The sequence below is a fragment of the Martes martes genome, assembly GCF_963455335.1.
Source record: "Martes martes genome assembly, chromosome: 12".
Taxonomy (NCBI): Eukaryota; Metazoa; Chordata; class Mammalia; order Carnivora; family Mustelidae; genus Martes; species Martes martes.
The window spans coordinates 35,352,173-35,928,888 of NC_137900.1; the positions used below are offsets into that span (position 1 = coordinate 35,352,173).

The 576,716-nt window shown below is 38.5% G+C and overlaps 1 protein-coding gene and 1 pseudogene across 4 annotated transcripts; one reads left to right on the forward strand and one right to left on the reverse strand.

The window, feature by feature from the left end:
* Positions 1-25,397: 25,397 nt before the first annotated feature.
* On the forward strand, positions 25,398-472,629 carry KDM4C (lysine demethylase 4C). 3 transcript variants are annotated; one of them, XM_080819441.1, is made up of 23 exons: positions 25,398-25,797; positions 57,305-57,465; positions 64,295-64,470; positions 71,735-71,849; positions 114,413-114,606; positions 128,155-128,204; positions 149,985-150,088; positions 154,279-154,416; positions 281,238-281,431; positions 284,236-284,474; positions 286,538-286,851; positions 290,580-290,688; positions 317,011-317,192; positions 319,063-319,276; positions 320,864-320,940; positions 351,719-351,774; positions 353,982-354,090; positions 411,822-412,007; positions 429,807-429,857; positions 432,168-432,338; positions 463,116-463,235; positions 466,683-466,775; positions 471,545-472,629. In XM_080819441.1, the coding sequence occupies exons 2-23, from the start codon at positions 57,322-57,324 to the stop codon at positions 471,719-471,721; spliced, it is 3,213 nt and encodes a 1,070-aa protein (XP_080675567.1). In that variant the 5' UTR covers positions 25,398-25,797; positions 57,305-57,321; the 3' UTR covers positions 471,722-472,629. The 3 variants fall into 3 exon arrangements, with proteins under 3 accessions (XP_080675567.1, XP_080675568.1, XP_080675566.1); XM_080819442.1 differs by lacking the exon at positions 429,807-429,857; XM_080819440.1 differs by lacking the exon at positions 471,545-472,629 and having other exon boundaries at positions 466,683-467,555.
* Positions 67,861-68,736, reverse strand: LOC308352916 (small ribosomal subunit protein uS2-like; annotated as a pseudogene). Its single transcript has one exon. The product of its transcript is annotated as a small ribosomal subunit protein uS2-like (transcript).
* Positions 472,630-576,716: the final 104,087 nt, after the last annotated feature.

Sequence of the window (576,716 nt, forward strand, 5' to 3'; positions counted from 1 at the left end):
TACTGGGATTTGTGAATAGCAAGGAAGAGCCAGAGTCTAACTTGGTGTTTTGTTCTGTTTTGCTGCCAAACTAAGCTTGCCGGATTTGGGTTGTTATTTGATAATGATAACGATTATGGATATGACATGACAACTCTAAAGTGCTCCTAGTTTGGCCCAAAAGATGGGAGATATTCTAGGGTGTTAAACAGTAGACAATAAAGAAACTGCTGAGCTATGTAGAAATGAGCCTGAGCGTATGGTATGAGATGTGGGGAGCTCTGGTCAAAGGGTGACATTATGGCTGTGGGGACCAATACTGAGCATATGGTAGCAGCACAGGAACAGTCTTGGCTACTGGAGAGGGTTGGGGTGGGTGAGGTACAATTAATCTCCCTCAGCTCTTATCTACAGAGCATATGGCCAATTTAATGTAGACTGTCACTGCCACCCTCAACTTCACTAATGGCCAATGGGGAATCTTAATCTAAGAACTTTCAGAAACATCCCAGTAGCTGCTGACTCCAGGAGTTAACAGCCTGCACTCAATAGTGCAGAACAAGATCAACTTTCTGGACATTGATCTGATTTCCTTTAGCCTCATCTTATTTACATACTATTGCACATGCTCTAAATTTAACTCACTGTTGAATCTACATTGCCTATTAGGATATCTGATGGGGTGGCCTCTGTTGTAAAAAGAGTTCTTGGTTGGTGATGTGAAACATTAGGAGGTAGAGTTGTATGGAAACTGCTCTGTGCAAATGTCCTTCCATATATCCATATACACAAGGCCATAGAAAAAGCTTATGCTCAGTTCATTTGAATTTTGCTAAAGTTCTTCATAATCCTCTCAGAACAGGAGAGAATGGCGGGCTTGTGAGGAACACAGCCGTTTCTCACCTACATCTTCATCTTCCCTGGAGGCTATCATGAGACAATTTCTCATTGCCTTCCAAGTTCTAGTGAAATATGTTTCTGCCTTGAAATTCCCCACTTCCTCCTACTTCAGGGTACAGATGTATGCTATTATACTCCAAAATGCTGAGTATGAAATTGGCCCCTCAGAAACAGAGCTCCCCATTGCCCATTTTGCATTGTTATCTGACCTCTTTTGTTTTGATGCTGAGGGGCAGAGCAAGGGACATAGGGAGCTGGCACCCCTGCTGATCTTATTATCGCTGTCTGTGTAAGAAATACGCTACCTCATCTAAGAAGGGTTCATTGTTTCTTTACCAGCTGAATCTTTCTGGCAGCTTGACAGCAATTATGACAAATGCTTTGTACCCACCCATATGCACTTGTGTGAGAAAAGGCCCAAGGCCCATAAGTATGGCCTCCTTCTTCCTCCCAATTCTGTTTAAATACTAGTTAAATTTGAATCATTATGTCAGAAAAGTGGTCAGAATTAGTTTTGGTTTTTATGTTAGAAAAAATTTACATGTTTAAAAGTAGAGCATGCTCATTATGACTTTTCAACAGACTAATTCTAGGCTCCCAATTTTTGAAGCTACTCGGTGGTTCCTGTCTGGAGAATATCTGGGACATCTTAGTGTTTAATTTTTTTTTTTTTTTTGGCAGTGTGTGTGTTTTTTTAAATTTATTTATTTATTTATTTATTTTTTAATTAAAAAATTTTTTTTAATTTTCAGCATAACAGTATTCATTGTTTTTTCACCACACCCAGTGCTCCATGCAATCTGTGCTCTCCCTAATACCCACCACCTGGTTACCCCAACCTCCTACCCCCCGCCCCTTCAAAACCCTCAGGTTGTTTTTCAGAGTCCATAGTCTCTCATGGTTCACCTCCCCTTCCCATTTCCCTCAACAACCTTCTCCTCTCCATCTACCCTTGTCCTCTATATTATCTGTTATGCTCCACAAATAAGTGAAACCATATGATACTTGACTCTCTCTGTTTGACTTATTTCACTCAGCATAATCTCTTCCAGTCCTGTCCATGTTGCTACAAAAGTTGGGTATTCGTCCTTTCTGATGGAGGCATAATACTCCATAGTGTATATGGACCACATCTTCCTTATCCATTCATCCGTTGAAGGGCATCTTGGTTCTTTCCACAGTTTGGCAACCGTGGCCATTGCTGCTATAAACATTGGGGTACAGATGGCCCTTCTTTTCATTTGCAAATGACAGTACAGACAAAAGGTTGATATCCAGGATCTATAAAGAACTCCTCAAACTCAACACACACAAAACAGACAATCATATTAAAAAATGGGCAGAAGATATGAACAGACACTTCTCCAATGAAGACATGCAAATGGCTACCAGACACATGAAAAAATGTTCATCATCACTAGCCATCAGGGAGATTCAAATCAAAACCACATTGAGATACCACCTTACACCAGTTAGAATGGCCAAAATTAGCAAGACAGGAAACAGCGTGTGTTGGAGAGGATGTGGAGAAAGGGGAACCCTCTTACACTGTTGGTGGGAATGCAAACTGGTGCAGCCACTTTGGAGAACAGTGTGGAGATTCCTCAGGAAATTAAAAATAGAGCTTTCCTATGACCCTGCAATTGCACTACTGGGTATTTACCCCAAAGATACAGATGTAGTGAAAAGTGTGTGTGTTTTGTTGTTGTTGTTGTTGTTTTTAGGATTTTATTTATTTGACAGAGATCACAAGTAGGCAGAGAGGCAGGCAGAGAGAGAGGAAGGGAAGCAGGCTCCCCGCTGAGCAGAGAGCCCGATGTGGGGCTCGATCCCAGGACCCTGAGATCATGACCTGAGCCGAAGGTAGAGGCTTAACCCACTGAGCCACCCAGGCGCCCCTGTTGTTGTTTTTAAATCTTGTTTTTTCTTTCATTAACCACGGAGCAGCTTTTGAGCAGAGGACAGATTGATTCCATTTCCTAGATTTAGTCTGGAAAACATAGGCCTCGTCTGATGCTCTTAGGAAGGAGTATTGCAAATGCCTCATTTAATAACATACACTGTTGGGGCCCCTGAGTGGCTCAGTCGTTTAAGCATCAGACTCTTGGTTTTGGCTCAGGTCATGATCTCAGGGTCTTGAGATTGAGTCCCTCATTGGGCTCTAAGCTCAGTGAGGAGTCTGCTGGTTCTCTCTCTCTCTCTTTCTCCTTCTGCCTCTCCCTGTGCTCTCTCTCTCTAAACTAAATAAATAAATCTTTAATCATCATCATCATCATCAAAACATGCACTACTTTTTGAAATTTGCCTTTTCTCTCCACTCTTCAATAGGTCCAGTATTTGATAAAACTCATGAAAGTGAGAGTGGAACCTGACTTGTCTCTCTTTTCTAGAATGTAATGCATATGTGATTGTGACTTTTAAGGTAATTTGTTTGCTATTTCCTTATTTGTTTGAAGTTAATTTCTAACTTTTTAAATTGATAATGAAAAAAAAATTTACCTTTTGAAACATACCAAATGAATTGAGAGTTTTTTTTTAAAGTTTTATTTATTTAAGTAATCTCTACACCCAACTTGTGGCCCAACTCATGACCTTGAGATTAAGAGTTGTATGTTCTTCTAACTGAGTCAGCCAGACGCCCTACATGAACCGAGTTTGAAACTTAAAAAGTTTTTCCCTGTCAAAAAAAAGTAGATGTAGCAACAATTCTATAGTTCCCATATGTTAGTAGTATGTATATATTTGTATATTCATGAATATATTTGTATTAATTAAAATTCTTGGAGAACACACAAGAAACTGGTAATAGAGGTGAGGGAATTGATTGGTGAGGTTAGAGTGGGAACTGGGTACATGTAACAAGACTATAAAGTTCAGAGGACACAATCAAACTGGACCTTGTCCATGTATATCATTTTACTGTTTTAGTATTTAACATAATACCTGTTGAATGCTTAATTTAAAAGTAAAATAGATTATATTCTTTTTATAATTTGATAAATGTATCTCTTTCCTTAGAAAGTTTTGAGAATGATTTCTTTATGGTGGCTCATCTAAATAAATTTGTAGGATAGCATTCTAGTTAATTAGGAAGGCATCAGACCAATTTATAACAAGACAAGTAATGTAATGTGAACCTGGGCCTTAACTGAATACATTGATCTTTGGTTCAGAGACCTAAGAATAGCTTGGTCATGAGGACTAGGGCAGAGCAAGGGAAGGGAAGAATGGTAGGTGCAGGGTCAGAGAGGCAAGGTCAGGAGTGGCCCCTTGCTTATGGCTCATGGGGTAGAAGTGGTTCCTTTGGAGCACCAACGTTAGACTGCGAAGTCCTCTATGCTGTAGCCTTTTCCTTCTGCCTAAACCCCTAAATGGATATTAGACTCTTATCCCCAAGAACAAGGGGCAGGTGGCTGCACATTGTGAGTTATAATTTCCACTTGAAATTAAGATGTATACTTCAGTGTGGCCTGATATAAAAGTGATATGAAATTAAATCATGCATGTAAACCACCTAGCTCAATACCTGCCATATAGTTACTCCTTAATATGTGTCACTTCCTTCCCTTTTCACTATTCATTCCAGAATGATACAACCCTCTCTTTTACATCTGATAAAACTTTACATGTCTCACTTTCTACCTGCACTGTGGTATTCCTGTTGTCTTATTTTTCCCTTAACACTCTAGCATCTTTGAGGCACCTGGGTGGCTCAGTCGGTTAAGCATCTGCCTTAAGCTCAGGTCAGAGTCCCCGGTTCTTGGGATTGAGCCCCATCCTGAGTCAGCTCCCTGCTCAATGGGGAGTCTACTTGTCCCTCACTCCACCACCCATTTGTGCTCTCTCATGCACGCTCTCTCCCTCTCTCAAATAAATAAATAAAATCTTAAAAAAAGGCTATTGTGTCCTTAAGGAGAGAGAGTTGTTTAGAATGCAGGACCTATTCTCCATTCCCCTACATCCACCTCCCTCACCCCTCATTTACACAAAGTTCTTCATACACAGTGTGTTCTCGTTAAAGACTTAATTGAAAACATGGTTAAGGGGCGCCTGGGTGGCTCAGTGGGTTAAAGCCTCTGCCTTCAGCTCAGGTCATGGTCTCAGGATCCTGGGATCCAGCCGCGCGGCGCGTCGGGCTCTCTGCTCAGTAGGGAGCCTGCTTCCTCCTCTCTCTCTCTTTGCCTTCCTCTCTGCTCAGCGGGGAGCCTGCTTCCTCCTCTCTCTCTCTGCCTTCCTCTCTGTCTACTTTGATCTCTGTCTATGAAATAAATAAATAAATAAATAAAAATCTTAAAAAAAAAAAACAAACTTTAGAAAACATGGTTAAAATAAAAAAGAGGAAGAAAAAATGAAAAGATACAAGACAGTTGCATTAAAAAAGTGATTGAAGTCATAAAAATGATTCAGAAAGATTCCTAATTAGTATATCCTCTCTCCCAAATTGCAGTGATAAAATATAGCATATAGTTGTGGTTTTTTTTTAAAGAAAATAAAAATACTGCAGAAATGAATCTGGCTGTTTGGATTTCAGTGATTGGTATGTATTTATTCCTTTTCTTCCCCCACCAATACCTTCACAGATACTTGCCTCTTCTAATTTGGCTACCTGGCAATGAGGTTTCCAAATATCTCAACATCAAAATATCTCAACTACCGCCTACAAAGAGGAAATAGGGATTCTGTGTCAAGTGTCTAGGCTGCAGGATTGTAGAAAAACTGAATAATTTGTGAGCCAGAAAATCCTGTCTAAAATCTGCCATCTAGTGTGGACTTTGTAAATTACGTATTACTGGACTTGTTAATCCTATTGTTATCACTTCCCTCATGGACACGGTATTTGTAATTTTGAATTATCAAACAAAATGATCAAAAGTAGCATTAAATTTGGTTTCCCATTTGGTTTGAATCTTACTTATGTATAGAGATAGAGACAGAGACAGAGATGCTAGGTAGACATTGATATGTAAAGTAGAGCTTTTGATTAGCATGGAAAAGTGGTACAGGAAAACTTTGAATATAAAACTTACCTAATAAATTTTTGTAATTGGTAATAAAAACAAGGAAACATAACCCCCTTGTTTCCTTATTATTGGTAAATGTCATTCCTGATAGGAAAGTGTGAGTAGAAAACTATCTGTTGTTTAGTACTTTCTATTATGCTAGACTCTTTACCTACTTTAATTTGATTTAAACCTTATCTTTTGGGTTTTGAATTAAAATATTACAGTACCTGGGGCGCTTGGGTGGCTTAATTGGTTATGCGTCCGACTCCTGGTTTTGGCTCAGGTCATGACGTCAATGTGGTGGGATAGAGCCCAGAGTCAGGCTCCGCTCTCTGCATAGTCTGCTTGAGATTCTCTCTCTCCCTCTCTCCCTCCCCCTGGTCCTCTGCTCACGCACTCTCTCTCAAACAGATAAATAAATCTTTAAAAATATATTACAATACCCATTTTACAGATTAGAAAATTGAGACCTAGAAGGTGAAGTAATTGGCTTTAATACCATACTGGTTAGTAAAAGCACTAGGATTTGTAACCATGGCTGTCAACTTCAAAGCTCCTGCTTTTTCATCTACTCCATACTGTCTGTTACACTTTCTGAAATGCTAAAAACTGTGTACAAACCTCCCTTTTGTAGTGGTAATCCCCTTTCATTTCTGATATTGGTAATTCAAGTATTCTCTCTCTTTTCTTTTCCAGTCTTGCTATATATACGTTTATCAATTGTTTTCATCTTTTCAAAGAACTACCTTATGGTTATATTGATTTTCTGTATTTTTCTGTCTTCAATTTTATATCTGGTCTTATTCTTTATTTTCTTCTGATTGCTTTGGGATTATTTTGTTATTTTTCTGTTTTTTCCCTAAACTTTCGTGAGACTTGAAATATTGATACTAAAGCTTTCTTTTTTTCTAATACAGGCAGTAAATGCTATAAAACTCCCCTAAACACTGCTTTAACTGCATTCTACAAATTTTATCACATATTTTTATTTAGTTTAAAATACTTTCCAATTTCACTCAAATTTCATTTTCATTCAAATTAAGATCTTTTTAAATTTGAGATTTCTTCTTTGATACATGAATTATTTAGAAGTATGTTGTTTAATATCCCAGTGTTTAGAGATTTTTCTGTTCTCTTTCTGCTACCAATTTCTAGTTTAATGGCCAGAGAACATACTTTGAATGATTCTAATTAATTTCATTAAGATTTGGGGGCAGGGAAGGTGTGGGGGGAAATTTATTAATATTTGTTTCATCACACACATGTATACAAATATTTTTATCACAAATTTTATGTCTCTCTTGATGGATGTTTCACTCACACTTCAAAAGAAAGTATACTCTGCTGTTGATGGCTGGAGTATTCTATAAATGTCAATTAAATCCAGGTTAATAATGTTCAGTTCTTTAGTATCCTTGCTGAATATCTGTGTACTGGTTCTATCAATCAATAAGATAGGAATGTTGACACTTCCAACTATAGTTGTGGATTTTTCTATTTTTCCTTTCAGTTTTGTCAGTTTTTACTTCCCATATTTTGAAGCTCTATTGTTAGGTTTATCCAGATTTAGGGCTGTTTATGTTTTCTTGATGAATTGAGTCTTTTATCATTATGTCATGTTTTTCAGTGGACCTAGCTTCTGAAATCACTCTAATGATTCCCACCTCCTGTTACTTGCACTCTTATGTAATCCCCACACCTTGAATATAGGCTGGACCTGGTGACTCATTTCTTGGAAACAGAGTATGGCAAAAATGATGGGCCATCACTTCCAAGATTAGTTTTATAAAATATTGTGACTTTTTTCTTGCTTGCACTTTCTCTCTGGGTTTTTTGTTTTTTGTTTTTTTTTTTGTTTTTGTTTTGTGCACTTAGTCTGATGATGCCGTGTTGTGAGCAACCTTATGGAAAGGCTCATATGGAACGGAGGGTGGTTGGCCCCTGGCACACTGCTAGTGCGGAATTGAGGCCCTCAGTCTAACAGCCTGGGAACAACTGAATCCTGCTAACAGTATCATGAGTGAGTTTGGAAGCAGATCCTTCTTTGTTTAAGACTTCAAGTGAAACCACAGCCCTAGCTGACCTTTGATTGCAGCCTTGTGAGAGACCCTGAAGCATAGAATTTAGCTAATACATACTGAGATTCCTGACCAACAGAAACTGTGAGATAATAAATATGTTTAAGTCACCGATTCTGGAGATAATTTGTTATAAAGCAAGAGGCAACTAATATACCCACCTGGTAATTTTCTTTGCTCTGAAGTCTACTTTAGACATGAATATAGCTATTCTAGCTTTGTTTTGTATTAGTGTTTACATTTTTTTCTACCCTTTAAATTTTAACATACCTGTATCATTATATGTGAAGTGACTTTCTAGTAGACAGCATATAGTTGGGTCATGTTTTTTTAATACATTATGACAGCCTGTATCTTTTCATTGATATGTCTGGAGCACTTAGAGTCATATAATTATTGATATTTAAATTTCAATTCCTTATTTTTTTTTAAAGATTTTATTCATTTATTTGACAGAGAGTGAGAACACACAAGCAAGGGGAATGGCAGGCAGATGGAGAGGGACAAGCAGACTCCCCGCCCAGCAGGGCGACAGATTCCGGACTCGATTCCAGGCTCCTGAGATCATGACCTGAGCTAAAGGCAGCTGTTTAACCAACTGAGCCACCCAGGCACTCCTCAATTTCTTATCATTTTATTATTTGTTCTCTGTTTATTTTCTCTGTTTCTCATTCCTGTCTCATTCCTTTCCATCTATCATTTAGAAAATGAGAACAGTTTTTGGTATTCCATTATACAATGATTGCATTTTCAGCTTTATCTTTTCATACAGTTTTATGAAGTTGTTACTTCAGAGATTATGATGTACATACTTCACTTTTCAGTTTCCTTAGAATCAGGATTTTATCATTGCAAATGGACCCATCATTTATATTTTTTTATCTTTCCTCTTTTATGTTATAGTTATCTTATATATTACATCTATATACATTGATAACTCAGAAGACAATGTTTTAATTATTGCTTTCAACCATCAAACATATTTTAAAGATATCAAGAAAATAATAATCTATTCAGTTCACACTTATATTATTCTTCCTTCCTTTCTGATGTTCCCTATTTCCATCTGATATTATTTTCCTTATGTTTGAACTTCCTTTAGGAATTATTTAGAGGAATACCTGGGTAGCTCAGTTGGTTGGGCGTCTGCCTTTGGCTCAGGTTGTGGTCCCAGGATCCTGGAATCAAGTTCTGCTCATCAGGGAGCCTGCTTGTCCTCTCTCTCTCTGATAAATAAATCAATCTTTAAAAAAATTGTTTAGAGAAGGGACACCTGGGTGGTCAATCAGTTAAGCAAGTGACTTGCTTTCAGCTCAGGTCATGATTTCAGGGTCATGAGATTGAGTCCTGAATTGTCATGCTGTGCACTGGGCATGGAACCTGCTTGAGATTCTCTCCCTTCCTCTCCCTCTGTTACCCCTTCCCTTGTGCAAGCTCTCTCTTTTTCTTAAAAAAAATTTTTTTAGAGTGGTTTTTTTTTTAAAGATTTTATTTATTTAATTGACAGAGAGATCACAAGTAGGCAGAGAGGCAGGCAGAGAGAGAGAGAGAGGGAAGCAGGCTCCCCGCTGAGCGGAGAGCCCGATGCGGGGCTCGATCCCAGGACCCTGAGACCATGACCTGAGCTGAAGGCAGAGGCTTTAACCCACTGAGCCACCCAGGCGCCCCTAGAGTGGTTTTTTTGTGCAACAAATTCTCTTGGTTTCCTTTTATCTGAGTAAATCTATATTTCATCTGTATTTCTGAAGAATGCTTTCACTTGATATAGGATTCTGAGTTGACATCTCTTCTGTTTTTCTTTTTTTTTTTTTTTTGCCACTTTAAAATCTTATACTTGCCTCCACAGTCATTTGAATCTTTATCTGTTAGCAATGCATTGTTAGCCCCTGACTATTTTTAAGACTATCTTTAGTTTTCAGCAATTTTAATTTAAATTCACATTCATTTGTGTTTTTCTATTTAGGTTTACTGACCTCATTGAATCTTTGGGTTACTGTCTTTTGCCAAATTTTTGTAAATTTTTATACTTATATATAGTAAGGCAGTTTTTCTCTTCTTCTAAAAATCCAATGACATGAATGTTAGTCCTTTGGGTACTGTTCATAGACCTATGAGGTTCTGTTCATTTTTGGCTGAGAGGGTATCTCTTTTTTCTCAGTTGTTCAATTTGTGTAAATTCTATTGATCTATCCTTAAGTTCATTGACTCTTTCCCACGTCATTTACATTCTTCTGTAAGGTGTTTTTGTTTGTTTAGTTATCATATTTTCAGTTCTCACATTTCTTTTTTTTTAATTAACATTTTGCCTAATTTGCTTAAAGAATGGTACTATCTTTTAGAATATTTGTTTTTTTCTATGAATAACTAGTAACTAGTAACTTTTTTTCTATGAGTAACTAACTAACATGCCAATGTCTCTTTTTCCCTATGTCTCATGACCCATTTCCACTACCCCAGCTGGGCGGGTGCACAGTTGTCTGCCAGCCACAGCTGGCATTAGCTATGGCAAAGTATGTGCTTAAGTGAAATAGCACATCCAGTAAAGAATTTACCCCAAGTTCCCTCTACTTTCTGTAATTTTTCACCTCTTCTGAAATGTCTATCCATATATCTTTCTTCTCAAAGTTTAAATCTCTCTTCTGAGATGTTTAAATATAAGTATCTCATTAGGGCAGTTTAAACTTAGGGGGGAAATGTTTCAGTTTTACTTCAAATTTCATTATACATCATCAGGAGCCTTAATTTCTTACCCTTTTGATAAATTATAATTCTCTAATATTTGAATGGTTGGGCTGTTGCTCTCTGGTTATGAAGATGGCTGGGAAATGACTACTTCACAGGAGAACCTGCTAAAACTTATCCTCTTCATCTTTCTTTTTCTTTTCTTTTTTTTTTTTTGAGATATAAGTGACATATAACATTGTGTAAGTTTAAGGCATATAATGTGTTGATTTCGTAGTGTATACATTGCAATATGATTACCACCATAGTATTAGCGAACAGCTCCATTATGCAGCATAATTATCACTTCTTTTTTTGTAGTGAGAACATTTAAGATCTAGTCTCTTAGCAAGTTTTTCAAGTATATAGCATAGTATTGTTAACTACAACCACAGTACTGTGTATTAGATCCCCAGAACTTACTGAGCTTGTGATTGTAAGTTTGCACCCTTTGACCAACAACATATCCCCATTTCCTTCACCCTCTTCCCAAATCCTCCTCCCCCCCAATTTTTATTTAGTGTCTTTTTATATCTTCTGTTTCTTTGCTAAGAGTTTCTACCTTTCAATTCATTTCAAGAGTGTTTGCCCTTACTTATTGGCTAACTTTTTAACGATAGCTTCTTTAGAATCTTTGTCAGGTAACTCCAACATCTGTATAATCTCAATTTTGGCATATATTCATTGTCATTTCCCATGTAAACTGAGATTTTCATGGTTCTTCATATGTCAAGTAAATTTAGTTTGTATCCTAGACATTTGAAATATAACATTGAGACTTTGTGTCTTATTTCAATTCTACATGTTGATATTTTTGTTTTAGTGGGCAATTCACCCAGTTTGGCTCAGACCGCAAGTTCAGTCTGGCCTTCTGTGAGTCGTAGTTTCTCTCTCTCTTTTTTTAATGTTTAATTTAATTTAGTTTTAAATTTTATTTTATTTAAGTAAGTTCTATACCCAACGTGGGGTTTGAACTCACAACTCTGAGATCCAGGGTTGCATGTTCTACCAGCTGAGCCAGCCAGGTGCACCTGTGAGTTATAGTTTCTAGGTCAGTTCCATTTTCAAAGTCTTTGCAGTGCAGTGTGGATCTGTCCTGCATGTGACCAGTATGAAGCACAGGCAGAAAACTGTTACTTGCTTTAGTTGTCAAAGATTTTGCAATGTCGTTTAGAATCAGATCCATTCATGTACAGCTCAGGGGTGAGCTCAAGAGTTCAGAAACACTTTTGGGGGTCATTTTTCCAAAATTCTCCTCTTCTGTGATCTGTTCAGTATTTTTCAGTTGCCTAGATCCCATTGTGGTCCTCTCACCAGAAAGCAGGGCTTTATTTACCTTACTTTTGCTGCATACTTTCCCTGAGCTATCCAGAATCAGTTGCTGGCAAGAGAGAGAGAGGGAGAGAAAGAGAAAGGAAAAAGCAACAGTGGTTTGTTCCAATCTATTCAGACCACATATCATCCAATTGGAGAGCAAGTTTCACCTCTCTCAGGGTTTTAGGTGCCTTTTGCAACTTGTCATTGTTAAGACAGTTCTTTCCTTCTTCACCAGCTGAAATTAGAAGACTTCTAGAGCTATCTCTGTCCACATAGACATGTCTTTCCTGGTTTTGGGCTGTGTTGAGACTAGGCTGCAGGGGATATAATTGTGGGGGCCAGGAGGGGCAGGTGATAGCAAACTCACTCAGTTCTTTGGTACTGATTTCTGTTCTTTCCCAATTTCTGGTATTATTTGGTATTATTTACTTTTCATAGTCCTCAGACTATTCCATACATTCTACCTATGTTTTTTCAGTTAGATCAATGGAGGAAACATAGTAGAGTGTGCTTACTCCTTTTTACCCTGAACCTGAACTCACTGTGTCTTTTTTTTATACAAATAAACTTATGTATATTTGTTAAACATCCGTTACTACATGAAATGACCAACAATGTTAATATTTTTTCTCCTAAACCCAACCCTATATCATTAACTGTGTGAAGTATGAAACCATCATACAAACTCCCATTTCATAGAGTATCATGGGGATAATTTTTTTCTAATCACCAAAGTAATATATATAGAATTCAGAGATTTTGAAAAATAAAAACACATTTTAATTTTTATTTTTGAAGGATTTTCTTTATTTGAGAGAGAGAAAGAGTGAGCACAAGTGAGAGGAGGGACAGAGGGAGAGGAACAAGTAGACTCTTTTCTGAGCAGGGAGCCTGATGTGGGGCTCAATCCCAGAACCCCTGGATCATGACCTGAGCTGAAGGCAGATGGAAAAGCACAAATTTAAAATGAAACCTAAATCTCTGTAATCCTAACATATAAGAGGAACCATTGTTAAAATTTGGGTATTTGTGTTTCTAAAATTTTGTTCTTTGTAAATATGTACAAATTTCAAATAAAGGTTGAAACACAGATATTGCTTTGTTACTTTTTCTTTAACATAGCAGTATATTGGCTAGTGTTTTTGTGACACTAAATATTATACATTACAGCAAGCTTTTTTTTTTTTAGCAAACGTTTTAATGGCTGCATGGAATTCTATAATTTATTTAGTCAGAACAAAACTATGAACATTTAGTGTTTAAACATTTTAGCTATTGGAGCACCTGGGTGGCTCACTCAGTTAAGCAGCCAACTCTTGATTTCGCCTTAGGGTCTCTGAGGGTCCTGAGACTGAGTCCTGTATTGGGCTCCACAATCAGCAGGGAGTCTGCTTGAGGATTCTGTCTCTCCCTGTCCCTCTCCCTCTGGCTTTCCCCCCTGCTTGTGTGTGTGTGTGTGCATGTGCAAACTCTTTCTAAAATAAATCTTCAGCGGCACCTGGGTGGCTCAGTGGGTTGGGCCTCTGCTTTCGGCTTGGGTCATGGTCTCGGGGTCCTGGGATTGAGCCCCGTGTCAGGCTCTCTGCTCAGTGGGGAGCCTGCTTCCCCCTCTCTCTGTGCCTGCCTCTCTGCCTACTTGTGATCTCTCTCTCTCTGTCAAATAAATAAAATCTTTATAAAAATAAAATAAATCTTAAAAAAATGTTTAGCTATTAAAATAATGGAAGGATAAGGTCTCACACACATAATTGACTCTTACCTTGATTTCTTACAAAAAATGCCTAAGGTAGAATTGCTGGTTTAAAGGCAATGCACATTTTTAGAGATATTGATACGTATAACTAAAGGGCCTTCTAGAAAAGATATTCGGAATCTAAATTGGTATATATCTTTTTAGGTGTTTTTTTCCAGTTCTTTTATTTTTGTAATTTTTATTTATTTTTAAGACTTTTATTCATTTATTTTAGAGAGAGAGAATGCATGAGCAGGAAGAGGGGCAGAGTCAGAGGGAGAGAGAATCTCAAGCAGAGTCCCCACTGAGCCGGGAGCCTGACTCAGAGCTCAGTCTCATGACCCATGAGATGATGACCCGAGCCAAAATCACCAGTCAGCTGCTCAGTCCACTGAGCCACCCAGGTGCTGCCCCTCCAGGTTTTTTTGTTGTTGTTGTTGTTGTTTTTAAGATTTTATTTATTTATTTATTTATTTGAGAGAGAGGAAGAGCAAGAACATGAATGGGGGGAGGGCCAAAGGGAGAGGGAGAAGCAGGCTCCCAGCTGACTAGGGAGCCCCATAGGCAGCTTGATCCAAGGACCCTGGGATCATGACATGAGCTGAATCCAGCTGCTTAACCAACTGAGGCACTCGGGTGACCTCCCACCCCCTTTATTTTTTTTTTTTTTTAGATTTTATTTATTTCTCCAGTTTTTTAAATTAATTTTAAACTTACAGAAAATTTGCATGACTAGAACAAAGAAGTCTCATGTATCCTTTGCTTAGACTTACCATTTTTGATATTTTGCCATATTTGCCTCATCTTTCTCTTTCTTTCTCTACACACACACACACACCTTGTTTACATTTTTTCAACCATTTGAAGCTGGGTTGTGTATGTCATGTTTCCTTTCCCCTGAAAACTTTAGTGTATTTCTAAGAAAAAGAATATTCTCCTATATAACTACAGTACTGTTATCAAATTTAGGAAATTTAGCATTGATGAAATATTTTAATTTTATCAGTGCTCTACAGTTTTATCTGCTCTACAGTCTATATTCCAGTTCCTTGAATTGTCCTAATGCCCATTATAGCATATATTTGTTTATTTATCTGTCAGTCTAGGAACACATATTGCATTTAGTTGTCATAGCTTTTAATCTTCCTTTGATTTGCAACACTTCTTTTTTTTTTTTTTAGATTTTATTTATTTGAGAGAGAACTTGAGAGAGAGAGAGAGAGAGAGAGACAGAGAGAGAGAGCATGCACAAGCAGGGGGGAGGGGCAGAGAGAGAGGGAGAAGTATGGAGCCCTAGGCCCCTGAGCAGGGAACCTGACTTGGGGCTTGATCCCAGATGTTTAACCCACTGAGCCACCCATTTGGAACACTTCTTCAGTCTTTCTTAGTCTTTCATGACGTTAGCCTTTTTGGAACATATAGCCTAGTGGTTTTATTGAGCCTGTGCTACATCCAGATCTGAAAAAGACTAGTGAAGTTGAAATAACGTCTAACATGGATATAGCTTTCATCAAGAGACATTCTGGTAGAAAAAATGGTGCTGACAAAGGATTACCCAATATGAAAATAACAAGGGATCAAGAGGACTAAACAATACAGCTGCTAGATAATTAATCCTCTTATGTAAAGTATAGCTAATGAAATTAGGTCGACAGAAATGGTTCTGTCAGTGGTGGGGGCTCCTGCCTTTTCAATGGCATGACTGTGGTACTTTGTGCAGGCAAGCCATACCTACCTCATACACAATTATCACAGGCATCTTGACTATTCATTTTATATCTGTTTACTGAGTTAATTGGTGACAAGGATTACCTAGAGTTTTCATCTTTAGTCTTACAGTTATTTTATTTCGTTGTTTGCGCTTTTTACCAACAGGAAGCTAGACCAAGAGAAAATATAAGATTTTCTGTATTCTATATAGACTCTGTGGCCAATCTTTGTTCATCTGACTACTGGGGAAGATCTGGGGATGAAGGAGTGCAGGAAAATGGAAGAAAGCAAACTGTGAAGTGTCAGTCTCTTCTGCTATAATTGTGCTTTGTTTCTTTTCTTTTTGTATTATGTGTTTGTGTACGTTGTTTCTTTAGCAAGGATTAGCTCACAGGTCATTGATAAATGCCAGTATAATAATAGTGAGTTCAAGTGGAATTTTTCTTTGCATGTTAGTATTCGGGAGCAATTAAAGAAAGAAACCTTATAATGTAAGAAGACTTTAAGAAAAAGCTGAAAATTCTACAGAAGCCCTCTTTTTGTTGGAAAAAAAAATGGGTGGGTTTGTCATTTTATCAGAGATCCACTAAGAGATTACAGATCCATTAAAGGTGCCAGCCAGCCGCACACTCCAGAGGAATTTTAACTGTGCAAGCAGCCCGATTGTTAGTGCTCTGGATAGGTTCTAAGTGGTCTACTTCAATCCTGTTTGCCCCCAGAGTCCTCAGTTGTGCAGAATTTGAGATAGTTTTTGGAATGCTTATTTGAAGTTACTACTGAAACTCCTGCAATTAGAAAAGCAACTTCTCAGTTTTTATTTTACTAAAAATAAGCAGACACACTGCATCACTACCTGCCCCTGCAAGGCAATCCCTATTGTCCATGAAGGAGGATTAGCAGGAGAGTCCCTGAGACCCTGAGACAGCAGCAGGGAGGAGGCGGAGAGGTGGTAATGCCCAGGAAGATTGGGGAGGGTAAGAGTGGAGGGGCCCTGTGGCCCTAGCACAGGGGAGAGAGACCAGGCCCCTTCTTTTCCTGCACCTGCCCCTCACTGCCCCTTTGCCTTTGACCCCACTGGTGTGCCTGGAGCAGCCTACTCTGGGGACTCCTGGCAGCAGCAATTCTGGACCCTTAAAAACACACAAAGGAAGGAAAGGTGGGCACCTCAAGGAGGGATGTATTGTTAAAGGAATATCCTGAGTTGAGAGTTAAGGAAAATTTAGTCTTTCTTACTGTATGTTTGTTACTCATGTGGCATTCAAAGTATTTGTCACAGGAGCCTCTTAACACTCTTGAAAACGATCTTTGTGAGTATATTCATCAATATTTATATTAGATTTTAAGACAAAAATTTTAAACATGGTAATATAGAAACACACATTCTATTAGCCTTCCCAACTGAAGTGAAATCACTCCTAACTGTAGCCTCAGAAAATTCCCCTGTGAATGAGAGTTAATAATAGTGGAAAAGGCAAGTAAAATCTTAGTATTATTAAGAAAATACTTTTAGGGGCACCTGGGTGGTTCAGTCATTAGGCATCTGCTTTCGGCTCAGGTCATGATCCCAGGGTCCTGGGATTAGACTCAGCGGGGAGCCTGCTTCTCCCTCTCCCGCTCTCCTTGCTTGTGTTCCCTCTCTCGCTGTCCCTCTGTCAAATAAATAAATAAAATCTCAAAGAAAATAAAAAACCAAAACCAAAACAAAGACAGTAAGAAAAATTTTTTAATCTTGCTGACTCCTGAGAGTCTTTGCTCTCAACTTTAAGAACCACTGCTCCAAAAATTAGTTTAGAAACAGGGCCTTCCCTTCAACAATTTAGTCAAGAGCCCTTTGGAACCCAGAGCCAGGTCTGCACTGCTGGAGCAATCTAGACAGTGGTGACCCATGGGATTTACAAGTAGTGCTCTGGGGTGTTGTCTTCATTGCTTTTTGCTATAACATTTGCCCTTGGGTCTGTTCATTCCAAAAAAAAAAAGAAAAAAAAGAAAGAGCAGAACATACCTAGTAATATTAGTTGCTGAAAAGAATAAACTTAATTGAAGGAAAAAAAAAACAAATTCCTGAAAACGTGTCAGAATATCAACAAAATCTTCACAAACAAGAATTCACTTGAAGAGAACAGCCAACAAAATAGGAATGCATCTATGCATTCTGATGAATTGCTGGCTAAAATCAAGAAACATTGAAAAAATAATATAAAGCCAGTGGGGGGAAAATGCTTGTTATGGTGTAAACTAAGAAGAAAATGAAAAGAAATCTGTAGAAAAGCTTTTTAAGTTCATAGAAAAATAATGAGTAAGAATTCGGTAAGCCGGGGCACCTGGGTGGCTCAGTTGGTTAAACAACTGCCTTCAGCTCAGGTCATGATCCCAGAGTCCTGGGATTGAGCCCAACATCGGGCTCTACCTGCTCTGCAGGGAGCCTGCCTCTTCCTCTCCCTCTGCCTGCTTGTGCTCTTTCTCTGTCAAATAAATAAATAAAATCTTTTAAAAAAAAGTTCATAAATATTAAAAAAAATTGTTAAACCTCTTAGAGATAAGATAGCTCTTAATGAAGCTATATACTATTGAAGAGAAAGTTAAGTGTGGGCCCTGTCATGCTACAGGAAGGGGAAGTTGGAATGAGCAAAACGTCAAGCTCAGGAAAACCTGAAAGTGTACCAGAGGTCTCTGAAACAGAAGAAATAATCTCTTGATTATAAAAGTTATGATGCTAAAGTTTTGAATAATTGTCTTATGCAGATCGATTCTGAAACTGAGGAAGAAAATAATAGGAATAAAATTGTATTTTCTTTAAAAATTTTATTTATTTATTTATTTATTAGAGAGGAAATGAGGGCGTGAACACAGGGAAGTGCAGAAGAGAGGGAGAGCATCTTAAGCAGACTATGTGCTGAGCTCGGAGCCCCAGTTGGGGTTCAATCTCATGACCCTGAGATCATGACCTGAGCTGAAACAAAGAGTCAGATGCCTAACCAACTGAGCCACCCAGGTACCCCCAAATTGTATTTTCTGAATTAGATAATGGAGAGTCAGGGAATCACCAAGGTGAGAAAGGGAAAGAGGAGACAGTTCTATCAGTTATCTATTGCTGCATAATAACCCCAGAACTTAATGGTTTAAAGCATTGGTGATTTATTATTTTTTTCATGATTTTCTGAGTTGGCTAAAAGTTTATCTGCTGGTGTTTCCTGCATTCAGCTGAAAGGTGGTTGGGCTGGAAGGTGACCTCATTTACATGTCTGGCATTTGCTGCTGACTATCCATTGGGAGCCTCAGTTCTTTTACATGTGACTCCCGATTCTCTAGTAAGCTAAACTGGCATCCTTATATGATAGTGTCAGGGAAGCATTATAAGATGAAAGCAGAAGCTGCAGTGTCTCTTAAGACCTGGCTTTGGAAGTCACATAACATCATTCCTGTCACAATCTGTTGACCAAAGCAGGTCACAAGATCAGCCCAGATTCTGGGAAATAAACAACCTCTTGATGGGAGGAAGAGTAAATTCATATTGCGTAGGATCATGGGAGGAATTTGCAATCATATTTTGCATTTTATCACAACAGGGAATGGAAATGACAAAGGCCTAAGCTGCATTAACATTAATTCAAGGAGAGAAATCATTTACAACTTTAGGTGAGTGATAGATGTCAACTATGCATGATTGAAAGAGAACTTAAGGAAGGTGGCACACAGTACTTGTTAGTTGCAGTGAGTGCAAGACCCTTAGAAAATGTATTGCAAAGCTGAGAAGTGAACTCATTCATCAGACAGAATACCTTACTGGAAGAAAGTGAGCAGAAAAGAAGGATTAGGAGTAGTCAGGTACAGAGAAAGGAAAATATTAAAATCAGTAAATCAATAAAATAGAGGTGAACTGTAAGATATGAAAATATATGGCAACATTTTACTCTGCACAAGAATACCCATGATAAAGGATCCTTGTTTGTGATACAAAGAGCTATTGCTGGAGAGATGAAGCAAGCCAGACAGAAATTAATAAAGGAACAAGTAAAAAGAAGTTGGTAATACTCTGGAAGTCAAGGATTGTTAAAGCAACTCCAAGAAGACATTTTATGGTCTCTTTCCAACTAATACATTAATTTCATTCCCAAGATGTCAAGTGCATTGTTTTCTATTGTAATGAGAGACTTTATTAAAAATAGCAATACAATAGCTCATGTCTCCCTCAGGGAAGGGATCTTTTAAGCTCATTGCTTAAGGGTGGAGGGGTATAGTACCCCTTGGTGATGAAGGATATCTTGTGAAATTATGGGTACCCTATGACCATTAATGGAAGTGATGTGCTTCTGGAACCCTGATGTATTAATCGGTGTCCAAAAAAATTCCTCCTCATCCCTCACAATGGTTAACTTGGTAGACTCTGGTTACTAATCCCAACCCTTCTCAGGTATGCCCATCACAAACTACTACCAGCAGGACTTCTGTCTCCTCCTGGTCAGTTTGAACCACCTTTCTTCCACTTCCTGAACATAAAACTTTACTTCAATCCTTATTCATGGAAGGCCTCCACTGCAGGCCCAAGATAAATATACCTGGCCTCTACCTGAAATAATGGCCTTGTTCCATGGTTTTAAAGGTACAAACATTGACTTCCACCTTTTATCTTTGGTAATATGTTTTTGGTAATTTCAAAGAATGCTGCTCTTAATATGTATTTTGATACATATATACATGCATTTCTGTTAGGTATATACCTAGGAGGGAAAATAGTAGGTCACAGGGTATGTGTATGTTCAGTCTGAGCAGGTAATGCCAATTTTCCGAAGTGGTAGTAGGTACTTAAAAGATAGCTAAACACCTAAGCAAGAGTAACCTGCCTTTCATTTAAGATTAACTTGCTGAAGACCCCAAATCAATTTTTTATGGGAAGTAAGAATTAACCTTTGAAAAAATGAAACAAAGTATATGCATGCATTAAAAAAACCATTAGAATTTGTTTTGATTCTCAATGGGATGAAGTCACAATTATTTCTCCACCAAATAAACACTTTCCTTTCTATAACTCATATGAGAATATGTGAGAATATCTCCTAGCACATTCTAATAAAAGTTGAATGAGATAATTAATAGGTCTTCTCTATAGATTGGTTTAATACTCTGGAATCCACTGATTCAATACACTGGAAATTATAAGGCATTTAATGGTTAAGTATGTGATAAGTTACTTATTACTCCAGATAATTTTGTCCTGGGGCTTCCACGTGTAAGCCACTGCATCTCCCCAGTAAACCCTCTGGTCTACACACTAACATCATTGGCTAACACACAGATGGCATTATCATATGCTGTCATAAATTGTTATAAATGGACCTGCTGTCTTCTTTACTATCTGAAACGATTTCAGCAAACTAAGGTGAAGAAAATATTTACAAAATCGTCTCCTTTATATTTTTCAATTTTAATATAACAATTGCCTGCAGCTGAAAAGGATTTGAAATATTAGTATGTTTGTAACATGGCTGGAAAAGGTAAAAAATTACTTATCCTAATAAAATTATTGTAATGGAGTGTTACATTTCTTTCTGAGTTATTGACAATCCTGATTAAAAAAAGGAAAATGCCCGCCTAAAAGAAACAAAGATTTTTTAAAAAGAGAAAAAACCCCTTTCAGTTACAGAAATTCATTCTTTTTTTTTCTTTTCTCTTCTCTTTTCCTTCTTCTTCTTCTTCTTCTTCTTTTTTTTTTTTTCAGTTGTTACTTAAAATCTTATGGGTCAATAGGACCAAAAGGAAAAAGGAGCTCGGTTTCCCATCCACTTGTTTTTGTCTTCAAGTTTTCCACTTCTAATACTACAAAAATTGTTATGGAAAAGGAAGGAGGAAGGTTCGGAAATTTTACCTTTTGGTTTATCAAGTTAAATAAACCTGGGTTGTCCATTTGTCAAAAGGTGAGTAAGAAAGTTGATATAAAAAGTACAAAAATTAACATACTAATGTTTGAAACGTTTTTTAAAAAATTTTTATTATTTTATTTTTTTTTCTTTTTAAAGATTATTTATTTATTTGACAGAGATCACAAATAGGCAGAGAGGCAGGCAGAGAGAGAGGAGGAAGCAGGCTCTCCACTGAGCAGAGAGCCTGATGTGGGGCTCGATCTCAGAACCCTGGGATCATGACCCGAACCGAAGGCAGAGGCTTTAACCCACTGAGCCACCCAGGTGCCCCCCAAAAGTTTTTTAAATGCCACACATAAAAAAGTGCACGCATCATAAGTATACAGCTTGATGAATTATCACAAGTATTATCATCAAGATAAAAAAAATAGAGCATAACCAACATCCCAGAGGTTCCCCACCTTTTCCCTCCCAGTTGCTCTGCCCCCCTTCTCCTCCTCAAATGTAGCCATTACTTTGACTTTTAACATCGTATAATAATTTTATCTATCATTAAAATGGAATCATACAGCATGTGTTCTTTTGTGTCTAGCTTCTTTCACTTAACACTGTATTTGTGATATTTAGCCATTCTATTTTTAAAAAGATTTTATTTATTTATTTGAGAGAGACAGAGAGAGTGAGCAAGTGAGCATCAACAGTGGGAAAGGGTAGAGGGGAAGCTGACTCCCTGCTGAGCAGGGAGCTCAATGTGGTACTCTGTCCCAGGATCCCAGGACCCTGGGATCATGAACTGAGCTGAAGGCAGCTGCTTAACCAACTGAGCCCCCCAGGCGCTCTAGCCATACAATTTTAGATAGCACTAGTTCATTTATTTTCATTGTTGTTTAGTTTCCATTGTATAGATATACCAACATTTATATCTTCATTCTATTGATGGCTATTTGGGTTGTTTCCATTTTGCGACTTCACAATTAATGCTGCTACAAATTTTCTTCTATATGTCTTTGATGCATATAATATCTGTATTTCCATTGATGTTTCTGTTTCTCCACATCATCACCAATGTTTGTTTCTGTCTTTTTATTTTTAGCCATGTTTTGGTTGTGTATTGTTGGTTCTCCTTTTGGCTTGACTGTGTGCTCAATGAAGGCAAGTTCACATCTGTCCTGTTCATAGCTGTATCACTATCCATAAAACATAGTATAAATAATAATAAATGGCAATAATAAAAATGAGGATTGATTGAAACTAACAACTACACGCAGAGTTTGCATCTTCAGCTTATGTTTATTGTTTTACTTTTATTTGTTAAAATGAATAGTTTTTAAATGGTGTTATGATTCATATATCATAAATCATTTCCAATGTTTTCCTTGATGTGAAAACCATAAACTACCTCACCTGTTCCCCTGACACCCACCCTCCCAAACACATACACGTGCAAATTTAGGGCAATGGCCCAGGGAGAACTAGACATATCTCCCCTTTAATTTTATTCAAATCTTTTGATAGGAAAATTAAATAATTTAACTGCCAAATAATTTTAGGTATTTTTCTTATATTAAACACAAATATAATGGTATCCAAACTGATTGAATATTGTGCTTACATAGGAGGCATGAGTCACTTTAAAGTCTATCTGCATACCTTTGGCCACCATACTCTTCTCAGCCAAGTCTAAAAATCTTTGATAATAACGAGGAATTAATGAAGTGTTTCAGTTGGATAGAATCATGATTCCATTTTTATATTAGGAGGATAATTTTGACTTGCACTGTAGAAGATGAATTGGAAGGGAAAGGGGTAGGTGAAGAAGCACTGGACGTAGAGATAATATTAGAAGAATTATTTAATATTAATCCATTGTATTATAATCATTTTTATAATAATCCAGGTAAGAGATACATTGGCCTAAACTCACAGCACAGGACATAGAGAAGAACAGACACTGAGGTTTCTAATTTTTTTAGCTACTTCCTTTCCTGTTCACTATGACTCTTTAAAACATCACCTAAATATCTAATTATTGGTCGTGATTTGTATTATACCTGTATAAATAACATACATATGTGATAGGGTAAATATAAATGTTAACGAGCATTACTATTATTTAATTCCTTATATTTGCAGAAGTTGAATGGACTTCAATATATTCAAAATTAGATATTATTTAGTAGTGTATCAGTTTGCTGCATTATACATAAAGAAGTTTACAACTATTATCTCTGAAGTGATCTAAATAGTAGCTCACATAACATATAAGCTTCAAGGGAAATATTTGTATCCATTATACAACTCCCACCTTATTGCAATTGGAGTTTTTAACTGGATCTAAATAAGTTAATCTACTATATGGCTAGAATGTTAATTATTACTGTAATTCACAATATACAGATATTTGGTACTTTAGGGATTCAACAGTGCCATGAATCCATTTGATTTTCAGTTCAATTTCCAAAACTGTTTCTAATAAATTAACAGTGCTTTCCAGCTTTTGAAGTGTTTTGGCATTTTACATTATCTTCCTTGATGTTCAATATGCTTGAAGTCAGCAAGGCTGGTATTTTACTCTAATTTTTCAGTTTAAAAAGCCCCCAAATTTGATTTACTGTGTTTAACAAATGTCATTTGGTTAACATCATACATCCGCAAACTGTAAAGGGACTGGAATTCAGATTTCCAGACTTTTTATTCTGGTGTACCAGGTTGCCAGTCTGATACAGCATATGGCTTCCTAAGTACCCTGGATTTTAGTAGCTCCTTGACAAGTTTCTTAACTTGTGTGTATTTCAGTTTCAGTATCTAAAATAAGGAGATAATAACAATAACTCCCCACTGAATTATTATAAGGATAAATTTAGTTAATATTTGTGAGGCACTTAAAACAGTGTCAAGCTCATAGTAAGCTCTAAATAAATGTTGGGTTATATATTTATTGTTTTAGCATATCCAACTGACTTGTAAGGACGGTTGGGATCCTCATAGTATATACATTTGGAGAATTCCTAGTTGAGTATATGTATTAGGCAAGTTCAGACGTGTATATGGGTAATAGAGCATAAACCTTGTTTCTAATTTAATAACTAAATAAATGTGGTGGCCCAATAATCACACTAGCCTTACTTAATTAATCACATTTCAACTGACCTCGATATGCTCTTACCAGGGAGAAAATACTTAAAGGGTGTGGTAAGTGGACCTGCTGAGATACTTTAAAAAGGAGAAATCAGTGGATTGTAATAGGAACCTCAGCATATTAGACAGTCCACGGGTGCTCAGGAGTGTAATGATCTGCCTAGTCTTAGCTAAGAGGGCGTTAGGGGAAACGCTACAAGGGACCCAGCTGGGTACTCTGCAGGAAGTTAAAAATTGTTGGGCTTTGCAAAACATCTGGTGTTAACCATCTGTCTTTGGCAGTACAAAGGCTTAAAAGGTCTATGCGGTTCCTTCTGACACCTTGGAAGGCGGAGTTACAGCACCGTAGTAACAAGAAGTAGCAAACTAATTTAACTACGTTCAGGGATCCGGAGACACTTGCACTTCCTGTTACTACAGTTCAGGCCAAACTGCTGCCAATCCTTAGTTTTTGAGAGCTCCCCCAGCCTCGATTCCTATTGTGGCCACCCTTGGTTCTCCTCAGCTCCAGCGTACACCTGGATGGGCTCCACCTAGGTGCTTGGAGTATGGGACAGTTTCGCTCTTCTAGTCAAAGAACACGGACTTTTGCTTGAGAGTTGCTTGTTAAAAGGTTGGTAGGTGGACCCCCTGGCACACTCGGGATCTCCCATTGTTGTTGGGAGGCGCAGGAGCCCCCGTGAGTAAGACGCTGTCACTGCTGCCCAGCAGCGGCCCCGACATCCTAGCCAGGCTCCGTAGGGCATTCCGAAGCCCCACCCATGGCAACGCCACTCTGACGTTCGCGCGCCGGAGGCCGCCATAGGCCCGCATCGCGGCCCAGGACGACGTGTGGCGCGTGGACTCCCTCAGGTCCAGCCCTGCGGGAACCCGGTAGGCACTTCCGGGCAAGGTTCTGTGCACCTGTTCCTTCCTTCTTAAGTGTCTTCCCCTCTGGGAAAAAGTGGGCATGCCCCTCCCCAGAGAACAAGATGCACCACAGCAAATCTACATTAAGAACAGCGAGGAAGACTAATCCCAAAGCAAGAAGGTGCCAGGCATCTTTAAACTGTTTGGAAGTTCACGTGACCCACTGAGTGTCGGGCCCCAGTGGTCACGTGACACCGCGCGCGCCCTCGCGTAGGGAGAGCCGGCCGGGGCCGTGCGCGCGCCTTCGCCGCTGCCTCCCATCCTCTCGACGGGAGGGTGAGGAGCGGCGGAGTGATCAGGCGTCTGGGGTCCGGTGCGCGTGCGCAGCGAACAGCTGTCACCCAGTGCGGAACAAGTCTTCCAAATTTCCCAAATCTCCCTGGGCCGGAGGCCACCCTCTTCCTCCTCATCTTCCTCCGCTGGGTCGTATCCCGGTCCACCCCGCGCGCCAGGTAACCGCTTTTCCGGACTCCGGGCGACAGGGATGGTGGGGGGAGGGGCTCGGGCGGTCTTCTCGGCACTGCCCCCCTCTGCTCCGAGCCGCTGGGGGTGCGGGCGGTCCGGGCAGCGGAGACGCGGCGCTGGAGACGCTGGGTCCACGACCGCCGCCGCTGTCATGCTGGGGAGAGAGTGGCCGGCCATAGTCGCAGCGGAGGGAGGCGGGAGCCAGTGACAGTCCGCTCCGGCCCTCTCGGGGGTTCGGTCCCCGCGCTCGCCGTTCTCCCGGGGGTCGAAGTCTGGGTCGCGCTCCTTCGGGCAGAGGAGCGCGCGGGTGGTCCAGGGATGCCGACTCCTTTCCATTCCCCTTCCAGCCTGGTCTGCGGGGAACTCCAGGGAGGTACGGCCTGCTTCGCCCTCGGTGCCATCTCTTCTCTGGAACTGTCACGACCCGGGGGGTGAAAGCAGGGGCTCCTCTCCAGAACATCTCGCCGCAGGCAGGCAGCCCCTCCCCGGGTTCGTCCGCAGACCCCTTGCTGCTCTTTTGGTTTTTTCGGCAAGGGACCATCTCTTCCTGCAGTGCCTGAAACCACGATGCGGTGTAGACAGTGGGAGCTTAATAAATGAGTTGGATCGCTCCGCGTGGAATGCCAGGCACGCGCGGGACGTGGCGAAGGGTGGGGATGTGGAGGGGGGAGTCAGGCAGGCCGAAGCTCCGGGTTCGAGCTTGGGTTTTTTCTCCAGGCGAGCCAATGAAACCAAGGGGGCTAGATTCAGATGCTTTCCGGCTTGAACGCGGAGCCAGCTTTGCCCTACACTGCCCGGTGCAGGTCTGCAAGGGCTGGCTTTGGTTGTGGGCGATGCCTAGGAGGGTTTTGTAAGGTTTCTGCTCCAGGAGAAGAGAGGACGAACTTTTTTTTTTTTTTTTTTTTAACTTGGTAAATTACCCTCAAGGCGGTTTATCAAGACCTGCTTTGGAAATGTGGGTTAGAAGTTGGCGTTGGTTCACCCTATCTCGGTGTAAGTTTATGGTAGGCTCAGTTCCACCTACGTTCGGACCAAGTTTTGACCTATTTCACTCACTTGAATTTGCTGGAATTTTTATTTTTCATCTTGGGAAATTCGGCTTCACCGTTTCTATGGTAACAGTTGCTAATATAATTTCTAAGTGTTGTGGCTGGAAATTAGTGGCTTTAATTCTTAAATTTAAGTCCATTTTTGCCACGAAACACTTAGTTCTCCTTTATGATCATTACTCAAATTCTGCCTTGCTGGTCTCCTCCCAACCCCCCCATGCTTTGTTTTGGAATGTATTACACGGCTATTCCGTTTTTTAAGGCCCTTTTTCTCCCAATTTAAGGCATTATGAAAAGTTTGCATACAATCTTTACAACACTCCACGAACTTGGTGGTACAATACAATTTAAATTGGAGACTTGTTTCGTTTTATTAACAGATTTTAATCGGTTGCTTGTCTAAAATTAAAAAATATGTTTTAAACCTTGTAGGTGCACAAGTGCTTTTAAAAAATCCATTATTAACTTTTCTATAAGAATGAAGATTTTAAGAAGCTGAATAGGTACATAATTTTAAAAAAGTTACTTAGATTTAAATTTCAAATAAAGGATGAAAATCTGGTGTTTTGAGTTCTCTGCTTGACACCTGAACCACCCAGGCCTAAGTTAGGTGCCTAACTAAACTTGGGTAGTCTGTGATTTCTTTTCTTTCTTTTTCTCATTGTTTTGTCTTTGTATCTTGACTGGTTCCCCCCTCCCCCCCCCCACTTAAAATGTTAGGGCTTTGAGAACAGGTTCTTTTTTTTTTTTTTTTCCCTTTGCCATATTTCTAGCAATTTACCATAATTCCTGGGGTTGCTAAAATAAAATATCCTCTTTCTTTTTAAGTAACAATTTTATTAAGATATAACTCACATACCACATAACCCACCTATTTAATGTGTACAATCCAGTGGTTTTAGTATTGCATGGAATTGTGCAGCTGTCATCAGAATCAATATTAGAACATTTTTATCACCTCCAAAGAAACCCTGTTCCCATTAGCAGTTATTGTCCCTTTCTCTTCAGCTCCTATCTCCTTTGGTCCCAACCAGTGACTAATCTGCTTTCTGTCTCAATGAATTTACCTATTTTGGACATTTCATGTAAGTATAACCATACAAATAAGTGGGTTTTTTTGACTGGAGTCTTTCACTTAGCATAATGTTTTCAAGGTTCATCCATCCTGTAGCATCTATCAGTACTTTATTCCTTTTTATGGCTGATTTGTATTCCATTGTATGGATATATCACTTTTTGTTTATTCATTAGTTGATGGGCATTTGAGTTGTTTGTACTTTTTGGCTATTACGAATAATGTGCTATGAACATTCACAAACTAGTTTTAGTATGTATGTGTGATTTTCTTTACTCTTGAATATATGCCTAGTAAGAATTGCTGGGTTAAATCTTTTTCTTGAGTGAATAGATGGATGAAGAATGGAGAGTTAGGGTTGAGGGATACTCTCCAGGCCTTTGAGGGACCTACTCTGCTCCACCACCAGGTCCCTTTCTCTGGAGGCCAGAAGTCTCTGTGTGGGGCTTTGTCCTATGGATAGTGATGTGTTTTTCTTATCTGGGTGTCTTTAAGATCATCCCTTTATGTTAGCCAGTTTTTCTTCATACAGCAAATGATTATTCCTTCAATACTAATTTGTTATATATTTATTAGAGATACAATGATAATATAATATAATATATATAATATAATATAATATATTATATATAATATAATATAAGAGATAAGAGATATTAGATAAGAGATAAGAGATATTAGAGATAAGATGATAATGATAGTATATTCCATACTATCATTAAACTCAGTGTCTAATGCCAGTCCTTTGGTCTTTTAAAATAATGTAAATTTATTTTATATATTTTATATTTTATACACACACACACATACACACACACTCCTCTGCCCACCTCCATTTCTAATATGAATTTTTTGGGAGTTGTACAAGAGTTAAAGTCACTGTTTTTCTTCATTTGCTACCATTCTAGAAGGTTTTGTGGAAACTAAAATATAAATTTTAAAATATTGTGTTATTATCTTTAAAATATTGTATTGCACACCCTCAGAGATTCTCATTTCCCCACCCTCCATGCCCTTTGGAACAATCCAGTCCTTCTTTCCCTGAGAATCAAGTCCTTTCAGCTCTCTCAGTAAGGCTTTGCCCAGCCAAACTTTTCCCCCCATCTCCTGGCTAGGTGGGGCTGGTACCTTGCTCACATTCTTGTTCTCTCTACCTTGACTGCTACCCTGACCTGTTCTTCTTTTCTGGTTAATTCCATCTCATCCTTCAGATAGCTTACTTATCTCAGTTGTTACTTCTTCAAGTTGGTCTTCCCTCTATACTGTACACTAGCTATAGCAGCATTTTGTAATCTCCTTCATAGTCTTAAACAATTATACGATTAGTCGTGGATTACTGTTTACTCTCCACTGCCATGTATGCACAGAAAAAGTTCTGTGCAAAATGTTGTAAGTGGTTAATTACTTCTGGGTGATGAACTTATTGGTAATTTTTCTCGTTTGTGTCTGTGTGCGTTTTCTGAATTCTCTATGTATTGGTATGACTTTTGTGAACAAGAAAATAAAGAAAAATCATCAGTAATTGCCATTTTTATTTTAATAAAATTCCTTCTAATCTCTTGTTTTAATAACCTGGGTGAGATTTTACTATAGCTTTAAATATCAAACTTTTATTACATTTTAATTCTTTCTCATATCTAGGGATGATAGGGAATGGTGAGCGTATTTTACCATTGGTTGTCTAGGGATGGAATTTCTGGTATTGAAATTAAGCTCATTCTTAGGAACAGAATCTAGCTTTGATACTATTAGGTTATGATAGTGTAAATAACTCATTTTCCTTTTTCCCTGAGAAATGTCTTTGTTCTAGTACATTTGTGTGCTTCATAGTACAGAGCTTTTCCTTGCACAGTTACTTGTTATTTGCACTGTCTTATTTTTGTTGGGTAGTTTATTCTGCCTAATAGAGGGTATATTTCTTCAGTAAGTATTTTAACACCTATTATGTGTCATGTGCTATGTTAGATGTGGAGCGTACAGCAAATGAACACAATAGACAAGTGACTATCTACCATTTCCTGAAAGATTATTTTGAGTATGAATGTTTTGTTACACTGTTGCTCTACATTTTCAGATACACAGTGGCTTCAGCTACTATGGTATTTATAAGCTGTTGCTCCATAGAATCTTTAAAATTTATTTTAGATATTTTTGCATTTGTGTTATTTATTATTGAGGGTAAATACTTACAGAGCAGAATCATGTGTCATAAAACCCTTTTGATGCTGACTTCTTTTTTTAGACCTCCATCCAGTAATAGTTATTAATTTGACACCTTTACTTGTTAACTGTAACTAGGTGAACTGGGATCTTTCCTCTCAGCACTGCTTCTCTGGGTTTCTCATGGATCTCATCCCATTTCACTGCTCACTTGGGGGGAACCTGTGAGTTATCCCAGATATCTCATGGTTTCTCAGCCCTCATTACATCCAGACTGTCGCCAAATCTTATCATTTCTGCTTCCAAAATATATATTAGATCAGTCCTCTAGTCTCTGCTTGGCATCATCTCAGTAGCCACTCCAGCCTCCTTCCTATTTCTGCTCCATTCATGATCTTTTAAAATGCAAATTGGATCATTCTCATTGCTCTGGGGAGACTTAAAATTCCTGCATTATCTCTTCCTGTCCGAAGGAAGCAACCTCCAAACCTTATCTAGATGGTTTTAGTTTTCCTCTCTGCCCATTGGCTTTTCTTTTTCTTAAAGTGTACAGGCCCTTGCTGAGGGTGCTGTTTTCTGTCAGACTTTATTCCCACTTCCTTTTTGGTACATCATTCCAGTCACTGCTTGAATGTACTTGCTTAAAGAATCCTGACCTGTCACATGCACCTCTTCTCCAATCTAAATCAGCTTTCCTAATGATAATCTATCTTAATTCCCTAATTGTTTCCTCCCACAACTCTTAAGCATATAGCAATGAACACAATAGATCTGTGATTCCCAACATTTCAAGAAAAGGATTGTTTTGAGAGTGAATGTTTAGTTACACTGTTGCTCTTTATTTATGTGATTATTTGATAGTTCCTAGACTGTAAGAATTCTACAAGGGCAGGGACCCAAGTATTTTCATTCACTTCTATAAGTCCAGGATACTGCTTTGTACACTGTGCTGTACTCTGATATTTTCTATCTTGTTCCATATCACATATTATAAAAATATTGATATAATCCACCAAATTGGGTAGGATTGCAGGCTGTAGTATGAACAACACAGCTCTAAGGATATATGAGGAAAATGCTTCGTTTACATTAAGTCCTCCCCTGCCTTTTGAAACACAATTGCCATTTTCTAATTCTTGTCTGATTGGAAGTCCAAGTGCGTATAGCTATCCTATACCTTTCCTATTAAAAGAAATGACTATCCCTGAATGCTAGTTCTGCTTAGAAATTCTGGCCTGGCCTCAAAGGAGAGTTGCTTAAGGTCAGGTTGAGAAAAATCTAAGTCAAAAAAAAAAAAAAAAGAAAGAAAAATCTAAGTCAGACTCTACCTTAGATCTTGTCCTCTAGGTTTCTCTGGGCCACAGAGACCCAATACTCTTCTACCCTACTTGGCAAAGCTCATTGCAGGTGTGTGGTAAGTCACTGGATTTTAAGGCTGGCCTCTAATCACTTTTATTTTCTCAATTTGTTTAAACCAAACAAAATTTCAAAAATGGTAACAAAGGAATCAAGGCAAACAAGTGTTTGTGAAGGGCTAACTAAGGAGCCTGGCTTGGTAAGGATGTCATGTCATGTTCAGTAGATAAGAGCTGATCACTAGAGCTGTGGTTCTCATTTATTTACTTCACCAGAACCTCTGCAAGGAAGACTTGGGGCTCTTTGGTCTCCATCAATGAAATACTGATCTCTTATCTATTTTGCTAACAAAATAGTAGAAATAACCTAAATATCTAGCATAAGGGCTATTTAACTGCACACTGTGATGTGATATTTGTATCTTGAATATTTTAAAATGTTAGAATTATTCCAAACCCATGTTTAATGAAAGAAAATTATACAAAATTTTATACATCACACGACCCTAGTTGTGTTTCATTGTGTTTTTATAAATGTACATATGTTAAAGAAAATACACTGGAATGCTAATTTGATAGTGAAATTACTGGTAATTTTTATTTTCCTTCTTAGAGATTTTTTAGAATGAGCATTGTTGGATTTATAATTAGGGATACTAGTTGAAAAGCAAATTTCCTGTACATTAATTTAGGTACTGAAAATAGGAAAAATAATACCTTTATTAAATGCTGGATAGAGCCCGGATTTCTAGTGGCTGTGTTTTGGGGACCCCTGTCAAAGTGGGATGTGCATTTCACCTTTATAATCTTCATAGTCTTCCACTGCACAGTGATCCATGTTTCCTCTCCTGGTCTGTTTTCTTTTCTTCCCTGTCTACATTATTAAAGCTTACCTTGTTTTTCATCTTTATTGCTGAAATAGAACTGTGTCTTTTCGTGCCCCACTTATGCATGTTGATAATGAATGTTTCACTGATGGTTGCCCATAGCATGATAATTTGGAAAATCCTAATATCCCTTATTACATCCTGCTGTGTGGCATGAATTAAAGGGATAGAAAGGATTTTGGATGAATTAGGGATTATGCAGGGATGTCTTCTTTCTGTTAACTTCGTCGAGTTATAGTGGATGTAACAAACAAAATTGAAGGAAACATATAGTGATAGTTTATTTTTTTTAAGATTAAAAAATTTTTTTTCAAGAATTTATTTATTTGACAGAGAGAGAGATCAAAGGCAGGCAGAGAAGCAGGCAGAGAGAGAGAGAGGGAAGCAGGCTCCCCGCTGAGCAGAGAGCCCGATATGGGGCTCAATTCTAGAACCCTGAGATCGTGACCCAAGCTGAAGGCAGAGGCTTAACCCACTGAGCCACCCAGGTGCCCCTTTTTAAAGATTTTTAAAAAATTTATTAATCTGACAGACAGTGAGAGGGAACATAAGCATGGGGAGTGGGAGTGAGAGAAGCAGGCTTCCTGCTGAGCAGGGAGCCCAATGAGGGGCTCTATCCCAGGACCTTGGGATCATGACCTGAGCAGAGGCTTAAAGACTGAGCCACCCAGGCGCCTCTGTAGTGATAGTTTAAATGTATAATCATCACGCATCAGTAAATTTTTCGAAACCTGTGTTTGAAATTGTTCAGTGTTTTAGCATTCAAACCTTAGTAAATTATGCATTTGAAAATGTATTTGATAACCATACAAAATAGTTATACTAACTAGTGATTTACTATTTTCTAGAGAAGGAATTGGAAACTTTAGGAATTAGAAATGTCTAAGTATGGACAATTTGTTGGACAGATAGGACTTTTGTGGGGGGATGTGTGTGTTTGTGTGTGTGAGTGATAGTACTTTTAGGAGATTTCATAGTTCTCTTCTCATTTTTAGCATGGGAGTTTCAGAAATCTGAACTTTCCCAGTTGATCTAGACCATGTCAGGCATTAAAGGACTAATGTTCTCAGTGTCACTCCCTAATTAGACTCATAAGAGGAACTGGGACCTGGATACAAAGCATGCTTGTCCATTCTTCAGGGCTCTTTCTAGGAAGTCTTGCTTCATGGGAAAGCACATCATTTAGTGACAGGCAGATCCCAGCAGATGGACATGGCTACGTAGTGTTGAAGAGTAATCTTTTTTTTTATTATTATTTTGTATTTTTTAAATATTTCATTTCTTTATTTGACAGAGAGAGAGAAAGACAGTGAGGGAGGGAGCACAAGCAGGGGAAATGGGGGAGTAAGAAGCAGGCTCCCCATGGAGCAGGGAGCTGGATGCAGGGCTCTACCCCAGGACCCTGGGATCATGACCAGAGCCAAAGGCAGACACTTAATGATTGAGCCCGCCCCCCCCCCCCCCCCCCCCCCCCCCCCCCCGTTGGGGAGTAATCTAAACTAGTTTTTACCTGTGGGGCTTCTCTGACCCTCGAAGAGTATTCACCTTTCTCATCAGAATAGTCTTCCTGCGGGTACATTTTCTCCTATTGAATGAGGTTAAAGAAGTCAAATTCTTTATTTTGGTTCTGTCTTTATCTCCATCTTCTAACTAGTTTCTCATCAGACATTTGTTTAAATACCAGTCCTAAGGGTATTTGTCTCCGATTCAACATTAGCCTTGTTGCTTCTGTTGTGTTTTGGAAATGCATCAGATACTTAGAAAGCACACAGGTGTCCCTTTGAGGGGAGGTCTGATGGTATCCCCCCCCTGCGCTTATCTCACCCATTTTGTTTTTATTTAACTTTCAAAAGGAACTATCACCTTGATATTCGGACACTTTACTGAGAACTCTCAACATTAGGGGCAGTTTGCATTAGTAGGAGGAATTTGGACCTGAGATACATAAATTCATTCCTTTTTGATAATTTAATTTATTAAAATCATTGTAGTATAAATGTATATTAAAATATTATTTTAAATGGGCAATGCAAATTATACAACAATGTATACAGTTTAGAAGATATAAATAGGGGAATGCTTGGGTGTTTCAGTCGGTTAAGTGTCGGACTCTTGATTTTGGCTTAAGTCATGATCTCAGGGTCATGAGATCAAGCCCTGCATCTGGCTCTGTGCTCACTTAGTGGGGAGACTGCTTGAGATTCTTCCCCTCTGAGGCTCCCCCGATGTATGCTCTCTCTCAAATAAATAAGTACATTTAAAAAAAAGAGAAGATATAAATAGGTAAAAAATGCGTTTTCTCACTTTTGCCGTCAGACAGCCAGTTTCTTCATTTTGGTTAGCTACTATTAAACAGTTTCTTTTAGGGCTTTTCAGAGATATTCTACATATTCTATATAGGATATTCTATAAAGCTTGTATATGTATACGTTTTTTAATACAAATCATGGTGTTTATACTTGTTCTGAATATTTTTTCATTTAATACTGTAACTTGAATGTGATTTTTTTTTTTTAAGATTTTATTTATTTGACAGAGAGAGGTCACAAGTAGGCAGAGAGGCAGGCAGAGAGAGAGGAAAGGAAGCAGGCTCCCTGTCTAGCAGAGACCTGATGCGGGACTTGATCCCAGGACCCTGAGATCATGACCTGAGCTGAAGGCAGAGGCTTAACCCACTGAGACACCCAGGCACCCGAATGTGATTTTTTAAAAAAGATTTTGTTTATTTATTTGATAGAGAGAGAGCGCACAAGTAGGCAGAGGAGGAGGCAGAGAGAGAGGGAGGAGCAGGCTCCCCACGGAGCAGGGAGCCTGGGTGCAGGGCTCAATCCCAGGACCCTAGGATCATGACCCATCTGAGCTGAAGGCCTAGCGATGGAGCCATCCAGGCTTCCCTCGAATGTGATTTTAAAAATACGAATACATGTAGAGCTCATTTTTAAAATGATCCCACAGTAATTACATTTTATGCATCTACCATAATTTATTTAACCAGTGCAATATTAAAAGTCATTTAGCTTGATTCTGTTTCTATATAGTGATCTATTTATGTACCATTACCTCAGTGTTTTATTTTTTTTTTAATTTTTACCTCAGTGTTTTAATTGTTGTAGCTTTATAACATGTTTTTGGGACTTTTCAGGCTGTTCTTGTTTATTTTCCCTCATTATATTTAACTTTAGAATCAATTTGTCAAGTTCCAGGAAGCTATTGATAGTTTTATTAGAAATGTCTTTCATTTATGGACTCACTTAGGGAAATACCTTTCAGATGCTGACTTTTCCTGCCCAGAAATATGGTATGCCTTTCCATTTAAATGTTCTTTTAAGTCCTTAGAAAGGACATTTAAAAAATATCTTTACACAGATCTTGCATATTTTCTTAAATTTTATTCCTTTTTATTTTATTTTAAAAATAATTTTCTTACCTTACTTTGGACAATCTCAAACTTTTAGAAATGTTGCAGTTATAGTACAAAGAACTTCATGCTCTATTGCTTCTCAGTATTTCAGTGGATATTTCCAAAAAGGCAGTTTCCTATAAAACCACAATATTTTCATCAAAATCAAGAAGCTACCACTGATAAGTACTTTCACCCAATCTTTAGATTTCTTTTTTTAATAGATCATTATTGTAATAGTGATGTTTCTTGTAGCAAAAGTATCCATTCCAGAATGATGCATTGCATTTTCTTGTTCTCAGGTCTTTTAAGCATCCCTTCATTCTCAAGTAGTCTTTAGTCTTTACTTGATTCTCTTTTTCTTTCTTTCTTTTTTTTTTTTTAAAGATTTTGTTTATTTATTTGACAGACAGAGATCACAAGTAGGCAGAGAGTCAGGCAGAGAAGCAGGTTCTCTGCCGAGCAGAGAGCCTGATGCGGGGCTCCATCCCAGGACCCCCGGATCATGACCCGAGCTGAAGGCAGAGGCTTTAACCCACTGAGCTACCCAGGCACCCCTCTTTTTCTTTTTTCTTTTCAAAGATTTTCCTTACTTGAGAGAGAGAGAGAGAGAGAGAGAGAGAGAGAGAGAGCGCGCGCGCGCGCGCACGCGCACACGTACAAGCAGGGGGATTGGCAGGCTGAGGGAGGAGCAGGCTTCCTGCTGAGCAAGGAGCCCAATGCAGGACTCCATCCCAGGACCCCAGGATCATGACCTGAGCCAAAGGCAGATGCTTAACCACTGAACCACTCAGTTGTCCCACCTGATTTTCATAATATTGATAGCTTTGAGAATTACAGACCAGTTATTTTATAGACTCTCCCTTAATTTTTGTTTTCTAATGTTTTCTTGTGATTAGAATCTTGAGGCATCATTGGCAGGAATATCGCAGAGGTGGAACGCTATTCTTTTTTTTTTTTTTTAAAGATTTTATTTATTTATTCGACAGAGAGAGGGATCACAAGTAGGCAGAGAAGCAGGCAGAGAGAGAGGGGGGAAGCAGGCCCCCTGCGAAGCAGAGAGCCTGACGTGGGGCTCGATCCCAGGACCCCAAAACCATGACCCGAGCCAAAGGCAGAGGCTTTAACCCACTGAGCCACCCAGGCGCCCCGGAACTCTATTCTTTTTATTACATCTTATCAGGTGGTACACAATTTCATTTTGTTCTGTTATTGGTAATGTTCACTTTGATTGCTTAAGATCTTCTACGCTAGATTCTTCTGTGCTTCTCTACTCTATTTTTTTGTTTTGTTTTGAAAAACTATGTAAATACTTGCTTAAGTTTTAATTTAAATTTATTTATCTTTATCAATTAGGATTTATGGTTTCCTGTTCTATTCAATCTGTTAATATTGTTATTTATATTGACACTTAAATTGTCATAGGTTTGGTCAATGGAAATCCTTTACGTTTGGTTCTGTGTGCTTTTGACATGTCCCATCATTCTTTGAGCATTCCCTCCCTCTTGGGCACAGTGAGATATGCAGGCTCATCTTGAACTTTTCTTACCCCAAATATTTAGAAGCCAGGATCTAGGTGATTATTGATATTGGGATGTTGCTCCTGTGCCCTCTCAGTGAACCAAGCTAGAGAATATGTGTGTGTTCAGATACACATTTATGTATATTAATCCATACATATACATGCACACACACAAAAATTATATAACAAATGTACTAGTATTGGTGCATTCTTGTACTCTGGAATGAGTTTTTAGTCATGGCTTATTATTTTATTATTTTATTTTTTTAAAGATTTTATTTATTTGAGAAAGAGAGAGTGAAAGAGAAAGAGAGCATGAGAAAGGGGAGGGTCAGAGGGAGAAGCAGACTCCCTGTTGAGCAGGGAGCCTGATGCGGGACTTGATCATGAGCTGAGCTGAAGGCAGTTGCCCAACCAGCTGAGCCACCCAGGTGCCCATGGTTATTATTTTAATGTGCTTTTGGATTTTGCTTCCTCTTTTTTTTTTTTTTTGTGGTGGGCTGCAAAGCAAAGTTTGTTGAGTGATAGTGAGCGATAGTACAAAGCACCTGAAGAGTAAGGGGGCCTGAGAGGGTTGCCTGCTTCCTCATTTTTAAAAATAATTTTCGTCAATACTCTTAAAATTGTTCTGCAGTTTTCTTGGGCCATTTTTCAAGTTTTGTTACGCATTTAGGCGTGCTTCTTAAAGGACTTTAGAGCTTTTTTTTTTTTTTTTTCTCCCTTGTGCTCAGAAATAGCTTAAATAACATTGGATTATGTTTCTTAAACATTGAGCATAATTCTGTGAAACCATCTGGGTTTGGTACTGCAAGTTTATTCTTGATTTAGTGGGCTTTTGGTTTGCTTTATTATGGTAGCTGAAGAGCCTAGCAAAGAGGTCATTTATATTTGGGGTCTGGGTTTTGGGGATACTAAATGTGCAGTCAGTTCATTGCACCTACTTGCTGTTTGACTTCAGGGGAGTGATTTCCATTTCTGAGCCTTAGTTTCATCATCTCTCAAATGGGAATAATCACAGCTGGCTAATAGCACAGAAAACTAGTAAGAATGAAAATGAAGTATCGTATGTTACAGCACAGTAAAGAACCAAAACAAATGCAGTTTTTAAAAAAGATTCATTTAATAAGATTTCAGTGTTCAGAGTTGTCGGTGAGAATCGTCTTTAGTATAATACTGTTGAAAGAGTTTGTGCAGATGGCCCATACCACTCTGCAAAAGACCAGGCTGTAAACAACAAAGAAAAGTTATGAATCAAACAAACAAAATGTGATGAGTTTATTTTAATGAACATTAATTAGGGTTTGGTCTTATATTTATTAAAATCATAATTTAAATCAAGGAGAAGCATTGGGTAACGTAATGATTTTCCTTTGTGTTCGTATCATGATTATATTTGTGATTATTATAGTTTGGTTAAGTATTTGAGATTTCAAACATCTAAAGAGATGTTGAAAATACTTTCATGTGTTTAGATGCAGTTTGAATGTTAAAGAAACCCTGTATTGGTATTAAGATTAAAAGAATAAATGATTTACAAACACCAGTGCAGGGTACTATGCCAACATTGCATGCAGGATGAGAATATAGTAAATCCTTTTCTGGCAAGCTTGTTTTTTTGGACAGGTAGTTACCAAAAAAATGTGCAAATTGTCACAGTTCTTTAAAATAGTGTTCCTTGCATTCATTAATAATGGAATAAGCAAGGACTGTCATATTATTGTGTCTGATATTTTCCAACACTTTTTTCTTCCCTCTCAGTATAGCTGATACTATGTATGGCTTATGTGATTATGAATCTTTAGAAGTAATTTCAGAGTTTTCATACTTACTACTTACTACTATTACTATCCAAAAAACATCAACAAAGTAGAAAGGATTCTTTAAGAATAAAAGCTGGAACTTTATGAAAAACCAGAGCGTTTTCCTTCCTGTTTTCAGAGGGCTAGTGGACTCACTGTTCAGCAGTGTTTAGGAACACTGAATTTGTTTAGTTTCCTAAGTTTGAGGGTTACTAAGACTTAACATTAACAATAATGTAGTGTTCCATTCCCTGTATATTAAGACATTAATATACAGGGACTAGTTCTCTATAGCATTAGGATGTCTGAGACAGGTCAGTAAGATGAGAAAGAGAAATAAAAAGAGTAAGTATTGTAAAGGAAATAACAAAAAAGCGTTATTCTCAGATAATTTTCACATGATAGTCTACAAAGAATCATTAATGAATCTGTAGACAAATTATTGGAAAAGAGATTATAAGTAGGTAGCTGGATATGAGATTAATTTAAAAAATTAATGATATTTTTATATGCCAGTAACAAAAGGAAAAACTCTCAGCTTAAAAAATATACCAAAATGGAAAATGTTCTACTTAAAACAAATACATGTTCTATTTAATGTTCTACTTAAAACAAATACGTGTTCTATTTAAAACAAATACATGTTCTATTTAAATGTTAAAATGACTGAATTCTTAAAAAATTAAAGACAAAGGCTCTGGAAATATCTCACATGAAAGAATACTAAAGAGATATGACAGCTACATGTATTTTCTTTTTTTTTCCCCATGCATTTTCTAATTCTAGACTGAATTCCCTACTAGAGGGAAAAGAAGGGTATCACGTATATTAGCCGCTTGACAAAATTAGAACACAGAAATTGGATACAAGTATTGTGTAATTGGATACAAGTATTGTGTCTTTTAAACTTTCTGGAGTCGAAAAGTTCACTGTCTCTATGCAAGAGAAGACCCCTTTTCTTAGGAAATGTACATTAAAACTTTTAGGGGTCCACGATATATGTAACTTACTCCCAAATGGTTCAGAAAAACAAATTGTGGGTCACATATAGAGAGAGAGAGAGAGAGAGAGAGAGAGAGAACACAAATTGATAAGGCAGCAAATAGGGTAGAAGATTAATAGATGACTCTGGGTAAAGTGTAAACAGGCTTTTTAATTTTTTTCTAGTACAATAATTTTTCTGTAAGATTGAAGTTCTTTCTTTTTCTTTTCTTTCTTTTTTTAAAGATTTTATTTATCTGAGAGAGAGAGAGTCTGGTGGGAGGGGCGAGGGCAGAAGGAGAGGGAGAGTGATAATCTCAAGCCGACTCCTACTGAGGGCAGAGCCTGATGCTGGGCTTGATTGCATCACACAGAGATCGTGACCTGAGTGGAAACCAAGAGTTGGATGCTTTACAGACTGAGCCACCCAGCTGCCCCTGAAATTTTTTCTAAAGAAAAGTTAGAAAAGATAACACTATCAACAAATAAAAGAATAAACCCACAAAATTTGCGTTTTTCTTTAACTCAGATTACATTCCTTCATTGATTTAACTTTCTCCTAAAGGAGGAATGGAGGGCTTGGTAGTATGGAAGAAAGAAGGGAAATAGCTATGTTTAGCCACAGGGAAAGACTTTGACAATTTTTGTCTTTTCATTATTACAATACACAGAATGGTTCTTTCCCAAGGTACTGAATAGTTTCTAATTTTTGTTAAAGATGTAAATCATAAAAAATGATACACACATTTATTATTTTTATTTCTACTTAAAACTTAATCATTTACCTATCTTTTGTTGTAGGGCAGAGCCTTTCTTTGAATAAAGATTGGAGTCCTGCATTCCCTCTTTGGCATAAACCCCAGCTACAATACAATAGCTACCACTTTCAGTTTCTGGTGTTTTTTTTTTTTTTAAGTAGAGTAAGAGTTAAACACTTGAAGTAATATGAGCTGGAATCCTAGATTTTACAAATCCCTCTATCCCCGAATCTTTTATGTTGCAGTTCCCACACTTTATTTGACACCCCCCCCCCCCTTAAAAAAGTCATTTCATTTTACTGGATCTTCCCAAAAGATTCAACTTAAATCTTACAGAAACAATAACACTGTTGTATTCACACTTCATCTATTTAATTATATCAGATAATTGGCAAAACTGGCATAAACTGGATTGCAAATAAACACTTGATTGCTAAGCTTGCAGTTCAGCTGGTACTTAGACATAATAAACAGAGTCTGCTAGCCTCCACTGTGTTGTATTTTTTGTAGCACTCAGTGGTGTTTTTCAGAGAGAATATATAGTATGTATCCCTTATCTGGTAAATCTGTTAAGTAGGTTATTGGGAGCTTCTACTATAGTAGGCCAGTAAGAGTAAGTAGCTCTGGGTGGCTGGCTAGTTTGTTTAATGGCTCAATTAGTAATTTCTACTCAATATTACAAAATGAATTTTGAGTCATTCAAGTTAATTTTATGAAGATGCACCAAGGAACTGGTGGTTAGAAAGGATTACTCAAAAGGCAAACAGGTATGAATAAAACCTTCGTTTGATTTACCTGGTATTTGTATACCAGGTTTCTTTTCCATTCATCATTATTATCGGTTTATATTTGCTAATTTCATCAGCCATGATTCAAGTACAGGTAATGGCTACTGCCCTGCTTAACTTAAGCAGAAAGGGATTTGATCCTGTAGTTGTTGAAGGTTGGAGAGCAGACTCTTGGCTGGGTCCTAAGGGACTCATCCCATGGGATGTCTCCCAGAACACCATTGCTGGAGGTGCTGCCCAGAGAGCTGCCATTTCTGCTACAAATAGGAAACTGAAGAATCGTAGTCTGGGATCATAGCACCATTGCTGAAATCTGGTGAGCAGGAAGTTGCTGCTGCATTTGTTTGTTCCATGAGCATGCCTTCTTAGTTTTCATACAGAGATCAGAAATAGTGCTAGGACTATTCTTAAGAGCTAAGTTACCTGTGCTAGCTCTGTTCCAGCAAGAAAAATACCTTGTGGTTGCCAATTCTTTCCACACTCTGCCTAGTTCTGAATTCAAGTCTTTTTTTTTTTTTTAAGATTTTATTTATTTATTTGACAGACAGAGATCACAAGTAGGCAGAGAGGCAGGCAGAGAGAGAGGAGAAAGCAGGCTCTCCACGGAGCAGAGAGCCCGATGCGGGGCTCGATCCCAGGACCCTGAGATCATGACCTGAGCCGAAGGCAGAGGCTTTAACCCACTGAGCCACCCAGGCGCCCCAAGTCTCTTCATTCTTCATTGGAAAAATTTAAATCATATCTGGAATGCCTGTTGCAGTGTAGCTTTCAGTTCTTTGGACTATCCAGTCTCTTGAAGATGCAGACTCTTCAGGTGTTTACGTTATGACTTACATTATGCTTAGCATGACTGAGGCTTTTTTTTTTTTTTCTTCCCTCCTTTCCTTTTCCCCTTCAAATCATCTCTCTCTCTCAGGCTGTGCATTCTCTGTATGATATTTCTATCTACTAATGTCCTTCAGCCATTTTCTGTTTATGCAAAAGGAGGACCTTGGCTGCCCCAGCCCTTCAGGGCTTCATCTGTTCTCCAATTCTGAGTTCCTGGGGGAGTGATTGAGCTAGTGGAGAGTGTAGGTCAATTGCAGTATGAAGCATTGACTGCCTGGACTCCTTGGTGTGAGTGGGAGAAATTCTTGAGGCGGGGAGGAAGATGGTTTCCATGGGCTGAGGGGTGGGGGCTTTTTGTGAATGGTCTCATTACAAGGGCTAAGATATTGATTCTCAGTATTTGTGGTAGTTATGTTCCATAAAGTCACTGAGAATACTGAATTAGTGAATACTGAACAATTGCTCTGAAGGGAAATGTAGGGTTAGATTCCTATGAGGCTTTGATCACACATTTTTTCAAATGATCTATGTATCACCTTGTTTTGTGTGTATTTATTTTTTTAAAGATTTTTTATTTATATATTTGACAGAGAGAGAGGGAGAGATCAGAAGTAGGCAAAGAGGCAGGCAGAGGCGGAGGGGGAAGCAGGCTCCCTGCTGAGCAGAGAGCACGATGTGGGGCTCGATCCCAGGACACTGAGATCATGACCTGAGCTGAAAGCAGAGGCTTAACCCACTGAGCCACCCAGGTGCCCCTTATGTGTGTTTCTGTTTTAAAGATACCTTATTTAATATATAATTATTGATTCATTAACACTAAACTCATGCCAACAGTGATATAACTGATGCCTAAAGTTATGTCACAAAGTGTGTTTGTGATAGGGAACATCATAGCTTTCTTGTACTGAGGAACTTGGGGGCTGTTTTAAGAAGCTAAATCACCAGTAGGAGCACAAAAATGCAAAAACCACTGGCACTAAATAGACTGCAAAAGTATAGTTTTGCCTTGTTTGACCTCTGCTGAAGGGGATGTGCCTGTTAGGTGATTCAAATATTTCAACACTGTGCACGTCTGTGAATGACCATACACATGCCACCATTATTGGTTTGGGGGTTAAAAATAAATTTTAGAAATAGGTGAATTTGCCAATGCTGAATCCAGGAATAATGAGGGGTGACTGTATATATGGAAAGAGGGTGAGGAGGACATTAAAGAAATGACACTGTTAGTTGTAGGGAGTGTTGCCAGGAAAGGCTTCATAATGCAGTCTACATGTGAGATAAACTTTGAAAGATGGGTTTTGCTAGAACTTACTGAGGAAAGGCAAAGAAAATAGTGCAGTAGTTACAAATATGAGTGTTAGAATCTCAGATTAGGTTCAGATCTTGTCCTTAGCTCTTGCTATAGGACCCTGTACAAGCATTTTAGTCTTCATTATTGGTGACATAAAGATATTTATGGTCATTTTCAATGGAGCTATTAGGTTTATTTGTTTATTTTTGAGCTGTGAGGTTTATTTATTTATTTATTTTGAGCTATTAGGTTTAAATAAGAGGGTGGACTTTGTAGATATGTAGCTCACAGGAAATACTCAGTAGTGTCATACATGTGACACATAAGTCTATACAGTACACGGAAGGAGGGAAATAGCTTGGCACCAATCGGGAACTTTGGTTAGAATGAAGCAAAGGTTTCAGGCAGGTCAAAGGGATCTTTGAGGCTGGGGGGAGAAGGAGGAGCTAGATCATGGAGGTAGTTTCCATGCTGAAATAGTACTGAGCTACAAAGGAATTTAAAATAAGGATGGTATGGGTTGCCTGGGTGGCTCAGTTGGTTAAGCATCTGCCTTTGGCTTAGGTCATGTTCTTGGAGTCCTGGGATCGAGCCCCCCCATCCAGCTCCCTGCTTAGTGGGGAGTCTCTTCTCCCTCTTTGTCTGCCCTGCCCCACGCTCATGCTCCCTCAGTCTCTCTCTCTCAAATAGATAAATAGAAAATCTTAAAAAAAAAAAAAAGATAGCATGATCCATTTTGTGTCAAGAGAGTTTGTTCTGGGGACTCTTGGTTGGCTGATTTAGTTTAGGGTCTGCCTTTGGCTCGGGTCATGATCTCTGGGTCCTGGGATTGATTCCCAAGGCAGGCTTCCTGCTCAGCAGGGAGTCAGCTGCTCCCGCTCCTTCTGCGGCTCCCCTGCCTGGTGTGCTTGCTCTTTCTCAAATAAATAAATAAAACATCCTTAAAAAAAGGAAAGTTTTGTGTTTTTGTGGATGTATAGAAGAGAATTGAGGGAGCTGAACTAAAGGTGAGTAAATCAGCAAAGACTACAGGAGTGGTTTAGGAAAGAAAGGAGAAAAGCTTGATTTAAGATAGTAACTTTGGAAATACTAGAGAATGGATATAAAAGATGTTCAGGAGGTCACATAGACCATAATTGGTACGTACCCACACAGATGTGGTGAGGAAGGGCTGAGGATGGCTCCTGGGATTCTGATGCAGGCCATATAGTGGAGGTCAGGGCCTGTGTGGGGGATGCTCTCCTTTTCTGCTTGCCCCTCTACCCTTTACCCTGTTAAAGGGTTGGATTCTTCTGTCCTTGTTCTAAAGGCCATGGTGGTGTTATGTGCTTCCGTTTTTTGCAGTACCTGGCCTGTGGTATTAGAGCCATCTGTATACTTGTTTTCTCTTGCACTTGTAAGCTCTTTGAGGATTGGTGCAGGACCATGGATGGATTGAATGGAGAGGATTGGGACTGTTGGGTAGAGAAGCAGATTTTGGAGCAAAGGTTCCTTTTTCTCCCTATTAACTTTTGGATTCAGTTTTGTCTCTGTTGAGTTGGAGGATCATCTCCAAATGGCTCTGCCTAGTAGGCGCTTAGATTTACTGGACTTGGATTTAGGGGAGAGAGGTCCTTGTTTTGTATTTCTGAGCCATTCATAAGGATAGTTGGATGAAATTTCCCATGGTGTCTGTGTCTGGTGGAAAGGAGAGACAACTGTAGAAATAATCTTGTAGTATACCAGTAGTGAAGGGTTTAGCTCTGGAGGAGCACAGAAGGAAGTTCCGGGTGGAGAGTGGAGTTAACTGTAATAGAGTGAGTGGAGGATGGTGTATGTGTGTTCTTGTCTTCCTACCTCCCCTCTCTCCTCTCCCCAATCTGCAGAAGCTGTACTAAGGGACGGCTTATCCAGTTTTAAATGCTGCAAAGAGACTGATAAGAGGACTAAAGACAACATATAGCATAAAGAAGTTAGAAAGTCACTGGCAAACTTTTCCAGAGTGATTTCTCCACTGGTGGGTGGAAATGTCAATGATAGAATAGATGAAGTGGACAAAATGAGTGTGGGCTGTTCTTTGTTGAGGTTTGTCTATGAGGGGTTGGAGAGAGAATGCTGTAGCTGGAGTCTTTCTAGGTGGGGGAGAATGTGTACAGAGAACCTTTAAAAATTACATGGGAGGGGCACCTGGTAACTTAGTGGGTCTGGCGGCCGACTCTTAGTTTCAGCTCAGGTCGTGATGGGTCAAATTCTCTCTCCCTCTGTCCCCTCCCCCACCTCTGCATGCACATAGGCTTGTGCTCTCTCTCTCAAATAAATACATAAAATCTTTTAAAAAATTACATGGGAGAGATTTGAGCATATGTATAAGCAGTGGCGAAGAAAGTAATAGAAGGGATTTAATTTGAATAGGTTTTTTTTTTTTTTAAGCGAACATCTGTGTGCTTGCTATATAGCCTGACAATGTACTAGTCTCTTATATTTAGCTACCTACTGAGTCCCTATCACAATGCTGTAGGGGGAGGAGTGGTATCCCATTATACTGATGGGGAAATAGAGGTCTAGTTCAAGTAACTTTCCAGAGGTCACTCATTAAGTGGGGGAGACAGATAGGAGGGATTAGAATCCAGTTCTGGGGGCACTGGCTGCCTCAATCTATACAGCATGTAACTTTCAATCTGAGGGTAATGAGTTCAAGTCTCACGTTGGGCATGGCGCCTACTAAAAAAGACAACAACCCAGTTCCATCTGGTCCTAAGGTATGATCTTTCCTCTACCTGGCTGCTTAAGTGGGATAGTTGAGAGAAATATACAAGGTGATTTTCTTCAACTCCTGTTGTAATAGTAATTGTTTTTAAAGATTTATTTATTTTAGAGAGAGGGAGAGAGAGAGAGAGAGAAAGTGAGTGAGCGCAGGGGGGCAGAGAGAGAGAGAGAATTCCCAGCAGACTCCCTGCTGATCACAGAGTCCAACAAAGGGCTTAATCTCAGGACCCTAAGTTCCTGACCTGAGCTGAAGTCAAGAGTCAGACACTTAACCAAGTGAGCCACGTAGGTGCCCTAAGAGTAATTTTTAATAAAATGTTTATTCTCTTTGGTTGAGATTACCATTATGATGTAAATTTAGTTTAAGTGCTAGAAAGCCAAGTAACTATAATTGGCTATAGTGACTTTTTAGTGCTTCAGCCTAAGGATTTGGGCATGAACTAATAAATCAATATGATTGTGATCATTTTATTAGTAGAGATGAATGGAAACTTTATCCCAAGGGCAAAGGATAGTAGGATTTCTAACAATTAAGTGGTTATTGTGTTGCACATGATATGACAGAGTGTAGAGTCTGTCTCCCCCTGTCTTTCACCCCCCTTTTCTTTTCCTTTTTATAAAGCTTTTTTTATTTTAAAGATTTTATTTATCCATTTGACAGACAAAGATCACAAGTAGGCAGAGAGGCAGGCAGAGACAGAGAGAGGCAAGCAGGCCCCCTGCGGAGCAGAGAGCCCGATGTGGGGCTGGATCCCAGGACCCTGGGATCATGACCTGAGCTGAAGGCAGAGGCTTTAACCAACTGAGCCTCCCAGGCATCCCCCCACTCCCCCCATTTTCTAATAGTTGCCTATTTAGTGGAATCTGACTGTTGTTAAAAGGACTCTGACATTCTGCCATTGAACTTTGCAAGTTGAAAATAATAAGGCAGGCAGTTAGAAAAAGTCTTAAGCATTGAATCTAAAAGGTTCAGTGTTCTAGTTCATTCCTTTTAAACGAGGATGTTCTCCTGGCACCTGGGTGGCTCAGTTGATTAAGCTGAGTTGACTCTTGGTTTCTACTCAGGTCATGATCTCAGGGTCCTGAGAAGGAGCCCTGAGTGGGGCTCCCTGCTCCGTAGGGAGTCTACTTGAGATTCTCTCCTTAGCCTTCTCCTTCACCTTCTGCCCCTCCCCCTGCTCAACTTGTGCACTTGTGGCCTTTTTTTTTTTTTTAAAGATTTTTTATTTATTTGACAGAGATCACAAGTAGGCAGAGAGGCAGACACAGAGAGAGAGGAAGGGAAGGGAAGCAGGCTCCCCGCTGAGCAGAGAACCTGATGCCCAACATGGGGCTTGAACTCAGGACCGACCCCAAGATCAAGAGCTGTATGTTCCACTGACTAAGCCAGCAAGGCACCCTCTGTGTTTTTGCTCTTTTTAATCTTATTTTTTCCTGCTTTGTTACATTATTCTGTTGCTTTTCTGTAAAAATTTCTGGTGACCAGTTGTTGATGCATATAGTTTTTGTTCATATGTATGGTGTCCTTTTTATTCTGTAACAGTCCCTTGCTCCCAACCCTTACCTCACTCTCCTTCTTTCCTATTTGCATTTGGAATGAAGGCTGTCTCATATTCCAGATTTGGCACATTATTTTCCTGTGGTGGTATTTACTTTGTTCCTTATTTCCTGACAACTGGTGGTTAGATTCAATGGTTTAATGGGTTGGTTTAGATTCAGATTTACTTTTTTAAGGTAAAAACAATTAATAGGTGATGCTACGTATTTTCCATTGCTTCAAGTCATGTCTGTCTATTCCAGTGATTAATGAGCCTGAGCCTGATTCCTCCATTATAAAGCTTCCTGTTAACTTGTCACCTCATGATTTTAGCATCCAGTGATGATGTTTCCCTAGATTATTTATTAGGGATTGTAAAAAAAAATGATGATATAATTCTGTCATCTTTACTACATTTATTAGTTGGAATTTTTCTATAAAGAAGAACTTTCTGCTGTTAATTCTTTACTTACCCTAAAATAGCAATTGTTCCAGAAAAAGCAAGATAAGTGCTTGTTTCCTTCTCTTTATTTATACATTTTTAGAATAGTATGTTGATACATTCTAATGGTGAATGATGCTTTTTTAAAAAAGGAATATCATATACTTACAGATTTAATAACTTTTTGATTGTATTTACTTCACTGTGGACTCATAGTTCCTTATTTAATTGATTATATTGATTACTATCCTTTATTTTGTTGCTCAGTTTCCCCCAGATTTAGCCAATGGAAGCCCTTTCAAGTTGGCTTTTATATCCTTTAGACATGTTCCCTTTTGTTTTTTGAGTGCTTCCTTACTTTCTGGCACACAACAAGATGTTCTTGACTTACCTTGTACTTTCTCTCCCCAGCCCTGGAATCAGTCCAGGAAGCCCTGGTTCCTTTCAGTGGACGGTGGTATTTAGAAACCAAGATTTGAGAGCTCATTGGTACTGTGGTATTACAGCTCCCAAGGCTTCTCAGTGGGCAGAGCTAAGGACGTATCTGTACATATCCATGGACATGTATGTATACACATTCACATATCTACCCACATACATACATATACACTGCAAGCTTATACCTGTGCTATTACCAAAGGTCAGCTCTAATTTTCTCCCCCTCCATATCTGTAAATTCCTTTCTCCAATAGGGAGAACTTGGCTCCTGTTAGAGGCCAGTATGTATCCAGTCTCCTAGTGTTGCTGCTGCTGTGCTTGCAGGATGTTCTCTTCATCCACTCAGGCTCTGACACCTGCCTGGGGCCCCTGTGACTGTTTTCTCCAGAGTTCCCATGTCCTTTTGATATGACTCCCATTAGTTGTTTTTGTTTTCTTGACTTATTTGGAAATAAATTCAGACTTACAGAAAATTTGCCAAAAAGAGAACAAGATGTTCCCCATACACTTCATACAGATTTCCTAAATGTTACAGTTCCTCTATGCTTATTATTTATTTATTGTTTGGTGTATGTGTGTGTGTGTGTGTGTGCACATGTGCATAATGTTTTCTTAACCATTTGAAAGTAACTTATATATGTAATGCTCCTCTAACTGTAAACACATCATTTTATGTTCCTAAAAACAAGAGCATTCTCTAACCACAGTATAGTTATCAAGATCAGAAAATTAATTTGACACAGCACTATTATCTGATCAGATCTTTTTCAGATTCGCCATTTATCCCAATGATATTCTTTGTAGCATAGGAAAAGAGAAAAAAATTGTTTTTTGGTCCAGGATCCAAGGATCATCTATTTCATTAGTCTTTAAAATCTGGAACTACTTTTCAATCTTTTGTCTTTTATGACCTTTACATTTTTGAAGAGTATAACCTCTTATTTGTAAGAATATCACTTAATTTGGCCTTTCCTGATGTTTCCTCATGATTAGATATAAATTATTTACTTTTGGTAGAATAGCCATATAAGTAGATGTATCCTTCTTAGTACGTCTTATCAGGAGGCACATGATATCTAATTTTCTTAGTAGTGATGTTAATTTTGAAGTGATATGTATCCTCAATAGTCTTTGATAGCTTGCTTTCTTTCTGGCACAAACATGTTCTAGACACATCTTATATATTTCTTGTCCCAAACTTGGAACCAGCCTTTTTTACAAAGATCCCTGGTTCTTTTTATTGAGATATGGTATTTAGAGACCATAATTTTTGTGTAATTTTTGCTACTGTCTTGTCATTATTTCCATACCTTTTTAAGTGGGCAGTACTAGGAGATAAATATTTTGAGAGAAAAAAATCTTGAGTTCATATTGCTGTTTCAATTCTAGTGAAAGATTAAGTTTTTAATCAAGAATTTTATATTGGTATCTCTTTATAATGAAAATCTTGATCCCCGATGACATTAGCATTATTACTTATTTGCTGTATCTTATAGTATACTTGTAATAGTTAAAAAAGACCCAATACCAATAATATTACTACTAACAATTTGACAAATAAATGCAATTTATATATATCTTTAAAAAATTGTTCCATATCCCAAAATATATCCTGTTAGAATCTATAGCCTAAATACTGTGACTCACAGTTACTTAAGCAGTTCTTTTCCTTGTTTGCTTATGCCACTGACTTATTATGCAATTAGTTTGTTTTTCAGTTTTGAGGTCCTTTTTTTCTTTTTAATTTTGTAAGTTATTTATATGATTTCAGAGTTAAAACTACATAATAGGGCTATACTCAAGAAGTTTTGCTTCCTTACCTGTGTCTTCTTTTCCCTTTAGGTAACCATTTTTATGGGTTTGATCTTGCTTCCTATACAAAAAGTAGAATATTATAAACTGTTCTGCACTTTGCTTTTTTAATTTAACAGTGTAATTTGGAAATCACTCCAGATCTTTACTTAGAGATCTCTCTCATTCTTTTTATGTTGCCTGTACTGTGTTGTCAGAAGTAATACACTGATTCAGCCAGACCCCTATTGATGGGTACTATGGAAGTTTAAGAGATAGAGAAAGGAAAACCAAGAAATGACATATGTAATTAATATCTGACTCAGTGCATTTGAAAAATTGTTGCAAGACTGAAGTGGACATATAAATTAGACATTATATGCTGTAAGATTTAGTGCTGAGAAGAAGTTTGGTCTTTGCCACTAGAATTAATTACATTGTGAGCATTTCATGAAAGGAAAATTTCTTCTCCTGACCCACTGAAGTCTAGACCTGGCTATAGTCTGACCCAGGAAAGGAATGTCATGCCAGATGGGGCCAAGAGTGAATACTTGGCAGCTTTAATGGTTCCAACACACTCTGTTGCATACTTAAGTCTGAGGAGATGATAGCCTGAGTGCTCCAGTATCTGTTAATCTTGCCAGATCTTTGGTGATCAAGAGGAGAAGCCTTGCTCAGTTTTCCCAGGAGGATGACTTCGGCCTGTTCCCATCTACTAAGGGTGTAAGAGGGGTGTGATCAGGATTATGATTTGGCCGGTACAGATTGTTGGAGAGAATTTAGATGTTTACTTGGATCACCTCTCTTTAGAAACCTTCTCCTGGGACCCATATATTATCTGTGCAATAAAAGAAAGTTTTGTACAGATTCATTTGTTGCCTTGACCCTTCTGTCCCAGAACTATCTCCACCTACCCATTTTTACTTCTGGTCTCTGTAGGGTGGTAGAGTAAGGTTGAATGGGACCAAGATGATTCAAGAAGAGCTGCCTGGGTCTTTGGGAGAGGAATGAGTCTAGCTCAGGCAAAAAATGATTGATAGGCTGAGGGCTTTTCTTTGCTGTCTTCCTTTTCATTTTAGGGCTCCAGGCCTGTGAAGTCCTGGGATGACAGAAAAGGGCAGGCTTTAAAGCCAGATGACCCTGTTGTGGTTCAGTTCCTGGATAGACATGCTAATGGCTAATGTGGCATTTTTAGAGTGTTCCGCCACTTTCCCACCCATTTGAGAAAGATGGAATCAGATGGAAGGTCAGAGTGTTACAGGCTTTAGTATTGGTGAAGCTGGGTTTGGAGAATGTGGCAGTCTACCAGGGTCCCATCAGTCTGATCCCTGATGCCTGTATTAGTTTGTTAGGGCTGCCATAATGACTAACCACAAACTTGGATGGCTTACAATGAGAGAAATTTATCTTCTCACAGTTCTAGAGGGTAGAAAGCCAAAATCAAAGTGTCAGCATGGCCATGCTTTCTCTGAAGGATCTGGGGGAAGATCTGTGCCTTTGTCTTAGCCTTGTGTATTGGCTGACATTCCTTGGTTTGCAACTGTGTGACTTCCGTCTGCCTGCCTCCATCTTCACATTATTCTTCCCTCTTTTTCTGACTCTTCTCCTTTTATAAGGACACCGGTCATATTGGATGAGGTGTTTGTTGAACATGATCTCATCTTACTTGCTTACATCTGCAAAACCTGTGCTTCCAAATAAGGTCATATTCACCTATATTAAGGCTTAGGTTTTAACACATCTTTTTGGGGGACACAATTAAACTCATAACAATGCCTGACTGAGCACTATGTAAGAAGAAGCTTATTGACTCACTGTGAGACCAAACTGGGTGAATTACAGTGTTGGAATGGAAATGCCAGCTTTCCAGCTACCTCAGGCAAGGTCTAAGCCCTCGCTCTGGTGGACGTGGCACTTGGGAACTGAAAGTAGAGCAAGGTAGTCGTATCTGTAACATCTGGGCCTTGGCTGGACAGTTTCTCCTAAAATCTCACTGTAGGGAAGTAGGAGTGAGTGAGGACTGGAAAGGATGGCCTCCAGGGTTCCAGCGGATCCACATGAGGAATCATGTGGCATAGCTAGTAATCGTGCCTTGGTTCATTTTCTTTTTAGCTTAATATATTATCTGCTTAAATGGTGAGTGCTTTATCTCCCAGGGTTGTACTTTATAGTTGATCCTTAAGTGTTCTCTTCAGAGGCATAAGCAGTGCATACCAGTTCTGTGGCAGGCATTGTCTAAGAAACGAGTAATCCTAAGATGAGAATCATGTATTTTTACATTTTCCGCAGAAATTACTTAAATAAGAGAACACAATTTGGAGATATAGGTGTACACAGGAAAGTGATATAGGATATAGATTTACATTTAGCAGCAAAGCATTGCTTCAGTTTCTTTTCTATTGCCAAATAAAGATATATGATTAAAATAAGAAGAGCACATGTTTTTCCTTCATGATAAAGTACAACTTTTCAGAACAGAAGCTTGGGAGAGTTATGTAAGTATGAATTAGTGTTACACTTTCCTTCACTTGCTGAAGAAGATCTTTAATTAAGAAAAAATTCTTAGGGTGCTTACTATAAATTTGGCTGTTTGGTTTAGGTGGTCTGAAAAAACATTGATGGCTAGCTCTCTAGAAGCAAAACAACAAAGTTGTCATCAGCTGTTGTCACTCACTTTGGGGACTGTCTGTAAGAGGTGTGGCATTAAAAAAATTATTCTTAATTACATCACCTCCAGCTTAAGATCACAGGTATGTTTTCCCAAAAGTGTAAGTCTTTTTCTGAGTAGGAAATACTGCAAGAGCATTTTAAACCTACTCTTCTGCTTGAGAGAACTAAAGGTAAAAGAAAGGTGGGTGACTGCGAATTTGATTGTAGCAGCATGATTAGGCTTAATAGTGATAAATGTGGATTAGGAAAAACTCAAGGAATAGTAAACTTATAAACTACCTTTTAAGGGTAGAGGACATAAGGAGGCAACCCAAAAATAAAATGAAAATGGTTATTAATGTCCAAAAAAAAAAAAAAACAAAACTTAACAATAGACTTTTTTTTTTTTTTTTTTGCCCGTCATGTTGGCAAAGATTTGGGTCGTGGGATTAACATTAAATTTTTAGAAATTTTAGCATATTTCAAATTTTATAGTGATCATATATTAACTTTATAGATTGAGAAGGGTCTGAAACAGAAATTAACTAGGTCTTTAGTGTATGTACCTGATTTGTAGGTAGAACTGGGTTTGTGTTATCAGCGAATAGTGACACGAGGAGGAGGCAAAGTATATTTCATAGGCAAGTTAGCAAACTAGGTCAAGGGCAGATATTTAATTCTGATTGCTACTAATTTGCTGCATATCTTAACAGTCTTATTGCTTCAGTTTCTTGTCGGAGCCATTGTTCTGTATTTTAGACCAGAAATCTTGACTTGCACATTTCTCTCACTTCTATCAGGAAATTTTGTTCTGAATATATCTGCAATCTGACCACTTCTCACTGCCCACTTCTGGTCCAAGTCACCATTTTATTTTGCCTGGATTGGTGTAAATTGTCTCTGTGCTTCCAGCCTTGTCTTTGATACAATCGTCAGAATGACGAGCCTGCTCAATGCTCTGCTTAAAATCCTCTGGAAGAGTTACCTTAGAAAACACTGTCATCTTCTTGAAAGGAAACACGTTAGAGTATCAAGAATGAGAATGTATAAGAAGGGGAAGAGTCCCAGATTACTTCTCCAAAACTCCTTTTCTCCGTTTTCCCTCTCTCCACTCTCTTGCTTTATTGACTTCCAGTCACACTTACATCCTTCCTATTCCTCGAAGAGCCCAAGAGGCTCCTTGCTGTTGCTTTAGTCCAAAATGCTTTTCTTCCAGTTATCTGCATGATTTATTCCTTCCTTCAGGCGTCTGAAATGTCTTCCTCACTTACCCTATATAAAATAGCTACTCCTTGGTTTCTTCTTCAGCGTGCTTCTGACTTATTTATTGTTTGCTACACTTCCCTCCTATTAGGGTTTCTCTTCATTCCCTCCTGAATGCCTACTCAGCAGTTAGGCATTCAGTAATGGTTCTTCGAGTGACTGGATGGATTTTGAGTTTCCTCTGTGGGAGAGCTATGCATGACACCCTTGTTCTTTGGCCAGGGTAAAAGTAAAGCTGCCTTCCAGGTACCAAATGTTTCTACAAAGGTAGTCTGGGAGCTTCTTCTCCTTTCTCACTGCTCAGATTTTTGTATTTATTATTCTTTACCTGTCAAGCAATGAGTCTGTTTTCTAAGTAACTTTTCTGTGTGTGAGATCAGTGCTTTCCATTTTCCTGCATTTGTTATCATTTTGTGTAAATATTTTAACATTTTGGCATTTGTTTCTTTATTCAGTTAGCAAATAGTTATTATAGCAGATGTTACAAACCAGGCTGGATCTCAGACTGGAAGTTAGGGTTTACAGAGACAGCCCGCTTTTCCCTTGAGTTTAGAGTTCAGTGTATGGTCAGAAGTGCCAACCACTGTGATAGGCAACTACTATGAGGAATGCAGGGAGGGAAGTCAAAACACACAGGCTGGTTCACCTAGGCCTACTTGGGTAGGGTTGAGAATCTTAAAAGTGGCCAGGAGTTTGCCAGGTGAGAGGACAGTTGAAGGCTGCCCTGATGGGAGGGAATGATTTAGGTAGAGGCACAGAGAGTTCTACTTGTTTCAAGAAGCACAAATCACTGAGCATTGTTGGAACTTAAAATATAATGCAGGCTGTAGTGGTAGACAAGGCCGTGATAGTTATGTAAAGGTTTGATCTAGGTGCTTCTAAAGGAGTGTGTGTGTCTTGTTTAGAGGTTAGACTTTCATCCTGCAGCCCAGCATTGGGCATGCGCATCTGTTGTATAGGTGTGAAGGGAAGTGGGTGGGGAGGTGGCCTGGAAGGTTTTTTCTTTTGCACGCTTCCTCCCTGAGGCAAAGAGAATACAGAATAACATCCAGTGCTTATCACAACCCTTGCGCTCCTTAATGCCCATGACCCAGTTACCCCACTGGATGTTATACGCAACTAATGAATCACTGAACACTACATCTAACACTAGTGATGTAATATATGTCGGCTAATTGACTTTATTTATTTATTATTATTTATTTATTTTTTTAAGATTTTATTTATTTGACAGAGAGAGAGACACCTAGAAAGGGAACACAAGCCAGGGGAGAGAGAGAGGGAGAAGCAGGCTCCCCGCTGAGCAGGGAGCCCGGTGCAGGGCTCAATCCCAGGACCCTGGGATCCTGACCTGAGCCAAAGGCAGACACTTAATGACTGAGACACCCAGGTTCCCTGGCTAATTGAATTTAAATTAAAAAAAAAATATATATATATATAGAATATTTTATGTCATACATTAACTTATCTATATCCATGCAGATTTTCTCCTTTATATTTAAGTTCCTAGTGGGTGGCAGGATTAATTTGATTCTTCTCACATGTACTTTGTGAGAGAATGCTTATTTAAACCTTTATGAATGATGATCATGTCTTTTATCTGTAGCCCTGATCCATTTTAACCTCTTATTATCCCATAGCATGTTTTCATCTTTATGTATTCCATCTCTTCCCAATTTTTCTTTTTGTCAGGCAAATTAAATTTATTAAAAAAAAAAAGGAGAGCTTTGTTCTGAGACTATTTGTTGTTTGGATTGTCAGATACCAGGTATAATTATTGGTTCTAGAAGTGGGGGGGGGGGGGATAGGACTCCTTTCTGGGGCAGGCAGGCCAGTACTTCTTACTAATTTTTTCATTCTGTATGTCTGAAGTGTTCAGTACATATTGAGGGAATCGTCCTGGTTATTGTCAGCAAGATTAAGTTCATATTTTTGCCTATTTTTCTACTTTGGTATACTGTAATCTTTCCTTTCTGAGCTCTAGGCAAACTAAATTCTGTTGTTAACAATACTTCCAGATATTTTCACTGCTCAGAATGCTCTTTCTCTTATCTGGCAAACCCCTATACCTTCTACTAAGTCTTAACTCTGAAGTCATTTCTGAGTAACTTAGGTGGAGTTAATTACCCCACCTTTGTACAGTTTTGTATTGAAGTCTGTTCCACCTCTAGATAGTGACTTTGGATGGTGAAGACAAATCTTATCCTTTTTTCTATCTCTAGTATTTTAGACTGGTACTTGGTAGTTTTGCTGAATGGGTAGTTTGTAAATTATTATAGGAAAGCATATTAGGACACTTAAAAAGCCTGTGCTGGGGATGTTGGGTATTGTCCATTCACTACTCATCAAAGGTTAGGCCTTTATACAGTTGTGTGTATGAGAGAGTATGATTCAGAACTGTTACATAGGAACAATACCTTTTGTAAACTTGGAAAGTTAGAAAATTCATTCTCACAAGGAAGGATTTTGAAGAGGTGAGCAATATAATCAGATCAGTGTTTGAATGCAGGAATAGGAACTTGGGAGGAGGAATGGCTAAAAACAGGTTCTTTTCCCAAGAGTTTGGGAGAGATGAGGAAGTCTCCCTAATGGGGTGTTAATGAGAATGGTAAGTAACTAAAAGAGAAGAGTTTCTGCTGGGACTGGGGTGCTTATGTGCTATTTGGGAGAAATGACCACCAGCCTTAAGCACACAGTAATTCAGTGCTGATGACTGCATCATCTCCTCCGCAGAGACTGCCCCAGCCATCATGGAGGTGGCCGAGGTGGAGAGTCCTTTGAACCCCAGCTGTAAGATCATGACCTTCAGACCCTCCATGGAGGAGTTCCGGGAGTTCAACAAATACCTCGCATACATGGAGTCTAAAGGAGCCCATCGAGCAGGTCTTGCAAAGGTGATTATCCTCACATCCTTTAAACCAAGAACAATCACTTGGCCTTTCATTTTTGCTCTTAGTCTTCATAATATGGGAAATGGTTTATTCCAGAGAATATTTGCAAAATTTGTTTTCATTAATTCATGCAGAGCATTTATTATCTTCAAAGAATAAATGTCTTATTTTTTCTTTTAACTATTTATGCTAGGTTGTGTTCTAGGGCTTCTTCTTCCTCTTCTTTTTTTTTTTTAAACACGCGTGGCTTCTAGAAACTAAAGAGATCCATGTATGGGCTCCAGAGAGAGGTGAGAGTATTCATAGCTTTCATCACTTTCTCATAGAGGACAGTTATTAACCTGAAGCTTAACTACTCCCCTCCCTTTCCTCTCTCTCTCCCTCCTCTTTTCCTTCTATTGTTTCTTTCTGTCTTTCCCCTTTTACAAATATAACAGATTTACTGAAATATAATTCACATACCATACAATTTGGCCACTTAAAATGTACAGTTCACTGGTACTCACTGGCAGTCATTCTCTGTTCCCTGCTATCTCCTCAGCTGTAGGTGACCACTAGTCTATTTTCTTTCTCTGTAGATTTGCGTATTCTGTTTTCTTTTTAGTTACTTGCTTATCAAGTGTGGAGAGTGCCTACTACATACCAGGTACTGCCATGTCCTGGGAGATGGGATAGTAAAGACCACATTTCTGCCCCTGTTGAATTTATATTCTGGAGGTAGCTTCTTAGGGTGGTGAGATAAGGACATTTAATTAGAGGCCCAAAGAATATAAAGAAACCAACTTTTTCAAGATGTGGGGACAGAGACAATAGCAAGTCCAGAGGCCTGAAGGCTGACCTGAGCTTCATGTGTGGGAGGAATAGGAAGGTGGTCTGTGAATTTGGGGCTCAGTGAGCAGAGGAAGAGGTTGGTAAGTAAGGTAAGAGCCCTGGAAGGGGTCAGATCATCCTGGGCTTGCTTGGGCTTAGTAAGCATTGGGGTTTTATTCTAAGTGCGGTGGGAATTGATGGGCTTAAAGCAGATGAGAGAAAGACATGGTGGCTATTTGTGTGTTTGTTATTTTTGTGACATTATTTTGTTTTGTTTTGTTCTGTTTTTTTGAAAGCTATGTATTTGAGAGAGAGTGTGCATGTGCACATGAGTCGGCGGTGGCGGAGGGGGAGGGTGGCCAGGGGCAGGGGAGAGAATCCTCAAGCAACTCCCTGCTGAGCAAGGAGCCACAGGGCATTCTCTATCCCAGGACCTTAAGATCATGACTTGAGCCGAAATCAAGAATTGGTCTCTTAACCAACTGAGCCATCCAGGCATCCCAGTGACATTATTTTGAAAGTGTCACAATGGCTCCTACATGAAGACTGAATATTGCGGGAAGACAGAGTGGACAGACTGAGAAGAGTGCTGACAGAGTGGAAATGGGGAGTCTTGTCAGGGGTTGTTGTGATATGCTGAGGGTCACAGTAAGGCGCTGAAGATTGCACTGCAGGTTTGCACCCATAGATCCAAAGTTAGAACTTTGAAAGAGAGATAATCTATATAATTCATCCTTTGATCACAACCCAAGATGGATTACTATTCCTTGTATAATGGAAATATATTTCTTTTTTCTTCAATTTTTTAAAGAAGACTTTATTTACTCATTTCAGAGATAGCATGTGAATGAGGGGAGGAGCAGAGGGAGAGGAACAAGCAGACTCCATGCTGAGTGCAGAGTCTGACAAGGGGCTCCATCCCATGACCCTGATTATCATGACCTGAGCTGAAATCAGGAGTTGGACACTTAACCAACTGAGCCATCCAGGCGTCCCTGGAAATATATTTCAATTAAAAATTTACTTCGTAAGAGGCTAAGGGGTGAGGGAGGGAAAAAAGTTGCCTCAGAAGAGTATGTTTTATTGTACTTACTTCATTTTATTATTCTAAACGTTAATCTTGTAATCTGGGTTTCTGTAGATTTGTCAGCATCACCTCATGAATCCTGAGCCCTGCCAGAGCCTGCTCGACTGTGGCTGGGTCATGGGTTCTTCTTGGAATTGCCACATCCAGCGGGATGTCCAGTAGCATTAAGAGCAGATATCAGAGGAGAGAAGTCCCAGAACTGCAGGGGTGTTTTAGTATTCAAGTCCTCCCACATCTTATAACCCAATTCGACTGTGCTGTTATCTGTCCCCTGAGGTCTGTCATTTTGTTGTGTATGGTTCAAGTCCCGCCTAGGAAGGGTTTAAAATTTGGGGGATATTAAGTTGAGTGAAAGTTTATTAGGGGTGGGTAAGTGACAGAAAGGAAGATAAAAGAGGAAACAAAAAGAAAAGTTAAAGAGGTTTATAAAGAATTTCTCAGATGAGGGATCCTTAGTTTAACTTATTTATTGAGTTCTTAAAGAACCCACTTTTGGAACCTCAGCACTTCAGTATCTTTGATCTGGAGGAAAACCATCCCCCTACAGCCCCGTTCCAGAAAAATCATTTTTGAGTTGAAGAGACTATCATTTCAGGATTATCTAACACATGTAATTTTGATCATAAACTAGCAGTGGGTTAGCAAGGATTTGGGCTTTATTTGAGTGGAGGAAAGTTGGGGGTGACTGGTTGTCCCCTTCTCTGGGCTTTGAATGCAGCCCTTTGTCTTGCTCTTCTCCCCTTTTGTTCCGTGAAAACATAGATTTTACTATGTTCCACTGAGATTACGGAGTGTGCTGTGGTAGGGTGGCACGTTTAGTAACATGAGAAGGGAAAGCAGCACACATCCTCCCAAGAGTACACCTGTGCCACTGCTGGCATTCTGTAACAGAATGAAGTTAATGAGAACCGGGAGAGGGCAAGGCAGGCTCCCTGCAGAGCAGAGAGCCTGATGCGGGGCTCTATCCCAGGACCCTGGGATCATGACCTGAGCTGAAGGCAGAGGCTTTAACCTCCTGAGCCACCCAGGTGCCCCAGACTTTTTTTTTTTGAATGAGATTTATTGACAAAGTTGGAGATACTCATTTATTCAGTCTCGTGATAATTTTCTTTTGCTTCTACTAGGAGTACAATGAACTTTTTTTTTTTCTTGTTTGTTTGTTTTGTTTTCTTTTGTTTCTTGTGGGTTTTTTGGGCCATTTTTGTTACCTTTCACACTAAGTCACATAAAGTCAGTTTCACCTACTTGCCTTTTTTTTCCTGGAATTTGCAGCAAGAGCAAATGTGTAAAATTGCACCAAATCAAGTTGTCAAAATCAAAACTGTATTAATGCTGCTAGTTTGCTTTGAGAGTAAGCCCTGGGGACAGAGCCACCCATGAGACTCTGTTAATGCACCGTTTAATGAAATGGTCTTAATTTATGATTTGGAGAAAAGGGTTGAGTAGTTATAGTAGTAGTGACTTTGGCCTTAGATTATAGTCTGTATTGGTTTTTCTTTTATCAACATTTTTTTAGCTTTATACTTTAGATTTAACTTTTATTTCCATAGTGAGAGATTTGACCCCAAACTTTCTATCTAAAAGGTAGTTGTAGGGGCACCTGGGTGGCTCAGTGGTTAAAGCCTCTGCCTTCGGCTCAGTTCATGATCTCGGGGTCCTGGGATCGAGCCCCGCATCGGGCTCTCTGCTCAGAGGGGAGCCTGCTTCCTCCCCCCTCTCTCTCTGCCTGCCTCTCTGCCTACTTGTGATCTCTGTCTGTCAAATAAATAAAATCCTTAAAAAAAAAAAAAGGTAGTTGTAAAGTTGGCAAAGTGAAGATTCACAGTCTCTTTAAATGTAAAATTTACATTGTTTTTGTGGAGAAAGATTATGAGGAAACTTTATTACATATGAAGTGGGTAAAGTTATTACTTGACAGTAATCTGGACATAGACTGTCCTGGGCCATAGGTTATGCACATTACATAGTTTTGTGAATAGCCTGGAGAGTATAGACAGTGATCTGTGTCCTCAAGGTGTGAAGAAAGATTGCAAGATGCACCGCTCTTCCTCTTATTCCTTCTTCCTCAGTATTTAGATGGTGATAATAGCAACTTATTTCAAGATAAGTAGGGTTAATACAGGTTTCAGTCCGAAATTTTCTTTTGAGTGTAGGGCGCAGGCTGGGATTGGGGAAATGGTGATATAAAATAAAATGTTTGTTTTTATTTTGATATAATAAGAAGGTGAACTTTAGGAGGAATGGGTTTCCTTCAGTTAGAGTCATTGTGTGTAAAAGTTTAATTTTGGAATCTTTTAAAGTCCTAAGTATCTTGTGCTTCTATTTCCTGCCATTTCCTATGTAAGAAAACCTGAGATTTAAAATTACAGTCCAAAAATAAGATTTTTATTATAGACCTGAACTTACAAATTTTTAAAGTTCTGTCTGAACACTTTTATCAAAAGTAAATGAACACGTACATGAAATATTTATAAAGATAATGTTTAATTTTCATGAATTTGTTACATTCATTGCTTCTCTAAATTTAGAAAAGAAAATTGCTACAAAACTTTTTTCACAGATAGGAAAATATTCAACTCGAAATATAATATTAATTTTGATTATAGATATATTTGTTTCTAAACAAGGGCCTGAATCAATCCATGTTTCAATTTTTTGGATTATTTGCACTTATTTCTGATGAAGAGCAAGTTAGTATTTACAACCTTTTCCCCTTTCAATATGTCCTGAAGACAATTTGCTGTGTTTATCCATATGCACTTGTTACAATTATCCAAATTCTTTTAAAGTATTGAGTATGTGTTTTCAACAGCATATAATATGATTGTGTCTATTCTCATTTTAAACTAACATACCTTGGTGGAAATAAAATGTGAAATATCTCCCTATCACTGATGAAAATTAAATTCACTTTAGACTTGACAGCTCACCTTTTTTTTTCATATTCTTTCAATCTACACTTGACTGTCATTACACAACCTCTAAGAAAGGCTAAAATTTAAATGATTGACAATACAAAGTAATGATGACTATGGGGAGCAAAAGAAAAAGACTGCATACATTGCTGGTGGGAATGTGAAATGGTACAACCACTTTGATAAACATTTAGTAATAACTATTAAATTTGATCTATACATATCCAGCATCCCAATAATTTCACTGTTAGGAGTGTCCGTAGATATGTGTTTATTTTAGAGAACGGTGTGCTTATATGCAGCAGAAAATGCACACAAAAATATTAATAGCAGTGTTATTTGCAAAAGCCAGTAATCAGAAAAAAACAAGTGAGCACTAAATGGTTCCCCACTTATGAATAAATATTTGTATGAAGGAGTACAGTAGGAATGAATATCAGTGAACTTCAGCTATATAGACCATCATATTTGAATCTCAGAAAAATACTGAGTGAAGCACAAAAGATAAACCTCAAAGAAGATATGTATATATAGTTGATTGTATTTCCATTCATTTTAAAAACCGGTGCTAGGGATGCATACCCAGGCACCCAATAAAACCATATAAACCCTAGCAGGGAAATGCATACCATAAATGCTGTGATAATACATACCATAAATGCTGTGATTGGGCAAGAGAGAAATGTGTTTGGAGGGCACATAGAGGTACTCTGGGGTAGCTTTATAATTCACAGTTACATATTTGTAATTATGCATTTGTTGATGTGTGCTATCTATATTTTGCAATTAATTTTTTAAAGTTTTTCTTAAGAAATTGAAACAGGGGGCGCCTGGGTGGCTCAGTGGGTTAAAGCCTCTGCCTTCAGCTCAGGTCATGATCTCAGGTCCTGGGATCGAGCCCCGCTTCGGGCTCTCTGCTCAGCAGCAAGCCTGCTTCTTCCTCTCTCCTTCTCTGCCTGCCTCTCTGCCTACTTGTGATCTCTCTCTGTTAAATAAATAAAAAAAAAATTAAAAAAAAAAAAAGAAATTGAAACAGTTTCTAAAGGTGAATATATATTCCAGCTGTAAATCATGACTTAATAACTTTGTCCCTTCTAATTTTTAATCATAAGCGTATATGTTTTTGGTCTTACTGTTTATTGATCTTTTCACTGTTAATAATTAAGTATTTAAATACTGTTGGAAAATTGGGGCACATGGGTGGCTCAGTGGGTTAAGCCCCTGCCTTTGGCTCAGGTCATGATCTCAGGGTCCTGGAATCCAGGACCCGCATCGGGCTCTTTGCTCAGTGGGGAGCCTGGTTCCCCCTCTCTCTCTGCCTGCCTCTCTGCCTACTTGTGATCTCTGTCAAGTAAATAAATAAAATCTTAAAAAAAAAATACTGTTGGAAAAGATTGGTGTGCTGAACAACATCATACAGGAACAAAAACATTGATAATGTATGTCTCTTTTCGACTTCCTGTTCAATGATGACATGTTGATAAGCTCAAATTAGCCATGATGGGTGTAGTTACATGATGGAAATAGGCGAGAGCTACAAATTCAAGGTTTTCTCCACCTTCCCAGAAAACTGATTATTAAACATTTACTAGCATACCACTCTGCTATTTGCCATGTTGTGTGAGAGATATTTAAAAAAAAAATACTGACTAAACGTATATTTGCTTATTTTTTTATTATATTAATATAAGCATGATTTGAACTTCAAGTTATTTTGTGTGTCTCTCAATTTTACTTTTAAAATTGAGAGGTTACTAGTATCAGCTAAAAAATAAGTTAATAAAAGTACTGTTTGGAATAATGCTCAATAAATTTTGTTGTTAAAAAAAATCATATCAGTAAGGTGAATATTTAGGAGAATACAAGGCATTTCCCTTACTCTGAATCTTCACAGTTCTTCTACACATTTGTTATAGAAATGCTGAGAAATTCTTCACTTCTCTTCTGTTGGAATATCAAAGCTAAATGACTACCTGGAATATTTTCCGGATAATATCTTATTTTACTATTTTATTTCTAGGTGATTCCTCCTCGGGAATGGAAGCCACGGCAGTGCTATGATGACATTGATAATTTGCTTATTCCAGCACCAATTCAGCAGATGGTCACTGGGCAGTCAGGACTCTTCACTCAATACAACATTCAGAAAAAAGCCATGACAGTGAAGGAGTTCAGGCAGCTGGCTAACAGTGGCAAGTGAGTGCATACACTTTGCTATTTTTGCTTTTGAAGATATACATGAACATGGTAGAAATCAAGTAGACAGAGGAGCTTGTGATGAGAAGTAGGAGTCTCCTGCACATCTTCTTTCAGTTTTCATTTAAGAGTTTCTGTTTTCTGTTCTTCATGTGGTTGCATGCTTATATTTAGCTTACCGCTAAGGAAATTATTTCTCATTTTATCATCTTAGTCATATCTGTAAATGTTTTTTTTCTATCTTTTAGTTGCCATGAGTATTTTTGATTTTACACATGATTCACATTTGTTTGGCAAATTTTCTTTGTACACAAAGTTTAAGTCTTTTTTTTTTTTCAGCTCTGGGGTAAACTTTTTTTTTTCTTGGCTGATAGGACTTTTAACACCCATGCTCCTCAGCACCTTTTATCCTGCCCATGCAGTGACAGCATAGTCCAAAAGGTGCCATGGCCATAGGGGTTGAGAGTCACTTCACATTTTGGGCTGGAAGAGTAAGGGGCTTGGGGATACTCTACCAACAATGCTTTATGAGCAAGAGACCATGACATCTCAACCCCCAAGCCTGCATCCTGGTGGGAGGTGGCAGTGGCTCTTTCCAGCTCTCCATACCTGAGAGGAACAGGACCAGACAGGGTAAACCACAGGCCCCCAGCTCCACTGATGGTAGCTCCCAATCCTGGCTCCTTCTCAGGGCACAATCCCACCTCCCATCACAGGACAGGAGAGGTCTCTCCCCTCCTTGGTCCTCAGTTGTCAGGCTGAGCCCTCAATACTAGTCAGGAAAGAGGAAAAGCTGGAAGCAGCAGCAGTGGCAGAAAAGGACCAGGCGCTGAGTCTGGTGGGTTGTTGGGCCAGCAGCACAGGGCCAGAGGCTCTCCTGAAATCAGTGCAGGCTAACTGTCCTTGCAACTCTGGGGCTGGCCACAATGTGGGTGTAGTTGGCTGTAACAGGTACTTGGACACCTTTCTTTCTGGATGCTAGCTGATAACTTGTCTTTGGTTGCTGTCCACTCCTTGGCATCAAATACCATCAAAATACCAGCTAGTGATGGCATACCTGGTGGCATAGGTTGGTTCTACCTCATGGAGGTTCCACTGATCAGGCCAGAAAATGAGCAGCCCATCAAGGAGTGGCTTGATGTTGGTTGCTATAGGCCAGTCTTCTGGGGAGATTGGCAGCAGACCGCCATGCACCTGGATGTCCCAGTTCTGATTTAGGTAATAGATAGAAGTGATACAGTGTCCATTGCTGTGGTGATTGTCCGTATGCCTTACGTACTCCAGCCTATTGCCTGAGTAAGACACCACCATGGCCTTGGTGTGCCTGTTGATGACATAGCCACCCAGCACCCAATGCAATGGTGGATCGCAGCATCCACATGGATCATGAGGACCCCAGTGCTTCAGCAGCTGAACTGATGGCCTTCTGTGGAGGCAGTGGCTGTTAATGGTAGTAAGGTCTTCATCCTCTCGGCATGGAGGGTACGGCCTGGGCCTGTGATGCCACCCTCCTCTGCCTCTGCCTCCTCCACTTGATGCAGCTGGGGGCAGGGCAGCTGTGCCTGGCATGGGGCAGGGTGAGACACAGCAGGCAGGAGAGGCTCTTCTTGAACCTTCGGTGTGCTCACTGGTCCCCAAGTCCCCTGCTGTCCTTGGGAGCTTGGGAAAGGACCTGTCAGATTGGTGAGCTTTTTCCTCTGCCCTTTACACCTTTGGTTGTGCCAGCCTCCAGTGCACAGCACACAATACCCCTGACAGTGTTTAAGTCTCAAATGATAAATTACATATTTGGTAGATGAGTAATTTGAAAAGGAAATCCTTGAATGATTTGAAGGGCTACCATTATTGTATTAGCCTTATTGTAATTATACCTATTGCTGTGTAACAAATTACCCCAAACCTTATAGCTTAAATCAACAAGCATTTATTTAATATCTCAGTTTCTGTATGTCAGGAATCTGGGAGTGACTTAGCTGGGTGGCTGTGGCTCAGGGCCTCTCATAAGGTTGCTGTCAAGATGTCAGGTGGGGCTGCTGCCATCTGAAGGCTTGACTGTGACTGGAAGATCCTTTTCTAAGATTGTTCCCCTTACGTGGCTATTGGGTAGAGTCCTGAGTTCCTTGCCTCATGGATTGCTTCTCATATTGTGGCAAACTGCTTCTTCCAGAGCAAGTGATCCTAGAGAGTAACCAAGATGGAAGCCACAGCATCTCTTTATGATCTGTTTTTTGACTGTCTCTTCTGCCATATTCCATTTGTTACAAGCTAGTTGCAAAGGGCAGCCCATAGTCAGGGGGATAAGAATTAGGCTCCACTTCTTGAAGGGAGGTGTATTAAAGAATTTGTGAATATATTTAGAAACTATCACATGGAAGGCCTGGGTGGCTCAGTCGGTTGAACGCCTACCTTTGGCTCAGGTCGTGATCCCGGGGTCCTGGGATCAACCCCTGCGTCGGGCTTTCTGCTTGGTGGGGAGCCTAATTCTCCCTCTTCCTGCCACTCCCTCTGCTTGTGCTCTTGCTCTTTGTCTGACAAATAAATAAAATCTTTAAAAAAGAATAGAGACCATCACAGTTGTTATTATAAATTACCTTTCTTTTTAAAGATTTATTTATTTTAGAGAGAGCGAGAGCGAGCATGTGTGCATGAGTTGGGGCAGGGGCAGAGAGAGGGAGAGAGGGAGAGAAGCAGACTCCCCACTGAATGCAGAGCTAGACACAGGGCTTGATCCGAGGACCCCATCTCATGACCTAAGCCAAAACCAAGAGTCAGATGGTTAACTGACTGAGCCACCCAGACATCCCTTTAAATTACCTTTTTTTTTTTTTTTTTAAAGATTTTATTTATTTGTTAGAGAGAAAGCGAGCACAGGCAGACAGAGTAGCAGGCAGAGGCAGAGGGAGAAGCAGGCTCCCTGCCGAGCAAGGAGCCCGATGTGGGACTCGATCCCAGGACGCTGGGATCATGACCTAAGCCAAAGGCAGCGGCTTAACCAACTTGAGCCACCCAGCCATCCCATAAATTACCTTTTTAAAAAAATGTTTCTGATATGGTAGTTAAGGCCCAAGACCAAAACATTAATTAGGAAAAAAACCCCTAAACCCCAGATCAACCAATGTGCTGATCAGAAAAGATCACCATGTAAATTCTCTGGGTAAGCTCTTTGGATGAATTTAGTTGATATATTTTTAAAATTTTAAATTTATATTTGACATAGTCAGTACTTGATGGTTGAAGAATCTTAATTCTGTGTGTAAAGTTTCAGCTATGGAGCATTGTGTCTATTCCAAAGGAATTGGAAGTTTTATATGTATATATTTTTGACTTTTACAAACTGTGTATTTACTGTCAACTTTATTTCCATTTTGTTTGCCTTTCTGGAAGAGCAGCTTAAGACCACTCAGTGGGTTCCTACCCATTCAGTGGCCTGAGCAGTGGGAGCTGCAGACCAGTCTTCAGTAGCAGACTGAGCACTCCAGTCATCAGTAGGGAACTGCTAAATAAGAACAGAGAGCACCTGTTCGCCTTCAGACTAGTCTGTGACTTCAGGTGGAGTAGCAGTGAATCCAGGAGCTGGAGCAGTCCATTTACCCTGAAATTCCTCCTTGGTCACAGCCTTTTCCACAGTGGCCTGCTCTTTTCAATCTCTTCAGAATTTCTGTAGAAGTAGAGATCAGGCATGACCTCCCATGGGTGTTCCTGGGAAATGGTGCCACACATGTGCAGAACTTCCCTGGCAGCATCCACCACCTCAGACCCACTGAGTGAGCTCCCTTGTTGCAAGAGATGGCAACGTCCACACAACACAGAGGAGAGTCTGTGTTACACAGAGTGATGGTAGGTAGGTTAACATATGACAGCTCTGTAAGAGGCTGGTCTTCAGCCCTGGGATCAGTAACCACCAGAAGTCTCAGCTTTTGGAAGCCTGGCTGGTCTGGTTAGGGAAGGTTTCAGGAGTGAAGCGGCTGGCAATAGGAGTGGCTCCAGTCGCAGCAGCAAAATTGAGCACAGCTCCCTGGCCAGTATTCCTGGACGATATGACACTGACATCAGCTGGGTTTTCAGTGGCAATGGCGGCACGAGCTGCCAGCAGAAACTTCTCCCAGGTTCTCTTCAGTTTTATGATATAGATGCCATCACTTTTCCTTTTGTAGATGTACTGTTCATTTGGAAGTCAAGGTTGGTGCCACCTAAGTGGGTTCCTGCTGCATGGAATTTGAGGACATCCTCCTCCTTCGTTTGCAGAACATTAAGGGCTCCGGACATTGTGAAAATTTCCCTTTATGTTGCGACAAGAAGGCAAAACAACACCATATGAACCCTTTCCTGGGTAGCGTGGAAAAGGCTCTTTTTAAAAAAATTATTAACATATAATGTATTATTTGTTTCAGGGGTAGAGGTCTATGATTCATCAGTCTTACACAATACATAGCACTCACCACAATGCATACCCTCCTTAATGTCCATCACCCAACCACCCTATTCCTTCCAACCACCTCCACCAGCAACCCTCAGTCTATTTCCTGAGATTAAGAGTCTCTTATGGTTTGTCTCCCTCTCTGGTTTTGTCTTGTTTCATATTTTCCTCTATGACCCTCTGTCTTGTTTCTCAAATTCCACATATCAGTGAGATCATATGGTAATTGTCTTTCTCTGATTGACTTATTTTCCTTAGCATAATACCCTCTACTTCCATCCACATTGTTGCAAATGGCAAGATTTCATTTTTCGATGGCTGCATAATATTCCATTGCATGCGTGTGTGTGTGTGTGTGTGTGTGTGTGCGCGCGCGTGTGTGTATGTACACCACTCTTCTTTATCCATTAATCTGTCGATGGACATCTGGGCTCTTTCCATTGTTTGGCTATTGTGGACATTGCTGCTGTCAACATTGGGGTGCAGGTGCCCCTTCATATCACTACATTTGTATTTTTGGGGTAAATACCCAGTAGTGCAATTGCTGAGTCATAGGGTAGCTCTATTTTCAACTTTTTGAGGAACTTCCATGCTGTTTTCCAGAGTGGCTGCACCAGCTTATATTCCCACCAACAGTGTAGGAGGGTTCCCCTTTGTCCACATCCTCGCCAGCATCTGTCGTTTCCTGACTTGTTAATTTTAGCCATTCTGACTGGTATGAGGTGGTATCTCATTGTGGTTTTGATTTGTATTTCCCTGAAGCTGAGCGATGGTGAGTACTTTTTCATGTGTCTATTGGCCATTTGGATGTCATCTTTGCAGAAATGTCTGTTCATATCTTCTGCCCATTTCTTGATTGGATTATTTGTTCCTTGGGTGTTGAGTTTGATAAATTCTTTATAGATTTTGGATACTCGTCCTTTATCTGGTATGTCATTTGTAAATATCTTCTCCCATTCGATTGGTTGTTGTCTTTTGGTTTTGATGACTGTTTCCTTTGCTGTGCAAAAGCTTTTGATCTTGATGAAGTCCCAATAGTTCATTTTTTATAAGATTTTGTTTATTTATTTGACACAGAGAGAGAGAGAGAGCATGCCAGTAGTTCATTTTTGCCCTTGCTTCCCTTGCCTTTGGTGATGTGTCTAGGAAGAAGTTGCTGCAACTGAAGTCAAAGAGGTTGTTCCCTGTGTTCTCCTCATGGATTTTGGAGGATTCCTGTCTCACATTGAGGTCTTTCATCCATTTTGAGTCTATTTTTGGTCCAGTTTCATTCTTCTGCATGTGCCTGTCCAATTTTCCCAACACCATTTGTTGAAGAGACTGATCTTTTTTTTTCCATTGGATATTCTTTCCTGCCTTGTGTAAGATTAGTTGACCATAGAGTTGAGGGTCTATTTCTGGGCTCTCTATTCTGTTCCATTGATCTATGTGTCTGTTTTTGCACAAGTACCATACTTTCTTGATCATTACAGCTTTGAAATAGAGGTTGAAGTCTGGAATTGTGATGCCACAAGATTTGGTTTTCTTTTTCAACATTCTTCTGGTTATTTGGAGTCTTTTCTGGTTCCATACAAATTTTAGGATTATTTGTTCCATTTCTGTGAAAAAAGTTGATGGTATTTTTTTTTTTAAAGATTTTATTTATTTATTTGACAGACAGAGATCACAAGTAGACAGAGAGGCAGGCAGAGAGAGAGAGAAGGAAGCAGGCTCTCTGCTGAGCAGAGAGCCCGATGCGGGACTCGATCCCGGGACCCTGAGATCATGACCTGAGCCGAAGGCAGCGGCTTAACCCACTGAGCCACCCAGGCGCCCAAGTTGATGGTATTTTGATAGGGATTGCATTAAATGTGTAGATTGCTCTAGGTAGACATATTAACAATACTTGTTCTTCCAATCCATGAGTGTAGAATGTTTTCCATTTCTTTGTGTCTTTCTCAGTTTCTTTTATGAGAGTTCTATAGTTTTCAAAGTACAGATTCTTTGCCTCCTTGGTTAGATTTATTCCTTGGTATCTTATAGTTTGGGGTATAACTGTAAGTGAGATTGACTCCTTAATTTTTCTTTCTTCTGTCTTATTGTTGGGCTATAGAAATGCAACTGATTTCTGTGCATTGCTTTTATATCCTGACATTTTACTGAATTCTTGTATGAATTCTGCCAATTTTGGGGTGGAGTAGTTTGGGTTTTCCATATCATCTACAGAGAGTGAGAGTTTGACTTTGTCTTTGCCCATATGGATGCCTTTTATTTCTTTTTGTTGTCTGATTGCTGAGACTAGGACTGCTAGTATATTGAATAGCAGCGGTGATAATGGACATTAGAAAAAGCTCTCAGGTTTCCTCATTGAGAATGATATTCAGTGTGGGTTTTTCATAGATGGCTTTGATGATATTGAGGTATGTACTTTCTATCCCTACACTTTGTAGAGTTTTGATGAGGAAAGGATGCTGTACTTTGTTAAATGCTTTTTCAGCATCTATTGAGAGTATCATATGGTTCTTGTTCTTTCTTTTATTAATGTATTGTATCACATTGATTGATTTGCGGATGTAAAATGATGAATTTTTAACTATTCTCCTTCTATATTTGATATGCTCTTGAAAATATTTTCCTTATTAGTAAAATATATGAAGTTACTGTATAGAGTTATTTGGGAGTATTTAGAGTATCCACAGATCCGTGATAAATACATTTGTGTATTTACTTGTTAGATTTGACAACATGAGTTGCTACATTGTTTTCCATTTTAATAAAATTTTGTTTAGAATGTAATTTAAGTGATGTGGGTGGGGAAAATCTCATACTGTCACATTGGTTTGTACTCTTTTCATTTACCTTTTGCAGGTACTGTACTCCAAGATACTTGGATTATGAAGATTTGGAGCGCAAGTACTGGAAGAACTTAACTTTTGTGGCACCTATCTACGGCGCAGACATTAATGGGAGCATATATGATGAGGTATATTTATTCTGTAATGGGTTTGTAAAGGGCAGATTTTCCATTTTTGTTACTGTTCTAGGGACTAGAAAAGTACTCCTTTGTTGTGCTGTGTATCATAGGATAAGAGGTAATCAAGACATATCTGTAGGATTTCTGTTGCTGGTATTTTTCAGATTGAAACCAGTGAATGGTACAAATAGCTGAAATTGTTCAACAGTAATATATTAAGTGGTTATCTGGCTAATCTTTAAATTATACTAAAATTTTTTCGAGCAAAACACATTATAAAGATATTTGGGAAACAGGAAATATTATCCATAATACTACCAACTTAAGGCAAAAAACAGTGTTTTAATATGCATTCTTCTAGTAGTTTTCCCCTAGTCATTTAAAAAAGTTATATTTGAATAGGCTTATTCTCCTTTTTTCCACAAATTGTGAAAATTTTTCTTATTTATATATTTCTTAAAAAAAAAAAAAATTATTTATTTATTTATTTAGAGCTCACATGCATCCATAGGGAGGGGACGGACAGAGGGAGAGGGAGAGAGAGAGAATCCCAAGTGGACTCCCTGCTGAGCATGGAGCCCATGGGTGTTGGGGGCTAGATCTCAGGACCTGAGATCATGTCCTGAGCCAAAATCAAGAGTTGCACACTCAACCAACTGAGCTACCCAGGTGCCCCGATATCTTCCATACCAGTCTTAAGAAAGCAGTTGTATATAGTTAATCTCATAATTGTAGAAATGTGTGAAACTAGGTTGTTGTCAATCATAAATTTCCCCTGAACTAATGATTTATTTTATGCCATCTCTCTGGTTTCTTCTGTATGATACTGGTAAGTTTTTAGGCTTCCAAGAGGAAGATTGGACTGAGAAATCATCATTTTAGACTGAGAGTTTGCTTGTCTTAGTGCTCTAAAATAAATAAAACTCAGTTTAAGGTATTTTTTTTTCTAACCACCCTTTGGGATCATTTACCTCTTTGTTAATTTTTGCATATATAATTAAGAATTAGAAGTAGCATATTTGGGACAGTTTCCAGAACAATTAACATAAAAATGCCCTGAACTAGTTTTCCCTATTTGATAGTAAAATGCAATAATTGTTGATGGCACAGAAGAGGCTGATGGACTTTGGTTTGCTGTGCTTATCAATGTACTGCTTGTATTTGAAAACCAGTTACATATTGGCATTGTTTTAAGGGAACATTGACTTTAGAATTCAGATTTGAGTAACGTTACTTATTAAAATCCAATGAACAAAATCCACTGGTCTGTAAACATCCTTATCATTTCCACATTCTGAAGTCAGGAATCTGTCATTTTGGTAGGATCTACAAGGCATAATAGTATTTTATGGAATTTGTGTGGCTCAGCAGGAACATTTAGTAGCTCCAGAGTTGAGGTGACATTTTCAAAGCTTTTGTAGCATAAAGAGAGACAAGTGAGATGTTGTAAACTGCTACTGGTAAACAAAACCAATCACGTTCCCGACACCTTAATTCAAACAAATGAAAAACAACTTGTTTTTGCCCCCTTGAGATAGATGGAGAGTAACGAGAGAGAGAGTGCATTAAAGAGAGTGATGAAGAGTGAGTGTACTAATAACCCATGACTGTCAGCAGTGTTTGAAGTCATCACAATGAATGTGCATTGAAAAAGGCCATGTATTATTTTGCTCTTTACTTTTGTGTCCTTGAATTAACTGTTTGGCTCAATACTTAAATTGTATTGGGAACTGGTTTGTTATGGTTCATGGCATTATTTTGGAAGGAATTAATAGTCATCAAATTGTAGTTCACTTCCCCCCTAATTTCTAGTTATGGCCATTTCCTTTAATTTTAGTAGAATGATTAAAAAACCATGTCTTTTTTTTTTTTTTTTTTTTTGTGAGGCTGGAAGTTCTTGGAGAGGGTATGGGGAGGTAAGAGGAACAATTTGTGCAGGGTACAGAGATGAATAAGGATCCTCATTCTCAATTCATAAGCTTAGAGGGGCAATAAAGTGTAATAAGCTTGGCCATAAAGGCAAGTAAAGAGTTCTAGGGAGCTGGGAGGAGAGACACTTAGAGCAGCCTTGGCACTGAAGGAACACGTGTTGGAGGAGAGAGAACATCTGAACTGGACCGAGATGAGTAAGTTCAAGTCAGGTAAAGGAGGCAGAAAGGAGGGTGGGACAGGAGCTAGACAAATTTGAGGGTAAGATCACACATAACAGTCTCTGTATTTTTACTGAATTCTGAGGCTTTTTTCTGAGCAACAGCTTGAGGAGGGTGAGGCTGTTCTGGAATAACAGGTTCTAAGGGGAAGCGATCTGCCCAAAGCTGCAGACAGGGCTGTGGATATGGGCTCAGACCTGTGGTGCTATAGCGGCCCCTCCTGCTCACATGTTTGTCTTGCAACACCAGGCAAATCTTTTCAGTGGCAAAGGAGATAGGTGCATTTTAGTGATGGTCAGGCTTGGATACAACATAGGAATGAGGGGTGAGGGTGTTTATGAGGGGCTAGTTGAGAACAGTCAGTCCTAATAGTAAAGGGAAAAGGGCTTGGAAATCCCAGGGCATGAGTCTTGGCTCCTCTTTCATTCTGCCACTTCTTTCAGAGCTTGACATATTAGGATATATGAAAAGAGTATCAGTCTGTACCATGGGCAGTAGCCTGTGGCAGTAGTAACAGTCATATGACTTAAACAAGTTACTATTTTTAAAATTGAAATACCAAAGAATATCAAAGGCATGTGGTGACATGATGCAGAACAGGGGTTGCAGTTAGAGTCTGTCTTTATAAATAAAGTTTTATTGGAGCATAACCTAATTAATTCATTTACATATTACGGGTTTTTTTCACCACAGTGGCAGAGTTAAGTAGTTGTGACAGAGATTGTATGGCCCACAAAAGCTAAGATATTTATTGTCTAGCCCTTTGCAGAAAAGGTTTACCAATCCCTAATACATAATTAGGCATATTTGTATACTCAGGGAAGGGTGCTCAAAACCTTTTTGAGATAGATGGGATATAAATAAAATTCTGAATGTTCTTAGGAGAATGGGATTCCTATATATTGACTACACTGATACCTCGAGACAGTGAAATTGAGGTGTTTAATTATGTCAGGAATTTTCTGTAATTTAAGATGTTCCTGAAGTTAGAAGTAGAACAACCTGTGTTCTAGGGTGGCCATAGATGACTCCTTTGTAACAGTAACATAAGCTTAAGAGTCCTAAGATCTGAATTTTTGTTGTTGTTATGCTTCACAATGGGCTTGTCCATTGTATGTATTATATATATATTATATATATAATTATTTTATATATATTATATTATATTTAATATAATATATTATATTATATATATAATATAAATATAATATAATATATTATATTATATATATAATATAAAAATATTATATATATTATATATATAATATATATATATGTACATACATACACACACATAGGTATGTATATATATTTTAACTTTAGTCATTTAATTAATTAATTTAAAGAATTTTTTATTTGAGAAAGAGAGACCATGAGCAGGGGGCAGAGGAAGAGGGAGAAGCAGGCTTCCCATAGAGCAGAGAGCCCAATGTGGGGCTGGATCCCTGGATTCTGAGATCATGACCTGAGCCGAAGGTAGACACTTAACCAACTGAGCCTGGTTTCCTGGGCTTGTCCATTATAAAGAAAGTTTTAACTAGCCTTTGCTAACTATACATTTAAAAAGTTAGCTTTCTGTTCAAAGAAGCATGAGTTACTTCAGGAAACAAACACAGAAAAGAAGAGACATAAAGGGTGAAGAGGAACAGGGAGAAAATGTCCTGCAACTGTGTGGGATGATGCAACTTGGCTAGGGGACATGCAAGTCAACAGGTATTTGTAGGAAAGGCAGAAGCTAGGGCATTTCTGAGATAGGCAGTGGCCGAGTGTACTTCCATAGACCTTTGAAGACAGAGTGAGAGCACAGGCATCAACATTATTTATACTAGAACAGTGAGAGTGAGGCAGTCGGTCTTGTGTTCTGTGTGCTATTTATGGCTGCGTTTCTGGCAACACCTGTCATATAGTATAATGTCTTAATGATAATAATGGTTCATTAAGTGGAGGTTTAAAATGAAGTTCCATATCCTTTAAGCTGGCTATTATCTTCATAATTTGTTACACCAGAAGGATTCCCAAGAATATTGTCTGTTTTCAAGAGAGTCTTCTTTGCAAGATTTTCCCTTTGTTAAGTGGTGAGAGAGAGTTCTGCTCCTAAGCCTCACCCACCTCCTCCACCGCCCAGGCTTTCTGATTTGGATATCTCATATCATCACAGGCAGTACAGTCTGCAGTGGCCCCTTTGAGCCGATGTTGTCAAAGTAGTGTACCAACAAGGACCTTAGCTTATCCACACCGTCATAGTTCTCACTTAAGAGCAAGTTAGCCTTCTTTGGATGCTTTACGTCTAGGTACTTCTTTGTTTTGAAATAAGCCTGTGAAACTGTATTGCATTAAGACTGTCAGTTTCGTTTGTGTGTCATCATTTTTAATGGCAGTTTTTTGCAGTTCTCTGGAGGAAGATAGCCCATCTCACTGTGAGGGGAAACTGCTTCACCCATGACCTTCAGCTTGTGCCATATATCACTGCTCATAAATCTCTCAGAATTGCTTTGAGATTTAGTTCCTTCACTAAATCATGTTTTCCCTCTCCCCACACTTGCAGATGCTTCTAGGTCTTTGAAAGTGTCCACCACCTGCCCCTGTACCAGCCTGGTACTCAGTGGTCTCCTACACTGCGAGTGGAGCTCAGTCCACTGTACAAGGAATTTCTCTAGTTTCTCAGATATTGTGTTGGCTTGGGTGGCTACAGTTAAGCTTTCCAACACTGCTGTGTTTAATAGATAGGGACATGTGGAGATATGTGTTATGTGCTTCCTTCCCTCAGTATGCACCATTACTTCCAACTCTTTCTGATATGTGGGCTTTTCTAAGTTTCTTATGCTCTTTTTTTTTTCTTATGCTCTTTTGTTGCACATTTCTACTTTCTCAGAAGATATTTTCATTACTAATGATGGAATAATGATAGCATTGGTCCTCAGAGGTACATTTAATATGGATACAAGGCATGATTGGCATAGTCCTTTAGGGAGAACAGTTGAGATACAACTGAGCTGTTACCCACATTCCTTTACCTAGATTTGTGTACAACCAAAATGATTCTGTTGGTGGGCATCCATAGTCATTTTAGAGAGTTTTTGATGTGGATAGTGAATTTTGGGTAAAAAACATATAATTACAGCAAATTTGGAAAAAATATAGAAAATAAAGGATATCTGTATTTACGTGAATATTTCTTCCTCAGTAGATGCTTAGTCCAGTGATGGCAGGTGTTATTTCTCATAGACTCTTCAGTCCCAGCTCCTATCATAGTGTCTGCTGCAAAAAATGCAGCAAAATAATTGTAGAATTGATGAGTGTATGAATTCTAAAAAATAGTCTGAGGACAAACCGTGGAGTTTCTTATATGTTTTTGGTTTTCACTCTGTACATCTTGAATTGTTTGAGATCATTTTAGTAGAGAAGTGATAGGATCACAATCATGCTTTAGGAACTATGGTCAGATAATGGTCTATAAGGTGGACTGGTCACAGCATTTGAAAAGTGCTTTGAAGAGAAAGAAGAGGTACAGGTTAGAGTAATCTTTCCCAGTGTGTGTTTTTTTTCTGAACACTAATACCCAAACTCTTTGGTCTCAGGACTCCTTTATACTTCTAATAATTTATTGTGGACCTCAAAGAGCTTTTCTCTTGTAGGTTATATCTATCCTTGTTTATTTTATTAGAAATTAAAACTGAAACAGATTATTTAAAAGTATTTTAGTTCATTAAGAATAACCCATTATATAATAACATACACATTTTTATTAAAAAAATGACTATTTTCTGAAACAATTTGGTGAAAGGGGTGGCATTATTTTACATTTTTCAAATCTCTAATGTCTAGCTTTATAGAAGACCTCTGGATTCATATATTTGCTTCTGCATTTAGTCTGTGGTGATGTCATATAGCCTCTGTAAAACTTGACCCTACTGTTAGAGCTAAAAGCAAATAATGTGTTGGTATAATTGTAGACACAGTTTTGATGCCATGGACCCTAATGGGATCTGGGTGTTTTCCTGTGGTCCTCAGACAACACTTGAAAAATTGTTACCTTAAGATATTTAGCAAAAGATTATTTCTCTGATTGCAGTCTACATAGATGATGCAGGGATTTTAAGACAAAATAACAATTTAACATTCTTGTTACTGACATTCTGCATTCCTGATATATACTTCAAAGACCGAATCACATTAGGAGACAGTGGTTCTCATCATGGAAGCCGTGGAATTCTTTGGGGAACATCATGCCATATATTCTGTCATATAATTTAGGCAAAATGTTACAAGCAGAGAATGGACTTAGGATGTGAACTCAAGTCCTTAAGTCTCAAAATATATAAAATATTTTAGAGAAATTATATTTCTGAGATTATCCCTCAATGTTAATTTACTAGTTATCCAGTTATTTCTTAATATACAATTGATAGAAAATTCAAAACATTTTGAAAAACTGTGGTAAGACTTAAGGCAAAAATACAGTGTCTTATACTATATATTTCTCCTTGAGAGCTAGAAAAAATTTTTCCCCTACTATTGATGTACTGGTTAGATGGGTATGTATTTGGGGTCCTCTTTCCAGTTTCTTTTGCCAGTTTTCTTTATGGTATGTGAGTATAAATACATTAATGTTTAAGGTGAAAGTACTTTTTATTGATATAAATGTTAAGGATAAAAAATTTAGAAAGCATTGTGTAAGAGAAAAAAAATTGAAATCCCTCATAAATCCTGGCAAAGACACTAGCTGTCAACAATAGTGTATTTCTTTCCAATGTTTTTTCTCTACTCAATGCTTGAGAACTGTGTTTTGCTTGTTTTTTATTTGTTTGTTTGTTTTTTACAGATATGGTATTGTAGTGAATGTATTTGGCTTTTCTTTTCCTCTCCTATTTTAACACATTGTGAACACTTCCCCCTGTTGATAGATGTTCTTCAACAGGGTGATTTAACATTTATCTTATCCGTCTTATTTGTTTTTTCATTCCTTGTGTCATTTTTGTGGATTCTTAAGTGAAAAAAGGATTATCCATGAGTTAGATATATTTTCTAGATATTGTTACCTGGGTGTTTATCTGTCTTATTTTTATTGGGAGGATGGTTTTCTCTGGGGGAGGGGGAGAGGAGTTTAAGTCTAAGGTGAAGAGGGATGCAGGCAGGTTGTGGAGGCAGGGAGGGTATGACAACTCCTGGTGTTACAGAGATCAGTTGGGGTAGGCCATAGTCCATAGTGGGGTGGCCAGATTATTGTCAACCCATGAGAGTGGCACTTTGCGGCAGACACTGACTGACTTATTTCCTGCCTTTCCCACACAGCCTCTTGAAATAGAAGGCCATATTAAACAGTACAGAATATTCGATCTATTTACATATATAATCAATGCCTTCTATCCCTAGCTGTGACTTTCAAGAAAGCCCTTTGCCTTAGAGTATTCATCTGTAAAGGGAAGTCAATTAACTTCTCTCTGAGGTTCTTCCCAGATTAAAAATGTTTTTTCATGATGAACAACATTTCTTAAAGAAGGTGAACTGGATTCTTTAATAGTGAAGTTTTATGAGCTCCAGATTTTTTGTGGTATTTTAATTTTATCAAGAGCCTCTCTATAAGGAAGCTTTTGGCTAAAGCATGGGAATCTTTTCATACTAAGATTTTAGTTTTAGTGGTATCTTTAGCCTTGTAAATGATATATATTTTTTCTTCTCACAATGGGGGAGTTTAAATACCTTTATCCACCAGATGGTGCAATTGAACAACAAATTTATCTAAGACAGAGGGTTTCCCAGTGAGGTTAAACAGTTTAAATTGAGTCACTAACACAGTTCCTTTCCATTTTGTATTTGTATCATGTCAGTATATCATTTCTCTTGAAATAAGAAACAATTTAAAGCCAGAACACTATGTGTGTAATTTTCACATCCAGGGTAAAATGTCATCATTCCAGACATTTTTTGGTGCAAAGAAAAAGATAATGGTGTATAGAATTTTGACTTTCAGATTTTGGTTTTCTGAAATGAGGTTTTGAGTTAGTCAAAACTCAATTTCTGCCAGCATATTGTGGCTGACCTTCAGTGAGTGATCCCATATTATGCCATCAAACAGGGGAGATGATGGTTCTTCCAATTCAGTAGTCATGTTTAATCTAGAATGTTCCATCAGTTCTGGAAGCTGTGTTTTTAGAGGGCTATTGCTAGAATAGCATGCCAGGACTATAGAGGAACTGACAATGGAAGACATGTAAAGCCCAGATGCAGGATGACCTCAGAATGGCCACTGCCCTCAGGTGTGTTGCATGTGAGACGGTTAGGTGGGATTACTGTGAGAACATCTGTTTTGTCTCTGCAAGAACTTTCCGAAAAATGCAATTGCCCCAGGACAGGCTAGGCTGCCACTTTGAGATAAGCAGCTACTGACCTCAGCATGTTCATGGGAAAAACTCTTTGATCTTAGGTTGAAAATTATTTTGGGTTTGATAGGATTTAGATAGAATTAGTAATTTTTCTTTAACTTCTCTTTATGTCTCAACTGTTAAACTTCACAGTTAAGGTATACTTACATGTTCAATACAGTGCTAAACTGATAATCAGAAGTGTGTGTAGAGTCCCATGCTGCTGAGTGGTTTGTGGAAGTGTGAGAAGTGTCAGGATAGCAGGTCTTTGCCAGTACAAGGTGCTTACTAGTTAGCTGGAGAGTCATGAAAGGTTTACCCAAGGGATAAATAACACATATAGTGCAAACTAGGTGCTCCAAGGCTGGCATGAATACTGTGCACCTTAAGAGTATAAAAAGGTTAAATTTCCTGGAGACTGACACAATCCCTGAGATTATGGTGAGAATTAAAGGTATAGTGGCATCAGACATACGAGCCATGGTGAGGGGTGAGGATACTAAGTGTTCTCTGGGTACTAGATGATCAGTAGGCCCAGAGGGGCAGATACCTCTTGGGAAAGAATTAGGAAAGCAACAATAGGAATTACTGAAGGGGCCAGAACATGAAGGCCAGAGGTGAAAAACCAGAGTTTTATTGCTGAATGGTGATCATGGAATCATTGATGATCTCACCTGGAAGGTGTCTTGGAAACCATCTGATGTAGCCAATACATTTTTAGATGAAGAACCTCAGATTGAAATAGGATTTATCCAAGATGACACCCACTTAGTGACAGAGTTGGGAGGCCCCTTTTCCTCTTCTCTTTCTACTATTCTACACTTGTTGTCAGGAAGGATAATTAGAACTTTGAACTGAGTTTTGTACTCTGGTCCTCTTCCCCTCTTGGGTTAATATCTTCCAGGGTCTTCACTGGATGTTTAGTATCATCGGAAGCAAGCTTTTTCTATTGCCAATTGCAGCCCTGGCCTTGCCTGTAAGTTCATAAAAGTACTTTGATAAGACATGTCCATTTGAAGCTCCATTTCTACCTTGGCCCCACTATTGCCCATTTTCAAAAAAATGAGGGTGAATATAATCTAGATTTCATCTTTATTATGGCTTTTAAAGACATGGAGCAGGGTTTTTTAAAGAGAGATTTTACAAATAGAAAGAATCATGTAATTCTACTGTGAAAAAGGAACTGTTGATCCACACCTTTGGCTTCTAGAATCTGTTTTAGAAATGATCAGAAATACGGGTCAATGTTTATGTACCAAAATTATTTTCCAGTTTTTTTTTTAAAGATTTTATTTATTTATTTGTCAGAGAGAGTGAGCACAGGCAGACAGAGTGGCAGGCAGAGGCAGAGGGAGAAGCAGGCTCCCCGCCGAGCAAGGAGCCCGACACGGGACTCGATCCCAGGACGCTGGGACCATGACCTGAGCCGCGAAGGCAGCCGCCCAACCAACTGAGCCACCCAGGCGTCCCTTTTTTTTTTTAATTATAGCAAAGACTGTAAAACAGTGTATGTGTTTCAAAGGAAAATAGTGATACAAACTGTTGTAGACATGAAGTAATACATACGCTAGAATAGATGTTAGGAAAATGTTCATTATTCAGTGGTGAGTGAATAAACCAGAGTAACTGTGTATAGATGTATCCCCAAGATAGATGCAGCAAAGGTGGTTCCAGGAAGGAAGTATATAGCAACATAGGCCTTCCTCAAGAAGCAAGAAAAGTCTCACATACACAACCTAACATTACACCTAAGGGATCTGGAAAAAGAACAGCAAATAAAGCAAAACCAGCAGAAGAGCAGAAGTCAGTGATATAGAAATTAAAAAACAAAAACAGTATTATAGATTGATGAAACTAGGAGCTGGTTCTTAGAAAGAATTAATAAGATTGATAACCCCCTAGCCAGACTTATCAAGAAGAGAAGAGAAAGGACCCAAGTAAATAAAATCATGAATAAAAGAGGAGAGATCACAACCAACACCAAAGACCTACAAACAATTATAAGAGAATATTATGAGCAAGTATATGCCAACAAATTAGACAATCTGGAAGAAATGGATGCATTCCTAGAGACTATAAACTACCAAAATTGAAACAGGAAGAAGTTGAAAACCTGAGCAGACCCATAACCATCAAGGATATTGAAGCGGTAATCAAAAATCTCCCAACAAATAAAAGAATCCAGGACCAGATGGTTTTGCAGGGGAATTCTACCAACATTTAAAGAAGAATGAATGCCTGTTCTTCTGAAATTGTTCCAAAAAATAGAAATGTAAGGAAAACTTGCAAATTCATTTTATGAGGCCAGCATTACCTTGATCCCCAAACCAAAGACCCCCACCAAAAAGTATTACAGACCAATATCCCTGATGAACATCGATGCAAAAATTTACACCAAGATACTAGCTAATAGGATCCCAGTACATTAAAAGGATTATTCACCATGATTATTAACCAGAATTTATTCCTGGCTGCAAGGGTGACTCATCATCTACGAATCAATCAGTGTAATACACCACATTAACAAAAGGAAGGAAAAGAACTGTATGATCCTCTCAATAGATGCAGATAAAGCATTTGACAAAACACAGCAGTCTTTCTTGATTAAAACCCTCCACCATGTAGGGATAGAGGGAACATACCTCAGCATCATAAAAGCCTCATATGAAAAGACCCACAGTGAATAGCATCCTCAATGGGGAAAGCCTGAGAGCTTTTCTCATAAGGTCAGGAATACGACAGGGATATCCACTCTTACAACTCTTGTTCAACATAGCACTGAAAGTCCTAGTCACAGCAATCAGACAGCAAAAAGAAATAAAAGGAATCCAAATTGGTGAAGAAGTCAAACTTTCTCTATGCAGATGACGTGATACTCTATCTAGAAACCCCAAAAGACTTCATCCAAAAATTGCTAGAACTGATACAGGAATTCAGCAAAGTTGCAGGATATAAAATCAGTGAACAGAAATCAGTTGCATTTCTGTATATCAGCAGTGAAGCAGCAGAAGATGAAATCAAGGATTCAATTCCATTTACCATTTCCAAAAACCATTAGATATCTAGAAATTAACCTAACCAAAGAGGTAAAAGATCTGTATTCTGAAAACTATAGAACACTTATGAAAGAAATTGAGGAAGACACAAAGAAATGAAAAAACATTCCATGCTCATGGATTGGAAGAACATATATTGTTAAAATGTCTGTGTTGGGGCGCCTGGGTGGCTCAGTGGGTTAAGCCGCTGCCTTCGGCTCAGGTCATGATCTCAGGGTCCTGGGATCGAGTCCCATATCGGGCTCTCTGCTCAGCAGGAAGCCTGCTTCCCTCCCTCTCTCTCTTTGCCTGCCTCTCTGCTTACTTGTGATCTCTCTCTGTCAAATAAATAAAATAAATCTATAAAAAAAAAAAAATAAATAAATAAAATGTCTGTGTTACCCAAAGCAGTCTACACATTCAGTGCAATCCCTGTCAAAATTTTAACAGAGCTGGAACAAATCTAAAATGTGTATGGAACCAGAAAAGACCCCAAATAGCCAAAATAATGTTGAAAAAGAAAAGCAAGGGTGTGTATGTGGCTCAGTTGGTTAAGTGTCTGCCTGTGACTCAGTGTCTTGGGATCAAGGCCCGTGTCAGGCTCCCTGTTTAGTGGGGAGTCTATTTCTCCCTTTCCCTCTGCTCACTTTTGTGCTTGTGCATGCATGCTCTCTCTCTCTCTCATATAAATAAATAAAATTTAAAAAAAGAAAAGGAAAAGGAAAAGAAAAGCTGGAGGCATCACAATTCCAGACTCTAGGCTGTATTACAAAGCTGTAATCATCAAGACAGTATGGTTCTGGCACAAAAACTGAAACATAGTTCAGTGGAACAGAATAGAGAACCCAGAAATGGACCCTCAGCTCTGTGGTCAACTGATCATTGACAAAACAGAAAGATTATCCAATGGACAAAGATCCAAAAAGACAACCTCTTCAACATATGGCATTGGGAAAATTGGACAGTCACATGCAGGAGAATGACACTGGACCACTTTTTTCTTTTTTTAAGGATTTTATTTATTTATTTATTTGACAGACAGAGATCACAAGTAGGCAGAGAGGCAGGCAGAGAGAGAGTGGGGGAAGCAGGCTCCTCGCTAAGCAGGGAGCCCGAGCCGAAGGTAGAGGCTTAACCCACTGAGCCACATAGGCGCCCCATCCACTTTCTTACACCATACACAAAAGTAAACTCAAAATGGATGAAAGACCTAAATGTGAGACAGGAATCCATCAAAATCTTAGAGGAGAACACAGGCAGCAACCTCTTTGATCTTGGCGCAGCAACTTTTTGCTAGACATGTCTCCAGAGGCAAGAGAAACAAAAGCAAAAAGGAACTATTGGGACTTCATTAGGATAAAAATCTTTTTACACAGCAAAGGAGGCAATTATAAAACTAAAAGACAACCTAATGAATGGGAGAAGATAGTCAGAAATCATATATTAGATAAAGGCTGGTATCCAAAATCTATAAAGAACTTATCAAACCCAGCCTCCAAAAACAAAAAAAAAATCCAGTCAAGAAATGGGTATAAGACATGAACAGACACTTCTCCAAAGAAGACATACAAATAGCTAATATACACATGAAAAAATGCTCACCATCATTTGGCATCAGGGGAATACAGATCAAAACCACAATGAGATACCACCTCACACTGGTCAGAATGGCTAAAATGAACAATTCAGGAAACAACAGATGTTGGTGAGGATGTAGAGAAAGGGGAACCCTCTTATACTGTTGGTGGGAATGCACATTGATACTGCCACTCTTGAAAACAGTATAGAGGTTCCTCAAAAAGTTAAAAATAGAACTAACTACCCCATGACCCAGCAATTGCACTTCTAGGTATTTATTCACAGGATACAAACATAATGATTCAGAGGGGCACATGCACCCCAATATGTATAGCAGCAGTGTCCACAGTGGCTAAACTATGGAAAGAGCCCAAATGTCCATTGACAGATGAATAGATAAAGAAGTGGCTACACACACACACACACACACACACACACACACTAGAATATTACTCAGCCGTCAAAACAAATGAAATTGTGCCATTTGCAATGACGTGGATGTAAGTAGAGGGTATTATGCTAAGGAAAATAAGTCAGTCAGACAAAGACTATATCATATAATTTCACTCCTGTGTGGAATTTAAGAAACAAAACAGATGAACGTAGTGGAAGGGAAGGAAAAATAAGATGAAAACAGAAGAAGGCAAACCATAAGAGACTGATAACTGTAGGAAACAAGCTGAGGGTTGCTGGAGGGGAGAATGGCGTGGTTGGGTGATGGGGTTAAGGAGGGCATTTGATGTAATGAGCACTGGATGTTATATGGAACTGATGAATCACTAAATTCTACCCCTGAAACTAACAATACACTATATGTTAACTAAATTGAATTTAAATAAAATTTTAAAAGAAGATGTATCTCTAGGATCTTGAAATGCCCACATTGGGTTTCTAGTAGTGTGTAGAATTCCCTTGACAAATCATTCACTTGACATGGGCAGAGAGCAGCTAGTCTGACTGAAATGGGGATGTTGAGGAGTTGATCCCACATACTAGCTTTCTAGAATGGGTTCCTCAAAGTGAGTCACCACCTGTTAGTGGGCTTTTGGGGTTTCTGGAACAGAATTTGAGCCACTAAAATCAGGAGTCTGATTCTAATTATGTTCTAATTTAAAATATTTCTTTTTAGAGAAAACTATAACAAGATTATGTAATGGTTTTCTCTTATTTGCAGGTTTATAAGTGAGTTTAGTCTCCAAATGTTTTACAGTGAGAAAATATAGTTTAATATTCAGAATAATTCTTGTTCTCCCATTTTCACTGAAGGAATACTGTTGAGCCTTTGTATATGATCCAAAACTTTACACTGTGAAGAATGAAGATGAGATCATTGGAAATACCTTAGATTGTTTTTATTTTATGAATAATTAAAGGGAAACTTGAGTTCAGCCCTCTGCTGAGTGTTAGGAGAGTGTTAAATCTAAAATTGCTTGAAATGGGAAATTACAGCAACAGAGAAATGAAGTAAGGCGGAAAAAACAATTGGGATATGCAGAAGAAAAAATAGAATTCTAAAGAAGAACTGGGAGAGACAGATAAATTCTTTATCTAAATTGAGATTTTATTGGAATTAGTAGTAAGTAGTAAAGATGGTGAAAATAGATGCTAAGTACTTAGGCATTTTCCGTCATAAAAATTTATTATAAGATGCAATGATATTGAAATACTGTGTTACACTGCAGTATAATACACTTTGAAAAGTTGAATAACACAAGGGGTTGCTTAATCTAGAAAGTATGAATACATTAGCAAATATTTTTTGTTTTTGATTTACTATATTAAAAGTATATTCAGGGTCTGAGTATGGAATTTTACTGTTTTATTAAATGTGGAGATATTTGATCTTCTTTAAAGGAGAACAAGGCCTCATATGGTTCAGTTCCCTTTAGGATTTTCTGCAACGGCCATGTGTAGATGTGTAAAATAAATTTGAGAAATTGTTTATTATTTCTGTGATTTTTTAAAAAGATTTTATTTATTTATTTGTCAGAGAGAGAGAGAGTGAGCACAGGCAGACAGAGTAGCAGGCAGAGGCAGAGGGAGAAGCAGGCTCCCTGCCGAGCAAAGAGCCTGATGTGGGACTTGATCCTAGGATGCTGGGATCATGACCCGAGCGGAAGGCAGCGGCTTAACCAACTGAGCCATGCAGGCGTCCCAATTTCTGTGATTTTTCTTAATAGAATGCAGATCTTTAAATAAATCTATTAGTCCTGCTCTTGGCCCAAGATAGTATTTCTAAATCATCTTCTTGATAGGTAGTCCTTTAAAAGAATAAAAAGAAAAAGCATCATCACCAAATTACTAACTTTCCTTTCCAGTTATTAGGAATAGAGGATAGAGGATAGGGTTTTCCCCTTCTTGATTTTCTAAAGCTAGGCAGTTTAGAGTTGACTTTCTGGCTCATTATTTGGCCACTTGGCTTCAAACTAGTTGAGCTAGCATGGGTTAAAGTTTTCATTCTAGCTCTTGAATGCAGCTCCATGACTATGAGCTGTAAGATGTTAGGTGAGTTATGTGATCTCTCTTTGATGCAGTTTCCTCATCTATAAAATGGCACTGATGATAGATGCTTTTAGTATCTACCTCATAGAATAAAAATGACATGACAAATGAAACACCTCATGGTCTGCTGCACAGTGTATATTGAATAAATGTTAGCTGCTGATGGTGGCAATATTATCGCAAAATAAGACAAAGATTTTGAGTCTGTAATGAGATAGTGAGTAGCTGATTCCAGTAGGATTGGGAAGAATTCTATTCTGTTCTGCAGTTGTCATTTATGCATGAGTCCAGCCCAGCAATTCATACTTTCTAATCATCTGTCAAAGACTGACAGAACCATGAAGGGTGTTTGTTTAGGGATTACTGCTTTAAAAAATACCCCTTTTGTTTTTAATAAACAGACCATCATCTTGTCACTGCCATGACAGAATTGGTGCTATGGAGTGTGAATCAGGAATCCCTACTGTATCATGATTTTTTCTTTATCATATTTTTGGAATGTAATGTCTGATTTCTGTGTGCAAGGTATTTAAGTTTTAAAGCACAATGATATACTGAATACCTCAAACCCACTATGCAGTCCAGCAGCTAGAATGTTAACATACTGCCCATGGACAACTCTTTTTGTGGGCCTTCCTTGCTACCTTACCCCACCACCCAAGGGTGGCCTGAATTTTGTGTTTGATTTTTTGCCTATTAAAAATATAGTTTTCGGGGCGCCTGAGTGGCTCAGTGGGTTAGGCCTCTGCCTTCGGCTCAGGTCATGATCTCAGGGTCCTGGGATCGAGCCCCACATCAGGCTCTCTGCTCCATGGAGAGCCTTTCTCCTCTCTCTCTGCCTGCCTCTCTGCCTACTTGTGATCTCTCTCTGTCAAATAAATAAATAAAATCTAAAATATATATATATATATATATATATATATATATATATATATATATAGTTTTCTCAGAGATACATCTATTTTTTAAAAACTTATTTAGTTTGGACTCTTTTGATCTTAATAATGCATAATATCACCTTATGTAGTCTTTTGAGACTTTGATTTTTTCACTCAACCTGGCTTCCCAGGTTTATTCATATTACTGTGTGAACTAGTGTCCAGTCATTTTCAGTGCTGTATAATATTCCAATTGGTGAATATATGTTTTATTTTTTATTAACTTGCCAACGGACATTTTCTTTCTGCTTCTTTTCTTTTAGTAATAAACATTTCCGAGTGCAATAGCTGAAGGGGACTAAGAATACACTTACCTTGATGAGCACTGAGCAGTGTATGAAATTATTGAATCACTAAATTATATACCCCAAACTAATATTAAACACTGTATGTTTACCATCTATAATTAAACTAATGAAATATAAATAAATATTGTTGCTATGGTCATATTCCTATGTGTGGTTCCTGGTGCACAGGTACAAAGGTTTCCCTAAAGCAGTTACCTAGGAATGGAAGTGCCTGTGCATAGAGTGTTCAACTTTATCACATACTGTTGACTAGTTTTTCAAAGAATTTTTATCAATTTATGTTCCTGCAGCAGTATATAATCTTTTCTTTTAAATTAACATATAATGTATTATTTGTTTCAGGGGTACAGGTCTGTGATTCATCAGTCTTACACAATTCACAACACTCACCTTTGCACATACCCTCCCCAATATCCATCAACCGGGCACCCCATCCCTCCCACCCCCATCCCTCCACTCCAGCAACCCTCAGTTTGTTTCCTGAGACCAAGAATCTCTTAAGGTTTGTCTTCCTCTCTAGTTTTCATCTTGTTTCATTTTTCCCTTCCTTCTCCTTTGATCCTCTGTCTTGTTTCTCAAATTCCTCAAATCAGTAAGATAATATAATTGTCCCTCTATGATTGACTTATTTTGCTGAGCATAATACCCTCCAGTTCCATTGATGTCATTACAAATAGTAAGATTTCGTTGTTTCTTTCTGATGGCTGCATAATACTCCATTGTAGATATATACCTTCTTTATCCATCATCTGTCGATAGACATCTAGGCTTTTTCCATAGTTTGGCTACTGTGGATATTGCTGTTATAAATATTGGGGTGCATATGACCCTTTGGATCACTACATTTGTATCTTTGGGGTAAATACCTGGAAGTGCAATTGCTGGGTTGTAGGAGGTAGCTCTATTTTCAACTTTTTGAGAAACCTCCATACTGTTTTCCAGAGTGCTTACACAGGCTTGCATTCCCACCAACAGTGTAGGAGGGTTCCCCTTTCTCTGCATCTTTGCTAACACCTGTTGTTTCCTGACTTGTTAATTTTAGCCATTTTGACTAGTTTTAGGTGGTATCTCACTGTGTATTTGATTTGTATTTCCCTGATGCCGAGTGATGTTGAGCACTTTTTCATGTGTCTGTTGGGCATTTGGATGTCTTCTTTGCTGAAATGTCTCTTCATTTCTTCTGCCCATTTTTTGATTGGATTATTTGTTCTTTGGGTTTTGAGTTTGATAAGTCTTATACATTTTGGATACTAGCCCTTTATCTGATATGTCATTTGCAAATATCTTCTTCCATTCTGTCAGTTGTCATTTGGTTTTGTTGCCTGTTTCTTTGCTGCGCAAAAGTTTTTTATCTTGATGAAATCCCAGTAGTTCACTTTTGCCCTTGCTTCCCTTGCCTTTGGTGATGTGTCTAGGGAGAAGTTGATGAGGCCGAAGAGGTTGCTGCCTGTGTTCTCCTTTTTCACATTGAGGTCTTTCACCCATTTTGAATCTGTTTTTGTGTGTTGTGTAAGGAAATGGTCCAGTTTCATTCTTCTGCATGTGGCTGTCCAATTTTCCCAACACCATTTGTCTAAGAGGCTATCTTTTTTCCATTGGATATTGTTACCTGCTTTGTCTAAGATTAGTTGATCATAGAGTTGAGGGTCCATTTCTGGGCTCTCTATTCTGTTCCATTGATCTATGTGTCTGTTTTTATGCCAGAACCATACTATCTTGATGATTACTTGTAATCACTTTTGTAATAGAGCTTGAAGTCTGGAATTGTGATGCTACCAGCTTTGGTTTTCTTTTTCAACATTCCTCTGGCTATTTGGGGTCTTTTCTGGTTCCATACAAATTTTAGGATTATTTGTTCCATTTCTTTGAAAAAAGTTGATGGTACTTTGATAGGGATTGCATTAAATGTATATATTGCTCTAGGTAGCATAGACATTTTCACAATATTTGTTCTTTCAGTCCATGAGCATGGAACGTTTTTCCATTTATTTGTGTCTTCCTCAATTTCTTTCATGAGTATTTTATAATTTTTTGAGTACGGATTCTTTTTCTCTTTGGTTAGATTTATTCTTAGGTATCTTATGGTTTTGGGTGCAATTGTAAATGGGATTGACTCCTTAATTTCTCTTTCTTCTGTCTTGTTGTTGGGCTATAGAAATGCTACTGATTTCTGTGCATTGCTTTTATATCCTAACACTTTACTGAATTCTTGTATGAGTTCTGCCAATTTTGGGGTGGAGTAGCTTGGGTTTTCCACATAAAGTATCATATCATCTGCAAAGACTGAGAGTATGACTTCTCCTTAGCCGATTTGGATGCCTTTAATTTATTTTTGTTGTCTGATTGCTGAGGCTAGGACTTGTAGTACTATATTGAATAGCAGTGGTGATAGTGGAGATCCCTGCCGTGTTCCTGACCTTAGGGGGAAAGTTCTTAGTTTTTCCCCATTGAGAATGATATTCAGTGTGGGTTTTTCATAGATGGCTTTGATGATATTGAGGTATGTATCCTTTATGCCTACAGTGTGAAGAGTTTTAATCAAGAAAGGATGCTGTACTTTGTTAAATGCTCTTTTCTGCATCTGTTGAGAGTATCATATGGTTCTTGTTCTTTCTTTTATTAATTTATTGTATCACATTGATTGCGGGTGTTGAATCAGCCTTGCAGCCCAAGAATAAATCCCACTGGGTCCTGGTGAATAATCCTTTTAATGTACTGTCGGATTCTATTGGCTGGTATTTTGGTGAGCATTTTTGCATCCATGTTCATCAGGGACATTGGTCTGTAATTCTCCTTTTTGATGGTGTCTTTGGTTTTGGGATCAAGGTAATGCTGGCCTCATAAAATGAGTTTGGCAGTGTTCCTTCCATTTCTATTTTTTGGAACAGTTTCAGGAGAATAGGTATTAATTCTTCTTTAAATGTTTGTAGAATTCCCCTGGGAAACCATCTGGCCCTGGGCTCTTGTTTGTTGTGAGATTTTTGTTGTTGTTGTTGTTGTGAGATTTTTGATTACTGCTTCAATTTCCTTACTGTTTATGGGTCTGTTCATGTTTTCTGTTTCTTCCTGGTTCAGTTTTGGTAGTTTATAGGTCTCTAGAAGTGCATCCCTTTCTTCCAGATTGTCTAATTTGCTGGTGTATAGTTGCTCAAAATATGTTCTTATAATTGATTGTATTTCTTTGGTGTTGGTTGTGATCTCTCTTCTTTCGTTCATAATTTTAATAATTTGAGTCCTTTTTTCTTTTCGATAAATCTCACTAGGGGTTTATCAATCTTATTAATTCTTTCAAAGAACCAGCTCCTAGTTTCTTTGGTCCTCCTGTTCTTTTGGTTTCTATTTCATTGATTTCTGCTCTAATATTTATTATTTCTCTTCCCCTGCTGGGTTTAGGACTTATTTGCTGTTCTTTCTCCAGCTCCTTTAGGTGTAGGGTTAGGTTGTGTATTTGAAACATTCCTTGTTTTTTGAAAAGGGCTTGCATTGCTATACAAGTCCTCTTCAGACTGCCTTTGCTGCATTCCAAAGATTTTGAACAGTTATGTTTTCATTATCATTGGTTTCCAAGAATTTTTAAAGTTCTTCATTAATTTCCTGGTTGACCCATTCATTCTTTAGTAGGATGCTCTTTAGCCTCCATGTCTTTGAGTTCTTTCTAACTTTTGTCTTGTGATTGAGTTCACGTTTCAAAGCATTGTGGTCCAAAAATATTCAGGAAATGATCCCAGTCTTTTGGTACCATGTGAGACCTGACTTGTGACCCAGGATATGATCTGTTCTGGAGAATGTTCCATGTGCACTAGAGAAGAATGTATATTCTGTTGCTTTTGGATGGAATGTTCTGAATATATCTGTGATGTCCATCTGATCCGGTGTGTCATTTTTTTTTTTTAAAGATTTTATTTATTTATTTGACAGGGGGAGAGAGAGAGAGAGATCACAAGTAGGCAGAGAGGCAGGCAGAGAGAGAGAGAGAGAGGGAAGCAGGCTCCTGCTGAGCAGATAGCCTGATGTGGGGCTCAATCCCAGGACCCTGAGATCATAACCTGAGCCTAAGGCAGAGGCCCAACCCACTGAGCCACCCAGGCGCCCCCAGTGTGCCATTTAAAGCCTTTATTTCCTTGTTGATCTTTTGCTTAGATGACCTGTCCATTTTAGTGAGGGGGGTGTGTTAAAGTCCCCTACTATTATTATATTATTGTTGATGTGTTTCTTTGAAGTTGTTATTAATTGACTTATATAATTGGCTGCTCCCATGTTAGGGCCATAGATCTTTAAAATTGTTAGATCTTCTTGTTGGACAGACCCTTTAAGTATGATATGGTGTCTTTCCTCATCTCTTATTATGTCTCTGACTTAAAATCTAATTTGTCTGATACAAGGATTGCCCCCTGCCCCCAGCTTTCTTTTGATGTCCATTAGCGTGGTAAATGGTTTTCCACCCCCCTCACTTTAAATCTGGAGGTGTCTTTGGCTCTAAAATGAGCCTCTTGCAGACAGCATATGGATGGGTCCTGCTTTTTTATTCAGTCTGATACCCTGTGTCTTTTGATTGGGGATTTGGTCCATTTACATTCAGGGTAACTATTGGAAGATATGAATTTAGTGCAATTTGTATTGCCTGTAAGGTGACTGTTACTGTGTATTTTCTCTGTTCCTTTCTGGTCTATGTTACTTTTAGGTTCTCTCTTTTCTTAGAGGACCCCTTTCAATATTTCTTGTAGGGCTGGTTTGGTGGTTGCAAATTCTTTTAGTTTTCATTTGCCCTGAAGCTTTTTATCTCTCCTTCTGTTTTCAGTGACGGCCTATTTGGATATAGTGTTCTTGGCTGCGTTTTTTCTCATTTAGTGCTCTGAATATATCATGCCAGTTCTTTCTGGTCTCCCAGGTCTCTGTGGATAGGTCTACTGCCAATCTAATATTTCTACCATTGTAATTACAGCCCTCTTGTCCCATGCTGCATTCAGGATTTTCTCTTTTTCTCTGAGACTTGTAAGGTTTACTATTAAATGTTAGGGTGTTGACCTATTTTTTTTTTTTTTTGAATTTTAAAATCTCTAGTTCATTTATTTCTGCTCTAGTATTTATTATTTTCTTTCTTTTGCTTGCTTTTGGTTTAGTCTGCACTCCTTTCTTCCAGATTTTTTTTTTTATAAATTTTTTTATTTTAATAAACATATAATGTATTTTTATCCCCAGGGGTACAGGTCTGTGAATCGTCAGGTTTACACATTTCACAGCACTCATCATAGCCCATACCCTCCCCAATGTCCATTTCCCCACCACCCTCTCCCGTCCCCCCTCCCCCCCGCAACCCTCAGTCTGTTTCTTGAGATTGAGTCTTTTATGGTTTGTCTCCCTCCCAATCCCATCTTTTCATTTTTTCTTTTCCTACCTCCCCCCAACCCCCCCCGCCTTGCATCTCCACTTCCTCATATCAAAGAGATCATATGATAGTTGTCTTTCTCCGATTGACTTATTTCGCTAAGCATGATACCCTCTAGTTCCATCCACGTCGTCGCAAATGGCAAGATTTCATGTCTTTTGATGGCTGCATAGTATTCCATTGTGTATATATACCACATCTTCTTTATCCATTCATCTGTTGATGGACATCTAGGCTCTTTCCACAGTTTGGCTATTGTGGACATTGCTGCTATAAACATTCGGGTGCACGTGCCCCTTCGGAGCACCACGTTTGTATCTTTAGGATATATACCCAGGAGTGCAATTGCTGGGTCGTAGGGTAGCTCTATTTTCAGTTTTTTGAGGAACCTCCACACTGTTTTCCAGAGTGGTTGCACCAGCTTGCATTCCCACCAGCAGTGTAGGAGGGTTCCCCTCTCTCCGCATCCTCGCCAGCATCTGTCATTTCTTGACTTGTTAATTTTAGCCATTCTGACTGGTGTGAGGTGGTATCTCATTGTGGTTTTGATTTGTATTTCCCTGATGCCGAGTGATGTGGAGCATTTTTTCATGTGTCTGTTGGCCATCTGGATGGCTTCTTTGCAGAAATGTCTGTTCATGTCCTCTGCCCATTTCTTGACTGGATTATTTGTTCTTTGGGTATTGAGTTTGCTAAGCTCTTTATAGATTTTGGATACTAGCCCTTTATCTGATATGTTGTTTGCAAATATCTTCTCCCATTCTGTCAGTTGTCTTTTGGTTTTGTTAACTGTTTCCTTTGCTGTGCAAAAGCTTTTGATCTTGATGAAATCCCAATAGTTCATTTTTGTCCTCGCTTCTGTTGCCTTTGGCGATGTTCCTAGGAAGAAGTTGCTGTGGTTGAGGTCAAAGAGGTTACTGCCTGCATTGTCCTCAAGGATTTTGATAGATTCCTTTCGCACATTGAGGTCCTTCATCCATTTTGAGTCTATTTTCGTGTGTGGTGTAAGGAAATAGTCCAATTTCATTTTTCTGCATGTGGCTGTCCAATTTTCCCAGCACCATTTGTTGAAGAGGCTGTCTTTTTTCCATTGGATATTCTTTCCTGCTTTGTCGAAGATTAGTTGACCGTAGAGTTGAGGGTCTATTTCTGGGCTCTCTATTCTGTTCCATTGGTCTATATATCTGTTTTTGTGCCAGTATCATACTGTCTTGATGATGACAGCTTTGTAATAGAGCTTGAAGTCTGGAATTGTGATACCACCGACTTTGGCTTTCTTTTTCAATATTCCTTTGGCTATTCGAGGTCTTTTCTGGTTCCATATAAATTTTAGGATTATTTGTTCTATTTCTTTAAAAAAAAATGGATGGGATTTTGATAGGGATTGCATTAAATGCGTAGATTGCTTTAGGTAGAATAGACATTTTCACAATATTTGTTCTTCCAATCCATGAGCATGGAATATTTTTCCATTTCTTTATGTCTTCCTCAATTTCTTTCATGAGTACTTTATAGTTTTCTGAGTATAGATTCTTTGCCTCTTTGGTTAGATTTATTCCTAGGTATCTTATGGTTTTGGGTACGATTGTAAATGGGACTGACTCCTCAATTTCTCTTTCTTCTGTCTTGTTGTTAGTGTAAAGAAATGCGACTGATTTCTGTGCATTGACTTTATATCCTGACACTTTACTGAATTCCTGTATAAGTTCTAGCAGTTTTGGAGTGGAGCCTTTTGGGTTTTCCACATATAGTATCATATCATCTGCAAAGAGTGATAGTTTGACTTCTTCTTTGCCGATTTGGATGCCTTTAATTTCTTTTTGTTGTCTGATTGCTGAGGCTAGGACTTCTAGTACTATATTGAACAGCAGTGGTGATAACGGACATCCCTGCCGTGTTCCTGACCTTAGCGGAAAAGCTTTCAGTTTTTCTCCATTGAGAATGATATTTGCGGTGGGTTTTTCATGGATGGCTTTGATAATATTGAGGTATGTGCCTTCTATCCCTACACTTTGAAGAGTTTTAATCAGGAAGGGATGCTGCACTTTGTCAAATGCTTTTTCAGCATCTATTGAGAGTATCATATGGTTCTTACTCTTTCTTTTATTAATGTATTGTATCACATTGATGGATTTGCGGATGTTGAACCAACCTTGCAGCCCTGGAATAAATCCCACTTGGTCGTGGTGAATAATCCTTTTAATGTACTGTTGGATCCTATTGGCCAGTATTTTGGTGAGAATTTTCACATCTGTGTTCATCAAGGATATTGGTCTGTAATTCTCTTTTTTGGTGGGATCCTTGTCTGGTTTTGGGATCAAGGTGATGCTGGCCTCATAGAATGAGTTTGGAAGTTTTCCTTCCATTTCTATTTTTTGGAACAGTTTCAGGAGAATAGGAATTAATTCTTCTTTAAATGTTTGGTAGAATTTCCCTGGGAAGCCGTCTGGTCCTGGACTTTTGTTTGTTTGGAGATTTTTGATGACTGTTTCAATCTCCTTACTGGTTATGGGTCTGTTCAGGTTATCTATTTCTTCCTGGTTCAGTTGTGGTAGTTTATACATCTCTAGAAATGTATCCATTTCTTCCAAATTGTCAAATTTGTTGCCATAGAGTTGCTCGTAGTATGTTCTTTTTTTTTTTAAAGATTTTATTTATTTATTTGACAGAGAGAGTTCACAAGTAGACAGAGAGGCAGGCAGAGAGAGAGAGGGAAGCAGGCTCCCTGCTGAGCAGAGAGCCCGATGCGGGACTCGATCCCAGGACCCTGAGATCATGACCTGAGCCGAAGGCAGTGGCTTAACCCACTGAGCCACCCAGGCGCCCTCGTAGTATGTTCTTATAATTGTTTGTATTTCTTTGGTGTTGGTTGTGATCGCTCCTCTTTCATTCATGATTTTATTTATTTGCGTCCTTTCTCTTTTCTTTTTGATAAGTCTGGCCAGGGGCTTATCAATCTTATTAATTCTTTCAAAGAACCAGCTCCTAGTTTTGTTGATTTGTTCTATTGTTTTTTTAGTTTCTATTTCATTGATTTCTGCTCTGATCTTTATGATTTCTCTTCTCCTGCTGGGTTTAGGCTTTCTTTGTTGTTCTCTCTCCAGCTCCTTTAGGTGTAGGGTTAGGTTGTGTATTTGAGACCTTTCTTGTTTCTTGAGAAAGGCTTGCACCGCTATATATTTTCCTCTCAGGACTGCCTTTGTTGTGTCCCACAGATTTTGAACTGTTGTGTTTTCATTATCATTTGTTTCCATGAATTTTTTCAATTCTTCTTTAATTTCCTGGTTGACCCATTCATTTTTTAGAAGGATGCTGTTTAGTCTCCATGTATTTGCGTTCTTTCCAAATTTCCTCTTGTGATTGAGTTCGAGCTTCAGAGCATTGTGGTCTGAAAATATGCAGGGAATGATCTCGATCTTTTGGTACCGATTGAGACCTGATTTATGACCCAGGATGTGGTCTATTCTGGAGAATGTTCCATGTGCACTAGAGAAGAATGTATATTCTGTTGCTTTGGGATGGAATGTTCTGAATATATCTGTGATGTCCATCTGGTCCAATGTGTCATTTAAGGCCTTTATTTCCTTGTTGATCTTTTGCTTAGATGATCTGTCCATTTCAGTGAGGGTAGTGTTAAAGTCCCCTGCTATTATTGTATTACTGTTGATGTATTTCTTTGATTTTGTTATTAATTGGTTTATATAGTTGGCTGCTCCCATGTTAGGGGCATAGATATTTAAGATTGTTAGATCTTCTTGTTGGACAGACCCTTTGAGTATGATATAGTGTCCTTCCTCATCTCTTATTATAGTCTTTGGCTTAAAATCTAATTGATCTGATATAAGGATTGCCACCCCAGCTTTCTTCTGATGTCCATTAGCATGGTACATTGTTTTCCACCCCCTCACTTTAAATCTGGAGGTGTCTTCGGGTCTAAAATGAGTTTCTTGTAGGCAGCATATTGATGGGTTTTGTTTTTTTATCCATTCTGATACCCTTTGTCTTTTGATTGGGGCATTTAGCCCATTAACATTCAGGGTAATTATTGAGAGATATGAATTTATTGCCATTGTATTGCCTGTAAGGTGACTGGTACTGTATATTGTCTCTGTTTCTTTCTAATCTACTACTTTTAGGGTCTCTCTTTGCTTAGAGGACCCCTTTCAATATTTCCTGTAGAGCTGGTTTGGTGTTTGCAAATTCTTTCAGCTTTTGTTTGTCCTGGAAGCTCTTTATCTCTCCTTCTATTTTCAATGATAGCCTAGCCGGATATAGTATTCTTGGCTGCATGTTTTTCTCGTTTAGTGCTCTGAATATATCATGCCAGTTCTTTCTGGCCTGCCAGGTCTCTGTGGATAGGTCCGCTGCCAATCTAATGTTTTTACCCTTGTATGTTACAGACTTCTTTTCCCGGGCTGCTTTCAGGATTTTCTCTTTGTCGCTAAGACTCGTAAATTTTACTATCAGGTGACGAGATGTGGACCTATTTTTATTGATTTTGAGGGACGTTCTTACCATGTCCTGGATTTTGATGTTTGTTCCCTTTGCCATATTAGGGAAATTCTCTCCAATAATTGTCTCCAATATACCTTCTGCTCCCCTCTCTCTTTCTTCTTCTTCTGGAATCCCAATTATTCTAATGTTGTGTTGTCTTATGGTGTCACTTATCTCTCGAATTCTCTCCTCGTGGTCCAGTATTTGTTTGTCTCTCTTTTGCTCAGCTTCTTTATTCTCTATCATTTGGTCTTCTATGTCACTAATTCTTTCTTCTGCCTCATTTATCCTGGCAGTGAGAGCTTCCATTTTTTTTTTTTTTTTTTAAAAGATTTTATTTATTTATTTGACAGAGAGAGATCACAAGTAGGCAGAGAGGCAGGCAGAGAGAGAGAGGAAGCAGGCTTCCTGCTGAGCAGAGAGCCCGATGTGGGGCTCGATCCCAGGACCCTGGGATCACGACCTGAGCCGAAGGCAGAGGCTTTAACCCACTGAGCCACCCAGGCGCCCCGAGAGAGCTTCCATTTTTGATTGCACCTCATGAATAGCTTTTTTGATTTCAACTTGGTTAGATTTTAGTTCTTTTATTTCTCCAGAAAGGGCTTTTATCTCTCCGGAGAGGGTTTCTCTAATATCTTCTATGCCTTTTTCGAGCCCGGCTAGAACCTTGAGAATTGTCATTCTGAACTCTAGATCTGTCATGTTACCTATGTCCGTATTGATTAGGTCTCCAGCCTTCGGTAAGGCCTCTTGTTCTTTTTTTTGAGGTGAGTTTTTCCGCCTTGTCATTTTGTCCAGATAAGATTTGATTTCTCCTGCTGTGGAATTCCGCTGTTCTTGGTGAGCGAAGTTGGTTTTGGATGGGTTTCTTGTTGATCTTCTGGGGGAGGGGCCTGTTGTAGTGATTCTCAAGTGTCTTTGCCGCAGGCGGAATTGCACCGCCCTTGCCAGGGGCCGGGCTAAGGAATCCGCTCGGGTTTGCTTTCGGGAGCTTTTGTTCCCTGAGCGCTTTCTGTAGAGTTCCGGAGGACGGGAATGAAGATGGCGGCCTCCCAATCTCTCGGCCCAGAGGAGCCGAGAGCTTGGGGTTCCGCTCCTCAGTGCACTCTCAGAGCAAAGCGCCCAACAGCCCCGCCTCCCTGGCTTGCGGTCGCGCCTCGAGGAAAGCAGTCAATTGCTGGAGCTGGAGAAAAGCGCCGGGTCGCTTTTGTCTCCGTGGCCTCCGGCTGCGCTCCGAGCCCACCCAGCCTGCGACCGGCACAAGGTAACCCCGGGCTTAGAGCTCACTCCTCGGCTTTGTCACTGTAGCCGGCTTCCCCGCTCTAATACCTACGAGCTCTGCGGCACTCAGACACCCCCAGTCCTTCTGTGACCCCGCGGGACCTGGGGTTATGCTGACCCCGCCTGGGTTTCCCTCCAGTTTAGCCTCTGGAGCGATGTCTCCCAGTGGAGCCGACTTTTAAAAGTCCCGATTTTGTGCTCCGTCGCTCCGCCGCTTGCCAGGTGCCGGCCCCTCCCCCCGGGGTCTATCTTCCCGTCGCTTTGGATTCACTTCTTCGCAGGTCCTACCTTTCAGAAAGTGATCGATTTTCTGTTTCTGGAATTGTTGCTCTTCTTCTCTTCGATTTCCCGTTGTATTTGTAGGTGTTCACAATGGTTAGATAAGCTATCTAGCTGATCTCCTGCTACCCGATGTTGTCTCAGCCTGCTACTTCTCCGCCATCTTGACTCCTCCCCCGTGTTGACCTATTTTTATTGATTTTCATGGGCATTCTCTGTGCCTCCTGGATTAGGGAAGGTCTCTACTATAATTTAATACATTATACCTTCTGCCCCCCACTCTCTTTCTTTTTCTTCTGGAATCTGAATTATTCTAATAGTGTTTTGTCTTGTGACATCACTTATCTCTCAGATTCTTCCCTCGTGATCCAGTAGTTGTTTATATCTCTTTTTCTCAGCTTCTTTATTCTCCATCCTTTGGTCTTCCATATCACTAATTCTCTCTTCTGCCTCCTTTATCCTAGCAGTAAGAGCCTCTTTTTTTAATTGCACCTCATTAATAACCTTTTTGATTTCAACCTAGTTAGATTTTGTTCCTTTATTTCTCCAGAAAGGGATTCTCTAGTATCTTCAATGCTTTTTTCAAGCCCAGCTGGAAGCTTTATAATCACTATTCTGAATTCTTGTTCCGATATCTTACTAATGTCTGTATTGATTATGTCCCTGGCAGTTGGGATTGCCTCTTGTTCTTTTTTTCGAGATGAGTTTTTCTGTTTTGTCATTTTGTCCAGAGAAGAATAGACGAATGAGAGAGCAAAATGCTAAAAGGGTAACAACCACACCAGAAAAATATACACTAAATGAATCAGAAGAGATCTGCAATCTTGGGGAAAAGAAAGTAAAAAAAAAAAAAAGAATATGATCAGGCTGGTAAATAGAAAAGTGCCATACACTAGATTTTGGGTGTATTTTTGTCTGTTAGAAGAGACTGCCTCCCAACACCTTAACAAAGGAAAAACATATATATATATAAATAAGAGTAAATATGATGAAGGGAGGGAATAGGAGTGTAAAGGTGAAAATTGAAAAATATTTTAAAAAAGGAATTGATAATGATAAGTTGATTGAAAAAGAAAAAAAATAAAAAAAAAAGGGTGAGAATGTGATTAGGTGGGAGACTAGAACAAAGCCATAGACTAGTTTTAGGGTCTATTTTGGTCTGTTAGATGAAACTGTTTTCCAAAGTTTTAAAGAATGAAAAGCTTTTATACATACACAGACACGGACACACAGAATGTAAGTTTAAATACAGTGTAGGAATAGAATATGAGTGTAAAAATGAAAATTAAAAATGATTTTAAAAAAGTATCGATAAGATATGATGTTGGTTAAAAAAGGAAAGAGAAAAAATTTTTTAAAAAAAGTAAAAATAATAAACTTAAAAAACTTTACTTTGAAAGACTAAAGAATTATTGGGAAAAAGCCATGAATTCTATGTGTTGTATTCCCCAGCACTGGAGTTTTGCAGTTCTTATTGATTGGTAAACTTCTTCTCAACTGTTTGTTCTTGCTGATCTTCTGGGGGAGGGGCCTGTTGCAGTGATTCTCAAATGTCTTTGCTCCAGGTAGAATTGTACCACCCTTGCCAGGGGCCATGCTAGGTAATCTACTTGGGTTTGCTCTCTATAGCTTTTGTTCCCTTAAAGCTTTCCATACAGCTTTGGAGGACAAGAATGAAAATGGCATGCTCCCAATATTTGTCCCAGAGGAGCTGAGAGCTTGGGGCCCCAGTCTTCAGTGAGCCCTCAGAGAAAAGCAGTCAGTCACTCTTGTCTCGCTGGTCTCTGGCTGCGCTCCGAGCTCACCGGCCTGTGACTGAGCAGTTATGACTCTGGCACATGGCCCTGTTTGGAGTCTCCAAACCCAGCAGATTCCTTTAATGCACTCCCGTGCTGCTCCTTACGTTGGTGGAAAGTGGAGGGCAGGGGGTCTCCCTGGATCTGCCATTTGTGGGGTCCCTGCTCAAAGAGCAGTGTGCAGTGGTCTGACTGTGCTGAGGATCATAGTTTATGACAACCCCAAGCTGAGAACCCACTCTTTGGGCTCCATCTTTGCAGCCCGGTTCCCTGCTCTGAAACCTGAGAGCTCTGCCGCACTCAGGCACCGTCAGTCTTTCTGTGACCCCAAGGTTCCTGAGACCACACTGTCCCAAGAGGGATTCCACCCCCTGACCCCACTTAGCCACTGGAGTGACATCCCTCATTGGGACAGACTTCTAAAAGTTCTGATTTTGTGCTCTCCATCTCTATCACTTACCGGAATCTGGCTGATTGAGGCTCCCTCCCCCCACCATGGTCTATCTTCCCATATAGCACCTTGGATTCACTTCTCCACACACCCTACCTTCCAGAAAGTGGTCGCTTTTCTGTTCATATAATTGCTACTATTCTTTTCTTTGATCTCTTGTTGAATTTGTAGGTGTTCAGAATCGTTTGATAAAAATCTAGTTGAATTCAAGGGACCAGACTAAATTTAGGTCTCCTACTCCTCTGCCATCTTGCTCCTCCTCCAATTGTATAATCATTTTTTAAGACAGCTTTGGTGAGGTATATTTTGTATACTGCAAAATTTGCCTATTTTAAGTGTATAATTAAATAATTTTTGTGTAACCATCACTTTGATTCCAATCTTAGAGCATTTCTGTCACCTCCAAAGGCATCCTAATGCTGACATTTTGTCTTGAGCACTTAATGTTGTTCATCTTCTTACTTATTATCAATCTTATTCCTGTAAAATATCTTATGGAAATTTGCATTTCTCTGATTACAAATGACATACGATATCTTTTCATGTCTTTATTGGCTATTCATGTTTCCTCTGTTGTGACACATTCTCTTCCAGTTTTCTATTAGATTGTTTGACTTTTTCTTATTATTGGGAGTTTTAAAAATGTTTTTCTGGATACCAAAACTCTTCCAGTTATATTTGTTGAATTATTTGCTTCACTTGTGGCTTGTTCCTTTCAGTTTTTTGTTTCTTTTGATTTTCATTTTTTAAAAGATTTTATTTATTTATTTATTTGAAAGAGAGAGAAAGACAGAAACATTGCAAGCAGGGAGAGGGCAAGCAGACACCGGGCTGAGCATGGAGCCTGACACGAGGTTCGGTCTCATAACCCTGAGATCATGACCTGAGCTGAAATCAAGAGTCTGATGCTTAAGTGACTGAGCCCCCACCAGTGCTCCTGTGTGTGTGTGTGTGTGTGTGTGTTAAGAGATGAATTTAAATTCTAGCACCTGAAGCTATACAAGGTTATACTTTCATCAAGTTCATAGGACTGTTGTATGCATTAAATAAAGTGATCGCTGTACAATACCACTTAGTATGTTAGAATCAAGAACATACTTTTGAATTGTTTAAACATAGTCTGCAGAATTAGAAACAAAATTATAAGCTACTCACAATTATACTAATTGTCAATTAGATGTTTTACGCTTAATTCTTGATATAGCAGTCAGCGTCTAGTAGGGGATATTGAAAGTGAGTTCAGATTTTCATCCTGTTGTACTCAATGGTGAAGGTTTCTTGAGTAGGTATGTGACTAGCCAGAGGCAGGTACCACTAGGAACAGATGGCAGGTAACTTCTTCCACAGTTTTTGTAATTTTCACTGATTTTTTTCTTTGTCAATTAGAAGGTGAGCAGCAAAAGTGAATACTTTTTACATGTATACAAGGTATGCTGTGAAAGCATATTTATAAACATAAAAATACTTAGTAACTTTTGATCAGAAAGTAATGAATAAAGGTATGTAGCAAAAACATTAATCATTTCTGACCTTGGAGAGACCGATTTCATATTTTATTACTTCAGATATGTGGTTCTTTTTTTAATCCCTTATCTAGAAATACTTGAAAAGGAATATAGACAAAATACTATTTTTACTTTCAACATGTCTGTGAAGAGTTAAATTAAAAATGAAGAACATTGAAATAAGTCTAGAATAAGCTCATATATTTGGCCACATAGAATATTATCATCTTCAAGAATAGGTGTAATAATGAAGACTTAATAAGCAGTTTTTAATCCATAAATATAATAGCCATTTTGGTATTTTGGCCATTTGGAAAATAAAAGCTGCAGCATTAGTAAAGGTCTGAGATATCTGTTTTGTAGATTCAGTTTAGCATATTTAAGGTTAACTAAAGTTGACATCAGTATTTTTAGAGGTGGGTTTATTTACAGTGTCTTTAATGAATGAAGATTTTAATTTTAATATAATTGATTTTTATCAGCCTTTTTCATTTAATTTGGTTTTAGAATTTTTATTTCTCCTGAGACATACTATTGTTCTAAGTATTGCTTCAGTTTCAGATTTTCTATCTCATCATGCTTCTGTATTGCACTGTATGGTGAGGCCTTAAATTTTATTTTCTGGTTAACTACCTCTCTTGTTTAACCCTTTAATTGAGTTTTTAATTTAATGATGATGTATTTCCTTTCTAGAAGTCCACCCCTTCCTCCAGATCTGACAGGTCATTCTAAATAGTTTATTTTATGAGCTTGTTTTTGTGATTCTATATTTTATTTCTTTAAATCATGTTCTTATTGTCTCTCTGATAATTCTAATGTCAGCAGCCCTTGCTGGGGGATGGTTCTAAATGCTTTGTCAGCTAGCTTTGTCCAGTGTTGCCTTGCCTCCCTGTGTGTATGGTGATCTTTGGTTATATGCTTTGACTTGATCTTAATTTGTGAAAAACTTATAGGTCTAAATGGAGGGAGCTTTTCTCCCAGGAGGGCTGGGATTGCTTCTGCCTGGAACCGGGGACACATTAACATAACCTGAAACCTTTAATAGTCCAGACTCCATGCAGGCATCCCAAGCTCTCTGCAGTTTTTTTATTTGACTGGGCGGTTCTACCTTTTTCTTTTCTGTCCTTCTTCTTTTCATACTCATAATTACCTTTTTAAGGTGAACAGTTTGTCTTTTTCTATGGTACTTTTGTTGAAGAATTTTGTTTGTTTCTTTGAAAACTTGTTCTAGGTTGGTTATTGTCCAGATTTTTAGAAAGAAAAGGCACTGCTATAAAATTGTAAGTATTTCGGTATATAAAAATGTAAAAGGGAAAAGAGGTCTGCTTTATTTTTATTTTATTTAAAAATTTAAAAAAATTATTTAAATTCCAGTTAGTTAACATACAGTATAATATTAGTTTCAGGTATACAATATAGTGAGTCAACACTTCCATACAACACCTGGTGCTCATCACAGCAAGTGCACTCCTTAATCCCCTTCATCTATTTTACCCATTCCCCTACCCACCTCTCCTCTGGTAATCATCAGTTTGTTCTCTGTGGTTAAGAGTCTGTTTTTTGGTGTGCCTCTCTCTCTCTCTCTCTTTTTTTTCCCCCTCCATTTGCTCATTTGTTTTGTTTCTTAAATTCCACATAATGAGAAAATCATGTGGTATTTGTCTTTGACTGACTGACTGACTTATTTCACTTAGCATTATGCTCATTAATCCCATTCATGTCATTGCAAATGGCAAGATTTCATTCTTTTTTATGGCTGAGTAATAACCCATTCTATATATAATACCACATCATCATCATCTTCTTCTTCTTCTTTTTTAAGGATTTTATTTATTTATTTGCCAAAGAGAGAGAGAACACAAGCAGGGAGAGTGGCAGGCAGAGGGAGAAGCAGGTTCTCCGAGGAGCAGAGAGCCCCATGTGGGACTCGATCCCAGGACCCTGGGATGATGACCTGGGCCGAAAGCAGATACTCAACTGACTGAGCCACCCAGGCATCCCATACCATATCTTCTTTTATCCATTCATCACTTGATGGACACTTGGGCTGTTTTCATAATTTGACTATTGTAGATAACTCTTCTCTAAAGGTCAGGGTGCATGGATCCCTTTGAATTAATATTTTTATATTGGGTAAATATCTAGAAGGCAATTGCTGGTTCATAGGGTAGTTCTGTTTTTAACTTTTTGAGAAAAGGAGGTCTGTTTTAAAACTAGAAAGTTCGGAGAATGTGAGATATTTTTATGGAAAGAAAGAAACAAAAAGGACTATCATGTTACATGTTGTAGTGAACTTTAAAGCAAAATGAATATCATGTGGGTCTAATTTTATTCTTATTGTGTAAAGATCTGTAGGAAATCCTCAGTCCATTTTAAAATGTGGACCAGAGCTTTCATTTTAGTTATGGAAAGGTACAATTTTCACATAGTGTAAAACGGATTGAATTTTGAAGCCTTTAAAGCACTGACCAAATTTTATTTTTCTTTCTCTGTGTGCATTACCTTTGAGACTTTAAGGGCTTGTTAAAGGCATGTGAATTAGTGGCAGTAATTTACATTAGCCTGGCTCGAAGTTCCCAGTGAATTAGTGGAGATTGGTGCATAGTCTTTTGTTAGGTGTTGGCTTCTCTGTGACAGGGTCATTAAAAGGAATGGTAAAAGCCAAATGAGGAAACATAATCTTTTAAAGAAAATTCTTAAAAATTAGTATTTTTGTCTAATCAGTTTAGGTAAGAATACCTAAAAAATTTTTAAAATATTGCATAGTACACACTATGTGCTAATGAGAAATATATTATAATACTGAGTTTAAAAATGGAACCAACTCCAGTATTTCTGAAGGGATTAATTACAAAGAATTCTGATTTGCTGGACAGACAGTATTTGCTACTGTATTTTGCTCAGTATTTGCTACTGAGGAGACTGCTCTAATTTTCAAACAAGGAGTTAAATTGCTGTTAACTTGCTGAGCATCTTAACTCCATCTGTAAAATGAGGGCACTTTGCTAGCATGGGGATTATCTCAGTGCATTTTAGGTCTCTGCATTAATAAAATAATTGCCAAATACCTGCACTAGTTTTTTTGTGGATATCAGATATAAAGAAAATGTTATTTTTCTTTTTTTTAAGGTTTGTTTACTAATTTTTAAAAGATTTTTTGCATACATCACTTTGTTTCAGAACTGGCATGTGCATGGGCATGAGATTGAGGGCTCATGACATTGTTTGGAAAGTAGCCCCATGGGTATAACATTGAATGTGCTGAAGATGATGGCAGGAGGTGGGGAGTGGAGAGAGAAGCATGGGTTTGGATGTTGACAGTGTTGAGGATAGAATATAATAGAGGGATGACAATGAAGATGTGGAAAGCCTAAGTGAGAGATTGGCAGGTCAGTGTTTAGAACTAATTTTGGAAAACAAGAACCATATAGACTCTCCTACTGTATGAAAGGTGCCATAAAAATATAATTAATAATAGTGAGTGTGTCAATTTATCAGTTATTGTTCTGTAGCCACCCAGATTTTATGTAAAGCCAATGAAAAAACAGTCCCTGAAATATGTAAAATAGAGTGAAGAAATTCTTCATTGGTTTGAGTCTTCAGTTGGAAGTGTTTAATGATCATCCAGGGCTTTTTTCACATGATTGTTGTTGATATTGTAGCAATTTTTCATACTTACAGGCAAGTGATTTTAACTCTTCTACTTTGTGAACAAAACAGAATGTATAGTCAGGTTGACCTTGGTGCAGTACAGCTCACAGAATTGTCACTTGGCAGGTATGCATGTTGTCGCTGCCTGTCACTTGGCAGGTGTGCATGGTGTGGCTTATTCCTTGCACAGCTTTCTTCTGCCCTCTTTTCACTCTTATCCTGGCTATTGCTTCACAGAGGCTTGTCTGAAGAAGTTAAATAGCTTTGTTCAGGACTGTTTCGTCTAAACCTATGTGCTTCATTCCACTTATCTGCAGTTGGTTATTCAGTTTTCATAATTACTCAGGCTTTACATTTTCCCATTTTACTTTGTGTCTTTCTGTTCATTAGCATATTGGATTTCTACACAGTGGTGGAATGGGAGGACAATGTGTATATGGAGAGTAGATTCCTGTCATGCCACTTGTACAATCTCACTCTGGTTACTGGACAGGTTTGTAGAATACCTGACGTTGTTATTTAGTGTCGGGTAAATGTATGATTAGTTTTAAAAATCTGAGCAGTGTCTCTGTCCCAAGCTCACAGTCACTAACTTTGTATTTATAGCCTATATCCAAAACTTCTTTCTTCTTCATCACATATGAATTATTGCAATAAATGTGAACTCTTTAATGCCTACTGCATTTTTGCAGAAGTGGCCACAGATGTATTTTGTTTGATCCACATGGTTTAAAAAATTTTTTTTAAAGATTTTATTTATTTATTTGAGAGAGAATGAGTGAGAGAGAGCATGAGAGAGGAGGAGGTCAGAGGGAGAAGCGGACTCCCCAAGGAGCTGGGAGCCCGATGCAGGATGAGATCCTGGAAGTCTGGGATCATGACCTGAGCCGAAGGCAGTCGCTCAACCAACTGAGCCATGCAGGCGCCCAATCCACATGGTTTTAAAAGTTGGCTCATATCCCATAACATTTGGATTTGGGGCTCGTCAGAAGATCTGGCAGCTTTTCTAGTGACAGCAATAGACAGGAGCTGAGTAATGGCTGTCCTTGTTAGAAGGGATAGTAGATGTCTCCAAATGGGTAGGTCTCCCCATTTGGGAAATGAGTGAGGTCTCCAAATGGTCTCCCCCACCCCCCTTTGACTTACACTTGGCTGCTTCACTCACTGATGTTACCTGCTGTGCTCTTTGAGCACCTGAATTTGTAACTCCTGCTTTATCACCTAGCTCTTCACTTCGTGCTGTGCTCTTTGGAACATGCTGCCACAATTATCTTTGAGGTGAGGTGGGCCCTGAACCCCAGGGAATACCACTCAAACAAGCTGTGGTTCTGAAACCCCTTCCCATGTTTTTGAAAGAAAAATTTAGTTAGAAAGGAAATTAAAAAAAAAATTTTCATATGTATTTTGTAATCTTACCTTTGCAGTTTTCCTGTAAGGTAGGCAAGTCTGGATTTATGTATTTTTGGGAAGCCTTAGGACCCCACTTCTGTTGACAAGGATATAATTTTTGAAAGTAGTTCCATTAAACACTGGACCTTTACTATGGCTGTTTCAAAGTGGTCACAGTCTTGTCAGGGCCCAGCTGGCTGCTCTGCTACAAATGACCATTGAGAAGCCATTAGATCCTATAACCCTGCTAAGTGCTGGAGCCAGCATTTGATCAGAGAGCTTTTGACTCATGTGCAGCATGTTGCTTTTCTGAGATCCTGTCATTTTTTGAGATAGAAATTCTTTATTCCATTTTACTATTTGCTGGGTGAGGGCAGAAAAAGAGTGTATAACCTTGATTTTCGTAAGTTTACTAATTTGTCTTTTGTTTTAGAACAACCTTTATGTAGGCTTTGGTGGTTGTGCCTTTATTTTTCTTTCCTAAAGATTTTATTTATTTGAGGTTTGCCTTGGTGGCTCAGTTAGTTAAGCATCTGCCTTCGGCTCAAGTCATTATCCCAGGGTCCTGGGATCGAGTCCTGCATGGGGCTGCCTGCTTAGCAGGAATTTGCTTCTCCCTCTGCCCTTCCCTGTGTTTGTGCTCCCATTCTCTCTCTCAGAAATAAATAAAAATTAATAAAAAAAGATTCTATTTGAGAGAGAGAAAGAGCAGAAGCGGGTCGGGGGCAGGAGTAGGCAGAAGGAGAAGTAGACTCCTTGTTTAGCAGGGATCCAGATGCCAGGCTCGATCCCAGCACCCTGAGATCATGAACTGAGCTAAAACTGAGCTAAAACTCAGCTTAATTGACTGAGCCACCCGGGTGCCCTGTGCCTTCATTTTTATGTACTTTTTTTTTTTTAAAACCCGTTCTGTGGTCATCAGTATGTTTGATAGTTTTAAAAATTTGGTCATGTCTTCTGTCTTTCCTTCCTAGTTTTAATCTCTTTGTCTTCATTTAGAAATACCTTTTTGGGAAGATTTTAAATGCATTAAATTTACATTCTCTCTGTATTTTTAGGTGGCACAATCAAATTACATATGTGTGTTATGACAACAGATGGAGCCATATTCCAGCCACCCATCACATACCCTGGGGTCTAAAATGCCATTGCAGTTGTGGCTCAAATTATTTTCTCTTTTACTACTGAGTTCTTTGGGCTGAGGCATTTAAGGAGCAGTTTACTATAATCCTTCCCTGAATGTGCTGTCCCACACAGCATGATTTTTTTTTTTTTTAAGATTTATTTATTTATTTATTTGACAGACAGAGATCACAGGTAGACGGGGTGGGGGGGAGCGGGCTGCCTGCCGAGCAGGGAGCCTGATGCAGGGCTTGATCCCAGGACCCTGAGACTACGACCTGAGCCGAAGGCAGAGGCCTTAACCCACTGAGCCACCCAGGCACCCCCTACACAGCATGATTTTATGGAATGTTAATGTATTATATAAACAAGATTCCATGGTTAAGTGATATTTGGTAAATTTGGAGTTAAGCAGAGTTAAACAGACTTTCTTATAAAGGACCTCTCACATCCTTTGGAGTACCTGTCAGCTCTATGACTCTCTAAGAGGAGGAGAAATAGAAGCCAAAGTTTGACTATATCTGCTGGTAGGACTAATGTCCCACTGGAAATATTTTGGGAAAAAAACTGGTTTTCTATGAGTTTTTCATTATTTCTCTGTGTTAGGTGGGAATGGCTTATTATTGGTGAGGTTTCTAACATGATATGTTGATGCTATGTCATCCTTAAGTCTTCTAGTGACTGAGTGCAGCCACTGTAGGGGGAGTCACAGATGTGCACAGTCCTGAGGAGAGGTTGCTTATTGCCCCGGCTATGGCGTATTTCAGGGACACAGGCCCAGAGCATAAGGGCCAGGAACTCAAACTTGGTACTGTCTTTCTGGAGATAGATAAATGTATTGTTTGTGTTCTGATGTTACTCCCTCTGTGAAATCCAAAGCCTGTCTTCAGACAGCTCCTGGCTCTGGTTATGGTAATGAAGACTTAAGAGTTCTTTCAGACTGCCATCAGATTCCTGATAGGTGGAAGATACAGAGATTGAAAGGAGAAATCCTTCATAAACTTCTCAGTTATGCGTATGTGCACAAATCATGGGCCAATTGTGAGTTATTTCAGAAAACCTGACAGATACAGTGTAAATAGACAAATGGAGCAGGACAGGCCCAGAATGCCAAATGGGTGATTGGAGTGAAGGGAGTGGGACCTGGCGGGTAATGTCTGCCTAGTGGAAGTCAGGTGAATTACAAATATATAAAACAGATGCTCAAGCATCTCTTGAAAGATGTGTGGGAGAACTTTATTTGAGGGGATGGGATCTGAAAAAAGGCATTTGGCTATGAACTTGGACTGGAGTGCAGACTTTCTGCTAAGACTCAGTGGCTGTAAACTTTGAATAGTTTGACAGATTCCAACCTGTCATGTTGGGCTTGTTTGTAGCTAGCGTCTTCTGAGATTGCTTTTACACTAAATGAGTTCTGTTACCACCTCCACAAAAGTGAAGCAGGCTTGCATTTTAAGCTTTGCCAGTGTGTGTGTAGGATGTCTCTCCCTGTGGGTAGGAAGAATTTGGGAACTTTATGGGTTTGCCTGTCCTAGAAATTAGCTCCTTGGATCTTTGTTGAGGAGGCTGAAAGAAGAGGATGACACATTTTATTTTAAGATGATCAGAACTGGAAGCATGGAGTTTAGGTCAGGAAGCAGATTTGGGTTTATCTTTGCCACCTACTACTAGCTAGGAGTTTTAGTTTTTCCATTTGCTCATTTGGGTATAATGTTACATATTTTACAGGATTGTTTTGAATAGGTATAGTACGTAGGTATGTGTAGAGTAATGGAGTAGAGTATGGTGTAACAGTTTGTTTAAATGACAGACTAGGTGTACTCCTTTTCTAACTCTCTGAGGACAACCTGGACTCTTCAGTGTTTGAGCAGAGTCTGTCCTTGGTAGCTGTTAGGTAGTTCAGTCAATAGTAGAGGACACAAATTGGAGAAGGAATTTTGAAGCAGTAAGATTTATTCTTAGTCTCTGTTATACCAGTTACTCTTAATATAACCTCTTTAGTTGAAATGATATGACTTTTTATTTTAATAAAAGAAATTGAATTTCAGCATCATGGCAACTGTGGCTCTGTCCAGAAGAAAATTCTGCAAATATGTTACTTGCCCATTAATGGAAAGAACCATTAATGGAAAGAATTTCACAGGACTTTATTATCACTTATCTCATCGTTTGGGGAGGCTTTCTAGTCAGACTTATTAGAGAATAGTGGAGATGTTTATTTCATAGGTTCTAAGAAATAGTAGGTGTTATTTTCCAAAGATTTTGTGTCTGTTAGTCTGTTCAGTACTCTGAGCAACTCTAGGAAGATGCTGTAGCTCTCACGTTTTCATGAAGACAGACTGAAAGCTCAGAAAGTCTCTGATTTTTGCGCTGGTCAGTGGCAGAGCTGGGGCTAAAATCTAGGTCTTCTTACAGTATTCTTTCTTCTTCACTTTCTTCCCCTTAGAGCTGCAGGTCAAGGGATGTCAAAAGATTCAGCCTCAGTTATTCCTGAAAGATAATATCAGTTAGAAATAAAGAAAAGAATCTTAGGAATTTCAGAGGAATAGTTTGTTCTTAAATTTTCAAGCTCATTCAGTTTTAAAATGATTCCTCTAATATGGTGCTCATTTATTACTTTAGATTCATTGCCTCAGTAATGACTTTCAAATAGGACTCTATTATTAGAGTGATTGGACTGAGGTCTGATTGGACTAGAGTTGAGAGACTGCATCACTATAAATAGAGTGCGATAAAACATTTTATAGAATTTGATTTAATTTTTATGAGGTCTCATAAGTTGGAATTTAGGATCTTCTCTAAATAGATACTTTGACCAATTTCTAAATGCACACTTCCCCCTGTGGGGTTTAAGTTGTAGATAGAGTGGCTGCTTAGGGGAATTTGGGAATTAAATTATTTTCCCTGGGACTTTTAATTACCTGAGGCAGAGCTTCAGTAACTGCTGCATCAATAACTTTCTTAACCCAAAGCATGAGGAAGTAAAGTTAGTACACTGATTAGAGAATTGTCTACAGACCTGTATAAAAACAGAACAACCCTGGAAGTTTTTAGTGTATAAGGGAAATATTAGATGTGGTAGTCTATGTGGTCATTGGCATAGTCATTGGAGAAGGCCTTATCAGTATAGAGGAACACATTTAATGAACTTCTTTAATAGCACCACGAGGAGACTGAATTGGATTTAAAGGGATTGCAGTTTCCTCATGATTGCATAGAATGGGCCCAATCTCTAACGTTTATGTTTCATTATGAGAAAGGCATGTCTTTCTCATAAAAGGAAAAATACACAGTTTTTTAAAGATCTTAAGCAGTTATGATTTATAGTTGAGTAATTGGTAAGTTCTAATAAAACCAGAATCTTTTCCTGTACCATAACTCTAGTATCAGTGATTCTATCCTTTTTTCTCTATCATCACAATTATTGCTGTAAAACTAGATTTTCCCAGCAATTTTATTAAAGTTTGGATAAGTTTTTTTTTTTTTTTAAAGATTTTATTTATTTGACAGACAGAGATCACAAGTAGGCAGAGAGGCAGGCAGAGAGAGAGAGAGAGGAGGAAGCAGGCTCCCCGCTGAGCGGGGAGCCCGATGTGGGGCTCGATCCCAGGACCCTGGGATCATGACCTGAGCCGAAGGCAGAGGCTTTAACCCACTGAGCCACCCAGGAGCCCCGGATAAGTATTTTTTAATCAGTTATTCTGTGTTTAAAACTTCCCATCAACATAAGAAGTTAATATTTAGTTGAAGGAACAGTAAAAGCACAACAATCTCTGGTTTAGAAGAATGCTGAGTTTTCCCCATAATTAGAGGTGGAATTTTTAGGAAATGATGTATTACGTGCTAAAATGAAATGGATAGGGATGAGAGTGGGAGCCCAAAAGAAATATTTTGCCATTGGTATCTTGAGATAATGTCTGACATTGAACATGGCTTCTAAAATAATGTACAAATAAATTAAAAAGCAAAAAGCTACCTCCTTCCTCAAATAAAAGGCGTGTGTGCCAAAGATGGAAGCTCACTTCAAGTCATATTCTTTGAATCAGTGATTTTTTACAAACAACAGCTAAGGGGTGGGGATTTAACTTATACTTCCATTTGGAATCAGGAAGTTTTTTTGCTATACTTTCATACTTATGTTCATATAGAACTACATTATGCCAGTAATAATCTTGGATAATTAATAATTGATATATCACCTGAATAATGATTGCTCTATTTTTCATTTCTCAGTGAATTAAAGTACACAGTGTGATAATTTTGGCACATGACAGTTTGATTAGTAAATGTTATCTTTATTAGCTTATTAATGTTTGATTTTTTTTTCTCTCTCTCCTGGTTCCAGGGTGTGGATGAATGGAACATAGCTCGCCTAAATACAGTCTTGGATGTGGTTGAGGAAGAGTGCGGTATTTCTATAGAGGGTGTAAATACCCCTTATCTCTATTTTGGCATGTGGAAAACCACATTCGCGTGGCACACCGAGGATATGGACCTCTACAGCATTAATTATCTCCACTTTGGAGAGCCCAAGTCTTGGCAAGTTACATGTTTAATATTCATTTGCTTAAGAGTTTTGAAATTTGGGCAATATGAACCTACTGAAGAGGATTTTCTTCCCTTATCTGGTGAATTCAGATTTATGTGAATTGAAAGTTTTTGAGTGTAATAATTGATTGTTTTCCATTTTGCCCATGGTTTTGCTCAAAACCGTAAAGCTAGTGGTGACTGGTGTATCTAAAGTGGCTTGCAGATCATTTTGTGGGGCATGGATTGATAAAAGAATTTGTTAGGCATTTTTACTTCTCTGAGCATTTGTTGAAAGGTATGCTGGAAATAGTTAAGAGTGAAAGCTGACTTCATTGATGTTGGGTATTAGGTAACAGTAATGGTATTCTGGTCCAGCTTCTTTTAAATAAATGATAAGAGTAGGAAAGGAGGGATCAATCAAGAGGCCTGCTCTTGCTCTCTGGGTGATGGGCAGGGGAAAAGAATGTTATTGTTAATATGTGTCCTTAACTTGCAGTTTCCTGTGTTTGTGAGCCTCTTCCCTTGTCTTTCTGAGCAATGACTTAAAGATGTGCTGGTTTGTAAAACACATCATGTAGAATGTTCTTATGTACTTGTTAGTACACATACGTAATTGCTAGTTTGTCAGTTATCCTGGGATCCTTTGTGGTTAGCCAGTTTCATGTTTTGAACTTGTTTTTGTGGGTTTTAGTTTTAGGGAAATTTAAATATCAATTCTGTTTTCTATAATACACATATATGGAGGAAAACACAGACAGAAGCATATGAGGTATGACCTTGACCAATCCAGGAAAGATGATGTTTCAGATGGATGTGAACATGATAGGTTGCTCTTCAGGTGCTTGTGTCAACCCAATAGCTTTCCTGCCTCCAAGTTAAAGATAATGGCCTCTTTCCAAGTTCTCCTGCTGATTAGGTATTGAGATGCAGTAATTTGGGGATAATTTCCACCTCCATTTTGCCATTATTACTTGCCCTTGAGATTTTTTTCATGTATTGAGTATGAAGTTGTAAATTTTCTTCAAAAAATTCAAATACAGCAAAAGTTCCTAATAATCACAAATGACATTTAGTTGGAAGGCAAGTTTTAGGTAGAAGAGCAAAGTTCGTAGGGCATACAAGAAAAATCCAGGCAGTTCTGATTTCTTATGGAGTTTTATGATCTAAAAAAAGGGGGAAGCTGTTTAACGTATATTAAAGCTGTTTTACTTGCATGTTTCATTTCATAAATCCTTAGCAATCTGCTCTCTAAATGGAATAAAGAAAAATTTTAAATATTTTAAATAAAACATTTTTAGTAGGTGGTCTAGGACCCAGAGAGGCTTTTGTGACAGACTGGTATGATGGGACTATTCATTGCATAGGTGTTTACTGAGGGCCAGTTTTGAGCACATGCTTAAGGCCATGTGGGTCTTTGTTATATTTCTTCAACACCACCATAACATCTGTTGGAATGTCATCCTTTAATACTTTTGGGACTTAACTTTGAGAGACTTAGAGAAATATTTTAGGCAATTCATAGGCACCTGGGCAGTCTCTCAGCCGCATAATTACCTCCATGCTCTTTCTGATATTCACTTTCAGTGTGAACAAAATTAAATGGGTAAATCCAACCCATGTTGGTAAAATTTAGTGTATAGGCAACTATATACTTTATTTTCCTTAAAAAATCTGAAAAGTTAGTAACAGAATCTTTCTGGAGGTGTTTTAGAAGTCAGCTAATGAGAATGCCCAGGACAATAATTTGAAATTATAGTATTAGAGGAGTTTATTTTATACCCCCACCCCCCACTATTAGAGGAGTTTTGATGATATCTCTGCTTTCTTATCAAGATGATCCTCTCCCCCATACTTCCTGAACAGAATTTTGTTATCTCCTAAAGATCACTTAGGGAGAGTATTCTGGTCAGGGAGAAGACTGATTCTAGAGTCTTGTGGCTTTGTGAAAGAGTACCACTGTTCATGAATGAGAATAATTATGCCCATTTTCAAAGAATTTCTTTCTGCTAGCATCTATATTTTCTGTAATTACTCTATTAGTTACTATAGACATATAGACTTCATTATATGCATTAAAGGTAGATTTATAATATCACTATTATCTTTAACCTTGACCATTATTTATAATGATAAAATAATAAAACCCAGCAGTGAGTTATGACCACTAATCTACATTCCACTTTCTAAAATAACTACTGTAGAAAAAGAATGATATAAATGACTCTAAGGATATTTCCAAGTAGATTTATGAAAGATTATATTAGTTCAGCATAAATAATTTTGAGGTGAATTCTCTTATCACTAAAATTCATTTTAGTACTCATCATGATATATTTTAAGTGAGCTTTGAAAGGTGGTAGAAGCAGTTCAAATTTATATAAATATGTGAGGTAGGCAGTGTCTGTTGGCAGAGCTTAGATTCAAGGGACCAGCAATCTGGGCTCTATTCCGTATTCTGCTACTAACGTTTGTGGCTTTGGACAGATAACTATACTCCTTTGTTTGTTTATTTTAAAAGATTTTATTCATTTTAGAGAGGGGTGTGGGGTGATTGGGGGGAAGAGGAGCGGAAGGGGAGGAAGAGGGAGAGGGAGATAATCTCCTGTTTACTCCACACTGAGCAAGGAGCCCAGCTCAAGGCTTACCCTGTCTAGAAAATGAGAAGATGAGGAGGTGACATAAGGTTCTCTATGGGCATGCATGTACGTGCACTGGTTTCCTTTTCTTCTGTCTTCTTCTTGTTGAGTTGTATGTGGGATAGTTGCCTTTACTTTTCTCTAGGGGTGCTCTTACCTGTGCTTGACATCTCTGAACCTAGCAATGTGTCTTTTCCTTCTAGTCTTATAGGCTGGTGTTGAACTTTGACTTCTTCAATTCTACCCTTAAGCCGTCAGCTTTTGGATGTGATTGTTGCAAAACTGCCTAAGATTTCCTCCTTAATTCCATGTTTACAGTGTTCTCTGCTGTTCTCTGCCTGCATATCTCTTCTTTTTTGCCCAGAGGCTTTCTGGACCATCTGCTGCCCCTACTTTAGATATTTGTTTTTGCACCAAGTGCTTTTGACTACCTCCTCACCCTTTCCTGTGCTGCCTTGAAGTTGGGGTCTGTGTCTGCCTTTGAACCATCAGCACTTAACACAAGGCCTGGCTATAGGACTGAGGCTCTGTACATAATTCTTGTTTGTATCAAGAGAGTGTTGTTTTGCAACAGTTTGTTTAAGGGCAGACAAGGAAATATATAGAACATTTTATAAAGATTTTTGTTTAAAGTATAGTTATTAAGAACACTCATTTTCCTCAGATTTCTGAGTAGCTGCAGATGCACAGATCCAGGTAGAAGCCTTGAGACATAATTTTCTGGGCACTGAGTGTGGCAGATTTTGCTGAGTAAGTGTTCATGAACCAGGGTTGTAGTGAAGAGACTTTAGAGGAGATGATTATTTATTTAAACATTTCTGGCATAAAGGTTTAGGGGAGAAAGAATGCTTTAAATAAGCAGATGGAAAAGTGCTTTAGCAGTCATTGGTAAAGTGTTTATTTTCTTGGAATGGACATTGACTTTGGATCCAGAAGGCCTGTTTTAAAATCTCAGTCTGTCACTTAACGGCTGAATGACTCGGGCAAATAACTGTGCTTCTTTCATCATGAATTTCTTTAACTGCCGAATGGAGGCGTGATTTATCCTCTGTCTCCTTATAGAACTGCTAGGAGGGTTCAGGGATATACTTTCTGTAAAAGTGCTTTGTAAACTGTAAAGTACTATACAAATATTTCCAATTACTATTATTTTAATAACCTTATGAAAATAAATCATTTTTAGGTCTTAGTAATGACTAACCCTGAGCTTGGCAAGATATATCTCTATATAATAGAGTAGGGGTTTCAAGGCTAAATAAAATATAATTCTCCCTTTTAAATGTCATATGTGATAGTGGTTAATTGCTGGGAGATGTAGAATTTAGATGGTTCCTCGAATCCTGTGTCCAAACACAATGAATAAGAGACTTCCAGATTTACTCTCTAGAGAATGAGAAAGGTCAAATTTGAGAGGACTTGTCTTAAGCTATGAAAATGTCTAAAATCAGACAAGAAGTTTCTCCTGGATGTTTTTAGAATATTAAGAACGGGCTGTAGTATTTTGGACTTCATTAAATTTTATTCAACTGTGAGGTTTTGTAAATGTACCATGTAACATTAAGAAGTATCAGATTATTTAGGATAGATAGTTTAAACTTAGTTTGATGCTTTTTCATTAGATCATTTGTTCAGTGTTGTGTGAAGAGCATGGGGTTTTTGTACCTGAGTCCTGTGTTTTGAGTTCTGACATTACTTTTTACTGAGCACCTGGGAAATTATTATATAACCTTCATGCCTCAATTTCCTCTCCTAAAACACTCAGAAGGTTCTGAGGTGCTTGTGTGGATGAAGTAAAATGCAGTGTATAAAGCATGTGCCACAGCTCCTGATATATCATAAGTGCTCAATCAATAATACTTCATAAATTTCAGTTAGATACATATTGCATGTCCTATCTAAGACCACATATATCATATATTAATAAGGATTCTTGGCTCTAAATGATACAAACCTAGTTTAAGCAAAAGGATATCTGCTAGTGTATATGGTTGGGATAAGCTAGATGCATGGCTCAGGCCAGAGATCAGGTGCTCTTAATTGGGTTTTTGTCTCACCCTTTCTCTGAATATTTCCCTTTCTCCATTTACTCCCCTCCGTCTTACCCCTTGCTCTTTTTCTTCTTCCTTTCTTCCTGGATAGAGGAGAAGCTGTTGACTAATAAATAAGTATTCAATTATTGTTGACTTTTAGAATTCAGTTCTCTTTAAAAGAACAAACAAGTCGGCATCAAATCGACCCATGCTTATTAATATATATAATTATATTAATATAATATACATATGCCTAATATATGTAATTAAACCCATGTTTAATATGTATCTTCTTTATCAAAGTCCGAGCTCCTAGATCAGGGGACCCTAGTTCACTAGCATATCTCCCATGCCTGGCACAGTATGTGGCATGATTGTAGCGCATAGTAGGTACTCAATATTTGTTAAATAAACAGTCTTACTGAGGAATTTCTTATTGAGGTTATTTCTTTAAACACCTAATGCAGAACATGGCTTTAGGGATTGGATAGCTTGATAATATTTAATGATAGATTGAATTAGCAACCCATGGTACTAACTCCTGCTTGTCTACATAGTAAGTTTAGACTCAATATATTCTAACTGCAAATATTAAGACTAATTAGATAATGGTAAAAGCTGTATCCTTTTGATGGTTTATATAGAGAAAATACTCTTGGAATTAAGTAGTTTCTTTCTGGTTTTAATTACTATTCCTAATTACTATTACTACTCTCTAAATAGGAAAAATAGATTTGTATAAATACCTTAACCAACTATTAGTGAAATTAATTGCATAAGTTTTTCTGATTATTTTTAGGCATATGTATGTATAGTTTTTAAGATATTATTGCAAAAGTTTTAAGAAATTGGGAAGATAGTTAAAAAGTAAGGTATTCATTTTGTACTCAGCTATTGGGTATAGAAAGAAGAAAATACAATGGTAAGTGAGAGCAAAAATTTTTATTGATAGAGTGGATCATAGTTTATTTAGACCTGAGCCTGACTTGGGAGTAAACACCACCATACTGGCACACACCCACATGCTTGCAATCCATGGAGTCTCATAGACCCCTGCTCAGCAGCGTTCCCTAAAAGAAGCATCAGTGAGCTCTAGTGTTTGTGATTTTCAAAGCAAATCTCACTCTTTTCCCTGAAGTGATGTGATGTAATGCCTTTTTACTAACCAGTCGGTAAGCGTGGGTTCTCATGCAGGAACTCTAAACTTATATTGTGTACTCTTGATACCCCTCAAAAGCATAGCAGGGGCTTGTGAATTTCTCTGGGATGCCTCTTATTTACTTGTTGCTATTCTTTCACTTAAAGCCACCACCATCACTTAATAAGAACCAGAGAGCCCCCTTCAAATGAAAAGAAATTGCTGAATCAAATCCATAACTCTTAGGGGAAAAATCAGAAGGTTAATGCAAATGTATTTACTTTGTAGTTAATGGAAAACAAGCATTAGTCCTGTTAGTTTCACAAATTACCATGGCAAATGTCATAGTTCACCAATTACTTTGCCTAGCTTATCTTTTTCCCCCATATTTCTTCCTTCCTCTTCAGACTGTTTTAATCTTACTGTTTAGATAGAACTTTATAGAAAATACATATTACTTAGTTATTTGTTTTGCAAAAATTATTCTTTGATTTGAGCATATAGGAAGATGGCTTTGTGTGTATGTGTGTGAGATTGCACATCTACAGGTAGGCTTGCAAAAGAGATTTATGTCCTATTTCTAGGATCTCAAATTTATTCATTCTTTGTAAGTTTATTTTTCAAGGAGTGGGGTTTGACTAGGGTGGTGAAGTATGTTTTGTTTTTGGTGACTCCATTCCATTTAGTGAAGTCCTTTTTTTCTTTTTTTAAAAGATTTATTTATTTATTAGAGAGAGTGAGAGAGCGAGTGAGCACACACACGTGGTTGAGGGGGGAGCAGAAGGAAGAGAATCTCAAGCAGACTCCCCCTGAGTATGGAGCCTGATGTGGGGCTCAATCCGAGGACCCCGAGATTATGACCTGAGCTGAAATCAAGAATCAGACATTTAACTGACTGAGCCACCTAGATGCCCCTTAGTGAAGTCCTTTTTCGTGTGCCAGGAACCATGTTAATCCCTTCAAGAAAGCACAGAAGTTTTCAGACTTTCTGTAAGTGAAAATTTCTTTAGAAGGTCAGTATATAAAACTGAAAGTAAAGGAAGAGCTGACCTGGCTGAAATGTGTTTGGTAGGATACTGTCCCTCTGTAACTCCTTTCCTGAAGCACTTTCATCAAGAAACACTGGGCCCAGGAAGGGGGAGGTGGGGAGGAGACAAGGGTCGGACATGGAAAACAGTTTGAAAATCAGTCATTTGATCCTCTAGTCCTAGAAAAATCCCTTTACTGTTTACTGTGTTATCTGTTGAGTATTTTGGAGAGATCAGTATTAAGGAACAAAGACTTCTTTAATGTTACCTATAGTTGGTATCAACTAATAATTCATAGTATCTTTTCCATCTCAGGGGGAAAAAAACCCATTAGTAATGTGTAAGACACACTTAGATCTTAGAAAATGTTCAGTGGATTAAGTAACATGAAATATATTCTTTCTTGAAAATCAAGTTTTGTGCAGTTACTGTTTTGACTAAGTTTTATAATGATTTCAGACAAAAAATAACTTGGTTTTTATGATTGCTGTGGATATTAATTTACATGTATATGGATATTGAACTGTATTTTGAATCCCAGATGAAAAAGAGCTGCTTATATTTTTCATACTCAGTTATTCAATGAAATTTCCTTGTTAGGATTTTTTTTTTCCTGCAGTTTCCTGACTTATGACTGTCTGCAGCTGTGGCTTGTAGAGTTTCTCTTTTTCATTTAATTGTCCTTTAGGAAATAGGCCACAAGATGCCATAAGTGTGGGGCTAAGCTCTGGCTGAATTCCTTTGCTCGGGGTTTTTTTTTGTCTAGTCTTGTAAGGCCTCAGCTCAGATATCTTGTTCATTAGGCCATGCTTTTAGATGCCTAGCTTTACGTGACACCTGCTTACAGACATGTTCATTGTTGCTCAGGAAGCCCACACTGAAACTCAGATTTGTGTGCCAGAGGTGTCTTGGACAACACCTGTGAGGGGATGGAAGGCAGGACTGGGCAGTAGGGGGAAGTTAAACTGCAGTAGAGCCATGGGCAGATCCCATAGGCAGCTGGAGCTGGCAATGCCTTCTGAATTGCTCCAGGTTGAGGCAAGGGGATCAGGCTATTATATTCACGTATGTATCGTTCATTGTATATGGGCCACCACTGCCATGATCTTCAGGGAGGGAACATGATGTTGAGTGGGTGTGAGGTGGGGTGAGAAGCCTTCCTTTGGAGAATGGAGTGAGGGCCTCATCTGGAAGGGGGAGCCTGGCACCTACCACAGCATCCCTGTTTCTCTCACGTTTATCTGTTTTTAAGAACTGGAAATGAATATAAGCAATCTTATATTTTCTGCAGTTAACTAATGAGACTTTAAAATATGAATGCTTATACTTTAATAAATGCACAATATTAAAACATGTTAACATCATCAGTAATGTGGAAATGTTAACATAATCACACATGTAAAATCCACAGTTGTTCAGACTTCTTTTTGACACAGTTAGAAATATGCCTTGATTAAAAAGCGTATTGGAAATTAACCACTTCAGAAATACTGAGTTTTGTGAAATATAAATAGGTACTTTTTGATTCATCAAGTTTTTATAACAAGAACCAAAGGGTAACTTTAGTAGTGGTTTACTGGTTTTATTTTTCATATCTACATTTTATTTAAAATGCTGTTGTCTTTTGCTTGATGCACACTGTAATTTTAGCTGGAGAGGTTAGTGATTTTTTCTTTTTTTTTTTTCCACTTGTGAGTTTTAAAAGTGGATGAAGGTAGGAAGGGTAGCTGAGAGAAGTAAGTATTCTGTGTGAATATTGGAACTTTGTTCTGTTAGCAGCAGGCAGAAGACTTTTTCTTCCAAAAGTTAGATTACCCTCCAGTGATTGCAGTGATCATTGTCTATGGGGAGAGGGGTGCTTATTAGCCCCTTTCACTTCCTTCCGGTTGACATCTTTGTGGTGATTGGTGAGGAAACAGGAATGGAATAAGGGGGTGGAAAGCACATCTTGGGCTTTGGAGAAACGTTGGTCTGGTGTTGGGTGCCACCTGTATTATCCTTCTTGCTTAAGTAAATTCTAAGCCTTGGTTTCCTCATCAGTAAAATGGAGGTGGTAGTAGTAGAACTTGGATTACAGGATCTGAGCACAAGGTCTGGTATATTGTAGGTGCTCAATAAATGGTAGCTGTGATGATGTTACACTATTTATTGGTCAGTTAATCTTTTCACTGAGCTTTCAGCCCCTTCGTAACAATAGAGACCAAGTCAGGTAAAAGTGGGGGAGGGTCAGTTTAGACTCGTCTGTCAGAAAACTGTCCTTGGGAATGTGAGCTTGATTTCTTTTGGGAGATGACTGCAAGAGGAAGAAATGTAAACACAAGAGGAGGAAAGGGCTGTTTCACACACAGTCTCAGTTAAGGGAAGGGAGTAAAGAGCAGTCCTTTTTCAGGACTGATCTACTTGAACATGGCATGGACCTGGAAGAGGTCCTGCCCTCTGTGCTCTGGGCTGGTAAGACTACCCTGGATGTTACAGGGTAGGTTGAAGCTGAGCCAGCAGGAGGTACCAGCAGCACCTGTTAGTGAGAGTGACAGAGGGACTCAGGCAGCTGCCTATATCAGACAGCCCAGTGACAGAGGTGTGGGTGGAGGGGGTGGAGGAAGCTGAGAACATTTATTTCTAAGCATATTAGTGGCAGCCCCAGTGATGCACCCGCTCCCCACCAAGTTAGGGAGACTTCCAGGGAGTGATCTAAAAAGTAGGAATTTCCTTTTGAGAAGTGCTGATAAATGAGCTTCTAATGGACTTATGGACTGAGCATATCTTGAAAAGAGAAATACAGTGGACCACTTTATATAGAAAACCTGAATCAGAGAAATGGATCTATTACATTTTGAAAAATATTATTCATTCAAGGTAGTGTTTGTATTACACCTATCAGGAAAACATCACTTTAGGTCTCTTCTTTGAGTAAACCACCCAAAGATGTGCTTGGAGGGATCGTTACATTTACCTTGGCTTTCAAATTAGATCTTTTTTTGTTGTTGTTGTTGAATTCATAAAAGCTTCTGGTTTTAAATAAAACATTACCCTGTAAATATCTAATTATGTGTTCATAGTTCATTAGTGATTCATAGTTTCTAAATATTAGCAGAATTGTTGGCAGTATTCATTATATCTGAAACAAAAACACTGTCCTAAAGGTTAAATGAACAATTAATAATTTCACCAAACCAGTATGTATTTGAGGCATCTTATTTGGTGGGTTTCAAAGAATACAAAGAAGGGCAAGTCACATTCATATCCTCAAAGAATTCAGTATTAGCTGTATAACCAAGCAATCGTGGTAGATAGTAGAGTGTCTGGCTATTAACTGGGTACTATACAAGGTATGTTAAAAAGGTAATTCAATTTCTGGGTTGTGGTAAGCATTCTCTCCCTGACAGAACTCAGATTTATGCACACTGAACAACATCTAGCTTTGGAAAGTAGTAGATGGTAAATACTACATGAAAAATATAACAGAAGGGTACTGGGAGAAAGAGAAGGGTTAGATTGCTAAGATTTATAATCGTCAATGAAAGCTTCAAGGAGGTGCAATTTGGGCTTGAAGGTTTGGGATTTGAAGTATAATGGAGGGGCCTATTTGAGGTGAGGAGTGAGTAACAGAATAATTCATAGTCTAGTCTACTGAAAGCAGACTGTTGGTATTTAAGGCTAAGGCTAGATTGTTTTTGTGTGTATGGGGGGGTGTCCTTGAAAGCCAGGTAGTAAGGAATTAAAGTTCTTATTATATGATAGTGTTTTGAACACTTTAGCTGCCCAGAGAGATCCAGGCAGAGTTCAGTTATGATAGTAGTCTAGTTGAGAGGAGAGGAGGGAGGCAAAAAAGGTAAAAAAAAAAAAAAATTAAATTCTGAGCGCCACGGTGGAGGCTTGTATTCCGACCGGTGATGCAGCAAAAGAGGGAGGGGGAAGCTCTCCTTGGGGGTGACTCAAGCTGAGCTTGAAAGAAGGTGTGTGTGTGGGTGTGGGTGTGGGTGTGTGTGTGTTTTATTTAATTTATGTATTTGAGAGAAAGTGAGAGAGAGAGTATGAGGGGAGAGAAGGTCAGAGGGAGAAGCAGACTCCCCATGGAGCTGGGAGCTGGATCTCGGGACTCTGGGATCATGACCTGAGCTGAAGGCAGTTGATTAACCAACTGAGCCACCTAGGAGCCCAGAATGTGTATTTTTATTGAGTAGGCAAAATTGAGGGCATGTAAAGCCAAGAAATAGGGGATGGAAAATAGTGGAGGTGTGAAGTAGCAAGGGCACCGGAAAGAACTTCAAGTGATTTGTTAAAGCCAAAGAGCAAGTTTGATAGGGACATCAGAAAAGTTGCCAAGATTGCCACAGGCCTGTGTGCCCTTCAGAGAAGTTTGGCTTCTGTCCTTCAGGTTACAGTCAGCCATTGAAGGTCCAGGGCTTTGTCATGATCCAACTGCAGTTTGCAGAGATGACTCTTTGCACACTCTAGAAGGTAGTTTGGAAGAGAGTGGGGAGTACACCTGTAATGGTCATTTTACACCTAAGTGGCTTAAAGGGCGAGTTGCATCAAGGGGACACACTTAGTGCCTTCTGGTCATGTATCCAATTTAAAGAATTTTTGTTATATGTGTAATGTACGCAGAAAATCTTTCTGGTGATTAGCCTCGAGAAGTTTCATAAGTATCCCTTTAGAAGATGACTTTATGGTAAGAAGAAGATAGCCCTGTGATTTTGTCACAGAGCTGTTGTGTGGACTAACTGAAAGACTATGTCTAATACATTTTTATCCTTATATGTATGTTTATACTTATGTTTATATTTGTAATTTATATCTAGGTTTATATTTTCTTTGAATATATGATTGAACCTCAGATTAATGAGCTTTAACTTTGATGCCAATTTTCAGAAAAGTGAATCTCAATGTATATCCCCATCTGTGTCCAACCATTTGTGGGCAAGCATATATCCATCACATGTATGCAAGCACGTATGTGTGTACATACGTGTGTGTGTATGACATGGGACATGTGTATGACATGGGACATGACCATCTTATCTGGGGCATATATAGATTATTTTTCCCTTTTCTGAGTATATTTGGTGATGTAAACTGGGATTAAAAACAGGTAAGATGTGGCCAGTGTATAAATAAATTGGGTGATTGTTACTGAGTTATGCTAAAATTTTATCTTCCCAATTCAGTTGGAATAATTTCATTAACAGTGCCTTAGGGAACAGGATATATGGTTGAATTTTCTTTTAGAAAATTGCCTAGTTATATTGGATCCAATTAAGTTTTGCATGTGTTATCAATGGCATTAAATGCAACCAAGTGTGGTGTTAAGTAAAATGAGAAAAATTATTTTAGTAAAAATTAACTTGTACTTAATATATATTGAGCTAGTAAACATAACAAATGTAGGTCTTAACAATAACATCATTTTTGCTTAAAACATGAAATGATCACTTCATTTTTAATATCCTTAAATTTCCTCATTAAACTGCTTATAATATTAACAATTTATGTAATAAATTGGGAGTTTTTGGTTTTGTTTTTATTATTTATTTATTTATTTTAAGACAGAGAGTGAGTGAGCGGGAAGGGTGGGGCAAAGGGAGAGGGATCCCTGAGAAAGAATCTTTTTTATTTTTATTTTTTAAAGATTTTATTTATTTATTTGACAGAGATCACAAGTAGGCAGAGAGGCAGGCAGAGAGAGAGGAGGAAGCAGGCTCTCTGGCTCGATTCCAGGACCCTGGGATCATGACCTGAGCTGAAGCAGAGGCTTTAACCCACTGACCCACCCAGGCACCCCCCCGAAAGAATCTTAAGTGGGCTCCATGCAGAGCCACCCAGGCAGCCTGTGAGATGATTGTTTTAAAATTTGTTAGTAAGTTCACAGTGGGTAAGTTCAGGTTTTTCACTTTTGAAAATACTGGGAACTAGAAATGAGTATTTTTGTTCAAGGGTGAAAATTTTTTTTTCTATAATCAAGATTTTAAAAGTCATAAAATCATAAAAATCAATAAACAGTACTTTTTAATCACTCGTAATTTTTTATTTAAAATCTATTTGAGAGGTGCCTGGGTGGTTCCGTCGGTTAAGCTTCTGACTCTTGATTTCATCTTAGGTGTGCCAGGCTCTGCCCGGTTGGTTGAGAGTCTGCTTGAAGATTTTCTCCCTTCTCCCTCTGCCCCTTCCCCGGCTTGTGCTCGCTCTCTCTCTCTCTCTAATATAAATAAATGAATCTTAAAAAAAAATAAAATCTATTTGGAAAGTATAATGTTCTTAGAAAGGTTTGGTGGAAATTTGAATATTGCTATAATAATTTTGTGTTCTGTCCTGCTTGTCAATAAACACATTTTAAAAGGTTTAAAAGAAAGCGCAACTACCTTGGTTTTCTTAAAAACAAAGGCCAAACTTCTGGGATGCTGTGAGTGTTGGAAAAGAGGTTCTAGTCTCCCTGCTGTGGCTAGCTGCCTCCCTTGTCCAAGTAGTTTACTGGCCTTGGGCCTTTGTTTCCTAATGAGTAAAAATGTGGTTGGGATGCTGAGGTTGAACACTGAAATAGATGGTTTACAGTTTATTTTTCTTCTGTCTAGTGTCCCAGGTATATGACTCTGCGATTGGTTTTCTAATTTCCATTCATTTCGTCCAAGTGGAATTTGGCTTTTTTTTTTTTTAAATGATGTTATCTAAGGATACTAGCTGAGCAGTTATAAACCTAAAATTTTTATTTATGTTTAAAATTTTAGGTATGCAATACCCCCGGAACATGGAAAACGACTTGAAAGATTAGCTCAAGGTAAACTTGCTTTCTGTGTTTCTCATCTGGATAGATACTTTGTTATTGTGGTATTTTTACGGTATAGGATGTCACCGTTTTACTCTTTCCAAGTTAATGAGTTTTTAATGTTTTCCTAATTGAACAATTAATTTTTTTTCACATTGCCATGTGACTATTTTTCCCTGTTGTATAATCTTCATGATTATTTTAGTTGGCTGCTTAGTATTTCATCAAGTGATGCACTTAACCTATTTTGATTATTTCCAATTTTTTCTCTTTTATGTAATATATATATGTATGTATATACATATATATATATAAAACATTTTCTTAACATTATTGTGCTAATAATATTTTTCTTTCTTTTAAGTTATACTCTTGAGATAAATTCCAAAGAGTACTGATGCTGCATCTCAGGGTGCAGGTATTTTATGCATACTCTTCATATTGTCCTATTATTTCACGAAGGGTTGTGTTATATCTCCTTCTGACTCCTGGTTTGGCCCCCTGGGTTTGGGATTGCTATTATGGAAGTATTAAGATGACTGTTCCCAGATAACCAGATAAGCATGAACATGTATGCCTTCATAGACTGGCAAATTTAAACATACCTTACTGGAACTTAAATTTTTATTTTTTGTGGCTTTTTCTATCTTCATAAGGGCCAGAATGAAGAACTCTATTAATGGGTTCATTTTGTACCCACTTGTATCTGTAGAAAGTGCCTTCCTCTTTTCTTTTTTTTTTTCCCTTAAAGATTTTACTTATTTATTTGACAGAGAGAGAGAGAGAGAGCGAGCATGTGCACACAAGCAGGGGGAGCAGCAGGGAGAAGGAGAAGCAGGCTCCCCACTAAGCAGGGACCCAAGTGTGGGGGCATAATCCCAGGACCCTGGGTTCATGACTTGAGCCGAAGGCAGATACTTAATCCACTGAGCCACCCAGGTGCCCCTCTTTTCTGTCTTTAAGACACAGAAGAAAACCTTGCCATACCTGTTTATACAAGGGAGGAGAATCTGATTCACCCCCTGCCAACATCATCTGTTTTGCTAGCCACCTTTACCAAGGAAGAAGTAGGCTGGTAGTGACTTATTTCTAGGGGAAGGTGGAGTTGCATTTGAGTGTAAGACATTTTGCTTTTTATCCAGGATCAAATCTTTGTGACCATTGTCCTTTTAGTCAGGTGCTGATCTGTTTTATTGGTATGTTTAGTTTGCCTTTTAGTGGGAAAGGATTTTTGTTCCTGTCTTACATATGCTTTCATTTAATAATGAAATGGGGACACTGAAAAACCCCTTTTATTGACTTGACAGTTCTGAACAGAAATTGTTAATGCTATCTAAAAGTTACTTTCCCCCCAATTATAGAAGAGTATTAGAAGGAACACTTACAGTATCACATTTGTCAGAAGCATTATTATAATTTTGGCAGGCTAATAACTATAAAGCCTTAGTGTTTTTATAATGTAATACATTGTAGTAATAATAGCAATGTAATTGTAATCTTGAACTTTGTTAGGGACTATTTTCATGAATATTAAGGTGGATGAACCCTGGTTCTGAAGAATAGATTAGAGTGTGGCTGAGAAAATGATTACCATAATCCTTAAATACACAGGCAGTGAACTTTGTGCTAAATCTGTATGCTGAACTATACTCTTCTCTATAATAATTATTCCACCATTTTCTATCTGCCTCACCACCAGAGACCTGGAGCCAATGTAAACTTTACAGTATGGAGTTACACACTAAAATTTCTACTATAAATTGTCTGCAAAAGCTTTGACATAAACTGTCTGAAAATGACATTCTGGGAAAATGTGTACCATTTTTTTAATCAGTAAGAGGTTAATAAACTTGAAGGATGTACAAGAACTTTGAATCAATTGCACATTTATTCAAACCTGTTTTGCAGGATTATTTTGAGAAATGACACAGGGAAAAGACCCAATGAGACAGTAGAGGATTCCCATCCTAACTGAGCATATGCCAACCAAATTAATTATGTTCTGCTAAATAATTAAAATGATAAAATAATGCAGTAAGTGTGATGGAACATTATAGGATGTCTAGGTCAAGGCAGCACTTGATACAGAAAATGAAAAGCAGCCTAGGATATTTTCCATTATCTTGTCTGCACATCATAATTATCACACTTGCCTTTTATGCATGAATGCTTTCATCTTTGGTTTCTATTGAAATCTTGATTGACTGTGGCACCTACAAATATTTTATCTCAAAGACATTAAGCCTGCATCTAATAAAGCCAGGAGTTTGATTTTGCCCTTCAGCTGCTTTCTCATTTATATAGGTTTTTTTCCCAATATTGTGTAGACATAAGTGTAATAAAAAAAACTCAAGTGAATTGTTGCAATTTTTATACTTGTTATGTTTGCCTATAATGCTGTTACATTCTTTCTAATTTTTGGTTTGATACAATTGAATGGAAAGTATAAGGGAGAATAGAGGTATAATATTAAATCATGAATGACAGTTTTGAACATTTTCACTTTTTAGAATGTCTAAATCTCATCTATTTTAGAAATAAGACAATATCTTTGCTGTTCTATTGAGTTAAGCAAAGTATGGATTGAAGTAAATTGGGAATGACTAAATTTTTTTACAAAGGGCTGTATTCCATTAGTCTTTTATTGTGGATAAAATGCCAGCCAATATTTAAAAAGTTAAAGATGATTTACTGTGGTCAAAATTTTGGTTACTGGGAAAAGAAAATATGAGTTAGGGCTTTGTGCAGCTGAGTTTGGAAGCATGAATGATCAGCAGGAATCTTGTTTCAGATGGCAGTAAGGAAAGTGAATTCTTATACTTACATAGCAGGTATTTTATTTTATTTTATTATTTTATTTTTTTCCATTAACATATAATATGTTATTTGCCCTAGGGGTACAGGTCTGTGAATCATCAGGGTTACACATTTCACAGCACTTACCATAGCACATACCCTCCCCAATGTCCATAACCCAGCCATCCTGTCCCTACACCCCACCCACCAGCAACCTTCAGTTTGTTTCCTGAGATTAAGAGTCTTTTATGGTTTGTCTCCCTCCTGGTCCCATCTTGTTTCATTTTTTCCCTCCCTACCCTCCACAGCCCCCCTGCCCTGCCTCTCAAATTCCTCATATCAGAGAGATCATATGATAAGTGTCTTTCTCTAACTGACTTATTTTGCTTAACATGATACCCTCTAGTTCCATCCATGTCGTTGCAAATGGCAAGATTTTGTTTCTTTTGATGGCTGCATTCCATTGTATATATATGCACATCTTTATCCATTCTTCTGTTGATGGACGTCTAGGTTCTTTCCATAGTTTGGCTATTGTGGACATTGCTGCTATAAACATTTGGGTACATGTGCCCCTACTGATCACTACATTTGTATCTTTGGGGTAAATACCCAGTAGTGCAATTGCTGAGTCAGAGGGTAGCTCTATTTTCAATTTTCTGAGGAACCTCCATGCTGTTTTCCAGAGTGGCTGCACCAGCTTGCATTCCCACCAACTGTGTAGGAGGTTCCCCTTTCTCTGCATCCTTGCCACCATTTGTCATTTCCTAACCTGTTAATTTTAGCCATTCCGACTGGTGTGAGATGGTATCTCACTGTGGTTTTGATTTGTATTTCCCTGATGCCGAGTGATGTTGAGCACTTTTTCATGTATCTGTTGGCCATTTGGATGTCTTCTTCTTAGCAGGTATTTTAGTTGTGACTTATTTTAAAACAACATTCAGGAAGAAGGAACAGAAGAGCCATTATTATGAAGGAATAATTTTTTTTTAATAGTTAGTTTTGGGGTATGTGTGTTTTAATGACTAGTAGTCTTGAATTTAAGCCTGTGAAACAGAGAGTCTTAGCCTAATTTGTAGGGATCCCTGTTTCAGAAGGTGGACAAGCATCTGTGGGAGGGATGTAGGCAGTCTGTGGACTTTGTGAAATTATACTCGAAATTGGTCACATGTGTGTATTTCTGAGAAGCCATTTTCAGATCCCTTCAGAGGGTTTGACCTAATAGAGATTGTGAACCTGCTGTCAAGAGACTAGAAGAACAGCAATAAATAGCAAGTTATGTTAATTTTATGAACTGGTTCTAACTTGACCCATTCTCATACTTCTATCTTGGAATTAAGAAAATGTACTTTTATGTGCTTTCCAAATGATAAATACTTTATTCCCTTAAACATTCATTTAACTGATGGTCTGGAACTATTATATTAAAATGCCTGGCTTTGAAAGGCTAATAAATAAAAATACCCTTGATTATAAATAATCAATTTTAAGGAGTCCCCTAAGCCATAAAAAATGAAAAAATTCAGTGATATATTCTCTGCCTTCATGCCTAACTCATGCCCTAGGCATGGAGATCAATGTATGGTGTGTCAGGGTATGTTATTTTCATCTTTCTATCAGTTGAGTTGTATTAAAAATGATTCAGCTGTCCCTAAGCTTACTTTCCTCATAATTTGATGTCAGATATCACGGTCTGTGTTTAAATATATCTGAATATTTTATGTCTGGCTATGTTCTAGGATTTTAGGCATTGGTCAGTAATACATAACATACAGCAAGCTAGTGTAATTGTAATGTAGGGTGAAAGACAATTCTGAGAAGTGACAGCAGAGATTGGGAAGGGAAAATTCAGGAAGGGACTATCAGCCAGCAGGGGGGAATTAGTATGGAAGGAAATTAAGAATACTTTGATTCTTCCGGTGGAAGCTGAGCCAGGAAAATTCTGAATAGCTTGACCTTGACCTGTTTGAGCCCAAAGTACTTGGCCTGGGGAGTCCTTGATCTATGCCTGTGTGGAAATGAAATGGAAAAAAGCTTGACCATTACGTGGTGTACTGTGTTCAGGAGATAAAATAAGGCACTTGTTTAGGAGAACACCATCCTTCTCAAGGTCGCGATCATTGTGAATTTCCTGGTGCTCCTCTGGAGTGCTCCACGGAGCTCTGTCTCTCCTATTACAGATGTTGATGGATCATGGGACACTTGGAGCAGAGTGAAGCCTGTTTTGGTAGATTGTGGACATTTGGAGCTGAGTGAAGCTTGCAGTGTGATAATTTTCTACCCATTCCTGAGTAACTAATTGTACAATGAGTGGTAGAATGCACAGAAACATCAGCTATAACTTAAACCTGTGAAGTTAATGTCATATGTAGGGGTGTGGGTAAAAATTACCAGGTTTCTCCCCATATACTCATTGGTTCTTTTCATTAATAAGGTTGTTAAGAAATTTCATGTGTAAATTCAATATATCTATCTAAAAACGTTTCCCACAGAAGCAATCCCTCCATGTCCTTTTTCTGTGTTCTTTTCCTTACCATTTGTATGCTTGCTATATATTTTTAAGCCTATCAATTATATGAATATAACAAAAACCATTATAAAAACTGTATCAAAGTATTCTTGGGTAAATTTCAATTATATTTGAATGAAATTTTCTGTTGCTAATGTGGAGATGTATTCTACATGTCTGATTTCTTCATCTTTCCTCATTCCTTCCTTCCCTTCTTCGTTTCTTTCCTAAATGACTAATACCTAATATAAGCTTCTCCAAAATAGTGTTTACAGATCCATAGAAAAAGTTACTAAACTTTGATTTGTAACCTTTTTTCAATGCTGCAACTTTGGTGATTTAATAGCAACAACATGTGTTTGTGTTTGTCATATTTGTCATATGAGATTAGGATTTAAAGGGAGTTTTTAGTGGGGCTCCTGGGTGGCTCAGTCAGTTAAGCATCTGACTCGTGATCTCAGCTCAGGTCTTGATCTCAGGATTGTGAGTTCAAGCCCTGCGTTGGGGTCCACAATGGAGATGGAGCCTACTTAAAAAAATAAATAAATATAAGGAATTCCTTAGTAACAGCTAATATACTAGAAAATGTAAACCAGTTGACAGTTTGGAAAAATTTTCATCTGAAGGAAAGTACACATATTTTTAGACTATATCTCCTTTATTTCTAAAACAATTTAAAAACATTTAATTATTATTATGGGAGGTCAGATTAATTGAAGTATAATATACTTACAATAAAAGCCACTCCCTTTAAATATACAGTTCAGTGAGTTTCGACAAATATGTACTGTGGTGGAACTACCACCATCATCAAAATATAGAACATTTCCAATTCCTCGAAAAGATTTCCTTGTGCCGTTTCTCAGTTAATCCCTCCCCACAGCCTTTGGCAACCACTAAATCTGATTTTTGTCCCTAGAGTGTTATAAAAATAGAATTTTATAGTATGTAAACTTTTGTGTCTTTTTTCACTTAGAATAATGCTTCTCACATATGATCACTTTTCCATTGTACACAGGACATGCACCTGTATTCAAAGGATGCACCTGGTCCTTGAGAACGCTTATGGGTTTCTGCACTTCCCATGCTGTGCTACTCCTTGCAGTACTTTATAGTCTTAGCAAAGGTTATTATGGGGTACTTTTAGGGCTTCGAGGCTCCTTTGGGATCTCTGGAGTACATGCTTTTTATAATGCTAGCTTTTCACCCTCTTTCATTTTGTTTGTATTGGAATAATGGTTCCAAAGACTATCCTTCTTGCTTACCACTATATGATATCTTAAAAAGTAAACAAAAATATTATCTTTAGTTTGCTAAGGAATTGGCAGCTAGCAGTATCCTATCTTTGTAGATAGTATAAAAGTCAAGTTATATTTCTAGATAAAATAATGTAATGTTTGGGCTCTGCCTCAAAATAATACAGAATGGAGAAAATGGGTGGCAATATAGAAGAAACAAGATGGACCATGAGCTGATGATTGTTGAAGGTGGGTGACGTGTATGTACATGGAGGTTTATTGTACTCTTTTACTTTATGTTTGACATTTTCTATAATTTAAAAAAAAGAGAACATAGTTCACTTCACGATCAAAATAAATAAATAAATAAATAATCAAGTTACATAAGCAACCTATTGAAAGTTTTTGTTATTGCTCTTCCTTTCTCTTAGTTTCCTCTTGAAATATACAATTAAACTATTTTGCTCCTTGGAGCCTATGCAGGATTGCAGTTTGTTCTAATTTGAATATTTATTTAATATTGAATATTTATTTATGAATATTTACTTAAATGTTTGGAATATTTATTTAAATATTGAATATTCAAAATAAATATTTATTTTTAAAATACAGATTAAATTTTTGCTTATTTTGAATATTTATTTAAAACAGGTTATGTATTCTTACTATTTAAAAGTTTAGTAGAAATATATGTTGTTTTTCCAAACTATTCTTTCAGTTTCCTACCTCCAAATCACATACCATTTCATGGGGAGTTCATTGATTTACCTGTCACAGAAGCCCTAATGTGTCACTTGTAGGGAAGAGTTGGTATGGAGGGAATAAGTTGTAAAGTGGTGTCCTTACCAGTATCCATTGCTTAGAGTGTAAAAGAAGTGATTATCTTCTCAGTTTGGTCTTTCTAGCCTACAGGGTTTTTACATAGAAGCCCAATTGTGAGTGTCATTTGGAATCCAGACCTGAGTTTTGATATTTAATTTTAAAACAACAGCATTAGAGAACAGATGGAAGAATCTACAGGTGAATACAAAGTTAAAAACAAACCTGTAGGGGCGCCTGGGTGGCTCAGTGGGTTAAAGCCTCTGCCTTCAGCTCAGGTCATGATCTCAGAGTCCTGGGATCGAGCCCCGCATCGGGCTCTCTGCTCAGCGGGGAGCCTGCTTCCTTCCTCTCTCTCTCTGCCTGCCTCTCTGCCTACTTGTGATCTCTCTCTGTCAAATAAATAAATAAAAAAATCTTTAAAAAAAAAAAAAAAACAAAAAAAAAAACAAAAAACAAACCTGTATAGTTTAACTCAGGTTGTGCTTGACGGTTAGAACTCCTTTTTGAGGGGGAAGTTTGTTACTTTGTGACTGGAATGGTTAGGTTTAGGTTAAAGGGCCCAAGGGAGTGAGGCGGGTTTTAAGGCTTAGTACCCATTGACTTTTCATGATAGCACTCCAGTCAGTTCTCTAGGTCTCTTGGGATTGTGATTCCCTCTTCTTAGCAAGCAGGCTGCAGAGATAGTGGAGAAGGAAGATTTGTTGAACTAACATGAGGACTGGAGTCAGTAGGGTAGAAGTGAGTAATAGGGATAAAAAGAATGGTTACTATTTACTGAAATTTACTCTGTGTCAAGTATACCGACAGTTTGTTTTTTTAAATTGAGATAAAATTCACATAACATAAACTGTTAACCATTTTGAAGTGTACAATTCAGTGACATTTAGTATGTTCTTACGCAATCATCACCTCTATCCAGTTGCAAGAGAATTTCATCACCCTAAATAGAAACCTTGTATCTATTAATTGGTCCCTGCCTTTTCTTTCCTGCTTCTCCCTAATCCCTCACAACTGCTAGTGTGCTTTCTGTCCAGGAATTTACTAATCCAGGATATTTTAGTATACATGGAATCATGCAATATGTGATGTTTTATGTCTGGCTTCTTTTACTTCTCATCTTTTCCACTTTATAGTATGTATCAGTGGTTCATTCTTTTTTATGGCTGAGTAATATTACATTGTGTGGGTATATCACATTTTGTTCATCCATTTATCAGTTGATGGACATTTAGGTTGCTTCCACCTTTTAACTATGGCTAAGTTTTCTGAGCATTATCTTGTTGGATTCCCATAATGATCCAGTGAGGACAGCCACTGTGGAAAACAGTATGGAGTTTCTTCAGAAAATTAAATATATAACTACTGTATGATCTGACAATTCCTCTTCTGGATATATATCAAAGGGGAATTAAATAATTGTCTGGAAGAGATATCTGCACTCTCATGTTCATTGTAGTGTTATTCACAGTAGGCAGGACATAGAAACAACTAAAGTGTCCGTTGACATTTGAATGGATAAAGCAAATGTGTTATATATGAAGACAATAGAATATTATTCAGCCATAAGAAGGAAATTCTACCATTTGTAACAACATGGATGACTCTTGAGTACATTATACTAAGTGAAATAAGTCAGACAGGAAGACAAATACTGTATGATCTCATGTGTAGAATCTAAAAAAACTGAACATATAGATACAGAGAACAAATTAGTGGTTGCCAGAGGTGGTGGGCAAGGTGGAGAGGAAATGGGTAATGGTGGTCAAAAGGTATAAACTTACAGTTTTAAGAAAGTTAAGTTCTAGGGATGGACTGTATAGTATGGTGGCTATAGTTAAAACTGTATTGTATATGTGAAGGTTGCCAAGAGAATAGATTTTAAAAGTTCTTATCATACATACAAAAAATTCTAACTGTTTGAGTGATGGATGTTAACTAAACTTACTATGGTAAGTTTCATAATGTGTACATGAATCAAATTCTTTCTCTGTATACCTTAAACTTACACAATGTTACATGCCAATTATAGCTCAGTAAAGCTGGAAAAAGACAATCCAGGGAGGAAGATAACTCTATGGATGAGGAAACTGAGGAGCTGAGAGATCACATGACTAGTCAGAGCTACATGAGTGTTGGATTTGTCTTTGGAATCCATGTCTTAGCAAGGCTCAGCAAGTTCTTAACAACTATTATTCTCTCTTGTTTTGCTGGCCATGTGGACAAAGTGAGGGTGGTTTTAAATATTTCAGGGGGAGGGCAAGATGGTGGAGGAGTAGGAGACCCTATTTCAACCAGTCTGCTGAGTTGAGCTAGATATCTACCAGAGCACTCTGAACATCCATGAAATCAGCCCTGAGATGTAAGATTACACACTTCTGGATCTCTGCGGGGGCAGAGGATCACCAGTGGAGAGTACAAAGGAGTTGGGAGTGTGTGGACAGATATCGGAGGATAAACAGAAGGGGGACGGAGCCACCAGAAGCAACCCATTGGAAAGTAATACCACAGTGGTAAAGTGCCCTGAGCTTGGGGACCAGCAATAGCTTGGGGACTGGTGGCTGTGAGACCAGAAGGAACTGATAACAGCACTGTAACAGAACAAAGGGAATTAAGGGACAATTGTTGGGACCTGGTGGCCACAGGTGCAGACCTATGCCCACAGTCCCAGGACAGCTGCAGCCACTGCCCATCGGTGCAGGCCACAATCAGCAGTCCCTGGGGCTGGTGGCTGCTGCGGCCACCACAGCCACTTCCACAGCCTCCACCGTCATGGGGGTGAGGGCATATGGCATGGGCTTGAGTCAGTGGTCCCTGGGCCTGGCAGCTGCCATGGCCACCACAGACGCTTCTGCCTCAGACGTGGATGAGAGGACCCGCTGGGGACTTGAGTCAGTGGTTTGGGAATGGCAGCTGCTGGGACCGGGCTTGCCCGGAACAGTATTGCTCATGGTTTTGGTGGCACGGGGGTACAGAGACAAACGGGGCCTCAGGTGACTACTGAAATGGTGGCTGGGGGTGCGTACCACCTGTGGGAGACTGCGTTGTTCAATGGAGTTTGCAGAGGAGGGAGTCTGTGTGTTCTGAGAGAGGAGGTGTTCCACTCAGAGAGGAGCAGACTGTGGCTTCCCTCTGAGGTGGAAATCTGGGTGCAGCCAGTTTACTTTGCTCTGACCCTCCTTAAAGGCAGGAAAGGCTGCCAGAGAACAAAAACCTCCAGAGAACAAAAGCCGGAAAACCGGTTTCCATGGAGCCCAGCCCTTTCATAGGGAGCAGGGCAACTCCACCCAAGCAGGACTGATGGAAAAACAATGAGGCAGGTCCCTCCCACAGAAGACAAGTGGAAGGAAAAAGAGGACAACCACAACAGGGTTTCCATAAAACTATAAAACCCCAACATCAGGGGAAGACAATATATTAAGCTGCCAGTATTGCTTCCCAGCCTGTATATTTCTTAGATATAACTTTTTTCTCTCTCTTTTTAGATTCATTTTCATGATTCTTTAATTTATTTTTTTACCTACTTACATTTCAACTAGATGTTTAATACAACATATTACATAGTAACTTTATAACTTGAACTTTTTTCATACATACAGATTTTTTTCTTTTTCTTTTATATGGATATAGATATAGATATATAGATATAAGTGTCAATGTAGTCCTTTTTTCCCTATTCAGTACTACCTCTATATATATACAGCAGTTTTAATTTCCCTGTATCCCTGGAAAGTTAAGTCCTCTAACAAAGGTAATAAGACACATCCAGGAAGAACTGAAGTACCCTTCCTCCCCCACATCGAGGGATTATAACCACCTTCCCGTCACCCCCCCCTTTTTATTTTGTGTTTTTAAATTTTATTCTTATTTTGTTGCTCTTTGTTTTTGTTTTTGTACTTTATAAATCTTATTCTTGGGGTTCATTTTGGCAGGGTTTTTCTTTTTTTTTTTCTTTTCCTTTTGTCAGTTTTTTTGTTTGTTCATTTTTGTTTTTGTACTTTATAAATCTTACCCTTGGGGCTCCTTTTGGCTTTTTTTTTTTTTTTCCCCTTTCTTTTTGGTGGTGACTTCTGATTGCTCTGAAACTTTCCAGGTTGCAACTTTCCTGGATTGTGGTTGATATTTTCAGCTATATATCCCCTCAACCACCTCTCACCAGAATGACTAGGAGGAGGAACACCTAACAGAGGGAAAATTCAAAGACTGTGATCTCTGCCACAGAACTATTGGATATGGACATAAGCAAGATGTTGGAAATAGAATTCAGGGTAACAGTTATTCAGACAATGGCTAGGTTGGAGAAAACCATTAGTGGCAACATAGAATCTCTAAGGGCAGAAGTGAGAACTGATCTGGCAGAACTTAAAAATGCTATCAGTGAGATTCAATCAAATCTAGATACTCTAACAGCTAAGGTAAATGAGGCAGAAGATCTAATTAGTGATCTCAAAGATAAACTGATAGAAAAGAAGGATTAGGAGGAGGCCTGAAACAAACAGGTTAGAAGCCATGAAACATGAATTAGAGAAATAAATGATGCCAGAAACATTCCAATATCAGAATTACTGGGATGCCTGAGAGGGTGGAGATAGGGAGAAGACTAGAAGATATAGTTGAGCAAATCCTAGCTGAGAATTTCCCTAATCTGGAGAATGGAACAAATGTTTGTGTCCTAGAGGCAGAGAGGACACTGCCCCAAGATCAACGAGGGTAGAGAGACCTTCCGACATGTGATTGTGAAATTCATGAATCGTAAAATCAGAGCAAATGTCTTAAGGGCAGCTAGGGGAAAGAGATACCTTATGTACAGAGGGAGGAACATCAGAATAACATCAGACCTGTCCACAGAAACCTGGCAAACCAGAAAGGGCTGGAAAGACATATTCATGGCACTGAATGAGAAGAACATGCAGCCAAGGATACTGACAAGGCTGACATTCAGAATGGATGGAGACAGAAAGAGCTTCCAAGACTGGCAAAGACTAAAAGAATATGAAACCACCAACCTGGCCCTACAAGAAATATTGGAGGGGCAGTTCTATAAAAGAAGAAAGATTCCAAGAGTGATATAGAACAAAAACTTACAGAGACAATCTGTAGAAACAAGGTCCTCACAGGCAACATGACGACGATAAAAACATATCTTTCAATAATCACTCTCAATGTGAACAGCCTAAATGCTACCATAAAACAGCACAGGGATGAAGACTTAATAAAAAGACAGGATCCATCCATGTGCTGTCTACAAGAGATGCATTTTGAACCTAAAGATACATCCAGACTGAAAGTGAAGGGATGGAGTAACATCTTTCATGCCAATGGGCCTCAAAAGAAAGCTGGGATAGCGACTCATATTGGAAAAATTAGATTTTAAGTTAAAGATATAGTCAGAGATACAGAAGGACACTACATCATTCTTAAAGGGTCTTTCCACCAAGAAGATCTAACAGTTGTACATATTTATGCCCCCAACATGGGAGCAGCCAACTACATAAGCCAACTGTTAATAAAAACAAAGAGACATATTTATAAGAATACATCAATTGTAGGGGATCTTAACACACCACTCTCGGCAGTAGACAGACGAGCTAAGCAGAAAAAAAAAAAAAAACCAAGGAAACAAGCTTTGAATGACACTTGGACCTCGTAGATATGTATAGAACATTTCACCCTAAAACAATCGAATACTCATTCTTCTCAAGTGCACATGGAACTTTCTCCAGAATAGACCACCTAATGGGTCACAAATCAGGTCTCAACTGATATAAAAAGATCGAGATTATTCTCTGCATGTTCTCAGACCAGAGTGCTTTGAAACAAACTCAATCAGAAGAAAACGTTTGGAAGGAATTCAAACACTTGGAAGCGAAAGACCATCCTGCTCAAGAACTTTTGGATCAACCAGGAAATCAAAGAAGAACTTAAAAAATTCATGGAAACCAATGACAATGAAGACACTTCGGTCTAAAACCCATGGGATACAGCAAAGGCAGTCCTAAGGTGGAAATACATAGCCATCCAAGCCTCACTCAAAACCATTGAAAAATCCCCAATACACAAACTCTCTTTACACCTTAAAGAACTGGAGAATCAACAACAAATAAAGCCTACCCTGTGCACAAGAAGAGAAATAATTAAGATTAGAGCAGAGATCAATGAGTTAGAAACCAGAGATACAGTAGAACACATCAATGAAACTAGAAGCTGGTTCTTTGAAAGAATTAATAAGATCAATAAACCACTGGCCAGCCTAATCCAAAAGAAAAAAGAAAGGACCCAAATTAATAAAATGATGATGAAAGGGGAGAGATCACAACTAACACCAAGGAAATAGAAACAGTTATTAGAAATTATTATCAATAGTTATATGCCAATGAGTTAAGCAACCTAGATGAAATGGGTGGATTCCTGGAAACCTATTAACTTCCAAGACTGAAACAGGAAGAAATTGACAACCTGAATAGACCAATATCTAGTAATGAGACTGAAGCAGTGATCAAAAACCTTCCAAAAAACAAGAGCCCAGGACCAGATGCATTCCCTGGGGAATTCTGCCAAACATTCAAAGAAGAAATCATACCTATTCTCCTGAAGCTATTTCAAGAATAGAAACAGAAGGAAAGCTTCCAGACTCTATGAAGCCAGCATTACACTAATCCCCAAACCAGGCAAAGACCCCATCAAAAAGGAGAATTTCAGACCTATGTCCTTGATGAATATGGATACCAAGATTCTCAACAAGATTCTAGCTGGTAGGATCCAACAGTACATTAAAAAGATTATCCACCATGACCAGGTGGGATTTATCCCTGGGATGCAAGCGTGGTTCAATATTCACAAACCAATCAATATGATAGAAAAAATCAACAAGAGAAGAGACAAGAACCGCACGGTCCTTTGAATTGATGCAGAAAAAACATTTGACAAGAAACAGCATCCATTCCTGATTAAAATGCTTCAAAGTATAGGGATAGAGGGAACATTCTTCAATTTCATAAAATCTATCTATGAAAAACCCACAGCAAATATCATTCTCAATGGCGATAATCTGAGAGCCTCTGCATTGAGATTAGGAACACGACAAGGATGCCCACTGTCGCTACTGCTGTTCAACGTAGTACTAGAAGTCCTAGCAATAGCAATCAGACAACAAAAAGAAATAAAAGGTATTCACTTGGGCTAAGAAGAAGTCAAACTATCTCTCTTCACAGATGACATAATACTTTATGTGGAAAATCCAAAAGACTCCACCCCCAGTCTACTAGAACTCATACAGCAATTCAGCAATGTGGGAGGATACAAAATCAATGTACAGAAACCAGTTGCTTTCTTATACACTAACAATGAAACTGTAGAAAGGGATATTAGAGAATCGTTTCCATTTAAAACAGCACCAAAAACCATAAGATACCTAGGAATAAGAGGTAAAGGATCTATACTCGATGAACTACAGAACACTAATGAAAGAGGTTGAAGAAAACAAAAAGATGGAAAAGCATTCCATGATCATGGATCGGAAGAATAAACATTGTTAAAAATCTGTGCTGCCTAGAGCAATCTATACTTTCAACGCCATCCGGCTCAAAATACCATTGGCATTTTTCAAAGTACTGGAACAAACAATCCTAAAATTTGTATGGAACCAGAAATCACCCCATATTGCCAAGGAAACGTTGAAAAAGAAAAACAAAACTGGGGGCATCAGGTTGCCTGATTTCAAGCTTTATTACAAAGCCGTGATCACTCAGATAGCATGGTACTGGCACAAAAACAGATGCATAGACCAGTGGAACAGAGTAGAGAGCCCAGATATAGACTCTCAACTCTATGGTCGAATAATCTTTGACAAAGCAGGAAAAAATATCCAGTGGAGAAAGGACAGTCTCTTCAATGAATGGTGCTGGGACAATTGGACAGCTGTGTATAGAAGAATTAAACTTGACCATTCTCTTACACCATACACAATGATAAACTCAAAATGGATAAAAAACCTCAACGTGAGGCGGGAGTCTTATCAAAATCCTAGAGGAGAACATAGGCAGTAACCTCTTCGACATTGGCCACAGCAACTTCTTTCAAGACATGTCTCCAAAGGCAAACGAAACAAAAGTGAAAATGAACTTTTGGGACTTCATCAAGATCAAAAGCTTCTGCACAGCAAAGGAAACAGTCAATAAAACAGAGGTAACCCACAGATTGGGAGAAGATATTGACAAATGACGTTACAGACAAAGGGCTGATATCCAAGATCTATAATGAACTCCTCAAACTGAACACACACAACAGATAATCACATCAAAAAATGGGCAGAAGAAATGAACAGACCCTTGTCCAAAGAAGACATACAAATGGCTAACAGCACATAAAAAAATGTTCATCATCATTAGCCATTAGGGAGATTCAAATAAAATCACATTGAGATGCCACCTTACATCAGTTAGAATGGCCAAAATTAACAAGACAGTAAACAACATGTGTTGAAGAGGATGTGGAGAAAGGGAAACCCTCTTATACTGTTGGTGGGAATGGAAGTTGGTGTAGCCACTTTGGAAAACAGTGTGGAGATTCCTCAAAAAATTAAAAATAGGGTGCCTGGGTGGCTCAGTGGGTTAACCTCTGCCTTGGGCGCAGGTCGTGGTTCCAGGGTCCTGGGATCGAGCCCCGCATTGGGCTCTCTGCTCAGCAGGGAGCCTGCTTCTCCCTCTCTCTGTGCCTGTCTCTGTGCTTACTTGTGATCTCTCTCTCTCTGTCAAATAAATAAATAAAATCTTTAAAAAAATTAAAAATATATCTACCCTATGGCCCTGCAATTGCACTACTGGGTATTTACCCTAAAGATAAAGATGTAGTGAAAAGATAGGCCATATGTATTCTAGTGTTCATAGCAGCAATGTCCACAGTAGCCAGACTGTGGAAAGAGCCAAGATGCTGTTCAACAGACGAATGGATAAAGATGATGTGGCCCGCATTCGCAATGCAACATTACTTAGTCATCAGAAAGGATGAATACCCAACTGTTGCATCAACACGGATGGGGCTGGAGGAGATTATGCTGAGTGAAATAAGTCAAGCAGAGAATGTCAATTATCATATGTTCCTTGTGGAACATAAGGAATAACATGGAGGACAGTAGGAGAAGGAAAGGAAAAGTGAAGGGGGTGGGGAATTAGAGGAGGAGATGAACCATGAGAAACAAACTGAGGGTTTTAGAGGGGAGGGTGGGTGAGCCTGGTGATGGGTATTAAGGAGGGCATGTATTGCATGGAACACAATGAATCTTGGAACACTGCATCAAAAACTAATGATGTATTGTATGGTGACTAACATAATACAAATAAAAAATCAGTAAAACAAGAAAAGAAACAAAAGTCATAGAGATAATAAAAAAGATTTCCAACAATTAGCTCTTTGGTCTAAAATTTAGCTCTGCTATTGAATACCAGTGAAGAAGTGTGTGTTTGTCAAGAGTGTTAAAGGAGAGAGGAAGGTTGGTGCTCAAATAAGCATGTGTGTTAAGCACCAGTAAGAGGGGATTGAGTAAGATTTATACAGAATCCCATAGCATAGTTTGCACCTTGTAGTCTGACTCTCAAATGCTCCTACCAAAATATCCCTATAGAAGAAGATACTTTGGGTACCTTGGTGGCTCAGTTGGTTAAACATTTCCCTTTGGCTCAGGTCATGATCTTGCGGTCCTGGGATCAAGCTCCACATGGGGCTCCCTGCTCTGTGGGGAGTCTGCTTCTCCCTCTCCTCTGTACCACCCCCCTCACATGTGCTTGCATGCTCTCTCTCAAATAAATAAAATCTTTTAAAAAAGAGACTGAAACCCCATCTCTGTACAGCACTCTTGCAGATTTTGTATCTTGTTCCCTTAATGTGTTTGTTTTTATGTAAGAATAAAACAAGTGACCTAACGTGACAATAGTAGGTCCTACAGAATTATGAGTCAGGTTTATTCTGTGTGTTCTACATATAGCATATTAGTTAGAGACCATGGGGTGTGAGGTGTGGCAGTGGGATGCTAGCTGCTGTTTCCAGAGCTAGATGATTGAAGGTTCAATGTAAAACTTTTTCTTTATTTTAATTTTTTTAAAAGATTTTATTTATTTATTTGACAGAGATTGCAAGCAGGCAGAGAGGCAGGTAGAGAGAGAGGGGGAAGCAGGCTCCCTGCTGAGCAGAGAGCCCGATGTGGGGTTCGATTCCAGGACCCTGGGATCATGACCCGAGCCGAAGGCAGAGGCTTTAAGCCACTGAGCCATCCAGGCGCCCCTAAAACTTTTTCTTTATTGGAACTTCTTGATTTCCAGGATTGTGGAAGAGCATACAGTTGCACTGTGTGACTGGTAAACTGGAAGATTTTATGGACTGTTACAGTAGTAACATTAAAATATAACTTCCAGAGAGTACTTCATCTAAATAAATTATTCAAAACTTTTAATAAAAGAGAATGTCAAGAAAGCAAATATTAGAGTAGAAAAAATGATTCTGAGAGGCATATTTTAAAGAACTTGTTTGCAGAAGTTTTAACACATACTATCTTTTTTCTTTTCTTGGTGACTCTTCAAAAACTTTAATCATCTTAAGTTGAATTTTTACTTAAATATTATCTTTTCTATCCATGTTACTGTTGTTTTTTTATGCAAGTGACCCCAAAGTTATTTTTTTATTTTACTTATTATTAAATACACTAACATTTCTTCAGCCACCGTAATTCTGAGTTTTTAAAAATACTATCATTTTGTATCTAATAGTATTCTGGCTATACTGAGTTGTTTATATGTTGATAAAATACTTTTCATAGACTGTGGAGTGAGGTGAATATGAACCATGTATTCCTGCAGATATTTTGAGGTAAAACTCATTTTGAGGCACATGCTTGAGCATAATTTGTGCAGATTATGAGGTGTTTTCCAGTAGTGTAAAATATAATTCTGATAGCTTGTTGTAAATACAAATTCTAAACCAAAGTTTTTAATATGCTGCAAATTACCTTACTTCAGTGGTTTTCCAATTTAAATTAACGTATGACCAGTCACCATATTGTTCAGGTCCTGATTACAAATCTGTATCAAAAGAAAATTGAATAGACCCCTCTTTCTTCATTGATTTTAATTTAAAAGTCAATTCATTTAGGATGCACAGAGTTACAGATTTCAGAAGTTTGATAAATCCATTTGAATTGTAATATTAAAAATGTTTCCATGGGTTGTGTGTTTGGGGACCATCCTGCTGTGCTTTACTGTCTGTGGTGTAAGACTCAGCATGTCTTATTGTGTAGATATGGCCATTACATTAGTGTGGTATTTTCTCTCCACTCACTGAAATCTGCATTTTTTTCATAGGGTTGTTTATTTGGTATAATGTTTTATTTTCTATTTATATATAATATATAATATATAATATATAATATATATTAACCCTATACAGAGGGCTGCCTCAAGTGACCATATAGGACAAAATGATTTCTTTTGTTCCTATTGGTATTGTAGGGAATGGTAGTATTTCTTTTTTTTTTTTTTAATTTTTTAGAGAGACAGAGAGTGCGCGTGACTGTGGAGGCAGGGTGAGGGGCGAGAGGGGCAGTGGGAAAGGGAGAGAGAGAATCTTAAGCAGGCTCTATGTCCAGCATGGAGCCCACTCTCACAACCCTGAGATCATGACCTGAGTGAAATCAAGAGTCAGATGCTTAACCGACTGAGCCCCTGGAATGATAGTATTTCTTTTGTTTTCTTTGCCATATACTTTTAAAATTTCCAGCTATTTAAAAAATTCAGATGCAGATGCTTAAGCAGAGCATCCTACCTTCTGCAGGTGGTTCCTTATACCCTAATGGCTCTTTCCTGGCTAGTTGATCTGTTTCCTTCTGATGATCACATACTCCATGGTCGCATCAATAAGTCCTATTTATTTATATTTTTTCTTTTTCATTTATTTGTTTAAGATTTTATTTATTTATTTGACAGAAAGAGATCACAAGTAGACAAGAGGCAGGCAGAGAGGGGGAAGCAGGCTCCCCGCTGAGCAGGAAGCCCAACGCAGGGCTCGATCCTAGGACCCTGAGATCATGACCAGAGCTGAAGGTAGAGGCTTAACCCATTGAGCCACCCAGGTGCTCGTCTTTTTTTTTTTTTTTTTTTAATTTAAATTCAATTAGCCAACTTATAGTACATCATTAGTTTTTGATGTAGTGTTCAATGATTCATTAATTGCGTATAACACCCAGTGCTCATCATATCACTATCATATGCCCTCCTTAATGCCAATCACCCAATTACTCCATCCCCCCGCCTACCTCCCTTTCCACAACCCTCAGTTCGTTTCCCCGGACTCAAGAGTCACTCATGGTTTGTCTTCCTCTCTGATTTCTTCCCATTCAGTTTTCCCTCCCTTCACCTACGATCCTCTGCGCTGTTCCTTATATTCCACATATGAGTGAAATCATATGATAACTGTCTCTCTGATTGACTTATTTCACTTAGCATTATACCCTCCAGTTCCATCCTTGTGATGGATATAAATGGTAGGTATTCATCCTTTCTGATGGTTGAATAATATTTCATTGTATATATGAACCACATCTTCTTTACCTCTTCAACTATTGAAGGGCATCTTGGCTCCTTCCACATTTTGGCTATTGTGGACATTGCTGCTATGAACATTGAGGTTCAGGTGCCCCTTGGGATTACTGTGTTTGTATCCTTTAGATAAATACCCAGTAGTGCAATTGCTGGGTTGTAAGGTAGCTCTACTCTTAACTTCTTGAGGAACCTCCATACTGTTTTCTAGAGTGGCTGTACCAGCTTGCATTCCTGCCAACAGTGTAAGAGGGTTCCCCTTTCTCCACATCCTTGGCAGCATTTGTTGTTCCCTGTCATGTTTATTTTAGCCATTCTAACTGGAGTTAGAATGGTATCTCATTGTGGTTTTGATTTACTTTAAAAATATTCTTGTGAAACACTTCTATGAGGTTAAAATTGTTCATAGTTAGTTAATGAATACTGGTAATCCTTTTGTCAAATTGGTCACATGCTTGAGCTGTTTGCATGTAGTGAGCTATAGAGTTAGATAAGTAACATTTCTAGTGGCTTTGTCTTCATTTTGGCAGTGAAGGAGTTAAACAGCTTCTGTGCATCTTTCCACTTTTTTCATGTGCATCACCTTGTCTTCCTGGTGAGTTCTGTTTTCTTTCTGGGTTCTCTCTCTAGGATTCTTCTCTGTCTTTTCCCTGTGTCTCTTTCCCTTCTTGCTTTCCCACTTGCTTTCCATTGGTAGTGTTTCTCTCTGGGTAAGTAAGGCAAAGAGCAGGGCATCATGCATGTTCATTTTCCTGTAGCTTGCGTGGCTGAATTAATGAGTCTGCCTCAGACAAAAACTGCAGGGATGAAGTCAGTGGTGGAGAAAAACGACTATGTTTTGGTCCTTGATATACTATTGAGCAAAAGGGTTGCTGCATCTTAAGCTTCCTCATTTAAAGGACTGCTCAAAACACTGCTCCCACACAGACTGGTGGGACAGGTTTCCAAGCATTTGACAGGAGCTGTCTGGGAATTTGGTTCAGGAAATTGGTAGCAGCTAACCTTTTAATTTAAATTCCAGTTAGTTAACATGCAGTGTAATATTAGTTTCAGGTGTACAATACAGTGATTCAGTACTTCCACCAGTGCTCATCACAACAAATGCACTTCTTCATCCCCATCACTTCATCCCCTATTCCCCTCACCCACCTCCCTTTTGGTAACCATTAGTTTACTTTCTGTATTTAAGAGTCTGTTTCTTGGTTAGCCTCTCTTTGTCGTTTTTCCTATTTGCTAGCTTGTTTTGTTTCTTAAATTCCATGTATGAGTGAAATTTACCCAAAGAACACAAAAATACTAATTCAAAGGATATATGCACTCCTGTGTTTAATAGCAGCATCCTCTACAGTAGCAGTTAACTGTATTAAATTGATCAGAAAGAAACACAGAAAGGTGGGGAACTGCTGTTTCTTCTCTTGCCAGGCATTTGGAACGATCACCTCTAGGAGTCTTTTTTTTAAATGAGAGATTTCTGTATTAAAATGTGTATTAACCTTTCCTAACCGTCTTTATTGTTTTCTCCATTTACCAGATATTAGGCAGGTTGAATTAAAATTTGTAAGTTGAAATTTGTAAGGCTTAGTAATTTTATATCTTATGAAAACAATTCTTGGTAGCTCTTTTTGTAGGGAAGGTCAGCCTTTAGTGATATAAAGATGTATCCTTTAGCTTTTGAGAATTCTGACTCTGACTTTTAGTACCAGGGTTTTTTTTTTTTTTTATGGAGTTGGTATATGTTTGCATAGAACTGTCTTTCTGTGAGAATACTAGGACATAAGCTTTAAAAAAATCTATCTGAAATTTTATCATAATTGGCACATCACTACTTATATTCATTGTTTCCATTTAGGTTTTTTCCCAAGCAGTTCTCAAGGGTGTGATGCATTTCTTCGCCACAAGATGACACTGATATCTCCGTCGGTATTGAAGAAATACGGTATTCCCTTTGACAAGGTAAATTAGTATTATTTTTTAACATTCATTTTGTGTGCATAGTATTTCTATGTAAGACAGATTTAACACAAACTAATATATCCTTGACTTCAAATAGGGTTTTTAGGATGTGGGGAGAAAAATTCAGATTCATGTTTTATAACATAACAGTTATTTATCTGAGTACTAATTTGAAATTACTTTTATTTCAGGGTACATTTACTATAATTTCATGCTGGTTATAGTTCACTTATAATAATACTAAAAGTAAAATGTAGGACATTCAACAAAATAAGATGTAGCACTTGTACATTAAAGTCTTTTATATGAACAACATAGTTTATGTATGTGTGATCTTTTTTTTAAAAAGCACTTAGAACAGAGGCACCTGGGTGGCTCAGTTAGTTAAGCATCTGACTATGGCTTAGGTCGTGATCTCAGAGACCTAGGATGGAGCCCCTCCGTGGACTAGGCACTCAGGAGGGAGTCTTCTTGTCCCTCTTCCTCTCCCCTTACTTGTGTGCACAGGCATGCTCTCTCCTTCTCTTATGTAAATATAAATCTTAAGAAAAAAGAACTCAGAACAGTTATCGTTAGTTTGGTTGGTTAGAGTCTATGATTACGATACCAGTATGTTGCTTCTAAACATATTCAGACATAAAACAATTGAGAGTTCATTATGAATAAAATTGCCTGATGATTTAATAATCAGAAGTTGCTTCTTTGGAATATTTCTGAAGATTAAGTTCTGTAAGACTCAGGACATACTAGGTTCCTCTTTCTTTGTGCCCATGGGTAGTTACTGGATCAGAATTATTATGAGCATGAGAACTTTTTTTTTGAACATGAGAACTTTTATGTGAAGAAGCTAAAGTGACAAAAAGCTTTTGACCAGATAAATAAAAGCTCGTCTCAGTTGGAAGAAGATTTAGTAATTAGCTACTTGTGGACATTTTAATAAATAGCTATACTCTTTTCTTCGTCTTTTTTTCTTCATTTTTAATTTGACTTTTCTTCCCATAGTATTTGTTGTTTTTCACTTAAGAAGTTTTTCACTTGTGACTAAATCTTTACCTCTTCTTAATCTCCAGTCCTGAAAGCACATCCCCCCACTCCCAGCTTTGTTCAATGTAGAATTTTTGTAAGGATGAGGAGTCATTCTCCAACTTGAGGTGGTTGATACTCACTCACAAACTGTCTATGCTGTATTCATGCATGAGATGAGACATATTTGTCTTGTGTGACAGGGATGCTCTTCACCACTGTTTTACTCACATTGTCTTAGCCTTGACAAAAAGCAGGTGTTTGAGATGTATACTGTGGGGGATGTGCCTGTGTGTGGAGAGAAGCTGGTGATGGACTACAGCACTGTCACAGGTACAGAGGGCAAGGGCTGTGTCCCCCAGATGGGCCACTGCCACTGTGAGGCTCTGTCTTACAGATACCTCTAGGCACTGGGCTTTTCAGTCTCAGACACATCATCAGTGAGTTTTTCTTTTAGGTGGTTGGCATTAACCTAATTAGACACTTCTATTTAAGTTGGAATTTTAGAAGAGAGAGGAGAATGAATGGATTAGTCTCCCAAGAACAGAAAATCCTTAATGATTTTAGGGCTGGTGATAGATACTGATCAAGCTGGTCTTTGAAGAGAGGGTCATGTGAAATAGCAGAGTGTGGGATTGGTTCATTTCCCCAGGATTGGAGGCCTTTGGAGCTTGTAGCTCCTTTCCAAGCTCTGGGGAGAAGGAGGCAGGTGCCCTGCACCCCTTTCTGGGCTGTGGCTTTTCGGTACTACTTGGTAAATCACCAGATGCACAGGTTCTCCTTTGATCTCTTGAGGTTGGGACATTTCATGGCTTCTGAAGACACCAGTGCCTCACCATCTGATTGACATTTGCAGTTTTTTATGTGAAATACTGCCATTTCCCCTTCCATGTTGATGAAGAATGTGTGATGACTCTGTACTCCTCAAGGAACTTATTCTCTGATGATGATAATGAACATGGGACAGAGTAGTGTAGGCTTCTGAATTAAACTTCCCAAGTTCATTCCTGTTTCTGTCACTTGGGGAAATTACATAATTTTTCCGAGCTTCAGTTACTTTAGCTAGAGAACGATGATAATAATAGTACCCACTTAATAGGACTATTATGAGGATGAAAAGAGATGATCTATAAAAGGGCTTTGCATAGCCCTCTTTCTCCTCATTTTGACCCTCTTTTTAGGCAATCATTTCATAGTCAAAGTAACATTATTTTCCTTTTTCTTTCAATGTATTTGCAATTATATATATATATACATGTACATGTATATATATGTTTAATAAACTGATAATGTCTGCTTTTAGATTATGTGTACTTTCCTTTCCAACTTCTTTTATGATATGGAATTGTGATGATTGTTTAGTCTTTTAATAAAAGGGACTTGTTCTTTTCTTTTTTTTTTTTTTTTTTTTTTTTTTTTTTTAATATTTTATTTACTTGTCAGAGAGAGAGAGAGGGAGAGAGAGCGAGCGAGCACAGGCAGACAGAGTGGCAGGCAGAGGCAGAGGGAGAAGCAGGCTCCCTGCTGAGCAAGGAGCCCGATGTGGGACTCGATCCCAGGACGCTGGGATCATGACCTGAGCCAAAGGCAGCCGCTTAACCAACTGAGCCACCCAGGCGTCCCAAGGGGACTTGTTCTTTTCTGTCACTGTGCTTTCTTATGTACATATTACACAGAGGCAGTAAAATAAGCCAAAAAATATTTTGGCTAACTGAGACTCACTGTTTCTGGAAATTATATAGAAGGATAAAATTTAGAGTCCCTTTCAATGGGAACAGGTACTCTTTTTCAACATGGCAAGAACAGAGTTTTCTAGGTTGAGTAGAAAAGGTTTGTGGGTGGGATTCAATGGAGCAGTGAAGGTAGTTACCTTATCCCAGTGGCAGCAACCCTACCCTCTTCACCCATATGTGTAGGGTCAGAAATAGTTGACCAGCTTGAGTTTTGTTTTGTCACATAGTACAGGGAAGTGCCTAGTTTCTAAGCCCAATTATAATTAATAAAATTCAGTTAGACCAGGAAAGGAGAGAACCAGGCTGTGTTGTCATGTGGCTCAGAATGATGGAACTGGAACCATGTTGAACACTGAGGAGTTGTTCTTTGCTTGCCAGGTGGCAGCAGAGTGCTGCTCATTGTAGTAGAACACCTTCTGGGCTGTCACCGGCCAGAGGGTGATGAGATAAATTTCAGATTTGTTGTAAAAGAAAATACTTCTACATACAACATTTTTGTATACCTAAAATGGCAACTGAATTGCCTTATGTGCATCTGTATTTATACAGTATGTCTCCTGTTTGTCTACATACGTACTCCCAGATTCATTTCTCAGCATTTTAGGACTGAATTGAACCATGGTGACAAAATGAACCATAGGTAATACATTTGATAATCCATCATAGCCTAGGTAAATTTTTAAAAAAGAGCAGAAAAATTTTGCTTTACTATTTTTCTATAGCTCATGGTGTGATTTGTGTGTTTTGGTGGTTATAAAAAGCCAAATTTCTTTAACCTAAAAAATAGGAACGGAATAAATGTATTTCTCACGTTTGCTTTTAAGCTCTGACTGGTTTACCCAAGTTTCTTTAATTATATTTAAAGATGCACTCACACATACATATTTGAGTTCTTTGATAGAAATTTTACTATTAAATGGAATATAGTTAATTGTATGTTTTCTGAGTATTATGAAAGAATAATTTGGTGAATACCACCAACTCTTTAGCAACAGAATTCATAGTAAACCCTGTTGAGGGTACATTATTAGTTTCTATAGCTGTAACTTAAAAAAAAAAAGTCAAAATAGGTCCTGTTACAGAACTACAGTAATATGAATTTTAAAGTATTAAAATATGCAGGTTGAGTGCTAAAACAAATTTACTTGGATAACTTAAAAACATCTTCATATAAAATACAATATCTTCGATTATGGATTGAATGAGTGAACAACATTGCCGTAAACAGGGTCATACCCTGTTTAGAAAAGTCTTTAATGTTTCCTGAAAAACTGTTAATGGGTTGGATAAAGATCTGGGGCTACTTCTTTTATATTAGATAGCTCTGATATTATGGCATTTTTTTCCTTTTCTTTATTGGAAATATATTTTAATTGTATTTGCAACTTAGAAAGTCTTATAATTAGAAAATATTATATGTTTTCTACCCTACAGATCACTCAGGAGGCTGGAGAATTTATGATCACTTTTCCATATGGCTACCATGCTGGGTTTAATCATGGTTTCAACTGTGCAGAATCTACAAATTTTGCTACAGTCCGATGGATTGACTATGGGAAAGTTGCTAAATTGGTGAGTTATGCCTCAAAAATAAAGCATAAATTAAATGTGTATTCTGGTTATTGTAGCAGGAAACCCTAAGATCACATGCAACGGTTTTTTTCCTTCATTGATGTTGTGTACTTCTTATCATGATAATTTATTTCAGACCAGGTATATTTATTTTATATGGACTATATTATCATTTGTAGCTATAGTTCTCTGTTTTGAGATTAATGTGGAGCAGAGGTAATTTTTATGCAGCTGATGTTTGCTTTCTTTCTTAAAGCCACCAATTGTATTTTTGTGAGATTTTTTAGTGGCTCCCTGTGGTTCCACGTTAGCTAGACTTGGCTCTATCCAAATTGAGTTTAGTCCATGGCTTAGAAAACAACTACCTACAGAGGAAAGTTTCTGTTAAAACTGTAGTAAGAAGTTGAGGGAGGATGGTAAGAAGAAATGATTAAAATTGCCTTTAGTACAAAAATGAATTTCTTGAAAGTAATATAGAACATACTTTAACAAGAAATATATCTTTATGTTAAATTTGGTATAAAATTTTGCATCTCTTGCTCAGTTATATTTAATTTAGTTCACACACTGTGTATTTTCATTCACAGGCCATAATTTCTATTTAATTTAATTAATCTCCCCCTGTGGTGTTAAATAAAAGACATCTTCAAAGAGGTGGTAGCTTCCATTAGGTTGCTTTCTTTCCTGTGGCTTTGAAGGCAGAAGTACAGGCTGGCAGAGGGCAGCTTCTAAATGAAACTGTGTATTTTACAGAGTGTGTAAAATTGACACAGATTTAGTGGAAAGTGACACATACAACTTATATGGCTGTCTCTCGGCCACAGTATGAGTATTATTCATTCTACATTGATAAAACTTGCATATAGAACCACTGGGTGAACTTGGATAGAAATATACTCAGGGAAGAGAACACTAGGTTTTTTTTTTTTTTTTTTTTTTTTTTTTTTTATTTATTTGACAGAGAGAAATCAGAGCTAGGCAGAGAGGCAGACAGAGAGAGGGGGAAGCAGGCTCCTGCTGAGCAGAGAGCCTGATGCGGGGCTCGATCCCAGGACCCTGAGATCATGACCTGAGCTGAAGGCAGAGGCTTAAACCACTGAGCCACCCAGGCGCCCCGAGAACACTAGGTTTAATTTAGATGTGTATTTAGAGAGTTACATAGTATATTAAAATGAAACTATAACGCTTTGACAGCCTAGGAAGCATTTGTGTGAACTTATGAAAAAAGGAAACCTCCTGCTATTAGAAGACTTTTTCTGTTCTGAGTAATTTCTGTTTATGAGGGGTAATTTAGAAAGGAACAGAACTGAACTACTTCTTCCCATTACACATCCTTCATATTATAATAAACCTAATAAAAAAATAGAAAACTCAGAGTATGTGTCTTGGCCAGCTACTTACAGTGCTTTCACAGAAAGGTAATGCTTGTATCTGCATTGAAATGGAGGAATAGACCCATAGTTAGAGCAAGGTGTGTTATTTTATGGTTTGCATCTTTAATCATTGACATAATAAGTCAGCTATCACAGCTGTTCAGTTACCAGAAAAATTGGTGCTTGTTTACTCTGGGTTTCAGATCTAGTTCGTGGTATTGGTACCCGGGGGAGAATAGCTTCTCCCCAAAGCTAAAATGTTCTAGGTGGGTTTCCACATTTCTTTGTGCTTGTGGAATGGGACTGGGGTATGACCAAGGGAGGGAGGTTGGGTAGTGGTCCTTCCTGAAATCACAGCTGACAGAGCCTAGGATTGTGGGACTAAGAAGTAGAACACTATAGTGGAGGAGGCAGGGGTCTAAGGTCCCACTTTTCTTCTAGCTAACCATATATCATTAGGACAGTCATTTATTTATTTTGTTAGTTTCTTCCTCTATAAATTAGAAATACCTCTCCACCCCATAGATTTATTATGAGGGGAAAAAAATCTTAGGTATGTGGATATCCACTCATGCTGTATTGATTTATATCATTCAATTTAGTTAAAGAATATGACTGTCTTGGTTCTGGTATTTTGCTAGGTACAAAATTGTTCAATGACTATGATGCAGTTTTGGCTAGTTGGTTAAAAATTGTTTTAATTGCATGTGTTTGAGATGTTTTTAGGTGTTGCCTCTACCTTTCCCTTACTTTTGGTGATGTGGTGCTCCTCTGAGAATGTATTTGTTTTCTATTGCTATTGGAACAAACTACCATAAAAGTACTGGTTTAAAACAATACCCACTTACCATGGTTCTATATGTTATAAGTTTGATGTTAGTCTCACCAAGCAAAAATCAAAATGTTTGCAGGGCTGCATTTCTTACTGCAGATGCTGTTGAAGAATCCATTTCCTCGCTCAGTCAGGTTGTTGACTGAATTCAGTTTCTTGAGGTTGTAGGACTGAGTTCCCATTTTCTTGCTGCCTGTCATCTAGGTCTTTGCTCCTAGAGGCATCTCTCAGGTCTTTGCATGTGGTCTCCTATATTTCAGAACAAGCAATCCACAAAATTCCTTTTGTCATATAAGATGACATATTCACAAATTGCAGGGATTGGGACATGGATATCTTTGTTGTTGGGGATGGGAAGGTTGGGGCAGTATACTCTCTACCACAGAGAGTTCCAGTCAATAATTGACATGGTGATATATTAAGAGTCTTCTGTAAGTAGATGTAACTAATTTCAGTTATTTTGTATAGGAACTGGAAACTAAATTTATAATGGATACAGTTTTGAATGTTTCACTAAAACATAGTTACGCTTTCTTAAATCATACCCCTCAATTTTAATATTTTCTTGACTAGTCTCATTAAATAAGTTCTCTTATATTGTAGGGTGCTATGATGGCATTTTTGTGCATATTTTGGTGTCTTTGTAATTTCTTTGACACATTTTTATTGATCCCCAGGTCTGTTTCTTTACACAGCAATATGAATACCGTATTGTGTGCATGTGTGCATGCATGTGTGTGTGTAGTTTTTAATCGTGGGAAAATTTGTGAATTGGACAGTTAATTTTTGTGTTTTGCTTGGAACAAATGTATAAGGGATTAGTTATGAACTGCACCTAGAAGACTTTTAGCTTTGGGATGTCTGGGTGGCTCAGTCGGTTAAGCATCTGCCTTCGTCATGATCCTAGGGTCCTGGGATGGAGTCCTACATTAGGCTCCTTGCTGAGCGGGGAGTCTGCTTCTCCTTCTGCTTGCTGCTCCCCTCTGCTTGTGCTCTCTCTCTCTCTTTCTCCGACAAACAAATAAATCTTAAAAAAAAATGAAACAAACTTTTAGCTTTGAGGATGCCTAAGTTAATCCTTAAACTAACGAAGTTTTGCCTACTGAATTCTTTGCTTTATCTAGTTTATTCTAAATGATAGCTATTATTATACTCAGGGCTAGTTTTATATTTGTGTATAATAGCATCTGAAGGGTCCTGTAAGTCCTATCTATCTATAAATATTTCCCCTTCAAGTACCCAAAGTTTTATGACTTTATGTTTTTATGGTTATTTGGGATTAGGGGACCTACAAACACATGTACTTGAAAAAATATATTTTAAGCCTCTAATTAAAAAAAAGAAATAGTTATTATTCACAAGGGATGAGTTGTGCTTTTGAGGGGGGCAGATAATTTAAAAAATAATGGCATGGTTTTTTCATAGTTGAAGGACTAGGAGAAATGAGATCTCCTTTACCTGTCACATGGGTAAGAATACATAAAAGCTTCCAAGACAGAGTCTCTTTGTGGGACAGAATTAATGTGGTACAGCATGTGGGTCTGTACTGGTTATATTTTATATGTTACAAACCAATATTTCTAATTTGATGACTTAGAAAAGAGCTTTACAAAGCCCTATTTTTTTTTATTTTTTTTATTTTTTCAATGTTCCAAGCTTCATTGTTTATGCACCATACCCAGTGCTCCATGCAATACGTGCCCTCCTTAATACCCACCAGCAGGCCCTCCCAACCGTCCACCTCCCCTCCCCTCCAAAACCCTCAGTTGGTTTCTCAGAGTCCACAGTCTCTCATGGTTTGTCTTCCCCTCTGATTTCCCCCAACTCACTTCTCCTCTCCTTCATTCAGTGTCCTCTGTGTTATTCCTTACGTTCCACAAGTAAGTGAAACCATATGATAATTGACTCTCTCTGCTTGATTATTTCACTCAGCATAATCTCCTCCGGTCCTGTCCATGTTGATACAAAAGTTGGATATTCATCCTTTCTGATGGAGGCATAGTACTCCATTGTATATGTGGACCATATCTTCTTCATCCATTTGTCTGTTGAAGGGCATCTTGGTTCTTCCCACAGTTTGGCGACTATGGCCATTGCTGCTACGAACATTGGGGTACAGGTGGCCCTTCTTTTCACTACATCTGTATATTTGGGGTAAATACCCAGTAGTGGAATTGCAGGGTCATAGGCTTGCTCTATTTTTAATTTTTTGAGGAATCTCCACACTGTTTTCCAAAGTGGCTGTACCAGCTTGCATTCCCACCAGCAGTGTAAGAGGGTTCCTCTCCAACACTTGTTGTTTACTGTCTTGTTAATTTTGGCCATTCTAACTGGTGTCAGGTGGAATGTCAATGTGGTTTTGATTTGACTCTCCCTGATGGCTAATGATGATGAACATTTTTTCATGTGTCTGTTAGCCATTTGTATGTCTTCTTTGGAGAAGTGTCTGTTCATGTCTTCTGTCCATTTTTTGACTTGATTATTTTTTTTTTGGGGGGTGTTGAGTTTGAGAAGTTCTCTATAGATCTTAGATATCTGCCAGCTTTTCCCCATTGAGAAAGATATTCGCTGTAGGTTTTTCATAGATAGATTTTATGAAGTTGAGGAATGTTCCCTCTCTCCCTATACTTTGAAGCATTTTAATCAGGAACGGATGCTGTATCTTGTCAAATGTTTTTTCTGCATCAATTCAAAGGACCATGCGGTTCTTGTCTCTTCTCTTATTGATTTTTTCTATCATATTGATTGGTTTGTGAATATTGAACCACGCTTGCATCCCAGGGATAAATCCCTGGTCATGGTGGATAATTTTTTTTTTAAAAGATTTTATTTATTTATTTGACAGACAGGGATCACAAGTAGGCAGAGAGGCAGACAGAGAGAGGGGGGGAAAGCAGGCTCCCTGCTGAGCAGACAGCCTGATGCGGGGCTCGATCCCAGGACCCTGGGATCATGACCTGAGCCGAAGGCAGAGGCTTTAACCCACTGAGCCACCCAGGCACCCCATGGATAATCTTTTTAATGTACTGTTGGATCCTATCAGCTAGGATCTTGTTGAGAATCTTGGTATCCATATTCATCAGGGACATTGGTCTGAAATTCTCCTTTTTGATGGGGTCTTTGCCTAGTTTGGGGATTAGTGTAATGCTGGCCTCATGGAAAGAGTCTGGAAGCTTTCCTTCTGTTTCTATTCTTGAAATAGCTTCAGGAGCATAGGTATGATTTCTTCTTTGAATGTTTGGTAGAATTCCCCAGGGAATGCATCTGGTCCTGGGCTCTTATTTTTTGGGAGGTTTTTGATCACTGCTTCAATCTCATTACTAGATATTGGTCTATTCAGGTTGTCAATTTCTTTGCGTTTCAGTCTTGGAAGTTAATAGGTCTCCAGGAATCCACCCATTTCATCTAGGTTGCTTAACTCATTGGCATATAGCTATTGATAATAATTTCTAATAACTGTTTCTATTTCCTTGGTGTTAGCTGTGATCTCTCCCCTTTCATCATCATTTTACTAATTTGGGTCCTCTCTCTCCTCTTTTGGGTTAGTTTGGCCAGCAGTTTATTGATCTTATTGATTCTTTCAAAAAAACCAGCTTCTAGTTTTGTTGATATGTTCTACTGTATCTCTGGTTTCTATCTCATTGATCTCTGCTCTAATCTTGATTATTTACCTTCTGTGCGTGGGGTTGGCTTGATTTTTTGTTGGTTTTCCAGTTCCTTAAGGTGTAAAGAGAGCTCATGTATTCTGAATTTTTCGGTTTTTTGAGTGAGACTTGGATGGCTGTGTATTTCCTGCTGAGGACCCCCTTTGCTGTATCCCATTGGTTTTGGACTAATGTGTCTTCATTGTCATTGGTTTCCATGAATTGTTTAAGTTCTTCTTTGATTTCCTGGTTGTTCCAAACATTCTCTTTTTTTCCTTTTTCATTTCTTCTTTTTGTTATTTATTTTTATTAACATGTAATGTATTATTTGCCCCAGGGATACAGGTCTGTGAATCGTCAGGCTTACACAGTTCACAGCATTCACCATATCATGATCTAAACATTCTTAAGCAGGGTGGTCTTTAGCTTCCAAGTGTTTGAATTCCTTCCAAATTTTCTCTTGTGGTTGATTTCCAGTTTCAAAGCATTGTGATTTCAGAATATGCAGGGAATAATCTCAATCTTTTGGTATCAGTTGAGCCCTGATATGTGACCCAGTATGTGCTCTATTCTGGAGAAAGTTCCATGTGTGCTTGAGAAGAATGAGTATTCCGTTGTTTTAGAGTGGAACATTCTGTATATATCTATGAGGTCCATCTGGTCTAAGTGTCATTCAAAGCTCTTGTTTCTTTCTTTCTTTCTTTTTTTTTTTTTTAAGATTTTATTTATTTATTTGACACACACACAGAGAAATCACAAATAGGCAGAGAGGCAGGCAGAGAGAGGGGGGGGGAGCAGGCTCTCCGATGAGCAGAGAGCCCAATGAAGGACTCGATCCCAGGACCCCGAGATCATGACCTGAGCTGAAGGCAGAGGCTTAACCCACTGAGCCACCCAGGTGCCCCAAAGCTCTTGTTTCTTGATTGATTTTCTGCTTGGATGATCTGTCTGTTACTGAGAGTGGTATGTTAAGATCCCTTACTATTAATGTATTCATATCACTATGGCTCTTTATCTTGATTAACAGTTGTTTTATGTAGTTGGCTGCTCCCATATGGGGGGCACAAATATTTACAATTGTTAGATCTTCTTGGTGAATAGACCCTTTAAGAATGATGTAGTTTCCTTCTGTATCTCCGACTACAGTCTTTAGTTTAAAATCTAATTTATCTGATATGAAAATCGCTACCCCAGCTTTCTTTTGAGGCCCGTTGGCATGAAAGATGCTTTTCCATCCCTTCACTTTCAGTCTGGGTGTATCTTTAGGTTCCCAATGTGTCTCTTGTAGACAGCATATGGATGGGTTCTGTAATTTTATCCATTCTGCAACCCTGTGCCGTTTTATGGGAGCTTTTAGGCTGTTCACGTTAAGAGTGATTATTGAAAGATACGTTTTTATTGACATCATGTTGCCTGTGAAGTCCTTGTTGTATAGATTGTAAATTTCTGGTCTATGTCACTCTTGGGTTCTTTCTTCTTTTATAGAACCCCCCTTAATATTTCTTTAGTACCAGCTTGGTGGTCACATACTCTTTTAAACCTTGCCGGTCTTGGAAGCCATCCATTTTGAATGTCAGCCTTGCTGGATAAAGTATTCTTGGCTGCATGTTCTTCTCATTTAGTGCCCTGAATATGTCTTTTCAGCCCTTTCTGGCTTGCCAGGTTTCTGTGGACGGGTCTGATATTATTCTGATGGACCTTTCCTCTGTACATAAGGAATCTCTTCCTCCTAGCTGCCCTCAGAAGCTCCTGTCAAAATTATGATTCATGAGGGGGCGCCTGGGTGGCTCAGTGGTTTAAGCCTCTGCCTTCGGCTCGGGTCATGATTCCAGCGTCCTGGGATCGAGCCCCGCATTGGGCTCTCTGCTCAGCGGGGAGCCTGCTTCCTCCCTTCTCTCTCTGCTTGCCTCTCTGCCTACTTGTGATCTGTCCGTCAAATAAATAAATAAAATCTTTAAAAAATTATGATTCATGAGATTCATAATTAAGTGCCTTGAGGCAGTTGTTCTTGGTCGGTGTTCTTTCTGCCTCTAGGACACGAATGCTTGATCCATTTCTCAGACTGGGAAAATTTTCACCCAGTAGTTGTTCAACTATTATCTTCTAGTTCTGTCTTTTTCCAGCCCCTCAGGGATCCCAATAATTTTGACGTTGGAATGTTTCATGGCATCATTTATTTCCCTAGTTCTGTTTTCATAGCTTCTAAGCCATTTGTTCCATGCCTCCTCCTGATCCTTTTTCTTTATCATTTTATCCTCTAGATCACTAATTCCATCTTCTGCCTCAGTTACCCTAGCTGTTAGAGTATTTAGATTAGATTGGGTCTCATTTATTACATTTTTAACTTTTTCCCAGGCAGTTCTCACTTCTGCCCTTTGAGATTCTATGTTGTCACTAATGGTTTTCTCCAATCTAGCCATTGCCTGGATAATTGTTCCCCTGTATTCCCTTTCCGACATACTATTTATGTCCATATTCAATAGTTCTGATGGAGAGGGCACAGTCTCTGAATTTTTCCTTTGTTGGGTGTTCCTCCTCCTAGTCATTATGGGGCGAGGTGGTTGAAGGGATGTATAGCTGAATATATCAACCACAATCCAGGCAAGGTGCACCCTGGAACGTTTTGGAGCAATTGGAACTCACCAACAAAAAGAAAGAAAAAAGAGAAAAAGAGAGAGAGAGAGAAAAGAGAAAACCCAGCAGAATGAGCCCTAAAAGTAAGATTTATGAGGCATATAAACAAAATGGACAAACAAAAAGACCAACAAATGTAAATGACAAGGAAAAAAAAACAACAGAACCCAGCCCAAATGAACCCCAAGGATAAGACTTCTATAATACCAGCAAAAACAAATACACAGAAACACTGACAGAAGAAGATGGGAGGGTGGTTATAAATCCTTGAGGTGGGTGAGGAAGGTTATTTTGATTCTTCTTGGGTGTATCTTGGTATCTTTGTTAAAGGACTCAACTTTACCGAGATAAAGGGAAATTAAAACTGATTTATGTATAGGGGTAGTATTGATTAGGGAAAGAGGATTACCTTGAAGCTTATATCTATATGTATATTAAAAAAATAGAAAAGAAAAACAGGTCTATGTAAGAAAAAAGTTCAAGTTAAAAGGTTATTATGGGATATGTTGTATTAAACCTCTAGTTATAATGGTAAGTAGGTTAAAAAAGTTTGAAAGAACAAGGATTGTGAGAACAAATTAAAAAAAAAAATTGTACCTATGAAATATACAGGTTTTAGGGCAATACCGGGAGCTTAATATATTATTTTCCCCTCATGTTAAGATTTTACTGTTTTATGGGGACCCTATGGAGGTTGTCCTCTTGTTCTTTTGGCTTGCATTCTGGAGGAGGGGCCTGCTGCATTGTTTTTCAGTCAGTCTTGCTTGGGTTGAGTCGTCCTGCCCCCTATCAAGTGGCTGGGCTCTGTGGAAACCGGTTTTTCAGACTTTTATTCTGTAGAGGTTTTTGTTCTTTGGTGGCTTTTTGAGGTTTAATGGAAAGCATACTGCACCCAGACCTCCGCCTCAGAGGGGAGCCTCAGTCTGCGCCCCTCTGGGTGGTCCAGACACACAGATGCCCCCTCTGCAATGTCTGCTGAACTGCACAACCTCCCATAGGCGGTGAGCGCCCCCAGCCACCATCTCAGTGGTCACAGAAGGTGCCAGTTGTCTCTGCACTCCTGTGCCACTAAAACCTCGAGCAGTATTGGTCCAGGGAGTCTGCTTCTTGGGTCTGCCTTTGCTGGGACTTCTGTCTGGGGTCCAGACATCATGGTTGGGCAGGTTGCAGAAGGCGGCTGCTGCCTAGGGCTCCGCACCAGAGATTAACGGGTTCTCTCAAGTGCAGACTGGGACCCACCAGATCCTCAGCCGGTCCTAGAGACAGCTGGCTAGTGCACACACCAAGCTCCCTTAGGTTTTGGGGGGAGTGCACTCACAGCTCCCTCACAGTTTGGGGAGTTCAGGGGAGCGCAGAAGGGTGTGGACCTAGCGAGTGCCGGCTGGCTCCCATACTAGACTCTTTCACAGGAGAGTGGGAGTGCGTCCAGCCCAGCGGTGGTGCACTTAGGGACCATGGAGGCTCTACCACACTCTCTGGCACAGGTGGTCGCCGGCAGTGGTCATCCTGGGTCTGTGGGCTTAGGCCCCTGACTGCCCAATTCTACCAGTTGCCCCTTAAGCTCTTTTGCTCTTTTTGAGTACCTTCAACCAGCCTCCAAGTTAATGCTGGTCCCCAACCACAGAGCACTTTCGTATTGAGGTATTAACTTTCCAATAGGTGGCTCCTTCACCCTTCTGTTTATCCTCCAACATCAGTCCGAGCATTCCCACTCTGCTTTACCTCTCCACTGATATCTTCTGCCCCCACAGAGATCCAGAAGTGTATAATCTTACATCTCAGGCTGATTTCATGGGTGTTCAGAGTGTTCTGGTAGATAATTAGCTCACTTTAGGGGACCGGTTGAAACAGTGTTCCTACTTCTCCGCCATCTTGCCCCCCCTCCTCCAAAACCCAGTTTTTTAATGGAAAAAACAAAAGAAAACAAAACCCAAAACAAAACCCAAAACATTGGGTTTGAAAAGATAACCCCAGGGTCACTGGTAATATTGGAGATATTGGTGATTTTTATTCAGAAAATTATACTCTAGAACAGAAAGGCCTTGCCTTTAAGAGAACTCACCTACCTACGAAGGGGGTTATGTACTTTCCCCCATTACATTGATCAGAGGTAAGGTTTTCACTGAAGAAAAATTGAGAGGAATGTTCTAGATAGCTATGTGCCCATTTGCCTACTGAGTTAGGCAGAGTTCAGCTTAGAGAGTGCTCAGTGAGTTCCTCCTTTGCAACAGGAATTGTGCCATGTGTTTTTACAAAGAAGAAAGATGTGTTTTCTTTGTCTTCAAGGAGCTTTCATAAAGGAACAGAAGGGCTTTTAATAAACCTCCATTTTCAAAACTGTAGTATGAATAGAACATACTATCTAGTTATTTATTTTAGGCATCTTTATAGTTTTGAACTTGAGTAATCTAGAATGAAATGCTGTATTTTTTTCTGGTAGAGATGTAAAACTATGTAACACTTTAGCAATTGAAATAAGATATTGATGCATATTTGAGATGAATGTTTTCCATTTCTGGAGCCTTCTCTCCTTCTGTGGTGAAATGAAGTCCATGATTACTTCGGTGCAGCAGCTGTGATGGCACTCACAGGTCTGCTTCCTGGCTAGGCTGTATCAAAGAGCTGGCCTGCAGGTTGTATTTCATTTTTCTGTTTGGTAGGATGAAGTGCAGTTGTTTTGATGTTAGGTTTGATGGATTTGTTTGCCACTGCATTCATTAGCTTCACATCAAAAAACTGACAGGCTGTTAAATGAAACTTTGGCTTAGATTTTTAGCTTGACTGTTTGGAGACATTTGTGAAGATATTTTGTTTTTGTGTCGCAGCAGCCTCAAGCACTGTGATTGTCTTGAAGGGAAGAAAAGTTATTTACTGTACTGATTTTCTTGAGTAAAAAAGAATCATTGTGTTGGGTACAGTGATATCTAGCCTACACCATCAGAAGTAGTGTATTTATGACCACGTGTGCAGTATGAGAGACTTATCTATGGCACAGTAAATCATGTTATCTTTTTGGAAGGAAAGGTAATAGTTGGTGGCTCCAAAATGATATGTCTTATTTTGCATTACTTTTATTTTAAGTGATAATCTATTAAGATGGTATGCCAAAAAGTTGAAAAATTATATTGCAGGGCTGGGAATGTTCTCTCATGAACTTTAGGAGCATTTCATAATATAAGTTTAAAGCTTTCTGACATTTGAATCCTTAAATGTTTGAACAAGTTTAAAAAGAATTTTGAAATTGATTTCCCTTTAATCTGGAGTGGATTTCAATTATTAAATTGTCTTACGTACAAGAGCTGTGGTATAGCTTCATTCCATTTTATATTTTAATCCTTTTCTAGAATTGGATTTTGTTATTTTTAAATCAGGTAGCATGCTTCCAAAAAAATCTTTAATCTTGGGCAGTCTTTTTAAAAACAATCAGGAATCATTTTAGTGGTGAGTCCCTATGTTATATTTTAATATGATTTAGATCACAGAATTTCTGTATTCTTTTTTTTTTTTAAGATTTTATTTATTCATTTATTTGAGAGAGAGAGATCACAAGCAGGCAGAGAGGCAGGCAGAGAGAGAGGGGGAAAGCAGGCTCCCCGCTGAGCAGAGAGCCCGATGCAGGGCTCGATCCCAGGACCCTGAGACCATGACCCGAGCCGAAGGCAGAGGTTCAACCCACTGAGCCACCCAGGCGCCCCAGAATTTCTGTATTCTTAAAGCATGTGAAGGCAAGGAAATGTAAACTAATAGTCCTGCATTCTAGTTTTGAATGTCTGATGTGGCCTATATAATATGAACTTTAGGAGCACAGAGATTTTATATTCTCATTTTCTCTTTTTACCTCTACTTTGTTTCTGTTTCCTGGTCACTGGTGGTACAACATAGAGTATAAAATACCATGTAGAGAAACAAAATCATATGAAGTTATGTCCTTTGGAGCTTGTACTCTGACTGGGGAGTTAGTATTTATATATGTGGAAGAGTTATTAAGAAAAAATATTCATATTATATCCTCATTTTATTCTGATAAAGTACTGAATTGTGGGATTCAGAAAATCTGAGATGTCAAGTTATATAGTAGAAAGCCATTTGATTAGTAAATATTGTGTCTGCAGGAGAGATATCTGGACCTCAAGCCCTCAGAGCTAGGGAGCCTGATTTTATTTATTGCTAATTTAAATTTGCCGAATTTTGGGATTTGTGTTACATGGTTTATGACCCTGATGTTTAGTTGCTAAACTAAAATCAATGTAATGTCTGTTTTTGAGGCTTTAGTTTAAGTCAGTACCTTAAGAAAAAGTAAGTTGGCTGGCTCCTGGGTGGCTCAGTTGGTTAAGCATCTGCCTTCAGCTCAGGTTATGATACCAGATATCATGGAATCAAGTCCCTGCATCAGGATCCCTGCAGGGAGTCTGCTTCTCCCTGTTCCTCTGCCCCCAGTTTGTGCTCTCTCTCTTACTCACTTTCTCTCTCTCACTCAGTCTCTCTCTCTCAAATAACATCTTTGAAACATCTTTGTTTTTGAAATAACATCTTTGAAAAAAAAGAAAAATTGGCTTTTTTGAATAACTTACATACTCTACTGGAAAAAAAATTACTTGTTTTTAAATTATTCTACTTTCATATGAGTTCAATAGTAATGATTGGTGAGATTGATTATTCATGATACGCTGGGCCTTGTCCAGGGCACTTTATCCGTTTTATTTCTTGCCATTTCTGTGATAGTGTCAGTTCATAGATAATCCGATGCCTTCTGCCCTCTATCAACCCCTTTTTCAAATGGAGGAGGGAGGAGAAGAGGAATAATGCATAAAATGAGCATGGTGAGGCTGGGATCAGAGGCAGAAGGTTGACCCCCTAGTGTGCTATTTCCTTTTGGATTCATCTCCCTGATTATGGTGGATTAAATAGGTGCCAGTCTGCTATGAGATTTGTGGAATTATTTTTAAGATTCTTGAGGATTTAGAATGATCCTGTCTACTGTGTAAGTTGTGAAGGGGAACTTGCACCCTAATTGGGGAGTTAGAACGAAATTGAGGGCACACCTGCCTGTTTTTATGATTAAGAACCAAATTCTATTGCAGGACTTTTGAAACTTTGGGGTTTTTTTCTTAACCATCTCTTTTACCTTTTCCATATTTATTCGATGTTTATAATAGTAAATACATAGTAAAAAATTCTACAAAAGGCTCTGTCCTAGATAGGTGTTTGGCACTTGAGGGATTCAGAGATTGGGGTCCCAGGGTTGGTGTAACTGCTCAGCAGTGTCATGAGGTCCCCTGCTCTTCCTGTCCTTTTGTCCTACTGGCCTTAGTGGGAGAGTGTTCACAAGTGCTTACTCCAGGCATGTTCTCTCCAAGGACAGGAAGAAAGGAAATAGTACGAGAAGGTGGCTCACCCACCTTCCTCTGTTTGGGAGGAAAATCTTTCCTTAAATCCACCTGAAAACTTCCTTTTATATTTCGTGGCTAGCCGTAACTGTAAAGAAGGCTGGGAAAGTTGATGGCATGTTTAGGCTCTATTTGTGCTGGGCTCTGTGCTGTGGTTAAAAAAGTAAAATAAGACAGATGTGATCTGTCTTTTGGAGCTAAGAGTCTCCAGAAGCTGTCCTCAACCCTGTGGGGCTTTGAAAGTACAGAACCCTGGCCTCACCCAGACTTGTAAGATAATGATCTCTGGTAAGGGGTTGTAAGTGTTTGAATTTTAAAAATTCCCATAGCTGAATCTGGTGGATGCTTTGAGTTGAAAGCCACAGGTCTTTAGTGAATTAAATAGACCTTTGTTGTTTGGATTGAGGTCCTTCAACATCATATATTTTTTCTCTACTAAAAGGTATTTTAGGTTCTAAACCATCAATGTAGAATCCATTTGCAAGTTGGAGATGTGTAACAACTTTCAAGTATATTATTAATAGCCCTTTTTCTGTGAGAATTAATAGGTATTTTGGGCACATGTAGAATTGGGTAAGAGAGTATTGGAAAAGATCTTCTAGAGGAGGACGAATGTTAAAGGTAAAAGGGTACTGTATATCGCGATTTCTAAGGTTAACTGTGAGCTTTTTGTCTAATGTACTGGATTTGTAATTGTTTTGGGGATCCTTTTTTAAAAAATATTCCTTCTTAGTTTTTCTCCTATTTTTTTTTCATTGTGGAAAATAGTATAAAATAAAGAAAACTCTTAATCTCTTATAATAATATAATTATACAATTGTATATTTGGGTTATCAAAGGTGAATATAAATTATGAAAGAGATAGATACTCTATTTAAAATAATACAGAAACAACTTTTTCCTACTCCCTCCTTCCATAATCTTTGTACCCCTTTAAGCTTATTTTTCTTCTTACTACTGTCTGGCATACTGCTGATAATGTCCTAATTTGTTTGTCTCCCTTGCAGTAGGTTGAGAGATCTGTAAGAGTAGGGATTTAAAAAATCATTAGTATCGGGGCACCTGGGTGGCTCAGTGGGTTAAAGCCTCTGCCTTCAGCTCAGGTCATGATCCCAGGGTCTTGGGAGCGAGCCCCGCATTGGGCTCTCTGCTCAGTGGGGCGCCTGCTCCCCGCCCCCCCACCTGCCTCTCTGCCTACTTGTGATCTCTGTCTGTCAAATAAATGAATAAAATCTTAGGAAAAAAAATCATTAGTATCAATAATATTATTAGTATCATTTAGTGTTCTTTACCCAGCACATAATAGATGCACAAGAAATAGTTTATTGAATGATTAAATGACTTCTTGCCCAAGGCCATTTAGTTAAAAACATCAGAACCAGGATTCAAACCTAGGAATCTTGCCTATATTTTATTGCTTTCTTCTTACATAAATAAATAGTGTTCTCTTTTTTACATTTCAGCTAACATTCACTGACTGCTCTGTTACTCAGAACAGAATAATTACAAATGTAATATATAAATTTACCACATTTAAAAATCTTCCTCAAGAACTTGTAGCTTTCCAGTCTGAATCTGAAATCCACTTTCACTACTTAACTCATCCTATCAACTTATGTGGTAAAGCGTAAAATATCACGGCAGAAAAGGAAATGGTTTGCAGAGTTTGGGGACAATGCAAGAAAACAAAAAAATTGGACCCTGTGAATACAGTCAGTTCTCCCTCTATCACCGATAAGCTGATTTTCTTTGGGAGTATCATTCTGCCTTACTGAGACTGTCATGTTAAAATAGTGGTTCTGTTCCCAACTTCATTCAAAAGCTGTCAAAAGCTGTTGTTAGACATATGATCACACATGAGGTAGGAGGCAGGCTATATCAGTACTTTAGTATGACCAATGAATAAATGACCAGGGGTAAAAGGAACACCATTTGTAGCTTGTGGGGCTGGATTTGAATATGGACACTGCTGCTTCCCAGCAGTTGATCCTCTTGCTGGTCGTTTGATTCACTTCATAACTTCATGGTTTGGTTTCTGATTGTTTTCTCTTACATAGTGGCTATCTCAAAGGATCTATGTAGTCTTTTGATAAAATGTGGTAACTTAAAGAAAAAGCTACTTAGAGAATACTTGGGAAAAATTCTTCAAGTGAGATCTGAACCCTTGGCCCAGCTACATACTGATTTTTCTTTCTCGGTGGATGAGCTAAGCACTTTTTTTTTTTTTTTAAGATTTATTTATTTGAGAGAAAGTGTGCATGTGAGCATGAGTTGGGGGGTGGGTGTGCAGAAGGAAAGGGAGAGAGACAAGCAGACTTCTCACTGAGCAAGGACCCATGGCTCAATCCCAGGACCCTGAGATCATGACCTGAGCCAAGGCCAGACACTTAAACAGCTGAGCCACTCAGGCATCCCCCTAAATTAGGGCTTCTTAAATAAGGCATACCAAAGTCATTGTTCCCTTTCCTTTGAGATAAACTTCTCTGCTAATGAAACAAGAACAACATGTGCAGATGTCTGATTTGAAGCTTTGGTATAGGAGTCTTGCTTACTTATCATTTGATAGGACCATTTTGAATCAAAAGAAAGTTTTAATGGGATTTCACTGAGGTCAGTGGCTATAATTAAACCTTAATTGGTGGATCCGTAATCTATCCTTCCTGTGCTCTGAGCAAGGTGATAGAACATACCTCTTTTTAGGACTGCTGGTTATAACTATAGGCTGATTACCCACTAGGGCTGTTTCCCCAAAGAACACTCTCTGCCGGAGCCAGGGACCATACTCAGGCCAAAAGCTCAAAGTAATGAAGGCATATTGCTGAACAAGATTTTGATATTTAAATATCAAAGGGAATAGAGAATAGGTGATGAAACCCATGATTACTCTCTATTACTGTTTTAATAGTTCTACACCTTTGTAATTAGAAGAATCAGGGTGTTAGCCAATTCAAAGAGGAAAGGTGTTCCCAGTTAGGCAGACCCTGAAAAAGTCTCATATAATATAGAAGCCTAGTACCTAGTTCTCTCCCTCACTTAGCCATACCTGTTATTTTTAATTTACTATAATTTTGTCCCCTATAAGCTATGGCTGTTAATAGTTTTTGCCTCTTTCTAAAATGAGGAAGGCAAAACATGAGTGTCTTCTGGATACTTTGGATTCTGTGGAGGGATGATTTTCTACGATAGCTTAGAGCACCAATAAATGCTCTGTGGCACTATCTACAAAATTTAGTGCTTACGGCTAATTCTTCTAGGTGTTATATTTCGTCTCTTATTTGTATTGATCAGTTTGCATTTTTCCATGTGCTGTCTTTGAGGACAATATCAATACTTGTATGCCTTGTTGCTTCTTGAGTGCAGTTTTTATGATGGTTTTATGTAGCTCTTATTATTGTTTAATATTCTGATTTTTATTATACTTGAGTATGAGCAATGAATAAATGGTTAAGAAGGGGAAATTTCAACTCAGAGTTATAATGTCATTTAAAAATATGAAGAACTATGGGGCGCCTGGGTGGCTCAGTGGGTTAAAGCCTCTGCCTTCAGCTCAGGTCATGATCCCAGGGTCCTGGGATCGAGCCCCACATCGGGCTCTCTGCTTGGCGGGGAGCCTGCTTTCCCCTCTCTCTCTGCCTGCCTCTCTGCTACTTGTGATCTCTGTCAAATAAATAAATAAAATCTTTAAAAAAAATATGAAGAACTAAAAAAGTGTGAAGAAACAAAATCTTAATATTGGAGAATTGTCTGTTGTGTAATCATACATATCACTTTTTTAGGGGGATGGAGATGAGGGTTGCATATGTACATATATTTCATTATTATTGCTGTTATTTTATGACCTTTTAGGAAAAGGCTAGAAAAACATTTTAAGGAAAAAAAATTAGCATGTGTTAACTTCCATTGTAATATCAAAGTTTTATAAAATTAATTATATCTTACATCTCTTTTCAGTATGCTTAATTAAAAATAGAGCTCAAACTGGGTGTGGTGCATAACAATGAATCTTGAAACACTGAAAAAAATAAAATTAAAAAAAATAGAGCTCAAGCAGATCCTCTGTGATCACATAGGATTGCTATCTGAGTCACACTCAAGGGAGTGACACAATGTGTGGATGTGGTGGATCCTCTGGGGAGTAATACACTTTGTCTTGAATCTCTCTCAGGCTCTGTATATAATCGTGCAGAGCTTTACTTTCGTTATGTAGAAGGGAAGCATTATTGTGTAGTGGTGAGGGGGTACAAGTTTAAGGATTAGTCGGACTGACTGAAATTCAGACTTTTCCTTTTACTAGCTGTGTGATTGGAGTAAGTACTTAACTAACCTGTCCAAATCTCCCTTTTCTCATATGTAAAATGGAGATTATAACCTCTTTATAGTTGTTTTGAGATGTAAATACAATTAAATATGTAAGCAGCCTTGAAAAGTTGTGGTGAGTACTAGGTAGATATGTACTAGGTAAATATGTGTCTTTCTTCCAGAATTCCAGTTTGGGGAATTGACCTTGGCTCAGTGGTGGTTGTGACTGGTCTAAGGGAATCGGTTTCTTTTTCCAGTGATGATGGGTCAGTTCAGTGGGCCAGTTCCTGGCCCAACAGAAAGGAGGATTGGGTTGGTGAAGATGGGGGAAAAATACCATCTTGCCTACGTGTGTTGCGAGGATCATCTCTAGATGGGCGCAAGGAAGCACTGAAGTCTGCAACCTGCAGTCATAAGGGGACTGGGCCTAGCTTATATTCCATGCTTTGGACACCAGATTAGAGAGCTGAAACGGGTTCTCTTTAAAACCAAAGTCTAGAGAAAGCAGGCCAATCTTTTATTTTTCATAACTTTGTCAGTCAGAGATTTAAGTGTTCATTGCTCCATCTTTGTGGTGCTTCTTTCCTTAACAGGAGTTTTGATGGCATATTTGAGTGCGGGTAAACAAAAACCAACCCAATCACACAGACCCGTGTTAGAATTCTGTTTCTGTGCTGGGCAGCTGTGTAATCTATCTCTGTGAGCTGCATTTTTCCTACCTGTGAGGAAGGCTTTAACCCTCCCCTCATCAGCCTGTGGTGAGGATGGCAGCTGTAGTTGGTGCAGTCATGTAGCACCATGCCTCTCTCATTGAAAACATTTTTAAAACTTCTAAGTCAGGGAACTCCCTGATACTAATTTGGAGAAGGCTGGCAGAGTTCAGATCTGAGGCACAACTGTGGCTGTGGGGATAGTATTTTCAGGATAAGTGCTAACAGCAGGCTGGGCAGATGGATTGCTTTATATATTTCTACTTATTTCTCATATTCGTTCACTCTTACTTTCTGCCAGCGTGAGGGCAATATGAAAAGAAGTGATATCACCCAGCAGTGCTTAGGGTTCTGTGGGCCAGAGTGCTAAGGAGAGGTATTTGGATAGGCTGTTGCTTATGTTTTCAAAAGCATACTGTAGCTCTTGGGCCCTGTGTTGAATCTGAAAAACCATGTGTTGTAAATCCCTGGGAAGAAAACCATCATGGATATTAGAGATTCCTGCTCACTTTGACTCTTCTTGTCCACATATGGTTTTCATATACTCCAGGTTTTTATTTGAGTTAAGATACAAAAGTAGGTAGTTTCCAGCAACTTTTAAAATTTTTGTAACAGATATTGTATAATTTAAAATTTTCATAACAAGTAATAATTCCAATGACTCTTGGTAGAGTATTTCCAGTTTTAGGGAATGTATATTCTGAGTCATCCTGTAAGTGTTAATTTTTAAAAATTTGGACTGTTCTGATAATTCTTAGAATAGCATGAAAACCTGTTTCTTTGCAGGTAAATAAAATAAAAATAAAAAATAAAAAGCAGGTAGGTAGTATGCATTAATAGCCCTTGACATCTCCATGCCCTTATCCCATTCTTCCACTCCTAGGAAATAATCAGAAATGCAGACAAAATTTCATTAACAGAAGTGATTGTTGTAGTCCAGTTCTGTCAGCAAAAATTGAATTATAACTAAAATGTCCAATGATAAATGGGAATCATTGAGTAAATTATGGTGTGTCCATGTACTAGAATCCTTTTAATTTTACAGAAAATTATTTGAAAGGAAATCACTATGGCTCTTAATATTATTACTCAAATACTCATTGTTAAGATATATAAAAATAAAAGAAAAATGAATATATGTCCATATATTTAAAAAAAAGTAGAGTACAGAAAAATATTTAATGACACCCTTTCCAGTCCCTTCCCTAAAGTAAAGCCTGTGAGTAACTTGCATATCCCTTCAAGAATATCAGTGTCTTTATCTTCTTAAAAATCCACACAAAACTGATTAATACTGTAAACATTATTTTCTAATGTCTTTCCTTTTAACATTTTCCCTTTTAATGTTTTTTTCATATGCAAGTAAAACATTTTTAAAGTATAGACATTTATTAGGAAAATCTCCTAACTTGTCCCCATAGAGTATGGCAGGTGGTTTGTGGTAGATTTTTTTTTTGGAGGGGCATCATAGAACCACAGTAGTACATGAGAGTTCATTGCACAGATCTTGTTTACAAATTAGGACTTTGAAAATGAATGCCTTAGTTCATTGCTCTATTTCATTCCCTCCATGCAGAGCAGATGGCTAGGTGGACCTGGTGCACTTGCACGTTTCCACTCTTGTCTTTGTTGATGGGCCCTGCCTGCACCCACTATCTCAGTTTATTCCACCACAGTTCATACTGTAAGGTAGTTAATGCCATCATTGTTTTTGTCTTATCGAATAACAACATTTTTAACTGTGCTCTCATATTTGAAGGGTTGTATTGGTCATGTAAATTTTAATAAGTTCCTTTAGAATTGCATTTCTTTGGCCTCATAAGGGATTATCCGAGTGAATTTGGAATACATGATAGGAAAAAGTAACTAAATGACTTTTGTCAACAGTTCTGTGATAATGGGAAATTGAAATAGGAATGACACAAAGTGGGGATAAAATCCATCCTGTTTTGTAAATACACACATAGGCAAGAAGGGCTTCATAATGGGATGCCTGGGTGGCTCAGTCGGTTAAGCATCTGCCTTCAGCTCAGGTCATGATCCCAGGGACTTTTGGGATCAAGCTCTGCTTCGGGCTCCCTGCTTAGCAGGGAGTCTGCTTCTCCCTCTCCCTCTGCTGCTACCCCTGTTTGTGATGTCTCTCTCTCTCTGTCAAATAAATTTTAAAAAACTGAAAAAAAAAAGAAGGGCTACATAAAATAAGAAAATACCAACTGCAATAATCATAAAGGATACTCTAGATTTAAAACATGCACACGAAGTAAGACAACTAGGAAATTATTGCCCATTATTGCAAGAGAGCAGAGGGTGCTTAAAATACCCCTCAATTTTATGTCAGTCTTAAATTCCAACAACCAAAGAGCATATACCATCTATATTTAAAAGTCTAATGCAAACTTTTCTATTTTGGGGGTATGCTAGAGTTGAGTTGAGGAACAAAATGCAGCAATAATCTGTTAGTAAGGACACACATTGGAGGCTGTCTTGGCGAGGGATTGAAGGAATAGATGAGGGAAAAGATTTCTAAGAAAGCAGTATTCCAAACCCTCCTCAGCCCCTCTGTGTGGAATTCTTTCTGTTACATATTGTCTCCATAAGTGGCTCTGGTAAGTTACTTGATGTTGAATGTTGGAAGTTCTGAAATATTAGATTATGTCTCTAAAATGACATTCACTTAGGCACATGCTCATAAGTTTTAGAGAACGTGTTTCATGCTTTAGTATTTCACATTTGATTAGAAAGAATGTTGGAGAGGTTTCCTGAGTTTTGGTGCTGCTTATACCCATGACCTTTGTAATTAATGCTGAATCCTAAACCCTAAAATGTATAGTTTGAGTAAGCATGACCAAGATATCTTACTAGATAAACTGCTGTTCTTAGATTTGTGCATAGGTTTACACTATAGTGTAAACGTCAGTAGAATGCATCTTAGAAGGCATTTCTGTAGTATAGATTCTTTATGAACAGTTCATGGTACATTTTCATCCAATTACTGTACAGATGTGTTTGCTGGTGCTGTTGAGATGAACGGTGTCTGTGGCAAAGCTAAATCAGTCTCTGATTTATGCAGCCACTCAGCACTGGACTGAAAAATGTTGGTGCTGAGAACAGATTCTTGTTCAGTTCCTCTTATGCTTTACTTCTTGTTCATATTGGTGATCTTGCTAGTCAGATAGCTTATGCAAAAATGAAGAAAAAGAACTGGAAGTGCAGATCCATTTTACAAAAGTATCCACTCTTTGTGAAGTGGAGATTCTGAAGTTGATGCTCTACTGAGTAACTGATGTGGTTACTTACAAAGAAAATTTGGGCTGTGCAAATCTCTGTGTCTCAAAGAAACATTCTGAGGTTGGGAAGTTTATAAACCTAGACTTTCAATAGACAGAGTTTAGTTTTAGTAGACTTATATAATGTTGTTTGGGTTTATTTCATTTTAAGAGAGCCTCTCGCCCCTCTATGCCCCACTTTATTTTCTCCATTTACTTTCTGTAACTGATTGACACCGTAGCAGATTGAATTAGATGTATTTTCTGAGACTTTATAATTATTCAGCTTTGAAGTAAATAAATGATGCTTCTTATTTATGGAAATGCCACAGGATAAAGCCAAACAAGCACAACTATGGAAGGAACTTTTTTCAATGAGTGTCAGGTGTCCAGCTCCCAGCTTCCTGTTGTCTCAATTACTTAGTAGGGTCTGTGGAGAAAGTGGTCCTCAGTGGGTAAATTAGCAGCTCTGGGCCTTCTGCTTCAATGGGTTTGTCTCTGAAGCAAAGGCAGAGAAAGTGTTTCTTCGCTGCTATTCCAAGATGTGATTACTATGAAACCAAACCCATGCCAAACACATAGTCAAAAGCTGGGAAACCAAAGGGTGAGGAAACTACAGTTTTGGGGAAATAGAAATAGGACACAGAGGGAAATGGGCATTCAACAGAAAGTCAAGGCATAACCATAGATTAAATATTCATTCAAGTACTGAGCTATACATTTAACAGAGGATGATAGACTTTTGGGACTGGGCAGTTTGCAAGTGGGGAAAACTTATTAAAAACCAGTTTCAATCTGCAGATCTGTGGTTTTACAAAGCATGTGTATGGAGATGTGCAGACAGTAGAGTATATGCTTCAGTAAATTTAACAAGAAGGGATCTGATGACAGCTAGGGTGTTTGTGATTGTGCTGTTCATTAATAAACCTTCAGAGTAAATTTATAGCTAAGTGAAGGGAGGAAAAAACTAGCCTATTTTATGCCATTTGTATCTTATGGTTTAAGCCCACAGCAGAACTAATCATAGAGTTGTATGGATTACTGAACACAAATGAGGAAGGTTGAACTTCAAGGAAATGTGCTATTTATAGAGTTATTTGTATTTTCAGTTGGGGATTTTTAACTGTGGTATAAAGAGTCATATAAAAAGGAAAGATCAATGAGATACTGTATGCTTTTAAGTGTGTTACATGCTCACTATTTTTGTGAGCTTTTGTGGTTCTTTAATGGAGGGTGAATATTTTTAAATAGTCAAAAACATATGAATACATAATATTTTCCACAAATATATGATGTGCATTTTCCCCTCTATAGGTTTAGCTTTTGGTTTTTAATGGTTTCTCTTTAAGTCCCTGAAAAATTATCTATTTTTATATAGTTACTGTGTACAGTTGTAGACTCATGTGAGTTTTAATATCATGTTGCTTCTGAGTGTTAGTTTGGCAAACATAAAAACTACACTGCATAGTATTTGTTTATGTAATATGTGTATTTTATTTCATGGAGACAGTATGAGATTTATGATAAAGGTTAGGATTCCTAGAAATCATTCTTGCAGCCAATTAAACAAGGATACTTATAGCATTCCTCTTATTTCACTAGTGTGAAAATATTGTTACTAACAGTAGAGAGGATGGACTAGATTTTTAGAACATCTCTGTTGTATAGCTGTTAAAACCAGTGGGTTAAATCTATATGTACTGTTGTGACAAAGATCTTAAAAATCTATTGTAAAGTGAAAATCAAGGTGATTAAGTGTCTTGTATAGTGTGAATCTTTTTTAAAAACTATCTTGAAAATATGTAAATAGAAAAACAAAAGGAAGGATACAAAGGGTTAATTATGTTGGCCTATAGCCACTGGAGTGAATTTGAGGTGTATAATACAGGGACCCTCACCTTTTATGCATTTCTGTTGTTGGATTTTTTTTTTTTTACAAGGCTGTTTTCATGTATTATACTGTGCTACTTAGAATTCAATAAAGTTATCTTTTTATAGTTTTCAATAGTGTTTATATAGAGAGGTCTAAACTAATGTTCACATGTGTCTTATAGGCACATAGAGATATTCTGAAATTTATCAACTTCAAGATATTTAGTTTGTACCAAAATTTCACTGTAGGAGAGGGTGATAAATATGTGTCTGTACATGTTCATAGTACTTTTAAGGCCTTAAAACTTTATCCTGTAGTTACTAATTGATCTCTAAGGTGACATTCATCATTGATCCTAAAATGCAAATAAACAGCATTGATATACATTATTTAAAAAATTGCTGAAAGAATGAAAATGGAAACTTGCTTTGAAACTATTTGCAGATTGAATGTAATGTTCTATATTTGTTGTAGTGGAAGAGCTGAAATTGTATATTGGCTCTTGCTAAGACATGTACAATGTGTACAAGTGTTTATCATTCTCATATAATCAAAACTCACTATTAGACTCTGTAAATAGTATTATGGACCATGGTACTTAAATATTAATGTATTTCATTACTTTTGTTCTCAAATTAAAGATTTATGGACAGTGTGTATCATTAACCAGCAGAGGGCAGTGTCTCTTCACAAATTTTTTTTCCTGCAAAGTCTTGATAAGAGTGGGTTTCCCTAATAGCATTTGACCTAATTTGACATATGAAGACCTTAAAGATATTGATTACAAATTTGTAATTGATATGTTTCATATGGAATAGAAGGTGATAAAAATGAATGTAACTTAGTGTAGTAAGGGATATTTGTACTATTTTTTATAATCCTTCTAGATTAGTTGTTTCTTAAAAGAAATGTTCATTTTATGTGTAAGAAGTGTGAGCATTTAGCCTAAAATGTCATCAAATTGAAGTGCTTTTCTTTGTGAAATAAATTTATAATGAGCCCAAGTCTGTTGCAAGTTGTTCATGGATTTGGTCCCTTCATGTTGTATAGTGCAGCTGCTGTGCAAAGGAGCAGTGTGTGTTTACACACACAGTACAAAAATAAAATAAAATTTATTGAGGGAAACTTACAAGCTGACAAGTAGCAGTGTGTGCAAGACCCTACAGGTCTCATTTCTTCCACAATGAGGTGGACTTGAACGAGGTGTAGCTGGGAAAGGGTTTCAGTGGAAGGACCCAACCAAGATCCCATCATGTCATGCTCTTATTTACAAGGAAAAGGGGGCAGAACACATCCGTGGGCCTCCTAGGTGAGGAAGTAGTCTTTTTAGAAATGGAAGCTTCTATCAAACATTTAGGACAGATACGCTCTTGAGATAACTCAGACCTGCTGAACTTGCTCTTTGTTAAGCTTTTGGAAGGTGAAGGTAAAGAGCTTAGTTGGGGACATTAAGTGACATTAATTTGTAAAGAGAAGACATTTAATTTAGACTGCTTGAGTTTGAGTTGGGTTGGTCATTTATAGGTAGTATCATTTTAGGAAAGATTTCTGTAAGTTGGTATAATAATACTATATTATAGTTTAGTTGTAAGGACTAAAAGAGGTAATTATTATAAGTTACTGAAATAGTGACTCCTACATGTCATGTAATAAATGTTTCTTCTCTTTCTCATGAAGTGTTGACATTTATTAAACTTTTAAAATCAATTTGGGGTCCCCATCATGTGAAATTGTGCTATGGTAGTATGTCAGTGCATTCCTGTATTTTGCTTCCCAGCTGTGCCCCAGGAACTAGTTGTAAGCCAAGACTCTTTGTTCCATGATGACACTTCTGGGGCAGATCTGATATCCTATCATTATTGGGCAGCTACCACTGACATACATGCCAGCCATGCTATTAACTGTCCTTCAGAATAAAACTGTGGAGGGTACCCAGTGGGGGAGTGCATTCTTATCGTCTGGGTTCAGAGGGACTTTAAATAGGTCAGAATATTTATTTGGTTTTCATCTGGGCTGTGTCCAGAGCATGCTAAAGGACTGTAGCTCTGGCATAAATTTTAATTGAGTAAATCATACAGGGAGACAGAAACTGTACTACTGGGAGAAAAGTTCAAATGCTGAGATAGCTGTTCTAAAATATCCCTTGTTTTGTTCTTTTTTTTTTTTTAGTTGACCTCCTTCTTTGTAAAATAAAGCAAGAACATGAGACATTTTGAAAATGCAAAAAGCTACTTCAACATATATGAAAGTAAAGAATATAATTCTTGAATTTGATGGATAGGTACACACAAAGGAAAAGTGTTTGCTCTTCTTCCGACTCTAGCTTTGCATTTGTGGAAGGGGATGTCCTTAATTCTGTGGCTGTGGCTAAGAGAACAGATTTACATATGCAGATACAGGAAGAGGGGACTGAGAGCTGCAAAGATCAGCACTTGCTCTCTCTAATGTAGACCAGAAAGGCTTGAGAGTTCAACACATTGATTTTCTCCTGCAGTTCATTAATCTGGCCATGTCATAACTATCTGATCTAGCACATCAACTGGCATTGATGTGTATTGGGGATAGAAATTTTATTTTACAAACTCAAACTATTCAGTAATGGCCATGAAAAATCACCAAAGATGTAGATGGATCTTTAATACTGCCAGGTGTTTCAAAGATTTCTTCTATTAAATGCTGTACCCAAAATTATAGAATGCTCTTCAGTTTTTTAATATGAAAAATAAAATACCTTAAATATATACACTTATAATTAAAAATGTAAACATGTAAATAAAAATGAGGTAAAAGACTTTGGAAAATTATATAAGATGAAATAGCAACATAAATTGGAATAGAAAAGAAAGGATTTGGAATAAAATAAAAATCATTTCAGAAAAAAGAATAAAAAATGAAAACTCAGGGGTGCCTGGCTGGCTCAGTCGGTAGAGCATGAGACTCTTGCACTTGGGGTTTTAAGTAGATACTACTTAAAAATAAAATCTTAAAAAAATTAAAACTCAAAAGTATGCTTTTATTTGTATTTTTAATATAGCAGTTAATCATTTAGTGAAGCAAGTATCTAAATATGTGCTTACATTTTGAAAGCTTCATTATTTTAGGGAATTTTGACAGAGCAAAAGAGGGTGAAGATGGGTGGCAGGTAAGTGGAAATAAATTGAGATTCCTGTCATATCAAAACAAAATTTTATATGGCTGAAGTTGTTCATGTTAAATGTATTGAAAGAAAATGTGGGAGACTATTTATCTGATCCTTGGGTTTGGGAGGACTTTCCAAGTGGGATCCATTGGTGGATTCCATGAAGGAAGAGACTGTGAGATTTGAAAAATTGCAAACTAAATAAACAAGTACTGTATACCACTTATATTACATAGGAGATAGTGGGTTAATATTAAGCTGTACTTGTACTATGTAAACTCCTTAAGCTGTAGTTGTAATTCCTAAATGTTACTTAATAGCAAATGAATTAAAAACATATTTAGTCAAATATTGATATAACTTGGGGCAGAATGTAAAATTTATAAGAATATTTAAAACAAAACTGGAAATTTTAAGGAAATTTGGCACATCTGAGATGTTGGTTGGTGGTTTTTTTTTTTAGATGCTATGGGGCTATGAGTGTTTCTTTGCCATTAGGTATGCTTTAGTGGTCAGGTTTGAGAAAGCAACGCCACTCGAATATATAAAGAACCTCTGTGGGTTCCTGGGTGGCTCAGTCACTTAAATGTTAATAGATATTGGTTTGGCTCAGGTTCTGATCTCAAGGTGGTGGGATCTGCCCCTTGTGGGGCTCTGAGCTGAGTGCAGATTCTGTTTTGAGACTTTTCTTCTCCTTTCCTGTCCGTTTCCCTTGCCCTCTGCTCCTCACTGCTCCCCACAATGTGGCTGGTGCTCTCGCTCTAAAATAAATAAATAAATAAATAAACTTTTTAAAGAAGAAAAGAACTACTCAATTAAAAAAAAAAGATTTTATTTATTTATTTGACACAGAGAGACACAGAGAGAGAGGGAACATAAGCAGGGGGAGTGGGAGAAGGAGAAGCAGGCTTCCTACTGAGCAGGACCCTGGGATCGTGACTTGAGCTGAAGGCAGACACTTAATAACTGTGCCACCCAGGTGTCCCTCCTCAATTTTTTTTTTTTTTTTAAAGATTCATTTATTTTAGAGAGCATGAGGGAGGGGAGAGCTCAAGGCAACAACACTGAACCATGAGCTGGAGGCGGGGCTTGATCCCAGGACCCTGAGATTAGGACCTAAGCCAAACCAAAAGTTGGATGCTCAACCGATTGTGCCACCCAGGTGCCCCAGAAACCTCTCAATCTTAATTTGTTAATAATTATCATAGCTAAAATTCAGTAAGTCTTTACTTTGTGTCAGGTATAAAATTTATACAAATTCATCTAAGTTTTACAACTGTTGTGTAAGAGACATAGTATTACTACTCCCATTTTATAGAGGAGAAATATTAGGTGCAGTTGAGGGTCAGTCCACATTTAAAGTGGAAGAATTGGGGGCACCTGGGTGGCCCAGTCAGTTGGGCTTCCCACTTAGGTCATGATCAGGTGCTGTGGGATTGAGCTCTGTATGGGGCCCTGTGGGGAGGGGGAGGTAGAGTCTGCTTGGTATTCGCTCTCTCACCTCTCTCTGACCCTTCTCCACTAGCTAGAATGCCTGTGTGCCTGTGTGTGCACGTGCTCTCTCTCTCAAAAAAAAAAAAAACAAACCCAAACCAAACCAAAACAGAACCCACTAGGTAAAGGCAATTCATCAAAGAAAAAATACAGTAGCTAGTAATCACATAATCTTAATTTAATCTTATTAGTAGTCATAGAAATGCGGAAAGATGAATGTTGTTTCTAACCTCTCACTGGCAAAGGAGACAAATGAAAACATCCAGTGTTGTTAATGCCTTTACAAATTAATACAACCTACAGGATGCCCAGGCTGTCAGCTTTGGAAATAAGTGTGTTCTATGATCCTGCTTTCCACATCTGGGAATATGTCCTGTGGAAAAAGAGAAAGTTGCACCAGAATGTACCTATTTGGATAATCCTTATAGTGTTGATTATGAAACTGAAAAAATGATAGTAAGTAAATAAATGTCCAACACTGAGGGATGGTTGACTAATTTATGGCACATCCATCTATGATGTGCTGAGCAGTGTGAAAAATTATGTGGGTGTGTAATTATTGATAGGCATTTATAACATACTGTCAAGGATTAAAAGTAGATTACAAATTAGGATATTTTCCTTTTTAGTACACATGTGTTGGCACCTGGGTGGCTCAGTTGGTTAAGTGTCTGGCTCTTGATCTCAGTGTGGGTCTTGAACTCAGGGTTGTGAGTTGAAGCCCCCCACACTGGGCTCTGTGCTGGGTATGGAGGCTACTTAAAAAAAAGGAAAGAAGGTACACATGTATTATAAATAATAGAGGGGTATTCATTATTTAACATCATCATCTTTGATGGGATTGCAATTTTATTGTTATATTTCTACAGCAACTGTTACATGTGCAGTTAAAAGATTAAAAGTTTGGGGACACCTGGGTGGCTCAGTGGATTAAGCCTCTGTCTTCAGCTCAGGTCATGATCTCAGGGTCCTGGAATCGAGTCCTGCATCAGGATCTCTGCTCAGCATGGGGTCTGCTTCCTCCTCTCTCTCTGCCTCCCTCTCTGCCTACTTGTGATCTCTCTCTCTCTGTCAAATGAATAAATAAAATCTTAAAAAAAAAGATTAAAAGTTTGTTTTTAAAAAGAACTGTCATTGTATTTTTCATGTAGTTATAGATTTCAAAGTACTGAATTTACTTCAAATTAAGTGTAAATCTACTGGTGAAGTGCTTTTAAAATGGAGGCAAAAAGACAAGAGCAGTAGTTTAGGAAAATATCCCAGAGGAAGATTTTGGTAAATCAAGGTATACATGATTGGCTAGATCTGAGACTTTGGCCAAATTACTTGCTTTCAGCTTCAAAGAGGAGTGTAAATATCAATAATCCCTGAGCGCATATAACTGTATCTAATATTTATAGTGATAACTGTGAGGTGTTAAGTTAATGATTTTGATATATTGCATATCCTGATTAAGAAAGTAAACAAGTGTATTAGGAAATATTAGAATTCATACCTATCCTTCTTATGGTACATTTTACTTCCTACCTGTGCTAGATAAATCTGCATGTTTAATAATGTTAGCAATTGTATACAGATGTTCATATTTCAAGCAAAAACAGGGATTTGATAAATCTCCAGGATCTCTAAAGTAATTTATTATATTTGGAATCTTAATTAAGTTTTTTGTTCTTGTGGAGCTTTCTTTGAGATATTTAAAAGGTGTATTTTTGAATCTACATGACCTAGGGCTAAGGGCAGGTGCACCTCCTGGGCACTGACCCTGGAGAGAGGAAACCTCAACCCAGCTCAACCGCTCTCCAGCTCTGGGCTCTTAGGTGATGTGACTCTTCTTCAGTGCCTCTCCCCAGCTTTCGTCTGGGGCTCTGGGTCAGGTTCCTAGTTTAAAAGTCTGTGAATGAATAAGGTGGGAACGTAGTTCTGGAATTCTTCGCCAGCTGATCCTTCTTTTTGCAAGGTTTTCCCCAGGAAGTTGGTACAGAATGGGCAGGTAAAGGGTGTCTTGTGGGAATAGGTTTTCTCAAGGCTCAGGTCGAGCATGGAGGGGCCTGCACAGTTCTTTCCTGTAATGTGAGCCTTATTCCTCCTCCTGTTCCACCTCAACTCTTCCCTTCCTGCCATCCCTCACTTCTTTATAGCCCTTTTCTGGGAATTGTGGTGCCTCTTCCCCATTTGATGAACACTGTGTATGGCAGGGCTCAGCTATGGCAGGCAGCATTCTTAACCCCTCATGTGCAGGTTAACAGGCCTCCTATTTGTCTTCCGGGGTTATTCTACAGATTACATGAGAACAGGTGGTGCTGTATGCTCATTCCTCACAGTGCCCTATGAGCTGCTGTTCTCTGAGGCAGAGTTATAGGAGCCCACACAGTCCTGGAATTTGATGTAGAAAAGATGTTTGGATTTGAAGCCAATGGCCAAGAAAGAATTCTTGAGACTTTGGTGCAAAAAGTTGGTTTTATTAAAGTATGGGGACAGGACTTGTGGGCAGAAAGAGCTGCAGCGGGGTTATATGGAGTGGCCCATTATATATTTTCAGGTTGGGAGGAGGTTAGGGATAACACTAAGTCTCTAAGGAATTTTCGAAGCAAGGTTTCCAGTACCTTGAGGGGGCTAGCTATTGTGGGGTAAAGGTCATTTATTACCATCTAATAAAACCTTAGTCATGAGACCCTTCAGATGTGTATTGGTGGGCCATATGCTTGGGTGATGATTGCCAACATGTATCTTGGGAGTTTAAAGATAAAGGCAATTTCTAAAGGAATTTTTATATGTTAAAGTAGACTTACAGCATTCTGTCGGTTGGGCTAAGGTTACAGTTTGCCCTTAACAAAGTATTAACATCGAGGTAGTTGAGTCCCTAGAAGAATGTCACTCTGTTTCAAGGACTTGTCAGTGGGCTCTGGATAGTAAGGAAATTTAATAATTTTTCTTCTGCCTTTGTTTCCCATATCAGAATTCACTGCAGAAGGAACACAGGTACTATGGCCAAGTACAACAGATCAAAATAGAAATGCACTTTAATGTATGCGAATGGAGTAGGTTGAAGGTGTAGAAAACTTCTATACAAGATTGGTTATCAGTGGTGTATGAGAGACTGAATGTATATACTCACAGCTTTGTGTATTGACTAATTTTTGCTTTGCCATACTCCAAAGACATTTTTGCTTATGGGAGGAGGTATTTCTTTCCCCATTAACTTGATTCTAACCAGGGTAACATATAGTAGTATACCTTCTGAACTGCTAGTTGCCCTCAGAGGTATGTATGTGTATTCCCTGTGAGTTGCAGTGGGATTTTTACCTTTCTTTTTGTACTAACTTAGATATAGAAATAAGAAGGAAAGAATACATTTTCTTACTAACATTTTTACTATTGATGTTTTAAGAATTACGAAGTTCTGTTCTTGGAGTTTTTTTCATATGATAGCTTTTATATTTGTTGCAAATCAGTGGATATTTTTAGTATACTGAGAAGTTTAACAAAACAATAAAACAATAAAAAGCAAACACAATACTGGTTATTTCAGTACTTCCTCTGAAAAGGAATGGAATGTGAAGATTGAAATGCTTGTGATAGAACCTTAGTGCAGTAACTGACAGTTTTACTTTTCTGTTTTCTTTTCTTTTTTTTTTCTTAAGGTTCTTCCTTCCTTCCTTCCTCCCTTCCTCTCTCTGTCTCTCTCTTTCCATCTGTCTCTTTCCCTCTCTCTTCTTTTCCTTCCTTTCTTCCTTCCTTCCTCTCTCTTTTCTCTTTCTAGCACGCTGATCAGTGGGAGGATGAGCAGAGGGAGAGGGAGAGAGAGAATCTTAAATGGACCCTGCACTGAGCTCAGAGCCTGTCACGGGGCTTAATCTCATGGCCCTGAGATCATGACCTGAGCCAAAATCAAGAGTCAGATGCTCAACTTACCAAGCCATCCAGGCTCCCCACTTCTCTTTTCAAATAAACAAAAGACCAGCACTCATACTAGGAAAAGTAAATGTTCAGATTTCTTACTAGGTAATACAGTTTGATTGTATTCTTTTAAAGTTAGCTGCTCAGGGATATGAATGGAAAAATAAAAATTCTTGCATGAAAATGTTTCACTAGTATTAAAATATAAATGCATGCAAATTCATTTAAAACTTTAAAAAAAAACAAACCCAGCTGTTTAGGTATTCTTAAAGCATATGGTGAAACACACTTTTTTTTTGTAATGTAATGCAACAGTTTTGGAATCTGATGCACTTAGGCTCAAGTTTACAAAATGGTTTTTATGAAGTATATTTTTCTTCAGTCCATGCTTTGGGCCAGCTGCGGATGAATACATGTTGTGTTCAAAGTGCTTTCCAGTGGGATTGGTTAGAGGCAGGTAAAAGAACGTTATTTGGCACCTCCTTTTGAAGGGGTGTGTCAGCAGACTTCACCTTCCCTCATGGCTAGGCAGAGACTTCTTTGGGGGTGCTATCTCAGCTTCATAGGTGCCCTGACAACCTGTTTGCTTGCCTACTGCCTGTCTTCCTTTCTTCTTTTTTCCCTTTCCTTCCTTCTTATCAGTGAAGCTAACACTTGGGAAAAATTGGGCAACTTTTACTGTATTATGATAACATATATAAGCAGAATTGAAAATTCCCAGATGAAAATTCACAAGGTTACTATTAAAAACAAACAGCTGTATTTGACATCCCCTGAGGCCAGCTGATGTCAGTTTTGTGCAGTTTTAATTGAAGCATATAACTTGTTAACTGTAGAGGAAAAAGATAGCATGATACTTGTGTATAGGTAATAAATTAAAGGTCAGGATGCTAAGAACTCTTTCATCCACACTTTCTCCTATTCCATTTGAATTTTGTTACATTGTCCTTATATGCAGTTCAGAGCCCTGTTCTGATCTTTTTATGACACTTCTTATTTTCCTATTCTAAATAGGTTTGTCTAAGAATGTGAGAAAAGAATATGTTATTTCCTGGCCCCCTTATGGTGTGCTGCATACTTTTGGTAAAATTAGTATTTATAACGAGGAATGCAGAGGTATTGGACTAATTTATGACTGCCCTTTAACATAAAAAAAAAGAGATTTATTCAGATTTCTTTGTGTCTTTTTGATTTTGCTACTTAACTTATTTTTCTGTGTTGTAAGGATTGTTACTGATGAGAATGGACCACAAATGTGTAATTCTGGAGTTAATTAAACTCTGTTTTCAAAATTAACATTCTGAAAGCATCTAGAATGATAGAATTTTTTTATGAGGTGCTTTTTAGTTTAGGAAAGTCATAAGCTTTCTTTACTGCTTTTAAGATACATCATCTTATTGATTTCCTAGGATGCATCATCTCTTATTTTCTCTTGTGGCAAGCAGCACATTATCTGTTCCTGCTGTTTAGATTTTGCAAAACAGTTGTTCTCTCATCTGCCTATGAGCATGTATTAGGGTCTTCACATCTTCATGAGGGGATTAGGGGATTGCATGTAAAAAGGGATAGGAAACAAAAGAAATTGACCTTTCTTTGAAGCAGTCATGTTTAGTGTACTCTTTAGCTGCTGCCATGATGAAGAATTGGACATGCTTGCCACTTTGAGGTTGGGGTTAAATTCTCTTTCAATTCAAAAGAGATAGAAAATGATTATTATAGTCCAGTCATTAAGAAGTCATTGTCCTCATTGTACTTGGCAATTTTTATGCTGTTTGATTGCAAAGATTTGATTGTTTTTTTAACTCTTTTTTTGGTTATTTTTTTGTCATTGTTGTTTTAACTCTTTCCAAGATTTATTTATTTGAGAGAGAGAAAGAGAATGTGCAAGCAAGCATGTGAATGGGGGTATGAGCAGAGGGAGAGAATCCGTTAGCAGACTCCCCAGTGAGCGCAGAACCCCAAGAGGGGCTCCATCCCACCACCCATGAGATCATGACCTGAGCTGAAACTGAGCTGGGAGCTTAATTAACTGAGCCTCCCAGGCATCCCATATTGTTTTTAACTCTTTAAGAGGAAAAACTGTGTGGGAAGAAATCCATTTGTCTGTCACAAGAATATAAAGACCTCTTGATTTTGTTTTTCTTTCCTTGAATGGTACAGCAACTTACATATCTTCCTTGGGCCTTATTTTGGCTTTAATCTTGGTGGGTATACGTTGTACTCAAGGTATAGCTCTTGAAGAACAAGGAGAGGGCCAGATAAACATGATCAGATTCCACTACCACTTATGGTAGTGACAGGATCTATGCTGGGTGTGAGAAGCCACGAAAGACAGTTTTTAGTATTTGAATATGCAACAGGCTGAGCTGTTTATCACTGATTAATGCTGTAACAAAGGCACAAAGTAATATGGGAATACTGGATGGGGAGGGTTTAATTCCAGCATGACAGGTATCTGAAATGCTTTGTGAGAGAGCTAATATTTGAGCTGGTGGAGATTGGATGAGATTATTCTAGTATTGGTGGTTCAGAAGTTTAAGAGTGAAAGGAAATCCGCAGCTTGAGTAAAGTCATGACAGGATGTTTTTGATAGCTGTCTCTCTGTGGTTTGAGATGAAGTACTTTTAGAATGGTGGGTATAGCCAAGCTATGAAATACCTTGAATGTTACACAGAGAAATTTGGACCTTTTAATTTTTTGTGCTGGGGAGCCATTGACCATTTTTGAGAAAAGTTTCAATATGAATCCTTTATAAAACACAATGGTGAAAATACAATAGTTACATTTACAATTTTAATAAGAGCATTTTTCTTTTTTGGCTAGTTCTTTTGACTAATTAAATTTTTTTTTGACTTTTTTTTTTTAAAGATTTTATTTATTTATTTGACAGAGAGAGAACACAAGTAGGCAGAGAGGCAGGCAGAGAGAAAGAGAGGAGGAAGCAGGCTCCCCGCCTAGCAGAGAGCCCGATGCAGGACTCGATCCCAGGACCCTGAGATCATGACCCGAGCCGAAGGCAGAGGCCCAACCCACTGAACCACCCAGGTGCCCTTTTTTGATGTTTATTCAGCAAATACATATTAAGTTCCAGTCACATGCAAGGTAATTTATATGTGGGGATGAAGTATGAATAAAACCAGATCTGTCCCATGAAGAGATTTTAGCAGGATGTTTCATATTATTTTAAGCATTGAATATTGCATGCTTATTAAGAAGACTGTGTCTTCTAAAATAAGACTGCATTTGGGGACACACTCATAAATTCAGAGAACAAACTAGTGGTTGCCAGACAGGAGGGGTTTAGGGATATGGGCAAAATGGGTGAAGGGGAATGGGAGATATAGGCTTCCATTTATGAAAGGAATGAATATAATCAATGGTGTTGTCATGGCCTTGTATGGTGACAGTTGGTAGTTACGTTTGTGGCTAGCATAGCATAATATATAGAGTTTAAATCACTGTGTTATGTATCTGAAACTAATGTAATATTGTTTGTCAACTATTCTTTAATTAAAAGTAAACAAGTCTGTATTTTTAAGAAATTTTGATCACCTTGAATATTTTCGTTTTTGGCCAAATGACTGTAAAGCAGCGTGTTTTCCTATGCTTGGTGGGTGGCCATATGATTGCAGATTACAGTGGAAACATCCCAGTTCCATTTATTTGTCTCTTTGATTTTTGGGATATGATGTAACTAGAGTATTCATATTTTACCCATTAGTGATTAGTTAGGTCATCAAGCCTTTTGTTTGTTTGTTTAATGCAAGAGGGTTAAATCATTTACAGTAATATGAGTTGTTTTCATTGACTTAAGTGACTTGGGGATGTGAGAGATTAGGCATGAAGTGGAGGCGCCTGAAATCATTGCTGGGCAGCTCCTGCCTTGACTTCTTTCTTCCAGTGATCTTGTCTCCACCCTATCTAGTTCAGTCATTCTTGTGGTCTTAATATGTGCACTGTCTTCTTAATTCCAGTTTCAGAAATCTCATCCTGTGACAAGGTGACTCCTTGTCTCTTCAGCTCATTCCTTCTACTACCTTAATCCCAGTACACCCTTGAACTCGAGCAGGAACTAAAAAGTCATTGATCTTAGTTTTCATGGTTGCTCATCCCCCTCATGCTCTCACTTCTTCTCCAGCAGATTATATCCTATCATTGTCATCTTTCTCTTCACACCATAGCCCTTCTTTCACTTGTCACACCCGCATCTGGTTCTACTCACCTATCTCCCTGCTCTCCATGCTTGTCCCTGTGTAGCCTTACTGTGGCTGGGGACAAGCACACAACTATCCCAACTGCTCTTTCCAGATCCAAGACCTCAGGTGGACATTTTATTATGCCCAGCAGTCCAGCCACATCCTCTAGACCCCTTTCTTGTCTCCATCCTCATTCTCTGTTACATGCCTTTCTTCTCATTTCAGTGAGAAAATAAGAGAACTTCACAGATTCCCAACAGCACCAAAGCCCATATACTCAATCTCCTGTTCTGTTGCTCTGGATGATTTGTTTTTGCTTCTACTTGAGGCTACTTGTGCACATAACTCTAGTCCCCCTCGCACCTTCAGGAACACTGCTTCACCAGTTCCTCAGTCTTCTTCCAGCATTGTCAGTTTTTCTTCCTTACTGGATCATTCTTATCTTCCTACAAGCTGTTATTTCTCCTATCTGAAAGATTCTCATAATCCCTCTTCTCATCATGCTTATAACCCCCGCTTTTTTTGCTTCCCTTTTTTCCAGTATCTCTTTAACTGCCACACTCTTTGACCCTCTCCATGCTCCCAGAACTGCTTTTGTGAAAATCACTGATAACCCAATGTTGCTAAATTGTATTATTTTTTAATTCTCATCTCACCTGACCTATTAGCAGCATTTGATACAACTGCATTTCATTCTCCTTGAAGCATCTTCTTCCCTTGGTTCCTCAGAACACTGTACATTTCTGATTTCCTTCCATGTTACCCAATTTTTCCTTCTCAGTCTCTTGGTGGTTTCCTCTATCTCTGAAACATCATCATATTGAAGAACTCTAGGGCTCAGTTCTTGGGTTCCTCTCTTCTGTCTACATTTGCACCCTTATAATTGAATTCAGTCTTGCAGTTTTAAATATCATCCATATCTTGATTTCTTCTGACTACTAAATTTATATCTTTATTCTAGACTTTTCCTCTGAACCCTCAAACTTCTGCCAAGTGATCCAGGCTGATAACTCCATTTGGATGTATAATAGGCTTCACAGACTTAAGTCCAGTAACTGCTCTTACCAGTTTCTACATCTTTTTTAATTACAACTCCATTCCCCTAGTTGTTTAGATCCAAAACTCTGGAGTCTTTAGTGATATCTCTCTTTCTCTTTAATTACAAATCCATTATCTCCACGATTCTCTACCTTCCAAATCTACGGGAAAGTGACCAATCTCCACGATTCTCTACCTTCCAAATCTACGGGAAAGTGACCACTTCTCACCACTCTAGCCACTACTACTCTGGTGCAACCACTGTTATCACTGGCCTGAATTGTCCCAGTGACTCTCAAAGTCTCCCTGTTCCTGTCAATTCTTAATTTAGAGGCCAGAGGGACACCTTTAAAACCCCTTTTCAGATTGTACACCTTTCTGCTTAAAATCTCTTTTTCATGACTTACCATTTCATGTATATTAATATTTAAAGATTTTACTAGGTACACAAGTGCTACATGATCACTCTTTAGCCAACATATGTCATCTCCAGACACAGGTACTCCTCACCTCTCTGATTCCTTTACTACCCCTCTGCTTCTTGAACATTAAGCCCGATTTTCTGCACCAAGGAGGAGGCAGGAAGGTAGGGCTGAGATGGGGATGGGAGGAGAATGAGGGCCCAGTGACAGCAGTTGCTATAGACCATCCTCCCAAGTAGTCTCCTTCAGATTCTGGTAATTACTGTCTTCTCAAGGCAGTTCAGACTTAGCTTTAGTGAAAACTCTGCTGTTATCTGGCCCCAGGTCCTACTCTGTCTCTTCTGTTTTTCTATGCCCTGCCTATACCTGTTCTGTCCCTTAATTCAGTCCTTCTCAAATTATTCCAGTGTTTAACATTTCACCTGTTTTTTGCTGGGGCCAATTCATACTATGTTGACCCAGAAAACTCTTGTGGATTTTGTGAGAGGGTTTTTTATTAAATATAAAAACTGAAAATATTTTTTTTAAAACTAATTTTTCTTTTCGTCTCTGGATTCTGCTTTGCCATTGATATAGATACAAGTAGGTTGTGTACTGTATCAATTTTTTTAAATTTAAAATTATGGGTGGTAGAGAATTTTGTTGATCAGAGTAAGGCCTTCAGTTCGTACTAATGTGTCTGGCATTAGTTCTTTCTCTTTAAAAACATATTTTGGTACCATGTTTTGTGTTAGCGAGTCTTGGGTATGCTGCTTTTGAAGTTCTGAAATGAACAAGGCATATGACAATGAGCATTCAAGGAATCCTGTATTCTTTTTACTATTTAACTTTCTAAGACTTTTCTTGAGGGCTCAGTATTCCTTTTGAAGCTTGTGGAGTATGGGTTCTTGATCACAGACCATTCATTGTTTCTTCTCTAAACTCCTCTGTGGATGCCTGAGTTGTGCTTCCCTGGGACTTGTTGTGATCATATGTCAACATTGCAGGGCTGTCACTGTTGATGACACATCTCACATGATGGCCGTGGAAGGGTTTCTGATGGAATAATTATGATATGAATGTTACTGTATGATGTGGTTACCATAGAAAAATATGTGGATCAGATAAAAGAGATACAAACTTTAATAATTTGGGCTAACTCGCTTTCTTTTGTCTAGGATAAGCTCAATTCCAGAACTCTCTTTACCTGATATAATGGAGTGATGGTTTATCATGGGCTCCTTCCCTTTTTGGAAAATTGCTGTTATAAAACATGTTTTTAAAGAAATTTTTACAGTAGATCATCGTAGTTCCTTTTCTCCCCAGCCCCCAGTTAACATGTGAATTATTTTTTTTTTTTATTGAGATTCAAATCTCTTTGAGATTCAAGATTTCTTCAATTACAATTCAAGTTCAAAGTCTGGTTTTGTTTTTGCTTTTGATTTTATGGTAGCTGAAATGATGTATTACCATTTCTTGAGAAATTTAAGGTTTATATTTTATAAAAAGGCATTGGGATGTGGGAAGGCACTGTTTTTTGTTTTGTTTTTTTTTGCTGTTGTTGTTGTTGTTGTTGTTTTTTTAATGTGGAGGTGCAATCAGCCTAGAGTACTGGGATTACCAGTCACTGAAGTGGAACTTTGCAGATGAATCCTTAACGGACCCTGAATTCCCCTTCTATGGATTACAGTGAACACTTTCTAAGAAGAGCCATTGCGAATGATAAACTCTTGTGGTTAGAGCAACTGTATGGGCAGCATGTCTTCATTTTACTCTTAAAAATGACCTTGTGACCAGCTGGTGATAGTAAAAATAAAGTCTTTTTCTCTGATGATGGTTTCTTGATAAGCCAGGTTTCTCCTTTGTGTGAGCAACTTATCTTCTGTGATGGCAAGTGGGTATTAGGCATTGGGTCTTAGAAGAAAATACTTCTCAAAGTGATAGACTTCAACTGGGAGAGGCATCTGTGGTGGTAGTGGCAAAATAAAACTGACCTTGTCAGAACTTGATAGGTCTACTCATGTCTTTCAGCTTCAATTTTCTCATCACTTAATATGTGAATGTCTGTAAAATGTGTTGATATGAGAATTAAATGAGCAAATATAAGGGGGGTTCACAAATGGAAGCAAGTATGAGATGGTATTAGAGAAGGAGATGTAGAGAGAAAATCAGCAAAAGAGGGATCAAAATGAAAATGAAGGGAAGGGAAATATAAGGTGAAAGGTGGAATCTTATTCTCTAAGTGCGTGTTTTCATTTTTTGCTTTGATTAGATTTTGTAGCTATAGTCAATTTTTGCATAATCAGAATTATTTCATGAGTGGCTCATAGCAACAGTTACAATATGAAACTGATTATCTGCCTCTCAATGAGAAGCCACAGGATCTTTCCAGTATTAACTTCTACCTTCCTTTATGTCTCATTCTGCAGTCTAGGGTGAATAAGGCCTGGTGCTAAGAACACATGCTGGGAAAAACAAATCAAATACCTCCAAACATTGTTTATCTCAGATATAGACTAAGGAAATGGCTATTTAGAATTGTAAAACAATTGGGATATGTTCAGTAGTTTTCAAATTATTAGACAGTGCTCTTAATGTTATGACTTACCTGAGGAACTATATTATAGGGTTTTAGAATTTGTAGTTAGCATCATAAATGCTTTTTAGATGATCTGGTCATTCGCAGTTGCCTCTTAATTGTTGCCCAATTTTATATTTATAAACATGCCAATATTATTGGTATGTGCAATTAAATATATGTATCTTCATTTTCCTTAGTTGTTACTTATATGATTGATGGGAAATATATTGGGTAACTAGTTTCTCAGTAAGGTCAGTGTAGAATTTTTACCATTACCATTAGAAGAAAATACACTCTTCAGGCTTTATACTTAAGAACACACCTGACCGTTTTTACCTAGGCTCTCAGGTGATGGTGACAAAGGAACTGATGACAAATTTGTTAATTAGAATATGAGATGTATTAGACTTACCCCCAAAGCAAGAAGCCTCCCTTTGAGGTGGTCCTCCATCCTCTCTGTGGGATGGCCCTCTCAAGGCATTCTGATTGTTACTTTGACTACTCGACAGAAACTGCTTGAGTGATTGGCCTATACCGTACCCAAACTCAGTATTAACCTTTGTTCTCATCTTACTTGACTTTTCAGTAGCATGGGGCCACTCTTCCCATTTTGAAAAGCTACCTCATCTTGGCTACCACACCCTCAGACTCTTGGAAAGAGTCACCATACTTACTTCTCTACTTCCTCACCTCACACTGATGCTTTAACACACTCACACCAGGCTTCAGCTTAGCTTCCATCAAGGTCTTCTCTGGGCCAAAGCCATTAGTCAGTTCCCCATCTTCATTTTATGTAACTTCTCCATCCTTGAAACATGAGCTTCTTTAGTCTCCATATAACACCATACTCACCTGGTTTTCTTCCTCCTCTCTGGCTTATTTCTCAGCCTCCTTTATCAGGCCTCTGAATATTAGAAGGTCACAGAGGTCTGCCCTTGGCCCTATTCTTTATCTTTAAGGTCTTTATTGATTTAGTTATTTGTCTTACATTTACTAGAAGGTAAGTCCCTTGTGAGCAGGCGCTTTTGTTTGTCTTGTTTGTGCTGTATGTCCTGTGCCCACAAAAATGCTGAGATAGTAGGTGCTGGCTGATTGGCTTTACTTTTCATGACTCCTCACAGTGTGGACTTGGGTGTTGTAGTTTCCCCAAGATTGTAGTCAGTATTTCTGTGGTCAACTTGTGCATTATTTAAGTATCCTGGAATACCATTTATACTTCACTCACCCATGTGCTGTTTTTCCATTAAGGATACTACATCTTTGTAGCAGATAAAAGCTGGAGTCTTTTGCTGTGTTGATGGTGTCTCTTTCATTATACCCCATGATTAGTCACTTTACTTACTGCATTGTTCCTACCCATTTCTTTTTCAAACATTCACCTTTTAACCACCTTGGAAGTTGATGGTTACCCTTGGCTCTAGCCTCCCTCTTAAAATATGTCAGATTACTCTGAGAATACAAAACTCTGAAATTCTTTCGTGAAAGGATTTTAAGCAAGGAAGCACAGCTGCCAGGATTCTTTAAGTCTCTGTTTCCTGAGACACACATGCAGGGCCCTCTACGACTTGTCTGTAGCCTGTTTTCCAGACTGTTGGCCCAACACTCCCTATACCCCGTGCTTTAGCAGAAATGAATTACCTTGTACCCCACACCTGTGCTTCTTCATCTCCCTGCTTTGCCTTGTGCTCTTACCTGAAATATGTTCTTTATCCAAACTCTAGATACTTCAAGGCCATTTCAGCTGCTTCGTTTTTGTGAAGATTTATCTGCTTACCCTAAGCTTGAAGTAATCTCTGTCTACTGTGAAATCCCTAGTTATCTTTACCTTAATTACAGTGCTTAGACTTTTCTTTCTTGTGTTTGCTTATGTCTAATATCCCTTGTAGGTCATTGAAGACAAATGCTTGGCCCTTGCCTTTTGTTCAATAAATATTGAAGGAATGAAAGAGACTTGAACTCATTTAAAGAAACTAAATGCCCTTTTACTATTTACTTACCTATCCTGGGTGTCAGATCTCTTTTAATTGTGTTTATTCTTCCATTTCCAAGTTAATAATAGCTAACATTTGAGTGTAATGCTTTACTTTTCACAAAGCAGTGTACATGTTATCCTGTTTGACACCCCCTCCACCCCTTTCAATAGTTCACTAAGGAGACAGTGTATGTAAGCTATAGAATAGGATAGAAATTAAGGTGTAGAGGCTGTTCCTTTAGTTAAGTAGCTACTTTGGCTACTCTGGAACTGGTCCAGGAACTTTATCCTCTCTATTGAGTTGACTCTCTTTAGCAGCTCCATTTTATTGAGAAAGAAACTGAAGCCCGTGAGTTACCTGTTTTGAAGTTAACTAGCTGGTATCTTAGTCAGATTTGCAAACCAAATTTGAGATATGTAAGAAGGAAGGATATTTTGTGGGTGCCAGAAGATATGTAAGAAGTCCGTCTTTACTATTTTAAAGAAATTATAGCGATTTTTCTTTCAAATGTTTTCTTTAGTTTTTAAGGATTAACATAGACTTGATTTCTACAACCCTCTGCCACTTCTTTCTTTTATGACTCATAAGGGTCTCATTTTTGAAATGTCATTAATTTTACTGGCCCCTGAAGAATGTTACTCACTCTTAATGAGTCCTGAGGGTCTTGGGGATATTAGTCTCATTTTAACTCTTCCTGGTATAATTGGATCAATGTGATGCTTTTGACTTAATTGGTTTCAGTTTGTCAGAGGAGAAAGACATTTTCCTTGGTGCTATGCTAGAATATCTGTTTTCCAAGACTCCTCACAGAAGTGAAATTATTCAGAGTCAGCAGTTCTTGGGATCTCCTATGGGTCAGATATAGCCACTGATGGGAAATACTACAGGGCAGCCAGAGTTAAGGTTTTTGGGATATGTGTGTTGAATTCCTGAGAATAACTTCTGCCCCATTCTGTCAGTATTTACAGAATTGTCTACTTGAATTGTTTCTGTAAATTTCTCTGTAATCTTTTTATATAGACCCCTTCATTTTTTTATTGAGCACCTAATACAGAGACTGCCTAGAAAATAAAGCAGCTATTTATGTTAGTGGCATTTATTTAAAAATATTTTTTAAAGGGATCTACGCAGTATAATTACTTGTATGTCTTAAGCAGTTAGTATCCCTTTGTTCTAAAAAGGTGATAAACCTAATCTAGGAGTTCTTTCACTTTCATGTACAGAAGAAACCCGGAATTCCTATAAAAAAATGTAGAAGCAGGCCTCTACTCCTCTGTAGCTGTATTTCATAGCAAGCATCTTAAGAGTATTCTGATGCCTGTAGCCCTCTGAATGCATATTGAGATACACTACTGTGATCTTGTCCTTGCCTGTGACTACTGTCTTAATGCCAGAATCCTTCAGGATAACACTGGCAATTACAGTTTCCTGACTCTGCTGATGTTTGGATTACTTTGCCCCCCCCCCCCCAATCTCCCTACACACCCTTTAGGCCTTGATCCCTGTAATTAGTGCAGCAGGCATCATTGGATACTTACTTTTTTTCATATAGGACACGCCCTACCCTCCTTCTTGCCACCTCCAGGCTGAAACTACTATCAACTCACTATAGTAGGTTTATAGTTGCTTGAAACAGTATATATTGAACAAAATAACTTTCATGAGAAAAATGTTGGTTAACAATTAGTGAAACACACAAATAGAGTTGTAAGATTTAAAGTTAAAGGCCATAGTAATTAGTAATTAGTAATAGTAATTAGTGCTTTATTAAGAAATATACTTCACTAGTTAATAAACATACTTTTATGTACCTAGTAAATGGCCTTCAAGTAAATATTTATGTTTAATAATAATTTCCTCCATATCAGTGAATACTATTCTTGAATATTAGCCTTCTTGGGGCTGTGGATGTCAGTAAGCACTGTTCATATCTTAATGGAAGTCTTATCTGGGACAAACGTTTACTGTGGAGCTATATGTGAGAAGTATATCAGCTTATAAGAAAATGGACAATTAACTCTCTAAAGGTACTAAGAGTTACAAAGAAATCTTAAGTCATAATGTGACCAGGTCCCTGGCTTAACACTTCAGGCTAGACAGAGATGCATGAGGACAGAAAAAGTACCTGCGGTTTAGCAGGGAAATGAATTCCCATGGGTGTAGCCATCAATAAATCAGTCATGCCCTGAAGAAGAGTAGGAGTAATATGAGAGAGACTCTGCCATGGTGTTTGGGGTTGGGTAAGAGGGATGGATTGGATGCCACTAGGAAAATACTTCATGAAGGATTCTGGATTCTTACAGGTATGTAGCTATTCAAGTGGTGGGGTCATGTTGTCCGTCAGACAAAAGCTGCAGCCAGAGTACAGAAAGGGGAAAGTATGTGATGGTTTCAGTGACCAAGTAGGCCATCCTGGTTCTCTGGTGCATAGACTTTGGGAAATAAGATTTGGGATCTTATTATTATGGCATACAATACTGACCTTTTAGGAGGAATCATTGAATAATCCATAAGCCTAGCAGTGCTCCATCCCTTGCTTTTTTAATCTCTTAGTCTAGGGCACTCAGGAAAAAGTTTGTTGAAAAAGTGTACATTTGGGGAGAGAAGGGGTTGATGGTGGCAGAGTAGGAGGACTGCTCACCTCATTCTGCAAATACAACTAGATAACTATCAAATCATCCTAAATACCCCAGAAATTAAGTGGAAAACTGGCAGAAAAAAACTCCACAACTAAAGGTAGAGGTGAGGACATATTAAGAAGGTAAGAAGTGTGGAGATGTGATTTGGAAGAGAAATGGATTGTGGCCACCGGGGTAGGGAGGGAGCCACAGTTACAGAGAAGGGTGAGAGACAGACTAGCACACAGGGCTGTGCATGGGGAAAACGAATCCCAATAGTAATTGGATTGGAAAGTGAGGGAGGCTGAATTTTGTGAGTTCTGGCAACCAGTGGGGCTAAAGGTCTAGGCTTGGCTTGGGAAGAGCCTTGGAGGGCATTGGGGCTGCTCTTGGAAAGAAGTTAAGCAAACAACCCATGGACATACAGTGTGAAAATAGTGATCTGAAGAGCTCATGGGTCACACAGTGGGGAGGTTATTTGCTCATCTCAGAGTGTGTCCCAGAGAGGCATTGTTCATAGAGAGATCTCTCCAGGAGCAAAGGAATGAGCAAGTGCCATTTCCCTTCCTCACCCCTTAGCATAGACATATGGCTATGGATGGAATCAACATAGCACTGACACTTGCTATCTTATACCAAGCATACCACACCGTACCCCACCCCATCCCCACTTTGGTGGTGCCTCCCTTTCCAGACAACTTGCCTCAGTCCCAGTGCAGCAGATCCCCTCCCCCAGAAGAATAGCCCAAACTCCCACCAAAACCCTGTCTCACAACCTGAGACTTTTGTGGAGCATCAGTTTCAATGGTAATGGCGACAAGTCTCATTTCACAAGCAGACCAGAGCACACCTAGTTAAAACATGCCACATTCAGGCCAGGGACCAAACACTGCCCACAATAGGCAAACAGGCCTGAAGGATAAAGATACCAGGACAAAACAACAGAGCACACGTGGCACACATTGGAGACACTCCTGAGTCAGTGGGTTCAAACTTAAATGACCATCAACTTAGTATAGACTGCCAAATGCAGAAGAAGTTATTCTACAAACCTAATGGTAACCATATATCAGAAACCACTAATATGCAAAGAATAAAGAGAAAGAAATCCATATATATATATATATATATATATATATATATAAAACTAAAGAAAATCAGCAAACCATGAAAGAGAGAAAGACAAGAAAGGATCAGAGAATATTGTCAGAAACAACCACAAAACAAATAATAAAATGACAATAAATACGTGTCTATCAATAATTACTTTGAATGTAAATTGACTAAAGGCTCCAATCAAAAGACATAGCGTGACAGAGTAAATTAAAACAAAACCAAACAAGACCCATCTATATGCTGCCTATAAGAGACTCATTTAAGACCAAAACACACCTGCAGATTGAAAGTGAGGGGGTGGAGGAGCACCTGGGTGACACAGTTGGTTAAGCATCTCTTGGTTTCAGCTCAGCTTGTGATGTCGAGCCTCTTGTCAGACTCCATGTTCATCATGGAGTCTGCTTAGGATTCTCTCTCCCTCTGTTCCCCTGCCAAGCTCATGCTTTCTCTTTCTATAAAATAAATAAATAAATCTTTTTTGAAAAAAAGAAAGTGAGAGGGTGGAGAAACCTCTGTCATGCAAATGATGTCAAAAGAAACCGGAGATAGCAATATTTATATTGTACAAACTAGACTTTTAAAATGAAAACTGTAGCAAGAGACAAAGAAGGACACTATATCATAGTAAGGGGACAATCCAACAAGAAGATAAAGCAATTATAAAATACTCATGCACCCAACATAGGAGCACCCAAATACATAAAACAATTAATGACAAACACAAAGGAACTAATTGATAATAATACAATAATAGCAGGGGGAGTTTAACACCTGACTTACATCAGTGGACTAATCATCTAAACAGAAGATCAACAGAGACAACGGCTTTGAATGACACATTGGACCAGATGGACTTAACAGATATATTCAGAGCATTCCATCTTAAAACAGCAGAATACACATTCTTCTCAAGTTCATGTGGAACAGTCTCCAGAGTAGATCACATACTAGGTCACAAAACACGCCTCAAAAATTAAAAAAAATTGAAATCCTACTATGCTTCTTTTCTGACCACAATGTTACAAAACTGGAAGTCAATCACAAGAAAAAATTCTGGAAAGACCACAAATGTATGGATGTTGAATAACATGGTACTAAGCAGTGAATGTGTCAACCAAGAAATAAAAGAAGAAATAGAAAAGTACATGGAAACAGGTGAAAGTGAAACACAATGGTCCAAAACCTCTGGGATATAGCAAAAGCAGTTCTAAGAGAGAGTTTTATAGCAATGTAGGCCTTTCTCAAGAAGCAAGAAAAATGTCAAACAACCTATCCTTACACGACATAAAGGACTTAGAAAAATAACAACAAACAAACCTAAAAGCAGCAGGAGGAGAGAAATAATAAAGATTAGAGTGGAAATAAATGATATAAAAACCAAAAATACGTTAGAACGGATCAGTGGAACCAGGAGCTGGGTCATTGAGAAAAAAATCAGTAAAACTGATAAACCTCCAGCCAGACTTACCAAGAAAAAAAAGAGAAATGATCCAAATAAATAAAATCACAAATTAGAGGAGATAAAACAACCTATACCAAAGAAATACAAATAATTATAAGAGAATTATAAGAGAGAATATTATGAAAAACTATATGCCAACAATATAGACCAGCTAGATGAAATATATAAATTCCTAGAAATATATAAACTACCAAAACTGAAACAGGAAGAAATTAAAAATTTGAAGAGATTAATAACCAGCAAAGAAATTGAATCAGTAATCCAAAAACTCCCAACAAACAAAAGTCAGGGTCAGATGGCTTTCCAGGGGAATTCTGCCAAACATTTAAAAAAGAGTTAATACCTATTCTACTCAAACTATTCCAAAAAATAGAAGAGGGAGGAAAATTCCCAAATTCATTCTATGAGGCCAACATTACCCTGATATCCAAATCAGATAAAGACACCAGAAAAAAAGAGAACTATAGGCCAGTGTCTCTGTTGAACATAGATACAAAATTTTCAACAAAATAGTAGTAAACAAGATCTAATAAATACATTTAAAAAATCATTCATCACAATCAAATGGGATTTATTCCTAGGTTGCAAGGGTGGTTCAGTATTCACAGATCAATCAACATGATACATCACATCAATAAAAGAAAGATAGGAACCATATGTTCATTTCAAGACACAGGAAAAGCATTTGACAAAGTACAACATCCATTCATGATAAAACCCTCAACAAAGTAGGTTTAGAAGGAATATACCTCCAAATAATAAAGGCCATCTATGAAAAACCCACAGCTAACATCATTCTCAGTGGGGAAAAATGGAGAACCTTTTCCCTAAGGTCAGGAACAAGACAAGGATGTCCAGTCTCACCCCTTTTATTCAACATAGTACCGGAAGCCCTAGCCACAGCAATCAGACGATGAAAAGAAATAAAAGGCATCGAAATTGGCAAGGAAGAAATCAAACTTACACTATGGGCAGATAACATGATACTATATATCAAAAACCCTATAAACTTCACCAAAAAGTGCTAGAACTGATAGATGAGTTCAGTAAGTCTCAGGACACAATCAATATACAGAAAATCTGTTATATTTCTATACAGTAATAATGAAGTAGCAGAAGGAAATTAAGAAAACAATCCCATTTAGAATTGCAGCAAAAATAATAAGATAATTAGGAATAAACCTAAGCAGAGAGGTAAAAGATCTGTACTCTGAAAACTATAATAAACACTGATGAAAAGAAATTGATGATGACATAAAGAAATGGGGTGATATTCCATGCTTGTGGATTAGAAGAACAAATATTGTTAAAATGTTTATACTACCCAAAGCAATCATTTAATGCAATCCCTATCAAAATACCAAGAGCATATTTCACAGAGCTAGAACAAACAATCCTAAAATGTGTATGGAACCACAAAAGACTGCAAAGAGCCAAAGCAGTCATGAAAAGACGAAGCAAAGCTGGAGGCAGCACAATTCTGGATTTCAAGTTATATTACAAAGCTGTAGTGATCAAAACAGTATGGCATTCGCACAAAAATTGACACAGATATAAATAGAATAGAATAGAAAACCGAGAAATAAATGCACAATTATATGGTCAAATAATGTTTGACAAAGCACGAAAGCATAACTAATGGGAAAAAGTCTCTTCAAGTAGTACTGGGGTGGGGGGATGCCTGAGTGGCTCAGTCAGCTGGGTGTCTGCTTTCAGCTCAGCTCAGATCCTAGGGTCTTGGGATCAAGCCCTGCATCGGGCTCCCTGCTCAAGAGTGTCTACTTTCTCCTCTCTGCTGCTCCCCCTGCTTGTGCTCTCTCTCAATCAAATAAATGGAATCTTTAAAAATAAAAAAAAGTTTTAAAAACCCCAAAGAAACAAGTGGTATTGGGCAAATTGGACAGCAGCATACAAAAGAATAAAACTGGACCACTTTCTTATATACAAAAATAAATACAAAATGGATTAGATACCTACATGTGAGAATTGAACCCATAAAAAACCAAGAAGAGAATGTAGGTAGTAACTTCTTTGACATCAGCTATAACAACTTTTTTCTAGATATGTCTCCTGAGGCAAGCGAAACAAAAGTACAAATAAACTATTGGGATTACATCATAATAAAAAATATTTGTACAGTGAGGAAACAGTCAACCAAACTAAAAGGCAACCTGCAGGGCGCCTGGGTGGCTCAGTGGGTTAAAGCTCTGCCTTCAGCTCAGGTCATGATCCCGGGGTCCTGGGATCGAGTCCCACATCGGGGCTCTCTGCTCAGCAGCGAGCCTGCTTCCCTTCCTCTCTCTCTGCCTGCCTCTCTGCCTACCTGTGATCTCTGTCTGTCAAATTAAATGGAATCTTTAAAAAAAAAAAAAAAAGGCAACCTGCAGAATGGGAGAAGATGTTTGCAAGTGACATATCCGATAAAGAGTTAGTATCCAAAATATGTAAAGAACTTCTAAAACGCAACACCCCAAAACCAACTTATCCAATTAAAAATGGGTGGAAGACATGAACAGACATTTCTTCAAAGAAGACATATAGACACATGATAAGATGCTTATCTTCACTTACCATCAGGAAAATACAAATCAAAACTACAATGAGATACCACCTCACACCTGTCAGAATGGCTAAAATGAACAACACAGGAAAGAACAGATGTTGGCAAGGATGCAGAGAAAGGAGAACCCTCTTACATTGTTGGTGGGATTGCAAACTGGTGCAGCCACTGTGGAAAAGAGTGTGGAGGTTCCTCAAAACATTAAAAATAGAACTACCCTATGAACTAGCAATTGCGCTACTTGGTATTTACCAAAAGAATACAAAAATATGAATTCAAAGTGATACATACATCAATGTGTTTATGGCAGGATTATTTACAATAGCCAAATTATGTTGAACATAACATTAAAAAATAGCCAAATTGTGAAAGCAGCCTAGATGTCCATTGATAAATGGAAGAAGTGATACACACACACACACACACACACACACACACACACACACACACACAGGAATATTGCTGCACTGTAAAAAAGAATTTTTTTCAACAACATGGTGGATCCAGAGTATAGTATGCTCAGTGAAATATGGCAGAGAAAAACAAATACTCTATGATTTAACTCACATGTAGATTTTAAGAAACAAAACAAGTGAGGGAAGTAGGGGAAAAAAAAAGAGAGAGAGAGACAAACCAAGATACAGACTGTTAACTCTGGAGAATAAAGTGATGATTACCAGAGGGGAGGTGAGTGGGAGGATGGGGAAATAGCTGATGGGGATTAAGGAGTGCACTTGTGATGAGGACTATGTGATGTAGGGAATTATTGAATTAGTATATTATACACCTGAAACTGATTGAACACCGTATGTTTACTGAAATTATGAAAAATACTTAGAAAAAGTGGCACAGAGAGTCTATAGAGATGCTGCAATGTATACAGTCCTATCAGTTGCTGTTCTCACTGTTCAGACCTCTCATTTAACCCTTACATCACTTATTTGAGGCAGAAGGAAAATGAGACAAAGAGGTGAAATGTGTCTCCCTGGTTGATGCACACCCAAAGGAGCAGATCCAAACTGTGACCTGTTTGTGGCCATTTCTGCTAAATCATCCATTCTGAATCCTGAAATGATTTTGTCTCTAGAGGGCATTTAATAATGTCTAGGGACGTTTTTGAATGTCACGAATGGGGAAATGTCACTGGCATCTAGTGAATCATAGGATGCAAAGACAGTACTCTACATCAAAGGATTATCTGGCCCCCCAAATGTCAATTGTGCGGTGATTAACTGTACTACCACACTTTGTAACCACCCTTCATCCAGACTTCTATTAATTTTCCTATTAGCTGAAGAGCTAATTTAAGGAAAAGACAGTTTATTTTATTCTTGGGTTTTTTTTCCTTATTGTACAGGATGTGTAGTTCATTTACATACATCTTCAGTAGTAAAATTTCAAAGTATTTTAATTCCATAAGAAATGTGTATCTCATCTACTAATACTATATTCAAAAGGCATAGGATAGACTACCAGCATAAATTGAATCAGCTTTTCTAAAACACATTCTGGAATTCTTCTACTGGGACATTAGACATTAGGATGTTAACTTTAGAAAGCCTTTAGTAGATTCTGACAGGTAATTATGCGGGGAGGTTCTAAATCCCTTGGTTTCTTTAATTCTGTAGGTAGTGCTTTAGGGAAAGATAAATACCAGCATTACCTATTTGAAGCAGATCCTAGTTATCTGCTGCATGCACTGCTGGTGGAGGAGGCTAGCGATCAATGGTCAAAATGAAACAGATTTAAGAAAGGAGTGGCTTCGACCATATTCAGGGTTGGCTTTCCTTATGGAAAAAAAGTGATTCTGATGAACAGTGTTCTTCCTCTTGAAGCCGGTTCTGCAAATAAATTTTGGCTAAAGTTCCATGCAAAAATTTAAAAAGAATGCTATGTTAATAATAAATTTTAAACAGGGGAAATAAATTTGCTTTCAGTGAATTTGAACTTGATGGTAATTTGTTTAATATTTACTTATTTAGAGTTTTAATATACATGTAAGGCAATGTATAAATCTCAAGAGAAACATTTTAGTCAAGAACACAAAAGCTTGGCAGAAAGGTAAAGATCGAAGTGATGGCAAGGATTTTTGCATGTTTGTTTTTAGAGTGAATTGTCCTTTGAATTAGAATTTTTCCAGATTTTCCCTATTATAAAACTCAGTGTTAAAACCAGATAGATAATTTTTTCTAAAATTTAATTTCAGTACGAGTATATATCCTCCTCTAATTTTTATAGAGAACTATAATTGAATATGACATGATACTTTTCTAAAACTTAGTATTTTATGACCAAGTTGAGGCTAACTGTTAATATTCAGGATTTTTAAAAATAACATTTTAAATATTTGAAGTGTGCCTATATTCCTACTTGTCCAGTTTTTTATAACTATGGTTTTTTATTCTGAAAATCATCCAGGACTTTTTTTTTTAGAAAGTATGGTATAAAACAAAAGAGATTATAAAAGGGCCATTAAATATATTGCATTAATGTATCTCTGTCACATTTGTGTCAACTTCTTTTGTCACTGAACAGCATAACTTCTTGCAGATAATTACTTACTGGACAGAAAAGTCTTGATTCCTGCCATAAGGAATCTATATTCCTGATATAAAGCTTGAATTTCCGCATCAACTGAGAGGACCATGTGGTTCTTGTCTCTTCTCTTATTGATTTGTTCTATCACATTGATTGATTTGCGAATGTTGAACCACCCTTGCATCCCAGGAATATATCCCACCTGGTCATGGTGGATAATCTTTTTAATGTACTGTTGGATCCTATTAGCTAGGATCTTATTGAGATTCTTGGCATCCGTATTCATCAGGGATATTGGTCTGAAATTCCCCTTTTAATGGATTCTTTGCCTGGTTTGGGATTCAGGGTAATGCTGGCTTCATAAAAAGAGTCTGGAAGTTTTCCTTCTGTTTCTGTTTTTTGAAACAGCTTCAGGAGAATAGGTATGATTTCTTCTTTGAATGTTTGGTAGAATTCTCCAGGGAATCCATCAGGTCCTGGGCTCTTGTTTTTTGGGAGGTTTTTGATCACTGCTTCAACCTCGTTACTAGATATTGGTCTATTCAGGTTGTCAGTTTCTTCCTGTTTCAGTTTTGGAAGTTTATAGGTTTCCAGGAATGCATCTATTTCATCTGGGTTGCTTAACTTATTGGCATATAGCTGTTGATAATAATTTCTGATGATTGTTTCTATTTCCTTGGTGTTAGTCGTGATCTCTCCCCTTTCATTCATAATTTTATTAATTTGGGTCCTCTCTCTCCTCTTTTGGATTAGTTTGGCCAGCAGTTTATCGATCTTATTCTTTCAAAAAAACCAGCTTCTAGTTTCATTGATGTGTTCTACTGTATCTCTGGTTTCTATCTCATTGATCTCTGTTCTAATCTTGATTATTTCCCTTCTTGTTCGTGGGGTTGGCTTAATTTGTTGTTGATTCTCCGGTTCTTTAAGGTGTAAAGAGAGCTGATGTATTTTGGATTTCTCAATTTTTTTGAGTGAGGCTTGGATGGCTATGTATTTCCACCCTAGGACCACCTTTGCTGTATCCCATAGGTTTTGGACCAAAGTGTCTTCATTCTCATTGGTTTCCATGAATTGTTTAAGTTCTTTTTTGATTTCCTGGTTGATCCAAACATTCTTAAGCAGGGTGGTCTTTAGCTTTCAAGTGTTTGAATTCCTTCCAAACTTTTTCTTGTGGTTGAATTCCAGTTTCAAAGCTTTGTGGTCTGAGAATATGCAGGGAATCATCTCAATCTTTTGGTATTGGTTGAGCCCTGATTTGTGACCCAGTATGTGGTCTATTCTGGAGAAAGTTCCATGTGCACTCGAGAAGAATGAGTATCCTGTTGTTTTAGGGTGGAATATTCTGTATATATATATATGTGAGGTCCATCTGGTCCAATGTGTCATTCAATGCTCTTGTTTCTTTATTGATTTTCTGCTTGGATGATCTGTCTGTTACTGAGAGTGGTGTGTTAAGATCCCCTACTATTAATGTATTCATATCACTATGGCTCTTTATCTTGATTAACAGTTGTCTTATGTAGTTGGCTGCTCCCATATGGGGGGCACAAATATTTACAATTGTTAGATCTTCTTGGTGGATAGATCCTTTAAGAATGATGTAGTTTCCTTCTGTATCTCCGACTAGAGTCATTAGTTTAAAATCTAATTTATCGGATATGAGAATCGCTACCCCAGCTTTCTTTTGAGGCCCACTGGCATGAAAGATGCTTCTCCATCCCGTTACTTTCAGTCTGGATATATCCTTAGGTTCAAAATGTGTCTCTTCTAGACAACGGGTCCTGTCATTTTATCCATTCTGCAACCCTGTGCCATTTTATGGGAACGTTTGTCAAGATATGGCATCCGTTCCTGACTAAAACGCTTCAAAGTAGAGACACCTGGGTTGCTCAGCTGGTTAAGCGGCTGCCTTTGGCTCAGGTCATGATCCCAGTGTCCTGGGATCAAGTCCCGCATCGGGCTCTCCAGGAAGCCTGCTTCTCCCCTTGCCTCTGCCTGCCACTCTGCCTGTCTGTGCGCGTGCGCTCTCTCTCTCTCTGACAAATAAATTAAAAAAAAAAAAATCTTTAAAACACTTCAAAGTATAGGGATAGAGGGAACATTCCTCAACTTCATAAAATCTGTCTATGAAAAACCCACAGCAAATATCATCCTCAATGGGGATAAGCTGACAGCCTTCCCTTTGAGATCAGGAACAGGACAAGGATGCCCACTCTCACCACTTTTGTTCAACATAGTCCTAGCAACAGCAATCAGACAACAAAAAGAAATAAAAGGTATTCATATTGTCAATGAAGAAGTCAAACTCTCTCTCTTTGCAGATAACATGATACTTTACATGGAAAACCCAAAAGACTCCACCCCCAATCTACTAGAACTCATATAGCAATTCAGTAGTGTGGCAGGATACAAAATCAATGTACAGAAATCAGTTGCTTTCTTATACGCTAACAATAAAAATATAGAAAAGGAAATTAGAGAATTGATATCATTTACTATAGTACCAAGAACCATAAGACACCTGGGAATAAACCTAACTAAAGAGGTAAAGGATCTGTATTTGAGGAACTACAGAACACTCTTGAGAGAAATTGAAGAAGACACAAAAATATGGAAGACCATTCCATGCTCATGGATTGGAAGAATAAACATTGTTAAAATGTCTGTACTGCCTAGAGTAATCTATACTTTCAATGCCATCCTGATCAAAATTCCATTGGCATTTTTCCATGTGCTGGAACAAACAATCTTGAATTTGTATGGAACCAGAAGATACCCCGAATTGCTAAGGAAATGTTGAAAAAGAAAGACAAAACTGGGGGCATTAGGTTGCCTGATTTCAAGCTTTACTACAAAGCTGTGATCGCCAAGACAGCATGACAAAACAGACACATAGACCAGTGGAACAGAGTAGAGAGCCCAGATATGGACCCTCAACTCTATGGTCAAATAATCTTCAACAAAGGAGGAAAAAAATATACGGTGGAAAAAAGACAGTCTCTTCAATAAATGGTGCTGGGAAAATTGGACAGCTATGTGTAGAAGAATGAAACTGAGCCATTCTCTTACACCATATACAAAGATAAACTCGAAATGACCTCAACATGAGGCAAGAATCCATCAGAATCCTAGAGGAGAACATAGGCAGTAACCTCTTCAACATCGGCCACAGCAACTTCTTTCAAGATATGTCTCCAAAGACAAAGGAAACAAAAGTGAAAATGAACTTTTGGGACTTCATCAAGATCAAAAGCTTCTGCACTGCAAAGGAGACAGTCAACAAAACAAAGAGGCAACCCACGGAATAGGAGAAGATATTCACAAATGACACTACAGACAAAGGGCTGATATTCAAGATCTCTAAAGAATTCCTCAAACTCAACACACACAAAACAGATAATCATGTCAAAAAATGGGCAGAAGACGTGAGCAGACACTTCTCCAAAGAAGACATACGAATGGATCACAGGCACATGAAGAAATGTTCATCATCATTAGCCATCAGGAAGAATCAAATCAAAACCACATTGAGATACCACCTGACACCAGTTAGAATGGCCAAAATTAACAAGACAGTAAACAACACGTGTTAGAGAGGATGTGGAGAAAGGGGAACCCTCTTCCACTGTTGGTGGGAATACAAGTTGGTGCAACCACTTTGGAAAACAGTGTGGATATTCCTCAAAAATATAAAAATAGAGCTTCCCTATGACCTTGCAATTGCACTACTGGATATTTACTGCAAAGATACAGCGTAGCGAAAAGGGCCATCTGTACTGCAGTGTTCCTAGCAGCAACGGCCACAGTCGCCAAACTGTGGAAAGAACCAGGATGCCCTTCAGTGGATGAATGGATAAAGAAGATATGGTCCATATATACACTGGAGTATTATGCCTCCATCAGAAAGGATGAATACCCAACTTTTGTATCAACATGGATGGGACTGGAAGAGATTATGCTGAGTGAAATAAATCAAGCAGAGAGAGTCAATTATCATATGGTTTCACTTACTTGTGGAACATAAGGAATAACATGGAGGACATTGGAAGATGGAGAGGAGAAGTGAGTTGGGGGAAATTGGAGGGGGAGAGAAACCATGAGATACTGTGGACTCTGAGAAACCAACTGAGGGTTTTGGAGGGGAGGGTGGTGGGGGGTTGGGTGAGCCTGGTGGTGGGTATTATGGAGGGCAGGTATTACATGGAGCACTGGGTGTGGTGCATAAACAATATATTTTGGAACACTGAAAAGAAATAAACTAAATGGAAAATGGAAAAAAAAACTTAAATTTTTTAAGAAAAGTGGATGAACAAAAAGTAAATAGTAATAATTTAAAAGTCTCAGCTTCTTGTTTAATAAAACCTATTGAAGTACATAGGCAGAGAAGTATACTTATGTTTAAGATTTCACATATTTTATTTGGATTTTAAAAAATAAATTATTTAATTTATTTTGGCTTTGTTATGAAAACTAGATTAGAGACAGAAGATAGTCCAACACATGGCATTTATTCAAATCCTAGAGAGAAAGGAAATAAACCAATAAACTAGCAACATAAGAAAAAGATACCTTGTGATTTCAGGCCATCCAGATATATGTTTGTGTGTTTTCTTTTAAAACTCCATCACTCACTAAATTGGTGATTTTACTTAAGTTAGAAAGATTCCCTCCCAATTATGTAACTTTATATCTGTTTTTAAGACTGTATGTGCTATAAAAATGGAGATTTGTATATATAAGCAGTAATACTGCACTTGATTTTGATTTGCTAAGTAAATCAGTCCATAGATAGATTTATCCATAGGTAACAGGGCTTGAGAAAAAGACATTACCACTAGATATATAATATTTTGACTTTTTATTTCATGATATCACCATTTCTTTTGAGATGTTGAGATAATAACGTCTAAGTTAAACTAACATTTCCCAGCTGAAATTGCTCAGCCCATTCTGTTGCATTTTCTTGCGTTGTTCCCGGTGCAGTAGTTGACTGGTTTAGGTTGAACATCAAGCCTTCTGATGAATGAGAATGACCCTTGTCAGGACTATTTAGAGAATGGGAGGGTCTAATCTCTGGGAGCCAGTTCATAGAAATCTTTGTGGGGGAGTGGTATTTTGGAAGGTACAGAGTATAGTGGTTATGAGCAAATGCTTGGGAGCTACTCCCATTTCTGCAGCCTAATCACTGTGTGCCCTTATTCAGGTACTTACCTGCTCTGTGCTTTAGTTTCCTTATCTGAGGTAATAATACCTGTTTTATAGTGTTATTGTGGGAAGTACCTATGTAAGGATTTTAGCACAGTGTGCAGCAGATAGGAATGAGGAAATGTTGATTAAATGCCCATTATTATTGACCTGATTTCAGGTACAGATTCTAGACCCAGATCTATACAGTTACTTAAAATATTCGGCCATTTTGCTGTGTAGAGTGTATAGTGATCATAGCTACTTTTTTTTTTTTTTTAAAGATTTTATTTATTTGACACAGAGAGAGACAGCATACATACAAGCAAGGGGAGCAGCTGGCAGAGGGAGAAGGAGAAACAGGTTCCCTCTATTATAGGACTCTGGAATCATGACCTGGGTCAGGGGCAGACACCCCACCCACTGAGCCATCCAGGCACCCTGATCATAGCTACTTTCATTGGAGAAATAGAAAAATCTGAATACTGTAACTAATTTATTATTATAATCAATAGGAAAGAGTAGAATGGAAAGTTTATTGATGTTCATTGTATTTATAAGACTTAAAAATCTCTTAACTACCTAGCTTTGGGGTTTTTTAAAAAAGAAACTAAAAGCTTTCTAGGCTTTAAAAAGAAACATTCCAGCTTTTAAATCATCATCATCATCATCATCATCATCATCATCATCAGTTAAAGTTACTCCTGCAAAAGGAGTAACATCTGTAATTTTTTTTTTTTTAAAGATTTTATTTACTTATTTGACAGAGACACAGCAAGAGAGGTAACACAAGCAGGGGAAGTGGCAAAGGGAGAAGCAGGCTTCCCTCTGAGCAGGGAGCCCGATGGGGAGCTCGATCCCAGGACCTGGGATCTTGACCTGAGTGGAAGGGAGACACTTAACAGACACCCAGGCGCCCCCATCTGTAATTTCTTCTTATTAAAAGGCTCTTGCTAGCCTCCTGGTTCAAAATACCTTTTAGGGAGATCATCTTTGTACCTCACACTGTAAACTTCATGTGCTTTTATGGTTTAACATTGATCAGAAATAGTAGAATTTGTGGAAGACTATAACCCTGATTTTGTGTTTCTAAATGTATTAAATGTTAAGATGTATTTGTTTGACTTAGAAGTTTTACATTAGCAATTGGAGATCAGTTTTTTTGTCTTTCATGCGTTTGTGTTTATTTTGAATCTCAATATGACAGTTCAAATTTAGGTGCTGTCATGGAGGAGGAGTACAAGACCCTGAGATTTTAATGGGAGGTGAGGAGGAAGGACTCCCTAAAAACAGCAAAAGGATGGAATCAGGATGTTTTGTTTTCTAAGGAAGGTACAACTGGCAATCTGTACATAGATTTTTATATTTCCCTTTGCTGTGTGTGTGTGCGTGTGTGTGTGTGTGTGTGTGCGTGCGCGCGTGTGTTTAATTGAGTTTCAGAGAAAGTTTTAAACTCTAAAAACAAAAAATACAAATCAGTTTTTAAAAATAAATGGCCTTTCATTGGTGGAAAGGTAAATAGTTGAATGGTGCCTAAGAAATTCTTTATATTGTACATAGCAATACACCCCTGAGGAGGGTATTTACCTTGCCAGGTTACTTAGTGAAGTCAGGTTTTGCTTTGGGGATGATGCAGAATACTTAGTCTTCTTATTTGTAACATAGTAGGTTTATTCTTGTGACTAAAAACAATCTTTGCTGTAGTACTGTGTATCATTGGATATTGTTCTTTCTTGTAGCAGAGCAAGCATTTCTTACCTGTTGTGCCTACATAGATGTCCCACACTCAAACTCCTCCCCACAGAATAGTGCATCGTCTCCTAAGTCTTGGGAGCAGCTCCCTCCTCTTTTTTTCCTTCTCTGCCAAAGAATAAATGTTTCAAATTTATGTTAGTCTATTTCTGTCAACACTTTTACAAATTGCTAATATAATCTACATAAAACAGAATCTTGTGTGTGTGATCTCCTCCACCAAAGGTGTAGCCAGAGGTTTCCGTGTTTGCTTGAATGATGTATGTGTGTATGTATACATAATTTAATATACAGTTGACCCTTGAGTAACATGGGGGTTAGAGGTCCCGAGCAGTTCAAAGTCCACATACAACTTTTGACTCCACAAAAACTTGACTACTAATAGCCTAATGTTGAAGCATTACCAGTAACATCAATTAATACATACTTCATATGTTATATGTATTATAGTATTCTTATAATAAAGTAAACTATTGAAAAGAAAATCATAAGAGAAAATACATTTATTGTACCACACTGTATTTACTGAAAAAAGTTCACATATAAGTGCATTTGTCCAGTTCAGACCCATTGTTCAAGGTTCAAATGTATATTGATATATCAATATACTGAATATATATCATATTTATATATTTGGTATATATTTAATAAATATATTTATTTTATTTCTTTACTTCCATGCCATAACACCCATTTTCAGAGTTGTTTATGATTGTCTAGAGAATACTGCAGCTGGAAAAGAAAGTTTATGATTTTTTCTAAGTGAGTAAAACTCAGGTCTAAAAGTTTTTCAGGAGAACAAAATGAAACAGTAAGTCTTTTGTTCTCTTGTAAAAGAAATTAATATTTTCTTTGTTCCCTCTATCTAAAGGCTGGAAAGATAGCTTAACAATGTCAAAGAAAGAGAAAATTGAAACCAACCACACCAAGCTGTTTTTGGAAGATACTTTAAATGAGAACAGGCTTCCAAAACTGCTGGTTTTTTAGTTGACTAAGCCATCTGTTCAGTTTTTCAGCAGGCACTGTCTTCATTCTCCCTGATTTTTATAGCTTCCCCTTGGGAAACCAGAAAACTATAAATCATCACAGCACTGCAGAGCCTTTTGAAGAGCGGTGTGTGGCTTAGGAGTTTGTCAGTCTTCTATCATGTATTTGGAATGGTTTTACTTCTATAAAACTTGTGCTTTTTTTTTTTTTTTTAAGAGTTATTTATTTGAGAGACACACAGAGAGAGAAAACACACACAGCAGTGCGGGGCGGGCGGTCAGAGAGAATCTCAAGCTCACTCCAGGTTGAGCGAGGAGCCTGATGAGACCCTGAGATCATGACCTGGGCTGAAATCAACAGTTGAATGTTTAACCGACTGAGCCTCCCAGGTGCCCCACACAACTTGTGCTTTTATAAATTTTGAGAAGAAGGAGAGTCTGAGGAAAGAAGAAAGATAGTTAAACTTGTTTTTCTTATATAGACTTTAAAAAAATATTTTGTTTATTTATTTGACAGAGAGAGAGAGCACAAGCAGGGAGACTGGCAGACAGAGGGGTAAGGAGAAGCAGACTCCCCACCAAGCAGGGAGCCCGATGTGGGACTCAGTCCCAGCTCTCTGGGATCAGCACCTGAGCTGAAGGCAGACACTTACCAACTGAGTCACCCAGATGCCCCTTATAGAAGCTTTTATTTTCCAGATATACGAATAATAAAATGGTAGCTATTTCATTGAAATTAACTTTTTCATGTTTCATTTGATTGGAATACATAAACCTGTTACTCAAAGTAAAATTGTGTTATATTTTTCAGTTCTGCCATTAGTTTCTTTCATTCTTATGTAAAATTCAGTGATGTTACGGTTTTATTATAAACATTCTTTAGAGGGTGTTGATGTTAAATTTATTTATACCTCATTACATTGAGTATAGTTTCCTAGAAATAGAATAGATATTTTAAAGTTGATGCATAGACTTCAATGTGTGTTTAATAGATGAGTTTTCCTTGATGTTTTAAACACAAATTATATTTTTAAAGATATATTTGAATATTATGTGATAGTCAAGTGACTCCCATCATCTCCTGACCATGCGCTCGTGCTCTCTCTCTCTCTCTTTCTCTCCCTCTCTCTCTCTCTCACACTCACACACACACACAGTAACTCTGAGGAAGAGATTTAGGTTTTATCCTATGGTTAGAAACTACATTTCTTGTTCCTGTCACATAGGTTTTATCCTATGGTTAGAAACTACATTTCTTGTTCCTGTCACCTAGAGATAACAGTTCTCAATCTGAGTATCATTTGAGCTTCAAAATGTGAGCAGTTACTACCCATCATTGTCACTATGGAGAACAAGATGAGTACAACTTTTTTAAAAGCCTTTGTGGGAATCATGACAATTTTCAGTTCCACCCCAACAAAAATAGGACCCAAATGCTTGAGGATTAATACTAATGCAAATAAATACTTGAATATGAGAGACTTAAAATCATCCACGTGGCAGAAATATTCTTTAAATCATTTCACCTTTAAATTTTCATAATTATGTTGAAATAATGGGAGGAAAGTATAGCCAACATTTAAATACTTAAGTTTTCATTTCTTTTATATATTTCACTAGCATCTTGTTTAAATGAAATATTCATTTTTTCTAGGCACATAAATATCCATATATCACTAAATTTATAACTGTACCACTTTTCTAGAAATTAATTACTTTATGATCATTTTAGTTTTTCTTTGTCTCTCTTCATTGCATGAGCTTTATATAATACTCCAACTTTTACTTGATTTTGAAACCTCAGAATATTTATCCTATTCAGACTGATATCCTCATTCATGCCTGAGAGGAGATCTCTACTCCTTTCCAAATTCAGTCATATATCCTCATTGCCCTTCCCCACTCCATTTTCTTGGTCTTCACCTGTGGGGCTTATTCTTGTCCATAAGCACATCCAGGCTCAGTCTCCAAATGGTCTTCAGCTCTGAAACCATTCCTGTACATGTTCATTAACAGTAGGTTTCTTTCCTCAGATGGCACATGTTATTTCCTCATAGAAATTAGACTATTGCTTTGTATGTGTTTGCTGTTCAGTACATGATTTAAGATTTTAATCTCATAATAAAAGTTTCGTATGTTGATTTAGTTTAATTGTAGTGTAATTAATTCATTAATTAATATGATATAGTGAGGATGGAAGTGCTTTTCCTTTCTCTGCTGTCCAGTGATCAGTAATTTGTAGGACATGATGGAAAGAACTAATCTAATGACGATGTGAATATAAATTTTATTCCTCTTTCTCTGATGAATGGTGTCATAGACAGCTAAGAAAATGCATTCCTATTTTAGGTGAGACTGATGAAGAATGAAGTTACTGTATTTCTATGAATTTTATCTTAAAATATAAGTTGAATATAATTTCCTTTTTTGTGGACAAATCCCTAAAGGCAGGATACTTTATATATTTCAAAATTAAGATGTGTAAAATTTTACCGTTTTGGCGCACCATGGGTCCAGCATAAGATACTGGATGCATTTTCTTTATTCTATTTGCAATTTCTGCTATTTGAAATTGATTTTGTCTTATTTTGTTTTGTTTTGTGGTAGCTAATTTTGCCTTTGCTTCTTTCTGTAAGATTGTCCTTCCTGCTATCTTCCAGAATAGTTTTCTCTGCTTCCCATGTCTTAATATTATATTTAAAAGATTATTTTCAAAAGCATTTATTTTTAGAAACAAAGGTACAATAGCATAAATTATGTAAACAAATTTATTGTGAGATTAATGGAACATATTCATGTATAGAATATAGAATAGAATACAGAAACTTAGAAAAATACTATGTATATTTTGTGGGACAATAATCTAATTTTGTTTTACCCTTGGGTAAAAAAAGAAAAAAAAAAGAAAAAAAAAAGAGAAGCTAAGAGAAGCAAGAGAGAGAAATGGAATAACTTATCAGATGTATTACCTCATATTCATCCTTATGGCAGCAGAGCCAGAGATGGCTATCTATTCCTTGCCATGGTCATTCTCAAGTTGAAACCACAGCAGATTCACCAGAAGGCCAGCAATCAGTACCTAACAGCCTGTAGGCCATGACTAAATGTATACATGTACAAAAGAGGTTCACAGTGTTTTAGAAATGTTTGAATTAGATAAATTGTCAATGTTTAAATATCAGGAGATGTTACATAAAGCTTTGGAGTTATAGGTTCACTTGAAAGCCAGGGTGATTTGAAAACACTGCTCTTACATTCCCCAAGGGGCAGTATTTGCTGGGAGGTAAGCAGAGGTTGTCTCCTTCAGACCATGCAAGCTCTCTCCAGTTCCTCAGCTCTTAGCTTGCTCTTCTCTAGTCAGACACAGAGGTACTTTGGGCCCTACTTCTCCCTGTGCCTGCCCAGTTATTTTGCGGGTGCCCTGGTGCACTGCATTTATTCGTGTGACCTGCCTGGTTTTGTGGCTATTTGAATTGCTCCCTTCCAACTTTGGTGCTCCTTCAGTCAACTAGATAGTTTAATATGGGTTTTTTTGTTTATTAGTTTCCTTTTTTTGTTTTGTTTTATTATGTTATTTTAATCTGATTCTTTGAAAATTGTTTTTTTATGTTTTAAGCATGTGATAGTAATCAGGTTTAAACTGAAAAAGTCTACATAGGAAACAACAAATGTTGGCAAGGACCTGGAGAAAAGGAGCCCTCATGGGTGGTTGGTGGGAATAAAAACTGGTACAGCCACTCTAGGAAAACAGTAGGGAGGTTTCTCAAAAAATTAAAAATAGAGCTACCATATGATCCAGTAATTTCAATACTAGGTACTTACCTAAAAAATATGAAAACACAAATTTGAAAACATGTGTTCCTATGTTTATAACAACACTATTTTCAATAGCCAAATTATGGAAACAGCACAGGTATGCATTAATTGATGAGTGGGTAAAGAAGAAGTAGTATATAATATGGATTTACATCTATAATGGAATATTACTCAGCCATTAAAAGGAATGAAATCTTGCCATTTGCAACAACGTGGATGGATCTAGAGAGTATAGTGCTAAGTGAAATAAGTCAGAGAAAGGTAACAGGATTTCATTCATATATAGAATTTAAGAAATAAATGGATAAAATGAGACAAACCAAGAAACAGACTCTTAAATAGAGAGAAAAACTGATAGCTACCAGAGGGGAACTGGGTGGGGGGATTAAGTACTCACAGATTGGTACTCACGTACCACAGTGAGTACTGAGTGTTTAGAATTGTTGAATCACTGTATTGTAGACCTGAAACTAATTTAAAACTATATGTTAATTCTGCTGAAATTAAAATATAAATAAATAAGCAAGCAAGCCTCTACTGAACACCTGTATTCATAAGATATCTATGTGCGTAATAAAGCTTTCTAAGTTCCAAGGAAATTAAGAAGTGATGAAAATTCTAATTATCTTCCGTTAGAATTTCTGGAAGGAGAACTCATTATAATGAAGTTGAATATTAGTGTGTATGCATAGTAGCTTGTTCTTTTTGCTTCGATGCTGCTGATGGATTTGCCTTCCTGACTTGCACACTGACCTCCTTCCTGAGCTCTCCTTATCTGTGTTGGAGTGGGCTTGGCACAATGTTGCTCTGCACCTGCATGACCCGTTCCTTTACAGATTTGAGTCCGGGTGACATGGAGTCCTTTTTGAAGGGATTGTGGATATTAATTTGCAGAGTAGTTATTTTGAATGTATATACTTTATCTCCTTTAGAATAGGTTTGGCCATGTTGTGTTTGAGGGAAAATATAATTACCTTAAAGATTCAGGGAAATAGTGAACTAATTCTTAACGATGAAACTAGTTTTTTGTAATTCATCAAAAATATATCTGCGTTTAGTTTTCTTTTCCGTTTTTTATTATGTCTGTTGGCTTTATTTATCTTTCTCTTTTTTTTAGTCCTTAGAGCTTTTTTTTTTCTTCCCCTTCTGTAATTATTCCCACAGCTAGTAGCCATTAAAACTTTTGTAATGTAGGTGTTAGGTACAGAATCTTGTGTCTACTTCTTAGACATAAGACAGTATCCATTTATATTTCATGTGTCCTGAACTTCATTGAATATCACTTCTCCCAAGAAGGCATGGGCATATGTAGCATAAGCTATGACTCATTGTGCTTTCCCTCAGTTATGGTATTTCTTTCTTTAGGGCTTATGAACTAATTGCTACTTTTTCCTTTGTTTTAGGTCTGTGGATTTTGTTATTCTTTTTTAAGATTTTATTTATTTATTTGACAGAGATCACAAGTAGGCAGAGAGGCAGGCAGAGAGAGAGGAGAGAGGAGGAAGCAGGCTTGCTGCTGAGCAGAGAGCCCGATGCGGGGCTCAATCCCAGGACTCTGAGATCATGACCTGAGCTGAAGGCAGAGGCTTTAAACCACTGAGCCACCCAAGCGCCCCTGTGGATTTTGTTATTAATATGATTATGTACTTTTGTAAATGAAGGCCTACATCTAGTGACAATCTACCTTTCTTTTGACAATTTTACCCTGTTATTCTATATAGTGAAATAAGAAGTTCCAGGTGAGGAACATATAAGTATAGGGGAAAAGAGATATTCTAAAATACTAAGAAGTAGTTACCTCTGTGATAGAATTTCAGGAGATTTTTAATCCTTTTTTAAAATGATTTTATTTATTTGAGAGAGAGAACGAGAGAGAGAGAACGTACAAGTTGGGGGTGGGGAGCGCAGAGGGAGAGGGAGAAGCAGGTTCCCCACTGAGCAGGGAGCCCTACACAGGGTTCGATCCCAGGATCCTGAGATCATGACTTGAGCAGGCACTTAACTGACTGAGCCACCCAAGTGCCCAAGGAGATTTTTAACCTTTTGTGCTTATCTCTATAGTCCAAGTTTGAAACAATCCAACATGATTTCCTTTAATCAGAGGAAAAGTTATAGACATTTTTAGAGCATAAATACTAAGAGAAGTAAATTTTCTTTACTTTAGAAATTTGAAAACATTTTAAAGTCATCATTATTTGAAAAAAATTGTTTTTAAAATTTTGTTCTTTCTTTGATAAAATAGGATAGTACTAAAGAGTTGCACATAATTACCTGTCCCGGTAGAAACACTTTGGTCTTCTACTAAAGGGTATTTCAGTGCAGTATGTGAAAATATGGCATTCTGTAATAGAACCAGCTGAAATGCTTGTAAAAAGTGAAGATTTCTGGTCCTCATTTTAGGACTCATTGAACCATATTCTTGAGAATACTTAAGAGAAAATTGTGCTTTTTAACAAACTTCCCAGGTGTTTCCTCATACTTTCTAAAGTTTGAGATCCACTTACCTGTACTTGGCAGTGTTAAAGTCTAAACTTGATTTTTACCTAACCCTTGCTAATTTTCAGTCATTCCTGGCTTAGATGTAAAATGTTATAATGTATTCTTTCAGGTTAGCTTAAATTTACATATATCAGAAAAAATGGCACAGTTTTAAAGCTTTATTTTGTTGAATTGTGATGTTTAAAGCATTCTCTAAAATGAAATTAAATTACCTGCAAACAGAGGGTGTTATTGAATTGACTCTGTATTCTGAATTTACATCTTTACATTTGAATTTATAGCAGATTCAGAAGGCCTGGGTGGTGCCAGGAAGTGGTTAATATTGCAGTGATAGTTTTAAGCCTTTCAGTACTTGGAATTCACTGTGTTAAACTTCCTTCTACAAATTGATTTTCATTTGCAGGATTTCATGCACATCAGTGATGGAATGGTGATTCTTTACAGTTTGGCTCATGTCTTTTTTGCTTTTTAGCCTATATTAGGGTATAATCAAATACATGAAAGTTACCAAAGTATTTTGGCACTCATTGTCATTGTGAAAATTCTGTTCATTTTTTCCCCCTCTAAAACATATGGGTTACTTTGGATAAGAAAATTAACTTCAATATATTTTCTGTAGATGTCCTCTAAACCAGACCATAGGAACAAGCTTACAGTCAAATAAAGTAGAATCTTTTGCCTCTTTGCAACAGAGACGACATCACAGCATGGGGAATTATGTATACTAAGTAAAGACTTACTATTGGATTTGGGGTTGTTTAGGTGATTTGGGAGAGTTCAATGGAAGAGTGTTTTGGTTTGGATTAGATACTGGCAGAAAGTGGGGGCAATTTTATGATCTGTTATCTTAATAATTTATAGGACAAGGGTAGAGTAGGCCAAAGCTGTAATTGGTAAAGAAGTAGCATTGTACTCATGTTAGCTGGAACTGAGGTTATTATATTAGGTTATTGTAGTTTGTATAGTGTTCTTATTTTTGTCCATGTTTTAGCACAGTTGTGCAGTGATGTTTTATTTTGTCTTTCTCTATCCTGATCCCTGAGTAGCCTTTTCTGGTCTCTCATTTTCAGTTTACACACACCCCCACACAGTCTCTCTCTTTTTAATTAATTAATTAATTAATTAATTAATTTTTTTAAAAGATTTTATTTATTTGTTTGAGAGAGAGACAATGAGAGAGAGCGCATGAGAGGGGAGAGGTCAGAGGGAGAAGCAGACCCTCCGCCAAGCAGGGAGCCCGATGTGGGCCTAGATCCTGGGACTCCAGGATCATGACCTGAGCCGAAGGCAGCCACCTAACCAGCTGAGCCTCCCAGGCGCCCCAGCTTTTTTTTAGTCAGCTCATTTAGGTGAACAATAAAAGGTCTATCTATCTCTCTTTTATTAGTTAGAATCAGTCCAGCCTTCCTTTTAAATAATTAAACCATTTTTACCTGACACTCTGTGAAAATAATATATAAATATTATTTGGGGCAGCATAAACTCAAAGTGATTTTGGGATTAAAAACTATCTAAAAGTACTGTTGGTGTATTTTGTATTGCTATTCATTTGCCTAGGGGTTTCTTTCTTGAACTCATGATTAAAAAGAAAATAGTGTAAGAGTAAATTAGCTAACCCTATAACCCAGCAATCACACTACTGGGTATTTGCCCTAAAGATACAAATGTAGTGATCTGAAGGGACACATGCACCTGAATGTTCATAGCAGCAATGTCCACAATAGCCAAACTATGGAAAGAACCTAGATGTCCATCCACAGATGAATGGATAAAGATGATGTGAGAGATACACACACACACACACACACACACACACACACACACACAATGGAATACTATGCAGCCATCAAAAGAAATGAAATCTTGCCATTTGCAATGACGTGGATGGAACTAGAGGGTATTATGCTAAGTAAAATAAGTCAATCAGAGAAAGACAAATATCATATGATCTCTCTGATTGGAGAAATTTGAAAGGCAGGGTGGGGGGTTGTTGGGGGCAGGGAAGGAATAAATTAAACAAGATGGGCCAGGGAGGGAGACAAACCATAAGAGACTCTTAATCTCAGGAAACAAACTGAGGGTTGCTGGGGGGTGGTGGGGAGGGATAGGCTGGCTGGGTTATGGACATTTGGGAGGGTATGTACTATGGTGAGTGCTGTGAATTGTGTGAGACTGATGACACAGACCTGTACCCCTGAAGCAAATAATACATTATATGTTAATAAAAAAAAAAGTAAATTAGCTAACAATTTTAACAACAGGCATCACCTTTTAAGGAGGATTTACTTGCTAAGATTAATTATGTGCTTATTAAATTTATAATCTGAGAATCTGAAATTAGATGATTTTGAATAATTCTTGGAAATGATAGCATATGTTTAATTATCTTTTCAGATTTTCAATATGGCTTAAATCTAATGATGTTTTATTAAATAAAGTTTGAGTTTTAATTTAAGATACTAATATTTCTTGAAGATAGCAAAAATGAACTTTTACATGTTGTGGTCTTGAATGAGGCAAAATGTGTTCTTATATTTGCTTTCAGAGATGTTAAAGTACATTGAAAAGGAGGTTTTCTTGGTCGTGTAAGGGAGTAGAGTATCTAAATGCACTTAATGTCAGATAAATCAGAAGCAGCAGCAGCACATGTGGAACCCACAGATTTTAAGATATTTTGTTTGATGGAGATATGTCATTTCTGTTAGTATTAATGGCAAACTATATCATTAGAATGACAATTCACTTGGTAAATGAACATGACATAACTTTTTGTGAATTTCTTAGTACAAATTAATTATGTCTACTTATTTGTCATTGGATGAACATGATTTTACTATGTTGCTCCTGTAACCAGGGGTGCAAGTTGTTACTAATGATTGGAGAATTATGAGTTAACTGTAATTAATACCGTAGGTATAACAATTACAACAGTCTATACTTAAAATCTGTATTTTAAAAACTTACTATATTTTAAAATTTAAAGCAATAGATTATGCAAAGTAGGATCTGTTAATATCATTTAATACTATATTTTGACTTTATTTTTTATTAATTATATAGAAAGGTGCCATTATAACATTTTCCTACTTTTTTTGGCTGCCTATCATTGATCTCCACTTCATATCCTGGTAATTTTGTAACATTTTTTAGGGAGTATAGAAAGATGATTCATTTCTTTGCTGCAGCATTGTTTAAATTTTTTTCTGTTATTTAGTTTTAAAACATTTCTTTTAGGGACTTCTGGTTGACCTAGTTGGTTAAGCATCTGACTCTTGGCTTTGGCTCAGGGCATGATCTCGGGGTAAAATAGAGCCCCATGTTGGGTTCCATGCTCAGCATGGAGTCTGCTTGAGATTCTCTCTCTCTCTCTGTCCCTCCCCACCATGTGCTCTATTTCTCTCTAAAATAAATGAATAAATCTTTTTTTTTTAAGACTTTATTTGTTCGTTTGACAAAGAGAGACACAGTGAGAGAGGGAACACAAGCAGGGGGAGTGAGAGAGGGAGAAGCAGGCTTCCCGCCAAGCATGGAGCCCGCTGCAGGGCTTGATTTTAGGATGCTGGGATCAAGACCTGAGTCAAAGGTAGATGCCCAATGACTGAGCCACCCAGACACCCCTAAATGAATAAATCTTAAAAAATATATATTTCTTTTAATTGTCACAACTCATTATTTGTAATGACATGCAGATTTTTAGCTTTGATGTCCAGATTTGGGATAAACCTCTTTCATTTTTCTTTCATATGCAAGCTGTAATATTTCCAGGCTTTCAAAGTGTTTATGTGAGTATGTTTATGAATGTGCATGTATATACAGTGAATACATATGAATATATATTTTTCGAATTGGTGGCGCTCATTAACCAGTATGTCACTGAAGTAGTACATTCTGAGTTTTACTTTTTGTTGTTGTTGATGTCAGTATTTTCATGTCCAGACAGAAAACTTGTCTTTTTCATTTTTTCCCATTAATTGGATTACCAGGTAATCCTACAGCCTTGTCATTACTTTTATTTAAGATTTTACCTCTCATTGCATATTAAATGCATCCCAACTTGGCAGCTTCTTGGCCAGATCCCAGTTTTCCAGCAGCTACTCTAATGCCATCTTATGTAATGTAAAATAAGGGGAAGGAGAATTCAATGGAGGTGGTCAGTGCCTTTAACAGAATCAAATGAAAATCCTTTACTATTGTAAATTAACAAATATATAACCATGTGACTGCATTTCTAGGTCTTTCCGAGGACAATCTCTGGAAGATGTTATTTTCACTGTCTTGGGCCAATTTTCTCTCAAGAATGTCAATTTATAATTTCTGCAACTATATTTCTGTATGCTTATTTCTCTGTAAATAGCTCTAGATATGAACATTATTTTTTTTCTAATTTTAGTGAGGAAAAATGGAAATTGCTTCCATTTGCATTTCTTTGAGTTCTACAAGAGATTGAACATTTCATGTTTATTCATCATTTTATGTTTTTAAAAAATTCCTCCTGTTTGTCCTTTACAATCTATTTTCTCATTAGTGTTTTCTTGCTATGTTATATGAGCTTTGTATTTAATTAGGGATAGTCATATGTGCCAGTTTTCTTTTAAACCTGTATGTTCAACATTTGGTGTTATATGCTCAAAGAGGCTTTCCTTACCTAGAATACTATAGCCACAGTCATTTAGATTATCATTTATTAATTTTATAATTTTTTTCTAGAATTGTTAATTGTATGGTGTGAGACAGAGAGCAAACTTAAATTTTTTTAAAAAGATTTTGAGAATCTTTTTTTTTTTTTGAGAAAGAGAGAGGTTTTTCTTTTTTTAAACAGTATTTTGTAGGGCTGTTTTGGTGATCACAAATTCTCTTAGTTTCTATTTGTCCTGGAAGCTTTTTATCACTCCTTCTATTTTCAGTGACAGCCTAGCTGGATGAACTGTTCTTGGCTGCATAATTTTCTTGTTTAGTACCCTGATATATTATGCAAATCCTTTTTGGTCTGCCAGGTCTCTGTGGATAGGACTGCTGCCAATGTAATGTTTCTACCATTGTAGGATACAGACCTCTTGTCCTGAGCTGCTTTCAGGATTTTCTCTCTGTCTCTGCGATTTGTCAGTTTTACTGTTAGATGTTAGGGTGTTGACTTAATTTATTGATTTTGAGGGGTTTCTCTGTGCCTCCTAGATTTTGGTGCTTGCTTCCTTCCCCAAATTAGGGAATTTCTCTGCTATAATTTGCTTCAGTATATCTTCTGCCCCCCCACTCCCATCTTTTTTCTTCTTCTAGGATCCCAATTATTCTAATAATTGTTTCGCTTTATGGTATCACTTATCGAGAGAGAGTGAGAGAGAGTCTTAAGCAGACTCCTGGGATTTCAACACAGGCTCTATCTCAGGACTCTGAGATTACAACCTGAGCCAAAACCAAGGGTCAGGCACTTAACCAATTGTGCCACACAGGCGCCCTGCAAACTTAATTTTTTTTTAATGTCTTCTTGTTTCAAATTGTTTACTTGAAATTGTGTTTTAAAATAGTTCTTTAACCAGTTTATCTTTAACCTATTTATCATCTTCTAATATGGTGGTTTGTTAGAATCCGTGTTGGGACCCCGACCAAGAATGAGTAAGTCTGAATCTCTGGGTGTGTGGACTGTTTATTGGTACTTTTTACAAACTTGTTAGATATTATGTATATGTCAGGACTTAGAACCACTGCTGTACAGTTTTATAATCATTTGCATTTGTGTGGGGGTTTTCACTGTTTTTATTGGTCTCTCCATCCCATGTTTGTTACTTATTCATTATAGATTTACAGATTTTTATGTTTCCAAATATAATTTGTTTTCCTGTTTTTTCTCTAGGAGAGGTGCTATAGCATTTCTTATTCAGTTGAGTTTTAGCTTTATAAAATAAATCCCCATTTTTATGGTTACCTCTGGAAGGAAATAAGTTTACCAGATATTAATTATAGTATCAGTCTTTTGAATTTGTAATCTTAAGAGTTACCAGTTAGCTGCATTAAAGAAAGTTAACTGTTTTGTGACAGAAATTTATTTCTTTTTAATATGACTAACTTTGCAAAACTGCCTGAATTCTGTAGCCATTATAGATGATATTCATTAGCTCAGCTAACTCCTTAGAAGAGATGCAGCAGTAATAGTAATTTCTTACAGTTGATTATTTGATAATGTAAACAGTAGAATTATTCTGTGGGTCAAAATATGTATGTAGGCACACATACACGTACATTTACACAAGTAGAACTTGTAGAAAGGCAAATGGTTATAAAAAAGATGATATATATTAATTTTCCCTTTTTTTCTTTCCTCACTCTTTTTTGTTGTTGTTTTAATGAAAAGGGATTAAATGTGATAAATTGCTATTCTTCTTTTTAGATTTTAAGACCCTATATTCAACTTTTGCATTAATGGGTTGAAGGGACAGAAGAAGCTTTTTATCTTTTTATTCTCTCCAAATATTGTATTTCATTTAATGTGCAATTCTCCATGAGGTCCTCAGTATTTTGGGCTTTTTCTAGCCTTCAGGGTTCATATTTTTTGATAGTTCATTTATGACAATTCCAGAGCCACCTATATATATATGCCTTTGAGCTGTAAATTAAAACCCTATAGTGAATCTTTTCTTTTGGACTCAGAAGTCCAACATCAATTTCTTCTAGCCATGATCTAATTATCTTCAGTTGCTGCTCATGGGGGGATTGATACATATTATGAGATATGGGCACCACTGGTTATATCTCATTTGTTACTGGGAGTTGGGTTTCCAAGAACTTGAGGAATGTCTTGGGAACTGGGTGGGGTCAACAATGCCTATTTATGGTGGAGGCTGTTAAGTATCTCTTAAAACCAGAATTGACCTTTTTAGTTGAGTGCTACAGGTCATTGTAATGGGGGCAGTGACGTATAAATATACAATTTAGAAATAACATTGACAAAACACTGCATTAAGAATTTGACTATCGGGCGCCTGGGTGGCTTAGTGGGTTAAAGCCTCTGCCTTCAGCTCTGGTCATGATCTCAGGCTCCTGGGATTGAGTCCCGCATTGGGCTCTGCTCAGTAGGGAGCCTGCTTCCCCCTCTCTCTGCCTGCCTCTCTGCCTATTTGTGATCTCTTTCTCTGTCAAATAAATAAATAAAATCTTTAAAAAAAAAGAATTTGACTATTATTCACGTATTTTATACATTTAAGAATAAAATAAGCATGCAGTGTAGTGACAAATTCATTTACAAATAAAATAACATTTGTGTGATTTAGTTAAATTTAGTACTGTTTTAAAAGATTTTTTTTTTATTTTGATAGAGTCAGCAAGAGAGAGAGAGCATGAGCATCAGGAGGGGCAGAGGGAGAGGGACGAGTAAACTCCCCACTTAGCAGGGAGTGGACACAAGGCTCAATCCCAGGACCCTGGGATCATGACCTGAGCTAAAGGCAGATGTTTAACTGACTGAGCCACCCAGGCGCCCCTTGGATTCAGTACTTTGCATGTACTTTGTATGTAAGTTGGCTATAAAGTCATAAAAGCATAACCAGCAATGTTATTTAAATTGTTTTTATGTTATTACACAATTTATGAAAATTGACATGTTCTATCATTTTAAGCGCATTTAGTTGTTTCTTCCTCTTTATCCTTTTAATAGTAGGAGTAGGGTAATATGATTTTATGATGTTATTTAGTTCATATTTTAAGAAATATAACTATTTATAAAGATGAACCTGATTTGGCTTAAGACATGTATTGCTAGTGACATTGTAAATTGGTCTAATCTAATGAAAGGAAATTTGAGGAAATGTCTGAAAACTCTAAAAATGTACATATTCTATGATCTGGCATTTTACTTCTAAGAATCAGAGCTAAGGAAATAGATACGAAGAAATAGGTACAGATATATGCAAGATTTTATTTGTAAAGATGTTCAACATAACATTATTTAAAACAGCAAAACAAAACAACCTGACAGCTGACAATGTCTAGCAGTAGAGGATTAGTGACATAAATCATGGTGCAGTTACATAGAAGAAGAATACTTGAATGTGGAATCATTCAACAGTGTCGTTAGGTGAATACTTAGTGCTATTGGACCTTGTTCAGTGTGTGCCAAGACAGACATCATGTGAAGTACTATTCCCGGGACAGAAATGCATTTAGATGATGAGTGTACAAGAAGTACATTAAATGGGGTTCTTCCTAGGTGGTTATTATTTTCTTGATGGTATCCTTTGTTATTTTTCAACATTACTCCAATAAGCGTGTTTTAATTTTGTAGTTAGGGTGGGGACTGAACATGTATTTTTAAAAATTTTTGCTTCCTGAGGTGACAGGTACTTACATTTTTATATGATGTCTTTTTATAAATGGTTTAAGGCATCAGGATGAATGTGATAATATGTAACAAAATGTAGCACATTATTGGAGCCATTTTCATGATTAATTGATACTTTTCTATTTTAGATGTTAGGAAATTTCTTGCCCACTTTTCTCTGTGAAATAGCTGGAATTGGCAATAGATCTTTTTTGTTCATTTCAGCACATTTTATGAATGGATATTTATTATGAAAAGCATCAAACATCTTCCTTTCATTAAGAGTTGACAGCCAGAGTGTTCTCACTTGATTGAACTGAAGGCACATAATAGTCTGTTTATTTAATCACTTTAGCTTACTCAGCCATTTTGAACCACAATGGAGTAAAACTCCCTGCCTTTACTTTTTGAAGATAAAATTGAGAGATTTAAACATGATTTATTCTGCTTTGACCTATGGTTTGAATTAACTTGGCTATTTGCATTCATTTTCAAGAGAAGCACTCAATCCTTCCAAAGTAATAATCGAATCAATCCCTTTGTTTTTCAAATTGCTCTGGAGACAGTCCTAAGCTACCTAGACTATCAAGCTTTCTTTTATTGGAGTAAGAAATACAAAATTGATTTTGATAGCTCTTTTTGAAAACAATATGTATTTAAGAGAGCAACCTTTTGTTTCAAATAAAAGTCTCAGTGTATGTTATACATTTTGCTGATTCATGCTGACCTTTGCTTACTAATGCTCAGATATGATTAGTAAACTTTGAGAGAACTGAGAGTTTTTAAGTGCTGCTGTCGAATTAGTTCTGGGTGATAGTAAACACATTGATTTTCTTAGTGTACTGCCATCTCACCTTGCTCCTGGTATGGGTACCATATACTTTTCAGGCATAGCTGTTAGGTGGTCTGCAGGCAGTATTTTCCACAGAGACCCTCCATGTTCTTTTCTTACCTAAGCACTATACCTCGTTCTATTTTCATATTGAGCTGACCAGGCAACACCACTTCCAAAGGAATTGTTCTCTCCCTTCCTTCAATCCCTTTATTTTCTTTTGGTTATGAACTAATATCAGTGTCTACTTTAAATAGCAAAAGCACCCTTCCCCATGTAGTATGGCTTTTTCCTGGGCCTTCATTTCAATCTCTTTTTAGTACTTGGTCATGTAAATGCCTTTGGACTACATTTGATTTTATGTTCCTAGGAAAGTGGGGCTGTGCTTTTATTTATCTCCATGCTTTCTTTAAATTCTGCAGAATTCCTGCACATATACTGAATAAAATTAAAGATATTATGTGATAATGAATTATTCTGGTAGCTACACTTACTTGCCAAGTGAGATAGACAAAATATACAGGATATGATCTTTTATCCTTCTTTTCAGGGGTACTTAACTTGGGGGTCTAAGTTAAGACCCCCAAGACTTAGTGATCTGTGAGCCCTATGAAGTCATATGAAAAATTCTTATAAATGTCTGTGTGTGTACTTTTCTGGAGTTTGGGTCCATAGCTTTTTATCAGATTGTAAACAGCAATTTCTACAAGGTTAAAAATGTCTACTTTTAATGATTTACCATTCTAAGTAATTTTTAAAGATTACCTAAGCCCAAAAGAAGGAGAATCAGAGCCAGTAACTATTGTCAGTTTATTCAGAATCTTTAAGTGGTCAGAATGGTTATGCCTTCTTCCTGTTTCATAGGTTTTAGAAACTGGTGAAATCAGAAAATTCTTCTTCCCTTTAATTTTGGGTTAAGTTGGCAAGGAGCAGAGTATGGCAACTTGAGAATTGAAAGCTGGCATCTGGTCCTAATTTTATTTTGCTTTCATCTCTAGTTAACTCAGGAGGCGTTAGGGAATTTCTATTGCAGACTGGGAATGCTTAATTTGCTAGTGTGAACAATCATACACGTATGGAAGTTCAGTGCTGGGTGATTGGGCCTCCTGTTCAGAAACAGATTGAGTGCATGCAGGCTTAAAAAGGGCAGTGCTGGTAACTGGGTAGTGGAAACCTCTGGATTTCTAGTGTAGAACTTATGTCTGTTTGTCTCCCTATATTTTTAGCAGAAATTCTTCTATGGGGTAGGAGGAATGGACACAAGAGTTTTAAGAGGATAATTTTCAGTCAGTGATGAGACAAGTAATCATTCAGTTATTTGGGTGGGATAAAGCACAGAAAGACGAAATGTTCAATGCACCATTGTGTAAGTTGGGACATTTTTATTTTTCATCTCTGAATGGAGGCAAAACTGTCCACCATTTTGTTGCTTGTCCTTGGTTTGCCCTTTCTTTTACATGGAGGGCAATGGACCATGATTCAGGTTCCACAGAGCTGAGTGTAAAGGCTTGGTCTCCAAGAGTTGAGCGGGATGTCTTTGATCTGTATTCACTTAATCAGCCAGCTTTCCCATTCTTTTGCTGGCAGATTTGTATGGAATTTGTGCTACAGTCTTATCAAGTATGTCTCCTGGAAAGTAGAGTACGGCCAGCTTCTAATTAGTGGCACAATGGTTTTTAAAATTTAGCACTTGAAAAATTTCCGGCTTCCTCTTTTTGTTTTGTAAAGCAGTTATTATATTTTGGCTTCTTTCTGCATTTAGCTTATCAACAGTACCAAATCAATTAACTCAGTTGTAGAGAAAAATACTCTCTTTATATCAAACTGTCTTATAACTTGATGTATTAACTTTAATTTCCATGGCAAGTCAGGGTTAACCTCAGGAGGAATACAGTGACATTTTTATCTAACACAAAATTATTCTCAGTCTTTATAATGTGAATAATGTGGCACATTGCAGCCAGTTGCCCTGAGTTTGGGTTGGAGATATACCAGAGTTGTAGCACTTGAGACTGTGCCTTATTTCCAGAGCCTCCTTTAGTTCTTTCAAAAATGGTGATGTGGGTGCTGGTAACTCCTGATTTTAATTTTGTGTTGAACTGCCTAGTCAAAGAGTCAAATGCCACCTCACCTGTTTTTCTTTTCTTTTTTTTTTTTTTTTTTTTTTAAAGATTTATTTATTTATTTGACAGAGATCACAAGTAGGCAGAGAGGCAGGCAGAGAGAGGAGGAAGCAGGCTCCCCGCTGAGCAGAGAGCCCGATGCAGGGCTCGATCCCAGGACGCTGGGAACATGACCCGAGCTGAAGGCAGTGGCTTTAACCCACTGAGCCACACAGGCGCCCCCTCACCTGTTTTTCTAAGTCGGGGGTTGGCAAGCTATTGCTCCTGCCATTTTTGTAAATAAGGTTGTGTTGGGATACAGCTGTGTATATTTGTTTATGTGTTATCTATGGCTGCTTTTATACTATAATGGCAGACTTGAGTAGTTGGAACAAAGATCATATGGTTCCCAGAGCCTGGAATATTTACTATCTGGAATTTTTTAGAGAAAGATCGCTGACCCCTTGGTCTGTGAGATCTGACCAAGCTCAGGAACCTGGCATTTTCAAATGCCTACATAGGTTTAGGTGGAGAACCTGCTGACCTGCCTGTTTGTTGCAGAGATATGTTTCTTCCCTTTACTGGAGCATGTGAAGTGGTGTCCCTTTCTTTGGCTACAGACCTCACTGGGAGCTCTGTAGTGCTCTGAGGCAGTGTCCCTAGTACCACAACCATTTCCAGCATCCTCAGGCATGACTGTAGTTTTGAGATGGTATCTTAAGGGCTAGGCTGGTTTAAGTTGTGCTCTTTCTCACAGTGGGTACATGTTGCACTTTCATATTTGGTTAAGACAGGTGAGGGACCTGCCAGCTTTCCTAACTCACATCATAGAAGGGCTGATTAGCATGAAGCATGACCTCTTGTTTGTGATATTTTTCAGGTTGCAGCATCTAGACTTAGAAAATAACGAATTTGGTATTTATTTTATTTTATTTGTAATGCCCTGAAATCGCAAGTGCATATTCTCTCTGGCACACAGCTGCTTAGAAAGATCATACTCTGCAAAATACCACCAGTCATCACTTTTGTTATTATTTTCTATCACAAATCCTTTAATATATTTTATTATAAATATTTCAGACTAAATCTACCATTCATTTTCTTTACAAAATGAGTAGTTGCAAAACGGAAATCTATGGCCTAATTTTCATGGAGATTTTTGGCATTTGCTTCCCCGCTCTTCATTGTAGCCTTTCTTTTGGGACCTTATTCCTTCCAGGCAAAAAAGGACTGCATTTTGGACAATCTAGAGCTTGTCAAAACCATAATGAAATCAGGGAAAAACTTTTTTCTCTGCAGTAATGGCAGCAGCAGCAGTAATGGCAGCCACATCACTAAAGAATATTTGTGGGTCTTAAACCCAACACCATGATAAGAGATATAACATGGAGACTACTGTTTCTCAGAAGGCCATTTCATTCTTCTGTGCATAGAACCATGGTTCCTTCCCAGAAGGGTCTTGTATTGCAGATGATCTCTTCATGCATCCCTCTGTGAATGGGTATTCATTCTCACAAACTCAATGTGCGGTGTGATAGATATTCTATAACAGAGGCATGGTTTTACTCTGTGGGAAATGGAACCAGGGTGTCCATGTTACAATGGAGCTATGTCAGGTGAGGTGACATGATGACAGAGTGGTATGTGCTCAGTTTTGGAGTCAGAGAGTTCAGTCTACACACTGGCTCTGCTCCTTAATGACTAGACAAACCTTATACAAACCATCTAGTCCTTCTGAACCTCTCATTCCTCTATAGTAAAATGCAGACAGTGCATATGTTTATGGTTGTAATAGTAAAAGTATTATCACTAGAAAGCTACAGAATCCATGTTTGAGGGCCACAGAGATGTTGGGTTATCAGATGGCCTGACCTCCAAGTATATTACTTGTCCAAGGGAAACAATGATTGTGGATAGGCAAGCATTAGTTAGTTGCATTCAGCTAGTCCAGCTAGTCCTGATTTTGTAAGCAACATTTGGGGTTTTGCTGTAGCAAAGCTGCCTTTTCCTTTTTTTTTTTTTTTTTTTGAGATTTTATTTATTTATTTGACAGAGATCACAAGGAGGCAGAGAGGCAGGCAGAGAGAGGAGGAAGCAGGCTCCCTGCCAAGCAGAGAGCCCGATGCCAGGCTCTATCCCAGGACCCTGGGATCCAGACCTGAGCCGAAGGCAGAGGCTTTAACCCACTGAGCCACCCAGGTGCCCCTGCCTTTTCCTTTTTTAATTGGTTATAGATTCTCTTTTTATTGCAGGGCAAAGAAAAGTTTTTTTCCAGCTAGATGTTTCCAAACTGATTCAGTTTTGTCCTCTCTTGTCAATCAACTCCCCATTTTGCCAAACAATTAACAACAATAGCGCAATTACAAAGGACTACCAAAAGAGTATTTTCAGTGGAAATCACTTAATTATTGGGACAATAGCTAAGGACAAATAATAATATAGCTCTGAGCAAGGTATCATTTCTTCCCTTGAATAGTTCAGTTATAAAAGTTTATGGTTTCTTTCATATGGTAGCATCACTAGAGAGGAAAAAAATAAGAGTTTTGTAGAAGGTATTATAGAGTCCTAGAGGAAAATTATAAGATCTTTTTTATGCTTCCCTTTCAAAGTGTTAACACCTGGAATAAATCATTCATAGTCATTCTCATGTTTTTTCATCCCTTTTCAGAGCTATTCAGGAACCCAAGGACCAAATAACTTCACCTGAGATAGCTCTACCCCCAGATACTTTCTCTAAAAGAAACAGGTGAGAAGAGGAGAGCTGGAGAGCACCCAAGCTTTCTTCCTGGCTTTATAGTTTTTGAAAATGCCTGCAGAGTCTCACCCTCCAGTCTTGGGTCCCTTCTCCTCATGTGGCCACAGATGGAGGAGAGGGTGTCAGTTGCTCCCTCTCTCTTTAGAGTGTATGGTCTGTCTCATTGCATTGTTGTCATTTTCTTTTGCATTTTAGACGATGATATCAGTCATGGGTTCCTAGAGAATATGCCCTGTATTGTTATTTTTGAAATTTTACCTGCCTAATGAACTTTAAGCATTCTGACTTTATCTTGTTTGTAGTTATTGTAACATAGTGCCACCAGATAACACAGCCACAAATTTACTCTGAACAACTAGAAAAGCCATTTCTTGGGTTTTTACACTGGTCAGATTTACTGAAGAAGTGCACAGCTACTATCATTCTCTAGATTTGTTTCAATTTATGAGTTCCTATTAGAGTTCATAAGACAACTCCAAGAAGTGTAAGTGACTTGTAATTTATAGCCATGGTATGTTAATTCTGTGAAATTGTAGTCTAGTTAGGCTATATGAATTATGACTGCACTCGTAAGTTGTTTACACCAAACAATGTGATAGATATATATGTCTTCCTTTGAATCATAATAAAAGGAAATGCCTGTCACCTAATTTATCACCAGGCATGTTCATATTTAAAGCCTTTTATAGTGAAATAAAAGCTTGACCTAAAGATAATGGTTACTGCAGACTTGACAGCAGCTGAGCCCAAAGTGTAAAATACTGCAGGGCCTTGACTGCCATAATAAAAGCTGGGTAGCCCATATGGAAAGTTATTACATGAGGTGAATATTCTTAGATGTAAAAATGATTAAAGTAATCCTTCCAATCAGAGGTCTGAGAGGTCATCTGGTTCAGGTCGCCAGATGTCCTTGTCAGGTTAAGAACTTTCCTGTGTCGCATGGAGGAACTGGAATCTTGGCCAGTGTGCCTTCCCCCATTACCTCTCTGTTCCAGGGTAGAACTGCAGTTTTGACATTAATCACAGATATGTTCCCTGTCTCATTGCATAACAGCTCGGAGGCAGTAGCAGGAAGAAAAGGAAACTCTTTGAAGAGTGTCATATAGAAAACGATGGTTTAAAAATTCACACTGACATGAATTTTCATGAACACATACAACCATTTGTCCCATATTTGAGTGCCCACCATATGCCTGGGGGTAGGGTTGAGCACAGTGCTGCAAGTAGTGGACAGTCCCTGTGCTCTGGTAGCCCAAAGTAGTGCAAGATTTCTTGACCTTAGCACTACTGTCATTTTTAGCAGCTTCTTGGCCTCTGCCCACTGGACAACCAGAATGTCTCCAGGCATTCTCAGATATCCCTTGGGGGGCAAATGCCCTGTAACTGTGAACCACTTGTGCTTACGGGTGCTACCCGTAGGGGAGACAGGCAAGCATACAGAGAAGTGAGTACTAAATAAACACAGTAGAATGAACTAAGCATGAGTCACAAAGGGTGCTGTGCGAGAAAATGGTAGCTTTCAGAGGTAGCTTTCAGAGCACTCTCAAATTCATTGTCTTTCTCTTAGGCTGACACCAGAACACATTACAGTGTCTCTTACCTAACTCAGCAAATTTATTTATGTTCTATCAGAGTAACTACTTTTCAAACATTTGAAACATTTTTGGTTTACTAAAGGCAGTAGGTAAAATTCTTTGTTTCTTTTACTTCTTTAAAGTTAAATATTGCTAGTGCTGAATAGCCACAAAATATCAAAGGATGGTTTTATAATTATCTAGCAGTAATTACATAGTACAGTCCTGCCATCGTGTTGATACATATGTATAGTATTGAACAGGAGCTGATGAACTGAAGATTCTGTACCAGCATAGAGAGAAGAATCAGGTGGTCTGCTTACAAGTTTAGCACATCAGCTACTGAAATTTATCCTTCTACTTTCTATCAGAGAGGAATTGATTGTACAAACTGTCAAAAAAAAGTTTATAAAATTTCTGTATGTATAGAAAGTCACATTTTTAACTATTTCTCAGTAGAAAGAATATGGTGTAAGTCATTGGTAATTCATAAAACAGTTTTTCTTCTTTTATTTTAGACTGTGACTTAAGTTCAAAATTATATATAAAAGTAATCTTTATTATCACAATTCAAACTTGTGGGTGTAATGTGCAAGTAAAGGTGTGTACTCCCCCAAAGAAAAACAAAAATAAAACCAACTACTCTTTAATGGTATTTAATGTTACTTTTCTGTCATCCATTTATAGCCACAGTTATTTTTCCATGTTATTGCTTCTCCTATGTAGAAATTGCCATCACTTAAAAACAAAAACCAAAAAACATTTTTAAAATTTATTTTAGAGGTGCAGGAATGAGAGTGAGGACGGGGAGGGGAAGAGGGAGAAGGAGGATCTCAAGTAGACACCCCACTGAGTGTGGAGCCTGACGTGGGCCTCAGTCTCATGACCCTGAGATCATGAGCTGAGCCAAAATCAAGAGTCAGATGCTCAACTTACTGAGCCATCCTGGTGCCCTAAAATTGCTGTCTTTTTAAGCTTTTCCCCTTACTAGCCCATAGCGTTTGAAGGATGTCATCAGTGCAGTTTCTCTGCACTCCTGAATGAGTATATGCATTAATCAAAGACCATGGAATGATTGTGGGCATTCTTAAGTTCGTTTAGAAATCATCTGTTGGCTAGATTATGTTTGCTAGCATTCACTCTATTATTTATTTAGGTCAGTGGTGGGGGAACATGGACTGATGGTGAGATACAGGATGAGCTATGCATGTGGTATGGAAAAAAAAGAAATAAATTGGCGGAGAAAAGCTAGAAAAGAACTGAAGATTATTAGGCATATATATAAATGTCTTGTACCCAGTAAAAACTTGAGTGAGCCTACATCAACATCCTGAATTAGAAATATTATAGTATAGCAAGCACAAGTTCCCCTTCCTGTAGTAGTGTTTTATCTAGTTAGCAGTAGGGTAAGAAAAAGTTATATCTAATGCATTTGAAGACCAAAAGTAGATAACTTTTCCAGTTTTCTAGTGTTCAGAAATACAAAATGAACTTTGGCACTATCCAAAGTTCCATTAAAATTCAGATAAGTTAAGGATAATTGAAGTTTTCAACTTAATGTGTTAATCACATAATTGGGTCATATGAAGGTGATAGTTTATGGTTTCTTTTCTAAACAAAGTAGGCACAGTGGTCATTTTAATGAGTTTGATTTACTAAAGGAAAAACATCCTATAAATGTTTTTAGCATTGATGTTTTTACATAGTTAATCTTTTGTAGTGAACATGGTAGATTTGGTTAGGATGCTGATTTCTTTGTTCCAGTAAGGGAAGAAAAAAGGACATCTGCTTAACCGACTACCTTAATCTTTTTTTTTTTTTTTTTTTTTTTTTTTTACCGACTACCTTAATCTTGACATAGATTTGTTCATTTCTACTTCAGCACATCCTCTGGGCATCAGGATAGCAATATGTAAAAGTGGTAGGTAGTATGAAAACTTTCTCTATTTCTCCTTAAAATTTTATGTAGTGTTTTCAGTTACTAAAAAAGAGCTCAGCATCAAGAATCAGTTACTGAGATTTTCCTTAATTCACTATATGTATATGAGAATTGCAGAACTAAAATATGAAATCCTAGACCTTTAAGTATTTTATAGGATACTTATTCTCAGTAGCTGTTTTGGGGCATTATTTTGATAATTAATTAGTAATGAATATAGAACCAGGCTGCCTGGGTTTGAATCTTTGCTTCATGAGGGACCTTGGCCAAGCTACTTAACCTTTCTGTACATTGGTTTTCTCATTTTTTTTTTTTAATGTGGGGATGATAATTATACCAGCTTCCTATTACACCATGGAAGTGACAAATAAATAAATGCAGACAGATACTTTCTTTAGTGTTAATAATTTATTATTGAAATACATCTAAATGATGCATTTTTTGTCATTCGATTTATTCATTCAAAAAGTATTTATTGACCACTTTGGTTGAGAGTTGCAGTGATGAACAGGATAATCACAATCTTTGTCCTCTCACAAATAAGAGTTAGCAACTGGCATTTTATAATAATTTATAATAATAATAATTTATAATAATTAATAATTATACAACTAAGTACTTAATTGCAACCATTATTTGTGCCACATATTCATGGCACCAGATTGTTTGTAGTAGGGGGAGCTGACCTAGTCTCTATGCATTTAAAGTGAAATATGAAGGATGTTAGCTAGATAAAGATGGTTGGTATAGCAAGAGGTTGAGGATGTTTCCAGGAAATGTAGTGATACATAGGAAGTTACATGATGTCTTATAGGAATAACAGTAGAGAAGAATAACAATTTCTGAGTTGATAGTGATGATTTCATTGCTTTTAAATTTATGAGATCTGTTCTTTTCCCTGTAATGTAGCATGTTGTCTGTCCTCCCACACATTCTTCCAGAGCAGCAATCCATTTGTCACCTCTCAGTCTTCCTTGTCTCCCTAAGCAGCTGTTTGTACATTCTTCTAGTTGATGGTCCTCCTTTCCCTGAGATATTCCTATTTCTTTTTTAAAATCTTACTTTTTCTTGCTATCCCTTTCTCAACTATTCCTAATGAGTTCTTTTTAAGTCCAGAGGAATATTTGAAAGTTTGGGAAATGATTAAAAAGAAACTTCATTGCAATCTGCTGGAGCTAATGATTTAAATTTTTAAACACTAGGAATATAACTCTGTTGATATTTTATTGACTAAGGAAATCTTGTTTAGTTTTGTTTATGACACAAGAAATGTTTTAGTTCAGATTTTCTTCACATCACTAAAGACTGGCTTATTTAATTTAACTTCTGCCTGAATTTATCTCCTAAATAATCATTTATATCTATCCACATTTTATATCTTTTGGTCTCTGTTTCTTTTTTCTTTTTTTTTTTTTCAAGATTTTATTTATTTATTTGACAGACAGAGATCACAAGTAGGCAGAGAGGCAGGCAGAGAGAGAGAGAGAGGAGGAAGCAGGCTCCTTGCTGAGCAGAGAGCCCGTTGCGGGGCTCGATCCCAGGACCCTGGGATCATGACCTGAGTCGAAGGCAGAGGCTTTAACCCACTGAGCCACCCAAGTGCCCCTTGGTCTCTGTTTCTTAATGCCAATGTTAGAAAAATGGGAATTTCTTTTTTTTTTTTTTAAGATTTTATTCATATATTTGTCAGAGAGAGAGAGAGGGAGCACAAGCAGGCAGAGTGGCAGGCAGAGGCAGAGGGAGAAGCAGGCTCCCTGCTGAGCCAGGCACCCGATGCAGGACCCTATCCCGGATGCTGGGATCATGGCCTGAGCTGAAGGCAGTCGCTTACCTGACTGAGTCACTCAGGCGTCCAGAAACATGGGGATTTCTAAGAGATTTCTTTATATGTCTTCTATCTCCATTACTACACTTGGGAGTTATATCATTTTAATGAGAGAATATTTGTTAGTAGGAAGTAAAATATAAGGGTGGTTTTCACTGTGCAAGCATAGGAATCATAAGGCAACTTGTAGAGAAATACCTAGAATCACACATCCATTTCATGTTCTTTAATAGAGATACACGTTACAGCTGAACTATGGTAAAGCAAGGATAATTGATGACTCAGTGGCATTTACCTCCAGAACACAAGTGTATTAGTCAGGTTCCTCTAGAACCTAAAAGGTGTATATGTGTAGAGATTTATTATAAGGTATTAGCTCATCAATATTGGAGGCTGAGAAGTCTCAGGACATGTAGTCCAGCAAGCTGGACATCCAACAATAGCTGATGTTTCAGTTCTAGTCCAGAGTCAGGAAAAAACTAATGTTCCACCTCAATAGCTAGACAGGAGAAGTCCCTTCTTACTCCTGAGAGGGTCAGAATTTTTGTTCTATTCAGGCCTTCAACTGATTGGATAGGGCATGCCCAACATACAGATGGCAGTCTGCTTTATTTAGTCTACAGATTCTAGAAACATTCTTAACAGACAGACCCAGAATAATGTCTGACCAAATGTCTGGGGACTCCATGGTCAGGCTGACATGTAAAATTAACTATCATAATAAGTTTGGTTTCACATTTGAAAAACCAATCAGTTCAATTTACCATATTAACAGAATAAAGGGTAAAAACCATATGATCATTTTAATAAATGCAGGAAAAGCAACAGCCATTTCAGACAAAATCTCTCAGAGGGAACTTTGTCAGTAAAGTAAGTATAAGAAACCTACAATAAATGTATCATACTAAATGGTGAAATACTGTGCAGTTCCTTCCAAAGATATACATCAAAGCAAGAATTTTCACTCTCATCATTTCTATTGAACATTTTATGAAGATTATAGCCACTGCAGTAACTCAAGGAAAAGAAATAATGGCATTAAAAAAAGGGAAGAAAATCGTTCTTATTTATAGAGGGTATGACTGTGTATGAAGAATATATCGACATGTAGCTCAAGTTCTCAATGTAGATCTAGATCTTCTTCAATAGAAAAGAGGAAAGAACCCTAAATAGACTCACACATATATGGCATTTAATTTTTCTCAGTAGCACCAAAGCAGTCCCTTATGGAGAAGAGTCTTCAGTATTTGGGAAAAAGTGAACCTTGATCCCCACCATCTAGAACTCCTAACTAAGATGGATCCTAGACATGAAAGAGAAAACTAAAATATAGAGCTTTTAGAAGAAAATACAGGAGAATATCTTTTTTCTTCAAATATTTGTTTAAATTCTAGTTAGTTAACATATAGTGTAATACTGGTTTCTGGAGTAGAATTTAGTGATTCATCACTTACATATAATACCCAGTGCTTATCATAACAAGTGCCCTCCTTAATACCCTTCACGCGTCTAGCCCATCTTCCACCCACCTCCTTCCATTAACCTTCGGTTTGTTCTTTATTGTTAAGAGTTTCTTATGATTTTCTTCCCTCTTCCCTCCCCCTTCCAATATGTTCATCTGTTTTGTTTCCTAAATTCCTCATGTGAATGAAATTTTATGGCATTTGTTATTCTCTGACTTATTTTGTTTAGTGTAATACCCTCTTGTTGCAAATGGCAAGAATTCATTCTTTTTGATGACTAATACTCCATTGTGCGTGTGTATGTATGTGTGTGTGTGTGTGTGTGTGTGTACACTACCACATCTTCTTTATCCATTCATCAGTCAAGGGAAAGTGGACATTTGAGCTCTTCACATAGCTTGGCTGTTATTGATGATGCTGCTATATAAACATCAGGATATATGTGTGCCTTCAAATATGTGTTTTTGTATCCTTCGGGTAAAGGATAGTAGAGCACTAGAAGTGCAATTACTTGGTCATAGGGTAACTCTATTTTCAACTTTTTGAGGAACCTCCATACAGTTCTCCAGAGTGGCTGTGCCGGTTTGCATTCCCACCACAGTGTAAGAGGGTGCCCCTTTCTCCACATCCTTTCCAACACCTGTTTTTCCTTGTATTGTTAATTTTAACCATTCTAACAGGTGTGAGGTAATATCTCATCATGGTTTTGATTTGTATTCCCTTGATGATGAGTGATGTTGAGCATCTTTTTCATGTGTCTGTTAGGCATCTAGATTATCTTCTTTGAAAAAATGTCTATTCATGTCTTCTGTCCATTTCTTAACTGGATTTTTTTGGATTTTTGGGGTGTTGAGTTTGGTAAGTTCTTTATAGATTTTGGATACTAACCCTTTATCAGATATATCATTTGCAAATATCTTCTTTCATTCCATAGGCTGCCTTTTTAGTTTTTTTTTTTTTTCCTTTGCTGTGCAAAAGCTTTTATCTTGATGGTATCCCAATAGTTCATTTTTGCTTTTGTTTCCCTTGGAGACGTGTTTAGTAAGAAGTTGCTAAGGCTGAGGTCAGAGAGATTACTTCCTGTGTTCTTCTCTAGGATTTTGATGGTTTCCCATCTCACATTTAGGTCTTTCATCCATTTGGAATTTATTTTTGTGTATGGTGTAAGAAAGTGGTCCAGTTTCATTCTTTTGCATGTTGCTGTCCAGTTTTCCCAGTATGTCTTCTTTTATTGAAGACATCTTCTTTTTTTCCATCAGATATTCTTTCCTGCTTTGTACAGACTAATTTAGCATATAGTTGTGGGTCCCTTTCTGGGTTTTCTGTTCTTTTCGATTGATTTATGTGTCTGTTTTTGGTGCCAGTACTACACTCTCTTGATAACTACAGCTTTGGAATGTAGCTTGAAGGGCAGAATTGTGATGCCTCCAACTTTGCTTTTCTTTTTCAATATTGCTTTGGCTATTTGGGGTCTTTTGTGGTTCCATACAGATTTGAGGATTAGTCATTCTAGCTCTGTGAAAAATGCTATTGGTATTTTGATAAGGATTCCATTAAATGTACAGACTGCTTTATGTAATATAGACATTTTAACCATGTTTGTTCTTTCAATCCATGAGCATAGAATATTTTCCTATTTCTTTCTGTCCTCTTCAGTTTCTTTCATTAAGTGTTCTATAGTTCTCAGAGTACAGTTCTTTTACCTCTTTGGTTAGTTTTTTCCTAGGTATCTTACTGTTTTTGGTACAGTTGTAAATGAGATCCAATTGCTTGATTTCTTTTTCTGCTGCTTCATTGTTGGTGTATAGAAATGCAACAGATTTCTGTATGTTAATTTTTATATCCTGCAACTTTGCTGAATTCATGTATAGTGCTAGAGATTTTTTTGGTGGGGTCTTTTGGGTTTTCTACATAGAGTATCATGTCTGAAAATAGCAAAAGTTTGACTTCTTCCTTGTCAATTTGGATACTTTTAATTTCCTTTTGTTGTCTGATTGCTGAAACTAAGACTTCCAATACTATGTTAAATGGTAATGGTGAGAGTGGACATCCCTGTCTTGTTTCTGACTGCAGAGGAAAAGCTCTGTTTTTCCCCATTGAGGATGATATTAACTGTGGTTCTTTCATATGTGGCTGTTAGGATGTTAAGATATGTTCCATATATATCTAGTTTGTTGATTTTAATCAAGAATGGATGGTATATTTTGTCAAATGCCTTTTCTGCATCTGTTGAGAGGATCATATGGTTCTTATCCTTTCTTTCATTAATGTGGCATATCATGTTGATTGATTTGTGAATATTGAATCACCCCTGCAGCTCAGGAGTAAATCCCACTTGATTGTAATGAATAATTCTTTTAATGTACTGTTGGATTTGATTTGCTAGTATCTTATTGAGAATTTTTGCATCAATGTTCATCAGGTATTTTGGCCTGTAATTCTCCTTTTTTAGTGGTGTTTTGTCTGGTTTTGGAATCAAGGCAATGTTGGTGTCATAGGATGAGTTTATGGGTCATGTGCTCATTGCTGAACCAATCACTGTTGACATTGGAGGCAATCTTTGATTGACTATTTTAGTGTCACCTAAAAATCATGGCCTGTCTTTAGCAGAGAATCAAAGTGCTCTTTTTAGTCAAAAACATAAATGAAAAAATACCATGAATAACTTGCCATTGGGCGAAGGAAACCATGGGTACCATTTAATCACTCTTCATTAGAAAATTCTTCATGCTGCCTCCACTGTAGCAATTTCATGTTCTGCTCATTTAGGCCTTTTTAGAGGAAGAACCTCTGGCCTATGATTGACAATATTCTTGGATATTGCTGCTACCAAATAATAATTAAGTTAAATTATTTCATTAAAAAAATGAAAAGAATAGTTGAATATTAAAAAAAAGATAACACATTTACTTTGTTTGAACTGCTGGAAATAATCCAAAATAAAGTCAGGGTTATTTATTAAAAAATTCTAATAACCTTTGTAGTTCAATGCCAATAACTTAATATTATCTTTTGATATATGTCATTCATTTTCAGGCACTTAGTGATTTTATATCTCTGTGGTTACAGGTTGCCATATTTCTGACATTTTATTTAAAATTAGCATTTAGGGCACCTGGGTGGCTCAGTGGATAAGCCTCTGCCTTTGGCTCAGGTCATGATCTCAGGGTCCTGGGATCCAGGCCCGCATCAGGCTCTCTGCTCAGCCGGGAGCCTGGTTCCCCCTCTCTCTCTGCCTGCCTCTCTGCCTACTTGTGATCTCTCTCTGTCAAATAAATAAATAAAATCTATAAAAATAAATAAATAACATTAACATTTAGATCTGAGTAGTAAAATGAGATGGTTATTTTTGATTAGTCTTTTAAAGCAATGTATTTAACATTGGGTGTTTAAAATGTTTGTATTGGGGGCGCCTGGGTGGCTCAGTGGGTTAGGCCTCTGCCTTCGGCTCAGGTCATGATCTCAGGGTCCTGGGATCAAGCCCCATGTCGGGCTCTCTGCTTGGCGGGGAGCCTGCTTCCCCCTCTCTCTCTGCCTGCCTCTCTGTCTACTTGTGATCTCTCTCTGTCAAATAAATAAACAAAATCTTTAAAAAAAATAAAAAAAATGTTTGTATTGTTTCTGGGACATTGGAATATGTAATTTGTATTGGCTTAGTCATTAGTTAATTGCTATTTTGATGTTTCTTTCTTTCTTTTTTTTTTTTCAATTTTATTTAAAATTTAAATGAGCAGAGAGCCCGATGCGGGGCTCGACCCCAGGACTCCGGGATCATGACCCGAGCCGAAGGCAGAGGCTTTAACCCACTGAGCCACCCAGGTGCCCTGCTAATTGTCTTATTAATTTAACTTTTGTATCTGTGTTTGGTTCACAGTATATGTTTATCTTATCTGATAACCCATTCCATCAGATTCTGACTATAAATATCCTTTTTTTCTAAGTCAAATGCAAATGGTTATGCTTTATTTTCAACTATAGATGCATTTCCAGTAATAGAGAACTGAATTTAAAAATCCTTTTTATGCTTATAGATGATTTTAATATTTCCATTTAGTATAGATTAAGTGCATATTCTGTCCTAAAATGGTCTTAATGGGTAAAAATTCTCAAAAGTTGTGTCCTTTCAACTCTTATTGGTGCAGAAAAAAAAAATTGGCTACCTCCTTGATGTATATCTTCAGATATATATATTCGATATTTATTGTCTATCTATCTATCGATCTATCTATATTAGTGGTTCTGATCATACTGTCTTATCTCTGGTTCTTCTATCACACTTGGCTTCCTTCTCAGGCAGTTGTTCCCTGTGATGCAGGAAAGAAGGCTGTTGGCTTTTCTAGGCTAATAAGGTGAATCCCATTGACTTCATTTGGGTCATATGTGCCTATCCCTAAACTAATCACTATTGCCATTAAGATGGAAAGCTTAGTAGGCCCATCTAGCATCACCTAAAAAAATCATGGCCTGCCCTTGGAGGGGAAATCAAAGTGTGTTCTTTTTAGTCAAAATATCCTAATGAAGAGAAGTCTTAGGAATGACAAATGCAATAAAGCTTAATGATGCAATTCTGCCATACCAATTACAGTAAATTTTTTTTTTTTGGAAAAAAATAAGTAAAAAACAACCCTGTTAATAAGTTCCACAGAACTTAACCAGTGGTGAAAGTTGAAAACTTTTTTTCAGATTTTTGCCCTTTTTCATGTAGCTGTTTATGATGTTCAGTTATTGTAGTTGTACCTCTTTGCTTTTGTTAGCCTCAAAATGTTTGTAGAATGAATGCAGCCATAGCTTGTTATTGTGGACATAATTGCAGCATCACAGTATTAAACTGAATTGAAAATGGATGTAATTTAGTATTTGATTAAAGAACTGGGCCTTATGTTGGTTTTCTTTTCAATATACATTTCACAGAATGGGGAAATAAAAGTCTGTGGTGGGATGGTGGGATAGTCTTCATGATTTTCTGCACTGTGAAAGGAAGGATTGCCTTTTACAGTCTTGGGCCAGGGGTTATATGGCTCAGGTGTGGTAATTTAGCAGCAAAATGGATTTCCCAAACAGAATTAGAATAGTGAGAAGCCATTTTCAACTTATTCCTATTTTCTTGAACAAAGTAAATAGGCAAAGGGTGAGCAGACCTGGTGTGTGGTAATTGTTCATTTCTGTAAAAAGTTCTCCTGACCCCTACCTGGCCCTCCCAGCATACGTCAGCAATAGCTCTTTGGACACAAAGTGAACCAGAATCAAAATGGTGAATTCCTGCACTATCCCTGCCATTTGTTTTCAACTATAGGATCACTCTGAATCTGTGAGGAAAGATTTTTGCATTTTGATTTAATAAGTAGTTACTACAGCTTGTATTTATTCACTAGTGAAGACAAAACATTCCTGCTTTTTTATTTGTTGACAGTTCATGGATGGTTATAGGCAGGTACATCTGAGGAAGTAAGTGCATTTCTTATTACATGTATTACATGTATAGATTAATAATCTTTAGTATGATTATTATATAAGCTGTATAAATGTGAAGCCTTTTTTTGGCACCAGAAATGCAGTTGAATAGAGTTGTTTTAAAGTGGTCTTTCAAGGCCTGGCAGAACATGAGGCAGACATAGGCTGTATTTATTATTACTTTTTGGACTCAGTCCAGTTTGGATTTAAATATAGTATGAGTACATGTGACTATGAGGAAATGTACATCATTAAAATTGCATTTCTTATGTAGTCTGCTTTTACATTTAGACTGATTAATGAGTTTCTGCAGAGTAAAAATAGAGTGTATTCCACCAAACCACTTTCTAGATTTTATCTGTGGACCAATTGCCCCTGGGGTAGTGAAAGAATTCTCTTGTCCACAGCTTGTTAATGATTCATTACAGCAATGACAATTTTATATTTTATTTGAATTAATCAATTTCTTAGACAATGGACATAGAGTTAGAACTCTGACTTGTAGTTTGTAGCTACATGTCATTTCCTGGGGAAAAAAAGTGCTTTTTAAACATTTATGACATGTTTCTCATTAATTAAGGCAGAGTCCCCATATTTACTAATGAAATAATTTAAGGTCTTCTAATCACATGAACAACATACTGATCAGGTAATTCAATTTTAAAGTATATTATATAAATAGAAATGAAGCAAATCATTAAATCAAATATAATGAGGTTAACATTAGATTTTAATTTTAATTTTTGTCTTGTTTCTTATATTATACTATCAATACTCTAGTGATTTGGTAATCATTCTACTAATATTTATGGAGCATGATCTATGTGTTGGTGGTGGATATATAGTGCTAAAACAGATCTGAAGCTGGCCCTCACAGAACATAGTAGGGTCTAGTGTGGGAAACAGATGTTAACTAAATAATCACTCAACCACATGACTGCAGATTGTTGGAAGGAAAAGACCAAGGTGCTAGGAAATGAAACCCTTTGGGTTTGAGAGAAATACAGAGAGATCAAGAAACTTTATGTCACTTTAGAGAGGGATCCATCTAAAAAGAAAAAATAAGACAAGAAAGGGATCCATCTATTTATGGATATTTCTACTCCAAGTGTTGGGCTTTAGTCCAGCAACCTCCTCCTGCTGTGCACACTTCTAGTTGTACCCACTATGTCTGTGCCCATGCTGCTCCCCCAATCAGATAAGGAAATATACTAGTAAGTTTCTCACATGTGTATGTTTATTACAGGTAAATAGATAGATATTAATATATGATCATAAGTGTGTAAAACCTGTTTTCTTCACCTAATAGTAATGCTTTTCCATGGCATTAAGTATCTTCCCATAAATTATAGAAAGATTTCTTTTAAGGAGTATTCTGTTGTTTCAGAAAGTGTTTTTTTTCCATTTTTTAGATTTTTGATAACACTGCTAAGGTGAACATTCTTAAGTATAAGCTGGTACACTAATTAATCATTATTTCCTTATGATAAATTTCCAGTTGTTATGTTATTGGTCACAGATTATTCATATTTTAAAAATTATTACCTATTTAAAAGTTTTGTTATGTGTTGCCAGATTGTTGGCATGATTTATTTGTAACATGTCACAGATTGCTTTAATGCAACTTTGTTTTTCTCTTCATGAGTTTGAAGTCAGCTAACTAAGAGTCATGGAGGTTAGTTCTTCATGTTGGATCCCTGTTGACCATAATCTGATTTGAGTCCTGTTTTTCCCGTTTCAGTTCCATAGAATAATAATAAATGTCTTCTTATAAGAAATCTTTCTCCATATATTATCCTATTGATGGTGTTCTAAATTTGGCCGGGGAGAAATTGAAGAAACACTTAAAATCCGTTTTGTGTTTTCTGTCCTTTCTTTGCTTTCCTTCTGGTTCATGTTGAATATATTTACTGTTTTTCTGCTTTAAATAATTTCACAAAATTAATAACAGAGAAAAGATAATAGCTGTGCCAACATAGTCTCACACTTGAGTGGAAACACAGAAATTACCAGATAAAGTGAATCTGAAAATGCTGAATTATTTACTTACAGGGTTATTATGTAGTTTTTTTTTTTTTAAGATTTTATTTATTTATTTGGCAGACAGAGATCACAAGTAGGCAGAGAGTCAGGCAGAGAGAGAGGAGGAAGCAGGCTCCCCGCTCAGCGGAGAGCCCGATGCGGGGCTCGATCTCAGGACCCTGAGATCATGACCTGAGCTGAAGGCAGAGGCCTAACCCACTGAGCCACCCAGGTGCCTCACTATGTAGTTTTCTAAAGAAGTGTCACTGAAAGAAAATGTGTTGTCAGTGAATTTAAAAATTTAAAATTTAAAAAATCTTATTTCCAACAAAATTATATCTTTTTAATATTTGATATTAAATTTTTGACCATATTGTTAACATTAGGAAGCCTAAAATAAATTACAGTTCTCCCAAAAAGCATTAACTTTTTGGTCTAGTTAGCTTTCATCAGGTTTTTTCCAGGTTTGGAAATAGTACCAAGGATTTTTAGGTGGCAAGAGACATGTGATCAGAGTGCATTGAGTGTGGGATAGTGTTTATAACATGGCTGTTAAATAAATGAAGGTTTTATTTGTCCTGAGACTTGCATTCAAAATTCAGTATGACATATAGAATTTAAAAATATGGTAATCCAGAATTTATTTGAAAGCTGTTAGCAGGTTATATTTATTTTTACCAAGCAAGGGTACTCTGACTATATACTATTCAGGGCTTCTATTATGGGGACTATATTATGCATGTACAGCCATTTCATAAAATTTTTTCCTCATTTACTCCTGTCTCTTCCCCTTTATAAAAAATAGTATTTCTTCATTAATACTTTCCTACATTGATGTTAGTGTTTGAACTGTGCAAAAAATATGGAAGAAGGTTAGGGGATGCTGCCTTCATCTCCAGTTCTGCAGAAGGGGAGATGAGGTGAACATTTTCTGTATGAGTTAGGTGGTTGGTTTTGAACATGGCCAGCATTCTTTTGCAAGCCCTGGAAAATGGCTAGTTCTGTGTTCAGTCCTTTGCGTTACTCAGTATATTCCTATGTACTCAGTGGTTGCTCAGTGAATGGGAAATTGAAAATCTCAGGGAGGCTGGTAGGGAGGATGAATCTTACATCATTTGAACCTTTTTGAATTCACTATCCTTGTGACATCCAGCAAGTCACTTAGCATTTTTGTTGCTTAGTTTCTTGTCCATGAATTATGATGGTTGGAGAAGATGATTTATTTTTTAAGGTTCATTCCAGGTGTAGGATTATTTTTGAATTATGTCCACTTAGCCATATAGAAAGAAATATCTGAAAGACTCTCAAAAGTGGAAGTAAAAATATCTAAGCATTATAAGAGAAGGATTATATGTTGTATACTTCCATGCCATTTCTTGTGGCTCAGATATGTGATTTTATAGACTCTTATGAGCAAATATTTATATTCATAAAACACTTAGATCCCTAAGAGTCTACAGAGCCATTCCTATTCTTATCTGATCTTGCCCAAATTTATCATCCATAAAAAATGTGAAATGCAATGCATGACTTCAGAACAAAATAACTTCATCTATTCCGTAATGCTAAAGAGTTCAATTTCATGCTGTGTTTTACATGGCACAGCAGGAGTGGATTGTTTAATATCTGTAACTCTGAACTTCCATAGCCTTTATATCAGATACTCAGGTAAGTGTTAAGAAGCAGAAATTCTAAAAATAATTTCTACAGAATCTTTTGGAGACCCCTGGAGCAAACTATTTGAATCCATTCCCCTTCTTTTGCATAGTTTTTCTTGGTCTGTTTGAACAGTGTTCCCATGGGACAGAAAGATAAAGTTTCTAGTCCCATAACTTAAATTGCTTTATAATTGCCTTCCTTTATAAGGGAGACATATCTTGGCATGGTGAAGCCTGAAAATATTCAGAAGAAATTAATCTGAACCTATTAGTAGTAGAGGGAGTGGAGGAAATGTATTTTGGAAAATTTTTAGCTAGACTGGATAAACTCTGTCAACACAGCATGATAACATGCATAAAAAGCAAAAATAATGAGACCCAGACATTTGTTCTCAACTATAATTTCAATTTGGTTTGGGGTCATAGAAAAAGAAATTTGAGATGGAAAAATATGTCCTACATTTAAATTAAAACCTATTTAAGATGTATTCCAAATGGTTTGATTTTGGAATTTCTGCAGTAGAGTATGGAAATTGTTCTAGGTTTGAATCAGGCAGAGGCTGTATTACTTGTTAGCCGTGTGACATTGCCATGTTAATTTAAATTATCTGAGCCTCTGTTTCTCATATGTTAAAAAAAAAAGCAGGTAATTTATTGAAGAAATATTTTCAGGTATTTTTAATATTTGGCCTTCCAGGTACCTAGAATGCATTTCTCAGTAAGACAATAAATACAGTGTATATTTTCATGTTTAAAATAGAATGGCAGGGAGGCAAAAGTATTTGAATCAATTCATAATAATGATTTATTAAAATTAGAATAAGAACTTTGGTTCTCGTATCATATATATTTTTATTTTTTACTATGACTGTGAAATATCTTTTTGGTCTCTAGGGAACTTTTAAAGCTACTCTCTTCTTTACATCTGTTAGAACAAAACATTTGGAAATTTTCTATGGGTGTGTTTTCTGGGACCCCTGAAACCTTCAAGTATATTGTGCACCTTGACAAAATCATGGTTCTGTGAGTTCTGCAAACCAGTCTGGGGGGAACAAGGGATGGTTAGGCCTCATGCAGACCTTGCTTCATGAGTGAATATAAGGACAAAGGAAATGGCCTTTGCACTCTTTATGTACTGACTTTGTTGATTAATATTGATCTTAGAATTGTGTTTCTTTATTCCCTCTGCTCAGTCAGTATAAATGTAATTATATAGTTTACTTTTCATGTACTCTGGTGAAACATTATTATCTGTCTTTGACTGATATTACTTTATAAAATGTATCCCAGGAAAAAAAAAGCAATATTCAAATATTATTTTTCATCTTAATTAGATCTAAATATTTTAAAACTGTTTCCTCTAATTAAATAATTCTTAAAAATTGTTCAGGTAATCATAATAATTTTCTCCCAAAATTATTTGGGTCAGAAGGTACATGTAAAAATGAGTAATAATTGAATAAGGACATAGATTAAATAAATCAATGTTATAATTGATATATGTGACCAGTGGGTGAAGGGTCCATTCGGGTATACAGTGATGGGGTACAGTGTATGCAGTAGATAGGAACCTGCAGGAACAGAGTTTTTCTATTCTACTATTAGGTCAGTTTCTTGAAATTGTTTTTTAGCTTTTGGTTAAGCTCTTTGAAGAATCTTATGATTCTAACATCTTGGAAAATCAATTATGTAAAATATAAGTATTTGAGTACAGACTAAAACTTTAAAAAAATTCTTTACTTGGGGCACCTCAGTGGCTCACTTGGTTAAGTGTCTGCCTTCTACTCAGATCATGATATGCTGGTCCTGGGATCAAGCCCAGTGTCAGGCTCCCTGCTCAGTGGGGAGTCTGCTTCTCCCTCTCTCTCTGCCCTCCCCCACGCTCAAACTCTCTCTCTCTGAAATAAGGAAAATCTTTAAAAATTTCTTTGCCTTATCACAGCATTTTGAATTTACTTCAGGTCCCCCCCCCCCCAGGGGTAAAGAGTCAGGGAGAACACAATTATAATCACATGGAAAGAGCTTAGTTGATCAAGTATATTTACATACCTTTTGATTTTTAAACTTCTATGAGAGCGGTAGGAAAGCATTTTTATATGAAGAAGTCAATTTGCTTTTACCTAACTAATAAACAGAAGAGCTGTAGTCAGTACAAGTTTCAGCAGGCATATAAAGCTATGTGACTGCTGCTTACTAATCATATTAAACATAGTCATATTCATTACTCTGGTAGAATAACCCATACAGAGTTTTTAATGTCTGATTTCTTTAGCTTAATGTATATTAGATTAATTTACATTCATTATATTGATTCTAAATTTTCCTTTTTCTAATGTACACTTAGTTTTGAACCCATGAAGAAATGCTGGTCTGTTTGGAGTATTTCAAAGAAGCTGAATTTTTGTTCAGATTTGTAACTGGTAATGAAAATTTTGATGATATTCTATATTCTATAGAAGAATATTCTACTCTTCCTTTGGAATTTTTTGTGAGGAATTTCAATATGAATAGATCCCTTTATATTTTTACAGTTAATCAACAGATTAAATACTAATTAAAAAAAAGTTTTTATTTAAATGCCAGTTAGCATACAGTGTAATATTAGTTTCAGGGGTACAATATAGTGATTCATCACTTACATACAATACCTGGTGCTTTTTAATCCCCATCACCTATTTCACCCATTCGTCCACTCACCCTCCCCTATGGTAATCATAGTTTGTTCTCTATAGTTAAGGGTCTGTTTCTTGGTTTGCCTATCTGTCTCTCTTTTATTTTTTCCTTTGTTTCTTTTGTTTCTTAAATTCTGCATATGAGTGATATCGTATGATATTTGTCTTTCTGTGACTGACTTATTTCACTTAGCATGATACTCTCGAGCTCCATATATGTCTTTGCAAATGGCATGATTTCATTTGTTTTTATGACTGAGTGATATATCTATATCTATAACTATATCTATATCTATATCTCACTTATTTATATACCACTTATTTTGTCCATTCATCAGTCAGTGGCACTTAGGCTGTTTCTGTAATTTGGCTATTGTAGATAATGCTCCTATAAGCTCAAAATAGATTAAAGACATAAATATGAGACCTGAGCCCATAAAAATCCTAGAAGATAGCACAGACAGTAATTTCTCTGACATCAGCCATAACATCTTTCTAGATATGTCTCCTGAGGCAAGGGAAACAAAAACAAAGATAAATTATGGGGACTTCATCATAATAAAAAGCTTCTGCACAGCAAAGGAAACAATCAACAGAACTAAAGAATAGGAAAAGTTATTTTCAAATGACATATCCAGTAAAAGGTTAGTATCCAAAATATATAAAGAGCTTATAAAACCAAACACCCCAAAAATGATAATCCAATTAAAAAATCAGCAGAAGGCATGAATAGACATCTTCCCAAAGAAGACATACAGATGACCAACAAACACATGAAAAGATGCTCAACATCACTGATCATCAGGGAAGTGAAAATCAAAACTATAATAAGAGGAGAGTCCAAAATGGCAGAGGAGTAGGAGAACTTTGTTTCGTCTGGTCCCAGGAATTGAGCCATCTAGCTATCAAATCATTCTGAACACCTGCAAACTCAACCAGAGATCTAAGAAAAGAATTGCTGCAATTCTACAAATAGAAAAGCGACCACTTTCTACAAGAATGACAATATGGAAAAACTCACCTCAAAAAAGAGAACAGGAGGCAATACTACTGCCAGGGACCTAATCAGTATGAATATAAGTAAGATAGTAATGATATAAAGATACTAGCTGGGCTTGAAAAAAGCATAAAAGCCTAGAAGACACTAGAGAATCCCTTTCTGGAGAAATAAAAGAACTAAATAAAAATAAAATAAAAAATAAAAGAACTAAAATACAGTCAAGGCGAAATAAAAAAGACTATTAATGAGATGCATTAAAAAAATGGAGGTTCTAACTGCTAGGATAAATGAGGCAGAAGAGAGAATGAGTGATATAGAAACCAAATGATGGAGAATAAAGAAGCTGGGAAAAAGAGAGATAAACAACTGGATCACTAGGGGAGAATTTGAGAGACAAGTGGAACAATATTAGAATAATTGGGATCCCAGAAGAAGAGGAAGGAGAGAAAGAGAAGGGCAGAAGGTATATTGGAGCAAATTATAGCTGAGAATTTCCCTAATCTGGGGAAAGAAACAGGTATTCAAGTCCAGGAGGCACAGAGAACCCCCTCTCCCCCAAACCAGTAAAAATAGGTCAATACCTTGAAAATTTCAGAAACAAAGAGAAAATCCTGAAAGCAGCTTGGGAGGAGAGGTCCTTAATCTTAGAGCATAGAAACATTAAACTGACAGCAGACCTATCCACAGAAACTTGGTAGACCAGAAAGGATTGACCTGATATATTCAGGGTGCTAAATGAGAAAGATATGCAACCAAGAATACTTTATCCAACAAGGCTGTTATTCCAAATAGAAGGAAAGATAAAAAGCTTCCAGGATAAACATAAACTAAAAGAATTTGTGATCACAAAACCAGCCCTGCCAAAAATATTAAAGGGAATTCTTAAAGGGAAGAGAGAGCCCAAAAGTAACATGGACCAGAAAGGAAGTGAGACAATATAAAGAAACAGTGACTTTACAGGTAATACAATAACACTATATTCATATCTTTCAGTAGTTACTGTGAATGTAATTGGGCTAAATGCTCCAATAAAAAAAAACACAGGGCATTAGATTGGATAAAAAAGCAGGACCCTGTTTCACTGTCTGCAGGAGACTCATTTTAGACCCTAAGACACTGCCAGGTTTAAAGTGAGGGGGCAGAAAACCATTTATCATTCTAATGGACATCAAAAGAAAGCTGGGGTAGGGATTGCTACCCATTTGGTTTTAAAATCTAAACAAAAATCTGTAATAAAAGATGAGGAAGGACAGTATATCATAATTAAAGGGTCTATCTAACAAGATCTAACAGTTGTAAATATTTATGCCCCTAACATGGGAGCAGCCAATTATATAAACCAATTAATAACAAAATTAAAGAAATACATTGATAGTAATACAATAATAGTAGGGGTCTCAGAGTAATGGACAAGTCATCTAAGCAGAAGATCAACAAGGAAATAGGGGTTTTGAATGACACAGTGGACCAGATGAACTTCTCAGGTATATTCAGAGCATTCAAGAATACACATTATTCTCAAGTGCACATGGAACTTTCTCCAGAATAGAGCACATATTGGGCCACAAATTAGGTCTCAGCTGGTACCAAAAGATGGGGATCGTGCCTTGCCTGTATTCTCAGCACACTTCTTTGAAACTGGAACTCAATCACAAGAGAAAATTTGGAAAGAACTCAAATACATGGAGGCTAAAGAACATTCTACTAAGGAGTGAATGGGTCAATCAGTAAATTAAATAAGGATTGAAAAAATTCATGGAAACAAATGAAAATGAAAACATAACTAAAAACCTTTAGGATGCAGCAAAAGCCATCCTAAGAGGGAAGTATTTCGCAGTATAAGCCTTTCTCAAGAAACAAGAAAGGTCTCAAATATGCAGCGTAACTTACACCTGAATGAGCTGGAGAAAGAACAGCAAATAAAGCCTGAGCCCATCAGGAAAAGAGAATTAATAAAGATTAGAGCAGAAATCAATGAAATAGAAACCAAAAGAAGAGTAGAACAGGTCAATGAAACTAGGAGCTCGTTCTTTGACAGAATTAAGAAGATTGATAAACCCCTGGCCAGACTTATGAAGAAGAAAAGAGTAAGGACCCACATATATCATGAATGAAAGAGAAGAGATCACACCCAACGCTGAAGAAATACAAGCAATGATAAGAACATTATGAGCAACTATATGCCAACAAATTAGGCAATCTGGAAAACCTGAACAGACCTATAACCAACAAAATTGAAACAGTAATCAGAAATCTCCCAAGAAACAAGAGTCTCGGGCTGGATGACTTCCCAGGGCAATTGTACCAAACATTTAGAGAAGAATTCATACCTATTCTCATGAAGATATTTCAAACAAAACAAAACAAGCAAACAAACCAGAAATGGAAGGAAAACTTCCAAACTCTTAGGAGGCCAGCATTGCTTTGATCCCAAAAGCAGACAAAGACCCCACCAAAAGGGAGAATTACAGACCAATATCCCTGATGAACACAGGTACAAAAATACTCTTGAAGATACTAGCTAATAGCATCCAATAGTACATTAAAAGGATTATTCACCACTACCAAGGATTTATTCTGGGCTTCAAGGGGATTTATTCTGGGCTTCAAGGGTGGTTCAACATCTGCAGATCAACGTGATATTCTACATTAATAAAAGAAAGGACAATGGGGCGCCTGGGTGGCTCAGTGGGTTAAGCCGCTGCCTTCGGCTCGGGTCATGATCTCAGGGTCCTGGGATCGAGTCCCGCATCGGGCTCTCTGCTCAGCAGGGAGCCTGCTTCTCCCTCCACTTCTCTCTGCCTGCCTCTCTGCCTACTTGTGATCTCTCTCTGTCAAATAAATAAATGGAATCTTTAAAAAAAAAAAAAAAAAAAAAAAAAAAAAAAAAAAAAGAAAGGACAAGAACCATATGATCCTCTCAATAGATGCAGAAAAAACATTTGACAAAGTACAGTATCCTTTCTTAATTAGAACTCTTCACAGTGTAGGGATAGAGGGAACACACCTCAATAACATAAAAGCCCACAAAAAATACCATTCTCAATAGGGAAAAACTGAGAGCATTTCCCCTAAGGTTAGGAACACGTCAGGAATGTCCACTCTTACCACTGTTATTCAAGTGCTATTGTTATGTTACTGTTATGTTATGCTATGTTATTTTTATGTTATGTTATGTTATTGTTATGTTATGTTATGTTATTCAAGTGTTATTCAAGTGCTAGCCTCAGCAATCAGACAACAAAAAGAAATAAAAGACATCTGAATTGGCAAAAAAGCCGAAGTCTCACTCTTTGCAGATGACATGACACTCCATATGGAAAACCCAAAAGACTTCACCCCAAAATTGGTAGAATTCATATAGGAATTCAGCAAAGTGAGAGGCTATAAAATCAATGCACAGAAATCAGTTGCATTTCTATACACCAAAAATAAGACAGAAGAAAGAGAAATTAAGGAGTCGATCCCATTTACAGTTGCACCCCAAACCAGAAGATACCTAGGAATAAATCTGAGCAAAGGGGCAAAGGATCTATATTCATAAAATTATAGAAAACTCATGAAAGAAATTGAGGAAGACACGAAGAAATGGAAAAACTTTCCATGTCTCTGCTTCCCAGAGCAGTCTATACATTCAGTGCAACACCTATCAAAATACCATCAAGTTTTTTTTCACAGTGCTGGAACAAATAATCCTAAAATTGGTATGGAACCAGAAAAGACCCCAAATAGCCAGTGGAATGTTGAAAAAGAAAACCAAAGCTGGTGGCATCCAATTCCAAACTTCAACTATATTACAAAGCTGTAATCATCAAGACAATATTGTACAGGTACAAAAAGAGACAGGAAGGTCAATGGAACAGAATACGGAACTCAGAAATGGACTCTTAACTCTGTGGTCAGCTAATCTTCAACAAAGCAGGAAAGAATATCCAATGGAAAAAACACAGTCTCTTCGACAAAAATGGTATTGGGAAAATAGGACAGCCACATGCAGAAGAGTGAAACTGGACAATTTTCTTACACCATGCACAAAAATAGACTCAAAATGGATGAAAGGCCTAAATGTGAGATAAGAATCCTTCAAAATGGTAGAGGAAACACAGGTAGCCACCTCTGTCATCTCAGCTGCAGCAACTTCTTGCTAGACATGTCTCCAAAGGCAAAAATGAACCATTGGGACTTCAAGATAAAAAGCTCTTACACAGCAAAGGAAATAGTCAATGAAACAAAAAGACAGTTGACAGAAAGGGAGAAGATATTTGCAAATGTCTTTATCAGGTAAAATCCTAGTATCCAAAACTCTGTAAGGCACTTAATGAAACTCAACACCCAAAGAACAAATAATCCAATCAAGAAATGGGCAGAAGACATGAACAGATACTTCTCCAATGAAGACATACAAATGGCCGTCAGACACATGAAAAATTACTCCACGTTATTTGTCATCAGGGAAATACAAATCAAAACCACAGTGAGATACTGCCTCACACTGGTCAGAATGGCTAAAATTAACAAGTCAGGAAATAACAGATGTTGGCAAGGATGTGAGAAAGGGGAACCCCCCAGAGTGTTGGTGAGAATGCAAATTGTTTTAGCCACTCTGGAAAACAGTATGGATGGTCCTCAAAAAGTTGAAAATAGAGCTACTCTAAGACCCAGCAATTGCACTACTAGGTATTTACCCCCAAAATACAAATGTAGTGATTTGAGGGGGCATCTGCACCCCTTCATTTCTAGCAGCAATGTCCACAATAGCCAAGCTATGGAAAGAGCCCAGATATCCATTAAAAGATGAACAGGTGAAGAAGAGGTGATCACACACACACACAGGCACACACACACACACACACACAGGAATACTATTCAGCTGTCAAGAATGAAATCTTTCCATTTGCAACAACAGGGTTGGAACTAAAGGGATTATGCTAAGGGAAATAAGTCAATCAGAGAAAGACAATTATCATACGATCTCACTGGTACATGGAATTTAAGAAACAAAAAGAGGAGCTAGGGAAGGGAGGAAATAAATAAGACAAGACAAAACCAGAGGGAGACAAACCCTAAGAGCCTCTTAATCATAGGAAACAAAAACTGAGCGTTGCTGCAGGGGAGAGGGTGGTTACAGATGAGGTAACTGGGTGATGGGCATTAAGGAGGCACATGATGTAATGAACACTGGGTATTATGTAAGACTGATGAATCACTGAATTCTACTTCTGAAACTAATAATACACTGTATGTTAATTAACTGAATTTAAATAACAAAACTATAAAGAGATATTACCTCTCATTTGTCAAAATGTCTGAAATGGACAATATAAGATAAAACAGGTGTTTGCGAGGATGTGGAGAAAGGGGAACACTTTTGTATTGTTGGTGGGAAAGCTAACTGGTGAAGACACTGTGGAAAACAGTATGGAGGTTCCTCAAAAAGTTAAAAATAGAATTACCCTAGGACCCAGCAATTATACTACTTGATATTTACTGAAAGAATCTAAAAATGCTATTTGAAAGGGATACATACACCCCCATATTCATAGCACATTAAATATTTTTATGCATTGTTTGTATCTATTGAACAGGTAAAGAACAAAAGCTCCTTCAGCAATTTTTTTTGTTTTGTTTTAAATTAATTTATTTATTTTAATAAACATATAATGTATTTTTATCCCCAGGGGTACAGGTCTGTGAATCGCCAGGTTTACACATTTCACAGCTCTCATCATAGCACATAACCTCCCCAATGTCTGTATTCCCACCACCCTCTCCCGTCCCCCCTCCCCCCAGCAACCCTCAGTCTGTTTTTTGAGATTGAGTCTTTTATGGTTTGTCTTCCTCCCAATCCCATCTTTTCATTTTTTCTTTTCCTACCTCCCCCCAACCCCCCACATTGCATCTCCACTTCCTCATATCAAAGAGATCATATGATAGTTGTCTTTCTCCGACTGACTTATTTTGCTAAGCATAATACCCTCTAGTTCCATCCACGTCGTCGCAAATGGCAAGATTTCATTTCTTTTGATGGCTGTGTAGTATTCCATTGTGTATATATACCACATCTTCTTTATCCATTCATCTGTTGATGGACATCTAAGTACTTTCCATAGTTTGGCTATTTTGGACATCGCTGCTATAAACATTCAGGTGCACGTGCCCCTTTGGAGCACCACGTTTGTATCTTTAGGATATATACCCAGTAGTGCAATTGCTCGGTCATAGGGTACCTCTATTTTCAGTTTTTTGAGGAACCTCCACACTGTTTTCCAGAGTGGTTGCACCAGCTTGCATTCCCACCAACAGTGTAGGAGGGTTCCCCTCTCTCCGCATCCTCGCCAGCATCTGTCATTTCTTGACTTGTTAATTTTAGCCATTCTGACTGGTGTGAGGTGGTATCTCATTGTGGTTTTCATTTGTATTTCCCTGATGCCGAGTGATGTGGAGCATTTTTTCATGTGTCTGTTGGCCATCTGGATGTCTTCTTTGCAGAAATGTCTGTTCATGTCCTCTGCCCATTTCTTGATTGGATTATTTGTTCTTTGGGTGTTGAGTTTGCTAAGCTCTTTATAGATTTTGGATACTAGTCCTTTATCTGATATGTCGTTTGCAAATATCTTCTCCCATTCTGTCAGTTGTCTTTTGGTTTTGTTAACTGTTTCTTCTGCTGTGCAAAAGCTTTTGATCTTGATGAAATCCCAATAGGTCATTTTTGCCCTTGCTTCTGTCGCCTTTGGCAATGTTCCTAGGAAGAAGTTGCTGCGGTTGAGGTCAAAGAGGTTGCTGCCTGCATTCTCCTTAAGGATTTTGATGGATTCCTTTCTCAGATTGACGTCCTTCATCCATTTTGAGTCTCTTTTTGTGTATGGTGTAAGGAAATGGTCCAATTTCATTTTTCTGCATGTAGCTGTCCAATTTTTCCAGCACCATTTATTGAAGAGGCTGTCTTTTTTCCATTGGACATTCCTTCCTGCTTTGTTGAAGATTAGTTGACCATAGAGTTGAGGGTCTATTTCTGGGCTCTCTATTCTGTTCCATTGATCTATATGTCTGTTTTTGTGCCAGTACCATACCGTCTTGATGATGACAGCTTTGTAATAGAGCTTGAAGTCTGGAATTGTGATGCCACTGACTTTGGCTTTCTTTTTCAGTATTCCTTTGGCTATTTGAGGTCTATTCTGGTTCCATATAAATTTTAGGATTATTCTATTTCTTTAAAAAAAAATGGATGGGATTTTGATAGGGATTGCATTAAATGTGTAGATAGCTTTAGGTAGAATAGACATTTTCACAATATTTGTTCTTCCAATCCATGAGCATGGAATATTTTTCCATTTCTTTGTGTCTTCCTCAATTTCTTTCATGAGTACTTTATAATTTTCTGAGTATACATTCTTTGCCTCTTTGGTTAGATTTATTCCTAGGTATCTTATGGTTTTGGGTGCGATTGTAAATGGGACTGACTCCTCAATTTCTCTTTCTTCTGTCTTGTTGTTAGTGTAAAGAAATGCGACTGATTTCTGTGCATTGACTTTATATCCTGACACTTTACTGAATTTCTTTTTTTTTTTTTTAAAGATTTTATTTCTTTATTTGACAGACATAGATCACAAGTAGGCAGAGAGGCAGGCAGAGAGAGAGGGGAGGAAGCAGGCTCCCCGCTGAGCAGAGAGCCCGATGCGGGGCTCGATCCCAGGACCCTGGGATCATGACCTGAGCCAAAGGCAGAGGCTTTAACCCACTGAGCCACCCAGGCGCCCCACTTTACTGAATTTCTGTACAAGTTCTAGCAGTTTTGGAGTGGAGCCTTTTGGGTTTTCCACATATAGTATCATATCATCTGCAAAGAGTGATAGTTTGACTTCTTCTTTGCCAATTTGGATGCCTTTAATTTCTTTTTGTTGTCTGATTGCTGAGGCTAGGACTTCTAGTACTATGCTGAACAGCAGTGGTGATAACGGACATCCTTGCCGTGTTCCTGACCTTAGCGGAAAAGTTTCCAGTTTTTCTCCATTGAGAATGATATTTGCAGTGGGTTTTTCATAGATGGCTTTGATAATATTGAGGTATGTGCCCTCTATCCCTACACTTTGAAGAGTTTTAATCAGGAAGGGATGCTGCACTTTGTCAATGCTTTTTCAGCATCTATTGAGAGTATCATACGGTTCTTATTCTTTCTTTTATTAATGTATTGTATCACATTGATGGATTTGCGGATGTTGAACCAACCTTGCAGCCCTGGAATAAATCCCACTTGGTCGTGGTGAATAATCTTTTTAATATTCTGTTGGATCCTATTGGCCAGTATTTTCGTGAGAATTTTCGCATCTGTGTTCATCAAGGATATTGGTCTGTAATTCTCTTTTTTGGTGGGATCCTTGTCTGGTTTTGGGATCAAGGTGATGCTGGCCTCATAGAATGAGTTTGGAAGTTTTCCTTCCATTTCTATTTTTTGGAACAGTTTCAGGAGAATAGGAATTAATTCTTCTTTAAATGTTTGGTAGAATTCCCCTGGGAAGCGGTCTGGTCCTGGACTTTTGTTTGGAGATTTTTGATGACTGTTTCAATCTCCTTACTGGTTATGGGTCTGTTCAGGTTTTCTATTAGCAATAATCGCGCCTCGGATAAACCTCATTGGCTACGATACTGCCACTGCGCAAAGCTGTGTTCAGGTTTTCTATTTCTTCCTGGTTCAGTTGTGGTAGTTTGTATGTTTCTAGAAATGTATCCATTTCTTCCAGTTTGTCAAATTTGTTGGCGTAGAGTTGCTTGTAGTATGTTCTTATAATTGTTTGTATTTCTTTGGTGTTGGTTGTTATCTCTCCTCTTTCATTCATGTTTTATTTATTTGCATCCTTTCTCGTTTCTTTTTGAGAAGTCTGGCCAGGGGTTTGTCAATCTTATTAATTCTTTCGAAGAACCAGCTCCTAGTTTCGTTGATTTGTTCTATTGTTTTTTTAGTTTCTATTTCATTGATTTCTGCTCTGATTTTTATGATTTCTCTTCTCCTGCTGGGCTTAGGCTTTCTTTGTTGTTCTTTCTCCAGCTCCTTTAGGTGTAGGTTTAGGTTGTGTATTTGAGACCTTTCTTGTTTCTTGAGAAAGGCTTGTACTGCTATATGTTTTCCTCTCAGGACTGCCTTTGTTGTGTCCCACAGATTTTGAACCGTTGTGTTTTCATTATCATTTGTTTCCATGAATTTTTTCAATTCTTCTTTAATTTCCTGGTTGACCCATTCATTTTTTAGAAGGATGCTGTTTAGTCTCCGTGTATTTGCGTTCTTTCCACATTTCCTCTTGTGATTGAGTTCTAGCTTCAGAGCATTGTGGTCTGTAAATATTCAGGGTATGATCCTAATCTTTTGATACCGGTTGAGACCTGATTTATGACCCAGGATGTGGTCTATTCTGGAGAATGTTCCATGTGCACTAGAGAAGAATGTATATTCTGTTTCTTTGGGATGGAATGTTCTGAATATATCTGTGATGTCCATCTGGTCCAGTGTATCATTTAAGGCCTTTATTTCCTTGTTGATCTTTTGCTTAGATGATCTGTCCATTTCAGTGAGGGGAGTGTTAAAGTCCCTTGCTATTATTGTATTACTGTCGATGTATTTCTTTGATTTTGTTATTAATTGGTTTATATAGTTGGCTGCTCCCATGTTAGGGGCATAGATATTTAAGATTGTTAGATCTTCTTGTTGGACAGACCCTTTGAGTATGATATAGTGTCCTTCCTCATCTCTTATTATAGTCTTTGGCTTAAAATCTAATTGATCTGGTATAAGGATTGCCGCCCTAGCTTTCTTCGATGTACATTACCACGGTACATTGTTTTCCACCCCCTCAGTTTAAATCTGGAGGTGTCTTCGGGTCTAAAATGAGTTTCTTGTAGGCAGCATATGGATGGGTTTTGTTTTTTTATCCATTCTTATACCCTGTGTCTTTTGATTGGGCATTTAGCCCATTAACATTCAGGGTAACTATTGAGAGATATGAATTTAGTGCCATTGTATTGCCTGTAAGGTGACTGTTACTGTATATTGTCTCTGTTTCTTTCTGATCTACTACTTTTAGGGTCTGTCTTTGCTTAGAGGACCCCTTTCAATATTTCCTGTAGAGCTGGTTTGGTGTTTGCAAATTCTTTCAGCTTTTGTTTGTCCTGGAAGCTTTTTATCTCTCCTTCTCTTTTCAATGATAGCCTAGCTGGATATAGTATTCTTGGCTGCATGTTTTTCTCGTTTAGTGCTCTGAATATATCATGCCAGTTCTTTCTGGCCTGCCAGGTCTCTGTGGATAGGTCCGCTGCCAATCTAATGTTTTTACCCTTGTATGTAACAGACTTTTTTTCCCGGGCTGTTTCAGGATTTTCTTTTTGTCGCTAAGACTTGTAAATTTTACTATCAGGTGACGAGGTGTGGACTTATTTTTCTTGATTTTGAGGGGCGTTCTTAGCATCTCCTGGATTTTGATGTTTGTTCCCTTTGCCATATTAGGGAAATTCTCTACAATAATTGTCTCCAATATACCTTCTGCTCCCCTCTCTCTTTCTTCTTCTTCTGGAATCCCAATTATTCTAATGTTGTGTGGTCTTATGGTTTCGCTTATCTCCAGAATTCTCTCCTCGTGGTCCAGTATTTGTTTGTCTCTCTTTTGCTCAGCTTCTTTATTCTCTGACATTTGGTCTTCTATGTCACTAATTCTTTCTTTTGCCTCATTTATCCTAGCAGTAAGAGCTTCCATTTTTGATTGCACCTCATGAATAGCTTTTTTTATTTCAACTTGGTTAGATTTTAGTTCTTTTATTTCTCCAGAAAGGGCTTTTATCTCTCCAGAGAGGGTTTCTCTAATATCTTCTATGCCTTTTTTGAGCCCAGCTAGAACCTTGAGAATCGTCATTCTGAACTCTACATCTGTCATATTACCAATGTCCTTATTGATTAGGTCTCCAGCCTTTGGTACTGCCTCTTGTTCTTTTTTTTGTGGTGAGTTTTTCCGTCTTGTCATTTTGTCCAGATAAGATTTGCTTTCTCCTCTTCTAGAATTCCACTGTTCTTGGTGAGTGAAGTTGGTCTTGGCTGGGTTTCTTGTTGATCTTCTGGGGGAGGGGCCTGTTGTAGTGATTCTCAAGTGTCTTTGCCGCAGGCAGAATTGCACCACCCTTGCCAGGGGCCGGGCTAAGTAATCCTCTCGGGTTTGCTTTCGGGAGCTTTTGTTCCCTGAACGCTTTCCGTAGAGTTCCGGAGAGCGGGAATGAAGATGGCGACCTCCCAATCTCTCAGCCCGGAGGAGCCGAGAGCTTGGGGTCCCGCTCCTCAGTGCGCTCTCAGAGAAAAGCGCCCAACCACCCCGCCTCCCTGGCCTGCAGTTGTGCCTGGAGGAAAGCAGTCAATTGCTGGCACTTGGAGAAAAGTGCCTGGTCGCTTCCGTCTTCGTGGCCTCCGGCCGCGCTCCGAGCCCACCCAGCCTGTGACCGGCACAAGGTAACCCCGGGCTGAGAGCTCACTCCTCAGCTTTGTCGCTGTAGCCGGCTTCCCCACTCTAATACCTGCGAGCTCTGCGTCACTCAGACCACCCCCCCCCGGTCCTTCAGTGACCTTGTGGGACCTGGGGTTACGCTGACTCCGCCTGGGCTTCCCCCCGGTTTAGCCTCTGCAGCGATGTCCCTCCGTGGAGCAAAATTTTAAAAGTCCCGATTTTGTGCTCCGTTGCTCCGCCGCTTGCCGGGAGCCAGCCCCTCCCCCCGCGGTCTGTCTTCCCGTCGCTTTGGATTCACTTCTCTGCAGGTCCTACCTTTGAGAAAATGATCGATTTTCTGTTTCTAGAATTGTTGCCCTTCCTCTCTTCGATTTCCCATTGGATTTGTAGGTGTTCACAATGGTTAGATAATCTATCTAGCTGATCTCCTGCTAACCGATGTCGTCTCAGCCTGCTACTTCTCCGCCATCTTGACTCCTCCCCCTCTTTCAGCAATTTTTGTAGTATCTTCTTTGTTCCGATACTTCTACAAATAGTAGAATGGTATCCTGTCAGTAAATGCTGGCTTCAGTAACTACATAATGCATCTGTTTTCTAAGATTGTCTTTGTTTACTGTTTCTTAATATCCCTTTAGTTGAGACCACATTTCTGTTAAAATAATGGATTAAATTTCATAAAAACTATGTGGGTTTTCCATTGAAACATAATGCCAGAAAATATTGATCAGAAATCTTAACTGTAATCTGAGTGCATTTTGCAAAATATTTTTCTTCATTCATAGAATGAGAAATAAATAGGTGTAAATGTAGCAGAGAATATCTTGGGAATCTTGGAACACTACAGATTTAATGAATTAACTATGTTGAGTTTACTGAAGAGCTGTACCTTTTTTTTTCTGTAAGTTTGATATGATGGGTGGAAACTTCCATTTATATTGATTGAGTAGGTGGATGTTTATGTAGATGTGAGATGAAGATAGAAAATCAAGTGTACTGGTGGATTATTAGTAACATAGTTTGTTTTAATGCTATCAAATTTGCCAGCAAGTTATTATTTACATGTTTATAGAAAGAAGACTGTTTAGGGTTTGATTGTAACTAAGTTGAAAATAGATAAAATGCCACGTTGCCTGATTTCTAGCTTTACTACAAAGCTGTGATCACCAAGACAGCATGGTACTGGCATAAAAACAGACACATCGACCAGTGGAACAGAGTAGAAAGCCCAGGTATGGACCCTCAACTCTATGGTCAAATAATCCTCGACAAAGGAGGAAAAAATATACATTGGAAAAAAGACAGTCTCTTCAATAAATGGTGCTGGGAAAACTGGACAGCTATGTACGGAAGAATGAAACTTGACTATTCTCTTACACCATACACAATGATAAACTCGAAATGGGTAAAAGACCTCAGTGTGAGGCAGGAATCTATCAAAATCCTAGAGGAGAACATAGGCAGTAACCTCTGATATCAGCCACAGTAACTTCTTTCAAGATATGTCTCCAAAGGCAAAGGACACAAAAGCGAAAATGAACTTTTGGGACTTCATCGAGATCAATAGCTTCTGCACAGCAAAGGAAACAGTCAGCAAAACAAAGAGGCAACCCACGGAATGGGAGAAGATATTCACAAATGACACTACAGACAAAAGGCTGATATCCAAGATCTATAATGAACTCCTCAAACTCAACACACTCGAAACAGATAATCACATCAAAAAAATTGGCAGAAAACATTGAGCAGACACTTCTCCAAAGAAGACATACGAGTTGCTAACAGGCATATGAAAAAATGTTCATCATCATTAGCCATCAGGAAGAATCAAATCAAAACCACATTGAGATACCACCTTACACCAGTTAGAATGGCCAAAATTAGCAAGACAGGAAACAACATGTGTTAGAGAGGATGTGGAGAAAATGGAACCCTCTTACACTGTTGGTGGGAATGTAAGTTGGTGCAGCCACTTTGGAAAACAGCGTGGATATTCCTCAGAAATATAAAAATAGAGCTAGCCTATGACCCTGCAATTGCACTACTGGGTATTTACCCCAAAGATACAGACGTAGTGAAAATAAGGGCCATCTGTACTGCAGTGTTCCTAGCAGCAACGGCCACAGTCGCCAAACTGTGGAAAGAACCAGGATGCCCTTCAGTGGATGAATGGATAAAGAAAATATGGTCCATATATACACTGGAGTATTATGCCTCCATCAGAAAGGATGAATACCCAACTTTTGTATCAACATGGATGGGACTGGAAGAGATTATGCAGAGTGAAATAAGTCAAGCAGAGAGAGTCAAGTATTACATGGTTTCACTTACTTGTAGAGCATAAGGAATAACACGAAAGACATTGGGAGATGGAGAGGAGAATTGAGATGAGGAAATCAGAGGGGAGACAAACCATGAGAGACTGTGGACTTTGAGAAACCAACTGAGGGTTTGGGAGGGGAGGGTGGTGGGGGGTTCGGTGAGCCTGGTGGTGGGTATTATGGAGGGCACGTATTGCATGGAGCAATGGGTGTGGTGCATAAATAATGAATTTTGGAACACTGAAAAAAATAAAATTAAAGTTAAAAAAAAAAGAAAATAGATAAAAAGCTCTAAGAATGAGAAAGAATGAAAGAGAAGAAACCCAGGTAGGTTGTAGATCAGCTGGTCACAAACCACAGTTAAGAAGGACTTATTACAGCTTTGTCAATTTAATACCCAAACTCTGTAGTTAAGATTTCTCTTGCTGCTCTGCCCCTACAATTGTCTACGCATTTTTTTTAGTGAAGTATCTGAACTTACTGAGGACTAAATTATCTGTTCTATAAAAAGTAGTTTGATAATTTAGAATAAAATTACATTTCAGCTTTAGTTACTGACTTGGGTCTTAATTAGTTATCACCATCAGTCACATTTTTGGTTAAATAAGAGGTTGCTATGCCTCATACTTAGCAATATCTTTGCTACCTAATGTAGAAATAATGAATAACTTTGTCTAATTATGTTAATAACATTTTTCTTAATTCTTTCTTCAAAGCTAAAAAACGTAGGTTGTTAGAAAACAGTGAACTGGAAAATCTCTCTCTTCCCTTTGTTCTTTATTAACGAAATACTCTTTCAAAGGACAGCTTGTAACGTACAAAATTTTGGGCTCTCAAAGCCAATGACAGTGATTACATTGAATATCTGGCAGTTTTACATTTTATGTACATTATTTTTATAGCTTATATATTTGGAGATGTAAGACATTTTTGCTATCTGTTGGAATGGTTTAAGGGGTTACTAGATTTCTCATCTGGCAATTTGTGCCTTAGAAATAATTAAATGTTAACTTTTGATAATAATTTTTTAGGGCGACTAGATTTTGACATAAACATAGGATGTATAAAACTACCTTTTCCAATTATTGATTTTAATTTCTGAAGGAAACAAGAATTAATATGTTTGCCTGTGTTTTAAAATTAGTCTTTTTTTGGCCTCTTAATTTTTTATTACTTAAAAACTTCATTTTTAAAAATGCTTCATTTTTAAGAAAGTTTCAAATTTTTTTTTTTTTTTTTTTTTTTTACTTTCTGACTCTCTCTGTGTCTTTAACACTTCACAATGGTTTTCTGCTCTTCAACAAGGAAAGCACGCTTGATCCTGTCCTGGACACTCTAAGCAACATAGAACCCCCATATGCCCTGACGACATGTTTTTTCATTTTAGACAACTTCATAAAAACTTTAGATCTCATAGCAGTAACTCCTCAAAGTCATTCTGTGCAGATGCCTCATGAGGATTTTGGTGCCTTCTTGGTATAAAGGTAAACAGTTCTATTACCAGGGGTTTGGGACAGCTTAGCTTTGTTAGAGGCTGTATTGTAGGATGGTCTATGACAGTATGTCAAATGCTGGAGCATTCTGAATACCTATAGATGCCATCCCTGGAAGAGGAAAATGGAGTGAGTCATTTTTATTGTTAAATACAATTTATAATGGGGGCGCCTGGGTGGCTCAGTGGGTTAAGCCTCTGCCTTCGGCTCCGGTCATGATCCCAGCATCCTGGGATCGAGCCCCACATCGGGCTCTCTGCTCAGCGGGGAGCCTGCTTCCTCCTCTCTCTCTGCCTGCCTCTCTGCCTACTTGTGATCTGTCTGTCAAATAAGTAAATAAAAAGATTTAAAAAAAATTAAAAAAAATACAATTTATGATGATTATGACAAAGGACAGTATGTAGTATCTTAGTATCTTTTTAATATTCATGTCTTCATTTATTTATTTATTATTTTAAATTAACATATAATATGTTATTTGTCCCAGGGGTACAGGTCTGTGAATCATCAGGCTTACACATTTTACAGCACTCACCATAGCACATACCCTCCCCAATTTCCATCACCCAGCCACCCTATCCCTCCCCCCGACCCCAGCCTCCCAGCAACCCTGTTTGTTTCTTGAGATTGAGTCTCTTATGGTTTGTTTCCCTCCCAATCCCATCTTGTTTCATTTTTTCCCTCCCTAACCCCCACGACCACATGCCCTACCTCTCAAATTCCTCATATAAGAGAAATCATATGATAATTGTCTTTCTCTGATTTACTTATTTCACTTAGCATAATACCCTCTAGTATTCTTATTACAAGGGATAGTGTTCTTAGGTTAAGGACATACTAAGAATTCCTGTGTCAGCAAAAAATGACAATATGTATTTCATTTGGTCACATATAAATTTTTGAAGCAAGAGTTGCCATCATTGGCTCCTCCCCACTTTTTGATTGTCCTAATTCAGTAAATCTGATGTACTGGGTCTTTTTCATAATTGTTGGGAAGTTAATAATTTCTAAGAAAGAGAGTAATTCTCTTTAAATTTTAAGCATTTACTTTCACTATTTTATGATACTGATACTTTGTAGTTGACATCCAATGGGATATTGTATATGAGAAATAAGTTCACATATCCCTTTATTTTTTAAATCCTGAGATTCAAGTGGATATTATCTTATGTCTCTTAATACTACATACATGAATCCATGTAATACCAAGCTCTTATATTGAAAAGAGGCTCTCCCCTTTGTTGTAGTTACAGTGAAGAATTAACATGACTTCAACCTCTACCTCCATCTTATTCTACGTTGTGGTACCCACCTTGGCACCTGGCAGGATACATTTATATCATGGCATTTCCTCTCATAAATGCATGACTTCTACTGGGCCTGCAGTTGCAGTGATTTCTTGAAGATGGAAAGCCAAGGAATTTAGTTGACTGCAGCAAATGACCTAGCGAATAGCTGGGTGTGTACTGCACTGGTCCCTTCCATGATGATGACCCGTCTTCTTATATTATCTCTCAGTTAACCAATAGTCTCTGTTTGTTCTTGATTCTTCAAAACCACTGTGCACTTCTCCTTGACACTTAAGACCATCTGTTAGACTTTGTGGCCTCATTCTTATTTCCTCAGTTGATTCAACTTTCTCAGTAAGGCAAAATTTAATAATCCTAGGAACCCCTGTTTTCTTGTGGTCAGACCAGTGTAAAGCTATTTGTGTAAGATTTATCCTATTTTTTAAAATAGGCACCGATGTAACATTTTTAGCAGTTTGTGTTTTACAAATATGAAAAGTTTAATCTTTGTATTAGCCTCCTGAGGTAGTTAACATGATTATGCCCAGTTTTTCAGCTGAGGAAACTGAGGCACAGAGAGGCTCAATAACTTGATTAAGGTTACATAGCTACTCTCTAGTGAAGGTGAGGTTTAAATTCAAATTTTTAAGTACCATACTATGCTGCATCATACTATGATCTTGTAGTTCCTCAGTAGCTTGATAGCATTTTTTTTTTCTTTTTTTCATCTTCCAAGACATAATCCCAAATAGAATTTTAAAGGGATAATTTAATATATTTAAGGAATAAATATTGCATATTATCTTTTATACCATTGAATAGACAGCCATTTTGGTTGGGTTTTGTTGTTTAGAACAATTTAATATGAATGTGTTTTCTGGTTGATTTACTCCCTCAATTATCCTTCCATACCCATGGTATATTAGTTTCTTAGGGCTCCTTTGACAGCCTGAGGAAATCCCATTGGCTCAGTTCTCTTTTTTTAAAAGTTTTTTAAATTAATTTTTTAAATTAAATTTTATTTATTTATTTATTTCAGCATAACAGAAGTCATTGTTTATGCACCACACCCAGTGCTCCATGCAATATGTGCCCTCCGTAATACCCACCACCTGGCTCCCCCAACCTCCCACCCACCCACCCCTTCAAAACCCTCAGGTTGTTTTTCAGAGTCCAAAGTCTCTCATGGTTCATCTCCTCTTCCAATTTCCCTCAACTCCCTTCTCCTGTCCATCTCCCTATGCCCTCCATGTTATTTGTTATGCTCCACAAATAAGTGAAACCATATGATAATTGACTCTCTCTGCTTGACTTCTTTCACTCAGCATAATCTCTTCCAGTCCCGTCCATGTTGGCACAAAAGTTGGGTATTCATCCTTTCTGATGGAGGCATAATACTCCATAGTGTATATGGACCACATCTTCCTTATCCATTCGTCTGTTGAAGGGCATCTTGGTTCTTTCCACAGTTTGGTGACCGTGGCCATTGCTGCTATAAACATTGGGGTACAGATGGCCCTTCTTTTCACTACTTCTGTGTCTTTGGGGTAAATACCCAGTAGTGCAATTGCAGGGTCATAGGGAAGTTCTATTTTTAATTTCTTGAGGAATCTCCACACTGTTCTCCGAAGTGGCTGCACCAACTTACATTCCCAGCAATAGTGTAAGAGGGTTCCCCTTTCTCCACATCCTCTCCAACACACGTTGTTTCCTGTCTTGTTAATTTTGGCCATTCTAACTGGTGTAAGGTGGTATCTCAATGTAGTTTTAATTTGAATCTCCCTGATAGCTAGTGATGATGAACATTTTTTCATGTGTCTGATAGCCATTTGTATGTCTTCATTGGAGAAGTGTCTGTTCATGTCTTCTGCCCATTTTTTGACATGATTATCTGTTTTGTGTGTGTTGAATTTGAGAAGTTCTTTATAGATCCTGGATATCAACCTTTTATCTGTACTGTCATTTGCAAATATCTTCTCCCATTCCGTGGGTTGCCTCTTTGTTTTGTTGACTGTTTCCTTTGCTGTGCAGAAGCTTTTGATCTTCATGAGGTCCCAAAAGTTCGTTTTCACTTTTGTTTCTTTTGCCTTTGGAGACATATCTTGAAAGAAGTTGCTGTGGCTGATATCGAAGAGGTTACTCCCTATGTTCTCCTCTAGGATTCTGATGGATTCCTGTCTCACGTTGAGGTCTTTTACCCATTTCGAGTTTATCTTTGTGCACAGTGTAAGAGAATGGTCAAGTTTCATTCTTCTACATATAGCTGTCCAATTGTCCCAGTACCATTTATTGAAGAGACTGTCTTTTTTCCAATGTATATTTTTTCCTGTTTTGTCGAGGATTATTTGACCATAGAGTTGAGGGTCCATATCTGGGCTCTCTACTCTGTTCCACTGGTCGATGTGTCTGTTTTTATGCCAGTACCATGCTGTCTTGGTGATCACAGCTTTGTAGTAAAGCTTGAAATCAGGTAACGTGATGCCCCAGTTTTGTTTTTCTTTTTCAACATTTCTTTAGCAAATTGGGGTCTCTTCAGATTCCATGCAAATTTTAGGATTATTTGCTCCAGCTTTTTGAAAAATAGCAGTGGAATTTTGATCGGAATGGCATTAAAAGTTTCATGGCATCATTTATTTCCCTGATTCTGTTTTCGTGGCTTCTAAGCTGTTTGTTCCAGGCTTCCTCGTGATCTCTCTCTCTCTCTGTTTGTCCTCCAGATCACCAATACTATCTTCTGTCTCAGTTACCCTAGCTTTTAGAGAATTTAGATTAGATTGGAACTCATTGAGAACATTGTGAACATCATCCCTGGTGGCTTTCAGTTCTGCCCTAATCAATTCCATTTTGTCATCCATGGCTTTCTCCAACTTAGCTATTGCCTCGATAATTGTTAGCCTGAATTCCCTTTCTGACATATTGTCTATGTCGATAGCCATTAGCTCTGTTGCAGAAGGCCCATCCTCTGAATTTTTCTTTTGTTGGGCATTCCTCCTCCTAGTCATTTTGGTGAGAGATGGTTGAACGGATGTAGCTGAATGTATTGACCATGGTGCAGTCAAGGTGCACCCTGGAACGCTTGTGAGCAATCAAGAGTCCCCACCCAAATGAAAGAAAAAAGGGAGGGAAAAAAAAAAAAAGGAGAGAGAGAGACAGGAAAAAAAAGAAAGATTAAATAGAAGAGAAGGCCCAGCCCAAATGGTCCCCAAGGTAAGATTTATGAAGTATACAAACAAAAACAGACAAACAAAAAGACTGATAAAAGTAGATGACAAGAGGAAAAAAAAATATATATCTATATATAGATATATAGATATATATATATATATATATATAAAAGCAAAACAAAAAAAGAACCTCGTCAAAAAGAACCCCATGTATAAGATTTATATACTGCCATGACAAACACAAATACACAGAAACACTGGCGGAAGAAAAAGATGGGAGAGTGGTTATAAATTCTCAGTGTGGGCGAGGAAGTTTATTTTGATTCTTCCTGGATGTATCTTGATATCTTTGTTAAAGGACTCAACTTTCCTAAGATAAAGGGGGATTAAAAATTGGTTTACCTATAGGGGTAGCACTGATTGGGGAAAGGGGATTACCTTGAAGTTTAACTCCATATGAATATTAAAAAATAAAAATAGAAAGAATAAACTAAACTAAACTAAACTAAACTAAAATTTAAAAAATTAAAAAATAGAAAAGCAAAAGAAAAACACGGGTATATGTATCAAAAAGTTCAGGTTAAAAGGTTATTATGGAATTTGATGTACTGGACATCTCATTGTGATGGTAAATAGGTTAAAAAATTATCTATAAAAAAAATGAACCAGAATAGTGGGAACGAATTAAAAATAAAAAGTATCTATGAAGTAGTGGTGGTTGTTCTCTTGTCTCCCCCTGCCCCCGTCCCCCGCCGGTGGCTTTCTGGGGGAGGGGACTGCTGCGTGGGTTTTCAGGCAGTGTTTCCTGAGTTAAGTCCTCCCGCCCCCCTTGGAGTCTGCTCTGAGGAAACTGGTTTTTCAGGCTTTTGTTCTCTGGAGGTTTGTTTGTTTGTTTGTTTTCTCTCACCTTGACAGCTTTTGATAGTTTTTGGAGGTTTAGAGGAAAGTAAACTGCACCCAGACCTCCCTCTCAGAGAGAAGCCTCTCAGTCTGTTCCCCTCTGGGTGCTTCAGAGCACATAAATTCCCCCTTGGCCACTGGCATGGCACATTCCTAGTTGTGGTCCCTGGGGACGCAGGAACTCCTGCTTGTACCTAAAACGATGACAGCGGTGGCTGTCTGGGCAGCTTCAGACCACCAGAGAGATCCCAGGTAGCAATAGCACACAGATTTTCCTGCTGGCCCGGGCTAGGAGTGCTCAGACTTTCTGGGTCCGAGAGCGCCAGGCTGGTGTCTGCACGCACCTCTCTTAGGGGTAGGTGTGGGGCATGACTCAGACTCTTAATAGAATGGCGTGGCGTGCTAGTGGAGAGTGCAAAAAGGCTTTGGTTCTGCCAGCTGGCGAGGCTCCCAGCCCCTCACGGGAGCCGCCACCCTGGAGCTCTCAGGAGCGTTTGCAGCTCAGGGACCAAGACCTGGTTTCTTCACTGCACTCTCTCTGGCTCAGCGCCAGGGGTGGCTGTCCCAGGTCCGGGGACTTAAGCCCCTGTCCCTAACCGCCCCAATTCCCACAATTTTCCCCCACAATCCTTTGCTCTTTTTGAGTCCTTTCAACCAGACTCCAAGTTAATGCTGGTCCCCAGTCGCAGGGCACTCTTGTATTGGGGTATTACTTTCCAATGGGTCGCTTCTGGTGGCTCCCTCCCCCTTTTGTTTATCTTTCTATATCAGTCCAATGTTCCCACTCTGCTTTACCTGCCCACTGGTGTCTTCTGCCCCCATAGAGATCCAGATGTGTATAATTCTAATCTTGGGCTGATTTCATGGGTGATCAGAGTTCTTTGGTAGGTAATCAGCTCACTTTAGGTACAGGTTGAAACGGCACCTCCTCCTAGTTCCCCGCCATCTTATCTCCTCTGGCTCAGTTCTCTCTACTGTAACTTTGCCCTTATAGTCTTTCTTCCTTCATTTTATTCTGTCTCTGTATCCCTTTCCGTCCAAGCTAGCAGCATTTCACCAGTGTAAAAATCTCAAAAACTGTGTTGGCTTTCTGTGCAATCATGGCTATCCAAGCCATCAGGCAGGAAGGTCCTCCATATTTCTTTCCAGGATAACTACATCCTGAGTTCTGGCTTCTGCTGAGATGGTTGAGTTCATCCCTGATTCACATGCCAAATCTCCTTGGCAGATGTTTGTCCCACCAAACCATTGGCCCAGTCTCCAGAGCACACTTAGATAGGCTGAGATTTTCCTTTTTGCTTAGCATTTCCTTCATCAGTTTATTTCTTCCCTCCTATTTTATGATAAATAACAAAGAAAATAGGCTGCACCTTCCATACTTTCCTTGGAAATATCCTCAACTACATATTCAAGCTCATCACCTTCAAGATTTACCTGCCACCCAGCAGAAGAACCCAGTTCTGCTACTTTATAACAGGGTTCACCTTCCTTCCAGCGTTCAATACCATGTTCCTCATTGTCATCCAAGATCTTGGCAAAAACACCTTTTTAACCAAACACTTAAGCAAAGTTCACATGTCTAGTGACATTCTGTTCATGACTATATATGTATTGCTTATGATGACAGAAAGTTTCTTTACTCTTTTCTTATCCAGAGCCACTTCCACATTTTTAAGGTATTTGTTATAGCAGTAATACACTTGACAATACCAAAAATTTATTGGTTTTCTAAGGCTATATTCATTTCTGAGAACTGCTGTAACAAAGCACCACAAACTGGATGGTTTAAAACAACAGACATGTATTGTCTCACGGTAATGGATGCTGGAAATCCAAAATCAAAGTGCCAACAAGACTTTCCTCCCTCTGAGATCCTTCCCTGCCTCTTCCTGGTAGTGGAAGTTGGTCCTTGGGTGTCTTTGCCTTGTAGATATATTCCTCCAATCTGTGCCTCTGTCTTCATATGGCCTTCTCCCCTGTGTGTCTTTGTCTCAATTCTTTTCTAATATGGATATCAATCCTTTTGGATTAAAGCCCACCTTACTCTGGTATGACCTTAAGTCATTACTTCTGCATTAACAAGTCACATTCTGATATACTTGGGGTGAGCACAGCACCATACCTTTTGAGGGTGTCACAATTCAACCTGTAATACTCTCATAATAACCATAACAGCCACATCAAGTTGCTACTAGACTTGTCTTATTTTAAGGCATTCTTTTCTTAGTTCCTTCCTACTTATCATTTAATTGTTAATAAACAGAATGAAAAGCAGAATCATTTCACACATTTTTTCATACCTTCAAAGCCTTCCTTATCAGATATTTCCACATGAAAGTATTTTTTTCATTATTAATTAGCCATCCTGTATGTCATGAAGAAAATATGTTAAAAGTGATACCTTGGTTTGGGTGTTTTAGTATTAACTTCTTATTTTATTAATCATTTATTGTGGTTATGTGAAAATTCCAGTTCTGCAATTGAGGCAACTAATTTAGTATTTTCTGTCTTAGAAAGTTGCTGATTTTTAAAGCATTTTCATCTTTAAATTAGATTGATGATTTTCAGTATCAATAATAGCATGAATTTGATTTCCTGCGAGATAGGAACAAATAATCATGATTCTATATAATAAGTCATAGGATAGTGAAATATGGAAGAATTCAATGCATACAGACTCCTGACAATTCTCTTTAAATTTCTGCTTAGCATTTTTAACCCATATGTGTATGTTCTTAAAAGGAACAGCAAGAGAGTTGAGGGAAATTGGAAGGGGAGGTGAACCATGAGAGACTATGGACTCTGAAAAACAACCTGAGGGTTTTGAAGGGGCGGGGGGTGGGAGGTTGGGGGAACCAGGTGGTGGGTATTAGGGAGGACACAGATTGCATGGAGCACTGGATGTGGTGAAAAAACAATGAATACTGTTACGCTGAAAGTAAATAAAAAATTAAAAAAAAAAAAGGAACACCAAGAATAGCCATTCTTATTAGTATTTTGACTTGATATCACAAATAGTTTGCTCAAAAAGTATTATATATTGCTTATTATTGCTCTTTGTATTAGTATGTAGTCTGAAAGTTTCTTAATTTCCAAATGGGATGTTAATGTCATTCTTTCCTACTAACGAAGTTATGTAGTGCATTCTCATAAAACTTCCTGAAGGGTTTAGATGAGTGTTACTATTTGTCAATACTAACAAGACTAGATTTCTTTTAAAAAAAAGTAGTTTTCTCTGTGCTGCTGAATTTTACTATTTTTGACTCTGGTGTTGTTCCTTGCATTATTTTGGATATTTTTGACTCTTTATTCCTGAGTATTTTAATTTGGAGATAGCACTTAATCCTTTGTAGTGAGTCAAGCAGTCAACCGAGTGATAGATCTTGCTGCATGTTCACAAAATCTGACTTCTGGGAGGGAGGGAATGGGAAAGTAAGATAGGTACGACAAAATTCTCCCTTGCCAGAGAAACTAATTGTGTCTGTATTGTTCCCTCCCTTATTTTTCTTCATGAAGCAAATATTGGTAACACTTTAAGTAAATAGGAAAGTTTCTGCTGATGAATCCAATTTCTGTTTCTTCCTTTAGGGGAAAGATTGCATCTTAAACCAAAATATCCTAAAGTTTCTCACATTTCCCTTTTCCGTATTTATAGGCCAAGATAATTATAGCGAGATGTTGTAGAACTCTTTCTATACTTAACTAATAATAGAAAGCAGAGCTGTAGATAAACAGTACTGCATTCAGAGGAATAGTTGGTACAATTTACAGTGTTTAAGATAATTTTTTTTTTTTTTTGTAATAGAACAGTGATCAGGAAGGCACTGTGGTAGGAGCAGAAGTACTGAATTAAGGAAGCATCTGCACATTTGGCTTCTGGTGATTATGCTCCTTGGGTTGAAAAGGAGTGGTAATGGGAGAGAAACTCGGAAATCTCACTGGTAGAGTCAAATCTTGGATCCCTTGAATGCTGGACTCAGGGGTCTAGATTTTATTCTAATAACAGAGCAGCATAGATTACAGTTTCTTGAACTCAGAAAGGAAAGGTTATAAGATATTTGAGGAGGATTAAAGTGACAGCTGTAAAGATGAATTGGTGCTTGGAGTGACTGCAGGTAGAGAAATGAGTTTGCTTTGTTATGCTAGAGTTCAGTGTCTGAAAGTGAAGATGGAAGGATCCTGGTATAAGGACTTCATGCAGGAGACATTTTAAAGGAAGGACTTATTGCCGGTGACAACAGACAGGATTTTTAGGAGTAGACGAGAAGGGAGAGATTGGGAAATGTTGACTATGAATGTAGAAGAATGGAAGAATCATGATATCATAAGAATGTTTGTTTGCTGTTGAAGAAGTTATTTTAGGCATGTTGAGTATAAGGTGTTTTCTGAACTTTCAAAGCATTATACCTGTCAAGATTTGAACTCTAGGGATAGATAATACAGTTTGGAGATTATTAAGCTTTGAAATTAATTTGGATGGAGATGATAATCCATCACCAAAATATTGAGAGACTTATTGTTTCAAGGCTATTGTTAAGTCAACCAGTCTGTCGTTAGGTGTGTTAGGGATTGTTTGGATGATAACTGCCCTGTTACATGGAATGTTGACCTAGACACAATTTAACCTGTTGAAGTCTTTATAGGAAACTTGTTTTATAAGGTGGAACTGCTGATTATGTATTCATGATAAACAAAGTCCTAGTAGATTTAAAATAATCTTTTCTTTGAACTTCTCCCCTTAACACTATTTCTTCTTCTTAGTTATATATTTAAAGTGATGCTGGTGGGGGTCTTATGGATAGGACATAGAAGAGAAGCCAGTCATTTGCTCTAATTGTTGATTAATTTATGAGAGTATATTTATTAATAAACATACATGTGATTAAAATACATCTTGAAGAAAATTTCTCTCAATCTATTGGTTAAATTTTTCTAAACAAATATATGGCTATTTTTATTAATTGTAATCCAGGTTTTCAGTTTTATGGGCCTTTCAGCATTCAGTGCATATTCATGATGAGAAGATAATCCTTCTGCTGGAGGCAATCTTACAAAAGTGTGCTTTCCTTTTAGTTGTTTTTGCAGTAAGTTCTTGATGAACCATACACTGCATTTTATCATTTGTAAATGTGAAGGTAAAGGTCACCTCTGTTCAGAAAAAAATTGAATTTATCACGCACTGCATATTTGCAAATGTAAAACATTATCCTCAAGTTTGTAGTGAGTATTCATGTATGGTACATTCAAAGTATGACTTAGTATGACCTTATGTAGCCAGTACAATGTTTAAAGCACACCAACCCTGTTGTTTCAGTGCACCTGCAGGAAAGACATGGTGAAAATCTCAATGGATATCTTTGTGAGGAAATTTCAGCCAGACAGATATCAGCTTTGGAAGCAAGGAAAGGATATATACACCATTGATCACACAAAGCCTACTCCAGAATCCACACCTGAAGTAAAAGCATGGCTGCAGAGGAGGAGGAAAGTAAGAAAAGCATCTAGGAGGTAATGATTTCTTCCCCCCATCCCACTTGTACCTACTCAATAAAAATGGGTCATTGAATGTGATGTTCTCAGAAACTATTCATTTGCTTTCTCCTGTTTATCATCATAAATTTACTTAATATCTTACTGAAAATTTGAGGCAAAGTATTTACAATTCTTAAGAAGTATAATAAGCAAAATATAGGAAGGGGTATATAATATGCTTGAGAATATTCTTGACATGCTATACATGCCAAAAAGAACAGTCCTGGGACCTCCTAGACCCCTTACTAATGTACATTAAGGTTGAATTAGTGCTCTCTATTCATCTCCATATTTTTATCAACTTCAGTAACTTGATACTGAACTTTTTCATTTAGCTACTGATTTTCTGACTTTAGTTGTTTTCTTCATTTCTTCATTCTTTACTGGAGATACTTTACTCATCAGGATACCTATGTTTTGCTATATTTTATACACTTGGTTTTATTCTTTTACAAGGTGTAAAGCAGAGCATGTGGTATTTGTTTAACATGGTTGTCCATGTGAACTTTATTCTATATTCCATTTTTGTGGCCAGAGCCATTTCAAAAGTTTTTAGGTCATCTGTGGGCATCTTCCTATTTTAAAACCCATTGATGGAGCATGTGTTATGTTGCTCTCAGGTCCTTAGGCAAAGTTTTTAGGCTCTTATATTTTCCAGGTTTATATTACACGTTTATTCTCCAATATTACTCATTATTTTTCTTTCATATTGTAAAACTAATATTTGGCACTGGAGAATATTTGTAAAATAAGGAAAAGAATAGTGAAGGAATTCCAAATCACTTACAACATCACCATCCAGTGTTAAAATTTGGTGGATACCCTTTACATATGTGCTTATTATATTACATAATATACTTTTCCAAAACTGGGCTATGCTCTGTTAACCCTTTGATGACCAGTTTTGTGGGTGTTTGTCATGTAATTAAATGATTTGGTACAACATAATACTCAATGCCTGCATATATTTAATCCCCTGTGTTTGGGTCAATAGCTCATTTCTAGTTTTTGTTTTTGGGGGTTTTTTTTGGCCATTAACTAAATAACAGTGTGATTTTTAAATCTTTGGCCATACTTCTGATGCTTATTTTCTTACTCTGACATTTATATTCTGCTATTTTAAAATGGTAGTGAGTGGAGGAAACTTAAGAACATGGAGTCACATTTCTGCATTTTATAAGAGAAATACCTGAGGTGTGGAATTAGTAGCAGAACTAAAACTCAGGTGTTCTTATTTTACCCTATGGTTTACAGCAGTGATTTTCAAACTGTTAGTTTTCAAATAAATTCAGTAGGCTAGTTACAACATTTTAAAATTAGGATGCAAAATAGAATAAAAAGTATTGCAGTTCTTTTCTGTGGTAACGGCAAGTATTAATTCCTGATGTGTGAATATGTGTGTATGAGTGTGTTGTATCACTATCTAAAATGTGTAACTTATATAACGGGTTGGTTGTATTAAAAAAAGTTAGGGAAATACTGATTTAGAGAGTCAATGCCAAAAAAGTGAGGAGGCAGTAGACAATCTGAGTCCAGAAGAAATACCAATAGAACATCTTGAGAATTGTTCTTTAATACAATACTTTAATTAGGTGCATGATATGGTCTCCTAGTTACTAAAAACAGTGACCCTTTAGTGTTGGCAGAGAACATAGATCTATGACATTGAACAGATTTGAAATGCCTTTTAGTAGGTTAAAATAATCAATGGACTTTGCTCACTCAGTTAGATGGCCTCATGTTAAGGGGCTCGTTGATTATGGCCAGGTTTGTGACTTGATCATGGCATTTCCTGCTCTCCCTTAAGTAATACCCTATCTAGGAAATGTAATGAAGTGAATGATTCATTGAAATCTCAAAGAGAAATCAGCCATCTTATTTTACATGTGCTATGCTATTTATAATGTGAAGATTTCCCACCTGGCCAATGCAATAATGGTGATGATGATAGCAGCCAAAGCTAATTTATATAGGTTATCCTTGGCTACCACCTTCACCTCAGAAACCTGCCCTCCCTGACTTCCTGTAGTGAACAGTGGGGTGTGTGTGTGTGTGTGTGTGTGTGTGTGTGTGTATGTGTGTGTGTTTGTTTGGACATGGAAATACACGTTGCTTAGATTTGAGTTGTAATTCTCAAATGAAAGTATTGGAAATGTTGTGTGTTATACAGAAGGCATCTATGACGAAGCCATCAAGTGACCTCCTGAAAGATACTGAGAAAAAAATTAAAATAGTGTCTACTCTGAAAACAAGAAGTAGATATAAGATGTTAAATACAATTAGTTAGCCTGTCTCCTCTTGTAATTCCTTTAGCTAATAATGATTTGGCATTTAATTTTGATGATTTTCATGCATACTCAGAATTAAATGAAACTTAGAATATAAGTAATATACACAGACTTTAACAACAGCTTGTAGAAATCCCTCTTTTCCTTTTCCTTTCTTTATTACCCAAGAAACATTTATGACTTTATTATCCCCCATGTCATAATTTTTCACTTTTTTATTTTCAGACTTCTTTTAATATTGTTATAAACTTTTAGCAATATTCCCCAATAATATTTAATAATCAGTTACTTAACAGTTGTTTTAATTTTAATTTTTAGTAAATTGTTATTAAAACTGCTGAGATTTCAATTTCAGATTTAATTTACTAATTGTGAAGATTATTTTTGCATAATGATTAGAAAGCTATCAGTTTTTTCACTTCTTTTGGTAAGTGAAAATAACATTTGTAAGTGCAAATGTCCTGCTCTGACCACAGCTTCTCTTGTTAATAGTTTCCAGTGCACTGGTTCTCACTCTAAGAGGCTTAAGAATGAGGGAAATGAAGAAGTGTCACCTGCAGTTGATGGGGCAGAGGGCCTTACCCCTGACCCAGACCCAGAAGGTCTCAAGGTCAATGGAAAACCAGAAAAAGCAGTGAAGATGGGAAACGCAGAACTACCTTCAGAAGAAGAGGCTTCTCCTAGCAGAAAGCAGCTAGATCAGAATTCATCAGATAATATCAAACTCCCAGGTGAGAAACTGACTATGTTTCACATGTAAGCTGATGTCTTAACTCTGTGTTCTATGACACGTATCTTACCTTTTCACATAGCTTTATCAGTAAGGCATCTAAAGCTATGAAGTAACAGTAAGGAGGCCAAGTGAACGTTGTAAAAGTCAGGAGCATCAGCTATGTGTGATGGAATTAGGAGACAGCCAGCAGTGCCTATTTGGTTTAATAAAAAAAAAAAAAAGATTCTAAAATGAAAACTTTTGGGGGAGGGGTACAACTCAATTTATAATATACAATACATTTTTGGAAAGCTTCTGTTAAATTCACATGGAACAGTAAAAACCAATTATAGATAATGCTTTGCAGATTCTTAGCTTTCAACTTAATTTTAAGAAGAAAATAAAGATGAAGGTTTTAAAAAAGAATAATAACAATCATTCAGTTTTGTGAAATGGTATGCATAGTTCCCTTGCAGTTTCTCTGTACTAAAGTCATGACATGTAAGTCTCAACTAGTTTGCTTTCTTCCCTTTTATTAGTATATGTCTCTGAAATTGCTGTAATGTTTTACATCTTTAATATTTGTTGGAGTTTTTGTCCTTTTACTAATTGAGCTTATTGGTAATTTCTCATACTGCTCATCCAGTCTGTCTTTCAACTGTGGGACTCCCCCAAATCTGGCCATCTACCCCTGGTTCCTCTTGTTCAAGGTACTTTTATCTCTTGACTGAACTGTTGGCAGAAATTGCTTCTTTTCTGTTTTTCCAGGGTCTACCCTACTCACCCATGCTAGTCACTTCTCCATATGGCAGAGTGATCCTTTTAAAAGATGTAGGTGAGGTCTTGTCCCTACCTTCTTCTTACTCTTATTCCACTTAGAGTAAAAGAAAAAGTCCTTTTCATAGTCCCAATTTGATTCTGTCCTGTCTTCACTTTCATTACTTTTTGCTCTTGAGATACCTGTGTTTAAACAGAGTTTAAATAATAGACTTTCTTTTAGTGACTTCATACTTTATTGGAGAGCTAGGCAAACATACAGTTATAATCTAGTGTGGTATGTACTATAATAGAGATGTCCCAGGGTATTGCTGATATACCAAGGAAAAAACTCCAAACAGTCCAGAGGCTGTCCTGGCGAGGTTTCATAGACTAGGTGATATCTGAATTAATTTGTGATGAATGGATAGAAAATTGCAAGAGTGGAGAAGGTAGAGAAAGGAATAGCAAGCAATGCAGAGAACATAGTTAAACTGTACATAGCAGGGAGCCCGCGGTGGGCCTCCGTCTCAGGACCCCAGGATCACAGCCTGAGCCGAAGGCAGACGCTTAACTGAATCAGGCACCGCTGGATTTTTTTTTTTAATAGTCCCTTACCATAGTTTTTAGTTACACTGGATTTATTTAACTACTTGATAGATTACTGGGTGGTTTAGGCCAATGGCACCCAGTTTTATTAGTTCTATTGATACATGGTTCCTTGTATTTTGACTTCCAGGGTTTGAGACCTCGCAGAACACTTAGGTACAAAATTTGGTGCGTTCAGCATCAGAGCCAATATATGATAGGTGAAATGATGCCTATGAATGTTTGTAAGGGAGAGAGAAGAGTGAATAGAGATGGCAGTGGAAGAGATGAGCTCATGATAACCTTTCCCTTTATTTTCCGTCAGCATGCAATACAGGTTTAGTGTACGACATACTTTTTATTTGGCTCTACACAGCCTTACATGTGTTCTTTCCATACATCCTCTGAGCTGGAATGTTTTATTAGTAGCAGCTCTTAGCATCACGTATTCCTATTTTTAGAAAGATTTCAAATTGCTGTTGCTTTGGGTAATTATTATTGCATTGGCTTTTGACATTGGTCAAAGTGTAACCTCTTTTTAAGCTCTAATTTTGTCGGTAAGTATATTCTTTTGCCAAACTAATAAATATGAAGGCTTCCTGATGCTATGGTGACTGTTCCCATTCATGTCTGTAAGAGTTTAGAGGAGAAGTTGAAAAATAGAAATTTAGTTGAGAATTATTGTTGAGTAGTAATGCAGTGTAAGATTTACTAACAGTCTTTTATTTCACTCCTCAGGAAACGGTTGCTTAAGCACATCTATAACAGAGGAAATGAAAACTAAGGATGACCAAGCCTATGGTGTAATTCTACCTTCAAATCCCAGTGAAGCTGATGATTCTATATCTAGTGGCAATCTGACATCCAAGGAATTAGACTCACCCAAGCTTCCATGGCCAAAGTCACCTGAGTCATGTTCTTCAGTGGCAGAGAGTAACAGTGTGTTGACAGAGGGAGAAGAGAGTGATGTGGAGAGCCACAGGAATGGCCTCGAACCTGAGGAAGTCCCAGCCGTCTCCAGTGGAGAGAGAAATGGCCTCGAAGTCCCTGGTGTATGTAGCAATGTCTGTTTTTACTATATTTATTGTGTAGTGAGAGTACTTTCTGGAGAAACATGCTGTGCATTGAAATCTTGCTTGAGGGTAGAAATAACATTTCCCATTAACAGGTCTTAATCATATTTCCTTCGATGACTGGGAGATAAGCCTTTTGTGAACTCTGGTTCACATGGTGATAATTCAGAGAGCATGAAATTTTTGGCTACATGCTATAGCTTAATTTTCTTTTTCTTTAACTTTTTCTAAAATTGAACTTTGAGATAATTATAGGTTCATATGCAGTTGTAAGAAATAATACAGAAAGATTTTGTGTCCCCATTTTCCTCCAATAGTACCTTCTTGGAAAAATATAGTAGGATTTCATAATGATACCGACATCTATTACAGAATGGTTCTGTTACCTGTAATATTAACCATACCGGAAAAGGTTCACCTGCAGAAATCTGACCTCCTCCTGCCATCAGTTAAACCTCTGGGTCCCAGGCTTCCCACAACCTCTATTTTAACTCACCTGGTCATGGCTTTCCCTTGTCTCCTCTTGGGCTCTGATTCTAGGACTAGGTTGACCTTTTTGGCTTCACCTACTGCCAGAAACAGGCCTTTTGCCTTTCAGAAAGCTCAAGACTTCTCTTGATTGCCAGGTACCCCATTCTAACTCTTTGCATTGATAGAGAAACTATAAATATGTCTCATATGTTCTTATGCATTTCTAGTATATGCTTTCAGTATAAACTGTTGCTTTAATCCTAAGATTATGAATGGACCAGACAAGCTCCAGTTGTATGTAGTGGTTGTCAGAATTCATTACCCTGTGTTGACCTATACAACTTGATGAGGTACCTCAAGGGCACAAATAAGGAGAGTATCAATTGTTGGAGGTGATAAATTGACCTAGCCACCAAACAGACCTACTTCTTAACTGCTCTTGCTCATTTTGTCTCACTACAGGCATTTTCATATCTTTGAGTAACAAGGGAGATTAGATAAGGAAATCAGCTTGGAATAGTCAGTTCATAGTAGTTTTAAAATATAAAATAAAATATAATTTGCTAATTTGACTCAGTAACTTTTACCATCTTATGCATGATTGTATATCCTAGTGAACTATTAAATATTTATCAAAAACGTAAGAGAAATAGAAAAATATGGTCTAATTTATTTGAAATGGTTGCTAAGGGAAATTTGAAAATAGTATTCACATAATAATAAGCAAAATTTACAACTTAACTTCACATGGGGATTAAACGCAGCTGAGCAGATACTGTGATTCTTTGTGGAATGGTGAATGAGTCAAATGCCTGTTTATATTAAGTTTACTCATATTCTTTAGAGTGGAACTGAAAGTAACTTTTCTATTTCCTTGTTTTCAATGGAGGTGATGCTACCCTCCGTGCCTTTAACCCTTATCCTTATCATTTTACTGAACAAAGACTGCCTGCATTGGAAAAAGCAAACACTGCTGTTGAGGCCTGAGTGACTTGATTTGCCCCTTCTCAGAATCAACTGTGTGATATTCTTTTCTCACAGCATGGTGTCAGGCAGCCGTTCTAAGCAGTATAGACCCATTTTGTTCTTATATGGTTTTGACCAGTGTTTCTTAGTACTAAGTGTAATGCTGTGTATATGCTTGCAGCAGTCAGCTTTAGTCAATCTTTCCAAGAAATATGTTACTTTTGAACAGTGTCTGTCTATCTGTCTATAACTGGGTTCCATACTCTTCCTGGAATACACTGAGTATGTTCACACCTTACATGCTGTTCCTGCTGCTCTAAATGTTCCTCTGAGTCCACAGAGCTCCCTCAGGGCACTCCAGATTCCACTAAAATGTCTCCTTGTCAGAAAGGCCTTCTCTGATGACCCCATGTAAAATAGCTCCCTCCCATCTCTTTCCATTCCTTTGTTCTGCCCTTTTTTCCTTTATTGCATATTTCCTTTTTTCCTCCCAAACAACCCAATTTATTTATTTATTTGAGAAAGAGAGAGTGCACATGCATGAGTGGGAGGGGTAGAGGGAGAGGGAAAGAGAATTTCAAGCAGACTCCATGCTGAGCACAGAGCCCAATGCAGGACTCAGTCTCACAACCCTGAGATCATGACTTGAGCTGAAACCCAGAGTTGGAGGCTTAATTGACTGCACCACTTAGGTGCCCCTATTGCACATTTCTTTTTCTTTTCTTTTTTTTTTTAAAAAGATTTTATTTATTTTATTTGACAGACAGAGATTACAAGTAGGCAGAGAGGCAGGCAGAGAGAGGAGGAAGCAGGCTCCCTGCTGAGCAGAGAACCCGATGCGGGGCTCTATCCCAGGACCCTGGGATCATGACCTGAGCTGAAGGCAGAGGCTTTAACCCACTGAGCCACCCAGGTGCCCCCCTATTGCATATTTCTTAATAGTACCTAGTGAACATAACTATTTAGTTGTTTACTGTCTGTACCTTCCTCCTCTATAATGCACATTCCTTGAAAGCTGAGACCTGGTGTACTTTTTCCTGTTGTAGCTCAGTTCTTACAACAATGTGGCACAAAGTGAGGACTTGATAACTATTTCATATTAATTTTTAGCTAGTATAAACCACAGATATATCCCATCGTATATTATTTTTTTTTGAGAGGTAGTGGGAGAGGGAGAGAGAGAATCTTAAGCAAGTTCCATGCCCAGTACAGAGCCTGATATAGGGCTCGAACTCATGACCCTGAGATCATGACCTGAGCTGTAATCAAGAACAAGACACTTAACTGACTGAGTCACCCAGGTGTGCCTTGTATTATTTTGACATCCTTTCCTTACTCCCAGCTTTGATTAGAATGTTGTCACACATTTTCTCATAATCCTGTTTTGGTGTCAGAAGCCAGTGGAATTTCTCTACTTCCAGCCACTGCTTCTTCCGCTTACAGGTACATTTCTGAGACTCTTTTCTTTCCTAGTCAATTGTTGATGCAAACCCATTAGTTTCAAACACTTTCTCTGAGCACCTACCCCCCTTATATCCTGGGATTTTTTGTTTGTTTGTTTTTTGAGTGCCTGGGCAAGTAAACTTGTAAGTAGGTTCTATCCGAAGATGTCAGGGTGTGGATGGCCTTTTCATATACCTTTGAAAGGAAAACAGAGTTTGGAGAGACCAAGACAAAAAATTCTTTATAAAATTTAAGTGCTTTCAAGATGACAGTAATGTACTATATTAAAAAAAAAAATCTTTAAATTTCTTAGTTGATCCTCAGAGAAGTGGGGATTCATTTCTGAATGGGAGGAAGTATACAGGCTCACTTTGGCTCACTGATTCAACATAGAAAGCAAAATGACCTGCCAGATTTTCACATGTGGGCAGCATAGAGGTGACCAAGTGCCACAGTTCTATATAGTTATGAATATGTAGTCCTAAATTTAGATTAGTTTGGTAGAACTTTTGAAAACTTGCTAACTGCTCTGTTAGTTGCAAGTTTGATAAGCCTACCCTGCACCACAGATAGTGTTTTAACATGCAGTGGAAGGATAGTTAGTTGATTTCTTGGTAAAATAACTAATAGAATGGTTTCCTTTTTTTTTTTTTTTTTTTTTTGGACTTACAGGTTTAAGATTTTTTTTTTAAGGATTAATTCCCAAGGAGGTAAATAAGTGCAAGAATTCTTTATAATTAAATTGTCATAAATCATTGTGAACCATGGTTTTTCATTCAAAGCAAGTCTTTAACTGTGTTTCTTCTCCGTTTTTGTTCTGTGACCAGAGAATAGAGGGAGAAACCAAAACTGCTAAAAGTTGGCGCCATCCACTGAGTAAGCCTCCAGCAAGATCCCCACTGACTCTGGTGAAGCAGCAGGCAACAAGTGATGAAGGTGAGCTTGTGATTTTGCAGTGTTTATTCTCTGTATACTGAATGATAGTCAACATTCATTCTGTCTGTTTGTTATAATAAAGTTATCTAAAAATTGCTTGATAGGAAATTTGACCGAGTTGCAAAGACATGCATACCATAAGGAGATTATAAGAAATAGTTAACAGGCAAAAGGAATTTGGATTTTAAGGGTAAATCCTTGCTTCATATAAGCTAGCTAGGTTTCTAGTCAAAGTTTTCCCATTTCATATGATGGGATAAAATTGGTCTTTTCTGACATTCACCTTAAGATACTCTAGAGGAAGGTGAGAATCACTTCTCTAAAGGTGTCATATCATGAAGTTACCATGCTATAGATTTCTTTGCATTGTCTTTATTTTTAACTTGAGTCCTTTAAAATTATTCACACCATCTTGAGTAAGAAACTATGTGCAGTACCTCCATTTCCTGTTATGCCTGGTATGTGGTGAAACAACTTTTCTCCTTAACTGGATTTTACTGACTTTGGTTGATATGAAGTAGTTTCATTTACAACCAGTTACTATTCCTGGGTGTAATAGTTATCTTTTGTTTTACCTGGCTACCCTTTTCACCTCTCTTTCTCTCTTTTTCCAAAAATGTCTTTTTGTTGCCTTCGATTAAAAATCAGACCACTGACTAGCTATTTCTTCCTTGCAGGTGTCTCATAGCATTGGGGGGGCTTATTTTTTCCTTCCCTAAAAAGATCAATTTAAACAGGTTATCTATAAAAAGCCATTCTTCAAAGTATTGTCCTTTATTGGTGCAAACTGTTAAGGTCGTGTGCCTGTGAAGATGCTGTCAATGGAGTAATGTGAACCTTGGGATTAGGCCTCTTATTTGAATACAGTCATCAGAGTAGACATCTGTAACCGATTGTTTTCTTCTTTACTCACTGTCTTCTTCTTTTATATCCCATGGTTAGTTAGGAAAAAAGTTCATCAGTGTAGGAATGGGATAACGATTGTAGCAATTTCCAGAACACCAGCCAAAGGTGGAATTCTGTCTCTAGTAATACTAGTAGTGAAACATATTCATGTTTATTTCCATATGTCATCATGTTCATTTCTTCTTTCTCCTCTTTATTGTACCCAGCACAAACCATTTTCCCCTTAGTGTCAAAATAAAGGACAATTCTGTATAAGGTAATTACTGCTTACTGTACATTACTTTTGAGTTTTAATTACGCTTCTCCATCATTGCCTATGTTTAGTGTAGTTTTTTGGAAGGGAATGGATTATAGTAACACGTAAGGAAAACTACTTTCTCCTGGGTCCTTTTTTTTCCCCAGGTAGTTTATTTTGATGTGGGCCATCATAAATTGGCCCAGAGTTTCTCCATGGAGAACAGTTCTGATTTCAATCAGTATGATTTACAAAATTATTAAGTGAATTGGTTTAACAAAGTCATCTCAAGGATTTAAGGCTGAATGTCTTGCTGAAACATTAGGGTGATTGTAGCTTTTGCAGTCATACACTCTGTATTTTAATATGTTAAGGACATAGTCAAAGGGTCCTCTGAGGATTTTGGAGAATTGAAAATAAAAAAATCAGAGAATTTTAGTGATGACTAAATATTTTTACAACTTTCCATATTAACAATGGGGAATGTTCTGCATCCTGAAGTAAATTATATTTGACCCTTGAACAACACAGGTTTGAATTGTGTGGGTCCACCTATAAGTGAATTTTTTTTATAAATACAGTACAGTACTATAAATGTATTTTCTCTTCTCTGTGATTTTCTTAATAAAATTTTCTTTTCGGGGAGCCTGGGTAGCTCAGTCAGTTAAGCATCTTCCTTCCACCGAGGTCATGATTCCAGGGTACTGTGGTTGAGTCCTGCATCAGTCTCCTTGCTCAGCTGCTTCTTCCCCTCTACATGCTTCTTTCTCTGCCTGCCGCTCGCCCTGCTTATGCTCTCTATCTGACAAATAAATAAATAAATAAATTTTTTTAAAAATGTATTAAAAATAAAATTTTCCTTTTTCTAGCTTACTTTTATAGTAAGAATACCGTATATAATGCATTTAATATGCAAAACACGTGTTGATCGACTATGTTGTTGGTAAGGTTTCTGGTCAATAGTGGGCTATTAGTAGTTAAGTTTTGGTGGAGTTCAAAGTTATATGTGGATTTTCAACTGCATGGGGGTTTGGCCACCCTAACCCCCAAGTTGTTCAAGGGGAAACTGTATTTATATCATGGGGCCCTTGTTACCTCTGCCTTTGCCTCTGTGTCTTATACAGTTGGAAGTGAATAAACATCATTATTACTAGAAAATGATGAACAGTGGGATTAGTGCTCATTAGGAGGACACAACTCCAAATCTAGCTTCTTTTGGGAATTTTTCTACCCAAACTACTAGGCTCTTTCTGCATTCCTCATATACAAGTAGGTATATTTCAGTCAGGAGCATTAACTAGATTATAGCATCTTAGAAGTTGTGTCTCTAAACAACAGTTTCGTCTTCTGCTGGTAAACGAGCATTTCTCTGTTGAAGTTGGAATTTGACTCCTAAACAGAAAAATAGCAGAAAGAAAAAATATTGATCCAGCATCTCTGGGAATTTGTGTGCAGCCAGGAGATAAGAGTCACCCCTAAGTTGCTCTTCTCAAAAGTACAGTGAAGTGGCTCTTTGATATTCAAACGACCTGAAACTATAGAGACCATTATGGTTAGTGGCAGATCCAGTAATTATAGAATCTGCAAGGATTTCCTGACTCTCAGCTCAACCAGCAAGACATTGGTTGTTGGTGGTAGAGCAGACATGGTATACATAAGAAAAGAATGATGTTAGAATATAGTATCTTTATATAAAAACTATTATCTAATTCTTCTTTGTTTTTGTTTTGTTTTTAGTGAAAAAAATCTTAAATGTATACTGAATATTTTATTATTTATAATTGAAAAGAAATGACTAAGCTGCCTCTGGTTTTCTTTTAACTGAAATGTTTTTCAGTTACATTTTTCCTTACGCTGGGCAGCTGTACAAGGTGATCCTGAAACATGGATTAATATTCTGTATTTTTTCTGTTCATTAAAATAATTATACAAATGTTGGGTTAAAACATAAACTTGAAAGAGAAGGTTGGGTGGATCATTTTATTTTTGAGGCATTCTTTTTATATGTTCCTGTCTTCTTCTTGTGATATGTCAACATAATGGCATATTCCTGTTCTCCAATTTCAGTGCTTTGTGGTTGAGTGTCTGTAGGAAGGAGAGTGTGTGTGTGTGGCATGGGTGAACCAGGCAGGCTCCAAGAACAACACTCTTGCCTGGCCTCAGAAGGTGCTAAGAGTGAGGGGATGAACCAACTAGGGTTGGCAGGCTCAGAAGTCTGCCACAGTATTTCTTTTTCCTTCGTTGGTGAAGATGGGGGCTCAAAGGCTCTCACATATTTCCCCTAATATTCCAGCTTTGATACAGGATAAGTGACATTAAGGCCATCATGATCCAGTACCAGCTTTGTTCTCCAGCTTCATTCTTCTCAACTACCCTCCACAAATCCTCCTTTTCATCCATTCAGACAACTTTTTTTTTTCCTTCTGAATGTAATCTACTGCTTTTTACTTCCATGCACTTCCCCCAATTATTGCTTTACATGTGCTACCCTTTTCCTTCTTGAATCATTCTCTGCTCACCACTTCTCCTTTCCTACCTCTTCTGTCCTGTTATACGCATATAGCTTTAGAATGTCACTTGTCACTATATATTGTGCTCATCATTTGTCTGTCTTCCTACTCCCACTCCTTTCATCTTGCCTTCCCTTCCTAGTCCAAGGTTAACCACTGTGGCTTAAATCATCCATGGATCCAAAAGCAGGAAAGCACTGGTTATCAGTAACTTTGAAATCAGCCATTAGCCAAATACTTTAATATGATATATGCTTTCATGTTAAGGAGAATGCAAGTTCTTGTCCAGGAAATATTCTCTGTATGCATTAATGTATAGGAAAACATGCAGTTTTAGTTAGCTGGAGAAATATATATATGTATCAGCTAACCCAGTTTTGTATTCCGACTGTATCAGAATCTTCTTTACCACTGTGCCAAATCCTAGGACATGCTCAAAGTTAAAATGAAGCTGCCATGTTGCAGACATAACCAAAGCCTTGGAGACCTGAGGGCCCCCAGAATAATGACATCCCACTGGGACAGTGCCTTGGCTAGCACTGCAGTGTGTATTTGTATTTGTTGCCTTCCTTCCTAGTTTGATGTCGTTCAGATTCAAAAAATGTTGAATTCCTCATGCTTTTGCTGACTAGGGTTTTCATCCACAGTGCTTTAATCGTGCTGACACAGACTCCAGACCTCCTCTTATACTGATATTCTGGACATGAGTTTTGTCAACCTCGCTGCCTGACCCCTCATGATTCATTCTTTGTTCTCTGAAGCTATCATCCTGCATATATGTATGCATTTCTTTTAAATTTACATGTGTTTCCAATGTAAATTTTCCAGCTTTTCCCACTGTGGACTTCCAAGATGTTCACTGCTTTTGTACTTACTGTGCACCTAACTCCCTTGGTGAATTGATAAGGTTAATGTTTCTCAAGCAAGTGTGCACTCAGGACAGCCCCATAAGCACAGGGGAGGCATCATGAACATGGTAGTGGCTGATGCAGTAATACTTTACACAGTGATCCCCTGTTGTTGGTGGCAGTGGGAGTTGACATACTGATGCTGTCAAGTGGAGTTTTGCTGGAGACTTTGAAAAGTAAGTAGAAAGTTTGTAAGAAAATATACAAGATTGTTATCAGGTGCTCAATTTTGTAATATGGGTAATTTTTCATATTTGATCACATTTTTTAAGAATATGGGCAAAATTGTATTTTAAAGAGACATGGAGGGCACCTGGGTGACTCAGTTTGGTTAAGTGACTGCCTTCAACTCAGGTCATGATCCCGGAGTCCTGCAGTCGAGTCCCATATGCAGAGAGAAATGACATCAGATTGGTAGGGGAGAGCTAATGCTGTGTCTGTTTGGGGTAAATATGCTGGGAGTAGAGTGGAAGCTTGGAAATCAGAGTTAAGACCTCTAGGATTCCCTCCGACACACAAAGCTGGACTCTTAAAAGTCTATACCCTCTGTTAAGAGTGTACTGGGGAAAAGCAACCAAAACTGACCATAGGCAGAGGACAAGAGGGCTTGCCACCTGGGTCTAGGCTTGAATGGGAAAAGGAGACAGGTTAATAAGAAAAAGTCACCCTTAAAATTCTTAACCATAGGACTGCCAAGTATCTCAAGTCAGAAATTTAAAGTAAAAGTGGATCCCAGCTGTTAATGTTTCTAAGGCATCTAGCAGAAGCAATTAACAAGAATTTTGAACCCCCTCTAAAGTGGAATCTGGCTTATTACTGGAAAATAGACTCTGACTAAAGTCCTGGCCCTTATCAGGTTTTTAAAAAAAATTTTTTTTAAGATTTTACTTATTTTTTTGAGAGAGAGACAGAGCCTGAGCCAGGAGAGAGGCAGAAGGAGAGGGAGAGGGAGAGGGATAAGCAGATTCCCCACTGAGCAGGGAGCCCAGCATGGGGCTTGATCCCAGGACCCTGAGAACATGACCTGAGCTGAAATCAGGAGTCAGATGCTTAACCTACTGAGCCACCAGGAGTCCCACCCCCCTCCCTCCTTAATCAGTTTTTTGACTAAGATTGGCCTCAGTTTCTTCTTGGGTGAAATGTAAGAATTGGCCAGAAATTATTGGGAGTTCTAATTTACAGGCTCAGGAATGGATTTTTGGCATTTTAAATACCCTGAAATGAAATGTGGTGCTATGTTGAGCTCATCCCCAGTGGACCAAATTTTTATTTCTAATTCTTCAACTGTAATTTTATGATTTCTAGAATAATTATACAGAAAGAGTGAAAGACACAGATACCCATCTTTACCATGTTTACCCAACTGCAAAGGTGACCCCACCTACAAGTTTGAAAATTGACAAGATTCAGTCTGACTCAGGTCAGATTAAAGTCCTGCTATGGCTCTAATTTTCTCTAATCTGAACTGTCTGTATAACTTTATAAATCATCAGTTCAGCAAGTACAGTACGGTAATGAGCTGCTAAACATCTCTTTGAAATTACAGACACCAGATCCCTATCTTTATAATGTCTGCATGCCTTGAGGGTTAGATTAAGAGTGTATTTCAGGCAGTGTTACAGCAATTTATTTTTTTAGACAGTCTGTCTCTATTAATATTATAATTCATTTAGCAAAGGATTAAATATTTAAATATAGAGATAGAAGAGATGGAAATTGCTGCTTTAATTAGAGATTATTCTTGGTGTTTGACCATTATTTAACCCATTTAACCTAGGTTTTTAGTTACTTTAAAGAATAAAATATATACATTTAAGTATAATTAAGTAAGGAGAATCTCAGGAATGCAAGTCTGACAAAAGTTGATTACTTTCCCAAATGGTTTTCTCTGTTTCATGTTCCTTTTGTTACAATGCTCATGTTTATAATGCAATCACATTCTAAATTGGTCCAAAGCACATTTTCCCATGTGGGGAACTGGAACTACCTACTGATTCACTTTATTAGAGATTTTTGTTTTCTTCTGGGATTGCCTGATACTTCCTATAGTATTTTCTGAAATTTAGCCTGGGTCATTCAGTCATTGTAAGTACTACTAGTGTACAAGCTGGCTCCTGGGCACTTTGCAATTGTCCTTCTAACAAAAGGACATGATTAAAAATTGGCTGTTTCACTTTACCTTTGGTAGATAGTTGTTTTAGGGGAGAATTATGCCTATCAGTCCATGGCATGCTGTAACTCGCTCCTTTCTAACAGAATTTGTGTAGATATTCTAGTCTTCATTTTATTTCTCTCATTTTAAGGATTAAGTGGATATGCTGACCAAATATAATAGTGATGTCTTTTATCTAGTCAAACTTTACAAGTATTATTTAAGTATTAAAGTAGATAACAATTTTATTTTAAATATTGAAAGCACCCATTTGTTTGTCTGTTTTGCTAGATTGTAATGAGTACATGACTGTTTATGGTGGCAACCAGAAACCTTGTTCTAGTTTTTCCTTGGCTGTTAATGGCTGTGTGGCCTTGGAGAACAAAGTCATGTAATCTCTTTAAGGCTCATCATGATTCCTCATCTCATTAATTGTCCCAAAGTTTCTTTCAAACCCTGAAGTTTCATTCAAACTTTAATAATAATAGGAGAGGGTATAATGTAGTCTCTTGCCCCATGTTAGCCTTTCACTGAAAAGCAAAATAGTGAAGTATAGAAACATCCCTCCATCAACAGTGTTTCCCCTCTGTAAAAAGTTCCCTACAATTTAAAAAAAAAAGAATTCTGTCTTATGGCTGTTGCATGTCATTCTCCAAATGTTATTAATTTTTACATAATGATCTCTTCTGTTTGTTCCATCAATTCTTATTAGCTTGAGGTAATATTACACTTTCATGATAAGCACAGTTGTATTTTTGTCTGTTTAAGCAATAAAACAGCAAATTCAGCAGATTACTAAGTAGATTGGCTTGGAATGTTTGTTGATAGGTCACAGCCAGTGTTTTCCTGCATTATGTGGACATAAAACATTAAATGTTGTTGGCACTCAGATTTAATGGATATTTTATCTAGAACTCAGCTGTTTAATAATTGTCGGGCATTCTCAGTTTAGCTTGATTTCTCTGTCAGGAAATTCTATTGAAAGCCCCAATGGCATTGACTTTTATGGCAATATGGGGAATAAAAATCAAAAACACCTTGCTCTTGTTATGCTGATAGCTTCATAAGGGTTTGATTGAATCACAGGGAAAAATGTTAGCTTTTAACTTACATGGTTGCTTTCTGTACTTTTTAGTATCAGTCTTAGAACTTTTCTGTTTTCATAGAAAACCCTTAATAAAGCCTATATATATATAATACATATGTATATTTACTGGAAATATTCTTTTATTTTTCCTAAACAGTGGTTGGCATGAAGTCTTATGACTAAGCATCTGAGTGTGCTAAAAGCATTGGGTTTGTAAAATGATACTCAAGACTTTGATTCTTTTGAATTCATGTATGTATCATTACTCTTAAAGTCTGGCAGAAATATCTGAGAGATAGCTTTTGATACTACAATTATGTGGTTCATTCCATTCTTGGAAAAATAAATTACTGTATTAGGTTGAAATGTATGAAATTGCTGATATTTGATTTTTTCTCCACAGAAACTGCAATTTCATACAGCTTAATCTATTACTCTACATTTCCTTACACTTGTACACAATCCCTTTTCCCTGGAGACAAAGATGTCTGAACCCAATAGGCCATTGAATGAGCCATATTTTGTACCATATTTTCTGTACTTTTATTTCCACCTTTTGTTTGGTTGTGAAACTATGTATGAAGATCAAGAATAAGTGTGTGAAGTGTACATAGAGTTTAAAATTTAATTTTATGATTACTTGATCATTTTCTTCATTTTGCCTCTATTGAAAACTTAGTCCTGAGCTGGCAGTGTTCTGCAGGTTGATATTTGCAGACCATTATCCTGGATTTTAAGAGGGGACTTTCACTGCTGGGGTTTGGGGATGTGTAAGTGACATGTGTAAGGCTCCCAGAGATGAGTGATTAGGAATCTGCTGTGAATAGGAAAGATAATAGTGATTATCATCATTTCAATTCTGTATAGTGTTGTGTGGTTGTTTTTTTTTCCTTTTTCTTTTCTGTGTCTTAATTTCCCAGTTTTAGGAAAATGACAAGGTGACTGCTTTTTTTTTTTTTTTTTTAAGATTTTATTTATGTATTAGAGAGAAAGAGAGAGAGAATGAGCAAGCATGAGAGCAGGAAGGTCAGAGGGTAAAGCAGACCCCCTGCTGAGCAGGGAGCCTGATGTGGGGCTCCATCCCAGGACTCCAGGATTATGACCTGAGCTGAAGGCACTCAACCAACTGAGCCACCCAGGCACCCATGACTGCTTTTTTGGTATGTTATCAAAGGAATATCTAAATTCTACATGGATATTGCAATGCTTTATTGCTTATGTTTTGTTTTGAGGAAACATTTTCAAGATTGAACCGTGCAGCGATTTTTGCAGTGCTAATAAAAAGGAATAAAAACTTAAGGAGAAAAGGTTTGGCTAGGGGCGCCTGGGTTGCTCAGTGGGTTAAGCCTCTGCCTTTGGCTCAGGTCATGATCTCAGAGTCCTGGAATCGAGCCCCGCATTGGGCTCTCTGCTTGGTGGTAAGCCAGCTTCCCCCTCTCTCTCTGCCTCTGTGCCTACTTGTGATCTCTCTCTCTCTGTCAAATAAATAAATAAAATCTTTAAAAAAGAAAAAGAAAAGGTTTGCTATAATATGTGAACATGTTTGAATTTTTTTTTTTGATTCAACTCACTTTTATTTATTTATTTATTTATTTAATTTTTTTTTTAAATTTTTTATTTATTTTCAGTGTAACAGTATTCATTGTTTTTTCACCACACCCAGTGCTCCATGCAATCTGTGCCCTCCCTAATACCCACCACCTGGTTCCCCCACCCTCCCACCCCGCCCCTTCAAAACCCTCAGGTTGTTTTTCAGAGTCCATAGTCTCTCATGGTTCACCTCCCCTTCCAATTTCCCTCAACTCCCTTCTCCTCTCCATCTACCCTTGTCCTCTATATTATTTGTTATGCTCCACCAATAAGTGAAACCATATGATACTTGACTTTCTCTGTTTGACTTATTTCACTCAGCATAATCTCTTCCAGTCCTGTCCATGTTGCTACAAAAGTTGGGTATTCGTCCTTTCTGATGGAGGCATAATACTCCATAGTGTATATGGACCACATCTTCCTTATCCATTCATCCGTCGAAGGGCATCTTGGTTCTTTCCACAGTTTGGCGACCGTGGCCATTGCTGCTATAAACATTGGGGTACAGATGGCCCTTCTTTTCACTACATCTGTATCTTTGGGGTAAATACCCAGCAGTGCAATTGCAGGGTCATAGGGAAGATCTATTTTTAATTTCCTGAGGAATCTCCACACTGTTCTCCAAAGTGGCTGCACCAGTTTGCATTCCCACCAACAGTGTAAGAGGGTTCCCCTTTCTCCACATCCTCTCCAACACACGTTGTTTCCTGTCTTGCTAATTTTGGCCATTCTAACTGGTGTAAGGTGGTATCTCAATGTGGTTTTGATTTGAATCTCCCTGATGGCTAGTGATGATGAACATTTTTTCATGTGTCTGGTAGCCATTTGTATGTCTTCATTGGAGAAGTGTCTGTTCATATCTTCTGCCCATTTTTTAATATGATTATCTGTTTTGTGTGTGTTGAGTTTGAGGAGTTCTTTATAGATCCTGGATATCAACCTTTTATCTGTACTGTCATTTGCAAATATCTTCTCCCATTCCGTGGGTTGCCTCTTTGTTTTGATGACTGTTTCTTTTGCTGTGCAGAAGCTTTTTATCTTGATGAAGTCCCAGAAGTTCATCTTTGCCTTTGTTTCCTTCGCCTTTGGAGACATATCTTGAAAGAAGTTGCTGTGGCTGATATCAAAGAGGTTACTCCCTTTGTTCTCCTCGAGGATTCTGATGGATTCCTGTCTCATGTTGAGGTCTTTTATCCATTTTGAGTTTATCTTTGTGTACGGTGTAAGAGAATGGTCAAGTTTCATTCTTCTACATATAGCTGTCCAGTTTTCCCAGTACCATTTATTGAAGAGACTGTCTTTTTTCCACTGGATATTTTTTCCTGTTTTGTCAAAGATTATTTGACCATAGAGTTGAGGGTCCATATCTGGGCTCTCTACTCTGTTCCACTGGTCCATGTGTCTGTTTTTATGCCAGTACCATGCTGTCTTGGTGATCACAGCTTTGTAGTAAAGCTTGAAATCAGGTAACGTGATGCCACCAGTTTTATTTTTGTTTTTCAACATTTCCTTAGCAATTCAATTTTACTCAAATATTTCCATAATTGTTAATGTCTTTTCTTGAGGAAATACACTTTATAATGCTTGTAAGTAAGTTTGCCAAGGATCTGGAGTAAGAATCTTCTTGGGAGAGAACAGTGAGTACAAAGGCCCCCACAAGGGACTAAGTGTGGCATGTTTGAAAAGCAGCAAGAAGTGTAGCTGACAGGACTGCCTGATGGCTTTGGATGTGTCATGGCAGAATAAACATTTGCCACTGTGTCCTCTTCTTATTTTTTTGCCTTCTCTCAAGTAGTCAGTTCCCTTGTTTCCCTAGCAGTTGGCATCATGGCCGCTCCACATGAAGTTCTTATCTGTCTCCTTTGCAGCTGTTTTGCTTAAATGCCAAGCAATTCCCCTGTCAGTGCTTGGGTCAAAATGTCTCAGGATCTTGCTGTCCTTTACACAGATGACCCAGGCTAACTTTTAGCTAAGGGGACCTTTTTTTTAAACATATAGATTATAATATGCTAGTGGTTCTTTGCTTAGAGATCTTGTTCAGCCACTTTTTGACTTTGTCTTATAGATGCTATTAATGAAATAGTTGGAAATTGGAGGTTTCTCCCATGGGAAATTTTGAACTCTTTGAAAGCAAAGAACTATTTATTTATATTTCCAATTTTCAGCATCTGTCATATTACCTAGCACACTGTGAGTTTCATATTCTCACTCTTTCACCTGTCCTTGATTTGATGCTCATAATCTCCTTTTGCTACCATGTTTCTAGCTAGTTTTCCAAAGATAGACCAGCTTTCCTTTAGGAGTTTTCTTCTCCCTATTCCTACAACAATGAGAGAATTGACCATGCTGATTTCTTCTTGTTGTATACATTATTAGTAATTTATATTTACTGTTCTTGAAGGTAGATAGTATTATTGTCATTGTTCCTATTGAGGAAACTGAGCTCGAGACTTTATTTCATTTGTCCAAGGCCACAAGGCTGGTGGTTGGTAGATAACGGGATTTAAATCCTGTCTAGTTTCAAGTTTGTATTCTTTTTACCTTATCACCTTAGGAACCCCTGATAACAGTCCCTGTCCTGATAAAAGAAGCTGAAGTGAGCACAGTGAACACAGTCCCTTTTGCTGTCCATGTGTATTGTAAGAATTTGTACATATATGAAATATGAGCTAACATTTTTTAACTAGCTAAGTAACATTGGTTATGCCAAAGTTGTCCATGAAACCCACCTCCTCAGATGTACTATAACTATCAGCACATTTTTGTGTAATAGGAATTTTGAAGGAGTATACTTTGAAATCTTTCTCTTCTCTTCTCTTCCCTTTCCTTTTCTTTTCTTTCCTTCCTTCTTTTCTTTTCTTTTTCTTTTTTTCCTTTTTCTTTTTCTTTTTCCTTTCCTTTCCTTTCCTTTTCTTTTTTCTTTTTCCTTCCTTCCTTCGTTTCGTCCTTCTTTCATTTATTTAAAAGAATTGAGGGGAAAGGGCAGAGGAAGATGTTGAAAAAGAATCTCAAGCAGACTCTGCACCAAGTACAGAACCTGATACAGGGCACAATCCCACGACCCTGAGACCATGGCCTGAGCTGAAACCAAGAGTCGGATGCTCAACTGACCGCTCCACCAGATGCCCCCATATCTGTTGTTTAAAACAGTATATTGAACGAGTTGGAATGCATTCTTTTGAAATGCTTTTGACATCTCTGTTATTGTAATATTATATATAAAGAGTAAGATTATGTGTCTATCCATTTAGTTTCAGAAGTGCTTTAGAGTTCAGGTGCCTGAGTGGCTCATTTAGTTAAGCGTGTGACTATTTGGTTTCAGCTCAGGTCATGATCTCATGTGGCAAGCTGTGTGCTCAGCGGGAGTCTGCTTGAGTTTCTCTCCCTCTCCCTCCCCTCCTCCCCCACCTCGTGTTCTCCCTCTCTCTCTCTCTAAAATAAAGAAATAAGTATTTTTTTTTAAAAAGAAGTGCATTAGAAATAAAACAGAATTCTCTGTTACCCATTATTAGCATTTTAGGGGATTTCATTTTCCCTTAATATATAATTTAATTTTTCCTCAATGTCAATACTTCCTAGTCAAACCATACCTTAAAGTCCTATAATTTTTTTTCTGTTTTGTACTTTTGAACACACCTTTACAAACCTTTGAAACTCAGCAATTCATAGAATCATTAAAATTCAGTTTGTATACAGATTATTTAGTAGTCTGTATAGGAACAATAAAGTTCCCAACTTTGAATTTGTTTGTTTGAGTAGTTCATTCATGCCCTTGTTCCTCTCCCCTCAGCCTCCTTCCCCAACAACTTCTTCCAGGACATTTGAAACCATAAATAATGCCTCCCAGGACTGAGATTTTGCTCAAGTACCTGAAAGATAACAGATGCTGCTCTGCTCTTCATAGCAGAGAATAATGCTCCACCAGCCAAAACACAGCACTGGCACATAGCCCCAGCAGCAAAATGCTTGTGGTGACTGGTAAAGGGACAATCATACTGTAGTAGAGTAGATGGCTTTTCCAATCTGTTGGATTCCATCAGTAAGTCCTGGCAACAGCCCTTCAACGATGGCCCAAATGTTTTTCTGTTAAAAAATCTACTTGCACCTAGTAAGCATAATTTGTTTCAAAAGATGGTACTGAGGAGTGAATAAATCTGACATACATCTGCTTTAAAACTGTTTTCCCCAGTTCATAGGAGCTACCTAATCTTATTTTGACTGCAGGGTTTTTTTTTTTAACGTTAAAGATTGCATATTTTTTAACTACAAAAACTTATAAATCCCCTTTCCTTTATTCCACACTTTTAAATGTATTTCACAGAATTGACATCATATAGTTTTGTATGTATATTTTAAATTTATTAATGGAATATTCCTTTAATATTATGTTACATATGTATTCATATTTATTATAGATCAATAATGCTCTTTACCCGTTTTAGGGGTACCTGGGTGGTTCAGTTGGTTAAAGGACTGACTCTTGATCTCAGCTCAGGTCTTGATCTCAGGGCTGTGAGTTCAAGCCTTGCATTGGGCCCCATGCTAGGCATGGAGCCTAGTTAAAAACAAAAAAACCCCACAAAACATCCTTTCTAATGATGACATAATATGGCCACACCATAATTTATTTATATATTTCTAAATGAGCACTTTTGGGGGGGTACTTTTGTAAAGGAGATTAATCTTTTTTATTATCATAGATAATATTTAGTGATGTTTTTGAATGAATGGCAGAATAAAGCCTTTTTTTTCTCTGAAAACATGGATCTTTTGATAGAAATGTTTATATAATAAGAGGTAATTGGGTACCTATGTAGATTGGCCCTTCCTGTTCCAATTTGTCTTGTCATGTTAAAAGTTTAATATTTAGGGCATATATTTTAGATAATTTTCTGGATGATGTTTGCAAAGATTATGCTGCAAACTCACAGGTAAATGCTGGAGACCTAGAAGGGAAGGAACCATCATCTGTTGAAGCCCTAGGTCTTCCGTAGTAATGGGTAGCACCAGGATTGTGGCTGGTATTTCATATAACTTTTTGGGGAACCTTGTAATTTAGAAAATCTTATGCTCATTTTACAGATGAATAAACAGTCAGCATCAGATGTGCTACTGGCCCTCAGAGTTTATAATCACATACTGACAAGACACATTCTAGTTATCCCTTTGTGACTGGATTCAACCTTTGAAAAACAACATTGTTTATGGTCTAGAGGAGAGGGCAAGTACTGCAAGTGCAAATACTTTTGACAGCAAATGTGTGGGTCATTTTTACCAGTGTGGTGATTTCCTTAACTCCCCAAACACCAATTGGGTGTCCTACAATTTAGTTCATTTCTGATACTAACAGCTCAGAGACAACACAGCCCCCACAAATTAAGGGCTCAGTGCCACAAGATGCCTGCACTTTAGACACCGATTTCAAGTCTTTACTCCTGATCAGTGTGCTATAAAGTCTGGGGGTTCCTATAATTCCCTTCTCAGGTTTGATCATTTGCTGGAATGGTTTACAGAACTCAGGGAAACACTTGATGTTTATTGGTTTACAACTCAGGAACAGCCAAAAAGAAGGAGTGTACAAGGCAAGGTATGGGGTGGGGGTGGGTATGTGCAGAACATTCATGCCTTCATGCCCTGAAGCTCTCTGAACCCTGTCGTTCAAGGTTTTGTTTTTGTTTTTGAATTCAGGTATAGCTAATGTACAGTGTTATATTAGTTTCAGGTGTATAATATAGTGACGCTGTAATTCTGTATGTTACTCAGTGCTCATCATGACAAGTGTACTCTTAATCTCCTTCACCTATTTCACCCATTCCCCCACCTCCCTCCCTCCCCTCTGATAATCATCAGTTTGTTCTCTATAGGTAAGATTCTGTTTCTTGGTTTGTTTTTATTTCCCTTTTTCATTGGTTTTGTTTCTTAATCTTCACATATGAGTGAAATCATACGGTATTTGTCTTTCTCTGACTGACTTACTTCGCTTACCGTTACATTCTCTAGATTCATCCACGTCATCACAAATGGCAAGATTTCATTCTTTTTTTTTATGACTGAGTAGTATTCCATTGTGTGTGTGTGTGTGTGTGTGTGTGTGTGTGTGTGTGTTTATACCACAACTTCTTTATCCATTCATCTATCCATGGACACTTGTCCTTCTTCCATATTTTGGCTATTGTAAATACTGCTGCAATAAACATGGGGGGCATATATGTTTTCAGATTAGTGTTTTCATATCCTTTGGGTAAATATTCAGTAGTAGAATTACTGGATCATGTGGTAATTCTATTTTTAATTTTTTGAGAAATCTCTATACTGTTTTCCTAGAGTGGTTGCATCAGTTTGATTCCCACCAACAGTGTGTGAGGGTTCCTTTTTCCACATCCTCACCAACACTTGTTTCTTGGGTTTTTGATTTTAGCCATTCTGGCAGGTGTGAGGTGACAGCTCATTGTACTTTTTATTTGCATTTCCCTGATGATAAGTGACGTTGAGAATCTTTTCCTGTGTCTGTTGACCATCTGGATGTCTTCCTTGGAGAAATGTCTGTTTATGTGGTCTGCCCATTTTTTAATTGGATTATTTGTGTTATGTATGTTCAGTAGGATTATATGTGTTAATTGTGTTATGGGTTATGGGTGTTTTATAAGTTCTTTATCTATTTTGGATGCTAACTCTTTATCAGATGTCATTTGCAAATACTTCTTTCATTCAGCAAGTTGTCTTTTAGTTTTGTTGATTGTTTCTTTTGCTGGGTAGAAACTTTTTATTTTGATGTAGTTCTAATAGTTTATTTTTTGCTTTTGTTTCCCTTGCCTCAGGACACCTATCTAGAAAAGTGTTGCTATGGCCAATGTCAGAGAAATTACTGCCTGTGCTTTCTTCTAGGATTTTTATGGTTTTGATTCTTATTTTTAGGAACTTAGTCCATTTTGCATGTATGGCTTTTATGGGGGCTTGATTGTCCACATGGTTGAATAAAACATCAGCAATTGGCAATTTAACTCAATCTCCAACCCCTGTCCCCTTCATCAAGGTCAGAGGTGGGGCTGAAATGCCCACCCTCTAATCATCCCTTGGGCTTTCTGGTAACCTTCCCCTATCCTGGAGCTATCTAGGGGCCTCCAGCTACCACTCAGTCTTCTTATTAGCATGCAAGACACTTTTATCAATTCTAAGATTCCAGGAGTCTTAGAAGCTCTTGTCTCAGGAACTAGGGACTGAGACCAAATATTTCACCCAGTAGTGCTCTACTCACCCATATCATTTAGGAAATTCCTAAAATTTTGGAAGCTTTCTGTCAGGAACTGGATCAAAGACCAAATATGTTTCTTTTTATATCACGGTATCACAGCAAGTATGATTTTAACAGCAAACATGGAGGATTATTTTGAAGATTTTTTAAGATACATTGATGAAGGATGGGGTGAGTTGTAAGCAAGCTGCCTATGAGAGGCTGCTTATTGTGATTTTATCTAAGTGGCAGAAGTGTAGTTGTCTCTTAGTGCTGTCACATATGTAAATCAAATACTCTGGGTTTACCTCTTAATTCTTCTTGAGCACTATTCTTATGTTCTGTGCATATCTATCTATACTACGTTTCTCCACGAGCTTTTATTTCTGCCAGAAATATTCAGAATTAGAAGTATAGTTTGGTTTCTTAGGTATAAGTCAGAAAAATTTTATTTTTTCATTTTTTGATTTTTAGTTTTTAAAAACATTACCCATGTTGGGTAATTCCTGTACCCAACATGGGGCTTGAAGTCATGACCCCAAAATCAAGACTTGCATGCTCAACTGACTGAGCCAGCCTGGTGCCCCTAATTTTTAATTTTGTAAGTTTTTATTTTAATTCCAGTTAGTTAGCATACTATTGTTGTGTTGGTTTCAAGTGTACAGTATAGAGATTCAACACTTCCATACATCACCGGGTGCTCATCTTAACAAGTGCACTCCTTAATCCCTATCACTCATTTGACCCATCCTCCCTGGGAACCATCATTTTCTTCTCTATAATTAAGAGTCTGTTTCTTGGTTTGCCTCTTTCCCTCCTTTTTTTCTCTTTTGCTCCTTTGTTCTTTAAATTCCATATATGAGTGAAACCATATGATATTTGTCTTTCTCTGACTTATTTTGCTTAGTGTAATACACTCTAGATCCATCCATATTGGTGCAAATGGCAAGATTCCATTTTTTTAATGGCTGCGTAATAGTCTATTGTGTGTATATATATACTACAACTTCTTTATCCATTCATCAGTTGATGACATTTGGGCTCTTTCCATAATATGGCTGTTGTTCATAATGCTGCTATAAACATTGGGATACATATGTCCCTTTGAATCAGTATTTTTGTATCCTTTGGATAAATACCTAAGTAGTTGATTGCTGGATCTTAGGGTAGTTCTATTTTTATCTTTTTGAGGAACCCCCTTTTGTTTTCCGGAGTGGCTGGACCACTTTGCATTCTCACCAGTAGTACATGAGGGTTCCTTTTCCTCCACATCCTTGCTGTTTCTTGTGTTTTTTATTTTAACCACTGACAAGTGTGAGATACATCATTGTAGTTTTGATTGCATTTCCCTGATAGTAAATGATGATGAACATCCTTTCACGTGTCAGTTGGCCATCTGGATGTCTTCTTTAGAGAAATGTCTGTTCATGTCTTCTGCCCACTTTTTTTTTTTTTTAAGTTGGATTATTTGTGTTTTGGGTGTTGAGTTTTATATGTTCTTTATATATTTTGGTTACTAATCCTTTATCAGATATGTCATTTGCAGATATCTTTTCCCATTCTATAGGTTACCTTTTAGTTTTGTTGATTATTTGCTGTGCAGAAGCTTTTTATTTTGTGTAGCACCAATAGTTTATTTTTGCTTTCATTTCCCTTAGGGGACCTATCTAGAAACAGGTTGCTATGGCTGATGTCAGAGAAGTTACTACCTGTGCTCTAGGATTTTTATGATATTGGGTCTAACATTTAGGAATTTAATCCATTTTCAATTTATTTTTGTGTATGATGTAAGAAAGTGATTCATTCTTTTGCATGTTGCTGTCTAGTTTTCCAGCACCATTTGTTGAAGAGACTGTCTTTTTCCCATTGGATATTCTTTCCTGTTTTGTCCGACAATAATTAACTATATAATTGTGGATTTATTTCTGGGTTTTCTACTCTGTTCTTTTGATCTCTGTATCTATTTTTTTGTGGCAGTACCATACTGTTTTGATTACTACAACTTTGTAATATGACTTGAAGTCTAGAATTGTGATGCCTCCAGCTTTTCTTTTCTTTTTCCTTCCTTCCCTCCCTCCTTCCTCCCTCCCTCCTTCCCTCCCTCCCTCTTTCTTTCTTTCCTCTTCTTAGTTTCATTCGTTGTCTTTTTCAAGATTGCTTTGGCCATTTGAGGTCTTTTGTGCTTTCATACACATTTTAGGATTGTTTGTTCTAGGTCTATGAAAAATGTTGCAGGTGTTTTGATAAGGATTGCATTAAATGTGTAGAGTGTTTTGGTTAGTATAGACAATTTAACAATACTTGTTTTCCCAGTCCATAAACATGAAATATCTTTCCATTTCTTTGCGTCATCTTCAGTTTCTTTCCTCAATGTTTTATACTTTTCAGAGTACAGGTGTTTCACCTCTTTGGTTAGGTTTATTCCTAGGTATCTTTTTTTTTTTTTTTTTTTTTGCTCTAATTGTAAATGACATTGTTTTCTTAATTTTTCTTTCTGCTGCTTCATTATTGGTTTATAGAAATGCAACAGATTTCTCTACATTGATTTTGTATCCTCTGACTCTACAGAATTTGTTTATCAGTTCTAGCAGTTTTTTGATGAAGTCTTTTGGGCTTTCTACATAGAGTATCATATCATCTGCCAATAGTGAAAGTTTGACTTCTTCCTTGCCAATTTGGGTATGTTTTATGTACTTACTTTTGTTGTCTGCTTGCTGTGACCAGAACTTCCGATACTATGTTGAACAAAGGGCTGAAACTGGACATCCTTGTCTTGTTCCTGATGTTAGGGAAAAGGCTCTCCATTTTTCCCCATTGAGAATGATGTTAGTTGTGGTTTTTTCATAGGTGGCCTTTATTATGTTGAGGTATGTTCCTTCTAAACCTTCTTTGTTGTGGGTTTTTAACATGAACGGATGTTGTACTTTGTCAAATGCTTTTTCAATGTTTGTTGAAATGATCATATGGTTCTTATTCTTTCTCTTATTGATGTGATGTATCACATTGATTGATTTGTGAATATTGAACCATGCTTGCAACCCAGGAATAAATCCCGCTTGGTTGTGGTGAATGGTTTTTAAATGTATTGTTGGATCCTGTTTGCTAGTGTTTTGTTGGAGACTTTTGCATCCATGTTCATCAGAGATATTGGCCTATAGTTCTCTTTTTTTTCTGGTGTCTTTGTCTAGTTTGGTATCAGGGTAATGCTGGCCTCATAGAATGAATTTGGAAGTTATCCTTCCTCTTCTATTTTTGGAATAGTTTGGGAAGAATAGATATTAACTGTTGTTTTTTCTTTTTGTTATGTTTAGTTAGCCAACTTACAGTACATCATTAGTTTTTAATGTAGTATTCAGTGATTTATTAGTTGCACATAACACCCAGTGCTCATCACAACATGTGCCCTCCTTACCCATCTTAACTGTTTTTTAAATGTTTGGTAGCATTTGGCTGTGAAGCCACTGGTCCTAGACTTTTGTTATTGGGAGTTTTTTGACTACTGATTCAATTTCTTTGCTGGTAATCAGTCTGTTCAAATTTTCTATTTCTTCCCGTTTCAGTGTTGGTAGTTTATATGTTTTTAGGAATTTATCCATTTCTTCTAAGTTGTCCAATTTGTGGGCATATAGTTTTTCATAATATTCTCTTATAATTATTTGTATTTCTGTGGTGTTGGTTATTTCTCCTCTCTCATCTGTGATTTTCTTTATTTGGGTCCCCTCTCTTTTTTTCTTGATAAATCAGGCTAGAGGTTTATCAGTTTTATTTTAATTTATTTAACGAACCAGTTCCTGGTTTCATTGATCTGTTCTACTATATTTTTAGTTTCTATATAATTTACTTCCACTCTAATCTTTATTATTTCCTTCCTTCTGCTGGTTTTAGGTTTTTGTTACTTTTTCTAGGTCCTTTAGGTATAAGGTTAAGTGGTTTATTTAAGATTTTTCTTACTTCTTGAGGTAGGCCTGTATTGCTATAAATCTCCCTTAGAACTGCTTTTGCTGCATCCTGAATGTTTTGGACTGTTATGTTTTCATATTAATTTGTTTCCATGTACTGTTTTAGTTCTCTTTTTGTTACCTGGTTAACTTAACTTCTATTTATTTGTGGTCTTTCCGGACTTTTTATTGTGGTTGATTTATATTTTTATAGCATTGTGATCAGAAAAGATGTGTTGTATGACTTCAGTCTTATTTAAATTGTTGAGGTTTGTTTGTTATGGCAGTAACATTTTCAACAGGTTATTTCAGTATATTTATCCAAGGTAGTATGTCTTTTCCCCATTCCCCCATTATAGTAGTGGTTGTTAGGGAGCTGGACATCCTTCATTGGAGGCCACCTAAGCCATTGCTTACATTTCCTTATTCAGGACAAAGTTCCTGAGAACATGGTGTCTAGAGCTGTGTTATAACCTGCTTCTATGAATTCTATATAAGAGCTTATGTAAATTTAAGGAACTACTTTGTGTTATGCTCCTGCTTTTCTTAACTGTATTTTACTCACTATAGAGTAATGGGAACATTTTTGTGAGTTTAAATTGCCTTCATGAATGCACCAACTCATTTTTGTGAGTTTAGATTGCCTTCATGACTCACCAAGAAAAAAGAAAATGAAGTTCTATTGACATAGAATTTGCTTCCTACTATAGCTAACAAAACTTGCAGACCTTAATGAAGGAACTGAGAGGAAAGTATGCCTTTTTCCAGTATTGACTTGTTTTCTTTTTGTGTAAGTTTCACAAATTGATTAAGGAAAGCAGTTTACAAAATTCTTGCCTGGCTGTGAGAACAGAGTCTGCACTAGTTTTATTAGGGCTGTATTTGTTCAACAGTAACTCTATGGTACTAATTATTTTTGATGAATGTTATATAGTCATATGTAGGCTAATGGTTCTCAACCTTTTTGTTCTCAGGAACCCAATGCCCTTAAATGTTTTGATGACCCTAAAGAGGTTTCATTTGATCTTATCATGTCCTTTCCCTTCTTTTTCTTTTTCCCTTCCCTTTCTATGGGTTCACCTTAATCAATACTTATTGGCTGGAAGTTAGAATAGGAAACATTTAAAAAGTATTAATTCATTTAAAACTAGCAATAATAAATTCATAAATAGTTAAATTTTTTTCATAAAAAATAACAATATCCCTAATCATAAAAAACAAAGAGAGGAGTGGCATTGTTTTACATTTTTTTCCTGCAAAGGTGTTTAATATTAGATTTAATGAAAATAATTGGATTCTTATATCTGTTTCTACATTCAGTGTGCTGCATTATGTTCTGGTTGAAGTATGTGAAGAAAGTCCAGCTTCACATAGATATGTGCTTGGAAGGGGTAAAATATTTTAATAATCTTTCCAGATAATTATAGGTATTCTCTTTTGACACTACACCAAAGTCGGCATGTGTTAGTTTTTTAAAGATTAGTTGCAATGTGGAATCTGAAATCACATCAGTGAACTCTTTGTACTCTAGTAAGCTGAAATTCACTGGTCTGTCTTGCACTTTGAGTGACTATTCTACACATGCGTGATTTTGGAACATTATGCATTGGTAAACATATCCGAATTGTATAGGTCTCTTTATATAATATTTAAAAATTATATTTGATATTATCACCATCAGTCCCATCAGAAACAGCTTTAAGTATTGGGAAGCTGTCAAGGTTACAATAGTGGAAAAATATTTTCCAGAATTCTAAGTTATGCATAAAGTACTTCTGCTGCACAATAAAGTTCAATAGTTGTCTTGGGGAAAAGTACATGTGCAATTAGTTGAACTGCAAGTTGAAAAAGCTGTCTCTTTCAGGAAACACCATCTTTACTTGAAAGAATAATTAACAAACTATAGTAAGTCAGACTTGGGTTTGGCAGGAATTTTCATGAAAGTAAACAGAGAAAGCCTGTCATTTTAATATAAAAAAAAAAAAAAAACATCCAAAGTATTTGTTGGCAGTGGCAAATCAAGCTTACAGTTAACTTAGCCCTTCTTTCATTCTTGTTGGGAATACAGTAACTGCTGGTAGTGTTTTCACAGATTTCCCAAAGTTTGATGCACTCATACCAAAGGATTTTTCATTTGCCTCCCTCTTTCCTGAATCTACAGCAAACTGGCATTCAGGATGAGACTCAGAACTGTGCACGATCTTCTGATTGTTTGTATGCTGATATAAAAAGGATAGAATTTTAGTAATAAAAACATTGGTATTCATTAAATGCCTACAGTGTTCATGTCTTTTTATGTTTGATAATATCTACCCTTGCCCTTTTCTTTTATGAGGATATTGTGAGAACTAATTTGATATATATGTATATATACATATATATCAAATACATATATTAATATGTATTCATTCATTCATTTTTATATGAATATATATTAATTCATCCATTCATTCATTCATTCATTTATGGGAAGAGAAAGGGTGGGAAGGGGCAGAGAGAATCTTAAGCAGGCTCTGTGTCCAGCCTGGAGCCTGATGCGGGACTGAACCTCACAAGCCTAAGATTATGATCTGAGCTGAAAGCATGAGTTGGACGCTTAACTGACTGAGCCACCCAGGCACCCTGAACTAATTTGATGTTTAAAAAATGTAAGAATCTATTTCTATTACATGGCATGTTTTAAAATACATCGTGTTGTGAGATAATTATGTACTAATGAAAGTACAGTGAACGCATTTAGAGGTTCATTAGTCAACTCCAGTTGAAGAAAGGGAGGAGGAGAGGAAATTCCTAGGCATAGTGATGCCAAATGTCAAAACATTTAAAAGCTGCAATAGAAAAAATATTTTCCTCTTCTGTATATTGGAAGTAGAAGTATTTTTTTTTTATGTAAGTAGATGAAGGTTTACTAAAATGCTACCAGGAATAGGAATATTTGCTGAAAGAGAGAGTTCTCATTTGAAATAGTGAGTTGATGAACATTTTTAGATATCCCAAAGGGACTCCCTCTCCCCCCAACATTCTTGGTTCCCTGTAGAATTGAGATTTATAGTTAAATGAATATTATAAATCTAGAAAAACAATAGCCAGATTAGTCTATCCTTGAACATGCCAGGGGCCAATTTGGTAAGCAAGAGTTCTTGGAGATGGAGGGGGTGATGAAGAAATTTCAGGAAGAAAGAATATTTACTTTCAAGAATGTGCCAATGTTTTTGATTTTTAAAGCTAAATTAAAATGTGAATAATCATCATATGCTTGTGATTAAATGCACTCTCTTCTGCCTCATAAAGTATTACAGCATTTAATTGATAAACATCAAATGAAAACAAGATGACTGGATGGATTTTACACGGTAATATATATAGTTGTATGACACTTTGGACTTTACAAAGAACTCCAGCACTTCAGATTTTTTAAAAAAAGAAGTTTTACATTTACTATTTCATTTTAATATTAAAACAAACAAACAAAAAAACCCTCTGAAGTAAGTGAGAAAGGAATTCTCACTGTATGAGAATCAGTTTTGCCCAAAGCCATAGGCCTTCTGAATCAAAGGGTTTGAATTTAAAGCTAGGTCTCTGGACTAACAGTTCCCTGTACTTGGCACTGTACAGTGTTGCTGCCATGCTACTTTTAATTGATGGGCTTACACAGTTAGAGTATTCACTATATATTCTGGCCCAGAGATTATCCAAACAAGATAAATACTCGTTGGGCCACAGTACAACCTCATCTTTGGGGAAGGACATCTGCAGAGCAAGATTCTCTCCCTGGTCTGTTGAGAAAGTTTGAGAAAAGCTCAATTTGAATCAGGCTATCCTAGGTCAAGGCTTGGCATGGCTTGCTCACACCCTCCTGTGTGGCTCCCGTGTTAGGAATTGCCCTCCTTTACTTTTTTGTTGTTAGGGCTTTCGGAACTAAATAGTATTTCCTGTATTCCTAAAAATGTTTTGAGAACTACCCACATTAACTTACGACCAACCAAAGGGTTCATCTATCTTGTGTGTTTCAACCTCTTATAATAAAGCAAGTGATCTGATAAATCTATTATGTGTCAGGAAGAGGCAGTAGCTGTTCAAACCTAAAGGATTTCTTTCTTTTTTTTTTTTTAAGATTTTATTTATTTATTTGACAGACAGAGATTACAAGTAGGCAGAGAGGCAAGCAGAGAGAGAGAGGAGGAAGCAGGCTCCCCACTGAGCATAGAGCCTGATGCAGGGCTCGATCCCAGAACCCTGGGATCATGACCTGAGCCGAAGGCAGAGGCTTTAACCCACTGAGCCACCCAGGCACCCCAAGGATTTCTTTTTGTTTAGATCCCATTTTTAGTGTGTATGTGGGATAGGTTAGCTTGTGAGTTAAGGACTTAATGGTATTTCAAATTCCCGGTCAGCTCTTCAACTCCTGTCTTTCATTTGTCAAATCTAAGTCTTCATAGGTAGCCTTCTATTCTGTATTGTAGGGAGACTGAGGGGGAAGCAGTGTGCGTTTGTTTAGTGGCAGATTACTTCCTTGCAAACCTAGGCTAAGGTTCTTACTTTTTGTTTTCAAATACTGCCTGGCTGAGTACTAAGCATTTTCCATTATTGATAATAGTAATAATAATAATACCACCGCCGCCAACATGGAAGCAGGAACATTCCCTTTCACTCAGTTGGCATTTGATGTCTTTTGAGTTCTCTTCAGCTTCATTTAGCTCTTCTTATTTTTCCATCTCAGCAAATCTGTTTTGACTTTTTTAAAACAGATAAGTCAACAAGGTAAGGGCTGGAGCACACTGATTCACAGAAACACCTGTGCCTTGGGACTTGAGGACATTGCTCCACAGTATTTATTTGTTAGACTATGACAGCTAGTGGTGAGGAGTTTTAGAATGTGTCACAGCTGTAGATGTTAAGTACTAGATGTAGCTGTGATTGCTGTCACCTGTTCTGATATACTGTCCGCTACTATAGGCATTAAGAAATTTTTTTCTCTTAACATGTTATGTCTTTCTGTATTTTTCTGGCATTCTATAAAATTTTGTAAAGTGATATTTTTGTGGAGTAGATCTCTGCCTCTTGCATGTTAATAGATATACATGTTTAAGAGATTTGACTCTCTGGAAGTATTATCTTAACAAATAAGATTTGAATAATAATTATTTTTCATATTCATGTAATGGCAGTGTATTGCTTGGCACATGATAGGTACTCTGTACATGTTATTTGTCATGAATTCTTGAACCCAAAAGTTAATTAAATGAAGTTCAATTAATACATTTTTATTAAGCCATATGCAGTATTAGGTGAGGAAACTAAAAATATTGGTAAGGCAATTATTGGGCCAGGGATAACTGCCTTACCAATATTTTTAGTTTCCTCACCTAATACCGTATATGGCTTAATAAAAATGTATTAATTGAACTAACTGGAAGGAAATTTCACAGATATAAGCTGTTTTACCATGGGAGATGTTAGTGGTAGCAGTAGAAATACAGAAGTAGTGAAATTGAAGGAGGGAGTTATTCCTGGCAGGGATGGGGAGGGTTTCAAAAGGAGGCTCATTGTCTGGCTATCAGATCTGACCTAGCTCTTGAAGATGAGGAGGATAAAAAGGACATTCTTTTTTGTTCTGCTTCTCTCAAAATGTATTTGAAAGATAAAATAGGTTTCCTGTCTGACATTAATATCAATGGTACTTTGGAATGTTTGCTTCTTTTATAACCAGGGTTGTTTTTCTCTGGGTTCCATGCTCACTGTTTTTACATGCCTTGTTTTGCAAGAATTGCCTGAGGTGCCATCAATTGAGGAGGAAGTGGAAGAAACAGAGTCTTGGGCGAAGCCTTTGGTCCACCTTTGGCAGACAAAGTCCCCAAACTTTGTGGCTGAACAGGAGTATAATGCAGCCGTGGCCAAAATGGAGCCACACTGTGCCATCTGTGCTCTCCTCATGCCCTACTACAAGGTAATAACGGTGGCGGGGTCACTGCCAGGTTTCTTTACTGCTGCGCTTTCTGTATGACTGTAGAAACACAGGGGAATCATTGTAAGGTATGTGTGTGCATGGAAAGGGAGACATCAGTATTTACGTAGCTACACGGCCATTACAGAATAGCAAACAGAATTTTTGAGTGTTACTAGAAAGCCACTTCTCTGGTAGTGCTTTATCATTTTAAAATAAGTGATTCTTTGTCAGTTTTGGTTCATTTCACTCAAGGAGCTGTTCCAGCCTTTTTCAGAAAGAAACACAGAACTTAAAGCTTAACAATAGTAGAAGTTTTGCAAAGAGGGAACTTGGACTTTGTTTTGTGTTTGAAAATATCGCTCTCAATAATTGTCAACTCTGGGCCCACATTTAAAATGTCTCTCTTTATCTTCCCACGTGTAACATGTGTAAGATACAGCAGGACTCAATACAAACTGGATTGTTCAGTTCACCCTCATCAGCTAGCTATGCATAGTACTGTCATCAGTGTTATTCCATATGTCATCCTGACAGCATTTTAGCTCACTGAGGGCCACATTTTCTAACACAAACTCAGACAAAGTGATCTTCAGGAATCTAGTATGGGTGGAACTTTGTGACCTACTTTAAGATACAATATTTTTATAAAGCATATTGATGTGAGCATTGTGTTCTGAGTTATAGTCTCAATAATGGAATCAGAAGTATTTTAAGATTGCTTTTCTTTTAGAGTTCATGTAAAGTAAATGCTTTTTTGTTCAGATATTTCAGGGCATGAAATTGGGTGATATGCCACATTTTCAGCTTTGAAAATAGAGGAAGAAAACTTAACTTACTTGTCTTGGGGCATCTGGGTGGCTCAGTGGATTAAGCCGCTGCCTTCTGCTCAGGTCATGATCTCAGGGTCCTGAGGTCTTGGGATCGAGCCCCGCATCTGCCTCGGCATCCCTGCTGAGCAGAGAGCCTGCTTCCCCCTCTCTCTTTGCCTGACTCTCTGCCTACTTGTGATCTCTCTCTCTGTCAAGTAAATAAACAAAATCTTTAAAAACAAAAACAAACAAAAAACTTACTTGTCTTTGATGGGCCCTTGTGACTGAGAAACTATTTTCTGTTTAGTCATTGAATGTCTGTGTTTTCTTGGAAAAATTTAACTTTTTATAGGCTCTTATTTGTATATCATAATTTGCCTGTGTATTTCCCCAATAATTAAAAAAATTCTCACTAAACTTATAAGATTTAGGGAAACTTTTTAATATAAGATCTCTGGAGATAAGATAGTTCATTAATTAGAGTTTCAATTAAGCACTAAATGTTTTTCATATATTTTGGTAAGGGATGATAATTTTATTTTGCACATTGTATTTTCTTATTTCGTGACATTTGCCAGATCTTTCTGTCTTGAGGTTTTGAAACTTTGTGGTGAGGCAAAACCTTCAAAAATTCTCCAAAAACTGTTGCACAGATTAAAACTGAGGTCTTTGAAAATACTCCTTCAAGTGTAACCAGGTAAAATTTTTCAGTAAATGAAACCAAGTCTGCTAACTTAGTGTAAATAAAGAAATAAAAATTCCTCAGAAAAATTGTTGCCTTCCCTGAACTATTTATGTAAGAATGTAGTTTTAGCAGGTTATCAACTTTTTCGTACAAGCAGATATACAGAATGTCCTCCTGTTTCTACAGCTTAGCTTCTGGATGGGAGCCTAAAGAGGAACATTGATAAAAAGCTAATAGTTATATCAAGGAAAACAACAGGAACAACGGAAGCTGGAAGTTAGTGAATGGAACAGCTATTAGTGGATTTGAGTGACCAGAACAAATGATGAACCTTTTTGTATGTTTTTCACTCATGTGGGAATTTTGTGTTTTTCAGCCAGATAGCAGCAATGAAGAAAATGATTCTAGATGGGAGACAAAATTAGATGAAGTGGTTACTCCGGGAGGAAAGACTAAGCCCCTCATTCCAGAGATGTGTTTTATTTATAGTGAAGAAAATATAGAATATTCTCCGCCTAATGCCTTTCTGGAAGAGGATGGAACAAGTCTTCTGATTTCCTGTGCAAAGTGCTGTGTACGGGTTCATGCAAGTAAATGAATCTCTCATTCATCAATCACTGGCTTTTCAGTGCTTTACATAATCTTTGTTTCTCACCCTTTTGTCCACTGCCAAATCTATTGCATTGAACTATTGGCATTCTTAATGGTTAGATCATTCTTTCTCACATTTCTTCTGATAAAAGTATGAGTAAGTATAATAATCCCTTTTTCTACAGTTTTGTACAGTATCAGTGGAGAGAAATTTTGTTTTATTTGTTGTACAGATGTGGGAACATTTTGAGGCTCCTTTCGCACATTTGAATTTTACTTATTTTAAGAGATAGTTTGTAAAAACTTAATTTTAACCTCTGATATTAATTCATGATTATTTTTCTTTGTACTTTTTAAAGAGACATGACTGTTTTTTCAGTGATTTGGGGAATTATTGTTAAATTTAATTATAGAGTTTAATTTTTATTCTTTGGGAGGGTAAGGAAATCTGTGTTGCCTCCCAAGATTAGAATAGTCATTACATTTGTTTTTCCCGGGGACTGAGATGGCCCTGAGATGGTCCATACATGTTTGAAATATAGCAACCTTCTTTACTTATATCAATCTGTAACACACACACACATATATACACATTCACCCTCACATTTTAATAAGTTTGTAACAGTCAATGCATCATTTCACAAGAAAACTGGGATTTAATTTTGATTCCTGAATGTACAAGCTATACAATTTAACTGTAGTATTTCATAAACATGTGCTTGAACAAAACATTTTATAGTCTTGGCTAACTATGATAGGTTTTTCTTTGGTAATTATATTTCTGTTATTTTCTCTTTCATTTAAATGTTATAGAAATTTGATATTAAAAATTACTTCTTTAAATCTTTCAAAGCCCTTTGAAAGGCAGTCAGGGTAACACATGTTTGTTGGTACTGTATAATTGCTGCTTATATTTGCATCATCAGCTATTGCCTTACACAGTTATTTTGAGTCAGGCATGTATTGAATAGACAAGTAGAACTGAAAATACCTCTTCATCACTAACTGTGAATTGTGCATCCCCTGTCCCTATCACTGAGATTAAAGCTAATTAAGCATAATTTTTGAAATGTAATTTTAAATTATATTAATTTGTAAAATATATCCAAGTTTATTTATTATATTATTTTAAAGCTTCCCTAAATTTTCTTTCATGAATTGCAGCTTATTTTGAAATACATTTTGTATGAGTAAAGGACGAGGCCCAACAAATTAGAAATTTAATTATTTTGCCCATTCAAGAATTATCAGATAATTATTGTGAGCATTAGTAATGATTGAGACCCATATTCTCATGTTTCCTGAGACTGATATCCTTTTACAAGGCATGAGAACCAAAAGTATCTTTGAAGACAGCCTTGCTTATGTTTTGTTTTAAGCACTGAGAATCAAAAATGCTATTATGGCACTGGGTGTGGTGCATAAACAATGAACTTTGGAACACTGGAAAATAAAATAAAATAAAATATTTAAAAAATGCTATTATGGTGGGTAGTTGTTCTGATTTTATTTATTCAGCGCTAAAATGTATAATACTACCAAAATGTAAAAGACCTAATTCATGGATCCATACTATTATTTTATAGGTTGCTATGGTATCCCTTCTCACGAGATCTGTGATGGATGGCTATGTGCCCGTTGCAAAAGAAATGCATGGACAGCAGTAAGTGGCCTATTTTAATATCTTTTAACCCCTCTGCTCACTCTCTCCAGTGTGAACACATTTAATCTAGCAGTTAGGTAAGGCTGAATGCATGGTTTTGTATGCACTTACTTCTATACTTAATATTTTTCTGATACTCTCTTTTCAAATCATCCTATCTGATGGCTCTATTCATCATAGAAATATTAAATAAATTTCTAAGTGTCACTCCTCTACTCAGGAGCCTACAGAGACTGCCAGTTTCCTGCCTAGGTGTATTTTGTAATTTTTGAAAATAAATATTCTAAGTCACACACAAGGTGAGGATCCTCCCTGACCCCTGACAAAACCATGCTCATACATAACTTTTCCACTGGTATGAGGTCTTTCCCCACTTATTCATTCATACATTCATACTTCAAGAAACTTTGGGATCTTGCCAGGCATTACTGTGAACTTGGGACAGATTCTTTCAACAACAAATGATACCCTGCTTAGGGAACACAGATTCCTCCTCATCTACCTTGTTTTTCCTAATGAACCCTGTTGAAACTTTAGCTACATCTAAGCATTAAGTTATAGTAACTCACCAGGTCACCTATTTTTCCATTTAATTATGTGCTACTTTGATATTTCTTAAAAATTCTCTTTCAAGAAGCATCAGATCATTTTTGAAAGTTAGGACCTGTTAGATCTTAACATTGTATCCCTCATTCTTAATCTCAGAGCAGGTGATTTCAATTGTAATCGTAGCATTTACTTTGTTTCTCAATGATCTCTAATGACAATGAATTAAATTTCTTTGCAACCAGAGTTAAAATCCTGAGGGACAATAAAGGGAAAATGCCTTGCATGATAAAAATTTATGTCATGATACAGATGTTTAGCTCTCAGTGTTGAAAGAGACATATGGTGACTGTAAATTAAAGATGTCTGAGAATGTCCTTCTGAATGATTTTTTTGCTGGCATTCACTTTAGGTACTAAGGGAAAAATGAGGGAAAGTATGGACATTCTTTTTTTTTCTTTCTTTCTTTCTTTTTAATTTTTTATTTATTTTCAGCGTAACAGTATTCATTGTTTTTTCACCACACCCAGTGCTCCATGCAATCTGTGCCCTCCTTAATACCCACCACCTGGTTCCCCCAACCTCCCACCCCCCACCCCTTCAAAACCCTCAGGTTGTTTTTCAGAGTCCATAGTCTCTCATGGTTCACCTCCCCTTCCAATTTCCCTCAACTCCCTTCTCCTCTCCATCTACCCTTATCCTCTATATTACTTGTTATGCTCCACAAATAAGTGAAACCATATGATACTTGACTCTCTCTGTTTGACTTATTTCACTCAGCATAATCTCTTCCAGTCCTGTCCATGTTGCTACAAAACAACACACACAAAACAGACAATCATATTAAAAAATGGGCAGACGATATGAACAGACACTTCTCCAATGAAGACATACAAATGGCTACCAGACACATGAAAAAATGTTCATCATCACTAGCCATCAGGGAGATTCAAATCAAAACCACATTGAGATACCACCTGACACCAGTTAGAATGGCCAAAATTAGCAAGACAGGAAACAACGTGTGTTGGAGAGGATGTGGAGAAAGGGGAACCCTCTTACACTGTTGGTGGGAATGCAAACTGGTGCAGCCACTTTGGAGAACAGTGTGGAGATTCCTCAGGAAATTAAAAATAGAGCTTCCCTATGACCCTGCAATTGCACTGCTGGGTATTTACCCCAAAGATACAGATGTAGTGAAAAGAAGGGCCATCTGTACCCCAATGTGTATAGCAGCAATGGCCACGGTTGCCAAACTGTGGAAAGAACCAAGATGCCCTTCAACGGATGAATGGATAAGGAAGATGTGGTCCATATACACTATGGAGTATTATGCCTCCATCAGAAAGGACGAATACCCAACTTTTGTAGCAACATGGACAGGACTGGAAGAGATTATGCTGAGTGAAGTATGGACATTCTTTATAGCCCAAATACTCTGATCTGTTTGGTGTTAGAGGTAATATCTCCAATTTAAGAATTCTTTCATTAGGGTCCCAGAAAACATTTTTGTATTTCCTTTGATGTGATCATTATATTAACAAAAATTATATAAATACAGAGTATCTTAAAATCAGCCTAGAAGTCTTGATGTAATAAGTATATTCAGTTCTTGTTTACCATGCAGGTCTTATATTGTTGTATGAGCCAAATTAAAGCTTTGTAGAATCAGTCTAGCTAGTGATGTCCTCTCATTCACCCTGAAGTATGGGTTTCAAGATTAGAGATACTCTAATCCAGTTCACCAAGGCATGAAGAATTCTTTATTCCATCTACAATTACTGCTTGACTTATGTGTTTACACACTGAGCACTCCTGTTACCCAAGGTACCATTGTCCTTTGCGTGGCAGAGCCTGGACCAGGCTGAGGCCGTCCACCCTGATTCTAATGCTGCTTGTGATAGCTTGTGCTGTTCTCCTTTAGCATGTCTTAAGAAGGAAATACTAGATTAATAACCCTTTAGAACTGATTTAAAGCTCCTGTTAGTCTTAATCCCTCACACCCTCAGAAAATATCTTTTGTGTTTTATTATTGATACCATGTAAATCTCTTAAAGTTTGCAAAAGAAATGAAAACTCTTGAATACAATTTTACAATGATTTTTTTAGACCCACATAATACCTTATTTCTAAGTTGAAATGATCTGAATTCATAGTGCACCAATTGTTTTTTCAACTTATCCATTTGAGTGGACTTAGTCTATGAAGCTCAGATCCTATTTTTTTTCTCCTGAGAAATCAGTGAGTTGCAATTCTAGCATTGCAGAGAAGTAAGTGATAATATCAATGTTTTGGTTTTAATTCCCTTATTCAGTGTGGCTGTGAGTGCTACAATATTAATTTTTAGTAGACAAGTATATTCTTTGGATTCTGTGGCTGGAATGATTGCATTTTTTTTAAAGATTTTATTTATTTATTTCACAGACAGAGATCACAAGTAGGCAGAGAGGTAGGCAGAGAGAGAGGGGCGGAAGCAGGCTCCCTGCTGAGCAGAGAGCCTGATGTGGGGCTCAATCCCAGGACCCTGGGATCATGACCCGAGCCGAGGGCAGAGGCTTTAACCCACTGAGCCACCCAGGCGCCCCTGGAATGATTGCATTTTTAAAAAAATATTTTATTTATTTATTTGACAGAGAGAGAGAGACAGTGAGAGAGGGAACACAAGCAGGGGGAGTGGGAGAGGGAGAAGCAGGTTTCCCACTGAGCAGGGAACCTGATGCAGGGCTCCATCCCAGGACCTTGGGATCATGACCTGAGCCAAGGCAGATGCTTAATGATTGGATGATTGCATTTTAAAAGTATCCTTAGACTTCTTCAGGAATGAATCTCACATTGTCAGTTTTAGATTCTAGAGAAGTCTTGGAACTCCTTTCAGTGGAGGCTCCAAAGGAGCTAATGGAAATCTAACAGTGCAAGGGAGGTCAGGTAACATTTGATTGCTGGTTTGTACATCACTAATTCTAATTCCTAATTATATCCTGGGATTTTCTTTTTAAATGTATTTGTAAATGTAAGACTTATTATTCATTGTGAATGCAAAATATTCCAATAGCATATTTTGCTTGGGATATATATTAATATAACAGATATGACTGTTCTAGCTAATTCTGCTTCATTTTATGGTGAGTTCTTTGCACACCTGGAAGGTAAGAAGAGGGTAGCCTGAAATACCTTATATTTATCTTTTTAAGGTATATGTGGGACTTGAGTGTGGTGGTTCTGTTTTTTAAAGATCCATTTTAAAGACTTCCCATTGATGGATGAATGGGTAAAGAAAATGAGGTGTGTATTTATATGTATATGAAGATACACACTGGAATTTCATATTCAACTATAAAAAAGAAGGAAATCCTGCCATTTGCTACAACATAAATGACCTTGAGAGCACTATTCTAAGTGAAATAAGTCAGGGAAAGACAATACTGTATACTCTATATGTGTAATCTTAAAAGAACACACTGAACTCATAGGAGCAGAAGGTTAATTGTTGATTGTTGGGGGCAGGGCATGGGGGAAATAGGTAAAGGTGGTTAAGGGTACAGACTTCCAGTTTTAAAATGAATACATTGTGGAAATCTAATATACAGCATAGTGACAGCTATAGTTAGAAATACTCTATTGTATAGTACTGTACTTGAAAATTGCTAAGATCTTTAAAGTTCTTGCCACAAAAAATAAATAAGTAAAAGAAATTATGTGAGGTGATGGATGTGCTACAGCCTCATCTTATTTTGATAATATTTCTCAGTATACATACATAAATTAAATCATCATGTTGTATATTTTATGTTATACATTTTAAACTTAGATGTTAAAATATCAATTATATTTAAGGAGAGCTGGGGGGGAAAGGAGACTATAATAGTAACTATCATGGAGGTAAGCATCAATAATTTAAATTTTAGAAGCAAAGGCATTGTAGGTATTATTTCATCTAATGTTGGAAAGTAGTCGGTTTTGTCACTGTCAGCCCTGGCAAGGTAACTGAGGATGCATGCAAAGCTGAAATCAATGCTGACCAGCTGTCTTTTGATTTACCAATTCTAACGAGGGACATCACTCTGGCCCCAACTGTTGTGATAGTTTTTAAGTAACCAGAGGCCGGAGCTTTGTCTCATTTATCTCTATAGCAGCCTTATCACCTGGTGCGGTGTTGGATCATTTCTGAAGGGGTGAAACATAAAGTAAGAAGGTTATGATCACAGAGATATGGGCCGGACCTTTGTGGCCTTCAGTGCTCTCACTGTTCCCAGAGTCTCGCTCAGTGCTCACTGTGTTTCCTTTTGCTATTGTTTCTTCACTTCACTCATTTGTGTCAGTTAAAACAAGAAAGAAGCCTCAGCTTCTTCTTTGCAGCTTTAACTGAATGGGTTGGGGGAAGAGATAAGTTATACATTTTGGATTGTACCCCAACTTAGATTCTAGGATCCTGGCTCTACATCCAAATTCAAATGAAATGAAATAAAGAACCCCCCAAATACCTGTTTATCCTGAGATTTAGGTTGTACATCCCATCATTCTAACTAAATGTTACTGTTTTGTGCCGATTTTCCTATTTCAGTACAGCTCAGGTGAATAGATGCAACTAACTGAAAGCTATGTTTGAGTTTATAGCTTATAACTCAACTCTATTGGGTTATTTTATTTTCAGCTTTTTATTTTCGACCTTTTTGTGACTATTTATAAAATGGATTTTGGAGCAGTTTTTACTCTGTTACCGTATGACTTGAGAGCACATGCCAAACATTACTAAGTTCTGTTTTTAGGTATAGACTGTCAATACTCTGATTCTACCATGTGTTTCTTATTATTTTGATTTTTAATGTGAGTCTAATCACTTTTGATCTAATTTGCTATAGTTTTCTCTAATCTGCTTATTTCCACTGTATAATGACTACAAGTCATTACTAATTAAAAATGCTAGTATTCTCACTGTAAAAACATAGAATATGTATTGCTTTCTTTGAAGTTTTTTTTCCCACCTTTTCTTTTTTATCCCTGCGCTGAAAACAATTTTTTCCATTCTGGGTATTTCTGTGAAATACCTGACTACTCCTTTAAGGATACACTTCTGATTATGAAGAAAGATGTTTGTTAGATGTCTGGAATGGGCCAGTAACCTGAATACTTACTACTATTCTAAAATAATAATAATAATAATAATAATAATCTATATGTTTTATATTATGTAGAGTAAAAATAGGATTTTCTATATTATTTTTTGAAGAATTTGTAATATAGAATTGATAATATAGAATTCCAAAGGGTAAAATAAATATCGTCAGGTTAAGGAGATTAAAAGGGAATATGGATAAGATTTTTCTTTTCTTAAAATTTAAGGATAATGTAGGTGTCTGGTGATTTTTTTCTGTCTAAGTAATTTGGATATTTCTTCAGGGACCTTTCAGGGGATAGGGACTGTGAAGTTTTGTTTTAGTGCCATAAGTGGTGATGAAAACGGCATGTAAGGATTGGTAACTTATCATGGAAAGTCACATCATACTCAGATTTATGACTTTGACGAATCATTAAGTTGCCAGTCTTCTGTCCTTGGCAGCATTAAGCCTGTGCTGTAGTTTTCCATTGTCAGTGTGAACAATTTCAAATAAAGTGTGTATCATTTGTGCTGTGTCTTACTATGGAGCTTTTTTATTACCTTAAATAATTCTCGGGCAGGTAAACACAGTAGCTCACATACTTAAAATCTAAACAAAATCCAAATTAAAGAAAGATTTAAAAGCAATGTAATGAGAAGGTTCTTTTAGAGATTATATCTAAGATCTCTTCTGACCCTAAAAGTCCTTGATTCTGTGTTGTTTTGTATTTCCATTTTGCTTTAATTAGCTTTCCTTAAGAATTGGGGACCATCAAGCATACTAAATTTGTCATGCACTTCTTAAACTAGTCAGAGGTGTTGAGTAACAGAAAAGTGTAAGAATACAAGTGGCACTGATAATTATTGGCCAGATCAGTGTAGTTTTTATGAGCTAAACACTGGTTTGTTATTTTTAACAAACCAATGACCTCAAGGTCTTACTATAACTTTATCTACTTGCCACTTGGGAATGCATGACAATATGCATTATCTAAATTCTTTTTTATTTCAGTATATCCTGTTACATTTAATTTAGGTGAATTTGTTTCAGTATTTTTGCTTATAAGTAATACAGTATTAAAAAAATAGCTGTATATTATATTCTTGGGCAAATATTTGCCATTGTATGAAAAAGCAGATTTTGTAATGAGAAATTGAAAAAAACACTTTGTAGGTTGGAATTTTCATTTTGTATAATGAAATGTACAAACTAGGTAATTGCACACATCTATTGAATAGCATTTATTGTACTATGTAGAATAATGAAGTTGTATTGTATATGTGTGACATATCTGTAATAACAACATTTTTTCCCCCAAAATGGTTTCAGGAAATCAAAACCCAGACATGAAATATGTTTTCACATTTATTCACTATGCCCTTTATTTTTCTTATTTGTTTTTTTTTAATGGAGTAACATAGATATGAACAAGTTATTCCTTAATGATAATTTGGGATTTGCATTTCCTTCCTCTTATAAAGAATGGAATATGGAATTGCAGTGATTAAAAGAAAACATTTTGGTGTTTTATTTTTTTACTGCTTGACTATAAGTAAGTGATATTTATAGATTAAGTAGTGGTTGCCATTCATGCCCTCCGAGGCTGAACATAGCTATTTTATTTGACTTCTGAAAGAAAATGAAGTCTTTTTTCTGCATAAATCATAGTCACAAAGTTAAATTCTAGAAATTCCTGAGATGGTCTTTACAAAACTCACTCCGATGGTGTTGCTAAAGCTTGTAGACTTGAAGAATCTGTTATTTGTTGGAATGCATTTGTCTGAACTCCTGATTTGGAGTGTACCTTAGTCTGTCAGCTTTTAAGTCTCAGGTAAAAATGATTGACCTCTTGGAAGTGGTAGCTTGTCAGATCTTTGAAAACAGTTAAGTACCAACCTGTGTAACTTTCTCTTTACTCTGACTGATGATTGGGAAGGTGGTTTATTAGGTAGTCTTTGGTTCCCACTTTGCATTGAGACTGGGTCTTCTAGATGGAGGTGCCTCTGTTATGAAGCAACTCTAACTTAGCTCTGTTGAATCTCAAGGTAGTGCTTTCCCTCTCTCCATAATAGGAGTTCTCTTAGGCTGGAGATTATTAAAGAAAATCTGTATGTTTAAGGTTTATGTTACCTTTGCCACATAACACAACCTTTACCCTCTTTAGTTCCCCAGATAAAAATAATGGTACTGATAACCGATTTTAGAAATTGCCAATCATTATACTCTTTGAAGTCTTTTATTTAGAAAAGTAAAGTTTTATTTTTCAGCTTTTGACCTACAAATTCAGAATAACAATTGATTTAAATATAAACTAATATAAGCAGCATACAGCTTCCATAAATGTAACACTGATAAGGACTAAAGAATTCTTCATCTCTGTCAGAAATCTCCTTTTACAGATAACAAACCAGGGTTTTAGAGAGTCAGTCTTTTGCCTCCTGATTCCCCCTACAATATGGTAAGAGGGCCTGGATTCATGGCAGTACACTGGCCTTCAGATTTCCAAGCCCAGACTCATTTATCTCAGTTTCTTGTTTTTAGAGTGGGAAGAAGGCTAAGCAGCTGGCCAGTTTTTGAACAAGGTTTTTGAATGATTTTTGTTTGTTTCCATTGAGAGTTAATCCAGCACTAACTTCTAGCGTAATTATACTAGAATTTGTTATCTACTTAATGTAGGTTAATTAGCATTACTGAGTGGTTGAGTAGAGCAGTTTCTTTACCCCTTCACATTTACTCTAGTTTCTGCCCAGAGGACCTTCCCCAGAACTGGATAATCTTCTGAATCCAATTTCCCAACTGACAATAGCATTGACATTTTTCTTTTACGAAGAGCTCTGAAGTAGCTTTGTAGATCAGAGCCATTGATTTTTAGATCAGATTGGCTTATGGCCTTGAGTGGTCATGATGGCGCTGCTGTGCCCTGTAATGTGTTTTATGCTGTATTTTTTTTTTTTTTTAATGCCTTGAGACACTTAAGACCAGGTGATAGGAGGCTGTCAGCCTAAAAGGCTGACTTTGATCCTCATATACAGTAAAACTAGTAGAAAAAGAAAGTCTCTGTTCTTGTTAAAGGCAGGACATTCACAAGTGCGTGGTGGCTGTTTGTAGTCAAGTGGTTGCTTATGTTATTACTCCTCTCCATTGAGGTGTCCCTGTAAGCCACTAGCTGGGACCACACTCTCCCATTTGAGGGAATACATTTGACTTCACAATTACCTCTTGCCTCCTGAAGAGGCAGAGTGTTCTAAATAGCTGCAGCCTTAAACCTTGGTCACAAAGGCCAGGGTGGTAATAATTATTTTAAATTTAACCAAATAGAACAGCACATTTGAGGATATCAATTATCCTGACAACATAGCTATGGTGTGGAAGCCTTCCAGTTAGGGAACTCCTTACAGGCTAAAAAGTCCTAAATAATTTTTTTTTCTTTACTTTCTTCTTCCTCCCTCCCTCCACTTGGTAACAGAGAGAAAGAGAAGTCTACACAACTTATTGTAAGTGGAACTATATTCATAAATAGCTTCTTGATTGAGAACAAATGCCTCATTAATCTTAAGTGCTTCAACCAGAGAGCACAAGTGAAGTCAGGAAGAATAATGACTGACATTATGGGGAACATAACATACTGTACTACACACCAGGATGTGCATGCCTGGAGGTCACTGGGCTACAAGGCACATCTCCTTAGCAATGAGGAAAGGGAACCCTGGGGGTGGGGGGGTGGGGGGAGTGCAGTGCAGGCACTTCTCATGAATAGCAAAAATTAATCCAGTGGCAGGATGAAGAAATCAAGTACTTTCCTATTTGTTATAGAAGGTGATGCTGGGAAGAAAGAATAAACCAGCCGGGTTTTTACTTGAAAGCCAAATGTACTGTTTTAACAAAGTAAGATATATGTTCAACTTAAAGTACTTTGCTCAGGTTCCTGGAAATATGGTTATGTAAATGCATTAAGCTTCATGTAGATGATCTCTGACCGGTGTTAAATTATAGAGGTGCTTCTTGCCACTGCTCATGTGCTTGCCTTGCTACCCTGTATCAGATAGATACTCTGCAAATCTCAAATTAATTTTTATATTGGTGTAAACAATGCTATTAGGAAGGTAAATCCAGGGAAAAATTGAATTTGAAATAAACAGTGTGTATGGCTTTATATTCTTCTGTTATATTCCATTCATACAAATGGTTGTATGATGACATTTAAATAGTTATAATGTAGTAAGTGCACACCCCCTCCCCAAGATGTCCATGTTCTAATCCCTGGAACCTATGAGTGTGTTTGTCAATGTTGCATAAAAAACAGAGTTATGGTAGTAGATGAAATTAAGGTTGCTAATCAGTTTATGATATCTGGGTTTACTCAATGTAGACACAGGGGTCCTTGGCTGTGGAAAAGGGTGGCAGAAGAGACGATCAGAATGAGGTAAAGTGAAAAGCTCTTGACCTGCTGTTGCAGGCTTTGCCAATGGAGGGGGGGCATGAGCCAGGGCATGCAGGCAACCCCTTACAGCTAGAGAGAGCAAAGAAAAGCTAGAGAGCCTCCAGAAATGACCTCACTGACACCTTGATTTTAGCCTTTGATTTTAGTGAGACCCATTTTGGACTTCTGACCTAATGAACTGTATAAATTGGTGTTATTTTAAGTGATGAAGTTTGAGGTAATTTGTTACTGCAATAATATAGAACTAATACAGTATTCAGTAGAAAGCCTTTTGAAAGGGTCATTCATTTGTTTTCACTCTTAACTGACAGTGTCCTCGTCCAGTCTGAAGCATGAGGCATCTTTCTCAGACTGCTTTTTTTCTTTCTTACTAGCTCACAGTCTCTAGTTCCTGGAATCCAGCAATCCTTTACCCCACTGTGACTCCCAGTATTGCTCCAGCTTTTCAGTCTCTCCCTCTGCTCTTGCCCTTACTATTGTTTTTAGCTAATATGTTTCCTTGAGCACACTTCCAGCTCTCCTTCCACTTGCTTACTTTGTTACTGTCTATACAACTCAATCCTGGTAAATCCTGTTATGTATCAGCTCTGCACCTGCATTCCTGTAGCTGAATATGGCTGTGGAGAAACACCCACTATGCAGATTGCTCTTGCTTTCAGCTTGTAACTATTGGTGTGTCCTCAGGGATGCGAGTAATTCATGCTGCATTCCCATCATGCAGTCCCTCTACCACTGTCCAGGTTGACTGTTTCATAGTTCTATCACCAGAAGCTTCCGTTCTTCTCCCCCATCCTTATTCTGACTTTGTGAACTTACTTCATATTTCACTGAGCAACAGGAAGCCATCAGTGGAGATCTTCAAGTTTTCACCTGCATCATATCCACAATATCTCTGCTACCTTTGGCTACCCCCCTCTTATTATAAGCAGGATCATAGTTCCAATGATTCATCCCTTTCTTTCCCATACCACCAGGTTTCCCCTCTCTAGGTGATTCTCATTATCATCCAAATAAGCTGCTGTTCCTTCTATTTTCAAATAAACTGATAAAACCTCTCTTGATCCTTCTTCCTTACCAGCCAGCTCCACCCTATTTCTCTATGCCTCTTTGTTTAGTAACACTCCTTAAAAGACTTGTCTTTATTAATTCATGTTTCTATTCTTCCTTCAAGTTCTTCTCCACCCTCACCACTTCTCTCTTAAACTTACTCTAGTCACAGGCTTTGCCCATGTTTTACAGAATTTCTGTTCCCGTCAGTTGATCACTGTCTCCTGTTTAAAGCACTTTTTTCTCTTGGCTCCCAGAACCCCACACACTCCTGCTTTTCCTCTTTCTTTACTGCCACTTCTTTTCATTCCCCAGAACTCAAACCTGGGCCTCTTCTCTCTATTAGCCCATTTGGTAATCTCATCCATGTCATAGCTTTGTTGCTTTTAAACAGCAGCTAGTCATTGATGGCCTGTTTTTATCAGTGTCTAGCTCAGCCTCTCTCCTAGGTTGTGGAGCACTATGGCCACCTTCATGAACAGTGTCTCCTTTCACATGCCTGACTGTCCTCCTTTTGTTTCTACCTTTTTTTTTAAGAAGTTTTTTTTTTTTTTAATTTCAATTCCAGTATAGTTAACATACAGTGTTCCATTAGTGTCAGGTGTACGATATAGTGATTCAGCGATTCTATGCACTCCTCAGTGCCCCTCATGACAAGTGCATCCCCATCACCTATTCACCCCCCACCCCTGGTAACCATCAGTTTGTTCTCTATAGTTAAGAGTTTGTTTTTTGGCTTGTCTCTCTTTTTTATTCCTTTGTTCATTTGTTTTGTTTCTTAAATTCCACGTATGAATGAAATCATATGGTATTTGTCTTTCTCTGACTGACTTATTTCACTTGGCATTTTTTATTTCTCCTCTTGAACCTTTATCGTCTGTTGTCAACACAGCCATTGGAATGATCCAGTTAAAATATAGGTCAAATTATGTTCTTGCTGTGTTCGAACCTCACTGTCTCAGTCAGAATAAAGTTGTTGCCTTTTTTCATGGCCTATGAAGTCTTATTCCTCCTCTTAAATTTCTGATTCCCTTTCCTATTTGAAAAGGCCAGAATCTGCTGGCATCACTTTCTGTAGATTATTCCATGGCCCACTCCCATAGCACTTGACGTCCTCTACCACTTAAATAGTCTACTGGTTTAGTTTGTCTGCTATCCCAGCAGAAGGTAACTTCATTGAAGGCTGGATCTTTGTCATTCATTGAAGTTGCCCAGTGCCTGGAACATGATGATTAATCAATATTTGTTGAGTGAATATGTGTTTTCACTTACAGTACAAAATCGATGTGGGCATTTAAATTGGAGAATTCACTTGCTAGTATGAAATTCACTGGAGCCTGTGGAATATTCACTCAAAAGATGACTGCAGGAAACCTGTCATTTAGTTTCCTAATCACTCAGAATTCATGCCAGCCCTGTCCTTATGTGAGATCCTGTTCTCTCCTCAACTCTGATAAATGAGCCATATCTCCAGAAATGGTTTCTTCCATATTTTGTTGATCAGCACTTTGTAAGCTATCTTTCTGTTAATGTGATTAATTACTCTTTGTTTTCCAAGCTCAAACAGCCCTATTTTATGGTTTTGCATTTCTGTTATGAACATGGCAGATAAGTAAAGGTGTGGGAAAATACTTCAATTTCATAATTTTTCTATAGCACTGAAAATTGTCTTTAGTGGTACTTACGGATATGCCAGCTAAAATGAGAGCTTCTTATGAGGCAGCTTGAGAATATTGGTATTGGCATTTCTTTAACTGATGTTTTATAGAGGAGCCACTGGAACATGATTTCGCTCCACCACAAATAACAAACAGCTGCAATAGCTAGCTGTATTATAACAATGTCCTTCTCACCACTGTTGTTAATGTTGTGTCAGCACTTTGATTACAAACACTCTTTTTCATGGTTTAATAACTGAGCCATAAAGAAATCATTCCACGTTGTAAATTGGTATACTTGTGGTTCATTGCAGTGGTGATTTTTTATGAAACCAAATTTTAAAAATACTTGGTAATGCTAGAAGGGGAGTTTTGTGAATGTATTAGGTGAGGGAAAGGGACCTAAGCAGGAAAGGTACAATGTTCAATATATGAACTAATTTATATTTTTTCATTCGGCTTTTAGCTGCCCCGCTGCGGGGGGGTGGGGGTGGGTAAGTACAACAGAATGGCTCCTTTAATGCCGTACTTGGGAGACAAGCATAAAAGCTATCTTATAGAATAATCATGTTGTGACAGGCATTTTAGTATTTGTTAGTTTTGTTTTAGGAGACATTGGTTCACTAGCAATATATCTAAATCTTTAGAATGGTGAGTCATTTACACTGGGGTGTTATTGTTCTTGGAAAAGGCATGCTCATTAAACATAAGATAAAACGAGGCTGGCAATGAACCCTGACTGTTGAATTTTATTTATTTATTTTGTTCTCTTTGGGTGTCTCCAGAGGTTAGATTACAAAGGAGTTTTGATACACTGAAAGACTCTGGAAGAAATCATAGTGCTCATTTAAAATTTTCATTTAAGTAAAGAAAATAGGCTAACCCTCCACAGTTACATTAATTTTAAATTACACATATTTAATAGAAAATGATTTAATTTCCTTGTCTGTGGGTTTTCTTTGTTCTTTTTTAAAATTCTTATTATTTTTTTACTATGTTATGTTGGTCACCATACAGTACATCATAAGTTTTTGATGTAGTGTTCCATGATTCATTGTTTGTGTATAATACCCAGTGCTCCATGTAATCCATGCCCTCCTTAATACCCATCACCAGGCTCACCCATACCCCCCGAACTCCCTCCACTCTAAAACCCTCAGTTTGTTTCCCGGAGTCCGTAGTCTCTCGTGGTTCGTCTCCTATTCCAATTTTCCCCCCTTCATTTTTATCTTCCTTCTAATGTCTTCCATGATATTCCTTTTATTCCCCCAAATAAGTGAAACCATATGACAATTGACTTTCTCTAGTTGACTTATTTCACTTAGCATAATCTCTAGCAGTCCCATCCGTGTTGATGCAAAAGTTGGGTATTCATCCTTTTCTGATGGCTGAGTAACATTCCATTATGTATATAGACCGCATCTTCTTTATCCATTCATCCGTTAAAGGGCATCTTGGCTCTTTCCAAAGAGTACTAAACATTGTTAAGACAGTCTCCCATTCTTCTTTTTTTTTTTTTTTAATTTTATTTATCTCTGACAGACAGAGATCACAAGTAGGCAGAGAGGCAGGCAGAGAGAGAGGAGGAAGCAGGCTCCCTGTTGAGCAGAGAGCCCAATGTGGGGCTCGATCCCAGGACACTGAGACCATGACCTGGGCTGAAGGCAGAGGCTTTAACCCACTGAGCCACCCAGGTGCCCCGACAGTCTCCCATTCTTAACACTCTTGAATTCTCAATTCTCTTTTACAGAAAACTAATGATACTGTTTATTCAATTGTCCTTGCAGATCCTTTCTGTACATACATGAATATAATGGCTTGCTGTTCCTGGGGGACCCAAATGGTATCACAGTTTAATAGGCTGTAATGTTTTCACTTAGTAATACAATGTATAATTCTTTGTAACTCAGTATTTATGGACCTACTAGATCTTTTTTCATTGCTATTTTAAATTTCAATCTTGACTCTATTCTTATTAAAAAATCCACAGTTTACAAATAGAATCTAAGCAACAGTTAATTCCTGTTGCTCCCAGAGGTAACTTTTCTCTGTTACAAACAGAAATGAGATGATTGTACATCCTTCCTTCTGTACAGGTACAAGTTATCTGAGATTCTAAGAAATAGAATAGCTGAGTCATACTTCATGTGCATTTAAATTTTGATAATGCCAAATTCCTCTCCAGAGCCACAATAACATCTCACATACCTGAAGACCATATTTTTTTAAATTTAATAATCTGAAAGATATACCTCATTATTTCATTTTTCACCTTTTATTCTTGAAGTTTTGTATCTTTCATGTGTTTATTGGCAATGAAGAGTCTTTGAATCAGTCTTTTTTTTTTTTTAAAGATTTTATTTATTTATTTGACAGACAGAGATCACAAGTAGGCAGAGAGGCAGGCAGAGAGAGAGAGGAGGAAGCAGGCTCCCCGCTGAGCAGAGAGCCCGATGCGGGACTCGATCCCAGGACCCTGGGATCATGACCTGAGCCGAAAGCAGAGGCTTTAACCCACTGAGCCACCCAGGTTCCCTTTGAGTCAATCTTTTGCCTATTCTTCAAAAGTGTGGGTTTTTAAAAAAAATTCTTTTCTGGATAGCAGTCTTTGTTTTATATTGGAAATATTTTCTTGTCTTATCATCTTCTGTTAATTTATACAGTATTTTATCCTTCAGAATGTTAAAATGTTGATATAATAAAAATTTATTAGTCCATCCAATATGCCTTTTATCTTTTAAATGTTATATTAAGAAGTCATATTTATCCTAAATTCATCAATATATTCGCCTAAAATTTATTTTAATACTTATATAGTTCCATTTTATTTTCGAGTTTAGACCTATAAATCAATTGGAATTTATTTTTATGATTCAGAGGCACATACACTCTCTCTCTGGCTCTGCCCCACACAAAAAATTTCAGTGTTCAGTTGAATACATTATTGTATAGTTTGTATTAATTTTTGGTTATTTAGCTTTTCTTTTTTTTTTTTTTTTTTCCATTACACACACACACACACACACACACACCACATCTTTATCCATTCATCTATTTTTTTTTTAATTTTTTATTTATTTTCAGCGTAACAGTATTCATTGTTTTTTCACCACACCCAGTGCTCCATGCAATCTGTGCCCTCCCTAATACCCACCACCTGGTTCCCCCACCCTCCCACCCCGCCCCTTCAAAACCCTCAGGTTGTTTTTCAGAGTCCATAGTCTCTCATGGTTCACCTCCCCTTCCAATTTCCCTCAACTCCCTTCTCCTCTCCATCTACCCTTGTTCTCTATATTATTTGTTATGCTCCACCAATAAGTGAAACCATATGATACTTGACTTTCTCTGTTTGACTTATTTCACTCAGCATAATCTCTTCCAGTCCTGTCCATGTTGCTACAAAAGTTGGGTATTCGTCCTTTCTGATGGAGGCATAATACTCCATAGTGTATATGGACCACATCTTCCTTATCCATTCATCCGTCGAAGGGCATCTTGGTTCTTTCCACAGTTTGGCGACCGTGGCCATTGCTGCTATAAACATTGGGGTACAGATGGCCCTTCTTTTCACTACATCTGTATCTTTGGGGTAAATACCCAGCAGTGCAATTGCAGGGTCATAGGGAAGATCTATTTTTAATTTCCTGAGGAATCTCCACACTGTTCTCCAAAGTGGCTGCACCAGTTTGCATTCCCACCAACAGTGTAAGAGGGTTCCCCTTTCTCCACATCCTCTCCAACACACGTTGTTTCCTGTCTTGCTAATTTTGGCCATTCTAACTGGTGTAAGGTGGTATCTCAATGTGGTTTTGATTTGAATCTCCCTGATGGCTAGTGATGATGAACATTTTTTCATGTGTCTGGTAGCCATTTGTATGTCTTCCTTGGAGAAGTGTCTGTTCATATCTTCTGCCCATTTTTTAATATGATTATCTGTTTTGTGTGTGTTGAGTTTGAGGAGTTCTTTATAGATCCTGGATATCAACCTTTTATCTGTACTGTCATTTGCAAATATCTTCTCCCATTCCGTGGGTTGCCTCTTTGTTTTGATGACTGTTTCTTTTGCTGTGCAGAAGCTTTTGATCTTGATGAAGTCCCAGAAGTTCATCTTTGCCTTTGTTTCCTTCGCCTTTGGAGACATATCTTGAAAGAAGTTGCTGTGGCTGATATCAAAGAGGTTACTCCCTATGTTCTCCTCGAGGATTCTGATGGATTCCTGTCTCACGTTGAGGTCTTTTATCCATTTCGAGTTTATCTTTGTGTACGGTGTAAGAGAATGGTCAAGTTTCATTCTTCTACATATAGCTGTCCAGTTTTCCCAGCACCATTTATTGAAGAGACTGTCTTTTTTCCACTGGATATTTTTTCCTGTTTTGTCAAAGATTATTTGACCATAGAGTTGAGGGTCCATATCTGGGCTCTCTACTCTGTTCCACTGGTCCATGTGTCTGTTTTTATGCCAGTACCATGCTGTCTTGGTGATCACAGCTTTGTAGTAAAGCTTGAAATCAGGTAACGTGATGCCACCAGTTTTATTTTTGTTTTTCAACATTTCCTTAGCAATTCGGGGTCTCTTCTGATTCCATACAAATTTTAGTATTATTTGCTCCAGCTCTTTGAAAAATACTGGTGGAATTTTGATTGGAATGGCATTAAAAGTATAGATTGCTCTGGGCAGTATAGACATTTTAACGATGTTTATTCTTCCCATCCAAGAGCATGGAATGGTCTTCCATCTTTTTGTGTCTTCTTCAATTTCTTTTAGGAGTGTTCTGTAGTTCCTCGAGTACAGATCTTTAACCTCCTTGGTTAGGTTTATTCCGAGGTATCTTATGGTTTTTGGTGCTATAGTAAATGGAATCGATTCTCTAATTTGCCTTTCTGTATTTTCATTGTTAGTGTATAAGAAAGCCACTGATTTCTGGACATTGACTTTGTATCCTGCTACATTACTGAATTGCTGTATGAGTTCTTGTAGTTTGGAGGTGGAGTCTTTCGGGTTTTCCATATAAAGAATCATGTCATCTGCGAAGAGAGAGAGTTTGACTTCTTCCTTGCCAATCTGGATACCTTTTATTTCTCTTTGTTGTCTGATTGCTGTTGCTAGGACTTCTAATACTATGTTGAACAAGAGTGGTGAGAGTGGGCATCCTTGTCGTGTTCCTGATCTCAACGGGAAGGCTGCAAGCTTTTTCCCATTGAGGATGATATTTGCTGTGGGTTTTTCATAGATAGATTTGATGAAGTTCAGGAATGTTCCCTCTATCCCTATACTTTGAAGCGTTTTAATCAGGAACGGATGCTGGATTTTGTCAAAAGCTTTTTCTGCATCAATGGAGAGGATCATGTGGTTCTTCTCTCTTCTCTTATTGATTTGTTCTATCACATTGATTGATTTGCGAATGTTGAACCATCCTTGTAACCCAGGGATGAATCCTACCTGGTCATGGTGGATAATCTTTTTAATGTGCTGTTGGATCCTGTTTGCTAGGATCTTGTTGAGAATCTTAGCATCCATATTCATCAGTGATATCGGTCTGAAATTCTCCTTTTTGGTAGGGTCTTTGCCTGGTTTGGGGATCAGGGTAATGCTGGCTTCATAAAAAGAGTCTGGAAGTTTTCCTTCTGCTTCAATTTTTTGAAACAGCTTCAGGAGAATAGGTATTATTTCTTCTTTGAAAGTTTGATAGAATTCCCCAGGGAATCCGTCAGGTCCTGGGCTCTTGTTTTTTGGGAGGTTTTTGATCACTGCTTCAATCTCGTTACTAGATATCGGTCTATTCAGGTTGTCAATTTCTTCCTGGTTCAATTTTGGGAGTTTATAGTTTTCCAGGAATGCATCCATTTCATCTAGGTTGCTTAGCTTATTGGCATATAACTGTTGATAATAGCTTCTGATGATTGTTTCTACTTCCTTGGTGTTAGTTGTGATCTCTCCCTTTTCATTCTTAATTTTATTAATTTGGGCTTTCTCTCTTTTCTTTTGGATTAGTGTGGCCAATGGTTTATCGATCTTATTGATTCTTTCAAAAAACCCAGCTTCTAGTTTCGTTGATACGTTCTACTGTATCTCTGGTTTCTACCTCGTTGATCTCTGCTCTAATCTTGATTATTTCCCTTCTTACGTGTGGAGTTGGTTTGATTTGTTGTTGATTCTCCAGTTCTTTAAGGTGTAGAGACAGCTGGTGTATTCTGGATTTTTCAATTTTTTTGAGGGAGGCTTGGATGGCTATGAATTTCCCCCTTAGGACCGCCTTTGCTGTATCCCATAGGTTTTGGAGTGAAGTGTCTTCGTTCTCATTGGTTTCCATAAATTGTTTAAGTTCTTCTTTGATCTCCTGGTTGATCCAAGCATTCTTAAGCAAGGTGGTCTTTAGCTTCCAGGTATTTGAGTTCCTTCTGAACTTTTCCTTGTGATTGAGCTCCAGTTTCAAAGCATTGTGATCTGAGAATATGCAGGGAATAATCTCAGTCTTTTGGTATCGGTTGAGCCCTGATTTGTGACCCAGTATGTGGTCTATTCTGGAGAAGGTTCCATGTGCACTTGAGAAGAATGAGTATTCTGTTGTTTTAGGGTGGAATGTTCTGTATATATCTATGAGGTCCATCTGGTCCAATGTATCATTCAATGCTCTTATTTCTTTATTGATTTTCTGCTTCGATGATCTGTCTATTTCTGAGAGAGGCGTGTTAAGATCTCCTACTATTAATGTATTCATATCAATATGACTCTTTATCTTGATTAATAGTTTTCTTATGTAATTGGCTGCTCCCATATTGGGGGCATAGATATTTACAATTGTTAGATCATCTTGGTGGATAGTCCCTTTAAGAATGATGTAGTGTCCTTCTGTATCCCTGACTACCGTCTTTAGTTTAAAATCTAATTTATCTGATATGAGAATCGCTACCCCGGCCTTCTTTTGAGGCCCATTGGCGTGAAAGATGCTTCTCCATCCCTTCACTTTCAGTCTGGGTGTATCTTTAGGTTCAAAATGGGTCTCTTGTAGACAACATATGGATGGGTCCTGTCGTTTTATCCAATCTGCAACCCCGTGTCGTTTTATGGGTGCATTTAGGCCATTCACATTGAGAGTGATTATTGAGAGATACGTTTTTATTGACATTGTGTTATCTTTGAAGTCTTTCTTTCTGTCAATTGTCTCTATATTTCTGTTCAATGCTATTCTTAGGATTTTTCCTCTTTTATAGAACCCCCCTTAATATTTCCTGCAGTGTCGGCTTGGTGGTTGCATAGTCTTTCAAGCCTTGCCGGTCTTGGAAACTCTTTATCTCTCCATCCATTTTGAATGTCAGTCTTGCTGGATAAAGTATTCTTGGCTGCATGTTCTTCTCATTTAGTGCCCTGAATATATCTTGCCAGCCCTTTCTGGCTTGCCAGGTCTCTGTGGACAGGTCTGACGTTATTCTGATGGGCTTTCCTCTGTATGTAAGGAGCTTCTTTGTCCTAGCGGCTTTCAAGAGATTGTATCTACAATTATGATTCCTCAATTTTACTATGAGGTGCCTGGATGTTTTTTTTGAATTTATAATCTTGGGGGGGGGACCTTTCTACTTCTAGTACATGAACACTTGTTCCATTTGCAAGATTGGGAAAATTTTCATGAAAAACTTGTTCCACTATATCTTCTAGACTTCTTTCTTTCTCCTCCCCTTCAGGGATTCCAATAATTCTGACGTTGGAACGTTTCATGGCATCATTTATTTCCCTGATTCTGTTTTCGTGGCTTCTAAGCTGTTTGTTCCAGGCTTCCTCCTGATCCTTTCTCTCTATTTGTTTGTCCTCCAGATCACTAATTCTATCTTCTGTCTCAGTTACCCTAGCTTTTAGAGAATTTAGATTAGATTGGAACTCATTGAGAGCGTTGTGAACCTCATCCCTGGTGGCCTTCAGCTCTGCCCTAACATTATGAACCTCCTCTCTGGTCGCTTTCAATTCTGCCCTAATCAATTCTGTTTGGTCATCCATGGCTTTCTCCAACCTAGCTATTGCCTGGATAATTGTTAGCCTGAATTCTCTTTCTGACATATTGTCTATGTTGATAGCCGTTAGCTCTGTTGCAGAAGGCCCATCCTCTGTATTTTTCTTCTGTTGGGGATTCCTCCTCCTAGTCATTTTGGTGAGAGATGACTGGACAGATGTAGCTGGATGTATTGACCGTGGTGCAGTCAAGGTGCACCCTGGAACGCTTCTGAGCACTCAGGATTCCCCACCCAAATGAGAGAAAAAAGAAAAGAAAAAGAAAAAAGAGGGAGAGAGAGAGACAGGAAAAAAAGGGAAGATAAAAGTGAAGGTTCAGCCCAAATGGGCCCCAGGGTAAGGTTTATGACGTATACAAACAAAAACAGACAAACAAAAAGACTGATAAAAGTATATGACGAGAGAAAATATATATATATATAAGCAAAAAAAAGGAGGAGCCTCGTCAAGAAGAACCCCAAGTATAAGATTTATATACTATCCGGACAAACATAAATACACAGAGACACTGGCAGAAGAAAAAGATGGGAGCATGGTTATAGATTCTCGGTGTGGGCGAGGAAGGTTATTTTGATTCTTCCTGGATGTATCTTGATATCTTTGTTAAAGGACTCAACTTTCCTAAGAAAAAGGGGGATTAAAAATTGGTTCACCTATAGGGGTAGCATTGCTTGGAGAAAGGGGGTTACCTTGAAGTTTAACTCTATATGAATATTAGAAAATAAAAATAAAAAAGGAATAAACTGGACTAAACTAAATTAAAAATTTTTTTAAAAATTAAGAAAATAGAAAAGCAAAAGAAAAACACATGTGTATGTATCAAAAAATTCAGGTTAGAAGTTTATCATGGAATTTGATGTACTGGACATCTCACTGTGATGGTAAATAGGTTAAAAAATTATCTATATAAAAAAAGAAAAAAAATGAACCAGAATAGTGGGAAAGAATTAAAAATAAAAGTTGTATCTATGAAGTAGTGGTGGTTGTTCTCTTGTAGTCTTTTTTTTTTTTTTTTCCTGATTTGTTTTCTGGGGGAGGGGGCTGCCACGTGGGTTTTCAGTCAATGATGTTCCCTGAGTTAAGTCCTCCCGACCCCCTCAAGGGGGTGGGCTCTGAGAAAAAAAAAAGAAAACCTTTTTTTCAGGTTTTTGTTCTCTGGAGGTTTTTATGTTTGTTCACTTCTTTTCTCTCGCCTTGACAGCTTTTGATGGTTTTTGGAGGTTTAGAGGAAAGAAAACTGCACCCCAACCTCCCTCTCAGAGAGAAGCCTCAGTCTGCTCCCCTGCAGGTGCTGCAGCCGCTGGGCTGCTGGCAGAGCAGGTTCTGAGTCGCGGTCCCTGGGGACGCAGGATCTCCTGCTTGTACGCAAAACCAAGGCAGCTGTGGCTGTCTGGGCAGCTCCAGACCGCCAGAGAGGTTCCAAGCAGCAATCGCACACTGAGATTTTCCCGCTGGCTGGGGCTAAGAGCTCAGGTCTTGCGCGCACCTCTCCCAGGGGATGGTTTGGGGCGCGGCGCCTCCAGCTCTATCGGCTCTATCGCCGCGTGGGTCTATCGCCGCGTGGGTCCCAGAACACCAGGCTGGGTGTGCACCTCTCTCAGGGGAGATTGAGGCACGCGAGCATCTCCAGTAAGGTGCGCGTTCTGCCGTCTGGTGTGGCTCCCAGCCCCTCACGGGAGCCGGACTCCACCCGTTCTCGGGCGCACTGGCGGCTCCGGGACAAAGACCAGGTTTCTCCGCCGCACTCTCCAGCTCAGCGCCAGGGGATGCTGCCCTGGGTCTGGGGACTTAAGCCCCTATCCCTATCCGCCCCGATTCCCACAATTTCCCCGCTCGAGTCTTTGCTCTTTTGAGTGCTTTCAACAAGACTCCAAGTTAATGCTGGTCCCCAGATGCAGGGCACTCTCGTATCGGGGTATTATTTTTCAGTCGGTCGCCTCTGGTGGCTCCCTCCCCCTTTTGTTTATCTTCCGATATCAGTCCGACGTTCCCACTCCACTTTACCTGCCCACTGGCGTCTTCTGGCCCCCGTAGAGATCCAGACGTGTATAATTCTGATCTCAGGCTGATTTCATGGGTGATCGGAGTTCTTTGGTAGGTAATCAGCTCACTTTAGGGTGCAGGTTGAAAAGGCGCCTCCTCCTACTTCCCCGCCATCTTGTCTCTCTCCCTCTTTTTTTTTTTTTTTAAGATTTTATTTATTTATTTATTTGAAAGAGAGGGGGCAGGAGAGAGTGCACGAGGGGGTACAGGCAGGGGGCTGCAGAGGGAGAAAGAGAGAGATGCAGGTTCTCTGCTGAGCAAGGAGCCCCATATGGGGCTTGGTCACAGGACCCTAGGGTCATAACCTGAGCCAAAGGCAGATGCTTACCCAACTAAGCCACCGAGGCACCCCTCTTTCTTTTTTTTTTCTAATTCTCTATTCAATTAAGAGTGATCTATTTGATATATTCTTTAATTTTTCCATTTCCATTTTTTTGGTTGTAGAATTTTTATATTGTTGTTCTTAAAAATCTGATTTGTCCTTTGTTTATAGTCTCTTACTTATATTTCTAATACATTTAATTTTAAAACATATTAAAGGGCTTATTTACATCTTGTGCCTAAGATATTATTCATCTATCTAGTTTTACATTATGTTTTTTCTTCTCAGAGAATCATATTTTCTTGCATGTTTTTGAAGTTTTGATTGTCAGCCTTTATTCCTTAGAACTTAATATTTGGGAATTTTTGAGACCTTTTTGATAGGTGCTAGACCCCCCTTCCAACAATATCATCCTACTTTATGAACAATGGAAGAACCTTACAACAGTGTGATTTCATTAAATCTCTCTCTCTTTCTGGTCTTATCTTACATTTACCATTACATACATTATACTCTGTAGTAGTAGTATATTAGTTTGAAACAGTCAGGGCTTTTTAGGAATCTTATAGTCTCTTTCTCTTTGTCTCTTGCTCTCATTCTCTCTTTGGATGTGTGTGTTTTTTGAAGGTACAAAAAATTTATTTTATATTTACCCATGTATTTACTCTTTTTCACTGTTCTTCATTCCTTTGTGCCAATCCATGGTTCAGACTGGTATCATTTTCCTTTATTCTTTTAGATTTTTTGTCTCTATGAGATTGTTTTTATTTTGTTCTTCATTTTCAAAGAATATTTTCCTTGGAAATGAATTCTAGGTTGCCAGCTTTTTTCTTGCAGTATTTTGGTAGATATTGTTCCATTGTCACTTGCTTCTGGTTAGTTGTTTACTGAATATGTTTTTTTCCTCTGCTTTTAAGTATGTTCTTTATATTTGGTTTTCACAATTTTTTTTTTAAAGATTTTATTTATTTATTTGACAGACAGAGATCACAAGCAGGCAGAGAGAGAGGAGGAAGCAGGCTCGCCGCCAAGCAGAGAGCCCGATGTGGGGCTCGATCCCAGGACCCTGGGATCATGACCTGAGCTGAAGGCAGAGGCTTTAACCCACTGAGGCACCTGAGGCACCCAGGCGCCCATGGTTTTTACAATTTTGACTATTATATATTTAGATGTGTTTCCTTTGTATTTATCCGTTGGGGTTTATTGGGCATCTTGGGTCTGTGGGTTGACTTTTTTTTTTTTTTTCCCCTAAGAGAGTGAGCAGGGGCAGAAGAAGGAGAGACTAGTAAACAGGCGCCACACTTATTGCAGAGTCTGAAGCAGGGTTTGATCTCACAACCCTGAGATCATGACCTGAGCTGAAATCAAGAGGTCGATGCTTAACTGACTGTGCTGCCCAGGCACCCTGGGTTGACAATGGTTGTTTTTTTGATTTTGGTTCCCCCCCCCCCCCCACTGCTTTTGGAAAGTTCTCTGCCATTTTCTCTTCCAATTACTTTTCTCATCCACTCTCTCCTTCCTCTCCTTCTCAGACTGCAATTATACAGAAACTGAACAGGTTATTTTCTCTTAGGTCTCTCTTCATTCTCATAGCTGCTTTCATTCCTTCTGTTTCCTATTCATGTCTTTAAAGTCATTGAAGTTTTATCCTCACAGTTCCAGTCTGCTTTGAAATATATTGAATTCAACATTATCAATGTCACATTTTTTTTGTTTCTACCATTTAGATTTGATTTTTAAATAATTCCCATGACTTTGTTAAAATATTCTATCTCTTCATATGTTACCTTTTTCATTAGCTCCTTTAGCATTTGGAACATAGCAATTTTAAACTCTCCATCTGATCTTTCCAATATGTTGTTCATTTTTGTGTCTGATTTTATTGATTCTTAACTTTCTTAATCATAAATCATATTTTCTTGTTTTTTAGTGTACCTTGAGCTTTTTTTTAATTGTGTGCTGGATATTTTGTCTTGTAGCAAATGAAGGTAATCCTATTTTCAGAAAGGGCATGGTCCTTTGTCAAGTTTCTGGAGCGGAGTGAGATCAGTCTGATTTGTAGTTGAGCTGGGTCTGGGCTTTGTTGCAGCTTTAGTTTGACTCAGTCCACTCTAGTTTTGGATGTTTTGAAGATAAGATCAGGATTTTCTCTTCAGCAGTGTCTGTTCTCTGACCACTGTGGAAACTTATCACATCTGCCTGCTTTTCACAGCTGAGTTGGTGGCTTTTAGAATTATAGAAGATCTCTTCTTGCTTTAGAGTCCAGCTGCCTGGATTTGGGGGTTCCTGGAGAGTTTTTTTTTTTTTTTCTCTCCAGGTCTGCTGCTTGTTTTTTACACCTCAAGGGAGTTATTGACAGATCTCTATTTCATTCTCTGCTAAACCACTACACCCAGATCATTCATTGGTGATGTTATGCATAAGTTGTCTAGAATCAGTTAACTTTTCACATATCTAACCACTGTTCTTGTATTGTGTTTCTGGAATGCTTTACATTTACTAACTCATTTGGGGAAGTAGTATTTTTCTCCCTTTACAGGTAAGGTATCTGAGTCATAGCCAAACTATGATTTTGAACCTTGACCATCTGTACTTTATTAAATATCAGGATAAAGCCTAGTTCTCTAGTGTCACTGTTGTTCCTATGAGTTAAGTTGGATTCATGTAGCCTGAGGTTAGATTGCACAGACAAACTAAAATGTTACTTTTTGCCTAAAATGGTATCATTCTTTGAAGGAAGAAGTGGAGATAAATTTAATGATCTGATACCAGTGAGAAGTTTTATTAGCTAGGTGAATGAAACAGATGGGAACACAAATAGTTGTATAATACATGCTGCTTGTAACACATTTTTTTATGATATGGGTTCTTTTGAGGGGATTAATTAAAAAATGAATTTTTGGGTGCCTGGGTGGCTCAGTGGGTTAAAGCCTCTGCCTTCTGCTCAGGTCATGATCTCGGGGTTCTGGGATCGAGTCCCGCATCGGACTCTCTGCTTAGCAAGGAGCCTGCTTCTCCATCTCTCTCTGCCTACTTGTGATCTCTGTCTGTCAAATAAATAAATAAAATCTTTTAAAAAGGTGAATTCTTAGTCATTTATAGAAATGAGGAAATGGGGTCTTGGTTATACCCTTTATTGTTATCTTCTTCATAGTATGGTTAAGTACACACAGGTCTTCTCACCTCCTAAATTGTGAGCTTCCCAGAGCAGGCACTGTTTCTGTTTATTTGGGCATTCTATTTTGAAATCTTGTGCCTTGCTTTGTACTGAGATAGAAGATGCTGGTGAAAAGGAGCATGGACTTGTGCTCAGGCAGACCTGTACTTGAACTGCAATTACTACTTTTGTTGGTAGGTTAAGGGTTGGAAAACTATAGCCTGTGGGCCAAATCCTGTTCACTGCCTGTTTTTGTAAATAATGTTGTTATTGGAATATAGCTACACCCATTCATTTACATGTCGTCCTACAATGTCAGAGTTTAGTTGCAACAACTGTGTAGTGCAAAGCCTAAACTAGTAAATATCTGGCCATTTACAGACGAAGCTTGATAGCTCCTGGATTGGATGATTTTAGAAAAGTTACTTAATCTCTTAATCTCAATCTTAGTTTCCTCATAAGTGAAGTGGAATATCAGTTACCTAATAAGTTCATGTTAAGGAAGGGAGGTAAATTATATGATGTTTCTGGCAGGGTATCCAGAATGAATTAGGCCTTTAATATAGCTTTTATTCTTCTAAGAGAAAATATTTATTATTGATAACCAATTTAATAAATCAGTGTCCTGAAGGGGCTCTATCACCCCTATATTCTCGTTCAATTTTTTTAGTGAATTAGAAGATGACCAATACTAGTACAATTAGTGTATTTGGTAGGTATCAACCTTCATGTGTATCATGCATTATATGGATTCTTAAGAAAAGTTGGGGTAGGGGCGCCTGGGTGGCTCAGTGGGTTAAAGCCGCTGCCTTCGGGTCAGGTCATGATCCCAGCGTCCTGGGATCGAGCCCCGCATCGGGCTCTCTGCTCAGCAGGGAGCCTGCTTCCTCCCTTCTCTCTTTGCCTGCCTCTCTGCCTACTTGTGATCTGCCTGTCAAATAAATAAATAAAATCTTTAAAAAAAAAAAAAGAAAGAAAAGTTGAGGTACTTTTCAGGTAAGGATTAACCTTTTAAATTTTAGAATTATCAATTTTGTTGCCTGACAATAAGGTACTATTTAAGAAAGGAAAGAAATGTTAAAAAGTTTCCTATGTAATATTGCTTTTATTGGGTTGGTTATAAGCATAGGCATTTAGTGCAAGTTCATTTACAAATGAATGAATTGACAAGTTGACATGTTTGTGCTTTTGACAGATCAACCCATGAGAGGAGGGATGGTGACTCAAAACAGTGACATAACTGGACATGACTTTTTTCTTTCCTACTTACTTTTTCAAAATTGAGTGAATTGAACAGAAACCATGATATCATATATATCATGTAAATCATATAAGTAACTGCTTGGTCACGAATATTTTTTGTCTTTTACTAGGAAGTATGATTTTTAAAGTAAATTATGGCAAAAATAGCTCCATGTCAAATCATTGTTTTTTTAACTCCCTGTTAAGTCACCAGAGTCTGCAACTTCCTTTCCTTAGTGTCCCAGTATGTGAAAATGATCTTTGCAATTTTTTAATCCTTTGATAGTTTTCAAGATTTTCACTTTGCCCTGTTTTACCATTTTCTCATTTATGTAACAAATTCATGTGGAGGATGTATTCTCTATTGGGTATCACAGTAGAGAAAGAGTAACTTGACAAGTTTTTCCATAGCACTCATCAAGCTTACAGTTTATTCTGGACAGCAAAAAGAATTCCACAAATAGTTAAGAAGAGTAATGAATGAGAAGTAACTGGGCCGGGGATTAGGAAAGCCTTCTCTGAGGAGTCAACATTTAGGCTGAGATGTTAAGGATGTGTTCAGTATAATAAATAACGAATGGTGTAGGGTTTGTCCGATGTGTCTGGGGGCACAGGGTGTCTATGCATGGAGAATAGTACAGTGTGAATCTGGACAAGGTCCAGGCCTAATGATCCTGGCCCTTTGGGACCACATTAAGTACTGAGAAGCATTAAAACCCATTCAGGTGTGTTCCTGGTTGACCTAGGGTGGCTGTTGCAGTAATTTAGGTCTGCTGAAGGATGCTGGGGCTATCCACTTATGTGACAGCATTGATGATGGAGAGAAGAAGGCAGATTTGGACATGGGATTGACAGTACTCAATTGTTTGGATCTAGTATGACAGGGAAATTATGTCTTCCAGCATGAGCTAGAAAGGATGCTTGATGATACTGATAGGAAACAGTGGGGGAGTACAGGCTTGAGAAGGAGGCATGGTTCATTTTTGCACATGTGTTAGAGATGCCTATTGAATGTCAGTCAGATGTATTAGAAAATTAATGTTTGAGTCACTCACTGGCCTTTTGAGAGTCAAATGCCCCACAGGCAGGTGTGGATAGAGAAGCAAGTGGGGTCTCTTACAAAAACTGTTGTGTTTAAAGAGTGTGAAAGAGACACCTGTTAAAGCAAGCAGAGGATCAAAAAGAGGTGGAGGACAGTGAGGGGCATGACGGGTCATAGAAGCCACAGGTGGAAACTGTCAGGCATGATCAACAATGCTGAATGCCACTTACAGGTCAGGTGAACCAAGGACTTGGAATTATCCATTAGCTTCTGTGACATGGAGGTCACTGGTAATCCCAGAAAAAAAGCAGTTTCATATTATGACAAGTGGGATCTTCTCAACCTCCCTTAAAATCTTGAGTCTGTGTATTCTATTTGAGAGGATTGTCTCCTCCCATTGTGGCGGTGCTGTGCAGCACATGTACCTTTTAATGATCCTCCTCAGGTGCTTTCAAGCCACTTCCATGCTGCTTTGCTGTATTTAACTCTGCTAGCTTGTCCCTTTAGGCTTCTTCTCACTCCTAGTTTCATTAATCAGGCATCTAATGCTCTTAGTGTCTGAGCTCCTCGCCATCCACGGCTCTCCTTTGCTGCATTCTCACTTCGATACTGACATCTTTTTATAGTCAATGAAAATACTTTACCTCATGTTTTATTTTCATTTTCTCTCTCGCTGCAGAAATTATGATAAACTATTGAAAAACTCTTAAAATCAGTCATGTTTTGTGAAATTGTTCTTAAATAATTTGGATATTATTGAATAACTTGAATTACTGAATTTCTCATTTTTAATATTTGGACTGAACTTATACTCTCATTGTGTGCTTCATCAAAGCTATTATGTCAAGGGGCTATAGAATCTGGCTTTGTTACAGAGAAAATCCATCAAGTTATCTCCATGAGCTGGGCTTATAATGGATCCAGATGTATATACAAACACAGGGCAGCTTTTGCTACTCTAACTTTTAATAATAACCCAGGAAATTTCAAATAAATGTGCAGACTTTCCAGTCTCATAAAACCATTGAACATTTCTGGTTGTTTGGGGTTTTTTGCTGCCTGTTAGGAGTTATGCTGGTATATTTATTCTCCTCAGTTGTTTTGGTATTGCTCTCCTCAGAAAAATTAAAGCTATAGAGTTTGACACCCCATTATTAACAGTAGATAAATTAAAGGGATTCTTCATAAAGTTAGGCAAAACTTTAGTTAAAGAAGATCACCTTGGAGAACAGATAAAGAAATTTTATATGTATTGCTTGGAGAAGGGAAAAAAACTCCCAAATAATGTGTAGTTATTTTAAAAAATTTATTAATGTAATAAATTGGGAGGACATCTATTAACATTGAAAATAAAAGTAAGGTTGAAAATAAAAAAAATATTTAGGTATTTAATTTAAAAATTCTAGGTCAGCAAAAGGCATTGCATTGCTTTTTGGTCTTGTGTTTTGATGGACTTTTCATAGAATTGTAGTGAGAAACGATAATTAAATTCTGTATTTGTGATAAAGTGAGTCAGTCATCTTGGAGTACAACAGTCTGTGCCAATCTAAGACATACACAGATGCCCAAAATATAAACTTATGTGGGGAGAAGAAAGGAAAACATTTCATGGTACCTTTTTCTGGGGGTGGATAGCCCAGGTTTATCAGTACAGTTTTTCCAACACCGTTTGCCCACCGACAGAAAGGCCTAAATTATATTTTTATGAAAAGAGTATCTTTCAAAAAGAGCTCCCTGCCAATCGTTAATTGCAGAATGAACCCCACCAATATTCTATTTTGTAGCTATTCTGTAAACACGAATTGGTTTCCCAGAGCACAAGAGAATTCAGTCATATATGTATTCTCTGTTCTAGAATTCTAGTAAATACTCTCCAGGCTACCAAGTGCTCTGTGTCATATCTTTCCCCTGGAGATGGCAAGTGAACATAATGATGATTTCTTCTAGGATATATATATATCAAGAATATTTTTGTGTGTACTCTCACTTTCCCTCCCTTCTTTTTCTTTTCCTTTCTTGAATTGCTCAGAGATAGACCTTTTTGAAGTTCCTGATGGCTTTAATTTTAAAATAAAAAATTAGAATTTATGGGGATATTTAGATAATATTTAGGTAAATAGTAATGATGTCTTTTAAATGAGTCTGATAATTGTGTGTGTGTGTGTTTTTTTTTTCCTCCTAGGAGTGTTGTCTTTGCAATTTGAGAGGGGGTGCTCTTAAAGAAACAAAGAACAATAAGTAAGTAATGTGTTAATTGTGTTCAATTTTATTGTTTCCTTCTCCTCTCTAGAGTGTTGAACCTCTGGGTGGACAGTTTGCTGTATTACCTATCATTATTGGAGATGTTGTTCCAAAGCTTTTGTTGTCCAGATCTGAGGCTGGGATTACGTGCATGTCTTCAGAGACTGTTACTGACAAGAGTCTGTTACTGACAGCTCATTCACCTCTCCTGGTTGAAGGTGGTCTAAGCCTTGCTTCCATCCATGTCTTTGACACCCCTCTTTTACTAATGGTGGTTTGAAGGTGAAGGCACCCTATATCATCTAGGTGCCATTGGAATCCTAGTGTTTAATGTGATGAATCCTATTAGTCTAATAAAAACAGTGTACCTCAAAACAGTGAAATCTGTTACCATCAGATAAATAAAATCAATCATAGTCATAACATTAAAACAAAAAAACTTACTATTAAAACGAGCAAATTAACAAGAAAGTGTATGTTCTTAAAATAGAAACATAGGAAAGATGTTGATTTTATGATTTAAAGGGGGACAGTTGAAGAATATGAAGAGAATCTTGAAAGAGAGAAGTGAACATAAAACAAAGGTAATCTAGTTTTTAATGTGGTTGTTGAAATACATTTTTGCGTGAATTTTATTTTCATGACCTAATTTTAGTATTTAAAATGAGGTCAAAGCATTTTAAATATCCCTTTGGAAATAGAAAAATGTAGAAATGATAGAGGCAGAGATGGTAAGTTGGCATTTAAGGGCCAAATCCAGCTCCAAGATATGTTTTAGTTGACTGAAACACCATTTTATAAATTTGATACAAATTAAAAGTTGAGAGATTTATACAAAATTTTTTTATACAAAAATTTTTATCTGTACTTGAAAAATAATTGTGCATCTCTTTTTGGCAATAACATGTTGGGATGAGGACCTGGCCTACATGGGACAGATGATCCCCACGTTATCGTGATTTACCAGTATATTTGCTTACCTCCTGGCTGGCCCTGCGGGTGCTGGAGTTGGGACCTCCGGTATATAATGTAATGATCAAATTAACATAACTGTGTGCATGTGCACATGTTTCAAATTGCTTACAAGGAAAAGTGAAGGCACTTATCATTCCTGTGTTGATAAAGTTTAGTCTAATAGACTAATTTTTACTTAACTATGGATCTTCCTTTTTCACAGCCCTAGTTAATGTGATTGGCACTTATACTGAAAAGTGTTGCGAGGTCTAGGATATTGCACAGGTTATGTAGACTGTGAGCTGCTTTAGGTGGTTCCTGTGCAGACAGAGGTGGTAAGAACTTCTCTTTCTATCCTTGGGCTAGGAAGGAAGGGAATAATGTTTACTGTAGGATTATAGTATTTATTGGATTTAAAAGAATGCCCTGATGGGGTTGACACTTGTCCTCTCTTCCTGTGGTCTTTGAAGGCAGGATGGAGTCTCATGTTGTCTGAGTGACATTCTTTTCGATGTAAAAATAAGCTTTATGGATATGATAATTCCTTTAAGATGTCTTTAAACCTTAAGAGTCTTTATATTTACTTGGGGCATGACATTTATGATAAACTAAATAGTGATAAACTATGATAAACTAAATAGGTAATTCAGAATTCAGCTTTAAGTAAGAAATGAGAAAACCAGCTAAATTTCATTCCTCCTTATCTCTGGGTTCTTTTGGTTATAGTAGGATTGCAATGAGAAACAATTTAATTAAAGACTTAATCAGTGTTAATTCTTTTAGACGACTTTACTGTTTGTTCTAGTTTTTGTGACTCTTGTTGTATTATGTAAAAAGATTATATGCTATACCCACTTCATACTTTTTATTAAATGAACTAATCTTTTGCTACATATTAATTAGCTTAAGTATATTAAACACCTGTTATAGTTCAGTACCAAATGAAATAGGAAACCTACATTTCAGTATTTTGTAGAGCCAGTGTGGAAAAATACCGTATATTGATAGGATCGAGTCTTTGGTCTTCACTCCATTCTTCATGTTGGAGTGGTAGGCAGGTGTGGTACTGAATCTTTCCAGGTATCACCCAAGAGGTTTAAAATTCAGAGTCTGTTTGTGACGGATTTAGGCTTTTGGCTTGCTTTCTTGTCTGTGTATTTACTCTGTGAGAATTGCCACTGCCTAGCTGAAGTACACAGTATCTAAGTTTAGGGAACTTTTTTTCATGTTTCATGTCTCCTTTCCTGTAGGTGGGCCCATGTCATGTGTGCTGTTGCAGTCCCAGAAGTTCGATTCACTAATGTCCCAGAAAGGACACAGATAGATGTAGGCAGAATCCCTTTACAGAGGTTAAAATTGGTGAGTGGCAAAGCTTCTTTTTTTTTTTTTTTTTTTTACCTCATAAGTTAGTGTTAATTTCAAGTTCGGAATATTTCTTTTAATGTCACATTCTCAAGATAATTTTTCTCTTAGCATCATCTCATTATTCTACCTTTTTTCTTCCTTTAGCCTAAATGTACTTATCTGTACATATTCTTTTCCTGTTATATTGTAGGTATGATATAACCTTCCTCAGTTCTGTTTGAAATGAGGCAAAGGAGTACTACTTTTTCTGGATAGTGTGAATTTTCAAAGCATAGGTCGTCTGGTAAGGTTTGTTAGTAATATACCTGACCTGTCTGTCTGTATGTAAATTGTTTAGTTTTTCTCTCTGGCCTCTCTTTGGTTGTTCTTGACTTAGCAGATTCACCTAATCTGATTCCATCATTTCTTAACTAAGAAATTTGTAGATAAATAGAAAAACTTTTATTATTACCAGGGAATTTTTTTTCATTTACGAATAGATACAGGTCATTTAATTTGCCTAACTCTTTGGCTGATTATCTTCTGACTGGTTTAGAAACTTTCATAAAAATCTTCCTAATGCTTCTCTTTGTTAGGAATATTTTTCATTCCAAGGATAGGCCTTTCATTCCTCAACTGGAGTTCTGTTAAAGTGTGAGCCAAGAAAGCATTAGTTTAGGCCCTTAGAGTTCATATTTAAATAATAATTTTCTCTAACATTACATTGCATGATTTTAAAATACTGGAGTGTGTTTTACATGTGGACTTAATTCCCTAAAATTTCTTCAGTACTTGTTATTTTTAATTTGAGGTCTTTCCACTATAGAATATTTTGGGCACTGTAGCTATAACTTTCTACCAGTCTCTTTCCCATCAGGGAGCTGGGCATATTGTCTCTGGACCTCTGTCACAGGCACCTAGAATCTACAGTCTTTTATTCTCAGAGATGGGAAGGTATACACTGTTGTTTTCCATTATAGGTGCATCAAGAATTTCACATTACTAGAAAATATGTGGTCCTTTACAGACCTGATGATTGTCACTGGCAGGTTTGACTGGTAGCACCAGGGTGCTCAGGATGTGGTAATGGAAGTTTTGTGAATGAAGTGGTTCATTTAAATGGCTTTAAAGCTCACAGTGATTCAGAAGAGAGTAAAAAGTTCTTCAGCTCCTGAACTTCCATAGGAAAGTTTGAAATCTTGCATCTTGGTCATCAGTTAAAAAAACACAAACACATACCAATGAGAATCAAACTAAAAATGTTTGCCAGAAATAAGACTATGAGGTAGGATATTTTAAAAAATGTTGAGTTCTTCACATGTTGAAGAATTTAATGTTTAGTATGACAAATATAAACAAATGTCTTATATTTTAATTTTTTTCTAATTTACAAGTAGTATGTATTTGCAAAAATTCCAACAGTGCATTTAACAATGTCTTTGGTTCTCTATCCTGAGAGATGACTTCTGTTACCAGTTTAATGGTCTTGATGCTTTCCTTTAAGGAGCTATATCCTGGCTAATCTAGTACGTGAATGCTGATTTATTGTTAAACCAGTTCCGAAGGGGTTTTAAGGAAACAGCAGGAAGGACAACATGAGATTGTTTCTATGCCATTCAGAAAGTTATATTTAGAAATTTGACATCTGAAGTGGCAAAGCTTACTGTTTTCTTCTTGGTGCTATGCCTCATTTTGATTGTATATATCACATGCTCTTTACAGAATGTCTTACACCCTTAAACAATTGATACCTTGAAAAGCATATGTTTTTACTGAATTTAAGATCACCCAAAGTCTACTTCTAATGGCAGTGTAGAGCTGTTTATTCACATATTTGGGTGAAATTAGCAGGCTATAGATCAAAATTTTTTCTGTTTTTAATAGTTTTATATGCATGGAGAGTTTCTTGGTATTTATCAAGTGGTACTTATCAAAATGCTCACAGTGGTTAAGTGGGAAAATACAAAGAGAGACTTCATTTTGGGGGGAAAAAAACCTCAAAAATTCTGTTACACTTTGAAAGTGAGCAACAACCACAAGTTTAGATGACTTTTTTACCAAGAATTGTTAAGAAAGCACCATCACTGTGGTGAATCTCCCATCAGATAGCGTCTGTGACCAGTCTTTCTCATTTAGTGATCAGACTGTGGTGTGGGATGCTCTGCCCTATATGTACAGTCAAGAGTATGCTTTCCTGACATTAATATTGTGTTAAAGTTTAAGTAATCTATTGGTACGTGACCAACGTTAGATGTAAGTATCAGTTTATTTCACCAAACCGTATTACCTTACCTTGCCAGGTACTTAGTATACATTTTTGAATAAGACATTGTTCCTGTCTTTTAGCATCTTACAGTCTAGGTGGATGTTCTCAACTTAGGCTCTATTGACCTTTAAGACAATTTTTTGTTCTGGGTGACTGTCATGTGCATTGTAGATTGTAGCATCCCTGACCAAACAATGCCAGATAAGTTTTGGGAGACAGTATCATTTCCATTTGAAGACCCACCCACTGGTCTATAGGGAAGACATATATATATAAAGAGGGAATTTTAACTTTTGTCATTTTCGGACAGAATATCTTAGTTGAAAGAAATAAGTTGGAGGCTGTGAGAGAACGGAAATTCTTAATTGTTTTTAAAAGTAATCAGAATTTTTTTTGGCAAATTGAATTTATTTGCAAATAAGAAACTCAGCAACAGGTGTGTATTTACTACTGTGTAATTATTATATAATTTGATTATTTTAACATTACTTGTTCTTATAAAAACTGAACAACCTTGAATTGTAATCAAGTGGGGGGTGTGTGTGTGCACATGCACACACACAGTAATTTTGAGTAAACATGGAATAAAAGGCAGCAAATTGTTACTTATTATTTCTGCTTCTGACTTAAAATTACTGTGGCTGGAGAGTTTGATCACACAATACCAATGGCTTCTGCCTTTTTATGGTTTCCTCTTAAAAAATTGTGGTAAACTTAAGCACAAGTCTTTGTAAGTGGTTCCCAAATCATTGACGGATGAAGCAGCCACAAGGGGGACTCTGAGCCTCAGCCCCGTGCCCACTAGGTGGTGCTGCTGTACCAGTTTTTCATCCCATTGCCCTTAAATCACCTCCCTAACAACTGCCAATATTTGGGGGGGAGGTGGGGGAGGTGGTGTGTGTATGCGTGTGTGTGTGTGTGTGTGTGTGTGTGTGTGTGTGTGTGTGTGTCAGAGAATGAGAGAGAGAGTGATGGAGAGATGGCACCAAGAAAGGGAAAGTGCTACTGACTGTGCATTCAAAATACTGAATTCCAGAGGGCAATTTTTTAGTTCAGTTTTCATTTAGTCATAGGAAAGAACAGTTTTCCCTTGGGGCAAGTTAGTGTTTTTCTGTATAAGTAATAAGCAACACTAGTAACAGCTAGTAACTGCAAGAGGCTTAAAAAACAGCTGATGGCAAACAAGTTTAAAATGTCTTCTGAAGTATGAAAGCTGTATATTTTTAAAAATAATCATTATTATTAGTCTTTCTAGAACATGGAATACTGGAATTTATGCAGAGGTATTTGAATGTTTTGGTAATACTGTTGTTAGCCTTTTATTTATTCATTGGTTCAACTTGCAGCTTTTGAAATACCTTTCTGTTCAATTATTTGTGTAGGAAGATTTTTTTTTTTTTTTTTTGTAGAGGATATAAGAAGATTTATTTACTTTAGTAGATTTTTCCTCTTACTTATAATGACCATTTTTTTTAAAAAAGAGGCAGCAAATGGAACTTCTAGTGCTCATGAGTGGATTATGTTGATCCTAAAATGCTTTTATGAAGAACCTTTATCTCATCCAGCTACCTTGTTTGGTAACATCACAGGTGTGGTCTCTGCTCATTAGATAATTAAATGGACAACAATGATGACACCAGACTTCTTTTCAAGACAATGTCTGTAATTTTGTGTGGTTGATCATTTTAAATAAAATACATTAATTTTTTTAAAAGCTAAACAAAATTTTCCAATACCTTCTCCACTATCCAGTGAACATCAGAGCATTGGTGTCTGGTAGGACACAGGATGAGTAGGATACTGAAGACATTCCTAACCCATCACTTGATCCTATGCTCAGGGAAAGCCAGGCTAGGAGTTTGTTTGAAGTCATAGGCGATGGGTATACCTGAAGACAAAACCAACAACAACAACAACAACAACAACAAAGAAACCTGACTTCACATCATACAGATTTTAGAATTTACTCAATCATTTCCTTTTCTTAATCCCTTTCATCTTGTTCCCTGTACTAATATAATTGGTTAGCCCTGGTCATAATTGTATCTCTGGAAGAAGAGCAAAATTGTACAAAGTTGAGAATACAAGAAAAGGAAATAGATATAAAACACACATGAAGTTAGAATGTCTTTTCTTTTTTATTTTCACGATGGAAAAAATATAGGTAAAAATTATCAGGAAGAGGGGTTAAGGACAGAAATTTAGAGAGGACAAACAATATATTCTTTTTATAGTAGAATCACACAGAAGACAGCAGTATTGTCTGCTGAAATAATCTTCAGTATCAATGTTATCGTTTGGAAGCAGATCCCCAAAAATCTTTAAATTTGATTATAAAATTTAAGGGAAGACCATTTTAAGAACCTAACAAAAGGAGTAAAACAGCATGAAGTTCTGGTATTTGTTATGCACTTACCATGAATGTCTATTACATATGTCATTCACTTCTTGAAGATTAAGTTAATTAAATATCTGTGGAATTGATATAAATAAAACAGCAAGGCAGGCTATGGATTCTAAGAAATCTTGGAAAATTGGAGCAGGCCATTAATGCAGCCATTAGTTTAAATTTTTTTTTCTGTTTGGAGAGGAAGTTCTCAAATAGAAATGTTGTAAGAATACTTAAATATTAAATTACATGTGTCAAAGCTTATGATGTTTATCTTGATAGCTGTCATTGCATAGAAATGTTGGTCATTGACCACACAGCCATCCTTACAGTGGCATAGCACAGTGCCTTTGGTTTCTATGTGTGTGGACATTCCTAAGATTTTTACATTTGAAATCCTATTTTTGCAACCAAATAGAGGAAGAAATGAATTTTAGAATAGCTTAAGTTGCCCCCAGGCCTTCAGTGACCACTGATATATATTTGACGGGTAAACCAAGCGCAGGCACAAGTGTTCCCTGAGTGAAGAACATTATTTTGAAAAAGAATTTACACTGCAATGATGACTGAGCTACAAGCCTTTCAGTATCTGGCTGAGACCAACTATTCTGCTTAGAAGCCTCTATACACTCTAAAATTTGTACCTGAAGGCAAATAATAGTGAACTTGAAAGCCAGAGATTATAGTTTTGAAAGGTACATCAATTCTGAAAATAGAGTGGTTTCACTGAGGTATTCCAGCTGAAAGTTGAATCAAAGGAAAAAAAAAAAAAAAAAAAAACCATCCAGACTTCCTATTTCTTAGAATAAGGCACTTGTTCTCTTGTTAACTGGCTTACGTTATCAGATGTATTGAATACTAAAAATAGAATAGAGAGAGATGGGGTCTGCCTCATGTGCTGTAAGATCACCCTCAGTCCTATTTAGTTAATGTTACAGCAATGTTAGAGATCGGCTTCGTCTTCTTTCTAGAGAAATCATGAGTGTATTTGACAGAGCCTCTGTTAATGCATTTCGGGAAATGTAAAAACGTAATTATCTTTCATCACTTTAAAAGGAAAAAAATGCATTGGAAAGGCAATCAAAAATGTCATTATGTTCCACATTAACGCATGTACTGTTTTATTCACATCTTCAGTTATTTTTAAAGACCAAGAGGAATTCTAAGAAAATACTAAACATTGACCATGATGAGTGACTTTATTGTTTAAATGCAGTTGAGGAAAAATTTGCCTTAATAAAGTGAACTACTGAAGGAGGAATAAGTTATACTACAAATGAAATAATGGTGTAGTGTGTTCAGCTCTATTATTTAATAACTTCAGTATGAAATTTATAATATCATTAAGACCGTTCTTCAGAATTTCAACATACATTGTATCCTCAACTTTGTAAGATTTTTAAATAAGTTTAGTGTAAAAAAATGTATATTAGTAGCTGTATAGTTCTTAACTGTCAGAATGATTTGCTACAGGGACTAGATCCTATTGCAAGCTGTCAAATTTGTATATTGCTGTAATACCAAACCATAAAATCTTTTGAGTAAAATGGAAAATGTCAGATAGGCATGACTACAAATAATATACTTTCTGAAGGCTGTAGACATCTATAGGAGAAAATGTGTAAATGCATGAAATGTTATCTTGTTACTGTGGATTTTCTTTATCTGCTGAAAGAAAACTCGGAGGCAAAAGGAAATTGATTGGAATCTTTAAATTTTTAGTTTTGAACTCATTTTTCCTGGGGACTAATTCTTAAAACATTATTAGATAAGTAGAACTTCATATAAGTCATGATTTAAGAATATTGTAAGAGAGTAATCTTATTTTTTAGCTTGCATTGCTGAATGGTTCATTTTTTTTCTGATCTTGTCTGTGTGAGTAGTGATTACTGACAGATCTTTTAATTGAATTAGTGAGCTGGTGTTGGGGTCCCAGAGATGGGATCACTCCCTTCACTCCAACATCAACTGGGCCAATTTGAACAAACACATGCCAAACAGAGGCAGCTCCTATATGGCTCTAAACAAATCACAGAGTTTTGCTTGGTCAACAGTGAATGACAGCAAGGAGGTTATAATTTTTGAGAGATATAGTCATTATTGTAAAAGAGTGGATTCATTATTATTTGTTGTTCTAATACTTTAGTATTAATTAGGTTGTTTATTCCCTCAAAAAGGCATCTTAAAAATCCACAAAAATAAGTTATTTAACATATAACTCTGGTATATTTTAGGCATATTCGCTCAATTTAGTGGTGTCATTTTCTTCTTTTTTTTTTTAAGATTTTATTTATTTATTTGACAGACAGAGATCACAAGTAGGCAGAGAGTCAGGCAGAGAGAGAGAGGAGGGGAAGCAGGCTCCCCACTGAGCAGAGAGCCCGATGCGATGCGGGGCTCAATCCCAGGACCCTGAGGTCATGACCTGAGCCAAAGGCAGAGGCTCAACCCACTGAGCCACCCAGGTGCCCAGTGATGTCATTTTCTAACATGAGCTCATACATACAGGTATCAGCACAGTTTTAGTCAGTCATAGTTTGGACTTACTGATTTAAATATGAAAGAGTCTTAGCTTTCATCTGTATTACTGTTTGGATCATGCAATTCTAAGTCTCTGTTATATTGAGATTAAGACTATTTGAGTCCATTGTCTTCCACTTAGGCATGCTTGCCATGCAGATTAACTTCTCTGAACCTATCTATAAACTGGGGTGGTTGTGAGGATAAAGTAAGAATAATGGAATACTGGAATACAGTTGCCTTCAAAGTAGGTCATTGCTTATGGCTAATGACTCATAAATCTCTGTGAGCTGCCTTTTGACCAATCAGGAACAGAGCAGATAAATATTTCTGCTCTAGAGGGAGTAGATTCCTGGTGCTCTCTCATGTTTATTCATTTATTCAGTAGATATTTATTTAGGATTTGCTATGTGGTTAGGTGATAGATTTTATTTCATTTCAATTTTTATAGATTTTACAGAATAATAGAAGTTATTGAACATTAGGCAAGCAATTGCAAAGCAGTATGTGGAGATCTATTGTAGTGAAATCTGGAATTCAGTGAAGGACCTTACTAGGTTCGAGGTATTAGGGTTGGTAATATAGAGGTGGAGAAAAACTTCCTAAAAGAAGCATTGCTTAATAATGCTTAATCTGAGACCTGAAAGATGAGAAGAGCTAGCTGGAGGAAGGGTCAGTATGCTTAGTAGCCTAGAAGTGGGAGGAAATTGTGAAGTCTAGGAAATGAAATTTCAGTACAGGTGGAGCATGAAGTATAGAGAGGGAAAGATGAATCTTGAGAGAAGCCACCTCAGATGAGATAGAACTGTGCTCTTCAGCATGGCAACCACTTGTGGCTGTTGAGCATGTGAAATGTGGTTAGTGTTATCAAAGAACTGAATTTAAACAATTTTGGGGCTTTTCTTGTTCTCATTCACATCCACATACCTCCCACTGCTAGTCCAGCGGATCCTCCAGAAGTTTAGGCCTAACCACAGATACCGAGCAATAGCATGCAGGGCCTGTGTAATACCTAGCCCTGAAATATGCCTCTGTTGCACGGTCCTCACAGCAGTTGTGCTTCTCCAAGTGAACCCTGGCTTAGACACCTCCCAATTAATTTCCACTCCTTTAATTAAGTAGCTTGAAGCAAGTGGGCAAAGGGCTAATGTTGGCAAGAACTAAAATTTCACACTCCCCTTTTATTTTAAATTTTATTTAATTTTAAATAAGCTAAATTTAAAAACTGGAGGCAGCATAAACACATGAAACACAACTATAATTTTGGTAGGTACACATTTCAAACACCCTTGAAAATTTAGTATCATAATTGAGATGTGCTATAAGTGCAAATACACAGCGGATTTCAAAGACTTAGTATGAAAAAAAGAATGCAAAATATCTCTAATTTTTATATTGGTTACATGTCAAAATGATTAATATTTTGGATTTCTTGAGTTAAGATATATTCTTAAAATTAATTTCACCTGATTCCCTCCCTCTCTTTCTTTCTTTCTTTCTTTCTTTCTTTATTCTCTCTTTTTCTCTTTCTTTCTTTCTTAAAGATTTAATTTATTCACTTAAGAGAGAGTGAGAGTAGACACAAGCAGGAGGGAGAGGGAGAGGCAGCGAGAGAAGCAGACTCCCCCCTGAGCAGGGAGCCTGACACAGGGCTCAATCCCAGGACCTAGAGATCATGAGCTGAGCTAAAGGCAGATACTTAACCATCTGAGCCACCCAGGTGCCTCCTGATTCTTTTTTTATTATAAAATATACATAACGTAAACTTTTCATTTTAATCATTTTTAGGTGTATAGTTCTATGGCATTAAATGTGTTTATATCTCACGCCCCTGTATCTTTAGAATTCTTTCATCTTCCTTAAACTAGGCTTACTCATTGAACAATAATTTCCCATTCTTTTCCCCATTCTTTCCTCTCTTACCTGTTTTTTAATGTTGCTCCTATAATATAAAAACTGCATGTGTGGCTTATATTGTATTTCTAGTAGACAGTGCTATCCTAGAGGATTTTGTATTTAATTATGAAGTATAATAGTAAGATCATATTCATATTTCAGAAAGGCATTTTGCTTCTAGAGTGGAGAATGTATTCAAGAGAGCAGGACTGGAGTTTCAGTGATTTTGGCATGAACCTGGGGATGGAGAGAAGTAAACTCACCAGAGGCAGGGTAAGCTAGGTGTGGAAGAAGCTGGGTTCTGGCATAAGTAGCTTGCATAGAGGTCATGCTGTGCATAGGGCTTATCACCACAAAGTTTAGGGGCAAGTACATTTTGCACATAAGTCCCTGTAGTTCATCTGGTGTGGCTCAGGAGAGAGATGTGCCAGAATCCCACCTCTTATGGGTATGTAGCTATTTAACAGCTTGCTCCTAGATTGTTAGGGCTAGAGGCATGTGACAGTCAGTGACTATTACTGGTCAGTCATTCAGGCGGTAGTGAGCAACTGGGCTTTGTCTGGATGTGCATTTGGTTCAAGATAATATCGTATCTGCCACTCTAAACTCTTGTTTGAAGTGTAACAGTCAAGGTGGTATCAGGACCACAAGTTTTATTTAGATTCTTTCTTAGGGTAAGAAGAGAAATATATTGAAAATGACAACCAAACCTATAGAAATGAAGTAGTCTGACTTGCAAAAAGATGAACAAGAAAGAAAGTGTAGTGTTCTCATGAAAAATAAATGTGTCCTGCAACCAGTAGAAACATAGTCTACTCTGGGATTTGTTGCCAAGATGTGTGCCCACAATATGAAAAAGGATTTGCTGTAAAAATCACATGGGGTTGCTCAAACCCATGATAAGGTATTTATTTCAGGTTTGCTTCTTGTTACAATTTCAATTAATTTTAGTTTAAAATCATCTTTTCAAAAAAATCATCTTTTCATTAATAATTTTTGAGATAAAACTGCCTTTAGGATAAAATTTTAAATCATGATTTTTTTCATTCAGAATATAAAATATGTTTCATTTTTCTTTAAAAACAAAATATTTTGCTTTAAATAAATGATAAAAGTAGTAAAATAAATTGACCACTTTTCATTATAGGAGTAGTGCTTAAGGTTAATTAACACTTAAACATTATTTTCCTAGAGCCATCTGTTGTTCCTAATTGATTTAAAATTAATTGATTTTAAAACACTTTTTCTCTATAGACAAAGCAAGAAAATATTGTGAAATCTTTTCACTAAATAGCAGATTTTTTTTCAGTAAAAATAATTGTGACACTCTGGCAAGAGTATAATTTTAATAGACTAATGAGCCAAGTGAGCCTCCTCTGATTTTTATAGTGATAAATTGACTATGTCAAAATTTGCAATCTAGTCTGGTGAAATATTTTACTATGAAAGTTTAATTCTCATTTTTTATTTATGAAACCAGGGTAGTGTCACACTAGCTTATAATATGCTGGCCATTTGGTGTGATTTATTTCAATGAATGTCACTTGTTGATGTGTTTAGTGATTGTTGACCTATATTTAATTCTAAAACTCTAAGTGGTGTGAAATGTAATAAGTCAGCAGCTATAGTTAAAAAAACCAAAAAACAAATCATGACCCACAGATTCATTTAGCTGTCTTTTCTTAGTTTTAATGATGTCACAACTTTATATTTGACAGCTCTTGATTTGGGGGCAATGGAAGAATAACAGATTTCTTTACTGTTGTGGGAATCAACTTAGAATAGTTTCTACTACAAAGCATATCTTAAAATGTAATAAAATAGTCTTTTATTACATAATTTAGGAATTCCAGCCTGTCATTTTCAAGGTTTTGAGGAGAATTGTGGAATAAAGAGTTTTTCTTTCATTCGTTTATCATTCTTTTAGTCAATAAATACTTATGGAACTGATCATGCATCGCATTTGGTGCTCGATGACAGGGTGCATGAGATGGATAGAGTCATTCCTCTTTTGGGATTTATATTCTGGAAGGATTTAGAAGTAGAACTTCCAAGGATATGGTTTGTTCTTTGGGTCGTTTTGAAAGGCAGAAGGGAAGGGCTATAGTAGAGCATTGGTCTAAGGTATTTCTTCACAGAGGGGTTGAAATAGGCTCTTCTATTTTCTAATGTCAGGGTGTTTATCTCATGTAGATAATTTCTAACAAATGGATAAAAATATTAAAAATGTACATCTTTCAGATATGAAATTAGTTTGAGATAATTTTAGAAATAATAAACATCTTTAAAAGCTTAATTTAAAAATAGTGGCTTGTTATAAAATTTCAGATTAGTCATAGCTCACAACACAATGAAATATGAATAATAAAACATTCATAATAATGAAAAATTATTTATAATATGGACTGTTTCAGATACCACCATGTCTTGGAATTGCTCTTTTTTGTTTTGTTTTGTTTTTTCCCATTTTATTTTATTTCATTTCTTTTCAGTATTCCAAAATTCATTGTTAATGCACACACCCAGTGCTCCATGTAATATGTGCCCTCCATAATACCCACCACCAGGCTCACACAACCCCCACCCTTCTCCCCTCCAAAACCCTCAGTCAGTTTCTCACAGTCCCCAGTCTCTCATGGTTTGTCTCCCCCTCTGATTTCCCCCAACTCACTTCTTCTTTCCTTCACCCAATGTCTTCCATGTTATTCCTTATGCTCCACAAGTAAGTGAAACCATATGATACTTGACTCTGCTTTACTTCACTCAGCATAATCTCTTCCAGTCCTGTCTATGTTGATACAAAAGTTGGGTATTCATCCTTTCTGATGGAGGTATAATACTCCCTTGAATATATAGACCATATCTTCTTTATCCATTCGTCCATTGAAGGGCATCTTGGTTCTTTCCACAGTTTGGCGACTGTGGCCATTGCTACTACAAACATTGGTACAGGTGGCCCTTCTGTTCACTACATCTGTATCTTTGGGGTAAATACCCAGTAGTGCAATTGCAGGGTCATAAGCTAGCTCTATTTTTAATTTTTTGAGGAACCTCCACACTGTTTTCCAAAGTGGTTGCACCAATTTTCATTCCCACCAACAGTGTAAGAGGGTTCCCCTTTCTGCACATCCTCTCCAACACATGTTGTTTCCTGTCTTGTTAATTTTGGCCATTCTAACTGGTGTCAGGTGGTATCTCAATGTTGTTTTGATTTGGATCTCCCTGATGGCTAATGATGATGAACACTTTTTCATGTGCCTGTTATCCATTCATATGTCTTCTTTGGAGAAGTGTCTGCTCAATGTCTTCTGCCCATTTTTTTGACAATGATTATCTGTTTTGTGTGTGTTGAGTTTGAGGAGTTCTTTAGAGATCTTGGATATCAGCCCTTTGTCTGTAGTGTCATTTGCGAATATCTTCTCCCATTCCGTGGGTTGCCTCTTTGTTTTGTTGACTGTTTCTTTTGCTGTGCAGAAGCTTTTGATCTTCATGAAGTCCCAAAAGTTCGTTTTCACTTTTGTTTCCTTTGCCTTTGGAGACAGATCTTGAAAGAAGTTGCTGTGGCTGATATCAAAGAGGTTACTCCCTATGTTCTCCTTTAGGATTCTGATGGATTCCTGCCTCACGTTGAGGTCTTTTACCCATTTCGAGTTTATCTTTGTGTATGGTGTAAGAGAATGGTCCAGTTTCATTCTTCCGTACATAGCTGTCCAGTTTTCCCAGCACCATTTATTGAAGAGACTGTCTTTTTTCCAATGTATATTTTTTCCTCCTTTGTCGAAGATTATTTGACCATAGAGTTGAGGGTCCATATCTGGGCTCTCTACTCTGTTCCACTGGTCTATGTGTCTGTTTTTGTGCCAATACCATGCTGTCTTGGTGATCACAGCTTTGTAGTAAAGCTTGAAATCAGGCAACATGATGCCCCCAGTTTTGTTTTTCTTTTTCAACATTTCCTTAGCAATTTGGCGTCTTTTCTGGTTTCATTTTTAAAGAATTGAGGGATTTTGTTGTTATTTCTTTTATACTGCGCAGTAAAAGGCATGAACTCAGTACTGCAGTAGAAATTTGCTTTAAAATTTCTCTGGGAAGAGGCCATTCAGAGAGAATTATCCTTTAGTATTACCCCTTTCCAAATAAGAATTTTAGTGGGCAGTTCAACTTAGAACTAAGAGGGAGATTAATGACCCAAATGTTTTTAGACACAACAAAAAAATTAATATTTCTAACTCTTCAGTACTGTTTCTCTAAGAATCCTTTTTTATAAGGTGAAAATGAAGAAGCCAACAACATGAAAATCACTCCTTTTCCTGGCTGGTCCAGTGGTTAATATATGTGCATTTTCAGGCTTCTCAATTTGACAGGGGCAATCACCATTTAATTTCAAAATTCCATTTATCTTAGTGATAGCCTTAGAACTTACTGAGTCTTCTTTTCCTGTCTGTGACAGCATTACTGCGTCTCTGCTCTTTGCCACACACTGATTTGGGGCTCCCTGCCCCAGAGCTCCAGCACATGACACCACTGCAATGTACATTCTGCATAGATAAGGCATGACAGCCTTTTAACCTCAGCTTGCTGTGCATGCAGAGGGTGACAGCCCACCTGCACTGGGGAAAGCAAACAAGCTAGCATGATGTGTTCATCCTTAATCACATTCTATTTCTCTCAGAGATGTTTCAAGAAAATGACAAGCCAAGCTCAGAGTTCAGGTTATCGGCCTGAGGCACACAGGTGCAGGGCATCTCTATAGCCAATAAGGCTAAACTGTACCATTTAGCTTTGATTTTTTAATTTAATGTTAGAATTTTAATATATAGATCATGTATGGCTCTTGGTCCTTTCTTTAAGGACTTACTGTTTTAGTTATAAAAGTAATGTGTTTCTCATCGAAGATTAAAAAAAAAAGTAAGTGTATAAAATACACAAATGAAGGTTGTCTTCAGATCCATGGCACTTCACAGAAGTGGTGATGTTCCATATATTGAAGTAATGATTTTTGACTTTTTTCTATGGAGAAAACAGCCTGGAAGAATGCAGCATTTTTCCATCCTGTGTTATCATTAAGAGTGTATTTCAATAGCATACTATGTATATGATAGTCATATATAGGCAGAGTCCCAAGCAGACTCCACATTGAGCACAGAGCCCCACGCAGGGCTTGATCCCATGACCCTGAGACCATGACCCGAGTTGAAACCTAGAGTCAGCAAACTGACTGTGCCACCCAAGTGCCCCAAATTTCATTTCTTTTAGGTATATTCCTAGGAATAACATTGCTGGGCAAGATGGTAAATTGCACGTTTAACTTAATTTGCCAGACCGTTCTCCAGCATATACATGATAGTCAAACACATGCATGTAAACCTGTTTTATAAAAATGTAATTGTTTTATAAAAATATCAGTCTTAAAGGTAGTTGTGTTGTTCCTTTCCTATGGTCTGTGAACCTACCAGTATCCCTAACATTTCACATGCCTTTGCTTATCTCACCCATTTTGAAATTTTTCAGTCTACATTCTTGAAGGTTTTTTTTTTTAATTTTTAAATTTTTTAAAATTTTTTATAAACATATAATGTATTTTTATCCCCAGGGGTACAGGTCTGTGAATCACCAGGTTTACACACTTCACAGCACTTACCATAGCACATACCCTCCCCAGTGGCCATAACCCCACCACCCTCTCCTGACCCCCAGCAACCCTCAGTTTGTTTTGTGAGATTAAGAGTCTCTTGTGGTTTGTCTCCCTCCTGATCCCATCTTGTTTCATTTATTCTTTTCCTACCCCCCAAACCCCCGACATTGCATCTCCACTTCCTCATATCAGGGAGATCATATGATAGTTGTCTTTCTCCGATTGACTTATTTCGCTAAGCATAATACCCTCTAGTTCCATCCACATCGTCGCAAATGGCAAGATTTCATTTTTTTTGATGGCTGCATAGTATTCCATTGTATATATATACCACATCTTCTTTATCCATTCATCTGTTGATGGACATCTAGACTCTGTCCACAGTTTGGCTATTGTGGACATGGCTGCTATCAACATTCAGGTGCACGTGCCCCTTTGGATCTCTACGTTTGTATCTTTGGGGTAAATACCCAGTAGTGCATTTGCTGGGTCATAAGGTAGCTCTATTTTCAACTTTCTGAGGAACCTCCATGCTGTTTTCCAGAGTGATTGCACCAGCTTGCATTCTCACCAACAGTGTAGGAGGGTTCCCCTTTCTCCACATCCTTGCCAGCATCTGTCATTTCCTGACTTGTTAATTTTAGCCATTCTGACTGGTGTGAGGTGGTAACTCATTGTGGTTTTGATTTGTATTTCCCTGATGCCAAGTAATATGGAGAACTTTTTCACGTGTCTGTTGGCCATCTGGATGTCTTCTTTGCAGAAATGTCTGTTCATGTCCTCGGCCCATTTCTTGATTGGATTATTTGTTCTTTGGTTGTTGAGTTTGCTAAGCTCCTTATAGATTCTGGATACTAGTTCTTTATCTGATATGTCATTTGCAAATATCTTCTCCCATTCTGTCAGTTGTCTTTTGGTTTTGTTAACTGTTTCCTTTGCTGTGCAAAAGATTTTGATCTTGATGAAATCCCATTAGTTCACTTTTGCCCTTGTTTCCCTTGCCTTTGGCAATGTTCCTAGGAAGAAGTTGCTGTGGCTGAGGTCGAAGACATTGTTGCCTGTGTTCTCCTCAAGGATTTTGATGGATTCCTTTCTCACATTGACATCCTTCATCCATTTTGAGTCTGTTTTCTTGTGTGGTGTAAGGAAATGGTCCAGTTTCATTTTTCTGCATGTGGCTGTCCAATTTTCCCAACACCATTTGTTGAAGAGGCTGTCTTTTTTCCATTGGACATTCTTTCCTGCTTTGTCAAAGATTAGTTGACCATAAAGTTGAGGGTCTATTTCTGGGCTCTCTATTCTGTTCCATTGATCTATGTGTCTGCTTTTGTGCCAGTACCATACTGTCTTGATGATGACAGCTTTGTAATAGAGCTTGAAGTCCGGAATTGTGATGCCACCAACTTTGGCTTTCTTTTTCAATATTCCTTTGGCTATTTGGGGTCGTTTCTGGTTCCATATAAATTTTAGTTCCATTTCTTTGAAAAAAATGGATGCGATTTTGATAGAGATTGCATTACATGTGTAGATTGCTTTAGGTAGCATAGACATTTTCACAATATTTTTTCTTCCTATCCATGAGCATGGAACATTTTTCCATTTCTTTGTGTCTTCCTCAATTTCTATCATGAGCACTTTATAGTTTTCTGAGTATAGATTCTTTGCCTCTTTGGTTATGTTTATTCCTAGGTATCTTATGGTTTTGGGTGCAATTGTAAATGGGATTGACTCCTTAATTTCTCTTTCTTCTGTCTTATTGTTGGTGTAGAGAAATACAACTGATTTCTGTACATTGATTTTATATCCTGGCACTTTACTGAATTCCTGTACAAGTTCTAGCAGTTTTGGAGTGGAGCCTTTTGGGTTTTCCACATATAGTATCATATCATCTGCAAAGAGTGATAGTTTGACTTCTTCTTTGCTGATTTGGATGCCTTTAATTTCTTTTTGTTGTTTGATTGCTGAGGCTAAGACTTCTAGTACTATGTTGAATAGCAGTGGTGATAGTGGACATCCCTGCCATGTTCTTGACCTTGGCGGAAAAACTTTCAGTTTTTCTCCATTGAGAATGATATTTGCAGTGGGTTTTTCATAGATGGCTTTGATAATATTGAGGTATGTGCCCTCTATCCCTACACTTTGAAGAGTTTTGATCAGGAAGGCATGCTGTACTCTGTCAAATGCTTTTTCAGCATCTATTGAGAGTATCATATGGTTCTTGTTCTTTCTTTTATTAATGTATTGTATCACATTGATTGATTTGCGGATGTTGAACCAACCTTGCAGCCCTGGAATAAATCCCTGATCATGGTGAATAATCCTTTTAATGTACTGTTGGATCCTGTTGGCTAGTATTTTGGTGAGAATTTTCACATCTGTGTTCATCAAGGATACTGGTCTGTAATTCTCTTTTCTGATGGGATCCTTGTCTGGTTTTGGGATCAAGGTGATGCTGGCCTCATAGAATGAGTTTGGAAGTTTTCCTTCCATTTCTATTTTTTGGAACAGTTTCAGGAGAATAGGAATTAATTCTTCTTTAAATGTTTGGTAGAATTCCCCTGGGAAGCCATCTGGCCCTGGACTTTTGTTTGTCTGGAGATTTTTGATGACTGTTTCAATCTCTTACTGGTTATGGGTCTGTTCAGGTTTTCGATTTCTTCCTGGTTCAGTTTTGATAGTTTATATGTCTCTAGGAATGCATCCATTTCTTCCAGATTGTCAAATTTGTTGGCGTAGAGTTGCTCATAGTATGTTCTTATAATTGTTTGTATTTCTTTGGTGTTGGTTGTGATCTCTCCTCTTTCATTCATGATTTTATTTATTTGCATCCTTTCTCTTTTCTTTTTGATAAGTCTGGCCAGGGGTTTGTCAATCTTATTAATTCTTTTGAAGAACCAGCTCCTAGTTTCGTTGATTTGTTCTATTGTTTTTTTAGTTTCTATTTCATTGATTTCTGCTCTGATCTTTATGATTTCTCTTCTCCTGCTGGGTTTAGGCTTTCTTTGTTGTTCTTTCTCCAGCTCCTTTAGGTGTAGGTTTAGGTTGTGTATTTGAGACCTTTCTTATTTCTTGAGAAAGGCTTGTAATGCTATATATTTTCCTCTCAGGACTGTGTTTGCTGTGTCCCACAGATTTTGAACCGTTGTGTTTTCATTATCATTTGCTTCCATGAATTTTTTCAGTTCTTTAATTTCCTGGTTGACCCATTCATTCTTTAGAAGGATGCTGTTTAGTCTTCATGTATTTGGTTCTTTCCAAATTACCTCTTGTGATTGAGTTCTAGCTTCAGAGTGTTGTGGTCTGAAAATATGCAGGGAATGATCCCAATCTTTTGATACCAGTTGAGACCTGATTTATGACCCAGGATGTGGTCTATTCTGGAGAATGTTCCATGTGCACTAGAGAAGAATGTGTATTCTGTTGCTTTGGGATGGAATGTTCTGAATATTTCTGTGATGTCCATCTGGTCCAGTGTGTCATTTAAGGCCTTTATTTCCTTGTTGATCTGTTGCTTAGATGATCTGTCCATTTCAGTGAGGGGGGTGGTAAAGTCCCCTACTATTATTGTATTATTGTCGATGTGTTTCTTTGATTTTGTTATTTATTTGTTTATATAGTTGGCTGATCCCATGTTAGGGCCATAGATATTTAAAATTGTTAGATCTTCTTGTTGGACAGACCCTTTGAGTATGATATAGTGTCCTTCCTCATCTCTTATTATAGTCTTCGGCTTAAAGTCTAATTGATCTGATATAAGGATTGCCACCCCAGCTTTCTTCTGATGTCCATTAGCATGGTAAATTTTTTCCCACCCACTCACTTTAAATCTGGAGGTGTCTTTGGGTCTAAAATGAGTTTCTTGTAGGCAGCATATTGATGGGTTTTGTTTTTTTATCCATTCTGATACCCTGTGTCTTTGATTGGGGTATTTAGCTCATTTACATTCAGGGTAACTATTGAGAGATATGAATTTAGTGCCACTGTATTGCCTGTAAGATGACTGGTACTGTATATTGTCTCTGTTCCTTTCTGATCTACTACTTTTAGGGTTTATCTTTGCTTAGAGGACCCCTTTCAGTATTTCCTGTAAAGCTGGTTTGGTGTTTGCAAATTCTTTCAGTTTTTGTTTGTCCTGGAAGCTTTTTATCTACCCTTCTATTTTCAATGATAGCCTAGCTGAATATAGTATTCTTGGCTGCATGTTTTTCTCATTTAGTGCTCTGAATATATCATGCCAGTTCTTTCTGGCCTGCCAGATCTCTGTGGATAAGTCTGCTGCCAATCTAATATTTTTACCATCGTATGTTACAGACTTCTTTTCCCGGGCTGCTTTCAGGATTTTCTCTTTGTCGCTAAGACTTGTAAATTTTACTATTAGGTGACGGGGTGTGGATCTATTCTTATTGATTTTGAGGAAGGTTCTCTGCACCTTCTGGATTTTGATGCTTGTTCCCTTTGCCATATTAGGGAAATTCTCTACAATAATTCTCTCCAATATACCTTCTGCTCCCCTCTCTCTTTCTTCTTCTTCTGGAATCCCAATTATTCTAATGTTGTTTTGTCTTATGGTGTCACTTATCTCTCAGATTCTCCCCTCGCGGTCCCGTATTTGTTTGTCTCTCTTTTGCTCAGCTTCTTTATTCTCTATCATTTGGTCTTCTATATCACTAATTCTCTATTCTGCCTCATTTATCCTAGCAGTAAGAGCCTCGATTTTTTATTGCACCTCATTAATAGCTTTTTTGATTTCAACTTGGTTAGATTTTAGTTCTTTTATTTCTCCAGAAAGGGCTTTTATTTCTCTGGAGAGGGTTTTTCTAATATCTTCCATGCCTTTTTCGAGCCCAGCTAGAACCTTGAGAATCGTCATTCTGAACTCTAGATCTGACATATTACCAATGTCCGTATTGATTAGGTCCCTAGCCTTTGGTACTGCCTCTTGTTCTTTTTTTTGTGGTGAGTTTTTCTGCCTTTTCATTTTTTCCAGATAAGAATATATGAAGGAGCAAATAAAATACTAAAAGTGTGGCAAAGACCCCAGGAAAATGTGCTTTAACCAAATTAGAAGAGCTCCCAAATTGTGGGGGGGAAAGGGGATAGAAAGAAGCTTAGGAAAAAAAATTAAAAAAGAAAACAAATAAAGAAAAAATATAAAAAAGGAAAAAAAATGTGACTAGAACAGGGTCACCCACTTAATTTTGGGAGTATTTTGGTCTCTTAGAAGAAACTACATCCCAAAATTTTAAAGATTGAAAAACATATATGGGGTAAGAACAATGAAGGGATGGAATATGCCTATAAAGATGAAAAAAAATTTTTTTTTAATTTCTAAAAAAGGAGTTGATAAAGTGTGTTGGTTGGGAGAATAAAGAAAAAGAAAGTGGAGAGAATTTGCTCGGGCTGGAGACTAGAACAAGCCCGGAGCTAGATTTAGGGTATATTTTGATCTATTAGAAGAAGTACCCCAAATTTTTTAGAAAAAGAATCCTATATGTATACAAAAAATAAAGTTAGATACAATGAAGGATAAAATATGATTATAATAATGAAGGTTCAGAAAAGGTTATTATTATTTTTTTATGAAAGGTATTGTTATGATAAACTAGTTAAAAAACGTTAAAAGAGGAGAGGGTAAAAGTTAAAAACAATTTAGCAGAAGAAAAAAATGAAATAAAAATTAATTAACTGCAAGACTAAAGAATAATGGGGAGAAAGCCATGAATTCCACGCTTTGCTTTCTCTTCCTCTGGAATTCCGCTGTTCTCCTGGTTAAGTGAAATTGGTCTTGGCTGGATTTCTTGTTGATCTTCTGGGGGAGGGGCCTGTTGTAGTGATTCTCAAGTGTCTTTGCCCGAGGCGGAATTGTACCACCCTTAACAGGGGCCAGGCTAAGTAATCGGCTCCGGTTCTCTTTCAGGAGCTTTTGTTCCCTGAACGCTTTCTGTAGAGTCCTGGAGGACAGGAATGAAAATGGTGGCCTCCCAGTCTCCAGCCCGGAGGAGCCAAGAGCTCGGGGCCCCTCTCCTTAGTGCGCCCTCAGAAAAAGCTCTCGATCACTTCCGTCTACCTGGCCTCCGGCCGCGCTCCGAGCTCACCCAGCCTGTGACCAAGCGTCTCTGTCTCTGGCACACAGCTCCACCTGGAGTCTCTGAGTCCCGCAGATCCCTGAGCTCTTCCGGGGGTGTCTCCCCGGATCTTGTGGGGACCCCACTCACAGAGCAGTGGCCTGTGCCATGGATTACGGTTCAAGGTAACCCTGAGTTGAGAGCTCACTCCTCGGCTCTGTCTCTATAGCCGGCTTCCCCGCTGTAATACCTGTGAGCTCTGTGGCACTCAGACACCCCCGATCCTTCTGTGACCCCGTGGGACTTGGGGCCACGCTGACCCCGTGTGGGCTTCACCCTGGTTTAGCCTCTGGAGCGATGTCCCCTCAGTGGAGCAGACTTTTATAAGTCCTGATTTTGTGCTCCCTTTTTCCGCCACTTGCCAGGAACCGGCCCCTCCCCCCACGGTCTATCTTCCTGTTACTTTGGATTCACTTCTCCGCCGGTCCTACCTTTCAGAAAGTGGTCATTTTCTGTTTCTAGAATTGTTGCTCTTCTTCTCTTTGCTCTCCTGTTGGATTTGTGGGTGTTCGTAATGGTTTGTTAAGCTATCTAGCTGATCTCCTGCTACCTGATGTCATCTCAGCCTGCTACTTCTCCGCCATCTTGACTCCTTTTTCTTTTTTAATATAATTCAATTACCTGAATTATACTAAAGGTAGTGCTGACTGGTCCTGGTGAGAATTGGAACACATTTTCTCGTACACAAAACATTAACAATGATTAAGTACCGGTAAAGTTTGCAAATGTTTAATTTTTTAAAAGAAACTCTTTATTTTTAAATAATTACAGATTCACAGGAAGTTGTAAAGATGGTATATTCTTCTATGCTCTTCTTGCACTGTCCTTCTTTGGTTGCATCTTATGTAACTATAGTACAGTATTAAAACCAGGAAATTGGTATGTGCTTATTAGTTCTGTGTAGGTTTATCATGTGTATAGCTATAACTTTATTACAAGGAAATGCAGTTCTCTAATCCTCCTTTTGGAAGATCAAACAAAAATATTAGCAGTGTATTTGGCTTGTAGCATATGTGAAAGTAAAAATAACTCTTGACACTTGACATAAAACCCTATAAAAATTGTGCAAAAATTTGATCTTACAGTTCACCAGAGGACAAATATGGATAGTGCCTAAGCACATGACAAGATACTTAATGTCCTTATCCATTAGGTAAAGCAAGTAAAACCACAATGCGATACCACTACCTATCTGTGGAGTAGTTAAAATCAATATAACTGACAATACCAAGTGGTGATGCCAACGTGTAGCAGCTAGAACTCACTTACACTGCTGGTGGGAGTGCAAAATGGTATAGCTCTGCTGGAAAAAAGACTCGCAAATTAAGCTAAATATGCAATTTACCATGCCGCCCAGCAATCCCACTTCTAGGAGTTTACCTAGAAAAAATGAAATTTGGGGGCACTTGGGTGGTTGACTCTAGGTTTTGGCTCAGGTTATGATCTCAGGATCGTAGGATCAAGCCCTGCATTGGGATCTCCACTCAGTGCAGAGTCTGCTTGGGACTCTCTCTCTCCCTTTGCCCCTCCCCACTTCCCGTGCTTGCTCACTCGCTCTCTTTCTCTAAATAAATAAATAAATCTTAAAACAGGAAATGAAATTTTATGTTCACACATTTATAGTGGCTTTATTCATAATCACCAAAATCTGGAAACAGCCCAATTGTTTTCAGCTGGTGAATAAATTAACAAACAGTGGTATATGCATACAATATAATAACACTCAGCACTAAAAAGAGACAAACTACTGATACCATCCATGTGGATGAATCTTAAATGCAGCATGCTAAGTGAAAGAAACCTGACTCAAAGACTCCATACTATATAATTCCATTTATATTACATTCTGGCAAAACAAAGCAAAACAAAAACAAAAACAAAAAAAAGTCCAAAGCAAAACAAAACAACCCCCCACCCTCCAGCACCCACACTACTATAAGGACAAAAACAGATTAGTGCAAAAACTGTGTAGGGGTAGAGTGGTTGACTACAGAAGGACCCAAGGGAATTTTTTGTACTGGTAGAACTGTTGTATACCTTAATTGTGGAGGGTGTTGCATGACTGAATTTTTCCGTCAAAATTTATAGAAGTGTACACATGAAGGGTAAATTTTACTACAGTTAATTACATTGTAATTTTAAAATTGTGTATAAAACTTTGCAAGGTCCATGGTGGGTGTTAACACCATGGGATTTCTGCCCAGCATTCTAAATGTCAAAATGAAGAAATTCAATGAGCATGGGTAAATGGCGGGAGTAACTATGACTTTTTTAAGATCCGCCAAATGTCTTGTCTTTCTATTAATGATGTACATAAATGATTGAATGAGATTCCTACTCTCCCTACCTCCTGTCTAGAGAAGCCACAGCCAAGAATAAAAATTAAGTACAAAACTTTATCTTTAATATTACCAAATTGAAGGGGTACCTGGCTGGCTCAGTTGGAAGAGTATGCAGCTCTTGATCTTGGGGTTCTATGTTCAAATCCCATGTAGGGTATAAATACTACTTAAAAACAATAAAACATTTAGGGACACCTGGGTGGCTCAGTTGGTTAAGCCACTGCTTTCAGCTCAGGTCATGATCCCAGGGTTCTGGGATCAAGTCCCACATCAGGTTCCTTGCTCAGAGGGGAACCGGCTTCTCTCTCTGCCTCTGCCTGCCACTTTGCCTGCTTGTGCTCTCTTTCTCTCTCTGAAAATAAATAAATAAAATCATTAAAAAATATATTACTAGATTGACTACAGAAATGACTAACAAAACTAATGATAACTCAGTGGCATAAGAAGGAAAATGTGGTGAAGAAAAATAGGAGAGGAAATGAAAGAATGGAGATGAAAGTAGAAAGGGAAAGGTTTTGGGGATTAAGAGGTAAAGTCCATGACTGTCACATCCCACCCCAAACTCAGTGTTTACTCTCCTTCCTGACAACACTGGACTTTCAGAAGGCTTTTCACATAGATCTCCCTCCATTCAGAAAGTTCTCACCTCAGGTAGTTACTTCGATAGCTAAAATCCTACTCCCAAAATCATTCGTTAAGAAACGTATTAATCTTAGTTTCCACTGCTTCATCAACATATCATCTCATGGAGGAGTAAATGAAATATTTGTTATATTGGCACATTGGCTGGCAGTGAGTAAGTTTCAGTAACTAACAACCATGAAGTGATGGTTTTAACTCTTATTTAAAAAGAAGAAATCAGAGGTTTAAAGTTGTTATGTTATATAGATAGAAATCGAAGAGCTGTGCTAAACCTTACCTCCTGACCCAAATCCCATGTTATTTAGGCTGTATTGTCCACCGAGTTAGGTAGCTCCTTGATCTTTTCACAGGCTTAAAACAAGCACTGATGTGTTGAAGTTAATTGTTTCCAGTATTTTCCATGAAGACGATCATCGCAGTTTGGGTATATAACCTGGTTTTTGTTTTATTCTGTTTTGTTTTCCGTTTCAGAAGACATTAAATGTATAGTACTATAAATGATGTCTATGTTATTTAAGTCCTTTGGAGAAATAGGTTGCCAGAGAATCGAAAGTATTCTTAAGTTTAAAAATATTCTTACATAGTGTCATTAGACTTGCAGTGCCCTTCAAACTCCAGTTCACTCTTGCCTGTTGTCAGATCTCTTAGAAGGGTTTGACAAACAGTTGGTATGTCAGAGACAGCTAAAGCCTCAGAGAGGTTCATAGACACACGTAAATCTATCATCTAAATAAACTCCACTAGTGGCAGGTGTCTCAGAACTCGAACTCACGGTGATGTGGGCACATGGGTTTTGTTAACCAAAAACAGCATTTTAACATTGACAGCTTTTAAAAAGACAGTTCTGGACAGGGATTTGCTATCTGAAAAACTCTAAAGGAATCTTGCCTTCAAATGAAAAGATTGTACTGGAGCTCACTTTATAGAGAAAAGAGGGATGTCATTATTGGGTTTATTTCCTAACATCTGAATCTTTTACGTATATAAACAATTTTTATATAAGCTGTTCTTGGAACTCAACCAGAGTGAAAACTTTGGTTATAGAAAGTTATGTACAATTAAGATTTGACCATTTTGGTTGTGTTTTTTTTTTTTTTTAGTTTCATTAAAAGATAATATTTACTATTTTTTAATTTATTATTTTCATCTTTATCTTTTTTTAAATTCTTTTTTTTCTCACCATAGCGCATACCCTCTCCAATGTCCATCACGCAGCCATCCCATCCCTCCCACCTCCCTCCCCTCCAGCAATCCTGTTTGTTTCCTGAGATTAATTTATGCATGTCAAGCTCACATTATTTCCTTTATGTTAAAAAAAATGCAGATACTTTTAAAGCATTCCAGGTACATATTAAATTGGACACGAACATCTCATCTATCCACCCTTTGCAATTTTTATTATTTGTGAGTAACCCTAAAAGGCCAAATCCTTTTAGTTAGTAGTCTTGCTGAGTCTTTTGTGGCTGCTGTATAAGGCATTAGCCAGTGACCCTAGCTTTGACATGTGTACACACAACCAGCATTGACATGTGAACATAACCTTGTTTCTTCTGTCCATCAGAATACATGTTTTACATGTAAAAGTATGTGTTCAATGGGTTTTCATGAATTTGGGAGTTTCCAGAGGTCTTGGGACATCTGACAATATCTTCTACTGTATATAGTGAATAGATGATTTCCACCCTTGAAAATGAGGGTCTCCCTTCTTTATATTTGTGAGGCAATGAACAGATTACCCTCTTTTCAAGCAAAAGAAGGGATATGAAATAATTTTTTCCCCAAGTGGACCCCAGAAGAAAGCACCCCAGTTGTGATGGTGACATGATAGACAGTCAGGAGACTGTCAGTGAAACAGTTCTGCATTTCGGTATTTTGCCAGGGCTCCCCCAAAACAGATCCCAGAGCTTACTACCTCTTTGTGTGTAATAAATTAGTTGTAATTCTTTCTGTTTATGCTGAGTTTTAAATGCCTTCTTTTTTATTTAACAAACCCGTATCATCAGTTTGATCATACTTATCAGGAAGGACAAGCCAGCTGGTAGAGAAAAGAAAGACCCCATCTCTTGTACACTTTATTTAGTTATTTTTAAAGATTTTTTTTGGAGGAGATTTTTATTAGATCTTGGGTGCTATGATTTGTCTGGTTAGTATTCTTAAAATGAGTCAATCCTCACTTGTTCCCCCTCATGGAAAGCAACAGTAGCAGCATAGCTTTTGGGGGAAAAAAATGATAATTGTGGCATGTGAACCGTGCACTGGGTACTTTGCCCAGTGCCATCATAAGCATCATCCTTGTGGTCCTTGACATTTCTGTATCCATTCATTATTTCTGTTCCCCCTTTGCCAGACCCTGTTGTAAGGCATCCTACTGTAATGAAACATCAGTAAAAATAACAAATCCCACAAGTTCTTGCTTTCAGACTTTATGCTAGGCTTTATTCTAACTCATTTTTACTAGAAACAGTTGATTTTAAGAAAATTGAGATATATAATAATTCTTTTGCAATATATGTGTAGGAAGTAGTTGAACTGGGATTAAATTCATGTGTATTATTCTGAAGCTCTTGCTAAGTACATAATATTCGTTAATGTGTAGCATATTGGGCTTTTGAAATTTAAGAGATGTTGAATTTTTTAGGGTACATTAAGGAGTCTAGATACTGAAAAATAAAAATAATACTGAAGGCTCACTGTGAAAATGGCAGTTCAGTAGGAATGGAAAGTTGCATTGGCATGCACCCCAAATCTTGTTTAAGATGCTATTTCTCATCTTGGATGGGAATAGCCAGCATAATCTCTAGGATGGGGTCACAACAGCCTGAGCTCCTGCTTGAGTCACTCCATGGATTTTTTTTCTAAGATAATATGTCACCTGTCATTTCCCCCTGGAATCTTAGGACTTTGTGCTCAGTTATTTTTGTTTGTTGACCTACTCTGTGGATAAAGCTACTTCTTTTGCCTAGTGTACTATCCTATCCTGGAATCTCTCTTTCCTTTGGTAATTGAGTCCAACATATATCTGATTACAGCCTCAAAAATGATGATCGGAGTCAAAATCTTTCCAATACATGGAATTAATGATTTGGTACATCCTGGGATTACCTCCCATAGCATGGAGCGATTTTAATAGGAATCTCAGAAGTAACACTGTTAATCCTACAGCATATCACATACCCAGAGGCTTGTTTCCTGGGGTTGTACTTTGTATTTCAGCCTGAATCCTGCCTTCCTGTAGCACATCAAAGCAACTGAACATATTTTGAGTTTTGGTGAAACTGTCACTCATTCAAGTTCTGTCTGGGAGATATATATTTTTCTTTTGCTTACTTGAGTATAGTTGACACACAATATTATATTAATTTCGGATGTACAGTATATGAACTCAACATCTCGTATACATTATGCTATGCTCACCACAAGTGTAGCTACCACCTGTAACCATACAATGCTATTATAATATTATTGACTATATTCCCTATGCTGTGCCTTTTATTCCTATCACGTATTCATTCCATAACTGGTAGCCTGTATCTCCCATTCTGTTCACCCATTTTGCCCATCCCCCCAGTAAAACATCCTTTTTTTCTCTGTATATGTAGGTCTAATTCTGCTTTTTGTTTGTTTATTCATTTGTTTGGTTTTTTGGATTCCACATGTAAATGAAATCATACAGTGTTTGTCTTTCTCTGACTGATTTGTTTCACTTAGCATAATACCCTCTAAGTCTGTCCATGTAATTGCAAATGGCAAATCTCATTCCTTTTTATGGCTGAATAATACCCTATTGCATGTATGTACCTTATCTTCTTTATCCATTCATCTACTGATAGACACAGGTTGGCTATTATAAATAATGCTGCAGTAAACATACGGGCATATAACTTCAAATTTGTGTTTTCATTTTCTTTAGGCAAATACCAGCTAGTGGAATTTTGGGTTGTAAGGTGTATCTATGCTTAGTTTTTTGAGGAAATTCCTTACTGTTTTCCACAGTGGCTTCACCAATTTACATTTCCACCAGTAGTACCCAAGAGTCCCTTTTCCTCCACATCCTTGCCAACACTTGTTATTTATTGTCTTTTTGATTTTAGCCATTGTGACAGGGTGAATTAATATCTCAGTGTGGTTTTGGATTTGTATTTCCCTGGTGATAAGTGATGGTGAGGATCTTTTCACATGTTTGTTGGCCATGTGTATGTCTTTTTTGGAAAAATGTCTATTCAGTTCCTCCGCTCATTTTTAAATTGGATTGCTTGCGTTTTTTTTCATGTGAAGTTATATACTTTTTTTTTTTTAATTTGATAGACAGAGATTACAAGTAGGCAGAGAGGCAGGCAGAGAGAAGTAGGGAAGCAGGCTCCTTGAGCTTTACATATTTTGGATATTAACCTCTTATCAGATGTATCATTTGCAAAAAATCTTCTCCCATTCCATGGGATGCCTTTTAGTTTTGTTGGTGGTTTCCTTCACTGTGCAAAATGTTTTTATTTTGATGTAGTCCCAATAGTTTACTTTTGCTTTTGTTTCCTTGCCTGAGGAGACATATCTAGAAAAAAGTTGCTATGGCTGATGTCAAAGAGGTTACTGTGTTCTCTTTTAGGACTTTTATGGTTTCAGGTCTCACATTTAGGTCCTCCTTCCATTTTTAGTTTTATTTTTGTGTATAAACTGCATTTTGATGAGGAAAGAAGTTTAAGAGACATTAGATATGCAGAATATTCCTAATTTTTTTCTTAAATGAACAATGAAAAGACTCTAAATGCCATATTGTGGTTGCCTCTGGATGACGGGATTTTTTTTTTTTTTTAAGATTTTGTTTATTTGTGAGAGAGAGAGAACATGAATGGGGACAGAGGGAGAAGGGAGAAGCAGACTGCCCACTGAGCGGGGAGCCTGATGAGGGACTCAATCCCAAGACCCTGGGATCATGACCTGAGCCAAAAGCACACACTTAACCAACTGAGCCATCCAGGCACCCTGTATGTTGAGTGATTTAAAAAAATTTTTTTTAGATACACGTTCATGTAATTTGCAGTTCTTATTATTTTTTAAGATTTTTACTTATTTATTTGACAGAGAGAGATCACAAGTAGGCAGAAAGGCAGGCAGGTGGTGGAGGGGAGGGGAACAGGCTCCCTGGTGAGCAGAGATCCCAATGCGGGACTCGATCCCAGGACCCTGGGATCATGACCTGAGCCTAAGGCAGAGGCTTAACCCACTGAGCCACCCAGGTACACATTTGCACTTTCTCTGAAAGAAACTTTGTATTGCTTGTAAAATCAGAGGAAAAAAGGTAAAGTTTATAAAATTGGAGAACATGTTATTTAAATATCCTGGCCTTTTATTTGATTTTTTGTTTTATGACCTCAGTAGGAGGGATATGGGACAAACTGTAGCCATGGTAGTGTCCACTGGTTTCTTCCCTTTGGTTTTGAGCACAATTACTCTGAGTAATTTTTTTTTATTTCAATTTTGGACACATTTTTTTCTTAGTAATGTTCACAATTCCATATTCATCTTCTTATTAATGGTTCCTTTCAACATGGAAGGTTCCCTTTTGATGTCTTCGGTAGTAATTTTCAGGGAATTCTTGTTTTATTTGCTAGCTAAGACCAAGATCAATATTTTTTATGATTTTCATTATTGTCTGTCGTTTAAGAAGTATGTGGCTTAATTAAACTGAATATAAATTGCCTTCAGTGTTTTCTAGAGGTTCCATATCCAAAAAAGAACTTGAATTCAAAATGTACTAAAATTTCTATCTTTACTTACTGTTTCTTAATATCCTGAAATTAGCCTATTCTTGTTTGTCAAACATAATTTACCTGTGTGTTAGGAGTCCCCAAACCACCCCCAAGTTCAGTGATGCACTGGGAGGACTCATAAGACCCAGCACATAGTTATGCTCACAGCTGTGATTACAATGAAAAGATAGAAAGCATAGTCAGCCAAGCAAAAAAGGATTGGGGATAAGTTCTGGAGGAAACCAGGGGCAAGCTTCCAGAGTCCTCTCCTAGTGGGAGGGTCACACAGCACTCCTTATGGCCCCTGGAACCAGTTGTGACAGTACCTATGAAATGTTGCCAACCAGAGAAGCTTGTCGGAGAATTGGTGCCTACAGTTTTTACTTGGAACTGATCATGTATATGGCACCCTTTCTGCCTAGCATATGCCAAAATTTCAGACTCCTGGAAGGGAAGCAGGCATTAACCATACTGTTTGTACTGTACAAACAGTACAGGCACAGTCACTTTTATTAGGGAATGGGCGGAACTCCTGAAATTCAAGTTGTCAGACAACTGCCAGGGGCCAACCTTCTAAGCAGGATTTTCAATGAACAGCAGTCCCAGGCCTGCTGTGTGAACTCCTTTCTACACAATGTGGGATAAAAAGCTAGAAATACCCATTTTTACACCTAAGGCAAAATTGAGTTTGCTAGAGTAAAGAATGGCCCCACTGTGTGCATTAACCTCTGTGAGAGTTACTTTGGACATCTTCCCTTTAGCTCATTTTTCACCTCTGCAAAGTGCACTGATACTTTGCACTTTAGAATTCTGTCATCCTAGGGGCACCTGGGCGGCTTAGTCGGTTAAGCATCTGCCTTCGACTTGGGTCATGATCCCAGACCTGCTTGTGTTCTCACTCTCTCACTTTGTCCATCCCCCCTCCCCAATAAATAAATAAATAAATATCTCAAGAAAAAAAGAATTCTGTGATCCTTTATGTTTTCTGATACTTTATATGTCAGGGACTAAAACTGTAGTCCACATGCCATAGAGTTATATGAAGACTGTCTTAGAAGTCCAGTGCAGTGATAGTTCTGAGACAAGTAAGTACCAGACTCTCAACTTTTGTATGTACTCTCTCCTTAGATTGATCTGTATGAGAATGAGTGTTGGAATGGGCCACTGGTTCTCTTTTCCCCTACTGTTTTTGCTTTATAGAATAATTGCATTACTTTCAAGTAGATAAGCAAAGGGATAGTCGTCTTAAGAGAACAAGACAAAGACAGATTAGGTGATAAATACTGAAGTAAACAGCACATTATTTCATCTAGGCGTTAGTTTATTGAGAAAGTCGTGACCTTATCTACTAGCTGCCGATTAAATCCCATGGTCTTCTCTTCCTTGGTCCGCAGCTTTGGTCCACATAATCCAGTCTCCCTTGCAGGTTGGAGCTCAGCTAAAGCTATTATGGGAGCAAAAGTGATGGATATCACTCCCAGGTTTGGCTTCTTAATGCCCCCATATATTCTCTTCCTTACGGTTTCTGGAATGGAGTTGACCCAGATTGAGACCCCAGAACCTAAATGTTGAATTGATAGCACTTTTGTCTCTGAATGACTGTAGAGGAATTCTGCCCCATTGAACTATTTGCCAGCCTGATACTTTTATGTGAGTCAGAAATGAATTTCTATTAGGTTTAAGGTATTATGTAGTGGAAGCCTATATTTTACCTTAAATACTCTTTGTTATCTCTTAGAATTAGAATCTAAAAATGAGATGCTTGATAAGGGAATATATATTAATATATTTATTTTATTTTAAAAATGAATTCTACTTATTCTGAGAGAAAATAAAACAGTTTTGGCCGATTGGTTTGGTAATGATGGTTACCTTTGTCCATTGGGTTATATATGTGTATACATATATATCAGATACTTAACATAAATTATATTTAATCTACAGTCTCAAAAGTTTGATAAAATATATTTAAAACATATATATAATTATAACTTGGATTTCTATGTTGGAAAATAATACCCCTTAATTTTTTTAATCCTCAAATAAATGTATACGGTTTAACTTTAACATATGCAAAAGTCTTTTTGGGAAATGTAAGCAAAAACATTTGAAGACTACTACTATCTAAGGACGACTGCTAACAAGTAGTTTAAACGAGTCTTTGTTGACCTGATTAATAAATAGGCAGTTAGTTATTCACTTGTGTAAATGAGCTAAATGTCCAGGGCAAACCTAAAGCAAACGGCAGAGACTAATGCTACAGCTTGAACAACTTCTGCTATTATAACTCTTCCAAATTACTCTCTTAAAATATTTGTAGATCTCATCAGGCAGGTAAATGGAAAGGTTGAGTAAGTGATCTTCTTGTAAGAAAAGTGTATGCGTAGTGGGATTACTTCACTTAGTGCTGCCAGTAAACCTGAAATTTTATTGTTCCTTCTCCTTTCCTGAATCTCTTTTATGTGCTGAAGAGACACATAGATATGGGATGGACCTCGGGACCTGGGCCAAATGTTTGTAGGGAAGAAATTGAAGAATAACTCGGTGACTAAAGTGCTAAGGGAAAGACTTAGTCTAACAGAATGCAATTCCCTAAATTTATGGTTTGGGAAGGCTGATGCCTATAGGGTTTTAAATAAGGTTTTAAGGGAAACATTCCTACTTGTGCTCCGTACAACACACCAAACTCACTGCAAGTAAGGAACAACAGAGGGAAACCTGAGCATATATCCTCCGTGCAGATATATAAAAGATCAGAGGAAATCATCAGCTCTCATAGGTGGTACTGCCCCAGTGACTGAAAATATCTCCAGGAGTATGTCCCTGGCATTCATCCACTTTGAAGATGTTGACAACCATAAATGCCAGAATCACATGTGACATTTCTGTTGAAAAACATTGAACACACCCCATGGGCCCAGAGCCTGCAGGGGTAATGGGGAAATCTGGGAAGTAGAATAATTGCTTTGCATGAGGAAATATGATGGAAACTTGATGAGGAAATATGATGGAAATATTCCATGTTGATAGAAGGAATCCTTTGGGTTTCCGGTGTCTGCAAAACAAGTGTCTGAAGTTCTGGAGAGGAGTTCAGAGAGGCAGTCAGTAGAAGGTAGGCCAAGTACTAATAAGGAATGGCTTGTGTTACTTCAGAAACTCAAGGGGTAAGGTGAATATTCCAAATTTCTTGCACTCGTTTAGAGATTTTGATCCAATTTAGAGATTGGATAAGGGCAGGAGTGAAAGAGCTAATTACTGGCTAAAGAGACTTTTAGGAAGGTATTTAGGTAGATGATGTTTAAACATCAGGTACCTTTCACTTGGCTTGACCTTTCTCCCTGTGAATGAATGGTATCATGGTGGATCTGAGAATGGAGTCATCAAAGAAATACTCCAGAGACTTCCTTCTCTGGAAGTTCTGTCTCCTCCAGAGCAGAGACTTCGCCTGTTTGTCTTTGCATCACTAGAGCCTCAAGTGGGGCATGAGTCCATACCCAGAAAAGGTTTAAGTGATGAATGAATGGATCAGTTAGAAGATTCCCCTCCACCCTTGTCCACTAGAATAGCACAGAGGGACTCAGACGAACGCTCCATTAGGAATAGTGTGTGCTCACCTGTGTTTCATTTCAGGATCCCTAGCAGGTAAGATTCAGGATGAGTTAAGAGGAGACCCAGTCAGGCATTGTCACTGATACTGTGTTCAAGGTAAAACACCAGGGGCAAAGGCATCCCATTTAGAGTGACCCCATAAATGCTCACTGGTTCTTCCAGAGCCTTGCAGTTTGGGTCCTCTCTGAGGTTGATGATGGAAGGGATAGTGCTTCCCTTATATCCATTTGTAGAGGCAGAGCTTTGACTGCTTCCTGCCTGTGAGTCCCAGCATGCCTCCAGAGGACTGCAGGCAGTCTTTTTCCTGTGAGAGTCTGCTTTGCTCTTGTAACCAGTACTGTCTGCTGACTTGACACTTCATCTTGAGACTGCTGGGTTGTCACACTCTGCTCCGGATCTCACACTGCTTCAGAGCCACTTCCTTCAGGGCAGGATGATCTATAGGGAATAAAAAATGAAATGGGCAATTTTGTCAAGCATTTGCAGTAGCAAAACAGAGAGCTGACAATAGGGGCTTATGTCTTTGTTCAACAGAATGAATGATCAGGTTGTATGCAATAAAAGGAAGTTGTCAGATTTAAGAAAAGTGATAAAATATAGCACCAAACATTACAGGCTTTTCCCTTATTTAATATTTATGTTCCTGGCCATTGTTAGGGTTCAGTCTCAAGCAGGGATGAGACCTGCAGTTCCCTATTGTGTATTTTCCTGAAGAAGTGAGGACAAATTAATTATTTATCAAATAAGTGGAGTTCTGTCAGTTCACCAGCCTACAAGTACTCAACAGTTCAAGAATATTTTCCCCCCATTCTGAATCAGTGTTTTGTGAGTGTGTTCATATATATATATACTTATATAACACACACACACACATAAAAATATATGTACTTAGTATGTGTGGATATATGTATATCAGGGGAAAGGGGTTGGTGATATTTACTCTGGCTGTGTCTTTACTTTAGCTCAGAATCATTAGAAAATCTAGATTGACATTTCTGTGCAAAGGTTAGAATACCAGGAGGGATCTTCTTGTCCTAGTTCTGCTGCTTGCTGTGAGACTTAAGGCAAGGTACTTAACCTCTAGATGTCTATTATTATTTGCTACCTATAAAATGAGATAATCATATCTAACATCCAAAGACATAAGGAATCATGAATTATCACATGCAAAGTGCCCAAGGCAAATGGAGGTTAAGTTACTAAGGAGACAAAGTAGTATTGTTTAAACAGTAAGATTGTTAGATTATATCCCTTCCTTATCATCCCTTCTCTCAAAGGAAAGATAGGAGAGGTCTTTCTACTGTACCTCTGTGGGAATTGGAGTCCAGGTCAGTAAGGGGTTTTTCAACTGGGAGAGGGTTGAATGAGTAAAAGCATTGTGTAGAGACAGGACTAAAAAGCCTTAAAGAATTACAGGAAGGATTCAACGGGCAGCCCATGGTATAGCCATAGCAAAAAGTTACTCAGATCATCCCCTTTAGGTCCCTATAATCAAGTGCCTAGGGAAGACATGCTCTGAGTGACCCAAGTATTCAGTGCCGTGAGCATTTTAGTGAAAATAAGCTTAATGGAGTTAGTTGGTTGCTTCTAATGTACTGGGGAATGTAGGGAAAGAAAATAAGGAGCATGGGGCTTTTAATTTAATGTCAGTGGTAATGACCTGTGTGCTACTAAACTGAAGCCTTACCCTGCGTGATGCCACCATCTCGGAGAATGGCATGGTTCTGATAGAACTTGCTCCCTCAGCCTGGATCGCATATTAAAGAAGGCCCAGAGCAGAGTCACAACCAACATTCAGCATGAGCAAGAAACAAACTTGTATTGTTAGCCACTGAGGTTTTGGAGATTGTTGCTACTGGAGCTTGAAAAAAGATAATATAAAGTCTGTTATCATATGCTTTTGGAAAATGCTCCCATAATGTCCTATAGAAAGCATAATGGACTTGTTCTTTAATAGATGTTCCAAGAATTGATTATGTCCTAATTCAGGTCTCCTAACCATTCAGGAAGCTGCTACCATAAATGTTACCCAGTACACATTGTGTGTATTTTAAATAACCATTCCACTTATGCACTGTGTGATATTGGTGAAGATTCTGAAATGCTCTGTGCCTCAGTTTCTTTATCTGTAAAATCAAAATACTGTTGTTGCCCGTCCCTTGGAGTTCAGAGGATTAAGTGAATATATAACATCTTCAAAGCAGTATCTGACATGTTGTAAATATTTACTAAATTTATCTGTAAATATTTAACGAGTGCTTGCCATGTTCTAGGTCCTGAGCAGTTACTTATAAGGGGTTATACTTAAGGGCTTATAAACATGGATGAATGCATACTGGTTCCAGTGTTCTTGGGGTTCATAGGTCTAGGTAGAGAGATATGTGAAAAAATGATTAATTATGAAGAGTGTGGTACTGCAAGAATATCTATCAGGAAGACTAAGCTAATTTGGAGGTTCAAGAACAGATGGGCCTGAAGGAATGACATTAAAGAGCTAGAAGACGTGTAGGTATAGCCATGATAAAGGTGGAGTTAGAGGGAGTTATGCAGGTAAAGGAAGTGGTGTATTCAAGAGCCCTGAAGGGGAGAGCAGCTAGGCACATTAGTGAACTGAAAGAAGCCAGTGGGGCAGGAGCAGTCGAGGGGCTGGGGCCAAATAGAGTGAGGCAGGAGCCCGGGAGCAGTGTGGCAGAGGAGGGCACCAGGCCCTTCATGGGCATCATGTCCATGGTTGTGTGACCCTGGACAAAGACTTCTCTTCTTCAGGCCTCAGTTTCCTCATTTCTACGGTAAGTGATCCTTTCAGTTCCAAAATTAATATTCTAGGATTTTTTTGCCTTTTCTTTCCCTTGTTTCAAAGAGCCAATGAGGCTGTGCCAAAAGTTGTTTCTAACAAACTCTAATTGTACAGAGAGAACTAAGAGGAACAACCAAAAGGAAGAGAAGAATAGATTCTTTCTGGTCTTATGCTTAACCTGACTTTTATGCTGTAAAATGTGGAGTCATGCTGGCTGACCCTTGAGCAGCTCTGGGTCCCCAGATGACATTTAATCTTGCTTAAGGGTGGCATCATAGCGAAAGCTCCTGCTAGACTCAGAAAAGCGGGAGTTAGGGTTATGGTCCCATGTTCGTCCTCTGCTCATAGTAGTTTGGGCTTTTAAAAACTTTTTTCTCTTGTGTTTTTCTTCTCAGACTGCATGGTGAGATAATTTTAGCATTTATAGATAACGGTACTCCCCACTGAGTTTATATGTTAACCCCTTCTGAAGTGAATGGAGCATGTGGTGGAAGAACTTCGTTTTTTCTTTTTTCTTTCTTTTATTATTTTTCATTTTAAAAACTTGTTGATCTCTAGTATATTTGAATCCCAGAGCAAGCAGGAGAAGTTTTAAAAATTGGTAGATACTTCTGTATTTTGAGGATATTTGAGGATATTTCTGTATTTTAAGAAGTATTTGTATACTTCTGTATACACAGGATTTTGGTTGTGAGTCCTAGGTACACTGATTAGTGCAACAGTAGCACCAGGATAGTATTACTCTGTTGAGTAAGTATGCCTTCTGTCACAGCAGGGAATAATTATCCACATTTTGTGCTGTGTTCTCAATGGAATCTTTCTGGAAACGTGAGGCTGGGGAAGACCATGGAATTGGGAGAGTCCATGCTGTAACAGGTTGCTCTAAGAGAGACGCCCACCCTCCTCTCAGTTCTAGTGCCCCCACCCCACTTGCCACACTGTCCTTGTGAAGTCAGCACTGTGCTGGGCACCACCCTGTTCAGCCCTGTCTCCTGTCTGAGCTGCTGTCAAAGTGCTCTTCGCCTTGGGTAACTGTAGGAGACCCCTGGGATTATGGACTGCAGGATCACCTGGCGGGTACCTTCGAACTGGTGCGCCTATCCTGAGTACCTTCATAAGGACAGGTACAAGGATAATTCATACTTTCCCCTAAAGTCATCTGCCTGTGAGCAGGCCTACAGTCTACAGGGTCTCCTGGCCTCCTGCCCTTCAGTCAGTCTCCCACTTAACTCACCCCCATCTCTAATTGCATGGTGGGATCTTGTTCCTGCTCCAAGTTGGAAGACCTCTGGCATGCTAAGCAGAGAAAGGGTATAAAATACTGGTCTTAATAAGTAAAGTTGCAAAGGTAATGAATGTACTGACAGGGTGATGTGTATTTATTTGCTATTCAGATGGTTCTTTTCCTTTACTTTGGACAAAACTGAAGGAGTACCCAGAGGATGTCAGTTACTAGATTGTGCTAGATGGCGGCTGGTATGCATTTGGGCATCTGACTTGGAAGGAATTCAGAAGCATTGAGGCATATTGCTGCAACAAAACTCCCGCAGTGCTACTTGTTGGTGTGAATGCTTTTTTTAAAGAAGAAAAATACAGTTAAATTGACACTTAAAACTTGTCTCACTCTAGCAATGTGTGAAATATATTTATATAAGCTAATTTAAAAAAATCTTCTTTTGTTTATCTGGTTAAGAGATGTATTTCCGGGGTGCCTGGGTGGCTCAGTGGGTTAAAGCCTCTGCCTTCAGCTTTTAGGTCATGATCTCAGGGTCCTGGGATCGAGCCCCACATCGGGCTCTCTGCTTGGCAGGGAGCCTGCTTCCCCCTCTCTCTCTGCCTGCCTCTCTGCTTACTTGTGATCTCTCTCTCTGTGTCAAATAAATAAAATCTTTAAAAACAAAAAAAGAGATGTATTTCCACAAAAATTACTATTTTAAATAATTACCAATATTATATACATAGCTTTTAGTTACAATTTTTTCATAGTGCGATTATTAAACTCAGAAGGTTTTTTTCTTAACTTAGAGCCTTGTCAGAGGAAAATTAACTGAAACTTCAACTAATCTGCATATTTTTATTATACAGAGGATTATGGTAGAATGGTCAGTAAAGGAGGTTTTAAGCACAAAGATATCACCAGATAAAATTCTGTGAAGAAAGTAGAATATAGGCAATGTAAGTTGAAAGGGAAGAAGGAATGCTATAAAACCTGTTAAAGAAGCACCTGTTCTTTTATGTTTCTTCAAGGATGGTAGAGGTATCAAATCACTGTGATATTTAGAGATAATTTTTTAAATTTAGAGATAATTTTTAAAAATTATTTATTTTTTATTATGTTATGTTAGTCACCATACAGTACATCATTAGTTTTTGATGTAGTGTTTCATGATTCATTTTTTGCAAATAATACCCAGTGCCCCATGCAATACATGCCCTCCTTGATACCCATCACCAGGCTCACCCATCCTCCCACCCCTGTCCCTTCTAAAACCTTCAGTTTGTCTCCCGGAGTCCATAGGCTCTCATGGTTCATCTCCCACTCCGATTTTCCCCTCTTCATTTTCCCCTTTCTTCTCCTAATGTCCTCCATGCTATTCCTTCTGTTCCACAAGTAAGTGAAACCATATGATAATTGACTTTCTCTGGCTGACTTATTTCACTCAGCATAATACCCTCCAATCCCATCCATGTTGATGCAAAAGCTGGGTATTCTTCCTTTCTGATTCCATTATATATATGGATCACATCTTCTTTATCCATTAGTCTGTTGAAGGGCATCTCAGCTCTTTCCACAGTTTGGCTATTGTGGACATTGTTGCTATGAACACTGGTTTGCATGTGGCCTGTCTTTTCACTACAACTGTATCTTTGGGGTAAATACCCAGTAGTGTAATTGCAGGGTTATAGGGTAGCTCAGAGAGAGAGAGAGAGAGAGAGAGAACACATGAGCAGAGGAAGGGGCAGAAAGAGAGGGAGACAAGCAGACTCCCTGCTTGAGCAGGGAGCCCAACATGGGGCTCGATCCCATGACCCTGAGAGTGTGACCTGAGCCGCAACCAAGTCAGATGCTTAGCCAACTGAGCCACCCAGGCACCCCATGATATGTATTTTGTTTCTAAATGTCAATGTTTAATACACAAGAATTATGAATTTTATAATTATTTGAAGTTATAAGAAATTTTATGTGTCTACTTAAAATTGTATAAGAGAGCACATAGATTTTCAAAGTTCTATCTGCTTTTAGTTTGTGAAAGAGGCAGGTTTGGGATATTACAGTGATTTCCAACTCTGGCTTGGGAGTGCATATGAACAATACAGATTTCTGAGCTCCTGTTTAGAATTATGAATCAGAAATTACCTTACATGATTCCCTGATTGCCAGTGGATCCTAGGACCCGTCTTTGGCTCCCTTGTGTCCACTTGCTTCTACTTACAGGCCTGAAGCCTCTGTTCACTGCTTCTGGGAAGGACTCATGAAGCAGTGGGTGACAGACCACTGTGCAGGTGGTGCCGTGACACTCAGGTGGGAAGAAAACAAGAAGCCAAAAGTTCCTGATGTGTCAAGAATGGAATGGGTACCTAAAACAAAGCTGTTTTGTCCATTCACTTTAGGGGAGATTCACATCCTATCCAAAAATGATCTTTGCATACATAACTCATCCTAAATGGCATTTTTAAAAAAAGATTTTTATTTATTTATTTGATAGAGAGAGACACAGCTGGAGAGGGAACACAAGCAGGGAGGGGGGAGATGGAGAAGCAGGCTTCCCGCCCAGTAGGGAGCCCAATGCAAGGCTCAATCCCAGGACCATGGGATCATGACCCGAGCCAAAGGCAGACACTTAACACGTGAGCCACCCAGGCGCCCCCTAAATGGCATTTTTGAGCTCCCCTTCAAGAACTTTCAGTTCCTTATTGCAGTTTTTTAGACTTATTAATCAGGATTAATATTGGTCCAAGATCTACCTGGGATCAGTCAAATAACATTGAATTGAAAATTATTTGACTTACGGAATTTGAGTCCAACAGATAATTGTACACAGTCAGTGATTTCTAGCCATCCTTCTGGATCTTTTGATCATAAAACATTTCCTCAGGATATGAGATGTGGCTATTATTAGGCAGTAGGAAATAGTCTGAAGGGTCGGATTTAATGGGCTAAATTTGCTACACATTGCTAGAGGTGCACTGTCTTTCTCTGTTCTTTCTTTTATGTGAGAAATTTGTTGCCATTTCCTGTGTCTCAACAAGATAAATGAACTAATTTAAAATATTTTCCACGCCTCATCTGTCCACTCCACAAGCTGTCAATGGGCTTGGATTGGGAGCTTGCATGCCAGCAGTCCTCAGCCAGGAGTATTGTTATTATGAAAAAAGAATGTCGTTTCCATAGCAGCTTGGACTGCCTTTCCAAGTGTGCTTTCACATTCTTGCAGGATCCGGTAAGAAAGTCGATATTTGGTCAAGCTTTCTGAAGCACGTTTTCTTGGCTTAAATGAAATCATTACATTTCTTTCTTTCTTTCTTTTTTTTTAATTGAAGAGGTGGAAGAAAATTTTCAAGAATCGATGAAGGGAGAAATTTTAATGAGCTAAAAACCAAAACAGAAAGGAAGAAGAAAAATATTAGAGTTATTAAAATTTGAAATTATAAAAATTAAAATTAGAAAAGGTTGCTATTTGTCTTCAAGATAATGTTTATAATTTTACATGTTTTACCAATTGAATAATTTAAAAATATCATGGAATTTCACAGGTTTATTATTTTTTACAGTCACTCAAATTTGTTATATATTCCTTCATAGCACATTTAAAGGAAAAATTTTATACAGAACATCACAGTGGCACACAACTGTAAGGCATTTTCATCCTCTTTTGCATCAGGATCAAGTTCTTCACAGTATTTACTTACTGGTATGTGTAGAGGAGGCAGAGCAAAGAAGTGATAAGTTGGAGACCATTTTTACTGTTTCTGAGATAGTACAGACGGGTTCCTTTTGGATTTTCTGAACTTTTTTCTACTTAATAATACATTTTAATGAGTCTTTGGGGGAAGTCATAACTTTACTACATTGCTTATCGCAGCCGCCTGCTCACATGACAATACTCTTGTGAGGTATAATATTAAAATCATCTCTGGCTAAAAGTGGATTTTGGCTTTTAGCCTAACACTGAGCAAATAACCTTTCCAGTCCAAGTTAAATGTTCCCATAAGCTCCTTAAAACCAAATTTTCCTTGTTAAAAAAAAGTTACTGAATATAATTCCCAAAGGGTAGGGTATGGAAGCTATTTAAATTAGATTTAAAAAAAAAATCCTTCCTGTATTTTGCTCGCTTGGCCTTTTTATGATATTTGATGAGTACTTCTTTGCTAGGTTTGACATGAGAGGTCAGAATTCTCCCAAGGAAGGTTGATGGTCCAGTCAGATGGGTGCAGTTCTGTAGTTTGAACTGTGGCTTAAAGTAGAATGCCGATTCCTACCACCCGATGCTCGTGCCTTCCTGGAGAATCTTGGCAGAATCTATCTCAAGCCCCATCTTTGTACTTGAGTGTGACCCTTTTTGCTGTCCAGAACTCTGAACCTCCAGCTCCCTCATAACACAAGGCCAGGCTTTCTGTGGCTTCCCAGTAGGTCAGCCTTAAGGTAGATGAAAATTTGATAGATGCACTTATAACCTCTTCCGAGCTTTCTGTGGGAACTTTGACAAGTACATTCTTTCTCCTAAATATTTTAACACACAGCCTTTAAAATGACATTTACCTCTTCTAGGACCATTTTGACAGTGGCATGTAGTAGTTTTATTTTTATTTTATTTGAAAACATCATTTGGGGTTTTATAGAAAAAATAAAATATTTATCTCCACAGCTTGTTATCAGCAAGGAGGATAGGCATTCTTGGATGGATGGAAGGTTTATTGGTGGAAAGAGTCAAGAAGCTATTTTGTGATAAAGGATTTCTTTGCATTTTTTCCTCTAGTCAAGAAAATTGCTTGTGGGTTCTTGCTTTAAAAAAATAATAATCCCTCTGATGCTGCTTTTAATTTGATCAGGTTTAAAATGTTTTCAGAAGGTTTAAGCTTCCTTTGCATTAGTGTCTGGTATGATCAAATGAAGGAATGGCTTTGGAACAGGCTAGATTTTTTTTATGAGGCTGTTCCGTCTTTCTACAAAAGGTGCAGTATAGTGGACCAGTCAAAACAATAGCACCATTTTTTACATGACTTTGAGGTATGTTGTGTATCCCCTTTCCACTGACAGATTTGACTCATGTAAGAATTTATGTTTCCTTTGATATATACCCAGTGTACCCAACTGCAACTTTCCAAAAATAGGCATATACCACAATATCAACCCACTGTCATGATTTCTCATATATGGCTACTGATAATTACACTTTACCTGTCAGGGGAGAAATTAATTGCATATCTTGTTCTTGTTCATGAGGTAAAAGTTTGCAAGGTAAAATATAGTCCTGGTAGGGCATAGAAGCATCTTATAAGCAGGTGGACCAAGTTGTGAAAAGACCATCAAAAAGCCTAAAACCTGGGGGGAGGAAACCCAAAAACTTCCACTGCATGGGGGCTCTACTTTTAAACCAATTCTCTGCTGAGTTCATGAATATTTCAAGTGGACCTGAACAGGTAACTCTTTCTGGTTTTCAGTAGAAACTTTCATTCTGTCACTTTTGTGGGAATGGCTTTAACCTAATACAAACCTGAATCCACATCAGAGAAATAGGAAAACCCTGTATGACACTTTGCCAAACTTCACACAAGTCTAATCATAGAAGAGGATAATTTTTCTACCCTAATAATATAGATGTTTTGTTTTGTTTAACTGAAAAACTTAAAATCATTTAAAGGAAGTTTTTCCCTTTTAGAGATAGGAGGAATACACACTCCCTGTTCTTGAACAAGGGTCTGTGAGCCCAGATATCTAGCTTCTTATATTTTGATGAGTGATAGATACATACTGAAGTAGATACATGATTTTAGTAACCCTGCTTTAAAAAATAACTTACTAAACATGGCTGTAGCAGAAAAAAATGAAAATACTTCAAAGTCCTAGATGCAAACCCTGAATCTGATAAAGGGTTGCCTCCCTTCTCCTTCTGGTTCATAAAAATAAATCTGAAAAAACATACCCTGGTAATAAAGAGTTAAGCTGTGGTTATCACACCTGCCATTGAAATGGGAAGCTGGGACTGAAGAATGAATATATCAACTCACACCTGGGAAGATGTTGGCCAGAAAAAAAATCACGTAGCTCTGAGTGAGGCCAGGCCCAACAAGGGGACTTGGTACAGATTAGTTTGAGAAGAGCTGTTTATGCTTGTTCTGCCATAGGGGCTCCAGCCTCAGGCTCAGCAAATGCTGCTACACTCTTTGTAAAGATTTGTTTAAAAATCATAGTCTTTTGTCCCTTGATGGTACACTCCCTTGATAAACAGTGTGATTTGATTTTCTGCCCCATTTGTGTCATATACCCAAGTGCTTGTGGCTTTTGCTTTGGCAACCTGAAAGGAACTAACATATTATCACATTCTATTTCTTCCCACCCATCTTTTAAAGAAAATAGTAACAATGGGCATTTTGTAACCTCTTATGTTTAGAGGGCACTTCTGTACCCATTACCCCATTAATCCCTGCAGAGATCCTGCCAAGTCTAGCTGTAGAAACTGAGGCTTAGAGGCACAGGGGAGCCCACTCAGGATTGCTCCTCCTTAATGGGAGAGCTGGAACTCAAACTCCAATCCCCGGCCAGTGCCTCTACTCTGGCAGGTAGAGGTAAAGAAGTTTGCATTAGCCTGAAAATTGCTCAAATACCAGCAAGCATTATGAGCCCCAAATCTTACTTTATTACAAAAAAAAAAAAAATGGGAGCCCTTGAACTCTTCTGTTTCCTCATTTTGTATTAATCTGATCAGGGCCCATGAAAAGAACTCCAAAGGAAAATGTTTTTTCTTTGTAACTTACCACTGAAAAGTACCACTTTGGCCTCAAAATTGTAGCACTAAAACATAGATGTACATATGTTGAGACAAAGCAGTTTATAATTTACCACTTTGAAGCTTGATGGACCTCTGTTGCACAGAGGAGCAAAGGGTCTCTTTCTTTCCACATAGGTGTGCACACGAGAGAAATGGAAGCATGTGCGTTCCCGGATGGACTGCATCATCTTCATGTTTTAAGAAAGTAATGTGAATGATAAAAGACCACACTTCAGTTTTACGATTGCCAATGAACCATAATATAAGCAGTGAGTGTCTTTTAGAGTATGAACACGTTCTTTCACACATCTGCTTGGGTAATTCACTGTTCTGTTTGATAGGTTCTCACAAAAATGGATTTCTAAATATTGAGAAATCCATTAAGAGATGGAAGGAGAATAAAATGCTCATTATAAGAGTCATGCCAAGGATAACTAAGAGTGGCCTAGCATCTTAAAAATATTTACTTTTAATCAAAATGAACTTTTAAAGAAGTTAATGTTCTAACCCTTTGGCTGTAGAGTTCATTGCTGGGCTGGTCTAATATCTGTTTAAGGTTGGTCACCCAATTTTTCACAAAAGAAAAATGTACACAATGTAGATTAAGGTATTGTCATTTTCATGAAGAATACCTGAATGTTTGGAATTGACTTGCTCCCCTGTTGGAGCTACACCTTTCTTATGACCTGTTCATAGCTAGTTGCAATGACAGGGAAATTGAGGGTAGTACAAGGTGTCTTTGGTTCATTGTGGGAGCAAGTTGGCTAGTTCTGACTCTGAAATGATAGGAGAGGGGAAAAAAAGCTCTAAAGATATTATGGTTCATATCCTATCCTTTTTTTGTTATTATTATAAAAACAAAAACCTTTAAAAATAAAAAGAAAAACCCAGGATTCCACAAACCTAAACATGATATTTGTCATTTTTGCTTATTCATTCAAATTCTGTTCATTTGTGTGAATGGTTGTAATCACTATGTTCATAGTGATTGTATACATCTTTAATTGTTTTGTGTCAGGAGTTCCATGGGCTCCTTTGGCAGTTTTTGGTAGAGCTTATGGATCTCTTTTTAGAAAAATGTTTTTAAGTATTTAAAATAAAATATATGGGATTATATAGGATACAATAATACTGAAGTACACTTACTGAAATAGTTTAAAATTAACTCGTGGTATGATAATGTGCTTTACTGCCAATGTATCACATAACAAGATGTGACAAAGTCATAGTTACTTGATTTTTGAGTAATTGTGAATGTAAATATTTTGGAATTTTGGATCCAAAGGTGGAGGGGAAGGCAGGAGAGTTGAGGAATGTCATGCCCAATGGTCCCTGTTGTCTGGGTGAATGAAGAGGTTCAGTTGTCTTTAGAATGTGAGGACTTGGGCTGGGGTTAGAGAGAGGTAAGGTTTGGGAAAAGATGGGGCAAAATTGCTTAATTCTCACTATGTCTCAGGTACTGTGCATAACTTATTATATATGTTATTTCCTTTAACCCTGAGAACACCTTCATGAGGAATAGTTGCTTTTGTTGTCTTTATTTGCCCAATGTAGCAACTGAGTTTGGAGAAATTACCCACAAATAGATCATTCACTATCCCTCAAAGGAACTCTACCTAAATAATCCAGAAGCAATATCCCTGATTGGTAACCCAAATGCAGAGCCATGTTGGGGGCAGCATTAGGATTTAGTCCCAGACCCTTGATGAGAGCCTGTTTAGCTGCCTTTTGTCCACTTCCTAAATTGGGAAAGATAAAAAGGATTTCTAAGTGACCCTACGGGCCACTTGAGATTGGAAATCCTAAATTTGTCTGTTCTAGAAGATAAAGCCTCAAACTTACTGTTAGGTGATTTTTTTCCTGAAGCAACCATTGTAGAAACTTGAACAGAGCAAGGCAGTGGGTTATGGGGCTGCAGAAGACAGGATGGGCTCTGGACTGGACAGTCTGTGTTCACACCTTGAATCTGCTCTTTTCAGGACCACAGTTGTCCTGCTAGAGAGGTTCTTCCTCCGAAAGGTCACTGGGACACATCTGCCCTGCATTCATTGACTTTATAACTTTTCATCACTGCTTCCTCAGGGTTGTTTGGAGACATGTTGCCCGGGGTATTTTAACTGAAGCATAAATTTTCTCAGTGTGGTCTAAGACTGGTGTAATTGAAAGACAAGAGGCAAAGAGTTTGGGGCAGGCCACAGATAGAACACTTCATGGGTGACAATTAATAAGGGTCAGATGTATGTGAGAGCCTTGGGTGCTCGGAACAGGAAGCATGTCCCAGCACAGCACCTTGTATAGCCCTTAAAAAAGAATGATGAGGCTTCTATATGTTTCTTTTTCCCAACCACTCAAATAAGTACCATTCACGAAGTAAGTATATGCAGCAGGAATGTATATAAATGTTCATTTAAACTGTTAAAAACCTCATGTGGGAAGTTGGATAAGAAAGGTACTTAGAACCTGATTTGTGGGACCCAGTTCCCTCATTGCAGATTAGTTTTTATTGTTCCATCACAGACCTCACCAATGAATGCAATTTCAATGAATACATAGAAAATAGAGATTTAAGAAACCATACACACGTCTCTAAAAAAACATCGAACAAAGCAACACTGCAGCCTTTGATGGGGTTGGATATCTGCTCTGTCCCAAAACAATACTGCTAAGGATAATTAGTCTCTGCCTTTGTCTTATTTAATTTTCGGTCAAATATCTTTAGGCCTTCATGCTCAAGGCCAGAAATAAATAGAAAATGTTTTATAGTCCTTGATTTGATAATGCCAGTACCAAATTATATCTGATATTCGTAATAAATAAAGTTTCTTGGGGTGGGGGAGGGCTGTCCTTGGAGCAATGGAAAGCTTTGTGAGCTAACCTTCCAAAATCTTGTGAAACAGGAAAATTGCGTTTCTTTTTAAATTCAATACTGAGAATTAAATGATTAAAATACTGCCACTTCGGTCATTAATTCAGAGAGATGTAAAAACTATAGAGTTTAGAAATCCACTTAAGTTATAACTAACTTTACAAATCTGGGTTTCTTTCAGGAGGGTAGAGAGCACATATCAGTGACTTCAGCAGGGACTGCTTGTACCAAAAGGACAGAGGGTCTTTTAAGAAATTTTAAGTTAAATAATTCAGTAATTTTGAGTTCAAGTAAATGCTTTATTCAGGGAGAGTAAGAATTTCTGCTTGATCTCTTGTAAACAATAATTTCAAATAATGAAATTTCCTCTAGGAAACAGGTGGTCTTTACTATTAACATAAAAAGAAATAAAAATGCAAATACAGCAGTATTTAGAGAATGTTTATTTTGTGATTTAGGAGGCTTGCTTTTCCTGCCCATCAGCTAAAAGATATTTAGGGACACTTAATAAGTATTCAGAATAAGATTTGTTCTAAAGCTCTCTGTATGTTGTAATTGTATGCCTCTTTTGCCCTTTAAATTTGAAATAAACTTGAAATGAAGGATGGAACCCAAACAGGCTGTTAGAGAAGTAGAAATGATAAGTGATTGATTTTTCTCAGCATAGATAACATTGCCTATTTTGTGATTCAGCAAATGCTCCTCTATACTATCAGTGAAGTGCCTCTTTCAACAGGAGGTTGTGATGTTGCCTTTAATTTATTTGCAAATGCTGCTTTTATGTTTGGGTTTTCTGCACAGCCCAGGTAGTAAGTGCAGAGGGGAAGTTCTGTTTTCTGTTGAAGGAGGGTAGGAAAGGAAGGCCGGAAGCATTCTGAGGTTAGCCTGTTTCCCCCAGGACCTTCTCTTCACTTTTGTTTGTTTAGACCCCCTCCTCCTCCTGTGACTTGCCCTTGTGTTGTACTGTGCCAAGCTAGCATTCAAAATCAGATCTGTCTGACTTCCCAGTCCATGCTTCCAATTACAATGAAATACAAGTAGGGAAGTCAGGAGAAGTATGGTGTTTGGTCAGGGTGCTCCCCAGATACTGTGTACGCTGTGTGAGGTACCTTTGATAACAAGATGAGTAGAATTTGTCCAACCCTGGAGGAGCAGAAGACGGACAAGCAAAGAGCCCCTGCCTGAACAATAAGCGTTCAGGGTTATTCTGATATTCTGGGTGGGCTGCTGTGGAGAATTGCTTGGTTGCCTGAGGTTTAAACCTAAGTCACTCAGAAAATTGTAATAAAATAGCAGTTCTGTTTTCCGTCTAAAAATTAGTCACCACTATCAAGCCTCTGTCAGTCTCCCATCTTGGCAAGTGAAGGTGAGACTTGTGTCAGGGACCATCTAAAACCTTCTGAAATCTCACCTTCTAGCCTGTCATTCCTTAGTTTGCTCACACTTCTTCACTCAATTTTGCCTCATGTTTTCTACCTCTGAGCTTTGTTACATCTGTTGTAGGCTGTCCTTCCTCTTTCCTCATGCTACCACATGTGCACTGGCTAGACCTGCTGGTCCTTCCAAAGTGAGTACAAGGCATCCGCCTGCTCTTGCTAGCTTCCCGAATTCTCTAAACCCTGCCAGCAGTTTCTCAAAACCATGTGGCAGACCTATATCCTTGCTGCTGCAGGCTCAGCCAGTGTGTAGCATGTCCCCAACACACTCCAAGGTGGTGTCTGACCTGGTGCAGAAGCATGTTGTCTCTAAACTCCAAGAAATCAATTACAGGAAACTTCTGACTTTGGAAGCCAGCCTGATGGAAATGACCCAGTGGTGCCTGGACTCAGTGACTTGTGCCCTCAGTTTAGAGGGATGCACAGGTCTGCCTGAGCTCTGCCCCTACATGACTTTAGCCATCCGAGCAGAATCATACTTGCTTTCTTGTCCTGTATGGGGTGTCCCTTGAGTGGCTGTCATGAAGTTCATCCTCTTTTGCTCCTCTTTGAGACCTTCTCAGTAGAAGAATGATGGAAGGTACTAGGTTGGAGGAAGGTAACCAGCTGAGGCACACCTGTTGGTCTCACCTTGGTTCTCCAGCCCTCTCTCCTTCCAAATCCAATAGCACTTCATCTTGATTATCATGATGTCCACTGCAGAGCTTTTGTTACAGCTATTCTTATATGCCAGATTAATCTGGTTGAATACACGGATAGTATCTTTTTCATTTTTATATCTCCTTTCACATTTTGCAAAATGTCTATTATATGAAAGATATTTAATAGGTATTGAAAGGGCTGAAAGAATGAATTAACATAGGATCTATAATAAGGAAACAGTCATTCATTTAGTCAGGAAGTAGTTATTGAGCACCTGCTGTATGTAGTCAGTGTTCTGGGGCTGGGATTAAAAGTGCTTCCAGAAGTATTCCTATTTGGTGAGCTTCCCAGTGGTATATCTTCTGATCCAAAATAAAAGTGTGACTGGGCTGTTGACATAGTACTTTTTAAGAGTCACTTGTTAATTTGTCAGTTTATGTCTGAACTGCAATGGCTTTTCCAGTTCTAGAGTTCTTTTGTGCTTCTTATTTAACATTTCTCAGGGCCAACAATGACTATCTAGCCTTGTTTTGAGTAAGCATAGCCTTTGATCTGATCCCTACCACCTCTGCCCATTTTTCTGGCTCTGTCTCTTGGCCTGGCTGAGCTCATCCCTGTGCCCTTTCCTCTTTATCCTGCTAGTTGACTTTTTCTTAGCTTCTCATTTTTTGCGGGGTGAATCTCACCAAACAATAAGCAATGAGATAAATGGCTTCTGATACATATCATAAATAAGGATTTAATTCAACACACTTGACACCATAAGCCATATATTTTAATGCTCTGAACTTGAAGTGTAGAAATAACTTTTCATGAGGAGGGTGGGGAAACACAGGACTTAAACGTTATAAGCTGACGCATGAGTATTCAGAATTGAGTTTTACTGTACCATTTCATAGTGTCTGCTATTTGTAATATCCTTAGACAGCTGAGGTCAGACAATTGTGTGGTGTGAGTGGTATGAGTTGGCATATTAACTGCTGCCTCTCACAAAAGCAGCCTAACCCTGTAGTGTCAGCCCATGTTGGATCTCAGTTTCCTGTGTTCCCTTTCTCCTCCTTCCCCAGCTGCTCTCGAGCTTTCTGGGTAAACTGATTTCTCTTGGTATCAATCTACTCCTCTCTCTGCTCCTTCTGAATCTTCCTCTCAAATGACAGCTGTTGCACCTACATTTCCTTCTAAGGTGCTTTTCCTCCTAAGGTGTTTACATGTCTGTCTCCTCCCCTGCACTGTAAGCTTCCTGCCGAACAACTCAGACTGCTTCATCTCAGTATTCCTCCACTGCTGGCCAGTATTGGCACCTGAGTGATTGACTTAATGAATACTGATGAACAGAACATAAATTTTACAGGTGGAATTGAAAGAGAGTGGGAAGGTTCTCCTTTAAAACCTGTGTTTAAGGTCTTAGAGTAAAATGCAAGTTTCAGCCTCAGCAATCGTGTTATCCATTGAGTCTAACATTATTCCCTCTTTGAGTTGGGAATGTTAGTTTGCTGTGTGGTGCTTGTAAAAAGTGTCTTGGGAGAGCAAAAGGAAAAGGGAATTAGCTAATATATCATTATCATTAGCTTGTTACTTGTCTTATAGTGAAACACTAATTAAAAAGCATTGTGCCTATTTTGGAATTACCTATTTATGGAAGGAAAAAGAATCATAACATTGTGAAAACAACAGTAAAATCATACTACAAATTATATTAAAAGAAAAAAAAGGGGGATGGGATGTGCTTTGAACTTCCAACTCCTTCACAGCTCATCATTTCTTGATGCCCTTTGCCAAGCTGTGTGCTCAAGGAATCTAATGATACACAAAGCCTCATTGCCAGATACTTCATTAATTCTTCAATCCATTAGGAGCCTTAATGGCCTATGCCATTGGAATAAGTATGGAAATCCAGTCCCCCAAGAAAGTACAGTGCTCTATAAATCATACTCGCCTGAGAATTCTCTCAGCCCTTGACACAGAAGAATAGATGAAAAATCATTGTACTTCCTGAATTGCCTTAGCCTACAGGCTCTCAGAATCATCAACCTTTAACTCTTTAACCCTCAACCCTTGGTTCTCAAAGTGTGATCCCTGGATCAATAGTATCAGCACCACTGGGAACTTGTTAGAAATGCAAATTCAGTGGCCCTAGCTAGGGACACTGAAACTCTGGGGGTGGGGTGAGCAATCTGTGTTTTAAGCGGGAATCCCTGTGACTCTAACCTGCGCTAATATTCCTGTGGCATAGTTCTATAATGAAGGCCTTTTTTTTTTTCTTTAAATTGTTGAGGAAATATGAGCAGGTCTGTACCTTCACCCTGATCTACTTGTTTGTATTCAGTTTAATTGAGCAAACATTGACTGAGCAGCTGTTATATCCCAGGTGTCCTCCCTAGAAAACCACAGAGGTAAAGGACACTTTAGAGTCACTCTAGTGTTATCTGTGCTAGCGTTTTCCTGCTGTGCTGCACTGGCCTCCCATGGATGGCAACCACGCCTCTAAAATACCAGAAATAATGGTCCTCCAGGCTGCCTTGTTTGACTTTTCAAAGCCTTCATTAACCATCATCCACCAACTGACTCCTCATCCTTTTCCCAGTTGGACACTGGCACTTTCTTGAATTGCAGGAAGAATGACCCTGTCTTTCTGAACCCTTTCTGCTTTTAAATGCCTGATAATCTTTCTCTTCACATGTTCTCTACTATCCCTGTCCCTCTGGAATTGGTGTTGCCCCTACCCCCATCCATTTTCACACTAAGGCCACTACTAGAGAGGTTCTTTCCCACAGAAGACAAGTCTGTCTATCTTAAGTGAGCAGCTCTATTTAGAGGAAGGCATAAAATCTCTACCCAAAAAGGGCAACAAGAATAAAAAACTTGGGGTGCCTGGGTGGCTCAGTGGGTTAAGCCTCTGCCTTCGGCTCAGGTCATGTTCTGAGGGTCTTGGGATCAAGCCCCACATTAGGCTCTCTGCACAGCAGGGAGCCTGCTTCCCTCTCTCTCTTTACCTGCCTCTCTGCCTACTTGTGATCTCTCTCTCTCTGTTATAAATAAATAAAATCTTAAAAAAAAAAAAAAAACTAAAAATCTACCTTCCTTCCAATAGCTATTTCCATAATCCAACTCTCCTCATCATCCTGTGCCTCCCTATTTACATGGCTTCCTGACAGTTTGTTTTCCTACCTTGATCTATCTTGCTGATAGAGTGATCATTTTATTTTAGTCTAAATTTAGGTAATAAACATACAGTGCAATATTGGTTTCTGGAGTAGAATTTGGTGATTCATCACTTGCATACAATACCCAGTGCTCATCATACAAGTGCCCTCCTTAATATCCATCACCCATCTAGTCCATCCCCCAGCCACCTCCCTCCATCAACCTTCAGTTTGTTCTTTATCATTTAGAGTTAGAGTGATCATTCTTAAATACTAATTCTATCATACTAACTTCAAATATGTGCCCTTAACTTCAAATATGTGCCCATGGCCTATAGCAGTTGTCAGCAAACTAAAGTATGTGCTCGCTGTTACAAATAAAGTTTTATTGGAACACAACAGCAGTCTTTATTTGCAGATTATCTAGGGCTGCTTTTGTGCTGCAATGGCAGAGTTGAGTGGTTGCCACTGGGACTCCATACCATACAGGCCTAAAATATTTATTATCTGGCACTTTAAGAAAAAGTTTGCTACCCCTGGTCTGTTTATACATAATATACTGGCATATTTGGGTTTAGTCCTGCCAATTTACACTGTTCTTTCCCTTTGCTCCTTGTTTGTTCTGCTTCTGTTTCCTTCCTTTCTTATCTTTGTTTGAATTTATTATTTTTCCTTATTCTGTTTTGTTTTCCACACTCTTAGTTAATTGATACTTTTACCCCTGTCCCAGACAGTTCAACAATGTTAGAACATTTTAAACGTCTTTTACCACTTCTTCCTTATATGCTTCAGTTGTTATTTGTTCATATTCTCTATATTTGAAACCCAAAAGACATTACTATTATTATTTATAAAGTTGATATTCATTTAGACTTATCTACATATTTAGCATTTTGGTTGCTCTTCACTTCACATATACTCCTCATCTTTGTATCTTTGTATATGAAAAAGAAAAAAAAAGTCTTTATGTTTGCCCTCACATTTGAATGATAATTCTGCTGAATATAGACCAAATTTAATTTTCCTCCAGAAACGGAAGACATTGCTTCATTGTCTGTTAGCATTCACTGTTGCACATTAGAGATCTGATGGTAATCTGATTTTTCTCTTTTCTTCTCTGAAAGATTTTGAGATTTTTCTCTTTTTATTTTGAGGTCTAAGATGTGGCTAGGTGATTTTTTTTTTTTTTTTTAACTAATCCTACTTGTTGGACTTTTTTTCAGGTCTGGAAAATTTCTGTTTTTTTCTCTTTTTTTATTCCTGTAAGATGCCTTTTAGAAAGATAATAGAACATCTGGATCTCTTTTCCATATTGCTTAGCATTTGTGTTTTCTTTTCTTTCTTTTTTTTTTTCTTCTGTGTTCTGTACAATCTTTAGGTTCCATCTTCCAGTTACTAATTTGATCTTTAATAGGATGAAATCCAATATTCAGCACATCTTGATTCTTTTTGACTTTTTAAATTTCTTAGCTATGTAATTGTTGCTTTTTTCCTAATTGATGGGATATATTTTGGAATCTCTATCATATCATATACTGCACCTCTTTTTAACTCATCTTGTGCTTCCACCTACCTGACTCCTTAGGTCAGATATTCTTCTACTGAGAATCGTAGCATCTCTCAGTTATTTTTGTTTTTCCCTCCAATGTTTGTGATTTTTTTTTTAAAGATATTATTTATTTATTTGACAGACAGAGATCACAAGTAGGCAGAGAGGCAAACAGAGAGAGAGGGGGCAGCAGGCTCCCCGGCAAGCAGAGAGCCAGATGAGGAACTTGATCCCAGGACCCTGAGATCATGGCCTGAGCCGAAGGCAGAGGCTTTAACCCACTGAGCCACCCAGGCGCTCCCAATGTTTGTGATTTTTAAAGTATCTGATTTTACTTTAGTTGTGCATCCAGGGTGCACTTTTTCTTTCCTCAGCCCAAATGAGAATCCACTTGGCTTATTGGTGAGTGATGAGTCAGATCATAGGACTCCGATTCAGATCAGATAGGATTACCTCACCTGCTGATAATTGGGACAGGATAGGCCATGGACTTGTCCAACAGTGGGTAGCTTGTCTTTTTTTATTTTCCTTTATCTTTACTTAGGGGTTAGAGCTGAGAAAGTTGTAGCACAGGCTAAGTCCAACATCTTGATCCAGTCAGCCATGTGTTTACTGAAGGCTTTTTTCCCTGTCTTGCCTCCAAGCATAACTCATTCCACTAGTCATTCAGGTTCCACATAGGACTTTATCTCTGGCCTTTTACAGTGATTAATCCATTGTAACATCCTTAAGAACTATCTGTTTGTCCTTGTCTTTGCCCTGCTAAATTAAGTTCTGTAGCCCAGACATGGGTAGGTGTCAGATTGCCAGAGATGTTTCATCCCAGGTACAGAACAACTGGTTTAGTAGCAAGCCAGTGAAAATGGGGTTTGGAAATACAACACAGACTGTACTATAAAGATACAGAATGGCTCCTCTACTCGGTTTTATGTATTTCTCCATCTCCTCAAAAACCTGGTTGATGTTTAAGTCATACTTCCCAGTTCTACGAATAAATATCTTTCAACACATCAAATTATAGTAGTCTGCAGTTAGGTTGAATTTGTAAGGATACTGGTTGTATCCTTAGAAGTGACCACTTCTCGTCTTCCGGGAAAGGAGAGCCCTTCCCTTACTGGATTCCAAGGATTGAATCCTCACTGGGTTTAAGTGTATTATCTCTATTTCTTTTGCCTTTTCTGGAGGGCCTCTGTTTAATGAGGCAGTTAATGGTGGAAGAGGCTGGAGTTACCAATTCATTAACTAGCTTAAGTCATAATACTCTTTCCTACCTTTTTAAAAATTTTTACTTAAAACTTTATTCTAGGTAGACTTGTACAAGTAAACTAAGAGGTCTACAGAAAGATGTTCACTATTAACATTGCTTGAAATAGCTCCAAACAGACAGAAAAAAAAAAAAAAAATCCTGGAAAGACTCTAAACATATTAACAGAGGATTATTTTAAGACAAAAGAAATGTTGGGAGAAAAAAAGAAATGCTGATGCACCATTTAGACATACAATAAAATACTAGGCAGTCATTGAAAGAAAAAATAGGTCTCATGCCATGTATGGAGAACTGGATAGTACACACTCTACCCAAATTGTCCTAATTGACAATTGTTTTTCAAGACATTTTTCCTTATAAACAATATTGATATCCATACCAATTGGAAAGATTTGTCTTTTTTTTTTTTTGAAGTCAATAAGAGAAGAGAGAAGAACCACGTGGTCCTCTCAGTTGATGCAGAAAAAGCATTTGACAAAATACAGCATCCATTCCTGATTAAAACTCTTCAAAATATAGGGATAGAGGGAATATTCCTCAACTTCATAAAATCTATGAAAAACCCACAGCGAATTTCGTTCTTTCCTACTCTTAAAAAAATCCTATTTAGTCAAGAAAATGGGAAACCATTTTTTTCTCTCATATTTATCAATATCTTAACATGGTTAAATGCTGACCTCCAGGTGGTATAATTAGGCTCTTTAAAGATTGTCTGATTATGCCTGAGGCCCCTGATACGAGTTTTCACTATTATACCTGCCATCACATTTCAAAACATTGGAACTGGTAAAAAATATTAGAATGCCAAGAATTACCAAGAATGTATTGAAACTGATAACAAGAATTGTCAAGAGTGCTCAGTCAGTTAAGCAGCTGCCTTCAGCTCAGGTCATGATCCTCGGGTCCAGGGATTTGAACTCCCCCTTCCCCTCCTCTGCCTCCTCTGGGCATCCCTACTCAGCACGGAGTCTGCTTTTCTCTCTGCCCCTCTCCCTGCTTGTGCACTCCCTTTCTCTCTCAAATAAATAAATAGTCTTTTAAAAAATTGCCAAGACACCAAGATATTAAGTAATGCTTTTATTCAGATTATAATGGGTCTTATTTCAGTTCTGTGGTTGTTTGTGTATGTAGTTTCTTAATCAACTAAGCCACATCCTTAAGTCTCACTTAAAAATACTTAATTGTACATTGAATCTAGATGTATAGGGAGAACAGATAAATGCCTAGAGTGTGGCACCCTTATGTGGACTAGTGAGAAATAAGACTGCTCAGATGGACTATAAGGCCTATTATAAGCTTTCCACATCTGTCTCATGCTGTCTCTTTTTTTCTAGAATGTTTTGGAGATAAGGGGAAGCCAATGAAGGACATTTAAACATGGGGTGACATTGGATTTATGTTGTAAAGAGATTATACTGGCAGGCCTGGGGAAGATGAATGGAAATGGAATAAAATAAAGACCAGTTAGGAGGATATTACTATGCTGGGTACCATGGGCAGAGGCAGTGGCAGTTGGTATAGATGGGCAGGGAGAGATCAGGGCAAGGTTAAGGTGCAGAATCTATAAGACTAAAGTTTCTGATCTGATATGAGGGCGAAGAAGAGTTAGAAGTTAAGTTCACATTGATTCTTACAGGTCTGTGATAAAATATTATGATTCCCAAAAGGCATTGAGTTTAAGTACCTTTTCTGTTCCGGGAAGGAAAATGTACCTATAAAAGAAGAGCAGCTGCACCAATATTTGATCAGATCGCAGACGTTTTTTATCCTTAGGAACGAAAAGTCAAGCTTTTTATCATTCTGTTTCTTCTGCTCTCCGAACCTACCCTGTGTTGTTCTACAACCATTTTTTCTAACCATCAAGTATTCACTAATTATACATTTAGTGAAGCTGTTCGATTTTTCCCGTCTTTCATAACAAATACACTGATAATGTCTAGGGCTAATTGTATGCAATTTAATTTTTAGATTGTGGTAATCATTATTGCTCTTTTTATTTTCATTCTCTCTTCACCAGGCATAGTCAGCTATAGCTACTCAACAAAATTATGCCCTTTGGGGTGATTTTCAATTTTCTCACTTTGGGAAGCGTATTTTTATGTCAGTCATGAAGGGTTCAGATTTGTATTATTAAACACTTGAGCCCCTAGTTTCCACATTGGACCATTAACATTTTGCAGTTCCTTGTAAATAGAAAACTAAGACCACCTCTGTGCTGTGGTTATTTCTGAAGACCTCATCTAATTTAGGAGAGTAGGTGCCTGTCTTCCAAACCCATATTCTATCTCTCTCTTTTTTTTTTTTTTAAGTTTTTTTTTATTTTTTTATTTATTCATTTGATGGAGAGAGATTGCAGGTAGGCTGAGAGGCAGGCAGAGAGAGAGAGAGGAGGAAGCAGGCTCCCTGCTGAGCAGAGAGCCCTATGCGGAGCTTGATCCCAGGACTCTGGGATCATGACCTGAGCTGAAGGCAGAGGCTTTAACCCACTGAGCCACCCAGGCACCCCCCATATTCTGTCTCTTGATGTACCAAAAGTCCTGCCATGCAGGAGGTAAAAAGCAACTTGAGCATTTGCAGGTGATTTATAGGAGTACCTTTGGGGTCTTTCCTCACTGTGCCTGGAGAAGCATATGCAGAAGGGTTTGGCTTTCCTAACCATAGGAAGTATTTCAACATATGTTTGGTAGTATGTGACCATATCAGTGTGTTTCATTAAAAATATACAACTTATATTGTCACAGTTGCTCTCACCACTAGGGCCCCAGAAGGATCAAGACTTGTTGACATAATCAGTTTTCTGCGTCTCCAATAGCTATTATTCTATGAAGTTTGGAAATTGTCTGAGTTACAGTTTGAATTGATGTTCTTCTTTGTTTTAACCCTCCAGAAATGCATCTTCTGCAGACACCGGGTTAAGAAGGTCTCTGGAGCCTGTATCCAGTGTTCCTATGGCCGCTGCCCAGCCTCCTTCCATGTTACGTGTGCTCATGCTGCTGGGGTGCTAATGGAGCCTGATGATTGGCCATACGTGGTGAACATCACATGCTTCCGACATAAGGTCAACCCAAGTGTGGTAAGGCCCTCCCTTCCTTCCCTGATGCCAAGACTGAATATGAGTTCCCTCCTGTACACCTCCCAGGGGTAGCATGCTCTATTCGGTAGTGTTACTCATTGTTGACGTGTCCTGGCTAGGAGTTCCTCGAGGGCAGGGATTGTACCTTATTATTTACTAGTATTTGCCTAGGACCCATCAGTGTCCTGATCCTCATACCTGTACATTCTGGCCTTTGGGTTTTATTTCATCTCTTCTAGAGGAAACAAAGAGCAGTACCACAGTAAAGGGAAGGGGGCAAGTGGTCACAAATATTTGGGGCCTTGCTGCCTGAGGTGGGATAAGCTAAGTGAGGACAATTGCAGAAAAGCAGAAATGTAGAAGAGAAGTATAGAGGTCAATTTTTTCTGCCTCTTCTATTTCACTCAGGACCAAACTTTTTTCTGGGCAAAGAGTGTTTGCAAGTAAATAACGTGTAAATTTAACTGTAAATTAGTTTACCTGTTATTGGCAAACAGAATCTTTCATTTGTTTTAAATACTTAGAAAAATTAGGACAGTGTAGAGATGGTTGATAAGCCTTTGTTACTTTTCGAGTTCACTGTAATTGTTTTTGGCTGCCAACAGGGGGCAGCTTTGCTAACTTTCTGCCCTTTGTTATCCCTGGGAGGCTTGGCCACAGACTATTTGCAGCCTAACATACTTGTCCTATGTGTCTAATAACCTCCTGTGAGCAGCCTGTCAGGTTGTCAGTCTGGGCTTAGGAAGCCATGACCATACACAACAAATCTCTTGACTTTTTTAATGATTCCAGCAATTTCCATTGGTGTCTTGGGAGATACTTGATGTTTGTGGGTTGGGACTTTGTTCAGTTGTGTGTGAATGCACAAATGTATGAGATGACATCACCAACTGCCAAATCTATTTTACTTTCCATGTTTTAGGTGACAAGTTGCATATCCATTCATGCTTTTTCCTTAGTTTCTTGAATTAATGGGCTTTTGCTAAGAATAGTATTATATATTCAGCAGAAAATACATTTTAACAACTTTTTTAAAAATTACAGTAATAACACATTGCATTACTGTGGTGCTTTGCCATTTACAATGTGCGGTCAATAGCATTACCTCATTAGATGACACATGGGAACGCATTTTGAGTTGTAAACCAGATCATGACCTCCCGAGTCAGAGTAGTTTGTGTTCACTCTTGGACTTTGCCAGCAACACATGTGCAACCTTATGCAAGTTCTAATCTCGGAGCCTCAACTTCCTTGTCTACAAACAAAGGCATGCCTATCTCACTGACTTGTTTTCAGTCCACAGAATAAGCCCTCAGAAAATGAAAGTTGTATTAATACTCTGTTTTACTACCGCTGCTGTTGCTGGCTTTGGTGCTACAATTCTCTGTGAACTGGGCCACGTGACTAGTATTATCCCTGCTTCTCGGATAAGAAACCTAAGTACTAAAAGGTTCAGTTCCTTGCCCAAGTGGGTTCAGTTAATGAGCAACAGGTGCTGGAATGTAAATGCTTTTCCAGCCCATTCTCTATTATTTGTTGAATTCCAAACTCCCAGCCTTGAATGGAGCTAGAGGTGTTCATTTGAAGCTTTGCTTAGGATCACACATTCTTATTTTAATATTCCAAAGCTCTGTGGTTACTGATGATTATATTAAAGTTGTTATTAAAGAGATCCATGTGTCTAATCAGGATATCATTCCTCCTAACTATGATGTGTGGTTCAGTCAAGTTTATGTTACTAATTGTTTCATAAATGATGATCAAAAAGAACAGCTACTCACTCTCCTCTATGGATCTACTTTAAGTTCGGTACACTTTGTCAAACATGGGGAAACCTCATATAATTTATATTAAATGGTAATTTTTCCTTATGAAGGTAAAATTTTAGTGTTCATAAATTGCCTTTGCAAAGTTCTCTAGCAGGAAGCACTGTGAATACTGAATTTCCAAAATATATTCCTGATAGCTGTTACTTATCCATTATTCTTCAGTTGGACTTCAAGTGTGGCTTCTTCCCCAAAATGTTTGACAACTAACCAGAAGGAATTCAAACGCTGGTAATGTTGGTTAAGAGCATCGTGAATTGCCCCTATTGCATTGAATATGCTTTACTTTTCAAGCATAAAAAAGTTCAAATTAATTCCAGTATTTCTTTTTGTGTAAACTGTATATGCCAGGGGTTATGCTTTCAAAAGCTGGAACTATAGTTTGGCTATATTTTCACCATACCTGATTATTTGTGGGTAGTGGGCAATTGCTGAATCATAGCAGTGAAAACTGTAAAATAAAATTCAGGCAAACCTGGCAGCCTTACCAGTCATTTTACAGAATAGAGGATGCCTGTATAATTTAGGTGAAATGAAGTTGCTTCAGTAGGATCTACATTTTTACTCACTTTAGGGTTTTTGTTTCCTTTATTCTTTTATTTCTCCCAATTATTTGTGTTTTTTTGCACCCAAAGGACTGATTTAAGGCAACTTCTACTCTTCCTTTAATGCCAAAAATATTCTAAATATACTGGATTTTCAATGTTACTGGGCTTTGAGCATAAACTCATTCTGGATAATAGTCTAAAAATCTCATCTGATTTATTATAATGCATTCTTCCATTAGACAGTAAGCATCCTTTTAATTGAAAAGGTAGTATTTAAGGGGTGGTTGGGTGACACAGTTGGTTAAACATCTGACTCTTGGTTTCAGCTCAGGTTGTGAGATTGAGCCCCAAGATGGGTTTCGCACGAGTCTTCTTGGGATTCTTTCTCTCTGTCTCTCCTGGGCACATGCTCTGTCTCTGTCACTCTCTCTCTCTCTTAAAGAAATAAATAGATCTTTTTTTTAAAAAAAAGGTAATATTTGAAAAAATGAGTAGCTTCCAAAGTCTTAAAGATACTAATATGTTACAGAAAGTGCAAAGCTAATCCCTGTTATTTTAATCTAAATTTTTATATGTATTTTTCAGTGTTTTTGTCAAGCATACTTTTTGACTGGCACCTGCTATCTTTCAAATGTAAGATTTCATTTGTGTGTGCATGTGTATGTGTGCACGTGTGTTTATGTTGTACTGTTGTGGTACCTGACCACCCGCCCTTTGCCATGATTCAGTGTGACCTATTTCCTGGCTCTATTTTGGAAGGTTCCATTGGATGTATTCCTAACCACTTATGTGGATGTTGCACAGATGTTTGTAGGAAAGGGAAAAACTGAACACAATAAATAATAAAATGATTTTGAAATTGGGAGCAAATAATGAGCTACTCATAAATTATATACTTCCTGCAAGCTACCACAAGGTCTGTGTCTTCACACCTGAGTAAACTAGGGGGTGTCCAATGGAAGAGACACCTGAATAATGGAGGGCAATGGAGGTGAGAAGATGTGCGCACAGATCTTTTTTGGGGGGGGGGAAATTACATCAACAAACCTTCATATTTGATTAGAATATTCAATATACACAGTGTTGGAACACTGGAATCACTTGCACTTTATGCATTCATTCATTGCAGTGAACAAAGCCCTTTTTAATAAAGTATCTTATATGAGATACATCATTTTTATCTCAGTGCCTTCCCCTCTTGAAAAATGTGACATTTGAGAAATTTCTTCCATAATTTTCTAAGTTTTGGCTACTAACATAGAGACAGACACCTATTCAAAAAAAGAAGAACTTTTATAGAGAAAACACCTTAGTGGACAAATTTTTTCCTACTCTTTTGTGTATTATTTTATTCAATATTATTTTAACTAGATTTTTTAAGCTAGGTCATTATTTTAGTTAGATTTTTAAGCTAGGATTAATTAATATTTTCTCTCTTTGACTAGCACTTGGCCACCCATAGAAGCTGCTTGGTATAAATTTGTTACAATTTTCTAATGCTAATGAATGGGATTAGTGGAAAAGAAAAAGAACTAATATTTGTTGAGCATCTTTATGTCAAAGGTGTGTCAGATATTTCAAATGTGCCCTTTATTTCAAGGCAGTGTTATTGATGTGGATAATGGAAGGTAGTGGTTATGTTGGCTTCTTTATTAGCACCACCTGCTCTGGAAGGTTCTCTTGTTTTTGTTGTTCTGCTCTTCTAGCAATCCTCCCTGTCTTATTCAGGCACTCATCCTTGTACTAGAACTTGAGACTTTGGCACTTACTTTTTTTTTCTCAGCCTGGGTCTCCAGGCCAGCTCCCCAGACAAGCTTCAGTACAACTCCTTCTGTGCCATCACTATGTGTGGCTCAGGACAGGGACCTATGTGCAGGATCTGGAGAAGGGCTCAGAGCAAGATAGCACATCTGGTTAATCTGTTCCTCTATAACTAACCTTTGGTGGTACCAGGGTGAAAATACCTGTCGAAACTAACCTAAAAAAAGTCTTCCCTTGGTATGTAAAAATAATTCTCACCTCACCTACATGTGGAACAATGGATGATCAAAGCACCTAAACTGTAAACCCTAGAATAGTTCTTAATCACAGGGAAATACTGTATAGCATATTATACTTCAAGTATCAGTTTTTGAAAAAAACACACAATGACAAAAAAACCTTCGAGAAATTGGAAACACATTTATATGAATTCATTAATTATAATGAATCTGCAGTATTTCAGGTTGATTGTGGATTGATAGGGAGAGACCCAACAAACACTCCCACTATAAATTTCCATTTAATTAGCCAAGAATACAGAAATGTAGAAGAAATGGTTTGACTAGAGAGGGAGGAAGTATATTCAACCTATCCTAACAAAGCTTCCCTGGGCTCTCTCTCCCTAATGCGCATATGCAGTTGCCTGTGTGTAAGATGCTGCCAGATCTGAAACAAAAGATATATCACTGTCCCACAGGTGTTTATACTTGGGACTCATTCAGGAAAACTGATTATCCATGTCTTTCATTTAGTAAAATGTTTATAGACATGAAGGGGTCCTATTTTTAAGCCAGCATCAAGGTCGAGAAGACCACATATTCTACTAGAAGAAGAGGGTCAACTCAGTTCCCAGATGGGTACCTAAGTAATATCTCCCTTCAGTGTTCTACAATTCTAGAAACCTGTTTTCCTGTAGTCTACCCCTGACTCTGGTTTATGATTTTTAATCCATTTAGTTCCAATAGGAATTTTGGGTTGAAGACCAGAATTACATTTCACCATATGTTGCATTTTACCATATGATACCCCTCAGGCCCTTGTTGGGTGGCCATAGGATTATATTTTTGTAATCAGGCACCATTTATTTAATTCACATCAGTAGGTAGGACTTTGCTTGACTGTGCTTTATATTATTTGACCCTTTTGAGCATCATTTAGGTTTATAGCTTTTGTAGATTCAATGGGTACCAATTGACTGTAATTTTCTTCTTGATGCTTCTGTCACACTTTGACCATTTGGAGCTTCTTCAAGGTGACTTTATTTTTCTAATTTAAAACCACTAGCAGACATCTTTGAAACTTTTGTTGTTTATTTCAGTAAGAAATGGCAAAATCATCTTGATTTCCTTGTTTCGAACATGGAATCAGCAACCCATCAAGGAGCCCAGGTTCTTTTTTAAAGTTGCTCTCTATTAGAAACCAAATTTGGAATGAAGGGTGTTTTTTTGTTTTTGTTTCATGTGAACACCAGCTGCTTTGGCCGCGGGGCCACATTAGTGACAGAGCAGGAAAATAATTATTTTTCAAATGATCAAGAGTTTATGTTGATATATCCAATTTTTTTCTGCCTTTAATAAGTTTATTTATATATTGTTCTAATTTATATATTAAGGGCTTATTAATACACTTCCTCCTGTTACCATTATCTGGTCTTTTTATGTCTCAGCATAGGTTGTCATACCTATATATATTATGTTGCTGATAAAAATTTTAGGGATCTTTGTTTTCTTTTTTTGTTTGAACCACCGGATCAAGTGTCATGGGATTGGTTTCAATGTTTATAGGTCTAGAATATCCCACTTTCAATCATCACCTAAACACCTCTCTTCTAAAAAGAAACAAAAACAATCTTTATCTTCCTTTAAGGAACAGTAAAGCAATGAAAATATAGGGAACTAAATATTATAATACCATTGATACCATCATTTTTAGGATATTAGAAAAATATAAAATTTTGATGTTTTGTCTAAAATTCTTTTAATTTCTCATGGGCCTGTTACTCTCTGGAGGGAGACCTTCTGACTCTCAGCTTCCTTTCATTATCATTTCAGGATAGTTCCCCAAACTTGAAAATGTTTTAAACTTTTCTGAAGAAAGGATGGGATTAGGGTAGAAACCTCATAAACTATGACCCCATTCCAAGATATTTAAATGAATGGAACCCAAGGAAAATAAGACCACTTTTTAAAGACTTTTGGTATTGGAGATAAACTATTTGATAATAGATTGGCTATGCATACTGCCTGCCTCTCTTTTCTTATCCTAGCATATATCTAGCCGCTCATAAAAAATAATCTAGGTACAAAGGTTAGTTATGGAGAACTTCAGTTAGATTGCTTTGAAACTGTTCAATTCAATATATAGGGATCCATGGAGTGTCCTGGAAATAAAAACACAATTTTTTTTTAACTTAGCCTAATATTAAACATTCCCCATGACATACCCTCATTCACACACCTTTTGTACACAAATGTACTTTTTTGAAAAAATAATGATACACATTTATTCAACATGAGTTGTGTTCTAAAGGCTTTACATGTATTACGTCATTTAATCTTCAAGGTACCATTTGTAGTAGGTACTATTGTTAACCCCTTTTTACAGTTGAGGAAACTGAGGCAAGGGGTACTTAAATTATAACTTTATATATTACATAGATAGTAAAGGGAAGAATGATCAAAACCAGACAACCTGATTCAGTGCCCAGGCTCTTAGCTACTATGCTCTATGACCATAATAAGATAGGCTAAATAAAGAGAAAGATGTTCTGAGAACTCAAAGAAGGAAGCTGCTAACTCTATTAAAGGCAGTCAGGTAGAATTCACAGAGGAAGTTACAGCTATGAGTTTTGTCTGCTCTAAGTGTGGCCTTCTAATGCCAGTGAGTTTGCCTTGGCTACAACAGGGTTGACATATCAAACTCAGCAATGGATTGAATCCATCCTTTCTTTTTCCTTTTTATTTTCCCTCCTTTAGTCTGGAGCTCAGTTCTGTAGCTCGACTCTATCCACTTTTAGTTTCTCTCCCAATCTTAAAGAAGAGAACCAGAATTTAGCTAACACTCATCTAACAATGATCTGAATGGTCTCTTCCCATCTCCCAGATCTAGGTGTCTTTGTGTTTTTTTGGCAGTAGAATTGTTTTGGTGGATGTTGTTTTTCTTATTAGAGTTTAGATATTGCTAACTCCCTCTCTGTTCAGTTACATTTGCTATGACCGACATACTCTTCTCAGACTTATGGACAATTATCTGGTGTTTGTATATGGTTTTTTATTCTACATAAGTTATTTTCCACATGCCCTGCCGACTTTGCACTGAGATTGAAAAACAGAATTCTAATCCAAGAAAAGATCTGGAGTAAAAAATTCTTAACAAGGATTAAAAAAAAAAACAACAACACTACAGTGATTCAGGCCTGAGTCTGATCAGTCTTCCTCAATCAAACATATGGTAAATAAAAGAAACCCCTTACCCTTTCATCAATAGAAATGTTTAGTTGAGATCTCAATCCATGTATCCCAGATGAGAAAGTTAACACCAGGTTTGCCTGGGAGTAGAAATATTTAGAACAGACATTTTAGAATATTTACTTTTGGAAGGAATTGTCCTCTTGTTCACTTTATCAGGTAAAACCAGTGAAGACATCATTTTTCTTAATTTTATAAAGAAAACAAAGTATGTCCTATTTCATACTTTTCTGTCCTCTATTCAATACGCCACATTTAGCTTCCTCCTCCTACTTCTGTAGCCATTTCCACAGGAAGGGTGGGGATCAGTGAGTGTAGAGCTTCTCTCTGCCATGCTTTTTGTCAGGAGAAAAAGGGGTTGAGTGGACCCACAGCAGAAGGTAGGACAGCCCTGCTATTTAGTCACTGGCCCTGGCTATGGGGCATAGAGGAAAGGTTCCACTGATACTATCCCCAGAAGCTTCCCACAGGACCTCACAGACTCTGGGCCAGAGGCTCTTGTGCCTCAGATTGAGCCGTCTTCAGCTTACTCATCTGTCCTTCCCCCTTTTCCAGATCTTTTTCCAAGTCTGGCCACTTGGGAAGGGTCTTTGCACCAGCCGCAGTTCAGGCATCATCTGCAGGCATTTTAGATACATTTCTGTTACTAATTGAAGTGCTTCAAGGGATTTTTAATCTGTGGGAAGAGAGAACAGATGCCTCCATTGCCTATTCAAGTTTTAATCAGCAGGGATACAGAAACTGATCAGAATGGGGAGACCATGCAGGCAGAGCGGAGGCTGAATGCCAGCGGTGCTTCTCTTATACATTGTTCCCTATGAGGGGCTACAGAATTGTGGCAGTGTCTGCATGGAGTTGGCTGCTGTTGGGTCTGAATAATAGTCATATTTTGTGATCATGCAGTTGCTCTGTATTAAGGATTTACATGTCCATTCTAGAAAAAAAGTTACTTTTAAGAGTCTGGGCCCTTCCATTTAAGGAAATTCTTGCAAGCAATCAGCTCTTGAATCAGATATAGGGTCAGCAAACCACATCATCCAGGAGTAGAAAGCAGAGTCAGGTCCCAGGGGGTTCAGAAAAATATCTCCTCCCCTAGAGTAGCCTTTCTCCAGACTTCTATTTCTGATCCTTTAATCTGGTTGAATAAAGGAACATTATCTCAAATGTATTTCCTGGAAATATCCAAATACACTGAAAAAAATGTTAGAACATATATTTTGTGGGACACCTTATTTATTTTGCAAATAGGCAATACTTACTCCTGAGAGCCCGAGGAGCCCCTGAAATAATTTGAAAGCCATGTGGGGGGCTGAGGCCTTACGTGTTTTTAAGGTGAGTGTTAATAGTTACCCTCTATAGAGTCTTGATTAGTAGGAGATCTCTTATCTGACAGCCTTGGTTATATTCATCTCTCTCAAAATGTGTGATAATATGTGGCTTCACAGAAAAGAATGTATTGCTGAACTTTTTATTCTGGCCTTGTAAAACTACAAATGAATACTGATTTTATTTTAAAAAATCAAGAAAGAGATGCATCTTGGTGCAGGTGTTTGGTTTTTATCACAAAAGCAGACTCAGCAGAATCCCCAGGAGAAACTTGTCATTGTTGGCTTCCTCCTTGGCTCTGTTATTCCCATCACGCTTGTACTGCATGAGGAATCTTTACCTGGCACAGTTGATACTTGCCAACTTCAGGGACTACACATACTGAGGAAATCAAGTCTTTCCAAGAACCACTTACCTGGTTTCATTTTTTGGTATAGGTAAGGTGTGTTTCCATGTAAAATGCTTGCTCACATTTTCACAGAATTGATATATCTCAGTACCCAGAAAATGTTAAGCTTTTCAACAAATTATAGTTGTTTTTTAAAAAGAAAATAATTGAAGCATGCATTATTGTCTGATAGCTTGTTAAGAAAATTAAGTAGTGACACTAATCCCATATTTTAACATTGGCATTAGAGTGAAACACCACAGATGTGGTGGAGAAATACAAATGGTATGTGTCAACAGACAGACAACAGGAAAGGGTTATTTGACATTCCCTCATCTTGTAAAGCATAAGAGACAGCGTTTCTCAATTCCTTCATGTAGAAAACAGCAATTAGATGCCAAAGTTGTAATGAAATCCATAGATACTGACAAAATGTAATGAAAGTGTATCTTTTTAAGACTATTTACTATGAACAGTAGAAATGGCAATTAAAAGAGTTCCAACATTTCTATCTAAAAATCTACTCTCTAGGTCAACATTACATATCCACTTTGAACAAACATGATGTATAAAACTCTGGATTAACTAAAAAGCCCTTGTGAGGTCTCTTGGCAGGAAGCCAGTCAGCCTGGGGTTATCCAACTTCTTTGTCCTTTTCCACAGGATGTTGGTAGCCATCTTGGGGTCTGATGATTTCACAGCTGCAAATCAGCACTTCTTTTCTTTCTAGGCAAAATTAGGTGGTTTCTTGACCCTTTCTTTTATTTCCTTTTTTTTTTTTTTTTTTAAGATTTGCTTTATTAGTTGAGAGAGGGAGAGAGCATGTGCGAGCAAGCAAGTGGGGAGAGAAAGAGAGAGAGAGTCCCATGCAGACTCTGCACCGAGCACAGAGCCCAAAGTGGGGCTTGATCCCAACCCTGAGATCACAACCTGACCTGAAACTAAGCGTGAGATGCTCAACTCACTGTGCCACTGAGGCACGCCCCCTCCTTGACCACTCTTTATCTGAAATTGGCTTGTTTTCTTTGTGAGATATCATGGATTCTCTCTATTTATCCCCCACCATGTGTAGTGGGTCTGTGAAATTTTAGAGGGCAGTATCTGAAGAAATGTAAGAAATTAGTCTTTCTACATTTTTAAATGAAGCATTATTTTAATTTTTCTCTGAGCTGTTACTGAGTTGATCTGACGTTCAGAAGCCTTTGAATGGGGCAGGAGGCAAAGGAATGAAATGCTCTTTTTTTGTGGGCATTAGACATCGTAATCAGTTACAATCAGTTACTTTCCATTTTGTTTGTCCCTCCTTGAGTACTAGATAAGGCTTTTATCTTTTATCTTTTAAGTTTGTCCCTCCTTTCCTCATATATTTCTCAGGAATTAGAAGAAAATACAAAATTTCCAAACCCTTATATTCAATATTTTCTAATTGTACCTTCATATCTGTTATTATATATCTCTGTCATGTGTTTGGAATAGACTGGTGACCTTACCAGATACTGAGAAGTAGCTTTTGCCAAGGCTGTGGGGACCACAGAGATTAACTTTAGGTGATATTTAAGAGAACATGGGGGCTACAGTTATGAAACTGGAAAGGAAAGCTTCCTGCTATGGAACCTCTCAGTTTTTTTGCTGTCCCTTCCTGCCTCCACATGAACCCCACACATTTCTCTTTCAAGCATGGTGTTAGGCACATAGATGCATTTAATTAACATTAGATAGAGAGGTAGATGGATATTTTCTTGATTAATAATGGGAAGATTTTGTGGGTTTGTCCTCTTTGGTTAACATTGGTGAGGTAGCTAGGCAGATTCTGCACTTCTGCTGTTGTGATGGGCAACATCACAACAGCTTTTCTTCAACAGTCCCTATGGCTATTTCTCCTACAATTTCAAAAGAAGGCTAGGAAGCTTCACTTTAGATCAATCTCTCACTCTCTCACTTGCTGTGTCTTTCTCTCTCTTCCCTCCTCCACCCCCCTTCTTTCTTTCTCTTCTTTTCTCTCCTCCTTTCTTCCTACCCCTCACTCATGCTCATATAACTACTGTATCTTTATAGAACCACAACTGCCTATCCCACCATAATGTTCTCTTCTATTCATGGGGACAACCCTCCTTTGTTGGGAGCAGTGTATCAAAGTAGATAAGGTGAATAAAATTTAATGTAACACCTAATATTTGTACAGTGCCTTCTGTAGTTTACTGTGCCTTTTCATACATAACTACATTATCTCATTTGGTCCTCACAGTCACAACCTCCCTGGTATTATGATTGTACACATTATATAGATGATAAAATTGCACTTCAGAGAGGTTCATCAGGTCATCAGGGTCAGAGCATATGTGACATTTCATTTAGACTGCTGTTTTGGTAGTCACTTTTCCAACTGGAGACTATGGCTTGGGTTAGTTTATATGGTGTCATTATTAACCTGGGTTTCCTTCTTGGTGGCACAGAAAAACTTTAAAACCATTTAATTAGTCTGATTTACTTTGGATTTCCTTGATAAGAACATTTTTTTTGGGCATCTATTTTTAGCTATTTTTAACCCATTCTCCAACTGTAGTTGAGAATCAAAAGTCCTTTTGGGAAGAATACCATTTAGAGATGCTTGCTTGTTTCTCTCTATTGAAAATGCCCCCTCTGAGGTAATTTTTAAGTTGTATTACCTTATAGTTGAGCCATTACTTTTCCTTCTCCTTCGCTCCAAGTTATAATTCCTCCAACATTTGGTTTTTTCTCCCCAGGATGACTTTGAGTATTTTAGTTTCTTTCCATTTTCATGTAAATTTTAGAATCAGCTTGTTAATTTCTACAACTACAGAGCCTGCTGTGAATGATTGAGATTTTGTTGTACCTGTAGTTCTCTCCACATTCCATTATTGCTACCCAAGAAGCCTGAAGAGCCCCTGAAATGTAAAAGCCCAAGGTAGAGCTTCTTGGGGCAGACTTCCAGGGACTCCCATGTTCACTAGCAATTAATGAGTTTGGACGTGACTTAGGAGTTGCTCGTGTCAAGTTCCATCATGGCAGTGGGAGACTTCCATACTCTTCCAACTCCACCAGTCTAACTGATGTGAACTTTCCTCTCTGCTGTTTTTGAAGTAAGTTGTTTACTATTCAGAATAGAAAGGAGGTGATGCCGACCTGTTGAGAGTTTCCTACATTAACAGAGTGAGCATCTAGAGATGTTTCTTCTGTCCCAGTCCTCTTCACTTACCTACCAAACAAGACCTCTGATGTGAGCTAATGACTCAAATGTAAAAGAATTAGTTTTTTCTCAGTATCTTCTATAGACATTAGAGTGAATAAAAACTTAAATCTTCTGGAAAACTGCTTACTACCATTTCCCACTATATTATATGTTTGTACTTAAAAACCCACAAGAAATAAAAGTACACGTGAACAAACACACATGTAGAAAATTAAATACTTGTGACATTTTTATGAGTCTGCATGTGCATTTTTGCCATTAGAGCAATTATTTCTTCATGAAGCCTGAGGGATTTAGGTTTTTCTGGGTAGAAGATTTTTACCTAGTGCCTGTAATTTTACAAAGAAAGCTTTCATTATACATGGTAAATTTATATGAGTGACTTCTACTGCATGAGTTTGGTAAAAGAAGAATAGTGTGTATTAATTTATTTACTCAGATCCCTCTAGGGATTTTTATAAAATGGTTTCTTAAAAAATAAAATAATAATATCTCATGGGTTATTAAATCATAGGAATTAGGGAGAAATAATTAAGTTGAGAAGGTAAAGGAGTTCCTGGAGAGAAATGGGAATGTCCTTTTTGGCCTATTCATTGGAGAAGTTACTTCTCCAGCTTTGCTGGCTCTGCATACACGATTATATTCAGATTTACACTATTTTTAACATTATTATATAGATGGAGAACACAGTCATGGATTTTCCCAAGATGACATTTCTGACCATGACTCATCTCGTCAGATGGTGGGTGACCCTTCTTCAAGGTGTATGTGCAGCTGAGACTTTGCTGGGTCTGATCAGAGAAGATCCATATTGGCAAAGCATAGGAATCTTCCTTCCTTCTGCCACACAGGACTCCTCCCTGAGCCTTTGCTTTAGAGGTCTTATGTGAACTAACTGCTCTCCGCTCTCAAAAACCCAATGGGGAGAAATGATATTGGAGAATGCAGTACACGTTCCAACCTCAGTACTTAAGTTAGGTTCTTGTGTCACTTTAGGTCACGCCAGAATTAGCCATAATGCCTCCATAATTTCACATTTCACAGGGATGCCTCCTTTGAGTTTCATTTCACTGTGTCCTTTTATCTTCAATATATACAAGCACCATTCTATAAATAATATTGTTGTAATTTTTTATAAGGTTGTTAGTGCCTTTAAATATTCCAGGTGATAAAATCTTTTTTATACTTTAGTATCAAGGAAAATTTATCTGTTAGAGGATGAGAAAAGATATATAATTGTATTCCGCCAACTCTAGCTAGAATTTAACAAGTCTGTCACTTTTGAGGCAGTGGTGGCATTAGCAGTTTCTGAAATTCTGTCCACAGTAGAAATCACATTACCATTGTAACAGATTTCAAAATATTGCTATGTTCTTCACAACTTTGAAAGTAGGATGGTAATAGTTATTAGACCTGCCACTAGATATTAGTATTTAATACATTATTAAAGAAACAAAGATATTGCACCACAAATTTGTTTTTTCAGTATTATTTCAATTAGTTTCTTCTGTAATCTTTTTGTTTTGTTTTATGCATTTAAAACCACCATTCTGAGTAGGTGCCCACAGGCTCACAAGGTAGCCAATGGTAGGAGTTCATGGCATTAATCACTGGACTCTGAGACTGCCTTCCTGACGTGTGTATATGAATGCTTCCTGTCTACCTCCAACCTGGTTCAGAAGTTCCCTGTAGTGAAGTCTGTGAAGGGTCCCTTCCTGCCTTCAACTGGGCATTCTTAATACTTTGCATTTTGGTCAACTATGTCTTTCTTTCCTACCAGCTTTTGAGAGAAGGGACTTTCTCATTCTTTTATTTAATCAGCACCTAGCAAGGTGTCTTACTTGTAAGGAGCACTCAGTAATTGCTTGTTTAAGTGCCACTTTTTTCTATGTCCATCCTTACATTGTGTTTCCTCTTTGCATCACTTGCTAGCTGATTCTTGGCTCTTTGGCTTGGAATTTATGGCCATAGTATACTTGTCAGGTAGTGGTGATTTCTTTCATCCTGTTCTGTCCCTTTCTTTCCCTATTCTTTCTTTCATTTTTTTCTTTCTTTAAATTTTTTGTAGTTAGCCTATTGGATGTTGGTGTGCCTTTGGTGAGCCAATCCAGGTATTAGGAACATCTGTTTCTCCTTAGTCGGGTTGTGATCATTGATAGTTAGCAGTCTTTTTTTTTTTTTCTCCAAGTGTGGCCATTTATTTCAACATCAGTAGAGTCTTAGGAAAGTTAGAGAGCTATGTAAGAAGGGCCTGTTTCCTTTCTAAGCCCACACCTGAAAGCAACATAGTGGGGAGAAAACTCTTCTTCATGTAAACAGTTGGATCCTGTTATTTGTGCTGCCCCTTATAGGCAACTTAGTATGATAGGAAGGACAGGTTCCAGAAAGATTTGTTGAGGGGTTTTGTTTTTGTTTTTATTTTGTTGCTATTCTTGGTTGTTAAAAATAGAACCCCAAACCTGAGAACAAACTGTGTTCATTTTACTGAAACAATATGTCTTAGGAATCAGTAATGATTATTAAGAACAAAATAAAGATGCCTTTTTGTTATATCACATTTGGCCTAAATATAAGAAATAGAAGTTAACTCAGATGAAATTTTTAAACTAAATTTATGAGTCCTTCCACTTTACAAAGTGTACATTTTAGGTCCTTCTTTTATCTTAAGTGAAAGATAAATGAGAGCATTGTCTTTTCTTATTAAATAATTTGGCTTCAGCTTTTTTTGAGCACATCAGTTAAGTAGATCTGTTATTTAAAGAATTTAGAAACTTGCAAGGACTCTTATATTTTATTATATTTAGTGTTTTCAATAATAATTAAATAAACACATAATAGAAAGTACAGAGAAGTACAAGAAAGAGCAAATAAACTGTAGTGGCTTAGAACAATGAGAATACTGTAGCTGGTGCTTCTGTAGGTCATACATTTAGGTTGGGCTCAGCTGGGTGGTTCTTTCCTTCCAGGCAGACTGCCTCATTCATCTATGTTCAGCTGTAGAACTGCTTACCATTTTCTATCTGAGTTCATGTCTAGGGCCCCAGATGTGACTTCTGGTCCATGTGATCCCTCATCTGTCAGTAGGATAATTGAGTTTGTTCAAATGACAGCAGAAGGGTGCAAGGCTTCTTGAGCAAAGGCATTGGATTGGCATATTTCTGTTGTATTCTTTTGGCCTAGGTAGGCCAGGTTACAAGACGAACCCAGATTTGAGGGGTGAGGAAATAGAGTCCAGCTCTTGATAGAAGGAGCTTCAAGGTCTCATTGTAGCAGATGCAAAAACAAGAAGGAGTAAAGATTATGGGTATTTTTGCAATTTACCACAGTGTGTATATGTGTGTTACATGTACATATGGAAAAATGGACTATATGTGCAATTAAATATTCTACATTTTTCATATCCAGATAGACTCCAAATCCTAGTTGCTAGTTGAATTGAGTATACCGAGGAGATTAAATTATTTCTTACCTGAGAAATTTCTCAATGTGTATGTAGAACAAAGGAGGTACTCAGTAAATCAGAAAAGAAAGGAAAAGAAAATGTGACTTCTTTAGGCAAGTGTGTGAATTCCATTAGGTCCACTTCCTGGTAGGTTTTATTTCTCCTCTGATTTTTGTCAATGTTTATTCTGATGGTTGATGATACCAGGACACTCAAGATAGAAGAGTGCCTGCCTCTGAGCCCCATGTTAGCTTCTCAACATCTCTAAGATCTTAGAAAAGTCCTTGACTGTGTACCTCAGCTTCTTCATCTATTTAATGAAAATAACAACTATGTCACAGCGTTATTGGGAGAATTTAATTAACTCAGGTATATGGATGTGTGTTGGTAACTCTACATATGTAATTGTGCCCCCAAAACTCTGATGCTTTTGTGAAATGTCTGTAACATTTTCCTACTTAACATTTTTCCCCCATCCGCAGCATTTCAAAGTGCCTCTATCTTTCTTTAAAAGAAGTTGTGCTTTTTTTCTCCCTTAAACCACTCTTCATTTCTGCTTAGTGCATGTTAAAGGAAATTTAACTTCCACAGCCTTAGCCTGTGTACTAATCTTCAAAATACCATAGTCATTTTTATAATCTGATGGAACCTCTTGCATAACGTCTGTCGTCTTTGATCAGAAATGACAATGTTAACGTCAATAGATTCTTGGGCTTTTCTGACAGGAAATATTTTTGAGAATGTATAATCAGTTATGGGTATGCTTGTCAATAAATTTTCCCTGCAAAAATAAATCAGAAATCCTATCAAAATAGCATTATGGAAAAAAATCTGTTTTCCTTAGTACTCCCCATGAAATGTCATGCCTGAAACTCATGGAAATTTTTATTTAGATGAAGGCATTTAATTTGTGTGTTGACCATCTTCCTAGCCAGCTAGTTTGCATAAATTTCAGGTCCTATGTAAGAAAAAGGTGGTTATTATCTAGAGTCAGCCTTTTCTCTATCAATCAGTATCGGGTTTCTCTTTCCCTGACTGACCACTTCCACTTTCCAGACCCTGTGAATTTCACCATAAACCTTCTTTATTCCCCCACCCACCCACATACATGCCTATCCACCCCAAGAAAGAGTAACATCTTCCTACGACTCCCCTTGTTTTCCTTTCTCTTTTCTGGGCCATGAATTAGAATCAGTCCTCTCCCATTTTGAAAATATATCTGTGCCCATTCTTACAGTTTGTTCATTCATTTAAAAAAATTATTTATTCTTTCTTTCATTCGTTCATTTGTTGTTCATCCAGCAGCAGTAGTGTTATACATTCTGTCGTGGGTACTGTAGGAAAAAAAAAAAAGGCATGTAGGCCTGGTGCTGATGCATGGATTTTACCCTGCTGTAGGAGGAATAGTCAATGAAACTGTAATTTGGGCAGGGCTTTACGGGAGTTGCAAACACAGGCTTTGGGAGCCTTGGGGGTAGGGGAGGAGGCCTCCTTATGCCTTCTTTCCTAAGGACCATAGCTTTGTGGCCACGTTTGACAAGACTTAGAATCAGAAGTAGATGAAGTAAAGAGCAAGCAAGATGGTTTGGGGCTGGATTCAGCCTTGTTATGTGAAATCAGGGTGCTGCAGTCATACATGCCAATTACTGAGGGACAGCAGAAAAGAGTGGCTTATTAACCTGGGGCTAGAGTCCTAGGTTTGTTCTCCACTTACAAAAATGAAACCAGTTAACAGTTGCTAAGAACCAGTTGCCCATGAGTCTAGGTAGTTGATGTACTTTATCCTGTTTTTATAGCAAACCTTTAATGTAAGTATTATCCCTTCTACAGATGAACAAACTGAGGCTGATAAAGGTTCAAGATCACAAGATCACGCAGCTAGTAAGTAGCAGAGCTTAGAATTCAAATCCAAACCATTGTTTCCTTACAGGGTTAATTCCAATTTTAATAAAATATGCACAAAGAAACTAATACCATAGTGAAATACAGTACTTGCAGTCCTGAGCATGAGTGTTTTTAAGTCAGTTTCACAGAGAGGAACAACATCTGCAGAAAGTGCTGCCATTGCCACTTAGGGCCACTATGTATGGTCACACGGGTTGTAAATTTTGCCTCCTACGGTTAGCTGTAAATGGTACAGTCTTAAGGAACAGTCATGGGCTCAATTTTGGAGTTATATCACTATAGACTGTGCTTTTATTCATATTTCATTATTACATTTGAGTTATTTTCTTACTTTGAAAGGTTAGATATATTTGAAGGGGTTGGGTGAAGAAATGAAATAGGAAACTAGGTAATTATTTCAGCACATATAACATACTGTGGCCTAACTATTAATGATTTCTACTTCATGGGTACCTGGATGGCTTAGTTGGAAGAGTATACCACTCTTGATCTTGGGGTCATGAGTTCAAGCCCCATGTTGGGGGTAGAAATTACTAAAACAAACAAACAGAAAACTTAAAACAAAAAGAAAACTTACAAACAAAACAAATGATTTCTACTTCAGACATAGTGCACTTACTTACTGTTGTCTTTTATCGAGATGTTTATACACCTAACTGACTATAACTATTAGATGTTATACACCTAATTATTCCCCAACCAACCCAGCAGTCACTGGGGAATGATTTTGTTTTGTTAGGCATGTGAGAAACTAGATGTCAGAGCTCACTCTACAACTAGGAGACTGTAGGAACATGCTTGTTGGGAGGGAGTTGCCCCTCCATCCAAATCATGAGCATTTGTCCTTAGTTTCTTACTCCAAGGTTTCATCTCCCGCCTGACCCAGTATAATAATCTCCCCACTCACCTTCTTCACCTATAGCCATATAAACCTGGATCACTTTTCTTCTATATTTAAACCTCTCAGTGCCTTCCTTGGGCCCATAGGATAATGTCCTGACTCCTTAGGATGGCAAAGGAACTGCCCTTCTCCCTTCCCCACCCCACCCCCATAGTCTGACCCCAGTCCATTTCTACAGGCTTCTACCTTGTCTTCTCCTCTTCCACATAAGAGCAGGACGTGGGGAGAGTAGGAGACTCCTGCTTGATGCCAAGTGCCAGCTAGTATATGTGGAGGGAGTGCCAGAGCAGCAGAACGCAGCGTATCGCCACCATCACAGTAAAGATTGGATCAGGCACAGCTCATCAATGGATACTAAACCTAAGCAGATGTATATAGGAACGGGATATTTGCATGGTATTAAAGTTTCTCCCACATATTGCTTCTTAGTTGTAAGGGAAAAAACAGTGATTGTAATGTGGAGAGATTGGACTACAGTTTGTTTAGGATCAAAATTAAGATCACCATTGAGAGCAGAGAGACAGACATGTGCCTCCAGAAGTGATATCCTGAGAAGAATATGACATTATCTTTGTAGTGTTCTGGCCAGGAATGTAGAACTTGAATCTAATCATGAGGAAACATCAGGCAAATGCTCCATTAAAAAAGGAGGGAGAGGGAGTATTGTATTCTTCAGAAGTAGCACTCATGATCACAAAGACAAAGAATGGCTGTGGAAATGTTCCAGATTAGAAGGGGCTAAAGAGAAGCAGAAGCAAGGTGCAGTACCTGACTTGATCAGGACCTTGCACTTGAGAGCAGGGGTAGGGTGGGGCAGTTGGAGAAACCATGAAGATCATTATTGGCTCAGTTGACAAAATTAGAACATACATTGTTGATTAAAGTATTGTATCCATGTTAGATTTAATGAAGTTAGTAACTATACTGTGGTTATGTAAAGGGAAATCCTTATTTTTAGAAAATACACAACTGACGTATTTAGGAGTAAAAGCCCATGATATATGTAGCTTATTCTTAAATTGTCCTGGGTGGACTATATATATATATATATGTATATACACACAATTTTTAATATATAAATATACATGTATATAAAATAGAGACAGAATATGCAAAAAAGAAATGGCAAAATGTTAAAAATATTGATAGATAACAGATGAATCTGGGTAAAGGGTCAATAGTATGTAGGTATCTTTGTGTACTACTCATATACTTGTAACCTTTAGGTTTGAAATTATTCCCCAATAAAAAGTTTAAAAATTAAAAATATAGATCATGAGCACGTGAATTTTTTTTCCTAAATAAATATATATTCTATTTTCTGTCCCTACCTTTTATCTTTCTCCTGTTTCTTTTCTCTCCTTTTTCTGTGCCCCTTCTTTTAGAAGTCCAAGGCTGGCGAGAAGGGTATCTCTGTGGGGCAGACGGTCATCACAAAGCATCGGAACACCCGCTATTATAGTTGCAGGGTGATTGCTGTGACATCGCAGACCTTCTATGAGGTCGTGTTTGACGATGGCTCCTTCAGCAGAGACACATTCCCTGAGGATATAGTGGTGAGTAAATTCCTGAGGTCCCTGCTCCCCAGTTCATTTTTTTTTCTTTTCTTTTTTTTCTTATTAACATAAGTTAACTTATTAACTGTTTAACTTATTAACATTTGCCCCAGAGGTCTGTGAATCATCAGGCTTACACATTTCACAGCACTCACCATAGCACATACCCTCCCCAATGTCCATACCCAGTTCATTTTTGTATAACTAAACCAGCCCTACCTTTCAGCTGTCCTGCTTTTGGCTTTTGGAGTAACTCATTTCACTTAATATTTGATCCAGGTGTGCTTTTTGGCACTGCAAAGAAGTATTATTTTCTACGAGGTTCTCAGTGTTCTTCATAGGGGTCATATGAACTTAGACTCATCTTCCCAAATTCTTTTAATTAAATGAGAAGTGTATGTGTCCAGGAAACATAAAATGCAAATTCACCTATTCTTTTCTGTTACAGAGCATGAGCATATTTGTATTCTTTTATTACCTCCTTTTCCTTATGCTTAACTGGAAAATAAGGCTTTTATTAATCTGACCCAAGAGTGACATCTGTAATTCAACAGAAACCTCTGTGCATGTTTCATTTGGGAATAACAAAAGTCACACAGGAAAGAGACCGTGACTTTTACTGATCTTCTTAACTGGTCTGGTCTATATAGGAGGAGTAGGTGTGTGCGTATTCATGTCTGTCTGTCTACTTCTTCTGTCCCCTCCATTAACACCTTGGGACTTTGAGAAACTAGTGAACGTGTCTCACAGGCTTGCTTTTTAATAGGATGTTTCACAAGAAGAACACTTTTCACAGAAGGTTTTTTGAAACCAAGGTCAAATCGCATACCTGAGACCAGGGTTAGTCTAGTGGTCATCTTGTTTTCTCTTTTGTAGTTAAGAGAAAAGTCATTTGGAGAGAGCCAGGCCTCAAAAATGTTGTTGTAACCTCTGCTTTATCTTGGGTCTGTTGATGCTTTGCTTTTGTTTATACTTGGAAGGACATTTCTTAATGACTCTTTAATAATTATGTGTTATGTGCAATTGATAATTAAATGTAACTGTAGGAGGGGCACCTGGGTGGGTCAGTGCATTAAGCCTCTGCCTTCGGCTCAGGTCATGATCCCAGGGTCCTGGGATCGAGCCCCGCATCGGGCTCTCTGCTCAGCGGGGAGCCTGCTTTCTCCTCTCTCTCTGCCTGCCTCTCTGCCTACTTGTAGTCTCTGTCTGTCAAATAAAAAATTAAATAAATCTTTAAAAAAAAAAAAAAGTAACTGTAGGAGATTGCTCATAAATTGAATTTTGTTCTCCTGGAGCAAAAGTAACATTGATTCAGTCAGCTTTGTTATGCTTTCTTTTCTATGCCATTAAGAGGCACAAGAATGTAAACAAAGTGACCTTATTTGAAAGATTTTTAAAGCAAATGAATTTAGACAAATAAAGAAATCCGAGGATTTGATTATACAGCCAAAGGGTGAATTGTGTTTCATTGCAGAAGTCTACCTGGAGCTTCACTTTACTGCATTGCCATTGCCATTCATAATCAGCAGTCTAGGTGACACGCTCTCCTGGTTAGAATTAGTTCTTTACTTTTTTTTTTAAGATTTTATTTATTTATTTGACACAGATGGCGGAGAGAGAGAGAGAGAGCATAAGCAAGCCGAGTGGCAGGCAGAGGGAGAGGCAGAAGTAGGCTCCCCACAGAGGAGGGGGAGCCCAATGTGGGACTTGATCCCAGGACCCTGGGATCATGACCTGAGCTGAAGGCAGATGCTTAACCAACTGGGCCACCCAGGACCCAGGCGCCCTAGAATTAGTGTCTTGAAGCACAGTTACTGAGAGCCTGCTGTGTGCTACCACTAGGTGCTGGGAAAGATAATGAGAACGTTCGTGTGATTCCTGCTCAGTCTCAGGGGAGGCAGGCTGGTAAATGAGTACTTTCTATACCATGTGAGAAATGCAATAAATGAACCAAAATCAACTTACCACCTGCTGGGTCCAGAAGAATGGACTCCACAAGATTAGTCAGACTGACAAGGACATGTACCATGGACCAGTACTTCATCAAGAATCTGTTGTGCTTGAACTTGATTTCATCCTCACAACCCCACATGCTAGTCACTACTATTTTTTACATTTTGCTGCTGAGGAAACTGAGGCATTAGGAGGTAAATAACTTCTCCAAGGTCACACATAGCTAATCAGTGTCAGGAAGAGTATTCAGACCCAGAGTCTGGCTCCAGAGCCTCTGTTCTTAACCCCGGGAAGAAAGGAGGAGGAGGGATGTGCAAGGGTGAGAAAAGCAGAGAAGGATGCAAAAGACCAGGCCTTGGCTTTCAGCCCTCTGAAACCTCTAATGCAGGTCCATGCTCACTTAAGAACTGGCCTTCTTTTGTGCAGGCTGTGACCACTGAGCTGGCAGAGTTGAGGAGTCTTTGCTGGGCGTTGTGGGGTGGGATGGGAGACTTCTGAGCAAATAGTGAGGTCTTTATCCAAGGTAGTGTTTTAATGAATCCTAAATTCCCTTTCACTTCACAAGTCTCCACCATACCCAGCTGGTTTTAAGTTTCCTAAAATGTCTTTAGCTTGTATATTGGAAAAGAATGTTTGTGATCCTGGAATTTTTTTGAAATTCTAAAAATCTCTCCTTTGACACCTTCTGTTTCCTCTCTCTGTGAACCCCATACAAAGATGATTTTAAGTATGTGTGGGTGTTCTGAGAAGAACACAGGTCCTAAAATTCATAGAATTGTTCAGGAGCACCTTGGCTTTTAAGTCAGTAAGAATGAAGAAGCAAAATTCTTTATAGCTTGATTAGCTATTAAGTGGCATATTAGATAAGGATTTGAGGTTTAGCAGCAGGTTGTGTGTGTGTGTATTTGTGTGTGTGGTCACAACTCGAGCCTTGGAGGGAGGGGCGGCAGATGCATGTGCCTGAATTTGTGTGAAAGATAATTTCTGCAGGGAAAAATAAATTATAATAATCTGTGAGCAGGTCTTCTCTCTTTCATCTGATTTTGTCTCCCTTAATACTCTGCCATACCCCTTCTGATCACTTGCATTTTTGGTTCCTTATTCCAGGCCTCTTACAGAAGTAGGAATATTTCAATCATGTTTTATTTCCAAATATCACATACTTTTATTTTTTTAATTTTTTAAAAAGATTTTATTTATTTATTTGACAGAGAGAGAGATCACAAGTAGGTGGTGAGACCAGCAGAGGGAGAAGGAGAAGCAGACTCCCTGCTGAGCAGAGAGCCAGATGCTGGGCTCAATCCCAGGACCCCGAGATCATGACCTGAGCTGAAGGCAGACCCATAAGCATAACCAACTGAGCCACTCAGGCACCCCAAATATCACATACTTTCTACTAGTATCACCATTTGATGGCTGCTGTGGCCTATTCATCTTTGTTATCTTGGCAAGGAATGAGATATCCCCAGCTTTACTACTTTGGTGGCTCTATAGGGAAGAGTTTTTTCCATTACAGCGTTGTATCAATCAGGGTTCTTCAGAGAAACAGAACAAATAGGAGTTGTGTGTTTGTATTTAATACAATAAATATGTTAAAACTATATATATACATCTTAAGAAGCTATATATATAAAGACTGTGTGTGTGTATATATGTTATATATATGAAATTTTTAAAAAATTTTATTTAAATTCAATTCAGTTAACATAGTATATTATTAATTTCAGGGGTAGAATTTAGTGATTCATCAGTTGTATATAACACCCATTGCTCATTACATCAGGTGGCCTCCTTAATGCCCCATCCCCACCCAACCCCTCCTACAACCCTGTTTGTTCCCTACGGTTAAGAGCCTCTTATGGTTTGCCTCCCTGTCTGTTTTTATCTTATTTTATTTTTCCTTCCTTTCCCCTGTGTTCATCTGTTTCTTAAATTGAACATATTGATGATACGGGACATTTTTAATAAAGAAATGTCTTACGTGATTATGAAGGCTGGGAGATCCGAAGACCTGGAGTTGGCAAGCTTGAGACCAAGGAGGGCCAATGGTTTAGTTTCAAGTCCAAGTCCAAAAGCCTAAAACCCAGGAGAGCTGATGGTGTAGTCTTAGTCTGGGAGCCTGCAGGCGTGAGATCCATGAAGAGCGGATGTTTCATTTCAAGTGTGAGGCCAGGAAGAGCCAAGTTCCAGCTCCAAGCCAGTCAGAGAGGGGGGATTCCCCTTACTTGAGGGGAGGTCAGTCTTTTGTTCTGTTCAGCCTTTAATTGATTGGATGAGGCCCACCCAAACAGGGAGGGTAGGGAGGGTAGTCTGCTTTACTCAGTCTATCAATTCAAATATTAAACTGATCCCAAAATACCTTTAGAAACTCACCCAGAATAATGTTTGACCAAAGACTCTTTTCTTCACCTTGTCACATGAGAAGCTCTGATTCTATGGCAGAGTGTAGTTTCCTTTTCCATAAAGCAGCCACATTGTTTTGGTTAGCTTATAGCACACTATGGATCCATTCCATTAGCCATATACTTTGCGTCATCATCTAGCTTTCCCTAGATTTTATAAGGCAAACTTTTAAAATTTAAAAGATCATCAAGGATTGGTTGGGTTCTGTGTTTCTTACTGAAATTGATGAAAGCTGCACGATTAAATGCCTTTGTAGTGTAGTATGTCAACTAGACTGGTTTGAGATGGGGAATTTGATGTTGTGTTTTAAGATATAATGTAGTGTACAATTAAGTATATTATAAATCTATTCACATATAAATTATACTTATTCCTGTATATCATATAATGTAAATATACTCACAGCACCATTTTTCAGGCCCTTAGTTGCTGCAATCATCCCACTTCCACTTTTTTTTAAAGTATTTTATTTATTTATTTGACAGACAGAGATCACAAGTAGGCAGAGAGGCAGGCAGAGAGAGAGAGAGGGAGAAGCAGGCTCCCTGCTGAGCAGAGAGCCCAATGTGGGGCTCGATCCCAGGACCCTGGGATCATGACCTGAGCGGAAGACAGAGGCTTAACCCACTGAGCCACCCAGGCGCCCCCCACTTCCACTTTTGATATCCATCTACACCAGAACTGTCCTCTGGGAGATGGGGATCCTGCCTAGCACCCTAATGGGGAGTTTAATCATCGGATGAGAAAAAAATGTCATCAGGTTTGTTGCTATCTCTACATCTTGCTGATGGTGGCAGAACAATAATTTGGTGGAAATACTAAATACATTCCAAATTCCTTAGAGAAGTTTTGTTTTCATTCACTAATATACCTCTGGCATCTGACACTGAACTAGAAAATGATTTTTTCTTCTGTTTTTCTGTAACTCTAATCCACACAATATGCTTATCAGGTGTGAATGCTTCTGGGAAGGCTCTTTCAGCAAATGCAGTATGATATCAGTGTTACTGACTAGTGGAACGCTAGCTTCTCTAAGTTGTGGGTATTTGCTACCTAGAACAGCTGTAAGGATACAGCACAATTTCAGTTTTTTGACTTTGAAAATCAAATTGAGAAAAATCAAGTTCAATCATCCCAATCTATATATTTATGTATGACATAAATAGAGTCCCTTATGCAGCCTGGGGCTTTAGTGAATAAAGTTGCAGTCCCTTAGTTGTAGATTCTTGATTACAGATTGTTTTATAAACACAGCAGAAGCGAAACCTCTAATGCAGGCTGGCCTATCCATGTTTGAAAATAAACTTACCAGGCATCAAAATGCCAGTGTTAGGATTACATAACTAGAGAGTATTTGGAGAGAGAAACATTCTTTGGACTACCATGAAAAATTTCTTTCCATACCTAGGTACATTATTTCTTTGATAGCTAGAAAATGTTGAAAATTTTTTCTCTCAACAATACACCTGCAGAATGTGTGTATCAGCCCAGTTAAACTCAGTATGCAATCTGTAGCTGTCAAGGGAAGTAATAAAAGATGTATTGCTACATGCCTCCATCTGTCAGTCTGTGAAATTGCGACACACTTCCTGATGAATTTTTTTATCTCCTATTTTGCTGGGAATGAAAGTTGCCCATCTGAGAGAAGGCAATGAGCACAGTGATTCCAGGGCCTCCTTTTAGCTGCTGCTAAAACTTGGGATCTTCTAGCATGCCCATGTGGACACAAGAATGATGGCTGCTTCATTTCATCTGAACTTAGAGCTCACTTCAAGGGAGGAGAATGGTGTGGTGAGATCTGGATAGCTCTAGGACGGATGCATAACATTCACCTCTGGATGTGAGAAGAAAAACAGGACCATTTAGAAATTTGACAACAAGGGTCCATCACTGAAATTTCCATGAAGACTTGCTACATTTTTCAGCCTCTGTTGAAATGTAAAATAAGCACAGGAACTATATTCTTCAGGATTCTCAGGATGAATTCTCATGGCCTTTAGTTTCTGTGGGAGGTACCATATAAAAGTTCTTAGAGCTAATTATTTTTTTCTCAGTAATAGGCAAATTGCTTCAACTTTCAAACCTCAATGTTTTTCCCCCACTAAAAAGGGAATAATAATTTCTACCGCTAGGATTATTGAAAGGGCTGAATGAGCTAAATACCTGACACAGAGCTGGTACAAAATCAAATTTTTAGGATATTAACTTCAGTCTGTAGAACTTTTTTTTCCCCTTTATCCTCCCCATCTAGTTTATGCTGCCCTTTTCTGGTCTTGATGAAGTTTGGTTGGAAAGTATGTTAGTAGGAATAAAATTCTATTCCTACTTGTTAGTTAAATGGATTCCCATACATGTAATATTTCAGAATCAGCTTACCATTTCCACTGCTGTAAAGCAGTCCTAGCATCTTCAGACTTTATAATAAAGAACCTAATTCTCTACATTTATGCTTGTATTTTTCTGGGTGTTTCAAGTGTTATTTCAGTGGCTTTTTATAACAAAACCTGTTCCAAAGTAAGTTCATGCTCATTTCACAGATAGGATACTTGCCAGGTGACAAAAAACAAAGGCTTAAAAAGCTTTGTTCAAGCTTCTCAAGCTATGTGGTAACACAGCTAGGTCCAGAATGCAGGTTGGCCCTCTGTATTCCATTCTTATTGCCTCCATTCTTACTGCCTTCCATTCTTATTGCTTCCTAGAAAGGTACCCTCCAGGGTACCTTTCTAGGAAGTCTGCTCGCTGCCAATTGGCATAGCTCTGGTAGAGTACCTTGTACTTCCTTTGATGGACATAGTGTGGGAGCTGCTCAGTAGTCAGCATTCTACAAGGCCCCACTCAGCAAAAGTAAGTGTAGGGGTGACTCTGAATGTTCCAGAGGCAAAAGAAAATATTTGAGGGAGTTGAATAAACTTCTTAGTTGTTCCCAGAAACATTCTATGCCATGAGATCCTGGGAAGCTGCTTCAAATTCTTATTGGCCCCTAGATCTTGAGGTTCTCTGGATTTTCAAGTAAGGTGGAAATCTCACCCCATCCCAGACCATCTAGGTTATGTTTGCTCCAGATTGATGCACCTTACCTTCCTCTTCCTTTGACAGTCTTAGTTCTTCTAGAAATGATGGAAGTTTGCCAGAGATATCTCTGAGAACTTTGGTTGGTTTAGGATTCCTGCAGGTATGGCCTATATGGGATTTAACTGCTCAGGAGTGGTGCCCTTGGTTCTCTTTCTGGACTGTGGAGCTGAGAGTCTGTGAGGGGTAGGCTTTGCCAAATTCCCATTAACTTTTACTCTTTTGGGAAGCCTTTTATCATGTAAAAGAATATCTGTTATTACTTTTAATTTTATTTAATGTTTTTAAATTTTTGTATTATGTTATGTTAGTCACTATATAGTACATCATTAGTTTTTGATGTGGTGTTCCATGATTCATTGTTTGTGTATAATACCCAATGCTCCATGCAATATGTGCCCTCCTTAATACCTATCACCGGACTAACCCATTCCCCCACCCTCCCTCCCCTCTAAAATCCTCAGTTTGTTTCCCAGATTTTAAGCAATTCAATTTAAAGTTTACTTTTCAAAGGCTTCAAATTCAACTGACAGATTTATTCATAAATTTAATAATTTTTGCATAAAAATAAGTGCAAAAGATTATTCCCTTATAGTGTTTATATATTACATAAATTTGACAGGTCAAATCCTAACCTTTTTAAATTTAAGTAACCAAATTTCCTTGGAAATCTTAACATGATTATAGATTCAATATATATGCTTCTTACAGTTGTTGTAATTTTTTTTAAGTATTTAATGTCCATAACTAGTTAATCAGGCATTAGCTTAGTAGTTCATATTCTTCTGAATATTTCAAACACCTTCAAGAAACAACACATAAAGAGGTTCAATGTTTATGAAATACACTACTGCACCTTTATAAACATGATTTGTAATGGAGAAATTGTATTTCATTAATTGATAGGTAAATAAATAGAATCTACCCAACTGAGGGTGAATATTACTATATTGGCTAGGAGTTTATTTAGAAGAAATAATCAAAGAACTTCAAGACCATTCAGAGTAATAGAGTGTGGTTGTGCCTTTGAAGACTAAATGCACAGTTTTTGGGCAGGGGCTCGTAACTGAGGTCAGCTTTCATCTGTCGATCAGCTCTCTAAACGGTGTGCCCTTCACTGAGGCCCTAACTGCTCTTATAGGTTTCATGAACAGTCTCACGTTAGTGGGGGTACTTATTACCAGACCCTGCGATTTTATTCACTTGTGTGTAATTCTTATATGGCTTTTTGCATGAAAGCCTAGGCATGTGAATGGAATGTTGAAGCCCTTGTTTAAGTTGGACTCCCTTTCGCTTTTATAAATTGTATGTATCTCACTGACTACAATTCTGCAGCCATCATATTGACAGTTTCCATTTAGCACTGGTGATCCTCTGAAGAAAAAAGTTTGTCATCACCCTGATATCTCATGTAGGAGATTAACTAGTTGCCTGAAGGCACAATGTCAGTTACATTTTTCTTCAAATATATACTTTCCTCACTTGACAGTGTTTCTCTCATTTCTCTTTTGGTAATTATCTCAAGGTGATTGGTTTGGGAACTTACTCCCAGGAGACAGGTTCTTGGTATTTCGTTCCCATCCTTTTTTTTCCAAGGGGGCTCAAGGTATGTAACATCTCATCTTCAGTCTAACAAAATCAAAATAACTACCTTGAACTTGAGGGCAATGTTATTAATCCAGGACTTCACCATCTCTTCTTGGCATAGAGCTTAAGCCCAAGAGTGGCAGGTACCATGAACCAAATCTACCCTACGTTTGGGAATATCCAATTTATATCAGTCATTTTTTAAAAAACATTTATTTATTTATTTGTCAGAGAGAGAGAGAGAGAGCGAGCACAAGCAGGGGGTGTGGCAGACAGAGGGAGAAGCAGGCTCCCTACTGAACAAGGAGCCCCACATGAGACTCGATCCCAGGACCCCGGGATCATGACCTGAGCCACATGCTTAACTGACTGAGCCACCCAGGAGTCCCTATATCATTCATTCTTTTTTACCTACTTATTCAGTGCTGTGGTAGGCACCATGGGAGGATTCAAAGATGTATAAACATAGATGTAGAAGTGATCCTGAGTATTCTGGAGGTAAAATAAAATACCAAAGTGGGTCTGAAATACTGAAGAAAAAAGCTGTTCCCAGAAACATTCTCTTCTGTGGGATTCTGGGAAGCTCCTCAATTTTCAAGTCAGGTGGCTGTGCAGACATTACAGTGGTAGAGACCAGGTTGATGGAGACACCACTTATCAGTAAGACCACTTCAGCTTTGGGAGTTTGTTATATATTTTACACTTTTTCTCCGAGTCTAAATAATTTTTCATTGTATGAGTATAATTTATTTTGCTTATCCATTTGCTGGTTGATGGACATTGGATAATTTTGAGTTTGGAGCTATTATGAATAATGCTGCTATGAACATTTGCTTTCAAGTCTTTGTATAGATGTGTGTTTTCATTTCTCTGTGATAAATATTTAGGAGTGAGATTATTGAGTTAATGGTAAGTATATGTTCAGCTTTTAAGAACCTGCCAAACTATTTTCCAAAGTGGCTGTGCGGTTTTATATTCCCACCAGCAAATATGTGAAGTTACAGTTTGTCTTCATCCTTACCAAAGCCTGGTATTGTCAGTCTTTTGGATAATAACTCTTCTAGCGGGTATATAGTAGGATTTCAGTGTGATTTTAGTTTGTATTTCCTTGATGGCTAATGCTTTTGAGCATCTTTTTAAGTGCTTATTCGGCATTCAGACATCATCTTTGTTGAAAGACCTATTCAAATATTTTACTTATTTTTTTTACTGCATTGTAAGTCTTTTTAAAAATATTCTGTATATAAATCTTTTGTCAGAAAGGATTTACAAATATTTTCTCCCAGTTTGTGTCTTAGCTTTACTTTCTTACTAGTGTCTGCAGAGCCAAAGTTTTAAATTTTGATAAAACCCAATTTAACATCAATTTGTTCTTTACCGATTATACTTTTGGTGTCGTGTCTTAAGAACTCTTTGGCTAACTTAAGGTCACAAAGATTTTCTTTTAGGCTTTCTTCTAGAAATTTTATAGTTTCAGGTTTTACATTTAGAACTATGATCCATTTTGAGTTAATTTTTGTGTGTTAATTTATTATTCTAAGTCATACCATAGATAATTAGTATATTATTTTAAAATCGATAGTCAGTGTTAAGAATTGTTTTTAAATTTGAGTCAGTTTTGTATTGTAACTTTCATGTCCTTTCCAAGTAAAGAATATTCAGTCCTTAGAGCGGGGCTGTGCTCTAGTAGTAGTCCTTGCAAAAACTCAAGCCTTTAGTGTTCGGGCTTCCATATATGATTTCTTTGAAGAAGGAAGTCTATAGCCATGAAAAAAATTGAAACCACTGGTTCAGATGAAGTAAATTTTATGTACTGTGAAAAGAGGTCTGAGACCCATGGCGTTAATGCAGCAGCTGTTACCTGTGTCTACCAGAGAGCATGACTATTGGGAGGTATCTCTAGTGGCCTTAACAGGCTCCCCCATGAATATTCAGCTCCAAACTGTGAATATTAGTGACATCATTTCTAAATTTTAAAGTAGGGCTGAATCGACTTCCATTTAATGGAAAATATAAACATAATGAAAATTCTTCATTTCTTTTGATAAATTTGTGGACAGTTGACATTGTTGCTTCGCATCATAGTATCAGAATGTCACCATTCATTATTGACCCTCTATTTCCCTTTAAATAAAAATGGCACATTAGCTATTTATGATTAGAGGTTTCAAAGTTTAAAATCTTTCCTCGCTCAAACTTTATTTTGATCTCAAACCTTGATACTGACCCTGAGTGTGGTATGATCATCCATGTTTTATATGCCTTAAATTTTCTGGAATTGACCCTTCCTGTAGCACAGTTGTAAGCACAAGATTCTGCAATTTCTGAAATATATAGTGAACAGAGAGAGCTTCCTGAGACAAACAGTCAACAGGGAGATTCCTATTTACAAGCCCCTTTACATTATCTTTCACCTTTAGCCAACCCCAGGTGCTAACACACTGGGACCTAGCACATAAATTGGTGTCACATCCCAGAAGATATTGAGCTCATATATCACCAGAGCTTATGTTCCTATTTGACCATGGGGTTTAAATTATTTTGGTAATAAACTTAGATTATGTTTGATAATAAGTCAATATTTATCCAGAAGTCAATACTATCTATTTATTGGTGAACTGACATTGCCTCATTTTATTATTTCCTTTTCATACCTTAGTTGAAAGAGGTTAGCCAAGTTTCATGAGTGAGAGAGAACGAGTAATAAATTTTGCCTTCTATTTTACTAAGCAAATGATATTTTGAGGTTAGAGTCTGTGGGTAAAAGGAGAGCAAGAATGAGGTAAGGAGAGAGAATAGAGTGTGTTTTTCCTTCAGTTTCCCTCAGTCTCTAACCTCAGTTAGAGAATATTCTCCACTGAGAAGTGAGTGGAGAACTTGGAAGCTGTGACCTGCTGTAATATTTGTTGGTTGCATGTGTTTCTGCAGATGAGCTGCCTTGCACCATCTGATTTTTTCGCTTCTGTAAGATAGAGGATATTATGTTTGCAAGTCTTCTGTGGTTTAGATGTTTTATCCAATACCATTAAACATAAAGAATGTTTCGCTCCTTCTAAATGTTATAATAGCATAATGTGCTGAATAATATTTTGTACATAGTTTTTCAGATGCAAGCAGGGTTTTCCAACAGTACTTAATGCTGATGTGATTGGTGCCTAAAAAAGATGCCTTCTGCAGATTGATGGCTAACAACTCAGTTAAAGGGGAGGAGGGTTGTAATTATGCATATTTCCAGTAAGATAGTTATAATGATATATTTATAGGCTACTGTTTTTAAAACATGCTTATATTTACCCTTTTTAGCCTTTAATTTAAAATGATCTGACCAAAAAAAAAAAAAAAAAAGAATAATCTGACCTAATGATTCCTTTGTTTGTGATACCCTCTTTTTGGTGGGGAGTAAAAGATTTAATCTTCTAAAACAGTTTACTTGATTAATGCCATAGGTAGTGACTAGCACAAAACAAGTAAACAAGTCAGGCTGTGATGGTTGCATTCTCCTCAGCCAGTATCTGCAGCCCTGTTGAAAGAGGGACTGTAAGAGAGCAGTTGAAAGAAAGTAAACGTGAGCAACATTGACAGTGAGATTCTGTAATCAGATAAGACCTATCCTGTGGAGATTATCTCATCATGCAACAAGCCTTATACAAGGCTACTAATAGTGGGCTTTATAACTTGGCTTCTTCTCACTAGGCACTTTATTCCCTTCCTGGGCAAGGAATTCTTATTTGTATATGAAATTTAACATTCCATTTAATTTTAAAATTTATTTTAATATTAGTAATCCACCCCCTTTTTAAAGTTTGTACTGAAACTCTATCCCATGTCATTAGTTATGTTTCTATGGAATTTTGTTTCATGTTATGCTTTGTTTTTGTCTTTGTCTAAAGTTGAAAGAGCAAATATCTAACCAATGTCTACAGGTGGGTTCCCTCCAGGGGAAGTCTAATGAGGATGGGGAAACAGTTGTGTTGGTGCTCAAGTCCCTTTTCTTGTCTAGGCATGAGGGGCTTATTTGGATGTGGAAGGCTGATGCTTCCCCAGGAGGCCCTTCTTCTTGTAGAGGAGAAATTGCTGCAGGGCCAGGCCTTTGATTAGCCACATCTGGATAACTGCATATGTGCATTATGGATTCCCTAGTCAAGGGGTATCTTACTCTTCAGTAAGAGGTAGCCTTACCATAAAAATGTGTTTATAGTCAGCTCCTATTACATTCCAGCCGTTGTGCTGGGCCCAGAAAACATGATGATGGTAAGAAATAAAACTGAAGTGGTTTTTGCTCTTATCAAATTTACCATGTACAGGGAAAGAGTAACATACAACAGTCACACTAATAAAAATGTAGTTGAAATTGAAATGAGCCATGAGTTGATAGGAATATAATCCTATAAGAACATGTAACCAAAAATGCCTCATATAGATGAGCAATCAATAAGTAGCTAAAGGACAGAGGTAGAGTATCCCAAACAAAGCATGCACAAAAGCTGTTGCAGGAAGGAGGATGGTCTGCTCAAGTTGCTTAAAGAGGTAAATGATGAGCCCAGAGAAGGAGGAAAGGGTCAGACTAGGTTAGGTTTTAAAAGTATGTTATAGGGTTGGGTCTTTATTCTAAGAGTGGGGAGAAGCCATTGATGCTTTTAAGCAGAATTCAACATGAAGAAATTTGTTATGAAGTATTTTCTTTGGCTTGAGTAGAGAAGATGAATTGGAGAGTGGGACATGGTAGATGCTGGGAAGCCAGTTAGGAGAGCATTTCAGTGGATCAGGGGAGAGATGTTGCAGCTTGGACTAAGGAGCAGTGGGAGAACTGGAAAAGGACTCAAAGGTGACCTGATACTGGGACTGAGGAAGAAAAAAGAGTCAGAGGTGATCCCCAGGGTTCTGGCTTGCTTAGCCAAATGGAAGGTCACATCCATCAATGAAGGAATGTTAGAAGAAGCCCAGGTCTTAGGGCCAAGATTATGAATTCAAACCTGGCCATATTGGAGTTTCTTTCCTTCTTCCTTGCTTTTCCCATGTCGAACAGTTACTGCATTTAGTGTCATCCCAAGACCCCTGGTTTGCAAAGCCTAGGTTTGGTTTTTGTTGTTGTTGTTGGTGGTGGTGGTGGTTTTTGTTTGCTTCAGAATTGAAGGGATGCTGAGTGAAAAGTCCCCATGCCACAATGTGAGAACAGACGTATTTCAGAAATGCCATGGTCTGGCACTTCCATTTTCATCTCTGAAAGAACATTCTGTAACACACACATACACACAAACACACAATTACCTCTCTCTCACCCATTTGATAAGACAGTGACTGTTTGCCCAAGTAATCTTCAACATGACAACACCAAAATTGATGAGCCATATTTACCCTTTATGGGACTTCCATCTTGACACACAAAAATTTAAATTGAGCATAACTGTGCAGATATAGACTTTGGCCTCACCGTACAGTGCATCCTAACTTCTTTTAATCCATAGCTGTCTTCAGCACTCATTTACCTGATTTTGCTTCCCCAACCCCTGTTTTCTGTGCATGTAGCCTGGGTGATCCCTTCCCACTCTGGAACTTTTAGTTCCTTTTGCCTTCAGTGGCTGTGCCTCTTTTCCCCAGGGCTTCCATGTTATGAACAAGAGTAAGGGTGATGCATCTGCTGTGTGCCCTGGGAAGAGCTCTCATTTACAAAGGAGATGGACGGTGTGGCCTTCCAGAATCTTGAACATCCCTCGTTTTGGAAATTCATTTACCTTGCTTTAAAGGGAAAGGATCAGTGATTTACGTTAATAGAAAAAATGTATTTGGTTAGTAGTAAGAGTTAGCAGCTAATATTTAACAGTCATATATGCACAGTGTTTTGTATTATGTACCCATGACTGACTAACATTCAAGAAATACAGAAGGCTACGAAAAGAAAAGTACAAGTCCCTGCAGTACCCCACATCTAGGTACAGCCCCACTTGCTGCTTTGTATATCCTCCTAGGATTTAAAAAATGAAGATACAAGGTTTATAAGTGCGTATGTCCATGCAAATTTTTGTTTGAGTGCACTAGGCACAATTTGACTTGCTAAAGCCAGGAGATGGCATCCCATGTACTATGAATATTATTGCTAATTGGTTATTAGTGATGGGATGTTAAAACCATTTCCTGGAAAGCCATACCCTTTTCTCTTCCTCTACTTCCATATATACTTTTTCACAGTATCATTTCTGGGGTTTTACCCACACCTATTCCCCTCTTAGTTTAACCTATAAAAGCTGGGCTCAGCTGTTCTGGTGGCGGCATAATATCCACTGACCCCCTCTTTAAGATGACCATATACCCTGTAGTCCTCCTCCCTTTGGCATATTTTTGGTTCACAGTTGCCAGTACTTACAGATCTACATCAATTCAAAACTGTGGCTACATGTTTCAAGGAAAGTAATGAGGATGCTAACAAAACTTCATGTGTTTTCTGGGGGGAGATTGAAAAAAGACCTGTCATAATTGAAATATTAATTGACTGATGACTCAGTGTTCATTAAGCAAGTCAGATGTTTCAAGAATCAGACTTCAAATAAATTAATAACCAACATGAAAAGAACAAAGAGGTTCCCATTTCAAAGGTTTGTTAACTCTCAGAAAGAGGGCACAACAGAATCCTCGATGGAATGCTGAACCAAGCATTCCAGGCTTGAGTGTGATCAGTCAAGCTAAATTCACTGCCCTTCTCTAATGTATTTTTAAGTCTTTGGATTAAAAGCTCTTGTTTGGATAAATCTGACAATAGTGTGTTATCTACGTATCATTTTCATTCTTGTCTGGGAGCATAAAAACAGCAAAATTCTCCCTAATTTCACATTAAGATTATTTTGATTTGACAGTCTTTTTGACAACACAAGAATGATTTGGGGAGTTTCTGAAATTTCTGACTTCCCTTTAAGGGTAATAGTGTTGAGTAAATATATTGATTCATTATCCTCTCCTCAACCATCTTATTTATCTGTCTGCCATTTGTGGCAGACTAGTCTCTGCAGAAATAGGTTGGTAGTAATTACACACGTCCTGTTCTTCATACGACAGTCTGTTATGAACATGATTGTTTAAGTTTATGCATTTGCATTAAATTTGAAAGGAAGGACATGTGAAATTAACAGATAGAAGAAGTGGCTTACATGGGAAGTATTTATAGATCGGGGTTGCTCACATTTTATTGCTATGCTCAGGCACATTTGCAACCTTGAGGAAATTCTGAATTACTTCATTGGTACATGCATATGCTTCAGGACTTGTCTGCTTCTGAACTTAATATAATATGGACTGACATTTTTTTTTTGACAAATCCTGTTCTCACAAATCCTTTCATTTGCCTTCACCCCTTCCTATTTCTCCTGTTTAAACCTGTGTGTGGAATCCTCTCTCCAGATGTTGCTCATTTGCTCAAAATCTTGCTCTGCTAGGCTGTAAAATACAAAATTAAATTAAATGATAGCCATCTCTTGGTGAGTTGCAACTCTATGCAAGTCGTTTCACTGTTCTGTCTTTCTCTTTAAAATGGGGACATTGTCCTGGGGGATCTCTTACACCTCTTCTGACTCTGGCAGGGGAAAACGCAAATGGGTTATCCTGACTCATTTCTGACTGTAAGTATCAGAATGTGACCCTGGCATCGATGTCCACTCTTTTGCGCACACAGTCCCCATTCCGGATTCCAGGCCTTGATGACCACGTAAGGGGTCACTGTGAAGGAGCACATGCTGGGCCTGCTTGGCAGAAGCTGAGAGCTGGAAGGTGGCTGTTGATCTGGGTACACAGCCACACACTGCAACATGGCATGACATTTATAAACTGCAACATCATTTGGAGACTAGAGGAGCAAGCTATTCTTAGGTCTCAGCCCAGGAGTAATTAATCCTTGACATATTTTTACACACCATGATGTCTTTCTGCAGTTGTACATTTTACCACAGAAGCTTTGTAAAAGCCATTTCCACAGCAATAGGCTCTCCACACACCTGTTTGTCTCATCGTTTCTAGGCTTTTTGCTTCATCCTCCGGCAAGTTACACAGCTGGATAGGTTAAAACAAGCTCCTTGTGTGCCCCTCAGAGAATGAGGTTGTGCTTTATGAATAAGTTTCCTTGGGGTGTTGATCCAGAAAGATGCTCAGTCTCTGTGGCCATGGAAGAAGCCGATGTTGTAAAGAGCTGAAGGAGCACAGCCACCTAGTGACTGAAGTCAGGTCAAGAGAGGAAATAACTGTCCGTCTGTGCCTGATTCTTATTCCCATTCTTTGCATACTCTACTCCCAGTACTCTGGTAAAGGAGGACTGGCACATGAGAAGAGTTTGAGAAATTTAGGAACCTTAACCTTAATCCACTGGAACTTCAGTGAGGCTTGGACAGGATGCTCAATGAGAGAATCTTAGCCAGGGGTCTCTTGTCTAAAAGCTCTGGTAACCATTGGCACAGTTCAGGGCCTCTACATATGTAAGATAGGCTAAGCGGTAAGTCCCCTCCTGCCACAGCCTTTAAACCACCCATTCCCTCCCCTGACTTTCCTCTGTGACTCTCTGAAATTCCCACCCACTGCAGAAGTCTCCTGTATCATAGCTGTGGTGAGTGATCCTCAAGTCCATTGTTGAGGATTGAGTCATTCAGTCCTCAAGTCCATTGTTGAGTCACTTGTCACTACAAGTGACAGGGAGCTCACTACCAATCTGTTGCTGTAATTATTAGGAGGCATTGGCTTCTTTGCTTGGAGCCTAAATGTTGCCTCTGAACCACCCAAAGAACCAGTCTTGTTCTTGACCTCTAGAACAAAACTGAATAAGCCCCTATTCACAGCTCTTCATGTTTGTGAAGACATAGGCTCCTCCTGAATCTTCTCAAATCCAAACAAAATTTTCCTCCTGCCTCACCTATTTGCTGTGGGAAGGAATGAATGATCTAATGAGAAAATGGTTTTCAGAGTGCTCTTCCTTCAGGACACCCCTGAATATGAAATTTTTTTGGACAGTGTCCTACTCTTAGATGTGAGAACACTGTGCCTTAAAGCCAATCTGACCATGCAAGCATGACAACTCCTTGTTCTTTTCATCTAGCCATTGAACACTTACCAATGCAGCTAGGAGGAAGATTAAGTGAATTACTTATGCAGCTATTAAAAATCATGTTTTCATGGAACACTGCATCAAAAACTAATGATGTACTGTATGGTGACTAACATAATAAAAAAAGATCATGTTTTCAAAGGATATTTAATGGCACAATATAATAAATGGAAAAATTGGTGTATATAGTATGATCCCAATTATTTATAAAAGTATAAATGTGCAAAAGGAAAAATCCTCGAAGGAAATGCATTGAAAAGTTACTGATTATCTCTAGAGAATGTAATCATAGGTGATTACGATTTTCAGTTTTATCACCTTCTTATAGTTTCCATATGAGCATGTTTTATTTTTATAATAAAATTATTTTTTAAAAAGATCTGAACCATTCTAAGAACTCTTTATTTTGTGACTCATTTTCCCTGGTTTTCTCTATCTGGATCCTTTCAGATTCTTGTGTCAAATTTTCATTCTAGTTCTCTTATCTCTTGAGGCATCTTGAAGCTCTCTGGAATATGATAACCACGTAGTGTGCTAATAATCATTCTGTTAAAGTACTTTGCACTGTAATTCTATGACAGAGGAGTTCTCACACTTACCTTTTTTATTTTTATTTTTTATTTCAATGTCTGTATCTTCCACTGAGTTGCATGAAATAGAAAGCCACATCTGTTTTTCTTAGAATACAAGAAATGCTTGAAAATTAGGTGTTGAGTGAATGACTGCCCCACTTGTCCACTTACTGGCCTGGTTACCTGGGGCACATAATTATGCTTCTTACCTAGATGGGAGATGACATCTGCTTACTGACCCTTGGATCCTTAGCTAGGATAACCTTGTCTGATCATCTTTTGTAGTAGGTTCTTGGCTTCTTAGTGCATCCTCTCCTCAGAATTTTAAATCTTAAGGTTCATCTGCTCCCAAGGTTTTCTGTCCTCTTGCTATCATCCTCCAGATGTTCCTCGTTGATATGAATTAAATCCAGTCACAGTTCACTTGAAACTCACCAGCTGCCAGTCACTTGTGCTATGCTTTTCTCTTCCCCTCCCTCTCCTCTCCTTTTAAATATATTTTAGCTCTAATTCTCCCAACAGTCCTTTAAGGTCATGTTATTATATGCATTTGATTGATGGGGAAACTAGTGCATCAAGAGTAGCGTGGGTCCAGTCACTTCTTTGACCCCAGGCAATGTGATCCCAGGATCACATTGGAAGCTGTGCTCTGTGCCATGTCAGTTGCTTTGAGAAGTAGAATGTACACTGTGGAGCAGAATGCGAATTCACAGAGGCCAGCACTGGCCAGACGCTGCTCTTCTGACTGCAAAGCCCCTATTATGGCAATGTGAACACAGGAAAGTCTGCCTGTCCCATAATGCTTACCCCTATCTTTCCTTTCCTCCTCTTTTTCCAGCTTTTGGAACTGATATTTATTTTTTTTTAGAAGATTTTGTTTATTTATTTGACAGAGAGATCACAAGTAGGCAGAGCAGCAGGCAGAGAGAGAAGGGGAATCAGGCTCCCTGCTGAGCAGAAAGCTTCACGCAGGTCTTGATCCCAGGACCCAGAGATCATGACCTGAGCTGAAAGTAGAGGCTTAACCCCCTGAGCCACCCAGGTGCCCCAAGAACTGATACTTATTTTTAGAAATCATGACCAAGAAATTCACCTCAAGACTGTCTTTCTGTTTTGTGGCATGAGTTTTTATTGACATAATAAAATATTTTGTTCCCTTCATGCTTCTTAGCCTTTGCCACAGCTATAAAAAGGGAGAAAAGATCTGCCCTATAGATGGCAATGTTTTCTCCTTATTTGAGTGTGAAGAGTTCCAGTCCTGGTGTGCTTATGCCTTAGTGTCTGCAGGAAAAGCAGGATGAAGATGCAGCCAGTCCAGAATGGTGTTGGCCGTCCCTCTATGGTGGCAAGAAGTTGATGTGTAGAGACAGCTATGCAAGCCTGGGCAAGGGAGTTGACAACAGTTACCTTAACCCTAACATGGAGGTAATACTAAATACCAGGACTATTGTTGAAAAAAAAAAACTTTTTTAAAGATTTTATTTATTTATTTGACAGAGAGATCGCAAGTAGGCAGAAAGACAAGCGGGGGCAGGGGGTAGGGATGCAGGCTCCCCGCTGAGCAGAGAGCCCAATGCAGGACTGGATCCCAGGACCCTGAGATCATGACCTGAGCTGAAGGCAGAGGCTTAACCCGCTGAGCCACCCAGGCACCCTAAAATTGTTGAAATACAATGTATAAAGCAGTTAGTATAGTGTCCAGCACATAATAAACACTCAAGTAGTGATGTGACTGTGTTTCTGGTTGTTATTGGTGGTGGCGGTGGCTAGTAGTTTTTAGTCAACCCATTGGTTAGAAGTCCCTAAGCATAAGATTCCCAGTAACACGTTCAAATGATATATCCTCCAAAACTTTATTGAAAGATCTAAGAAGAAGTACTAAAAAGCTTGAAACATGCAGATTCCCTTTTCCAAGAACTTTGTGTTTCTGGGCTTATTTCACCCACTTATTTCACCCATCCCCCACCCACCTCCCCTCTGGTCACCACCTGTTTGTTCTCTATAGTTAAGAGTCTGTTTTTTGGTTTATCTTTTTTCCTTTGTTTATTTGTTTTATTTCTTCAATTCCATATACAAATGAAATCATATGGTAATGTCTTTCTCTGTTTTTGTTTAGTTTAGTTGAGTTTAGATTTTGCTTAGCATTATACACTGTGGTTCCATCCATACTCCTTAGAAGATGAACATGAAAGATTCCTGTTTGGGTTCCTGGTGTGACAGGGCATTGGCCCTGCAATCATTGGTGACATCATTCCAGAACAAATTCTAGAGGTAGAGAAAGGGGTCAGGGCTACAGCTCCGTCCTCCCGACTTGGCCACCCCCCTCAGCATTTCACTGGGATTGCTTCACCAACTGTGGGTGCCCCAATAAAATCAAGCTACTAGTGCCAAAGCCTTCAACAGTGATCCCCAAAAGCACTGCTGGAGCTACCAGCTTGCTGCTCTGTCTGACATATGTCTTTAAGGATTACATAGCTGCTCTCACCACAGCTTACAAAGTGTTCACATTTACCTAGCCAAGTGAGTGCAGGAGAGTCCTGAATCAGGGCTTTTTGATTAATTGAGTTTATGTGGAGGGTGACTTAACTTTGAGGGAAAGACATGGGGAATTTTGGTTAACCACTAGGAGAAAGTCCTTGATACAGTTGATGTCACAGAAGGGTGAGTCGTGGACAGAGTCCCCACATTCCAGCCACCTACCTATTATTATATACGGTGCCTCATATTGTAGATATCCATGGGAATATTTGAGTCCCCAACTGGACTTGAATTCCTTGAGAGAAAAGACTTCAGAAGGACTCTTTTTGTCTCTGTATTCCCAGGGTGGAGCTCAGAACCAGGCACAGAGAATGTAAGTCAGAGGGAGGGAGAAAAGGCTGGGAAGTGGGGGTGGGACTCTCTCAAAGGTGGGTAGTTGGTAAGTGAATGAGTCTTTCAATTCCATTAATCCTCTCCACTACCAAGAATCCTTGTTAGCATTTCAGAGCCCCGCCATTAACTGCCTCTGCGTCCCTCTCTCATATGCCATTTCTGTTAGGTCAGCCCCTCATTGTCACCTCATTGTCACCTCTTATGCTGTATCACTTAAAAGAACTAGAAAGATAATTTTCAAAACAAAATGCCTAACTTGGTATTTTCTGTGCCTTTTAAAGCCTTTGCTTGCCAGAATCTCATCTATTTCTAATAGTGTCACTTCTTTTAGAAATATATTATCTGAGGCTTAATGCTGTGGTAACCTTTAGAAACATAAAACAACCTCTGTCTCTGGCACCTCAGTATTACTGGGCATGGTATCCACTCTTGGCTTTTGGCAAAAGGGTAAGTGTGTGCTAAACTTGGCCCTCAGGAATTCACCAAATATGTGTCAGTGTTGTTGTTTTTTTCTCTCTCTGTGGAGAAGACACTATGGTTTAGAAGACAGGTGTGGTTAAGTGTCAGGGCATTGGCAAAGGGTGACTGCTGGAAAAGAATCTAGCTGTTTGAGGGAATAACGAGGCATTGCCCCAGCTGAACAGAGACAACCAGAGTATCTTGGGAGTGGAGAAGGGGTGTTTGTTTGTGCTTCCCTTACAAAAGAAAAAACTATTAAAAAGGAAAGCTGGACATCAGAATTTGAGTTTTCCCAGAATGAGGAGTGTCAGTGTGGAGGCAGGTTGGCTTGAACCCATTATCCCCCAGGCTACAGTGACAGTGTTTTATAACTGGGACAGAGCACAGATAAGATACCTCAGTGCAGGGGTATTTCAGATTTTCTTTCAGGTATGTTCATGCAAAGGAAGCAGCTTGGAATTAGTTTTTTTCTTTATACGTAGAGGTATAGTGTATTCTGGAGATAACCTCAAGCAGTGATTATAAACATGGCCAAGCATCATATTGTTCAGGAGTGCATTTAGCTAGGACCATGCCTTAGATTGACTGAATCAGAATTTTCTGTGGTGGTTAAGATTTATTGCACTAGAGAAATGAGTCTGATGTTGAATTTTTCAAAGCTTAATGAAATTAACTTTATAAATAGTTTATGTACCTTTTTACCAACTTATTCCTGTTCTAAAACTCTAAGAATATAGTCAGTAATTTGGACAAAGATTCATGGAGAAAAGTATATAATAGCATTATAGATGATAGGAGAAAATTGGAATGACCTATATATCTTACAATGGGAGAGTGGTTTAATTAATTGTGAAATAGCCATAATGTTGCATGTATTCAGGCAGTAAAATGGAGTTTTAAAAAGATAATTAATAACTAAGAAGATACTCTTAATTATAGGCGATAAATGGCAAGGTACAAAATCATAAATGTACACAAGTGGACAAATATAATATGATTTCATTTATAATGAGGTACTTAGAAATAGTCAAGTTCATAGAGACAGGAAGTAGAGTGGAGGTTGCCAGGGGCTGGGGGTAGAGGGGAATGGGGAGTTCGTGTTTAATGGATGTAGAGTTTTAGTTTGGGATGATGAAACATTTCTGGAGAGGAGGGTGGTAATGGGTTGTACTACATTGTGAATGTACATAAAGCCACCAAAATGTGTACTTAACAATGATTAAAATAGTAAAATTTATGTTATGTCTATTTTACCACAATGAAAAGGAAGACCTCTTCCCTCCAAATGCTGTAGAAGGAGTGAAGGAGCAGGGCATGAGCTGCAATACTGAGCTCTTCACAAAAGGCAGCCTTGTCTGCCTCTTTGGAGAGCTCAGTTGTGCTCCATGTGAAAGAAAATAAAGTTTGTAGCTGTGAAAAAAATTATGTATAGGAAGGTCTTTTTAAAAAACACATGGAAGCATAAAGATAAAACCAAATGGTAACAGTGTTTACTTTTTAATCATTTTTTTCATTCCAGTATAGTTAATATACAGTGTTAAATAAGTTTCAGGTGTACAATATAGTGTGATTGAATTCTATACATCACTAAGTGCTTATCATGATAACTATATTCTTAATCCCCTTCACTTATATCACCCATTCCCCCACCCACCTCCCCTCTAGTCACCATCAGTTTGTTCTCTATAGTTAAGAGTATGTTTTTTGGTTTATCTTTTTTCCTTTGTTTATTGTTTATTTCTTAAATTCCACATATGAATGAAATCATATGGTAATGTCGTTCTCTATTGTTTTGTTTTGGTTTTGCTTAGCATTATACTCTCTGGCTCCATCCATGTTGTTGCAAATGGCAAGATTTAGTTTTTTTATATAGCTGAATAATATTCCATTGTAAGGATATTCTACTTCTTTATCCATTCATCAGTCAATGGACACTTGGGCTGCTTCCATAATTTGGCTGGTATAAATAATGGGGCTGTAAACATCAGGGTACATACATCCTTTTGAATTAGTGTTTACATATTCTTTGGATACATCCCCAGTAATGGAATTACTAGATCATATGGGAATAGTTCTATTTTTAACTTTGGAGTAATCTCGAAAGCCACCATGGCTGCACCAGTTTGCACCAACAGTATGTGAGAGTTCTTTTTTCTCCACATCCTTGCCAACACTGGTTGTTTCTTGTGTTTTTGATTTTAGCCATTCTTACAGGGTGGTAACAGCATTTACTTCTAGGTGATGAACATGTGGGTTGTTTTTTTTTTCTATCTTTTAAAATTCTATAATTTCCCCTACTGAATTTATAGTAGATGCTCAGAACAAAGAATTATTAAGAAAAATAATATTTAAATGTTTTCTATCTTTGTTATCTTCACATGAAGGGTAATATTAAATATGACTTCTATTTAACAAATAGTCCAAGATTTAACCCTTCCAAATATGGTTCATTCCTTCAAAAGAGTCCCCTTGAGAGACTACCATTGATCAAGATACTTGGCGACTCACCTTTTTGGCTTGGAGTGTATTCTTGTGGATATCCCTAAAGAGAGTTCATCTTCAGATTGTGGTGTTTAATGAAAACTTGGGGACAGTCACAAATGACATAGAGCCAAGACTTGTGATTAGGAAGGTAGTCTATGAATATGTCCTTTCTCTTTTTGAAAGATGGCTTTCCTCGTAAACAAATTGAATGAGGACTGGGTGCTCTGGGAAGCCCTCCAGTTTTATATTCCACCATTAAATGAAAGATGTAATAATCTCTGCTTTGTGAGGAGAGGGATCTACCATCATAAACAGCAGTTACTTACCATTTAGGGTTGTCAGTTGTAAGCAACAAAAAGTGACTGTAACTGATTGAAGCACTAAAGAAACTTAGTGGAAAGTTATTAGGAAATCCACAGACTCTCCAGGTATGCCAAAGAACAAGGTCAGAGAACTGACAAAAACAAGGGAGGCTGCTCGGTTGGAACATGGGCAGGACAAGGCCACAGACCCAGTCCAGGAAGGACACAGCTGCTTCCCCTTGTGTGGTCAACCTGGCCCTGGGCTCTGCCTTTGGTGCATGGGTGCTGCTGTTATGGCTGCCACTGCTGCACTCTTTTTTTTTTTTTTTTAAAGATTTTATTTATTTATTTGTCAGAGAGAGAGAGAGAGAGGGAGAGAGAGTGAGCGAGCATAGGCAGAGGGAGAATCAGGCTCCCTGCCAAGCAAGGAGCCCGATGTGGGACTCGATCCCAGGATGATGGGATCATGACCTGAGCCGAAGGCAGCTGCTTAACCAACTGAGCCACCCAGGCGTCCCCATGGCTGCACTCTTGAGAGTGTTCTCCTCTCTGCTGCTTCTCTGCGTCTCTGATCACAGGGTTTACGTTGCGAGCAGGTGCAGCCGATTGGCCAGCCCCATCCGTGTCTGCTGCCAGGGAAGCTGGGTAAGGGAGTATCTGGCATTCTCCAGTGTCTGTAATGGCCGGCCAGTTCTGCCTCCCACTGAGAATCCGAAGGGGAGATGAGGGTTCAGATGCTGGGCAGCCAAACAAATGATAGATAGCTAGTACAATTAGTACATGGCTATCAGTCAGTCTTGTTAATCCCTGCCAGAGTCCATTAATGAGCAGGTGATTATCCCTCAGAATGCCAGCAGCTGCTGGTATCAGTTTGCTCCCCGTCACTTAAGCACTTTCCCCAAAGGGGACTGCCAGAAATTCCAAACTATATGCCTATTAACCACTGGGAGTTCAAGTACCACATCTTCCTGTGCTACAGCTGGACTGACAGACAGGGTTGCCTGCTCTGTGGTTTACACTTGTTAGGAGTAGAGGTGGGACTCGGTCAGGGGGAACATGGCAAAACAGGCAGCATTCAAGCACAGCCAGTTGTAGAGGTCCTTGCAGAGGCCCCAGTAAGAGTTCCAAGAATGCGGTGACTTCAGAATTCCAATAATCAGCCTGGTGGCCAGGCTTTTCTCTGTAGTTGGTGGAGCAAGCATGGGAGTCAGCCCTGACTTTGGCAGCAGTGTGATATGACACGGTGCTCTCGCCTGGGTTGATGACCCATCCCAGTCCTTTCATCAGAGCCTTTTAATCATAGCCAGAAGCCTGCCCTTGACTATGATTATGATTTCTGTCTTTAATTTTCACATCATCTATTTAGGACTCTAGCTACAGGCTTAGCAGCAGCTCCAGATAGCAGTGTCCCTGTGGACAGGGCTCTGGCAGGCCTTAAGGGAGTTCATACATCCCTGGAGGCAGTATGGCAAACAGTAAACAGCTATTTATGTCAGGTGAAGCCAAACTGCTTCTGAGGGTCTAGACAGCAACTGGGAAAAATGCATTAGTCAAGGTTTTAATGCATATAATTTTCCAGCAAAGGTGTTTACTTGCTCCAGCAACACACTAAGAACTGCATTAGGAAAGACTTCTTTAGCATTTTACATCCTTTACATCCTTTAATAGACCTCAAATACCAGAATGCTTTAAAAAAAAATCACATGGGTCACATAGAGCTATGGGGGGAGGGAGGCTGGAATCTTCTTTTTGAATGTGTGCCTCAGTGGTTTGGACCATACTTTAAGGAGCCATGCTCCTTGGCACCGCCCGGGGAGATGTGAGCCAGCTGAAGGCCTTTAAGAGAGGGGGCAGGCCATTCACTGGGGCTTTCACAAACTAAATCCCCTCGTGATTTTATTTTTCAGACTTTTTAAGAGAAACTTAAAAAAAAAAAATATGAAATCTTGGAGCACCTGGGTGGCTCAATGGGTTAAAGCCTCTGCCTTCGGCTCAGGTCGTGATCCCAGGGTCCTGGGATCGAGCCCCACATCAGGCTTTCTGCTCAGCGGGGAGCCTGCTTCCCTTCCTCTCTCTCTCTGTCTGCCTCTCTGCCTACTTGCGATCTGTGTCTGTCAAATAAATAAATAAAATCTTAAAAAAAATATGAAATCTTACTCAGATTATTCAGTCAGTAAATCTTATTCAGTCCATAAATCAAATAGAAGTTCTTTCTGGTTGAAGTGATCATGGCGACCAAATACTCCACATGCATCTCCCTTCAAGGACCCTGAGGCACTCACACCATACAGATATGGGGTTCAGTGTGACAGGCCTCCAGGTGTGGACAAGATGCCCTCTGTCTCTAGCTTGGGGAGCTAGACATTGTTCACTCCTCCAGTGTCTCACACAGATGGTCAGTAAATATATACTGGATTAATGATTGTGAGAATTTGGGAGACTCCTGCTTTGGAGGGACCAGGAAGACCTCAATAGCAAACCTTTCAGCTTCTTTTCATCAGCCCACATGCTTCTACTTGCATTCCTGTTTGAATGCTTTTTACTCCATGTAGTCATAGAAAGTTTCTGGCAAACTCAAAAATTTGAGACAGCTGGTGAGTTGATCATCTCTCTATGGAGGAAACTAGATATCACAGAAATACATTTTTTTATGTTTTACTATGAGCTGCCTTAAATCCATTTGGAAAGTAGCTGGGGTATAAAGAGCAAATAATACTAAATGAAGTTTTATGCAAATCAGAATAAAACTACTTCCAGCTAAATGACCTCCAGCTGAGAAGGTAGCCCTCAAGGCTAAGAGGAATGTCTCCTGATGGAGGATGAGAAAAGGAGATTCACAGAACAGTATTGTGTTGTTATGTAGTTGGTTATTTTTCTTTTTTCTTCTTTACTATAAACAAAGAAAAAAGGAGTTCTGAAGGTAAGACTGAGAAAGCAAACTGAAGTGTCCTTCCTAGATTTTGACATGAAAGAGTATGAAGTGATTTTTTTGTGACTGATACAGAGCAAAGTTGGGTAGAGACTGAGCTGTAAGCTGCTCTGAGGTCAGACACTGTCAATGCCAAATTAAGGCTTGTGAGTAAAGGGTAAATTGACAGTGAGACAGATATAAAACTGTATCTCAGACATTTCATTTTCAAACACCTTAAAAAAAAAGAATTGTTTCTCACTTGGTAAAGTTGCATGTGTTTAGTTTATTAATAAAGCTATATTTTTATGATAAATCGCTCAAGTATCTTCATACTTTGCTTAGGCCACATTTCCAAGGCCATTGCCACACCTTTGATGATACGGTACTTAAAATTTCAGGTCCAGGATTTGTTTTGGAGAATTATTTTAAAGGTTAGACAATCTCTATCAAAGGTTAGATCTCTTAAAGTAAGGACCTGGGCGCCTGGGTGGCTCAGTGGGTTAAGCCGCTGCCTTTGGCTCGGGTCATGATCTCGGGGTCCTGGGATCGAGTCCCGTGTCGGGCCTCTCTGCTCAGCAGGGAGCCTGCTTCCCTCTCTTTCTGCCTGCCTCTCTGCCTGCTTATGATCTCTGTCAATAAATAAGTAAATAATTAAAAAAAAAAAGTAAGGACCTAAGTCTCCTAGGGAGTGCATCCTCTGTGTTCCCCCAAGGCCTTGAATTCCCTCTCTTGGAATTGAAGGGCCCAAAAAATAGAATTATCTTGCCTAAGGAAAAGCAATAGAGAGAGACAATGGAGTCAGGATTTGGAGATTGAAAAGATCTTCTTCATTACTAACAAAGCAGATGTGTGTAGTTTATGTCTGTGGTCAAATATGGTTCCTAATACTGGACCTGAGGATTAGACAGGCCTCCTAGTGACAAGGGTCCAGGATACCGCCAGCTCCTCTCCAGGGAAGGAGCAGAGCAGAACTTGAGTTCTCTGTCCACAGGGTGGCTCCAAAGAGAAAGGGAACATGAGGAGTAAAGCCAGTTACCAAACTTTACTGGCTCCCAGCCCCTGGGTATCTCAGCACATCTTTTTTACACAGTTCCATCTATTAAGTAACTTAGGTCTAAACAGCTTAAGAGTAGGAGTAGCAAGCTTGGTGTCTGACAAGTGTCATTGTGTTTCCCCTGAAAATATCCCACAGAGCCCCTGCAAGTTTGCTGGGGTGCCCCAGGGCCCTGTGGTGCATAGTTTGGAAAATGCCATCTCCTTCAGAACTCAGCAACAAAATTCAGTCACTGCTTATTCTCTTGGAGGAGTGGATGAATGAGAGTGGTAAAGAAGCCAGGAACATTACCCCAGTGGAGTTCCTGCAAGTGGAAGACAACTTTAGAAGAGGGAAGACACACACTCTTGTGTTGCCTTCCTGCTCCCTACTCCTATCCCCGAAGCTTCCAGGTTTCAGCTTAGTTATCCGAGAGCTGACGTAGTTTCCCAGCCTAGGAGACTGGATAGTATGTACAGAGAATCTGTACGCTCCAGCATTCTTAGTACCAGGGACATCTTCGGAAGGGAAATGCCAAATAAGTTGATGACCCCAGGGGCATATGTGGAATACATTTCTACAGCCCACCCTTTTGATTCTGCATGTTCAGAGGCCAAATAGTACAGAAGGCCAAGGAGAACCTTATTTTTATTTAACTAAATTAGATGCAGACTGTCAATTCTATGGAGCCTCTGAGCAAATTTTTCTTTGCCCATAGCTTTAAATGGAAGGGAGTCTGCAGTAAGCAAAATGAATAGCTGAGCCTCTCATGTATAGTACAAACCCGACAATAAAATGGCCACTCCTTTATAATACGGAATTTCTACTAATAATGAAAAGTAATAGATGGTGGATTTCTAGTCATAAACAACTAAATATTTCCTGTGTGTGCCTCTCATTTAAACCGTAGACCCATACCCAGTCTGCATTTATAGCTTGATTGGTCAAGTGTGCATTTCCATCAGTCAGATTGGCCTCATCAGTAAAATACCAGTATTAGCAGAGCACAAATTGCTAAATGTGCAAAAAATTTACCAAAGAGATCAAGTACTTAATTCATTTGTATTAAAATTTTACTATGTCATACCCAGTACATACAAATTTAAGAGTTTGCAAACTGTGTCTGTGAAAACATTTTATGAGACCTGTTACTGCCCTTCCCCACCAAAAAACAAAGCACCTTTTAGGATGGACGACAGGGGTTTGGTCTAAACTACTCTCTTAGGAGGAGACACTGTTGAGTAGAAGACATGAGATGAAAAGACTGGCTATGGGTGCCACCTATGGATGCCCATGGAAGGAAGAGGGTTGGTCACTTAATGGGCGGCCGGCAGAAGCATGCCCCTCCAGGGAGGTACAGGGATCTTCTAAAGAGGCCTGCCAAACTGCACACACCCCTCCTAGCCTCACCTGCCAGGCTGCCGGTGCTTCTTGCTTTCCTTTTCCCTTGCTGTTTTGTCACAGCCTGCTGGCTTAGACCTCACTCTGTTCCTCCCTGGCCCCATTTCCACCTGTGTGTCCCAACTCTTACTCTCCTATTCAGCTTCACTCCTCCAGAGATGCTGACAACTTAACAGAATCCCCTTGGAGGCTCAGTTTCCTTGTCAGTAAAATGGGGATAATTAATAATCTCTGCCTACTTCTTGGAGTGATTATTGAGGATCAGATGAGTTGTATGTTAAAGCAGTTGGTTAACTGCAAAATGCTATATAAATGTCAGGTGTTGTAAATCATGAGCTGGTCTCTTCAGCTAAAGGAGTTTCCATGCATATTTTAGTTACCTTCTGAAAGAGTCTTTGTCAAGTAGCAAATGTAAATGCTCCTGTTTTTTTCCTGCTTGGCTTATGGTAGCTCCTTTGCAACTTTATGATGTAGGCTAAATCTTTAAGTACTCCTTTGGCTCATATCTCTTCCCCTGAACACCCATGCAAGATCATAATCCATAAAACACAGAGGCAATAACTCCTTTTAATTGCCAGGAGTTCATCATTTGCTAAGTTCTAAATGCAGTCACTTAGACACTTGCCTTGAAAAGCCCGTCTCTATTTCTTCCACAGAGCCGAGACTGTGTGAAGCTGGGCCCTCCTGCTGAGGGAGAAGTCGTCCAAGTCAAGTGGCCCGATGGCAAACTCTATGGGGCAAAATATCTGGGATCAAATGTTGCCCACATGTACCAGGTGAGTGCTGTCCCGTGTGAGATGTTTGCTGAGATGAATAGGAGAAGCCAGAGGGCAGATGCATATCCACTGTGCTGCTGATCAATAAGCCACACGAATTTGGAGCACCTCTTACTTTATAAAGGAGGCAAAGATTTGGTCTCTAATGACCCAGATACTGGAGTTTTATTATCAAGTTCAATACTGGAAAACTAACAGCATTTGATGGATGGTTTAATTGTAAAGAATATAGTTAGGCCACAAAGATAAGCAACTAGATGGTAGGCTGCTTTCTTGTGTGTACATCATTTGGAGAGAGACTAATTGGCTGCTTCATCTCACCGTAAGCCAAGACAATGATGGCTCTTCATCAGCCAGCAACCCCTGAATGGGTGGCTTTTGCCTGAAAGACATAGCCCCATTGGGGGTCTCCTCAAACCTAAATCAATTATGTATTGACACAGTTGTGGCCACCTAAGCTTAAACGAGCACTTAATTCATGATAAGTACAGCAATTAGTTGGATATTTGTTCACTAGGGAACTCTACATATTACTAAAGAGTATATATACCATCAAATAATGAAAATATTTTATCCCTATCAGAAATGAAAATGAGTTAAACTCTAACAAGGAAAATAACACAGATGGCAGATGTACTTTTATGTTCCTTTAGGATTTAAAAAGGAACACATTTATTAGAATCAATGTATCATAGTGCTTTAAGTAACACCATGGCAGAGATCACTGTTCTCAAGCTAAACAGTAGAGTAAAAACAGGGAGATTGAAGTAAAAGAAGAAAAAAGTAAGAAGGTTCAGGTCTGTTAAGTTAAAAACAGCTTGAGAATGATTAAGACTGCCAGTTTCAGCACAGAAGTTGTTCAAAGACTGGTAAGGGGCAGGGGCTTTAGTGGGAGAGCACATTATAAGACATTGCACCAAGAATTAGAGCATGGTGTAATTAAAGGGGTTCAAAGAGGTTTAGGAAACTTGAACATTTTTTAAGGTCTAGAAAAGCCCAAGGTGAGTAGGGAGGGGAGGACATTTATACACATGTTGCGTATATGTGTACTCATACCCACATGTGTGCATGTGTGTGTAAAGGCTATTTTCCCCTTTGTCATAATGTTAAGTTGCTGGAGCTTCTGTGTGTCAGAATGTCCAGAATTAGGCAAAAATCATAAGACAGACTGATCATACTGGAGACTCCTAGAAAAGAAGCATTACTACATCATTCAAAAGGAAATAATTGTATTTAATTAAACAATAAATGCAAAAGTGAAGCATCTTATACATGTAGCAAAGCTATTAGCTACATGAAAAGTATCATAATGAGGACATGCTGAAATTCAGGCTAATTAGTAATCGGTGTGTTAATGTCAGTTGAATTTATGATGGCCTATCAACATAGAACTATAAGCATATTTATAGACTCAATGAAAAAGTTAAGGCTAGTATTAAAGTTGTCTCTCAAGTGCAACTAGTTTAAAGTTCCTCATTAAACCAAGGGCCCTTTTTTTTTTTTTTTAAAGATTTTATTTATTTATTTTTTATTTGACAGACGGAGATCACAAGTAGGCAGAGAAGCAGGCAGAGAGAGAGGAGGAAGCAGGCTCCCTGCTGAGCAGAGAGCCCAATGTGGGGCTCGATCCCAGGACCCTGGGATCATGACCTGAGCCGAAGGCAGAGGCTTTAACCCACTGAGCCACCCAGGTGCCCCAAACCAAGGGCCCTTTTAAGATTATTTGTGTTTTATGTCTAATTATTCCATCTCATTATTGAATAAGGAAAGACGTTTACAAAAATAGATGTAACCAAAAAAAATCCTATTACACAGTGCTAAATATCCTAAGTGTATGCATTTTTTGACCCTCCCAGTAGCCCTGTAAGATAAATGTTTTTGACTCCACTTTACAAATGAGGATAAAAAGGTTACATGAATTTAATAATTTGTTGAAGAGCACACAGCTGGTAAAGGGAAGGGCCAGAGTTTACTCTCAGCTCTGCCCCAACTAGAGTGAACAACCATCCCAGCTTGCTAGGGACTGTCCTTGATTTTAGCCCTAAAAGTCCTGCATCCCAGGAGACCTGTTGGTCCTGGAATGATTGGTCATCTCACCGTATCCTTTTTAGTTTTATAATTGCCTTTCTCTCTCTCTAGAATTTTCAAATTATGTAAAACAGAAGAAAGTTAGGCACAAGTAGTTCTAGCTATGCTATCAAATTCTACAAATGAGATGACACCTTGGCCGAATTAAATATTAAAGAAACCATTCTCCTAGAACAAGGCCAGGAAGAAAAGCCTCCTCATCTCAGCCTTCTGGGAGGTAACAGGGGAGCTCTCCTGTGACTGAGACCTAATTCCACCCTATTGTTTCAGCTTAGTCAAATGTAAACAGTACATGGATAAGAAATTTAATTATATATATTATCCTTATTGTATTATTTTTTTTAAACTCCAGCAGATTTTTTTTTTTTTATTAACGTAGTATAGCTGCATGGTTTCACTTACCTTTTAACCAGAAGTACAAGCCTATTTTTATAGCTTACATGTAAAGAATTCAGACAGACAACTTGGGGACTTCAAAAATATCATAAATTGTTCAGGATTAGAACATAATAGATTTTCTGCCCTGATTGAATCCCTTTTGTTGTTTCCTCCTAGTAGAGGTCATGTGTTAAACCTAAACCAAGAACAATTACCTGAATCAGGCATTTGATGAATTTCCCCCCAAATACTCTAGGTTTCTGTTAGCCAGTATCATTTACTTTTCTCTGACAAAATCTCCTAAAATGTTGAAAAAACTGGTTATGAAATTATTTGCTGCCATTTGATTAGCTTGAAGAAAAAGTTTTGAATTTTCATTTCAGGTGAAAGTTTTCACACATTGCTGTGGTTCACATGTTATGAGGTTCAGAACCTGGGATTTACCTGGCTTAGTGGTTTAATTTGACAAAAGTGAGTTTTGAAAGTTAAAGTTATCTAAGAACATGAGAAATTACTTTATCTGGGAGGATTATTATATAAGAGTAAATATGTCATCCTTTCTTCCTCATGTGGTATCAGAGCCTCTTAAAGAAATAAACCATACATACAGGCCCAGCCAGTCTTAATCCTAAATTGGCCACAATCTCATGTTCTGAGAAATCATTTGAGCAGCAGCTATGTATTTCTTTGTTTTTGCTTTGGGGTGAGGATAAATTTTTTATACCACATACTCCAAGACACTTATTTTCAAGAATTTTGAAAACATATATTGTTCTTAGTTTGATAAGGCAAAGAGCTTTCCTTCCTTCCTTAGCTTTTAGCTGGTTCTCTGGTTTGTTCTGCTTGAGTCCTTTTTTCCCTTTTTTTATGGAGTTAATTGGAACCTTGGGAAAAAATGGTGAACACTTTTATGTATGAATGTGTGTGTGTGTGTGTGTGTGTGTGTGTACATATATATCAAGATATCTTATTTCCCACTAGGTTGAATTTGAAGATGGATCCCAGATAGCAATGAAGAGAGAGGATATCTATACTTTAGATGAAGAATTACCCAAGAGAGTGAAAGCTCGTTTTGTAAGTGCTGGCAAATACCCCTCAGGGATCTGCCATGTGAATCTCGAATCCTATCCCTCTGTTTCCCAAGCCCAGCAGGAAACGTACTTAGGCCTTTGGATTGATTTTCAACTTTTCCCTTACTTAGGCAAACCTCAGATTGGCCCCAAACAGGAAACCAGTGCAGGTTCCTTGTTTTCCTTTCTAATGAGGTCAAATGGTCTAACACTTATTGGCATACCAGAATAATTGTTGAATACGTACTCTGTGCAAGGCGCTAGGAACATACAAAGGTACCATCCAGGCATTTATAATCTTGTCAGCAAAAGCAACATTACAGGAGGTTTTCAGTAGTAGATTAAAGGGGACACAGTATAAATGAATATTTGGTTTTCTATAGCCTTATCATATATTGATTAACATCTCTCCAGAAACTCATTAATAATGTTTGTGTCAGTTCATAATTAAACCAAGCTCTCACTATTTAACTAAAGGGAAAAAAAAAGCCCAAAAACTAGGTGTGGGAATATTAAAGCTGTTTAAAAAAAAAAAAAAAAAAAGAATGTTTTTAGTTTCAGGCTTTATACATGCCATTAAAAGACAAATAAACATGGACAAATATTCAAAACTGAAGTTGTTAAAAAATATAATTCACAGTAACTTAGTTTTCATTATTGCATCATAAAATATTTAGTGGACCCTGAAATGAAGTCAATTTTACTCATTAGAATTGCATCTACTACATCTGCAAAATGATAAATCCTGAATAGGGAAATTTGAATGAATGGGATTTTTCTGACTAAAATGAAAAAAAAAAACAAAAACAATTTTTTTTTTTTTTCAGAATAAACGACACGCTTAGTTTTCAGTGAATGCTTATGATCATACTTTTTCTGCAGTGATAGAATTACCTTAATTTGGAAAATCCTTGGATTCCTTAATTCTTCAGTTGTACGGTTAGCTCCTTTTCCTATCAGGTAGAGTCCTGGGGACAGGGTAACTGCACCAAGTATCAACTAACTTTCTGAGCCGCATCCTTGAGAGGAAGGTCTTTCAAAGTGAAGTAGTGAAGAGCGGAGTGACAGTAACAGCATTGCTGCCCACCCAGTGAGAAACGTGACAGGTAGGGGAACCACACACCTGAAAATAGATTAGCCACCAGATAATCTGCAGGGAAAGACAAAAATCAAATACTCCTATTGTAAAGACATTGGTTAATTCCTAACAAAGATCTAAAAATGCTGTCCATGCCCTGTATCTTAAAAATCTCTTAAGAACAACTTTCTTCTTCAAGATGCTAAAGATGGTAACACTCATGCTGTGCCTCTGTCTTCCCTAAATTCTCCCTCCTCTTCCTGCCCTTCATTGCTCCCCCTCCTCCATTCATTCATTCATTCACCTAGAGACTGAATGATGGGGAATGGAGTAGGTAGGCCTAAGTCTCTCAGGTCTTCGATTTTCTAATGCGTGTATGATTAAGCATTGGCTGGGTCTTATGATTTCAAATACTATTTCTTAATCATATTAAAAGAACACTTTTTACTTTCTGCTCAGATCACAATCTCTTTGTTCCATAATAGATTTGTCTCCAATATCAGGTTGCCTTCCTGCACAGCTTTATTTGAACCTAGCTCCTGAGTGTCCTAAGATCCATTTCTCTTGAACAGTCACACCAACATCCAACTTTTTTTTTAATTCTCAGAAGAAAAAAATTTTTAAAAAATATTTTACTTTTATTCGACAGAGAAAGAGATCACAAGTAGGCAGAGAAGCAGGTAGAGAGAGAGGTGGAAGCAGGCTCCCTGCCAAGCAGAGAGCCCGATGCAGGACTTGATCCTAGGACCCTGAGATCATGACCTGAGCCGAAGGCAGAGGCTTAACCTGATGAGCCATCCAGGTGCCCCAGAAAATTTTTTAATTAAAAATAAGTCAGTAAAGGGGAGCCTGGGTGGCTCCGTGGGTTAAGGCCTCTGCCTTCAGCTCAGGTCATGATCCCAGGGTCCTGGGATCAAGCCCTACATCGGGCTCTCTACTCAGCGGGGAGCCTGCTTCCCCCTCTCTCTCTGCCTACCTCTCTGCCTACTTGTGATCTCTGTCTTTCAAATAAATAAATAAAATCTTTTTTTAAAAAGTCTGTAAAAAATATGTAAATCACATAAATTATCTGAGTGTAACCTGTATGTCAAACAATTGAACCTAGTAAAAAATATCTTCAGGAACAAAGGCTCACAGTCACTAAATCCAGCTCGCAACCTCTGTTTTTATTGAATTGAAGACTTATGTGCTCCTGTTACAGCAGTCCAGCCTTTCCTTCAGGTCGTATATAACCCTCTGGCCCTTGGTTGGTCTATCTGTGACTGCTGTTTTTTTTTTTTTTTTTTCCAGTTGGTGAAACAAATCTAATTGGAAATCTCATTGATGGAAGATATTTTATGATTAGAGAAATCTCTTTTGTTTTTTTTTAAAGGAGGGTGGGTTAGCAGCCTCACTGCTAAACAGGAGGCCGCATATTTTAATGACTGCTGCTCACCCAGACACATGCTGACTTGGGAAGAAATTTTTCAAAAGAGTCAGCAGTCCACCTCGGTGATTTTGCGGGGGTTCTTTCCCACTAACTTCAGAAACGGCCCCATTACCTTTTATTGTCTCACAGAATAACCATGGCAACGGTGCATAATTAAGTAGAGCTGCTGGTAAATCGTTTTTATTATTATATTTGAGAAGCTGCCTTTTGCTGTTCTCACACAGTGGCAACACTTTCATAGATGTTTTATTTTCTCCTCTGGTAACTTTTAGCACTTATAAAAGGGAAAGATTACTCAGAGGAAGTACTTTGCCAAGAATGAAACAAAAATGTTTTCTCCTAATGGCAGAGGGTGCCCAGCAAACCCATAATCTATTAGTTATTTTCTTCCCGAGTGAAGCAAGGTAGTGTCTAGGGGTCCATGCAGGTAGCCTGTTACCCTGGATAACCATCTCATGATCTAGGCAGGGAACATGCCTGCTCTGCACTTGGGTCCATTTTTTAGTTTTTGGGCTTCTTCGTAACTTCTCTATTGTTTATCTCTTCTTCATGATTGACCATGTGTTTCAAGTTCTCAAAGCTGAACTCTGCCTCTGTCATCAACCAGAGGAGGTGGCCTCAGTGACAGTGAGATGCACTGTGCCTTGGCACCATCTGGAGTGATCACTTCAGTGAAAACCAGTTGGAAATGCATTTTAGGAGACAAAATAGTAGAGAATTAGGAATCAAAAATTGTGTCTTAATGTAGGCTTTACCTGAGCATAACAGAAGAAGCCCACGTTCTTTCACCTGGCTAACACTTAATTGAGCAGTGACTGAGGGCCGGGCATGTTGCTTGGTGTGGAGGACATGTAAAGATCAGTACTCACTCTGTAACATCCTCGCCCACAAGGGATTCAGGAATCCCCAGTGGAGAAAAAGTTAACTGCCCCTCATCTTTGCCACTGATCTCATTCTGCATTGATACATAAAGTCTTATAGGAACCAAAAGAAGGGCCCTCAAGTTTTCCTGTGTCAGAGAAAACAGAATAGTGTCCATGCAAAGGAAAAAGTACATCTAATGACAGAAAGGCATAAGCCAGTAAGGTGTGGCCAGGAACTGCAAATAATTCTATCTGACCAGCATATGGGGTAGGATTTTGCCAAGTTACATAGGTCTAGAGAGCTTGGATACCATCTTAAAAAGCAGCAAAGCTATTGAAAGATGATAAGCAGGGATGCCATATAATCAGATAGTTTGTAGAGCACTTCCTTCTAGTGGTTCTGTAGCAAATAGCCTGGGGGGTGTAGCATTTGCTGCAGTGGTTTAGGGGAGGAGATGTGAGGCCTGTACCATGGGGCCAGCAGGAACAAAGAAGAAAGGATGGATGGCTATAAGGAACATGTAGGAGGGACCAGGACATGGTGGGGATGGGGGACATTTACAGTGACTGTTAGGTTTCTGATCAGTGTAGCTATGTCTCTGTGGACAGGATAGTTAAGCCATTTATGGGGTATTGGAAGGATAGTAACAGGGAGGGAAGACTTTGAGTTCAAGTTAGGGCAGGTTGATTTGAAGTGCCTCTGGGATCGGTACTCTGAGATGCTGGCTGGGCAGTTGGACATGCAGGCTTGTGCATAGAAGGAGGTCTGAAGTGGAGTGAGAGATATGAGCATCCTTGGAGAAGAAGCAGAAGTGTGGATGTGAGGGCTCAGGAGCATATGTGGAGAGGAAAAATGCAAAACTTCAGGAGCATCAGAGTTGAACAGATAGTTAAGAAAGGAGAACCCCTGAGACATCAACAGTGAGCAGCCAGAAGAAGAGAGGCAGGAGGAAGGGCTTATAAAGTGTCAGAGAAGAGAGCGATTCCAGCAATACTTAGGTGACAGAATAGAAAAGTATCATAGGAACTGGGCTGGAGCAAGGACGGTTTCCGGGAAGTGGTATGGGCAGAGGCCCAGAGGTAAATAGGAGTAGGGTGAGTTAAAGATGACTGTTGACAGAGTTGTCAAAATCCTGGTTGGGCAAGAGCTAGAGGGGAGATGGCAAGTGAGGGAGATTTATATGAGAAGACTTTAATTCTGCTTCTCCTGGGGGAAGGTCCCTGGGGGTGGGAGATCCTGAAGAAAGCTGGGGCTACATGGAAGCAGGAGCCTGGATGGAGCAAATCCTGGGCTAGTGTCCTGGCCTCTGCATGCCACTCCAAGCTGGTTAGATCAGATCTTTGTCCATTCTTGTCATGATCAAATGCCATGCTTTCCGCAGCGTGACACTGGCTCTTTCTAGTCCACAGCCTCTGATATGCGATTTGAAGACACATTTTATGGAGCAGACATAATCCAAGGGGAGAAAAAGAGACAAAGGGTGCTGAGTTCCAGGTTTAAGAATGAATATGTGGATGATCCTGTGTATCGCACTTTTTTGAAGAGCTCTTTTCAGAAAAAATGTCAGAAGAGACAATAACCTGCATACGCTGCTGCAGGCAACAGAGCAACGTGGACCAGAAAAGGAAAGATGAAGGGACAACCTTGGGGCTGTGCGATGTGTCTCACTGGGGTAGGTGACGGGGTATGTCTCTGACAGTGGAAAATTAGGCTTTCCAGAGTTTGGTCACCCAGACCACAGATTATAAGTGTTATTAATTGGACAATCTGAAGTCCTCCCCTAGTCTTGCTTTCACTTGTGAGCAGTTATCTTCGATGATCCCAAAGAATTTTTCTAAGTGAAAGGAAATAATAGTGAATCATCCACCAAAAAAAGCCACTGAGGAAGGAGGTGGGTCCTCACTTGTGGCCTAATTGTGCCCTTAGTCAGGAAACACATGGAGACTTCTCTCCCCTACCCCAGCAAGTGGGAGCCTTGATACCCAGGTCAGAGGGTAATAATTTATATATTTTCCACAGTCAGGGAAGGACTCTCACTTATTTGTTTTAAATGGTGGTTTTTATAAAACATTTTTAAAATACAAATGGCCTGTATGGTAATGAGATTTACCCGTGTGCTATCTGTAATTTCCCTTGTACAGAACTTTTACATTTTTTTATATCCCTATTACTTTTGATTGTGTCTGATGAGAACTGAGTTGTTGGCCTTTGTGAAATTTTTGGCTCTTGAGAAAGAATTCTTATGAATTGTATGGGAATTTTATATATTTAAAGAGGGAGATCTGGGGCTGTTATTTTTAAACACTTTTTCCCCCATAATATTCTGAGTAGATATTTATAAAATATATTTCTTTCATTATGTGTTTGTAAAATTAGAGTTTAAATAAATATGCTTTGATGCATAGTTTTCAACTAATATGATTTTTCCTTTTTAAAACAGCCTGAAAATGTACTAGTGTTTAAAAATAAAGATTTCCATTTTCTCCAATTCTGTCTTCTGACTTGCTTTTTGGTTTATGTTTAAATCAACAGAAAAACAAGTTTTCTTTAGGAGCTGGCTAAAAAGTTTGTCAGGCCCTTCTTCGTTCACAGACGTTTTACATAACCAGACACATTGCCAGACCTTTCAGACATGTCACTGGGCATAAAGGCTCCTCTGCCTGCCCACAGTGTCAGTTCAAGTGTTTCCCTCAGCTTATTCTAGGCCTTGAAGAACTCTGAGCACCTAGAGTCTAGAGCTTTTCTCATCCCAGGTTTCTTGTCCCCAGTGAACTTTAGAAAAGGCTGTATGGACCCTCTAGTCCCTCCCCTCACTTTATAGATGAGCGGTGGAGGACAGGCAGGAAAAGATTGCTCAGGGTCACAGAGTCCTTAGTGACTGCTTCAGTTAACTATGGTCACCATCACGCTGCATTCCAAACAACTGCAAAATCTCAGTGGCCAACCATCGGAAGACCAGGTTGGCTGGTCTAAGCTGGGCTTGGCTTGGCTTGGCAGCTGTGCTGACCTTGGCTTAGGCTAACTCACATGTCTGCTCCACATGTCTCCCAACATCCCACTGGGCCCAGTGAGCTAGCTCAGCTATGTTCTTCTCATGTCAGTGGCAGAGGCTGAAGAGCAAGTGAGCTCAGCCGAGTAGGCACATTTCAGTTTGCTCTGTGGTGCTGGTTAACATCCTATCAGCCAGAGCCCAGAGCCAAGGATTCAAGGGCATTTTAGAGTTTCATGGCAAAGAGTGAGGATGTATCATGTTACTGTGGAGAGAGTAAAGAACTGAAACTGTAATAACAGAACCATAGTTAATTATCAGTTCTCCAGGGGCGCCTGCGTGGCTCTGGGTTAAAGCCTCTGCCTTCAGCTCGGGTCATGATCCCAGGGTCCTGGGATCGAGCACCACGTCGGGCTCAGCGGGGAGCCTGCTTCCCTCCTTCTCTCTCTGCCTGCCTCTCTGCCTACTTGTGATCTCTGTTTGTCAAATGAATTAATAAAATCTTAAAAAAAAAAAATCAGTTCTCCAGACCACCTGCTGACTGAGTGCTCATTTTCCAGAGTGCCTCATGCCTGAACTCCGAGCTGGGGAAGAGCCCACCAGTCGTATTTTTACAGGATTGAGCACTCCACATTCCATATCAGTATCATCATATATATTATTCAATAATCAAGCTTGTGTTTTCTGCCTCTAGGTTTTGAATGGAACTGACCTGTCTTCTCCACAGTATGCCAGGGAAGTAAGCCTGTGTAAGGCATTAAGAAGAATTAATCTAAATAGGATCATTCGTTCTATACAAATTTGCCTGTCAGCAAGATTTCTGATTGGCTGCCACAGGGAGGAAATGTGCAGAGTCCTATGTGATCTCAAATACAGCTGTTTTTTTTTTTTTAATAGGCTCACTTAACTAATGTTCCTATAATCAAGTACAGCTGTATATGGCCACCTCAACAAAACAGTACTCGCCCCAGATGCACTCTGGCTCTTGAGAAAGACACCTTTGTTTCACTGCATTCTGCATAAAGTCATTATTAGCTCTATGACCAGACAGACTGTTAAAGGTTTTTCACTTACTGTGTGACACTTCAATTGTAATTTTAATTTCTTTGCGTTACACTAACTGCATTTTTAGTGTGTATGTGTAACATGAAATCAGTTGAAGGCTAGTTTCTGGTATTAAAAGAATTGCTAGCTGTGACAATTCTAATGTAAATCTAATTGCCAGCCCTTTCTCTGGAGGTTAGAGGATTAATAAAAACTGCCTGGCATATTTCACAACATTTTAGTTCCTTTATGTGTGTTTGAAATGAGAACAGTGTGATTCTTGTCAGTTTATTTTTATTATGGTACTTTTGTTTATTTCATCTAGAGAGAAATTGAGAAGAAGCATCCACTAGAATATCACATGGCTTCTTGGAATACATTATAAATTGCTACTGGCTAATAGTATATGAAAACATGTAGACTCAGAATACAAAAAGATGTAGGAGTGAATGGGTCTGCCATTTCTCCCTGTACCCATCCAATGTGAAACAAGACTGAAGTGCATAGGGTATTGTTAATGACTGGGAGGTCTTATGAATAATCATATTGGAGTAGTATATGCTGCAGAATAACACTGTGCACTTTTTTTTTTTTTTTTGCCTTTAAGTAAACGGGATCTGAAATGAAACTTTATTTCAGATATTGATCAGCCTCATAAACTTGAAGCTAAGTAGAGGTATTCTCATTACATAAAGTAATTGTAATTGGTTGGTTGCAAAACTCAATTGTACTATAAACTCTTTCTGAGAATTCAGATTTGCAGTCACTGCAAATATTACTCATTCTTTCACCCAGTAAGTATGTTGTAGAGACATAGAGCACTGACTGGTCGGGAGAAGGATTCCTGGCCTCTGAGGAAGCCTGAACTCTCCAGCAAGTGGGCTGACAACTCAGAAACTTCACACTCCGTCCTCAGTAGGTGCAGGACCCTTGAAGAAATTGAACTTCATCAAGAGCTGCTGATATTAATGATGTCTTGAGTATCTATTGTGAATCCTGAGCCTGGTAGGCTCCTCAGTGGCATTTGTTTATCTTGTTTAACCTCCCCAAGAAATCAACAAAGTACCATTACCCGCTTTCATGGAGGGAAACTAAGGCTTAGAGAGGTTAAGTAACTTGTGAATCACTTAACCTTCTTGATGCGTGAAGAAAAAAATATTCTAAACCTAACCCAAACAAAAGACACTGGATAGACAACTCAAAAGACAGATCAGCACTAGAGGTATAAATGAGGAAGGCATCATCTTTATTGGTAGATGTTTTAAAAATACATGGAATCTACCTTCTGGCAAAAGCAAAACTGTGGGGACAGAAAAAGATCAGTGCTTGCCAAGGATTTGGGGGGCGGGGTTGGATAGCAAAGGGGTACGAAGGAAGTTGGGGGGTGGAAATATTTTTCTTGATTGTGGTGGTGGTAACAGCCTATATGTTTGTCAGAATTCATAGAACTGAACACTAAAATAGGTGGATTTTACTAGATATAAATATCACCTCAGTAAACCTGACTTAAATAAAATCTAGGTGAAGGGTGGGCAAGGCAGAGAGAGAAAAGATGTCCTGTGAGAAGAGATCAGAAGTCTGGGATAGCTAAACAGACGGAAGAGCCTGGGCCTGAATACTGAAAGGGAAGAACAGGACGCTCTGATGTCTGGGACAGCAAGGGAAGACAGTGCTCCTAATAATGAGGAGTGGTTGACAGAGAAATTGCTGCAGAGTCCAAGCAAGATCAGGTCATTGTTTCCGAGCAGGCCAACAGTGACCTTGGGGAGAGCATTTGAAGTGATTTCAGATGAGAAGTCTATTTAAACATTCAAATCAGTGTTCCCTAGGGGCGTCTGGTGTCTCAGTCCTTATGCCGACAGTAGGCATCTTCCAGCTCAGGTCCTGGTCCTGGGGTGGGGAGCCTGCTTCTCCCTCTCCCCCTGCTTGTGTTCCCTCTCCTGTGCACGTGCTCGCTCTCTCTCTCTCTCTCTCTCTCTCTCCAAAGTAAATAAATAAATATTTTTTTAAAGTTGTTTTTTTTAATTTATTTATTTGACACACAGAGAGAGATCACAAGTAGGCAGAGAGGCAGGCAGAGAGAGAGGGGAAGCAGACTTCCCTGCTAAGCAGAGAGCCTGATGCAAGTCTCAATCCCAGGACCCTGAGATGATGACCTACGCCGAAGGCAGAGGCCCAACCCACTAAGCCACCCAGGTGCCCCCATAAATAAATCTTAAAAAAAAAAAAAAATCAGTGTTCCCTATTAGACAGGCATCACTCTCTTGCCCACTTCCTTTCCTCCCTCAATCACACCCCCTCCCCTTCTCTCTCCTTTCAAGATTTTCTTGTCTTTAGTTTTCAGGAGCTTGACCATATTGTGTCTTGACTTTGATTTCTTTGGGTTTATTTCATTTGGGATTTGTTTAACCTCTTGGCCATTCACCAAATTTGGGAAATTTCTAGCCATTATGTCTTGGAATATTTTTTTTTAATTCCATGCTCTTTGAGATCTCCATCTGGGATTTCAGTGACAGAAATGTTGGGTCTTTTGTTGTTGTTGTTACATGGGTTTCTGATAATTTTTTTTAAAGAAATGAAAACTTTTTTTTTAAAGTTTTCATTTCTTTGAGAGAGCAAGAGAGAGAGCATAAGTCGGGGGAGTGGCCATGGGAGAGGGAGAAGCAGACTCCACACTGAAGCCCACTGTAGGGCTTGATCCCAGGACCCCAGGATCATGGCCTCAGCCCCAGGCAGATGCTTAACTGACTCAGCCACCCAGGTAACCAATAATGCTTTTTTTAAGTTTATTTTCTCTCTGTTCAGATTGGGTAAGTTCTACTGATCTGTCCTCAAATTTACTTATTCCATCCTCTGTCATCTTCTCACTGAACTCACTGAACGAATTGAGCTCACTGAACGAATTTTAAAATTTTGGTTATTGTATTTTTCAGCTCTATAATTTCCATTTGGTTCTTCTTTGTATCTTCTATTCACTGAAATTTTCTATTTTTTCATTTTTTTAAGAGCATGACTGATTATTCATGGAAGTGTTTTTCTGATGCCTACTTTATTATTTTTTTTTTTTTTACTGATGGATACTTTAAATCTGTGTCAGATAATTCCAGCATCTGATTCATCTTGGTACTACAGTGTGTTGATTGTCTTTTCTCATTCAAGTAATTCTCCTGGTTCTCGTCATAGCAAATGATTCATTTATAACCTGGACATTTTGAATATTATGTTAGAAGACTTTGGATTATATCTATATTCTTTTTGCCATTAGTCATGGCAGTCACCCTGTTTTGGTTTAGTGCTTAGGTCCTGGCCTACTTTTGTGGGCTGTGGTTCCAGTGACAGTTTAGTTTTCAGAGTTCTTCTGATCTGCTTTGTGTGCTACTCAGAGTCCACTCTGCAAACCAGGCTACTATTCCCCACTTTAGTTCAGCTCTCAAACTTTTTGGTGAGTTAATGTATCAGTTTCATGTGTGAGTCAGTCACCAAATTCTTGTGCATATTTATAGAATTCCTTTCTGTAGATCTCTGTTCTCTAAGGTTACCCTTCCATTCTCTGGTTGAAAAAGTGAGGAACACTGCCTCATACTATTCATAAAATCCACTCAGTCTCCACTGATAGCATGCTGACAGGGAGGGAAATGCCACCCAGGACATCCAGGCTTCGGGATAGATGGAAGGTGGAAGTCCAGATTCCTCATTCGGTCTCCATCAGCACAACACTGAGGGTGAGGGGAGAGTACCACCCCGGCTCTCTTGCTGCCATCATGTGAGGGACAGAAATCCAAACTCTCCATTTGGTCTCTCCTGAGACTATACAGGCAGGGACCATTCATTATGTTTGACTGGGGTACAATATTGTGATAAAGGATTTTGTCCTGCTAAGCTGCTCCTTTCTAGGTCCTTTGACTATAGGGAGCAGGTTTTAAGTGTCTTTGTTTTGGTTTGGTTTTAACCCCTATGCCTCTTGGTAGATCCAGTTTTCAGACTTCTCCATCTCCAAATCCAGGATATATGGGAGATAAGAAGAAAACTCCAGAGAACACATTCTTGTTCAAACACATTGCTATTCAACTACATTCCTATGTAGTTCTTAAATCTTGAAGCCCCTAGAAGTTTTCTTGCTTCTTTCAGCATTTCATAGTCCTCTTATGGTTGTTCTATTATGTCCATGACTTTTAATTAAGCTTATCCAGGAAGAGTACGGAGAACTAAACTTCTCCCCATTATCCAGAATGAAGACTCCTTACTTTTTCTTTAAGATGAGAGAAAATAATTTATTGCTAATGGCAGGGTCTAGAAATTGAAGATCTAAAGAGAATAATTGATGGAAGAATCCTGAAAGAAGGAAAAGAGATTGAGAACAGAGGTGGAATGGTTGGTCTTACACACAGAAAGGGAGATTTCATCCACAGAGACTGAATTCTTTATCATAAGAGCAGAAAAGGAAATTATAGAATTGTTTCGGGAAGGGGATTTCTAGTGGGTTTGGTGTACGGAAAAGGGTATGAGAGAATTAAAGACGCTAGAGAATAGTTTCTTCCTCCCCATTAGTCTGGGTTGAAAAAGAAAGGTAGTTGATTTCAAAAGGGAATTGACTGGGAGAAAAGAGGGATGTAGGAAATGGATGGCTATAAGACACTGATTAGTACCCCATCCCCCACCAAAGATGTCCACAGTCTAATCCCCAAAACCTATGAATATGTTACCTTACATGGTAAAAGGGATTTCATAGTTGCTATTAAATTAAGTATTTTGAGATGGGGAGATTATCCTAAATTACCTGGATGTGCCCGATATAATTAGAAGGGTCCCTATAAGAGGGAGGCAGGAGGTTCAGAGACTGAAAAGCAGATGTGTTAAAGGAAGAAGTGGGTGAAGTGATCTGCTTTGAAAACAGAGACAGAAGCCAGAAGCCAAAGAATGTAGATGGCTAGTAGGAGGTGGAAAAGGCGAAATAGGTTCTCCCCTAAAGCTTCTGTAAGGAACCAGCCCTGTTGACACCTTAATTTTAGCCCAGTGAAACATGTCAGATTTCTGGCCACAGAAAGTTAAAAAAAATTCATGGTGGTGTTGTAAGCCTCTAAGTTTGTGTAATATGTTGCAGTATCAATGCGAAACAAAGACAACTGTTAAACTGCAGGGCAGAGGATGAAAGGACGAGAGGAGGTTTTCAAGATCAGAACCAATGGTCAGAGGAAGAGGGGTTCATTGAAAATTTCTACACTTGAGTGTTGATAAGGATCAGGGTATGGTCATGAGAATGGAGTGGAGCTGAAGGTCATTTCACTGAATAAGCTTTTTCTTTTAACTATTTAATTTTTTTTTAAATTGATAGTACATATAGCATAAAATTCCCCCTTTTAAAATGTACGATCTAGTGTGTTTTAGTGTATTTCGCAGCCATCACTACTCCCTAATTACAGAATTACTTAGTTTTAATTCAACGGTTTTCATTCTGTCTTCATATATTATGGTGTTTTAAAGAACATTTCTGAAACTGAGAAGCATAAAGAGAATATTTTCATGAGACTACATTTTGAGTATGAAGGGTTCTTCTGGACATATTATTTAATATACTCACCCATTTGAGAAGACTATACACACTTGACCAAATGAAGACTTGAGAGATTGGTTTGGTCAGGTTTGTGAGTGTGGTGGTGGCCATGGTGGGTCTTCTTCATGGAAGACATATTAGTAACAAAGGTGGGGATGGGAAGGCACACCCTGGCCAAAGAGCTGCCCTTGAAAGTAGAGCCCAGGAGACTGTGGGGGAGTGTGGCCTTTAGCTCCAACAACTACTGATAATACTTGAGCACAGCCCTTTTGTAACAGGTCTTTGGAGAAAGATCAGTCCCTGGCCCCACACTCACTGATGGGACTTTCACACCCTACCAGTAAGTCCTCAGGCCCTCCATAGAGGTCAGTTCTCTCAGTTCATGGCAACTTGGCCCCTTGCAGGAATATTATGGATGAGCTCATTACCCCTTTCCCTCCCAGGGCCCTTTCCTCTCCTGGTGGCTGTTCTTTTGCTCTCAGAAGATTCTTTTTTATAACTCCTAAATCATTTAGTAGGAAACTTGACCTGATCTGAACTGCTAGGAGGCTCTTTATTTTATTTCACTTAATATGAATATTCAAACATACCACTATAGGATAGTCATGTTGGGTATTAGGTAATATGGGATATTAGGTATAAAATTGCCTTTCTAAAATACTGAAAACTCTGAACTCACACAAAATAATTCTAGCTCTGTGGATTTTGGATAAAGATGTGGACCTCTTATTTTACACCCACTATTCACCCCTGCAAAATAGGCCCCTATTCATCTCCATATTCCCTGAGATCCCCTGCACATAACACCCTCACTAAGCTTGGTCGAATGCCAGCCACTTGCTTGGTTGAATGCCACTCACTTATGCTGTCACTGCACTGGGGACTGATGGCATTTGTCTTAGGTTTGGATAGTAAGTAAGGTTACCTTACTATCCAAACCTAAGACAAATGCCATCAGTCTCAGCACCACTGACCAGGGGCAGACATTCTGCCAACTGAGGTTAACTGTGAATACAACACGGCCCTGAAGAGGGAAATGGTGGCACTGAGTCATTCTGGTGGCTACCAATGGAAAGGGCCTGGTATCACCAGAGGGTGGGAAGGCTCATTCTCAGAGGCTGACTCATACTACTTAGACAGGCTGCTGATTGCTTCCCCGACTCTAGAGAGCAGGTTCTTCCTTAGGTCAGAAAAAGCCATGGGTTAGGCTACCTAGGTAGGGAGAAAGGGACAAATGCTTCTTGTTTGCCCAGAAACAGAGATTTGGACTTTGGGGGTGGGGGAGGGAGGGCGTGTGATTCTCTGAGGCCTTTAAAAGCTGAAAATTGAAATGTCTGCCTAGTCCACAGAACGCCCTGCCTCAAAGCTTTGAGACCACCTCCTGCAGGCTCTCACTGTGTGACTCCAGTGTGATATGATTATGAAGCTATTTATTTAATGCCTCCTCCCATCAAAACCAGAATGAGAAAAGAGGACACACAATAATTTCTGCATATTTTGGTAACAAAGGAAATGGTTGTTGATGATAATAAAAATTGCTACTCACAAATTTGCACCCTTTGTTGCCGTTTATAAAAGAGACCTTGTAGCACAAGCTCATTAGTAGCTGAACTTTATTTTGTCAAAGGAAATGGAGTCAAGAGAGATTATGTTTCATCTTTAATATGGCTGTTCAACAATGCCATTATCCTGAATTTCAGATTAATTTAATTGAACCTTAATGAACAAAATTAGTTGTTTTACGCAATTAGAATCCCATTTCAATGGGTTAGAAAATGAATAGGATAGGAAATGTGGTTGACTTGATTTTCCTCAAGACTGATTCTCTAGGCCTCTTTCTGCCTCTACGTTTTCTCCCTCCATTGAATAAGAGACGAATATTTTTGTAATTTAATAAGACTTTTGAGTTGCCAATTTTTCCCCCCAGACAACACAAAATGTCTGCGACCTTCAAGGAGGTGGAGTTGGGGGAAAGTGAGGACAAGGAGCCAAAGGGAATTGGCCAGTGGGAATCAGTTACAAAGAACTAAGGTAGAAACACTCTCCCAGCCCAGTGTGACCTACCTCCTTACACACCTGACCTCCCTCCCTCTTTGAGATGAAAAAGTGGATATTGAGCAGCATCTAACAAAAAGTAAGGAGGGATGGGCTTTACAGTCATGCAGATTTGAGTGCAAAGCTCCCCTTTACCACTAATAACTTTGTGACTTGGTGTTTGTCTCTTCACAGTTGGTCTCAGTTTCTCCATCAGTACAGTAGGCATAATAATACCTATTTCTTGACAGTGATGTTAAGCATTCAGTGAGAGAATATATATCAAGTAATCAACATATTGCCCAGTTTAACAAGTGGGCGCTGCCAACTGTTCCTAGTCTTTATCATCACCACCATCACCATTTTCATGGTCTGCATCTTCATCTTCATTCTTGCAACCTTGGAGTCCTTGCTTTATGTGCTGAAAACTACATAGTCCACCTAACTTAGGTTAGTGTTTCTGGTCAACAATAAGCTTTTCCAAGTTTTATCTTACTCAACTGGAAAGAGGAGGTAAGATGAGAAAACCAGTTTTCTTAGGTGTTTGGGAGGCTTGGCCCTCATCTTGGAAAGAGCAGGAGGAGTTGGTAACTTGATGTGGGGGAAGCGCATGGTCACATGAAATTCCTGCAGAGAGTCACCAAACACTGATATCAATTCCCCTATCTGTGATGTGAGGGAATTAGGCTACTCCTATGGACCTCCAGCTCTAAAGAGCTTACGATTCTGCAACTACTGCCATCTTTCCTGCTTAATGGACTGCATTCCAATGAGCCAGCCCTTGCCAAGAAAACTCTGCGGCTTGCATCAGGATTGCGGAAGCTTCCTGCTGAATGTTCCCTACCAGTGTGAGTATTCACTCAGTGCTCTGGAATGTGGTTTCCTGAGACACAGATGAGGTGAGAATGATAACCAGAGGGATTTGGCACAGTCTTAGTAAACATCACCTTCCCTGTACAACACAGCATTGACCAAGGTGAGGCAACAGAACATCAAAAGAATCATTCTGGTTCACCTAGGTCTCATCAGCCTGAATTGTTAAATGGGTTTTCAGTGAAAATCTAAAAAACAGCATACTTACATCTTAAGTATAAAATGCTATTGCAGTATTCCAGACTCCTATCAAGTGCTTCCCAATTATTTCTGAGAGTCCTCAAGGAGCATCTTGATGTGCTCATAAATAAATCCTCTTGGTTTCTACCTGGTAACTGCCATTTTCCTGTGTTCTCCAATATGACTTCAAGAATGTCAGCATGCTCAGCTGTCACTGCCCTCCAGGCTGAGGGAGAGGAACTTTTTTCTGTGTCCTGTTGATAATGCTGAAGCTACCCCCACATTATGCCCAGAAACCAGTGTGGGTGATACCACTGTTGTAACCTCTGAGATGCAGTGAGGTTATACTGGGGCCCCACTGCTGCCTGAGGTTGGGAGTTGTAGAGCCAGGACAGCCACCACCATTCTAAGCTGAGGTTGACACCCAGTGACATCACTCTGCTAGCCCTGACACTTCCCTGAAGCAGGAAGAGTTGTCATCCTGTCCTGGTGTCTCCTGTGTCCATGCTCATCTCATAGTGCAACTTCATATGCTTAACCAGTCAAGGAGACTGAGTTGTGTACATTGCCTTTTTTAGGTATTGTTTCTTACAGTCCTTGCTTTTGTGAGGGGTTAGGGCTCCATAGGGCTGAATGTTGGGAGCTCTTAAAAATGTGAAGAGCAAAAAATCCACTCAGATTACTTCAGTTGTGGTGGTTTTATTGCAGAGCTAAGAGGATGCAAAACACAGCCAAGAATCTGGGCCTCATGGTTACAAATGTGGCTGGGAACAGAGTTCTTGAGACCTCTTTATTCCATTGGGGCCTCACCCTGAGTTCACTGCTCTTTAATTTTTTCTATCATCTGCAACCACATCCCTCACACTTCCTTCTAAGGCCTCTGCTGCCACATAGCTTTTGCTGCTGGCCTTCACCATTTGATTTTTCTAGCTTCTCTTCTCAGTACCACTGATTCTCCAAATGCCCAGGCCAAAATCATCAGTAGAAATAAATTTGAAGAGGACATGAATTTTGGTCTCTTTTGTTTATTGATATAGTCACAGAACTTAAAAGACTGGCTCTACCACAAAAAATGTGTAGTCTAGGGGCAAGTTAGTTAGGCTTTCTCTGCACTGAGGGTATTTTTTTTTTAAACCTTCAAAAATGGGCATGTTAATAGCAGCTAACTTGCAGGGTTGTTAGGAGAATTAAATAAATTAATATTTATAAAATTTAAGTGTCTGGCACAGAATACATTCAGTGGAAGCATTTGTTCAATACAATTTAAAGATAAAACATCAGGATGCTTGGCTGCCTCGGTCAGTGGAGCATGAGACACTTGATCTCAGGGTTGTAAGTTTGAACCCCACACTGGGTGTAAGGATTACATAAAATCTTTTTTAAAAAATCCAATAAAATGTCTACACATAGTTGGTACTCAAAAAATATTTGTTGCCTTGATTAAATAAATTTCTTGAAGAATCAGACTGGCTTAATTGCTCCTTCCCTATTTGAGAGCTCCTGTACCAGTCTTCCTCACATTCTCCTTTCAACCTAACTCTTAGGTTAGGTTTCCACTCCAGGCCATTTGCTTGACTAGGAGTTTGAGGTTTTGTATTACAAGCAAAAGTGACTTATGTAGAAGAAACTCCTTAAAAGAGGTCTCTGCAGTTGTAGGTGCTCTGGGTCAGGCCTGTCTGATCTGGTGAGGACCTCACACAACACTCGGTCATCTGTGTCCTCCACTGGTTGAGTTATTGTTTACAAATTCATGTATCAGCTCCTTCCTTAGGGCAGTTCTTTCCCAGAAGGGCTCTTGTCTCTCATGCTAAAATGTGTGTGCTGGTCTCTCCCACTGGCCTGACAAATGGCTCAGTCTTCTTTTATTCTCAGTGGTAAATAAAATGCTGGGGCTCTTGCTATACAGCTCTCTTCTCTTTCTCCCTGTCTATTCTTTGAACTTCTTCAGCTGAGGGACCTTCAGGTTCTAGAAAAGAGGCCTCCTGCACTGTGCACTACTGTGCATTCATATACATATAGACCTGCATTATAATGCCAAGATGCTCCCTTTTTTACCTAAAGGTATTTGTAGTTTATATTTTTCTGCTAGAAGGCCACCTGAGAGCCAGGAATAACATTTCTGGGGCCGCCAATCAGATAACGAATACAACTGCTTATTATTCTTTCCCTCTGGCTCCTAGGAGAGCTAAATTCCACACGAGGTCCTATGTTATCTGGGAGGAAGTTTTTCAATTTAATTTTTTCAGGAAGTTGAGTCCCTGAAGTCCCACAAGCTGAAATGGAGCAGCCGAGGGAAATGGCAAGGGAGTCTCCATGATGTGAGTGGGCAGCCAGGTAATGAGGACAGAAGTGAGCTCTGTCAAGGGCCATAGGGAGGAGCAGAAAGGAAGAAACTATTAGTTTAGACTGTGGCATGCTGGGATGGCTGCTGTCTAGACAGTGAAATTGTTACATTCCAGGAACTGGCATTTGATTATCCCCAACTTGAAGACGGGGGACACCTCTAGACCACTTCCAGGCCCTTCAGGGCAGTGGTTTTCAATCAAGCTACATGCCAGTGTCATCTAGGGAGCTATTTAAAACATCTAGATTCTTGGTCCACACTCCAGACTTTATAAATCAGGATCTCTTGGAGTTAGGGCCCAAAAATCTTACGACGATTTACTCTTCCACAGATGGTACCAATGCAGACCATTCTAGGCCAGTCTGGGCACTATGTGGGAGACAGATGCAATCCTATTGGGTTGTACACCATCCTAGGTCAGTTATAAAAGCAGAAATATTACCACTTGGAGAAAATATAGACCTAAAGAAAAACATTAGCTTTGGCATTTAAAGGCCTGTGTTGGGTCTCATCTCTGCCACTAACCTGGACTCTTCTGGATAAGTCATTTGATCTCTATGAGTTTCATTTTCCTCTTTTGTAAAATGGGAATAGTAACACCTGCCTTGTCTACTTCTTAGAGTTGTTTCAGGGATCAAAGAGCATAAATACAGGGAAATTCTTTGAGAACTGAAAAATAATATTCAAATATATGATGTAGAACTCTAGAGTAATGCTATTTGCGCTCTCTTAATGAACTTATGATAAATCTTATGAAACAAATACCACTGTATATTACCTCCTCTCATTCTGCCCCATGTACAAAAAGTGCACAAGTAAGACACATTTATTTAAACTCTTTACACTATGTTTATTTGGCCCTATCAACAAAAAGCAATTACCAGCCAAGATATGGAAACAACCTAAGTTTCCATCAATAGTTGAATATGTGCAATGTATATACACTGGAATATTATTTATCCATGAGAAAGAAGAAATGTTTGCCATTTACAACAACATAGATGAAACTGAAAGGCACTACTCTAAGTGAAATAAACCAGGTAGAGAAATAAACTAGGTAGTGAAATAAACCAGGTAGATACTGCATGATATCACTTATATGTGAAATAAATTTTAAAAAAGAGTAAAACTCCTAGAAACAGAGTGATAGCTTGGGTGTGGGAGAAATAGGGAAAGGTTGGTTAAAAGGTTAAAAACTTGAGCTACAAGATGAATACGTTTTGAGGATCTAATATAAAATGTGGTGATCATAATTCTAAAAATGTGTTAAATCATGGAAATTTGTTAAGAGAACAGAACTTAAGTGTCCTCAACCAAAAAATAAAAAATAGGAAGATAAATATGTGAAGTGATGGATGAGTTAATTAAGTAAATGGTAAGGATCCACTCACAATACATATCTATATCAAATCACAGGATGGACATTTTAATTATCTTACAATTTTCGTTGTCAGTTATACCACAATAAAGTTGAGGGCTGGGGTTTGGGGTAGAGGGTTGGATTGGGGAAATAGTTGCTTGATTCCCAGATGAAGATGGGAGAAATGAATACATGCATTTATTCTCTTCCCTATTCTTAAGCTTACTTAGTAAAGTTATAATAAAATGATTTTTAATAATATAAAAATACAAAGACCTAGAAATGAGAGAGAAGACAGGTTTTAAAAAATGAAAGCTAGATAGCCATAGGATGGAAAAAGATTTGGTAGACTTGAGGAAGTTGAGTCCTAAGCTGGCAGTGGCAGAAAGCCACAGAATAATGCCACTTAAACACACAGAACCTTCCTGTCCCTGCAAGGCTCAGGAATTAGTGATTCCATATACATCTAAAAATGGGCATGAGGGTAAGGGTTGAAAATTTAAAAGTTGTTGAAAGGTTATTTAAATACAAATGAAGAAACAATGCAGTGGACACCCTAGCATTTTCCCCCAAAATTAGTGATTCAGAATTAGTGATTCCATTTGTCTGGAAGTGGGGGCAAAGACAGAACTGGAAATGGGAAAATTGTTCAAAGATTATTTAAGAACACCCTTTCCAGTCCCTTGTATCAGGAGGACTGCATTTTTTTTGCCCCAAGAGAAGACTGAAAGTATGATTTCTGCAAAATATAAGACAGAGAACTGGGCTAGAGAATGACAGGCACAACTGAGAGTAAAACCATGTTGGAAACAAGAATATTAAATGAAGGATCACAAATTAACTGAGACTCTTTCTTCCCTTACTTAGTTTTCAATGTACTGGCAACTAAGCTTATAGTCTATAGGCAGGAGAATGGAATCTAGCCCAAAAGAAAACATCTGAAGATTCTGACAATGGAAAAGTCCCTGACAAAATGGCCAAGACATTTACTCAACAGAAAAGTCCAGAGTTGCCAATCCCTTCTGAGGTGCACTGAGCTTCTCTCTCACCTGTATGTGTGTGAGGGATCACTAGAGCATCTAATATGAAAATCATAGATGAAACAAAACAAACAAGAAAACTAGTTTGAGAAAATTAATTGTACTTAGAGAAACTTAGAAACAAACAAACAAACCCTTTAAACCTACCTACTATGAAGAGCTTCAAGAAAACAAGAACAAGACACTACAAAAAGAAACATTCAGAGAATCTATGAGTACTTCAAAATTGGTATAAAGTTAAGTGAATCTCTAAAAACCAAAACGATGTAAAAGCTAAAAGAAAAGGCAAACGAAAAGATAAAGAACTAGTCCTGGGGGTTAAAGATATGAATTATTGGGGTTCCAGAAAGAGAAAACAGTGAAGAAATCGTGAAGGGAATAATTCAAGGAATTCCCCCAAACTTAGAGAGAGGAGTTCTAAAAGGTAAAGATCAACTAAGTTCAGTATTCAGTAATGAAAAAAGAGCCATACAAAAGTCATCATTTTGGAATTTCAGAATGTAGGTAGAAAAACTAAGAGTTCATGTAAACTTACAGACTTTTTTAAAAAAAAGATTTTATTTATTTATTTGAGAGAGAGAGCATGGGCACACAAGTGTCAGGGAGGGCAGAAGGAAAGAGAGAAGCAGACTCCCCGATGAGCAGGAAGCCCAACATAGGGTCAATCCCAGGACCCTGGGATCATGAACTGAGTTGGAGGCAGACACTTAATGGACTGAGCCACCCAGGCACCCTAAAGCTTCCAGATTTTATATAAAGAATAAACTCTTAGACTGTCAGGAAACTTCTTTGACAACAATGATGAAATCTAGAGGACAAGAGAATAGAGAGGCAAAATTATTTTCAAACTTGAATTCTATATCCAGCCAAACTATCAATTTAGCTTAAGACAAAAAGGTATTTTCAAGATTTATAAACACCTAAGTAATTTATCTCTCATGTGCCCTTTCTCATCAAGTTACTGGAGAATGGGGGGTCTACCAAAATAACAGAGTAAACCAAAATAGAAAGATATGGCTTGCTAGATATTCTTAGTTTACTTCTTCAGTTCTATTCTCCATCTGTTCTTGGTGCCCCAGAAAACCGATCTACATTACCATACTACATTACCTGGGCTCACTTGCTGGGGGATTTATAAGTGGGTTTGACCACTAGAGATGCTGGCAAGAGATCAGCAGGAAGAAACTGAGGTGATAATATTTATTCCCCATGCTTCCTCTCTGCTGGACCTCAGTTGGTCAGAAGCTGTCTTCCATCTAATACCATGATTCTCTTTGGCTGACCCTTTCACCATGGCTCTTACCAGGTTCAAATATCAGTTTCTTCTTCCCTTTGCTATTATGGCTTCCTACTGCTGCTACATAGATCTTGAGATAAGACCATCTAGATTTGAGCAGTTCAAAAGACTCTGGGAGAGGTTTCATTCAGAAGATAAAACAATAGGGCGCCTGGGTGGCTCAGTGGTTTAAGCCGCTGCCTTCAGCTCGGGTCATGATCTCAGGGTCCTGGGATCGAGTCCCGCATCGGGATCTCTGCTCGGCAGGGAGCCTGCTTCCCTCTCTCCCTCTCTCTGCCTGCCTCTCTGCCTACTTGTGATCTCTCTCTCTGTCAAATAAATAAATAAAATCTTTAAAAAAAAAAAAAAAAGAAGATAAAACAATAGGATCCTTAAGGTGCTTGAAAGTATTGAGGAGAGATACACAACTGGAGGGCAGATTTGGGTTGAATTAGTATCAAATACATAAAAAGCAAGCAAATGTAAAACAATACATATATTAAATTCAGGAAAAATAAAAAGTTGTGCTGGAAAGGAAAAGTAATTTTTGTGTATTACATGGCTCAGCTACACGCTTTTATAATCATTATAATGTAACTGAAATTGATCTAATTAAAATCACAATAGGACTTGGAATAGCGGGGCCTGTGGTGGTGGGGGAGGGGCACAAAATTTCCTGTTGGTTTCTGAGAGCTGGTAGTGGTGGTGGCCAGTGAGATTTATATACTCATCTTCCTCAGTGGCAAGCCAATACCTAGAAATAAAAACCAAAGAAATACCATAATATAAATGGTATAATAAATAATCTATAAGCACATTATCTAAAGAAATACCAAAAGAATCCATTAAAAGAGGTAAAAATAATTGCCTTTGGGGAAAGAATAATGAAGTAGATAATTGTTGGCTTTATTTTTATTTATTTATTTTTAAACAACAGGCAGACCTATTGCCTCTAAACTGTGGTCAGGTATACATTTGGTAAAAATAAAACTGATTTTTCTTTTAAAAGGAGGAAAGGCAACTAACTTTACAATTCACTCTTTTTATTTTTATCTGAAATACTAGAACTCCCTGAACTCCAACACTGCCTTCCAGAAGAACAGAACTTAAGAACAAAAAAGGTCCAGGAGCAAGGAGGTAGAGAAGATGGGAAAACTTTGTGTGGGGTGCCATTCTATTGGGATGGCTAAAAACCTGCCAGTGATAGAGCGAACAGATGGAACCTGCACCCAAGGAAGCTCAAAGTAAAATAATCAAAGAACTCAAGCAGAACAGGCTGAACCATTCTAGACATCAAGAGGTAACCCTAGAGGAAGGAGCCCTGGAATTGTACAGAAAGCCAAGTTCCTTCAGCAGGGCCTCAAATCTGCTGCCAAGCTCCTGGTAGCTAAAAACCAAAACTGGGGCATGAACTGTTACATAATCTTTATGATCAGAGAGAATTATGGAAAGTTCCTCAGGGAAGACGGAAGAGTTTTTCTTAGCAGTAAATTCTAAAGAAATATCTCATGTGGACTCTTATAGGAGATATGCACTGATGTAGGGACAAGGCTCTCAATAATGCCGCCACTGGAGCCATCGAGATAAGTTGCCTGTGTTTCCTTTGACAAAAGCCCAAGGCAGAGAGCTTTGCAGGGGTGAACGTAGCCTGGATGCAGGGCTTGATCTGAGCAGTGCCCAAGGATGTCTGGTTCTGGGGTCGACTAAGTATCAAAGACAGAGGAATATGTTTAAAAAATCTGAGAAGCATGGAGACTGGTATGGACAGCAAATGAAGCAGGTATTGGGAGCAGCTTTACAGCCAGAAGAGTAAAGCAGGAAAGTGAGAGGAGCATCTGGTGGGTGTGACGACAGCCGGGATATATCCGGGCTGCCAGCAAAGAAAGTGATCTAAGGTTTAGATAGAAGGATCTCTGCTTCCCTCAAGGACTGGGAAGGAACAAGAAAAGCCATACGTGGCTTGGAAGTAGTCACTGACGGCTTGCGCCTGCTGTTGGAAACAAAGCACGTGGCCCAGAGTCTGATGACTAAGTAGGGGAGGCTTAATTGTGTCCTGTGTCCCTTGTCAGTGTATCATTATATTCAGAGTATTCTAATCTTGATAGAAAATTTGTTAGGCCTTCCATGTGCTTATTCTTCAAAAGAAATCTTGACAAAATAGGGAGCCTTCTGGATTCACTAACCTTAAATGTGCTGTAGAAGCTAAAAGGAAGACAAGTTGTATTCCACTTAGGAAGTTGGAGAGACATCCTGGAGGAGGTGGCTTTAGGATTTAGGCTTGATTGATGTGGAGGACATTGAAGCTAGTGGCAACATTGACAGCCAAGAACTCAGGGACAGGATAGATAACAGTGCGGGAGTGGTTAGGTGTGGCCAGGTGTCCGTTGTTGGAAGAGAGTTGAGAGACGAAGACTGAAGGCAAGATCGGAACTTGCTTTGGAGGGTCTTAAATTCCAGGACAGAAGAACAGCAGCCATCAGTGGCTGGTGTCTGTTCTCACGGACAATGGTAGGGGTACAAATCCAAAAGTGGGATGGTAGTGGTTGTATATGAGTGTTAAGAATGTTACTTCTCTCCCCTGTGTCTGTTGCCTAAGTATCATTTTCAATGTCCCCAGAGCCAGACTGTAATTTCATTAACAACTGCTGACATTACTTGAACTCCTATTATGAATCCAGGCACTGTACTGGGTGCCTTACGTTTCTTATCTTAAGTCAGTGAAGGAAGTACTGTTTTAGGATAATTTTATAACAAGTGAAGGCTAGTGAAAGTTGGACATTTTGTTCAAGGTCACATAGCTAGTAATGATGGAATCAGATTTAGAATCCAGCCCCATGCATTCTGTTCATTAGCACTTACTGCCCTTCTTGAAGTGAAGAAGCCCCTGAACCCAAAGATCAGTGCAGAGCAGGTGCTCTGGGTGGACCCTGACTGCCAGAGTGTGATGCTAGGGAAGACCAGGCTGGCTCAGGCAAGGGGTACTTCTTCCTGAGAGATAGGCTGGGGCTCAGTTGCTAAGGATAGCAGCAACTCATGTCTCCTAGCTTATTTTTCCTGCCCACTCTCAAGCTCAGGAAACTCAACTAGGACCCTTTGAGGTCCTACTTCTGGGGACAGGGTCCAGAGGGCAGATGGGTGTCTGCCTGCCCTATCTACTAGGACTCTGGAAACGGTCGCTAACCCTGCTCTTGGCTTCTAGATATCCAGTTAGAGCAGGGACTGAGCCAAACTAGTGTTCTTTAACTCTTGAGGGTACTGCTTTTGGGGGCTGTGACCTCTGCAGCTCTAAGGTGATGCCACCTGAGGTCTGTGGCATGGCCAAAGGTATCTATCTGCAGAGACATTAGCTCTGAGATGTTCTGCCCTCATTTCCTGGGTCAAGGTAGGGGTGGGAGGCAGTGATGTGGACTCCTCATGTTAATACCTACTCCCTCACAGGGAGTCTGGCCACAGGGCCCCTCTTACCAGCCAGGAAGCAGGCAATTAGACAGGCTTTCTCCCAATCTCCATCATGGTGTCTAAAATTTCATTACTAGAAACCTATATACTTTCTGCCTTTGGAGTGTCCTATTAAAATTCAGATCCCCCTGGCAAAGACTATATTTTAAGTACCTATTACCTGACTTCTCAGCTAGGAATGTTTGAGTGAGATAATTATGGGAAACCTAGAGTCAGAACGTTAAGAGGATAGGATGGGGGTGGGCTGGAGGACAAGGGCTGCTAACAGCAACAGAAATGGAAGAGGGACATTGTATGAAGAATTTCCAGGCACTTAGGGATAGCTCTGTATAACCACACCAGTAAGGACAGGTTCTAGAATTTAAGTAAAACAAAATATATTAATCAAAAAAGTTATCAAGCCAGAAATAGGTAGAGAATTCATTCACCCATTCATCCATCCTTAAAACCTATGACAGGGAATTATTTTGTGCCTGATATTGGGCAGGTGTATAAGAGTTACTTAGGTGATTGAGATATGATCCCTTCCTTCTGTGAGTTTCTAGTCTGGTGGAAAAAGAGATAAGGTATATGAAAAACAAGCACCAAACAAGATGGTAAGTGTTAAGGCTCATAAGACAAGAACACATATAGTGCTCTAGGAGTTCTGAGGTGGCGAAGGCTAATGACACTGAAAAAACCTTCTTGGAGGAAGTAACAAATGAATCAGGCCTTAAAGAATGTGTAGGATCCCAGCAGATGGAACCAAGAAGGACATGAAGAAAGGAAAGGAGATAGGAAATTGGAGAGTATATTAGGGGACTAGAAGTGGCCTGTGTAGCTTCACAGAGCTTATGAAGGAAAGATTGGAGATAAAGCTGGAAGGGCTCTGGCCTTGACTTGAAAGAGCCCCCGAGGCTTTGGCTCAGAGTGGACTTGGGACCCAGGAGGGAGGTTGCTTTGCTGTTATGTCTGGGGAAGCCCGGGAAGGACTAGTGATGGGGGCAGGGAGAGAGAGGTTGTGAGACACATGCAGTGAAAAGGGAGGAGAGGGGTATGCTTGGAGTCAGACAGGCCAGAGAGGAATTCTTAGCTTGTCTTTTTGCTTTGCTGAGAAATTCAGAGCAAGCTATTAGGTTTTCCCTGCCTTCACATATTCCATCTCTAAAACTCAGTTTCTTAAAGGAAAATATTTATACAACTAGGCCTAAAAATGTTTTCAAAACTTCTGGGGCTAGAGGCTCTGGCCTCATGGCACTTTCCAAATTTTTTAGCACTTGTGAATTCCAGAGGGGAGAGAAGCAGTGTCTGTTTCAACTCTCCTGTGTCCTACCTGCCACAGAACGGGCACATCCCTCTGGCTGGTGGAAGCTGAGGGTGATGGAAATGACAAGATTAGTAGGGGACCAAGTGATTCTTGCCATCCATGCACTGGATCTTGAATGTAGAGCAAAGTTCCAGTCTCAGAGGTGGGATTGTGCCCGGGCAGGGATGCTACACATTGAGAACTCACTTGGGGTCACCTGCAGTCAGCACACAGTCAGAGTACTGGAGATTAGGAGGTATGTCATCGTTTCTAACAGTGAAAAATTGTACATGTCCAAGTACATGTCCAAGAAGAGGGGATTGATAAAATAAATTATGGAAGAGGCATTCTCTGAAATATGGTTAAGTCCATGGTACTGATCTAAGTTTATTTGTGAAGTAGTATCATTATAATACAGCCAATTACAAATTTCAGCCAATTATAAATTTCTGTATGTTCCTTTCTATTACAATTAATAAATGTCCATTATCCTAGCAAAGACCTATCACTCTGCTTGTGCACAAAATTCTATTCATTCATCATCCAGGGCATAGGTCCAATTGTTATCTCCTCTTTCCTTCATTATTATCCCTTCCCTCTACTGGATTATAACCATCGCCTCAAAAACCTACCATACTATTACTCATCCAAAAGATAAAATAAAATATACAACCTTTCTTGACTTCCCCATATCGTACCCATTACCTTGTCATCTCTCTGCTTCCTCTCATTGCAAAACTTTTTGAAACAGTTGTTTATATTTGCCTCTACTTCCTTCCACTCACTCTTTCTTAAGTTCACTCAGATCATGTTGTTCTCCTACTGTTCCACCAAAACTACTCTCATGGGGTCATCAATGCCAAATTTGGTGCTACTTTGTCAATCAAATGTTCAGTCTTATTTAACCTCATCCTATTTAACCTTTCAGCAGCCTGTTACAGCTGATCATACCGGCTTATAACACTTTTCTTACTTGCCTTCTGGGACAGGAGACCCTGTTGGCTTTCCTCTTATTTCTGTGGCCTCTTAGATGATTTTGCAGATTCTCCTAATTTTCCTTACTTTTTAATGTTTCTTTGCTCTAGGGTCCAGCTCCCAGGCCTCTTTGTTTTTTTCTGTACGCTCTGTAGGGAATCTCATTCAGGTGTATGGTTTTAAACATCATGTACACACTGTAAATTTCTGAATGATATCTCCAGTTTCAACATATATCTGCTTGCATGCTTAATAGGCATCTGAAACTTGGTTCTTCCAAGTGGAACTTGTGGCTTTCCCCACTTCATATGCTCCATAGTGCCCACAACTCCTAAATCTCCCCCTCTACCCATCTTGACTCCTGTGTTTCTCTCACATTCCACAGCAAAGTATCAGCAAATCTTGATGGTACTACCCAAAAATCTGCTCTGCCAACAACATCTTAAAACTTCCTGAATCTGACTCCTTCTCATCACTACTCAGCTTTCACTGGGTCTCTGATACCCATATCATTGTCTTTCTAGTTCTATCTGGTCTCACTGCCTGTTTTCTCTACAAAGCAGCCAGAATTGTCCTTTTAAGACCTCCATCCCTGCTTACAACTCTCTGTGGCTTCCATCATACAAAATAAAACCCCAAGCCCTAACCATGCCCACAAGGCCCTGGGATCTGACCTTTTTTCCCACCCTTTCCCTCTGGATCACTACTCTCCACCTGTGGCAGCCTCTTTGCTCTTCCTTGATGATGCCCAGAACATTCCTGTCTCCTATTATTATCTATTGTGTATAGTATAGGAGTTGTGTCCAGCTTCTATGAAGGTCATTCACATTAGCTGCAGTGTAATTCGTCCCCCTGGAAGTGTCAGTGCACAACCTGCATAGCTGTATATGGCATACGTCTAGCATATATTATAGCATAAATTTATTCATATATTTATTTATTTTCTGATTCCCCCACTAGAACATAAGCTCCTCCAGGAGGGAGACTTTGCATTCCCCAGCATGTAGAACAAGACCTACAACAGGACCTCGGAGATGCTCAAAAATTATTTGATATATGAACTAATATCTGTCTATGTGGATGCATAGGAAGGGAAAAGAGTAGATAGTGATTATATCTGACCAATGAAATTACATGTGATTTTTCACTGTCTTCTTCATCCTTTCCTTAGGACAAGGATATTTTAATAAGAATATATTATTTTTATAAAGATGCAATTATTTTGGAGTTAGATAAACCTGAGGTTGAATTCTGCCTCCACTCTTTACTTGTTGAGTAACCTTGGGCAAACTTATTACCATCTCTGTGTCTCTTTAAAATGGAGATACTATCTAGTTTATTGGGCCATTATGAGGATTAAATAAAATATGCACATCAAAGTTGGGCACAGTACCTGCCTCAGTAAATAGTATTCTCTCCTCCTTTTAATTATTATTGTTTTTATTATTCTTCTTGGGGAGAGATCATTGAGATGTAAATAAAGTCTCTAAGCCTTGAAGAACAAACTGGTCTATGTTCAACTGCAGTTGTCTTTCCCTGATGGCCAGTGAGAGGGAATCACTGGGCTGGACTGATGCCCAAGACAGTACAATGTGGTGAATTAATAAAGAGCAACCAGGTCAGTGGCTTCTTAATGAAGACCCATCTTAATGAAGATCCATCATTAATAGGACTTTAACTCTTTTAAGGCTTCTGTACCCCTATATGTGTTCTTGTGGATTATAGCAGGAAAATGGGCTGGAAAGTGGGCAGGAAGAGAAGGGAGGGACCCTCTCCTTTATTCTTCACTGGCCTTGTAATAGAGGAAATCTATGTAAAAGAACAATGAGGCCCTGGGAGCAATCAGTGGGAGCACTGGGATCTGCTGGAGGGAAGAAAAGCTGCAGTGAGCTTACCAGAAGCCAGACATGCCCACCTTGGGCCAAGTGTCAGCACCAGGAGCACTCTTTTGCCTTGGCCCAGAGACTTGGGGGACACAAATTCCAATCTCATTATGCCATCCTTGAGCTCAAACAGCAAAGGGTGATTTGCTAGTCATAGATTTATGGTGATATTTATCTTGGTCAAAACTCATGTTCACTTCTATCACAATGATGTACTTCATGGTTCACCTACTGGCTTTCCAGAGAGCCCACCAGAAAATATTTTAATTGTTAATTCTGACAACACTTCTGGCCTGAATCCTGCTACATCCCACCATGGGAAGCTCAGTGAAATTAATTTAGAGAGAAACCTGGAGGCATTGCTCCTTCTTTCTCCTTTAAAATTGGAACAAGCCTTAAGCAGGAAGCTCCCTCTTCCTGACCTCTGGTCCATCCTTGTACCTATAGGAATTGCAGGGCCATCCTGACTAGAAAATATCCCAAGCCCTTAAACATGAGAGCAGCAACAAGGAGGAAAAAGGTCACTGGGCAAAACCTCTGATTTGCCAAATGTCTTCATATCCAAAAGATATCTCTTTCCAAGCCTTGAACCCTAAATGTTTCTCCCTAGGCATAAGTAAAAGCAGATACAGAAAACCTTTGTTTCTGGTTCACCTACAGACACTCCTACAGATCTTATCTTTCAGTCTTATGAATGCTTTTCTTGATGAAAAAGAGAGAGGGCAGGCTTTTTTCCTTCCTTGGCCTCCAAGCCATGTGATCAGAAATAGCCATCATGGTGTCTATCATATCCTTCCATTCTTCTAAAAGAAACAGCCCTACATTAGTACCATGCTTTAACTCAGTTCCATGTTCTCATGCCAGTGACAGTTTACTGGGTCAGGAATGGAGGCATATAAAACCTTGGCTAAAAACACTGGCCCATGATTTTATGTGGTGCTAGAGACTCTGCTCTGACAGGAAAGAGCAAGGGCAGTGAGGTTTTTGCCCTTAGGAAGTTGAAATGGAGAAGATCTGAGACTGAAAGTGTGCATCTCACAAGACATGAGGGGTCATTAACCAGCTGAAATTGGGATAAACCAAAATTATGAGAAAAAAAAAAAGCTCTACATAGAGAAGACATACATTAAAGGTGCTGAGGCAGTCGTTGGGTCATTAGAAGAGGAGTGGACATAAGTAGACAAACTGTTAACTCAGAATCGGTTTCCCTCCATGGAATTGTTTGTGGGTTTGTTTCATAGTCATAACTTTGACCAACTCCATAAATCACCTTGTCGTAGAGAGACTAAAGCTAGTTTTCCCAGATCTTTTTTTTTTCTGCAGTACATATAAAAGTTGGTATCAGTGTCCCACTGGGGCCTCAATCTTCTAGCAAACATTACTAGCACATTCTCACTGTTCAAAATCAGCCTTGACAGCCAACCTTGCTCATCGCTGACCACCTTTGACCCTTCATAAAGCTATTTTCCATCGAGCTTCTGTGGAGCTTCCATGAAGATGACATCAGGGTTAGTGCCCATTTTCCCTCTTTTTGGTTCCATTAGTGCATTTGGTCTATACTGAGTCGCAGCCTGACAATTAGACAGGCATTTATCTCCCTTCCTGTGTTCCCTCAATCTGCCAGTGGGAAGCCTGGTGGATTCACACCCCTCTAAGCACATTTTACATGTGGTAATAAAGCCCCCTGGGGTTACATGTGAAAGGATGAGACAGAGATCACATGTTCTCGGACACTGTTTTATAAAGAATCTTCGTTTTTGCCTTAGCTCCTCTAGTTTTTGCCTTTAATTATGTTCACAGAATAACAAGCTGCAACCAATGAGGGGATCAAAAGGGTAATTGGAGGTCATTTTACTCCTTAGAAGAGGCTTAGCCCTAATTGTGAGAAGACAAAAAGACCATAGGATTTCCTCCAGTTCAAAGGTGTTTGGGGATACACATAAAAACAATTTAAATCGTTTAAAAGCCAAAGAAATGCAAAAAAAAAAAAAAAAAAAAAAAAGATAGATACCGCAAATTTTGATCAAGGAGATGAAAGAATTGAGAAATGATCCCTGCCAGAGACACATGGGAATCTATGTGTCCCATTAATGCTGTGGCAAAAATTCAGTCATCATCTCACAAGGAATCTTTTCTGTAGTTACTGAATCACAGGAAAAAAAAAAAAAAGCCAACTCTGAAAGTACTTGAGAAGATAATCCCAAAATTGTTTGGAATTATAAAATGAGCATCTTTTAACTTCAGGTATATAATTAACAGCAGAATTTTTAAAGAAAACTAAATATACATTATTATTCTTTTTGCATTAAGGGATCTGTGAAAATTTTATCATTTACAAAATTTTAAAATAATCTAGCCTATTAGAATAAAGACCTGTATGGTAATTCTAATTTAATATATATATTTCAGTTAACTTATTTAAATTTATGATTTAAGTTGAAGTTATTTTATAAATAATATTGCAACATGTAAAAATTAAGACTTAATTTGATAGCTTTACAAGAGTTAAGCACTTAGTTTTATAAGCTAAATCAGACAATTGGTATACTTAAAAAGGCTACAGGATGGTAATGATGGTGGATCTAACACCCCATATAACTTTTTCTCTTCTGAAGTCCTAATAAAACTATAGCAAAGGTTTTTTTGTATGTTTGTTTGTTTGTTTTGTTTGTTTTTTTTTCAATAGAAGCCCACAAAGATGGGGAGAAAAAGCAAGGAACAATGGCAATAAATTTTGGAAGCTGAAAAGCAGACAGATGACTGTTAATTTACTTAGCATAAGCTAGAAATCTGAATCTTAAACCTGAAATGAAAAAAAAAGCCAAGAATATACTGATCTAAACCACAGAACCCTCAAGACTTGGAGCTGAAACTGGGGAGGAAGGTGGGGGGTAGTGGCCAAAAAAGAAGCCTTGGTTGAAAGTAGTCAGGGATCACAAGCCTCCAGGTGAATGCCTCTCCCTGGCACAATACACACAGAGTTTCTACTCTTAGAAGAATCAGAGGGACTCTGGATTGGAGAACACCAAGCCAGAGGTGACAGCATGAGTGTACTGAAGAAAGAGTAAATGAATATATGCACATGACCCTCACAGCACCCCATACCTCCCCACCCCCACCCCAGTCTCTCTCCCACTCAACTCCAAGAACCACTGAGAGCTAAGCCTCTCCCCATTGGAAGCGTATACTTTGGGAAATCTGACCAATCCAAGAATAAAGACCGTGGGATGGTAGCATCAGGGATTTCTGATGTGTGGCCCACACAAACCCACCTAAGGGAAACTCAGAGTCAACAGGTCCTCACCCATATGCTCAGGACTTCAATCTGCTCTTTACTTACTCACTTTTAGACAGGAACAGACAAACAGGGTTTGCCAGACATCTGAGAAATGGCTCTAATATGAAAAACAGAGACCAACACAAAGAAACCAGCCAGTGGGATGGTGCAGAGACTACACAGGGATAAAAAACTTACAAAAACATAATTGTTACAATAATCAGAAAAAAGCACAGATACTGCATCCAAAAAAGAACAAGGTGGGATAAAAGGAACATTCAGGGAATAAAAAAGAGAGCTCTTGGAAATGAAAAACTTGATAGCACCAATGAAAGAAATCAAAAGGATTAGGAAATGAAGGTGATAAACAAAATAATGGGGAAAGGGAAAACAAGGATAAAAGAAAAACAATAGGGGAACAATTTAGGACAACCAACACCCAAATAACAAAAGTTCTAGAAGGAAAGAAACGAAAAAAACAGCTGAATTAATCATCAAAAAAATGATTAAGAAAATTTCCCAGATCTGTAGATAGGAGTTTCTGGATTAAAAGGGCTCATCAGGTTCCCAGCAGGATCAATGAAAATAATCTACATGGGGGCGCCTGGGTGGCTCAGTGGGTTAAAGCCTCTGCCTTCAGCTCAGGTCATGATCCCAGGGTCCTGGAATAGAGCCCCGCATCGGGCTCTCTGCTCCGTGGAGAGCCTGCTTTCTCCTCTCTCTCTCTGCCTGCCTCTCTGCCTACTTGTGATCTCTGTCAAATAAATAAATAAAATCTTTAAAAAAAATAATAATCGGGGCACCTGGGTGGCTCAGTGGGTTAAGCCACTGCCTTCAGCCCAGGTCATGATCCCAGGGTCCTGGGATTGAGCCCCACATCGGGCTTTCTGCTCCGTAGGGAGCCTGCTTCCTTCTCTCTCTCTCTCTCTCTCTGCCTGCCTCTCTGCCTGACAAATAAATAAATAAAATCTTAAAAAAAAAAATAATAATAATCTACATGGAGTCACAACACTATAGATTATCAGGATTGTACAGATACATAGCTGCTAGAAATAAAATAGGGTTTCAAGAAATAATAGTAAGAATTAATAACTGAAGTGGAATGAAACTTTGCAACATTTATAATAGAAGCTAGAAGACAACTAAACAATGACTTCAAAATAATTTCCAACTTAGAATTTTCTATCAAGATTAACCATAATTAAATGCGAAGGAAGAAAGGAGATATTTTCAGACACAGAAATATCAACACATTTAGTTCCTAAGCACACATTCTTAGGAAGCTAGTGGAGGATGTGTGTGATCATTGAAGTAAGGGAATTAGTCCACCCCATCAGAAAACAAGTGGAAATGTTGAGTTCCTATATTCTGATTTTCATTTAGGGTAAGAAAGTGGGTCGCTCAGCTCTGTGTTAGAATGTTGGACATTTGAGGATGATTAGGATTTAAATAGGAAGAAATAATTCTGAAGTGTTCTATATAATAGATAACTTATATAATAACTTGTACAGGGACAGAAAACTGTGGTCCAGCACAAGACACAGTGGAGGGAATCATCAGGATGGCAGTGAAGGGAGATGCTGGGAACACCATGCAGGAAGGATACCCCCAAGACCCAAGCAGTAGACAAATTGACATCAGCACATTACTGGCCAGCATACCCTCTTTCTAAATCTGCTAAACTAGTAAAGGATGTACTCCAGCGGAATAGGGGATAGAGGGAGACATGAGATTCAGGACATGAGATCCTATTTCTTTCAAGAAGAAGGAAGACTTGAGTTCCAGGAAACAGGCTTCCTACCCTTGAGAAGACAAAGGGAATTCCTGGGATGACAGTAAGGGAAGTCATGGGTGGTAGTATGTGGCAGACCTAAACCAGCCCAGGTTGAAGGAGAATGAAATTCTCTGGGAGGGATGTTTCAAGGGGAAAAAAAAGGCAGTAAGTCAGTGTTAGACCTGACATGATAAAATTTATGAAATACAGTATTGAGATATTTGTAGAAATTATGGTAGAATTAGCAAAATGTACAAACAAAAAACTAAGCAATTTTTTTAAAAGGCAAGAAATTGTGAAGTTCAGGGAAAGCAAAAAATAAGAAATAAAACAATCATAGTGCCCTACAAAGCTCAGCTTAGAATGATGTTTACATAGACAAAAAATGTGACCACTGAGAATTGCTTCAAACAAAGATCTTGATATCACTGTAGTGAAACAGTGGTCTGGAGAAGCAAAGGGGAAGATGGCATGAGAAAGCAAAGTCCTCATCTGTTACTGTAGATCAGGAGAAATGGGTCAAATTGCGCTACCAAAAGTTAGCAGTATATAGATATATACATTTAGATATATGGAGAGGTGAATATTCCAAAAGAAATGGCTGAAGGGGTCAAGAGCAGTTGATCTTAAAAAGAAAAGAAAATAGGGGCGCCTGGGTATCTCAGTAGGTTAAAGCATCTGCCTTCAGCTCAGGTCATGGTTTCAGGGTCCTGGGATCTAGTCCTGCGTCGGGTTCCCTGCTCAGCGGGGAACTCCCACTCCCACTCACCCTGCCTATAGTCTCTTTCTCTCTCTCTTTCTGTGTCAAATAAATAAAATTTCTTAAAAAAAAAAAAAAAAAGAAGAAGAGTAGCTGATCTTTGGAAAAGCAGAGGGGGTTTGAGAGTGGGGGGGTCAAGGGAACCTTTTTTTTGTTACGAGCATATTTGTACTATTTGACTGTGAATTATGTGCACGAGTTACTTTAACAAAAATAAAGAATAATTTAACAAAATAGAATAGAATAGAATATATAGAATATATAAATATATAAATATTTAAAATGATGCTTAATTAAGTTTGTAAATGGGATCGGGTTTAACCAAGGGCCCCTAAAGGTGATTGTCAGATTTCCTGGAATTATATATAAAATAATAAAGTTTATAAGTTGAACATAAAAGCCTAAGGAAGGATTAGGTTTAATTTACTTGAATAAATTTAATATTATTTCACAAAAACTTAAGTAACTTCTGAATATCCTTGTCTCTGCATAAAAGTCCATCTTGAGAACATGAAATTCCCTGGTACTGTCAGATTTAAAAGCCTGTGCTGGATGGTGGAGGAGGGAGCAATGGCTGGGGTGCATAGCTGCCTCTGCCCTGGAAAAAGGAAGGCATCTTTAGCCGTGGGCTTTTCCTCAGCACCCATCATTTATACAATAGGCAGATGTGGGTACCTCAGGATCTCACTGACCCAGGAAGCTGGCCTCCTCGAAGCGGTTCTGCCTCAAAGGATGAGAACGAGCTATTTGATCTTGAAGCTCTGTCTGGTCATCCCTGAGTCACACAATGTACAGAGCTGCCTCCTCCACCGCTCTGGGCAATTCTCAGTGGGATAGACGGTAAGGCTGATAAATTGCTTTCTCAGCCCTGTTAGTGACCTTCACTGCCCCACAGTCATTAGACTCTGGGGAAATGAGCAGCAGCTCCCAATTAGGAAAAGTGTGTGTATGGTGGGTGGAGGGGTGCAGGGGGGCAGGGGGCGGCGAGCAGGCAGTGGAGGATGAGTGGGGATCCAGGGACACAGGTCAAAGACTTTTGTCTAAAGAAGACCAGCCTGAGAGGAAGGACAACTGTCGAATTAGTCCACATGAACAGACACTCATTTGAAAAGATTACGAGAGATGTTTCCACAGTCACCCTCAGGAAACCTTTCTTCCCCCATATTTTAAAGTCCTCTCTAGCTCTTCAGAATGTGGGACTGGGAAGAGAAAATTTAAATAGGCGGGGTGATTCTGATGTAACGTATTGAGCAGGGCTTCAGAACGACCAGGTAGTAAAGATCAGAGACCTTATGGGCCGTGTGAACTGTCACAAGTGCTCGACTCTGCCATTTTAGCACGCAAGCACCGTGCAGTGTGTGAATGAATGAGGATGACTGTGTTCCAACGCAGCTGTATCTACAGAAATAGACCATGGGCCAGATGTGGCCCACGGACAGTTGTTTGAAGACGGCTGCCTTAGCAACGCTAAGGAATGATAGAATTTCAGGTTGTTTGACAAGTAGACAAGTGGGTGAGACTATCAGTCAGAATATTACCAGTTGGAACTGCTAGAAGACAATCCAAGCTTCCAAAGCCAAAAGGGAATTTTTCATTTATATAACTGAAAATCTAGAGGTAGGACTGCTTTAAGAGCAGTTTTAAATGACTGCTTTTTTCCCTCATTTTTGGGCCCACATTTTCCTCTGTTGAGGGCATTCTCAGTCAGGTTCTTAGAGTCATAAAATGGCTGCCACCAGCCACCAAGCCTAGGTCCTTCCAGATTCACATCCTGTAGACAGAGCATGGAATTCCCGGCTGAATCCTTGAGATGCTCTCGGATCATACTGGCTTTAAGCCAGGTACATATTCAGTCTTGATAGATGCTGGGAGAAGGCTCTTTCTTTGCTTTGCTTCTTCAAAAAGGTTCTGATGACTCTTGGGCCTTATTCTTCCATATAAACATTCCAGTCAGCTTATCAAGTTCCGTGATAAACATTGCTGGGTTTAACTGGAACTGTATTAAATCTATGGACAAATTCGAGAAGAATCAACATCTTGACAGTATTGTCTTCATATTTATGAATGTGATGCACTTCTCTCTGCTCACTTAGATATTTTAATATCTCTTAATAATGATTTTAATTTTCCTTGCAGTGTTCTTAGACATGTTTTGTTAGATTTATTTCTAGATTCTTGATATTTTTTGATATGAGTACAAGGGTTATCTTTATTAGTTTATCTATTGTTGCATGTTACTCTAAAACTTAGGGACTTAAAGTGGCAGTAAACATTTATTATCCTTACAGTTGCATGGGTCAGGATTTTGGGGGTGTCTTGGTGCTGACTTGAATCTTTCATGAGGTTGTAGTCAAGCTGTCAGCCAGGGCAGCTATCATCTGAAGGTTTGACTGGAACTAGAGGATCACTTCCAAGGTGGCCACTCATGTCGTTAGCCAAGTTGGAGATGGCTGCGTGTGGGAGGCCTCAGTTTCTCCCCGATGGGGCCTCTCTACAGGCTGCGTGGGGTCCTTACACACGGCAGTTGGCTTCCTTTGTAGTGAGTGATTCAAGAGAAATAGAAACCTAGGAAGAAGCTATCCTTTTTGTGATCCAATCTCAAAAATGGTGTAACATTACTTTCTGTTTGTTAGAGGGGAAACGGTAGTCTGTCTCATTTTAAAAGGGAGAGCAATTTGGTGCCACATTTTGAATCTCAGGAAGGAAACAGGCACAATGCCAGAAGTCGGAGAGTTTTCGTTTTATTTTTATTATTTATTTATTTATCTATTTATTTGCAACGAAACCTCTGTGCTTACACAGAAATGGACGTTTACTTTTCCTAGTTTTACAGTGTGCTTCCACTAGGTATGGGGGTAAATCCAAAGAAGATACTGCTTCCTTAACATGGTTCTCATCGTGGCCCCGGATGGCCTCTGCATGACAGCCACAGTGAATGGATTTTAGCTTCCCTTCAAGGCTCCAGTTACTCTTGTGCATGTGCTTTCCTCTCTGCCTGGAGCACATTTCACCTGGCTTATGCCCACTGATGCTTTCCTGGACTGAGCCTGGATAGGATGCTTCTTTACATGCTCCCATCACACCCTGTACTTTTACCTGCATGACACTAGTCACGCTATAATACGATGGTTCTCAAAGTCTGGTCCTCAGGCAGCATTCACAAAACCTGGGCATTTGTTAGAAATGCAGATTCACAGGCCCCCCTCACACCTCCTGAATAAGACACTCTGGGGTTGGCCCTGAAACCTGGACTATAACAAGTCCCCCAGATGTTCACTCGGTTTGGGAACCACAGTTCTGTCTGATGCACTGCTTGTTTACTGTTTAGATCCCACACTGAAGATAGGCTCCACAGGGGAGGGCCGCACCTGTCCTATTCACCTCTGTGTCTGCCAAGCCCACAGTAGGTGCTCTTTCAATTCTCCTGGGTGGAATCCAAAAGACAAAGGCAAGAGTGAGTGAGAGGATGTGATCAGAGGGAACTGCCAAGTGTCTAACCACCTGGATGCTTTCACCTACCCCAGCACCACCCCAAATTCAGCCACACTAGATGCTCTAACCTTTTTGTTTGCTTCTTTGCTTGCTTGTTTGCTTCTTTGCATTGCTTAGGGATTCATTATCTTCCAAATAAAATTGACTCTCAAGAAGCAGAGGTCCTGGGGCCCTGGGCCAGCACCATTAGCTTAAGGATGTGCTCTGTGCTCTGGGACAGGATAGACAGCTGGACTGGGGCAGGTGGAGGCTCTGTGTTAGCCAAGGGGTTTGGCTGAGCTCCAACTCTATGCCCCTCTCTGGGGACTTCTGACAGCTTGTGGAGGGGCAGGTGCATTGTTTTCTCCATGGGAACCCATAACACAGTGCAGGAAGTGTAATGAGACAGGGCAGAAGCCAGATGACTGTGAGCATCAAGGTACCAGCAGGGGCACGGGAGGGCAACAATCCAGTGACGACTTTGCTGCAGCAAAAGGCATTTTAACTTCAGCTGGGTTTCTTCTCTCCCTACCCTTCTTCCCATCCTTACCCATCTCCACTGTTTCTCTTACTCTCCATTTCTTGATGCGGTACTTTCTTATATGGTTATTTTCAAATAGGACAATGGACCCAAGTAGAAACTTACTTTTTTTTTTTTTTTTTTTAATAAAGCAAAACATTCATGGTGCAGTTTTGGATTGTGATTTCTGAAGAGCGGGCTCTCCTGTGTGTGCATGGAGGGGCAACTTCCCCCCTTTCCTTTCCTGACTGGCATTTGTCATGATATCCCTTTCTGTCTCCCACATGAATGTAGAGATTGTCATTTGCGTTTTCTAGGCTGACTTGCAGAAGCCTGTGAGCTAGAGGACTTCCCACTGTGATTTCTCCTGAAGGGAGTGGAGATTACTGATGTTGATCACTGTGGATGGACAGTGCTGAGGGAGTTCCAGAGTGGCAGGGGTTACAGGTGAAGTCTGCCACAGGTGCTCGTCAGGGACACTTCCCTCCAGGGGACCCCAACTGAATGGGAGAAAGCCAGATCCCATACACCCAATTATCTGGTTCAGGGGTCAGCATACTGTGGCCCTTGGGCTAAATCTATTTAATCAATATTTATCAAAGCTCTGGGCATTAGAATAGCTCATGTACATGTACAGTAATCCTAAGAATTAGGATTTTCTCTTTTCATAACAAATTTCAACTTTAGTTCATATCAGGACATCAGTGGATTTCCTTTGTAGCGTTTTTTCCCCCTCCAGTATAGCATTCAGGGTCAGGAATTGCGTTTACCTGTTATGAACCTCAGGCTTTTGAGGTTTGATTCTGTTAAGGAAGAAAGCACTTGTTTCATAGTTCATCTCCTGGAAAACTGTAAGGAAAAGTCAACATTTTCTCTGGTCCATTAGTGCTTATACCTGGCAACCACCTACAAGAGCCTGGAGGAATTTTCCAGGAACAGGAGAGATGTCCGTGGAACGATGTTTCTAGAAAGGCGGTTTCCTCTGGGTGCCTGCTCATCCTCTGAATGTGACAGCAATGGCACACATTTGGAGACCATGAGAGTTTCCAAATGACCCCCAGGGAGTCGGATTTCCAGTCAAACCTCTTTATTCTGGCTGCAGTGATCCTGAGATATCTTTTTCCACAATGGACCCCAGCCCTAAAAAGGAAATGTCTTAGACCCTTCCATCAGCCTGAGAATTTGGAAATGGGATGAACAGAACCCTAGAACCAAATCCACAGATTTGGAAGCTACAGATCTGGGGAGGGTCCGAGCTGGTAAGTTGTTAAGGATTAGTCCATGACAAATTAATTATATTAATTAAAGCTACCATTTAAAGTATAATTAGTGATCCTTTTAAAATAAAGAGAAAGTTTATTTTTGTTAGCATAAATACACTAGATAAAGATTAACTTGTACTAGATGCAATAAAGTTTGATTTGGTATGTGTGTAACATATATCTATGTTATCTTGTAGAAGTGCGTTTATATAAAACATACCATCCAGGGGCCCCTGGATGGCTCAGCTGTTAAGCATCTGCCTTTGGCTCAGGTCGTGATCCTGGGGTCCTTGATGGAGCCCAGGCTTCCTGCTCAGTGGGGAGCTTGCTTCTCCTTCTCCCTCTCCCACTCCCCCTGCTTGTGCTCCCTCTCTCTCTGTGTCTCTCTGTCAAATAAATGAATAAAATCTTAAAAAACAAAACAAAACAAAACAAAACATACCATTCATTTAGTTGTTAATTATTTTTATTAAATCAGTGACTTATTAAGGGTCTATTGCGTGCTAAGTGCTGGATGGAAAAATGAATCACACATTCCTGAGTACACTGCAAGGGGCTGTTTTGCTTGTATTAAAGAATTTGGATTTAACTTTCAGAGAGTATTATTCGTACTGGCCCTGGCCTGGGCCAAGAGAATGCAGGTTTGAAATTTTGAGCTCTTTGTGGGTGGTTAGCGCTCTTTTGGAAAACATGATGCCTGGCAACCGTCTGCGGCAGAACTGAAAATACTGGTAAAGGGTTTAAGACTCTAACGATTCTTCCAGAACAACCAACCTGACAATGAGTAATATGCAGTTTGATGTGAAAATTAGAAAACTGGCAGACGAAGCTGCAAGAGGGAAATTGGATTTCCAGAGAGACGAATGGGAGGCCATGCAGCTGAATAGAGTTCATAAGATGCAAACGCATGCAGGGGAGTTGCAATCCTCCCTCATTCCCAGCACACAGAGCAAGTCCCTATTATTTATTTATTTGCGGGTGAAAAGCGAGAGTTCCGTGGCCCTGGTGTTTATTATCAAAATGGATGGATTCAATATCGAGCAATGATGTGTTCAAAATGAAAGCCACATCATTAAATGTCACAGGCATTTATTAACACAGTTTCCTCCATATTCAAATAAAACAGGCATTATCTCACCAGGTGCCACGTGACTCCAGCCTTCTCTGGACTGGCTTTGATGGAAGCTCAGATTCTGGGAGGCATTGTGGTTGAAAGCAAGTCAGGGAAGAGCAGAGATATCCAGGGGAATGTGATGAGGAATGGAAGATGCCTACATGGTGGCTTTAACAGGGAGGGTTCTGTCTTCCAAAAGCATAGCATGGCCTGTCAACTTATGGCTTGTGCTCTTCAGTGCCCACATCATCTGTCCCAGCAGGTCTCCTGTTTGTCTCTCCTTTCTCCCTCTCATTGTTTTCTCTTGCTGCATATCCCTGAACAAGGAATGGCTTCCTTTCTTGTGAACTGTGACTTCTAACCTGGACACAAAAATTATCAGGGTAGGTGGCGACCTTCATCTCGGGATCTTTTGAACAGCTTCATGCCCAGAGCAAGTCCATGCTAAAAAGACTGCACAGATTTGAATAGCTGTGCTCCAACTGAAAGAAACCAACTTGGGAGAAATGACATAAATTCATTATTACTGAACTGAAACCTCTTTCTGCTCCAGGCAGAGAAGATAAATTACCGCTCAAGTGATATAAAGTTATTTGAATGTTTCATTGGATCAAATGCATCACGATGTCTGGAAATCTCTTCTCTTTTAAGTTGGAATTAAAGAATGGTTATCAGACCAATAATAGACACTATCATTTGCATACATTTCATCTCAAGAGACTTCTGAAGTTATGTAATACTCAAGTGGATAATTGTTCTTCACACTCCTGACATATCAAGTTACAGCTCAGATTAAGGAAGACACATTGGTGACTGAGATGATTGGCAGGGCCCACAAGGAGGGCATCTGTAGGAATTGAAAGAGGGTATGGCTGCCAGGGGCACCACGGGGGACCTTTTAAGTGCTCCCATGAGGGAAGTGAACTTGGCAAGCTTGTTCAAAGCAGGTTTTCTCCATGTTTTATGATTCCAGATAACTGGGTATTTGACAATGACCAAAATGCCAGTATTTTTTCTCTTTGATTGTCCCTTTTTGTCAAAGACCTCAATTCCTTGAAATAGCCTCTAAAGTTGCCATTAAAGTGGCCATTAATTCCATCCCCTGCCCCTTTCCCACAAATTCTTATTGAGCAGGTCTCTGGTCTGGGGTTGTGCTGTGAATGGAATGAATTTTCGGTGTTTGCTTAGAATGCATAACATCAGCAGGCTGATTTTTGTAAGTCCTTCCTGGTTTCTTCATAATCCCATACCTGCAAGGAAGAATAGACCCCGTTTTATTTACTCTGAGCCTCCAGCGCCTAGCACAGAGTCAGGCATGGAAATGATGTACCTTTCTTGTTGAGTAAAGAAATAACTAGCCCATTTCCCACAGTACCATTTTGTTATGATTCCCAGTATTACCAGCACAACTGTAGGGTACTCTGTAGATGTATAGGTGCTGGGCTGACAGAAACCTAGCTTGGTTAGGCTCTTTTAGCTTCAAATGAGAGACATTCCAGATCACCATCTGTAAGGTGGGCTTCCTACAAGAATGGCATATGAGGGTTTGTGAAGTAGCAGGAGACATCATCTTTGTCATGAGGTCACCTTTGTGGCAGTGTCATTCACCATTCTATGTGTAATCCTGCACTTTCAAGCCTGTTAGATTAGTGTCCCATGACCATGACATGACTCTGTGACTGTGAAAGTGACATGTGTCATTACTGAGCATAGGAAGTTGAGACCCAGTATTCTATTTATTTATTTATTTATTTGACAGACAGACATCACAAGTAGGCAGAGAGGCAGGCAGAGGGAGAGGCGGAAGCAGGTTCCCCACCGAGCAGAGAGCCCAATGCGGGGCTCCATCCCAGGACCCTGGGATCATGACCTGAGCCAAAGACAGAGGCCTTAACCCACTGAGCCACCCAGGCACCCCAAGAGACTCAATATTCTTAAATCCAACCTTTTCTGTCTCTTTCATGGGGACTTTAGAGACCTCAGATTTAGACTGTTCCATTCTAACATGCCAAAGTCTTCATCAGCCTGGGCTCCCCGGTGAGTGTGGAGTAGTGTCCCCACTGATTGCATTGCAATTATAATGTGAAAGAAAAATAAAGTGTTGTTGTGTTAAGTCACTGAGATGGGGTAATTTGTTACTGCAGCATAGCAAATTCTGACAAACACAACCCCAGTATTTCCCCTTACATCTCACTGGTCAAAACTAAGTGACACGGACTCTCACAGAGGCAAGGAAGGCTGAGAAAAATGGGAAGAGGATTGCTAATTTGGCTTAAATGAATCATAGTCTACCCCCTGGGGCTGTGTCCCCCCAGAAAAACGTGGGGTTTGTTTACAAGGAGGAAGTGAGGATGACATTGGGTAGGCACTCTCAGTGTCTGCCAAATTACCAGACATTGTTTAGGCTACACAGAGAAGATGCAAAAGCCGAAGAGGAAGAGGTGGATATCCAGGTAATTCTGTAATTCCGTGCCTCAGATGGTGTCCCAGAAATGTCTGATCCCACGTGGCTCCTTCTCCTGTGAGCTGTCAAGATGCCTGGTTAAGTGACTGTTAAACTGCCTTTGCCTCCTACCTCCTGTCTCCCACCACCCAAAAGGCTGCCCTTGAGGTAGGGAGGGAAGTGATCCCCACTATCCCTTTGCCAAATCTCTGAGAGAGGTTATGAAGCTGAACAGATTTGTGTTTGAAAAGGGCTTTGAAGCTCTGGCGTGAAAGGTACCACAGAAGTGCAAATGCCTGCAATTCATTGCCTGCTGAATGGAACAGGAACTGAATTGCTTTAAACTGGAATTTCAGGGCCTGTGGCTGGTGTCTGGGATTCGCACAATGGTTTTCTAAAAACGTTTTCTTTTGTATAGACTGTTATTTGTTCTCTCAGTTCTTTCCCCAAGTTAACTCTCAATCTCTACTCACCCATCTCCTTAAGCAAGGCCTCAGACTGGAGGAGGCAAATTGCAAATCGCTCACTTTGGCTTGGAGAAGGTTTATCACTTCTTTCCCTGACCTTCTTTAGTGTTCACTCCTTTAGCCACTCAGATCCTCCTCAGGCTATTCCTGTGGGGAGAGAGGGGGCATATAACCTCTAGGAGCCAGACCCTAGGATTGGCCCTGTGGTGGGGGTGGGGTGGATTCTGAGGAGGATGGTCTGACTACAAACTAGCCGGAGGGTTGTTAACGGCCTGCAATCACAGGCCCAGCCCACACCCCCTGCTGTGGGATCTTCTGGGCGAGTTCCATGGGTCTGCATTTTTCAAAGCGCAAGCGTGTTTGTGAGAGAGGAAGCTCAAGAAATTCCTTATATGATGAATGAATTGTGCAACACTCACATTGCACTAGGTCCTGTGCTAAGTATCTTCCCTATAACTTCTCATTTAATCTTCCCCAAAGACTTAGATATGGCTATAATTCTCAGCATTCCTCATTTTCCAGAGAAGAAACTTGGCCAAGGAACTTAGCTAGGATGGGGACCCAGGTTCTACACAGCCACCTTAGCATGATTGACTTGTCTGTTTCCTCTCTCTGAGGATTAACATTTTTAAAAGGATTTCAGGGCAAGAACACAGTGGAATGGATCTCCAGTGGCAATGTTTCTGGCAGCAGAACTGGAGGGAGGCTATTACCCAACGCTGTGGTGTCAGGAAGAGTTAAATCTTTTTGACAGTTCAATGGCCCCCTTTGGGTTTGCCCAAATGGCACCTGTTGTTGAAGTCAATAGAGCTTACAATTTAATTTCATCTGCCTGCAAACAATCTCTCTCATTAGGGGGTGGAGTGATGATGGGATTCTCCCAGCCATGCAGTTTCACTTTCTGTGGGGGTAATGCATAAGTACAGTCACCGTTTTCTGCAGAGAGTGAGGGTGAGTCCCCTCCACTTCCAGACGGCTCATAATGAGAAAGCAAGTCTCTGGGTAAGGAGAGGCTGGGGGAGGCAATGAGTGTGAGTGAGGAGGGGTGAGAAGGGGTCAAGCCTGCACACAGGGCTCCTAAGAGTGCTTGTCTTTTCCCTCTGTGAGTTGTCACCTGTCCACTTGCAGGCTAGTCATTAAGTTCAGTAGAATTTGAATGCTTCCATTACCCAAATGATAAGGAAGTGGCTTTTCTATCCGAGATGAACCCACAGGATGGGCATAAGGATCTCTCTGTTTTCAACTCTGAGCTAACAGGATCCTTTGGTTCAGTAATAAAGGGGATGGTGGTAAAACATCAGCAACAGCAAGGATAGTACGAGGTACTATTTGCTTAGATCTCTTTATTTATGTCTCAGAACAACTCTGTGAGCTAGGGATCTCATGCCCATTTTATAGAGGAGGAAACTGAGACTGAGCAGGAAGAGACCTTATGTCATACAGTCAGTAAAGACAAAAGCAGGACTTCAAATATGTACCTTTTCTACCACCCTCATCACCTATCCTTCAACTGAGTTTCAGTAAAGACGCAAAGATTGTGTGTCCCAGTTACTCTCCAGGGATCAGAATTATACCCATGACATTGCGCATTGTGTTGGGAGGGTTGAGGGCGTTTAAGAACCCTCTCCTTCCCCTCTCCCCCGGGAATTCCTTGGGTGAAACTGGTGGGAAGGGATACTGTTGGAAATTTCATTTTCTTTTATGAGTTATCAATGACAGAGAGTACGTGTGTGTTTGCATGTTCTGGCAATACTGGTGTCTGATGTGTGACCTGTTTTTTATTAAAGTTACAGCTTTTGCAGGGAGTCGGGGTTATTACTGGTGCTTTGGGAGAGAAGTTGTCAAAGCTGGACTCACTCTGGCATGTGGAAGGTGATTTCAAGTTCTTTGCCCTAGAGATATATATGCTAATAGGAAAAATGCTTTTTCTTCTCTTCAGGCCAAGTTCAGAAAGATTATACTAGCTCTGTGGATTGCAAATAAAAGAACAGACATGGCCTGGGAGTTAGACTAGGAAGGGAAGAAAAAAGGAAGAAAAGCTAAGGTCCCTAAAGAAGGCTGACAAAGGGAGATGGTAGTGTCCCTCCTTAGAGCTCTGGGGAGTTTATGTGGTGTGGGGCAAACCAAATGAGTGAATGTTCATTATTGGATGAATGAATTGTGGCATTGAATTCAACAGGTTAGTAGAGCAAGGAAAAAATTCAAGTCATACATAGGAGTTCTGTGGAGGCCAAGAAAAACAAGGCTGTACCCACCTCGAGTCTAGCCCTGACATAAGTACAGCCATCTTGGCAAAGCAAAAGCTGGCATCTTGCACCCCCTCTCCACCCGCTCCCCTCCCCTCGGTAGTGTGTGTGACATTCCTCAGGCACGCCTGGCTGCCCTAAAAGAAAAACAAATAGTTAACTTGCAGAGATCACAATCCTGCAAGACAGGAGTCTCCCTCAGTTTACAAATGTCCTAGTGATTTACAACAAAGAAGCTATCTTCTCAATAGCCCAATTTCAAGAGACAAATAACTCAGTTCCTTAAGCCCTAATGTCGCCCTCCCCACCATAAAACCGAAGGAGGCTGAGGCAGAAGGAAATGTAAATAAAGTTAAATTTCTTCTAAACCTAAATCTCACTAACAAGGACACTTGATAGCAGAAATGTGAAACTTTATCTCTAAACCTCCAAGATAGTGTCAGCGATCATTCCCAAGCATATGACCCACTGATATACATCTAAAGGGTCTCACAAGAAGATTTTTATTATTGGTAATGAATAACCTTTTCCCCAGACAACAGCTAGCCCCTCAAGGTCCTGGAGACCTCGCTTCCAAAATTCCTTAGAGACTTGCATCATCCAAAACCCCCTTTGTCCTCACCCACCGCCGAGTCCACCCCGACTCTGCCTTTAAAAACTCTGACTGTAATCTGGCTCAGGGTCCAAGTCCCTACTCCGCTGTGTCGGGTATACTTGGGCCCAAGCTTAAGCTTGTCAAATAAACCCTCATGTGATTGCATCGGTGCTAGGCTCCTTGGTGGTCTCTCAGACGTGAAAACTCAGGGATAACAGTTCCTTTTCTCTAACTTCATGTTGAACAAGAACTTTCTTTCTTTTTTTAAAAGATTTTATTTATTTGACACAGAGAGAGCACAAGCAAAAGGAGTGGCAGGCAGAGGGAGGGGAGAAGCAGGCTCCCCACAGAGCAGGGGAAGCCGGATGCGGGACTCCATCACAGGACTCTGGGATCATGACCCGAGCCAAAGGCAGACACTTAAAGACTGAGCCACCCAGGGGCCCAGAACAAGAAGTTTCCGATGGTATGACAAGATAAATCTATTTCCAGATCATGCTGTGCAAAGGATAATTGTCATAATCAATGCCATCGCACATCTTTTGGACTCCCCTTCTTACATTTTGGTGATTTTTCTCATTAAGATTTGCTCCTTCCAACAGTAGAGGTGATGAGAGAACAGAAGGCTGAATGAAGACAAAGCAAAAGCTGACACCCCGCAACCTTCCCCCATCCCAACTCCTGGGTGGGACATATGTGACATTCTTTAGGAAGCTCCCGAGTATCTAAATGTTAATACCTTGCTGAAGGGAAAAACCTTGACAATGACAAGGCCTCAAGGCATCTGGTATCTTATAAGGCCTCTTTAGCATATGAAAGTTCTATTGAAACCTCCCTTTTTCCTTACCTCCAACCCCATCATACATAACCTGCCATCCCTCACAACCCAGGGGCAACAGCTCTTTCTGCCCACGGGTCCTGTCCCTGTGCTTTCATAAGCCACTATTTTGCACAAAAGATGTCTCAAGAATTCTTTCTTGTTCATTGGCTCCAGACTCCACCCCACCGAACCTCACTGATATTCTAAAACTTCATCAGAGGGAAGAAAAGTTGCATTCCAAGCCATACTTGTGTTCCAAGCCACATTCAATCAAGTTCCACCGGGAAAGGGGCCTCATAAAAGGAAGATCACATTCAGAATCTACTTTTCTAGTTAGAATGGCAGGAGGTGATTGGGCTTTTTAGGAGTAGTAGCAGCAGCAAAGCTCCTAGCAGTAAAATTCTGTGGCTGGCGTGCTATGCTCAGTGGCCCCTGCTCTGTGTGTACTGAGTGAGCTTGGCTGCTGCATCCACACCACCAATGGGAGTGTGACGTTTAGGTTCTGTTCTTGGCTCTAGAGTCTGAACTTGATTCACTGGTTCTGGGTTTCTCAAAATTTTGTGAATTTCACAATACCTGTAACCATTTGACTTTTTGTTTTAACTAGCTAGAGTTAGTTCTGTGGTTTGCACCTGAAAATCTTGATTTACTTGGGTAGACATTTCTTTTTTTTTTACTATAAGTTAATAAAGGGCATTCTGGTTTTCCTAATTCTAGCTCACTCTGGTACATTGATGAGTTCCAGGTTTCTGAGTATGTGAGGTAGAAAGTTTCATGCCCTGGATCCTAGATAGTGGCTTTTACCTTGCTCTGATAGTTCCTTCACACTATTCAGGAACCCTTAATGACTTACTATTGTCTATGGGAAAAATTCCAGACCTCAGACTCTGGTATTGAAGGTTTTTCACTTTCTGGTTCTACTTTCCTACTGTATTCCCAATATTCTAACACCACTACCAATTTGCAATGTTTGTTCTTCTCTTTGATTTTTTTTTTTTTTTTTTTTAAACTCTGGCCACTACTTATGCTATTCTCTCTGCTTGCAGGGATCTTACATTTCTGTCTACCAGAATCTTGCACATCATTCAGGACTCTATTCAGATTACATTTCTTCAATGAAGACTTTACTAATGACTCCCTGCAGAAATATTGCTTCATCATCTGAAATCTTCTCTGCATTGAGAGCATCCTTTCTATTATGACTTGGCCTAAGAATGGATGTCTACTCAGACCTCTTCCCAAGTATATTGTAGACTCAAAGACCAGACCATATCTCAGCATTCATTTTGTTTCTTCCATATAACTGACATTGAATCTTGGATACGGTAGATGCCAACAGTCAATGAAAAAATTAATTAGTGAACTGCTCACAATAGACACACTATCTTTCAAAACAGAAAAAAAAAATTGTTCCTTTTAGAGATACACGGGAACTCTGCTAGAGCTTCAAGATTGGGGTGTGCTTGTGGACCATGGGAACACAACTTTTCAGCAGTTTAACTTATAACCTAGAGACACATGCACTTATGGTGTTGGAAGAATATGTTCAAGGCATGTTCAATGCTAAACTGTGGGTAAGTGAAAACGTTTGTCCTTCCCTTAACATGCACCCTCACATACAGACTCATTAGTGGGTAAGGGTCCTTTCAGAAGAGTTAGAAGAAGAGTCTGAAGAATCTAAAGTCCTGGTTTTTCTCTACTCTTGCTTCTGCTGCAAGTTAAATGAGTCACCTTAGGTAAGTCATCTATCTTTTTGGGGCTTTAGTTTCTTTGTCTAAAAATTGGATCATGATAATGTTTTCGCCTCATTTGATTGCTCAGAGACCAAATAAGATAGGAACACCTTGAAGACAGGGGCGGATGGGGCTTCAAGTCAGTGGGAAGAGAGAAGGAGAGTAGTAGGAAGGGGAAGTAAATATGGGGGGGGGGCAGGAGGGACAGAGAATGGAATCAAACTGGCCTAGAGGCACTACAGCTGGAGGGGGACCTCTTCCATCTGAAAGACAAGAGGGAGTTTTTCTGAAAGTGTTTCTCAGGGCTACAGCAGACTGCTATTCCCATACCGAAATTTTGTTCTCTCCTCCTTTGCACTAGCAGAACCCTTGGATTGTTAGGGGGAGCCACCTCGGAAAGAGCAAGTGTTTTTTCATGTGTTGCTTTTCTCTCAAGCGTAGGTCTGGGAGTCTAGGAAAACGCTTGCATATTGTAAACATTCTACATGCCTTGGAGAATCATTGCTGTCCAAAGAAAAATTGTGAAGTTTCTCATAAAAAAATAATCAATCCAACAAACAACAACAACAGCAAAAAACATAGTTTGCAACAGAGTTTAAATAAGTCACGTGAGACTGGGGCCTCTTTATGGCTTAGGGTATGAAAAGATCTCTTTTCACCTATTGTGTCCTGGGGAAAGCCTTTTCCTTCTGTTTTCTTTCTTTCCTTTCTCCTTCCTTCCCTCCTTCCCTTCCTTTCTTCTCTTGCTCCCTTCCTTCCTTCCTCCATTCATTCCTTTACTCCCTCCCTTCCTCTGTCCCCTCCCTCCTTTCTTTCCTTCTTTCCTTCCTTCCTTCCAATACAGTCATGTACTCAGTGTCGTTGAGCAGCAGAGAGAATGCTAGGATTTTCTAAAGGACCTATCCTAGCAAGAATCTGAGTTTATCCAGTGAGCCCAGGCTAGCACACTGTTATCTACACTCTTACCTACCTTCACTGCTGCTGCAGCCTCCTCTTCATTATGATAATGAATTTTCATCATGCTGCTTCCCAAATGAAGAAAGCTCTTAAAACAGCCAGGTACAGTCTTGTCCCTGTGGTCCTGCTTTGAACTAGCCAGGCCCAGAACAGGGTGGGACATTTTCTCCTCATTATCACCTGAACACTCTGTTCCCCTTGTCTGAGTAGGGTCAGAGAGGTGGGGCTCAGAGCTGAATGCAGGAACAGAAGTGCTAATGAAGAGAAAGTGTTCAAGCGTGGATCCTGCCCTCTCATTCAGGCCCCATTGAAAACGGTAACACCGTGAGGTCATCCTTCTTACTGCTAAGTTTCAATGAATTTTAATGCTGCTGTTTTGGGGAGTAAGTAGTATGCAGATGGCTTTAGTTTTAAACAATAAACTGTCCCACGAAGAAGGAAGTTAATAAAATATTAGGTTGGTGCAGAAGATTTTTATCTCTTCACTAAAAGAAAGACTTGATTTGTAGTGGGGGGGGGAAGGAGTAGCTATCAATTTGGCATTTAAATCAAGTTTCTGTTGAACAAACATCACTGGAGCACCTGCTATGTGTTGAACTTTGGGCTAGGTAGTAAGAATACAAACAAATATTTAACATTTATCAAGTGTTTTCTTTAAGACAGGACCCACATGCTAAGAGCCTCTGTGGTGCTTTTGTACTTTGTTGACTTAGCTGAGCTGTATCTGTGGTTCTCGGTTTCCTTCCTGGCATGGTTATGGTTGTGAGTTGGGGGTTAGGGCTGAGGACAAGAGAAATTTGCATGAAGTTTGGAAGGCAGGACTGAACAGCAGCAGGTGTGCTCTGGGGTGGTGTGTGCCGTCATGATCTGTTGCTTGCCTTGCTGGCGTGGGATAGCAGCTGAGCCTGCAGATCTGGCACCTGCAGAATCTTGTCTTTTAGTCTCCTGAACCAGATATATGCACATCTTTGTGGTAAGGGAAACATGTCTTTGAGGTAGAGGTGATGAAAGACATAGGTGGGTTTAGTTTGTCTTATGGGCTCAGGTTTGTCCTTATGGGTTGCAAGTTTTCCTGTCTCTCCCCATTTCATGTCCAGCTTTTCAGCCTGCTGGCCCTGCTGACCTACAGCAACTCCAGAACCCCAGATATACAGCCTTCCATTGGCTTCTCCACCAACTTCTTGCAGTCCCTGTGAGTGATTTTCTCTGATCCTCCTATCCCCTTCTGGACATGTGTTCACTGGTTTCTCCCACAGTTGCTTAAGGTCTAATCTGTAATATCAAGCTCTTATTCCACATCATTTGTGCGACATTGATTTTGGCACTGTCAGAGGCTCAAAGGGTCTCAAGGAGAAAGTTTGAAGGACAGTCAGGAAGTGGATATTGGGGAATAGAGAAAAAGCAACTCATGGTGTGTAGTGGTGAGAAGTTGGCAATGTTGTTTGCAGTAATTGGAAAACACAAAATATATCTAATGAAATAGTAGATTTGGTTAAGGAGATCCAGGAAGAATACTGAATTTGCCAACTGGCTTCTTTTAGCAGTGTATGATAAGGTAAAGGGGAAATTGTTACATTTTTTTCAGCAGAATTTAGAAGAAATATAGAGGATCTAACCAAGTCTGCAGAAGGACCTCAAAGTAAGAAATGGTCTTAGGGAAAGGAACAAACTTAGGGCAGTAAAACATTGCCTTAGGTTAATAATACAGTCAAGGGTATGATTTTAAAACCTGATGTTAAGAACTTAGAAGTACTTAAAGGTGGGGGCACCTGGGTGGTTGAGTTGGTTAAGCCTTTGCCTTCAGCTCAGGTCATGGTCCCAGGGTCCTGCGTTGGGCTCCCTGCTCAAAGGGGAGCCTGCTTCTTTCTCCCTCTCCCACTTCCTGCTGTTCTGCCTGCTTGTGAGTTGGCCCTCTCTCTCAACTGTGAAAGAAATAAAATCTTTTTTTCTTTTTTAAAAGAAGCTCTTAAAGTGTGTCTTATAGTCTCATAGATGTTAATGGTATGCCTTTTATGTGTTCTTGGCTGGAGACAGCTTCTAAGATTTTTATGAGCTTTATCCTATAGCAGCTTGTTACAGGGTAGAAAAGGGTTTATTATAGAAAGAGATTTGAATATGGCATTTGTTCAATAGAGTGGAATATCATTTGACACATAAGAAACATATTTAAAAAAATATTTCATTTATTTATTTCTAAAGTAGGCTCTATGACCAATGTGGGACTTGAACTCACAACTGCAAGATCAAGAGTTGCTTGCTCTACTGACTGAGCCAGCCAGGTGCCCCAAGAAACATATATTTTTAAAAGAAATGTATTAACTTGAAATGAATAGAGATAATTCAAACTGAGAAGAGGGCTCTTTAAACGGGACGCAAGAAGGAAGGAGGCTGGAAGTACTCCAAGAAAGCTACTCAAGCCATTTTTGGTGGAAAAGAATGCCTCAGAGTGTGGGGCTGAGAACCCTGAAGACCAAGCCAAGAGCCACCTTGGATGCCTGACTCTCTGCCTGATGCCCTTTTCCAGTAACATGGAGCTTGCTCAGTGCATTCAGGAGATCCAAGATATGCAAGAGACTTAATGCTCTCAAAGACACACCTTAGGCCATGAGGAACAGGAGTCAGTGGGTAAATACTCCGGCTTCCATGTTATTTGGTAATCATATTCTTCATGGCTCCTCAGAGGTTTCTCTATGGGAATAAGCCACAGTTGTCCATGGTAATAACTTACTCATTAACCTCTCTCACTCTCACCATTCTTTATTTATGCTTCTTGGGATCCACATAAACCACCAGGGCTGAATCATTGTCTTGGGACTTATTTTTGGAGGAATCCAAATTAAAACCAAGGAAATGATTATCTCTGACTGGGAATATCTGAAGTCATGTCAGAAGGGTCCTCACGGATAAAGATCACACGGGGCTAGCAGTATGGAGTGTAGTGGGCTGGGGTGGTCATTCCTGGCAGAGTGCTAGTTTGTGTCAATGCTTGGAGGTGATAAATGGGGTGCTGAATTTGGAAAACTGTTAGTAGTTTATGTTGTTAGTCAATTCCTTTGTGTAAGACAGAACAATGTGCTGCTCTCTGGGCAAATGCAGCTTGTCAGCATACATTACATCTGTCTGAATTAGAAATAGATGCACAGGGAAAAAAGGACACCTTTTCTGCCAAGGAGATACAGCCCATCACCAGAGGTCAAGGCTTAGCACATGGGTTGGGCTGGATTTCAGCCTGATCTTGACCTTGAGTGGTGTGAGGAGATAAGCCTGAATAGGTAGGCAGAGCAACTGTAGGATGGGCCCATGGATTGTGCTGACTGGGTATCCTGTAGGTAAAGGGCTCTATTAAAATGTTGTAAGTGAAGGTTGACATCATTAGACTTGTGTGTGTGTGTGTGTTTAATTTTAATTCCAGTGTAGTCAACATACAGTGTTATATTAGTTTCAGGTGTACAATATAGTGATTCAACAATTCTATACATTACTTAGTGCTCATCAAGATAAGTGTACTGTTAATCCCCTCCACCTATTTTACCCATCTCCCACATACCTCCCCTCTGGCAACCACCACTTTGTTCTCTATAGTTAAGAGTCTGTCTCTTTTTAGATTTGTGTTTTAAGAATCTTATGTCTGCTCTGAGCAGAGGAGCTTAGAGTTGGGGTCAACACCGAAGGCAATGAAGATATCTTGAAATAAGCATTGTCTTTGGGGATGGGAAGGAATGGACATAATTTTCTAGAAATGGGGAAGGTAGAGTGGATATGCATTGACATGAAAGATAGATCAGAGGTGGGGAGCTGGGGGCAGAGGGAAATATTGCAGGCAATATTGTCACTCAACTTCTGTTTTGTTCCTACATTCTCCAGTCTCCTTGAAATTAGGTGGGGTCTGTGACTAATTCTGTCCCATGGGCTATAATTAGGAGTGATATATGAAATATAGATCAACCCTCTGCTGATCCATGATGGACACATAGTATAAATGAAAACTAAATCATTCCAATTAGGCCATTTTGGTTCGTCACCATAGCACAACCCAGACTATTCTGAATCATTAGGAGACCTCAAGGATGAGGCCTAATTTCTAAGTGGGATGACTGCGTAGGTGGGTAGGTCACAGAAATATATTGGAATGGAGTACTATGTCAAGATAGACAGATGTGTTTTCAGGTCCCTAATGGAGAGAATTCTTAGTGACTTTTCTGGAAATAAAAGCATTAGGACAAGAGAAACAGAAACTGGTCAATGCACTAAATTCACTGAACACCTTCTCAGTGTCCTGGTCTGTGCTGATGCTGGGAGGGAAATAAGAGTGAGGACACAGCCCTTCCCTCCTGGGGACTCAGTCTGACAGGCGAGATGAGGCATGCACAGAAGAGAGTCAAACAAGCAAAGCAAGCAAGTAACCCCACAAGGAGGGAGAAATGGTCATGGCCATGGGTTCAGAGGGGAGGTAATGAGTAGAAGAGCTAGGTTTAAAGTTCCTCTAGTCAGAACAAAGATGAGGGGACCTATGGGCACACTATTCCACATGGGAAAACCAAGCCTAATGTGCCTATGACTAAAGGACTCTAGAAAAGTCACAGAGAAATATAAAATAGAGCCCAAGTCTAATGCATATTTGCACAGTGGAGACAATTGGAGTAAAACTGAATCCATGTCACTGACAGGACAGATTTTTCATGACCAGAGCAGCCAATTTAAAGTTCCTCCACATCATTGTCCTATATCTCCAAATTCAGGGAGACAGAGTCCTGGGTAAATATCTTCATGGGCTGCTGAAAGGGGTACTGCTGAGTGCTTAGAGAGGAGAGTTACTATTTTTTAATGCATCTTTTATTAGAACTCCCTGGTACCAATCCTCCCACAACAGGAACATGTGCATGCATATACACACCCACACTCATCCCTCACACCCTCCAGTTCCCAGTCAAAAGCACAGAACTCTGACCACCAGGGCACAGAGAGCAACGGCTTGAATTCCCTCACTAATGTTATGGATCACTTCATAGGAAGACATGGAAAGGCAGATATTCCCTATAGGGACACGTTTGCTAATTGGATGTTAGTGGAAGAACCTCTAGGGTTTGCAATCTATGTGCTTATTTTATTTAACGCCTGGATGTATGGCTGTACCAGTGCTAACTTTCCTCACTTGGGTTGTCTCAGAGCATCCTCACCACTCCTGTGAACATCTGAACATCCGGCTCCCCAGTGCTATGGAGGCTATTAAATTAGCTTAGACAGCAGGTGGGCAACTGAAGAAATTGGAAAACAACAGCTGATCTAAGTCACAGTGCACTGTGGACCCCTGTGAGGGGGATGTGAGATACAGACCCTATCATGAGAGCCCATTCAGCAAGGGCCCAGTTCCTCCTCCACCGCCCCAGAAATGCCAGCTTCAAACAGTCACTTATGAGCAGAAAAAGGAGTGCTGGGTTTCCTTAGCACCCCATTCATGATCATCTCTGCTTGGAGTCATCTAGCCTCTAAAGGGTGTCCGAGGCAACGTGTGTGTATGTGTGTGTGTGTGTGTATGTTGGGGGAATGGGTATGGAGTGATGCTTCTGCCTCATATTGGCATCAAAATCAAGGTGCTCCCATGCTGTAAGAATGTAGCTGGGACTGAGTGAGGATGGGAGAATTGAGGAAGTAATAAAGCCAACATTTGTGGAGTATCCCCCATGTGCCAGGCACTGTGCTTTACTTGCAATGTTTATATGGACTGTTTCATTTAGTTTTCCTAACCACCCTATGATGGAGGCAATACTGTGTGCACGCATTTTTCAGAGGCAGAGACTGAGGCACAGAGAAGAGGCTACACAATCAGTGTTTGAACCTCTGCAGTCTTGCTTCTGAGACTGCACTCTCCTCTGCCACGTTGGCAGGCTGCAAAATGGAGAGGGGTAGCCCCAGATATAGAAGTGCTTTAAGTGGGCAACTGCTAATGGACAGGGATCAACCATGCCTATACCCTTAGGAGAACACCAAAGCAGGACCTAGAAGAGAAATGTCACGGCCTTTGGGTCTTTGAATCATTCCACAGTCTGCAAAAGTGATGCCACCCCTAAGTTCTCTGCACACTGAAGATAGATTGCATCCGGTGGGTGGGGGAGAGCAGCTCATTTTCCCAGAGGCTTCGGAGTGCCTGGCCTGGAATACGATGAATCGGAATCAGCAGCTGCAGCAGCACAGGAAGCAGTGGTTGGGGCCACAGAGAGCCTAGTCCTGTTGTTCTTGTCATCATCAGCCCTTCCTGTGGGTGTCAAGTTCCTGGTAATAAATACTATAATAAAGCTACTATGAGTATAGTGTTTTATTAGACACTAGGCAGTATTCTAAGTGCTTGGCCATATTAACCACTTAATCCTGACAATAACCCTATGAGGTAGGTATCATTTCTGCTTTACAGATGAGGAGACTGAGGTATAGGGAGGTTAAGTGACTTGCCCAGAGTCACCTAATTAGAGAGATGCAGAGCTGGGTTTTGATTCAAGTAGTCTAGCACTGGAGTCCAAGGCTTTAATATCTCAAGCCTCCTCAGGGACTTGTCATTTGGGAGATGTCAAGGATGCTGCTGAATGTGAAGTCCTTGCACCCAGTAAAGAGTTATGCATGTGAGCCGTGGAGAGGGAATATTTATTCTGCGTTTAAGTCAAGGAGAATAATATTGCTGGAGCAGGGCATGACATGTGAACAGAGGAGTGGTGGGGAGCTGTGGCTGGAGCTTTCTTTGGTGCCTGGGGGATCCTCATGTGTGAGTAATCTCTGCTTTCTGAAATAGTCTGGTTTCCTTCTTTCAGGATTCTACTTTGGTGGCTGTCAGGGGAAATGGCTCCCTTTGGGCCAAAGGGACAGCAGATGTTGTCAATTTGGAGGAGTGGCATGATTAAGTTGTGAATGCACCAGCTTGCCCCCTGACTTACAGCCTACAAGCTCTGTTCTCTGTCCTTTTTCCAAAAGTCCCACCCGATCTGTGCATGGGAGGTACACAGTTCAACACTAAGGGTGAAGAGAGTCCAGCCTTGTATTGCAGGGTGTCCCAGAGAAGTAAAAAGAAGTATGTCGAGCAAGAGGTCTCCTTGGGAGAGAAGCAGAGGGGCAGGTGAACCCACCCAGAGTTTAGGGCAACCTTACTTCAGGCGAAAATATATCATTAAGTCAATGTCTATGGAGAAGAAAGGGAGCTAATAGTTACCCAGTGTCCTGTTTATGCCAGGAACTGTGTATATACTATCTCATTCAATCTTCTCAACTTTCTGTGTGAGGATGGTGACTTTCTGTGTGAGGATGGTGACTGTGGATCCTAATCTAATGCACCCCACAGCTGTGTGCTGTAAACCAGTACACCTCACTGATATCTATCTGAGGTGAGTCAGCAGATTTCTGTAGGTAGCCTGAGAGTTATTCAGTATGGTGTAATAACTGGTGGGTGGGATTTTACAGAACAGGATACAGCAGAGAGAAACCAAATGCTCACTTTGGAAAATGAACATGATGGGGAAAGTTAGAAGCCTCTTACAGGGATTTGGTTCAGGAGAGTGAAGCCTAGAGAGCTGTCTCCAAACCAGACTTCAGGACTTGAAACTGTCCTTGGTGGCACTTTAAAGATGCATTTGTCCTGAGAATAGGAAATGAGGGACATCCTGAACATATTTAGGTCAGAGTCTAAAGGGAAAATTCCTTTTTCACTGAAAGGGAATTACACTCTGGAGATTGTATAATCTCCTTCCCTGAGTACTTTAAGTAAAAGGAAAATGTCTGTTATTAGGGAAGGATGGTGGATACTGAAGTTTGCCAAATCCCACTGAGTTTCCCAGCCCTAGCCTGCAAGCTGGAAGAAATACAGACTTCCGGGCTCCATGTCAGACTTTCTGAGTCAGATAGATATGGAGGCAGGCCTGAGCATCTCAGTAATGAGCAACAACATAATTTCGACTCACAGGAAACTGATGTCCACTGCTGGAAGTTTTAAACCTGCACTGAAGCTCTAATTTCTAAGTGAGTGTGGAGTTCTTCAGAGCCACTTCTAGTCAACCACTTAGGCATAATGCTTAATTAGATTTTCTTAACCTGGATTTCATTGCTGGCTTCAATGGCCCCAGAAATCCCATAAAATTAAAGGTAAAATTTCACACATTTTTGTGTTTTTGTGGTGAGAGGGTCTTTATATTGATCAGATTCACAGAGAGATCCATGATTATAACAGGTTGAGAACCTCAGCAGTATGTTTTGGCAACTTCTCTGAGCCCTTTTGAGATCTTTACAAGAAAAGGAGGCTCATTGATTTATAGATACATTTTCAGTTGTTTGTGTGAGTTTATATATAGTGTGTATGTAGGTACTGATGTGTTTGGTGCAGCAAAAAATGATACTACTCAAGGCATTCGTAACACTTAGCTCAAATTACTTAATAAAAAATTATATGCAATAAAAAATCCCAAACAATCCATTTAGAAAATGAGCAAAAGACATGAATAGACATTTCACTGAAGAAGATATACAGATGGCAATAAACATATGAAGAGATGCTCAAGATCATTAGCCATTAGGGAAATGCAAATTAAAACCACAGTGAGATATCACTACACACCTATCGTAAAGGCTAAAATAAAATGTAGTGACTGGGGGGATGCATGGAAACTGGATCACTAATACATTGCTGATGGGAATGTAAAATGATACCGTCATTCTGGAAAACCACTTGGCAGTTTTTAATGCAACTAAATATATAACTACCATACAACCTAGCATTTGCACTTTTGTGGATTTATCCCAGAGAAATCATAACTTATGTTCCCACAAAAATCTGTACATGAATGCTAGTTGCAGTTTTATTCATAATAGCCAATAACTAGAAATTACCCAGATGTCCTTCAATAGCTGAATGGTTAAAGACACTGTGGTACAACCCTTTAATAGAATATTACTCAGCAGAAAAAGAGTAAACTATTGATACATGCAATAAGTTGGGTAAATCTCCAGGGAATTTTGCAGAGTGAAAAAGCCAATCTTAAAGGTTACATATTATATGCATCTGTATATATAATATTCTTGAAATGACAAAATTATATAAATGGATAACCAATTAATGGTTGTCAGGGGTTAAGGAGAGGGTGGGTATAGGAGGGAGGTAGGTTTGACCATAAAAGGGCCCCATGAGGCATCCTTATGCTGATGGAAATGTTTTGTACTTTGAATGTATCAAAGTCAATATCCTGGTTGTGATATTGTGCTATGATTTTTTAAGATGTTACCATTGATGAGAAACTGGGTAAAGTGTAGACAGAATATCTCTGCATTATTTCTTATAACTGCATGTGAATCAACAGTCATCTCAAAATAAACAATTGTAAAAGTCGTACTCACCCAAGGAGGATAAAACTTTATCACCCCTGGGAGTATTCCAAAGGATGAGCTCAATGGTATCAAAGCCATCCTGAAAGAAAAGAAGTACTTGGCATGGGGGTGGCAAGACGAGGACAATGTATAGCCTCCCAGGTACTCTTGAGAATTGCCATTCATTGCCTGGGTCAGCTCTATGCTGACTGAACAGTCAGCCTCATCACCTTAGCATGGCTCTGTGTAAGAGGGAAGAATGTGGTTCTGGAGGCTCTCATTCATGGTTTCACCTGTCTTTCAGCATCTTGGGAATCTGGGACACTATTCCAGGATGGGCTTGATCAGCTCTGAATGAACCAGTGTGAGTCACATGATCAGATGAAACTGATAGGACACAGTGTGAGTGTTGTGTACGTGCATGTTGTATGTGCATAAAAATTTCTAATGGGCCAGCAAGGTGTTGGCTAGTTGCTTTCATGTGCATGATTCTATTGAATCCTCATGACAATCCTGCGGTTCAGGCTTTATTTTCCTCTTTTTGCAGATAAGGAAATGGAGGCGTAGTAAGGCAAAGTGACTTGCCTTAGGTTTCATAACAAGAGAGTAGCAGTTAATATTGAAACCAGGTCTTCCTGAACTTGAAAGCTATGGTGGTGCCTTGAGCTTATCTTCATGAGGTCTTCCTGAGGAAGCGACAGGGAAGAAAACTGAAGGACTTTTTCCTTTCCGAACCCCAATTTTTTTTTAAATTTTTTTATTGTGTTATGTTAGTCACGATAAAATATATTGTTAGTTTTGGATGTAGTGTTCCAAGATTCATTGTTGGTGTACAACACCCAGTGCTCCATGCAATCCATGCCCTCCTTAATACCCACCACCAGGCTCACCCATCTGCCACCACCCTCCTCTCTAAAACCCTCAGTTTGTTTCTCAGAGTCCACAGTCTCTCATCCTTCATCTCCCCCTCTGAGTTCCCCCAATTCGCTTTTCCTTTCCTTCTGCTAATGTTCTCCATGTTATTCCTTAGGAACCCAAGTTTTAAGCTGGTAATTTGAATGACAGTGGAATTAAAGAAAAGCTGTGTCAGTGAATCTACCTGAACAAAAATAAAGAGGAATGATTTTTTCAGAATCTTTCTGAAGCCTAAGTCATACTGATTCCTCTGGCTTTATGAGGACCTTCCTCTGGTTCCCCCCAGTGCTGACATCTGTCTGGCATTTGGTTCCAAGTCCTAAGGACAGAGTGTACGGGATATGCTGTGAGGACATGCTGCTGGCCTGTCACCTTTGTGCTCAGCCTGCTCCCTCTACTGCGCTGGCCTCTGGGGCCCACAGCAGGAGACCATAGGCATCTCAGTGCTGCTCACCAGTGTGGAGCAGATGGGACAGGGGTGGTACCCTTGCATCAGTGGCCTTCAGAGCCCCTCTATCCCACCTCTTCTCTCTTCCTGGTGGAAAGTGAACTTGGTAAAACAAATGAGCCAGACTAAGATGTCACAACATAGCAAGTATTTAAAAGCAAAATGGCAATAATACTGTGACTATACAACACAAGCATGAAAAAAAGTCACACCTTATAGTAATGTCCTTAAAATAATGAATGGCATAAGAACATTGGCAACTGAAAAAGTCATATATTTACAATTTCATTGATCAAGTATTATCACTAGTCACTGTGCTGAGCATTTTGTATGTTTTATGTCTTACTTCACCCAAAACCCATGAGGTGGGTATTATTATTATTATCATCCCCACTTTACACACAGGAAATGAAGACACAGAGAGAAGATAAATCCTTTGATAAGGTCACACAGTTAGTATAGGAGAGATAAGATTTCAAACCCAGGTTCATTGACTCCTTCTCTTAATCACACTCTGCTACAACTAAAAACATTATTGATGATGCCTGATACTGTTGAAGGCAGTTAGGGTCTAACAGTATCCCTGTGGGTCAGCAAAGAGGAAGTCATGTCCAGCTATCTGGAAAGTCAGAGACCTGTCTTTGGCAGCATTCCACAAGAAGTCAGATCAAATCCGACAGGCCCAAGATGGCAGGTGCCATGACAGGAAACCCCTGAGAAAAAGGAAGAAAAGGAACAAAATCCTGCTCCTAAGACTCCCTATTCCAAGTGATGAAATTCCATCTCCTAGTTAAAAACTGTCAATGAAACATAGAAATGCAAACCCCAGGGTGAGAAAGCTCTCTCTTAAGTTTACCAGCTCTCACATCTAGAGAGTGTAGTTCTACTTTCATAATCTTTCCTGCTTGTGTTGCTTGTAAGCTCTGTGTGTGTGTTGTGACTCTCCTTGAATTCTTTCTCATGGTGAGACCAAAAGCCTTCAACGATATCTTTGCATTGGGCTGGGTTGAGGCCTCAGGGCCTGGGGTCTCCCTAGTTCCCTTGGCAACAATACCACAGCATGCTCATCACTGATTGAACAGTAGTCTTTGTGACATTTCCAAGTGTTGCATGGCAGCCACACTTCTCAGAATGCTGACTTAGTGTGTTTTATAAACTGTGGTGATCTGCTAATTTAAATTTGTGAATACCAAACTTTAGGCACCCTCAGTAAGTCATTCAGTGAATTATTTTTTTTATTTATTATTTTTTTAAGGCTTATTTTTTGACAGAGAGGGCACAAACTGGAGGAGTGGCAGAGATAGACGTAGAGGGAGAAACAAACTCCCTGCCAAGGAGGAAGCCCACCATGCGGCTCAATCCCAGGACCCTGAGATCATGACCTGAACTGAAAGCAGATGCTTAACGACTGAGCCCCCCAGGTGCCCCTCAGTGGATTATTGTTAGGAAGCCCTCTGATGCAGGTAAATATTGGAAGTTTCTTGAATTGAGCAGCATTCTGATATCTAAACAAATGACTTGTATTTTTATGTGTTTGCAGCCACTAGCAAAGCCCTAGGAGCCCCAGATTGTACTTTGAGAAAGTTGATGTATAAGACTGAGTTAGATTTCTAGAAAGACCATTTCTCTAGTGCACTTCCTGAGAAAATCCTAGGGACTGGGTAGAAGTAATGCTCTAGAAATTTTACCTCCAGTCAGAAGACTGGGAATTTTTTCAGCTTATTAAAAAAAGGCAGAGCAATTGTGTTGCTGACTGCAGTGGTCAGAGGATCCAGCCACTCCTTCCAGAGATCCCAGTTGAGGACTAATTCTCATAGAATAGTTTGAGTAACATTTTGAAGCCCAGAAGATCCCAAATTCGCATGCCTGGTCAGGGAATAGGGGCAATGCCTCACCAATAACTTAATTGTATTTTCCCTGATGCCTGGAGAGACCTTATGGCATATAATACTTAAATATAGATTATTTCAGGATCTTGTTAGGAGGGGGTTTCAGTAATTAAAGAAAATGGAAATTTCTTTCAGTTTCAATATTTCCCATTTGTAATTATCCTCTTGAAGTCCCTTTGTAATTATTCTTTTTTAAAAAAAGATCTGTATCAACATATTCAATCTAAATTGTTTAATTAGATGATGGTTTGCTCAAATTAAAGATGAATAAGTTTCCTATGTAACCCTCAAAAAACATTATTTTGTGCTTTGATACATTGATGGAAAGAATGCAAAAAAGCAAGGGAAAAAGGCAGGATTGTGCAGACATTGCCAGATAATGATGCAAATTTCCTATACATGCTTTAAGCCCCGTTAGCTTTATGTCACAGACGAACATCAAACTGAGCACTCTGCATTTTGCCAACTGCCCCTAGATAGGCTATTCATTGATTTGTTGAGTTCCTACAGTGTGCTAGACACTTACTAGGAGCGGAGCTTCGTGGAACAAAAGTAGCAAGTGTCAACAACTTTTGCAAACTTACAATTTTGTGGAGAGGCAGATTTTCATAAAAAAATCACTATGCTTTTACTTTCAAGCTGAAATTAGCATTAAAAGAAGCAAAGAAATATGGTTTCATGAGAGAGTGAAGAGTGTTGGGAGATCATTCTTCATGGTTCTTCATGTTTCTGCATGTCTTCTGATAGCTTTTGTGCTGGATGATCTTTTCAAGAATATTTGTATAGCAAACAGCCTCAGAAGATACAGTATCTCCTTCTGGGGCAGAAGGTAGCATTGCTTCCTGATCAGTATAAGAAAAATGTCTCCCTCTGGGCAAAGGTTAGACAGGTTTGCTATTAGCCCCATTATAAGATTGGGGGTTTTCTAAGATTAGGGTTCCTTAGCTATGATGCAAACCCACTGCAGGCACAGGAGCCATCTGGGCTATTCTGAATCTCATGAGACTTTCTGTGCCTTGGAGGTTAAGGGGAGTCAATGCAAACATGGAGCTCATGCTGCTTACATTGAGTAATAAAATCCTTTGTCTCTGACCTACAAATCTTGTGTCTTTTGTCAGCATCCATGAAAAGGTGGCAGCCTAACTGGTTAGTTTGCAAGGAGGGTCAATTCCCAGATCTTCTACAACCGCTGGCACAAATAGGAGGACTTTTCCTTTCCCTCTTCCTGCTCCTCTTCCTTATTCTCTCCCTCCTTCTCTTCTTCCTCCTTCCCCTTCTCTTTTCTCTCCTTCTCCCTTTTAACATATATGTCTCCAACAGATTTTTTTTTTAAATGAATGAATTTAAGGGAGAGGAAAACATGGGGTCAGGGGAGAAGACAGAAGAGAAAAAAAAAAACACAAGTATAAGTTGTTTTGATAATTGTTTTATAATCACAACAAACAAGTAGAGAAAATTGTACAAAATAATACAATAAAGGTTTAAAGATGGAGATATTCCCTTAGTGAGGCTGAATATTTTAGTGTCTGGTATTTTGACCATAGGCTGCAGTCCTTGTTTTTGGATAAATCAGTGGGTGTGTAGCTCTCAATTTGTTGTTGCTGTGGCTTTTTCTTAGAACAAGTGAAAGGCCATCAGAGCCCTGTCAATGGGACAGTTACAAACTCTAGTGATGACGTCTCTTCTTTTTCCTTCTGAGAAGACTGCTCAGACTTCCCATTTTTTCTGGTGTGGATGGAGAAGGTCTGCCATGCTTTCTGAAGCTTACCCACAGAACCTTATGGCCAGAACACTGGTTCATGGCTTCTCACCTTTTGGTGGCACAGTTTATAAGTTCCTTTCTCACAGGGCAGAACAGATATTTGATGTTTCCTGGGAAGCACCTGTGTGTGGTGGTAAGAATTCTCCAGAGGAAACTCAGGGCATGGTGAGAGGGAAAAACTAAACCAAAGCTGATCCATGGTGTTCTGCAGCAGAAAGCTACCTGTAGGACTTTTCTGTAAGTCCTTCTGATATAGAAGCATTGAACAATCAGGGACTGGTTTCAGGTCACTGATAGGACATAAGACTTTGGGTAGATCTCTTAAAACTCTCTGAGACTCAGTTTCCAAATCTATGAAGTGGTCATCTCAACAGGATCAGATGCAGTTAGCCTAAATGTTTGATAATAGACACCCAGTGATAGGTAGTCCCAAGTTGTCATGGCAATGGGTCTGTCTTCAGGGACTTGGGCCCCTTACTTTTCTGCCCTATCTTGTTAGCATGTGGTTGCCATTCCCAATGTCATCTCATAGTCTAAGAAAGTTTTTGGAACTCTGGTCCTCTTCTCTGACTTTCAGAAGGTAGAACAGAGGGAAGAGCAAAAAGACCATACCCACCATGGAGCCAGCTCCAAGGGAGGTTGAGAAATGTAATATTTTAGTTAGACCACACATATTCTATTACTGAGTAAGGGAAGCATGGCAGGAGGAGAGGGATATTGGGTCAACTCCCAGCAGTTTTTGCCACAGGCAACAATCCAGACCTCAATGGGTATAGGGGGTATTGGTCGGGTGTTGGCGGGGCAGGGGTGGGGCTTGTCCAAAATAAGGTAGGTATTTTTCCTATAGCAACTTGGAATTTTTTTTTTTTTAATTCTGTTGGTTAGTGAGCATAAACATATTTTGCCCCACAGAAGGGAAGTTTTTGAGGCTCTGTTTGGTCCAGTGTGGGGGAGGTTTATACCAAAGACAAACAACCCAGCTGGCAGCTGTGCACACATGATAAATTACTGCCAGGCTGTGGGTAACAGCAAAGGAGCTCCAAGCAGTAATTCTCATCTCTTCTCCTCTTTTATGAACACAAGGCCAGACAAAGCCCTTCACAATGACAGTTGTTTTAGCACCAAGGTTCAGGGTGGCTGACTTTTGGAGAATTTCAGAAGAGAATGTTATTTACCATTTCTCTTATTTGGAAGATGCAACTGGAACAAGATACTGACATTCTGATGGGAAACATCATATATAATGGCTCAAGATTTTTCCAATTCTCTTCTCTTTTATCCTTCATACCCAATCAATAATATTGATTTGTTTTTTTTTTTTTTTCTTTTTCTTTCAAATATGTCCTGCCTTCATCCTTTCCTCTCTGGTTGCATTGCTAATGGGTTTGGATCACCCCCTCCAACCCCAACTAACATTCTACAGGTATCCACTCATCTTAACTAACCTACCCACTGGGCAGAGCAGATAGATTTTCATTGACTATAGTTTTTGTTCTGTTCCACACCTGGTTAGAACCCTTCAACTACTTCTTTTTTTTTCATGAAGTTATCCATTTATTCTTGGGTGTAACAATGAAAATGGTTGGAGGGTGAAGGTACAGATTACTCAGACAGAGGAGTGTTTGATTTCTCTGTAAGATGGCAACTTCAGCTTTATTTTTTATATTCCTGAAAAAAATTGTTAATTTTAACATTTGTGCCCCTCCAGTAGAATAAAGACCTATTGTGTCTTTTATACGGATTATTTCATATAATTGTATAGCCCTATCAGCTTTCTTATTTTATTTTATTTTTATTTTTTAGAAATATTTTATTTATTTGAGACAGAGAGAAAGAACATGAGCAAGGGAAGAAGGGCATATAGCGAGGAAGAGTGAGAAGCAGACTCCCCACTGAGCAGGGAGCCTGACATGGGGCTCAATTCCAGAGCCCTGGGATCGTGACCTGAGCCGAAGGCAGATGCTTAACTGACTGAGCCACCCAGGCATCCCTGCCCGCCTGAATTTTCTATTCACTAGGCATTGTGGTAGCTGCTGAATTATTTTTATTACTGTCAAGGTTGCATTGCTCCAGTTGATGTAGATTGCTCCTGCCCCAATTTGCTTACCTAAATTCTATTATCTTTCAAGGCCTGATTCTACTCTAAATGCTACCAGAAATTAATCCTCCCACCCCTGCGGCATTCACAGATGGATTCTGAATGCCTAGAGGAGTGTGATGCAATTAGTCAGAATTCTTTTGAGTGTAAGTGATAGAAGCCCAACTCAACTTACTTAAGCCAAAAGAGGTTGTATAGACTCTCGTGGCCAAATTGTGGGAAGGTCAGGAGCTGACTCTTGGAGTTACTCCAAGTAAGGAAGTTGAAGGCTCTAGGGCTCTCTCTGTTTTCCTGTCTTTATTTCTGGCTTTGTCTCTCTCTCTGCCAAGCTTGTTTTTCTTCACTTCTAGAGCACACTAATGGGCCATTGGGTAGAGTTGGAATATGACCTGTATAAGCTTTGGACTTACACCCTGTGGCTTTGTAATCACAGAAGGAAAAGATCTCAAGGAAGGATTTTGATTGGTCTATTCTGATGATCCCAAGACCATCTTTGTGACCAGTTACTCTAAGAAAGGTGCATGGTATGTGGGTTAAAAAGAAATAGTAAAACTACAAAGATTATCCTAAAAATAATTGACTTAGTCTTGTTTTGAGAAGGATAAGAAAGACTCTTCTATTGGTTATTCTTGTTCCTTCTGTGTTAATTATCACCTGCAGCTCAGTGCACAATTCCTGAGGGAAGCAATCACACCTGTATTCTCCTGTTAGACAGATCTGGCTTTAATTAATGTGAGGAAAAGCTAGAATAAGACACATTAGGCCCACCCACTCCCAGGAAAGAGACAGATTGCAAAAGGCTACTGGGGTCTTTTTTATTTGAGGACCCCAGAGCTCTTGGGAGGCAAAGTCACATGAGTTAGCCCAGTGATGGGTATTAAATAGGGCACATATTGCAATGAGCACTGGGTGTTATATGCAAACAATGAATTGTGGAACACTACAACAAAAACTAATGAAGTACTGTATAGTGACTAATGTAATTAAAAAAAATAAACACTGTCAACAGCAACATGTACCCTAGGCATCTGGAAGTTGCTGCAGATCCATTGCAGGTTAAATTGGAATCAGCAGGCCTGTATTCCAGCCTTCCTTGGTCAGAGAGAGAGCCTCAGCTGTGCATGTGGCCTCAGTGCACCCAGACTCATGTACCAGCATTTTGCCCAAAGGCCTCCTGAGAGCAGACTGTTCACTTAGCACCTCTTGTTGGCATTTCTTCTAGTTAGAGTCACCCGAAAGCGAATCTGTTGGCTTTTAGGATAGTCCATGGAACTGGCCACCAGGGGTGATGAAGGTAAGTAAGGAAGGCAATGTGGGGGGAGCCTCTCAGTGAAAGTTTTGTGATTGAGGTCATGAAATATGGTAGCCAAGTCTGCGGTCTGACTACTGAGTTCAAATCTCTTTTCTACAGCTTGTTACCTTTGAAAGCTCTCATAATTTATCTTTGTGGGTCCCAGTTTCCTGAGCCATAAGCATAAGCTGGGAATAATCAAGCATACTGTTAAACTTTAATAATCTTTACAGGTACTGAACAATTAGAGCAATCACAGTAGACATTGGCCATGGTTCTGGAGCAAGGATCTGGGGCCCTCTGTTCTGCTAATCCTTTAGTTGCTGAACATGGGGAATCAAGAGGGTCCTAAGTAATGAGCCCACAGGTCAGAGCAGGCGCAGACACACGGGTGGTCTCAAGTTTAAAGTTTTTACCACCAGTAGATATTTCAATATTTTAAGCAAACTGTACTGCTCAGTTTGTGGCATTGGCTAAATATTAACCCTGGGGATAGGAATTGTACTTCACGGGGTTCTTCTCAGGGCCACCAGTTACTATTGTGAAAGCTGCCATGCATGGCTCAGCATCAGGGACATCATTCGGCTTGGAGCCATTGTAGATGTGTGGAGTTCTAATGACAATTCTCTGGCAGACAGCAGTAAAATATCGCAAGGAAGGAATGCTGTTTTCTAATTTGCAGTATGTTGCCATACGGGTTAGTGGTGGGACTGGTTGCTGTGAAGATTAAATGAGGTAACTCATCCCATGTACTTAGAATAATGCAGGTGTGCAGAGAAAACTCAGTAAGTTAGTTATTACTGTCTGTAAATGAAGTGATACTGACACAGAATGCAAAGAAATGGTTATGCAAAGAAATACTTATTATATAATGAAGTTATCATTAACTTCAAACGTGTTACACTATCTGAACTGCAAAATGATTTCATATTAAAAAAATAAATTTGTGATGTGATGAGCACTGGGTGTTATATGCAACTGATAAATTATTGAATGCTACATCTGAAACTAATGATGTACTATATGTTGGCTAGTTGAATTTAAATAAAAAATGAAAAAAATGCTCAAGATAAAAAAAAAAATTCTGCCTTAATCTTTTTTCTCCCAGCAGCGAAAATTTCAAACATTCAGAAAAATTGAAAGAATTATACAATGGACCACAATCTCGATTTAAAAATATACTTTTTGTATTTGTTTTTTCACATATCTATTTACCTACCCCCCCATCTATCAATTCATTTCAAAATGCATTTCAAAGTGGGATAAATGTATCAGTATACTTCATTCTCAAACTTTAGCAGGACTATCATTAACTAGAGTTCACTGTTTATAGTTCTTTTTAAAAAATTTTATTAACATATAATGTATTATTTGCTGTAGGGGTACAGGTCTGTGAATCATCAGTCTTATGCAATTCACAGGACTCACCATAGCACATACCCACCCCAATGTCCATAACCGAGCCACCCCATCCCTCCCCCACCACCCTCCAGCAACCCTCAGTTTGTTTCCTGAGATTAAGAGTCTCTTATGGTTTGTGTCCCTCCCTGGTCCTATCTTGTTTCATTTTTTTCCCTCCCTTCCCCCCATAACCCTCCCACCCTGCCTCTCAAATTCCTGATATCAGAGAGATCATATGATAATTGTCTTTCTCTGACTGACTTATTTTGTTTAGCATAATAACCTCTAGTTCCATCTATGTCATTGCAAATGACAAGATTTCAGGGTCTTTTGATGGCTGCATAGTATTCCATAGTATATATACCACATCTTCTTTATACATTCATCTGTTGATGGACATCTAGGTTGTTTCCATAGCTTGACTATTGTGGATATTGCTGCTATAAACATTCAGGTACATGTGCTCCTTCAGATCACCACATTTGTATCTTTAAGGTAAATAGCCAGTAGTGCAATTGCTAGGTTGTAGGGTAACTCTATTTTCAACTTTTTGAGGAACCTCCATACTGTTTTCCAGAATGGCTACACCAGCTTACATTCCCACTAACAGTGTAGGAGGGTTCCCCTTTCTCTGCATCCTTGCCAACATCTGTGGTTTCCTGTCTTGTTAATTTTAGCCCTTCTGACTGGTGTGGGTTTTTTTTGTTTTGTTTTGTTTTGTTTTTGTTTTTTTCTTTTTAAGTGAAATTTACATGCAATGAAGTATACAAAGTTTAAGTGTATCTTTTGGTAAGTTTTGACAAACTGGGGGAGAAGGTCATTGAGAGAACAGGACCTCTGACTGACCTGCCAGTTGGACCTGGGAAATTAGAAGGTCCTTACCCTCTCCCCTTGTCTTTGGAATGTATGTTCCACCCACTCTTTTCCACAGTGGGAGCCATGAGAGAGTAAGGTATTGCTGAGGCCACCCTTACAGTAACTATGACTGAACCCAGTTAAGGCCTAGACATAAATTTTTAAGATTCTAGCAAGTAGGTGAAGAGAGCTACTTCTCTTGTGGCAGCCCAAGACAAGACTCTTACTCTTAAGTACACTTCCTTGCTTGTTATGCCTGCCACCTACCAATCTGGACTGGCTTACCTCTTTCATTGGTCTCTCGCTGCCCTCCATGTCTGGGGACCAGTTTGTGAACCAACACAAATGGATACAGTGTGATAACCCAAAACCCCCATCAAGAAATAGAACATTATCATTACCCAGAAAATTTCTCATGCCCCTCCTTCATTGATGACTATTGCCACAACCCTCAGAGGCAACCACTGTTCTGATTTTGTTTTCTCTATAGGTTAATTTTTCCTGCTTTAAAACTTAATGTAAATATGTTGATGTAGTTTTTATTCTCTTGTACAAGACTTTTTTCACTCAGCATAATGTTTTTGAGATTCATCCACACTGTTGGGTGTATTCGTGGGTCTGTTCCTTTTCATGTATGAGTAGTCTTACAGTATATGACTATAACACTTTGTCTAGCTCTTCTCCTGTTGATGGACACCTGAAATGTGTCCAGTCTGGAATTACTGCAAATAAAACTCTTGTGAACATTCCAGTGCAGATCTTTTTGTAGCTATATGCTTTCATTTGGGTGGATGAATATGTAGGAGCAAAATCACTGGGTGATAGGGTAGGTGTATGTTTTGTTTTATAAAAACTGTAGACCTTTCCCCAAGTGATTTGACATTTTTATGCTTTCACCAACATGTGTGAGTGTTGTGTATGCAAATCCTCTGCATCTTTGCCACCTCTGAGTGTTATCGATCTTTTTCATTTTAGTTATTCTCTTGGTTGTGAATTGGAATTGTGGTTTTAATTTACCTTTTTCTAACTGATAGTTACTTGAGCACTTTTTCATGTGCTATTGGCCATTCATATATCTTCTATTGGGAAGTGTCTGTTCAAATCATTTATCCATTTAAAAAAACTTTTTATTTTGAACTAATTTTAGACCTACAGGAATGTTGCAAAAATAGCACAGAGTTCCTCTCTATGTTTCATCTAGCTTCTTCTCCTACTGGTTAACATCACATGAAATCACTGTGTAATTATCACAACCAGAAAATGAATGGCACAGTACAGCTAATTAAACTATAGACTTGATTCAAATAGATCAGTTTCTCTATTATTGTCCTTTTTCTGTTCCAGATTCTATCTAGGATCCCATACTAAATTTAATCTTTATTTCTTATGCTTCCTCCACTTTGAAAAATTGTGTTGTCTTTTTATTATTAAGGTCAAGGTGTACTTCATATATTCTAGATGTAAGTCCTTTGTTAGAAATATGCTCTGAAATGATTTTTTCCCAGTCTGTGGCTTACCTATTCATTTTTGTAACATTGACTTTGATGAGCAGACATTTTTAATTTGGATGAAGTCTAACATCATTTTTCCTTAATGGCTATTGCTTTCTTTCCTGTTTAAGAAATCTTTGCCTAGCCATGATTTGTGAAGATATTCTCCCTTTTTCTTATAGAAAATTTATAGTTTTAGCATTTGTGTTTGGATTTATCATCCCTTTCAAATTAACTTTTATGGATTGGGGTGTAGAAGGGGTTGAGTCTAATATATTTTTCTCCCATATGGATATCCTATTGTTCCAGGGCCATTTGTTAAAAAAACCTTCTTTCCCCATTGATTGTCTGCTTCTTTGGTTGAAAATCAAATGATTTTATAAGTGTCTGGCATTGATCTATTTTTTATTTGTATGCCAGTACTATACTGTCTTGATTATGATAGCTTTGGAATAAATCTTGAAGTTGGTCAGTGTAAATACTATTAAAGTTGTTCCTCTTTGCAAGATTGTCTTGGCTAGTTTAGGTACTTTGTCTTTCCATATACAATTTAGAACCAGTGTGGTAATTTCTACAGAAAAGATTGGAATTTTTACCGGGATTTTGGAAGAAATGGCACCATAACAATGTAGACTTCTAGTCGATGAACATGATATATTTTTAACATGTTTTTCTAAATATTATAAAACTTTCCACATTATTAATGTCTTTCTCCTTAGTTTCTTTCAGCAGTAGTTTGCAGTTTTTATGTCTTAACACATCTCTTGATACATTTATTCCTCAGTATTGTATGACTCTTGAAGCTAACTTAAATAGACTTTTAAAAATCTTTATTTTCCATTAATTTGCTATCAATATATGAAAATATAATTGGTTTTTGTATGTTGACCCTGAAAAATTCTCTTAGTAGTTCTGATGTTGATGTGTAGAACATCAAAAAACATAGAGTTTTCTAAGTGAAGAATGATGTCATCTGTGATTAGAGATAGTTTTACTTCTTTTCTGATCCTTTCTATCATTATGCCTTTCTGTTTTCTTGCCTACTGTGCTAGCTAGGACCTCCAGGACAATACTTGAAAGAATTAATAAAAATGACTTTTTCCCGATTGTATGGGTATTCAATATTTTATCATTGAGTATAATGATAAAGTTTTTTTTTTCTTAGATGCCCTTTATTAGGTAGAGGTAGTTCCCTTCTGTTCTTAATTTGCTGAGAGATTCTAGCATAATGGGCACTGAATTTTATCAAATGCTTTTTGTGTGTCTGTTGAAAGGATCAAAGAGTTTTTCCTCCCTTAATCTGTTTATATGATGAATTACATTGATTTTCCAATGTTAGACCATTCTTGCATATCTGAGATAAACTCTAATTAATCATGATATATATTCCCATTTTTAAATATTGCTGTATCTGATTTATTAATATTTCATTGGAGCTTTTTTTGTCTATGTTTGTGAGATATTATTTTGTAATTTTTTTTGGAATTTCTTTATCAAAATTTATATCAAGGTTATGTAAACCTCATATATGCATTGGGAAGCAATCTGTTACTTTCTATTTTCTTAAAGAGTTTGTGTTAACATTTATGTTAATTCTTCTATGAATCTTTATTAAAACTCATCAGTAAAATCATTTGGGCCTGGAGGTTTCTTTGTGGTAAAGTTTTTGATAATAGATTCAATTTCATTAATAGATATGTAGGAGACTGTTCATATTTCCTATTTTGCATCATTTTAGTAAGCTGTATTTCTCAAGGAATTTGTACTTTCAACTAAGTTGTAGAAAATATTTTAACTTGTTCATAATTTCCCTTTTTGTCCTTTTAATGTCTGTAGAATCAGTAATGATATCCCTTCTTTCACCTTCATTCTTGAAACTAGTAATTTTTGTTTTCTCTCTTTTTCTCTTAGTTGGTCACATTGGAAATTTATGAGTTTTTAATGGTTTTCCAAACAGTCAAGTTTTGGCTTTTTGGTTTTTCTGTTTATTTTATTTTATTTACAATTGCTATTATCTTTATTATTTTCTCCTTTCCACGTCCTTTGGGTTTATTTTGCTTTTCCCTTTTGACTTCTTATGGTGGAATCTTAAGTCACTGATTTTTGTGACAGACTGTATTTTCCCAAAATGGTCTTAAGGTATCTTTTTTCTAGAACTATACCACACTCCATCAAGCATGAAGTCTAATTTCCCTCCCCTTGAATTCTGGGGGTTTGTGATTCACTTGTAACCAATATAATGGAGCAGATGAGATGGTATGTGCGTTTGAGTTAGGTTATGAAAAACAATGCAGCTTCTGATTTTTAGCTGTAAGTTTTTGCTTGGAATCCAAATCTTCATGTAAGAAGGCCGATAACCTTGAGTCCTCAATGCTTTGAGAAAGCCAAGCCATGCAGAGAGGTCATGTGGAGGTGTTCGAGTGAGCAATCTTAGCTTTTGAGTCCTCCCAGCCCAGGAGCCAGAGCAGTGAATGAAGAAGCATTAAGATGATCCAGCCACTGGGTCCTCCCTAGACTTCTTGTCTTCCTGTCTGCCTCTTCACTTTTCAGTTGTAGTAGCCCCAAATTCAGCACCCCAAGTGGTGGTTATGAGTAAGGGACAGTTGAGGCTAGGTAGGGAGAGACAGGTAGGGGGCTACATGACTAGGCTCACACATGGGTCTGTGAAATCAGGCTCACGGAAGTCTCAGCTGTGAAGAAATAACTAGAGAGAAGGGAATACCTTGTTTATTCTCATGATATTTACAAGAACACTGTGTTCATCCTAAATAGAGACAGGATATTCTCATAATACTTACAAATGTGTCATGTTACTGACATGAAATTTACCAAGTTCCCTGGTCAGATTTCCATATAACACCAACCATAAAATCCCACAGTGGCAACCCATTCAGGACCCCTCTCACTCTGGAGAGCTTTTTTTCTTTCCTTTCTGTTCTCACCTTCCCTTAATAAACTTCCACTTCACTTCACCTTTTTGTCCAGGAGATTCATTCTTTGACTCTGTGAGACAAGAACCCTGCCACTCTGCAACATTCACCGGGGACTGCGTTCCAGCAAGACTGTATTACAAAAACCTTACCCAGGGCCAGTCCATTCTTCCCAGTGTTAACACCTCTCCAATTTCTGTCAGATTTTGGTGACTCTGACACTTTTGTGTGTTTGGTCTGATGGATGATCCTCAGACATACGTTACCAGAAGTGGACACTTAGCATCTATCTTTTTTTTTTCTTTTTTTTAAAGATTTTATTTATTTATCCAACAGAGAGAGATCACAGGTAGGCAGAAAGGCAGGCAGAGAGAGAGAGAGGGAAGCGGGCTCCCCGCTGAGCAGAAAGCCCGACGTGGGACTTGATCCCAGGACCCTGAGATCATGACCTGAGCTGAAGACAGCGGCTTAACCCACTGAGCTACCCAGGCACCCAGCATCTATCTTTTTAACTTGTGAAAATATATTACCCATCTTAAAAGAGAATTAATCTATTTAATACAAATATTAATACAAATGTATCTTCTATAATTTTAGTAAACTTGTTTAAGAATTATTTTCCAGAGGGACGCCTGGGTGGCTCAGTTGGTTAAGCGGCTGTCTTCAGCTCAGGTCATGATCCCAGCATCCTGGGATCGAGTCCCACATCGGGCTCCTTGCTCGGCGGGGAGCCTGCTTCTCCCTCTGCCTCTGCTTGCCACTCTGTCTGCCTGTGCTCACTCTCTCTGAAAAATAAACAAATAAAATCTTAAAAAAAAAAAAAAAAAGAATTTTTCCAGAAATTTTTTTCACAGTCCAGGGGTCTTTTTACCTTTTTTAAAAAATTTCTTTTCAGCGTAACAGAATTCATTGTTTTTGCACCACACCCAGTGCTCCATGCAATACGTGCCCTCCTTAATACCCACCACCTGGCTCCCCCAATCTCCCACTCCCTGCCCCTTCAAAACCCTCAGGTTGTTTTTTAGAGTCCATATTCTCTCATGGTTCACCTCCCCTTCCAGTTTCCCTCAACCGCCTTCTCCTCTCCATCTCCCTATGTCCTCAATGTTATTTGTTATGCTCTACAAATAATTGAAACCATATGATAATTGACTCTCTCTGCTTGATTTATTTCACTCAGCATAATCTCTTCCAGTCCCATCCAGCAACTTTTGTTGCTACAAAAGTTGGGTATTCATCCTTTCTGATGGAGGCATAATACTCCATAGTGTATATGGACCACATCTTCCTTATCCATTCGTCTGTTGAAGGGCATCTTGGTTCTTTCCACAGTTTGGTGACCGTGGCCATTGCTGCTATAAACATTGGGGTACAGATGGCCCTTCTTTTCACTACATCTGTATCTTTGGGGTAAATACCCAGTAGTGCAATTGCAGGGTCATAGGGAAGCTCTATTTTTAATTTCTTGAGGATCTCCACACTGTTCTCCAAAGTGGCTGCACCAACTTGCATTCCCACCAACAGTGTAAGAGGGTTCCCCTTTCTCCATATCCTCTCCAACACACGATGTTTCCTGTCTTGCTAATTTTGGCCATTCTAACTGGTGTAAGGTGGTATCTTAATGTGGTTTTAATTTGAATCTCCCTGATGGCTAGTGATGATGAACATTTTTTCATGTGTCTGGTAGCCATTTGTATGACTTCATTGGAGAAGTGTCTGTTCATGTCTTCTGCCCACTTTTTAATATGATTGTCTGTTTTGTGTGTGTTGAGTTTGAGGAGTTCTTTATAGATCCTGGATATCAACCTTTTGTCTGTACTGTCATTTGCAAATATCTTCTCCTATTCCGTGGGTTGCCTCTTTGTTTTGTTGACTGTTTCCTTTGCTGTGCAGAAGCTTTTGATCTTGATGAAGTCCCAAAAGTTCATTTTCACTTTTGTTTCTTTTGCCTTTGGAGACATATCTTGAAAGAAGTTGCTGTGGCTGATATCGAAGAGGTTACTGCCTATGTTCTCCTCTAGGATTCTGATGGATTCCTGTCTCACATTGAGGTCTTTTACCCATTTTGAGTTTATCTTTGTGTACAGTGTAAGAGAATGGTCGAGTTTCATTCTTCTACATATAGCTGTCCAATTTTCCCTGCACCTTTTATTGAAGAGACTGTCTTTTTTCCACTGTATATTTTTTCCTGCTCTGTCAAAGATTATTTGACCACAGAGTTGAGGGTCCATATCTGGGCTCTCTACTCTGTTCCACTGATCTATGTGTCTGTTTTTATGCCAGTACCATGCTGTCTTGGTGATCACAGCTTTGTAGTAAAGCTTGAAATCAGGTAACGTGATGCCACCAGTTTTATTTTTGTTTTTCAACATTTCCTTGGCAATTCGGAGTCTCTTCTGATTCCATACAAACTTTAGGATTATTTGCTCCAGCTCTTTGAAAAATACTGGTGGAATTTTGATCGGAATGGCATTAAAAGTATAGATTGCTCTAGTCAGTATAGACATTTTCACAATGTTTATTCTTCCGATCCAAGAGCATGGAATGGTCTTCCATCTTTTTGTGTCTTCTTCAATTTCTTTCATGAGTGTTCTGTAGTTCCTTGAGTACAGATCCTTTACCTCTTTGGTTAGGTTTATTCCCAGATATCTTATGGTTTTTGGTACTATAGTAAGTGGAATTGATTCTCTAATTTCCCTTTCTGTATTTCCATTGTTAGTGTATAAGAAAGCCACTGATTTCTGTACATTGACTTTGTATCCTGCCACATTACTGAATTGCTGTATGAGTTCTAGTAGTTTGGGTTGGAGTCTTTTGGGTTTTCCATATAAAGAATCATGTCATCTGTGAAGAGAGAGAGTTTGACTTCTTCATTGCCAATTTGGATACCTTTTATTTCTCTTTGTTGTCTGATTGCTGTTGCTAGGACTTCTAATACTATGTTGAACAAGAGTGGTGAGAGTGGGCATCCTTGCCGTGTTCCTGATCTCAACGGGAAGGCTGTAAGCTTTTTTCCATTGAGGATGATATTTGCTGTGGGTCTTTCATAGATAGGTTTTATGAAGTTCAGGAATGTTCCCTCTATCTCTATACTTTGAAGCGTTTTAATCAGGAACGGATGCTGGATTTTGTCAAATGCTTTTTCTGCATCAATTGAGAGGACCATGTGGTTCTTCTCTCTTCTCTTTTTGATTTGTTCTATCACATTGATTGATTTGTGAATGTTGAACCATCCTTGTAACCCAGGGATGAATCCTACCTGGTCACGGTGGATAATCTTTTTAACGTGCTGTTGGATCCTGTTTGCTAGGATCTTGTTGAGAATCTTAGCAACCATATTCATCAGTGATATTGGTCTGCAATTCTCCTTTTTGGTGTGGTCTTTGCCTGGTTTGGGGATCAGGGTAATGCTGGCTTCATAAAAAGAGTCTGGAAGTTTTCCTTCTGCATCAATTTTTTGAAACAGCTTCAGGAGAATAGGTGTTATTTCTTCTTTGAAAGTTTGGTAGAATTCCCCAGGGAATCTGTCAGGTCCTGGGCTCTTATGTTTTGGGAGGTTTTTGATCACTGTTCCAATCTCATTAGTAGATATCAGTCTATTCAGGTTGTCAATTTCTTCCTGGTTCAATTTTGGGAGTTTATAATTTTCCAAGAATGCATCCATTTCATCTAGGTTGCTTACGTTATTGGCATATAACTGTTGATTATAACTTCTGATGATTGTTTCTACTTCCTTGGTGTTAGTTGTGATCTCTCCCTTTTCATTCATAATTTTATTAATTTGAGCTTTCTCTCTCTTCTTTTGGATTAGTGTGGCCAATGGTTTATTGATCTTATTGATTCTTTAAAAAAAACAGCTTCTAGTTTCATTGACACGTTCTACTGTAACTCTAGTTTCTACCTCATTGATCTCTGCTCTAATCTTAATTATTTCCCTTCTTATGTGTGGAGTTGGTTTAATTTGTTGTTGATTCTCCAGTTCTTTTGTTAAAGGACTCAACTTTCCTAAGATAAAGGGAGATTAAAAATTGGTTTACTTTAGGGGCAGCATTGATTGGGGAAAGGGGATTACCTTGAAGTTTAACTCTATATGAATATTAAAAAATAAAAATAAAAAAAGAATAAACTAAAATAAGAATTTAAAAAAATTAAAAAATAGAAAAGCAAAAGAAAAACACGGGTATATGTATCAAAAAGTTCAGGTTAAAAGGTTATTATGGAATTTGATGTACTGGACACCTCACTGTGATGGTAAATAGGTTAATAAATTATCTACATATAAAAAAATAATGAACCAGAATAGTAGGAACAAATTAAAAATAAAAGTTGTATCTATAAAGTAGTGGTGGTTGTTCTCTTGTCATCTTTTTTTTTTTTTTTTTTTTTTCCGGATGGCTTTCTTGGGGAGGGGTCTGCCACGTGGGTTTTCAGGCAGTATTCTCTGAGTTAAGTCCTCCCGCCCTCCTCAAGGGGGTGGGATCTGAGGAAACCGGTTTTTCAGGCTTTTGTTCTCTGGAGGTTTTTATGTTTATTTGTTTGTTCATTTGTTTTCTCTTGCCTTGACAGCTTTTGATGGTTTTTGGAGGTTTAGAGGAAAGCAAACTGCACCCAGACCTCCCTCTCAGAGAGAAGCCTCAGTCTGTTCCCCTCTGGATGCTGCAGAGCACATAAGTTCCCTCTCGGCCGCTGGCAGAGCAAGTTCCAAATCGCGGTCCCTGGGGACACAGGAACTCCTGCTTGTACCCAAAACCACAACAGCGGTGGCTGTCTGGGCAGCTACAGACCGCCAGAGAGGTTCCAAGCAGTGATAGCACACTGAGATTTTCCTGCTGGCCCAGGCTGGGAGTGCCTGGTCTTTCCGGGTCTGAGAGCCGCAGGCTGGCACCTGCGCGCACCTCTCTCAGGGGAGGGTGTGGGGCACCACCCAGGCTCTGATAGCACGGCATGGCGTGTGTGTGGGGACTGCAAAAAGTCTGTGGTTCTGCTGGCTGGCGAGGCTCCCAGCCCCTCATGGGAGCTGCCACCCACGTGCTCTTAGATGCGCTCACAGCTCAGGGACCAAGACCTGTTTTCTCTGCTGCACTCTCTCTGGCTCAGCACCAGGGGTGGCTTTCCTAAGCCCAGGGACTTAAGCTCCTGTCCCTAACTGCCCCAATTCCCACAATTTCCCCCCTGCAATCCTTTGCTCTTTTTGAGTGCTTTCAACCAGACTCCAAGTTAATGTTGGTCCCCAGTCGCAGGGCACTCTCATATTGGGGTATTACTTTCCAATGGGTCACTTCTGGTGGCTCCCTCCCCCTTTTGTTTATCTTCTGATATCAGTCCGACATTCCCACTCCACTTTACCTGCCCACTGGCGTCTTCTGCCCCCATAGAGATCCAGACGTGTATAATTCTAATCTCAGGCTGATTTCATGGGTGACTGGAGTTCTTTGGTAGGTAATCAGCTCACTTTAGGGTACAGTTTGAAATGGTGCCTCCTCCTACTTCCCTGCCATCTTCTCTCAGTCTTTTATTTTTTTAAATGCTCATCATGAATTCATAGGAAGGGGTTGCAGCAGCTCAGGCCTCTATCAGTTCTCACAAAGTGTAGAGCAGGCCCATGCTTCACTTGAACCCAAGCACCCTTCTCTTTGGCTTCCTTTTGGCTTTCTTCTTTTTCTGGTCATTTTCCTTCACATGCTGCAGGAAGGTATCTGGGCTCATAGAGGGCTGAATTTGCTCAATACATCGACTAATTCTCTTGGCAAGAAATTTGCCCAACATGTCAGCAGCATGCTGGGCAACATTATAGACTCTTCCTGTTTTGCTGTGCTAACACTTGTGGGAACACTCCTTTCTGACAGAGTCTCTCCCCTTGATGTGTACAGGATCGTGTTTCCTCCAGGTTCAGCTGTATGTGGCAGAATAAACAAAGCCATGGTTTCTAAAAGGCCTAGAGAACACACTGTGGGTGCCTCTCCTATTTCCCTTGGTGTTGGTCATTTTGGTGAATTACTAGAAAATGGTGGTTCTGGCTGAAAGGGTGAACTTCCTCCTGTGGAGAACCAGACCTCAACATCCACTGCTTTCATTTCTGAGTTTGTGTTGGAGGTTCACATGTCCTATCCTTGATATGATCTGGAACTCTTAACAAAGTTACCTTGCCCTATGGGTAGAGTAGATATAGCTCAACAAACCCAATAAACAAAGAAGGAAGAAAAAAGTGAAGACTTTTAGGGCTCAAGGGAAAGGAGCTCACAGACTCACCTCTAGGAAGAGATCCTTCACAGTCTGGTGGGGCTGGAAACAGTAGAGGAAGACCTTGAATCTGGCCCCAGCTCCTACATCAAGCAAGGTAGCATTAACCTCCTTATTCTCATCCCCCTCCAGGCTCCCTGGGCCTGTTTCAGCAACACTGAGTGCTGTCTGCTTTTCTGTGGTGTCTTGTTTTTGCTTGAATTATTTTTGGCAGGGGTAGAACACTGTGTCCATCTCTCTTCCAGGAGGTGGGAACAAAGATGGCTTTGTGGGAACAAAAAGCGAGGCCTATCCTCAAACTCAATTGAGCTGATTGTTATAATTTATTAAAAGTGCAATTCTGTTCAGAACATGAAATGGGGATAATGACTTAACAGGCACACAAGTGAGTGTTAAATAATGCAAAGCTTGAAAAGAGACCCAAGAAAAAGGTGGAGAAGGGGTAACAATGAAGAGAGAAGACCAAAGTTTCTGGTTAGAGTTGCACCAAGTCAGCTATGGAGGTGAGCACCAGGAATTCAGGAACTGACCTTCTCAGAGGGAGATATGCAGTGTTAAGTGTGTGTTTATGTATGTGTGTGTGTTTGGGAAGAAGTGGGTGTGGAGCTGTGTAATATGAGAGAACAGGCAAAGTATAGAGATTGGAAAAACAAAAACAAAAACAGAAGTCTTCCCACTCTGTCACTTTCTTTTCAGTCTCTATACCACTTCTCCTTCTCTTAAACTAAAAGCTCAGATCTAACTTAAAGTATATTGCAAATGATCAAGTTTTGGATTCAAGCAGCCTCACCTGTTACTATCTGTTTGGCCTCAATTTTCTAATCTACATAATGGTATAAGTGATGAGCTAAGCTGAAGGATTTTTGTGATAATGGGTTGAGATAAGCTATCCCAAAACAATGCAGTACCTTGAAACAGCTGCTAAAGCTGATTGTTTGCTCCCCACTCACCTTTATCTCCTTACCAGGCCAATTTCCTTGATCCGTCATTCAAGTGTTGGCTTGTTCTAGGTATTGTATTTCTGTGTTGCACAGAATTATAGAATCATATAATCTTTGATATGGAAGGGATCATTGAGTTTAAGGGAATTAATCAACATCTTTCAACTTGTTATTGAGTCAACAAGTACCTATTTAACACTTTCTGTGTGCTAGTCCCTGTGCTAAGAATTGGCCATAGCAGTGAACAATAATGACCCAGTCTTTGCTATTTGTGCAACTTACAACCTAGAAGGAAAAGGAGGCTTCCTTTAAGCAAGATCCTTCATAGATAACTAATCAGTCAGGATTGTGCTAAGTGGCAAGAAGGAGACAGGAGAGCTCTGCAGGTGAGTGTGAGTATAGGGAACCTGAAGTAGATGGGGAATGTTGGGGAAGGCAGCCCAGAGAAGTGGCTTTGGGTTGAAATCTGAGCCTGAGCTAGAATTAGCTTGGTGAAGGACCTGAAAGGCATCAGGGTAGCTGGATAGGGGTGGGATGTATGGGGAGGGGTTGAGGGAATTGGGTTAGGTGGGTGGTTGAGAGCTATGGAGAAGTGAGGCTCAAAGGGAAGCTGAAAAGGTGAGGTAGGCAGGGGCAAAATTATGCTGTGCAGGCATGGCTAGGGAACTGACAGCTCAACACAAAAACAAAACAATGTAGAACATTGATCTTCCTCTCTGTAGGTCTTCTGGATGGTTCTCTTCTGCTCTTCATGGCAGTCCAGCACAGATTGAGCATTTGAAGTGAACACTTCAAAGGAGTCAAGATCATAGAGTCATTTCTTTCCAAATGAATTAATGAAATGCCAAACATGAATCTAAGTGGTCTTGAGATGTCTTTCTACTTGGGAACTGTCCAGAGTGGAATGTTGACAGCAAATTGTACTGCTTTTTATTTTCTTTAGAAATAACGTATTTAACCTGCTTTAGAGAATGGTCTCGAAGAATGCTTCTTTAGAATCTCTACCCAGTTCACTCTTAACTGCAGGGAATCCCTCACAGAAAACTGTAAATAAGCAACTCTGGAATTAAATTAGCTCCCAGCTATCTTAAGCAAATATCCTACAAGGAAAATTGTGTTATCTAACTGGCCAGTTGATTCTTTGGCTTTTTTCAGCTTCAAGAAAGAATTTAAATGGGATTCCTGTGTGTTACTCTCATTTCAAATCCTCTGGAGCAGATAAACATTATCATGAAACTGGCCAAGGATGAAATTTAAATAAGTAGTGATTGGAAAGGATGACAGTAAGAGTTTCCAACTCACAAAAACAGACAAATTTGTTTAATTAACTGAAAAATTTGGAGGACAAAGATATGGGGGGAATTATTTATGTTGATGTGTAATGCATGCTCAATATTTTTGTAAATGAACTTATTAGGGGAAAGGAAACACACCAATATAATTATTCCTCAAAATGCACCACCAAAGACTAATCTGGAGCCAAGAACATGTTTTTCTCCTTGTAAGTTACTGTCCCTTTATATGGAAGATGACAGACCTCTCCTCACCAAAATAGGTCTTCCTTTCTTGTGCATTATATACTGCCAGTCTGACTGTGGTTCATCCACTGTGTTTATAGGTGTTGTGGTGGACATCTGGAGAATAAGAAGCCCAGCAGAAGAAACAGCCAGAACAAAATCCCTGATGAGAAAAAGTTTAGGGTGTTAAAGGCAGAAAAAAAAATGATGGTAGAAACAAGGGAAGTGGGAAGCAGAAAGTGGAGTAAAATGAGATTGGAGACTGTGTAAGGCTTACAGTCCTTGACCTGGGGATGATATTTTATCTAGGTGCTCAGGAAAGACTTTGGAGAGTTTCAAGCATCTGTATGGCATTATTAAACTTGAATTTAGGGACATCTGGCAGGCTCAATCGGTTAAGCATATGCTTTTAGCTCAGGTCATGTTCTTAGGGTCCTGGGATCCAGCCTGGTGTCAGGCTTCCTGCTCAGTGAGAAGTCTACTTCTCCCTTTTCTCTGCCCCTCCCCTCCCCGACTTGTGTTCTCTCTCTCTCTCTCTCTCAAATAAATAAATAAGTAAATAAATAAAAATTTTAAAAAATTTGATTTTAAAAAGCACTAGTTTGGCTACTTTACAGAGAATAATTATAGGCAGGAGAGAGTAAAAGTCAGGGAGCCAGTTCAGTGTTTTGCTCTTCTATTAACTGAGGGGATAGTAATGATAACAAAGCCAATAAGAATATGGTTGTATTATCACTATTATTAAAACAGAAGGGCACCTGGGTGGCTTATCAGCTAAGTGTCCAACTCTTGGTTTTGGCTCAGGTCATGATCTCAGGGTTGTGTAATCAAGCCCCATGTTGGGCTCTGTGCTGGGCATGGAGCCTGCTTAAGATTCTCTCTCTCCCTCTTCCTCTGGCCCTACCCCCACACCTCTCTCCCTCTCATAAACAAACAAAAAAACAAAACAGAACAGTTCTGGAATGATTCTCCACCTCAAAAATATCAGTCAGGATCTGGGTGGAGAGGTAGAATTTTTACATGTTATGTTTGGCATATAAACTAGGTATTTAGGCCAATATTCTTTTGTTTACCAAATGGCTGCCTCAGTTCCAGGCATCTCATATAGCTACCAATGTCTAGACAATGAAGGGATTGTTCCTTGAAGATCTTCTTTTGATTAGCAGAGAGAACCTTTTCCAAATCCCTTCCCACCCCAGAGACCAGGATTGGATCAAATATTGAGGGAGAATAGAATTACCATAACTGTATTAAACCTATAAATCCATTGTGAATCACTCCTTTCCATGAGCACATGGAAGGGTAAATGTCTGAACAAAATCCAGACTAACCACTGGCTGTTATATACAACTAATGAATTGTTGAACACTACATCAAAAACTAATGACATACTGTATGTTGGCTAACTGGACATAATAAATAAATAAATAAATAAATAAATAAATAAATAAAACCTTCCTTTAAAAGACTAGAGCCAAGAAAAATTCTGCACTCACCAACAAGGAGAAAGGGAGGCAACTTACAGTGTCATGCATGATTGACTTGATTACTCTGAATAATTCTGATGACTTAAATTCCCCACCCCAACCCCAACCTTTGTCCATGTTGCTCTATTTTTTGATAGATGAGACCTCTTGCAGTGATACTGTTCTGAAGACTTTTGACACAGTTTGAATCGAACTTTGAAAATCACCAGGAACTATAACTCGTATTAGGTTTTTCTGAATTTGTCATTTATCAACTCTTTTTGACTAATGAGCTCTCTTTTAGTGTTATTTGGTCTAATGGGGCCAAAGATGGTGACTGGCAAGTCTGGGTAACATTGTTGGTGTTTGTGGGTTGGTCCTTCTGAGACTGCTATGAGATCAATTCATATCATCACTCTCCTGGCCCATATCTTTATCCTCTTTGTCATTTCCATCTTGCTCATCAATGTGCCCATCTCTGTTTTTATATAATGGTGACCTGACAGTTCCTCTTCTCCTGACATCAGCTGGCATTGCTTTTCTTCTGAATGCCCTAGCTCTGGATTACTTTCATATAAGTTCTGGCCCTGCAACTTCCTCAGGAAGCACTGTGCATCCTCTGTTGTCCACATTGCTGCTGCTGACCTTCCTCCACTACAGTTTTCATCCTCCCTTTAGCTGGAAGAGGGAGATTTCTTCAGAAGTCCCCAGACAGCAGCTCTAGATTCCTTGCCAAAGCCAGATTGCTACTTCTATCCTGTGGGCTATCTCACTGTCCTCATAACAGAGCCAATATAGTCATTTCTTACTGAGGTTAGTCTGCGTTTGATTTCTGTCATTTGTTACCAATGTTCCGGACTAAATATACTTGCCTCATATAAATTGCATTCTAGATGGGAAGAGGGAGATAAGTATAGATAAGTAAGGCTTAAAAAGGGAGACTGCCTTGTCCTATTTAATCAGCTGAGTCAGGGACAGTGCTGGGCAGAATTTTCTTGGCTGTCAGTTTAGTGTTCTTTTCACTTTCTTGAAGCCTGTGAAATTTCTTTCCCTATCCAGCCTCAGTTATTATTTAAAATCATTCAAGTCAATGTCATCAGACTCTCCCAGGAGAAGTAAGCAGTGGTGAAGTCCACTCTTGTATGTAACTCCTGCAAGTCTAGTGTCATGCTTTGGAGTCTCCCACCAGAAATGCCTTTCAGCTGGACACTGACTTCATGTACAATCAGGTAAGTAGTTATCCAAATGGGGTGATTTGAGAACAAATAATAAGGCCTCTTGCTTTTCATTTCTTTGTAAGCAGCTGAAGTTACAACATCCCTAAAGGTAGCAAAATCCAATTGTCATCAGGAGAAGGAATGAAGGACTCTCTCTCCCCGCCTCCCTACCTCTCCCTTCTCTTTATCCTTTCCCTCTAGGAAAGCAGCCAGTTTAGTACCAGCTTCTCAAAGGAATAAGCTGACCTCTGAGGTATGTGAAGGGGGATGGGAGGCTCTAAGATAAACACAGACCATCTTCCCAGAGTGATGCTTTCACTAGCAAATTTGGACAGAAACTTATTTAAATATTTAAGTAAAACCCTCATATCAAATAATAGAGTAGGCATGTGAAATTTATACGAATTTGTAAGCTAAAACATGAGGCTTACACTCAGCAGCTCCTTTGGGATCTGCCCATTCACCCTGATGCATGATTTCACTTGTCCTAAGGAACATTAGGGGTACTTTGGTAAAAAGATTAGTTGCAGAGCACCAATGTATTAAAAAAGGTATGGCTTGCAGAGTAGGAAAGCCTAGGTTCAAACTTACTTCCACCTCTTATTAGATCTGTGTCCTTAGGAAAATAGTTAATGCTCCTGGAGCCATCATTTCCTTAGCTTTAGAATTGGGACATCCCCCCCCGCCCCCCACACACACAGAGTTGTGGGCTTCAAAGAAATGAGGTCTCAGGGGTGCCTGGCTCACAGTAGGCCTATTCTAAAGGGTACTTTTCTTCTCTACTTACACTATGAGCCGAAATCTGCTTCTAGAAAACTGTCTTATTGGTCTCGGTTTGTCTTCTGGGGCCTCAGGAGTAAGGAAATCCATCTTTTTCCTTCCTCCAATATAACTTTCAATCATATTTTAAAAAATTGTAGTAAAATATGCATAACATAAAACTTATATTCTAACCATTGTAAAGTGCAAAATTTGGTGGCATTTAATACCTTCACAATCATGTGCAACTATCACTTCTATTCTAGTTCCAGAACTTTCTCCTGACCTCAGATGGAAACACTGCACCGATTAAGCAGTCCATCCCCATTCTCCTTTTCCCCCAGGTCCTGGCAACCTATAATCAGCTTTTGGTCGCTGTGGGTTTGCCTGTTGTGGATAATTCATGTAAATGGAATCACACAATAGCTGGCCTTTTGTGTCTGGCTTCTGTTTTCCTAGAGCTCAGGGCAATGAAGAGGCCAAAGGAAGCTCAGGTGAAGGGAAGTCAGGCAGGGCACTTAGGGATTGGGAAGGGCAGGAGAAGCATATTTTTGCCTCAACCTGCAGCCCCAGGCCCCACTCTGACACCTGGTAGTCGGAGGCCTGCCATGTTGCTGCAGACCATAGGGCTGGCATGGGCATCTGCCCTGGTCATCTGAATGATGAGTCTGAGGCCAGGCGCACTGTCAGATCCAAGGTCGGCTTGGGCAGCAGGTGCTTGGGAAGCAATCTTTCGAGCTCACCGAGTCCAGCTGGATGCCATGCGCTGTTTATCCTTACATGGCACGACGGAGGCTCGTTATAGGAGCAGCACTTGGCCAAACATTCACAGGAAAGGCAAACCAGACTGGCCTGGGCATGGCCTTTGGAAAGGCAGAAAGGCCACTCATGTGTGCAGCCAGCGAGCTGCATGGGCAATTAAATCACTCCCAAGGAAAATCTTGTTTGAGCACTAAAGGTCATGGCCATGATTTGTCTGTGATTCTTTGTCAATACGTTTTTCTAACCAAGTACCACATAAAGAGTCCATTATATGGGCTTTGGCGTTGCCTGCACACCCAGGGATGGGAACGGAAAAATCTGTGGGCAGGCTCTGTTAAACGCACCATTTAACACCACACAATTGCTCTCCGTTCTCAAGTCTGCCTTTTGTTTACTCAAGTCCTAATTCACGGTGGAAGGGGGGTAGGGCGGGGAAATTAGTGTAACTAGAAGTTTAGGGTCTCATAAAAGGCTTTAACTAGTTTCACAAAGATATTCACAGATGGCTGCACAGTAAACATTGAAAAGGCCCAGTGCTGGGTGAGATGCTGGGGGAATGGAGCCCTGAAATGTGTTTGTGTTTTGCTTTAATGGTTCCAGGTTGGTTACAGTAAATCACTGAGTTAGGCACAGAGATTTCTGCTTCTCCCCTGGGCCCTTCCCTGTCCTTTCTCACAAAGGGGACCCAGAGAAACCACTGCACCACGCTTGGGCTTAGAACTTGAGAGCTGTGAGCATTTTCAGTCTCTTTTAGGAAGCTGGTGTTGGAAAATAGCTCAAGCAATCTGGGCGTCTGTAGGAGTGGGAATGCCTCTGAATTATACAGGCTTGACCATGGCAACCTCAACCCCGCAGAAAGAAAGGGGGAAATGCCAGTTGTTCAGGAAGCAGATCAAGTAGAGAAGCATCTCCCCCTATGGAAACTTTAGCTCAAATCCCACCTCCTCCATGAAACCCTAAATAATTTAGAAGCTTTATTTTTCTTCAAGTAAAGTAAGACCAGGGCAGGTATGTGGCAGCTTAATGTTAGCATTAGAGACCTAAGCCCCTTTGTTCTTTCTGTTCTTCCATTCCTTAGTATGTGGTTACTCTTTAAGCTGGGGCTACAGTTGTTGCTTTTATTTTATTTTAAAATATTTATTTATATTTGAGAGAGACAGAGCATGCACAAGCAGGGGGAGGGACAGAAGGAGAGGGAGAGAGAATCCTCAAGCAGCCTCCCCACTGAGTGTGGAGCCTAACACGGGGCTCGATCGCAAGACCATGAGATCATGACCTGAGCCAAAATCAAGAGTTAGTTGCTTAACTGACTGAGCCACCCAGGTGCCCCTACATTTGTTGCATTTGGTGTAAGAAATGAAAATACATACTTTAAATTTCTCTTTTACATGAATGAAGTTTGGAGGCAGTGAAGTCCATTGGTGATTCCTTGGTGTCTTTAAAGATAAGGCTTCTTCTGGGTTATCACTCTGCTGTGTCTAGGGTATGGCCCTCATCTACAGGGTCTAAGATGTCTGTCCCAGACATCAGATTTGAGCTCCAGGCAACACAATGGGAGAAAGAAGAGAGGGTACATCCTTAATGAGGGTTAGGGAAAAAAAAGCATCCAGAGTTTGAAGGCTGGGGAGATAAGGACGAATGAAGGCTAGTAGTGGAGATCAAGCTAAGATGAAGTGGCAGTCTTATCGACTTATTCTGAAATGTATTTAGAAGAATGAGCTCACAATTTGGAGCCAGGGTTTGTATCTTCCTTGGTCATGCATGTGACCGGTGGTCTCAATTTTCTCATTTATGCAACAAAGGGGTTAGACTTGAGAAACCAGACCCATAGGCTCCCTTGGTTCAAGGATGGGGAGGTTTTAAAATAAACCAAAGTGGCTAACTGGCAGGTTCGGAGTCCACCAAAAGGATTTGTCCAGAAGGAAAATGTTGAGTGGAAACTGGGAAATGGAACAGAGAAGCTGAGGGCCAACAGGGCAAGACAAATAAGACTGGAGATGGTAGGCTGCAGAGGAGATGGGAGGAGATAGGAGAAATATATCTGGAGTTGAGGTAGCTTGCTGTCAAAGTAACCAAGGGTTGAATGAGCTGTGTAAGAACTAATTCAATGCAGTTGGCCTATTCACCCAACATCCCTCTTTTGTCTAAACTTCGTGGGTCTGGGAGAAGTTCTTGAAAGGGTGGAGCCTCTCAGGATAGGGCTAACTGGTGCTCAGACCTCTTATAGTTCTTAAATCCTGGGATTCTAAGTTCAATGAAGAGATGATAGAAATCCTGAGGAATATAAGTTGGCCTGGGAACTGCTGCTTCCTCTCTGTCTAGTCCTACCTGATCTTGGGTTGGGCCACAGACTCACTGACTCTGGAGCAGGAGCGAACAGTGCTGGTTTCAAGATATATAATGAAAAAAGTTCTCTGTCAGGGGACTTTTTTGGAGTAACTGTGCTCATCTGTGTTTTAAGAGCATGAGCCTTGTGTGGTGTTTCTCTCTGGGTTTAAGGAAAGGATATTGGGAGGGAATGAGCAATGGCCAAGACACCTTGCAGAAAAGTTTAAGTATTGGATTTAGACTTCCATGCAGGCAAATATCTTTGCGGGGAAAGACACGATATTTTATACTTCCTAAGGGTATCAGGAATTTTTCAGATACTCTTAAGTAAGTGGCAGAGGTCAAGTGCTTCCTTCCAGAGAGTTTCTTCAGTCGTCCCTAAGTTAGGATTTCAAAACTCTCCAGAAATCACTATTCTCTTTACCCAAATTCTCAGTAACTACTCTGCGTGGAATGTATGCTAGTTCTTATCTTTGATTTGATTAATGGCATGTGTAAAAGAGAGGCAGAAGCAGGAGGATAAGACTGAGGGCTGTATTTCCTGCAAGAAACAAGCCCAGCCTCTTGGGAAATGGGGGGAAGATGGGAAGAGAAGGCTTCTGAAGGGAACACAGTTCAGTGCACCCTGCTGAGGTGAACTGCAGTCAGCTTGGCCGAAGGGAATTTTCTGGTATGATGAGAAAAACGGAGGGTAGTGTTGTGTTTCAGACAAAATGAAAGGGCATTTTTATTTGCTTCTCTCTTGTATGTCATTTGACTATAAAAAATGGAATCAGGATGTGCTTTGGCAGTTAGACATTTCTGTATTTCCAGGTTAACTCAAATAATTTATTAGAATCTATTTACAGGTAGAGCCCCATTTGTGTGTGTGTGTGTGTGTGTGTGTGTGTGTGTGTGTGTGTTAGGAGAAGCTCCCTTGTTGATAAGGTAAATAGCAAATGAGTCACGGGACCCTGAAAAATAATATTTTTGAAGTGTTGCAATAATATCTTGAAGGTTAAATCATTAAATGTTCATGATTTAAGGAATACTAATCTCACCCAAATTATAGTTTAAAATGTAGGGCAGCAATAACATAGATTTTCCCCTAATCTACAAAGCTTAAAACAGAGTTTGAGAAAAACATAGTAAGCTACCATTTTGGCAACCTTCTCTTTAATGAAGAAAAACCAAAGAACAGTTTGAGGGATATCTTCCATGGCACATTCCCAGGTATTACAGTGTATACTGGTTATTTCCTTTAAGGTTGTAAGGAAGACACATGAATAAATGAGTGAATCAAAGGTGATCTTTGTTTTCAAGAAGGCAAGATATATAAAGAAAAATAGAACACATGGCTGCTTAAGATAAATGCTAAATGACAAGCCTTGGTTCTGTTCAGAGCTTCACCATCTGCCTGATAACCCTGGAATGGAAACTTAGGGTCATTTTTAAACTTCCCTTTCCCCTTGTCCCTCCATATGTGTTCCCAATTCATGACCTTTTTTTCATGCTGATTCCTCTCTCTGGAATTCCATTTGCCATGTCCTTCCCATCCCCTAAGGCCAAGGTAAATGCCAACTCCAGCATGGAGGCCTGCTGATGTTCTCACTAAAAAGTAACTTCTGGAGCTTAACCTTACTTGCAAAATTCTGGTGCTCTAGGGTAGACTACATGGTGGCTCTCTTTTGTCTGGGCTAGAGGAAGGAAGAAGCCAGAGAAGTTTTGCTTTTTGTATGTAAGATTAAGAGCTGAACTAACTCAGCTGACCTTCCTGCAGAGGCATTTTCAGGCCAGTTGTTGATACCTTCATACATCAGCTGCTTGGTGGGAAGAATAGGTGGTGAATGTGCATCTCCTCAGAAGAGTCCTGGGCCCCTGGGAGCCTGCGGGGAGAGACAGAGAGAAAGACAGAGAGACAGAAAGACTGGGATGAGCTCTCTTCTGGGAGGAGGATGCCCAAACATCCCACTTCTCCATCTTCATGAAGTAACAAATGTGGCTGGAAAATGTAATATTTGAATGTATCAGCTGCTGTTTCTCATTCAGTTAACTCTTATGACCTTCGGGTCTCTCCCACTCAGTCATTGGCTAACCTTGCCTTAGAACTGCAGCAGATAAGAACCTCAAAAAGAGCAAAAAAGCAGTACTTGCCTTTTTAAAACTCATGACAAATAAGAGCCATGAAGGAGGAAGTGAGAGAAAGCTTTAGAGTTCAGTGTGCCAGAAATGAGAGGGAAGGGACACAGGCCAGCTTCATTCACCCATCTAGACTGAAGAAGCATCCTGGGCATAAGGTACAGAGTTGTAGGGAGTTGGGATGTTGGGTTTTGGGCAATGACCAAGGCAACTACACTTCAGTGGAGGTCCTAGGACAGAGAGGATCTATGTCTCTCTTCTTAGGAAAGCCCAGGAAGATGTTAAGCCTTGCAGTTCTCTTGCACCATGCAGCATCGTATATGGTGTTTTTTTTTCTGCAAAGAGAAACTGAAATGGTCCACTGCCTTTCCTACAGCAGCAGGGTGGCATGGGAGAACATCTGGAAGCCCCTCCCTGCAGTGTTACCTTAGAGAAGACCTCTCACCTCTCTGAGCAGGGACCAGTGGGCCAGAAGAGGACTCAGATGTGGTGACCACACAGGGAGCTTTGACATCTCCAGAAATGCTAGGGAAGATACACACAAGCAACCAGGACTGGGGCTGATGTACCATCATCCTAGGGGATGTGAGGTGCAAAGGTGATGGTGACTACAGATGAGATAAGTCCTCCTTATCAAAGGAGCTCTATAAGACTCTGTGATGGATAAAGCTCTCTGCACAAAGCCACAGAAAGAAGCTCTGGTTTGCCCGAGCTTACCCTGTTTAAGATGAAGCTTCTGTTACCAACAGGAAGAAGGGTTTGAGATAGAAACATAAGGATCCATTTGCTCATCTCTGTTTGTGGCCAAAGTAATTCTTATGTGTTATACAAAGTCTAGTAAGAGATACCATATCCTTGAGAGTTAAGTGTCTCATTTATTGCCAGAATTAGTGTCCTACATATTAGTTCAACTGCTTAATAAAGTACCTTTAAATTTGATTTGCTGTTAGTTCTCTTTGGAGGTGGGCTGGACAGTGGGACGGGAAGGAGACTTGAGCTTCCACTAGGGGCCACCAGACACCACAAAGCAGTAGACCCAGCTATCCAGTGCAATGTTAACCACTCCGGTAGAGCTCCTATAGGTCACCAAGCAGAAAAAAAGTGTCATACTGAGTTCTAGTCTAAACTTTCCCCCAGCTTATACTTGCATTGCAATTTTGGTGTGAGATTAAGAGGGCCTTCATTTTTAGAGAGTTTTGGTGAAAGATTCTCCTTGCAAGGAGCAAAATTTCATTTTTAAGAACTGTTTTTCTTTGTTTCTTTTTCTTTCTTTCTTTCTTTTTTTTTTTTTTTTACAAATTGTTCTTTTCTTATGGAGAAACTAACAATTTAAATATCACTTGGCACAGTTTCCAGTTTCTTCAGAGAGAGGAGATGGCTGGGTTCTCCATCGGTGCTCAGCAGCAGTACCTTTTCAGTGGACTTCTTTCTGATTGATTGCCCTAAACTCTGATCAGCTATCACAACTCTAGGATTAGGGAACTTCCAGGAAGATGCTTTGCCTTTGCCTGTTTCTGAGACATGGAAACATTTTAAAAGCCATCTCTTCAGCACTTGGGGATCTAATCAAGTGGCTATCCCAGTTTTGCTTTTTAGACATGGGCTCCGAGTTGTAAGTGTTAGATGGAAGTAATGAACAGCTTGGAAATATTCTCCTGTCTTGTTGAAGTAGCAGTCAGCATCCTTTTTGTGGCAGACCCAGGCCTGAAACCCTCCTTAACACTTACCTAATCTTAAAACTAGGTTAAAATCCTTCAGATTTAGTAGATCCCCACTGAGTCCGACATCCTCAGCATGGCACTTGAGGACTGTCTTAGTCTGACTTTTCCTTGATGTCAGCTCTTACCACAAATCCCCTCCTTGTGGTTCACGGAACACACCAGCATTTTTTTCACACTTTTATGTGTCCATGTATACTGGTACCCAGAATATCCTCTCCCTTTGACCATCTGGTGAGTAACCACTTGTATTTCAACACTTACCCTTCTCTGAATCCTTTCCTGAACTTCTAAGATATCTTAACTCTATAACCCTCATGCCTCTGCTGTACTTTCCTTGATATGTAAGGACTTTGAAGGCAAGGACTGTGTCCCAGTTAGCTTTGTTCTAAATGTCTGGTGTCTAGGAGGCCCTCAGGAAGTCTTTATTGAGTAAATTAAACATGCTTTGATTTCCAGCTGGCTGGATGTAGTTACATTGAGAAGAAAGAGTGAAGCTCGGGACTGAGCATAAGGTGCTATCCAATCCTGAGTTTAGGTCGGAGGGACCACTGAATCACTGAAGTATTTCATAAAACAAAGAATTCACCAACCAAAACTGGGTGAAGGATTACATTGCAATTTATTATGTAGGTTCTCTTTGATGAGAGTTTATTGCATTAGGGATTTAGTTGACCAAGACCATACCCTCATCTGAGAAGCTCCAAAGAAGCTCTTGAAATGAACTCTTAGAGAAGCCTTGCTTAAAGTGCAGGTTCTAAGAAAACTGTGACATAGAGGAAATCTGTCTTTACTCAGTAATTTTCCCTCCTGTCTGGTGTTCCCTCTGGTCTCAGATTGTAACTAAGAGACTCAGAGGGCCCCCTTTCACCTATTTTTAAAAGTATATGCCAGAAGTATAGTTCTCAGTATTTAAAAAAAAATTATTCAAGTATAATTAACACAATATTATATTAGTTTGAGGTATCTAGAACAATGATTCAATAATTCTGTAGATTTCTCAGTGCTCATCAAATAAGCATAGTCTTAATCCCTTTATTTATTTCCCCCATCGCCTCACCCACCTCTCCTCTGGCAACCACCAGTTTGTTGTCTATTTTTCATCTGTTTCTTTTTTTCCTTTATTCATTTGTTTTGTTTCTTAAATTATACATGTGAGTGAAATCATATGGTATTTGTCTTTCTCTAACGGATTTATTTCACTTAGTATTATACCCTCTAGGTCCATTTACGTTGTTGCAAGTGGCAAGATTTCTTTCCTTTTTTATGGCTGAGTAATATTCCATTGTGTGTGTGTGTGTGTGTGTGTGTGTGTGTGTGTGTGTGCATACATCACATCTTCTTTATTCATTCTTCTATTGGTGAGCACTAGGGATGCTTCCACATCTTGGTTACTGTGAATAGTGCTGCTACAAACATAGGGATGCATGTATCTTTTCAAATTCCCTTTCCCCAACTGTCTGAACAACTTTGGTTATTAATATGCTTCACAGTGTATTATAATCACATGTTTGTGGGGCTTTAGCCCCTATGAGACCCTGGGCTTCTGAAGGTCAGCAAAGTGTATTCTATTTACCTTTATACCCTGGGCTCTAATTAGTGCTACAATGGTCAGCACTTGAAAAATGTTAGTTGAATGAAAGTATAAATAAAAAGTGTACAGAATTCCTACCTTTTACTATGTTTTTGAGATTTCCTTTAACAGAGGAGCACACATTTTCCTGGAAAAGATAATGCTTCTATAATTTTTAGACAAAATAAGTGCACACAAGGTTATCCAGGTTCAATAGTGGAACCAGGAGAGTACATATCCTTAGTTGCCAGAGTACCTGATAGTTTAAAGCAGTTTTTTTCTTATTTGACCTTTCTAATGATAACCTGTGAGGTGAATGTTACTCTCAACACTTTACCAATAGAAAACTGGTGTTCAGAGAGTTTAGTGATACACCAGAATTGCACAGCCAAAAATTTCCCGAGCCGGAGCTGCAACTCCAGTCAAGTTCTTTTGAAGATAACTTTTGAGGATTTCAATCAGTCTTTTGAAGATAACTCAATGTTCTTTTCATTATTATACATAGCCTTTCCAGCTCGGTCACCTCGGGACCTAGTGAAGTCTCTGATGGTAATAATGATGCTAATTTTGGATGCAAACTTAATTGAAATGTCTTAAAACATGAGACTAGTGTTAGTGTTTTCCATTGTTCTAAAAATTATGCAGTAAACCATTGAAAAAGGTATGCCTATGTATTAGACATTATGTTAATAGCACACATACTGCAAAACAGAATCACTGTTGGTACAGTATTTGCCCAATATGCTATGTACTCTAAACATTTCACTTAAGCCAACACATGAGCAATAGAAAAATTTAGTAACTGAAGGTATCTGCAGGCTCTTCAATTTGTGTATTTGCTCTATCCACAGTATTAGGTAAATATGAAACTTAGTCATATCTATGCAGTGTTTCACAATGAAATGCTTGGGAAAATTGCAAACCAAATGCATGTTATGCAGTAAATTTGAAAATTTGATTTTTTATAACCTTGGACATTGTTAGATTCTCTACACAATGCTTCTAAGTCTCTTTGCTTTATGGTTTTCATATATCTGAAAAGATAAGTATATGCAAAATTGGATATTTTCCAAGCAATGTGCCTTTCATTTGTAATTCCTGAAGAGCTCAGCTACATGCAGTAATGTATTTATGTTTTAGAATGCTGACTATGGAATAAAGTACTATACTTAAATATACAATGCCTCTACCAACATGCCCTAAAATATTTGGATAAATGTGGTTATGATTTTTATATAATTTATTGTGTTCTGTCAAATCTTACTCATAACTCCCACTTTGTATTTTAGAAATTTGAAAACATATCTTATTTCTACCACTAGAATATGGGTTCCTTGAGGGCAACATCTATAATACTCAGTATTGTGTTTAGCTACCAGTAGAAGAAAGCTTTAGTAAGGGACTGAAATGAATAGGAGTTGAATGACTTCATAGAATAAGAAGTCCAGAGGCAGGCAGCTGCTGGGGTTGGTTTGTTGGCTTAATGATATCAGAACAAATTTTGTTGCAGTTCTCTGATTTTTTCCCTTATGCTTGAGGTCTCATGGTGCCTCGTAGTTGCAAAAGGGTTGCTGTCCCTCTAGTCACTGAGTCAACAGTAGGGGCAGGAAAGAAGAAGAAGGCAGTGGCAGTTATTTCTATGACTTTTGTTTCCCAAACCTGCTGGTAGACTTTTGATTTACTGTCTTCTTGGCCAGAGCCTTGACTCAGCCATACAACTCTAATAAAGCCTGGGAAAATGGGTATTTAACTCTACTACCTCTTAGGAGGCAAATAGACAAGGCAGAATTGGTTGGGAGCAGTCCTTGGCTCAGCCAGACAGCAGTATTTATCAGAGTCCTTTTTCATTTCCCTGAATCTCCTGTAGTCTTAACACAGTGCATAGATATTTCAGTGGATAAAATCCCTACAGTATAATCCAATTTATAAATTATTGCATTAGCCTTGCTGATGTAGGTTTTCAAGTGAGTACTGGTGATGTACAAGTAACACTCCACAGGCTCTGAATTATTTAGTCCTCAGAACAATCCCCATCTTATAGATGAGAAAACTGGAGCTCATGTGGATTAAGATGTTTGAGGTTGCAGCTAGTGAATTGAGGACACAGTTTTCAAATACAGATCTGTTTCCACCCTGGCTATTAAATAATTCAAATCACTTTGATGTGAAGATTATTTAGTGGACTGGCACAATCTTGATATTCCTTATAACCATGAAATGGAAGGTCTGACTCAATACTCTCAATGTTATTTTGTGATAATAATTTGTTTTTCATTATGGGCTGTGACATCATTAGTAGATGTCCTAAACTGCAGTTGTTTTTGAAGAAGTAGGTTTGTTTAAGCAAAGATTAAGTGGGAGATCCCTGGGGTGGTTGAGTGAGAGGTAAGGTTTGTGTTAACCTCTGCTATGTCTAGGGATAGAGACAGCATATCACACTTTGGATCTGACTTTTTTTTGGTTCAGATAAGAGTCATTTGCAGGGGGCTTCATAGCTAGGCAAACTGAAGATAAGGAGACACTCTTTGCTCAAGGAGGGTACGAGGACATTTTGTACCTCCTTTTGGACTGCCAGGAATGCAGAGCTGATTAATAGGGAGTTTGCATGAGTCCTGAATCTTCAGGAAGGAGGGGTTAAGGACTTAACTCCTGCTTCCTGAGATTCACATTAAGGAAACTAATTGGTTCCATTGATAGAAGACACCAAGAGATCAAAAAGAACCCCACCAAGGGAAGTCTGAGGTAATGAGCAGAGCTGATGCAGGATGTGGCAGATTCAGGAGGCCTCAAGTAGGGCGTCCTAATCTGGGGAACAGGAGGGAATAAATGAACATAGACTAGGGCAGTACACATCAGCATAGCATGCAAAGCCTTGATAGAACTGGCTGGACTCATTCTCCTCTGTAACATCCTGAGGCTGTTGGAGACAACAGCAGAAGTGGACTATCAAACTTTTTAGTTCTCTGCTGGCCTGGGGTTTGGTCAAGACAACTCCTCTGGGGACTGAGTGAGCCCAGGAACTCTCGGATGGGCTGTGAGAATCCAAAAAGGAAATCTCAATTTGCAGCTCCAAAGGGCATAAATCCAGACTCGGTCTGGAGTCATGCTTAGGAGAAGTGAATGACTATATTTTGTGGGAAGTACCTATCTATATCAGGAAAGTGTCTATCTATATCAGGAACCATTCATTAAAGAGATGTCTTCACTACGAAGATTATAGAACCACCTGGGGGTTCTCTGTATGTACACACAGAGAACCTCAAGTGACTAAATTGATAGGAAACAAAGGATGGGAGAGCTAGTAGCAGAGATTAACAGGGCTAACTATACAATTCACTTATGAATAGGTAATATTCTCACATATTCAAATCTAAAAGGTTTGAAAGTATATAATAAAAATGCCTCCAGTGCTGTTACCATCCACTCCGTTTTCTGCCTTAGAGGCAACCAAGGTTATTAGGCCCTACCCTTACATACTTCTTGAGAGATATTCTATGTGTATATAAGCAAGTATGTGTGTATGTATGGGTGTGGAGCTGCACCTTTTTATACAACTGGTTTTATAGCATATGTACCCTTTTGTATCTTGCTTTTTTTTTTTTTTAAAGAAACTTGACTATATGATTTAGAGATTATTTCATGTTAACACAGAGAAAGAGTTGCCATTTGTTTTTCTTATTTTTGTCATTCTAACATCTCATTGCTGGATGCACCATACTTTAACCAGTCCTCTCTTTATGGACTTTTTTTTTTTTAATATTTTATTTATCCACTTGACACAGAGAGATCACAAGTAGGCAGAGAGAGAGAGAGAGAGGGAGGGAGGAGGGAGGAAGGGAAGCAGACTCCCTGCCAAGCAGAGAGATGGATGCGGGGCTTGATCCCAGGACCCTGGGATCATGACCTGAGCCGAAGGCAGAGGCTTTAACCCACTGAGCCACCCAGGCGCCCCTATGAACATTTTTGATTGTTTTGATTGTTTCCTATGTGTTGCAGTGATTAATCTTGTATGCATATCATTTGTGTGTATGTGTGTGAGAATGTGTATGTGTGTTAGAGAGAGAGAGAGTCTATTGCTAGAATCAATTTGCAGACAACATGTATTCTAGTATGTGAAGATCTATTTACAAGGGCCTGATAATTTGTGCTCTCTAGCTACCAAAGAGAAAAAGAGGGCTCCAGATTTGGTTAGTAGGTTCAACTGAATGTCATGTCCCCACTGTAATGAACAAGAAGTTCTGGAAAGCCATGTATGCTTCCCACCTTGCCTCCATGAGACTACTGGTTTTTCTTCACAGACTTGGGGATGGATGACATTATTATTTTCAGGCTGTAGCAAGACATGAACTAAGTAGATCCCTTTCGATCCTCTAAGATTTGTGCCTCTCACTCTCCTGTAGTCTTTGTGGGTAAAAAACACATTGAAATGTTTGGTTTTAAATGTTCCTGATCCAACGCACCATTTTGTCCTCCTCCACATGGTCTAAGAAAGTTGAGATAAAATCAAAGAGATTTTTGCCACAAAGGGGTTTAGGCTGACAGAGCAGATAATCAGGCCACTGAGGAGCTGAAATTAAGATTTGTTGTGGCAGATCTACTTGTAGATATTTGAGACTTGGCTGTAATTGAATTTTTATTGTTCAATTGGAATGCAATACATCCACTGGCCTTTTAAATTTTTAATTGAGGAGACATATTTAAAGTTTTAAATTACTAGATCTATTTTGCTTTGATTGGCCACCATATAAAACCAGACCGAGTCCATCTATAGTAGTACCATCAATCAAAGTGTGTTTCTCCATTTTATTTCCTGCCTCTACTATTAACTTGTCACTACCAACCTGCTTTTATTCTTTCACATGGTGTGTGATGGATTAAACTAGTTAGCTAGCCAGATAGATTATATAGGGTACATTAACACTTAGTGTTTTTGATGGAGCACTGAGCAAAACAAAAGCCATTCCTTACAGAAGACAATTAAGCCTGCTGTTTGCTGCGTTTTGGACTTTGTGGTTCTCACTTTCCCTGAGTGGGCAGATAATAGCCATGCAATCATTTTAGTGCAGAAGCATTTAATTAGTTTCTTTTGTAAGAGGCTTCTAATCTAGCATAATGGTCAGTCCTCTGAGTAGCCAGCATCCTTGCATCAGGCTTCCCTCTCCCCTGTCTCTGTGCCGATATTTTTGACAGAATGACCGAGAAACTCCTTAAGTGAACTAACTCCATAGGGTCTTTGTTTCTAAGAAATGGGGACTTAGAGTTTCTGAGTAGACAGCTCAAGACGTTTACTCCAATTTTTAGTACTTAGTTGACCCAACTTCCTGATGTTTTATTTTCTGGTATTTGGACGCAAGATTAGACCAGCCTGTTGCTGCTCAGAAACCCTAGCATCTGCATGGTGGGCCTGGAGCCTGGGTTGTCTTTGCTTCACCAAGTGAGACAAGTGGCCCCATGGTTGGCCCCTAGTGGACCCACCTTGCTGCTCAGGGCCCACACTGGCACACACATGATGCTGTTACCCACTTTCCTTTAGCAGGTTTGAACTTGTAAGTCTCCATGTAAATGCCATAAACATTCTCTCAGCACTCCTATGGGAAAGACAGAAAATATCTTTCTCTGATCCTGGGCCCCTGTGGCTCAGTCATTACTTCTGAGGGATTTAACACTGTTGGGTATCTTGACATACATCTTTTTTTTTTTTTAATTTTTAATTTTTTAAATTTCTTTTCAGTGTACCAGAGTTCATTGTTTATGAATGAACTCCATGTAATGCTCCATTACATGGAGCACACCCAGTGCTCCATGTAATACATGCCCTCCATAATACCTACCACCAGGCTCACCCAACTTCCCAACCCCTGCCCCTTCAAAACCCTCAGATTGTTTTTCAGAGTCCATAGTCTCTTATGGTTCATCTCCCCCTCCAATTTCCCTCAACTCCCTTCTCCTCTCCATCTCCCCATGTCCTCCATGTTATTCCTTATGCTCCACAAATAAGTGAAACCATATGATAATTGACTCTCTCTGCTTGACTTATTTCACTCAGCATAATCTCTTCCAGTCCTGTCCATGTTGATAAAAAAGTTGGGTATTCATCCTTTCTGATGGAGGCATAATACTCCATAGGGTATGTGGACCACATCCTCCTTATCCATTCGTCCATTGAAGGGCATCTTGATTCTTTCCACAGTTTGGTGACTGTGGTCATTGCTGCTATGAACATTGGGGTACAGATGGCCCTTCTTTTCACTACATCTGTATCTTTGGGGTAAATACCCAGTAGTGCAATTGCAGGGTCATAGGGAAGCTCTGTTTTTAATTTCTTAAGGAATCTCCACACTGTTTTCCAAAGTGGCTGCACCAACTTGCTTTCCCACCAACAGTGTAAGAGGGTTCCCCTTTCTGCACATCCTCTCCAACACTTGTTGTTTACCGTCTTGTTAATTTTGGCCATTCTAACTGGTATAAGGTGGTATCTCATGTGGTTTTGATTTGAATATCCCTGATGGCTAGTGATGATGAACATTTTTTCATGTGTCTGATAGCCATTTGTATGTCTTCATTGGAGAAGTGTCTGTTCATGTCTTCTGCCCATTTTTTGACATGATTATCTGTTTAGTGTGTGTTCTGTTTAGTGAGGAGTTCTTTATAGATCCTGGATATCAGCCATTTGTCTGTACTGTCATTTGCAAATATCTTCTCCCATTCCGTGGGTTGCCTCTTTGTTTTGTTGACTGTTTCCTTTGCTGTGCAGAAGCTTTTGATCTTGCTGAAGTCCCCAAAATTCATTTTTGCTTTTGTTTCCTTTGCCTTTGGAGACATATCTTGAAAGAAGTTGCTGTGGCTGATATCAAAGAGATTACTGCCTATGTTCTCCTCTGTGATTCTGATGGATTCCTGTCTCACGTTGAGGTCTTTTATCCATTTCGAGTTTATCTTTGTGTATGGTGTAAGAGAATGGTCGAGTTTCATTCTTCTACATATAGCTGTCCAGTTTTCCCCGCACCATTTATTGAAGAGACTGTCTTTTTTTCCACTGTATATTTTTTCCTGCTTTGTCAAAGATTATTTGACCATAGAGCTGAGGGTCCATATCTTTGATAATGTTTAGTGACTGGGGTCAGGGCTCAGTAGTATTTTCTAGTTGTCTCACTTCCACGTCCATTCTAAACTCTTGGGACAGCTGCGGAGCTTGCTGGGTCATGTGGCCTAGAAAAAACTGGGGAGGGAGCTGAGGGAAGGGTTGGTCTCTGCTTCTTTATTATCCCTGTATCCCTGAGAAGCAGTATTGCCCAGGGATCTTATGCTGTGAACTTCCTGCTGACTCTCTCACTGTGGCAGGTGGCAATTGTTTGTGGAAAGCTGATCCCCAGCAAACTCTCCCAGAGGGTGGCTTAGTCCCCACTGGTGTGCAAGATGGAAGTCAGGGGGTGGGATTGAGCAGTGAGATCTGAGGCTCTTCCTTCTGGCTTACACCTGTGGGCAGAGGCTGAATGATATCTCTACCTCCCCTCAGAATAGGAACACAGAACCTGGCTTAGGCAGCTGCTCAGCCATTGCTCCACATTACTGCTACTTCTGTTAATAGTGGTAACAAGAGTAATGACAATAACAAATGATATCTTCTGTTGGGGTGAACATGGGGCCTCTTGCCAGCATTTTAAAAAACACCAGCTGCCTCTGTCCCCCATCTACAAAATCATTCATAACCTCCCTGAGAGTGAAATGATAGGATCTCACGTTATTGATCTCCTGCCTCGTGCAGGTACTTTACATACACTATTACTGATCTTCTCAGCATCAAGAGCCTGGTTTTACTAGTCACTACATCCCAGGTGCTGTTTCAGGTTATACACATCATTCAGGCCTAACAATAACCCTGTATTACAGGGGCTGTTCTTTATCCCATGGAATCATGTCCAATTATCTTTTTAGATCAAAGATGTCTGCTCAAATACCAACACAAGCAGCAGCAGCTCGTAACATGTCTTGAGTACTTACTATGTACCAGGAACTGTTCAAAGCCCTTTGTGTGTATTTGTGTGAATGTGTGTGTGTGTGAGAGAGAGAGAGAGAGAGAGAAAGAGAGAGAGTTTATTGCTAGAATAAATTTGCAGACAACATGTATTGCAGTCTGTGAAGATCTTTTCATAAGGGTCTGATAATTTGTGTTCTCTAGCTACTAAAGAGGACACCTCAACATTTAATCACCTCAACAATCCTGTGACTATAAGGTAGTTGTTATTATTTATTCTCATTTTACAGATGAGAAAAATGAGGCACAGGGAGATTAAATGATTGTTCTAAACTCACTCACTGACAAAGCTCTCTAGCAGTGCTATAAGGTGGGTATCACTATTGCCATTCTAAGTTTTAATAAGAAAATCAATGGTTGTTTCTAGCTGGCTGAATTTGAGTGGATTGACCCAAGAAGAAGATAAAATTAATTCTTCTTTCAGAGCCAGAATTATTCTTTTATTTAGGAAAATGCATTTATGAGCCTGTTTGTTGTTGAAAGCAAGGTGGAATTGAGGAATTTTAAACAAACACAAGGTAAGTGCTCTGCACAGTAAAAACAGGAAGTTTAGAGCTGCCTGCTGGTGCATTCAGATGGTTGAAGAACCTGGAAGAGAAGAAGGTAGGTATGGTACAGAGAGAAGGCAAGGGGGGGCGGTGCTAGGTAACAGGTTAAGAGCCTTCAAGGAGTGTAGTCAGTGAGATATTCCCTGGGGAGGGAATGACCAGTGAATTTCTTGGAACAGGGATGTCTGACAGCTCGTGTAAAGTTTTTTCTGCATTTGTCATAACTGCTCTCTGTTCAGCCTAAACCTTCAATAAAAGGTTGCTACTCACAACCTAGTGCTGATACATTGTAGGAGTGAAGGGTGAGGATATGGGCCAGACTTCCTAGGTCATGACTAACAGTGAGTTTAGGTGTTTGGGCCAGAGCTGGGAGTGAGTCTGAGCAGAGAACCAAGCTGAAGTCAGACTCCCGTGGAAGTAGGTGGAATGGGCCTCCCAAACCTGCCTTCCCCAATATGCTCAAGGGAAGTGAACCATAGGAGGACATGGGGAAAGTGGGAACAAAGGGTGACTAATGTAATAACCAATTATTTTCTAAAGAGGAGAATGTGTATCCTTTAGGGACTACCTCAAGTAACAGAAACCATGGTTCCAAATGGAGGTAAGCAGTAAGGAGATTTTTTTATTGCACCCAGCAGGAGTTCCAGAGGTATGGTGACTTCCAGATTGGTCAATTCATTAGCTTAACCATGTCTTCAAGGATGTAATTCTTCTTACTCTCCTCTGCTATCTTCAGGATCTGGTGGTAGCAGGTTAGTTGCTGAAGCTGCTTCCCAGCTTCAGGGACATGGATTCCTACGGAATTGACTTATGCTGGACACAAGTTCTTTCAGTGTCAGACGTACCTACCTATCATCACCACATGGCTGCCGATTTGTCCTTGTAGCACTTCCTTGTTTCTTCATCAGGTTCTTTGATGGAATAAGGAGAAACGAGAGTTGGAGAGAGGTAAAAGCGTAGCCTTTTCTAAAAGAAACAACAGGGTTTGTGTAGAAATGGTGAATTCCACTCCAGGTTTGGTAGAATAAATATATAAAGTGAGCCTGAAACATCTTTTCACACCAGAGAGCAAGAAAACCATTAAAGACTTTGGGGACTGTATTAAAAGATTTAGGAGCTGACTTGAAGGACTTTCACTGGTCAAAGATGGGACAATTTGAAAATCACAAAAAATATATAACTGCAAATAGACTGAATGAAGTTCATAGGATATGTTAATATACCTGACTCACAATGATAAGCAACACAATTGGTCGCCTTTGTGAGATGCTTGGGAATGAATCCATTATTCTAAAAATAGGTAAATAAGAGCAAAGAATTCAATCTATCACTTTTTTCCCTCAGAGCAACCAACTATTTGTTGAGAGAAAGTGTTTCCTTATAGAAAATTCCAGTTTTGACTAACTGGATTGAAATGGAGAATATAAGATTTAAAATATCAATATTTCCATCTTTAATGAGATAATTGATCTAAGCAATTAACATCAATGCCTGCTAAGAGCAGTAGTTGAAAAGCTGATAGGGAACTTTATAATCAATGAATTAGGCTGGCAACACCTGGACTCATTGATCAATAGTAACTTCAGGCACTGTGTACCTCCTGATGGGATGCAATAGGAAGTACAAGGCACCACCTATAAACACTGTTCTTGCCAAAAAAATTGAATCTAAACATAATCATGCCTTCTAGTTTACAGGAAATATTGGGGCATAGGGATAGATATAATATATGGACCTTTTTTGGATTCTGATTTAAACAAACCAAATACTAAAAAATATATGAAGCAATAGGAAAAATTTGAATGCTAACTGAATATTTGATGATATTGAGGAATTATTAACTTTTTCAAATGTGATTATGGTATTATGGTTTTATTTTTAAAAACTATATTTTTATAGATATGTAATGAAATATTCACCTTTGAAATAATAAAGTCTAGGATTTGTTTCACAATAATATAGTGTATGTGTGGGACAATTGAGTAGGAATATAGGTAGATAAGTATGGCCATGTATTTAAAATTAATGAAGCTGGGTGATGGGTATGTGCAGTTGACTCTAGTGTTCTATTTGGCATACGTTTAATCTTTTCCATAATAAAATTTGGAAAAGAAAAGAGTTAGCATTTGTCAACCACTTTTGAATCATTGTAATTATGGCTTCTGCTACCTTGATGCAAAGGTTCTGGGAGACATAAGCAATGGTTGTGTGAAGGCTGAGTGGAGGCTGCTTTGGGAGTGAGAACAGCATACACAGGATCATGGCTTTTCAGGTCTCAGCCACAGGTCCCTTTTTTCTGCTGACCCTCCTCCCATTTCTGTCCTATTCTGGACTCAACAGGATTCAGTGGAACAAACTGGGTAAGAAAAACTGTGGGGGATTTGTTCTTAGGAATTGTGGCATTGGCTCTTAATTGGCATACCTCTTGTTGCTGATGCTGTGATTCTGGGAGTTACCACCGACCACAAGTCAATGAAACCATTCTCTTCTACTAGTGGCTAAAACTTGATGTCATGTCACAGCCAAACATAAAGTCTTGGATCCTGTTAAAAGATAAAGCCTGTAAAAAATGGCTGACCCTGTAACCTATAAATTTTCGTGTTAAAGTTCCAAGAGAAAACTCATTCTGTGAGCGTTCTGCTATTCATCTGGATATGGCCGTTTTCATCAACTCTTAATAAAACTGTTAACTCAAAGGATGGGATTTTATCAATTGTAATTTTTTCTCCTTTTAATTCTTTTTATAGTCAGAGTATGCTATGGTTTGTATGAACTAGAATCTAAGATGTTATCTGATTTAATATAGAATTGTATGATAGATGTTAATTTTTTTTTTGAGACTTTAATTATTTGACAGAGATCACAAGTAGGCAGAGAGGCAAGCAGAGAGGGTGGGGGAAGCAGGCTCCCCGCCGAGCAGAGAGCCCAATGCAGGTCTCGATCCCAGGACCCTGAAATATGACCTGAGCTGAAGGCAGAGGCTTAATGCACTGAGCCACCCAGGTGACCCTTGATGTTAGTTTTTATAGGGTAATTTTTCATGATATTCTGGGAAGGACACCATGATTTTCAGGGAGTTTGCTACTTGATCAAATTTGAGAACAGGACACTGAGGTATAATTCTGTATGTTTTGGCATGAATGAAGGGTCTGGTGAGTTTGATGGGATGCAGAATAGCTTTATTCTGGGTGAGAACTGAGAACAGAAAACCCTAACTCAACCCTTGTCTAGTTTAAGAATGTATTTCCCTGACAGCACTCTTTAGGTGACATGACTTAAGTGAAGATTAATTTTCTTAGGAGTATCCCTAAGGCTCGAGAGATACTTAAGTGTATTCCAAGCTCCAAATTTCCTGGACAATAGTGACTGAACCTGCCAGGTCATGGATGTGAGATTTATTTCTTGCTTTTAGAGGATACAGCTAGTTGTAATGACACAAGAGTGGAACTTAACCAACAAGTTTTCCTTTCATTCCTTCTCATCTTCACTTAAGTAGTTCAAGATCATAGCCAAGGAATGGAGGCAATTGTTGGCAAGAAAGGAGGCTTTAAGCCTGGGCGTGGATCTTGAGTAAGTCTGAGTGGAAAGGGACACATTTAATTTAATTCACATGTTTAATCTGGCAAATTGGAAGGAGGGCAGGAAACATTTAGACCATCAGCTAATTAACTGTGATTGTCTCAGGCCCTTCCCCTAGCTCAAGGAGGCCAGACGTTGCTAGGGGATGTCATGTGGAAATGGAGTAACTAGAACACTGCAAGTTATGAATCTTAGTAGTTAGTAGAATTTGTCATTTATCACCATTTATCACCACAAGGATGAAAAAGAACAAGTATAAAAAAGTACTTTAGATCTGTGTGATTCTTCCCATTCTAGTTGGATCTAATCTTTGTAATCTCTTGAAAATCAGTTTTCTTGCTATCTTACCTCTCATGCACCAGAATTGAGCTGTTAACCAGTCAGATGTGGTTATTGAGCACTGGGCATGTGACCAGTCCAAACTGAGATGTGAGGATTAAATAAATATCAGATTTGGAATACTAAGTATGGAGAAAAGGACATAAAGTATCTCATCAATAGTTTTTCTTTAATGCTAATTACACGGAGAAAAGAAAATAATTTAGATATATTAGGTTAAATAAAGTATTATAAAAATTAAATCCGTGTGTATACATATGTATATATTATTTAAATAATTTTTTTTTTTTTTTTTTTTTTTTTTTTTTTTTTTACTTTTTAGTAGCCATGAGAACTTACTATGAGAACTTACATGAGAAATTACTATGTGACTCACATTATCTTTCTACTGGACTGTGTCATGCTAGGAAATATTTGTGACATACCTGTTTTGTGGTATCTTGAGATCAGTGGTGAGATCCAGAGCTGGACTCCTAGGCTGGAATTCTGGTTCTCCACTTTATATGTGTAGAGACAGGTTCTATTCCTATCCAAGCTGTAATGATGTAGATGGTAAAATGGAGAGAGTGTGTTGCAGCTGCATTGGGTGTTTATGAGATTGCCTGAGATATGCCTGGTTCAAGGGAATCTTCTTTACTTTCTGCTGGTGCTTCTGCTCTGTTGCTCTACCCCAGAGGAGCTAATCCCTTCTCTTGCTGAGATCACAGATTCTGTGAAAAGGGGGCATGGCATAAGCCTTCCCAAATCCTTCCCTTCTGCAGTTCAGGCAATCTTTCCCACCATTTACTTTTTTACACTGCATTTGCTGGCACACCTGTTTGCAACTTGAACATTTGAGGATGAGAATTACAAAATTTCCTTGTTTTACCCACAGTGTTCTATGTAAAAGAAAACACATGCTAAGTAGTTGTTTAAATCACCAAAAAAGGGAGAAAATGACTTAAAATTCTGGGAAGCACAGGTGATTGTATTGAGTTTAAGGGATATCTTTGGAAGTATACAGAGGCCTATAACATATATAATGTCTTTTGTTTCTCATGGCAACCTATAAGGTTATCAGACTGATTATGGAGTACTACTTTAAACTGATATACAACAAGAATTCTCTCCCAGAGAGAAAGCCATACTTTTTTTTTTTTTTAATGAAGAGAATGTGTATTGTCTGAAAATCTTTGTTAAACATCACCTGTTGTTTCCAAATTATGCTTGCCTGCATGTTTTTCTGTTTCTATTAAAGATAAAAACATGCTCTTTCATGTCTCAAATGAGCTAAGATAGTGGTGATAG

What these genes read in the sequence shown, in the direction of transcription:
- KDM4C (XM_080819440.1), top strand. Translation starts at nt 57,322, where the DNA reads ATGGAGGTGGCCGAGGTGGAGAGTCCTTTGAACCCCAGCTGTAAGATC. An exon ending in AAAGAAATGCATGGACAGCA is followed by an intron (nt 320,941 to 351,718) that starts GTAAGTGGCCTA and finishes TTTTCCTCCTAG; the next exon opens with GAGTGTTGTCTTTGCAATTT. An exon ending in AAAGAAACAAAGAACAATAA is followed by an intron (nt 351,775 to 353,981) that starts GTAAGTAATGTG and finishes CCTTTCCTGTAG; the next exon opens with GTGGGCCCATGTCATGTGTG.